The sequence below is a fragment of the Haemaphysalis longicornis genome, unplaced genomic scaffold (assembly GCF_048455015.1).
Source record: "Haemaphysalis longicornis isolate Haplotype H1 unplaced genomic scaffold, Haemaphysalis longicornis Haplotype H1 scaffold_2, whole genome shotgun sequence".
In the NCBI taxonomy this organism is placed as follows: Eukaryota; Metazoa; Arthropoda; class Arachnida; order Ixodida; family Ixodidae; genus Haemaphysalis; species Haemaphysalis longicornis.
The window spans coordinates 126960654-127479009 of NW_027526295.1; the positions used below are offsets into that span (position 1 = coordinate 126960654).

The window sequence follows — 518356 nt, forward strand, 5'->3', positions numbered from 1 at the left end:
CTAGTAGCTTTGCATAACCTCTGAGCATTTTTCCTCCGAGGTGTGCAGCAGTGAAGTTTGCAAAACAAGAGTTTCTCGGCGCCCCGTTGTCGGCGACACAGCTATTGTACAGTTATAGTGTCGGTGTTCGCGTAGCGTCGCATCCACGCCATCGACCAATGTATAGAAACTGAATTCAATGACCCTACCACGCATTCGTAACGTTTGTCTAAAGTCGGTTGGCATGAATCGAGCATGACCGGCTGGAGAAAAGCTCCGGGGAAAGACCAGCCTGCGTTGACCCGCCATCTTGGCAGCCTGAATCGCCGCTGGGTGGCCGCCGGATCGCCGCCGCTCGGCCTTGACTCCGCTCACGACTTCACTCTAAGTGGGTTAAGCTCTTCATGCACTTCTAGTAATGCGGCCTAAAATGCATGTGTTTCGGTTAGGACTAGAATATATTTCGAATAAAGGGATATTTCGAGTAAAGCCATTTCGTTATAATGAGAGATTACTGTAATAGATTCGCCTTTTTATTTACACAGAAGTAGAAGACCCCGTCTCTGCGACGACACAGCGGCAGAAGGTCCGCAACTGTTGGCGTGAAGTTTCCTAAGTGCACATGGCAGCCGAGCTTTTATTTAAGGCGTCTCAATGAGCAATACAGATAAAAAGGTGGCGTGGCTGTACGGGAGAGGAGTCCCAATAGGTGGCGATGTGTTCGTTATTTAGGTGCCCTGTCTTGACTACGTCAGGACGGTAAAGACCACGTTTGGAACTTTTAAGATGCCGTACCACCTCCAACTACGGCTTGCTCTCCTGCGACTCTTTCAATGACGTAACTACAATTTGCAGCAATGTCAGCGACCTCGGTGGCAACTCACAACCCTACGCCCTTTCGGGAATGGAGCTGTGATTGGTATGGTGCGGGTTATGGGCATGGCTTGACACGGCAAACGTTCACCCGACGAAACACCAGAAGTGTGGCAAGACGCAAGACGCCCTACAGCAATTCAGATAAAGGCTTTCACTAAAACGTTTTGTGTTCACAACGATCTTGTATTCGAGGGGTCAGCTGGCAAAGCAGCGGACACAAGCAATGATTATGAGCGTTAACAGATGGGACTAGGAAACACTGGCGGTCAGCTCAGTTTCGCGTACGATAGGTTTACGAACTCCAAGTGTCCTCGTAGTTTTGAGAATCATGCCGCAATGGGAAATGCAGAAACGAATTGGAGAAACGTAGTACAGGATTGTTACAGGCTCCGATAGAGCGGAGGTGAATAGTTTAGAGAGAGTAGGCAAATCAGTCTGGCAGATGTAATGGTATCGCGTTCGTCGCTGCACGTACCGTTGCGTAACTTCCGTTACTTGCAATGTAAGAAGCCGAATGAGAGTCTCGTCGTCTATTTCAATCAAAATACGGTGTTATTTTATCCAAGAATACCACACACCAATCTGAAACGTTTTCGCACCAGCTTGAATTTGAACGTTAACTTTGCTACCATACGTCGCACTCAGGAATCAATATATACCTTTTTTGTGAGAAGACATTGCGCAACTATTTTCATGATATTTGGAAATTTTCAATTGTGTTTTCCTCCAGTACAGATTTCAAACAGCCGCATTTTTGTCTTAGTGCATCGGCTTAGCCCTGATATATACGGAGGCTATGGAACCGCTCATGCAGGTTATGGTTACAGAGCAAGATTATATGTTCTAGCAGTTACAACGTGCGGTCTTTATTGCTCATTGTACCCTCTGACGCAACACTACGTTAGAAGTGGTTGTAAAAGGTTCTTTTGTCCTTGCAGGTCAGCAGCTGGATAAAACGACAACCGAATCTTAGGAACCGCATTCATATCGTGCACCTGGTGCGAGACCCCCGTGCCATATATGCTTCGAGGCGAGGTCTGCGTTGGTGTACAGATAACAAGGAGTGTGATAGCGCCGAAGTTCTTTGTGAACAGCTAAGCTCTGATCTCGACGCCTTTGAGGAACTGAAGCAAGAAATCGGTTCCAGTCGCACCCACCGGCTCCGCTTTGAAGACCTCGCCGTTGATCCTGTCAATGAGACTTTGAGGCTGTATCAAAAACTTGGTTTAAGCCACGGTCAATCTGTGTCAGAATATCTCAATGGTCACACCAAGGCCACAGCTAAGGATATGAAAGATGCGCACTCTACAAGGAGAAACAGTACTACGGTCCCAGAAATATGGAAGGCAAAGTTGCCTAAGCAGACCATTGCTTCTATACAGAAAGTATGCAACGATACTCTGCAGAGGTTGGGTTACACGTTTTTGCAAGAACACTCATGAAATGGGAATACAAGAATACAAAAAAAACGACCAAAAGAAAAGAAACAAAGATAAATAAAAAAACGGCAGAACTCAAGAATGCAAGATGGCAGAAAATTTGCCCCATCCCTGCGTTTTCTCAGGGATGTTTTTAAAGTGCCCTTACAAATTAGCTACGTTAAATAATTTCAGTCTACTTACTTGGTTCACTGCAGATGTAGCAAAGCGTTTGCGCTGTTCGCTTTCGGTCGCGTTACTAATCTCCTCTCCTTCCGCTGCAACGGTGAACATTCATACAGAATTGTTCCATGCAATTCAAATTTCCAGCCTTTTTACCACTCGCGCGTTATCTGTGGGGGCCACGTCATTTTTTATTTTTATTTTGTTTTCACAGGCACAAGACAAGCTCTAGTTGTTATTTGTGTGCGTGGTTTACCCTCGTCTTTCTACGTCATATATTGTTGTATATTTTGCAATGATATTAGCTAACCCAACGTCTAATGAAAATTCCCGCGTGTTCTCTCCGTTATGCATTTAAATTTTGCTTCAAATGAGCATTCTAAATCGTTTGCGCCAAATAATATTTACACCACTACACCAGCAATTAAAGCACTTTCAAATGGCCCCGTTTCTATGTACATCACGCACAATTAATTTTTAAGTTCAGCCTGCGACCGAAACGAGTGACAGACAGACAGACAGACAGACAGACAGACAGACAGACAGACAGACAGACAGACAGAACAGAACACAACAAAACAGAATTGGGCCGTTACGGTAGCGCAGGGAAGACTCGTCATTATTAGTAAGACGTATAATGTTATGGACGATTTGTGAGCTAGCTCTTACGCTTTTGTTCGCGCGTTCAGGGGTGGCGTCTCCGTGGCGTTAACCGGGCGGATGATGCGATGACACAGGTAGGTTGAAAGACAGCGATTGCCAAGTGCAGCGGAGATTGAAGGGTGGAAGCATGAAGAAATCAGAGTTCAAAACATTACATGAAGAAGGAGGAGCACATCATTATTGACGCACTAGCGTCCGATATCTTATCTAAAAAAGACCTTGAATGACCCCCAGGCTGTCACGAACGGTACAAAAACACAACTGTTGTGAGAAGCGGGCAAAGCATCCCACCCGTAAAAGCAAAAGATGAATGTCTAAGGAGCCATGAAGACAAAATACAAGTTGGGTTTATTAGAAACACCGCTTAGTCTCCATAACATTGATACCAATATCATCGCAATCTTCGAACAAATAACGGAGATAATAAAGAAAATGTGTGAAGCAATCGCGACCACTTAGCCAATTTCCCGCAATTTTTCAATAACGTCACAGAACCTTGTTTGTGCGATTGGCGGCCGCCTAAATGTCCTGTCGCCACGATACATGACTGGACGTGTGTAATGGGGCATCTAGTTCCATCTGACCACATCACTTGAATGCTAACGTGCAGTTAACGCACAGAAAATTATGTTTAATTGTTGGCCTTTATGACGTCATTCTTGCTCATAACACATCACTGTGGCGCAAAATTTGAAAGTTCTAAATACTTCTTGCTTTTTTTCGTTAAAAAAACATCTTTTGTGGCTGTAATGGAGCTGAGCGAGGTACTGAATCCTAGTTCTTTCAAACTAAACAAAGTTGTATTTTCTCTTTTAAGGGGTGAGGCCAAGTAAAAATCGCAAACTTTTTTCTAAGTGTCATTTTTTTGTTTTCCCCTTTGTTTAATGTACAACTTACTCAGCATCATTTTGCCGAAAAAATTCTCTGCCTACGCAGTTTCTTTCAAAAGATACATAAACATGTACACCCAACAAGAATCTACAAAACCGAAACTAAAACTGCCACTTTTGTGTGTAACAAAAAAATGCCTTGGTTTGGAGTTCCGAGCTTGTTATTTAACACTCGCGTCAAGTACAAAAATGTAATAATGTCCTAATAGTGTTTTTTACACTTCATCAATTAACATCTCATCAGGCAGATGCGCGATGTTTCGCATGTGTCGTTTACGTTCTGGATCCCTTGTGCGCGGGTCAAAGGACCTTCTGATTGTTTGGTGGATGGGCTTACACCCTGTCGCTTACTTTTTCTTACTGACAGCCAAAGTGCACGGACGTTTGGAATGCAAAGACTCACAAAACAAAAAACCAAATACCAAAAACGACTACTAAAAGCGAGCTAGAAACAAAGGCAAAGTGCCACACTACCAAATCAGACAGGAGCAAGCCCCAAAAAGGAAGTAGTTAGAAATGCGGAGAGTTTTGCCTCTCCTGATCATCTTACTAAGTAAGCGCAGCTCGTGCCTGAAATAATTTTTGTTGATTTTCTCAGTGCCTAATTTTTCTTAATTTTTCCACAGACGAACAATTAAAATTATTTTCCTATAAATGTGTTTGCTACCAGCGATGTGCTAGAGCTCGACTCCGCAGCCACATCCCTGCCAATGACTACCCGTTACATACAGGACTGCCACGTGGCCTTCAGGTTCTGATCCACAAGGCTCGTGCAAGGGCGGCGCTTACAGAGGACATCATTTTCAAGTGGCGTTCTTACCAAAAAAAGGGCGGCCACCCGTTCTCCCCGGCGCTACCGCAAGCAATTCACCTCTGCCGGCCGTGACACCACCCACGTGTGTCACGTGCTCTTTAGGAGCCACACCGACCATTGAATATCTCCTTTGGACGTGTCCGGGTCTGCACGCGGAGCGCACGTCTTGCAAACACAGCAGCGTTACGTGTTTGACGGACTGGCTCTACCCAGCCGCAGCCACAGCCAAGCAGGTGTTTGCCTCCTTGTGGGACTTCGCTCTCGCTACTGGCGTTCATCTGAGAATGTAAAGTTTTCCCGAACTGACACCACCCTCCCCACCAGCCCCCACATAGGCCGAGTCGCCATCCTTGTGTCAATAAAGTTTCATTCATTCATTGATTCCTATAAATGATGTTTTAGTGAAACTGCGCGCATTGGTTTCTCACATTAATGGGTGTGCAAGAAACTTCAAGAAATAAATTCTCCCCACAACGTTTGATATGGCAAAGTTTTACACCAAGGAACACCCAATTGAAACGTTCAGTTTATTGGTCATTTCATCACTATGCTTCGAGGATTCATCTGCTCTCATTACTTTTGGTGTATTGCACAGGCTAAAGCATCCCCTATACCAGCATCAGGAATTGTGCACATGTGTTTTCATAAAGCTAAATCAGAGTTATGAGTGCTGGCGTGAGATCCACCTTTATTACAATTAAAAAAATCTAAACAAAAATAGGACATCATTGATAACGATCCCATGTGCCTAAAAAAGCGTGCTTTATGATGTTGACCAAAAATGTGCATTGTTTATCTATTTTTAAAATTGCCCAGCAATTGGTCTCATACCTTAACCAAAATATTTAAAGTTATTTGTGCTTGATAGTAGCCATCGATGAGAGAATTCAGCCGGAAATATGGTAGATCTATATTGATTAAGATAGAATAGGAACTAAGAAGGATTACGGCAGAAATAAAATCAATGAGATTTCTGAATGAAGTACAATAGGCTAGGATATATTGGCAAAAAAAATTAACGTGGCGGTTGTGTCGGAAGCTGGATGTGAATATAAAACGTGCGCCTCCCTATAGAACGCCACTCCTTCGCAATCGACCACGTCAGCACACTTGAGTGCCCGCCCTCAAAAGTTTTAAACGCCATCGTGCTCCCGATATCGCTGACGTGACGCATTCACCGATGGTACACCTGCGGTTACGTGTAGAACGTAACTGCCGCTAAAAGCACAGCGATGAATTAGGAAAGTGCTGTCAACAGATGGCGCCAAAGCTGCGAGCAGCCGAACGTACGTCAGTGTCTGCCTACGGCAGCTGCTGTGGAAAGCGCCCACGCGTTAGAAACAATTCCCGTTGCGCCGTTTCCCGATTATCGAGGCAGTCGCGGCACACACACGCTCTTTCTATTTTAGGCGTCACAACACACTGTCTGAGCCAGCCACGCTACTCGCAGTGCTGTCTTATTAATTATAAGGTAATTATTTGGCCTCATGGTTTGCAATGGGGTCTTTTGGAATGAACCAAACTTGCATTTTAACGTCATGCGCTAATAGGCAAGGCTGAGTGGAATCAGCATTGTGTCCAGCGTGTTGTTTTGTTGCGGATATTTATTACGTCTTTTTTAATGAGGTGTAATAAAGGCATAATTTTTCTTAGTGAACGTGTAATAGCTCCCATTAGTGAATACAATAGTGAACACGGGAAAGCGCTGGAAAAAGGTTGTGTGGATTCAGGGAAAAGGGACCTATTTTGTCCCTTTTTAAACTTGGCCAATAATAAGGCGGAACTAATTTCCGAACCTGAGGGTTAAAGTTTGATCGAGTTGGTTTAACATGACTGAGACTACAATGCCAAAAAAAGCACACGTCTTCACTTCTACTTGCGTGTATTCTTCTGCGTTTTATTCTTAGACATATACTTTGTATTTTTTCTTGAGGCCTCCGTGATAGCTGAAATTCTACGCTTTCTCGGGCGCCGGTTTTGCTCGTAGAATGCGGTAAATAAATGTGCATATTCCAGGATGCGTCTCTATCTCCGGGTTGGACAATGTTTTGTATAGCGATTTCTTATTGTGGTTTATCACAGTATTCCTCTGTATTCTAAGGTATATATGGTCCCTATTCTCTACTCACGTTAATCGTTTCCTTTGCCGTTTGAGTGCACATTTAAAACCCCATGTAAATTTCGGAGGGGTAACATGCCTAACTTTTACAGAAGCTTTTTTTCTCTCTCTCTCTCTCACTCTCTCTTTTTCTATGGCTGGTTATAGATAGCGGCGATGATAATTAGGAGCAGTGGGAGTGGGTGCTATGGCGCAAGAAAATCTGCAAAAAAAGTGGTAAATACATGGACCTACCGTATAAACCGGGTTATAGGTCGAGTGGGAATATAAGTCGACCCCCTACCCTGAGGTGGGAAAAGTTCACAAAAAAAAATAATTCGGCACAGAAGCGCAGTCACAATGTCTTTATTTATTTTCGACTCCCGTACGTCACTGCCACTCACTATGCCTCCCGAAGTCACTCGCCTGAGCTCTCAGAGTCGTTCACGGATGACTGCTTCGCAGTCATCTTCCATGCCATTAGGCGCGTTGCTGATGAAACACTTCCTGAACGCTCGTGTAACCATGTTGTCGGGCAGCGACTGCCAAGAGGAGGACACCCTCCTTGACATGGTCGCAACCGGCCCGTATAGGTCTTTTTGTTGTCGCCGGCTATCCATTCATTGTACAGTTCGCGGAGCCGGTCCGCGCATGGCGTCCGGAGCGATCGTGAGCGAAGTTCCCGGACGAAGTCCGCCACTTTGTTCTCCAACTCGGGGTGGACCGCTTGTCGTCCACGGAACGATCAGTTTCGGGGGTTGCACGCGCACAGCTTAGCTTTCTGGCTCCGCCAGTACCGCACACTTTTCTCCGAAACGCCTAACTGGCGTTGCGCCGCCATATTCCCATTCTGCTCGGTGACTCAATCGCTGTCAGCTTAAACGCCGCGGTGAACTGGCATCAACTGCCGCCACTCATCTCGGAAAAGAGACGTACAGAAATGTACGCACGCAGGCACAATAAACGAGTAAAAGACGAAAAACTAGAGAAAAGCGAAATCAAATAAAAGCCTGATATTGCGAGAGAGCAGTCCGACACGAATGGCGATGGCGACGGACTGCGCTTGCACATTGTTGCCAGACAACGATTTACTTTCTGCCAATGACCGCTATATAAGACGAGGGGTGACTTTTGTGCGGATTTTTTTGGAAAAAAAATTGACCTATATTCCGGTTTATACGGTAGTTGTGTGCTGGAAAGTAGGAAAACGTATTGGTGGATGTTGATGAATATCACAAGCAAACTAACACGAAGTTGTTGCAAACGCCACCTTGTAATGGTATAAATACATACCGCGAAATAAACACACTTTAGGATTGAGTCTATGCTTTAACAAAGCGGTGATGCTCGCATGTTTGAGAAAAAGCCACCGCGCAGCCTTTTTATTTATTGAACACGCTAGGTGTCTTCTTTGGTTTATACGCTACTAAGTGTTCCGGATGAAGAAACATGTGATGTTTGTATAGTTCCTAAAATGTTGCATGGTTTCTGTATAGTGAGATGTAGAATATAATATTACACGAAGAACGAATAGTTGTCTGCTGATGCTGATTAGCATTAGCAGCGGCTAGCTGACGGGATCCGGTGAGAATATGTGAATATGTTCTGTGTCCCCGCGACTCATAATCCACGGAAGGATACCTTCACTGATATAGTTGCTTGTTTTGACCAGTACCTTCGCAGTTGCTGTTTCAGAGTGCGTAATTTGATGTTAGTTTGCCCGTTGTTCTTGCCATTTCCATCCCATCTGCTCAATTTTAAATGGCATCAGATCTTTTAAAGGCAGCTAGTTTACTTGTGCTGAGCTTTCGTGGTTAGCCATGCAGTTTTGTATTTTCTACCTCCGTTCCCCGAACGGTCGCCGTGTCCATATACCCACCCTGCATTTACTTCGAACGCGTAGACTCATTTAACCGCTCTGAAAAGGCAATTGAAGGTAGTTTAACATCTAGCCACGATCTCAACGCAGTTTCTGCGAATAGTTAATGTGCAATAATTAGTGAGTTGTGTATTGTTTTATGTTTCACCCTCGGGTATGTAACAAACACTTCGGCATTAACGATGCTAACGATGCTCCTGTTATTGTTCACACTTTTGTCATATGGAAGTTTTATTATCAGCACATAACGCACAGAACTTGTTTTACTTGTTTCCTCGTAAAAGTCTGCCCACTGGATCTATTTTGAATGGAAAATGTTGAATGGCCAAGGGTTGGTGAGTAAAGTTCTTGTTCAAATGCCTGAAACATATATTACTTGTGACAAATGTATTTTCTAAGGTGAAAGCTGTGAATGCTGCTTGGTCGGCGTGCTTAAAATAGGTTCAAACATCTGCTGCTAAGGTATGTAGTAATATCAACATAGAAAAAGTGTCTAATCGATGTTTAAAAAAGGTCAAGGGTAATGCTTATTACTCTTGTACTCTTCCGTGTGAATGATGCTTCCTTGATGGTTTCTTGTAAATCTGTGTTAGCATGCTGGGGTTCACGGGGTATTATATGAGACTAATATAAAATATTTATTGAACCAGTGTGAAACGCCAGAGTAACTGTAGCTTTTACCCAGACGTTGCTCGTAGTCGAACATTTTAAGCGCTCTCTTCAGAGGAACGAACTTGGTAAACTGGGTTACCAAACTGGGCTAGCTTAATCAAAACATCGTCTAATCAGGCAATAAAAATGTTTTGGAAGCAAGTGTTCTCTGTAGCCTACGACTGATAAGATGAAGTTGATTTAATTCTCTTTTTAACAGGCATCTTACACACAGTGCTGTGATGTTTCGAATGAAGGCAAAGTTGTTTAGTTTTTATTGAGATGAGATTTCCATCAAGTAAAACGCAGAGTTCTGGTCGAGCGTATTGTCGTCGAAATCAATAAACACACGTATTATTTTCACCAATAAACATTTTATTGGCTTTTTTGTGAGTCGGGTCATGCCGAACTGCATTTGTTTCTCGCAAAGTGGCAACAAGGAAAATTTAAAACCTATTGCAACTTCAATTACACAGAGTAAGAAAATGAGTGTGCAAATAAAGCTTGTTTAAAGTATTCATCCTAATAAAAACCGTGCAACTCGGACTCTTTTAAGGGGTACGAAGATTTCTGGCGTGAATAGGGGAGATATAGCCACGGACACTGAGGCTGCCACATTGAAAAAGACGCTGGAAATTCGTACGAGGCAGTACAACTGCCCCATCAATGCGCTAGCTTCACAGACGATCGCTACCGAGGCTATAATCTTTATTACATTCCTCGAGACAATCTGCGCAATTGTCAGGGAGGAGGTTCGGAAAATTTTTCCAACGACACCGCAACCTCAAATCGCTTCCCTGACTGCCGTCTTCCGATAAGAGGCTCAAAAGTTACTGGGGACATCTACGCCACCCGAAGCACCCCGCGAGCCACAAGCTATGACCTACTCCGCAGCTGTTCGTCGAACCTGCCCTGCTACAACTCGTCGTAAAGAGGCCCCGCCGTACTGCCGTCCACTGTCGCCAGCCCGACCCCTGTAGCTCAATTCGAGACGCCGACGAAGACCAACGTGTGGACAACTCGCAGTAATAATCTCCTTTGCTCTCATCGCGGAGAGGCCGACCACATCTATTGTCGCTGCACATACAAGAGGCTCGGACTGCTCTGTTTCTGCGTCGACGCACCTCGCCCTCTTCCCGATCAGCGATCACGTGAGAACGCCGAGTATCTATTTCAGACCAGCCGTGGCCCATCCCATTTCAACCGTTCGCCGTCGCTTTACCCATACCAGCCGCCGAATGCTCATTTCGCACGTGGAAGGTTCCCCAGCCTTCGCGGGGGAAATAAAAAGCAGCAACTTCTGGAGGTAAGCTTGCACAACGGCGGAAAAACGAAAACCCTCCAATCGCGCAAGGCACCGAACACCGTTATTCACGACACGCCCTCAGCCCGAAGACAGGATCGAACCCTGACGTGACTCCCGAACGCGACGACAGTTACACGGTGTGACGCATACCTGAGATGATCCGGCCTGCTGGTGAGAAGGTGACGACAACAGCGACGCATAGTTAGTTACCGAGCGTCAACAGGGACAAGCGAGGTACGACGCCCTGACGCACCCAGAACTCAAGGAAGGCAGCGTCCGACGTCGAGTTTCCCATCGACGGCTTTGGTGTAGTCGCCCTCATAAACACGGCTGGCGGCTACTCAATAATGAACGGATCATTTCCGTCTATGCTGAAGAAAGCTACGACCGCATGAGACGGTCCGCACATACGCACAGCAGGTGCCCATATCGTTACGCCAAGTGGAACGTGCACATCACGCGTCACCAAAGATCACACCGCGTACCCTGCCGCATTCTTGATTTTGCCTAACTGCTGCCGCAACGTAATTGGAATTGACTTCTTGAGGAGCAACAGCGCAATCATTGATCCACAGACCAAGTCGATAATTCGTTCTTCCGCTCACCTAATGACGCCCGAACCGAACAACGAACACCGTGCCGCTGAAAGGATCACCAAGATCATATCACCCTGCCAATCCGCACAAGCTTGATGATTGCCATCTACTGTGAGGATGCTGCTCCTAGTGTCGTCGCTATCATAGAGAGTGACCATAGGTTGCTTCTCGGCAACGGTGTCTCTATCGCAAGAGGCATTGCGTGCTTTAAGCAACGCCAATCCCACATTTTGGTCACTAATTTCATCGACGAGTACCAGTAGTTAAGCAAGGGCAGTGCAATTGCTTTCCTTGAACGAACGCAAGAAGCAAGTGACGTGATCGCGGTCGCCACTTTGAACGCACACACGAGATCGCGGTCGCCACTTTGAACACGCACACGAGGATGTCTTCAAGCATCCGCATTCCTTCGACGTGAATCCAGCGCTACCACAAGGATAACGGAAGATATTATAGGCTTGGCTGCGTCGCTACAGCGAGCGTTTTTTGTCTAACTCAAAATTCCGTCAGATACCTCTAGCGAAGCACCGAATTATAACCGAAGATAGAGCCTTCTTACCAGACAGTGACTGTACCCAGTGTGTTCACACGAGCGGGAAGCCCTCCGGACACAAGTGGAAGACATACTAAGCATCGACATTATGCAGCCATTCAAAAGCACCTAGGCTGCGCCGGTCATACTCGTGAAGAAAAAAGACAGCACATTAAGGCTTTGTGTTGACTACCAGCGACTGAACAAAATCATCAGAAAAGGACGTGTACCCCCTGCCACAAATCGACTACGCCCTCGACCACCTCTTTAACGAGCAGTTCTTCTCATAGATGAATCTAAATACATGCTACTGGTAAATAGAAGGGGAATCATCATCATCATCTTCTTCTTCTTCTTCATCATCATCAACCTGTCTACGCCCATTGCAGGGCAAATGCCTCTCCCATTAATCTCCAATTATCCCGGTGCTGTGCAAACTGTGACCAATTTACCCCGAAAACTTCTTTATCTGATCTACCCATCTAACTTTCTACCGCCCGCTGCTGCACTTGCCTTCTCTAGGTATCCACCCTCTTAACCTCAATGAACTTGATGACGTTGATGCCGTTCGGGCTGTGCACGGCACCAGCAACGCTTGAAAGAGTCATGAACACCGCGGTATCTGGCCTCAAGTGCCACAACTGTCTCGTATACCTCGATGACGTTGTAGTATTCGCCCGAACTTTCAACGAACACCTTGAAAGGTTGGAGTCTGTACTCGAGGCTATTCGCTCGTCAGGGCTAACGCTGAAGCCTGAAAAGTTCCGCTTCGCGTACGAGGAGCTTAAAATCTTGGCACACGCCGTCAATGCCGCGGGAGTCCTTCTTGACAAGGCGAAAATTTTACCCATAGGGACCTTCACAAGGCCGAAAGACAAGAAGAGCGTACGAAGATTTCTCGGACTGTGCGCATACACCGGCGCTTGGTCGCAAACTTCGCACGCATTGTAGAGCCACTCACGCGTTTGACGAAAGATAGCACGCCTTTAAGGTGGGAGAACGCCCAAGAAAAATTGTTCTGGGAGCTGCAACAACGCCTCCAAAACCCGCTCGTGCTGGTGCATTTCGACGAAAACGCCTAAACGTAAATGCACACCGACGCTAGTGATATATACCTGGGTACCGCCCTCGTCGAAAAGAAAAGCGTTTGTAAAACAATAATCGCCTTTGCCAGCTTTCGTCTGTCGAAGGAAAAGAAAAATTACTCAGCCTCTGATAAAGAGTGCCTCGCAATTATATGGGCCATTGCAAAATTTCACCCATACGTGTATGGCAGACCAGTCAAGGTTGTGGCAGACCGCCATGCGCAGTTTTGGCTCGCCAACTCGAAGGACGACGCCTCGGGCCATATTGGGCGGTGGAGCTTGCACCTGCAACAGTTCGACGTTACAATCATCTCTATATCCGCCAGGAAACACTACGACGCCAACTGCCGACCTTTAATTTCATCCTGCACGCATCCTTGTGGCTTCATTTTGACCCAAACTATCACTCACTGTGATTATCTGATGACAATACCTGGACAGTATTTTAGATGCAGCGCATCTGAGTCACCCACCTTGTCCCTGCATCCGGCGTTGTCGTCGTCGGCGTCCGCCTCTCCCCCATTCTCCTCGCCGCGCCAGCTGCGGTCTCCGCCGCTCACCCCCTCTCCTCTCCGATAGCGAACACTATCTCGCGAGGGGCATTGGATTGGATTCGATTGGATTGGCTTGGCTTGGCTTGGCTTGGCTTGGCTTGGCTTTGATTGGATTGAAGCGGATTGTGTTGGATTGTGTTGCGTCATAGCCGCGGCAGATGCACTGGCGCCGGCGCGTCCCGTCACCGTTATGCGAAGCTATAAAACGCGGTGCCTGCGCCGCTCCGCTCCATTGTTCCAGCGCCGTTCCTCCGCTGTCCAACGCTGCAATGTGAACCCCCTATGCATCGCATCTACACAGGGGTTCCCGCGAGGGCAGGTGGGAGTTTTCTTATTTACTCGCTTGATTCTCTTGATCAGGACCTTTAATTTGGTAGTTTACGTGGCCTAGCCGTAGCAATTTGCATTTTCACCCAATCTATAACTCACCATGATTATATCAAGATGCGGCCAGTATTCGGTTTAACTGAGCGTCGCCAGGACGTTTGAGTTGCCAAGTCATTTGAAACCACGGAGGGCACTGCCGCCACCGTTTACCCGCTGCGGCACACACCTCTTCCTCTTCGACCCATAGCGTATCAAACTGTTAGCAGAGGCGGGGGTCAATAAGCAAGTGCGCACGACTGTGTGCTTTCCCACCACCCTCTCCAACCTTCTTAAAGGATTCTTTAGGAGGAAATAGAAGATATTAATTTTTATTACCTCACCAGTCGACTGCAAGTCACACGCCTAGGCGCTAAAGCGGGGTAAAGGGGAAGTGCTGATCGTCAAGAAAATTCTACAAGAAACTTTTGAAGATCTGAACCCCCCCCCCAACCAGTAATGCGGAGTACAAATGCGGCCTCACGTGCCCGCAAACCGAATTCGAGCCCATAACAACGCATAAAACGTAACAGCCAACTACTATAGCTGCCTCTTAGTTGGGGCAAACACATGTGTAACAATCGCGAAGTGAAGCAATACCGGTAACTGACGACGTACGAAATCAACATGCCCAGTCTTTGGGGAGGCAACCCCTGCTCAATCTCATTCTCCCTGTATATGCTAAATGGACTGCTTTAAAACAAATCACAGCGCCATCGCGCAATACGCAATTCTGAACTGTATAAAAACTACTATCATTAGTATACCTCGGTGAAGATCGACGAGCTCAACTCACTCACAAATTTATTTTTGGAGTATCTTCTTACTCAAGCTCAAACAGGTACATTGCTCAACAACTCATCTAGGCTTCCCCAAACACAAACTCACAACGACCGCAACACTCAAAACTCACTCGGGATCAGACCTCAATTCAAGCTCAGAACTCAAACGGATTCTGAACACATTTGGGCACAGAACTCAAAATAGACTCAGAACTCGCATGTGCTCAGACGTTCTCAAGCTCACTCGGGCTCAAACTGAGGATACCACACTAACCTCATGATCACTTAAACTCAAACTCACGCGTGAGTTTGAGCCCAAATAAGTCTAAGTGAGCGGGCTCATTAGTGAGTCCACCGACCTCTAGCCAATTATGTTTTCCTCCCACCATGTCATTGTAGCTCAGCGGTAGTAGTGGTTCCCGACTGTTGCTTGTCTTCCAGTGTTTGGGGAAGCTTTCGCTTGGTAAAAACTTGCAAGTCTTATAGAACCATTCGTAACTTCCTTCTCTGCAGAATCTCTGCTGGTGACGCAGTTCCTTCCAGTGAGGTGGTCCTACAAACAACCAAAGCAATAAATAAATCATGATGAGTTTGGTCAGTTTTTTTCTATGTCAGCTTTACCATATAAACCCTGTTTTTGGATAAGCCGTTCAATTGGTTTAGCGATGGCTGGGTTTCATGTGCAAAAAACCGCATTGTCGCGCAATAGTTTTTTTTCTTGAGAAGGGGGGTCTGTGCACTCCTGTATGAGTTTGCTGCACCTTGCGAATATGGCGTTAGTAGCTTCACGCATGGTGCTCGGCGATGTATCCTGGATTATTTCAACTTTCGGGAAGTCACAGAATGCATCATATCTATATAAATAAGGGTTGCCATTGTAATAAAAGCGTCGAGGCCAACTCGGTGATACGTTTTATCTGGTGCTGTGTGCCTCTGCAGCGTCTCACGTGGCTTACTTAGTATGCGAGGTTTCTGCATCACCGCACATCGTAACAAATTTCTTAGAGGTCGCCCTATATTCCTGGCACGATGGCATTTTCGTCACCCTTGGCTGGCATTCCTTTATGGTCAAAGGCCACTGGCGCATTTTTTCTACCATTTCGCAATTTTTGCTGCCGTGAATTACAAACTTTTGCAGCCTTTTTACACTATGTCTTATAATATCAAAAGTTTCGCTTTAACTGTCGTCAGCCGGCAATTTACACTTCCGCCTTTCGATACTGCTTTTAGGACCTTGTTGCGGCATTTATTCTTCGTTGTTTCTGTAGCCAACCGTACTAGAATTTTTTGAGTGATGCGAAAGAAAACCACACTCACGGCGTGATCTTCAAGGTATTCTTTAGACATGTTTTGTTTGGCGTAGCTGATGGAAGCTCGAAATAGCAAACCAGCCAGGCAAGGCGCTTCTATGGTACAAATTAAATTTGATTGCGAGCCAATCGCTATCAGAATTGTTTCAGCGTTTTCGCATTGTCTTCTATTGCTTTCAGGGAAATAGAAAGTAACGGTAGGTGGTTAGTCTGTTCGACGATTTTACGATCATATACGAAATGCTTGAAAGTGGTACATCGTTAGAAAATACAACTTCGTCCTTTTTGGTTTGCGAATATTTCTGTAGGCCGAAGTGACTGCTTTATTAGCGGACGCGATGGGTTTCGAAGTGTTACCGTGACACTGTAGTTACACCGCACCCAATAAATTTGTAAAGCATCACACGATATTTTGGTTTACGATCGAAGAGTGATAGTACGGGCTAGATGGTCACGCTATCGGTATAGCTGCTTTCATTCTTTGCCATGGCACACCGCCCACTCAAATGTCAGTTTCTTGTTAAGTAGAGTTCGGAGTAACGGCGTCTCCTGCAATAAAGCTGGTGAAAACATGCTTAAACAGCTTACCACGCCAAGACTCTAACGCACTGCATGCTTGTCGTTTGGCTCTGGCAGTTGGTCATACATTGTACGAGTGAGTAGCTTAGCTCAAAGCTTTCGCTGCTGATGGCATCTACTCAGAACTTAATCTTATAAATGCCAATTTTGCTGTCTGCTACTTCAAAGGTTAGCCCGGTGCGTCCTGCCACATCTAGGGCGACCTCACTTCTTCATCAGTTTCTTTTTTGAATCCGTCCTGTGTTAGAATATAACACTTTGGATGCCATCGGAAATATTCGAATATTTCGTTTAACATATTTTCAAACAACTCCGATGCCGATGAGATGCCGAACTATAATAGAAAAAAACGGTACCGCTGACATGGCGGTGCAGACGTGCAAACTCTGGAAATTTAGTTGCCCAGGGATATTCGACACTAGCCAGCATTCGTATGAAGGCATGTGGAAGCGTCTTTTGGATATTTTTGTCTCGATATCTTCTCGCATGGCCATTTGGTTGTGCTCTTTTTTGGAGAATTCATTGAACTTCCTGGGATCTCGCATATTCTAAGCTTTCAAAACTCCTTCCGAACTTTCACGCCACGACTCACACAAACGGTGTGATCTAACAGTTTCACTTTCAGCTTCTTCTGAAGTGGCCTCGGCAGGGTTTGAGCAACATGTCTGATTCTTTGGACAACCGGAACGGCTCATCCAGAAGAGCCAGGTGGTGAGAACCCGTACAGCAGAATACTTGCGAAATCAGTCCAAGACACATTTTAAAGAACCCTCAGCAATGCTCGGTACTCGCTGGGAAAAAGGCTGAACGCAGTTAACCGCTCATGAATTTTGTATCACTTGTTTTTTCTAATAAAACAAGTTGACGGTTAGCGCTGCGCCCTTTTACTGGGGCGAACTCTGCTGTCATGAACTGACTGTTCGGGTTGGCTTTCGCCGGTGACCACAAGATTTCACGGCGGTGCGTTAGTGAAAATTCTGGTTTCAGTTTGTTAAGAATACCAATGGGAAGAATCTTGGGTCGCGCTCCTGTGCGATTGTCCACCGTACCAACGAGTTTTACACCTTTGCGTGTTCAACCCAATCGCGCTCGCTAACCTTCCTCTTGAAAGATGCACTAAAAATATAATACTTTTATACCCTCGGAGCTCGTTGACCTGATTGCAGCCAGTAAAGAAGACAGCAAATCGGTTCTTGCGCTCACATTTGCCACACGCACACCAAAACCACGGACACTTTCGCGGTGCATGCATCCATGCAAATCTCAGTTGTACCTTTGATTTCCAGGTGAGAAAATGAGCTGGTGTTCTCAATTGGGTCATTTTTATGGTAGTCTCGCTCCCATATTTTTCGTGTTGCGCTGTTACTACGGCTGCCTTACAAATTTTCTTCGGGTGTGAGAGAGTGAGTTTGTGGTTTTTTAAGAACTGTTCTGTTATATTTTTATCATTTCTGAAAACACAATCTCATTTACAGGGTGATGTTTAGTCGACAGGCTCTTTTTTTTAAACCAGGTGCTTAGATGTACGTAAAACCCACCTCTACAGTAAGGTTATTGGCCTAGGGGGACCCACGATCAGGTGGTAATGCCGGTGGCCTAATTAACTAGAATTTATTACTTAACGTTTTCGTGTTTTCAATAAGCAGGTACTATTGTATTGAAAAGGTAAACAATATCGTGTTTCTACACAGTTTATTTAGGCAGCATCTCCGAGCACATTCATGATCCGAGATACCGAATTGCGAAGTTTGATTGCCGTTGACGATTATGCATGCAATACTACCAGGAACGGCGCGAAGCTCCTCCCTTTTGTGACGTGTCTGCTGTGTACGGTGTTTTAGTTTGAAAGCAGCGTGGGGGAATACGCAAAGGGCATAACTGGAACCTTTCTGTTTGGCTTGCATAATGAAAAACTGCAGTGCTCGTAACCGCTATGCAAACGCAGAACGAAGCGGGCTCTAATGATGGTAGCAACTGCAACAAGTCACAGAATGGAGGAGCTTCGCGCCGTTCTTCGGTGTCTCGCATGCGTAATCTTGGGAACAGCAATTAAACTTCTCAGTTCGATATATCAGAGTAGGTGCGCTAGAAGGGCCAAATAAAACTTTTAGAAATAGGGTCGCAACTTTCTCAATACGAAGATCCTTTCTTACTGCAGCCACTAAAAATGTAATTATTCAAATTTAGTTATTAGGCAACCGACATTATTATTACCACCTCATTCTGTGTCTCTCGGGGCACATAACGTTACTTTAAAGGTGGCCTTGACACACATCTAAGCGAAAATTAAAAAAAAAAAACCTATCGACTTTACTTGCTTCACCCTGCGTAATCATCAGGCCGAGAAACTCTCAGGGATACGTAGGCGTGCTTGTGTCTTCAGGTCGCGCAAGAGTGTACTCGAACCCTTCAACCTCTTCTTCCACATGCTTTCTAAATTACTATTATTCATATATTTAGCAACTTTAGGTTTCGAAAAACTGCTAGAGATTTTTTAAGCACCGTATCGTATTCGATGTTGATTTCCCCTGTGACAGAAAGAAGGTCATAAATCCCTCCATTGCTCCACAGCATGTGACCGTTAGTAGTACCACTCTCTGTTTACCCTGAGCGACATTTCCGGGCTGTCCCTGTGGCCGACAGAAAGAGGTGTTGGTTGCGCTGACACGATTTTTTAGGTCCTCCTTGAGGTGTGGTGCAGTCGGAGGCCGTGGGGAATTCACTCCGAGGTTGCTTTAGTTCCGTTTAGACGGTCCAACATTTCGGCTTCAACGCGGAGCATTTCTGACACCGCATATGCTATTAATTACTCGCAGGAGGAGCGAAAAATAACAGCGTTCGTTATTTATGCAGATTGCGGTAAAGGGGAGGCGCTCTTCTGTTGAACATGCATATCAACAACCAGTACAAGGAATTGACGCGCCTCTAGCGTACATTTCATAATGTACAATTCGTCATGCACACTTCGGAGAATTAACGGAAAAACGAAAACCGTTGCACACACTATTTTGTTTAGTTATTAAGGTTTTTGAAGGCGTAACGTTACTTCGACATATAGGAGGCATTTTAATAAGGAATCTCTACACTTCAAATTTATGCTTTACAAGCGATGACGTTCAAAGAAAACTCAAGACAGCCCGCCACAATTTATGGTGGCTAAAGAAATCATCGTATGAGCGAACACTAAACAGAGACAAAGTTAAAAGAGGCGACGAAACACAAGCTTCGGCTGAGAAAAGACTCGGGCCACCTGTGCTCGTGTGGCTGCAGACATGGACGCGATAGATGGCGGCTGCGGGGTGTTGGTAAGTTTGAGGGTGAAGGGTCGGGTAAAGTGGTTGGGTGTTGCTAAGAATTAGAGAGAGAGAGAGATAGAGAGGAAGACCTTTATTGAGTGAAATATACTGATAGTTTTGCAGATGGGGCAAACTGACGGCAGGGAGCCCAAGGGTGGCGCCAAACATCTAGGGCCCTATTGGCGACATCATTTGACCTCTCATTCAGCTCGCTTTGATGTGAGGTTTGTTTAACTGGCCACTGATGCCTCTCACGTCTTCACAGCAGTGGAAATTTAAAGTTTACGTTGTTTTCTCGTGACCATATAATTTGATACCGTTAAGTTACATTGAAGTGGGTCGATGTTTTTCGGTATATACCGCAGTCGTAAGTTAATGTCGGATTCTTCCTACAAATCATTTTCTCTCATCTACATTTGTGGACGTAATTGTTATTTCGTATTCTGTGCAGAATTTGGGATTTTCGTCAATGGGACAGCCGAATTGCCCGGAAATAGACGGAGTTCCAAGGCATAGAATGAGAAGATGTTCTTTATATTTTTCTCGCAGCAGAGTGTGGTAGTATTGGTCTGGCGGTACTTGGTACGCAAGTTAATGTGCTTATTTGTCGTTTGTGCCGTTTCTTTCGAGACTCTCTTGCAAGATAGTAATATGATGAGAACTTTTAATGGGGTAGATTTGAGAATCTCTCAAACATTCAAACTACTGAGGAGCGGTACGAGTTTTTGAAGGCGGAGTGAGGCCAAATTATTAGTCAGGCCAAACGTTTATTAAACGTTTATTTCTCTCTCTCTCTCAAACATTCAAGTATTCTGTTTGAAACAACTGGCTACAGCGCAATGGCCTTTTTAGTGTATTTAATTATGTTAAATCTTCTATTCCGTAGTTCATCTAGGAGGATTGAAAACAGCAGACTCAAATTTCCTCTTCTTCTGTTCTTTTGCGGATTTGGGTCATCAAGATAAAACGAATGCCTGGGTAGTCCACAATACCAACTGTTGCATTAGTACTTTCGAACATTCCGCCATCGGTGTATACTGTATTCATGGTTTCGGAAGTTTGCTTGAAGTAATTTGAGCCTAGCGTGTTGCCTGTGGTAGTGGAGGTGTGGATCGATGCTTTCTCTGTAGGGAGAGAACTTTTTGGAAAGTTGTGGGAAAGGTGGAATATTCATCACTGTGCAGAGTCCTTTTCAACTAGTATGGCCCATGCCCATTTTGGTTTTCCTCTTCGACCAGCACACGTCTAGCAAACATTGGTGGAGGGAACGAGGAAGGCCAATATACTAAATGTGTCCTGGAATGGGGACTCTTCTCACGTCGGGGGTACTCCTAACACAGCGCTTTGCAGTTTAGTAAGCATTTATTCCTCCTCCGAGGCACTTCATTCGTGCTAGAACAGTGGCTGCTGATTTATTAAATGGTATCGGTCAAGACCCACCTTATGAACCTGTTTAGTCATCGTGAAATATATTATGTGCTGATCATCATCATCATCATCCTATCTACGCCCACTTCAGGGCAAAGGCCCCTCCTATGGATCTCTATTGATCGCGCTGCTCGCTAACTGCGTTCAATTTATCACCGCAAACTTCTTGATCCCATCTCTCCATCTAACTGTCTACCACCCCCTGTCACGCTTGCCTTTTCCACGGATACACTCTGTTACCCTTGTGACCCAGTGTTGCCTTGCCTTCACATTAAATGTCCTGCCCACACTCATTTCTTCTTAATTTCTACTAATATGTCCTTAACATGCGTTTGTTTTCTGACCCACTCCGCTCTCTCCTTGTCCCTTATTGCTACACCTATCATCTTCCGTTCCATTGCTCGCTGAGTCCCCCTGAATTTAAGTTGAACCTTCTTAATGAGCCTCGAAGTTTCTGCCCCAGCGTTCCTGATACGGGTGCTTATTTGGTTAAGGCAGGCAGTATGATGTCTGGCTCATCATCATTTAATACATAAGCCATGTCGGTTCTTCTCTCATTTCTGCCCTTCACGTGGTTAGGCCTTGTATAAATTGGGAAAATGCTCAATGTTTTTTTTTTCTATTATGTGGAATATGAGATCTGCTGGGCTGCTACTCTCAATGTCCTTGCCGAGGATTCTTACGCGACCGTTCTCCGCGGGGACGTTCTTGCCAATTTTAGTGTGATTTGATTCAGCTGTGATGACAGGGCTAGGAAAAATTTCAAAAATAATTTAAAAGATTACTTTCTAGACGCCACGTACTTGGTTGCATTTTTGATGAGGACGCCCTTTATGTTGTTTTTGTCCATAATTTCGGCCCTGCATTGTTTCGAGGGCCTTGCATTAACTTTTGGCACCCTTTCTAGCAGGTGACACAGAATTGGTGCCGCCATAAGACCTCACAAGAAAGGTGCATTCGTGTGATGGGGTAAGTTTTATGCACGACTAGCGACCACATCTGCGATGCATGCGACTATCGACGACGCGTAGAACAAACTTTACTGCGCAGGCACAGCGCTTGCTCATGTATGCTCTGGGTTCTCCGACGTAATATCATTGCCTTCCTTTCGACAGTTCAGTCTCCACTACATGATATTGCAAAATTATGCAAGCCCGTTTATCTGGCTGCCTCAATTGTGGTTCCTGGTTGGCAGCAGTGATGTGCAGACATGGAAAACTGAAACGAGAACACAAAAATACAAATCAAAACACGCAAAGTCAAACAAAAAGGATAGTAGTGGTCAATTATTGGATCGCGAGTGGTATATTTGTAAAGGCACAATCTGAATCTTTGTTGCTGCAATAAAACCCCGTAACAACTTCAATCGCACGCAAAAAAAAAAATACTCGCGGTTTGTGTGTCGTGGTTCATATTTTTGTGTTGGCATTTCATTTGTATATGACCGTACTTCCCTGAACGTTTGGTAAGCACGGTTGATAGCGGCTGGCTGGTGGACACGGAAAGACTGGAAAATGATCATAACACTGGCCCGTTTAAAGTGAAATTTGTTAAACTTACTCAGTTTCCAGCAAGCTATACCTATTTAAGTACTCGGCCAACGGATTTAAAACTTCAAGAGTGCTTCCAAAAGTGGCATATATTCTTAAAAAATACTCTTTTGGGGGAAAAGTTCATGTATTAACTCTTACCCTCCCCAGCTTTCCCTTAGCATCCTTTGTTTCAAAAGCAAAAAAAGACGAGGTTAATCTGGAACATTAGGCGAAGGGCTGCCACTCAGAAAAAGAGCTTTTCTGGGCACAAGTTACTACTGACTAGCTCTTAGAAGTGTATGAAGGTAGTAAATCACTATTCAAAAGTGAAGAACAACGAGAGGCTTGCCATAAAAAAAATAAATAGAAGGAACAAACTAACAGAAAAAGTGTCGAAGGATAGTTCAGCACTGACTACCAGTTGTGATTGCCAAAGCGCTACTCAAGAAATCGACACCGTTTTCCTGTGGGCACATTGATACCGAACCTATAAGGCATCTGTGACGCACTAGTAAGACTGTGACGAGAATACGCGTGGTCAAAGGCCAAATCCCTCTAGGCGGGTACTGTGAGAATAATCTTTTGATGTGTTAAATGTTGCAGCCAAAGTCCAATTGTTGCATCGGTACTAAGCTGTGACGGTTGTAGCATGTTAATCATAAAACTATGATTGATTATAGGCTTTACATGCCGACGCAACGCGGGCGACTAGGCGCACCGAACAGGAGGGCTCCGGAATAATTTTGCCAACTGGGGATCATTAACGTGTGCCGAAGTCTCATACACACGGGTGTTTCTACTTTCGCTTCTATCAGAAAAGCGGCCGCCGTGGCCTGGAATGGAACCCGCGTCCTTGTGCTCAGCAATTATAAAACATTTTTCGCTTGCATATTTTCATTCGGGTAATCACAGTAACTCGTGTTACCCTAATTTTTAGCCCAACGTTACGCCAATCACCGTGAGTCATGTTATGTCAGGTGGCGTGTAGCAGGTATTAATCTTTTTCTCGGCGGCAATGTGAACACAGGTTACATTTTAAGTCAGTTAAAGCCAGGTGCAGCAGTTGTGTTGAGTATGTGTGGTCTACTGGCCTTCCGGAAACCCTGGTATGAATCATAATCACTACCAACCATTGCTATTGCAGCCGTTCATGGGTACTGTACTGTGAATTTTTTGTGTGTCCTAAAAAGTGCGGATTCCAAGAAATCAAACTTTATTCACATGTCCTGGAAACACTGGGCCTTTCACTGCCCGCAGAGTGTGTTTGTTTGAGCTTGTTTACGATTCCGTAGTCTCTTCCCTTGTACGTGGGTCTTTTATTTGTTTTTTTGTTGCGTGTTTCTTTTTGGTTTGTTTCTTCCGTCGCTTGCTTGATGGCTCCCTTGCTCTTCGGCGTAGCTGGTTCCAAAAAGAAATTGAAGTAAGCTCACACTAGCACGTAAAACCTGAAGGTAGCGAAGCTGCATGAAACCTTCAAGTCCATCACGACTATTTGAGTCCACGATTGCAGCCGATTTGCTTCTTCTTCGATCCCGCAGCAATCTTTATTTCATCATTGTTGCCATAGGTTTAGGATTATTTCATTTTTTTTAAGTGAATATACCTGGGCGTGGAGGGGCGTACGGCATGACGGGCCTTTCTATTTCCAGGCAGTTGTTGCCATGATTACGGCGAACGCTAGAGTCTTTGTGGTTTCGAGAAAATGTTGCCACAATTTATTTATTTATTAATACTTTATTTATTCACAGTACCTTAGAGGCCAATCAAGGCATTGGGTAAGGGGGCTTGTAGAAGAAATCGCACTAACATAATGAACAAAAGTTGTACAATAACTAGGAACAACAAGTCTAGTAGGCAGTGCAAAAAAGAACTTCATCACAGCATCATCACAACGCCAAGAGAAATATACAAAACATCAACACATCAAGTAAAACACAATGCGAAACTAAGAAAAAACTGATGCGAGCGGATTCATTCTTGTTTAGTCAGAAAAATGGGTGTTCAATGATGAAGAATTTACGGCGAACACTGGAGTTTTTTTTTGCCAATCCTGGTCAATCTATGTAGTGGTTATGCTTGATGTCGCAAACATGGGCCGGGGATGGACCCCACTCACAATAAGGGCAGAAGATTGGCAACAACTCGCTACATCCTAAAAACATATCAGGACAATCCAAACGCAATCTACACCGATGCGGCCGTAAACAAGCAAGGCAATGCATCAGCCGTAGCTACCAATGAAAATGGGAAGATGCTGGATTTCATCATTACCAAACAACTAAATATTCACGAAGCAGAAACTTCTGCCGTCATACTAGCAATCAGATGGGCTGAATTCAAGAATAAGGACCCAATAATTATCGCTGACTCGACCAGGGCCATAAGGAACTTCATCTGCGGCATCGTCCCAAGGAATGCTGAAAGACTTCTCCCAAAAATTCTAAAACAGAACCACACACTTGTCTGGACTCACGCCCATCAGGGGCTAGAGGGTAACGAGGCGGCCGATTCTCTTGCGAGGACTACCATACACCGCAGAGACCCGGAACATTCGTACGCCCTCCCTGCTTACTGTCAAGGCACAGACAAATTAGCATCCGACAGGCTTCACCGAAGATCAATGCCTACGCCACACCCCAGCCTAACTGCTGAAGAAGCGAGAAATTTTAGAAAAATACAGACGAACACCTACTTACATAAGTCCAGACTATCACTTATGTTCCCAGAAAAGTATAATGAGGACTGTAAGCAGTGTCACCAGAAGGCCGATTTATTCCATACAGTCTGGAATTGCCCTATTACTTGGGACAAAAATACCCACCAAACCTCATTAGAGTCCTGGGAGGAAGCCCTGTCCAGCCCGGACACTGCACAGCAGCTTGCGCTGCTTAGTAGGGCCATAGATGGCCAGATAGCTTCTGGGGTCCTGGAATTTGGATCCCACCCTTGATCTCTCCCCCTTTTCCCTCACCCCTTTTCACCAAATAAAGTTTACTACTACTACTACTACTACTACTACTACCGGGGAGGTTTGGCAGTCGCGACGACGCAGGCATGCACGAGCGCTCGGAATTTTGTTTGTTTTTTAACTCCCATGCAGTCGCCGCAATCTCGGCCAATCTCCCTAAGTAGGTATGCTTGGCTTGTCTAACGTGCGCAGGGGCCGCTCGAAGGTCGGGGCGAAGCCCCCGCTCGGCAATATCTCGGTACATAACCTGCGGGCACAAAAAATTACGATTTGCTTGACAGCTTTGCTGTTAAAAGCCATCTGCAGGGGTAGAACCATTAACTATGCCACGTGAGCTGGCCACGGAAAACCAGACAGACGCCGTTCTTTCTCTTGAATTTCACTTGTCGGTCGTCTTAACTGGCAGACCGCGACTAGACAGCACTCAGAGATACAGTAATGTCGACACAAATCATAAGCCATTCCACTCCATGAAGACGTCCATAGAGGTCCAGCTCAGGTGATGGGACCCAGAATTTCAATTAAAGACAGAAGCTCTCGACACAAGTCGCGCTACGACTAGCACTTCCTCGAGGTCATCCAAGTTCGACAGCTGGTCAGCAATGGAGGGACGGGAGGTGTGGACGTATCTCTTCGAGATGGAGAATCGGGTCACGGAAACTTTACGTACCAATCACTTAGCGAACTTCCCACATCGGATATTTTGATCCGCTAAGGATCAGGTGTCCGGGCTCCTGCTCTGGAACGCATTGATGCTTCATTTTTGCTCTGGCTGACCCCTGTTTCAGCAGCCGTGACTTTTAGAGCCATGGAGCAGGAATGTGGCGCCGTCTCACGGGTTCCTCCCGTATTACACGGTATACTGTTAAGCAAGCACGGTAGCTTTGTGTTGTGGACCCAAAATGTATCGTTGCGAGCTAAGCAAATACTCAGTTTATTTTCCATAAAAAAACGAAGTTGCTCCTATTTGGACCATCACCAAGCCTTTATGACCAAAAACAACTGGATTCGCAGCGTGCATTGCATCGAAGACTTGGTTGTTTTCTTTTTCTGTTGCATTTCAATTTGCGACAGATGGGTATAACTTTTTAAGTGAGAATGCACTTCTTAAGCGAGCCTGAAGCGTCCGCCACCGTCCGCATTCCGTCGCCGTCCGCATAGCAGCAGCAGCGGGTGCGCGCGCTCCTCGTCTTCCTTGGCAACGGGGGGAGATGGGCGCGCGCTGCCTGGCCGCTGACATGGCACATACCCACGTGGGGGATTAGCCAGGAATCGGGCGTGAGAAGGGCTAATGCACCCGCTTAAAGGAGTACTGACACGAAATTTCAAAGCTGAGATCCGCTCTAGCAATCAAGTACAACGACAACACAAATAGGTCTCTGTGCATGGCACATACCCACGTGCGGGATTGGCCAGGAATCGGGCGGGAGAAGGGCTAATGCACCTGCTTAAAGGAGTACTGACACGAAATTTCAAAGCTGAGATCCGCTCTAGCAATCAAGTACAACGACAACACAAATAGGGGTCTGTGAATAAATGCATCTTTCTTTCTTTGTAGTTGTGTGTGTGTGTGTGATCTCTCTTTCGCGAACATTGCCGAACCGCGCAAATTCAACTCCTGCATTCGCACTTTCACATTCTTCCCCTCGGGGAAATGCGGGGAATTTTTTTGACACAGTTCCGATTGAACGGAACGGTCACAAGTGGAGGGGATAATAACATGCTGTGCTCTTTTCGTTGGCGGTGAATCACCGACTGATGCAACATCTCCCTCATATGCGCACCGATTTAGAAACCGACCTTCGATAAAATGTCTGGGATAGTTGAAGACAAAAACTCCGGCTACAAAGTGCCATTTTGTTCTGCGTTTTCTGTTCGCCAGGTAATCATTTTTGTGTTTTGCATTCTTGAGAGACATTCTGAACACGGCAAATAAGCTGGCATTTTGTTGCCGAAGACGAACATCAATGCGCGCTTTTTTCTCTCGTGCAAGGGCCTATTTTTGAGCCATTCCAACCCTCTATTTGTGTTCCTTGGCGGCTAACTAAATTTATAAGTAGAGTAAGACCTGTGCGTTCATATAGCGTGTATTTTAATGGCGATTGCAAAATGCTGCTTCTCCCGTTTTGTTTTTTGGTGTGTGTGCGGTCGTGACTGCGCTAAAGGAGCACCGGGAAGGGTTTCGTACCTGTCTCCTTTGCTTTCATCTTGTGCTGCGTCTACCACACATAAATTTGATGGACCTAGTTGCTCACCAGCAATGTTGACAGCTCGTTTCAAAGAGGTAGCCACCGTAAGTGTGACATGGAAGGGAAAAGCGTTCGATCACAGCCCTGGCAGCTATCCTGGTGTCTGTTGGTCGGATTTGTTTGGTTATGGGCAAGGGGCTAAGCTTAAATGCAAACACAGCTCTTGTTTACACACCTGAAGAAATACATGAAAGGCGAGGAAAAATGATCCAGTTTCATTTGTAGTCCATCGTGCACGCGTCAAAAACCGCAGCACGGGAATTGTTACTGGCGTACGTAGTAACATTCTTTCTTATTTAGCCTGGTTTTTCGCAACTGCAATATATAGGCCAGTTGAACTAAAAACATGCGCGTGCTTTTTTTGCTTGAGTAGGCATATGCCGCTTGTAAGGAAAGGAGCGGGGGTGGCAGAACAAAGCCGTGTGCGTTGACGCTTCCATTGTGCCCAGTTTGAAATGTCAGAGGGTATTTTCTTGCAGAAGTTGCGCTACCCATTCCGAGTAGACAGCGCTCAACTTCACATACAACGGTTAAAAGGCTAAACTGAAGCGGCCAACGACTCCATGTTTACCTTGTTTCCGTTTTCTTGAAAGATGCAGCAGCCTAGGAAAGCTCCGTTCTTTGCGGCACCAAAACCTGTCGGAAATGAGCTTGCTTTAGAAAAAAATGTGAATTTTTCGTCATTTGCGCAATAAAACATTTCAGACCTGTCAATCCGGCAGAAGTAAACCCGGTAAATTATGCCGTTCGCCTTCGTAGACGCCGTCTGGTTAATGAGCAGCTCCGGCGTACTTCTCTTGCCACGGGACGATAATGAGGCCTGTGGTAGCGTTGCCCCGGCGGAGCATGGCGCCTTCAATGGGTGTCGCACGCTGTCTAAATGCAAACAAGCGGGCTGGCAAGCGAACAAACAGAGGCACAGCCACGCCGTGCGCTAATAAACACCTTACGCTTCAAAGATATCCGGAGAAATAAGGCTTTGCTGAACGGCCTTTCTTTTTTAGGATACTGAACAAAAATGCTTAGAGACATGACATTAAGACTTCAGCTGCAAAACTTTCAGTGTGCGCGACCTCGAAAGACTGTGCTCAACGAACCCATACATCTACACCCCGGTTACAGACCACTTAGAGAGATTGAATGACGTGTGGACGAAAAGCTCTCTGGAGCCCGACGTCCGTCCTCAGTTCGTCCCTTTTATCACAACGGCCGCCACCCCAGAGCCGCTTGTCGGGGAACGTTGATACCTTCTTCTAGTAGAATGGTTGTTCTTTTTAACTCACATAATTTACTTTCCATTGTGCTCTGCACACGGTGACGGTGGTTTTCGTGCCTAATATTCCATAAACAATTTCACGACAGTATTAGAGCTTGAAGCGACGGCTAGCCGCTCCAACTGAGCTGCTCTCAAAAGAGAGAGGATTGGAGCTTGATAGCTTTTTTGTCGAGATTTGGAAAGAATTGCTTAAACTAAAGGAGACATTTACTTTGACTACGAACGTATACGGCGATATTGCGCACCGAAAGGCGGCGCTCTTTCCAAGGCTTTGTTTGAAGGTTGTGGCGAGGAGCCTAGGCACAAATGACTGAAAAATGCCTCTTTCTTACCTAAGTGATGTACAGTTTGATATTAGTCAGCTTTTTTCGGCGCATTTTTTAATTACCGGACTGATGCTGGCCGCTTGCCGTAGAGTAGCTAAAAAAATGTTTGCTGGTGTTCTATTTACGTAGGGCAAAGAGTAATAATTGTACGTCATGTTGTGTAGAGAAAGCATTGTGTATAATTTCTGTTCTTTCTTCACTATTTAGCGGTAAGAAACGACGAGTGCCAAAATCCAAGGGGCTTGCTTTATATACATAAATATTTTCGAGACAATTACAAAAGCTGTCTGTGCACATCCGGTCTCTGTTGGCTATCTCAGTACCAGTATTTTTTTATGCTACAGCAAGCTTTCTGCCCTGTTGGCTCACAGTTTGCAGCTTTACATATTTCACTATATGTGATGCGAACGGGAAGACCCACCCGAACGGCACATAGCAGAAACAAGCTGCAACACCTTGAAACACTTTCAGTGTTATGGCAGTCGGTGGCTAGAGGCCTGTGTGTCCCAGTAACACCAAAGGGAAGGGAAAGAGGCGGCTCGTGTGGGTATCTGATACGGGTACACCGGATGTAGTTCCGACTTCACGATTCCCGTGCCGACAAAAGGTTCAGCTCTCCCGGATACCAAAGCCACAGATGATACGCATGCAGCTATATATCTCAGTAGAACTTCGTTCACGAAGCGCCTGCTTCCACAACAAATTTGTGATACGCGCGAAGCATCCGCCTGAAGGCCTTCTGTCAGTAAGCGGACTTCCCGTGCAACAATCTAGAACAAAGTATATCTGTGTAATCTCTTCCCGTGTGTTTACGCTGAAGAGAAAATTTCGTTGTTTGTTTTCATTTTTTTTGTCCTCCAGGCAAAAATCATACCGGACGGAATAACTTTAATGTAATCGAGGAATTTATTGAAACTCTCTTGCGTTTTTTAACAAAATATAGAGTAAAAATGGGGTTCGTAGTAGTCGCAAAAGTAAACAACAGAGGATGTATAAAATTATACCCATGTGTGGAGGCCGTGGAAGAATTTAAAGTAATGTTTATATAGTGCTCTAAAATGAAATCATGCATTTCAAGGATTCTGACACGTCCAGTCATGCGATTCTAACCGAAGGGTAAATTCTTCATTCATGGACACAACATTTACTACGTTATGGCGAGGGGTGTGAACGTGTGAATTCTACAAAAAATGAGAAATTAATTCAATAACGTCAAGCGTTCTTCGGTAGGGCTAAGGGGATCAATTATTTTTGCTGTGTGGTACGAGGAGTTGCGAATGAACAGCTTTTTTTGGCAACCACGATCGAAGTATCGCTATAGAAATATAGAATGAACGCATGCGTTGTTTATTGTAGCGGTTTGCAGACATTACAAAGAGCCTTTCAATTACTTGGATAATATTTTTAAAGCTTGATGATGTTACCTACGTAGAATGTGACAGGATGTATTGAGCAGAAGTCAGTAAGCTATCTTAAAAGAATTCAGCGTAACGAAATGTGAAACCACCACATCTTCAGCAAAGTGGAAAACAATGAGAAATAAATTAATGAGTGATTCACGGAGATAAAACATGGTATTTTGAATCCTTCCTCCACTCATGCCTGCAGTGCCGGAAGTCGTTGATATCGATTTCCCCATGCATAAGCATTGCCGAATCCTTTCCTCAGCCGAATGGAGGGAGCAAATTGAGGGGAGGAGGGACTGAGAATACGTCCCTAGAATTCGTACACCAAAAAAGAAATCCAAATAGTTTGGTACGAAATCGCACGAGTTACCTTAAGTGTCTGAAGTTCTATAGAATCAAAAAAACTGCGGTTGCTTACAAAAAATGTGATCAGCTATATGAATTACTAATCTCTCAGCACGAAGTAGACTTGGAGGTACTGTCGTCACTCTATGTTTCCCATAAACGGCTTTTTCTCAAGTATTAAAATGTTGAATGTCACACAGCATTATTTTTCAATCCAGTGGAAGTCATAAGAAATATGTGCGCGACTATTTAAAAGCAGAAATAATAAAATATTATCTCTGAGAAGAGATGTGATTTTACATTTTTGATCCGATTTTATCATCCTAACTCTAATAAGAAGTGTTATTTCTTTGAAATTGTCAGGATGCTGGATATCTCTGAGATATCCGGTTAGAAATAGCCGACTCATATACAGGGTTATAACATCTATAGCAGTTTTGTTGTTGCGTGATGGTTGAAGTCGAAAAAAACAACTTTATAGTTCTTTTTTAGGGGTATTAATAAGCGATACTCAATGTGCACTTGGGCAGGACTCACGGCTGCACCGTACCGTTTAGTGTTTTGAAGATATTGGATTTTATTGAGGAAAATTCTGTTGGAATGAATTTAACCTGTTGGGCTGGTGAGTCTCGAGTCCGGAGAAACACCTTTCGTTTCAATGGACTCGTGTTGCCTTCTTTCGCTAACGTCACCGTTTTGGCTTTCCCGCGGAACGTCGTCAGCCTGCGAACTGCGCGCGTTCGGGTCGGTAGCCGTTTCCGAGGCCTCCCGTGAACCTGAGCACTCCGAACACGACGGTGCTGACACACCTCCGCTCACAGTAGGGGCCTTACACACAGTGTACTTACGCTGCCCTCAGTCGTGAGCCTCCGGAAATGCCGCAACCTCGCTATCTGTCTGAGTCTCGCCATTCCTCTCATAGTTGGCGACACTGTCATTATTACATGAGCCCTTCGCAGCGAGTTCAGCTGATTCTTTGCTCGACAGTTTCTCGAAATGGTACTCCTTGTCGCGTAACAGCTGATCCGACCTGTTCGAGAATAGGTACCTGTATTCCGGAAGAAGTTGTGGGGATACTGCCGCCTGCGTGAGAAGTTCACCAAACGGAACCCCGGTGCTGAGTTTATCAATTGACAGGCGCACGTTTCGTGCGGCTACGGCCTGCTTCACCCAAACACACTGTCCCGTCAGCTGATCCGGTTAAACGTACGAAGGGGTTCAACGTACGAAGGGTGGATCTTGTCTACCGTCGCCGTGGAGTAGCGAAGAGCTCGGCACGGTTTACCGTTGACCATGAGCTCACGTACGTACGGCTCTAGAAACTGCGTGCTGTCCTCACTCTGGTCTAGCACGTGAAAGACGAGTTTTCTCTTCTTGCAACTCGCAGCGAAATGCCCCGTCTCGCCGCAGTTGTAACACGCAGCCTGTCTGCGCGCTTCCAAAGCTTTCTTTCTGCGCTGCTCCTCAGCGTCTGCGCTCTTTACGTTTTCGCAGCCAGTTTCGCTATTCATGAAAACGACTTTGCTAGTTCACCGTCTTCATCGGGAACTCGGCCTTCCGACCCTGACTTATCAGGCCTGAGCCTGAACTCTTTTTGGCCGTCTTTCGGCCCCTGCGTACCTCGTCGTGAGACGAACTCGTCAGCTAGCTGAGCTGCATGATCCACAGTATTTACCCCTGGCCTATCTTGCACCCAGAGTCTCAGTTTTTCTGGTAGACGGCGGTAAAACTGCTCGAGACCGAAGCACTCAACTACCTTGTTGTGCTCTCCGAAAGCCTTTGCCTCTTTGAGCGCCACTCTTCCAAGTTAGCCCTCAGATTATAGGCGAACTCCGAGTACGACTCGCCCTTAGCTTTTTCATCTTCACGGAATTTCTGGCGAAACGCCTTTGCCGACAGCCTGTACTTACGCAGGAGGCTCGACTTGAGTTTGTCGTAGTCCTCCGCCTCCTCCTTTAGCAAGCGGGCCATGCCGTCGGATGCCTCACCTGGCAAACGCGTAAGCAGCTTTTGTGGCCACGAGTCTCGGCTAAAGTGGGCCGTCTCGCACGTACGCCAGAAGTTAACCAAAAAAAGACCGATGTCTTCTCCTGCTTTGTAGAGTCGCGTTAGGTCACTCATTCGTACCGTAGGTCGCTCAGTCGCCGCAGACTGCATGCTGCTGCCACTCGGCCGTCTAGGTTGAGACGCCTCTTCGTCAAGACGCTTCATTTCCAGCTCATGCTGTTGCTCCCGTTCTCGTTCCTGTCCCTGCCTCTCGAACTCCTGTTCTCGCTTTTTCTCCTCGCGTTCTGCCTCTGAAGCCTGACGTTTAGCCGTCTCCCTATCATTGATCAGCTCAATGCACTCTGACAGCTCGTCATGGTCTCCCCCAAGAGGGAGTATAGCCTGTATCAGCTCATGCTTTCTCAGCATGTCCGAAACATCCAAGCGCAACTCTTTTGCAAGCTCCAACAACTGCGGTTTTTTCAACGCCTTCAAATTTATGGCCGGTCTAGAGTACTGCTTTCCCACTGCTCCAAAAATGTTGTGGGCGAATAACCCACTCGACAAAAACACACGCCCCACCAGCTATCCTGAGAATCCTGGTAAAACTCCCTCAAGTCCCGCACTCACCATTGACTGCGGTGAAGCCGCCTCGACGTCCGTGGTGTTGGATCTCGCACCGCTGGCTCCAGGTGTTACGAAGTTGCCATCCGACCACTTCCAACCAGTTGTTGTGACGTTGTCATCCCACCGCTGCCAACCAGTTGCTACGACGTTGTCATCCCACCGCTGACAACCCGTTGCTGCGTACGGGAAGGCCGAACCGAGCCGAGCTCCGTCGCCTCCAACGTACGTGTGGTAGCGTGGTTGGAAGCGAGCGGCCAGCCAATGTTGCAGCCGTGAAGAAGACCAGAAGCCGTAGATAAAACGTAACTTGTTTACTTCATAGCGAGAGATGAGCCGAAGCCAAAGAACAATGCCCCGACGGGCGGGTTTAGAGTACAGGACTCGAGCAGAGTGACAGCATTGATTCACTGCTCAAACAGGAATGAATTACAGTGCTTGGAGGAGTCTTATTTATACTCCAAGCTCTAAAGGTCGAAAGCAGCATTCCCTCTAGATTGTGCACCTGACGCAAACGGCACAGACACACACAACGCTCTTTCATGAGTTCGTGAGCCGTCCGTAGTAGCGGCGCACGCTGAGTCCGAGAGAAGGGAGAGAGATGGTCTCTGCTGCGGACGCGGGGCTTTTGTGTCCTTGGGGCAGGTCGCTACGTGTTGCATCGGCACGCCTACGCAGTTTGGTCGCGCCGATAAATAGGCGCCAGAGACCCAGGCTTGTCGAGACGTGCAAGCGTGAGTCACCGACATGGGGGCCTGCTTGAGAGGCACACGTAGTTAAGGCTTCGCCGCACAGCCGAGGAGTGTTGAAACAAAGCCCAGCGGCGGGCTTATTCGTAACACCCCTCGCCAAGGTTGTCCCACAAAGCGTCTTCTCTGCACGGCTTGGCCTTCCTTCATGCGAGGCGCGTGAGCCAGCGGCTTCGCGCTGCAATAATACCTTTTCTGCAATGTCATTTCATGGCGTCACTACGGAAAACAATTGATGGGTCGCGTGTTGGTGGGAAATGACCGACGTAGAGCCAGCGGTGGAGAGCCCATTCTATGAGTAAGTGTAGACTCAACCGCTGGCTGGAAATTAGGCGTATATTTATTATATCAGTGTATTTGACTCACGCTAACGCACGGAAATTAATCCATTAAACAAGATGAGTCGTCCACAGTTTGCTTTCTACTGTTCGGCATACATAAGCGATAGCTCGCATTGGATAGACTGATGCTTTAAATCTACGTCTGATGTGCAGCAGACGTTGTGTCCGCACGCACTCGTCGAATGGGCCCACCATCGCTAACCCCACGTCGTACTTGTCCCGTCAACACGAACTATCCTATTCTAGCGTATTGAAGCTACAAACTACCATTGAAGCTACGAAAACTCACCACTACCTCCCCTTTATCCCAACTCCTGCTGCCCTCGCCGCCACGTACGCCTCATTCACAAGTTCCGCAATAGGCTGCCAGCGGCGCTAGCTCTGTTATCAAATGATTGCGGAGAATGCCCACACGCGCGATCGGCCGTAAAAACACGGCTGAAAGCCGGCGCCGCAGTTGCCGCTTCATATTTACATCTTCCAGCGGGTGGGAATTCGTCCCGCTTGAAGATAACGCTAGCTTGAGCCTGTAATTCTTCAGATTAGAGGCTTTCCGAGCTACAATTCCACTGGGGTATTTTACGCCTAAGCATGCGCGCTTCACCGGTTGCCGGTTTATGCGTGCTGGTGTTGGGCGGGGAAGGAGGCGGGCGTGCACGCATACCTGAGTTTCATGTAATTCCCTTCACATCTTGGTTGTGTTGGTAGGAGATTTTAATGTGGAAGTCTCGTGGCTCAATGCACCCGGTCAGCTGGTCTCCATAATCGAGGGATGTAGGTCTGGGTTGGTGTGGTACATAGATACTAAGTTACCTACGGCGGGTGAGGGGCGAACGTCAGCTACGTGTTTGTCCGCTAGAATAAAGCTAGAAGCCATCCAGGTCGAACTCGCTATGACGCCGACGCACGTCGTTCGCATTAAGGAAGAGCGGGAATTCAAGAAGCGTCGACTCGAACAAAGGCGCGAAAACAACAGAAAGCTGCTGCCGCCGCCATTGGCGCCTCACGCTCCAGCTCGTCGAGTAGCTGCGAATTTTTTCCTGATGAACAGCTACGCGCTAGCTGTGAACGCCGAAGCAGGATAATATTACTTGTTCAGCATAAAGGACTTTCAAATGGACGTTTTAGATCGTTTCTTTTCCTTCTAAGCACGCGCACATAACCAGTTGCTGGCGTGCACGGGTTGGGAGAGGGAATGGGCGTGAACGCGAAGCTACCCGTTTCGTACCATTACTGACGAGATACCACTTCGGGACCATATCATCATCAGAAAAATATTTTATTTTCTTTACCAGCCGCTAAGGGGTATTACGTAAGGGGATGTTGGTACCGCAGATAACGAACACGGAAACAGATCATCACTGGCAAAGATGACTGGTTACACTTTTAATGTACATTTATGTGCAGTTGATTTCTACAACGTCACTGGGAAGGTGTCACGGGTTTCGCTCCACCGGAAATGAATGACCAAAGGATCGTTCTCACGTGCGAAAGAGAGTTTATATTATCAAATATTCCCAATAATACTAAAGGAAGTCCAATCAGAAAACCCCAGTAAGACATAAGAACAGCAGAACCAAGTAATAGAAAAGATAGCGCAACACAAAAACATATCCGTCAAGGTGTCCTTTAAACTTCTGTCACAAAGTGGTTTTACTAAATAGCTTTCCTCTCTTAGAAAAACAAGTGCCTCTGAGACACATAGTCACACCGTTCCAATTTTTCTGTATATTGGCTTGAAGTTTTTGATGAAAACAGCTTGTCGCTGACGTGAAGCTATTGTTTAGGCACAATGCTCCGATTCCTGTCGCCAACGTTCAGCTTCCACCCACATGACCGTCGTGATTCAGGTTCGGGTTTTCTTGGTTGCCTCCCAATTACCTCCACGGTGACCGCTCCAATGCCCCCGATCATTGCACCACGGTAGCGAAGGCACGCTCTCGTCAGGATGCGTACCGTCCGTGTACGTTGTCGTCGCATGAGGTGCTGACGGTCCGATGCCGCCCAGACGCTTGAGCCCAAGTGCCGGTCCGTTACCGGGTGGAACTCATTCATTCATTGTAGGGTTCAACCCGCCGACGCAACGCACGCCATGAGGTGCGCCGTAGTGTAGGGTTCGAGATTAATTTTGGCCACCTGGGGATCTTTAACGTGCGCCGAAATCTTGTATACACACGGGCGTTTTTGCTTTTTGCCTCCGTAAGAAAAGCGGCCGCCGCATCCGGGAATCAGACCCACGACCTCCCGGATGGAACTCGCCCTGGGTTTGCCGACGCGTACTGTGCCTCAACCCAACCACTCGGTCGTCTCGCTTCTCCGCTTCTCTCTGGCTCGTCCTTGGCTGTAGCACCAGTCACCTCCCTCTAAGTCGTACAATAGCCGTGCAACCCACTTATTCACCGTCCTTCACTTGTCCCTATGCTGACGACCTCTAATTTCTGGCAAAAACTTATTTGTCTCTTTTTGTTCTTCTTTTTCAATTCAACGCTCTTATTAAAGAAGCACACCAGTCCGGACTTTTCTTATACTTTTCCTTTTACATCATGAACGAACGTCGTTGTAGCTCTTTGGCGCACGGGGAGACATAAATGCCTTACAGGTAGCGTTTTTAGTGAAGTAACGGAAAGCTTGAAGGGGATGATGGTAAGGTTTAGCACCGCACCATCCCCAGGGGAATCATGTATGGTGCATATTCGAGGTACGAATGAACCAACTTGTGGAACACAAGAATGGGGTCTATGGGGTGTCAAACGAAAAGTGGTGGTAATCCAGATTGGTCTGTTAAGGATTAAACGTTGTGTTAAGAATATAAGAAGTGTATGAATCAAGCAGAGCGATTTTGAATTGAATGGAGGCTGTTAAAGGGAAGGTGAAGCGGTTTAAGAGTTTAAAAAAAGTTGACTAGGAGCAAGTACACATTGAATAGTTCCCGTGTGCGATATATTTTCGCAATACATGCAGTAGAAGCGGCGCAATACGCAAACAAATGTGGCCCGGTGCCCTGCCCCCATCACGGCGCGCGATGCCGAAGACCCAAGACCGAGGAGCGCAGGAAAAAAGCGGCCGGAAAACGTCATATATGGACTTCCGGCCGGATCGGCCGCCTCTGCCATGCTCTTTTCGCCGTATTTCCTGTGCAGGCTCACCACAGGAATAATGATACTTGTTGTTGTTGTTGTTGTTGATGGCACTCATTTGTACAATTTTTGTCTTCAAAAAATATGCAATAACGCCAAACGAAGCATACGTTATCATGCCGTATTCATGAGAAGGATAATACCACGCCGGGATGTTGTATATCATACGGAATCGACAGCCCAGGTGGCTGTGCTTAATGACATAGAACATACTAAACTACGTTAGATACTTTGTATTTAGTTTTTTTGATGCGATGGGCATGAATGTTCACACTAGATTTCTGGAAAAACTAAACTAAGGTGTCAATCCTCATAGAAGTACTCTCCTGGCTAATAGGTAAACAGTATTTCTAGAAAGTAAAACAACCAAGACCACCAAATGTTTAATTTTGCAAGTATACATGCCAGGAGGAGGGAATATTTGTCTGGAATGCAAAAACACCGTTCCTATCTCCACAGTACCATGATTTGGGAGTGACTGCAGGGGCCTAATTTTTTTAATAAGATTTCGTGTCCCTGCATAGTATAGCCTGGCAAGCACTTGTTGCCACTGAACCTCATGTGTTCTCCAGCGATAGTCGTTGATATAAATAACGAGGAGACTAAAAAAACTAGAAGCGAAGAGTAATTATACCGCCTTTGTTCTACTATCCCGGTAAATGCTTAAATCTAGAAATGCAGAAACAGGCCAACGATTAATTATCACAAACGTTTGGTGATTGTTATCTAAAGTAACGTAACTACAACGTAACTGCCTTGTCAGACCGGTGTGTTAATTATAACAAGGTGGCCGTAATATTGTAGCAGAATGCGGAGCGTACATGCAAATATCAAGCCCTAGTAGAGCCGATAATGCTGCGGAGGCACCAGTATGCTACAATGCTTTCAGAATAAATGCAAGTCAAGCAGTAAGACGCCACTCATCGAAGTGCTGCTAGCGATCGCGGAAGCGTCTTAAGGCCGCTGCCCAAATGGCGCGCGCGCGCGTTTGGGTTTGTGAATGGGGATGAGTAAGGGGGGTGGAGTGGGCGACAACGAACAAAGGAAATTCGGAAGCAGAGTCCACTTGTTGGTTTATGCGTGTAAGGGCAACATATGTCTCGAATATACATTTACAGCCCATAAACGCTGTATTTTCGTGAAGTGCACGTACGTGCTTTTCGCTGGTACATTGTTTATAATATCCCGCTTAATCTTGGGCATGTATGGTTTCGTATATAGCAGCAAAGACTTCAGGCAGTGCCTAATATTAACATATGGAATAGAAACCCCCTGACCTGGTTGCCCAGTTCAGAAAAATTATCACGGAACCCTCTAGCCGACGCCACAGTCACTCCTTCGGGGTTCTCGGTCGTGTAAAGCAAAGTCAAGCTCTTAAATACTTCAACCAACAGCACGGGAAGTTGAAAAATATACTTGCAGTCATGTGCGAACAATAAACTGCAAGCTTAATTGCCGAAAAGGCAGCCGCCACTCCCTTGCGATCATTTCCGATGCTTTCGACAACCCGCGCGACCTAAGGGTGTCCTCGGTTGAAGTCAAGACGGGCGCAACCATCAGAGGCCTGAAAGACGAAGAGCGCGTGTCTTTAAAGCTGAACCGCGCATTTTGCAAGATAAAGGCCGGTTGGACTCACGTACGATAAAATTCAATGTGATATTCGGATTCAGCGCGCAATAAACTATGTAAACGCGCCTCTAACTCAATTTTTTGGAAAGTGTTTCAGCTTCCTTTAATGAAATAGTTTCGCGATGCCATCCTCGTGGCAGAGGGGTATTCCAGTTTTTGCGGCGTGTGTTTACGACCTCTTTGACGTGTTTTGGTAGGGAACGCAGATGACGCTTCATATTTGGTTCCACGATCAAATACCGTTAGGAACATGCGGATCACAAGATAGATCTGCAAACAACGTGACACATAGATATATAAAATTCGGTACTGCTTCTACGGGGGCATGTGCGATATTGTGTACTAATAGGAAATACTTTTTGTGGTGAGTGAATGAAACAAGTATAAATTTGTTCGGGTTTAGGATCGAAAGTCACTTGTCACACCATTAATAAATTTTCATCGATTCATAATGCATGGTTATGTTACATGACCACGTTGAATACTGATGCTACAGTAGAGTTCGCTATCGTCAGCGAACATGCGCATTTTGCAAGACACGTCTAGGGGTAAGTCAATTATGTAGAATATAAATAGTAGAGGACCGATAAGACTCCCTTGCTGTACTTCTGAGGTTACATAGAGATGATCATAGGATTAGTTGATTACGTGCATTATTTGAAAACAATTCTCGAGAAATCAGTTTTAAGACATTAAGATCGAGAGGTGGCCTTGATTACTTGTGTATTGTTTCGTTTTGTGGGACTGTATCAAAAGAAAAAATCAATGAAAGAAAAAAAAGGAAACAAAAAGCGCAGTAACAATTGGTGTCTGTATGCAAGTTTGCATCAAGATTCGCTTGTATCTTATGAAGAAAGAGTAGCAATTGTGTTTCACGAAAAAGACCCTTGCTGAAGCCATGCTGCCGATGGTGAGCAAAATTATTCGAATCCTGAAGTTGATAACATCAGTGTATTTGTGGTGTGTCATAACTTTTCACAGCGCCATTGCTAATGAAACGGGTCGATAATTTAGTGGCGGGATTTAAACCCCTGATTTGTAAAGTGGAAACCCCTGATTTGTGTAGACTGGAACAATATTGCGAGTTTTCCCGTCATCTGGAAGGTCATCAGTGGTTATTGTCTGGGAAAATATGAGGTACAAATAGGATACATTGGTACGGCTGACGTGCTTTAACTCTTTAGAAATATTTTGTGAATGCCACAGTGCAAGCAAGCTGAATGTTTTGTAATAAAGAGTAAATGCCCTATGTTAAAAGGCTATCTCGGGCATGCTCGACGGCATCAAATCGTTGGGGGAACTGAAGAAATACTTTGCTCATTTCTGATTACCGAGAAGATTCGGAATGAAAAATGTTAACACATTTGGCATCTGTGATTACTGCACCTCATTTGTTAGTCAGGATTATAGTGCGTGCTGCTTTTGGATTGACTACCTGCCATTATTTTTTATGTTATCACTTAGCTTGTTCGGTAGGTCCGGGTTAAAAAAGCGCATTTCGCGATGCGGATCTGGGCAAGACAGCCATTTTCAGCGACGTAGTATTTATTTCATGCGCATGGAGTTTCTTTTACTTTTGCCCCACGGAAAAGGCATTTTTTTCTTGTTGCCCAGTAATTTTAACCTTCTAATAAACCAGGGCTTTTGCTGCGCGGTATATGGTGTAGTCGTTGGCATAAATATTTTTTATCTAAATCGTTGTTTACTAATCACCTTGTTGTCATTAACGCATCAGCTATAAAAGTTTGCTTTTAAATTAGGTAAGAAATTTCTGAACTCGTTGGTAGTTAGTTGTAGCGACCCCATCGTCATCGCATTCATCAGGGCCATCATCATCATCAGCCGTGTCAGGAGGGGCGCGTCAGCATTGCCACGCAACTCACGGAGATGGATCGCGACTGAGCAGCTGGGCCGTCACTCCACTTCGCCGCTCCTCGAAGTTCCAGCAGGGCCCCCTCTTCAAATAATATGCAGGAAGACACATCCACTTGCTCCCAACCAACCTAGTCTGCTTCCTACAAATTCATAGCTGCCTTACTTGATAAACTATTCACTTTGTTCATTATTTCACGTAGTTCTAGGGCAAAGGAACAATCTGCATGGATAACTGTGTGGCCGCTTATTTCTTCAGAATAGGTAATCGACGATGAGCTGGAACGTTAAGCTATTATAATTAAACCAGTTGTGTTTGCAAAATTGCCGGCAAGCCATATTGGCTCAGATACAAATTCTGCAAAAAAAAGTTAAAAGAAGCGTCTGTAAATTCTCTCTATACTTGGCGGTTTTCTTGTGTGGTTGTTCCTGTTTGACAGCTAATATTGCCCAGCTGCGCTGCCGCAATTTCTTCTACACATTATCTGTATGGGTGTCGTCTCAAAGATTATCTAGAGCTATGCTCCTTGCACGATATTCGTCTAAGAGCTGAAAGGCAGCTTTCTGTACAAGCGTACCTATTGTCGGAAAGTGACATGCGGCGATATGTCGTCTCCAGTGTAGACCCCCGGAGAAACCCCCGAAGTCATCCGCTCCAGCTTACCGCGGCCCCGCACTATGTGCATCTTGTCCGCTGCGTGGGCTCTGCCCGTACGTCCGTTGTTACTGTGCGTCGTGCACTAAAGCCACCGAACCAAATTGGTAGCAATGGTAGCATGATTCGGCCGCGTCTACACAAGGCTGGAGTGGTGCACTATTACAGACGCTTTCGAGAGGGACACATCAGCGCTTTGTACCCGTTGTCTGCATCAGATCCACGGGCCACGACTAGATCGGAACCACTGGCTGCCACGGTGTTCGCATTACCACAGGTCAAGTTTGGATGTAGTGCTTATTGTTCGAATTACCCTAAAATCAGCGACATAAAATTTCCCACCAAATTTAAGGCTGCCCGCTCTAAACGACGCCGGCCCAGCGGCATTGCCGCGTCTGGGCACTTCAACTGTTTGGCGGAGGACAACGAGGACGTGGTGAAGGAGGACCTATTAAAATCCGGTGCGTGCCCAGCCGTACGAAAATTCCAACCGTGTCACTCCCACTTACTAGACGTGTGTTTCACCACTCGACGGCCCATGTTGGTCAGAAAGTTACTACTATTGCCACTGGGGAATTTTCCGCCCAATTGAGGCACCTTTTCAAGCCCCACATCCCCTGTACTGCAGGTGCCTGTAGCAATTTTACTAGTTGGTGCCCAGTGGTCCGGAACTATGGACCAAATTGTTGAACTTTTGTTAAAAGCCGACGTGACGTGGTGGAACTGTTTCTAGTATTCTTTATGCCCTGTAGGGGAGGTGCCTTTACCCACGTTTATTCTGGTGGGTAGTCATCGGCACCATAGCCTGACTGAAGCGGTTTGGGCAACCTACTACGTGTGCCGCACGAATAGAGGGTGTCCAAGCCCTCATTACTGTGCCAATACAGAGGGCGCTTGAACCATTTTGACTGGTGTGTCCCCAGCGATGCCACACCCCGCCAGAAGTGTTTCGAGACACCTCCCACATGACCCCAGGGGTGCGCGTGGGGGAGCTCCAAGCGGTTATCTCCACATCATCGTGACGTGAACTCCACGGATGCTTGTACCCTTTCAAGAAATCTGTGGGCGTCCGCGGAGCATGATTCAAAACTGGCACCTCCCGCTTAGTATAGGGGCTTTATAACCACACAGCTGTTGTAGCTGGCTAAAGTGTGTGGCCCCTAGCGCGATAAAAATACCAAGAAAATGCAGCGCGGTCATGATCGCGTGCCTTGCGGAAACCTCCAAGCATCCCTGGCACACGCACTGGCTTTACCAAAAAAACTGGCAAGGACACCGAGGGGCGAGAAAATGCCGAGTGCTCGTGAACGCGTGCCTCGCGGCGACTGCCGAACGTCCCCTGTTCGCAGAGTGGCTTGAGCAAAAAAGAAAGCTTGTGAAAACCCCGAGGAGCACCTCACGTTGTACAGCAAGCAACAGCGCCACAGCTGGCGCAACACCTCTTCCGCGAAACCTCGGCGCGACTGCAGGAACGCCACGCATGCGTCGTGCACATGCGCCCCGCCGCTTTTCCCTAGCAGTCGTTTAGAGCTACCGCGCATGTAATGCTTGGCATGAGTAGTACGAGGAAATCGATGCATATGACAATGAATACGACTATCTTAGTACAAAGCCACTACGGAGCGCGTAAATAAACAATTTCAAACTTGTACAATTGCGTGGTGGTACGTTTTCAGCGATCCCGTAGAAAGACATCCTGCACATTTTCTACCGCTCGATCATTGTTTGTGGTGGTCGCACGAACTTGGAAGTTTTTTTGGTCTGAGATGTCGCACGAAGCTTAGGTGACAAAGAATCTTGGAAAAGCGTAGAACGTGTCGACAGAAGGCATGCGGCGAGTATCCTTTCCTTGAGGAAATTCATTTTCGGTGCGCCGTTTGGAATCCAGGGGGAAGAGGGGGTGGAGTGTAAACGGATACATTCGTTGCGGAGAATCGCAAATGGCACGTTTGAAGACTGAGGGTTTTAACCGCGCGTAAATTAAAAAATTTGGGCTTTAAAAATTACTTTTTGCCGAAAGACGTTTTTTGAGTACACATAACAAAAACAGAAGAAAACAGCCATTAAACGCTTTGCTGCAAATTTTTTTATTCTGTGAGATGTTTAAACGCTCTGCTCAAAGATGCCTTGCCCGAACCTACATCAAGAACGGACACGTCTCACAGCCTGTTTCGTACAACCTACCGGATTGAATAACGTGTGAAGGAACAGGTGTTTGCAGTACGGCTTCCGTCGGAACCTTGTGCCTTCGTTGAGGTGTCTGTGTCACCTAATCTTCACTCGCCATGTACGTTCTCAGACTACAATGGCTCTGGCTTTTCTTTTTAGGGCAATTAGTTTACTTTAGCTTCAGTTGCGTCGTCGGCCATGTTATGAACTTTCATGATGTTCTGACACCTACGGTGGCCGTTGGGCTGAAGGATGAATATACGATTTCGCATCAATAGCAATCTTTGAGCCGGGGCTGTCCCTGCCTTACTGGCTTTCAAGAAATGTTTGTGTCGGGCCCATTGCCACTTCATCAACGTTTTTGAGGAGGAATGTTTGGATATCCCTGTTTGAGTTAAAGAGGGTGACGCACTTGCCCACACTGCCAGTGCGCCATCGGGGGTGACCACTACAGTCTCGACGAGCGGCGCTACTTCTGAGTAGAGCTCTGTGGCGCTTCCCATTTTGTTGAGAATCCCAGAGAATGCCATATGCGTGTCAAATAATCTCCACTCGCCATCCACCTCATCAGATTACAATGGCTCTGGGTTTTTTAGATGAATTAGTTTAGTTTTATTTGAGTTGCGTCGTCAGCCATCTTACCAGCTTTCGTGATGCTACTGACGCCTACGGTGGGTGTTGTGCTGAACGATGAATATACGATTTCGCGTCAGTAAAAAATACAGGTCGTAGTGGCAGTGCCCACATATCAGCACAACAAGCTGGAGCAAAGTACACCTCTGGCAGCTCTTTTTTCCACATGTTCCATACGACGAGCAAGCTGCGGAGTATTCTTTTGCCTTTATGTTGCCGTTGAGAATAATTCTAATGGAAAGAATGAGAACCATTGTACACGCAGGGTATATTTATTCTCTCATGTGCTGGCAGAACAAAATCGGGTTGAAAATAGGTAAAGTCACCACAAAATTCAGTAACAAAAGATGTATGAAAGTATGCCGGTGCATGGAGCCAACAGAAGAACGTTAAATAACGTTATATATAGGTCAATAGTTTATGCTGCATTTGATGGCTTCCCACCCGTCCAGGCAAGTGGTTCCTCTCGAAGCATGTGTTCGGAATGAATGAATGCAATATCGCCGCGAGGTATTTTTAAATGACAAAGAACAAAAACAGAAGAAAACAGCTAATGAAACTTCAAACCCAAACATATAGTGCGATACCGCACACCGCGAGCGAAATATATGTAAAGTTTTTAACTGATGGTTATTGCGTGAATGATTCTGAAATGTCTCCTCCTGATTTATGTTACTTCCAGTCCTATAACAGTCAAATTCGGCTGTTGTGTTTTCCTATTAGAGAGTTTATTCTCCCTATTAGCCACAGAGTAACAAAAGTCAGATATTTCCGGGGTTATTTGTGTGTATTCTGTTCTGTTGTTTACTTTTGTGAAATACTACATAAAATATCGGCAAGAAAAGGTTGGTCCGATTCCGCAGGCTTGGGAAGACCAATAGACAAGTTTGTTGAGAGCTACAATACACATGCTAATTTATGCGAGCACATACAAATGGAGCAAATACACATAAGGATAAATGTACAGACACATTTACGTGCACATTCATTACAAAATACATAAAGTACGCAATACATACATAGGGATACGTTTGCACAAGCGCATACGTTATCCCACACGGATATATATTCGTGCACGTAGGCACGCACGCACGTGCGCACACACACACACACACACACACACACGCACACACACACACACATACACACACACACACGCACACGCACACGCAAACAAACACACACACGTACACGCATGTTGTCTGTATGAGCGCACAGATTGCATACTGATTACATAGACGCAAAAGAACTGCACAAATTTACAGATGGTACACTACGTGAAAGTGCAATTCTTGGCGTTCGATATTGCAGATACGCATTAAATGAGAACCAAGCAAACATGAAAGTATACATAGGAGAAACCTTTTTTACAGGTACACAAAATTACTAGATACTTTGTTTCGCAGTTGAGCCGTATTCTCTAATTTCTGTCTATAGTACTATATAAGTGTGTGGCCATGGTTACTGCTCGTGATTGCTACGTTTATTGGCGTGTATTTCTACCGAAGATAGTAAGCAGATCACCTCACATTGGGAAGGTATAGTGAATTCCATTATTATTATGATTGTAACTTTCATTTCAGCTGCGAGCGCAACGAAAATATTCTTGAGGTCGCGATAAAACTGTTCGCTCAGTGCGTACCAGGGTGAAGAAGTTACAGTGCGTGAAGCGTGCTCTGGCAATCGAACCATAGTTTGATATGTGTTCTAAGCGTAGATTCTCATTACTTTTAAATCTCCATGTAGTATTTACGTAGAGCAAGAAATAATCATTAAAAATTATCTTGGTTATACAGAGCAATATATAGTTCTGCTGTTTTTTTGTTGACTTTATTTACGCTGCGAACCAATGAACACCAAACAAAAACAATTACACGGCTATTATGCACGCGAGTATTTTAAAAGAGTATAACCTCGGAGTACCGGTTTTTGCTAGTAAATACTACATCAGTCTTCTCGCTATAGGCAGTGCGGCTGCCACTGTACTGGCATCTGGGAAGCAGCTGAACAGCTGAACCAGGATTAGGTGGATGAAGGCCTATGTGCCTGAAAATTTCTGGAGAGAAATGGCAAAGGTCGCCCGTGTGTGTGCCTGATACGAGAGGACCGGATGTTTTTCCGCGTTCGTGATTCCAGTACCGACAAAACGTTCATTTCTCCCCACTACCAAAGCCACAGCTGCTGGGCATACAGCTATATGTCTCTGTCAACAACCTACTGTAAGCATCCGCTTCCGGAGAAAATCTGTGGCAGACGCAATGGACCTGCCTCCTGGTCGTATTGGCAGTGAGCGACATCCCGCACAGCAAGCTTTATGAAGTTACAGCACTGCCAGCTCTCCCCTAGCAAACGGAGGTGTAATCTTTCACCTTGATGTTGCCGTCGAAGCATAATTCATATGGAAAGGAAGAGAACCATTGCGGAGGCAGGATTTATTTGAACTCTCTTGAGCTGGCTGAGTGAAAATAGGATTGAAAATAAATAACGCAGTCCCCAAAAAGTCAGCGGCAAAGGATGTATGAAAGTATACCTGTGCATGGAGCGAACAAAAGGATGTGAAATGTCGCTCTATATAGGTCTCTATATTTGAACGATGCATGTGATGGCTTCCGACTCGTCCAGGCAAGTGGTTCCACTCGAAGCGTGTGTTCGGAATCAAAGGATGCAATATTTACTCCATTATGGTGACGTGTGTATAATCGTAGCTTTGATAGTGTGAAAGAAATTTGGAAGAAAACGAAACAGTAACACAGGCTTCATTCAGCTTCATTTACTGGAAATGGGACAGCCGATATATGAATACGGTAGCAAGGATACCATGTACGCATACGCATTTCTTGGGTCCCGGTAATTAGCAATATTTTATGGCTGGTATTTCAAAATAAGTCTAGCTGGTTGTAGACACTAGAAACAACTTATAACAATTAAGTTTAGATGTTATCATAATTTATGTTATAAATAATGAGATTTTACGTGCACTGATTCGTAACCTATCGCGTGAGAATAAACTGTACCAGATGGTAAAACGTCAAATCGTCAGCAAAGTTTTACGGAAGAGAGCATTGAAAGTTGTGAATAATTAACGAACATTATTATTTCCATACCAAAATAAAAACTTATTTATGTATGGGCTAACTAAGCTCATGTGCCCCCTTGCGCGTTCAGAGTTCGATAGCATTGCCTTCCTGCCTTTGCTGACATAAAAAAACATGCAATCACACGGAACAGTAGTTTCTCAGCACCAACTCCACTTTGATTTACTATCAGCGTTATGTATTTTACATGAAATGTTTTTGTGATGTATTACAATTTTAAATCCACCATACCACTAGTAAGCGATGCGTGAAAGTCCTAGGAGGTGAACAGGAACCGGCATGTCTACTTACAAAGCAGAAATTATAAAATGCTTACTGAGGCGAATGATAGAGGAGTTATGGACTTGACAGTTTACGGTAGAGATGCTGAAAATCTCTGAGATATCCTGTTAATAATGACCCGCAGATACATAGGTTTATAATTATAGCACTTGTGTTGCCCCCTAATTGCTGGAGGAAGGGACAAACTATCTTTCCGATTGTGAGAGTTTTTCAAAACTATCATTATTAAGAGATAGTAATTATGCACTTGGGTGTGAGAGTATTGTACAGTAATTTTATGCTTTCCAAACATTCCCTGCTATCTGCAAAACCCTGCTCAATCATTTATTCTCCAGCCGTCGGGCTGATTACCCCCTTGAATTTCTAAAAAGCGGTCCACTTTCATCTAGAAGGACAAAAAAAAAGTTCCATCTTGTTTCGGAATGTTTTTTGGTGTCACACCTGCTAACATGCGTGTGCTCTTTAGCAAACCGTGTTTTATGGCGCTACGGTGACCCATTTGAACTGGCACTTTTAGATCGCAGCATATGGTTGCGAGCTTTTTTTCGTCGAACACGAATGAACGTCTTTGTATCTTGTTTTGCTTGTGCTTGAATATTTGCGTATTCCATGCGACGCGGTATATGAAGCTCAAACCGTTGCAGGGTACTCTCATTTTTGATGGTTTTACCACCTAAACAGTGAACCACGATATGAGAGAAACTTTCCAAGTATTTACATTTATTTAGTAGTGGCTGCCCTTCGAAAGGCGCCTGCTACAGCGCTGTCACTCCGGGGTAGAACATTTATTAGCTCCAAGCATATCGCAATTTCGAAGGAATTCCCTTTCCCCCGAACACACAGAGAGGTTCAGAGAAACTGCAAGAGACCCGAAAATTGAATCACGTAGGGCGTGTGTACCTCGAAATAGTGTATCCTTGCTAGCTCAACGGATACGACTTAAACAACGCCTGTGTCTTCGTATAGCTTACCTCACACTTTTCAGATACCCTGCAATATGGTGCGTAGCGTGTATGAGTTATGTTATCGTTGGCTCAAAAGGAACCCTGAAGCGAGTTCAAAGGCGAAGAAAGTTATGTAATTTTTTTACCAGATCAGACTCTTGAATATCTAAGCCTTATTTCGAGCTCTTCGCCGAGTTCGACACTATTTGAAGTACCTAATAGTAACAGTAATGGGGTTCCCTCCACACTATCATAAAGGCGATTAGCTGAAGTCGGCCACTGCAACACACTGGCATGCGTTTGATGTCCGTGTCTTGCATCCGTTTATTTCAATATTAAATTCGGTGCTGACATGCATCGTGTGAAAATGTAATGTAAGTGATCCTTATAATTCATGAGAAGCACACTTGTAGGTGCGTGACATCGTCCATCGCTTCATGGAGCGGCCGAAACGTACTTTTACTTCCATCAATTAAATGAGAAACAACGGCCTTAGACCTGTAAAAGCAAAAAAAAAAACAATTGTATAAATTAAGAGCAAAACACCGTGAGGAGTTCAACTTCATGAAATATTCTTGCGTGGGCCTTTGGTTCAAAATATGTTCTGGCAGTGTTTACAATCAATACCCACACAATAGTATTTTTCCGATAAAAATCTGAAAACATCATGTAGACCACTGTGCGTTTGGCGTTTTTTGGGTAATGAGCTCACATGTTAGACTACAGTTATATTCTGTTGTGCACAAAGAATGCAAAGGATAAACCTTGGTTTTTTGGTCTTTATTTATGCATCCGTTGGTGATCGCAATTATCTGAATTTATCCTTTGGAATAAAAAAAAAGAAAATTTATTCCCAAATACTGGCTAATTTACTTACACTTCCAAAATACGTACCTCTACCCGAAAGCGACAGTGTCGTAACCAACGAATAGGCGGTGGTATTTTGCGTTTTTCTGGAGATAACGAGCAAGTAGTTTCGGCGAATGGCTGTGAGTTCAAAAGCCAACCTTCGATAGCTTGCAAACTGCAGTAAACCTGATAAAGGGTTGACAGCGCCTAAACACGACGACACAAGGAAGAGAAGACAGGACAAGCGCTGATCCTGTCTTCTCAGCGCTTGTCCTGTCTTCTCTTCCTTGTATCGTCGTGTTTATGCGCTGTCAACCCTTTATGATGCTACACCAACTAGCCCATCAAGCCATCCTCGTGAGTAAACCTGATTTGTGGTTTTAACATTGATAATTAGTGATAAATCAATCAACAGGCAAAGATGGTATACGGTATACTTACAACGGTTGTTAACATAACGTTGCTTTTTATAATTGCGTATGCGTAGCCGCGAATAAAATCTGCCCTGAGGTAGCTTCGGACTATCCAAGTTGCAGCCCCGACCCCAACGATGAATGGTCCTTGGTTTGTGAAGTGGGCTAGAGAAATACGTTTAACATACCAATTTCATTTATGTTACCCCGACGAGGTGAGTCGCGCTGTCATCTACTAAACAAAAACCCGCGAAAAAGTGATGATACAGAGGTTTTCTATCAACTTCTAAATCTTCGAAGAGATTTCCACTAAAAAACGAGTGCCACTGTTCTGAGGTGTGCGCGAATTGATTCGCCTTAAATAATATTACAAACATCGAATTCAACAATTTTTTGTACTAATGAAAGTTAGCTCTATTGTATAAAGAATTTACTTACAAATAACAGAGAAACGTAAAATATTTACTAGAAACATTAGGTTACTCCAAACCAGTTCTAACTTGTAAAAACATGCACAGCTGGGGACAGAGGGCTAACTTCAATAGATCAGAATTATAACCGTCGCGGTAGTGCAGTGGCTAAGGCGCTGTGCTGGTTAGCACAAGAACATGGGTTAAATCCCGACCGCGGTGCCTCCTTTGTAGAAGGACACTAAAAGCGAAAACGCCCGTGTCGACGTTTTGGCGAACGTTTAAAGTCCTGAAATGGTAAAATTATTTCTGAAACATCAACTACGGTGCGCGTCTTAGCCTATATGTAACTTCGGCGCGTTACACCAATAATGGTTTTTTAATCAAATTTGTAGCAGCTACGCCGATAAGCTCATAACGAATGCGTGTCAGCTAATGCTAGCATATGCTCAGCTTGTACTTATCATGCGTGGATGCCCCGACAAAAACGATAATTCTTGATGTCGATTACATTGTGCGTCTCAATTGTCGGTTTGTCTGAAAGAAGATTGGATATAAATAAATTTTACATGAGCATTTTGGCGGGTAAGTCTTTGTCCATAAAGAAACAAGACAAATTAAAATAAAGCAGTGAACGCTGACCATGAAACCTGTCAAGTGTCAAGAAGGGATTCGCTGGAGAAAGAGGCTGTGTCACCCTCTCTGGAGTAGTTTCAGTATCAACCAGGCGTTGATACCGCAAGTTGTCTCGAGAGGGCACCGAAGTCACGAAAAAAGCTTTAGAAACACACAGAATATTGATTTAAATATTTTCGAGAAATTGATGCGTTAATTTACAATTTTTCTGTATTTTATACTATCATGCAAATATTTCAAACATGACCCGGGCAAGGTATAACACACGAACCAGGTCTGGCGAGAAAAGCTTAGCTGTACTACCAGAGGAGCTCTCGGAGATGAAGTCGGACAAAATGAGGTTAAGCGAAGTTAGGAGGACAGCATACGACTTCATGGAGCTCACTTCCAGGCATAATATGTTCTACAGTGGACTTCAAGACAAGAGAGAACACGGGATGGGAGTTTTAATCCATAGAAAGATAGCAGTAAACGTAGAGGAATTCTAGAGCATTACCGAGACAGTCGCGGCTGTTGTAATCAAGTTAAGCAAGTGATAGAGGTCGAAGATAGTGCAGGCCTATGCGCCAACAACCAGGTATGATGATGAAGCCAGAGACACCTTCTACAAGGATGTCGAATCAGAAGCGAAGGAGGCAACCACACAGCTGACTATGGTGATCGAAAACGTTAACTCAACAGCCGGTAAGGAGAAAATGAGAGAACGGTCAGTCGGGAACGTAGGTATATGACAATCGCACAGTCGCGGAGATAAATTGCCGGATTCGCAGAGAGAAATAAGCTGAAGTTGAGGAATAGCTTCTTTTAGAAACGAAATCAAACAGAAATGAACTAGATAAAGGCCCGATGGTAGAAAAAAAACGAGATTGACTTTATTTTAAGTGGCAACCTAGGTATTGTGTAAGACGTAGTAGTGTTAAGTACGATTCGGAGTAGCAGTCGTAAGATGGTTAGATGCAAGCTAAAGATGAATCTCCAAAATGCAAAGGAATAAACTTGTCAAAACTAAGTAACCTCGCATGGAATCAGTCAGGTTCAGATCGCAGGAGTTTAAAATACCTCTTTGAAACAGATTCACGCATCTAGACGAGCAGTACAAAGTCATTGTAGACAGGGTAAATAGCAGCCTAACATGGGCAGTCAGTCACTCAGCACCAGGTTTTGGAGAAGCAACATGTAGCAAACGAACTAAAAAACTAACAAAGAGAACGAAGGAACGTATTGGCAAACGTAAAAACATAAAAGTGTCAAGTATGGCAGGTCAGATTCGATTAGCGGCGCTGTCGAAATTGATTTACAGAAGTAAAATGTGCGACTGCCTTGCATATCACATGGCAGTGATTGAGTGAGGAAACACTACGAACGGGCGGAAGTTTGATGGAATTATGCGAAACCTAGCAATCGGAAAACACAGGATGTAAGCACTTAGAGACGAGAAAAGTAACATTACGCGAAGCTTGAACAAAATATTAAGGGTATCAGAACAATTTACATCAGGCTGTATGCCAGCGATGTGAACCCAGGAGAAAGTACTGGGTGTACAAGCTCAACTTGCGGTATCCCACAAGTAGCTAAAAAGGAGGTTGTAAAACTCTGAAAGGAATGAAAGAGGCGATGCTGCAAATGACGACGGCATAATCGTGAATTTTTTGAAGGAGAGAGGAGACACCACTAAAAGGCTTGGTGTACTTTTTTCGGAATGCTTTATGACTCAAGAAGTGCCTGTAGCCTGGAAAAACGCCAATATGATACTCATCGATACGACTAGAGATACGAAGGACCTGAAGAATTACTGACACGTCACCACACTTTCTGTTGTTTACAAGCTCTTTACCAAAGCTATAGTCAGCAGCATTGGTGACAGCCTAGATTCCCAACAAGTGCGACAGCAGGCTCGGGATTAGACAGGGTACTCAACCTTGGAACACATCCATGTTGTCAATGAATTGACAGAAACATCCGCAGAATGTGCTAAACCATTTTAAATGACATTGTTGGACAATGAGAAAGCATTCAATTCTGTACTCACCGCAGCCGCCATGCTAGAAGCGCCGAAAGACAAAGGAATAGAGGAGACCTACATAGGACTTTTAGAAACCATATATAAAGAATACATGGGGAGGTTCACTCTCCAAAGCAAAGCAAAAAAAAAATGCCGATCCAAAAAGGAGTAAGACAGAGAGTTACGCTCTCGCCAAAACTCTTCACTTTCTGTCTGGAGAGGGTATTTAGAAATCTTGACTGGGAAAACATAGGATTAGGGACAGTAGGGGGAATACTTGAGCTTTTTGCGGTGAGCGAATAACAAATTCTTGATGAGTGTGTCTGCTGAACACCTGAAAACAACGCTTGAGGAAATACAATCAGAAAGCACTGCCATGAAGCTAAAAATAAATGTGAATAATTGTAAGGTAACGAGAAATAGGCCTGCGAAAAACATCCTATTCAGCTTCAGAAACCAAATGCTAGAAGAACTACAAGGATATAAGTACCTTGGACAGGTGGGTAATGCAGACCCCAAACACGAGAGAGGCAAATCTGGCGTATAACAGGTATGCGCTGGCCAGCCTTAGTCAATGGGCATTGGAACGAATATTGTTAGGAGTAACGCTCAGGGACAAAAAATAAGGGGCCTGGATAAAATAACGGAGTAGAGTGGAAGATATCATAGTTTTCATGAAGAAAAAGAAATGTGCTTACGCTGGCCATGTAGTTGACTACCGACAACAGGTGGAGAATTCGGGTAATAGAGTGGGTACCAAGAGATGGGTCTATAAGAAGGGGAAGGTCATAAAAGGGACCCTGCAACACTTCCGATAAGCGCTTTCACACTTTCCTCCGCGTGTGGAACTTTGCGGGAGCTACAGTTATCACAAGCACGAAACCTCACGGTTCACTAGATAGCCTTCCATTTCTGCTTTGTTCTTGAGGCTGTTTAAGTTGCTATCGAAAAGCGTTCATTGCTGCAACTGAAGGAACACCGACCAACAGCCGTTACATCGCTTTACTAACGTAATTCGAGCCGTCGAAGAATGTCAAGACAGGGAAAGAGAGAAAAATCTTTTGAACGAGTTTACAAATTATCTGATGGGCATAAAACTTGGCTGGGGTACTTTGCGACCAGATATTCTAAGTACTGAATGTGTTGGATGACTACAATTTGCAGAAATTTAGGATTTCAAAAAAGTTCAAAAAAGTGTTGCGGGTCCGTGTAATTTGATGGAGGAATGAAATAAAAAATTCGGGATAAGCTGTTGAATCGAACAGCGCAGGACAAGAGTGGCTGGCGTTCCATGGGAGAGGCCTTCGCAGTGCGGTGGACTTGAGTAACCTGATAATGATGATGCGGATGGTGATGTATTTACTTGCGGCCAAGCAACGTCACTGCCCGCGCAACGGTTAAGCGCAACCATCGCTCCCAACGTTTGAATTTATGAGGAACGTGTGCTTCTGTGGCTCAAGTGTGTTGACGTTGGTTTCGTAACGCATTTCTGATGGGGGCGAAAAGCAAAAACGCCCGTGTACGAGATTTCGGCGCACGTTACAGATGCCCAGGTGGTCAAAATTAATCCGGAGCCCTACACTACGGCACGCATCATCGCCTGCGTTGCGTAGGTGCGTTAAACCGTGCAATCAATCAATCTTCGTAACGCGAGAGACTCAGGTGTGATCCCGACCAAGGGAAGCGGTGATCTCTTTGAAGCTTCTGTTTCGGTGTGTGATGCCGTCATACGCGTTACTGCGGTAGCTAGATACGGTTACCGCGGGCGAGATACAAAAGCAAGCGAGGCACCTATATGGCTTCACCCTTTAAAAGTATGTGCGAACACTAGTGTTGTTGACAAGCATGATCTCGACCACTGGCACCGCTGCTGAAATAGGCGGAAAGAATTTTGAATGTACGAACCCCATAAAGCACTTTGTTAACAGACGCAGGAAGGAAATTGCATGAAAATGCATAAGTAATTTTAATTGAGCGCCCAATTTTCAGGCTCTTAAGGCGGAATTACGTAAACGGTGCTACGTCTAAAATCGTAAAGCACGATTTTCGATCTATCATGAACAACAAGGACTTCAAGAAAACGCAGAAAGCGGACAATAAGGACCGGATAGTGGTCAGCGTTGCTAAGTTTTTGGGGGAGAGTATGTTTTTACACAAAAAGTAGCTTGTTTTTGAATCGACGCAGAAATACCACAAATTGTAGAGTGTCGCCTTGGCAACTACCTGACCATCGTAATAGGGTGCGGATTTCACACCCATTTCGTATTGATCGCTGAGTTTTGAAGAAGCGTTAAACACATGACACTTTTCGAGATATCTGCCGCACTGGGCAAATATTTTGGCATGCGAATTTAGGATTTGGTCACTGGAGGGCAAAGTCCAACAATGTTGCTGAGCAACACTCACGCGGGCGGTTTGCGTGGCTATGAATTAACCACATTTCTCATAATTGAAAGACGAGCGTGGGTATTTGAAATATCTAACACGAACGTATTATTTTTTGTATGGCTTGGAAAAGCCAAAACATTTTTCGTCAGTGCCACAATCATTACGGAATACGAAAGCCTAATGCATTCTTAGCGTTTATCTGTGATTAACTTGCATGAGGTGTAAATGCCAGACTATATGTTAATCTACTTTGACTAGATTATGTAAGAACTAATGAAAGTATATGCGTGACAGTTTCATAGTTCAGTCGGCGATTGAACCTGCGGTCTGACCCTGCCTCTCTTTGCATTGCAGAATGAAACATACTCGAATATCAGTATCAGTTGCAGCAACGCTTATTTTATTTGTAACGAGCAGCCTATTTCTTTACAAAAACTATACAACAAGTTGCTGTCACAGCCATGTTCCAAAAGGAGGACACATCAGACAAGGTGAGACAATTTTTTTATGGCAAGAATGGTTTCCAACATTTCGCACCAGCCTCCTAATTAGTTGGTTTAAATCATGGTCTCGCTTTGTTCTGAGCGCTGATGAATTGTTACCTTAACTAGTTCTACTCTATTTCATCTACAGATGCTCCAAACTTCACATCCACTGACTACGCACTTGAAGAAACTCTGCCCCGGGCATTTAGGAGTGCCCTCGATACCAACGCCGTCGTACCCCCCCAAGAAGTGAAAATTGTTTTTCTAGTAGCATACTTCAGATCAGGCTCGACATTTGTCGGAGAGCTCCTCTCATCGGCACCAAAGACATTTTTTCACTTTGAACCGTTCATCCTGTTCACTGTGAGTGGCCGTGTCAGTTCGACATGGCAGCGTTACGCCTTCAGTTTGCTCGACGACCTGGCACTGTGCCGCCTGTGGAACGTTCCGCTCTACATGTTGTCGAATAGGAACCGTGCTGAAAGCCTTATTCGCAACCGTTTCCTTGCTGACGTCTGCGGACGAAGTGACTCTTGCTACTGGCCAAGAAGTGTCGCCGCATTGTGCAGCCGTGCCAACATGCAAGTTTTCAAGTTCACACGTCTTTCCGTGAAACAGGTTAGAGATTTTACTTTATAAATAGTCGATATCACCCCATCCCGGTCATAAAAAGCTACAAGGCCCTATGTGCAACGTGCGCTAATTTTTAGGCAAAAGTTTATCTACAGCCCACTAATCCCACAGCAAACATGTTTCCAATACAAGATGAGAAAAGCTCTCCTTGAAACGGAGACCCCCTAAAGGCATTTTTTTTGCAGCGCAGAGCAGCAGATACTATGCGTAGTTTCGACAATTTCATATTTGATCTTCGTAGACGTTCTTTGCTGCTTTAGCCAATATATGATTATGGTTACGAAGTTTAAAGAATAATTGAATGGCCAAAATATTGCTGTGAAACAGGCATAAAAATCACATTTACAGCCGAAACCAACAAAAAGTATGAGTGTGCATGACTATGGCTCTACAAAGAACCCGTATATAAGCTTTCGTGCAGTCGTACACGGAAATTATTTTAGAGAGAATATAAGTTAATCGCGACTTTGTACTTCTGTTTTAAGTACAGCTGTAATTCCAAAATGTGCGGTAGTACAGGGTGAGAAATCTGGTTATCAACATCTACAGAAAATGATTAGATTGTATTAAAATTAAAATAAGCAACCATTGACTGAAAATGTGCGCGCAGGCATCGGCATTGGCATCCGGCACAGAAAAAGCGGTTCCTTGGGACGGTTCCATGGCTCGAAGCGTTCTAAACCATGAGGCGTTCCATAGAGACGGCTTAACCTCAGCAATAAATAGAGCTGCCCGTCGAAGCCTGTAGACCGCAAATGAAGGAAGCGGACAGACGCAGCCATACGAGTGAACAAGGAGTGAAATTCAAAGTCGTCCAATTTTCCGTTACACTGCGCCAGACACGAGGAATGGCAAAACGCGTAGGAGATTAAAGCGTTAGGGGGCATAGCAAAACAAGGCGTCTCATGCGGCGAGCCTAAAAATACACTGAATGAGCGTATGCGAAACAGTGCGGTTTACAGGTTCAGCTGGACATTTATGCCCTCGCAATTGAGGCCAATATAGCGTGTCTTTGTTTTCTGGCGATCTTTTGACGTGATGACAGAGCTTGAGCAGGACAACGCAAATTTGCCCATGAAACGAAGGCATCATTATTACCGCAGAAAATGACCGAAAAACGCTACAAGCCAATGATGAGAAGACCTACAAACGTGATCACAGATCGTACCTACATTACTAAACGGCGTCGTGGCGCACAAAGATAAAACTTCGCTGCACTGGAGGAAGATTGAGAGCTTGCTTGTGCATGTGTCGCCAATAGGGAGGACATTGTACGTCTGATGAATGAAAAGTGCATGAGACCACGCGTGTTATGTACGTTTTATTTTTCATTCTGAGTGGGTAGTGAAGATAGTCATGGCTATGGATCCGGGATGATTGAGTGCAGAGCAGCACCATGGGTGGATGGCTCCTTGTAGAGGACCTCCACGGGATACTTCTTTTAAGTGCGAATGCACTTTATAAGCGACCCTGAATTCCGGTGACCGCCGTCCGTCCACATAGCAACAGCTACGGGTGCGCGCGCTCCTCGTCTTCCTTGGCAACGGGGGGAGATGGGCGCGCGTTGCCTGGCCGCTGACATGGCACATACCCACGTGGGGGATTGGCCAGGAATCTCCTCGTCTTCCTTGGCAACGGGGGTAGATGGGCGCGCGCTGCCTGGCCGCTGACATGGCACATACCCACGTGGGGGATTGGCCAGGAATCGGGCGTGAGAAGGGCTAATGCACCCGCCTAAAGGAGTACTGACACGAAATTTCAAAGCTGAGATCCGCTCTAGCAATCAAGTACAACGACAATACAAATAGGTGTCTGTGAATAAATGCATCTTTCTTTCTTTGTAGTTGTGTGTGTGTGTGTGTGTGATCTCTCTTTCGCGAACATTACCGAACCGCGCAAATTCAACTCCTGCATTCGCACTTTCACATTCTTCCTCTCGGTGAAATGCGGGGAATTTTTTAGGCTTCAATCGGATGCACCGGGTTTGCGACAGCCCTCAGGGGTTTTCCCCTACGGAGGGGTTTCACCTACGAAAACGTTATCATCGACACACACACCAGTTAATCTCAACTAGTAGCATCCACTAGATAAGCAAACCTAAAGGGCTCATGGGCACCCAGGAAACCCACAGAGTTTCATAATTTATACGCGAGGGAAATCTGTCACTGCAATCGCGCGCCGTCGTGGGCGCCGTCATAGCAGCCAGCATCATCACTCTCCTAAGTGGCTAGGCTGGCCACATGGCTTCTACATTCCTCTTTAAGCGAGACTGAAGAAGCGAGGTTATTATTTCTTTCTTACTGATCTTCTTGAAGCCAGTAAATGGTATAGGCCAGAGATAGGTCGCTCCCTAGTTTTCAGCTGCTCCAGTTAACAAAGTAGTGATAGTAGAGCACCCGATAAACCTCGAGCGACACCGGAGGAACTCCGCGGAGCGTGCTTGGCATTATCAGCGCCCCCAGTTGAGGTCGCTCACGCTTAGAAAGCGAGGCTTTTGCGAACACCTGTTAGAATCGCCGTCTAGAATCGAGTTGCGATATGCACTTCGTTGCGTAAAGTAGGTGAATCCGCTATTTATTTTAAAACTCCGGCCTGGCCTCAGCCTTCTTTCAAAGCTACACCCTCTAAAAGCGGGGCTGTTTGGCTCCGAGTTTCTTGGTGTTCGGTTCGTCCACCGAACTGCGTTTGCTACGTGGCTTGAGGGTGGCTCCAGTGCAGCTCAGTGTAAGCACAAACCAAGTTAGCGAAGGAGCTCACTGTAACGAAACGAATGCGCCCTTCTCCCGAGTCTCTCAAACGTGGCCGGCTTTGTTTACGAGCGTGCGGCGGGCGTAGTACCTGAAATCGCCCCAATTCAGCGCGTCATAAGGGTGTTTGAACATTGACGAGTGCGTTTTAGATGTTGAAGTCGTGTCATCAGTTGTCGATTGTGTTTTTACTGTGTACGAAGACGGCTGCCGTAGGAAAATCTTGTCGTCTTGGCCCCTGCTATTATTCGGACTAATGCGAACTCTTCGTTTGGACCGAACTCCCCCGCGACTGTGGCAGCATTTGACTCTTGAGGTTGGCCTAAGGACTTTGTTCGTTCACTGTTTGTCCCTAGGCTTCGTTACTGGAGCAACACATGCAAGTGACCTCATGGCTTAGACGCTACCGCACCGGTGAAGTGGATGCCATGATTGGGTGGGGCATAGGTAACTACGCCGCGCACAAGAATAGGCTGGATGTGTTTGACTGACAAGAGAACTTGGTGGAAACTCAGGATTGATATTTCACGACCTTGTTGAAATCGTGAAATGGCGGCTGCCACGGCATGGTTCATTGTTCACGGTCACCGTAGGAGGGATATATTTATCCCGATAAATCGTTTTCTTTAGCGGATGATCAATTTCAAGCTCCATTTCGTTCAAAGAAAGTACTGTGCATTGGCTGTGCAGTCAACAGGCGACCAAGCTCCTTTGCGACAACTTTGAGGGGGCTTTCGTTCTATGACAGCCGAGGATCAAGTGTTGCATGCGTTTGCCGTTCTACCAAAGCTTCCACGGAAGCTTTGGTAGCGACCGCAAGAGGGAGCGGCACCCATTGATAGTCTTCCGATATATCCTAAATAAGTTACTGCAGACATCTTTTCCTCCTTTTTTGGTGGCTCGCCAGACGAGGCTTTCGCAGGTTCTACGATGCATCTATCAGCCTGCAGCCGGAAAGTACGCTTCTGTTATCGTCTGCTCAGAAGATTGTTTTGAACGAGGGGTTACACTACCGAGCCTTTCATGTATCGTCAGCGCAGCAGGCAGTTTCGCTTGAGGCACTGCGTGTCACATGTGCACCATTTTTGCGAACACGTTGCTTGCAGGATAGTGTACAATCAAAAAGCGTGTATCTATTATCGGACTCCATCTACATATTTCAACCGGTTTTGTCCAGCGCCTCCATCGTCTGGCAGGAAAATACCAACGGCTGCAAGAGCTTCCTCAAATAAAAGAAGGGAAGATCAAAGCAAAATATAGAAAACAAATTTTAAAAAGTGTGGTTGTTGCTATTCGTTTCTTCGGAGCATATGCCCAATTGGGCAATTTGCCCGCATTTGGGAGCTTCAAAGCTATGTAAAATGTAAATGTAGAATACTGCGCTTCACGTGGCACGGGAACGTGATGTCACGTGAGAAGGACATGCACACAAGCCGTGCAGAACACCGATTATTGGGCGGCAGTGGTACATTGCTCACATAGTTCCCAAATAAATAAAAGAAAGCACGAGGACGCGGATTGGATTGAACGCCCTGAAAATTGCGCCATGCCCTAGTAGTGCCTTCTTCGTGCGTGCTGCCCTAGACCGGTTACATCATCCATCTCAATAATGAGCAAATAGGATGAATATAATTTTGAAGGCACTTGAACAACCGTCAAATACCATCATCATGTTACGTGGGCGTCGCTAGAGCTCGTGACTCCCGAGTTTCCCTGAATCTCGGACGTTCTTGAATACCACTCCTGGTGTGGCTTTGGTATAAAAATTTATTAACATTGCGAATACACGGTGCTGTGACATGATATAAGTCTGGCTTTGGAGACAGAAAGTGTTTGGTGGATTCCACCAAAAACTTCCTGTTCCCAAACAAACCAAAACAACAAAAAACAGTTTGGTAGGGAAAAAACACTGAAAAAGTCGTGCTTGAATTGTTGGGCAATCTTTCCTTTATCGTTGAAAATTGCGCGTAGTAAATCATGCAGTTTCAAGATTGTTTCATTTCGCTTAGAAATCTCGAAAATTTGTCAGGAGCATTTGCGATAAATCTTGAAAGAGTATGCTGAAAACACCGTAGTTTAGCAGCACCCCAAACAAGATTTAAGGCCCACTGAGTTACCTGAATTCCCTTACTCCAGCGCGTGCTCCCTTTCCAGGTTAGATTTTTTTTTTCAGGTTCAAAAATTCTCGTTCAGGCATGGGAATTTAGCTCCCAAGGTTTATTTTGTTCTGTTTGTAAGGAAATGGCATAGGCAATACTTGCATACCTTTCAGATTTTATACTACAGTTCACAAGTGTCGGGTCCAGTAAAGTTGTCAAGACAAAGTTCGAGATAGTCTAGAATGCTTTAATCCCTTGCGCGGAAGAAATCGTTACCACACAGAGCTTAATAAACTATGAGCGGATTGGTAACTTCAGTCAAGCAAGAAAACAAACCAGTTTGCGATTACACAATTCATGAGCAACTGTAGCAAGAAATGTTTCTTAAGATCGGCTTACAAACACAAGATCAAGTACAGATGACGATGAGCCTTGAGAACGCGAGGGCTGATTAACCACCTGTTGCAAATAGAAGCTGAACATATAAATAAAACGTTTGCATGTGCACCAGACACACGTTTGGGACTGCAGCCATCCAAATCAGCACGGGGTATGTTATAATCACCGATTGGAAATATTCTATCATTCCTAAATGTAACCCGCCGCGGTGGCTCAGTGGCTAAGGCGTTGCGCTGCTGAGCACGAGGTCGTGGGTTCGATTCCCGGCCGCGGCGGCCGCTTTTCTGATGGAGGCGAAAAGCGAAAACGCCCGTGTGTACGAGATTTCGGCGCACGTTAAAGATCCCCAGGTGGTCAAAATTAATCCGGAGCCCTCCACTACTGCGCGCCTCATCGCCTGCGTTGCGTTGGCGCGTTAAACCCTACAATCAATCATTCCTAAAGGTACTCATGCGTTAGGACAGGGCATACATAAATGGGGTACCGGATCTGGAGGGCGATAAACACGAAAACACAATGAATCGGCCTGGATGATTATGCTTGAGCGAAAAATTCTCATGATCATTAATTTGCGAGATAGAAGGGCGTAAATATTATGTTCAACTGAAAAAGCAAATCCGCCTCCTCTGCTCTCGCGAGGCGAAAGACCTGACATTCAGTAGGAAAAACAACTATCATCAATCTCGCCATGCAGCCAGGTTTCAGTAGTAACTAACACATGTAGATGCTGACCCAAAATAACAGCTTTCAAATGTCCGCTTTTGTTGAGAACACGGTGGGCATTAATGTTTAAAGTCTAAATTCTCTTAAACTGAAGAGTTAAAGGGACGCTGAAGGCAAAAATGAAGTTGTTCTAAATAAATGGATTGCCATCCGAACTTGCGAACGTACCATTTTCTGGATCAGTACCTTGAAAATATTCGAGTAATTTAAAAATGAGGCTTCGCTGAGTAGTTTAACGCTGAGGCTTCGAAAATCACGCGGTTCAAATATTCATAACTGCTGGAACCTCGTCAACCGCTGGCACTTGTCATACATCTCCCCGCTGGTTAGTGGAAAGAAACGAGCAGGTACAATTCAGGCAAAATCTGTGTATATAACCGGCAGCCCCCGCGTTCATTTAGTTAGGAACGCTCGTTGGTTGGGTTGATTCTCACGATAGTAAACGAAAAAATTGGCCCCGCAAGAAAAAAATTCCCCCGCATTTCCCCGAGGGGGAGAATGTGAAAGTGCGAATGCAAGTTTGTCGGCCCGCTTGCGGCGCTTGCGCTCGGCCCCCGCAGCCCACCGCCTCGCCGCCTTTTCTTCCATCTCTTCCATCGGGTTTGTAGTATCACGTGTACACCACGCAGTTATCAAGCCGCTATAACGCCGCTGAGTCGCCAACGCACGCCGCTGACGACGTAGTTTGAATGCGTTAAAGATATAAGGCGCGTCACTAACGCTGATATCACGTCGCGTCCGTGGCTTGGTCGGTAGAGCGTCGCGCTGCGGCCGCAAAGTCCGCGGACCGAAACCTGGCGCCGGATGCTGTTTCTTTATAGAGGAGCACTGCGGACGCCGACGCCGCCGCCGCCGCCGACGCCGGCGGTGGATGGTTTGGGGTCGCTTATAAAGTGCATTCGCACTTAAAACAAATGCCGAACTGACGCATAGACACGCCAGAAAAAAGTGGCGCGTTCTAAATGACGCAGAAAGACTCCAGCCGCACAAGAAAAAAATAAGCGTTCGGAATGACGCAATACAGCTCTAGCACAAGAAATTAAAACAAGCACAAAAAGAACAATATTCCCGCTGGAGAAGTTTTATGCAGAGGGCGCGCGAGCTCTTCCAAGGCAGGATATTTAAAATGCATTGGGTGGCAGCAGTAAGCGGATAAGGGCGCTATAGCCCATTATGGCAAATCACTGCTCTTCCCTTCCGACCGCCTTCAGATTAAGTGGAACAGATTTAATTTTTTAAAACCTTCTCGACTTCTGCCGGGGTGAGGGGACCTCTTTGCCCCCGCAAAGCGCTAAATTCAAGTGCTGCCCTGGTGACGAATGGTAGGCAATGGATCGACTGTTGATTTCGCGCTTAGGCATCAAAGAGCATGGCGTGACGATGTGTTTAGTCGAAACCATTTCTCCTCGTTAAATTTAATAAAATGCGTGCGTCCAAGCGGGTTCTGTTATTCAAGGCGTTCCGTGCTGCTATGCTTTCACTACGGTGTTTACCTAAGTAAAATGATGTGTGTATCATGTTATGCACATTTTTCATTCGATACTCGTGTCAAGGTGTATGCTAGTTGCGGAATCATGCAAGAGGAGGCGATTGTAGTGGTTTAGCCACTCGCAAAAGCTCTAGGCACACTTCTGCCAGATCAGCTTATAGGCAACTCGCTCCACAAAACATTCAATAGATGGCGTAATGAGGCGTTACCATAGAGCGAAGGAAAAAAATTACACTGCACGTGGTTACAAGTTAAACGAACAGATGGCCTCACGTTGTTAAACCAAGTGCATCGAAGTAATTAAAACCCAATTATTCTAACGAGCATGCAAATCCAAAGAGCACCCAGTGTTTCTTCTCGCTGGTGCTGCGCTGGCCACTAGACATTTCTATGTAAAGTAAAAGGCAACGGGGCACATTAACATTATTTAACCCCCACCTCACTTCCAGTACGGCACCCAGATCGGCGTATAGAGAGTGGAAGCTTAACCTCTGCGTTGCCGCAATTGTCCCACATGTACCGGTCATTGTGAATACCAATCAGATCGTTTATTAGTGTTGCTTGCTCAACTTGCCATTTTTGCACTGTCCCAGATAATTTTCTTTCCTAATGGGTGATTTCGGAGGAGTCGTTTTGCATAGAAAGTTTATTTCCGTCAAGTTTCTACTCATTATGAAGACCGTATTGTTGTTGATTGTAGTGAAATAAATACAACTGGCACAATCTTTTCACTCGTTGCATTCTGGCTACACAAATGGAGGGAACACCAACAAGATGAGCGTATCTTGTCAGAGATAGTCATACAATATTCGCATATATATATATATTTATATATATATATATATATATATATATATATATATATATATATATATATATATATATATATATATATATATATATATATATATATATATATATATACATACATACACCAGCAGTTCTATTTTTCGTCCTAGAACAATCACAAGAAGGTGGGTAGCTATGAATTATTCTTGTGCCCAATGCTTTTCACCTGTGTTTTGTAGTACTTAAGCGTAATTCGCTATCACATTTTGGTGTCACAGAATTTGTTTACCTTTTTCTTTTCTCCTACAGGTAATCGCATGGATGGAGCGGCAACCGGATATTTCAGAGCGCGTTCGAGTAGTTCACCTGGTGCGAGACCCTCGAGCTATATATGCGTCGAGGCGAAGTTTGGTTTGGTGCAATAAGAACAGGGCCTGTGGAAGTCCCGAATCCATCTGCGGTCAGCTACGTACCGATCTCGATGATTTTGAGGAACTGGCAGCCCGAATTGGAGATACGTCTGCCCTTCGAATCCGATTTGAAGACCTTGCCGCTAATGCAGTCAATGAAACAGTGCAGCTATTCGCCAAATTGGAATTACAATATACCCCCTCAGTGCTTAAATACATCGAAGGTCATGCCAATGCTTCCGTGAAGGATATGAAGGACCCATATTCGACGAGAAGAAAAACTTCCATCGTTGCGAATGCGTGGATGCGGAAGTTGTCAGTCGAAACAATTAGGTCAATACAGCGAACGTGCAACGATACTTTGCTAAGGCTGGGATACGACCTTCTGTAGGCTCACAAAGTCTGCCGCTTCTCCGGATGTGGCAACAATGAGTAATCTCGGGTAACTTAATATGTGTTATGTACAGCGAAGAAGGAGGAAAGAAAACAGAATGTCAAGGTCGACTAAAGAAACTCACAGCAGCAGCCGGTTCTGCTAATAAAAATAGAATTTCAGTGTTTTCTTTCGCGCGTTTTGGAGCCGTTGTTGGTGATTTTGAGAAGCGGGAAAAATAGCAGGAGTAAACTTTTACTTGCTGTTTTGAGAACGACTCCTCTGCACGCTTCTGGCCTTCCTTTGGGTGTTTGAGGTGTAACTGGAGCGCTGCAGTAGGAGGGAGAGAACTGGTATTGTGGATATGAATTCCAAACAATGTATATGCTATGGAAAGATCTTTTACGCGATTTTGTCTTGGGAAATGCGAAAAGACGCGCGCGCACCACATAGCCTTTGTCCAAGGACAGTTACAGCGGAGTTGTAAGAAAAAATCCTGAAGCTTTCAGGCATCACTTGGGAATGCAATCGTTACTGCAAATTTAAGCAATGAGCCTGAAATAAAATTCAATGCTATTATAACAGACAAAATTGGGATTTGATAATCGGCCGAACCATACACTGCGTTTTCAAATATTTCCTCTGTAAATATTTTAGTTCATAATTACATGAACAAGATGTTAATAAACATCCAAATCGAAATGCCTATTTTTGTCCTTTTAAATGTTTCGTTAATGAGTACTAAAGTTTATAATTTGTAAAGAACGTGTTACTGAGAAACATCTACAAGATGGCCACGCAGCGGGAACTGCTTCCGCAAGTCCACTTTAAAAAAACCATCCGCGTATACACATTTCCGAACACGGCACGAGTTTTACTGCTTTGAACAGAAGCCGCCGTTTGTTTCTAGCTAACTTAACCTGTGGCCCGCCACTTCGCATCGCAGCCCTCAAGCAAGATGAACAATTCTACCTGTCGCGGTCGTTTATTTGAACCTATTAAAGATGTACCGCAGCTTCAGCATCATCTGCTTATCCATGTTCCCTGCACGCGTTTCCAGAGGTATAGGATCCATGCTAATACTGCGTGAGAAGGGCCAATCCTGTAGCGAGAAAATGCTATCTGTGTTCCAGGAAACGTCCCTTGTCTTGTTGCGCCTATCTTGTGTAGCCTGCTGTGGTATATGATGATGTTATACTTTGCCCGAACGTACAGCAAACCGGGCAGCCGGGCATGGGCGTTACTTCTCATTCAATATAAAAGCATTTCTCGAAAAACGGTCAAGAATGTGTTATAGTGCAGCACTATACGTGTAGCTCATTCAATGAATCCTAGCAAACATAGCTTGGGACTTTGAATGCTTGTAACCATTTTCTAGAGAACGCCGGTTTTCTCCACAAGCTTCACTTGCAGGGTAGCCTACAAAATTTTTGCATTTTAATCTGCTGCCGCTAAAAGCAGACGTTGGATTTAAAACGAGTTGCATACGCCTTGAAATGTTGCCCTCGGTCAGTTTGTGCTATTTTCAGTTTTAGAAGTATTTCTAGGTCCACCAACCACGAACGACTTTGAGAAACTCAACAGGGGCACATGCATGCGTCGCTTTGAAGCATGATGAACCAAGACTGCTTACGTACATCCAACGTTTATGCACTTGGCAATTTTGAAATTAAAAAAAATTACTCCCACCTGCCCTCGCGGGACCCCTATGTAGATGCGACGCATAGGGGGTTCCGTTGTTGTTTCCGTTAGGTTGATTCTCTCATCGCGTGAAACGTGCCTTGAACCCCCTGCCGCGACTATGACGCAACGTGGCGCGGCTATGACGCAACACAATCCAACACAATCCACTTTAATCCAATCCAAATCCAATCCAAGCCAAGCGAAGCCAACCCAAGCCAAGCCAAGCCAATCCAATGACCCTCGCCAGAGAGTGTTCGCTATGGGAGAGGAGAGGGGGTGAGCGGCGGAGAGCGCAGCTCGCGCGGCGAGGAGAATGGGGGAGGGGTGTGGACGGACAACAACGCCGTATGGAGGGACAAGGCGAGTGAATTAGATGCAGTCGCATCTAAAAGTAATGCTTTCCTGAGGGGAAGTTACAGTTTCATACGTTTACAAGGTGAAAAACGTATCCACCATATTTCAAAGCGTTTTTGAGTGATGATGGACGGAAACTGTTGGAAGGCAGTTATGTAAATTTCTCTAGCGCTCGCTAGAAACCGGAGATTAAGAAACACACCCTTCTGAACGGTGACTGTATTTTTTGCGTTTTTGTTCCTGTATCCTTAACTCGGAATGGAAGAAGTATGGGTAAAAAACCAGCACAGGCGTTGGTTTGATGACCGCAGCACGCCCTGTACAAATGCGTATATTTTCAGCGTTTTTCGCCTGATAAAGTCTATTCCCTATCTCCCTTTCAATGCATCGCTCGTATATCACGCTGGCCTGAAATTTATTACAAGCTTGAATCATTGACGGTTAAAGGTTCGCTCATATTTTGTCCTGCGAAGAGGTCGAGATATTGCACTAGCAAAACTTCGAACGCCTAGACACGGTAAGGTACAATTTCCGGCCGCCCTACGGATCCACCGCAATGTCACAGCACTACTTGAAAGCTGTATGAATTTATGAGGCGACATTTATGCCACACGTTTAATTCAGATGAATGAAACTTCCTTGGTGTGCGAAATCATCAACGCCGTGAAACTATTCAGCGGGGGCCCATTCACGAAACTGAGTACTGGTTTTCAGAGCATGAGCACGGCAAATTACTGGGGGCACCCGCCATGGTAGCCCATTCAGAGACGTTGTGCAGCTCACCCCTAGGACGCGGGTTTGATCCCGGCCGCAACGGCTACTTTTCTAACGGGGGCAAAAGTGGCGAACATACGTGTGCTGAGATTTCGACGCACAGTAACGGGACCCGGAACGCTTTTTACAACATTTTCGATATCCTAAATGTTTGCCGTAATGGCAAAAGTGCTTACACGAAGCTGCGCAAAGTTTCGAAAGGCCGTCCAGAAATCTGCAATGTAAGTTCCAAACTTTTTTCATTCATCTTTCATAACATTTTAGAGCACCTTTATACCAAATGTGAACATTCTAGACCCTGGAATTTGAAAGATATAAGCGTTTCCTTTTTTCCGGCGTGGGGGTGGCCGCGTCGAGTCAGTGGGAAGACAAGTAAAACAAACCTAGCTAACTTCTGCGACAGGGCGGCCCCCCAAAGGCCATAGTCGCGTAATCGCGGGAGTGTTTGGATAGTTTGACAAGTTAAGTAAGCTCGCTCGGCGCATTTATGGTAAAGTTGCAGCCAAAAGCCCAAATGTAACAATCAAAATCACCGTAGCCCTAATCGGCGAGGCCACCAGTGAAAATCACAGGATAAGCAAGCACACAATTCACCCGGAGGAGCTTTTAAACGGTTGTAATAGGTTAAAAAAGCGCTTCCGCTGCGTCGCACAGTTACATAGAAATAACGAAATACCAAATAAAGAAGGCCCTAATCGAAACGCGACATTAAAAACCTGCAGTAACCATATGCCTAACCAACCTAGCAGGCGGGGTTTATTTTGAAATAAAAAAAAGAAAATATTCCCTAGGCAAGGTTAAAGGTTGTTAAGAAAACAAAAGAAGACCTTCCGCAGCAACGGACACTAAGTAACCAAGGTGAAAAACTTTACGTTCAGGAATACGTCAGAAACACCGTGTGGCAGCCTGGCTTGTAATACGGTGCTTGGTATGAACATGGTCGTCTGGCTTTCTGAGCCCAATCTTCGCATGTAGAAATGTAGTGCTGTCTGCTTCGGAAGGAATACTCGTCCCGGATGCCTAAGAGGCTACACTAGGAGGGTCAAAACTATGCTAAGAATGCTCTTGAGGACACAAACAGCACTCCCTCACTACAAGAGAAGGTACTGGCCAGCCTGGTGTAGTTGTTGGCTGCCACCCAGCATGACTAACCAACTCAACTCTTGACCCTGAGTGCCCAGCAGCTGTAGCACAGTTGTCCATGGCGGCGGTCAAAACAGCGGTGCAGCAGTGGATGATAAATATGTCTGGGCCCGGTCAGGCCGCAATCGGAACTAGACCCTAGCTATGTTCAACGCATGCACCCTGTATAACCGAGAAAAGATTAGTGCACTTGTAGAAGAGCTTTCCGCCATAAAGTGGGATATAGGGTCAAGCGAAGTGAGAACGACAGGAGAAGCCTCCATGGAGCTCACTAGCGGTTATTCTGTGCCACACAGGTCCCCGGAGAAAAGAGGACATGGGGTGGTATTTTGAATCGACAGGGAAACGGAAAGAAACGTGGAGTTTTCGGTGTCCGCGAGAGAGTCGCGGCTGTTGTGATCTAGTTAAACAAGCCATACAGGTTGAAGATAGTACAGGCTTTTGCGGCAACAACCAGTTATGATGATGAAGCCGTAGACACCTTCTACAAGGACGTCGAATCAGCAAATAAGAAGGCAACACATTTCACGATTGTGATGGAGCATTTAAACACAAAGGTCAGTAGGCGCAAAAAAGAGAAGGTGAGTGGGAAACGTCCGTATGGACAATCGCAAAAGTTGAGGACTACATATGTGGAATTTGCATCTTGGCATACCCTGACGTTGATAAACAGCTTCTTTTACAAACAAAAAATAGGAAATAGAAATGGAAAAGTCCCGTTGGAATAACAAAAAAACGAAATTGGCTTCATTTTAGGTAACAACCCAAGGATTCTGAAATGCGTGGAGGTGTTAAGTAAGATTCGAGGCAGTGATCATTGGATGGTTAGATACACGTAAAGGCTGAATCTCAAAGCAGAAAGGGGAAAACTCAGAAAACAAATAAAGTCCGCATGGAGTCAGTCGAGGCCAGAACGCAGGGGTTCAAAATAGCTGTGCAAAACCAATTCGCGCTTCTAAACCAGCAAAAAAGTTCAGTGTAGAAAGGTTGAATGACAACAAAACATCAAAACATCAGCAATCAGTGACTGAGCAGCAGCTGGGGCAGAAGCAACATGTATGGAACAGACTGAAAAACGTACTAAGAAAACTATAAAACTATTAAAATTGCCATACGTTAAAACATGTAAGTGTTAAGTACGTTAGATCAGAGTGAATGATCCGAGTGTCAAAACTGATTAACAGAAGCAAAACGAACGACATTCGTGCATATAACACGGCAGTGATCGAGGAAACGCTGCAAATAGGCGAAATCTTGAAAGCAACTCACAGAAAGCTAGCGATCGGCAAAGACAGAATATATGCACTCAGGGACGAGCGAAGGGTACCATTATCTACACTTGGAAAAAATAATAAACGTAGAAGAACGATTATACACAAGCCTTTGTTCCAGCGATGTTAGACCAGCGGAAACTACTGAGCTGAACTTGTGCTGCCTCACTAGTAACTATACACGAGGTAGAAAAACATCTCAAAGGAATGACAAGAGGAAAAGCTGCAGGTGACGATGGCATAACCTTTACTGGGAAAGCTTCCTATAATATTTTCGGAATGCTTGAAGACTCAGGAAGTGCTGATAGCCTGCAAAAACACCACCATTGTTCTGATTAATCAGACAGGACTGTGGACTCCAGCAGCGCAGGACAGGAGCGGTCGTAGGTCAATGGCAGAGGCCGCCTTCTGCAGTGGACCTGAGTACAACGTTGATGATGATCATGGTGATGGTGGAATGCATGCTGAACGCTATCAACCCGAACATCCAGTCCCTAGAAATGGCGGTCCGAGAAGCACCACCGCCAAAAAGTTCGGCTGTTTGGCCATCAGGTAACTTATAATCTTACCCAAATGATTTTCCTATTTTTCACGATCCTGGCGTTATCTAACCGCCAAAATTACGTTATTAAAGCGGCTTCGTTCCAATTGGTCGGCTTTCATTAGGTTGCAGCAATGAACGCATTTGATAGCCACTTTTAGAGAAAGCAACCAAAGTATAATAGAAAACAAAGTCGTATCTACTGTGACGAGCAAATCACGCAGAGTAGCTCCGTGCTGGTGATAACTATTGCATTCGAATTTCTTCCACCCGCGAAGAAAAAAGTAAAATTCGATGCAACACAAAGCCTTAAGGCCCATTGGTTGTGTTTCTAAAACGTTATAACAAGGGTGTTTAGTTTCGCATGGCCAAGGCAAGACGCACTGCTAATTTCTGAAATGGCCCTTGTAAAATGCCCTCATTTTTTGGCGCGTTGCAAATTAGGCTGCTGCCGAAGCAGCGCAAAGCTTCAGCAGAGCAAGGTTTTTCACAAAATCTTTTCAAAATAAGCCAGTGTTTTTGGTAAGCCTGAGTTTGCTATTAGGTGCAGCTGTGTGTCAAGCAGCATTAGTATTTGTGGAAAACCTACCATACCAATAGGCATATTTAGGCCTATACACTTAGGAAATAGCAGGCTCAGCAGTTCCAAGTGTTCGCTATATTATAGACTTGTCGACAGCTTTAATCTCAGTTTGGTGCCTACAAACGAAGCTGCCAGCAGTCTTCTGGGGAAGAATCTCGCAGTGGTGCTTCCATGGGCTCTACATTTTTTCCTCACCTATTGTGGTAATTTTATCGTCCAGTGTTATTATTGTCATCAACTAGTGTTATCATGAGGGTATCAAGTTGTGAGGATCATTTTGACACCACGGTTGACCCTGTGAGTGCAGTGTTACCATAGTTAAGGCTGCTATTATTGATGGCCGCGTCATCGCCATGTCAGGCCAACCCTCTACCCCGGAGATCTGGGCGCGGCCCCTGTGCCTGTCATGCAATGTCTGAGCAGCTGACTCCAGTCTTCCCCTGGATACCGACATGGACTCAGAAGTACCAGAAGATGGCCACGCAGAGTCCAACGCAGGAATTATCCACGGCTTCATTGAGGCCGTGTCTAAAGCGCAACGCCGATGCCAACGTGGCTTAGCTGCAAAAAGAATTGCGCAGCCAGCTCAAACCTCAAGCAAATGCCCCTAGAGCCTCTACGTTAACACGTAGGGCATCCATTCGTCCTCAACCGCTACCCCGTGACGACTTCAAGCTCGGCTTACGACCTCAAGGCGGCCTTCGTGTCGGGGATGTTCAAAACGCAGAAATCTCTATCGTTTTACTCAATGCCATCCGGACACACTTGGCGACAGGCGAACCTGAAGCTACGTTTCGACACAACCCAGAATATGGCTACAGTAAGCACACCTTCTGCGGGGGCCGCTCGTGCTCTAAGCCAAGTTAAACTAAGTCTCGCTCTACGGCTTAGCACCAAACGACGCATTAAAGGGCAATATCTGCGGGGTACGCCATCGTTTCACAATGCGGGAAAACTTGAACAACCAGGACCAAACCCACCACGAGATCTACGCAGTGCGCAGATTGGGCCAAAGTACAACGGTCATCTTTACTTTCGTGGGACTAAAGTTACCTTATTACGTACGACTCTGTGGGGCCGAATACTCTTGCTCCATATACAACTAGACAACTCCCGTGTGTTCTACATGTCGTGCGATTGGACACCGTTCCACAGTCTGCCCTCAACCGACAGCTCAAGTTTGCCATCAGTGCCGAATTCGGGACCCTGTTGCACATCCCCTGTGGTCTCTGCGGTGGCGTTCATCTTTCCGGGTCCCCTGGCAGCACCAAGCGCTACGCGCAACCGTATATTCTGCGTCAACGACGGCTTCGACAAGCCAGAGCGGAAAGCCGGGAGTCAGCGCGAGACCCTTCTTTGGCACGAGGGCGACGCCGGGACCGGCCTGCTACACCGAGTTCGAGACTGCGTGGCAAATTCAGCAAGAGAGATTCTCGACTCGAGAAGCCCGGCAAAACTAGCTCAAACGTGGACGCAAAACAGGTAAGCTGTGCACAACGGGTATCTCCCACAGCTCTGACCTCAACCCCTCCTCCCAACTTAAATCATAAGCCTGCCACACCATGTCAGGGTTGCACAGAACTCGTACAGCTTCTTGAACAACAAAAATAAAATATGGCAGCTCTTCAATCGCGCCTTGACTCATTAAAACTCAGTAAGGGTACCGTGACAGAAAAACGCAAGAAACCCAACCCGCAGCCCCCACACTTGAATTTCGCGCCCCTTACCACACCACAGCCTCCTCCCTTGGCTTCCGTGTCCCGTCATACACCACAAATAACCCCGGCCACAAAGGCCGGGCCCCAATCCGATAAGCCCTCGTGGTTCGAGTCTACGTTAACCAAGCTTGATGCCCAACTTGGCACCTAAATCAAGAAATTCAGAACCTCAGGCAAAACAACATCATTAAACAAGAAATTAACTCGCTACAAACCGAGAACCTAAATTTCCACCAAGAGGTATTGTCTCTTCATGGCCTGTCCGGTCATTTAGAGACCCGACCTCATGCCTTGTCCGGCCAGCTAGAGACCCGACCTGATGCCGTCCCCATTCCGTAAAGATAGACCTGAAAGCACGGGCACTCGCCCCCACCGCCGACCCGCCCCTTATACCGGATCCGTCGAACCCAAACCCTCCCACTCATTCCTTGATGATCAGGACCCAGCTTTACAAGCGCAGCACTGCACTCCTGAAGTGGAACTGCCGTGGCTTCAAGAACAAATCAAGCTCTTTACAACAATATATAAACACTCTCGATTCCCCACTTAATATAATCGCTGTCCAAGAAACGAACACCCTCACCAAGCTTCCTGGCTATATCCCCTATGAAGACCCGTCTAAACGAGCCACTGCCACACTCATCCGAAATTCAATAGCCTCTGTACAGCACAACACGCCACAAAAAGGGTGCGAACACACACTACCAGAATTTTTATCACCATCGACCACACTTAAATGCAATCTCTTCATCCTCAACTTCTTTTTCCGGCCCTCCACCAAGAAGCCTCACGTTCAATCTACGATACAGGATGCTATCGCCCTAGCTGGCTCCCGTCCGGTACTTATTCTAGGAGACTTTATTGCCAACCATGAACTTTGGGGCTACAAGTACAGCGCGAAAAAAGGTCGGCAAATTACTTCGACTATTGAGCAGCTTAATCTCGCCATCCTGAACGACCCAAACACACCGACCCGAACTGGCACCAGTACTTACAGGGACACCACCCCAGACTTGTCTTTGTTGGCGGGTCAGCTCGATGTCATGTGGTCATCCACCCACACTAGCTTAGGCGCAGACCACTACATCATTCACCTCCTGATGTGTAACCTGGACTACAAGGCGCGATTAGGAAAAACTCGGATTTTGAACTAGGGTAATTTTCGGAAGGCGCTGTGCAGCCACTCGCCAAACCCCGATTAGTCGTACACTACATGGATAGACGACTTTATCCAGACAGTTCATGCTCATACGCGAGCTGTAATGACGACTTATCAGACCCGTTGTGTGGATGCGAGGTTGCTGCACCTTTGGGAAGCACGCCATAGCCTTACCCGAAGATGGAAACGCCAGCGCCACAATCGGAACTTCCATAGGAGGATATCTCTTCTCTCTCATCAGGAGGCGGAGTATGCACAGTCGTTAAGCTAAGAAAATTGGCCGCAGCTTTGCGACAGCCTCCAGGGCACTCTGACGTCCCGCAAAACTTGGAACCTACTTAGGTACCTTATTGACCTCTAAACAGCAAGGGGGGATCAAATAAAAACATGGCCCGCACTCTTCACGCTTACCCCGGCACTCCAGAACAGCTCATTCAAGACCTAATGGCTAAATACCTCCAAACAAGAATCCTATATTTCTCCGCCACCGTAGTCTGGTACTCCCAACGCAGACTTCGATGGAGATACCCAACTTTTTTCACTGAAACCAGCCCTGGCTGAATGCAAGAAAAGGAGTGCCCCGTGTCCTGATCAAGTAACCTATAAGCTCGTGGCCAATTTAAGTGACGATGAATTTGCCATCCTGTCTGAACACCTCAATGAATTTTGGACATCTGGCCGCCTATTTATTCAATGGAAAACCATAGAAGTCGGCTTTATTCCTAAAGCGGGCAAATCCTCAACATAGACATTCTCTGGCCTATTTCTGTTATCTCTTGCGTGGGGAAGCTACTGGAGCGCATTATACTCAAAAGGCTGCACCCCTACCTTGAATAAACCAACCAAATGCCCAAGACAATGTTCGGCTTTTGACAAAAATTAAGCACCCAGGATTATATGTGGCGACTCCAAGAAGTAATTGCACCTGCCACTCGCCACTACTCTCGCGTCATTTTGGCCCTGGACCTAAAAGTGGCCTTCGATAACGTTGCGCACGAAGCGATTCTCTCCCGCCTTAATACTACTGGCTGTGGCAACCGAATTTATTCCTACATATAGGACTTCCTCACAGGCTGCCCGGCTGTACGCAACATTGGAGATATAAAATTCAAACCAATCTCTCCTGGCAGTGGCGGTAGACCACAAGGCTAAGTACTGTCTCCACTCCTCTTCAATATCGCTTTTCTGTGTCTACTAGAACAGCTAGAGCAGATACCGAACCTTCACCACGCACTGTATGCAGACGACATTACCCTCTGGACTGACACAGACTCCCTCGATGGCCTGCAGGACACATAGTAGCGTGCAGCCGAAAAAGTCAATAATTACGCCCAGGCGTGTGGCTTACGTTGTTCTACGCAAAAATCGGAACTTGTCATCATCCGGAAACACGCCCCACGGCACCACGTCGAGGCCATCGAAATATCTCTTGAAGGCCATTCGATCAAACCTAGCCACTCACTCAAGATATTAGGCCTTACCATACAAGCCAATGCCCGAAACGACTCTTCCTTGTCAAAACTACGTAATATCTCTGATCAAGTCATGCACATGATTAGGCGGGTCACTAATGTATGAACTGGCCCTGTGCAGAACAAACCCACCTGGCCCTTTTGCCAGACGAGGGGCGTAAACATATCTCTGTACGACCCCTACCAAAGAATATGAACCCCGACCTCCACCCCGAGCGCAGGACCGCCCGCCGTCAAGCCCATGAACGCTTATATGGCAATCGCTCTGACGTGTTCTACAACGACTCGGCGAGCTACGCTGACAACAGAACCATGGCTGCTGTCACAACATTCAAAAACCATTTAATTTCATACGCATCTATCCGTACATCTCCTCGAGAGGGCGAAGAACTCGCTATTGCCTTATCCCTCATCCAATCCTCCAGCAGTCACCATCACTGACTCTCAAGCAGGCTGCCGCAGTATCAGTTCAGGGAGGGTGGCACCGACGACCCTACGGGTACTTCAGCGATACCGTCCCTCTTACCGAGTGGCGATCGTTTGGACACCTGCCCATGCCTCTGTAACAGCCAACAACTTCGCCCACCAACAGGCTCGCGAACTGGCATACCGAGCCCCAGAGGTCACCGCAGCTCCGACGCCACTTCTCACCCGTCAGGAAATTAGCCAATTTTACCGGACCACCAGACAAATTTTAAATTCCCGTGCCCTCACCCATCCCTCAGCAAAACCCAGGAAATACACTCCAACAATTACAAGTAGGGGCGTACGTTCACCCGGTTCGATTGAACTTATTGTTTCCCTCACAGTACTTCACTCTACGCAAATTTTGTCCACAGCTAGGTACCCTCCAGCATATAATTGTGGAATGCGCTCACAACCCAGCCCTATCACCCTTTTCCACCTGTTCCTTTCCTGAGCAGTGGAACACACTGTTGACCAGCTGTCAACCGGAGGACCAGACTCTCATGGTGACACGAGCAAGACGGCGAGGGCAACGCATAGATTCCCGAACTAGGGTTCCGCTATCACCTTTGGCTCATTAAATGTTTTTTCTCTCTCTCTCTCTCTTCTGGGAAAACGCTCCGCGTGATGAATGTGACTAATTATTTTTATACACACTTCGCTCTACATTTTTGTGTGTTTGTATTGGTTGCAAATGGATCACCAATTACGCAAATATTTTATCCCCTCAATATGCGCGTCCACCAAGGAGGTGAAACTCATTACGGGCTTGGAATCCCAGCGCGCGATAGCCTAAGAGTTTTTCCAATTCCTTGGGACTATATTCTTGTGGGAAGTGAAAAATCTCCAAACCACACGGGTGCTTATTCACATTTTTTATGGTAGCTTCTACTGGTGTGGTTCTTACGTAAGCCAGGGACACAGTACTACGAAAATGAGATCTCGCTTTGTGTTGTGAGCAGTGTTGTTTTAAATTATCGGAATTTGACGAGAACTCCCTGCGTACACTTGTAAACGGTCTCTCGGTATCCAAAACAATGTACGACATGAACTGTACATACCCTACAAAGAAAACTGGCAGAAGCTTCAAATCTTGCGTCGTGAAGCTCTGCGCGTCGTTACAGGAGCACCACAATTTACAGCCACGTACGTTCTACACGCACAAGCGGAAACTCATAAACTTGACAACAGTGCCAAAGACTGACAGATTGGACAGTTTTAGCATCTGGACAGCACCAACGCAGACAGAAGACTTCTTCTCGGAGCTGGTTTGGAGGTTCACCATATACATCCGCACGAACTGCCGGTTCCTCCTTGGGAGAGCATTCTTGAGAAAAACGACAAGCAAATACCAAACAATATCGGTCGTGACAACCCAAGACGAAAGCGAAAAGGTTAAAGAGCACCGCCTAGAACTACCTAGCGGAACGAGTGTTGCCCCAGCAAGTCGGACCCTGCATGTCTACACAGACCCAGCAGTTTAACATGACCACGTCTTCTTCTGGTGCCGCCTCGAAAACCTAAGCGCGAATGCACATTTGCGCTTTGTCAAAATATCCAACCGCAAAAGCCGAGCTAAAGGCCATCCTGCTTGCCTCGAGTGAACATCCAGGAACCATCCATGTACCTTTGGCTCCCGAAAACATAACAATTTCACAGACTCAATGGACGCAATTCGAGCCCTTGGTTCACGCACAACTACTAGCCGCACTGTCCTCACAATAAAAAAAAGTCATTGCTCAATGCCAATAGAGTGGCCTGCAATACCCAATCCGATTAGTCCCTGGACGTGAAGAGATTGAAGGCAATAGAGAGGCCCACAAAATCGTCGGGGAAAGACTTCGTATTCACACCGAGCAAGAATGTCTAGAATCCGCTGGTTAAGATCGCGAGGACCACATCGACAAAGAGGACTGTGCAGTTTTGGCGAATGGCCGAGCAGAAGGCCGTTCTTCCGAATGAAGTTCCGGAAGGCCCCAACCCGTTGTCCTCCGGTTCACGCATTGGGCAACAGTACGGCTAAGGCGTATAAGAACGGGCATGTTCCTTACGCATAGTACGGCTAACTACTTCTTCGGGAGTGCAAACACTTACAGCATTCATGCCGGAAATATGGTACCGGGGCCCTGCGAAGTGTGCGACACCTGCTGTGGGAATGTTCGGCGCTCATTGTCCCTAGAGAACGCGGCCTAAAGGCACTTGGCCTGCTACAACCAGAAGACTGCAAACTTGGGGTTAATTCACTTAGCGCCCACTTCAGAGGAGGAACCTGCTGAACACGCTGCTGATTTTCATCAGAAAAGCTGGCCTTAAGGACTGATTCTAGGTTCCTTTCTTTTCCTGTTCCCCCACTCCTTACTTCCTATCCTATTTCCGACTCTTGACCGAGGCCTCCGGTCACGTCAAGGGTATTTCTGTCCATCTTTTTTCCCTTTCAATAAACCCGTAGTCACTGAATCGTATATTATGTTATTAATAAATATTCTATTACTAGAACTCGTGTAGATTCAATAAACTCTTCTTTAAACCGCCGTATTGGTTTTCATAGTTTTTCTTCTCACTGTTCCAGTGAGCATTGTGCATTGTTTTATAAGTGAATTAATGTTTAAAGGAGTGTAACATCCAGTTTTGCAATATGCTCGACCAGGAACAATTGAAGGCTAAGATTCATAATCTCAATTCCCGATACTTTTTCTGCTTTGTACTGCTTTATATATAATTCCTGCAACAGGAAAGGAATCTAGCGATGAAACCATCAGGGGCAGGGAGTTATTGCCACTGAGGCACTGTCACTAAGTCACTAACTCACTAAGTTTCACGCCTGAGATGTAAAGTGGTCGGAGAATAAAGCAGGCGTGCCTTCGAAGATCATCCGAAGTGGAGAGCGAACATGGTGAACCCGATCACGTGGAACTGCTGCGAAATATCTCACAGCGAATTCCGCTTAGGATACACGAAGCAAGGACAAAAACGGCTGATAAGCTATACCAACATCTTAAGCAAGTTAACCTTCTTTGGGGGTCACCGTCACTTAAGGAGGTGCTTTTCCTTGGCGACTTTTGACAGACAACCCCATCATAACAGTGTTTGAATCCGGTGAGCCCGACGCTAGTTGAATAAGGGTATTGTCGGCGGGAAATTTATGTTTGTTATCGCTCCAGAGCAGTAAATGCCGAATAGCGCCATTTGAATGAACACTGCTGGAATCTACTGAGAGGTCAGTAGGATAAAATTGTGGGAACGATGTAAGGCAATAGCCATTTATTTGTTGGAGTATAAGATTTAAAATTAAAAAGGGAAAGTAATGGCATTTATTAAAGAGGATACGAAGAACATCAACCTAAACGACGGCTGACGTTGTTTCTCGAGTTCATTTTCACAGGCAAGGGCCCGAGAACCTCAGACAGCATGCCCGTCGCTCTCAGCATGCACGCGTATCTTTGTGTGCGCTTTTGCGGCCTCGCACGCGAGTCAGCGTTGACAGCTACTAAGCATTAAAGCGGTGTGACGTAGACTCATAGCAAACTAGGGCGAGCAGGTGGCCGTTACGGCAAAAACCACGGCTACTACTCACTTCTTTGTACTGTAACATGAAGGTTTTACAGAACCTGTAGAGTCCCACTTGCTCCTCCTCCTCCATGGCATTCGTTGTGGTAGTGGCACCTGTTCGAATAAACTTAGGCTCATAATTCCTCTGCACGTATCCCCGCACGGGGTACTTTGATCAATCTTGGTGACGGTATTGGCGACACCGCGGGCCCTGAGCCATCAAACATAGGCTGTGACCTACCGTGGTGATTGATGTGTTTGGAGGTGAAGGGTAAGAAACCTCAAACGGTGGCCGTTGTAGCCCAGGTCAAGCTCCTGCGGATGGGCTCCCTGTCTGTTTACCAGACATGAAACTCCGCCACCTTTTCAGCTATCAGGGTAAGGCTGACGAAGGAGGTACCCCCGTTCATTGCTTTCCACTATATCACACGGCATTCTCTAAACCAATCCCCCCCCCAAACGTGATCGGTCCCTAAAAAGGGGCCGCACCGAAGTATCCTTCCATCTTTGCCTTCGATCCCTCTTCGAAAGCCCGATAATTTTTCGGGCTTTCTGATAGTGGAATCCCTGGAAATGTCAAAACCCATCACCCCCCAGTCTGTCTTGTGATTTCCACGTTTTTTGAAATCCTTATCGGAAAGTCGTACAGGGCTAACAAACCCACAACGGGAGAAGTTTTGATTGAAGTAGAAAACAAACAACAATCCTCTAACCTCCTCAAGCAAACGCGCATGGTCGATTTTGACATCAAGATAACGCCCATGGAAGCCTCAATAGCTGCCAGGGTGTGACCTCTGATGGGGATCTAATAAATGAAGCTGAAGCAGATCTGCTCGAGATCTGGGCATGACAGCAGTGAGGCGAATCACCATACGCCGAAATTAACAAATAATTCCAACGAAGCACATAATCTTGACGATTGACAGCTCAACACTTCCTGAGTTGGTCAACGCAGGTTTCTTGAGATGTCGGTTCCGACCCTACCTGCCGAATCGACGGCGCTGCTTAAGGTATCCGCGGTTTGGGCACGGCACAAGGTCTTGCCGTGGTAAACTGACGTGCGCAAAATGTGCAGCAAATGATCACATACCCGACAATTGCGCATTCGAGAGCTTCACCTGTGCGAACTACCAGGGACCGCACGCTGCCTATTCTAGGAGTTGTGAAAACTAAAAAAAAACAGATCATTGCCCTAAAAGCCAGCGAGAACATCATCTTCCCAGAGGCGCGAAAGAGGTTTGCCTCTTTCCCCCTGGGGAGGTATGCCAACGCAGCTCGCCGGGAGGGGAGGCAGCACTGGAGTGGCGTCTGGTTTCGGTGGGGACCCAGTACCGAGAATCGGACCTGGTCCAGCCCTCCCCGCCACCGCCTGGGTTTGCTCGGACAGCCCAACCCGCCTCCGCACCGCTCGCTGAGGTAGCAGCAGCTATGGGCGCATCCACGTCCATTGGGGATGCCGCTGCACCCACTGTGTCCTCTCCACCGGCCCGAAGCAAACGCGAGGGCCGGAGGAGATGGAGACGGAGGAAATCGCGACAGTTCCCGTCCCCGCCGCCCCGCCTGTGCAACCCGGGGCGCTCTTGGTGCCCTCGGTGGTCGCGGCTGGAACCAAGGGCACCGGAAATGGGGCCAAGTCCGAGGGGTCCGATCCGCAGGTACACCTTGGAAATCTGGTGATGACATGGATGTGGGACCTTCCCTGTCTGCTTCGCAGCGAAAGGAGCTGGTCCATCCATCTAAACCTCCCGTAAAGGTTAGAAAACCCCTCCCAAGAGTGCAAGCTCCGAAGGACCTTACGTAAATACTCACACTCCAGTATCTCCGAACACTTCATAATGGGAAGAGAAAACATAATACAATGAAATTGCAGAGGCCTTCTTAAAATTTTGACGATGTGTTCGAAATACTGCATGCTAATCAGGCAAGTGTAAGGTGCGTTCAGGAAACACACTTTAATTCTAAACACACAAATGTCTTGAATATTTACCTGGTATACAGAAAAGACAGGGATGGCTGCACACACTCTTCTGGGGGTGTGGCCATAATCACCCGGAAATCCTTAGCATGCCACCATATCAATTTGAACACTGTCCTTGAAGCTGTAGCAATTCGCACAATAATATTCAATAGGTTGATAACGGTATGCTCCATATACATTCCTCCTGATCTTCTACTTTCGAGCTGTGACTTCAAGGCGCTGGTCGACCAGCTGCCCGAACCATACATCTTAACAGGTGACCTTAATGCACACAATTCTCTTTGGGGCTGTTCTCGCGCGGATGCCCGAGATCGCCTGATAGACAAATTTCTTACGCCTTGAGGAGCATGCCTCTTCAACAAAAATGAGCCCACATACGTTAACATAGGACACAACACACACTCATATCTTGACTTGGATATTGGCTCCGCAGTTCTCTTTCCTTTTCTCGAGTGGGGAGGGGGCACTGATCCACATGGCAGAGACCACTTCCCCACCTCACTAACATATATAGGTAAAGGTCTACGCAGTCCATCTTCCCAGAACCGGTTCAATGAAGCAAGAGCTAACTGGAGTACATTTACAGAGACATCGAAACTACACTACGCAACCATAAGACACTTACACAATGAAAAAGATACCCAACTCATCACGGTGCACATACCTCGACGCCGCCGAAAAGTCCATTCCCCACACCTCTGGTGCCCCGCGCAAGCAGGGAAGACCCTGGTGGAATGAGAACTGTAGGTGGGTGCAAGAGGCCCAGAACCAAGCGTAGGGTATCCTTCGTCGGTACCCCACGTCGGGTAACCTCTTATTGTTCAAAAGGGCCAAGGCGATATGAAAACGTGTGCGCCTTAAGGCAAAACTAGATAGTTGGCGCTCCTTCATAACATCCATAAAGTCTTACACCAGCAGACGAAAAGTATGGACAAGAATACGCCTACTCAAGGGACAACAAACACACAACCTGCCTCTGGTCAGCAAAACAGGGGACACACTTAAAGACCAGGCTGACAGACTTGCACGACACTTCCAACACCTGTCCAGTTCAGCACACTACACTAACACTTTCATGAAACAGAAACAATTGGCAGAAAAAAGTCTTTACCTGATAACGACAAGTTTTCCTCCTCCTAAAACTCCGAGTTTTCACTTCATGAGCTGAGGGCCGCTTTGAGCACTTGTAAAACCTCAGCTCCAGGCCCAGACAACATCACATATACAATGATACAGCACCTACACTCAGACACTCTTATAACACTCCTCCATCAATATAAAAAGAAATGGCTTTCGGGGCAAATTCCATACTCTGTGAGGGAGGCTATAGTAGTAGCTTTCCGGAAAGAGGGGAAGGACCCTTCCTCTCCCGCTAGCTATCGACCCATTGCCCTGACCAGCTGCCTGTGCAAGCTTCTCGAGAAGATGATCAACAGGAGACTCAAGTACTTCTTAAGTACAATGGTCTTCTTGAGAGCTGCCAGGCTGGCTTCAGGGCGGGAAGATCCACCAACGATCAACTGGTTGCGTTGGAATCATAAAGAAATGATGCCTTCGTTCACAAACAGTCCTGTGTTACGGTGTTTTTCGACATTCAGAAGGCCTTTGGCACCGCTTTTTGTTACGGTATACTTAGTGACCTCAAGTAATTTGTTGTTTCGGGTAACATGCTAATCACTCTTAGTAGTTACTTCTCCAAGCGAACGTTTCGAGTGAGAGTTGGGACTGCACTCTCAAAGGTTCACGTGCAAGAAAACGGCGTGCCGCAAGATGGCGTGTTGAGCTGCACTCTCTTCTTAGTAAATTGAACTCTCTTTGAAGGCATTACCACCTACAATCTCTTATTCGATGCATGTCGAATAAGAGCGGCAGCGCTGGAGCGAACATGTCGCCTAAATATGCGTGGGTTGTTTTATAGGTTCGTTACTATGCTTACGTATCACGTTTTCGTTCAAAGGATCCTTGCATTATATTGCTGCCGCTCCCAATGAAGTGTCGTTAAATTTTGAGTATGGTATGGTTGTGCTTTGAAATTGTACTTTCCGGGGATGTGGAAACTAACCCTGGTCCTACGGTTGAGGAAATGCTTAAAGAAGTATTAGCCAACCAAACGAAAGCCGAGGCTAAGCTTATCAACCTTGAAGATAAAGTCGATGGACTCAAAGATGTGTGCAATAAGGTACTAGAACTTGAAATTACGGTTGGAGATCTTGAGCGGACGATCAGAAACCAACAGGAAAGGATAACTGACTTAGAAGACAGATCTAGGCGGAATAACGTCATAGTTTACGGTGTCAAGTAAAGCGCTAGAGAAAGACTTGCCGATATTGAACGCAAAGTATTAAAATACATTTTTTTGGACCGCCTTGAAGTTGACGTATCGCCAGTAGAGCGAATTCACAGGCTTGGAAAGAGGAAAGATGACCGGGATCGGGCAGTCATCATGAAGGTTTATAACTTCAATGAGAAGGTAGCTCTTTTCCAAAACTGTCATAAACTAAAAGGCTCAAAAATAAGCATTTCTGATGATTACTCGCCGGAAACACATCAAAAAGTGAACACACCTCTTGAAAACGGCTGAAGCAGATAAAAGTCGAGGAGCCAAAATTAAGCTCGTGCACGATAAACTTTTTGTGAATGATGAAGCGTTCTTGTGGGATGAGCAATCTGGCACGCGGGTAAAGATGCGCGGTAGCAACGAGAACCCTTCGCTTAACTGAGATTGACAAGAAAATCAGCATGAAATACGCCTTGTGAATTTGAATGACCAAAGTATCGTGAATAAGATGGAGGTGCTCGAAGTATTGGCCTTAACGCAAGACCCAGACGTAATCGCTATTACAGAAACGTGGTTGAGGGTTGATATCGCGAGTGATGAAGTTTTTCCTTCTTCCTATAGCGTCTTGCGAAATGACCGATTAACTAGAGGCGGGGGCGTGGTGCTATTGGTAAAGAAACCGCTAATATATGAGCCATTACCATTGTTTGAAGGGCACCAAACGTTTCGTGTCGATTGTTCCTTGGAAATACCGTATCGTTGGTGGGTGTCATCTATAGGCCTCCTGGCAGCTCGGTGGAATTTTTTCAAAGCCTTGATAATTACCTAACAACCTTAAGCAAGAAAGGTAGAATAATAATCACTGGTGACTTCAATTTGCCGGGTGTAGATTTGGATGCAAGAATCCCAAGTTCCGCTGATAGGCTTGATGCAGATAGTATGTTAGAAACGATGGCTAAGCTCGGTCTTATTCAGGTGGTAACGTTTCCAACGCGAATACATGCGGCAAGTTCGACAATACTGCATTTATTGTTTCTACCCGAGGGAACGTTTGATTATGAAATTGATGTGGAAGAAGGAATATCCGACCACAAAGCAGTAATTGCGTCTCTTAAAGTCAGCAATAAACTCTTAATAAAGAAATCGGCTAGCAAAGTATTTGATTCTTACGAGCCGACGACACATCAATTCTCGACCGCATGGAAATCGGTGTCGATGAAATGCCACATCATGCAGACGTAAATGTGCTCTGGCGCCACTTTCTGGAAGTGGTAAATGATTGCTTGTTCGAATATGTTCTCCAAAAAAGAAAAAAGAACTGATAGGCCAAACCCATGGATAACACGAGATATTATTCATCTAAAACGATGACTGTGCCGCGCACGTAAGAAAATTCAGAGGGATGTAGCAGCTATCAGTAACCTCAGTGCGCAAGTGCGTAGCGAGTTGAAAAAAGCGAAAAGCTTTTCCTTTTCTAATACGTTGACTAAATATATGCAACAATCGCCCCAGACGTTTTGGAGGTGCATGTCAAGGAGTAGAGACACAATCGAAGCCGTTCTTGTAGATGGTTTGCCGTGTTCTGAGCCATCCCTTATGGCGGAAGCATTTAACAAATACTTCTGCTCCGTATTCACCCCAAAGGATGACAGCACTGTTGTAAATCACTCAGACATGAATCTTTCCGGCAATGATATTGTTATCACGAAAGAAGGCATAATTGCTGCCTTGCTAAATCTAGACGACAAGAAGTCACCCGGCCCGGATAAGATTCCAAACGCTTTTCTGAAACGTTATTCTGAGTGGGTAGCCTGCTTTTTCGAAAAGATTTTTTCGTTATCACTTCTAGTGGCATTATACCTACTGACTGTCTGATGGCAAGAGTAAAACCAGTTTTCTAATCCGGAAGCAAGCATGCTATTGGGAATTATCGCCCGATTTCTATTACGTGCACTATATGTAAGGTCCTGGAACATATAATCGGTAAGGAGTTAATACAGTACATAGAAAATAATAATCTTTTCTACAGTAAGCAACATGACTTTCGCAGAAGTCTATCAACTGTGACTCAGTTGTTTGAAACTGTCCACAGCTTCACTGAACCTGTCAACTCGAAAGTGCAAATGGACGTAATTTCAATTGATATGTCAAAGGCATTTGATAAGGTCTGCCACAGGAAACTCATAAGCAAGCTTTATGACCTTGGAGTCAACCAACAAATTAATAATTGGATTTAAGCGTACTTGTCAAATAGGCTGCAATTTGTTGAAATTCATGGTCAACACTCCCAAAGCTTACCGGTGGTTTATAGTGTACCGCAAGGGTCTGTGTTGGGGCCAATATTATTCTTGATTTATATTAATGATATAGCCGAGCATGTAGATAGCAAGATAGCAGTGTTGAAGTTCGTTTATTTGCGGACGATCGTATATTTTACTGCCCAGTGAAATTAACAGATGATCAAGAATTACATAATAAATACTTGGAAGTAATTCATAATTGGTGCTCCAAATGGAATATTGAACTTAATTTTGAAAAGACGAAGTGTATGACTGTGTCGAACAAGAAGATGCCACTTAGGTTTAATTACTCTGTAGGCAATAAGCAAATATCTCCCACTACAAAGTTCAAATACCTTGGTGTCACTATTTCGAGTAACCTCAATTGGGAGGATCATGTAACTAACATATGTAGATCTGCTCAGCGAAACCTTGCATTTTTGAAACAAATATTGGTGCATGCAACACCTGCAGTTAAGCTTAAGGCGTACGCAGCCGTCGTACGTCCTTCTTTGGAATACGCTAGTGTTATATGGGACCCTCACCACTAATATGAGATTAACGAACTTGAACGAATACAGAGACTTGAAGTGCGGTTTATATTTTCAGAGCATCGCAAAACACAGTCCGTAACCACCTTGCTGGCTAGGGCAAATTTATCAACACTGTCAACCCGCAGCAAAATCGCACGACTGATGTTTTTATACCAGCTCTCTACTAATAAATTCAATTTAGATCAGTCGTGCTGTTTGTCCCGCCCTGGCTGAGTCTCTCCCCATGTGAATCACCCGCATGTTTTTACGCCTTACAATGCCATAATTGATGTATTTAAATATTCTCTCCTTGTTAGGAGAATAGAAGATTGGAATGCGCTCGATGCACAGATTTTTGATGACGCAATTACTGTACAATCATTTGCACGAAAGTTGGAAATGTACCTGTCGTGATGTGTTTATTTTATTTTATTGCTTGATGTGTTGACCAAATGTGTATATCCTCCCACCCTGTACAAGCCCGAAAAGGGCTAACACTATTCGAAATAAATAAATAAAGAAATGTAGACGACGTTGAGATTTCCTTTAAAATATGTAATATGTCAATCGGCGTACGTCAAGAAACATTCCAGTTGGGCTGACAATAATGGTTTTAAACTGAATCCCTGAAAAAGATCTTGTGTTGTCTTCTCTAGGAAGCGTGGGGTCCACCCAGGCCCAGACATCACTCTTGAGAACGTGCCGATTCCTGTGAACAAGCAGTGCAAGTGTTGAGGTATATTATTCGATGAAAACCTACATTCATTCCTCATATCAAACAGCTGAAATACAAATGCTTAAAAACAATGAACATTCTAAAGGTCCTTTCACACCAATCTTATGGGGCCGACAAGCAACACCGGCTGCGCCTTTACACAGCCTTGGTGGCGTCTTGGCTTGACTACGGCAGTGTCGTGTATAGGTAGGCGACAAAAAAAAGGCCTTAAAATGCTCTACCCAGTGCTGCATCTTGGCCTGCGCCTCTTATGCGGCGCTTTCCGCACTAGCCCTGTCGAGAGTCTGTATGTAGAGTGTGAGAAATGGGGCCTAGAACATCACCGGTAGTATATGACTGGCTTTGTGCATCCTTTTAATCATATCATCAAATTTACAACTCGTTTTAACAGCCCATCTATCTCCTTACTTTTGTCACTCCGGACGTGGGAGGAGACCTCTGCTTTCAAGGTCTCTCTGTCAGATGCGAACAAGACACTCATTCATATATTTATTCCACCATGGCATCTACATCCTATATCATGTGACCTGTCATTCACCCTAGTACAAAAAAGAGGGTACCCAGGAGTGCGATTTTGCAGCACTTGCTGTTCCTACACGACAAGTACAGGTGCGCAGAATTCTTCAGCGACGCATCAAAAATTACTTCTACTGTCTCTTGTGCAGCGCACGGACCAAATATTAGAGTTAGCAAAACAATAGATTTTCATAACAGTATTTACACGGCAGAAGCGTGTCGCATTTAATTCATTTCAAATCACATCATCAAACATAAAATTCCCAAGTCCATCATGTACACAGATTCCCTAAGCGTTGTACAGGCACTGTCTTCAGGAAGGTCATCAAAAAACTATGTGATTAATGCCCTTTTCAAGGTACTGCTTACTGCATGTGCCTCAAATCTTCAAATAAATATATGCTGGGTACCAGGACACTATGAAATCCCTGGCAATGGGGTCGCCGATCAAATGTATGGTGCTGCTGCTTTCATGACTACAGTTTACATTGAAACAGAACCTTACACCGACCTCAAGACACACATCAGACGACAGCTTCGTAACATATGGCAATTACACTGGAATCAACAAACAGACAACAAACTGCATATACCGTATTTACCCGATTCTAACGCGCACTTTTTCTCCGAAAAAATAGGCCGAAAAATCGAATGCGCGTTAGAATCGGATACAAAACCGAAACTGCCGAAACAGCGGAAATTTCGTCCCACCCATCGCCATCGCCATCTCAAGATGGCGCCAAAGCTTTTAGCAACAATTTTTCGGACGCAGCAAGCCTAGGCGCCTAGGCTTTTCTATCGAAGTTCACACAAATCGTCAAATCGTTTCACTTGCGGGCTTGATAACAGCTATGGCAGCAGCGGCTCCCACGCGTTCAAAATGAGCGGTCGACTGAAGCGTGCACCTCTGGAGAAGCTCTCGGGATGGGCGTGCGAGGCGTGGGTCACGATCCCATAGACCATGGTTGAACGTTCGTTCAAAAGTGTTGCATCGTGAACGCGCTTGAATACACCGAGGCCGAGATGTTGTGGTCAGCGGAGAACGACGAGGAGTGAGATGAGTGAGATTACATCGGGAAATTAATCACCCATTTCTCTCGCATTCGTTTGTCTGGGTCACAAAGTCCCGCGCGCGTTACAATCGGAGATGCAAGTTTTTTTCGGTTTTTTTGCCAGGAAAATCGGGTGCGCGTTAGAATCGGGGGCGCGTTAGAATCGAGTAAATACGGCAATAAAACCACAATTGGGGCGCTACACAACTGAATCGCACAACCGATACACTGAAGTCGCCCTGGCTAGGCTGAGGATAGGCCACACACAAGTAACGCATTCCCACCTGCTCACCAGAACTTTGGGACCCACGTGTAGCAGGTGTGGGAAGGGCCTATCGGTAGTCCACATACTAATCATATGCAAGGCACTTGACACTACACGACACAAACATTTTCCTGAATTATACAGACGACACATTCCACCGCACACATCATACTCTTTAGCCAACGAACCAATGTTTTCTAGTCAACGCGTTTTTAAGTTTTTACCTTAGGTAAAATTTCTGCAGCTCTTGTCATATCACGTGTATTACTCCTGGCCCTATACACCAGCCATCTCCATCGTCTTTTGTTTTGCTCCACTTTTACTTCTACTGACAGGTTTTAGTATTTACAGTCTCATCCACCATTCAATAACTTCTCTGGCGCTCTTTGCCCTTAGTCGGCCTTGCGCCATTAAACATCAACCATCATGACCATCTTGTGCACGTATATTCGTACATATACTTCCTGTTTTGTCCATCCTATACAGCGGTTCGGTACTGTTATCTTCTGTGGGTTTGAGTTTAAAGCCGATGAGAAGTATAAGACGAGGTTCTTCAACAGAAACGGGCACTCCACGAGACTTGCTTTTTCCGTAGCGATCAATTAGATGGCGAGCAGAGCCCACTATATGTATTCAGAATAAAAAAATAAAAACTGTTAGTGACCGCGATATGGAAATTATTTTTCGCGAAATCTGAAGATGATACGGTATGGCCACTGTCGCGGCGTGAGGAGCGCACTGAACGTTTATAGAGATATATTGCGGCACCTAAAAAAAATTGCGAATGGAATCACGCAGAATTGCATCCATACACAGTACCTTGCTTCTACGGCTCCAGCAAAGGCGGATTCAGTGATAGCTTAGCATGTCGTCAAAAATGGCCCTGCTCACCCATGCATTCCTCTTGCGCAGAGCCACGCTGTGCGACGCCTCAGCGTTTTGTACGCATAGGTCATGGGTTATTCATATTGGTTAGCTAAACCCTACACTCGTACAATTTAGAGGAGACGGGAGAGCCACGCTAGTACTCTACCACTGTTTTCACAATAATTTTATATGATAAACTAAAGTGTTATTAACCCTGATATCGGGTTGTGATACCCGCATATCTCAGCCCATTTCCTTAGCAATCGATAAAAATAACGTGTAGAAAAATTTGTTGACGCCCTTCATCGCAACGCAACTTCAGTGCGAATAACTCTCAAACTATTTGAACATCCAGCAATAAGAAGGGCAGGGATGTTTCGTGCAGGGAATATCCTTTGTGGGGGTCATTTTCGGCTGTAATGTTTGCCAAAGGTTAAAAATATTTAAAAGATATGGGTAATTTTAGGAGACGTGGAGTGAAACACAGGTTGGCAGTCTACAACGCCAAAGGAGGCATAAGGGTGTGGTTAGGCTGTATTTTTACTATGGTTAATGAAGTTAAGATTTTTTTTTAAATATAAGAAAGAAAGAAAGAAATAAAAACACGCGCCCAGAGTGGGGACCGAACCCACGCCTTTCGATTAGATCTCGAATGCCTTACGGCATTCGAGATCTAATCGAAAGGCGTGGGTTCGGTCCCGCCTCTGGGCGCGTGTTTTTTTTTCTTTCTTTCTTCCTTTCTTTCTTTCTTTCTTTCTTTCTTTCTTTCTTTCTTTCTTATATTTAAAAAAAATCCTAACTTCATTAACCATAGTAAAAAATACAGCCTAACCACACCCCTATGCCTCCTTTGGCGTTGTAGACTGCCAACCTGTGTTTCTGTATTTCCTCAACGAGCCCCTCATTTCCTTACTATGTTATATATATATTTATATATACATATATATATATCTATATTTATTCATATTTATTTTAGCCCCGCGGCCATGCAATCTTATTGTAGTTCATCAAGCACTTTTGCGGGCGTTCTACAATCTCACCAGGCAAGACTATTTCGTCTGCAAAACTCAAATGACCAAAGTATTCTACGTTTATTCTTAATTCTGCGTTTTCCTGGTCAATCTTCGTGAATACCCCTTTTACACATTCCGTGAACAGTTTGGCGAAACGACCTTTGCCTGCCGTACTCACTTTCGAACCGGAAATGGGTCGCTTTGGTTGTGAAGGATTATACTGCCCGTTCAACGCTTGCCTGGTGAAGAATGGTGCCTACAACCAATATACCTTCTTAAAATGATACCGGTTTGCACAGTGTTAAGACGTACGCAGGTACGTTGAATACACATTCACTTAATATGTAACACTTAAGTCGCCCCAAATTACTACAATATAGTGCTTTTTAACGGCCGCAACGTTAACTCTGCAGGATATTTTTTTCGTGTACATTGACGACTCATTTTTAGAGCGCACACGGCCACGCGCGATCATTACCACACCGAAGGTGACTAGCAATAAGAGCAAAGCAAAATCAATGTTTTTGTGTAATATTCTTTGAAAGACAGATTTGGCTGTTTAAAAAAAAACAGCTCTTAGGGCAGAAAGCCCTCCTGGGCTTCCTAAATACATATAAATTAGTGGCAGAAGGCCTCCCAGCCGATGCCCGCTGCCATGTGCTTTGAGTGTCGGACAAGTGTTGGATAGAAACTGCCCACAGTTTACGCCGCTTGAAAATATTTTCCAGTTTGCTCACACCAGACGTATTTTTCGTTACGCTCACTCCAGAAAACAAGTAGGGCTTGCTTCTAAGAAGTCCCCAAGGGAGCAACAAGTGCGGAACAATCTGCCTTATGCCATTCCTCAACACAGCTTGCAAGTATCGACTAAGAAATGCTCGTTTCTATCATACGCCGTTCGAGAATCATGGTGCATATGTGACTGCCAAGTGTTTTGTACATGACCTTTCCGAACGAAAACATGCAAGGCAATCATGTCGGTAGGAACAAATATCCCATCTGCAATGATCCCTCTAAATGCCATTTTCATCGTAGCCAGCTTGTGATCACGTACAGCAGCACAGAGAATGCTTCATGTTCAAATGACTGCTTGAGGCGGGGATTTGGCCGCCCGGAGGCGACAAGTAATAACTGTGCTTTATGCTTTGATAGTGTATTGAAAGCGTTCAAAATGAGCGCATGGGCGATGGTACGGAAGTTGAGAGGTGGTGTTACTATAATAAAGCGGTAAGTGCAAAGCTTAGCCATTATGTGAACATGTTTAGATGCTTGGGATACCTCAGGTTGAAAGGTAAATTTGGTCTTTCCTCTGGTCTTGTATCGCGCAAATGGAAATGGGGTATCTGTGCGATCGGCAAGACGGCGTATGAATACTTTCATGTTTTCCATTTCACACCCTCCTTGTACAAATGGTAATGCCTAGTAGGAAAATGTGCGGCACGGGTATACGATGGGCCCAAGTTAGACTTAGTCACACATAGAGGGTAAACGCCTTCGCAGGGCATTCGCCACTCAACAAGAACTGCCTGTTTTTAATTGGCGTAATTGTTCTTAACTTAAGACTTAACCGGTGAAGTAGGACATAACTCCTCGTGGCGTTATGTCTCACCTCGTGGGTGAGCGAGTCTGGATTTTTATTTCGAAATATTCAGACACGCCCTGGAGTCCATATGGTGTCGTATGTATATTTGGTGTGCTCATGTATTACCATCGCTGTATCCTTCGTGACTGTGTTCCGTATAATTTGCTGACATTTGTCCTGTGAGCCTGTGAATATGATAACTGCCATAATCTGTGCGCTTGAATCTTTCGGAGAGCTTTTATTGTAGTAGGTGATAGCTCTGGCTATAGCCTGAACTTCTACGTCGGCGTTTGTTGTGAAGCTGCCCATATTAATGGTGGCTAAAGCAGCTGAGTGAATATTTCAATTCAGGGCTGCAACGTTCCGCTGCCTGTTCTCGCCTATGCTTGCTCACTTCTACATACATGGACAAACGAAACGCGATCACGTATACATGAATCTTTGTTTTGTTTCCAAGTAATTTTTTACAAACGAATGCAATCGGCCTCTAAGTTATTTACGCCTGGAGTATGGACAACGTTATTATTATTTTCCTCTAAATCGTAGCAGGTCACAATCAATCTAATAACAATATTGTTTAAATACCCCAAAGAGCACCAACCATAAATGGTCTTGCACTTTCTTCTAGCGCGCATAAAAAAACAAGAGTGGCAACTCGCGATTCTATTAAACTTTCATGAGCATCAGAGGGGAATATAGGCACGGGAAACCATTTTTGCAAGAACAATTTGCGGGTGTTGACTTGCTTAGGGGCTTTCGAACTTGAACAAGTTGAACGGTATAACATGCTTAGTAGGAGGCATTTTGTTTCTTGCTCGGTATAATATATGGACGTAATGTAAACCTCTTGAGAGCTGGCACAAAGTCACCCGCAAAGGGTATACATTGTTAGGTGTTTTTTGTTCATGTATAATGATGTAAAATGTTGTTGGCATGAACTCACTCAAGCGACGGTAACGTTCGGCGCCGGCATGTCTAACAGAAATATAAAAAAAAATCCGCGCAATTAAACAATGTGAATCGCCGGCGAATAATCGCATTAACTAAGCTCGGCAGCAAAGTAAATAAAAGAACTCGCCATCGCTTCGCGGTGTCTCGAGATTTGGGGAAGTTACTTTAGGACACGCGGTAGGATCCACCGTGTTTTCAGACATGTGCACGGATGATGTCAGAAGGCGAAAATGAGAAACATAGACAGTTCTACTCTTCTTAGCGCGCTCGTAAAAGCTCTCGTCCAGCAGAGACGAGTATCATCGCTGGGATATCGTGATGCCATGGCAGGCTTGGTCGTACGTGATCCTGCGCCGTCATTAGCAGCCGCTATCCTTTCATGCTCTGATTGATCCCAATATATTGAATTACCGAGTTAGTCATTTGAGGAAAGCTCCTGTGGAAGCATTGGCATTCTTCGGGAGTGGCCTCTTTTGCCCAGAGACAGCTATTAAAAGGCATTGAGGCTATTTGTAAACATTGCGGCATTATTAGCGCATATTGTATTATTGAGTCTCCAGCCATTTTTCGACCACTCTCGATGCGTTTAAGCAACTTTTTCGGGCAGAAAAATCAATTATAAATGCTGTCCCCCTCTCCGCATACTCCTTGCTGATTTCTATGACGTTTCGTTTACGTCTATATGAGATGGCTTTGCTTGACCGCACTACTGCGCAGCTCGCCGACCCTCCGATAGATTGGGTAGGCCCAGCGGTTAGTCGGCGGGCCACCTGCAGGTCGTCGCAATTGGTTCGCTCAGTTGAAACTAATTCACGGCACGTTTGTGGCACGAAGCATGTGCCTTTGTTTTGTTAATTTGTAGAACGTATCATGCTCTAAGTACAAGCAGAGTCCTGCAATGCTTTACTGGTCGCGAAACTTCGGCGCTCCTTCCATATAAGGGCCGCGGACGCCACTACAGGCGCCACCGCCACACGAAGGGCATACAACCGCCGCGCGTGCCGCATATTGGCCAGCTCTTGGCGTGCAAACGCTCGCTGCTTTTGGTGTCTGCGCGCTGATTAGGTGTGCTTTTTTTAGTAGTATTCAGCGCTCAATAGTCCAGTAATTGTGTGTATAACCTGCCTCCATCGCGGTTTTATTTTCCTTAGTAAATTACCGTAGACTTCGCCCGCGAACTGCAATGGCTTCTGCGTCCTCTGGCACAAGCGCTGCGCCCGCGTCTTTACGGATTCTTAAATCTCTGTTGCTTCTTATCCTAAGGCAAAAGTTGTAAATACCACACTTACGGTAGCTTCGTAGTCACGGACCGCTGCAGGCCTATCGATAATACAATCAAAAACTGAAAGAAACCAAGTACGCGTCGTTCACACTACGCTTAATGAATCCATTGATTTCTCTGGAATCCGCAGAACGCTAAAAGAAATAGCCCAATAGTATTGTCGTTTCGATGAGTGGGTACATACCTGAGAACATCTAAAAACGCTGCAGAAACGCGAAGGATGAAAACACGAAGAGATATATGTTGCACCATGTGTATTTCCGCTTCCACGCTTTGCAATCCTTGCAAAAAAAGGAAGCGAACAAAGAATATTAAAACTGATTTTATCACACGCAACAAAAAAAATATTACGGAGGGAGACAAAAGAGCGTGGTCCAGCGCACAAAAATTTATTTTAAATGCAACGCATCTCTTTAAGTCGCCTTTGGGCCCTGGGCCAATACTGCTGACAGTACCTTAGGTACAAAAGTTCTACTCCAGTTCCTACGAGACACTGAACTAGACAAATTTCTCTAGATAGCAGACAGAGCAAATGTGTTGTGATATCTACTATTTCGCACTGTGGCGTTCATCTCTTTACTTTGCTTGGGTTGGTGTCACTGGCGTTCATCTATTTATTTTTCTTGGGTTGGTGTTACTTTTTTTTTTGCGCCGTTTACTTTTCGTTTTGCTTCAGTGTTTACATTAACGATTCTTTTTTCAGTTGTATTTTTATGTCCGGACTCTGCTGGCAGATTTCTCCTGTTTTTACTTTCCTTTTTTTTCAACGCTTCTTGTTTGTCTTCTTCCTGCTGTAACCCCAATGTCTAATATTCACCACTCATCAACGTAGTCACCCACCATCTGGTGTAGCAAGCCTTCTCCCTAGCAGGGCTGACCTCACCAGTATACATTAAAGAGCCTTCTCTCTCTCTCTCTCTCTTCTCCCACGTCGTTGTCGCGGCGTAGTCCGCATCCCTCCCCTATTCTCCTCGCCGCGGCAGCTGCGCGCTCCGCCGCTCTTGCCGCACCGCCATCTGTGCGTCAGCGCGGTCAGCGCGCAGCTTGCGCTCGGCGGCGCTCGCTCCCGTCACCGTGCCAGCTGTACGTTAGCGCGCAGCTTGCGCTCAGTTAAAAATTTACACCATCTTCCCGTGAGGGGAACCATGGGGCAGATGCGACGCATCGGGGGTGAACATGCTGCGTAAATAGGATACACAACAACAGCAATCCACACGCAGACATCGCTGACATAATGGAAACGCAACGGCAACACACAGAACACAAATAAGCCGGAATGGGAGTAAATGGCTTGTGTCATAACTCAGTACCAATTCGGAGTTTTCAAAACTCCTTCCAATGGGAGTTTCGCCTTACTCCCATTATTTCGACAGTTTTTTCAGTAGCATATGGTAGTTTCATTTTACTACCACTACAATGGGAGTTTCCAGGGGTACCATTGGGAGTGTATTGATTCCTCCAACTGGGAGTTTTCAGGGGGCGCATTGGGAGCAGTGTTGACCTGCATTCGAGGTTTTTTTTGTGTGTGTTTTTGTGCGCTTCACATATATGCGCTGCAGTGAAATTTATTACTGCATTTGGGAGTTCTTAATAAGGGCACAGGCCGCATTTTTATTTTTCGTTGGGGATCACGTAATTTCTAGTCTTTTTCCGCTTCAAACGTTGAATGGCGAAACGTGAAAAGTTTGTTTTCTGCACAGTCAATTTATTGCATAAAAATTACATGAATACGATATACGTGTGAACACGTTAATAAGACAATAAAAACACTGACTCAACAAAACACCTACATCGAGAACACAAGTTATCTTGGTAAGAAATGTATCTACTACAACATTCCTCAACGAAAAAAATTTAAGCCATTTGCAAACAATGAGGTCAGCATGTCGTCGGTGCGCTGTTTGCTTGCACCTGCCTCCCAAACGCTTACGTTGCCGCACCCCCTGGCACGTTCTTCTGGAAGCCACAGCAGCACATTCATTAGAGGGATAGCAACACGCTTTAAATCTGCGGTAACAAATACATAAGCATATTGGGCATCTGATCTGAAAAAAAAAAGAAACGGCACTGTAAAGACGCTGAACTTGTCACTCTTGTGTCCACCTTTCCGTAATGTCTGTAGGTTTGTTTAAAGCTACGCAAAATTGCACTTCTGTCCGAGACACCTGCGCTCACTAGTTCGCCAAAACGAAGTGTTCTGCTGTTCAAAAAGGTGCGCGACCCTTGTGACGACCAACTTCTCAAAATGCTTCCTTTCCCTCTTTTCCTTGCGTGTAGTGTTCTGGGAACGAGCTTCAGGTTTTACCCCCCGCACTGCCCCTCTCTCCCCTCACCGAAAGTTAAGGAAAAATTTCGGTCCGTGTGACGCCTGCGCGTGCTCCCCTAAAAAAAAAGAAATAAGCAGTCGTCTGTCGACTCTACAGAATGCTCCCTCGAATGGCGTTTGCTGGTTACAGTTACACGCGCCTAGCGTACGGAAAGCTCCCACGGGGCCCCGACCTTCTCCCTTTCCAGTGAAAGCAATTAATCGCCGGCGGCACGCGGCAGTCACCCTCTTCGTAGCAGGCGCGGCTGGCACCACACCTACTTCTCAAGAAAAGCGGCCGCCCTGCGACGTTTGATCGGCCAACTTCACCCTCGCTTGCCAGTAAGTCACAGACATAGCCTAACAAAAACACCTAACAGCCGTCCAGAGTTCGGACAGTTTTCATTCTGCTTGCGAGTGTGAATGAGTGAGTGTTCTGCTCGAGACCCGCGCAAATACGCATTGCTTTCACACCGTTCGGCCTCCCCAATGACGTTCCGGGCATGGTGCCGTCTTTCACGCACAACGCTCACCTCCAGTGGCGGAGAATCGCCCGTGCAGTGGCGCGGGAAACACGTTGAGTTTATTTGACGCTAGAAGGGGCATCAGTCTCCCAAAATGTTGCGTACAATAAAAAACGTGAAAATCTTACCTTCAACCACCTCGCAGAGGCACAACCGCGTTGTTTTTAACGAGCCACTCTCAGCGATCACTGCATTTAGGCCTCGCGTCGGCTCGCTGGCGTATTCCGTCGGCTCGAAGGTCGGTGACACGGAGGCGACGTTGCAGTCCGTCGCACGTCAGTCCAGGCTGGTTCCACAATGTTCGCAACGAGCTTCGGTTGTTGGGAAGCACTTCACATCCGTTCGTCCGGCCGCAAGTTCGCACTGGCAATAAATTTTCGGGGACGCTGGAGCTCACACGACACACGACACCAACTGGCAGCCATTTTGTAAGGACGCGTAGAGGAGGATGGGGTGAAGGAGGAGGAGAAGGAAATGGAGGTGGCGTGGGAGTTTTTAATACTCCCATTAGGACAAACGCAGTAATCACAGCCAGATACTGCGTTTTGTGAAGAGGTACAACCCTGGTAAATGCGCTTATTTACGACGGCTTGTGGCACCCGGTGTAAACTGGCAGTTTTCCACCATCATACTACCACACGTGGGAGCAGGCCGCCTGTCGTGAGGAGTTTAAAAGACGTATTCCAGCCAAGAAACTCCCATTCAGGCTAACTTGTGTTTTGTGTGAACCCCCGATGTGTTACATCTACCCCATGGTGCCCCTCCCGGGAAGATGGTATAAATTTTTTTTTGCGCTGCGATGTGCAGCACACGGGGGAAACAGAATGTTGCCACGTAGCCAAGAACGACGCAAAGCTTTTCTGAACGATGTTTAAAGCGACCACCAGCTATACAAAATACTAGAATGAAAAAAAAACGTGCAAAAAGCAGTCGGCAGTGGGACGTGCACACATGAACGTAAAGTGAGTTGCGGAGCGTTTGCTATGCATGTATTACTCTCGGAACGTTATTAATTTCAGATCAATGGAAATAGGATCGAGAACGTTGTCGAAGAAACAAAACATGAAGTTAGCGACAAGGTGACACCCTTTGCATTTCAAAGAATATTTCCGGACGGCGCGTACGACAAAAAGAGCAAACGGGCGCTCCGGTTGAAACGCCAGATAAGAAAACCGGAAGCGGCCACGCGCGGTTACAAAACAAACAAAATGAATCCTAAGAGATAATTCACAGAAAAATGAAAAGTGAAAGCACAATGACGCCCGAAAGCTTTTTTTACATGCGAGCCTGAGCGCCAGGTAATACAAGTTTACAAACAGGTAATGAAGCACCGCTACTACCTGACTGATCTGACTAAAATCCGCCTTTAAGTTAGCCTTGTACAAATCTAGGTCCAGGATGCTCTAAAAAGGGTACGTTGATTTTTTTATTCTCACACACAGTGCATTCCCACACAATGTCACACACATATAATCGAAGCTTAAATATCCCGTTTCTGTCCTTGGAATGCCGCGCCTGTATTTCTCACGCAGCTCCCCGTCGCTCGCTGAACAGAACAAGGAAACATTTTCTGTTGTATCGTTGTACAGGGAACGACATCCTGTGACGCAACACGTGTTTGTCATCACCGTTGCACTACTGAAGTCGCATCACAACAGCGCAAGATGCACGGTACGTTTTTTTTTTTTTTCAGCAGAAAACTAACACAACTCGCCGCGTTTCCGCCGTTCGAGCCAGCGGCATGCCGCCCGAGGAGTGACCTCAGTTAGGCTCCCTAACCTCCGTGAGATGGTGGCGACACCGCGCGGCGGCCAAACGCAGCATATGAAGCTCTCCTATTGAGTTACGGAGCAGTTTCGTGACCAGTAAAGCATGGAAGGACTCTGGTTGAGGTCTGTCCACACAAGCGCACATGCGATGCTTTGCTGACTGGTACGCTAGAATGTAATGGCAATTACAGGCGGCAGAGCAGTCAGTGAAGGTTATATAGGTACTAAAGAATCAAAATCAACCTAAACGTTTATTGTACGACGTAAAACTAAGGCGCAGTAAGTACTTTTTGCGCTGGGGGAATTCGCACAGCGGTCAGCAGTACCACCACACATATGTGCGAACGCTTTCTCGTCTGAGGAATGCAGACGCGAGATAGGAGATATTGTGGGAAATTTGGGGACGCTTACGGCACGAGCGCTATAGAAGAAATAGTCATCTAAGCTGCTTTAAATGCTAAAACTAAATAAATATATGAAATTTATATACAACATGTCTTATATTTCCACTCTACACAGTGCTGGATTATGGCTGAGTTGTGTGGAGCACTATGTATATCGTTTTGAAAGTCGCAAGTTCTAGTTCAACGATAGTACACGTTTCTTTTTGAAGCTGATTATTTTGTTTTGGGCAATGTTTTCTATACTTAATTAACCATTTTTTTCTAACTGTCATTGCTCCACGATGGAGTTCGATGAACGCGTGCAGACTAACGGTGACCCGCTGGCTAGTTCTCGTTGGCGTGGTGTTGCCATTATCATCGACTGCTTCCGGGCACACTCCCGAATAAGTGCAAGCGTGGCCTGATGCGACTACGCCTGTTATGATGCAGGCACAAGCCAGGCAAGCTGCAAGGTCGGAATAAAAGCGCTTCGTATTTGAGAATCTCCGGTGACGTGGGGGACGTTCATTCACTTGGTACGCCTCGGCTAGTGATTGTTACGATTCCAAGCCGTGCTTGTAGACTTATCGGGCGCATTTTACGGCCGTCAACATGACAGAAGCGCGCTACGCCGAATACTGAGTTATCGAGAAGCATGGAGGAAAGAATACTCAGGAGAGGTCCTAGCATCCCAATGCATTGCGAAAAGTGTGGAGGAAGTGACGTCATTTTTCTTGAGCCCATAAACAATGTTACTTACTTGTTTGCAACTGCGGCAGCCAAACCTGGGCTAATAGAACGGACAAATTATTAAGGCGCTTGGTATGTGGCTGCCTCGCTACGCTTGCAAAGCAGCGCAGTCGCTACGACAAACGTTTTTAGATTAGGACAGTTTGAATGCCCCGCCGTCAGAGGCGGCCTTAACTCGTACCTCGGCCGCAGCGGCGCTTACGTGCGTCGAGATTGGAGGAGCGAGTCGCTGCCGCCGCCGGCGCCCTGCCGGGAAAATCCCCTTCGCTCAGCATTGGCGAGAGCCACAGTTCCTTCTTTGCTCACTTTGTGTTTCTTCGTTGTGACGTGAAGTGAAATTTATCGCTGCTGAGACGTAGCGCGCAAAGACCGCAGTGCTGTACGACCCCAAACACTGCTCCCGTCGTCTGCGTTCGCTTTCGCGAGCCGCCCGTACCGCGAACCGGAAACAGCAGAGGAGAATGGGGAAGAGTGCTGGGCTCAGTGGGGTCATGTAATGGCTGGTGCGGCTTCAGAAATGTGAGGTCAGTGCCTCTGCTAACTTTTTCTTTCCGCCATGTCGAGAAGGCTAATCTAGCCATAACGTCGAATTCAAAGCACAGGACCGAAACCGAAACTGGTTTGAATTCTAAACTTGCACATCGGCCATTCCCGTAACACCATGTATTGACGTCACTACTGTTAGTTGGTGCGGCCGCCGGAAAACGCGCATGGTAGTTTTCTTTTCTTTCAGAATATAGATTTATAAAATAAATAACGCCGTATCGCCAGCACAAATGTTGAGAAGCGTGATTATTGAGCCAGTCTACGCTGTTGAAGCAAAAACAGGGGCTCAACAAATTCACTTCAGTGTCCTTTTACACAACGGTCCGGTGGGTAAATACTGTAGGACTTTGGTGTCAGGCAAATGCATCCAATGGTATCTGCTTTACCAGCAGAACTGTTTAAGTATGAGGTGCATCCGTGCGTGGCGTCACTAAGCCCTCGGTGCACCAAAGTGGAGTGGAAGAAAATACTGCGCTAATAAGTGTCAGGGAAAGTGCCTAGGAAGCACGGCGCCCACGACCAGTTGCGGGGAGAGCGCACCTCAAGAAAAAACGACGCTTTCCGCCGTCCGAAAAGATCCTGGGTTTCTCGCTTTATCAAACCGACGACTATCCGATGGCGCCACGATCGCATTCGGGGAGCTCAGCACATCCTTCGGAGTTTCGCTTAGGTGACGTTGCCTTTGCATTTGGATTTTGCAATTAATATTTTGGACTTAAGGAGGGTTTATTCTAGATTTTCATTTGACTCAGCTGGCATGGAGAATGCTTCACTTTTTAGGCGCTTTTCTCTTAAGTAAGAGGCACACCTAAGAAAATCGAAGATAAAACTACGGAAGACCACCAGCTCCGTTGTTTCCTCGTCCTCGCACCTCAATTGCGAAGGTTGGCCCAAATATTTCTAGCATTTCCAGTTTGTAGCGTCTGCTCTGTTAACTTTTCCAGCCGGGTGATCGCTTAAAATGAAGACAATTTTGTTTTTAAAGCGAACCTTTTACGTTTACCTACTCAGGGTTCTGTCGCGCCGTTAGGTGTCAACAGAAAACTCCAGCAAACAAATAAAATAAGTTGCTGGAACCGCTCAGAACCGAGTTTCGAACAGTGGAGAGAAAGCCCGCTGTCTTACTTATTCAGCTACGAGCCTACGCGGAGTCGTGGGGGACCGAGCACCGAACACACCGAGCACATCTGCGTATTTTAAGTGCAATGCACTTCTTAAGCGACCCTGAACCTGCGTCCACCGGCGATGTCCGCGCACGTGGAGATGGGCGCGCGCAGCCTGGCCGCTGACATGGCACATACCCACGTGGGGGATTGGCCAGGAATCTCCTCGCCTTCCTTGGCAACGGGGGGAGATGGGCGCGCGCTGCCTGGCCGCTGACATGGCACATACCCACGTGGGGGATTGGCCAAGAATCGGGCGTGAGAAGGGCTAATGCACCTGCTTAAACGAGTACTGACACGAAATTTCAAAGCTGAGATCCGCTCTAGCAATGAAGTACAACGACAACCCAAATAGGTGTCTGTGAATAAATGCATCTTCCTTTCTTTGTAGTTGTGTGTGTGTGTGTGATCTCTCTTTCGCGAACATTACCGAACCGCGCAAATTCAACTCGTGCATTCGCACTTTAACATTCTTCCCCTCAGGGAAATGCGGGGAATTTTATTTACACCCTGTGTTCTTCTATCTGAATGCCACGTCATAGCGTAACGCGACCTCTCGCGCCGCTGTGCGCCTCACCCACCGAATGTGTAGCGGCCGTGTGCGCGCTTGGCGGATGCGCTTGTAGTTGTAAAAAATGAAGGGAGCTCACACCAACGCACGACATCTCACTTATCCGTCTCTTCCGCCGACATCGTCGCCTCTGTCAGTGGCGGCAGAAATGTCAGAGGTGAAGTGAGTTGGTCTGACACCGGATTTGAGCTCAGTTTTAATTTATACAAATAACTCCACTCATGTGTTTCCCCAAAACAACTGCACTAACCACCGTTTATAGACCACGCATTTATTTACCTTAGCAAAGAATATCTCTCTCGAGTATATAAGAGTGTGTTTAAGTGATTTCTATTGTTTTTGGTTTCATTCGTTGTAGAGCCACGTATGTGAATTCAAGTGACGTCGCATGGCTAATCGTTGTGGGTTTCGTTCGCAGCTTCGCTTTCCAACCCCATTCACGGGGTAGATTGGCGCGTATTTTGTTTTTGTTTTAGTATCGGGACTTTTTCAGGTCCATTTCTGATTTTTGTTCTTTTATAAAAGACTGCGTTCATCAACCTCGAGTTATTTCTCCCTGTAAATTTCTCCACTGTATCTCCTCGACTGTTGCGATTGTGGATTCCAAAGTTTCCCACGAACCTTCCTCCCATTTGCTTCTTACCTACCTTTGTGTGAAACTCTCCACTTTCAATCGTGAACTGCGTTGTGGCCTTCTTCCTTGTTTATTCGACATGCCTGTAGACGCTGTGGACGCCTTCATCATCATAGCTTGCGGTGGGCGCGTAGGCCTGTACTATCTTTAACCAGTATCCATTGTTAGCTTGATTATAACCAGCGCGACTGTCCGGCTAATGCTCAAAAAGTCATCCACGTATTCTGCTATTTCTCTGGTGATTATAAATATCACCCGTTGTTTTTTTTCTTTTCTTGGGGTCGCTGTAGCACCTAATATGCCCGCTAATGAGCTCCATGAAGCCTTCTCCTGTCCTTGTAACTTCGCATAACCTTGAAATGTCCCACGTAATGTCTGAGAGCTCCTCGAGTAGCACAGCCAACCTTCCCTCGCTAGACAGGGTTAGTGCGTTGAACGTTGCCACGGAACGTTCCAATGGCAGCCTGTCAAGACCCAGAGATTCTAGTGCCCTCTGCTGTATCGCTTTTCTGACCACTGCCGTGGAGAGGTGCTCTACAGCTGCTGGGGACGGGGAACCGACATTGAAGTTGGTCGTGCGCGGCAGGTGGCAGCCATCTAGTACACCAGTGTGGCCAGATCCTTCTCTGCTCAGGAAGTACCGTTGTGTCCCTAGAAAGCTTCCTAGCGTGGTTTAACCTTTCTAGTATAGCTACTTAGGTGTACGGGAAGATAGCTTCTTCCGGACCAGACAGCACTTCATACCTGCATTGGTGCGCCAGAGAGGCATACGAAAAGAAGAGAGAAAGCTAGAGGCGTTTCACACAGACTACGTTGCCGCGCACGTCTGCAGTTGTATTGACCAACTGTTTTTCGGTTTCGCGTATTTTATATGGGTAGTTCCGAAAGATTAGGCTCAGGCGCTAGCTTACTAATGAAAAATTTACTGACGTTTGCCTGTTGGAAAAGTGCGCGAATTCTGTTCTTGGGTGCATAGATACGAAAAATGGCTGATTTGAAGCTCAGATTACAAAGAAGGCCACTGAAGGTGTATGGGCGTCCTTCCTCGGCATTTGGACACTATTCTAGGCCGAGAAACTGTCTATTGGAAAAACGTTGGCCTTTTGGCAGGGCTACGCGAAAGATAGGCAACCGTGAGCTTTCTAAAGTCTTAAAACCTTGGGACCTTGACATGGTTTCAAAAATTAAATATTTGTATTTTCTGCATAGAAGTCGAATACATATCTAGGTAGTTCTTGCCCGGGTTATCACAGCAAGTGGTTGCACTTTGCGTCCACGGTTTGTCGCGTTATTCGCATTTTACCGTTGAGGTTTCAACTGTGCCACCGCTAGGCGCCTCCGTGCTCTTAGCTCGGTAAGGGCATGGTGGTTGCGACGTAGCGCTGAACTAATTTAGACTTTTAGGGGCGAAGCACCTGAGGACTAACTTTGTCCGGGGCTTGGCGTCCATGTACATGGTGTTGCGCATGCGCGAGGAGCATTAGATTGCATTGCATTGAATTGAGTTGGATTGGATTTGAATTGGAGTGGATTGAATTGAATTGGATTGGATTGGATTGGAATAAATTGAATGGTATTGGATTGGAATAGATTGAATTGTATCGGAGTGAATTGGATTGGAATCGTATTTACTCTACACACGCGTTAACACTATTTACATGCGCGAGTGGGCAATGCTACGGGTTATTTACGGTAACTTCGCCCACTCGTCATTATTCACTTCGTGGAGATGCTTGAATTTTTTCCCCTCTTAGCCCAGTGTCCGACGTTGCGGAAGGTGTGCTCTAGCTCCTCGAACAATCTTCTGATTCTACCTAGCGAATAGGGTCCTTTTTTACCACTTTTAATCCCGCGGCTGGGTGGGTTAGATTTGCAGGCTAGGGAGGTTTGTTTACCTAGGCTACCCACGACGGCTGTTAATATTACGCTTTTCATTGTTTCTAACCGCTTGTCCGAGGCAGCGGATACTTTTTAAAACTGTTTCAACTGTTTACATGCCCCAACGGGGGAATTACTTGCTTAATCTGTGATTTTGCACGTGCGGCTCGCCGAATGGGACTATGACTGTGGTTGTTTACATTTGGGCTTTTGTCGAACTATGCCGAAATCACCTAGCCATCTGATTTAACTTGCCAAACTATTGTAACAGCCCGCGATAACGCGAGTATGACCTTGAAGGGGCCACCCTATTGCGGAAGTTACCTATACTTGTTTTACATGCTTTGACAACTAACTGGAAGCGGCTATGCCATGCTGAAAAAATAAAAAGGTTTATATGTGTAAATATATTGGCGCTACAAGGTTTAAATTTGGTATAAGAGTGCTCTAGAACTTTATGAAGGTGGAGTGTGAAAAGAATACCACTTACATGGCAGATTGCCCGACGACAGTTTGAAACTTCGAGCAGCTCCGTGCAAACACGTCCACCAAGGCAGGACGCCTATCAAAGCTAATCAGCCGAGGTTTGCATGTGTACGTTCTCTTTGTTTATTTTGTATTTGTTAAGAATGCTTTCAATTCCCATAGGGCATAATCGAAAGCCTTGATAAAATACATGCATGGATTGCAGTTTTTTTAGCAAAAAGATCATTCGAAAAGACACGAGGACAACATACAAAACATGGGTCCAACAAAGCGCATTATAAATGGCTGCTTTAGTGGTAGTGTCGCCAGTGACGGAAGCGATGGGGAGAAGGGGAGCGTGACACTTTAGGCTGGTTTTTGGAGTAAAAAATCCTTGTGCATGACAGTGCGAAAATACGTCACGCCAGCTTTGCTGCGATTGTCAATTCGAGATGACACAAGAGGGGGAGTTTTATGTTGATATTTTAAAGGGTTATGCGTGCAACAGGAAATTCTTTTAATGTGCTCCTATAAAACTTCATACAATTCATTTCCATGATATGAACTTAATAAATTGAGAAATTGATCGAAGAACACGTTGATGAAATTGTGAAATTTATCCAGAATTTGATCAACACTCCAGGCTACCTGAACTAACGGTGGTAGCTGATCAGCACATCTTCATTTGGCCAAGTACGGGCTTTATTTGTTTCGGAGTTAAAAACAACCCATTGTTTGCTTTAGGAACCTATTTATTTGGTAGCGTGTGTTCGCTAGTTTAACGTTTTGTGTGAAGCAACGCTAACCTAGTATTTTGTAACATTTTCTCCTTTTGAAGTATAGACGACTTGAGGACAAGCGCAAATTAGAAATCGCTCTACGACCCAAGTCTACATTTCCGTTTCAACCCTCTGCATAACCATCATGCCCGAAATTGTGTATCTCATCATTTTTATGCATACTACAACTATATGGAGTACATGCCTCACATGTATGAACATTTGAAGTCGAAAAAGAAACATCGAAGCAGACTTGGAATAACTGCGCAGATATTTCTAAACAGCAAAATGTGCTAGTTAAATCACGGCGGGTATAATTTCGGCGCTCTTAATGACAATATAGTAACTGCACACTATACGAACTACCAAACCTTATGAGTCAGGATCCTCTAAGCATTTTATTCCGCCCAGGGTAACGGACACAATAAGCTTTTCTCGGCGATATCAGTAATTTATTTGATTTGCAGACGCTACGCTTCGGCCATTCTTAATCAAAACTCGCAATTATCTTTTCAGTGAAATTGCCCTGTTATCATCAAACAGCTTTGCTTACAGAACGTTTTCTATTTTTAGGAGTTTTGTAACCAAACCAAGCTCCCTGCTGCGTATAGGGGCCGGATTACTTGCGGGCTACGTATTAGGTACTCTTGGTACTTACAACATAGGCACTACTCCTGGAGTCTCAAGACAGGCAACGATGAGGGGCAACGAGATGGCGGGTAAGACAATGTGGGTACAAAGATATAAACACTAAATAGCAGCCTTGCACTGAGTGCTAATAAAGTAGGGTACTTTTCGTGGTGAGCGTGTGAAATAACTATGTCAATCTTTTTCTCTTCCATCCTATGCGACGGAATTATGACAAAATTGCCAAACAGAAGAAGAAAAAATAAGAACTCTTGGACTGCGACAACCTAACGGCGTGAATAAATCAAGTCCTCGCTTCAATAACGATCCCCTGGGGGGACAAATTCCACGTCTCTTTCAAGCTGCCCTCGAAGCATATCCTGTACTGCCACCTGCCGAAGTGAACATCGTTTTTGTGGTGTCCTACTACAGATCAGGTTCGTCGTTTGTTGGTGAACTACTGTCGTCTGGACCAATGACTTTCTTCCACTTTGAACCCCTCATGATATTCACTGTAAACGACCGCATAAGCCCCGGTAGAGAACGTTATGCGTTTGATTTACTTGACGAGCTCGTAATGTGCCAAATGCAGAACATTCCACTTTACATGGTGTTTTTTGAGCAAAGGCCTAGATACGTGCTTCTTAACCGATTCCTTGCTGACGTTTGCGGTGCCGGGGAAGCCTGCTTCTCTCACCGCCATGTCGCTTCACTCTGCACACGAGCGAAGGCACAAGTGTTCAAGTTCACCCGACTTCACATCAGTCAGGTGAGTTTACTTGTTTTGTTTTTACATGTATTTTTGGTCTCCAAATACTCAGATAACAAGTTAATATAGTACTGAATGTACAGGTGTCGCCGAGACATGGCAAGATAATAGATGCCTAAATTTATCAAGCAACAACCAAATAAAGTGACACCACCTCGGGAGGTAACTATTTAAAAACGTTTTCGGCATGCCATTTTGATGACATGCAGCTGAAAACATTGACATCGACAGCACTCTTGCGTGGTTATCTTTTGTCGACGGCAGTGACATTTCCAGTATCGGTATCGGACTACGATACAAAATTGAGCAAGTAAGGGCAACGAACGCAGAAAGTAACTATCCGAACTGTGCGCGAAAACAATTTTGCCGTCCTAATGAAAAAGGCAAGCGCTTTCCGTGACACCGTGCCACGCGGTGTTTATGGTACGTTGAAGTGTGCTCAGTGCACTAAGCTGTACAAAATATAACCTGATTGGCAAGAGAAACCCAGTGCAGCACAAGCTGTCTTCTCACTGTTTATGTTGTCAAAAGAGATGTGCCGATATCTTTAACGAGGATTGTTCCCAAAGAAGCCTCAACACCGGTGCTAGTCTAGGGCTTCTCACCGCGCGGCTAAATATGCATCCTGCTGTTAGCATTCAGGTGCATAGTCAAGAAAGAAGTCCGACCTGTTGTATTTTATTTTGAGTGGAACCTAAGGCGACGACCAAAGCCAAGGAGGGGCGTCGACAAAATTTTTAGGATGTTAAATTAGCCGCACAAGTGACGTCGTAGATTCCCAACAACCCAGAAAGCAGCCTCAGATTAGGATAATATTGAATTACATCCATGTCGTATGTAAATTATTAGAAACATCCTCAGAGCACGCTAACCCCATTTTCATGGCATTTATAGACAATGAGAAAGATTTGAATCAGTGACTCAGTAAACACCGCAGCCACGCAGGAAGCGGTAAAATGGCACTGACTAAAATAGACCAACGCAAGACTGCTACCCGACCTACAAAAGAGGTGAAGGGGCAGGATAATCCTTCACAAACAACGCGACAAATTTCCCATCCGTAAGGGAGTAAGGCAGGAAAATACCATCTTGCCAAAACTTTCCGCTCAATGTCTGCAGGGTCTATTCGGAAAGTTTTACAGGAAGAACAAAAGTTAAGGATAAACGAGTAATACTTGAGCCACTAGAGGCATTCAGGCTACGTAGTCCTGCTAGGGGAGCCTTCAGAACACATGCAGAATACATGAGGAACTACAATTAGAAAGCACGGCTTAGGGGATAAAACCAAACAAACAAATATAAATTTTAAATAGACATGCCGAAAGCGCTCACATTCGCGTATGTAACGAAAGGAGAGAACGAGCCCAAGATAAAACTTTCTTGGGCAAGTGGTCACAGAATAATTCAACCAAAGAGACAAATTGCGCGCAGAATACCAATTGGCTGGGGTGCACTGAGCAAGCACTCCGACGCACTCACCTGGTCAGGCAGCGGCGTAATGTGCAGGCGCTACAGTGTAATCTGCCTAACTTTGCAGCTTGGCTTCAATTTGGGAAACCACTATCTCCAATCGCGTGCCCCTTCGACGAGCCATGCTTCCAACGCGTCCTTCAAGCAACATGGCGAAACCTTCCACAACAGCCCTTGCCCCAACTCACCGACTCTCTGGGACATGCCCCATGCCACGTGGTGCTCGTCCGTCGGCTGGTACATGATGAGCTAGCCAAATTGCACACGACGTGGGTCGGCAGCGGCACCTACCTGAAGGCAAATGGACATAAAATCATCGTCGCCGACGCTGCCGTTCAGTGGGTCCGGCAGCGGCATAATGTGCATACCCTGCAGTGTCTTCTGCTTCATTTGGCAGATTGGCTCCAGTTTGGGAAACCACTACCTGCAATCGCATGCCCCTTCCACAGCCACGTTTGAAACGCGTCCTTGAAGCAGCTCGCCGACGCTCCCATGTAATGGGTGCGGCAGCGGCATGATGTGCGCATGTTACAGTGTCTTCTGCTTTGTTTTGCAGATTGCCTCCAATTTGTGAAACCACTACCTCCAATTGCATACCCCTTCCACCAGCCAAGCTTCCAACGCGTCCTTCAAGCCGCTCGCCGACGCTCACAATTGAGTGGGTCCGGCAGCTGCATTATATGCAGACGCAACCGGATCTTCTGCCTCATTTTTCAGGTTTGCTTCAGTTCGGGAAACCGCTGTGGCCAGTTACATGTCACTTCCACGAGCCACGCTTCCGAAGCGTCCTCCAAGCCGCGTTACGAACCCTTCCACACCAGCACGTGCGCAAAATCTCTGCTGTGGCCGTGCCCGCTGCCGCGTGGTGCTCGCCCGTCTTCTGGTCCTTGATCAGCTGGCAAAATTGCACATGGCGTCGGTCGGCAGCAACACTTACCTGGAGGCAAACGAATAAAAAACCATAGTCGCCGACGCTTCCATTCACTGGGTCCGGCAGCGGCATGATTTGCAGACGCTGCAGTGTCTTCTGCTTTATTTTGCAGGTAGGGACTCCGTACCGCTTTAAATGCTATAGAAGCGACCACCGTATTTTACTGCTTCTGTCGGACACTACGTGCGCATGGATTTTAAGTGTTGTCTCTTGTGCGAAACGCACGTCAAGATTATTGTAACTTTTGTCTGGTGAAAGTTTCCACCAATCCCGGTTTTATATCCAAAACTGAACTGATGTTATTGGACTTGTTTTCTTGACAAAAACGAATCAGCAAAAAATATTAGCCCTCACCTAACGGGTTACAGCGTTCGAAGCACGTCTAGCGAAGTTGGAATCCACCATGTCTAGCGACTGCAGGAATCAAACGGCGCAGCGAGATAACAATCCCACCTAGAGCCCCACGGCCTTACGCCGTACCACACCCCATGACAGGCTTCGAAAAACAAGCGGTTCATATAGTCAGCACCGTTAGAAACTCCTCAACCGCTGGCGCTTGCCCCGTTGTTTATCGGAAAGGAAACTTCAGATACGGTGTACATAAACGGCAGCCCCCGGGTTCACTTAGTTAGGAACGCCTTTGTGGTTGTTTTTTTTTAAGAAAAAAAAGTGGTCTGCAATAACGACGCCTTCCAAACTGTGCAGTAAGGCGCCGGAACGTGAGGGATGAAAGTGAGCACAAAAATAGAATTCCCACACGCGCGCTTCTAGGCTGAGGGCGCGCGCATGGGGCGGGCGAGCACTGCGAAGGTGGAAATTTGTATTGCGTTTGACAAAGCTCCGTTCAGTTTATCAACAGAGGAGTGAGACAGGAAGGCGAAGAGCGTGATAGGTGGTAAGAGTGAGTGGTTAAAGGCGCCACAGCCCATTATGGCGTATCACTGCTCTGCACTTCATACGGCTTTCCTGTTGAGTGGAACGGCTTCAATATTTTTATACCCGCTCTAAGGCGGCGAAAGGAAACCAGCACTCATGCGCCCGCTGCAGTGGAGCTCACTATATTCCTTCTTTCCCCTTCAAGCAGGTCCGGCTTGGTGCGACACTGGTAAAGCTACGGAATCTTGGTGTCAGCCTCGAACGTTCCCGTGGCCTCAAAGCGGTGCCGTTTATTTTGCAATTTACTTTGCGGTCCATCACATGAAGGTGCGGTGTCTCATTTTGCAATGGCGGGGGAATGATGCGTCAAATTTTTTGATGATGAGTCATACGCCGGGAACGACAATTTCTCAAGCCCTCTAGGCGAGTATAGAAAGGAAACGTGCAATGAATCTAGCGACTGTACAACCATTATACATGCTGCCGAATATTATTATGAAGTTCTGAAATAAAATTTAACGCTGTACGCGTGAGTTTGTGGCAGCGATAAAAAAACTTATACTTTCAGTGCTGGCCCCCGATACGTCACTCCTGTCTATATTGCATCACTGTAATGCGAAATTTAAATGTTTTCTGCATGTTCCCCTCTTTTGTATCCAGTACATTCTAGACACTATAGTTTTGCTAAACGTGTGTACTGCGCATTATAAATATTTGCTATAGGTTGGCTTTGCGTCGGTATATACCACTACACCCTAGGCAGTACAGTTTCGGTTGAAATATGTCTGTTGTGGCAGAAATGGAACTCATGTGAAGTACCGAGGGTTGGTTCTCCTACGCCAAAGTTGTATTTTGCTTCATGGCCCCCTTAAGGAACTAGGCAAAGTTTAGTGAAGGAGGCGCGACTGCTCATATTCTGCTCCTCCTGAGCGTGTCTGCGTTTCTACTCACATCAGGGGCGGCACAACCGCAATAATTGTGGACAGCACGTAACCGTCCGGGGCGAATGGGGCAAAGTTAACCTGTCAGATAAGGGTAGCCGCTTCGACCAGGAGTTGCGTAATCGCCAGACACTTGCATGCACTGCACACTTTCCTGCGGCGCAGTTAATACGACCTACATTTTCTAATGAGTGCTTTGAGATATCTCTTTTGGTGTTCAGTTTTCTCTCGCCTCTCTCCGAAACAGGCCTTAAGGCAGGTATTCATTTGCTGAAGCAAAAACAATCCCGCCTATATATTTAATCAGAGGACTGATGTTGCGTTACCTTATGTAAATGCTGTTCGCTACAATAATACTAGTACTTGCTCCTTGCTGAACGACCTTGATATGTAGAAATTGTGCCACGAGTTTTAGAAGTTTAAGAGATCCTGCCAATATATTCCACTTGGTCAATCAAGCGTTCTTTTATCTTTTGGCCCGCCGGCTGGATCGAGTGACAGGCCGACCGACGGACGCATACACCGAACATTTCAGAATTTAGCTTGCCCCTTAAAGATTATTATATTTAAACGAGTAGTTAAGTGTGTGCTATTTTTTGCCGTGCTTAATTTTTGTTTAGTACGGTTGTACATGCCTTCTTACGTTGTTGATGCGGGTAATTATAACGACAGTGATTGAGATTTTTTTCATAATGGCTCTGCAAAATATGCTAAGGAATTGTTCATCTACAGATTTTTCAATTGATACCAAGATTTTAACGATGTTCGTGGTTGAAATCCCATATTGTCGTTACCGTAAGCAACTCCTAGGCAAGACGTTCTGTATTGCTGGCTAAATGACGGCAAATCTATTCTTGTGTATCAATTTCGTTCTGCGGTCATAATTCAGTGTCAGTGGTCGGTTTTAAACACCTGGTAGAAATGCCAGATGCTCATAATGAAGATTGCTTAACCATAGAAATTGAATATTGTGAAGTTCTGTCGGCATCTCGTGGAAAGGTCCCGTGTGTGTCGTGCCCTACAGCATTCCGCGACGTCCGCTGCGTGTGGTGGAAGGGAAGAGCGCGTGAGGTTTTTTGTGAACTTCATTATACACGTTGTTGTCGCCATTAAACGCATTAGCGCCTTTTTTATTATACATATAATTTCGAACTCAACATTGCAAGAGCCCTTAGCAGCGAAATTCGAGATGCATGGTTTTAAAAGAGCATAAACGCTGTTTAGGGGAGGGCTACCAAAACAATGAAAAAGAAAACTTTTCTTGCGGGAATTCGGTTAACAAGGCAAGAACACAGCCTTTCTTCAGAGTGCACATATTGCAATACGCCCTTTTCATTATTGTGCTAATTCCCTTGTCTGAACGAATACAAAAGCTAGAGAACTGGAGCTACTCCTCACTGCTGCAGGTTTTTGTTTCCATTGTGTCCGCGTAGCTGAACTTTATTTGGGCGCTTTCGCTTGTTCCAAATCAACAATAGAAGTTCGCTCCATTTTAAAGTTGATTTCATTTCTCATTGCAGGTTATGACTTGGATTAAAAGGCAGCCGAATATTAGGAACCGTATTCACATCTTACACCTCGTGCGAGACCCCCGTGCTATCTACGCTTCGAGGCGAGGTCTTCGTTGGTGCACACAAAACCCAAACTGTGGTAGCATAGAAAGCATTTGTGGTCAGCTACGCTCTGATCTCGACGCCTTCGAGGAGCTGAAGTGGGAAATTGGTCCCACTCGTACCCATCGCCTCCGCTTCGAAGACCTTGCCGCTGACCCTGTGAATGAAACATTCCGGTTGCACCAAAAACTTGGTTTACCCTTCGGTCCATCTGTGTTGGAATATCTCAAGAGCCATACCAAGGCAACATTAAGAGAAATGAGAGATGCGCATTCGACAAAAAGAAACACTGGAACCGTTGCAGAGAGGTGGAAGAGAAGGTTGCCGAAGTGGGCAATTCTTGGCATTCAAAGAGTATGTAACGAAACTATTCAAAGGCTTGGTTATAAATTCTTGCAGTGAGCACCCCCCTACACCCAAGGCCACAATGAAGAAATGAAAGAGCAAAACTGTCGGGTAGGGCTGTACATTTTAAGAACGCAGAATGGTTGAGACGTTGAAGTATTCAAACTAACCCAAAAACGGCTTTTCATGGTGCTCTGCCGATCACAATTTTTTGGCTTTCCTTCGAACCGCTAGTAATCATTTTACATTTGAAAAGCACGCGTTCTAATAGTCCAGTTTCTATTTTAATTGGGATGAAGTGAATATTAAAAAATAACTGAGGAGAGTAATATAGGCTACAAAAGAATTTATTGGTGCAATAAAACAGTTGCTGCATAGCAATATTTTCCGAAAAAATTATAACAATCCCCTGGTTTGCTATCATAATGGCGTGCAAAGTGGGTTTGTGTCCAATTTATTTATTTATTTATTTATTTATTTATTTATTTATTTATTTATTTACATATAACTTAGTTATTTAGTTAAGTTGTGTCCAAACCAACAGCACTAGGCCTTCTTGGGTTCTTCACTATAAAAGTACAAAACGAGAGACAAAAGAATGAAATGTTGCGGAATGCGGTGCATCGCGAAATGCTGTGTAGCAACACATACAGGCGCGACCACACAAACGCACACGCACACACGCCCACACACACACGCGCGCGCACGCACACACGAACACACACACACACACGCACGCACGCACGCACAAACGCACGCAAGCACATACAAACACGATCCACTTTTGCGGACGCGTGGTGAGCACGGCTGAAAGCGGATGGCTAGCAGCTACGAAGAAATCCAAAATGGATCCTAATAACGCTATTGCGTTAATAAATGCAAGACGAGCAGGCATATGTCCGGGACCGAACAGCTGCAGATACCTAAAAAGCACCGCAGCGTCGCTTGTAAAATGATTGATTCAATTGATTGAGTAGGGTTAAACACGCTGAAAGGCAGGCGGTGAGGCGCACCGTAGTCGAGGGCTCGAGAATAATTTTGACCACCTGAGCATCTTTAACGTTTGCCAAAATCTTGTATACACGTGCGTTTTTGCTTTCTGCCTCCACCAGAAAAGCGGGCGCCGCGGCCGGGAGTCGAACCCGCGTCCTCCTGCTCAGCAGCCCAACGCCTTAGCGACTGAGCCACCACGGTGGGTCATCGTTCGCAAAATCGCGCGCGGGCGTGCACGTGTGTGCGTATGGCGTTGCGCTGCTGAGCCCAACGACTAGAGTTCGATTCCCGGGTGCGGCGGCCGGTTTTCTGATGTAGGCAAAAAGCGAAAACGCCCGTGTGTTCGAGCTTTCGGTGCACGTTAAAGATCCCCAGGTGGCGAAAGCTAATCCGGAGTCCTTCCCCGATCGATCGATCGATCAATCAATCAATCAATCAATCAATCAATCAATCAATCAATCAATCAATCAATCAATCAATCAATCAATCAATCAATCAATCAATCAATCAATCAATCAATCAATCAATCAATCAATCAATCAATCAATCAATCATCCAATCAATCAATCAATCAATCAACCAACCAATCAATCAATGAGTCAACCAATCAATCAATCAAATCACGTGCGTGCGTGCGTGCGTGTGTGTGTGTGCTAGTTCGTGTATGGACAAAGGGGGGCCACCAACAAAGGAAATTGAGCAGCAAAGCCTGTTAGTTCGTCTATGCTTGTACCGGTAACGTAACTTCTGCCCCTCATGTGCGTATACATCGCAAGAACGCTTTATTATAACGCAGGGCACGTTTCTGCTTTTTGCTTGTACCTTGTTTATCAGCAGCCGCTGAATCTAAGGCATAGAGCCTTACATTAACGAAAAATTGAGGCAGTACTTACCGTTAACCTAAGCTATGGAAGCACCCTATTCCCTTTGCCCAGTTTAGATATATTATAACGAAACCCTCCAGGCCATGCCCTAAAGTCACTGCTTTGTGGCCAGAAGAGTAGAACGAATTTGCGCTCCAATATTCTTGAAACAACAGGTCTGTAAGTTAGAAAATGGAATTGCAATCCACTTGTAATACTGGAAGGCAAGCTAAATCGCGGAAAAGGCCAGCGCCGCGACAGAGCAGTTATTTACAATGCTTCCGACAGCCCACACGGCAGACGGGTGTCTGCCTTTGACGTCTTGAAAGGCGCAACCAGTCAGAAGCGTCTAGGCCGAAGCAAGAAGGATCTTCCCAACGAAAAACTCGCGTTTTGCAAGATAAATTGAGGTGGTAATTGCGTATGATATCTTTCGATGTGACATTTAGTGTAAGCGTGTGAGAAAGTACAAAAACTCCTGGTGTGGCACAGCGCAAACGACAACATACTCAAGAAGGGAACCCAGAACGAGCGCTGTGTTCTTTTCTTTCGTGTCTTGTTATTTGCGCTGTGCCACACCACAAATCCGTACCAACTTGCTTAACTAGCCACTTTACTGCGAACATATCCAGAAACTCCTCCAACTCAATTTTCTTTCAAAAGCCCTTCAGCTTCCCTTTATTACTGGAGGTGACCAAGATGTTTGTCATACGATGGGGTTCTCGTCTGTTTTTCGTTCACGAAGTTTGAAGGTGGACAGAACGACGAAACATAGAAGTGCTGCAGTGACATATGAGCGAATAAAAAAAAATCGTGAAAAAAACGCTTCTCTGTTCGCCTTCAAACATGACAGGAATAATAAAATCTCCGGTATATTTTGTTTACCTCCCAGAAAGGCAACATCACTTTACCACGTATTTTCCCGGCCGCGGCGGCCGCTTTTCTGATGGAGGCGAAAAGCAAAAACGCCCGTGTGTACGAGATTTCGGCGCACGTTAAAGATCCCCAGGTGGTCGAAATTAATCCGGAGCCCTCCACTACGGCGCGCCTCATCGCCTGAGCTGCGTCGGCGCGTTAAACCATACAATCAATCAAATTTACCACGTATTAAGGAAATAAATGAAAACGACATTGACCTACAGGATCGCGGCTGCAATCGTGGCGTTTGCAGCCACCTGGGAATAGCTGCGCCGACGACGGTATTCCAGACAATGCACACGGTGCCATTTCGCGAGCGGAAGAAGCCAAAGCGGCGGCATATTCAAAGGCTCTTTAAGTCGGTGGTTAAAGATGTACACAAAAAGAGAAGATGTCGTAATAATCAATAAAATATCCTCGCAATGCATCGTTACTTGTTATACATCCAGCCAGTCAGCCAGTGAGTTGTCCAGCTTCCTAATTTATACGCAACTAAATATCATTGATATGTTAAAACGAACACTATATATAAGGATGTTTTAGCTTAGTTTACCCAGAGCTTAAAAATGTACCGATGCACCCAAATACGACGGGCCCAAAATGAAATTTGCTCTATTTTGTGTGTAGTGTGCCCGAATAGATTTCGTATTTTGCTTAATGAGATGATTATTCAAAAATAATTAGCCAACTTCTGAAGTAACGAAGCTACACAAAAAATGAAGGAAGTTCCCACTAATGCGTAAGACCTAAATGCAGCGATGCTGAATGAAACGTTAGCTTTCTCCCTCTTTTTCTCCTCACGGCTTTTTTTAAGCATCGTCGCTGTAACACCGACCATAGCTGGATGTTCGTCTTCCTCTTAAGCCCACGGTTCTCCGCTGCATAAGGCCTAGTGGCGTTCCTTCGTTGCGCGCGCTTATCGCTGCGCAGGCTCAGTGGGGCCTCCTTGCCTTCTTCAACCCCGTCCCGCGGACGGGTACCGCGCAGGTCTCCTTTTCCTCACCGACTATCTCTCCCCGCAATCGGGCTGCTGGTTCGTGCCGGGCGCTGGCGGAAGGGGGTGTGGTTTGACTTCTAGTGCTCAAGGCCAAAACTTGTCACCCCCGGAAGACTGCCCGAGGTAGCGTAGTGTAGCTTGGACTGAAAAAATTCGAATTCGAACATTGGAGAACGGTTTGCGAAACGATCGAATAAAGTTTCTGTATTTCTATCTATTCAGCCTGAAAGTTTTTCAGATTACTCATGATGCCCACCAAATGCAAAATAAACAACCGGTCACATTCCCGCTTGCGCGTCCTAATTGCCGTACTCCGAAACTTTCCACGCACAAACAGCTATAGGCGTGTTGCCATCAGAATGGGGCAGGCGGAGCAAACTCTACGCTGTTTTTAAGATACGAAGCCACGGAGCAAGATATAAAGAGGAGCGCCGACTGTGGCCCAGAAAAAATCTTTTGCTCGGGCCGATAATGTCCACGCGCCGCCGGCCGCCCAGCTTTCCCTTTGCTCTCTTCCTCCTTCGTTCGCCCTCTCGTCGCTGTGCCTCTGTACATGGCTCTTCCCTTCTTCGCTCTCCCCAGAGGCATCTTTTCTTGCGCAGCGACGTCTGTCTTATGCCTGTCCTACTATGCAGGAGGCATGCGTGCACGCGCGGAACTTGAACACCCGTGCGCGGCCGCAATAGACGGCGCAGATAAGCGCACGCCGCTGCATACATGGCGATCGCTTATTCCCGGAACGTTTAGTCTGACATTATGAATATCTTCTAAAAATATTGTACTAACCCAGCACATGTAAGACGCAGCTGAACGACGACGACTTCAGAAGCACCAAAGAATGAGCAAGAGTAATATGGAACGCCACAACATAGTCTAGCGTGATTCTGCTTACGACAAATCGTTGCAGCGAAAAAATGACCCTCTGTTGTTATCCCGCTCTCCGGCCGCGTGCTTAATTATTTATGCTGCTTCTGCGCACGAACAACGCTTACGAGGGTCGCCCGGAGACTCCATCGGCAAACGGCAATGATGCACATTTCTGTGCCAATGACTGAATTGGACGGCTGCCCTGTTGTATCAAGTGTACAAAAACACTGTCAGCTTGATAAGGAACCCAAGAATATCAAACGCATACTTAATTTTAACTCATGCCGCAACTTACCGCTCGATGTTCACTGTCGCTGTACGGTCGTGTTATCTCGTCGATAACACCGCGGTCTCCAAATAAAATGCTGCGATTTGTATGGCTGCAATTTTTTGGCCTACCAGGGTTCCCGGCGTTTTTTTTTCGTTAAGCGGCTGACCAGCAAAACAACCGGCTCGTTAAACCTTTTCTTTCGGCGAGTTATCGCGAAATGAAGGCTTGTGAAAAGACCGCACTGTCAGGGACTTGATCTTGAGCAGATTGCTACGTCGCGGGCAGTCGCGGGTGATGTTATCGCATTTCTGTTCTTTTCTGATGAGCGTGTAAGTGCCGGCCCGTGTTCTAGGCACACTCTGTTTTGGACGCAAGTTGCAGAACTGCGAGAAAGCTGAGGGAACTTTTATAATCGCCAGTGATCAGAACCAGTTGCTCCTTTCGCCTTTTGTAAAACCTGTTAAAACACAGCCAAATTGGTATTCCCAAGTTTACAAAACGGAGCCACATTTTCGGCAAGCACCACGCAAAAGGTAGTGTTTGTATAGCAGCCATATGTTTGTATGTGGTCTCTATATTTTGTTTTCCCGCCATGCAAACCAATCCTTAACGTATCTTTGCCGTACGGCCACTCAATTCCTTCGGGTGCGGGTTACCCGGGGGGTGCTGTCGAACAAGTTAATCAACTGTGCGAAGGAGGCGCGCAATGAACGCGAAGCGGCGCCAAAGCAGGCCCAAAGCAGTCCGTGCCCAAAACTACCGTCGCCGAAGCAGACGACAGAGCCGACGAAATGCGTTCCGCCAACTCGCCCGCCGGCGCACGGGGAACGCCGGCCGCTTAGCCGGTGGCGGCTAAGGTCCCTTTCGCTGCGCCATCTACATTGTGCTCCGCGAGTTATGGACATTAAGAGCCCGCCGGAGAGAGCGAAGTCGGCGCTCCTGTTTATCTTGCTCCGTGTACGAAGCCCATACGTTGCTGATTAAAGAACTTGAAGGCGGCCAAGCATGCAGCGCAAAAAAAAGGAAGTAGAACGGTGGACACTCATTGCGGTGTTTCATTCTGTATTGTATTCCTGCATGGCGAAGCATTATGACACTGTCATTCGAGCCTCTGATTTCGGTTCAGCCCGCCACAGGCTAGGCGACAGCCGGCTGAAAATTGGCGCAGAGCTTCTGGCGGCACAGCGGTCGATTTGCAGCGGCCTCTGTCCAACAAAAGAGGCCTTACGGCATGCTGCGACCACTGCGGGACGGAACATTTATTGGCCCCTCATGGCATACGGGAACTGCGCCCACAGAAGAATATCAACAGACATGACACAAAGTTTTGCTGCGACGAATAACCTTTAAGACAAATCCCAGCAATTACGCAGGGCGCATCGATGTCTACTTTCGTCACCAGCTTCTGTACCACAATTGCTCGGCTTTTACGGTCTGTGGCGTGGCGTTGGAGCTAAGAATGCAGATTCTTGCACACTTCACAGGTGTCGCCTGTGCCGAGGCCTGTAAAGGTAACGTAAAGGTAAAGTAGCCTGCATCTACGCACGCACAGCCACTCTAATATGTCCACTTCGTCTTGGTGTCCATTTCTTGACCGCCGCTGCTGCAGAGGTCATACGTCCCTAAACAAGCGCGGTTGCAGGGACCGTGAAGCGAACGTACAACGGCCGTTACTTTGCGCGTGCCGTTGCTGCTTCATCGCTCGCACCGTGTCATCATAATGCCAAACCGCTAAAAATGCGTGGCTCGTACAGCGCTTTAGAATTCGGCCCCGGGTTGTGTACCTTATCGTTGACGGCGATGGGGCGTTCCTTTTATTGTTCGAGTTCGCGTACAATATTGTCAATGTACAAGCTGAGCAGCCGGTGAGAGCATGATCGGGCGCGATTAGAGTTGTTGATGTTCTAGAGTACTGAACATATCTGCTGGAGCACATTATAAATGCGTTAACGGTATGAAATTAACTTTTCATGGTCTCTAACCCACTGCAAATAAACTGTGCAAGAAATGAAAATTTTCAGAAATTCTTAAACCGCCGCAATTATTTTTATTAGAAATGATTCCCAATTGACTAAAACAATGGCTTTCAGCTTCAAATGTATCCAGCAATTTTTTTCCACTAAATTGCCTGTAAATTTACCAGGACCAGCACATCGCTTACAAATAAAATAAAATAGTTTGGTGACTTCGAATTATCGAGAGTCGACTGTAAGTGTACATAGGAAACATTAGCATTGACACGGTGAAATACACTGTAGAAAGAGAACTCATACGGGTACCAAACTGGAAGTTTATTGACAGTTCGGCTGATACTTTACTTGCAGAGTTTGTCAACTACGTTCGCCGAATAAAGACCTCCGTTTCTGTTGTCGTGTCAAAGTGCTCTTTTCTGACGTGCTATCTAGCAGTGTGCACGAAGATTAGAATAAGGAATTATGAAGCCCAGTATATAAGGGAACCAAAGCAGGTTCATTACATAAGGTGAGCTCACCGCAATGTTCTACCCTAATGACACACACACTAATACTAAACTAACAATAAACTAATACTAACAATAAACTTATACTAGTTGTCAATATTGCCAATCTCTAAATACCAAAAAACTTATAAGATGCCTCATAGGCACTCCGCCTACCCCCCTCTCGAACCGTAATTTCTCGCAGGCGTCTGAAACTTTTGAGCTCTCCCTTGCATACGCGCCTACGCCAGTAGAGAACAGCATGGCCACAAAATTGGCTCTCCCTGGCATTTCCTACTGATGCGTTCTACCGGAACTACGGCAGTTATGAAGGCTGGGATCGCACCACTTGTTCACCAATACTGTGGCATTTACATTGGGCGCCGCAAGTACGAAGAGCTCCCCTTCCCTCCCCCGTACACAAAACGCCCCCATTTCGTACCACTCAGTCCCTGTTTTCCGGGCCGCTCAGGGTTACAGACATGACGTCACATCAGAAAGAGCCGCAACTTGACGGCGTGAACGGAGTTATGCGCGCGTTACGAACAACGGCAGCGCGCGATTACATTGGCAATGTCGTCCAAGAGCCGATATTTGTCCAATCGTGGTACATAGCGTGCTGGACGAGCAGCCTTCAGGGGAGTTGCCTCCGTTTCTACCGACTACGGGCCAGAGCCAAACTTAAATTGTTTATTGCATGGCCAGTAGAGAACAGCGACGATATAGGCAGTAGACCACGGCCGTGCTTACAGCAGGACAGCTCGAACGGGAAGGGTAACGTATTGCAACAGTTTCCGGAACACTGTACGGCGCTCACAGAAAGCGCCTATTTATAACCAAACTCCTAAAGGTGAACAAGCGGTCCTCAAGTTGCGTACGGCACCAAACATCACACACACAAACAACACCACTTTCTCTGAGCCGGAGAGGCGATGCCACAGACGCCGCCGCCGTGAATGGCCGCTCGGGATGGTTCACGCCACAATGTGCTTTTAAGGTCCACTTATGAGATCAGCGGCCAGGCGCCCGGGCTGCGCATGAGAACCCGCCACTCTGTCTGGTGGCTCAGGACTGTATACTCTACGCTGCAGCCGTCGCCAATTCGTCACGGTGCGCACGGGAGACGGATTGTCTGGCCGACCGAATACCACGGGGATAATCCCCCGTTGAAAACGCAGACGGCGCCGCCGGATTCCGAGAAGCGCCGGGGAGGTGTGATTACCGACGTGGGGACGAGCGCCGCGCGAGTCTCCATTGTTAACGCGCCCCGGTCATCACGACGCACAGTCACGCCTTTCGCCCTCACCCCTGGAGGTCGTACGCGCCTGCTGGCCCGCGAGCGGTCCATTGACCCAAAGATGGCGGCGACTCATTGAATATTCCGTAGCGGGCTGAGTGACAGCTGTCTACGTGAATTTCGGCACTCCCTTACGCGTGTACGAACGCTACAGCGGCGTTAACGAGAGACTGTGATCTCGAGGTGTTATAAGGCCGAACTTGGCCTTTGGAAATCGTTCTTGTCTGAGCGCCGAGCTGGGCAGTTCACGGCTGGACAAGGAGTCTCGAACGTTGAAGCTAGGTTGGGATTTGTGAGCCCCCTAGGTTAGAGGTTAAGTTCGCGTGGGAGGTTTAGGGTACAGCCCCGTACCGGGCAACTATACGGATCTTGTGGCGAGACAGAGTCTCGGCCGTTGTTTCTCGAGCGGTTTGTGTACGCTCCGAGGATAGGAGAGTTAGACGAAGTTTAGGAGCTCGAGTGATTTGTGCGCGCTCGGAGCTAGCGTCTAGCTGAAGTTTGAAGTTTTTCTTTTCATTATTCATTTACCCAGTTATCCTACTGTAAATAGCTGTATATAAACTCTTCCTTTCACTTAATCAACCCCAACGCCTCGAGTTCGTCAATTCTACCGCCGTCTCAAAGAACTTCAACACCATCGCCCTGCCAGCCTCCTGCGAAATCAACCGGAGCCCGGGCGATTGGGTTCCTGATCGACACTGGACTTCGGGGAAGCGAACCACAACCATCTTTACTGTGCTCTCCAAGTGAACTGAGCGCCGCAGGTGGTTCTCGAATTCCGTCTTGAGGGCTGTGCGGGAAATGATAATCGCGCAGCCTCGCACCGTGTGCTGTGATAACATGCCAACCGTGACAACACACACACACACACACACACACACACACACACACACACACACACACACACACACACACACACACACACACACACACGCGCGCGCACGCACGCACACACACGCACAAAACACAAACACACGCCCTCACGCACACACACCACGCACGCACGCAAAACACACACACACACAGACACGCACGCACGCACGCGCACACACACATGCACACAACACGCACGCACACACACACGCACGTGTACGCACACACGCATACAGACACGCACCCACGCACACACGCACATACACACGCACACACGCACGTACGCACACACACGGTTCATAACAGAACACTGAACTCGCATCACGGCTTAATTTAGGCCCACATCATCCGTTTATCATTGAACGCGGCAGTAACAAGCGTTAGCCCAAACGAATTCGACAGATTTGTAACATGTACTGATACAACGCCGAGAAAATTCACCCACCGAGGCCAACATGTTTTTTGCTCCGTGGACGACCCGTGCTTTCTCGCGGTGCTTGAAGCTTCACTGCAGTACTTACAATCCAATCCACTCAGGCAGGGCCATACCCAGAGGGGGGGGGTTCGAACCTTCCCCCCGAAATCTTTTCCAGGCAGCACGTTAACAATACTTACTGTTGCTTTCTACAAAACTACCCCCTTCCCTAAATTTATAACCCCCCCCCAAAACAAAATGTCTGGGTACGGCCCTGCACTCAGGTACCTAAGGGAACCAATATACTTATGTCATATTTTATATACTGGTAGGTTTTGCTCCCAGTATAACATGGTGAGAAATACGTCGCAGAATGTTTTGAATAGTTTGTGTAATCATGGTGACAAGATCGCTGTCCTTAGAGATACGGTCGTTCTTGAGTCCCTGGTGGCCGATGGATGAACTAGGTGCAAAATATACTACAACCAAAGCAGGTCTATTAGACAAGTTCAGCTTACTGCAAAGTAGAACCCCAGCATCACACGTATAAATAATTACGAATCGCCAATATTCTAAATCTTTAAATACCACAAAAATTTCAAGCGCCCTCGTAAGCGCTCCCTGCCCCCTCTCTAAACCTATTTTCTTCGAAGGAGTCTCGGCCTTTTCAGCTCCTTGTTTACGAAAGAACAGGACGGCATTGCTATAAAATGGCTTCCCCGTACATTGACAGACACTACTGACATACACACTGCCAACACCCAAAAACAGACACACGCACGCAGGCAGGCAGGCACGCTTGCACGCACGCACGCCCACCAACGAATATTAGCAGCTCCCAGGGCACGCACCGCGGCTTTGCTTTATCCACGCATTATTAATTTCTCAATCAACGTTCCAGTTACGCGCTACGCACAATAAATTGCGAGTGGTTTTGAACACGGACTGATACAACGACGAAGAGAGCGCCCACCGGTTGAGCAACATGTGATCTGCTTCTGGAACGAAAAGAGATTTTACGGAATTTTTGAAGCTTCTACGCAATAGTGACACCTTGAAGCCTTCAGGAACCTTGTGGAACCAATACACTGAAGCCATATTTTATGCACTGGTAGTTTTAACGCGCAAGATAACATAAGAAAAAAGCAGTGCAGAACATTTCCGAAATTATGTGTAATGATGGTAAAAAGATTGCCGCCAATAGAGTTACGCTCGTTCCTGAGCGCATGGTGGGCGATGGCTGAACTACCCGTGAGGCGGAAAGCTAGAGATGATATACGTCGTTAGGAGTCTTATGTCGCCCTCCTCTGTTTTCTGGCCTTTCAGTGCTGTCGGTACAGCTGCGGTGCCTACTGAATCAAACGGTTCTCAGTAGTCTATAAATGAAATGTAAAGAAGCTTACTATGCTCTGCGAATTTTTCTATCAACTGAATGACGATATCGATGCAAACCAGCGGTTGGATTACATGGATATGACAATAGAAGTTAAGAAGGCTTTGAAAAAAAATGCAAGGGGGCAAGGCACCTGGTGAGGATCAGATAACAGCAGACCTCTTGAAGGATGGCAGGAAATTGTACTAGAAAAACTGGCAAACCTGTATACGCAATGCCTGATGACAACCAGTGTAACGAAATCTTGGAAGAACGCGAAAATCATCTTAATCCACAAGATATGGGACATGAGGGACTTCAAAAATTACAGGCCGATCAGCTTACTGTCAGTTGCGTACAAGTTACTTACCAAGTTAATTACTAAGAGAATTTCTGCCACATTAGATTTCAATCAGCCAAATGAACAAGCACGGTTCCGTAAATGCTATTCAACAATGGACCATATTCACAGGATCAATGAGGTGATAGAGAAATCCGTGGAGTATATTTTCATAAATTATGAGAAAGCATTTGAATCCTACGAAAGCACAGCAGTAAATCACGCGTTGCGGAATCAGGCTGTAGACGAGCATTACGTAAGAATACTAGAGGATATATGCAATGGGTTCACAGCTACTATCGTGCACCATAAAGACAGCAGTAAAATACCTATAAGCAAAGGCATCCGACAAGGAGACACAATGTCACCAACGTTTTTCGCAGCCTGTTTACAAGAGGAATTCAGAACATTAGATTGGGAAAAGGGGGGCGTTTTTGGTAATGGAGAATACCCGAGTAAGCTCAGATTTGCTGATGACGTTGCATTGCTAAGTAAGTCGGGGGAAGAATTGCAAAGCACGCTTTCTGCACTGGAGAAACACAGTAGAACCGTGGGTCTGGAAATTATATGCAGAAAACTAAAGTAATGATCAATAACCTCGAGACAGCCCAGTGGTTTGAGATAGGTGGCTAGGCAGTGGAAGTGGTGAGCCAATATATTTACTTAGTCCTAGTAGTGACTCCGGACCCCAACCATGAGGAAGAGATAATTCGAAGGATAGGAATGGGGTGGAGTGCATTTAGGAGGCATTATCAGATAATTAGTGGCATCCTACCATTGTCCCTAAAGAAGAAAGTATATGACACCTCCATCTTACCAGTGTTCACCTACGGGGCAGAAACGTAGAGGCTTACTAAAATGGTTCAAATTAAATTGAAGATGACTCAGCAAGCACTAGAACGGAAGATGATAGGCGTAATATTGCGGGACAAGAAGAGAGCCGAGTGTGTTAGGGAACAAACGCATGTTAAGAACATATTAGTAAAAATTAAGAAAAAATTTGACGTGGACAGGGCATGTAATGCGAAGGCAAGATAACTATTGGTCATTAAGGGTAACGGAGTGGATCCCTAGAGAAGGCAAGCGTTGCAGGGGGTGGCAGAAAGTTAGATGGGCAGATGAGATTAAGAAGTTTGTGGGGAAAAATTGGTCGATTCAGCATAAAACTGGGAGAATTAGAAATCCATGGGAGCGTTCTTTGTCCTGCTGTGGGCTTATACTCTGGGACAGCCTTCTGTGCCAACAGAGACAAGGCTACGGCTCCGAACCATGCGTTTTCGCTGCGCATCTGAATTAGTGAAACAAAAATATTTGGCTCTTGGCATTCTCAGCAATTCATGAGTATATAGTTCTTATATTTTAGGCTTGGATTGATAATGCCTAGAAAGTGCTAGCCACGATATATAAAAAAGCCAGAGAAAATTGTTTGTTTACATTTCCGAATTTTTTTGGTTGCGGCTGTCGGCACTGGCGTCGCAACGGTTCCCTTCTGCGAAAAAAAAACATGGAGTTCTTGTCGACGGCTTTCGGCAGCTCGCCACTTAATTATCTGCATAGGATTTGTGAAGCTTAGCTGTCTAAACAAACCAAGCGAGTGGTTTACAAAGTGTACGCCCAATTGAGACAGATGCAACCGGTACTCTCCGCGGTTTCTGCAAACTGTTCGGTTAGCCAGTTTGCCGGCGTAAGCGAGTCTGTCCGTAAGCATGTGAGCATGCTGCTCTTCTGGTATACCCCGCCCGCGCTACGCAAGTACGCTGCTCATTCCGGTGATGCTGCCAGTTTTGAGGTCCAGAAGAGTTTAAAAGTCGATGCGTTCCATCAAAACTGCAGCGCCTACAAAATTCACTTCTATTAACGATACACGGTGTGTCTGAGCTCTCCAGATCACGGCCGCTCAGGTGGCCGTATCCATTCAAAGTGTTGGCTTTTGTATACAAATAAATGAAGCTTGTGGAAGGCGACGCAAGTATGCCTGCATGCTCGGTGATAGTGGTAGAGAGCACTCAACCACGGAGCTCATGCGACGGAATGAACTATGTCAAATGCGTATCTGTCACGCCGAAACAGAAACCAAAATCAGTTTATCGGAAACTACTTTGGCGCAGTAACATAAAGCAGTTAGCTTTCCCTCTGCCCTCCCCATGTAGCTTTCGCTCCATTGCCACAGAAAGTTGTCCCCGAGTATAGATGGGGTGCTGATGATGATGTATGTGATCCATGATTCAGTGTCGTTTCCTGAATCCAGCCTGTTCTCTGAGTTTGGAACCTAGGCTGTTATTCGGTTAACTATTACTTTGGAAAACAGCTTGTATACAAGTGGGAGGAACTCACGGGTCCGTAGTTCTTAAGGTGTTTGTGTACCCCTTGTTTTGAATCTTAACGATACACGGTGTGTCTGAGCTCTCCATATTACGGCTGCTCAGGTGGCCGTTTAGGTCAGGCTGCTCAGGTGGCGTTTTAGGTCTGAAGCTTCTTAGGGGCTCGGACGGTCGGTGTCTCATGTTGTCGTCCCACGCACACACGCACCCATGAGCGCTATGCATTTTTCTTTTGTTTTCTTAGCATGCCAGGCGGTCTCCACGAGGCCCGTGCTCACGTGCTCTTGCTCCGCAATTTATTTTTTTATTTATTCAGGCACCGATAAAGGCCTTGCGCAGGAGGGTGAACAAAGTGCCGAAATGGCCGACGCCGTGGTCCACTCCAGTCCCATCCGTTTTCACGAAGCCATCGAAGAAATTCCGTACTGACTAGCAACCACGGTAGTATTAGTGTACGCCCACCCATCATGTAAAATCCTGTACAAGGGCCTTTGAGGTATAAAAAATAAATGAATAAATAAACAAACAAATAAATAAATAAATAAATAAATAAATATATAAATAAATAAAAAATAAATAAATAAATAAATAAATAAATAAATAAATAAATATATAAATAAATAAATAAATAAAAAAGATAAATAAACAAATACATGCTCTTCGCAATGGGCGTGCGTCGTAAACAAGTCCGTCGTTGGTGCACCTGAGGGCAATCGGCCGCCAAACGCAAGGCCACAGGTTAAAACCCAGGCTGGAGGGAGGGGGGTGTGAAGGGCGAGGCTCCGCAAGCTGCGTCTATTACGCGGGTCACACATGCACAGTTATGAACAAATCAAAAGCGAGCACGAAAATATGAGAAAGAACACCAAAAATCAAAGAATATGGTTCATGGAGACGACATATTCACGCGATTCCAGTATATTCTGTGAGTTATATATCAGGATTTCTTTGCGGTTGCTGAAACGCGCGACAAATTTGCTTTCAGGGAAAGAAATTGCGCTGTTTGTGCGTTCCGGTGCATATTTTATTTCGAAGGCGTTCGACTTTTTCGGTGTAGTTTATTCGATACGTTCGAGTGTCATTTCTGCTTGGCTGCACATCTACGGTGCGGTGACCGGCAACAGCAGCAGCGTGTTCCTCCAAAGCGTGGTTTCGGTGCGGCAGATTGAGGAGAGCGCGTAGAAGGATAAGCAATCAGGGACCACCACGTGGTTCATTTACGAGAAGAAGAGGCCCGGTTCCACGGTAAGGCTCTGATTGCCACCGCCTCGATGACATGTGTCGTCGCCGTACGGTGACACGTCCTCCTTTCGAACCCGTGGCGCCGCACGGACACTGGACACCGCAACGCCGTGGGTCTCGCCACAGCCGGCACGGTGTTAGGTGAATACCGTCACCAAAGAAAGTCTCTGCACCTTTTGTGGCATACTATGATTTGTACGTGGGTGTGTTACGAGGCACCTATATGAGTGCGTTATCGGAGGTTTCCTTCGAAGAGAAAAATGAAATGACATACTGGGTCCTAGCTGCTTGGTGATCAATGATCCACCCCAGCCGAGCGCAAAACAAATTGAGGCAAAGGACGTGACAGAGGAAGGGTGGCCCTAAAATCCAAATTATTTTTGTCCAACTAAACCCCCTATCTCTCAACAAGAAGGAGCTGGCTTCCTTGGGGGGCTACATAATACAGGTGGCTGAGGAGACGGGAGCTTTTGCGCGCTGTGCATTGTAGGTGTATAATTTACTTCTTCTGGTTTGTCTTATATATATCGCGCTAGAAAAATAAAAATCATTTGGAGTTTAGCTCCTGTCTTTGCTAGGTCCTTTGCTACCTGCGGCCCACTGTAGTTCATTACAGAAAAGTAACAGACAGAACTTAACTCCCAGATTCTTCTCAACTAATTTCCGCGATATCAGCTTACAGGCATCTGCAAGATCGCATCCCTGGAGCTTAACAGGGAAGACATAGTGGAATGCCAGTGTGCTTCGTGTCACTGCAAACGTTCGCATGACCGCCACAACGTCCCTTGCGTTGTGGTGCACCCTTTCCAGTAGAGCCGGTGTTTTCCGGCTCGGCGTAACCGGCCTGACAGTCGCATACTGCCAAGTGGGTGCAGTAGTCAAGGCGTGCAATTAATCCCACAGGTATAAATTAGTAGTAATAACGTCACCTTTAGTGGTGGTTATTTTCAAGCCAAGCAAAGTCAATATTACGCACATATGGAAGTGATCTGGCCAACGCATGCCGTTTGGACTTTCTGTTTCGTGCTAGTTTTAACACGTTCACCAGGTTACGTTACAACAACAAAGTGCACCGAAATTCAGTTGCATCCAGCGGTAACAGAAGCCAGCCGGACATTCAGAACTGCGGCGCTATACAGAGTGTATCGGCAAGGCATAAAGAGCATATACAGTAACCGACTGTTTTTTCGGACTCTGAAAATTCGGACTTGCCAAATATTTCGGACTTTCCCGAGAAACCGCAACATGTCCCATAGGAGTAATGACTCGGGGATTTTTAGGGCTGCTCTTTTATTCGTACAACTTTTTCTTCCGCTCCGGGTCCGACAAATAGGTTGGATACTGTATATGTTATTGGAGTACACAACCTCGGTCGTAGCGAAGGATAGCTGTCCCCAAAACAAACCTCAAATACGCCTCTTCCACTGTACAAATATGAAAGTGCCCGGCTGCGTCACCGCACCAGTCGCGCACCAAACTCTCCTCACCAAAAAAGCGACGGGCGCTCACTAACGTGCATCCGCTACAACTGCATATTGGGGCCCAATTCAGTTTGAACGCTTGGAATAAAATGTCTTGCTCTACCATTCAGTCGACTTGAATACTTGCGTTGCAGCGCCTCAGAGATGACGTGAATAGAAAGTAATAACGCGGCCCTTGTCCTGTCGGTTCGTGTTACATCCCATTCCCGCTCTCCCCCAATTTGCCGCATGGCTTTCGAGAAGTCTTTTAAGTTCACCTCTCCTGAGAGTCATTCAATGCTTCTATCACATATGAATAGTCGTTCTTTAACCAGGCACTAATAGAAACACGTTGACAAGCCGCTCTAGCAGTAGCTGTTTTCATGTTTCAGCATAGAAGCACGAAGCGAGATCAGGATAGTCTTCCAACACGTGCAAGCTAGCACTTCGAAGTACTTAATAAGAAAGTGCTCCATCCTGAGGTGCGACAACATTTGAACCGCGCTGCCGTGTTTAAAATGCGTCTTAGCTCATACGTAAACAGTATGCTCGCGCTTCTAAGTAATTATCTCTGAGGCCATCATTCATCGTCGACACTGGATCCAGCTTCGACCTATTTTATCAGGTCGCATTGATGCATCAAATCACCTATAATGAAAAGTAACGTGAAGAACGGTACGCACATATTTGCGTCGAAACTTCAACAGGGGTGGGCATCTATTCCCAGCACTGTCGTTGATTGGTAGTCTGCTAACGAATGGTGGCGCCATTACAGAAGCTGTTGTGCCTATATCAATCTTCGGCCGGCCTTTGGTGAACCGTAAACAAGGGAGGGACGGCCGCCGCCTAGTATTTCGAGAACCCCATACACTGCTTTTAACTGAGAACCCAAGCGTTCATTCCGCCAAGTGTCCCCGCCGTGGCAAGGAATCCGTGTAACCGACTGACATCCCCTACAAAAAAGACCCCTTCATAATATCGCGGTCCTCAGTAATCACAATTTTCCAGTGGCCTCAGCGTATCTCAAGAAAGTTGCTATGTGTTTTAAATGGCTACTCATACCTGACTGATTGATTTAATATTGGGGTTTAACGCGCCGACACTTCACAAGCGATTAGGCGTGCCGTAGGGGAAGCTTCGGATTAATTTTGACGACCTGGGGTCTTTTACGTGCGCAGAAATCTCGGCCACAGGGGTGTTTTTGCTTTTCGCCTGCCACTGATACCTCCTGAAACATAACGACTAATATCGCCGCCGTGGCAGCGGTAAGTGTTACCTGCAAAGGCATCACAGAGTTGCAGAAGCTTTTGGAAATACCATCAATCAGCATGGTTGAATTGCAGGACATAGAAAGCAGCCCAAGATGGATACTTAGTTCACCACACGCGATTTCTGCGGTAATAACGCAATAACGCTTTACACGCACAATACTCCTGTACTTCCAGCTCTAACAGGGCCACCGCGGCTCCGTTTCTTCGGGTACTACATCGAACATTATTGCGCAAACTGAATTGGGAGAAAAACCGGGTTCAATTGCTATTGGGGCCGCGTCACTAAGGGCACCCCAATAATGGGGCAACGAGCAATATGCCGCACGCGGCTTGTAGGTGCCACCATGCACAGGATAAGTCCCACATGTTAACAGCATTAGAAATAGCCCTGAGAAAGAATGAGGACGACTGAGAAAAGATATCAATGCAAAGTGTCAAGGGTCTTTTGTAAGGCCCTGACTTCGCTGGGCCTGATTTCACGTTCATTCGGTTCTACTAGGATCGATATGTCGTCTGTGTTCATGGTAAACTACATGCCTTAGAGCTGCTTTAGTTTGCGCATAAGTCTGGTGTTCTCAAAAATACAAAGCATGCGTAATAAAAAAGGTCTTTACGTTACTTTTCCCGAATATTTTTGCGTTTGGCCGGCCGGATCCACTTTTAAAAGTGGTATTGAGAAAAAACCCTCTTAAAGGAACTCCGAGGTCTTTGAGATGACCTCAAGCGAGATGGTTTCAAATGCTTTCTAAGATCCACCGCGACAAGAACACCCCAGACTTCGCCTGAGTCCCGGCTTGGATCAAATATTCTCCGGACGGGTTATGCTGTTATAATTCCGAGATTTTTTCTAAAACTGGTTCGTTGAGGGTAGAACACGTTTTAGACGCAAACCATCTCTTAGTCGACCCTCCGTCGTCCGGCGTCCGCATTCTCCGGACGGGTTATGCTGTTATAATTCCGAGATTTTTTCTAAAACTGGTTCGTTGAGGGTAGAACACGTGTTAGACGCAAACCATCTCTTAGTCGACCCTCCGTCGTCCGGCGTCCGCACCTCTCCTCCTCCACAACAGCTGTGATAACGCCGCTCTCTCTCCCCTCCCCCTCCCCACACCACCTGTGTGCTAGCGTGCGCTGCTCCTCCTCTTCCCTCTACACACCAGCTGTCCAATCACGCGCAGGCGCGCTTCTCCTCCTCTCCACTCCCTCTGCTCTGCAAATAAACCTTTCCGCGCTCCGCTCAGTTGTTTCTTCGGTACTGCGCCGCCCGATGACTTCAAATGGACGCCAACAATTCCGTCAGCGAACTGGCTGGCACACCTTCAACTAACGCCAGCCAGCTCACTGTCAGAACCGCGAGCACCTCCGAAGACAAGGCTGCACAGAGGAGAGCTCGCCACGCCGAAAGTAGACGGCAGCGTCGAGCAGCGGATTCCTCGCATCGAGAACGAGAAGCCGCTTTGAAACGTCAGCGGCGAGTAGCTGATCCAGATGGCGTTCGGCAACGTGACAACGCTTCGAAACTCTAGCGTCGCTTCGAGAACGAGAAGCCGCAAAACGTTCTCCACTACTCGATAAATAAAGAAGACATTTAATACGCTATTACACGTGATTTTCCTCTAACAACCAATTAACACGCTACTATTCCACGGCTTTGCATCCCCCCAGGGTTCCCACGTGGGAAGATGGTGTAATGATTGAGGCGATTTACACTGAGTGGTTTTATAGCTTGCACAGTGTAAGCGGTAACGACACAGGTCGGAGGTCCTGAATTCTGTTTGCCCTCTTCCCGGCTTTCGGGATCGGTGTGACGGCCAACTGTGTTATTAACCCCGGTAAGTGGCCGTCGATCCACATTACATCGATTGCGCCTAGGAGTAAGTACTTCGGTCTTTTCCAGGTGCACGCCATCACTGTTGAAGGAACGCTTCCCTTTATACCGTGTCGGCCTCTATTGGCAGCGTGAAATGTCGTCCCATCCACATTCTCGGAAATTTTATAACGCGACTACGTGCATTGCGTACATTCAAATACATGTGAATAAACACAACTTCTTGAGGGGGCCTCAAGCATCGAAAGCTAGCAGTGCTACAGGGCTAATATATTTTACTTTTTGACAGCGGAACAAGTTCACGAACTCTGCAATTTAAGGTAACTTGTCGCATTAATTGCGACGTAGCCTAGACGCCTCATTGTTTGATCATAACACGAGGCCTCCAAAAAGCAAAATGTAGTCATAACACCAAGAACTTTTATTAGGTAACGCTCATAAAGGGCAGCTTTTGTGGTATCCTTGCCATATCTGTCAGGCCACGTTTGCCTACAGTCTTAGCCTCCCCTTGTTTTTTGCCACGAAATAAAAATCAAATAAAATTAATATTTCTGACTCTTTACGCATAAAAAAGTCAAACTATACCATATCAAACGAGTCAAGCTTATCTGCATAAAATAACCATACCGAAGTTATTGCATTAAAAACAAATAAACAGCAACTTAATTTTGTAAAAAGAGGCGGTTCGCGATTGAACGAAATATTTATTTATTCTGTACACGGGTCACCTTCAACATGCAGTTAATGAGGGGAGAGGGTGTATCCCGCCGCGATGCAATTCTGCTGCATGTTTATTTGATTAGGTACCTTACGAATTTAGTTTCCGAGGGGGTGTCTAGGAAGGAAGTTGATTTCTTCGTACAACTGAGGTAAAAAAGAGCTACATAAACAGGGAATAGTCATGAAGGCAAAATAGGGAGACATAAGGGCAACAGCAAAGGTTTAGTTCACCGGAAGTGTATGCAAACGCACCGGATAAAAAGCACTGAGAGCAACAGGAATAACGCTAAATGCAAGGGGAAAACACTTTCACAGAAATAGCAAAACAAATGTTCACTGCACAATAAACAAATTATCAACACACAAAGCAATATAGACGAGAAAACACACTATGTCGCACACGAGTTTGGTTCAGTTGTTGAGCGAAATAGGCGCGCATCAGTTATAGTGGTTGTAGTGGCTGAGAAGCACTTGCAATGGAGTGTTGTTTTAGGTACGAAGAAATGTAAACGCAGATTAGTACGACATAGAAGGACGTCAACTTTCAGAGGGTGATCTATTCGCAAAGACATGTATGACGGACTGGAAAAAAGTTATTTTTTCATCTCTGGATTGATTGATGTGGTAGATTTTGTGAAGCGCGTTAAGCCTTGTGATGTTCCTTGGTCAGCTTCGATCATTCGAACTGATCAATTCATCCGCAAACTTGTAAGTGGTTCCGTTGATCACTTCATACCTTACCATTTCCGAATTGCTCATCACTATCCCGAGGTCACTGCGCCCACGAAGTTTTGGGGCTGAGTTGCCATATTTGATATTTTAAGCAAGCGATAATTTAAGATCTGTTATTGTGGCATATTTATTCTGGGAACAGCTGATCTTTGCTTTTCGGCATTTTCAGCGTTTGACCATGAACGTATCTGAATACGCTTAGCCGAATGCACCTAAAGTTAGCGCTTCGGTTCTTTTTCTCCGTATCTCCTACTTATCTATCAAAAATCTTACCTTTGTAGCGCGACCTCCTTTTTTAGTTCATGAAGTAATTTGCCATGGGCGCTCGCCGTCTGCAATGAGGCCTGCTCGTCAATCGTTCCAAGACGAATGACATCCCTGCCAACCGGAACGGGCGATGCGATAGACAAAAGAGTGCTCATATAAAGTTAAAATTCCGGGCAGCGGTCACAGGAGTGTGGAAAGGAAAAGGAAAAGCTCACTCACGATCCTACTACGGCTAACAAGCACGGAACATGCGAATTCATGAAGCAGTGCGCGTGTGCAGGGGCGGATGTTCCCGTGGCGGTCGCTGCTCGCAGGTTGTCGGACGACACAGCCGCCTACCCTTCCCAGAACTGAAATACTCAGAGTAAATGGGCCTGGTGCTACTACTGCAACTGATGCCAGTGCTGCAGTGTATGTACTGTTGAAATGAGCGAAAATTCTAACAGGGCTCTCGCAAACCAATAGTGCCTCTGTAACGTAAACATAAAGTTCTAAAATGTGTTGAAATTTGCTTTGAATTTGCTAAATATACACCAACGGCTTCGGCTATTGGTACCTCCCCGCGTCCCTATCGGTGCCGCAGGCTCTGTCTGCCAAGGACGGTATGGCGGCATGCAATCCAGCATCTTTCTCGCCTCAATGCAGCAGAATGAGGATTTTGAAAGACTCAGTAACACCCTGTAGCCGCACGTTTTCGCAACCACATCCTAAGGTATTCATTGAGCAGTGTGTCGAACAGAAAAAAAATACCTTTTTGGGGTTACGGTTCGGGTTAGGGATAATTCATTTTGTTCCGGTTCAGTTCCGCTTCGACTAAATCACAACCCGAACTGGTTCGTGAACTGGTTCGGAAGCTTGAACCGGTTCGCGAACCGGTTCTGTTAGCAAATTGTTAGCGAAACGAGAAAAAAGTTTGGCAGTTTAAAACGACCACGAAAACTAAATACAAGTCCGTGGCATTCGAAATTCAAGTTTTTCCCAATAAAAGTTGCGCAACTTCAAGTCAGCAATTAGGCAAAATATTAAAAAAAACATGAAGTAGCAACGATCTACTAGCTACCTTACGGGTTACCAAAGGTCTGATAGTGTACCTGCAACACACAGGTCTAGAGCAGTCGCTGTGAATAGCACGACATCTCTGGACGCATCAAGTTCTTGAACATCATCGCCATCATCTTCATCAACTGGCATAGCAAGTTAGGCATTTTATCCCAGCTAACATTGCCAGACTTCATTATAGATCTCTCTCTCTCTCTCTCTCTCTCTCTCTCTCTCTCTCTCTCTCTCTCTCTCTCTCTCTCTCTCTCTCTCTCTCTCTCTCTCTCTCTCTCTCTCTCCCAGTCAGACTTGTCAGTGAAGCGCATACCCGAAAACAATGCATTACAGAGCAAACAAAAAAGCAGAAAAAGAGCAAATTATTAACCCTTGGCACAAGGAATAATAGGGGACCGGCCTGCTTTTCCGCATGTATCGACCTTTAATGCCGTTTTTTTTATTCGAGAGGAAATACGTACTGCTTGCGAGGTCGAGGGAGAGAGTCTTGCAAATGGAGAAATTGCATGCAATACGCTAACAGCTTCTCTCTGCTATATCTGTTATCATTATTTGGATCCGTTAAGAACGCAAAGTTGTAAGCTCTAGACATCCTGAAAAACTGTTATACCACGCAACACGGCACTCGCAGCATTTGCCGGGGTTACACGTTTGGATATGTTAAAGGCTGAACAAAGGAACGAATGTCCAGAGCAAAATATACTCAGGTGTTTCGCTTATTCGATGGCTGTATGTAGCGAAAAACAGCTTAATTTTTTGTGTGGAAACTCGGCGCGATATAATTTAAAACCAAGCCCTGGGCCCGCTGAAATACGCTTGTAAAGTAACATTAGCGGGTTTAATTTCCCGAAGGTTCTACTGTGCTATGAGGCGCGCCGTAAATTGAAGGCCGGCAGAGCAATCGAGACCACCTGGAGATCTTTACATGCGTCGAAATCCTCAAACATTGGGTGAGAGGGCGGGGAGAGACGGAGAGGGAGAGAGAGTAAATATTTTTTATTCGCCGAGCAGATGTTTATGTTATGGTCCTCGCCCCGTGAAAGGCATCTCTAGTCCGGGATTCGCTGGCTTTGACTAGCTGTCCTTGCTCGGGTGGCCAGATTAGGCTGGGTATCCGTGTTTGGGCTGGCCAGGGAAGCCCTGCACTGCTCGAAGGTGGTTCTGGGAAATGTGGGAAGGACTGGAGTGCGTTGGCACACCCAGAGTGCGTGGTGGAGGGTAGGTTCTATTTTTTCTATTGTACCAGAAAAACAGCCGCAGGGTGCGTGATCGAACCCGCATCATTGTGGCCAGCAGTGAACAGCTAACCCTCCTAGCAGCCTTCGGGGGTCACAAAGTATATTTACACTCTAGGTGTGCTACCATTTAGAGAAAAGTATAAAATGCAATTAGTATGCATATTTCGGATGTTGGCCTTCGCCGTTTCGCAGTGAAGCAGAGCTGCGGTCGCAGCGAGGGAAGGCCACAGTAGGTGTTTTATATCGCCTGCAGGCTGCCCAGAGTGTGTCATTTCATTTGCTCAGCCCTGCGATCTTCTCGCGCTACCAGCACTGGCATACATTTGCAACATTGGTGACGATACCTTTCATCATATTGTGACAACGGAGATAGCTTTGATAGTGTTGTGACTGATCTGAAGGGGAGAGTGCGTGAGAAGTTGCGAAGTGGATGGTGCGTGAAAGAAAAAAAAAACCCGAATGGCGTTGACTGCGCATTGTCAACTGCAGATGGCCGAACCGTTTCGGCGGGACCCGGAAACCGCTATTTACTTTTTCTGTTCAGTTCCGGTTCGGATTCACCGTGTAAAAAATACCAATTCGGGTAAGGCTTCAGTTCCGGCAAGAATACCGGTTCGGTTCCGGTTTTTAGATGCCACGCATCTCATTCACCCGCCTTGTCCCTCCATCCGGCGTCGGCGTCGTTGTTGTGGGCGTCCGCCCCTCCCCCATTCTCCTCGCCGCGCCAGCTTCGCTATCCTTCGCTCACCCCCTCTCCTCTCCGATAGCGAACACTCTCTCGCGAGGGGCATTGGATTGGATTGTCTTGAATTCGCTTCGCTTGGCTTGGATTGGATTGGATTTGGATTAAGGTGGATTGTGTTGCGTCCTAGCCGCGGCAGACGCACTGGCGCCGGCGCGTCCCCTCACCGTTATGCGCGCTAGAAAACGCGGTGCCTGCGCCGCTCCGCTCCATCGTTCCAGCGCCGTTCCTCCGCTGTCCAACGCTGCAACGTGAACCACCTATGCGTCGCATCTACACAGGGGTTCCCGCTAGGGGAGGTGGTAGTTTTTAAATTCAGAGCATTTGTATAACTCCCGATGTCACCCGTGTGGTCGGCGTCCGCAGCAGCCAGCCTACCCCTACACTATAAAAAGACAAAGAAATAACAGTAACCGGTGCCTGGTTTCGATCCCACGACCCTGCGGGCGGAACGCAAGGTACATGGTGCTCTACCCACTGCGCCACAAAACGACACAGAATCAAAGGCTACGAATGCGCCTTATATCCTTGACTCATTCAAACTACGTCGTCAGCGGCGTGCTAGCGGCGTGATAGCTCGGTCCACTTTAGCGACCACAAAGCGGTCGTGCTCGTCGTGCGCTAAATCGACACTCGCCATCTCAACGACCACTCCTCCCCAGAGGCCCCGCAGAGAGGGACCAGAGTAAATCCAGAGGGATTCCCCACGTCGACATTCGACTGAACACCCCTCCATCCCCAGGCCCACCCTCGAGAGATAAAAGAAGAGAAACAATAAAGATCCCACCGATTGGGGGGGGGTGCAAGTGATGGCAATAAATAACAACAAGTTGGCGTTACCTACTTACGTCTCTCTCCTCTCTCTCTCTCTCTCTCTCTCTCTCTCTCTCTCTCTCTCTCTCAAACCCAACTACCACCACCAACAACTACCACTACCACCACCACCACCACCTCCACCAACCCTACGCCACGTAAACGACCCCAATGCTTTGCATTTTCTCGTGTCCCTCGCGCGGGGGCATGCGACGGAGGATTTTTTTTGGTTCGGTTCGGTCACGGTTCGACACCCTGGCATTGACTATGTGTAAGCTTGGCATAATTGTTAGAGCGTGAGAGAAAATAGAAAAGAAAGCAGACTACCGCAGACAAAATGAAGGGGACAACAGAATTGTTGTCACCATCCTTTCGTTCTGGGTGTGTGCGGTCTGCCCTCAGGCCGTCATTTCAGTTCTCCGCGTGGCTTGCGCTTCTCTTGATACGTGCAGGAGACGAGAATTCAATGTCATAGAAAAAACGTTGATGGCCTGCCGGCGTTTCTAACAAAGCGTAACGCCTAAACCTCAGCAACGCCCAAGTTGTAAAAATTTTTAGAGTATTCATTCACACCTAATGCAAAGTTACTCATTTGTAGAAATCTGAAATAGAAATCAGTTGTTGCAGACTCTACTTTCATTCACTCTTTCATGAAAGAATAAAGTTCACTCGGTCATGGAAGGGGTGAGAAAAACTATGTGGGAGCTAGTGGCCGTTCTCCATATTCCAAAGGCATAAAACACAACAATAAACGCATTATGAATATCCAAGCGGAAGTATAGAGGAAGGCCCACAGCAAATGCCGGAAATCGACGGGGAATTTGTTTGCGTTCACGTTGGACTTCAAGTAGGAATCGTGTAGTGCACTCACTATATCGGCCAGCGGAAATTACATGTCCTCCTCGCAATCGTAGTGTTCAACAGTGGCAGGTCAAGACACACGTGTCATGGTAGATGAGGAAATGATGTATTGGCCTTTATTGGCCGGTCATAAATAACACAAACACCCTTGCGACGCTACATTCAGAACATCATTCTCTTCAGATTTGGGTCAGCGTGGCAATTTAGAAAACTGCTAAATTCTTCCCCTTTTCGTAGCCTTTGGCTCTGGTCTGGGCCACAGGACACGTACGGGGTCAGGAACAGTAAAAGGCAAGAAGAAAACGGTGGATACGAGGCTGTCGACGCCTCGGATGAAGATTATCAGCTTCATTAATACTGGCACCTAAACGTCCAAGCAAGCTATGGTAAATGAGTAACGTTGAAGCCCTCGAAGCTGAGCCGGATCAGAAGTTCGCCGGACTAGAGCAGAAGCGTTAAAACTTGGGCTCGTTGGTTCATAACTTTGAAATAACGCGGTAATGTGCCAGACGGGACGGGGAATAGATGAGAGGAATAATTGCAACGTACAATTGTGTCTCGTCATTTTACCGTTCTGTCCAACGCTAAGTCGCTTAAATTTAAAGACCTTAATGTGATCGTGTCTCCTCACGGCTCGTCTCGTCTCAACCTGCAGGCTGTGGATGCATTGCTGGAGTCTACCGCGAGCCGCTTCGGCATGCAGCAATGTTGCGCATGTTCGACACGGCCGAAAGGGTGCAGCGAAGAAGGGCCAGGATGAAGCCGAAAACTCCGACAAAGAAAATTGCACGCGGTCGCACGCCAAGGGAGACGATTAGTAATGTGTGAAGTGAGGATGTTATTTCCTGCCATGACGGCATGAACACCCGGGCTACGCCGTATTTTAAAAATTGTCATCTTCAGATTTAAACTGGAGTGGTATATTCGCCACTACGTACGTTTTGCTGCTATTGTAGCAATAGTTACGTTTCCGAGCCTGAAGTGTAAACGGAAGCGGTAAAAAAATATCTCCCTGCTCAAAAACATGGACTCGTTCATTGCGTGGCTGAACACTTGTCCTAACAAAGTGTAGTTTTCACGCAAAACTTTTAAGATAGTGCGAAATTCTGTGCATGATTATGATAACCACAATTTTGTTACGTTGCTTACTGTTTTTTGACAGCGGCTTTCAGTAAAGTTCTTCTCGGTAAGTTATGAAAGCACTTATTGCTACGTGAAATCAACTCTGTTCCTTTCGGTAGCGCAGTATAAACATTGTCTCGGTATTTCTGGCGACCCCCGAAGCAAAGAACAATGCAGGTTCCTCATCTTAACCAGGTTTATTAGAGCGAACTGGCGACCTGAAAGAAATCTAAGAATACACAGGCGACGGAAAGGCGATCAACAGAGTGACGCGCGCTAGCGATCGTCCGCGAATGGAATGTCTCGGTGGTTGCTATGCCAGCAGTTTTATTACCACGTTAATCATTTTGGATCGGTAGAGTTCGGTTGAGAGCCCCGCGAACAATGAAGAACATTCCAGTCTTAGTAACGAGAGAACGAAACAGGCTCGCTATCGTAGGGCTAGCCCATGAAGCATACGAAAGAAAGAAACGGAAAACACCTGCTTCGCTTCTAAGTTAGATTTTAAAGGGTGTTTATGTTTTTTTTTGTTTTTTGGTATGTTGTGATCTACTTTCCTTAAAGTGGTGTGCGCTTCATCCGTAACGACACTGGTGTTCTTGCAGCGTTAAATTATGGATCTTCTTTAGTGCAGTACATGTCGTAGGAGAGGCAGTGTGAGTCATCGGTAGAAAAAGTGTACGGGTACAAGTGTTGCTGGTATAAAAATCTAATATCGTTGTCATATGCCTTCTAAAGCGGCTCGAGAGGTGCGCGAGGAAACGTTGCACGAGATAAAGCTGGCCTTCTCTTACCGAAGCCTTAGAAGTGGGTCGCAGAAGTGATATGCGGAGAGGAGGAGAAAAAGGGGGGGGGGGGGTTCAAGGCCGGGCGCCCCAGTTCCTCGTGTATCACGTTCCAAGCGCTTGGAACTGTCGCCGCCTTCGCCAGAAAGATAGAAAGGTTGCGCGTTTGTCCTTCCATCTTGTATTTCTGAATCCAGTCGCCACAACTAACCGAAGACTAAGAAATTATGGCAAGAGCGATAGCAGTAACCCCTTCTGCGCGGGCGTCTTCTATTTTGGATATGAACCGAAGGACTTTTTAGCAATTGGAGAACTAAACCAGAACAGCTAGTTTTCTGGAAATACTTCTTCAGGGATGCTTCTATCGATAGATAGCACAATTGTTTGTTTTGTGCGAAAGCTGAACGCTCTAGAGAGGGAAGCAGCCAAACTGACGTCAGGATGACCCCAATTACCGAAGACCTAGTTTGAAATGGCTGTAAATATAGTTGTACTACCAGCCTAATTTTTGTTTTTGGCAAGCATACAAAATTTAAATTTTCCGCGCAAATTTTAAATTTTATTTTCCGCATGATGTTATTAGACAGAATGCTTGTATATCACTAATTACTTGCATCACAAGCTAAATGTTTTTCTAAGCTTATAGGGTTCAAATATATATAAAAAGGCACATAAAACCACTCCAAAGAAAGGGAATGGTTTTATTCGTACAATTATCAAAAGCACCTGCATAACCAGGGAAGGTTTACGAAGGTAATATACGAAGACATAAGTAGAACAGCCTTAGGCTTAGTTTTCTGGAAGTGTATGCAACTCCACAGGGAAAAAAAACAGGTAATGGGGATAACGCCAAAAGCAAGGGGGTCCACACTTGCACAGAAATAGCAAAACAAATGTGCTCTGCGCGGTGAACAAATATGCGGAGCACAAAGCAATATACACGCGAAAGCGCACTATGTCGCACATGCGTTTGTATCAGATGTTGGTTCATCGAAATAAGCGCGCATGAGTTACAGTGGCTCTCATGGCTGGCAAGCAGTTCCAATCGTGTGATGTTTTAGGTATGAATAAAAGAAAACAAAGATTACTACGACAATTGGGTACGTTTAGTTTCAAAGGGTGATCTATGCGCCAAGATATGTAGGACGGACTAGAAAAAAAATTTTAGATGCGACGCATCTCTTGCTCGGGGCGATGTCCCGCGTCCGTGTCCTGTCCGCAGCGCCTCTGATGATGATTGCGGCAGGGTACCCCTAGAGATTGGCCAACCAAAGAATCCATCACGAGATTGCTTCGTGTTCAACCACCGTCGTCATCTTCCCGCAGGGGAACCGCTGAAGAAGAAGAAGAAGAAGAAGAACACAAAGCTGCGAAGAGGAGGGCGTATAGGTTGCTCTCAGCTGGTGCACCAACGTCAACAACTTTTACCTCACCAACGGTGACGGAGACCACCGATTCTACTACAAATACGATGACATCGACAATAACATGATGGACGAGTTTCGGCGCCTCGAGAACCACCGCCTACTCACCGTCACACAACAGTACTTGCGTGCATTTGCACCGGTGTGGACCCGGACGTGGAATTCCCTCTGGCGCTACTAAACACCAGATCACTCAACATAACGGCAACACAATGAAAGCATACGGAACCCCCATGATGCATCGCATCCCCATCAGGGTTCCCCACGGGAAGATGGTGTAATTTTTTTCATTTGCGGGATTTTTTGGTGCAGGTTGACCCGGGTGATGTTCCGTGGTTATGTTAGATTTCCTGCCAACTCGAACTCATCAACTCATCTGCTGAATTGCAAACGCCGCCGTTGAACACTTCATAGCTTACCCTTTACGGATTGCTTGTCGGGGGTCATTGCGTCCAAGCAGTTTTGGTGATGTGCGGCATATTTGATTTTTTAAGCAGACATGCGTTTAAAATCTGTTGTGGTTTTATATTTATTCCGTGAACAGCCGATCTCAAATTTTGGGCTTTTTTAACGTTTGGCCATGTACGCGTAGCCGAATCCAAGTAAAGTTTGCGCTTCGTATTATTGCATCGATATCTCCTACTTGTCTATCAAACATCATACCGTTGTCGCGCGACCGCTTGTTTAGGCTCAATAAGTAGTTTGCTGTGGGTTTGCGTTCGGGCTAGTTGGTGTTCCATAACTACTTCTTAAGCGCGAAAAACATAGAATGAGACAGGGACACGCGCTAACTTCCAACTAAATTTTATTGAGCAAGCGTGAAATATATACATGAAGAATAGTCGATAGGAAATACAGAAAAGAATTACACACAAGAGATAACAGATAAACTCGGTGCTGTTCTACACGTGTCAGGCACTACCATGACCAGTTCTTTATCAAGAACACTGCTTCCTTTACTGACAAGGCTATCGACGTTGTGCTGACGCTTTCGAAATCACCTAATTGCATCTCAGCCGCTTCAACTATTTCACGCGTGCGTTGATCAGAATCATGAAACAACGTGACTGAATTGGAAAAGTAGGGTTCAAACCCCTGGCATTCAGCACAGTGATTTGAGAGGTTCCCATTTTTTCTTTTTAGTACGTTATTCTGGTGTTCACGTAGCCTTGAGTTGATGCATCTGCCTGTCTGTCCTACATATATTCTACCACAAGCCAACGGCACACGGTAGACTACGCCGCCATCACATTCGACATACTTGTTGTTATGTCCAACATTACAGCCACTGTTTTCTTGCCTTACCGGACACGTTTCCTTACACAGCCTTGCGAGTTTAAGCGGTGCGGACATGACAAACCGAACCCCGGCCCTCTGCCCTATTTTCTTGAGCCTATGTGCAGCACCATGCAGTTTAAACTATGTGGTTGCAGTTCAAACTATGCAGTTTAAACTATGTAGTTTGAGCATATGTGCAACACCGCACCGTTAAACGCGCACATCAAACTGGTGAAACGCTCAGTAGCGACGATGTGTTTCACCAACGCCCTCAAAAAGTCCTGCGTTCACCAAGTGCACAGCGCTGTGGAGGCACAGGTTTCTCGGCTAAGAGAATCTGGGTACCCTGAGCACGTCATTGTGGCAGTCTGTGAGGCTGTCCGCAGGCTTGAAGGGCTACCAGGAAAAGGGGCCGAAACCAGTGTACAGGATGGTAGTGAGCGGCGTAAGACGGCCGTGATACCGTACCTGCACGGTGTTGCACATAGGCTCAAGAAAATAGGGCAGAGGGCCGGGGTTCGGGTTGTCATGTCCGCACCGCTTAAACTCCCAAGGCTGTGTAAGGAAACGCGTCCGGTAAGGCAAGAAAACAGTGGCTGTAATGTTAGACATAACAACAAGTATGTCGATTGTAATGGCGGCGGAGTGTACCGTGTGCCGTTGGCTTGTGGTAGAGTATATGTAGGACAGACTGGCAGATGCATCAACTCAAGGCTACGTGAACACCAGAATAACGTATTAAAAAGACAAAAATGGGAACCTCTCAAATCACTGTGCTGAATGCCAGGGGTACGAACCCTTCTTTTCAAATTCAGTCACGTTGTTTCATGATTCTGATCAACGCACGCGTGAAATAGTTGAAGCGGCTGAGATGCAAATAGGTGATTTCGAATGCATCAGCACAACGTCGATAGCCTTGTCAGTAAAGGAAGCAGCGTTCTTGAAAAAGAACTGGTCATGGTAGTGCCTGACACGTGTGGAACAGCACCGAGTTTATCTGTTATCTCTTGTGTGTAATTCTTTCTGTATCTCCTATCGACTATTTTTCATTTATATATTTCACGCTTGCTCAATAAAATTTAGTTGGAAGTTAGCGCGTGTCCCTGTCTCATTCTATGTCCCTGTAGTTTTTGGCGCTTAAGAAGTAGTTGCTGTGGGTGCTTGCGGTCTGTCATGAACCCTGCTTGTCAATCGTACCCGGAAGGATGACATCGCCGACAACAGGAAAGCTCGATGCGATAGCCAAAAGAATGCTCATATAAAGCCGAAATCGCGGGCAGCGGCAACTGGAGTGTATAAAAGAGAAGGCGTGCCGACAGGTTCACTCATGATCCTACTACGGCTAACAAGCAAGGAACATGTGAATTTATAAAGCAGTGCGCGGGTGCCGTGGGAGTTGTACTCCTCCACGTCGCTGATGGCAGATTGTTGGCCTATACAGCCGCCAACGCTTCCCAGAACAGAAATCCTCAGAGAAAATGGCCGCGGTGCCACTGGAACTGATGCGAGTGCCAACAGTGTATGTGCAGTTGAAGTGGCCAAAAATTCTAATTCGGACCCGCCTCGGTGGCTCAGTGGCTGAGGCGTTTCGCTACCGAACACGAGGTCGCGGGTTCTATTCCCGGCCGCGGCGGCCGCTTTTCTGATGTAGGCGAAAAGCAAGAACGCCGGTGTGAACGAGATTTCAGCGCACGTTAAATGTCAAAATTAAACCGGAGCCCTTCACTACGGCGCGCCTCATCGCCTGCGTTGCGTGGGCGCGTTAAACCCTACAATCAATCATCAATTCGAATGGGGTTCTCGAAAACCAAAAGTAGCCCTATAACCGGAACACGAGGTGCTAAAATATGTTAAGTTTCGCATTGAGTTTACTCATTATTACATCAACTGCTCAGGCTTTTGGTATCTCCCCACTTCCTATCGCCACCGCAGGCTCTGTCTGCTGAAAACGGTATGGCGGCATGCAATTATACATCTTCCTCGCCCCGATGCTGCAGAATGAGGATTTGGAAAGACCGTAACACGCCGCAGCCGCACGTTTTCGCCACCACATCCTAAGCTATGCATGAACTATGTGTAAGCTTGGGATAATTGGTAAAGCGTGACAGAAAATATAAAGCAAAGCAAACAAGCACAGTCAAAAGGAAGGGGACAACACCATTGTTGTCACCATCCTTTTGTTCGCGGTGTCTGCGGTCTGGCCTTAGGGCGTCATTTCTGCTCTCTGCGTGCCTTGCACTTCCCTTGATACGTGCAGGAGACGACAGTTTAATGTCAGCGAAAAAACATTGATGGCCTGCCGGCGGTTCTAACACAGGGTGACGCCAAATCCTCGGCAACGCTTAAAGTCCGTTATAGAATTTTCAGAGTATTCACTCACAACTAATTTAAAATTACTTATCTGCAAAATTTGAATTAAAAATCAGTTGTTGCGGACTGTACTTTCACACAATCTTTCATGAAAGAATAAAGTGAACTCGGTCATGCACGTGGAAGAAAATAATTTAGGAGCTAGCCGCCGTTCTCCATATTCGAAAAGCCTAATACACAACAATAAACACATTACGAATGTCCTAGCGGAAGTATAGAGGAAGGCCCACAGCAATTCCCGGAAATCGATGGAGAATTTGTTCACGTTCACGTTGGACTTCAATTGGGAATCGTATAGTGCACTCACTATATGGGATGTGAAAATCACATGTCCTCCTCGCCATTAGAGTGTTAAACGGTGGCAGGGCAAGGCACAGGGGACATGGTGAGGGAATGATTTATTGGCCTTTATTGGCCGGTCATAAATAACACGAATACCCGTACGATGCTACGTTCAGAACATCGTTCTCTTCAGATTTGGGTTAGCGTGGCGCATTAGGAAACTGCTAACTTTTAGATGCGACGCTGAGAGCATCTCTTGTCGGCGACCCTGTCCTTCCTGCGTGCGTCCGTCGTCGTCGGCGTCCGCACTCTCCTCCGCTCACCCCCTCTCCTCTCCGATAGCGAACACTCTCTCGCGAGGGGCATTGGATTGGATTCGCTTGGCTTGGCTTGGCTTAGCTTGGACTGGATTGGATTGGATTTGGATTGGATTGGATGAAAGTGGATTGTGTTGGATTGTGTTGTGTCATAGCCGCGATAGACGCACTGGCGCCGGCGCGTGCACAGGTGAGAGCGAACACTCCCTCTCAACATCTGCGGGTGTGCGGCCCAGCGCGCTCTCACTCCGCCGGTGGGCGGCGCTGCGCGCGGTGCTGCGCATGTGCAGTACTCTCTCTCTCTCCGCGGTCTCCTCTCCTTCAGGCGCGCTGCGCTTATAACCGATGTGCCGCTCTCCGGCGGCCTTTCGGTCGACGCTTGCTCTCCGTTGCGCTTGAACCCCCTCAGCGTCGCATCACACCATGGTTCCCGCGAGGGGAAGTGGGCGTAATGTTTTTCCTCTACTCGGAGCCTTTGGCTCTGGTCGGGGTCACAGGATGCGTACGGGGTCAGTAACAGTAAAAGGCAAGAAGAAAACGATGGACACGAGGCTGTAGCCGCCGCGGATGAAAATTATGAGCTTGATTATTACTGGCACTTGAACGTCCATGCAAGATATTGTAAATGAGTAACGTTGAATCCATTGGAGCTTAGCCTGACGGAAGGTGAAAGGACGACAGCAGAAACGTTGAAACTTGGATTCGTTGGTTTATAACTTTGAAAGAACGCAGTAATGTCCCAGACGGGACGGGGAATAGAGCAGACGATCCCTTGAAACGCACAACTGTTTATATCGCCCTTTTCCCGTCATGTCGAACGCAATGTCGCCTAAATTTAAAGAACATAATTTGATCGTGTCTTTTCAGGGCTCGTCTCGACTGAACCTACGTTCTTTCCCTGTCCTGTGGAAGGCAATGTCACTTAAATTTAAAGACCATAATGTGATTGTGTCTTGTTACGGCTCGTCTCATCTCAACCTACATGTTGGGGATGCGATGGTGGAGTCATCCGCGAGCCGCTTCGGTATGCAGCAATGTTGCGCCGATTCGACTCGGCCGAGAGGGTACAGCGAAGATGGGCCACGATTGCGCCGCAAATTCCCCCAAAGAAAATTGCACGCGGTGGCACGCCAAGGGAGACGATTCGTGGTGTATGAAGTCATGCTGTTATTTCCTGCCATGACAGTATGAACACCCGGCTACGCCTTATTTTTACCATCTTCGTCTTCAGATTTAAATTGGAGTGGTATAGTGTGCCGCAGCGTACGTTTTGCTGCTATTGTAGCATTAGTTACGTTTCCGAACCTGAAGTATAAACGGAAGCGGTAAAAAAATGTCTCCAAGCTTAAAAACATGGACGCGTGGATTGCGTGGGTGAACAATTGTCCTCACAAAGTGTACTTTGCACGCAAAACGTTTAAGATATTTCGAAGTTCAGTGCATGATTAGGATAACCACAATTTTGTTACAATGGTTACTGTTTTTGGCAGCGGCGTTCAGTAAAGTTCGTCTCTGTAAGTTATGAAAGCACTTATTACGACATGAAGTCAACTCTGCTCCTCTCGGGAGCGCAGTATAAACATTCTCTCGGTATTTCTGGGCACCTCCAGCCGATATGTCCCTAAAACTAGATTTTCTTAAAAATTTTATTTGCTTCGCTCTTTCATGTAATGGTCGTTGCAAAACCCTGCCTTTCGGACTCTATCAGAGGCAATAAATCGCAATAGCAAGAACACGCAGAGTCTGCAATCCCCGTCTGCCGGCCCTACACGCTATTCTTTATTTTGCAACAAGTGCAAAGCTTTTGCTGAAATTTATTATTTTGTAATTCCCCCTCCTTTCTGTAAACTCCTCGTGCATAAAATGTAATAAAAAGTTCATAATACAGCTTGTTACCCTGTTGTTTTCGTAAGGGACGCAAGCATTTTTCATTATAAACATACAAAGTTGTAATAAAAATATCAGGACCCTTAAGTAACAAGAAGTCATTGCTCTATCAAACTACTCTAGATATTAGCGTAGGTTGGTATTATGAAATGTGTTACGAGTTAATAACAATCGGTGAATGTATTGTCGTAACTGTCCAAGGTTCTCAGATGTGTTTACGTACCAATTTCGCATTTGATTTACTGATGAACTACAAAACTCTGCGAAGGTGAAATAAATCCAGGTGAAATTCCGTCGTACGCCTGAAACAGAATTGCTTAGAGCTTTCTAAGGATTAGGGGCGGCATAGCTTTGTGTTCAGGCGCAAGAGAGCTCTAGTAAAAAAATCAGCAACATATTGGTCTCCTTGTTTTCAGTGCTCGTTTTCCAAAAAACGTAAGGATATGTCGTGTTTAAAAATGTTGGGTGTGTGGGTCTAAAGTCCAAGTCATTTCTTTTAATGTTTCAAGGTAGGAATGTTATTATGGCGAGCGTGGGAGTGATTGGGGCGATGGCTGCCGCTCTTTTGTGAAGGCCAATAGGCTGTAGACAGTAGAAGTTGAGGAGTGAATATTGCACGTCTCCATAGCATTTGAAATACGTTCAGGTGTAATCATAATTTCAGCCATTAACACAGCAATGGATCAACGGCTCTGTCAGTGTGTACAGTTAACGAACTTTCTTGCAATTGATTAACTGAATGTACCCCTTAAAAAGCTCTATGCCCAAAACTGTCACATTGCAGTGAAGGCACTACATTTAAAAGCTATCAATGTGTAGCTTGTGTAGAACCTCTCTCCTATCTGCATACGCCTACGGCAGTGAAACTGTTTTCTTGCTTGGTTGTGTACCTACCTATTCGTAGGTATATATTCAGCAATTTCTTGCTTCTCTGTGCATTCCAATCGAGCCATTGGCAGTTCGAACCTGGGATCATACGTTTGAATTGATGGGCTTGTATTAGGCGTGGGCTACCTCCACGTTGTAAGGAAGTGATGCCACCGGAGCACTCTGGTGAGGAAGTTCCGGGTCATGACTTGCGCAATTTCCAGTCTACCAGTACATTAGTACGGTCCGTTTGAATGCGTAGGATTACATGGTTGCGATAGACACCTGGTGCAACCCCTTGGTTTTTACTTGTTTTACTAATGTGCAACGCCATCACAACGCTCCAGGAGCCTTGCCATAGTGTCGCGAAGCCAAGAACAATGCAGTGTTCCTCATCTTAACAAGGTTTATTAGAGCGAACTGGCGATTTGAAAGAAAACTAAAAATACACAGTCGACGGAAAGGCAATCAACAGAGTGACGCGCGCAAGCGATTGTCTGCGAATTGTATTTCCGCGTTAATCTTGTTGAATCTGTACAGTTCGGTTCAGAACCCCGCGAACAATGCAGAACATTCCAGTCGCAGTGACGAGGGAACGAAATAGGCTCGCTATCAAATAGGCTAGCTCGCGAGGCTTCCGAAAGAAAGAGATAGAAACACGCGCCTCGCTTCTAAGTTATATTTTAAAGGGTGTTTACGTTTTTTGTTATTGTTGTTGGTACTTTGTTATCTACTCTCCTTGAAGGGCTGTGCACCTCATCCGTAACGACAGTGGTGTTCTTGTGGCGTTAGATTAGGGCTCTTCCATAGTGCAGTACGTATCGTAGGAGAGGCAGACTGAGTCATCGGCAGAAAAAGCGTACGGGTACGTGTGTAGCGGGTATAAACATCTAATATCGTTGCCATATGCGTTCTAAAGCTGCTCTAGAGGTGCGCGAGGCGACGTTGCACGAGAGAAAGCTGGCCGTCTACAACCGAAGTCTTAGAAGTAAGTCGGAGAAGTGATTTGCGCAGAGGAGCAGGAGTGGGGGGGGAGGGGGGGGGTCAAGGTCGGGCGCCCCAGTTCCTCGTGTATCACGTTGCAAGCGCTTAGAACTGTCGCCGCCTTCGCCAGAAAGATACAAAGGTAGCGCGTTTGTCCTTACATCTTGTATTTCTGAACCTAGTCGCCACAACTCACAGAAGAATAAAAAACTGGCAAGAACGATAGCAATACCCTTTAGGCGCGGGCGCCTTATATTTTGGACATGAACCAAAAGACTTTTAGCAATCTGAGAACGAAACCAGAATATTGATTGATTGTGGGGTTTAACGCGCCGACGCAACGCAGGCGATGAGGCGCGCCGTAGTGGAGGGCTCCGGATTAATTTTGACCACCTGGGGATCTTTATCGTGCACCGAAATCTCGTACACACGGGCGTTTTTGCTTTTCGCCTCCATCAGAAAAGCGGCCGCCGCGGCCGGGAATCGAACCCGCGACCTCGTGCAACGAAACCAGAATAGCTAGTTTTCTGCGAAATAGTTCTTCAAGGATGCTTCTACCAATAGATATCACCATTGTTTGTTTTTTGCTGAAACTAGATGCTAGAGAGGAAAGCATTGCAGCAAAGGCCACATTGACGTCAGGGTGACCCCAAGTACCGAAGACCTAGCTTGACTTGACTGTAAATATAAAAATACTTGTACTACCAGTTTCATTTTCCTATCAGGGTTCACATAGAAAATCTACATTTTCAGGGGAAAATTTAGGGTTTAAATGCCGGGGGATGTAATAACGCGAATGATTGTAAATCAGTAATTAGTTGCATCACAAGCTGAATTTTTTGCAAGCTTATTTGGTCCAAATATAAATAAAAATGCACAGAAACATTTTATACAATTTAAAGTAAAATTTCAGTTTTGAAACGGTTAAAAAAAACCACACCCCAGTTCTTCGACCCGTGTATGCCGCGATGCAATCGACCTTGTGCGTAGTTTTCCGCCTGTGGTGGGATCCGCCTATTGTTTTTGTTCAATTTCTCCGGAAATCACTTCACAGACGAGACGGAGCAAACATCAAGGCACAAAGAGCTCAGCACATAAGTTTTGTAGGTGTCGGGTAAAAAGGTGAAATGTTGTTGTGGTCATGCCAGGACGACAGACCAGGGCGGCACACCAACGTGGCAGGCACAGAAATGGTTTATTCCATTGTGACCAAATGGGTGCAACAAAAGAGAGAGAGGCCCTCGCTCCCAGGCGAGCTGCGTTTATATACAGAGAGGGGCGCTGTGGCCGAGAGTGCAGTGACATGTCACGTGGCCCAAAGGCGCGCAATACAACAAATGTTTTCTCGGTTTTTACACGCGCAGAGAGAGTCATATGAAGTGACAGGCGGTTTCAGAGCAAGTTACAGGAAGATGTTTTGTCAGGGACATGATTTTATTGAACAGTTTTATGGAGTGCTCTTTGCACAACATATTCAGTGCCCTGTGCGAGTGCCTGCGCTTCAGCGCTGCTGATCGCACGAAATATTCCGTCATTGAAGTGGCTTATCCAGAACAGGCCAGGCGCAAGATGTGGTCGGTTGTATATCACGAGGTTAGAATGTTTACACAGGCATTTTCTGCAGTACTCATATTGAGTAACCCGTTGTTCTTGCCGAAAGATCGTAAAATGCCAAAATCGAAAAATACGCGGAAATCCAGAGCATTGTCTATTCATACGCAACATTCTTATACCGCTTGTCTTTAGTGTGAGTTCCTTACAGATAATTTTTCTGTTTTTTTGAGATACTATCTTACCAATTATCTTTATATACGCCATAATAACAATTACAAGTGTTCCTTGCGCCAAATCTGCGTTATTGTGGAAATTCAGAGCCTAGAAGGTTCATTTTTCGCAATTGTTCAAAATTTTTCCATTTCTCTTTTTTGAAAATTTTGTTACAGCAATTACATCTATTTACAGTTTTGTAACGATTACAGGTAAAACTATCGCGAAATCTGCATTATTTTGTAAATGCAGATACACAGTTATACGGTTTGCCATTTTTGTTATTTTTTACTGTTCATGACTTCTTAGTTTTTCAAATTTTTTTCCACAAATTATCTCTATTTACGTCATTTCCTCCCTTTGCTTTCCGCGCTTTTCTTGACTGTCAACCATTATTTCTGTCTTAATTCAACGAGCCCCTCATTTCCCATTCTGATTCGCTATATGCATAGCGAAAGCCTCTGTTCTGGCAGTCTTGGTGTCATATGGAGCTTCAGACGGTTCAACGCTCTTCGACCAATCTCGACATGTCATACACACTCCAGTATCGGCCGGCCCGTGGGTTAAAAAGAAGGTCCTCTTCACCCCGACTGGCGCTGGCTACCATCCCCAAGTGCAGGAAATAAAACTACCTTAACATAAATATCCCCGAAAGTGGAGGGGAAAATAGCCCGGCCGGTAGCGTAGTGGTCATCGCACCAGACCGGTATTCTGGACGTCGTGGGTCGGGATTCCACCCAGCGGGCATTTTTTCTCCACTTTCTATCTTTCCAAATCCTTTACCGGTTTCAAAGACCTAAACACATCCTCCCCCTTGCTTTAGCAGGTTTTTTTGACGGCCAACACTTATTTCTGTCTTATTTTTAACGAGCCCCTCATTTCCTATTCTGATTCGCTACATGCATAGCGAGGGCCTCTGTTCTGGCAGTCTGGTGCCATAGGGAGCTTAAGAGGGTTCAACGCTGGTCGACCACTCACGACATGTCGAAGACGCTCGAGTCACGGCCCGGGGGTTAAAAAGAAGGTCCCCCACACCCTGAGTAGTCGGTGTGGCGCGGGCTACCACCCCCAAGCCCAGGAAAACATTACATTGATATAAATACCCCAGAAAGTGGAGGGGAAAATAGCCCCACCGGTAGCATAGTGGTCATCGCACCAGACCAGTATTCTGGAGGTCGTGGGTTCGTATCTCACGCGGCGGGAATTTTTTCTCCACTTTCTTTCTATTTTTCCATATCCTTGATCTCTTTCAGTGACCTACCACATCTTTCTCTTTGCTTTCCAAGGTTTTCTTGACTTTCAAATCTTATTTCTGTCATTGAATTATATATATATATATATATATGTATATATATATATGTATATATATATATACATATATATATATAGAATTTAGGGTGCAATAAAACTTTTAACATAGTAGTGAACACACGAAGAGAAAACTTCGAACAAGGTAGAAACCACCATTGTTGTCAACGTTTCAGCAGGGCAATGTTTCGTCAGGGCAGTTCCTGCCTTCGTCAGGGCCTTCGTCAGAAACTTGCCCTGACGAAGGCAAGTCTCTTTGGTGAACCGTTGGCAACAGTCATGGTTTCTACCTTGTTGGAAATTTCGTTTTCATATATATATATATATATATATATATATATATATATATATATATATATATATACATATTGTAGTGTAATTTAGGGGTTCGCTACTCGTTAGCAATTAGTTTAATGCCAGAATTAGGCTTAAGTCACAGAGCAAATGGCGATGCCAGTACCGAGCGGCACACACAAAAAACGAGTTTCGTCTTCTTTCACTTCGATGCGCCAGTACACGCGCATCTGGTTTCGTGCTGTGGTGGGATTAGCGGCATTGATAGTCTTCAGTGTAGAGCTCCTTTCTAGGTTGTCGCTGAATCGATGGGCCGTGGCATTGCCCCCTCTTCTAAGAGAGAGAGAGAGAGAAACAACTTTCGCTGAGCCCATTTCAGGTGACGCTCGCAGGCGTCAGACGGGGTGGAACCCTAGTCACGAGTCCCATATGAGTCCAATAGCTCCTGGCCCCTGGACGCGAGCTCTTGCTGCGTCGACAGGTCGGGGCTGGACATCAAGATCTCCCATCGCTCGGGTAGGGGGGAAAGGGGAAGGGGGAGGGAAGGTAGAGGATTCTTGAGCTCAGTACACTCCGCCAGTATGTGCGGCAGGGTGCCTTCCGTCTTTTTGCAGAACGGGCAGATGGGGTCGTGTTCTGCCGGGAACATCTTGTTCAATAAAGCTGGGTGCGCCAGTGACCCCGCTTGTGCTCGGCGCACTATTGTTTGTTGCTTGCGGTCGAGTTGCTGGTGCGGCACGGGAAGCCTGCACCTGGCGCTCCTGTACAGCGTGGTAATCTCGCGGTAGCTCGTGACTGGGTGCGGCAGCTCCGACTCGTCCTCGGCCCGGTCTGCTAGTTCGCGGGCGTAGTGGTCGGCGAGGGCGTTGCCTTCCACTGTCGAGTGTGCCGGAACCCACACGAGCTCTACGTCTCGTCCCGGTGGGCTGCGCTTTGTGAGAATTGCCATGGCCGCGTGGGAGACGATCCCCTTGCGGTAGTTGCCGTAAGCCGTCTTGGAATCAGTGACGATCGTATGCACGTCTCCGTGCGTAAGGGCGAGAGCGATGGCCATCTCTTCTGCTTGGCTGGCATCTGTCGTCCGTAGCGACGCGCTGGTCACCAGCTTGTCGATGGTCGTGACGGTGGCCACTGCTTTGCTGCTGTGCTGGGGAAGTGAGGCGTCCACGTAGAGGACCCGGGGGTCTGCTTCCAGCTGTCGGGCGAGATTGCCTGTGCCCGCGCGGCACGCCTCTCGTCGTTCCTGCCGGCCTGCATATTGCGCGGCAGGGGCTTGGTCTTGATTGATTGATTGTAGGGTTTAACGCGCCGACGCAACGCATGCGATGAGGCGCGCCGTAGTGGAGGGCTCCGGATTAATTTTGACCACCTGGGGATCTTTAACGTGCGCCAAAATCTCGTACACACGGGCGTTTTTGCTTTTCGCCTCCATCAGAAAAGCGGCCGCCGCGGCCGGGAATCGAACCCGCGACCTCGTGCTCAGCAGCGCAACGCCTTAGCCACTGAGCCACCGCGGCGGGTAGGGGCTTGGTCTTGAGCGCTTCCCTCCACGGCGGAGGTAGAGGGTGCTTGGGTATCTGTGGTTCGATGGGCCAACCAATCTTCCGAAGGACTGCTCGGCCGTGCTCAGTCTGGCTCAGTCGCACTCTCTGGTTGGAACGATGAGCCTCTATGAGCTCGTCTACCGTATTATGTGCCCCCATGTCCAGCAGCTTCTGCGTAGACGAGTACTGGGGCAGGCCCATAGCCGTCTTGGTGGCTTTCCTTATGATCGTGTCTAGCGTGTTCCTGTTCGCCTTCGTTAGCTTGAGGTACGGGGCCGAGTAGGTGATGCGAGACACGATGAACGCTCTGACCAGGCGGAAGGCGTCGTCTTCTTTAAGTCCTCTGTTCCGGTTCGCAACGCGTCGGATCATTCCGGTGACCTGTTCGGAGGCCATCTTGATCTTAGCAATGGCCGCTGTCGCCTTGCCATCTCGTTGTAGCAAGAGACCGAGGATGCGCAGCTGCTGCGTGGGCTTGACGTCTACGCCGTCGATGGTAACGACCACATCCGGCTCGGCATCGTTCTTGCGTCTTCTGGGCTGCACGATGAGGAGCTCCGACTTCTGGGGTGCGCAGCACAACCCGCAGGTCTTGGCGTATTTGTGGACCGTCGTTGCCGCCCTCTGCAGGACCTCCTCCGTCCAGGCTTCTGATCCCGCGCGACTCGTCCACACCATAATGTCGTCGGCGTAGAACGCGTGGTCCACGCCGTCGATCTGTTTGAGTAGACTTGGCAGCGGGAGAAGGGCCAGGTTGAATAGCAGGGGCGACAGGACGGAACCTTGTGGGGTGCCGCAGTCTCCCAGTTCTATCGGGTCCGACTTCTCTCCTGCAATCTGTATGACCGCCATGCGCTTGCTCAGGAAATCCTTAACGTAGCCGAACGTGCGTTGGCCACATCCCGTCTTCTTGAGGTTACCGAGAACGCTCGCGTGGGACACGTTATCAAATGCCCCCTTTAAGTCGAGGGCCAGTATCCCGCGCGGCGAGCTCCGAGTGGCTTTCTTCATCACGAGCTCCTGCAGTTGCCCCAGGACGTCATGCGTGCCGAGGTGCTGCCGGAAGCCGTACATCGTTTCGGGCATTTGGTTGGTCTCTTCTAGGTAGTTTTGGAGTCTACGGAGCACCATGCGCTCCATTACCTTCCCTACGCACGACGTGAGGGAGATGGGTCGCATGTTCTCGATTGTGAGGGCTTTGCCCGGCTTGGGGATGAACCGCACTTGCGCCTCTTTCCATTCCATGGGCAGCACGGAGGTCTCCCAGGTCCTGTTGATGTGGCCCAGGAGCCTCTTGGCCGCCCCGTCGCTCATATTGCCGAGCAACGTGTAGGTGATCGTGTCTCCACCAGGAGCACTGCGTCTGTTGCTATCATCGATGGCATTCCAGAGTTCCGCCAGCGTGAACGGCTCGTCGAGTTTGTCGTTCGCCGGGCCGTCGTAGACCGACAGGGCTAAGTTCCAGATCCCTCTTCTAAGATAGCATCGTCTCGATGCTAGGCTGTGGCTGTAGACGATCACAGCCAGAATGAGATGGCGCAGCGGGTTGCCGTCAAACTGGTAACACGACAGTTTTGGCGTCAGCCAAAATTTCTCGCTCTTGTTGATGAGGGTGAGGTCAGTTTCTGTCATAGTAAGGCTTCATTCGCACGACGTGTACGACCTCGGAAGTTGTCCTGCATCGCGAGGAAGAAGCGCTACTGTCCGGTATAACTTCGTAATTGACGTCACTTAGGCGGCGCAAGACCTTGTATGGGCCTAAGTACCAACGCAGTAGTTTTTCTGAACGTCCGCGCGCGCGCACAGGTGTCCAAACCCAGACAGCGTCTTCGGGCTCGTAAAACACCACCCGCCTGTGCTGATTGTAGCGAGGTGCGTCGGCGCACTGACGACGTTGGATCCGCTGCCGTGCTAGCTGGCGTGCTTCCTCCGCTTTTTGCACGAAGTTATCAATGTCGATGTTCTCTTCGTCTTCATGAACCGGTAGCATGGAATCTAAGGTAGTAGTAACGGTGCGGCCGTAAACTAATTGGAAAGGAGTAATTGCTGTGGTCTCCTGAACTGCCCTGTTGTAGGCGAACGTGGCGTATGGCAAAATGTTGTCCCAGGTTTTGTGCTCCACGTCTACATACATGTAAAGCATGTCGGCGAGGGTCCTGTTTAGTCTCTCCGTCAAGCCGTTGGTCTGCGGATGGTATGCAGTAGTCCGCCTGTGGGTGGTGTGCGTCAGCATCATAACGGACTGCATGAAGTCCGCCGTGAAAGCTGTACCTCTGTCTGTTATGACGACCTGTGGTGCCCCATGCCTCAAAACGACGTTGTGCACAAAAAACTGTGCTATCTCAGCCGAGGTTGCTCGTACGACAGCTGCTGTCTCCGCATACCGTGTGAGGTAGTCAGTCGCGACCACGATCTATCGATTACCCTTCGTCGACGTTGGAAATGGCCCCAGCAAGTCCATGCCGACTTGTTGAAAAGGCGCATTAGGTGGCTTGATCAGTTTAAGTAGCCCTGCCGGTTTCAGGGGTGGAGTCTTCCTTCTCTGGCAGTGGCGGCAGGTCTTTACATAGTGCTGAACTGTGTGCAACAATTTGGGCCAATAGTACTTGTGACGAATCCTCGCTAGAGTACGGCTAACACCCAGATGCCCTGCCGAGGTTTCGTCGTGACAGGCGTACAAAATTTCAGGCCGCGTGACTGTTGGTATGACCAGTAGGAACAAGTCCTTGGTATCCCCAAAATTCTGTTTGTAGAGCACGCCGTTCCGAAGACGGAATGACGAGATGTTCCGGGTAAATGCATGGGGAACACGGACATCGAGGCCTTCTAAATGCTGTATAAGCAGCAGTAGTTCAGGGTCGGCGCGTTGGAGTTGGGCCATTTGGGAGTCGGTAATGGCCCCAAGGAAGGGAACGTCGTCGTCGGCTTCTGGGGTCGCTGAATCGTGGGCGCCCGGGACAAGCAGTCAGTGTCACTGTGCTTACGTCCCGACTTGTACACTACTGTCATGTCATAGTCTTGCAACCGGAGGCTCCATCGAGCAAGGCGTCCAGATGGGTCCTACAGGTTTGCAAGCCAGCACAACGAGTGGTGATCGCTGACAACTCTAAACGGCCTGCCATAAAGATACGGTCGGAACTTGATGATGGCCCAGACGACGGCAAGACACTCCTTTTCAGTCGTGGAGTAATTCGACTCGGCTTTCGAATACGTTCGACTGGCGTAGGCTAGAACTCTTTCAGCTCCGTCTTGCCATTGAACGAAGACGGCGCCGAGTCCGACGTTACTGGCGTCCGTGTGGATTTCCGTATCCGCATTTTCGTCGAAATGGGCAAGTATTGGCGCTGTTTGTAACCAGTCTCGCAGGTCATTGAAGGCCACTTCGTGTTCCTCTTGCCACGGAAATGGGACGTCCTCCTTGGTCAGTCGCTTCAGTGGTTCCGCAATATCCGAGAAATTTTCGACGAAGCACCTGTAATACGCAGCAAGGTCCAGAAAGCGCCTAACGGCCTTTTTATCATTTGGTCTCGGAGAACCTGCAACAGCTGCCGTCTTTTCAGGATCTGGGGAGACTCCTTCGGAGCTAATAACATGTCCTAGAAACCGCAGCTGCTTGTAGCCAAAGTTGCATTTTCCAGGTTTTATAGTTAATTTAGCCGATTTGATGGCTTTGAGGACCAGTCGCAACCTGTGTAGATGTTCTTCGTATGTTGAGGAGAACACTATGACATCGTCAAGGTAAACGAGGCATGAGTGCCACTTGAGACCGGCCAAGACAGACTCGATCATTCGCTGGAACGTAGCGGGTGCTAAGCATAGACCGAATGCGAGGACTTTGAACTCGTATAGCCCATTGGGTGTGACAAACGCGGTCTTCTCGCGGTCTCTCTCGTCAACCTCGATCTGCCAGTATCCGCTTTTAAGATCTAAGGACGAGAAATATTTGGCAGTGCGCAACCGGTCCAAGGCATCGTCTATGCGCGGGAGCGGATAGACATTTTTTTTTTGTAACATGATTCAGTTTCCTGAAATCGACACAGAAGCGCAAAGTTTTGTCTTTCTTCTCGACTAGCACAACAGGAGATGCCCACGGACTTTTCGATTGTTGGATGACATCGTCTTGTAGCATTTCTTTTACTTGATTCTGGATGGTTTCACGCTCCTTGTAGGATACGCGGTATGGGTGTTGGCATACCGGCTTTGTTGCTTCGTCTACAATGATGCGGTGCTTGGCAACAGGGGTTTGTCCGACCTTTGAAGGAGTTGAAAAACACTCATGGAAATCCCCGAGGAGGTCTGTCAGCTGCTTTTTCTGTTCTGGCGAGAGGTCTGGGTTGATGTTAATTAATTTCACGGCGTCTTTCGGGCCCGATACATCGGTCCGGTCTGTCCCCTCTGCATGCAGTTCTGTCAACTGAACAAACTCGTACAGCGAGGCGATGGCGGTTCCTTTTGCGACATGTTGGAGCCTGTTTCCAAAGTTTGTTAGTACAACACTTGTGCAGCCGCCACACAGGTGGACAAGGCCCCTTGCAACACAGATTTATTTTTCTAAAAGCAAGTTCGTCTTGCCTTCCTCTAATCATTCGCAACATTCGGGCACGTCCACTTCCACGAAGACGACGACACTACTGCGGGGTGGCACCACTACGTTGACGTCCATATATATATATATATATATATATATATATATATATATATATATATATATATATATATATATATATATATATATAGCAGGATGTCGAAACGGAACCGAACTGAATCGGAAACCGCAACTGAACCGAAAACAGAAATAACGGTTTCGAAAGCCTTGAAAGCGCACAAAAAAACAGGGACAAAGAGGAGAGACACACACACGCGCTTACTCGCTAATACAGGTTTTATTGAAAAAACACAAATTTATGCATGAACACAAAACAGATTAAACAAATATTGTGCCGATTACAGCGTGTTCCTTACCGTGGAGAGTAATGGGTGATTCGCTTATACACTTGTCATTATGTTGCTTGGTAAAATATGCCTCTACCAATTCCTTTGCAGTTTGGTCACTATGCCTGTAGAGCACCTCTGTGTCACCAAACAACGGGTGACACTTACACTTTTTGCAATGAGCAGGCAAATCGGCGCCTGTTGAGTTTTTCACAGTTGACGCATGCTCATTCAAACGAATGTTTAGACAGCGTCCAGTTTGGCCCACATACACAGACTTGCATGATAACGGGATTTTGTAAACGACGCCAATCGCACAACAAACCAAGGGCTGCGTATGGGTGACGCCACCCTCGTTCCTCTTTTTCTTAGGCCGGTCCTTGTTGTTAACAATGTGGCAGAGACTGCCCACTTTTGTTTTTGCCGAGAGCAACACCCTTACGCCGTATCGGGACCCTACGTACTTCAAACCGTGCGCCATTTTATGGACGTGCAAGACTACAGCACATTTTTTTTTCATGCCGGTCCTTCTTGTCTTCTGAAAATTTGCACTTTATCTGGCGCACAAGGCCACCAAACACTGCCGACAGTACAGACGAAGGGAAACCCGCCGACTTAAGGCGAGTGATCTGCTCCGAAAAACTCTCCCCCACCAAATGCTCACACGACTTCTTAACAGCAGACCGAAGACATGACATGGCTATTCCTCTTTTCACTATCTTTGAAAGGCCAGATGAGTAGTTCAGCAACGGATTCTCCGAACGCGGGTGGTAACGACAACACGGGGGGCGATTTGAGACGTCAAGTGTCATATCCAAAAACTAGATGCAGCCTTCAACTGCTTGCTCAAATGTGAAGGTTAAGCCCATCCCACACTTGTCGAACACATTCAACATATCGTGTAATTCAAACTTAGGTTCTTCACAGCGCACAAAACCCAAATAATCATCCACATATCTGTAGATATGGCATGCATCGTCCTGAAGGCATTCTTTTATGCTAACATCCACTCTCCAAAGGAAAATACGGGTGAGTACAGCGGCTACGCAAGAACCGATGCATAGGCCTGCCCTTTGGAGCACGACTTGCCCTTGGAACATTACGATCGTCGACCGCAAATACATGGATAGTATCTCCATGAAGCCACCAACAGTTACACCACTCTCAGACTGAAATTTCTGCTCGTCATTGTCTTTAACATTACAAGCCTTGATACAGCTCAGTAAATCTTGCTGTGGGAGCAAATAATAGAGGTTTTCAACATCCACAATAAATGCCTTGCAACCATCTAACACACCACTCTGCAAGTCAATAACAATACTGTAGCGCCACCATCATCATCTTCTTAAGCGCCACCATCATGATCAGCAGATTGGCCAGCGGGCGCAGCGGAACACACTCGGCACTCGGCACACCTCTGGAACGGCACCCTCGTTCTACGCGCCTCGTCGTGTCCATGGCGCAGCCAACGCAACCGCAATAAACGTGGGCTCGGCCACTCCGCCTCGTAGGCCGCCTACAATTTGGTGACCCGGCAAGGGGCGTCGCCATGGCTTCTTAACGTTGCTTCCCCAGCCACAACGCGAACGACGGCACGCGAAAAACGTTCCCCGCCCTCCCAGACCTTCCCTTGCTGATCCCGTTTGATTCGATCTCAAACCACGTTGCATGGTTTGTCATTCTGGAGAGCCATTTTTATGTAAATGACATCTGCTCCCCGGAAATCAGGTACCACGTCACACTACAGCAGCTACCTGCTGACCTCATTGAGCAGATCCAGCTGCCGACCCCAGGACCCGGTGCGTATGACGACTTGAAGGCCGCTGTCCTAAACCGCCATGGTATAGGAACGCCTTTGTCCGCACCACCACGCCTTCCAACGGCATCCGTGGATTACACGTCGCCGGCAGCTCCACCCTCGCCTGACCAACAAGCGCGAACCCCGACTACGACTTGCGGCGCTTCCGAGTTGGCGTTTCACTCAGCCAACTTGACGCCACACCATGGCGCAGTCCCACACGTTGTGGCGTCTGCTGCAGAAACCCACCCAGGTGTCGACTGCTTTGCCACTAACAACTGGGAAACTTCACCGCCTTCGCCGCACGGCACGGGTAAGAAGGATCTTTCAGACCCTTTTCCTCCCCGCACACGCGAGACCTCTTCCCCGCCACCGGTGGAACAGCTTCCAGCAGTAAGCAGCTCGAGATCCTCGGATGTGCAACTGACACTCCAAGCTGATCAGACTGCCCCCGACAGTCCTGACATCCTGGCTATGATGAAGACACCGGAGAAACAATTGCGGGGCAAACGTGCCAACAAACGTCGCCGAAAGAATGTCTTGTTCCTATGCAGTCAGACGCGCCACGAAATGGTCACCCCACCTCGACCGATTTCCTGCTACAGGATCGTATTCGGTTTACGGTGTCACTTGCGCTATGCTCTTCGACCCCGGATGAAACCAGCGCGAGTGCACTGCACGTCAGGAACCCGACACACCGGTGGTTCGAGAGACGCTTGTCGTTGGCGCCCTCCGCTGCTCCGTCTCTCACGGTGCGTGCGCAAGTTGCCCAGACAGCGACACATCCCCAGAGCTCACACCACAGCAAAGTCAAGCCACTCCGGTCGTCATTCTGCCGCACCACGCTTCACCTTGTCGCTGTCCTTCCAGTTACGCCTGCCGTTCGCGCCACCATCAATTGCAGCAGCCGCTTCGCACTCGGCAATGCGTCCGCGGCCGCACTCCCAGCCTCGCCCACCAGAGGTTTCCCCACATCCCGGACGCTACCTCGCCGACGACCAGGACCGTGCCGTTAGTCAACCTACTGCCACTTCACCGCTGACTGCCCAAGGACTCTTCCTGACTACGGACAAATTGTACATACCTGTACATAGTGCATAGTGTATTTTTCGGCATTGTTATTTACATTTCTCACTTTACCGCGCTTCACGCTAGGGGGGGAGCCCTGTAGCGCCACCATCATCATCTTCTTAGGCGCCACCATCATGATCAGCAGATTGGCCAGCGGGCGCAGCGGAACACACTCGGCACTCGGTACACCTCTGGAACGGCACCCTCGTTCTACGCGCCTCGTTGTGTCCATGGCGCAGCCAACGCAACCGCAATAAACGTGGGCTCGGCCACTCCGCCTCGTAGGCCGCCTACAATACCATCAGAATTTCGCAGCTCAAAAGGATCATGTACATGCAGCTTGTGCAGCTCCCTCTTTAGAAAGGCCGATATTACAACCTGCCATGTTCTCCTTTCCGAAACAATGGCGCGCAGGGGTTGGTCAGGCTTGTGCGTTTTTATCGTGAAGAACACGTCTAAGCTTAGTATTTCAGACTTGTGTACTGACTGAGATAAACGGTCGAGATTCATTTCTTGGGGAAGGGTCTTTGCTCGTTCTTTAACCTTCTTCGGATCCAGCTTAACGGTTATAAAATTCTTGGCTACACCAGCCGAAGCTTTCTACGAAACGTGCCCTTCTGAAAGCAACACGAAAAAACCTTCTTTATCCGCTACGAATAATTTCACATGTTTTTCTTTCAAAGTCTCAGCAACAGTGAGCAAACGAACATTCCTTCTAGGCCTAGCATGCAAAGTCCCGGTGATAACATAAGCGCAATAGGCCACGCATAGAGGCCGCTCGGCATCATCAACAGGTCTAGAAACACGTCGTGCATGCGCTACCTTTTCCACGGCACTCAGGGTGGGCTCCACACAAAACTTTGGCCCGAGCTTGAGGACTTCACAAACCTTGTCGGGGATCCCGACGCCGGACAGGTTCTGCACTTTTCCCCAGTATGTCCTAAATGAAGTTGTTCCTCTTCCTCTCCCCACCTCCTCTCATGTGGCATTTGGGGAGACGGGGCCTTTGTAGGTTCCAAGGGGCTCCCTAGCGGCCGTGCTGATGCGCAGCGAAACCTCGGAATCGCGTCGGCCACGTCTGTCCTCGCCGCAGTGAACCCTGAGCATGCGTCAACTCTGAAAAATTCAACAGGCGGCAATTTGCCTGCTCATTGCGAAAAGTGTGTCACCCGTTGTTTGGTGACACAGAGATGCTCTACAAACATAGTGATCAACTGTCAGGGAATTGGTAGAGGCATATATTATCGAGGAACATAATGACAAGTGTATAAGGAAATCATCCATTACTCTTCACATGGAAGGAACACGCTCTGATCGGCACAATGTTTGTTTATTCTGTTTTGTGTTCATGTATACATTTGTGTTTTTTCAATAAAACCTTTCGTTGCGAGTAAGTGCGTGTCTGTGTCCTTCGTCTTTGTCCCTGTTTTTATGTGCGCTTTGAAGTTTTTCGATATCATGCACCAACTAGCCCAACTTGCGGTATTGCTTCAAATAACGGTTACCTGTTCACGCCAAAATGGTTCGACCCTCCGTTGCTGATATTGCACAGTCGATGCAATTCAGGCCTTTTAATTACGAATGCATTTCTTAGTCGGGGGTTGTCGTGCTCCGTTGGCGTGTGCCTGCATTCCTCCAGCGCGAGCGCACGTGAGCGCGCGCCTCGTAGTTCTGCCTTCGTCGTCGTCGTCGTCTCGGCGCGGCGGAGGGGTTGTCGTGCTCCGTCGGCATGCGCCCGCAGGTGTTATCTTTCCGCGCTCCTCCTCGCCCCTAGCAACAGCTGTGGCGCGCCTAGCAACCGGAGCAGGTGGGGGGGGGTTGTGGTTTGCGACGGGAAAATGAAAGGAAATTCACTGGGGATATTTTGAGCTCGGCAGGGAGCTCACCTGCATACAACCCAGTGTAGGGGAAGGGAAGTACAGGGGGAGTGATAGGATAAAGTAGAAAGAGATAGAGAGAAAGGTATAAAGAGAGCTGTCAGTCCTAGAACGCTGTCAGTCCGGGCACACCAGTCAATCACTGCACTCCGGGCTACAGCCGCTGCGTGAGGTTCCTGAAAGAGTGTGGCGCTACTGTTGATTGCGCGAATGGAGAAATTCACCTGCCAGATGATGTTCCTTCACCCCTCATGGACGATTGCACTGATATCGCCGCTCTTTCTGTATTGGAAGACTGTGCCGTACCAGCACTTTCGGCAAGATTTATTGTTGTTACTTCACCCACAATCCGTTCAGGCACGTTGGAAGCCTTGGTGGAGCCAGTACATGAACGCTGTGCCAAAAAGAACCTACTTGTTCCGCGCTGTGTCGTCTCAGTTGCTGATGGCTGTGCCAGATTGTGGGTGGTGAACTGCTCGAACGAAACCACCGTGCTTCCCCAGGGCATGAAAATTGCTTCGTACGACGAATATGCCCCAACCGCCATTTCTGCACTGACCGATGCCCCAGTTCATTCTCTGGATCCTTCTCCCCAGGAAGCAACGTTCATTGGAATGATTGATAAATCTCTCTGCTCTGACGAACGCCGGTCTCTGTTGAGGATTCTTTCCCGGTACTTTGCCGTATTTGATTTTTCCCAGACCCACTCCACGCTGTCGTTTCCAAAATCCCGGGTGCACCACGCCATAAATACCGGATCAGCACCGCCAATTAGGCAGAAACCTTATCGAGTATCACCATCCGAGCGCAAAGTTATTAACGACCAAGTCGGCGAAATGTTGAAGCAAGGCGCGATTCAGGAGTCCTCGAGTCCTTGGGGAGCGCCCGTTATTTTGGTGAAGAAGAAAGACGGCTCCTGGTGGTTTTGCGTTGACTACCGCCGCCTGAATGCTGTCACAAAAGAGGATGTATATCCTCTACCAAGGGTTAACGACGCTGTTGACTGCCTTCACTCAGCTTCTTACTTTTCTTCCGTCGACTTAAGATCCGGATACTGGCAGATTCCTATGCATCCAAGGGACAAAGAAAATACGGCTTTCGTCACCTCAGATGGACTATACGAATTTAATGTTATGTCCTTTGGCTTGTGTAATGCGCCTGCCACCTTCGAACGCTTCATGGACACAGTTTTGCGTGGTCTGAAGTAGAACATATGCATGAGCTATCTGGATGATGTCGTCATTTTCGGTTGCACTTTCGACGAGCATAATTCCCGCCTAGCTGTTGTGCTTGACTGCATACAGAACGCAGGCCTCGTATTGAACTAAAAAAAATGTCGCTTCGGCGAGCGCCAAGCCCTCGTTTTAGGCCTTCTGGTTGACAAGGATGGTGTGCGACCAGACCCGAACAAGACTGAGGCTGTTGCGTCCTTCAAAGAGCCACAGTCTGTAAAGGATTTAAGAAGTTTTCTTGACCTCTGCTCGTATTTTCGACGTTTCGTGCCCAGATTTGCTGACATTGCGTCTCCCCTAACGCGCCTGCTTCAAAAAGACGTCCGTTTCATCTGGACTCCAGAATGTGAAGAAGCTTTCCGCCAGTTGAAGTTTGTGCTTACATCGGGTCCAATCCTGCGCCATTTCGACCGCCTGGCCCCTATAGAAGTTCACACGGACGCTAGCGCAGTGGGAATTGGTGCCGTGCTAGTTCAACGTCATGACGGCCGTGAACACGTCATTGCTTATGCCAGTCGTTCGCTGAGCAAAGCCGAGCGTAATTACACGGTCACGGAGCAAGAGTGCCTGGCAGTCGTATTCGCGACTCAACGCTTTCGTTCTTACCTATACGGCCACAGCTTTACCGTAGTTACGGACCATCACTCACTGTGTTGGCTTGTGAACCTCCGCGACCCTTCAGGCAGTCTTGCACGGTGGGCTTTGCGTCTTCAGGAATTCAACTTTACGGTCACCTACAAGAGCGGCCGCAAACATTCCGACGCCGACTGTCTTTCCCGCCTCCCAATGGAAACAACATACGGCGATTCTGATAACCTCGACGACTATCTTGCAGCTGTGACCATGGAGTTTCCCGACTTCAGTACATTCAGGAAAGCACAACTGCAAGATCCGCACCTAGCATCACTGTTCGATTAAGCACGTCAAAGTCCAACGCGCAGCTCCTTCTGTGTGCACGACGGGTTACTCTACAAAAAGAATTACTCGTCAACCGGTTCCCGATTGCTTCTTGTGGTTCCCCAACGCTTGCTTACTTCGGTTCTCCACGCTATGCATGACGATGCCACTGCGGGCCACATGGGACTTGCTCGGACGCTTCACCGCACGCGCGAGCGCTTTTACTGGCCCAAAATGCGTCAGGTGACAGAACGATACGTCGCGAGTTGCCCCGAATGTCAACAGCACAAGACGCCTGCGTCAAGACCACTTGGCCAACTGCAGCCGGTAAACACACCGCACTCTCCATTCGAGAAAGTTGGTATCGACCTGCTCGGTCCATTCCCATGGTCAGCGCACGGTAATCGTTGGATAATTGTCTGCGTGGACTACCTCTCCCGTTACACAGAGACCGCTGCGCTCCCATCAGCTACTGCCACCGAGGTCTCAAACTTTCTTTTGCACCGTATTCTGCTCCGCCACGGCCCGCCTCGTGTAATCATCAGCGACCGTGGGCCCCAATTCACCGCCGATGTTGTCGAAGAACTGCTCCGGCATTCTTCTTCGCAGCTTCGTCACTCAACCCCTTACCATCCGCAGACGAACGGCCTCACTGAGCGCACCAATCGGACACTTACGAACATGATAGCTATGTACATTGATTCCAAACACAAAAACTGGGACGCCATCTTGCCATTCATTATGTACGCATATAATACCGCCCGCCACGAGACCACACGATACAGCCCTTTCTACCTCCTTTATGCGCGTCCACCATCGAGCACTTTGGACACGATTGTTCCGTTTTCTGTGAACGATGACCGCAGCGTAGCTAGGACTCTGTGCCTCGCTGAAGAAGCCCGTCGAATCGCTAGGTTACGTACTCTGGCCTCGCAAGACCGGTCGAAGTTGCGCTACGACAGCTGCCACCGAGACATGTCGTTCAGAAGAGGAGATTCTGTGTGGCTTTGGACCCCCCTCCGCCAACGCGGTCTGTGTGAAAAGCTTCTGGCACACTACACAGGGCCATTCGTAGTTCTCAATCGTACCAGCGATGTGAATTACGTCATCTCACGGCTCCTTTGAAATAGCAGACGAAGCAGCAAGTCTCAAACAGTTCACGTGGCCCGACTCAAACCCTACTACTCACGCGGCATGCCTTGAGTGGCCCGGAGGGCAACGTCTCGACCGGGGGAAATGTTACGCTGTCTACTCACAGTCCACAAGGTCATGTCCCAAGGAATTGACCAACGAATTTAAGGGAATGTGCTGGCAAAGTAGAGAAAGACGAGGTTGCTAGCGTTCGCGGCTGCAGTCGGACATACTGAGCTACCCCCTTGTTGACTTTGCAATAAACCGTCGTTCCCCGCACGTAACAATATATATATATATATATAAATATATATATATATATATATATATATATATATATATATATATATATATATATATATATATATATATATATATATATATATATATATATATATATATATATATATATAGACATATAGATATAAGATTAGGATCACCAAGAAAAACATAACATTTATGGCGACGTTTCGGCTTAGGTCCAGCCTTTTTCAAGGGAAGTCGAAGGGTCGAATACAGGGTATATACAGGCTCATAGGAAGCGCTGCGAGCACGTAGACACATGATTTCAAAAAGGTACAAAAAGAAAATACAGCAACAAACAAGTCGAAAGTAAAGAAACGTAGTGAAGGATTGGGCGAGCAGGTAATCCATCTCAATATATAACGCGCTGAAAAGTAAAAGTGAGGTATTGAGGAAGTTTCTTCCCTTCAGCCACCGCCAACCCACGCACAGCAATATTAAGAAAAGTGCACATATAATGAAGGGGTGGTGTGCATCTCACTACAAAGGAGCGAAAACAACCTGCCACAAATCTTCCAACTTCCGCAAATCAGAGGGAGGGTGATCGGTGAAGAAAGCGTTCTAGACGCGAAGCATGCAATGTCTCAACGCCACGCACCGACGGTCAGTGACACCACACGTAGGAGTAACTACGTAGTTCATTGGAGAGGTGCGCTGAAGTATTGTGTACGGGCCAATGAAGCGGGTAATAAACTTTTCACACAGTATTGGAGCACGTACAGGTTTCGAAAGCAACACTTCGTGTCCTGGTTCAAAAGTGACGTCCCCGTGATCTGTATCGTAGCGTGGCTTCCGGTCATTCTGGCCGGACGATTGTTCAATTGGGCGAGGTTCCGGCAATGCGCGATACGAGAAAGAAGTTTATCTGTAATGTGAACTGCTGGAGAAATTGAATAGGAAAAGAAAGATGCGTTTAAACGGATGGTGGATGCCGGCCATCCACGAGGAAAAACGGTGGAAATCCAGCAGTGCTGTTGTAGGCTTATCTTACATAGGGAAGAATGGCGGCCCAGTTTCTGTGGTCGGGGTTGATATAGAAAGAAATCATATCATACAGAGTATGATGAAAGCGCTCTGTCATGCTATTTTGTGAGGGCGATAACTTGACGTGGTGTTGTGGATGGTACCTGCAGCCTGAAAAACTTCCGCAGGCACTGCTGAGACGAATGTGCGTCCGCGGTCACTTAAAAGAGCGAGCTGTTCCGTGACGTAAAAAAATGGCCTTCAGAAAAAAATCTCGCCTTCGGAAGTGGATCCGGTATGCAGAGGACCAGTCTCAAATCGAGTCAAATTATCTACAGCAGTCACAATCCACCGATGACCAGTCGAAGTTGAAGCCGAAGGTCCATAGGGGTCAATGCCGACGACTTCAAACGGAACAGGAGGGCAAGGCAGAGGCTGTAGCATCCCTGCAGTGTCTAAGGTCGGGCGTTTACGGCGCTGGCAAGCAGGAAATAATGCAACATATTTTGCAACGATGGTGTCAAGACCTGGCCAAAAGAATTGGCTCCGAATGCGATCGTAAGTTTTGCTGGAAGCAAGACAGACCGACTAGGCGTAGTCGTGTAACACTTCCAGGATTTGGTACCGAAGACAGCGAGGGATGAATGGAACCCATGTGTCGCCTGTAGGGTGGTAATTGGGGCGGCAAAGTGCTCCACCATTAAGAGGTGAAATTTGTTTAGTTGACGTCGTGAGCGGGATTAAGGTGCTGAAGCTGAACCGTCGAGTTCTTCACGAGCTCTCAGCAGTCCCAGACGGTTGGTTGGACAGATACAAGGTTTCATGGAATATCTTTATCTGCGATGTGCAAAGGTTCCATTGCCATTGTTAGTGAAGAGATGGCAGGGGACGAGGTGCCCTCGGGGGACGGCTGTGGGCAACGGGACCGGGCGTCAGCATCATCTTGAGTTTTGCCCGACTTCTAAGTCACCACAGTCGTACTCCTGTAAACAGACAACCCAGCGGCCAAAACGTCGTGATAGTTTTTTGAGCTAGGATAACAAACAAAGCGCATGATGGTCTGTTACTAAGGAGAAGTGGCGCCCGTTCAAATAAGGGCGAAATTTGTGCGCGGCTCAGAAAACGGCAGGCATTCTTTCTCGGTTATTGTGTAGTTCAGCGCAGCGGGTTTCAAAGTACCACTTGCGTGGGCGACGACGCGCTCCGAGGCATAATCGCTTACCTGTAGAAGAGTAGCACCAAGACCATGCCCACTGGCGTCAATATGGAGAATATTAGGTGCCGACTCATCGAAATGACAGAGGACAGGTGCAGATGTGAGACCTTGTTTGAGGGCTTTGAAAGCTGTTTCGCAGCCTTCGGTCCAGAGGAACGGGTTTCTGGATATCAATAGTTTATTCAGGGGTGAGGCCATTGTTGCAAAATTACGAATGAAGCGACGGAAATAAGAAGCCAATACAAGAAACCTGCGGCGTTTCATTTAAGGGAGCGGCCGGGAAATGTTAAGATCTGCGTTGTTCTTGTCCGGACCAGGGCGTATTACATCCTTGCTCACAACGTTGCCCAATGCTTTGATTGAAATAGTGGCACATAGACACGTTTTGGTGTTTTGCTGAAGGGCAGCATTTCGAAGGCAGGTTAATACTTCGGGAACACGTTGAATGTGCTTATCAAACTTGGACGAAAAGATAGCGATGTCAAGGTAACAAAGAGCGATCTCCATTTCAATCCACGCTGGACGTTGTCAATCATGCGCTTGAAGGGGACTGGGGCATTGCAAATTAGGAATGGCATCACCTTGAACTCGTAAAGGCCATCAGGAGTGGCGAAAGCTGTTTTTTTATCTGACTCATTCAGAGAGATTTGCCAATATCCTGATCGAAGATCAAGGCTCAAGAAGTATTTTGTGCCATGCAAAGTGGCGAGAGCGTCATCAATTCGGGGTCTGGGGTGAAAGTCATTTCTAGTTATTTTGTTCAGCGCCCGATATTCCACACAAAAGCGCACGCAGCCGTCTTTCTTTCGGACCGAAGCAAGCAGTCATGACCAGGAGCTTCCAGAAGGGCGAATGATGTCCCTCTAAAGGACATCGTCAAGATTGTGCTGAATAATTTTGCGTTCTGAGGCCCCGAAACCCTGTTGCGAAGACGGGGAATTATACGCGAACGATCTGTTTCTATAGAAGGAGTCACCGCTGATGTCTGTTCAAGAGAGGAAGAATGGCAGTCCAATAAGGCCTTGTGTTTCTTAACCCTTTACAGCCCAGCCACACAAACGTGTGGGTCAACAAATTATTTTGCTAAGTGCCATCTGTTTCGGTTTCGGTTTCACAGCCTTGTGTAGTCGCTGCGAACGCTTCCGAGATTTTATTCGTTTGGTTAGTTCACTCATTTCGCCTCCAGAGAAGAGAAATCGCACATTAGAAATGGCGCCCCACCCGGCGCGTTCATGCTAGCCGTCTTCAAGATGAAAACTGATATTTCTTTTTTGCTATTCTCGTATTTTCTGAATAACAAGCGTAAGACACGATTTGCAGGACTTGGAAAAACACGATCGTCTAAAAAATACACCCGTTCCCTTCGTGTGCGATCCGTCATTACGCTTGAAAAATGCACCCACACATATGTGTGGGGTGGGCTTTCGTCATCACGAAAATTTTGCTCTGCGGTACAGTGTGGCGGGCTCGTGCACTGCACCGCTAGCGATATTTCTTGTTGCTTTCATGGTGTCTCATTTATTCGCAGTTTTGTGTTGCCTTGTTGGTTGTGTTTTCTTGCGTGTTAACTTTGAAGTAGTTCCGTAATAACTTGGGATAATATGAATAATTATAATTAATATTTATAAATAATAAAACTTCATTAGTACTTATTTTCACAAAATTTGATTTATAATATAGGTGCTCCTGAGAACAATATAAAGCTTATAAATAATACGTAAAAATGCAGTTTTGTGCGACTGATGGCGTTTTTAAGGTGTTCTTGCTACCCGCAGATCATGGGAATAGAAGCCCGACCAACACATATGTGTGGGTTTGTTTTCTGTGTGAAATACTCTGAGTTGTTCATTTTCACTTAACGAAGCATCATTAGGAAAGGGTAACTGCACAAAATTTAGTTACGTGTAGCCATTCTTTCTAAAATCGCTTTTTTTGGGCAGGAAAGAGTTAAGCAGAGCCAGGAGCGCTTCCCTCTTTTCCAAGCCGAGCTAAGTGCTGATGGTAGATGTAAGGCACGAGGACGTCAGCTCTGGACCACAGGCACACCGAGCTGACGCAAGAGGGCAAAGTGCTGGAGAGGTAATGTCATCCTGGGAAATAGTGGCAACCGTAATGCCTTGAGGAATTAGAATCGGCTCATAGGCAACATTCACTGCGGCGATGTGAGCTGATCCCCTCGAAAAGCGGACGAGACATGGGGGTATTATGGGTCCTTTGCAAGCGAAGCTGCCAGCTGGTGGGACAGAGATATCTCAATCGGCCATATTGTCACAGGTCACACAAAATACAGTTTCTTCAGCGGAAGGCATAACACAATCTTCGGTAGCGACCAAGCGCTGTATTGGAGCATCTGACACACTGGCAATGGCTGTCTCGGTTAGGTGAATAGCCACTTGTCGGCAGGAAATTACCGCTGACGGTGCTGATGAAAAGTCTGAAACCGGGATGATTTCATATGCACATAGAATCAGCAACACACACTGAATGTAATGTAGAAGCCGTTCGATTATAACACGCACTGTACATTATCTATAGGGGCGAATCTTATCACCTTCTGCCCCTCGCAAAACGGACGGACCGGTATAGGGAGTAGGGAGTTCTCACTTTTCTCAGGCGCGAACGCAACTCTGCGCTAATAACTGAAACACTGGCCCCCATATCCCCAAGCGCATGAACACACACCCCTTCCACTTCTACGGATAATATATTTGATGGGCAAAAACTGCAGGTGCAAGTTTTCAGAAGACTGGTCGGTGGGACGGGAAACATGTTGAAGAGGTGACACCGAGTGGCGATAAGGTGAGGGTGTTCGAAGTCGTGCCGCGCGATTGTGAGAAAGATCGGTAGAGTCTCGAGGAGTGAAAGGATGGTGAGGAGGCGAAGCGTACCCATTGCGACGAGCCCCGTAGACAAAGCGAGGGTCATCCCGTTCATCAAGCGCGTAACCTCGTCGTTCGTCCGGTTGGCGTCGCCGGCAAAACCGAGAAATTTGACCCCGAAGTCTGGAGTAGTAGCAGACCGAGCAAAAAGCTTACGGTTGGGACTGACGTGCGAGTAGTATGGCTGAGGAAATCGACCGGTTGAGATAGCTGTGAAATGACCATGAGAAGATGACAGCGGGGAGCTTTCTACTCGAATGGGTGGTTTCGCAGCAGCATCGGAGTATGACATTATGTGGATATGGAAGGGGCGGTGCTAATTGATGGCATCGCCGTTATGGACGCAAGCTCCTTCTTGAAAAGGTCCACCAGGTAAGACGCGTAAGGGCGACAGTTGTTACCTGGGGTGCATGGCGAGCTACGGTTTTGTTACGGATAATGTTACGTATCAGGGTACGTATGTCCGTTTCCCCATCTAGGCATGTCGACCATGGATAAGGTTGCAAACGAAGAGACTGCAACTGGTCGACACGTAGGCAGTTCTCCGCTCATCGCTGACTCTTGTGGGATTCTGAAGAGCAAGGACGCAAATGCGAAAGGTGCAATTCCCTTCAAGATGTGGCGCACCGTGCTCAGCCTAGGGTATGCTTTGATTCACCCTAAGGCAGACGGCAAGATTGATTGATTGTGGGGTTTAACGCGCCGACGCAACGCAGGCGATGAGGCGCGCCGTAGTGGAGGGCTCCGGATTAATTTTGACCACCTGGGGATATTTATCGTGCGCCGAAATCTCGAACACACGGGCGTTTTTGCTTTTCGCCTCCATCAGAAAAGCGGCCGCCGCGACCGGGAATCGAACACGCGACCTCGTGCTCGCAGACGGCAAGAAAGTCCGCGATTTAAGCAATGTATATTTCTTGTGGACGTTGCACGCGAGAGTTAGCTTCTTTCTGGCGCAATCCAAGCGAATAGACGGGGTACCCAAGACGTGGCGTATCTCATACGTAAAGGTGGTCCAGTAGGTGTTGCTTTGTTGTTGTAGAACCATGTCTTTGCCACCTCGTTTAGAGAGACGGGGACTATTTGCAGCTTGGAAACGTTGTCCCACCTGTTAAACTGGCTTACGGGGTTGAACTGCTCGAGCCAGTCGTCGACATCGTCCTCGCGAAGAGCAGCGAAGAAGGAAGGGTCATGCTGGCGGCTTGTCAGCAACCATGTCTACGCCGTTTGAGCGGCGGACTCCTACCCAGTTACTCGCTGCATCGGCGGAGCCTGTAGCAGGATGAGTCGACCGCAACGGCGCTTCAGAGGTATCGCAGCTGGAACGGCGCAGGACCGGGTCAAGAGGCAACTCCACTACTTGAAAGGAAAAGGCATTAGGAAGCACAGACCGTTTATTCCGGCTTTTCAAAAGGAGCCATCAGCAGAGCCTTCGATGAAGATGACCGTCGCGCGAGGCACGGGGTGTCCGGGTGGCAGCTGGCAGCGCGTGACTGAAAATGGTGCTGATGATGCAAGTGTTTGTGGATGCTAAGAGTGGGCAGAACGACTACTGTAGTGAGCGATATGAAAATAATGTCGCTCACAATTTATATATATATACATACATTGGACGCACATTGGTTAAACTTTAAGCATCCGTTTTCGGTCTATCAATGCCGCAACTGTGCCTCCTTCCCATTTACAACTTTCCTCTCTCCGTTCCTCTTTTCTTCCTTTTTTGAACCTTCTGTAGTATAGCTACGACATGTTATCGTTACTCTCCCGCTCTTTTACTCTCCGCGAGAGTTCTCATTGGCGACGGTGAGAAGAACGGAAAGCCCTCGGATCCAAAGTGTGTATAAGCGTTTTTTGTTTACTCTAAAACAACCCCCGAAGAAGAAAGATCCTCCTTTCGAAACAGTTGGGCATTAAATATTCTAAGAAACTGGACAAACGCTCTCGTCTCCCTCAATATATATATATATATATATACAGTAAAAGCTCGTAATTGGGATTTCTCAGGACCGGAAAAAATGTCCGAATTAACCAAATGTCCGTATTATCGAATGGTCGAAATAAACACAATAAATGCAAGTTTTGTTTCTACATACCTTTATTTTACGAAGTAATCGCGTATGCTTGTCTGCTTTCGAGCAGAAATTCGCGCGGACACAATTTTTCTGAGCCCTTCAAGGTGCTCAGCAACGGGAAAAAAGCCACAAAATGGCACCGATGGCACCGCCAAACCTACACGCGAAGAAAAGACGTTCAACCAGTCTCAAGTCAAGCCAAGTCGATAATTGATGTCCATGGCGATGCTGCGTTTGAGCTTCACTTTTGTTCCGAATTTTTCTTTTTTCGTTTTTGAGCCTCGCCAGCGGCCTGAAAGTCGCCGAATTATCCGATTTGCGGTCAAATCTGTCTGAAATAACGAGCGCCCTGTCTCATAGAGTGATGCGTATATTTACAGGGACCAGATGACGTGTCCGAATTAGGCAATTTTCCGAATTAACGAGCGTCGAATTAACGCGCTTTTACTGTATATATATATATATATATATATATATATATATATATATATATTTAAATTTACTGTATATATATTATAGTATACTATTATACTTTATAATATTTATTAATAATCACAAAGCTGCACTTAGAGCCAGAGCACCTTATCAAGCATCACTCTATGCCGAACGCGACACCTGCTCTGGTCGTCCTCTTCATCCTTTTTCGGTCTCACTTAAAAAACGCAGCTGTTGATTCATTTCTGTTCATTTACGAAGGATCCTGCTCCGGAACAGTATATATGTGTGCAACTACACACATATTTTTTGACGCACTGTGGGCCACGCGAAAGATACGGAGCATCCGATATTTCTCCGTCCTCTTTTTTAATCTCTGAAGCAACGCCGGCTAAAAAAAACTGACAAATGTTAATCTTTAAGGCCGCACACTCCGCTTCGAGTTGCAAGCAGATATGAGAGGTGCTATCCTTTCCGTCCGCACTGGTGGCTTCACGAATACACGCGGCAAGGTTTCGTTGGTTTCTGTACGTCTGAACGGTTCAGCTTAAGCACCGAAGTACATTTCTGTGGAGTGTGCTCCTTACGAAAATGGCTAGAGCTTACGCCTGGAAGTTTGTAGCCGTTGTTCTTCTTCACCACTTGTATTCAGGTGATGTGACGATTACACATTTATCGGGAATATTCCCTTATAAGACCTTTTTCACTTGCAGTATGTGCTTTGCGTATTAATGCATTTTAGTTTTCATTGCTGGAAGATATTTTCAGTTCAGTCATTATGAATACGGAAATATGACGATATGCCATTGTCTGCATGAACGACAGCAATTTTTAGGATATGCTTAGTTGAAACAAGAGAGTTTTAAAAGAAAATACCAAACATACTTTGTTCACATGAATACTGAGACATTTTTTCAAAGCGGCCGATAGTTTGTGAATCGTACGTTCTTGCTGGCCTTCGCTCTTTTTTAAATTATTGTAACATAAAAATGGTTGCACGTTTAGTTGTGCCTAACGCGCTTCACCTACAATCTGTGATTTGGCAAAACAAAGACTAAAGGGCACTCAATGTCTTTTACCCATTGAGTCTTCAAACTTTGAAGCAAATTCAAGCCGTCGTAAAAATGTAAAAGTAAGAAGTGAAACAAATTTCTTAGTATTGCTGCCCGTAACGCCCAAAGAAGGCTTTCTTGGCATTGCCTAATATGATAACGTGTGAAGTCGGGGTTGTAATATAACGTCAAATAGAAAATACATCTTAAACGACACAAAATTCCCCTTTCCAAATACTATGGCTGTTTGGTGCCCTGTTACGTGATGCGTTCGGCGAATGCTAACTTCGTCGCTGTGCCGAGTTAGTACGGCGCACGCAGCTATAATAATGCGCAGCATTCTTTGCCGAGTACCGCCACAGCTAGGACGGTGTAACGCCCCACATTTCCACAAAAATGCTGATGTCGCATAAGTTCCACCTCTAATCGTTATAATAGACTAAATGGAGATAATTGGTCGTACAAAATTTTGGTAAAATAAAAAAAAGAAAATGCCAAGAAGGGTCAAACATTTACCGCTCCGCATTCCCGGAATAATGCAGATTCGTAGAATTTCCAGCTGTTATCGCTATAATAGGTAAATGGAAATAATTAGTCGACCGAAATCTGGAAAAGAGGGAATATATAAAAAAACTGCAGAAAATGGGGAGCAACTTAACGCACGGCATTTCTACAATAATGCACATTTCGCAAAAGTTTCACCGGTAATTTTTATAAAAGCGTAAATGAAGATCGTTGGTCGAACGATATCTTGAAAAACTAAAAAAAGAAGAGTGTAAAAAATTAAGAAAAAAGACCGACAGTGTAGTGACCTACATTTCCACAATAAGACAGATTTCGCAAAAGTTCCAAGCTCAATCTGGATAATAGCGTATATGGAGATAATTGGGGGAAATAAGGTTTGAAAAAGCAAAAGAAGGAAAATATGAAAAACCGTATAACCGAAAACCGTACAGCTACCTGCATTTACACAATAATGGAAATTTTGCGGAAGTTCCAATTGCAACTGTTATATTAGCGTAAATGGAGACAATGCGTTGGAGAAAATTTGGAAATACTAGAAAAATAACAAAAAGTAAAAAAAAAACAATTGGCGAAAATTTCGATACGTGTAATTCCCTGCATTTTTACAAAGATTCAGGTTTTGCAAAAGTTCGAAATGTCACACAGGCTCCTATTGGCGCCGGCTGCGATGGATTAGGAATGCCATAACATGCCCTAATCACTAAAGCACTACAAAGCCCACTCGCCGTGTAGTGAACTGTCGCAATAAGAACCAGGTATTCCCATGAAGAACGGACAATCTTACGTCATACTCTTGGAATCGTTTCTTTGGTTTTAAACTTCATTTTCGAAGTCTTCGTGTTGACTCATCGTTTTCTTCTCCACAGAGGGGTAGTGAATTTTTTCGGTTTCTTTTGATTTTTATTTCCTTGGGGACCCGACTTGGGGGCATTACTTAAGAGGTGAAAACTCTGGAAAAGAAAATATTGAAACACATTTGTTTTCGCTACACACCTGAGTTGCAAACTTGCAATGACTGTTTATGGGCCGGTGATTGAAACAAAGGAGCAGGAAGGTCGTTGCAATCATTCATTGCGTGCTGAAAAGTAGAGCCAAAACAATTAACAGTTCTGGTAGGATATCCGGACGCGAAGTGGGTGGCCAGAGGACGTGAGAGATCGCGTTGAGGGAAGAATGAAACATTGTACGAAAGGGGAAACGATGGCGATACAGAGGCGAACTGAGAATGCTGATCAATCCGATTGTGCTTTCAAGGTTGATAACTGGTGTCGCACGTATACAGTGAGTGAATGAGTCGGGTGGCACAATTTCGGACGGATTCAAGGCCGTTAATTAGATATGTTTTGGGCAGATTTTATATGGTGCCGGCATATTCGAGCTTCGATCTGGTTAGTAACTCATACGCGAGCAACTTTACATGTTGCGTTGAATAACCTAGGTGACGTTTCGAGGAACCCAGTGTTTTGTTTGCAGATGTAATGACGTTTGTTGTAATGCGCATTCCAAGTAATAACGCAAGAAATCGTGACACCTAGGAATTCTAAGGTGATTGCGACTGTACAGGGACATTCGCGAAATTATATAAAATCCAAAAGTGATTTTTACGGCGGGAAAGGAAACAAGTTTGAATTTCTTTGGGTTATGAGATAGAGGCTATTCGACGCGCCATTCTTTAATGTTGATTGATTGATTGTAGGGTTCAACGCGCCGACGCAACGAAGGCGATGAGGCGCGCCGTAGTTGAGGGCTACCGATTAATTTTGACCACCTGGGGATCTTTAACGTAGGCCGAAATCTCGTACACACGGGCGTTTTTGCTTTTCGCCTCCTTCACAAAAGCGGCCGCCGCGGCCGGGAATCGAACCTGCGACCTCATGCTCAGCAGCGCAACGCCTTAGCCACTGAGCCACTGCGGCGGGTTCATTCTTCAATGTGGTTAATGTCTTGCTACAGAATAGTGTGATCGTGAATGCTAGGTACTGTTCGATAGATTATGAAGTCATCAGGATACATCCGAATTTTGAAGGATACGCTGAGGGGTAAGTCGGAATATATATTAGAAATAGAAAGGCGCCGAGAACCATAGCTTCATCTACACCTGATGTTACTTTGAGAGACTGGGAATATTTCGTATAGACATGCTCAAATTGAGAACGGTTAGTGAGAAAGGTAAATTGAGAACAATTAGAAATGCTTCGGTGCAGTTTAGTATATTTCGGTCTAAGTTTAACTGGGATAATATCACCGTTCTATTTGGTGGGGTACTAGGTCAAATTCCTTTAAGTAATCCAGGAAGATTCCCTCAGTCTGTAAGCTGTTGTCAAGGTTAACGTGCAGGTGGCAAAGAAATATGGCTAGTTATGTTTCGCAAGAACACCTTTCCGAAATATAGTTCAAGAGGACTGTGATTTGGGCGAGTTGGTGAAAGTTCATGATTGACAATCCAGCGCGCGAAAACACGGCACAAAAAGAACGAGAGTTAGCAGCGCTGTCCTGTCTAACTCTCGTTCTTTTTGTGCCGTGTTTTCGCGCGCTGGATTGTCAATCATGACCTTTCCGAAAACCGTGCTAGCGGGGCTGAAGGAAGTTTTAAGAGTCTAGAAATTTTACATTCCGAAAGTAGATAACGTGTTCTTTGAGTTCGCACAGGACGCATGATAGGAAAATGGGACGCGAGTTCCATGGACAGTTTTTGTCACCTTATGTGTCGATAGGAACGACGTTGCCCATTTTCCTGACATCTGGATGATTGCCTGCGGAGTGCGACTACACATACCTCTAACAGAAAAATGTGGCGATGGTGAAATGAACGTTTCTTAACACTTTTTAGTCAATACCTTCTGAGCCACTTGATATGGACGGTTTCATGTTTTTAATATTACTAAAAATACCGTCCGCTCAAAAAATAATTCAACCCATAGTGGATTCAATAGCACCATAGCAGGATGAGAAGGCACGATAGATTCCTTAGTAAATGCCGATGAAAACGTCCTGTTAAAACATCGGCGCATTGCTTATCTGAGAGAACGGGACCTGATTCATTAGTAAGATGTATGGTGCTGTAGATCGAGGGTTCACGGTGAATCCCCATTTCTGTGTGTCTGATCTGTTAGTATGCCTAGCAAAACGTGCATTTCGCCCAACAAATAACGGCGGCATAGTCTTTTATTCGGCTGTGTTGTATTTCGCACAAGGCCCACATGTTTCTATTTGCTTTCGCTCCCTTTTCGCTAATCTCTTCAGTTTTTTCGTAAACCAGGGTTCCTGTGGCGTGCTACGGAATGATAGTGTGGGGATACATTTGCTAGTTTGTTAGTTCATTTTACACGTACGAGCCGAAAGGGAAAAATATTCGCCAATGATGAAATCGCTTCCTCTCAACTTTCGAGCATTTGCAAACGCGTTTTCTTTGGTTTTGTAGAGCGTGAACCAGATAATAGGCGGTTGGCAGGGGTAATTTCTGTCGCGTCTGTGGCGTGAAATGCGAGCTGTTACTTCCGCGTCGATTTTTAATTTCAGCTGTTCGAGACAGTGGCTAATATTAGTTTGTTATATTTCCCTATTTGTTCCTTTGGCGTTATGCGCTGGAACTTTATAGAAGATTAAACTATTGCGGCGTCACCGGTTTTCTGAGTCATCAAGCGAATTTTCAGGCTTAGAAACTACGTGGGTGGTCTGCTGTGGTGCCGGTTTAAATTGCGGCGGTGTAAGCTTGTACGGCCAAAATACTCTGATAATGGCGTCATAATTCCCTTACGCGCTTGTCTAGATCCGGTAATGTTCTTTTTGGTTGTTAGGACCTAGTTTTGTATTTATTAAAATACCATATCAGTTTATTTTGTGCAGCGGTACTTTTTTCTTTGAGTTCTGCGAGGAATTAGTCCATTTCCGGACCAGGGTTATATTTGATGTCGCCGGGTAACAAGAGTGGTACAGCTTGAACAACATGAACACATTCGCTAATCATAGGGACAAGATACTGTGGGAACGGCAGCTGCACTACAAACTTAGTACGTGAGATTTTCGTTTAGGGACCTCTGTGCTTATTAACATGCAATATTGGGATAAAGGGCTAGCCAATTGCTTTGTGTCGCAGCTGTCAAGACCGCCATATTGTGGGCACCTTTATATATTGCACAGATACAACATGCTCACAACAATACAGCATGCGTACGTGTTTTTTACATATTGTGAGGATCTGATCGAAATTTACTCGGTTGCTCTGCACGTATAAGCCTCAATATTGCCCAGCCACAAACTTGCACCTCGATCTTCGTTGCGCAGTCGTGAACAATCATCATCAGAATGTTCGGTTTGTTCTAGCCTGGCTGTCGCTCCCCTAATATATGCCGTATATTATGCCTTCTCGGCTGGCCTCTCAACATTACTGTGTTTATCAATGCCTAGGTTCATAAACCGACTACGATCTTAAACTTCGCCGCAGGCCAGCTTCACCACAACGCTCTGAAACAACAAATCAGCGTGACCAACGGCGCGAATTAGGTAAATGGTGAGGTCAAGCATGCGATTAGAGTAAAGCATAGTTTTTGGATTAGGACAACAGCGCCTATGCACCCTTTTCACTGTTGTCACATCAAAGAAAATACTTTTTTATTCTAATCGCATGCTTAACCTCATCATTTTCCAAATTCGTACATTTCGCCTCACTGATAATCTCTTCGAGATCAGTTTGATAAAGGCAACCTACGGTGATCTTTAAGAGTGCATTTAGAATTTCCCGTAAAAACTATTGCGTAGAAAATACATTTACATATTATCATGGGATTTGACATTTAAATTTATGTAACTATGGCAGATAATTCTTGCTGCAGTATACTACGGTATTTGTAAGCTTTTGCCGTGCCCAATTTTTTGCTGAAAATAGTCTTAAGATTTGTGTGCGTGTTACAACCGGGCTAAAAACCAAAATCGCCTTTAACCCTTTTCAAAGCATCATAATGGACCAGTAATTGCAAAATACAACTCAACACAATCCAAACAAGCTTTCAACATCTCACCTGTGAATATTGGCCAATGGAATCAATATTGAAAAAACATTAGACAGCTGTTGCACACGCTGCTGCCCTGCAATTAGTACTTTATTTCAGCTGTAATGGCCACGAAGATGCACTACTTTGAAACGTATTTGAAGCGAAAGTAATTTTCCTTGCTGACATCGTAGGGAACCGAGTGGCTCAGTCACACACACACAGTTCGCCCCAGAGACTTGATGCGAGATTGGCGTAAACAAAACAGAATTATATTTACATAAAAGCGTTCACCATCACTGAACATACATGTTTTCGAAAATTCGATACAAGACGGAACTCATACAGGAACAGCCCGTCACGTCAGAAATTATGAAGGCGCTTCAGAAAGAAGACGCTTTCTATGTTCACTGCTCAAGTTTTAAAGCCGGCAGGAGATAGATAAGCAAGGTCATCAAACTCAAGCGGTTTTTTCTGCCATAGTTGCGTGCGCCAAATAAAATATATAATATATAAATACACTAAAAGTATAATCGGCGCAACTCGTGTTTTTTTATTTTAAAGTAAACTTCCCGCTGGTTTAAAATAGGTGGTGCTTGGAATGGTGCAAATACTGGGCTCACGCTGAAAAGTTCAAAAAAAGAAAGGTAATTTGGCGCATTGTATATGAGAAAATCAGGTACTCGTTTTTTGGGCACTTATGGACTGTGTTTAGACTGAACTTTCGGAAGCCCCAAATTCTGAAATATGTCAGGAGATACCAACATCTAAGAACCGTATATGTGGCTGCGATAATATTTTGCTATTGGTTCTAAAAATTATCAGGCAAGCAGCCATACATAAAACGAAAGTTTGTTTTGTGGGAACAGCGATTCAAGGGCATTTCATACTCAGTGTTTATTGGCAGATGTCGTACGCAACTACGTTGACCAGGAATATAATTTTAAAGTTGTTTTACAAATGAACATGTATACTTTATTCTGTTGAAACGAGATAAACATAAATTTAGGCTGCCCGCAAATGTTTACACTACGGCTACTGAAGAAAACCCCGCAATGAACGGTTCACTTATTTCATACCAACGTAACCTGAAAGCACAAGTAAAAAAAATTTGACGTCACTATTTTGTGCGTTCACACAGTTAACATCTACCCCGCCAGCTCAATATTCACTGAAAAGGTATGGTATACTGTATGGTACATTTGCAAAGTGTATACGTGCAACATCGCAATTTATTGCAGTGTGTACTCCTTTTTTTATTAACAGTGTGAATAAGATCGACCAAAACGTCCTCTACTTCTTGCCTTTTTTTGTTTTGTGCGGAATAATTCCCGACGTTCCCCTGTCATTTTTTTCCCCACCAAACACTCGTCACATGTAATCTACAGTTCTTATTTGTGGCTGTTTACATAGAAGAGAAATTGGATAAAAATTGCAACACAAGTCATGTAGAGAACTTAGGGATTCATTGCATAATGTCTCTAAACGATAAAATCAATCCTTTGAACTGTGCTCGTTAACAATGCGCAAATAAGAACGTAGGGAAACCCAAGTCGTATCATCAAAACTCATGCCAGCGCATATTTGCGCCAAAATATGGCCGTAAACGCACCGGCAACAAGATGTCCTTTGTTACATAGATGAATACCTGACAGCACTTTACACTTGTAAACAATTTGCATTTTTCAAGGCGGATGACCTGCGTTCACGGAAATACACTTAACAGGGAGAATAATTGGAGCTAACAAAAGTACTGCCAACATCCCCAACTTGTTCTGCACAGGTGGCACTGTTATGGGAGAAGAAGCTGAGAGCGAAACCTCGAGTGGTTCAAGAGATGGACCGGAGTTCCAGCTTCCTATGCAAAATATTACAGCTATGACTGGAAGCGCTCCTTGGGTGAATTGCACCATAGTGCCCGTGGAACTCTACAAGGTTCGCAAGTTTATATCGTGTATTTCCCTTTTGGCTGACATCCGATTGGTGTTATGTGTGTGACGTTTTTCATCTTGCAGCGTCCGACTCTAAAACAAGGTTTTTTTAGTTTGTCTTCATGAGTAGAATTCACCATTCCTGTTAATTTTGTCTATGCAGCATAGCCAAGCGTAATAATCAACTCATCATGTGTGTTTTCTCAGAAACGAAATTGCTGCAACCGAATAATTATGCAGGGTTTTATGATATACTAAGTGCGCGCGTCGAATGAAGGTATTAGTCAAAGTGCAAAACAAATGAATCTCCTGCCTGAAAACTGTTAAGTTTTGTTTTGTCAAATACTGTCATGCTTTGTTGTTATTGTGAAATAATTTAAGCAAATCAAATGTACAAACTCCGTCCGGAGCGAGTACTGCAATTTCTTACATAAACAACGGTGGCGATTTAAACTTGGAGGGATCCCTCTATTCGTGTCTCTGGGCGTGCTTGCGTGCGTGCGTGTACGTGCGTGTGTGTGTATGTGAGTGTGCGTACGTGCGTGCGTGCTTGCGCACCCGTGTGCGTGGGCGTGTGGGGGTGCATGTGTCTGGAGGGAAGGGGAGCGCGCGTGCGTGCGTGTGAGTGGACAATGCAGTCATGATTACCGAAAATACGGAGGAGGTTTTTCTAGGTTGTCGACAAGGGGTATTTCATTTGTTCAGTAACATTAAACAGAAAAAATACTCGAAAGCACGTTAGCACTCTTTTAAATGTAGTCAATGTGCAGGCATTGCTGTTAGGTTGCCTAAAAGATATAGAAATTTGCTCTATTAGTTCTCTCCTCGTCTCTCACCACACTTGTGGGCAAAATTGCAGTGGTCGGCGCCGTCCCTGAGCTTCTGTTAAATGCAGAGCATTTCAGTAACTCACGATGTCACCCGCGTTGTCCCGTCGTAGTCCGCACCGTCGTTGCCCGCACCCCTCCCCCTACACTATATTAAAGAACATACTATCCGGCGCCAGGTTTCGATCCCTCGACCCTGCGGGCGGAACGCACTGTACATGGTGCTCTACCCACTGCGCCACAAAGCCGACACAGAATGGGATGCTACGAACGCGCCTTATATCGTTGACTCATTCAAATTACTGCTGACGAGCGCTCTCTCGTCAGCAGTGGCCACAAGTGCAACAACATTAACGTAACGCAAACTACTTAACGTCGTGCGCCCCCGGAAATGCTCTGCATTTGATCCTGCCCCTCCCGAGGGGGATGTTTCACTGCGTCGCCATGCGAACAGTTTGCCACGCTTTAGTTTCAGTTCTTTCTTTGCTGGGGTGCCGACGAGCGGCGCCACCTCCTCGCCCTTCGGCGCGGGAGGATCCGCGGTGGGGGCGAGAGATGGCGCTGGCGTCTCCGCGGCCGCGTCTGCGGCCTGCGCTGGCACCGGCGCCGGGGCGGGGTCATCGCCGTTCTTTAAAAGTTTAGTTCGCACGCCAAGCAGGTTTTTCTTTGTCGCATTTTAAAAAAGGAAATAGGTAGGTTGCATTAAAATTTCTCAGAAAGGGCACACTGTAAAAATAAAACAAAGAGAAAATTCTGTATTAAGGCGTCTTGAAACCAGGGTCAGCGAAATGCTAGAGATACGGGCCCGCCTCGTGTTTTGAATTACCGAGGTCGGATTTAAAAACCGAATTTTCCAATTTTCTTTTCAGTTTATTACTGTATTTTGCTGATAGGAGCTTTCTTCATAAATTTGTCGTCAATCCAAGTATTCTTTAGCCTGTATATTTTTTGAGCCACCGGCTATTTTCTGTGGCACTCGTCGGCCACGTTCTTGCCGACGCCATATTTTGTCTTAACTGGTGAACTACTGCTGTAACCGTAAGCTGGGAATGAGGTGATGCCGCCACATGAACCTAATGGCATCGGTTTATGCTTCCCAAATACAGTTGCGGCACGTATCACGAAAACGTTTGCGTCAATTCAACCAGTCGCGATACGTCGTAGCCTTTAGAGGTGTCCCCCTATTATTTATGTAGTGTCCCACTTACGTTGCATTTCTAAACGCCGCTGGCTACCACGCACAGGTTCGGACGCATGCTATGACTGCGATCAAAAAGTTCCCATCAACTTACAAATATTAACAGAATATATACAGGCGGACATATCAGAAATGTCAATGTAATGTACAAGACAACATGAAGCGCTGGTAAATTCTAATTGTCTCCTTACGTAGAGGAACAGGCGCCCGACCGCGTGCGAAATCGGAAGACTCCGCTTACCAAAATGAAGCCTGACGTCACCGCGTCGTCGCGTATACCAGTAATTTTTTATTGGTAGGTAGAGGTGAAAGTAACTAGTTGAAAAATCAAGCCTACCTCTCTCCGTGTGCTCGGGTACTTCGGCCCGCAAGAGCACAGCAAACGGGCCAACGGCTCTCTGCCTCCCTTGTGTGTCGCCTCCGTGTCTTTCCAATGCTGTGAAAACACGCGTGCGAGTAGGAAGAAGAGACCCGAGTTGGCGCCACGGAATCGAGGCCCGGGATTGCCCTTGTTTCACCTCATTCCGATGGCCGTTTCCTCGAAAGCCACCCACCGCACAAGATCTTTATCAGGCCATCTAATCATGCAGTTTCAGCTCCCCCTTTTCCACGGAGGAGCTACGGCACCACCCTGAATATCTGAGAGAAGCCAAGAAAAGCGGCGTAGATGAAATGGAGTCCATTCACTGGTGCAAAGTCTGGGTACACCTACCGTCGACATTAGGTCGCACGGGCGCGTCGTCAACAGCCATTACAAGGTAGAGAAGGCCCTTCACGAGTGGATACAGGAGAACAAATAGGATGGATTGGACGCACCTACATTACCAACTATGAGTATGACAAAAACCCGAGCGAGATAGTCGCCGCAGGTTTTTTATGGGCGAAGCACCTTAAGGCCGAGGCTTGTCCGGCGTCCGGCGTCCGTGCTCACGGCACAGCACCGGGTAAATCGCAACATCTGTGAACAAAAGGTTCACAAAAAGTTAACAAGAACAGAATAAAAGGTTGACAGAAGGTTAGAGTGAGATAGAGAGAGAGAGAGAGAGAGAAGAGAGAGAGGGACGCACAGCAGCGTGTGAATCGAAACATCTGTGAACCGGTGAAACATCTGTGAAACACCTGTTCACAAAAGCTTAACAGGGACAAAATAAAAGGTTCACAAAGAGAGAGAAAGAGAAGGAGAGAAAGAGTTCTCCTGCAGAGCCGTGATGCGCATGCGCGAGGAGCATTGGATTGGATTGAATTGAATTGGATTGAACGGATTTGGGTTGGATTGGATTAAAATGAAGTGGATTGGATTAGATTAAATTGAATTGTAATGGATTGGAGTGGATTCGAAATCGTTTTAGCAGCAGTAAGCACTCTCACGAGTGATTTACGGTAAGAACGATCCCCAATGCTTCGTCCACTTGTTATGAATGAATCACTTCGTGGAGATGCGTGAATTTATTTCGTCACACCCGCCGCCATTGCTTCCCAAAAAGCTGCTTAGCATTCCCGAGCGTAAGCCTTTACTTAACCTCCATCGAGCCTGCCGCATATACACAGAGCGGATAGCATATAATCTGGCGAATATGTTTAGATCGGAAAATAGTGTTCATAAAACGACTCTCATTTACAATCCTCACATGAGTGGCCGCATTGAACGCTACCATAAACCTGTCTCCGATATGCTGTTAATGTATACTAAGCTCGATTACAAAACAATGGAATCACATGCTAACCTTGTTCATCTTCGCTTTTAAGACGTGTATTCAGCGCACTACCGGATACTCCTCTTCTTGCTGGTTTTGGGCCGTTCCCCCTACCTCGTCACTGACATCCCTTTCCTGTCCGCGTAGTTTTCTTCGGCCTCCTCATTATCTGGGCAGTTGATTACTCGGTTAACACAATTGTACCACACAATCAGCATCTGCGAAGAAGCCACGGTGCAAGAACAAAACATGCTGTGCTGTTCTATTCATCGCTACGCCCATATACCCGCTGCATTGAAGTGCTACTGTGGACACCAGCGCTGCCACCCGGCCTATCCGAGAAGATTTCCAGTGTTGATTTTTCTTATGGTTCTTCTTAGAACCGAAGACCCCCATTAACTGTCAGGTGTTTCTAGAAGTTTCATATATGAACATCCTTGGATGTGGAACCGACATCACACATGTTTCGCAAAATAAAGAACTTCTCCAGCTTTCCTGGTCGATGTGCGGGACCTCGGGAAAAGTGTCTTTGCGGCGCCAGATGGAATGACGAATTCCAAGCTTTACTTTTCGGGTTGTGTTCCGCCGAGGGTATTTTGTAAATGCTGATGGACATTTTGCTACCGGGCGGAGATTGGCAAATCTGCTTGTCGTGCATCTCTACGACGTGACCGTTCATTCAACCTATTTCGAAGAACACCACGAAAGCCTCACGTCTACCATTGAAACTTTACTATTCACCAAACCTACTCTGAAACCCAAAAATTGCAATTTTGCGCTCGGGAAACTGCTATTTATTGGTCATGTGGTCAGCATTGCTGGAGTTCATCCGCTATAATGGCAACATTGAAGCGGTTTCAGAGTTTTTCACGCCATCCAAAAAAAAGCCATCAGACATTTGTATTCGGCTATGCTCATACTACTGGTATTTATAAAAAAGTGTGCCCACATAGCAGCCCCTCTTCCAAAGATTACGCGAGATCATGTGCGGTGACTCTAGGCTAAACATAAACACAAGGCATGCGAAGCACTCCTGAAAAAACTGCAAAAACCACCTGCCTTCACCAATTTCAACAGAAACACAGGCACCACACTCTACAACAAAGTCAGTAACGTTGCTTTGGGAGCGGTTCTCTTGCAATGGCAAGGCCGTGCCGAAATGATGACAGCTTACGCATGCAGAACGCTGTCACCTTCAAAAGGCTCTTTCTCGGCCACTGAAAAGGATTGCTGCCCCTCGTGTGTGGAGTGCTAAAATTCCGACCGTACCATTATGTTCGTTCGTTTACAGTGGTAAGTGACCATCACTCCCGTTGCTGACTCATGAGTCCGAATGGCCCGTCCTGACAGCTAGCATGCTGGAGTGAGGAATTCGACGTCACCGTCGTGCACAAGTCCGTCAGGACAAGAGCATGCCGATACTGGCTGCATCTCGCGAGCAACAGCTGTACCCTGCTTCGGCGGCGAATGAGCACGACGACGACGAATTGTTTTTTCGCGTGCTGAACGCATCCATTGTGTATTTAACGGCAATAGGCAGACATGGCCCGGCAGATACCGACTTATTTCTCTCAAGAAGGCCTCAAAATTTTAGCGAGGCGGTTTTGCCGAGGAATTTTATCCTCATGTCTCCGTTTTGTCGTTCTATACAAGAACCTTTCACCGCGTGACTGAAGCTAACTGCTTATTGTACCCTAAGCAGCTCGAAATAAAATTTTGGGGACCTCCCATGACAACCGCTGTCGAAGACACGTCGCATATGCGCGTCAACGTTCTACAGACCAGCAGTCATACAGTTGACCCAATGCCTAGCCGGGCGACATTCCACCGAAATTATATAAAATGTTTGACGAAGAATTGCTGGAACGCTGCAAACGGAGGGGGCAAAATGGAAGAGGCTCTAGACATGCGTTGACACAAGAAGTGGTTTACTAAAAAGCCCATTTTCATGTAATCCTTGCGCATGATGGCACGGAAGCTTAGGAATGTCGTGAAACCCCACAGCGTACCCGTAACGGTGTACCACAGAAGCTCCGAAAAACAAGCGCTTTATATGGCCATAACTGTTCCAAACTCGCGCACGGTGGCGCATGTCATACATCTTCCCGCTATATACCGAAAAAAAAAACTGCCGGTACATTTAAGGCCAAATACATGTAATCAACTGCCAGGACCCGCATTGATAAAGTTATTGACGCAAATTGGGTTGTGCTTTACAATAGTAAGAGAGAAAAGTGGCAGCCAGAAACGGTCTGCTCCAAACTGCGCAGCAAGGCGCCTGAACGCGCGACATGAAAACAAAGAAAGAAAGAACAGAACTCCCTCTCGCGCTGTTCCAGGCCGGGGCGCGCGAGCACTGCAAAAACGGTAACTTTTGATTGCATTGAACAAACCTCCACTCAATTCATCAGTAAATGAGTGAGACAGGAAGGCGAAGAATGTGATGGGTAGCAGCAGGCAGCCGGAACCGGCGCCACAGCCCATTATTGCGAATTGCTGCTCTGCACTTTCGACAGATTCCACGTTGAGTGGAACGGCTTTAATTTGTTTTATCCCGGACCACTGCGCGCTCGTTTTTTCTAAGATGCTACACCAACTCACGCCACTCAGTTTTACTTGATGTATATGTGCAGAAATAGAATGAAATTATTTTGAGTCAAGGAGTGCTGTGGGCACTCTTGCATGGTTGCCGGCTGTTGAGCTGCTCCTTATAATAATATCGAGTTAGGGAAAGGATAACATTTCGCATCGTCACCAGCGTAACACATAGACTTCTGTGTGCCCTTGCTTCATTTGTCTGTAGTACAGGTGTAACGAGCTTCGAATCAACCAACGCTTTTTACATCGATCTTCCGTATCCTTAGTTATTACCAATATCTGACGTCTGTAAAATAAAGTTCTTCAGGGCCCTTGTGTCTGCTTACATGGTGTCAAGGCAAGAAACTGGAGACACCAAATACCTTCCTTGCTGCCACGTCGGTATAGCGTTTTTTTCTTGGCTTTCGTTTTTTGTATTCTGGTGGTAATTACCTCCCCAAATTTGTTTTCTGCCAATGCCGTGTTCCCGTCCCTTTCATAGATTTCGCTTCTTAGTCACATAGCGCCAATTACGTCAGAAAACAGACTGGCACATGCCACAGGTTGCGTAGAACAAGGGTTCTGTGCCCTTCTGTGCACGTGTTCTGGTCATGTGCACTCATTTTTGGCTGTCACGCGGCAAGCACTGTTCTACAATTTTATGTTTCATAATTGCAGTTTTGTGAATTTTGCGCAGCGAGTGCTCCGCCCCTCAAACCTCGGATTCCGGGTTTATACCCCAAGTGTGAATGTTGAACGCCGCCCATATTGTCTGTCGCGTTAGCAGCGGTTTTCCAAAGGGAGACAGTAGGGAGGCCTTTGGAGTGTCTTAAGTTGCTCTATATAGCTCGCATCGAGAGCTAAGAGTTGCAAGATCATCCGCGATTTGGTAGTCCAAATTCGTGCGGGAAAGCCACCCGTCGCCCGTGCAGGAGCCGCACATTCCGCGGATCAGCCGTCATGCGGGGTGCAGCACCGCAGGCGTCGGCGCTCTATTTCACGCTCAATATTCATATAGTGTATGCCGCATTTTATATTCGATACATTACATCAAGCTTCTCGACATTATTTGGCGCCTCGGTTTTCTTAAGATCCCTTCCATACGTGAACAATATGGGCGCTGTATGGAGTTTGTTACATAAGGGGTGGGAGGGGGGTACCGGGCATATATATTGTATTCGCCACGACCGATAAAATGTTTGTCTAATTTTTCTTAAAATATATGGGTGGCATAAAACGCGACCAATGCCCCAAGTTTGAGCGCGAATGAATTAGCCAGGTTTTTTTTGCAAAAAAAAATTTATTAGCCTTCTAACGACGCTATCTCTGGCAGCCGAACTACACTTCAAAATAAACAGCACTCTAAAGCATGTACTTCATGCCAGGCAAACTGGAACCCAAGGACGTGTTCATTCCCAGCGCGTCCTTGCATGAGTGTCTCTACAAATGCGTGAAAGCACCTTAGTCGTCGTAGGATGTCTTAATACTGTTTTCCGTGTACTTTACTTTTCGTGCACCCAGGAACGCAAAACTGTCATTCCGCTACACAAAAGCACATAAACTAAACGGCATCACACACGAAACAACAGACAAGCACGAAACCACACTCCACGCCACTACACGCCGGATCCCTATGCTTTTCATCGATCGGGTGATGGGCATCCGCATGTGCAGCGTGGCTGCCCAACCCAGGCGCAGCGCCGCCATCGCCTGCGGTGGTGGCCGTATAGAGGGCTTTATTGCACGTCTTTATAGCATCGGAGATACGTAATCACGGCTGCGGGTGAAAAGTGTCCGGACAAATCTTATGGGGGTGCTATCTCGCATAAAGAAGCTCCAGGCGTATTCGCCGGCACGCGACTGACCGCGGATGACTTGAGAAACTGCGCATCCCAGGGGCCCTTGCGAACGTTATACAAACCTTGCAAATTGTGTCGCATAATTTTCGGCAATAGGCGCTGCGCGTCGGACAGTACTTCGGACGGAAGCACGCGGTAAGGCTAGCGAGCGCAAAAGGGCAGGCGTGAGCAGCAAGACAGTAGCTGCTTCGAAGTTTTTATCTAACGCAATAGGCAATGTAATACAGACGGAGTTGGTATTTGCCACTAAGAAAGCAGCAACCACGACAAAAAATTTCTACTACGCCGGTGACGCGCGGAAATAGCACATTTGCTAGAGTACAAGGCTGGTACTGAGCAGACCCGTGTTCCTACCCTATGAAATCACGCATGTGTTTTATGTTTCTTTGCTCTTTTTGGCGGTTACCATTTTCTTGATGAGCCAACAACAGCAGCTGTGCTTTCTTGCGGAATGGGGCCCTTAAGGCTATTGTTTTAATACTCAATAGGCTAAATATAAGGAACTAAACTAAAATTATGTACTAAAACGTTTTACGCCTTTCTTTTTTTCTAGTATTTTGCATTGTAGTTCAGAAAAACCCACTGTAGCCGCTGCGTAAGGCTTCCTCAGAGCAGCGTTTCTTCTTTACCGTTACGTTATCCTAAAAGCGTGTGATTACAGTTTATTAACTGCTAATGTCACTCACCAAGTAGTCCAAATCAATTTTTATTGAAGAGATGTCCTATTTCAGACTGCATGGAATCCCGATGTCCCAAAATGTATTGAGACAAAGCACTTGCGCGTCGTCAATAGGGACACTAGAGCCTCACGGTTGACCACGAAAGGCCGCACCTACACCCTGAGTATGAAGTACGCTGAAGCTGAAGTTGATGGTCCTTACGAGTGTCTGATTGACAATAACCCACTGAGACGTACACGCTTCTTCTTTGACAATGCCGGTAAGTCACTTCACAAGGCCTTTTTTTTCAAATTATTCAGCTGAAATAATCCTTTCCGGGTATCTTTCTCTTCATTGTGCTTTTAATATTTTCGTGGTTTTCTTCTTCATCATCATCATCATGATCATCACCGCCTGCTTGCGTTCATTGCAGTACGAAAGGCTCTCCGAAAGATCTCCAGCTACGTCTATGGGGTGCTAGCTGACTCCATGCTCTACCCCCGAATTTCCGCCGCACATCTCTCCATCGAGACCCTGAGCGACCTCTATTGCGTTTTAGGTCTATTTGGGACCACTCTGTTAAACGCATGGTCCACCAGGTGTCCCTCATGCGCACAACGTGGCCCGCCCAAGCCCATTTCCTTCGTTCAATTTGAACTACAATGTTTTAAATCTGTCTTTTCCCTAATCTACGCGGCTGGAGTCCTATGCCTCAGCCTGACCCCTAGCATTCTCCTTTCCATAGCCTGTTATGCCGATCTAAGTTTTCTTTCAAGTCGTTTAGTAAGACCCCAAGTTTCTGCCCCGTACGTCATTCCCCTCGCGTAAAGGTGGGCGGAGTTTTCCGTAAGAATTATTGCCCTGAAAATACATTGAGTTGTTATTATGCAGTTTGACATTTAAATTTATGTAACTAATGCAACCAATTCTTTCTGCGGTATACTACGCTATTCGCAAGCTTTTAAAGCGCGACATTTTTTCACTACAAATAGCCTACAGACTTGTGTGCGCGTTCCAACCGGGCTGAACACCAAAATCGTCTTTACCCCTTTTAAAAGCATCGTCATAGACACTAATTGCGGAATACAGCTCAACTTAATCCGAACAAGCTTTTAAAATCTGGTCGGTGAATTTTAGCCCATGCAATCCGCAATGGGCATATTATACAGCTGTTCCACGCCTTGCTGCCCTGCAATTTGCACTCTAGTTAAGCTGTTATGGTCTCGAAGAAGCAGCGCTCTAAAGCGTCTTTGAAGTGAAAGGTAATTTTCCTTGCTGATATCGAGGAGAACCGAGTGACATTAGTCACGCGCACGATTCTTCATGGAGACTTTATGCGCGATTGGCGTAAACAAAAAAGCCATATTTTCATACAATCGTTCACCGTCATTGAGCATGAATGTTTTTCGAAACTTCAATACCTGGCGGAATTTAGAAAGGACTAAATGGAAGAGCCCGCCACGTAACAAATAATGAAGGCGCTTGAAAAAGCAAGCGCTTGGCATCTTCCCTGCTCGTGTTTTGAATCCTGCAGCAGCTAGTTAAGAAGTGCATGAAACACCAGCGGTTCTTTGAGCCTAAGTTGCGTGCTTTAAATAAAATGTCTTCTTCCAGCTACAAGGTGTCATAAGTTTACATGTGCGGGGTATATTCGGCGCAACCTTTTTTTTATGTTTTCTTAGTAAACTTCTCGGCGTTTTATAATGAGTGATGTGCTAGAATGGTGTAAATACGGTGTTCACGCTAAATGTAAAAATAAAAAGCAGTGCTTTTGGTGCAATGTATATTGGAAGCTCAAGTATTCGTTTTTGGGGAAATTACGGAATTACAGAATTACGAAGCCGTAAATTCTGTGTGATGCCAACATCTAAGAAACGTAGATTTGGCTGCGACATAGTTTTGCTATTTGCTCTAAAAACGTTTAGGCAAACAGCAATTCATAAATCCAACTTCGGTTTTTCGGGAACAGCAATTCCAGAACAATTCATACTCAGTGTTTATTGGCCGATGTCAGACTCAACGATGTCGGATAGAACAATAATTTTAGGTTTGTTTTGAAATAGAGCATGTATGCTTTATTCGGTCGAAAAGAGATAAAAATAAATTTGAAGAAGTAACAAATCTCTGTACTACGGCTACTGAAGAAAAATCCGCAATTAATGCCTTACTCATTTCATACCAACGTAACCCGAGAGCACGAGGCAAAAACATCTTGGACGTACCTATTTTTTTTTGCTTTCAACCAGTTAACGGTCACATAGTCAGCTGAAATAGTAATAAAAATGCATGGTACACTGTATGGTAAATCTCCACAATGTATCCGTGCAAGATCACAAGTTATAGTAGTATGTACCCCATTCTGAATTAGTGTGAATAAGATCCGCCAGAACGTCCTCAGCGTATTGCCTTTCACAGTTTTTTTATAAATAGTTTCTGACTTTCGCCTGTCAATTCTCGTGTTTGAACCAAACACTCGTCAATTGTAATCTACACTTCTTATAGGTGTTTGTTCACATACAAGAGGAATTGGGTAGAAATGCTACACAAGCCATGTACAAAAACTAGGGAGTCAGTGCATAATTTCTCTAAACGATAACCGCGTTCTTATGAACTGTGGCCTTTAAAAAAGCGCAAGTACCAACGTCGGGAAACATCAGTCATAATATCAACACTCATGAGATCACTTTTTTTATGCGCGAAAATACGGCAATTAGCTCACCAACGACAAGGTATTCCTTGTTAATTGCAAGAGCGAACACCTTACGTCACCTTAGACTGCTAAAAGTTTTGTGTATTTAAAGGGGAATGAGCAGCGTTCGCGGAAATGCACTTGCACAGGGAGAACACGTGGATCTTATGAAAGAACTGCCAACGGAACCATTTATTCTGCACAGGTGGCGCTGTTATGAGAGTAGAAGCTGAGAGCGACATCTCGACTAATTCAAGAGATGCTCCGGAGTTCCAGCCTCATGTGCCAAATATTACAGTTATGACTGAAAGCCTTGACTCTTCGGGTTGCACCATCATACACCTGAAACTCTACAAGGTTTGGAAGTAGAAATTGTGTATTTTTTCTCTTTATTTGATATGATGTTGGTGTTATACGTGTGAATTTTGTATGTTACAACTTCTGGCTCTAAAAAAATATTTATTTACGTTGTGTTCAAGAGTAAAATTCAGCATTTATGTTAATCTCTTCTATAGAGCAAAACCAAGTGTAATAATCTTTCCATCATGTGCGCTTTCTCAGAAACACAATTTGTGGAACCGAATAATTGTGCAGGGTTTTTTAATATACAAAGTGCACGCGTCCAATGAAGGCGTTAGTCAAGATTTGTAACAAGTCAATCTACTGCCTGCAAACTGATAAATTTTGTTGTTTCAAATACCGCAACTTTCTGTTGTTATTTTGAATTAATTTTAGCAAATCAACTATAGAGAGCCCGTGTGGAGCGAGTACTGTAATTTCTTACCTCCCTTCCTTCCTGTGTCTGTGTGTACGTGTTCGCGTGTGCGTGCCTGCGTGTGTGCGTGTGCGTGCGTACGTGCGTGTGCTCGCTCGCGTGGGTGCATGTGAGTGGACTGCAATCATGAGTGCCCATTGCACCGAAGATGTTCATGCAGGTTGTAGAAAAGGGGTATTTCAAAGGTTCGCTAACGTTAAAATAAGAAAAATATTCCAAGGCACCTGAGCCCTCCTTCACACGTAGTCAGTGTACCGGCATTACTATTCGATTGCCTATAGGATATTGGATATATTGGTCTATTCTTTCGTTACCCTCTCAAGCCCCACTTCGGTGAAAGACTGCAGTGGTCTGCCCCGTCCTGCAGCTTCTGTTGAGCCCAGTCCTTCAGTTAATCCGCGTGTAAGGTAGCGGGGTTGTTTTATATACATACAATAAGAAAGGCACATAGTGGCGGGAGGTCATCACTATTTGCTGGAACTGCTATTGGCCACTGCTGAGATTGTGGCCCCTCGCTATAGTGATTCATCTTTTACTTTTGTACAGAGTTTTGTTTGATAAAACCACTTTCTGCCTTGCGTTTTCGAAAAAAACTTGAAATTGGGCGGATGCACATTTATTGGTTCGATTTTGTAAATTAAGTCTAATATTACAGAACAATTGAGATAAATAGAGCATGTGAAATATATTAAAAATGAACTAATAAAAACAACAATGTATCCCCAAACCAAGCACAAGCACAAAAAATAACCAGAAAAATACCTACCATGCACGGTTTCTTGTTGGCCCAAAAATGCATATTAGCAGAGTTAGTGCATGGTTGCTATATTAAGTGAATGGAGTATTTTTCCAGAAGGCAGTAAAAAATGAGAGTTTTCATAATTACAGAATAATTAAAGAATAAAAGAAAAGAAGTAATAAAAGCTGAAGCAATAAATGAATAAATCCGTATCGGTGATTCACGGCTTTTGGGGGAGTCGAGAGGGAGGGAATGTATAAAAGGGAGTGAGATGGTCGTCACGTCAGTCTGGTGAGGTCTGCCTCAAAAGAAATAGCAAATTCTTTACGTAATCACACTTCCGTCGGGCACAATAAGCGAAAATGAAAAGAACAAGACTTACCTAAAATACAGTAAAATTACAAAGAACGCAAGCAATTAGTGCCCTTCCACTCCGGGCAAAAGGGAGACCTAGACCGTGGACGCAGTCAACGGAGTACAAGAAACAATACGAAAAAATACTCAATTGTGCCTTATTCGAAATTTACACGTCAGAAAAACTTTAAAAATTTGGTAAAAATTAACTTCTAGCGATGCTATCAGTAATTACCAGAAAATAACGCACGAAACAAGAGAAGAAAGTTGCGCTGATCTACACATAAGTTTAAAACAAAAAAAATTACGCCCACCTCCCCTCGTGGGAACCCTGGTGTGATGCGACGCTGAGGGGGGTTCAAGCGCGAGCGGAGAGCAACCGTCGACCGAAAGGCCGCCGGAGAGCGGCACAACGGTTATATGCGCAGCGCGCCCGAAGGAGAGGAGACTGCGGAGAGAGAGAGTACTGCACATGCGCAGCACCGCGCGCAGCGCCGCCCACAGGCGGAGTGAGAGCGCGCTGGGCCGCACGCCCGCAGATGTTGAGAGAGAGTGTTCGCTCTCACCTGGGCACGCGCCGGCGCCAGTGCGTCTGCCGCGGCTATGACGCAACACAATCCAACACAATACCAGTTGTAAAAGAGGGCTGCGAGGTCACGTGGAGGAGCATAAAAGCGGCACCTAGTAAAGCGGCTTCACCGGAATAATATCTGGGGGGGGGGGGGGGGGGGAGGAGAGGTGGCGTGGAGGCAAAGACATATACTGCTCTCCAGTTAAAAAGGCCAACTCTCAAACCCTACGCATTCGCACACAAATGATGATTGTTGGATGTGACATATATAGTGGTTATAATAGTGCAAGTAGAGATAGAGGCCATTTTGTAACAAATACAAAACAAAACTCATGCGAGTGCAACTGACGACATAAAAAGTCTCTTATATGCTCTGACCAAACGCGATACAGATAATGATAAACCCAAGACCAGAAATAAAAGAAGCGCAAGAAAATTAAGCATCAACAAGGTAGATTCTTGCATTGGCACAGATGTATAAATATTTCAATAAATACCCTATTAACACCGATTCTAGACTAAAAATTACCCCATCTTCCCGCGAGGAGAACCCTGTGGAGATGCGACGCATCTTGGAGGTTGAGTTGGTGTTCACGTTTACGAAGTTCAGAATCGGCTGCTCACTTCAATCGTTTGCGTTCAGCATCACGTTCACACCGCTTCGCAGCCTTGTCTTCAGTGGTGCTAGCATTCCTGATATCACAGTGATCGGTGCTTGTTGCGGTTGCGCGGGCTATAGCAGAATTGTTAGGCTCCATTTAACGCATCGATGGAAATCGGAACGCCGGTGCTGGAACAACCGCGGCTATGACGCAACGTGGCGCGGCTATGACGCAACACAATCCAACACAATCCACTTTAATTCAATCCAATCCAAATACAATCCAGTCCAATCCAATACAATACAATTCAATCCAAGCCAAGCCAAGCCAAGCCAAGCCAACCCAATCGAATCGAATCCAATGCCGATCGCGAGAGACTGTTCGCCATCGGAGAGAAGAGGGGGTGAGCGGCGGAGAGCGCAGCTCGCGCGGCGAGGAGAACGGGGAAGGGGTGTGGATGGACAACAACAACGCCGTATAGAGGGACACGGCGAGTGAATGAGATTCAGTCGCATCTAATAGAGAATTAATGCAAACGTACAGTAATCTCTCATTATAACGAACTCGCTTTACTCGAAATATCACTTTTTTTCGAAATTTCTTCTGGTCCCATCCCAAACAAATGCATTTTAGGCCTCATTACTGAGAGCACACGAAGTGCTGGACCCGCTTAGAGAAAAGTGGCCAGCGGAGGCATAGCCCAGCGGCGGCGATACAGCGGCGAGTCAGGCGGTCAACATGGCGGGTTAACAAGCCGGTGTCTCCCCTGCGATTTTCTCGAGCCAAACAAGCTTGATTCGCGCCATCCTACTTTAGACAAACGGTCCAAATGCGTGGTAGGGTCATTGAATTTTGTTCCTAGACATGGGTCAATAGCGTGAACTTGACGGTGCGGGAACACTTATACTCGAAGCGCAGAATAAGCAGTGTCGTCGACCCGGGGCGCCGAAAAACTCTCGTTCTGCAAAATTCCCTGCTGCACACCTCGCGAAAAATTTGCCCAGTGATCATACAAAACCCTAGTGCGAAACCTCTCAGTATTCATGCCTACGCTGTGTAGCCACGGTGATTGGTCAATCATTTTTTTTTTTTGAGCTGAACAAAAACAACCTCGGACCCCGACCCACGTAATTTGCGACGCTTACCAGCGCGAAACCCTCGTAGCTTTGCGTTACGCCCGCAACCCCCCCTCCCCCCTTCTATAAAAGTGGCCACTCCCTGCTCCTCCTCATTCGCTTGGCCTTCTGAAAGGCGTCGGGTCGCCAGTCACTGTTTGGTCAAATTGTAGAAGGCGTTTGCTCGCGCCCTGCAAGAACACGAAACCGCCGAAGCTCACAGCTTTTTTTGCACCTGAACAAAATGTTTCTCCACTGAATACATTGTGCTTTGATTTCGCCTAGTTGTAGCGCAATTAAATTTTCACTACTTTAGCTTCGCTCGAGTTGCCTCTTATATCGAATGACCGCTTATAACAAAATTTTTTGCCGTCGCGCTGACTTCGTTATAACGAGGAATTACTGTATACAAAATAGACAGACAGACTAACTTTAATTGGCCAAAGCCTGGACTTAAAAAAATATGTGACACGTCTAGTGTAAACCGCAGTCACGTGGCGAACAAAAAGTTATAATTAACCCCGCAGCAAAAGTGCAACTTCAAAAAAAAAATTCAAGAGAAGCCCCAATGGTTCACCACGGAGCATTAGCGCGGCAATGCATAACTGAGGGAGTCAACATATTTCTCCTTGCAACATCGTAAACGAAGAAAATGGCGAAAACTAAAAAACAAAACTTATACAAACAAAGGAAAAGGCAATTCACTCTCTTAAGGCAAACACTCACAAACGCAAACTAAGTGGGCAAAAAGGAGAGCAATTTTGTTGCTTAATGTAAAATAAGGCTATATTAAACTCGGAATAAACACTTACGCATTGCTATACAACTCTCTTCTCAGTTATCTGCATGCGAAGTTCGGTAAATGGGCTTCCATAGCCCTACACATATTCTACAACGGGGAACCAACTTTCTTATCCACCTAACTGCTGCATGTGTAATTTCATAGCATTGTCTAATTACCCCTACTTACCTTAATAATTATTTCTGACAGAACTTTCTATATCTCTAGCCCATAAATGTAAATGGAAAGCGCAACACATCTTTTTAATTATCTATTAACCAGTCTTGAAGCCATGGTTAGCGAAAGGCTAGAGATACGCGCCCGCCTCGTCTTCTGAATGCCCTACGTTGGATTTGAAGGCCCAATTTGCCAATGTTCTTCGGAGCTTATTAAACCACTTTCCTGATTGAGCTTTCTTCATAAATTTGAAGTCACTCCAAGTATTCTCTAAACTGTCTAGCTGGCGTCCTATACAAGCACCTTTCACCGTGGCGATGAAGCAAACTGCCTATTGTACCTTAAGGAGCACAAAACAACTTTTTGGAGACTTCCCATGACGATCCATCTAAACAAAAGCTCGGATATACGCGTAAACGCGCTACGGTCCATTAGGCATGCTACTGGCCCATGCTTTCTGTAACCTGACGAAATTCCACAAAAGAGATTTAAAACGTTTCGAGAAGACTTGCTGGAACACTACAAACCGAGAGGACAACAAAGAAGAGGTTCAAGGCAAGTGCTGCCCCACAACTAGTGTTTTTTTGGAATACGGGTTCTAATGAATGTAATCCACGCGCAAGATAGCACAGAAGCTTAGCAATGTCGGATCTCGCTACGATGTACAAGTCGTTTTCTTGGTCAAGAGTAAAACGCGCAGGCTGTGTTCGTGGAGGAACACGAGAAACGGCAACAAGCAGCCAGCGTTTACATCTCCTGTGTAAACACACGCGTGCTTCTGTTCCCTTTAAAAAAGGTGTCGCTTACCGCATACCGCCGCATTAAAAATGCACACCCGGCTTCATACGTTTCCGGGACGAGATGTCACAAAGCGAGGTCAATTTGTTCTGAGTCTGGTCTGCAAACTCCTGCCACGCCTATGGTGATCGTCATTTAGCACGGCACATGAAATACTGAGCCGTCATTCTGCAGAGAAATGGGCTTCGACTTCTTGAAATCGCGTCCCGGAAATTTGACGAGTGTGTACGCGAGTGCAATTTAAATTCACACCTAAGAGAGAACTTTGGGGCGATAAACATACCGTATGACCATCCCTTTCATTACTTTCGCTTCTTCGTCACATGGCGCCAATTTTGCCAAAAACCAAACTGCCACACGACACAGCTTGCAAGGGACGACGTTTCTGTGCCCATATGTGCACGCGTTCTGAACATGTGCAGTCACATTCGGGTGAGACGCGGCAATCACTATTCTACAAATTTAGTGTTTCAACATTGCACTTTTGTGAATTTTGCAGAGCGAGTGCACAGCCCCTCAAAGCACTTGATCCCGGCTTTACTCTTCAAATGTGTATGTCTGTCACGTTAGCGGCTTTTCACTGGGCAGCAGCAGGGAAGACTTCGGACTGTCTTCAGTTCCTCTATATAGCTGACACCGACAACTAAGGGTTGCGAAATCAACAGCCGTTTGGAATCCGTTTTCGTAAGGAAAAGCCACCCTTCGGGCGTCCAGGACCCACACAGCCCGCGGATCAGCCGTCATGCGGGGTGCAGCACCGCAAGCGTCGGCGTTTCTTCTTTCCCGCACAATCTCCATACAACCAAATCCGCATTTTATAGTCAATTTATGACATCAAGCTTAGCGACACTATTTGTCACCGAGTTTCTCAGAAAATTCGCGCCTTTACGTGAACTGGGCATACACATATATTAAATGCATAGCATTTTAGTAACAATGCCACGCGGCGTTGGCGTGCCTTGTCGTAGTCCGCAGCCAGGCCACTACACTATAAAAGAAATAACAGTGTCCGGCGCCCGGTTCGAACCCATGACGCCGCGGGCAGAACGCAAGGTGCCCGGTGCACTACCGACTGAGCCACGAAACCGACACAGATTTCGATGCACCGAACGCGCCTTATATCCTTCACTCATTTCTGGTTTGTTTCGAAAGCGCCACAAGTTGTCCCGCGCCTCCGAAAGATGGCGACACGGGTCCCACGATCGAGAGATGCGACTTGCCGGCGCACCCCTTCGGAAATGCTGTGCATTTGATCTTTACTTGTCTTCGGGGCACCGACAGGAAAGAAGGCTTTTTTTTATTCACAAGGACCAAAAATTGTTTGTTTTTATTTTGACTTATAAATATGACAGGCGCAAAACACTACCTATGCGCCAAGTCAAAGCGCAAACGAATTATCCAGGTTCTTACGCAAAAAAAAAAAAAATGTATTAGCTTTCTTAAGCAACGCTAGCTCCGGCAGTCGACCTACACTTTACAAGAAATAGAACTCTATAGCAACTATGTATTTCGTTCCAAGATGTATTTCGCATCCAAGAAGGTGTCCTTTCTCAGCTCTGAAGGCGTGCTTGCATAGATGAGTGTAGCGACCAATGTGCAAAAGTGCCTTCAGTCGTCGTTGGACATGTTAAAACTATTTTCTGTTTACTTTCCTTTTCATGCAGCCAGGCGCGCAACACTCCATTGTTCCCCTACACAAACGCACATATAGTAAACGGCATCGCTCAGGAAACCTTAGACGCACACGAAAACACGCCGCGCGGACCTGCACGCCGGACTCCCACGCTGTTCCTCAATCGGCCGATGGGCATCCGCGTGTGCAGCGCAGCCGCCAAAGCTTGGCGCAGAGCCGCCAGCACCAGCAGTGGTGGCGTGGCCGTAGAGGGGGCTTTTCTGCACGGCTTTATAGTAGCGGAGCGACATCATCACGGCGGTGTGTGGAAAGGGACCGTGGCTGTTTTAAAAGTTTTCAGCTAACCCAATAGCCAATGCAACTGAGGCTGCGTAGGTATTTGCCACTAAAAATGGATCAACAACGACACTTTTGTTCTATGCTCGCGAGGTGCGGACATAGCACATTTGCTAGTGTACCGGGATGCTAATGTGCAGACCACGTGCTCATATCCTATCAGATCGCGCATTTATTTTACATTTGTTTACTGTGTACAATTTCTTGACGAGCCAACAAGAACAACGGTGCTTAATCGTGGAGTGGGGCCCTTAAGGCTTTCGTCTCAACACCTATTGAGCTAAATATAAGGCACCAAATTGAAATTACATCTACAACAATTTTACACCTTTGTTTTTCATTGTAGTGTTTTGCATTGCAGTCAAAGAAATCCAGTGTAGCCGCTGCGTAAGGCTTTCTCAGGGCCGCGTTTCTTCTTTACTGCTAGGTTATCCTGAAAGCATGTGATTACAGTTTCTAAACTGATAATGTCGCTATCCCAATATTCCAAATCCATTTTTATAAAAGATGGGCCTTATTTCAGTTTGGATTTACTCGCAATGACCCAATAAAGATCACCACACTGCACTTCCGCGTGATTCCAATGGACCCTAAAGACCAGCTGTTGACCTTCAAAGGACGCTCATATATGCTCGCTGTCCTGGATGCTGAAGCTGCAGCGAGCCGTTCTTACCTGTGTCGGGTTAACAAGGATCCCATGGAAAATACGCGCTTCGCCATTGATGTTCCCGGTAAGTCCCTTGAGCAGGGCTTTTTGCTTAAAATAATTAGCCGGAAATAGCCATTTATGCCTAAGTTTCTCAAAAATGTGCTTATGTTCTCGCAAAGCCCGTGGTTTTCTTTTGTCGGCATCATCATCATCATCAACATCAGCGTGGTTGTGTCCACTGCAGGACGAATGCCTTTCCCAAAGATCTCCAGCCACGTCTCCAGAAGTGTTTGTGCCCGCTGCCCTCAGGTATACTCCTGGCGAGTGCTCGCCGAGTACAGGCTTTCCCCCCGAGTTTCCCCAGTTCATCTCTCCATCGACTCCTCGGTCGACTTCTATTGCATAACGGTCTAATGGGAGCCACTCTGTTAAACTGACGGTCCACCAGTTGTCCCTCATGCGCATTACGTTCCCCGCGCACGCGCATTTCTTTTGTTTACATTGAACTAGAATATCTTCATCTGGGCGCATTCAGACCTGACTTTTTTATTGAAGGATTTTTTCCGTGGAAATTAGCTCAGTGAAGCCCAAAAAACAATACAAGACCACATTCCAGCCGCTCAGTCGATATAAATGACGGCTACGTGTCCTATATATAGGACACCAGGGCTTAGGGGTTGTACAAAGCGATAACACAAAAAATAGGACAAAATTTACGTCCACTCATAAGGACAGGTCTGAAGATGCAAAGTAATACCGCAGATGGAAAAGCTTTAACAATGACGCACAATGCTTGAGTTGAGTGATAAGCTTTGAAACAGTTTTTCGTACAAAGATGCACATTGCCCTTCTCGCACTTGCTTTTAGACTTTGTGTTACATATCTCAAGCTTGCATCACTGTTCGTTCGCTGCTAGCAGAGGCCAATGACCAAGCTGGTCATACCGGACGTGAGGCAGTGGTCGCTGGATGTTGCAGATGTGCGTTTACTGACGCTGAAGGGAAGATCAAGATGGCCATCCGCGTTTGCGGGGCTGGTCGGTAGTCGCGGGTTTTGTAATGGTTTCAACTATGCTCAATGTGAATTCTACCAAATTCATTTGGTGCATCTTGCTTGCTTATTGAATGTCAGTTGACGCTTGTATTTCAATAAGGAATTTGTCAAGCAAGTTTGATGCAATGTGTTATTACTCTGAGGGTCTATTTTCTTATCGTGAAGATGTTCGGTACAGACCTATCAGAATATTGGTTTTGTCCACAGTACCCATACTCCGGTTGTATTCCGGAACAACTGCGATACGCTTTACCTTTATGAAGCCACCTTCCACCTTCCTCCGTCTTGACACTTTATTTTGCTCCTCAATGCAATGGAACTTGGGTGCCAGTGCTATCGTCTGGTGTGAACGCCCGCATGTGCCATAATCAATACTAATCAGTAACGACACCTTCCCTGCCATTACGCCGACGCAACTCCCGGCCTATGTGAGGCCTGGGATGCGCTTGCTTGTTCTGTCTTTTGTGCCCACATCCGGCGTGCTCAGTCCTGTCATTCAATCTTCAAATAAACGCTTTCCTTTGGATAACTCCGATACGCGTTGGCATTACACCTCAACTCACCAGTCCTCACGCCCAGCCCTCACATCTGGCGCCGTCGACACCCGAGCCTCTGTGCAGCCACGCAGCCACGCAAGTACGCCAACGCGTTAACTAAGCCTGCCATCGTCATTCGACAGCCGGTGCGCCATTTTGTCTTCCTCGCCCGAACGTTTCTCCCGCTCTTCGCTCACTGGCCTCCTTGTGCGCGTGTGCGTGAACTTGCTGGTGAACGTGCCGGCAAGATCGTATTGTGTGCGTCAACGCCTGCGTGCAGCCGGCTCGGCAGAATATCATGGCGGGAATTGTGTGGGAGCGCCTCGACCCAGTGACGATATCGCGTCAAGGCATCCACCTCAGAAGTGAAGAATTGGCATGGCGGCAGCTGGAAAACGCCGTTTCCAAGGGGGACTTTATTCAGCGACTCGAGACCGACATTCTGCAGCAGCGTGAAGCTTGCCGCCATACCCACCCTCCGGTTGAAGCCCAAGGCTTCTGCCTCGTCCGCCGTGACGCCTTTAACGCTGTTCGCATCCACGCTACAGAGTCTTGCCTTGCCGTCCCAGCAGCTACAAGCCCTGCAATAACGGTGACGACACTGCCAGACCTGCCATCTCCCATCCCGCAGTTTGATGGCTGGCACAGCCATAGCGTCAAGGTATGGCTTGATGACGTGCAACGAGATCAGTAGCTTGCTTTGTGGGACGACGCTACCACACGCCTAACCGCTCCTAGCCAGCTCGAAGTTAGGACGCGAAACTGGCACCTCGCGTTGGGTGACCAGTACACCACTTGAGCCACCTGGAGTGCAGCCATAAAAGACAGACTTCCGCAGGCATAACCCTCATCTACTGGCAAGAAAAGCTTTTTGAAGGAGCCCCAGGTCCCAGGCGAAACCTTACTCGAGTTTGCCTTTGCCGAGTTGAGAATCATTGAGCGTTGCCCCGTAAAGCTCTCTGAAGCTAAAAAGATAGACTACCTGCTGCAGGGACTGCGCAAACAACACATCCTTACCACTATAGCAGCCAATCGCACACCCACGATAGCTGATTTTATCACCACCAGGACCAGCCCCGACTATTTCGCCCAACATCTCCATGCCAAAGCAAGCCCCTCACCAGAGTTTGGTTTTGTAAAGCCGCCGACGCAACAATTTCGTGCCTCGGAGCGTGACAGGCCTCACCCACAACCGTCGCCAACACAGCTTTCTCGAGGTACACGAAGAGCGCGCTTTTGTGAGCTGCCCACTGATCAACAAGAAGCCGTTTACGCAGCCATTTCGGCACAGTATGGAACCCCCGCTTTTAGTCATTGCCGGGACCTGTCCCAAGACGTCTGCTACCCATGTAATGCCTTGGGGCACTTGACATGCAAATGCCCAACTCGCACAAGCTGCTTTCCTTCGGCAGTATTATCAGCGCCTCCTACGACGCCCAGGGCACAGCTGCCTCCAGCACTGCACAGTGCACCCATTACATTTGATGGCTAGCAGCAGCAATGCCCCTTCTTCAATGCAACCGACGTCGGAGTGGGTGAATTCGAAGCGTTTCCTCACTCGGGATTCAAACTGGCGCTGATATCTAATGCCTGTGTGCCTGCAAGCATGGTCACCTTGTGGACTGAACACCCTCTTGCTGTGGTTTGAGGAGCACAGTGGTTACTGTTCATGCTGCATTTTTAAAGATATATGTTGGCCCATTCTCAGGAGTTGTTGAAGCTGCTGTTTTGGATGATAATCTACTCCTCCTCATTCTTGGTAAGGACTGGTTCGCGGCAGCACAAGAACGTCTTATTTTCGAGCCACCAAAACAAGCACAGTTGCGCCATACAGCCACGCATGTCACCATTATCGCAAACCGAAAGATTGCCCCAAGAACGGCAAACGCTCTGAGCGCAGTCAGGTCAGTCCTTTTTCCTCGAGTCAGCCTCAGTGCCAAGGACTGCCTGCAACATGATGCGTTGCCTTTGCCGGAGCAGCCACCATAGCAAGCGTTAACAGCCCAAACGTTGCTCTCAAGTAGTGCCCCTCTCGCATCAGACTCCCTCGCGTCCAACACGGTGCTCATGTGCATTCATCCTGATCTTCCATCCGCGCGCATTGGCAGCGAGCCCACTCCCAGCCAGCAGTCAGTTATAACAGGTATATTTACCGAACAAAATGCTGTTTTTGCTCGCCACAATGATAATCTTGACCATTGCACTGATACGAAGCACCACGAAGCCACCGCGTTGCCCTGCAGTCGGAGCCCATACCGCTAAGACGCACAAGGCAAGCAGTTACTGAAAACTTATGTGCCCAAGCGAAGCATGGCTTTCAAATGGGGAATGTATTGAGCTAGAAACCATCAAAGCTATCATCCGTGCCTTGCTAATCGCAGCCATGTGACCACCAACTCTACCTCAGCTTCTGTGCAAATTCAAAAGAAGCGATGGCAAGGAGATTGCGTTCAAACAGCATGGCTTGTGTGACCCCCTACACTTTCTCCTCAGCTTGTCCAATACCGTACGTTTGACCCGGGTGGGTGACGAGTTCTATGCCAGGCCAGTTCTCGCGAAGGAAGTCCAGCGCAGGCCAGTTCAGACGAAGGAAGTCCAGAGAAAGGGTGCTGCTTTGTGGTCCCTTTCTCAGACTCTTCTGGTCTTATTAAAAATCTGCTGGATTCCCTATCATGCTTCCAATAAAGAGAAGAAAACATCAAGGTGGCAAGGCAAACACTGCGGCCGACTTTCGTAACTCTCATGCCAAATGGGTACCACAAAGAGGGTACGGCCAATGATTACTAATGATCCTGTGCTTGAATGACCGAAAATACATTTTTTCCCTTTTTAATCTCGTGCAGATCGCCTCCTCCAGGCCTCAGCAATTCCTGGGAGTGACCTGGACGTAGCTAGCAGTGAGGAACTCGAGGCGACAGAAGTTCTGCCGACTGCCGCCATATTAGCGGGCCACACCGCTTTGTTACGGTGCAGTCTAAACTTCATTGCTGGGCATGAGGTACGGAGTTTTTTTCGCCCATAACCAAGGAACTTTCTTGTTTTTCTTATGTGTTGCGCTGTTTCTCCTTTTTAAAGAGCTTCTGTTATACAAAAGTATTAAGCGGTTACAATTGAACAAACCTATAGAGTGGAGATTTATTATTGCATAATATGGGAGTGGATGTATTCCTTCCAACATTAACTGGTACATTTATTGCTAGGAACGCAGTAGTTGTTTATGAAATACACGTTAGAGTTGTGTATTTTATGTAGACCATAAACCAAGAAATGAAGTGGCAACACATTCAATGAATCAGGCGAGTGACGTACCCATTAGATATGTTCCGCCAATTAAACCTAATAATGCAAATGACTTGTACTTTTATGCCAATGATAAATTAAGGTAATTAACACGTCTTTCTAGCGCACAGCAAACACATTTTGCATGGTTGTGGCACAAAGTGTACAAGTTGTTCAAAAGCTCAAAATCAAACAACTTTACTTGGTATAGTTACAAGAAAATTATCACCATTTCAACATCACCGTAACACACAACCAAAACCAGATTGTGAACGAAAATTTGTAAATAACCTAGCATCGCTGTAGGCTTGAAAACCTGTGAATTTTCCAGCCAACGCTCGGTATAACTAATGCAGGCTCTCTGTTACAGGAGTCCGTGGAAAAAAACATTGCTATATCGTTGTCTTCTTACTTTTCCGGGTCAAATAAGCTTATTATGAACTAGTAAAACCATAGCTACCACACAGGAAGCTGTTTACCGAATCGTAGTGGTGGCTAGAAGGTGTGAAAGGCAAAACAATTCCCGTTTTGATGCAAGATGCACACTTCTCGTTCCCTGGTACCACTGTGTGTCACAGTTAAGACTTACTTGTCCAAGCGCCAAACTTGCAGTTGTCAAGTAATGAGCTTCTTCCTCTTTGCACTGTTTTACTGCGAGTATGCGGTTATACACCAAGCCTAAGGCTACTTGTTCCCCTACAAACATTATATTCCCCACTCGAGTAGAGGAAGATTGTGGTAATATTTTCAATGCAGATTAATTACGAGATGAAATAAAACCAGCATGTACTTGCACAGAAAACATGATCATCAGCAGCCTGCCTACGCCCATGGCGGGGCAGACGCATCCCCCATAAATCTCCTATTATCTCGGTACTGTGCAAACTGCGGCCAATTTGTCCCTGCAAACTTCTTGATCTCATCTGCCCATATAACTTTCTGGCGCCCCCTGCCACGTTTGCGTTCTCTGCGGATCCACTCTGTTCCCCTAATGACCAACGGGTATCTTGCCTCCGCACTACATGCTCTGCCCGCACCCATACAAGTTACACGTGGAAGTAACAAAAATAAACTTTCAAATTAACCAGTGTAGCCATGTCGATGACATTGCTTGCCGCTGCACAAGGCTTGAAGTCCCTGGTTTTGTATCCTGCCTAAAAGAAAGAGCAGTGCTGCATTTAACTTTCTCTAATCAGGAGAACCGATTGAACGTCCGAAAGTGCAAAGTAGGGTTTTAACTGACTATTATCGCGAGGTATACACACACACTTATAAATACATACTGTGGAGATCGCAGGGGTTAAAGCAGGTTAGTTACTTTCCCAACGCAATATCAAAACCGGCGACGAGAGGCATTAATACGTATTTGACTTCTCGTTTCGACCAGCTAGCAAGCTATCTCCCACACCGCGGCTGCGCGTTGTACCGCGCCAGCCACGGCGGGCCGTGTCTCGACGGCACAAAGGAGGCGACAAGTGTTTTCTCTCATTGACATTTATTAGTGAATAGTAAACATACAAAGAGCATGCAGGCTTGCTCGTTTACGGCGAGGATCTAGTTCCTCGTCCGGGCAACTTAACGAAATCGAGAGCTTCGACCCACCGGGACAACAGTCATTTCCGGGGGTGTCTCAGCGCGCCCGCGTTTGCCTCGCTGAGACGCCGATGGCAGCCATTGTCGCCCTCCTTTTTGCCCGATCCTCGAAGCAAGGAGGTCACCATGCGCGTTCTGCCGCTTCGCTTCCCGAGCTTCAACTTCTCGCCGCTTGCATCCCGCGCGCTCTCGCCGGCCACAAGACACTCCTTCGACGAGAAGGCAGATACCCCACGCCGACGTCTCGCCACGAAAGTTCCCACGAGAAGCAAGCATTGGGGCGAAGCTGAACGAAAGGGAACGCGCTAAGGTCGCGTTCCCACATCCCTCCATCCTTACACCTTTCCGTACGGTGGCAAGAACACAGCGCTGGGACATCTAGACGCAATGTTCGTAACACTAAACAAAACATGAAGGTTCGCCCCGCGTAGTAGCTGTCCTCGCACTCGCCGTCATCAAATAGGTATCGCCAGCCGCATGCACAATCTAACAGCCTTGCACAATCTAACGCTCAGGTGTCGCAGGTAAGACCTCTGAAGTGACAGTGCACACGTTGGCTCGAACAGGCATGCCAAGCACAGACCCAGTCTCGTCGTATGCCGCTGTGTCTGGAGCTGCCGGCAGCTTGTCCCACCGAGAAGGCACAAGCAACACCAATGCACCCCGAGCTGCAGAGTTCTCAGCCCAGGGTCCGACGTAGCGCAGCGCAGGCCAGCACGAGCAATCGTCGCTCGCGCTGGCGCTCTTCTCAGTCGGTGGCGGTAATCAGCAGGTCCCGTCCACCCCTGGCCGAAGACAGCAGGCCAGGGTTTCGAACGGTAGGGCTGAAGCCAGCCCAAGCAATTGCAGCGACGGCGCTGGTAGATGACATCCGTACAGCTGCTGCTTTCAGCCCCGACATGCCGAGGACGTATCGGCAGGCCCAGGAGCCTCCCGACCGCATATTGTGGCCCAGGCACCGCAGTGACGCCATGCCATGCAGCTCAGGACGGCGCCGCCCACTCCAACACGCCCTCCATCATGGAGAGAGACAGCAGCCGTAGGGAGCTCCCACGGAGCCGCAGCTAGACCGCCTCCATGTAGCTGCCCCGCCAGGACAGCCGCCAGTGGTCCCAGCATCGAACGCTCGCAGACCAGGAACAGCAGGTCACAGCACAGACATCACGTAGCAAGCAATCCTGGGTGACACAAGTCGCATTGCGTATCAAATTAAGCATTCCCGGAAGACCTGAACTCAGGCAAGAAAGAAATGCTATTCCTCAGCCTCGGCCGCGTGGCACGACGCTAAACAATTGCGGCTGTAAAAAGACGGTTCCCGACAGTCCACAAAAAAACTCACTTTCTTAAGGCGAAGGAGATCTTTTCCACCCTACCTGGAGAACCACTTAAAATGAGCATTCCGACGACACGCACCCCACCATTCAGTGGAGAACAGGGGCCGTTTCCCGTCCGTATGCTCCCGAGCTACGTCAACCTCGGTCATTGCCTCTCCCACACGGTGCCGGCTCTGAAAAGCCTTCGGGCAACATGCATCTTTGGCAATACATACATACATACATACATACATACATACATACATAAATGCCTACGTACAGTGCGGTACACTCTTAAAGAGAGCACGAGGAGTCAATTGCAACACCAGTAAAATGCCTTCGATGCCCTCCGTTGAGTACCTGTAAAATGCACGCATTCAGTGCCTTCGGTCATGACGAGAACGACGTTTCAGAGCCTCTCCGTCTATTTTACATGCACTTGCGCTTATCCTGAGCAGACGTATTGAAGCACACTGCCTTGTTCTGCGCATATCCTTAGAGACATATCATGCATACATGATATATCAGTAAAAGATGAATTACACTGCTTGTAGAAGGTCTACTTTTGCATTGATTCTGGCTGGATTACGCTCACTCACTCCTGTTACTAAACCAGAGGTAGACTTTAGAATCATCCAGAAGTCATCCTGCTGTTAGCACACAAGTGCCCCTCAAGATTATATAAAACATTTTTCAATTGCGGTATTTTATTATTTTGAATAGTGCTCTCCTCTAGAATGCAAAGTAGTGCTACTCAAACTCTTGTTTTGCACTTCGTAGTCGTGTTTACTTCAGAGGCAATGTTTAAAGTACGCTAGTTCCCGATGGAATTTCGGCATGGTCAGTTTCCCGGTCTTTAAAGAAAGCATACGCACGTGGTTACTTCTTCATTTGTGTAAACTAAATGAGAAGTAGCATCTTCGCGTATGACATGTCATAGATTTGCAAAAGGCGGTTACTACAGATCCGTCAAAGTTACTATTTTCGCTAAATCACTTCGATATTACATTTACAGTCGGGAAACGACCGGGCTGTAATCAACCAGGTGAAACATTTGAATCTACTTATCTTGTTGTCTGCTGGCAAGAATTCTCAAAGCGCTGATCTGTTGTTTACCTACGGGGATATTCCAGATTTCATGGCTTAATGAGGACACCGGAAAAGTTTTAGCAGTCGGAGAAAACGTCATTTCAAACGATTCCAGAGTATCGCTTAGAGATGAGGCAAACAAGTCAGTCAATCTACTCATCAAAAATGTGCGACTGGAAGACAGCGGAGTTTATGCCTGCCACCTCAACAGCGACCCCAATGAAAAACTGCAGTTTAACATTCGAGTCATGGGTAAGTGCCTTGTTACAAAAATTATTTAAGGTACGTACGGCCCACAGCGTCGTTTACGTGTTTTTCTGGATGCTCCTCGTCGGCTATTCGTCATCCGGCGGGCATGCATATCGTGCAGCATTGAGAACCGTCACGCTAAAGAACACGATGACGTACGTTGTACTCGTAACAGCTCAACAGCTCCCCGTAAATTAATATAAAAAGCATTCACCAACCAGTCGGTGGGAACTTCTCGCAGTCGCATAGATTACGTTGATGCACCGTTCATTCTACGCAAAGAACCAAGCACATCAAATATAACTTCATCTAGATATACCGAGAAACCGACAAAGTCAGATCTATAATTCTCAATTGCTTTTACCGGCAAAGTACTTAGTTGAAAAATCATCTATCTATGTTTACTCATTACGTAACAAGTGGCAACCGCTACATGCTTGTGCTGTTCACATAGGCTTGTCAGGTATTGCTATTAGCTGTCAACACAATTTGCAAACCACGCAACTGTTTCTGCAACACTAATTTCCATTGCCTGCTGTTCTTCGTATAGATTTCTGCGATAACCGTGTCGCAATTTTAAAGATACTTAATCAGAGTAGAAGGGCTGGTCGTTGTAGCATGTTCTAAAAGCAACCACAGGATATTTAAATTGTTGACAGCTGGTAACAATACCCAAGGCCTGCCTTTGTGAAAGAGGAATTATCAAGCGGGCAGCACCACACAAAACGATGTTAGAACAACATAGATAGGAGTTATTGGCATAAACCCACAAGAATACCAGCTCCTAATTTCACCTCAGTAAATAAATGTTCTATTATCCTGTGTACAGTAAAACAATGGCAAGGTGAACGAGTAAAACCAGCCCGTGATATTTTGAACACTAAGCTTTTTTTGGTACAACATTACCTATAGGTGTTAAAGCAGCACAAACTACAGGCAGAAGAACCTACAAATAAAAAAGATGTAACCTTAAACAAGCTATTTATTCGTGAGCAGTGATGGTAACTTCACGTGACAGGAATCAGAAGTATGGGTTGTTCGTAACATTCCCAGCGCCCTTGTTTCTTGCCTCCAGCCGTGTTGTCAGATGCCAGCGCGATGCCTGGGTATAACAGTGCACGGTAATTGTCACTTAGAAAGCGAATAAGTTGTGAATAGAGAAACTCATCAGACAGAGAGACAGGTACCAGAAGGCAAGTATAAGAATTAGACTCCAGTAATCTTTCTTCTTTGCCAGATTAAATGGTAGAATGAATTTACATACAAGACATTAAATGAGCTGATGATTACTATACTCATTAATGCGAAATTTGTGCGCAGCGCGAGCTGCAGCCTCCTCGGTAATGGGTATATCTGCTGCGTCTCAGGAAGTGATCACGTGATCAACGAACGCACGGAGGCGCGCGCTACGGTACGCTTATATGGCAGCGTTTTGCCATCACCGGTGGTAATGTTGTTGGAAATCGTTTTTGAACCTCCCGCGTCAACGTCACATGGTTTGGATGGGCCACGCACATAGTAGTAGCGTCTGCTGAACGTGTGAGGCGAACACCGTGAGATAGATGACGCCATAGCAGCTCTTGCCGCCCTCCCCCTGACAATCTCGCCACACGCTCCGACGAGCACGACGTGCGGGCTTAGCATACTGCCCTCCCCCGCACCCTCTCGCCACATTTTAAAGACGATAGTCTTTCTTGGGCTACTTAAACCCAGAAGTTTTGGTGTGTCTGTATGTCTCTTTATATGTCTGTCTGTCTCCGTGACTCATTTCAGCAAACCGGCCAAAGTAAAATAGATATTGCGCAATAGTCTTATATACCCACAGCCAAATGTAAATGTCTAAGCCCAGTTTTTATGTTCGTACTTGTCAACTTTGTTGAACAAGAATAAGACATATTAGAATACACATAAGACAGAAAATTAGTACACAAGGGGTATTTACAGTGTCCCTGTATAAAAATTCATGGATGCTTGGTTTTTCGATAGCCAATGATATTCAACATCTCCTGCAGAAAACCGCCACCTGCGGTTGCCCGCCCCACCTCCTGGCGGCATAGGAAAAGTGAAGCGGCAAAAGCAACGAAAGGTTCCTCTAGCTAGGTTCCACGTTCTGCTTGGAACTACGTTCTGCTTGGAACGCTTGGGACGCCACGCGGTTCTATAAAAATTGAAGTCGGCCGCCTCGATTCACGCGCGTCTCCGCCGTAATGCAGCGCTGGCATCGAGGAACCGGGCCTGTAGCACTGGAACGCAGTAAATTCAAATCACCTTGAGCAAACCTTTAGTGTGTTTTCCTTGGGCTAAAGCAACGGCTCAGGAACAGCATGAGAGGTGAGCGGGAAAGCAAAGGGGGGCATTTCCTTGGCAAACGTCTACAAAGAATATCGTCTTTTGGCAACATTTGAAACGAAAGCAGCATATACGCGGTCAATTTTTTTCCCCTCCCCTTCCTGCCTTCGCTCGCCCTGTTACGACGCCGTCGTAACAGGGCGATATTCCCGCCGCGAAATCCCTGTGGCGTCCGCCGAAGTGCTTGCGATCTAAAATTAGTGCCCTTCCACTCTGTGAAGGTGGATTACTTGCGAAGCCCGAAACAAAACAGGTTTCTTTGTGATGTGCGATGAAAGTTGGAAAGACCTGAGCTTCATTTAAGCGAACAAACGTGAAGCTGTCGTTTTCCCTACCGCGTACTGTTCGTGTAACACAACCAAAACGCCTCGTCCACGAACGAACGTGGAAAATGGCATTGGTCCGTTAGTTAACATCCATGTTTAATCCTCTCGGCGGCCCAAGGTACATGTCATCAGTCAGGGAAAGAACCATGCGGTGTCCATCCCCCCTTCCTTCACTCCCAACGTGAGCACGCATAAACCGGAAACCAGTTATGTGCCCCTGCTTAGAAGTGAGAGATTCTGCCGAAAATGTCGCTCTGAAAGCCAAGCCCTTTCAATAACTTGAACAAGTAAAATTGCTTTACTTCGGCATTCTAAGCGCTCAGGTTGCTGCATATTCGGGAGGCATTCGCAGGTACTGGGCGAGCAGGAACGTTAGGTGGCAACGCCGGTGGTAGCGGTTTCACTCTGTTTTTGCGTCAATTTGTGAAATCTTTTCGGGTTGAAATTTCCATTCCCTCTCTTTCTCCACGCGAACTACAAGTGTCCGTGTGACCGAGTTATTACCAGGAAGGCCTCGAGCTTTATTCCAGGGGACAAACATGCGGCTAGCTTTTTCCCCCCACCGGCCCACGCATCTTACTTCCTGATTACACACAAACCAAGATATCTTGCCGTTCGATTAAGGAGGGCAACCGACAGGGCGCCTTCAGCCCTAATCTTACACCAGCGCAAATGGCATGTGATGTGTAGCGGCATAAAGCTCAGCTGTGCGTGCATGCCTTCTGCTGTCACCTCCCACCCGTGCACACATAAACAGGCTACCGATGATAGCCACGTACGTAGGCGTGAAATATACTGTCGAAAATGTCGCTGGGAAAGCCTTTCAAACTGAAGAAAAACTACGGACGTACGCGTGAGTTCCCAGAGGGTAATTGCTCTTCAACCGGGATTGATTTGCAGCTAATCCGCAAGATTGGATTTGAAGAGGCAATGGTGGCGGCAGCTTTCGGTCGTCTTCACGCCCACGTGCGCTTCCACTGATTCTCCACGTTCGTCTGATAACGGAATACCGCCGGTGTCAGACAATTGTGTGACCAATGAAAGAGGCAAGGGTGGTGGCGACGGGAATAACAGTTGTGAAAGAGGGTTCGGCGGCGGCTTCACTTGAATGGGAACTGAGGGGTATACGGCTTTGAAGTAAAATCTAGTACATTTTTACTTGCACTACTTCCCGCTGGCAAGTATAGCATGCTAAAGCACAGGACTAGTGCAGCCAAGTTTGTTCAAAATAACGCCTGCCGCCTGAAATAGTCGTAACTGTGCAGGGCCCCTTTCATGACATTACAGTTATAATAAGAGTATCTAAAAATAAAAAAATGAAATATATGGTAATTTAGAGCTTTCTTCTGGGCTTTTACAAGAAAAAAAAGCGACAATCTGCTGAAATATCTTCCTAGCCTAGTACCTCCCGCTTTGTATACGCGGTGGACGAAATTCTTTCCATTCGTTGGAATGTTTAGTATTTCCACGTCCTCTTTGTTCTAAAGCAATAGTTTTAAACTGTATTGCCGGTTTACAAACAGCCCGCCAGTGCAATATAGACCATAATACATGCTTTTTACCTTGCGAAAACATGCATTCATTGAAGCACCTAGCTGCTTACAAGCACTCTCTAGAACAAGACATGCGGAGAAAGAAGACGTATGCCAAACGTGGTTATAGAGTATAGACCAAACAATTTCTAGAAAAAGGTACAAGCCATTGCAGTATGTGCAGATGGATGCCCAGGGGAGCTGAGGTATACTGCTGAGCAGAGGTATACTTTTTGAAGGATAGTACGAACTTGGGGATACAGCAAATTCTTTATCACAGTACACCTGTTGCAGTTGTGAAACAACCCTCGCCCAACCGTACCAGGAGGCCCGTATCGCTTTTAAAAATTAGCGGAGAAGGCAACCCCAACAGCGTGACGCCATTCACTCGTGTCAGGCCGGAAGTGCCACCTTTCTCCACCGGCAGGAGCCTGTTGCAGTTGCCGGAATTCATAAGGAAACACGCACGCAAAACACAACCGCTCACATTAAACGCTCTGCGCTAAAGAACACCTAGAGATTTGAAAAGTACAGCCTCGACATTTTTCTCCATCGTCGACGACTAACACCCCCTAGGAAGCCGGAGAAAGCTTGCAAGCACGCCCATAGAGCGTGGAGAAGCACAGGATGCGTTGTGGTGTGTATTGAAGGAGAAGAAATTTGTAAGGAAGCCTTGCCCTGAAAATATTACTTAGTTTCCACGCCTTCAGTTTTAGCCAAGTTTAGAGGAATTCGTTTGTATTTATAATCTAGCTATTGTGTCGTGGTGTTAGGGCACGCGTGTTTTGGTGACAATATATATGTGATAGGTTTCATAAAAAATAGTGGGCACTTCAGAGTCGTTAAGTCACTGTTTGTCTTGAATTGGTCTTCAACTCTGCCGCTAACGATTGACTATAGGGTCGCTACCACTCTGTTTGCCACCCATATAAAAGTAACAGTGCATTTTAAAGCTTCCACGTAAAGTGCATGTTTGACGTGTCTTCCCACCAATGCCTTTCTGTTTAGTGCTAAAGCCGACTTTTAAGGAATAGGTTTAAGTTTTATTTTTCTCTCATATTGTGTACTGCACATTGAGGCAGGGCTATCTACGCAAGGAGATAATTACATCACAACTTCATACTACTCTCTCTCGTCGCCGCCTCCACGAATGATGTATAGCATTTTCTACGCGTTTCGTTTTTTCTCCCCTTTGAACATTGCGTATTGGTGCGCCCTCTTCAGTGGCTGCTTGAGCGGCGCACTAGAGCATGCGCCGTGAGTAGCCGTGAGCTGTGAGTATCTGTGAGTAGCTATAACAAAACGTTATTTTGTACCTACCCGCTTATCGTGTGTGTCCTTAGCCTGGGATGTAGCCTGTGATGTTTAGATGGTGTCAATGCCCTTAAAATTCAATACAACTATAATACCCAATATAGATAAACCCCAACATAGTATATCTACACAGAGCGTCAACTACGATGGACTTGCTTCTTCACAGGATGAAAGGACAGTAATTCTGAAGCACTTTCAGCGTTTTCTTAACAGTAAAATGTCACAGTGCATAAACTGCATGGCGGTGATTGTAGTTGGGAAATGTGCTGTAGTTTACTCTAAGTGTGTCTCGCATAACCTGTCGATCTCAGGTTTTTTTTGTGAAAATGCGGAAAATATACGCACAAAGTCTAACTACCTTAGTGTTACTTCGGTAGCTACTTTGGTAGCCTGTGGAACAAATGAGCCAGAATTCTACCTAAGATTCAGGATGGTTGCGTTCCTTGAAGCTGCTGTTTTATTTGAAACGATACGTCAGCTGGACATCATTTCCTGTATAACCCATTTAAAGCTTTCGAATATACACACAGTCACAAAAATACTGTTTGCGTTAAACGTACGAAGAGAGATACTCACTATACTTCATTCATAGTTCTCAGAGAACTTGACTTTTATGGGTTGCTTATTGCATGTGTAACTAGCAGTAGAACGGAGAAACCACAAACTAAAGAATGAAATACACGAATTCCACCGGAACGGCAAGAGCAGTTTTGTGAGAACAATCTATCATTTCAGACATTTACTTGTTTCTTTAGAAAAATAGTGTTGTTTTGCGTCGAGCTATGAAAGAGGCAGGTTGTTTCAGATAGAATATTTTTGCGTAAAGGCAAAAGGCAAGGAGGCATCCATAATTTTACCGGTATTGGTTGTATCATTTATATTCTGAGAGTTATCAACTAGCAGTGATAGCTGCGTCATTTCTATTATATACATATTTGTAAAGCTTGCTTTGTCCATTCAGAAAAGAACCCAGTGCTACCACTGCGAATAATTTTACCAAGTTGAATAAAAATTTCCCAAATAAAGCAGATAAACGATATTCCATGTTTACACAATCCAAAGCATGGACGTGAATTTACAGTGTTAACCTTTTCTGATTTCACTTTACAGACGCCCCTGCTGTTAAGTCATCAAGCATGAAACTAAGCAGAGAGCAATCGCAGCTTCTTGTCACCTTCCAGTGCACTATTCACGGTGTGCCGTACCCGTCAGTGTACTGGAGCAAGTACCGCAATTCCGTGAATGTCACTGGAAAAAATCACGAAGTCATCCAAAACCGCCATGAAAATGGAAAAGTAAGCACGAGCCTGATTATGCGAAATGTAGGAGTAGACGACGTGGGAATCTACCGCTGCCACGCCGAAAACAGCCTCGGAAGCCGGAGTGCTCATTTTGTCATGACCGAAAGCATCATAAACTCAGGTAAATAAAGAATGAGTTCCTCCTATCTATCGCACGTCCCCCTTCATGAATGTGTGTGTGTTTTTATTGTTGAAGCACCAACATTTGGTAGAAGCGTTGTGCTGGATGGCTCATTCTGTACACACTGCTTCACCCAAAGGCAAAGCAGTCTTTGATTTAAAAGTATAATGGTATTCTTCACCATTTTTATAACTGTAGAGTGTGATGAGAAGTTACGTAGCTGCTTGGAAAGGAAATCGTGTTCGTAAAATACCCAGCTCTCATGAACCGCCTTTATTGCTCTCCAATTAAAACTTAGGAAAGCATGGCGGAATCGCACAAGCATTGCCATATGATGTTAGCATGTAGCCGTTGGTAGACTGCAAGCGCCTCTTCTAACTGACGTAGTATCTACGCAAAGCTGAGCGCCAGGTGTATAGCTCATTCGCAATATACTTATCTACAAGCGTTTATTATATAGGAAACCAATCGATATCATCATGACCACCAAAACATTGTTTTGTCCGACACACTGCATTGGAGCGCCCAATTATCTTGCACATAAATGTATTTCCCTCAATGGAGAAACACAAATGTTTCTTTGCCATACATGAACAGTCATGAAGAAATAAAATGCGAAAAAAATAAGAGCCGGAACACGCAGTTAGCGCGATTTTGTTCCATGCAAGTTAAAACAATGCGTGCTCTATTACAAAAACAATGTCCTGAGATGTGGCATTCCAAATATATCAACATCGTAGCATTATTAAGCCTCCACGAATGATATATTATTTTGCGTGTTCTTATAATATTTTTGTATATGGATTTCATTTGTCTATGACTGTACCTTTTGCGACGTTTTGAGCCTGTCGCTGCCGTCTTGCTGTATCTTACTATATTAACTTTTTTCGTTGCGGGACACTTCCTTTTCATCCCAACTGGGGGCTTAAAATAAATGATAACAATAAGATAAATCCTTTTAGTTCGGGGTAATAGTGTTACGTTGATTTACGTATACAAACTTCAGACTTGGCAAGCCTTTAAATGCGGTTTAAACTCTTTAAAGCCTTTAAACTCTGGAAGGAAACGAAGAGCCTCGTGGCAACCATATTATTTTCTCGAATGTACGGCACCTGAAATCCGTTTTTAATCACGAACGCAGGTATGAGAGGTCTTTGTATGTCATATATTACAAAGGGAATGGGTTTCTTTATTACCCCTATGAAAGTGTAAAAATGAGTTTAAATGGGCCACGGATTACTTTCGTGTTTGGATAAATGTGGGACGTTATTGGGGAATTAAAAGAGAACCTTATACCCCTCAAATAAAGATGTCACTCATATCGTTGGTCCTAGAAGCACTGCAAACGTTTGGGTAATCACCATACACACTGCGGCACCGCATGATTTGCTCGTCGCTCCAGAAAGGGATTCCAAATTTCGCTGTCAATTTGTTGGTATTTTGAAAACTGAATGTCTTATGGGTCAACTACAGCATTTAAAAAAAGCCAGATAATGGCCTACACACCGCTTAAGCAATGGCAGTCAAGCCCGCAAGAAACGCCAAGACCGTGAAAAGGAAAATATTTCTACCACGTTTATAGGTTACCTTTTAGTGGGCAGAGGAGTATTTTTGTCTGCGGTCAAAAACGACACTAACTTTGCTGTTCCGCGGTCCTCTCGAATCACTGCGTGGTGAGGGATATGGTACGAAAGAACGTTCGTTTATTCTGTTTGCGCTCTAACTTCTTCGGCGACACAAGAGGTGAAATATTCTTATATTGCCTCGTCATATCTTCTGAGAAAATCATTCTTCTTAAGCCTGGTTCTTGACTGCAGTAGCCTTTTTGTTGCAATTTCTTCGTTGGTATCCCGGTTTACGTCTTCTTATAGTGGAGACATACTGAGTAGCGTACATTCTTAATTGTTATTTGCTCTTTGAAGCACTCCAGGATTTGGTTTTCGAAACATGAATGTCCAGGTTTTGTTGCGATGTCGATAGACTCCACACAGCGAAATTTCTGCAATTCGTCCTAAATGCCTTTGTTAGTAGCTTCAACCTGAAGTACCCTGACTGCCTGGCACTTTGTTATGTTCATCTTGCTTTGCTGGAATTGTCCTTAAACTATCCATCCAAGCGTTGTCTGTAAAGCCACTAGCTTCTCACCTAGTTGTTTTATTTGTCCCATGAAAAACTCCCAATAGTAATCAGAACCAATTAGCAACCCTATCTATATCGGAGTTCTTGTTCTGTGCGTCTCGTCGCAATCTCCAAAGGTAGCTTCCTCATCTTTCTGCCTATTTTTTTAGTTGGTCCTGGCAGACAATTACGGGATATTATGTCCACTTTTTGTGCTTCAATGACGGTGGATTGGTTTTCGGTTCGATGCCCTACAGTCATTTGTACCACGTAAAGGATCACCGTTTTATTACCGCCGAATGAGCCAATCGTCAGCTTTTCTTGTTTGATTACCTTTGCTCCCAACGATTCCGCTAATCCGGCTTGAATGAATGATCTTTGCTGCCGCTGTAAATTAAGAATCGGGCGCAGTTGCCTGAGGAGTCTCCTTCTTTCCAAGCTACCGCTGTCTGTAGGAGCACGCATTGCTTTTCCGTTCGTTGAATGGCATGCATGCTATGCGTTGTCGATTGTTGTAGTTGAACCATTGCGACATGTCGTCCGGCTTTCGCTTCTCGTTTCGTTGTACACACTGATGTCGCGTGTCCTTCTTTGCATCGTTTCAGTTGCACGTTAGCTCCACAAATACGTGCCGTGTGTTATACCAGCGTACACCTGGAGGGTGCCCTGATGTCTGCGAGTGCAGTCTTTCTCTCTTCCATCGGCATGCTGTGGCGAGCAACAATGTTCTGTCGCATGGTTGTTTTGTTGGCAAAAGATGCACACTTTTTTAGATGAGCTATAAAACCTCGCTGTTGTTGGAAACTGTCGCGTGGTTTTTATTTTATGTTATTGGGTCCCTGATGTTTGCTCTTTTTCTGTCTCCTCTCTCAAGTTTACTTTATTCCGAAGAAATTCCAACAGTTGTGTTGGGGATTCCGCACTTGTTTTTCCTGCTGACTCGCTTTGCTCTCGTTCTTGTCTTTCCGTGCCCAGCTTATTCTGATCCATCTCCTTCAATTGGAGCTCTACTGGTAACGCCGCTAGAATAACTCTCTTCAGCAGTGGCATGAGCATTGGTACATAAAACTTGGGTCTCACATTCAGTAACTCGAGGGCTAGGATGACACTTGTACGGCTTGGAATAGCTTTCTTAGCTCTTCGGTATGCCTCGCTCATTTTACCTTTGCAAGGTTTAGCAGCTCGCTAATGCGCAGATCCACATATCTTTCATACCTTCCGAACGTGTCCTTCAATAACAGTATTGCGTTGTCACAGTTCTTCTCAGCGGAGAACTGTAATCTTTCCATTGTAGCAGCTGCCTTGCCAGTTAATGAAGCCGTTAAGTAGTTGAACGTAAGTTCTTCAGTCATACAAGGTCTGTTGTGAACTGACGATTTGTAGATTTCAAAATCTATTCCACTGCAGCTCATTTCCATCAAAGTTTATAAGATGCACCTTCGGTAACTTCACCAGCTCAATGTCGACTGGACTGGCGTTGTGCTGAGTGCTCGGCGCTAACGTCGGGAGGTTAGCCTCGGATATACGCCGCTTGGGATGGACGCCGCAATGCTTATCTCAAGCTTTGATAGGATAGCCAATATCTTCATGTCGTAATAGATTATTCTCTCAATGCCTACAACTATGTCTGGCATATATTGCTTCATTTGGTTGTTTTCTTCTTGTAATCACGCTTCCAGCCCCTGTATCTGTGCTTGCGTAAACCAAACCACCATTCTTTTGACTCCTTCTCCTATTTTCTGCTCGGCTGCATTGATGAGCTGTGTTTTTGCGACCTTAAAGCCTTCCTCTTTTTCGTTACAATGTCTTTGCTCATCTTGCAAAATGGTATTCTGGGCTCTCTAACGTTTCAGTCAGCTGGTTGGATCTCGTAGCTTTCCACGATGGCGTCCTCGTTGTCTAGACCACTACAATCAGCTGCTCAGACGCCGTCGTCTTTTCCGCTCCTGGTTGCTGGCGCTAGTTGCGTGGGGGTAGAAATCCTGGTCACGGCACCACTTGTAAGCACGAGAGAGAACGGGGAACCGTCTGAATTCTTTTATTAATAGCTGACAACTGATCCCGGGCTCGCGCTGCAAGACGAAGATCTTCGTCAGGGTAGGTGATAGGGATATTAACAATACCACAATTGGATAATGAACTACTGGCGGAACGTCTGAGCGTTTTATATTACCAAAAGCAACGTTATGCTTTTGATATTTGACTAGTTCTCCCTTGTTTACAAAAAAATTATTATATTTCCAGGTTGTCTACTCAATATTATACACCACTGTCTCGCTATATAAAGAACTAATTGACTGACTGATTGCCGTCCTTTGACAGGACAATGATTTTGATCATACCATTCATATTATATAAGCCATATTCTTGAATCGTATTATATAAGCCATATTCTTGAAATAACAGAACTAATAATGTAAACGCCAGTGGATTCGTTTTGAAGTTTTCACACGCCGCGGTGGCTCAGAGGCTAATACATTTTGCTTCTGAGTCCAAAGACGCGGGTTCAATTGCGGCTGTGGTGGCTGATATTCAAATAGAGGCAGAAAGCAAAAACGCCCGTCTGTCGCGTAAATTTTCCCGGGTGATCAAAATTCATTCAAAAAACCCTCCAGTGCGGCGAGCCTCATAACCCAGGTGTAGTTTCGCCGAGTTAAGCCCTATATTCGGAATCTCACCTGAAATCGTTTTGCAGTTTCCCGATACCCAAAAAGCGCAAAGGGTGGTGCGCCTGATTCTGGCTTTGAAGGCGACCTTTTGACAGTTCAATTGCCTTTATGAACCTAAAAACCCTCCTGCGCCCAAAACTGCTTTTCGGCGAGAAGCTTACATTCTCTGGATATAAGAAAGTTATACTCGTCCTGTTACATTACATCTCTTTGTAATATTTCCCCTCTGTTAGCTGCATCAAAAGTTTGGAGTTCCGTTTAATATATATATTCTCTCGACAATAACAATAATTTACATACAATTCATTGTCTGTCTGTCTGTCTGTCTGTCTGTCTGTCTGTCTGTCTGTCTGTCTGTCTGTCTGTCTGTCTCGAGAACAAGTATTTAATATTGTTCGCCAACAAGCGCTCAGTTTTCGTAGATTTTTTTAATGTGATTGAATCGTTTACGATTGCAGGCGTGAAGGATGTGTGTTCCGCTGAAAATAGTTTGGTGGGCTGGAAACGCTGTGCCAAGAAAATATCGATCATGCTCTTTATTGTCCGTACTACTGCTAAGGTATATCTATATTGCTGACCTGGTAGAAGCTAGTCATTAATATATTCAGCTCTAAAGTCTAGGAAAACCGCGACACGAGATGAGTGTAGATACGATTGGAATTTTCTTTAAAAATAACCGGGAATTTTCTTATTTGAAAGCGCAGATCCTGAGGCTGTGACAACATCACAAAACCAGGAAGCTGGCCCTTCATTTATTACTCCTGTCCAGAATATCATGGCGACGCTGGGGCAGACTGTATCGCTGAATTGCTCAGTTAAAATCCTAGAACCTTACCAAGTAAGTTGCTTTCTTTTGTCTATTTTTGAGCTGTTTATAATTATAACGTTGTTTATCTTGTTTCAAAGAAGGTGCATGTTCATGCTTCGTTTCTTGCCTCGAAGAGCACGAACCATAAAATAACCAAAAATATCTCTCATTTTTTTCTAGATGCAATATATGAAGTGAAAAAACAAAAGGATTCAAAAGTGATAAACGTCGCTTTAAAAATAAAACTTCTGAAGCCCTTGAGTACTACCTATTATCTAGTGAACGCAGAAGCATTAGGCTTGAACTCCCTAACGGGCAGTACGGTATTATTCACGCCGCCAAATCGTATTGGGGAGGGCACCGTTATAGGCTTCATTTTGTGTATGGTACGGCTTGCTAGCTGCTTTTTTTCGCAGGCACTGGTGAGGTAGACGCCTCATAGTCGATCTCAGTAGCTAGTTCTTTGCTATAGTGGGTACTGGTTTCTGTTTCGAATGTCTCTGATTCTCCAAGGTGTAGGGGACAATTTTACGTATGCACCAGCCGAGAAATTTCGTAGAACTGGCGTCACGTGGAAGGCAGCGCTAATTTTATACATATTCAGAGTGGTGCCTACAGTGGCGCACCTTTTTCTATGAGGTTGTGCTTTCTGTTGTCGCGGTGTCCTCTTAATGTTACCGTGTACTTTTCTCTCCGCGAATTTTTTTTTTTATTCATTTTTGTTTCGGCTTGAAGGTTCGCCGAATCACTCTTGCGTGGTATCTGCTACTCATCTAGCTTCTTGTTCTGCAATTACCACGCATAAATTTAATTATTGGAGGTCCGAGTACATGTCGCTAATACATGTTTCTTAGTCGATGACCATACCCCATTCGTTATAGCCACCTTTACATAGATAAAATCGTCGGGCTTTGGAAGTACGTCGGTTCTCTGCTTGTATCGCATTCCGAAGTGCGCAGTATTTTCAACCTCCGTCGTTAAGCTATGCTTTCGCATTTTAGAGAGCTAGGTAGTCCTACAACAAAAGGCCCTGAAAGCACCGTGAAAATCTTCCTTCCCTGTTGTAATCACAGCACACTAAATATGCATCAACGGACGCCTTGTTTCCGCTCTTCAAATCGGCGTGATATTTGATTCTTGTTCACGCTGTCCATTTGTACCATAATAAAACAACGCCTAAAATGTCACTCGTCCCACTTATATACCTTTCAAGAACGTAGGAATGATCGCAATCTTTATCCTCTCTCTTGAACAAGCCTTGCAATGATTAAAATAAATGCCTCTCTCATTGTATGCAACTTTGCAAAAGCCACAAGTCACTGTGCAGACAGGAATGAACATCTTAACCTCGCTTGTGACAAAGATGTTAAAGGGAGAAAAAACTAATTTATATTTTAAACAGAGTCACTGTAAAACATCGTTTACATCCCTGTAATGCTCCGGATTGTCTTTCTGGCTGAGAGCAAGTAAAAGTTTGCATATAAAATGTTTTGAAGAACCTTTACTTTAATTGGAAGTCCAACTTCCGTGATAACACCTAAACAACAAGGTATCTCCTGCTACCAGTGCTTGTACTCGATTGGTATGTGTAGACCGTAGCACTATAATCTACCAATGTTAACGAAGTGCAATTATATTTTATTCGCGCCCCCTACACGAGGCGACGCAAGTAGACTCAGGTCGCGTCGGGACGTAGTCCTCATGCGCACCCTATTCAAGCTAATATTCCACACCGATGGGCTTAGACGGATTACATAATAGGATTGGGGAGCCACAGCTATGTTCTTGTGGCACATCCGAAATCACATTGCTGGCGAGTAGCCGCTTACAAATCTTTTTTTAAACATCGGGATACGGCAGAAATTTCAAGTACCTTCCTCCACGCCATGCTGAGAAATTGACATATCACATACAGTAACAGAAAGAAGCCGTTCCTGAAAAAGTATGTTTATTACATCGCAACGAACCTCCATAAGTAGACATGTAGGGCACCGTAGAATAGTTCAAATGGCACGGGAAGTTTATGTTTATGGCGGTTTTTTTGTAAAACTCAAAGTACTTCGCTTGCTTTTCTGGAACCTTGTGCTTGTGGTTTTATGGTTCTGGCACCCTAAAGTACAGATACTGCAGTGTTCCTCAACTTGGTTATTGGTTTTAGCAGTAAAGCACTGAAAAAAATTGCTTCTATGACCCTGGCCATGTTAAGCACATGAAGACGTATACTTTCCAGTCAAGTAGCTGCACGGGTTTCTCCTTGTGCGTTGCACTCCTGTTTAACCCAATTAGTTCTTTAAGCACAAACATACTTCAGAGTCGGTATAATGTTCACCTCTGGTTTGGGTGTCTTGTTTTTTCCAGATCTTGTGGAGACGGTTTAAAGGACAGCAAGTGATTTCGGTCGGCTCTATTATAATTTCCCGTTCCCAGCGGTACTCAGTTATCCATGATGATGAAGGCACTCACAAGCTTGTCATCAAGGACGTGCAATACGAAGACAGCGATACCTATTCTTGTCTGATCACCTCAAATCCTGTGCCTGAGCTGGATATATTCCTTGACGTCGTTAGCACGTAGGTGACAAGTGCTGCCTGCGTTTCCTAGGAGTTAATATGCAAGGTAATGTTAGCAAATTTCGCCCTCCTGTTGATGACGGACGGATAACCTAAAAAGGATCCTGGAACTACCTTTCTGGAATGGCATTATACACAGATGAAAATTAAGTAGTGGCACCCCAGCAACGCTTACCAACTTCGAACTCACTCCAGGACGTACTTCGGAATAAAAAAAAATGTCGTTCCCTCTGAATTGTTGGTATGTGCATGGCCGCTCGATGGAAACAAGGCACCGCCAGCCGAATGCGCTTCTCCGTCGCTGACGGCGATAGTTTTCTTTTCCGCCACAGCGTCGGCCCGGTCGGTGGTCATCGGTGGAAAAACGCAGCGGCGGCCGCCCGTGGAAGCTGCTTCGAAGCGCCGCTACCCGCGTAGACGAACCGTCGTAATTGATTACATCGTAATTTTCCTAATTATGCGGTGAGTCGTGAGCGTTGCAAAATGACCGATACTTCAAAAGTAGTTACGGAGTCAGTTTTTAAGTGCTATTGGTCAGAGCGCTTCAATTCTTTTCCTCGCAGCGCGACTGAGCAGAACGCGGCAGATTAAAGACGTCCTGTCCCGCTCGAGGCGTCTCATTTCTTCAGCATTTTTCAAGGATTGCAAATGGGATGTTTGGCGCGTCAAGGTGTTCTTTTGATGAGCACTGTGTTGAACCATTCCTCTGTTGATATTTGAACACTGCGTGATCATCAAAAAACGAACAGGGAGGACAACAGCCTCTTTGTTACTTGCGATGTAGTAAAACAGAAAAATGTTTGATTCTGTGACGTGCCGGCAACTTTTTACAGCGCGTTGTACAATTGTGACCACATTTTTCTCCTGCTTCCTTTGTTCGCGTTTTTAAAAATTTTGCTAATAGCCCTTGAGATTTTTTTGTGATTTCATTTCTCCGGTTGATTACCAGAAATGAAGAATCATGATGTTTTATTGGCTTTAACGTGCGGCAAATTATTAAGTGGTAAAAATTTGGCAACATTTAGAAGGAAATCTGTGCTTGCTATATTTTTCGATACGACAATGCCTCTTAAACCACTTCCGGATCCATTCAGACGGTTTATTTATCGTGTGCCGCATTGTCTTTATACCTAGCGCACTTGTAAAAAAATAGTCAACCGTCCAATGAAAGTTTTAGTGTAGCACAGATTTCAAGCTCTTCGCCAGAGGGTTCACGACTGGATCTTAGAAGCAGTAGAGCTTTGTGGGGCAGCATAGGAGGAGGGAGTGGAGAAGATAGAGGGTAAGAGGAGGAGGTGGAAAACTTTACTTAACAGGTGAGTTGGTGGGGAAGGCGTTCTGGTTACATCACCAGTCCAGTTACATCACCATTCCTTAGGAACACCTTAGCTAATCTAAGGCTGGCTGTTGGTTCCTGCTTCTGGCACACTACTTAAGCTGGCCGTCTTCCAGGCGTAAACAGACGGCGTCACAAAAAGTCTGCAAATTTTCTCTCGCTGTTGTACATGCGGGGATTCTGGAAATATATCCATAGATATGCGTACTAGTTTGCACAGCCCGACAGCTAGCCCATGTGGCTAGCTAAGCCTCCGGTTGTGAAGTACACAGAAACTGACACTACCCGTCGTTGTATATGTATATATATATATATATATATATATATATATATATATATATATATATATATATATATATATATATATATATATATATATATATATATATATATATATATATATATATATATATATATATATATATATATATATATATATATATATATATATATATATATATATATATATATATATATATATATATAGTCGTGAAGTAGAGTCCTTAGTTGCTGCCGGAATACGCACAACGTAGAAGTACGCTCTTCAGAGACTTTATTTCCAACGTTTCGACCTGAGACAGGTCTTCCTCAGGCATCATATATATATATATATCATATATATATACATATATATAGACTGAAAAGATAAAAACTCACACAGAGCGCGAAAAAAATAAGGTTAGTAGAGACAGAGACAAACGAGAAAGACTTAGAAAATAAAAATAAGTTTACTGACGTTTCAGGGAGAGGACTCCCTTTGGCACTCTGAAGAAAGGGAGTCCTCTCCCTGAAACGTCAGTAAACTTATTTTTATTTTCTAAGTCTTTCTCGTTTGTCTCTGTCTCTACTAACCTTATACATATATATATATATATATAAATATATATATATATATTTATTAGGTGTTTAGGTGTTTATTAGGAGAGGATAGAGGCGTCCCAAATGACTGCTGTCGTGTAGACAACGAGGAACGCAGCCGCAGCGATTGTCGAGGAGCAGCTAGCTGTCCGAGATTGTAGCGCGTTCTCAGCGTGGTCAGTATTGTATAATTGTCACCTTCCCAATCCGTGTAAGCTACATACGTACTAAGTGCATATGGTCTCCTAGCAACCTTCGCAGTGCGTAGTAACATATTCCAAGTTGGCGAATCTGGTGCCCTAGAACATACACGGCACCTTTTCCAGATGGTATGGACACTAACAAATTGTTCGTCAAAACCATTTATAATATAAGCTCATTAAACAAGCCGCTAGCAAGGTATAGAAGAAATTGCGACAACATATTTCGGGACAACGAAGTGCCTCCTCAGCCCTTATTCCTACAGCACTGCGTAGCAAATGAACGTTTTCCTGTCCCCCATGGTACCCACTTCGTCGCATCGTACCCACGGCTGTCCCCACACAAAACGCAACGAGCACAAAAGAACACTCGAGAGTGTGCGCAACAAGCGCTATGGTGCGAGCACCGACTGATAAAAGTTTTAAAGAAACAAGCCTGGTTAAACCGCCCACTAAACAACAAAAAAAAACAAGAGGAAGATTTGCATTTATGTTCCAATATCAGTTCTTTACGTGAGATCAGTAAAAGGGTACTTCGGTGTAACTTAGAAATGGTCAAATACTTGAAAGTTACGTAATGGTGCTGCCGCCGCGCAACAGCTAATCTTGAATTCTTCGTTATCAATTGGAGGAACTAGTTAATAATTTTTAACGTAGATTTATTTTCAAATAAAGTAAACATGCGATCTTGTTTCTAAGACACTCCCTTTGGATAGGCGCACGTCTATGCTATTGAATTGAAGCATCCACACAAACCAAACCAAGTGTTAGCAAATTGAGCTAAATAAAGGCAGCTAACGGTAACAAGAAGGCTGCCGGAGGCTAAAGTGGCCTACGTTCACAGGGAAAAACTAGCGTACGCTTTGGTATCCACACAACTTTTAAATAATGACATTTCCCACGGCCCCACAATTTACACTAGTAGGTTCCTTGACCAAGAAGTGGCGTAGCGACTACTAAACAGGCGGAAAACTTTGCTGTGAACATTGCTAAGAATCTTACTCGTTTAAGTAGTACAGCACCTTTGCAAGCATCTGGATTAGTTGTGAGTTCCCTGCCTTTTTTCTAGAGACAATGCTGCCATAACAGGGATTGCAAAAACTTTGTTCCACTTTCTTTTCACAGTAAAGATCCGTGATGCACTGACGTTCTTTCTGAGATTAACGAAGAGCTTTGATTTTGGAAAAAATACAAAATCTGCGGAATTTTACAACAAAATGTGATGGTTTTAGGATATTTTTACTGTTGTAAGCCACCGAAAAGGAGTAGGGCATAACGTAGGTGGCGTGACATCTGAGATGACATGCCTTTGGGATTATTTGAGCGGTGCTTATAACAGGTGGCTAGATCATTACCAGTGACTTAAACGCAAAACGTGAATTAACACCCAACGGCGTCCACAGCAAACTTGACAGACGAGGTTTAACACTATTTTGCTGGAATTAAAAAAGCTAAACTTCGAAACAAAACTCTAGGGTGACATTTGCTATGGTGATATTTGCGTTATTTTGCCACTTCACTAAACTGTTTTTTTATTACACTTAGCTTTTGTTTGCTTCATTCCAAACCCAATTTTTATAGTTATAAAAATACCTCATTCGCTCCATAACAAAGAATGCCATCTGTGCCGCCCCTCTCTGTCTTAGAATTAAATACCCTATCCTCTACAACCTCTTTTTCAGCGTGTTTCACATAGTACGTACTTGTCACGACCCGTTTCTCAAATTTAAATTCGTTATACAGAAACATTTTATACTAAAAGTGTGTTTCTCTGCAGAAATGTGTGTTTCTCATGCTTTTGCTAAACGGAGGCGGGAAAAAACCAAAAATCATTGGTTTCTGCGTGAGGCTTTTGAACTCTACGAACTCACCTCTTGTTGCCACACTAAGTAGTATAAACGAAGCAGTCACATGAATTCTTTCATAGCACTTAGAAAAATGGTTATTTTAGAAAATAATACGACAAGCGTCAAGGAAGGCAGGCGTCGCTCGGGATAGGCTTCCTGCATTGTCTCGACTTAATCGGCGACCCTTTTCTAGAATTCAAATTCGGGGCTGCGGATGTCAGGGTATAAGTGTTCCTCACACGAAAACTATGAGGCGGGTGCACACGAATATTGAGAGACAGGAGCGCGGTGCTGGGCGCAGCCGTGCCGGATCAGGTGGAGATGCGCTCCTTTCGGACACAAACTCCGAACCCAGGACGGATGCATAGCTGTGTAGGTGAGGGGGTGCTGTAGAAGAAGAAAATAAGTAGAGATGCCAGTTGGTGAACATACATTGTTGATATTTAGGTGCGTACTAAATCAGGAACTCGGCTGGGGGAAGGTAAGGGCATGCGGCGGTGAGTCTGTGTAAACGTAGACTCTACCGGTGTCTGGCACAGACTTGCAAGAGTGCTCTTTAGAACACACGATTAACCTTGTCTCCACATCGGCAGTTGCGTTGAGGTGATGTTCTATACCAGCTTTGATGAGAGTACGGTTTCAGAATACAACGGTAACTCCGGTCCCATCTTTCTGGCTGGCGTTCGTGTAGTAAAGTTCTATTTGCATATCAGTCTTGTCGATCTCCCTCACGGTGGCCTTAATTTCATTTTGAAAGCCTGTATGCGCGTTAAGGGATAGTGGAGCTGGGCATATTTTACCGTGTATGTCAGCCTTAAGTTGCTCATCGGTGCTTCTCTCCTTGGCTGGTGTCGTATCCTAGGTTGTGAAGGTTGCTTATGTCCGGTGTCATGTTTCGCAGTCGTTCCAGTTTACTGAATTTTTGCGCGTTAAGCCGTTCTTCCAAAGAATGTGTGGTGCAGGTGTCATACAGTGCCTTGTTTAAGTATAGGTAATTCTCTTGAGTGCGATTTCATGGGCCGTTCTTAAGATACTCGTATGGTCTTAAGCTGGCATGGAGGCTCATTTGCATTAAGCTGGCATTGAGCATCGTGCTCCGTTGTTATCCCTGTTTAAGTTTGCGCCTAAATTTCAACAAAGTCGAAAAACAGTACCAGAAAACAAGAAAATGTTCAGGGACTTACGAACGGAATCCCATAGGCACAAGCTGAAAGGCAAGTGACGCCCAGAAGATTCCGCAACCAGAAAGTTCAAAAGGCTACTTGAAAACGCGAAGCAAAGAAGAACACAAAAATCGGAGGAATAATCATAATTTTGCGGACAGACTTTAGGGGATTAGAAATACTCAGTACTAAGCCGTTTAAAAATATCCTGAAAATTCTTGTACTGTGCTCAGCATGCACAGGACAACCCATTTGGCCGTAAATGCAGTTCCCATTTAAACTGAATGTAATAACACGAAGATAACTTCATTTCCACAAGGAACAGTGAGACTAGAGCTCCCGGTATAGTCGACATGGCAATCTCCGCCTTAGATCAGTGCTATTTGCGATTCTGCACTCGACCCGGCCGGATTCCTTTACCATGAAGTCGTGTTATATTAAAAATGTGTTAATTTCGGGATTGGTTCTGTGTGCACGTCCAAATGGTGCGATAAATGGTGGAGTAGTCCCGGCAGTTTGCACATTCAGGGTATCTGGTCGATGCCGTAATCGTTGTGTTACTGGTAAACTTGGTAGCAAATAATTTCTAATCTGCTTTAGTACAGCGAATTGCCGGGGCGTGAATGGTTTGTTTGGTGTTTGGTGCTTGTCTGTTTTGACCGGCCGTCAGTAGCGGATGTGTGGTATCTATTTGTCCTTGATTTCCTGGCTGCGCCACACGTGCCCTTGAGTGGGGCACTGCGCTCTCAGGCAGGCTGTGGTTTAACGTTTGGTGCTCCCGCATTTCCTTGAGTGCCCTCGTGGCCAGGTACCCAGGTCTCCTTCTAGCACTTTTGGCTTCTATAGAGAACCTTGGTAAGTAGGTTGCCACAACAGCAGCCTTGTGTGCAGAGCAGAAGAGCTGAACCGGCCTAGTGCCAGAATACAAACATAATTATTGTGATGGGTGCCCCATCAGAGGTGATCGCGAAGTCGCGTTTATATTGCAGGCGTGCGTTGAGGAGAGCGGTCACTGTGAAGAAGCTAGCGCGTAACTTCCAACCCGTCTGCCGGTCGGGGCAATTACCAACAAAAGACATAGTAGCAGAAACAACGAATGTAACTCCAACACGATGGAATAGACGTGGTACCTGATTATTGCTCGCGTTTGCCTTCAAACCTCGCAAGGGGTATTTTGATTGAACAAACATATACGTCGTGTTTGTTTGCTTAGCGTCATTTTTCCAGGAGCAAAAAGGTATCAAAATAGGTCGCGAGTCACCGAAAACAACCCAGAGTGACCGAAAACATTCCAGATGCTTTTACTATAGACCTCTGGCTTTCGTTGGGTGCAGGATCTTCTAGCTTCAATCTGCGGGGAAATATTTTAGGTTAGCTACTGCAACCGTTATATTTCCGAGAACAAAAAATAGGACAGATACTGAGTGTAGCTACGCTGTCGCTAAAAAGGTGTCGATTGCATCTTTCGAAGAGTGAGTTCCAAAACTGCTTGGAAAGTTTTCCGATATTGTCTTAGAAATCGTTGCTGAGCTTCGGAATTCTGTAGGGTCTTCTCAGGTGTTTGTGCGGTTACAGCCTTTGTTGTCGCCTTTTCTTTGCAGCTACAGGTGCGCAAGTTTCAAATTCACATCCTGTTGTTCTTGTTCTCTGCAAATCTTCTGTGGGGCTATGTATGTTGACGCCGTCAATAATTTGCGCACTTAGCTATCGATGTTCACTGTTTCATTGACGGTGCCCTTTGCGCTTTTATAGATGTGCTGAAGTCTACCCAGATCTGCGATTGTAGTAGTTTTTTGCTTTTTCTTTTCTTACGGTGGTCGTGGGTAAGGTTGCGGCCATAGAATGATCATAGCTTGTCTTTTTCTAGGTTCATTCCTTTAGTGTTTGTGACAAATTCGGTTAGGGAGAGGTATGGGCTTAACGTCTCTGGGTATACTATTTCCTATTCGATCAGTGTAGGTGATATACCGGATGGCAGTCAAGTCTATTTGATGTATGTCTTTGCAAAGATTTCTGTTGGTGAATTTACGCATCATAGCCTGCGAGCGGGGCATAGAAGTGGGCGGGGCACTGAAGTCACCAATATTTATAAGGCGTTCATCTTTAAGAGGTTCGGCCTGGCTGGGAAAAGTGGCGAAATTAGGTCGGGGCCATAGGTAGCTGTATTCGCTAGCACGAGAATGGCGTATGTGATTCCCTTGTGCTCACGTCCGATAATCTCTAGAATGGCGTGATCCGCTGTTTCGAAGCCGGTGTTGTGCTGGACTCCTTGTAATGGTGGGTTTAAGTAACGTTGCTATCGGAGAATTTCGGGTTAGCGCTGGTTGGGTGTAAGTGGCACTTCCCGCAAGCTTTCCAATTTCACCCGTTTCTTGTAGTGAAAAATGTAGGGTTTCTTTACTGTCTCCGTTTTGCAATGTATATCTGCGGGTTATGTATTTTTTTCTGTTTGCTCCATCTCAAGTTCGTCAGCCAGTTTACTTCCTGGCTGAACCGTTCCGGCATAGCGCCCGTAGGAAAGTGCCTGGTTTCGCTCCTATAGGTTGTGTTCACTGGCGTTGCGCGCATGCCGGCAACCATGTGCGTGCGCCAGCATGCCAGCCCCTCCCCGCCCCCGTTGCTACACCTACGTTTTACCCTCGGCCACTTGCAGAGAGATGTGGCTAGTCTCCCAGCTAACAATGCACTCACTGCGTAGCTATCGTTGTATCTCCATCGGCGTATGGGTGAACGGTCACAGTTTCTTCGGAAACATTATTTGGCTTGTGTACTGAACGACTCTGCGTGTGCAAGTTGCGGCCGCACCAGCGTTGATATCCGTGTTCGCAGGAAACTGCTCTGTAGAGTAGGCATTTCGCGCGCCATGCAGCTTTCTTTTGCACCCATGGCTACGGTGCTGATGCAGAGTACTCAAAGGTAAGTAGAGCATCACCAAACAATGTCACTACGGTTATTCATATCTGTTGGCGTCACGGCCGCAAACCCTGTATTATTAGCGCAGGCGACGGTCAAAGGCCCAGCTTTTTTTTGCGAGATTCAGGCGCATGCGCGGATACGGCAGCTGCTTTAATGGCGGTTTTCACTGTTGCGAAGTGGAGAAACCACCCGCTAATGTTTTATGTGAATACCATCTATTTGTGCTCCCCGGCGATGGGATTGTGGCCTGTGAGGCTGGGATTGTTACACTCGACTGCAAGGAGTTTGTGATCCTCGTTCTCATATCGACCATATTTCTGGTTGCTAGTCGAAATATCCGCAATCTTAGCCTAAATCTTCTCGCAGGCTGAGTCAAAGCGTTAAATCAGATAGCGGCTGATTTGCTACTGATCTTCTCTTTTATTGTCCGTCTGTTGAGTTTTTCTGCGGCTTTCCTCTAGAAGAGGGGAGAGGTGGGCCATGGAGGAATAAATCTGCATCACAATTGATTTCGGCATCTTCCGCCTCTGTTAGGTCGTTTTCGTTTCTAAGTGGTTTATTTCCTGTTGGCTTGCACCTTGGCAAGTACTTTATATGTATATTTCTTCAATGAGTGCAGAACTTTCGCGGACTGTTGTCAAACCACTAACATCTCTGAGACGTCCCAAAAAGATCCGAACGTCTATGTCGCAGCAGTATCTCGATTAGATATCCAACCAACATGCAATATTTTTATGATAATTTTTGGATTTTGAGATAAGGTTGCTGGTACCTTAATGTTGCACGTTCTTTCAACTTTGCTAAAGACGTACTCTCGATGTTGCTGCTGCTTCATTTGTGGATGGTATTTAGACATATTTTGCTGACGTTGTTCAGATGTTTCTTGTATGTCCGTTTTTCACTTCGTACATGTCCATCGCAGTTACATTTATTTTAGCCATATCTGCTATACTTTATTTTCGAACTCTCCGCAGGCGTATTGTTTTGAATTTCCCGAAGGGTTTTGTATGTGTTTTGTATGGGTTTTGTACCGAGGGTATTTGTGCAAGTTTTGTAATACACCAATATTTTTTTACGGAAATATAAATGCGCAGGACGTAATAAATAAATTAGACTCAACATATGCCTGAACAAAATTTGATGCTCATAGCAGTTTTTATTCAGTGAAAACACCATTTTACTTGGTCGTTCTACCTTCGTAATGAAAATACAAATGGTGACCTGACAAAGCGCTGGCGACACTCTTCTGCCACATAAGTTAACAACTAAATTTTCCCAGCTTGTACCAATGGTGAAAGGCTGGAGGAACAGGAGAGCTGGCAGGCTCTCCCCCGATCACTTTCCTCACCGCACGGACATCTTACCCCGCAACGACGGAAGAGGCGGCAATAGCACTGGCCCGCATCACCAGGCTGCCACCATACATTAAAATCACTTATTTGAAGACGGCCATTCAAATCTGCATTCGTGGCAGTGTTTTGGCTATTAAGTCCCCATACTCAACCACTCGACATCGTCTGGACCCCGGCCCCCACTGGGGTGTTAGGCAACGAGGCGGCCCACAAAGCAGCACGAGAACTAAGCAGCCGTGCTGGGCTCGCTCCTGCTCTCTAACGCAGTGCTCGGTCGGCACGCGATCGTCTGCGCTCAAGAAGCCACGAAGCATTATCGCCTCTTTCGCCACCGTTTTCCCACTGGCCACACATTCCTCACCAACGCTCAGAAGCGCCTATGGCGACTCATTCAGACCAACTCCCTCGCCCGTCGATCCCTCCTCCGCAAGACCTACTCCTCTGAGTTTCCTGCGCCAAACTGTCCCCTCTGTGACTCCCTGGACGCAAAAATCTACGGCATGTGGGCCTGCCCTCTTAGCCCATTCCACCCCATCTCCAGCGTCGAGCAGTGGGAGGACGCGCTCGGCTGCTCGCAACCGGGGCGCAGTTACATCTGGGTCACCGAGCCGCCACTGCCGCCGGCAGCCTTCGGCCGTCCGCCACCACGCGTTCCTACTCAACTTGCTTGGAAAATAAACTGATTTCTCTCTATTTCTCTCTCCCTTCGTCGGAGACCCCGCTGCCGCACCATTCATGGATTTCCTGACTTGCTCCTGAAAGCTCTCGATTAGTGGCCGGCCGGGATCGTTTCGTGTGTTGGCTAAACTTTTATACTTTGTTTTTGTAACCAAGCCACGCGTCATTTTGACTTGTATGAAAAGAAATTGAGCTATTTGCGTGTTTTGATTCATATTTTCGTGTTAGCGTTATATTCGCCGCGTATTGTACAAAGAGAACAGCGGCAGGTTCTCATACCATGCACTGTTCTTTACTCCTTTGCCCCCGTCTGAATTCGCACAGTTTATTAACTTGTGTAATATCCTGCAAATGACCTAAAGTTCGAATCCACCCTGTTGAGCCAGTCTGGCTTGCAAAACCAGTTAAATTTTATTCAAGCATGATTTTCTGAGGACTGACCGTAATAAAAGAAACACCAATCCCCATTTAAACAATCTTTGAATGCCCGGAAGTTAAGTACAGTATGGGTTTCTTTGGGCGCAGGAAGCAGGACCGACACTCACGGTTTTATATTCGAAATAGCCGCAAGCCCAAACACTGCATTCAATTTTCGTTTGGTAGCTCAAATGTAAAGCTAAGTCCGCAGCCACATAGAACTCCTGTAACTTTTTGCGTTAAACAGTATGGCCCCAGACAATGAGTACTATATAAGTCTCAGGCAAGGGCGTTTAGCGGAGACTGTCACCCTACAGGCGAGGGCCATATCACCGACAATAAGGCCAGCTGGGCAGCAGCAGTCTGCCAGCACCAGGTCAAAACCCACATCGTAAACATCTGTTTCGCAGCTTGAGCAAAAACTATGAGCATACCTTAATTCGTATAGTTCCCACCCGTGCCTGATATGACAATTGTTATTCGTGCCAGCCGCAACAACTTCAACCGAAGTGGGCCTATCAGACGACATCGCTTTGCTCAGCACATAGATCAACTACGCCCATCTGTGTAAGGTGTTTATAGCTATAGAAAATGCCAACCGACGACAATTCGCATAGCCATTCCATAAATGCTTGCGCGCTATAATTTTGGGGGTCCCGAACTGTAAAAAAATGATCCAGCTTGTTTCAGTACATTTCCGAAGGTAAGAAAATTACACTGAAAATTGTATGTGACAACTGCAGCTGTATACGTGTTTGAACGGCACCACCATCCAGCTTGCAAGCGTTGCTGAGGCGAACTTCAGAGTACATCAACCGATACCTATATTTGATTCTCATTAAGGCGAATGCGTTCCCGACGAGTACAGCCCAACCCAACAAATTTATTTTTGACACTACAGCTGCTGTTCTTCCTTATGGCGATAGTATAACTTTCCTCTATTGTCAATTCTTTTACGCGTCAATAAAAGGTCACGGGTGGCATTTGGAAAGGAAGAGAAGCATCAAGCGTTTATTGCGTGTTTACTGCTGAGGAAAATACGGGAAGGTCTCCTATGTCCACTGATAGAACTCTATCTACGTCCACCCCTCCCATTACGTAAGTAATCATTTTAGGACGTTTACGGATGGGCCATTGCTTGAATTACTTCGAGGGTGGTATGACAACAAACATAATCTACAATGTGGGCAATATAACCTAAACACAGTGATATGAATCAAAGAATGTTAGCATTAGCAAAGAATGTTACCCAGACTTGTTTCATTCCGCTGTGTGCAACATCATCACCTAGATTTGTCTATTGTCTGTAGCGATACAATGGTTCCTGCCAATCCCACTTGTTTTGCTGTTTTGCTTCTATTGTATTTATTTTTTTTATGAGTCTTGCCAGGAACGCCAGAACTGACACGAAATTGCAACTGACCTCCTGTATTACTCCTTACAACATGTATACCTTAGCTACGTTTCTCACGTTGTAAAAGAATGATTACAACCTTATTTACTGTTTTACGTTTGTTTTAGAGGTGATATGTACTCGCAATGTGTTCGTTGTACTGCATTTTTCTTATTTCTTGTTATGTAATCACCCACTCCCCTCTTCAATGCAATTGCCTTGAGGGTATTCCAAATAAATAAATAAATAAATAAATAGACGACGTGGCCAAGCCGTCCATTGGAATTTTTGTTTGTGCTCCTCCCTTTTTCTTGCACGTGGCACCGCTCGGGCTTGACGGTGCCAATTCCGCTATCAGTCTTTTAGTTTGTGGAGGGCCTCTTGGGTTCCTTGAAGGCAAGTTCATCAAATTAAAAAAAATCATCATTTTTTTTTTCGGAAGCTTTAAGGTATCCGTTTTCAGCAATCCCAAAATGAGATTCCGCGTTCAGTGTCCGTTGCTGCGCTAATGGTACCTTGTTCACTTGTTGCACAAACAAGTAATAAAACAAGTATCGAAACGTTAAAGAAAATACAAAGCTAGCATATCGGCTACACGTAAACCAGTGCTTTGGAATGTATAAAGCTACAAAAAATATAGCCCTTGTTCATAGCAGATATTCAAAGCTCATCGAAAAGCTCGTGAGCCGCTGAGAAAGCCCCTAACCCTGTATTGAATTTTTTAGGTTATCTCCCATTGGGGTAATGTAAAGTAAAGAAACAAAAAGATGGAAATAAATGTGGAATATAGTACAAAAGTAGTTTAACCACCAAAAAGCAAACAACGCAAGGTATTTTTATTGATGGGGTTAACAGCCTCATGGTATCGCAGTTCGGCACTCCGAGCAGACTGATGCTCACACGCACATCTTATCGCTCAAATGCGGCCAAACTAATTAGAACAAACAAATAATAAAGTTATTAACGCTTGTAATTTTTTATTAACCCCACGAAAAGCAAGCTAGCCTGCAATGTGTTAACCTTTTCTCTTCCTTACGCTCAAAAAAGCGTGTTTCTATTCCTAGCGTTGAGTTTCTCAATAATAAAATTGTGTCGAATCCGAGGCTGACCAGCGCATGTGCGGTAACGGCAGATAGAACGCACCGGGCAATTGCTGTAACCCAAGTTGGCAGTATGATTGAGACTACAATTACGCAGCCGAAGCCGCGGTAAAGGTATTGGCCGCATTAATGTAGCGCGCGTAATAAACCACGAAATTTACGGAACAACATGGGGGCAGGTTCGTACTAGTAACGCAAATACTGGGCAAACAGCAAGGCTGTTTGCTTTAACTGCTTTATTCTTGGTTCGGCTAAGTTTATGCGTGTGTAATATTAAAGACTAGGCCAAATTTACTGTGTTGTTATGCTTCGAGACCCGGTCAGGTTTTCGGCGCGGTATCGTTGTTTGAGCCGCAAAGTGCAGTGAATACCTCGTCATTAAAGGGGCCCTGAAAGGCGTTTTTAGCACACTAAATTGACTAGCGCAATCGTTAGATTGGGTCGTCAACATCATCTGTGCCAAGCATTACTCTTTTACGCGCAGCGGAAAGCTCACACTTTTGTTGCAAAGTTTGTCGCTTTTTTCTCACCCTTTCCTTCGTGTTTTTGGACGCCGCCATCTTCACATGTCTACATCATCGATTCCCAGATGTTCGTCATGAGCTAGACATCCTGGTATTGGGCGGCTTTTTCACGCACTTCCGGCAAAGAGATGAGTCGCCTGCTCAGCGTCGGCTCGCCGGCTGATCTGCCAGCGGAGTGCCGGAGTGCTTGGACATTTTATGACAAACGAAACAAGTGTAAACAAACGCTTAACCGTTTGTATTGAATGCAACAGGGCCATCACACGACATGAATATTCTCTTACTTGAGTACGTTCCATAAAGAAAGCGTTGAAGCCCCGTGGCACTTCTTTTGTGCCATCGCAGAGAACGCCCTGAGCCGAATGCCCGGGTTTGACGCATATATTTTATTCAACTTCCAAACAATCCAGAGATGCGTTTCGAACAAACACAACGTCCCAACATGCGTTGCAAGTCCGAACCGCGATTGACAGACGATGGGTTGCCTCCTCCTGCCCCTCGTAAATTGGGCACTCACCTCGCGCGCGGTTTGCGGGGACGAACATCAAGTCACTTAACTCTGGCGCACAAGCCGAGATGGCTTTTAGCCACGCACACTGCACATACCCCATGCGAGGTTGAGTGGTACGCCGCTTGAGAAAGATAATCCAGACCATGGGAAGCACTATCCACCCGCAGAAGCACAACGTCGCATTTCATCGCGAAACAAATTTGGCGTCCACAACACACACACCATCGCCTCCTGTAATGCCAAACGCATCTCGCACTTCCAAATGGGAGTGAGTAGTATGCCTGCAGTGCCCATAGGCCGCGAGGTGGGGCCCCAAGCTGAACCGGGATCACGCAACCGTTACTGACTTCTAGAGCGGTTTGTGCCTTGTTGCCAGGGCAACCGATGTATGATATTGTCAAAGAATAGGTGCTCGCTCCAGCGCTAGAAAGCTCAGAGCCGCGCCGGAGCATGTTTTGCCAACGTTGCCGCTCTCCACCACGCGTCGCCCCAAGCTGGACTGGCGTTTTGTGCACGGGTTCTGTATCGGTTTAAAGTGTCTTTTTCACATGCCGCCGGCAGGAATTACCACCGCCACAAAATAGGACCCGGCACCAGCGGGGCCACATCTGATACGGCGCTTTTTGGATAAACAGTGCGCTGTGCATCCAAGGTAGCGAGCGCAGGATCCTCCCCGTGCGGCTGCGAGTTCGCTGCCGATAAAAAGTCGCGTGCCGCCGATAGCAAAGTTCTGCAGCAACGTACACCGCGAAAGGGCAAGGCTAGGCCGCCGCACACATGGGGCCAGATTTTTCGTTCGCTTTTCCAGCCTTGAGCGGAGTGCGGCATTCACGGTGCCAACAAATCTTGCCCGTAGCAGACGGCTGTGTGAGCAGCGCAATAGCGGAAGTTCGTCACCGCGGAGGAGCGCAGCATCATGGGAGGGAAGGCTCGCTCGCCGTCAACAGCGGAGAGTAAGTTGAAAGGAGGAGGAAACGCGGCGCGACGATAATGCGCGGTTTTTGATTTACGATTTCTCAGCTAATACTCATCGCTTCAACAAAATTCTTCCGGGAGGAGATTGATAATACATTGCTTTATTTGGTTACATGTACATCCACGAAACGGCGGAAGGTATTTCAGGACCCCTTTAAATGTCTTAAATGTACTTGTGCCCCCCCTCCCTCCCCCGCTTTCCGGTGAAGCTCAAAGAGTAGCAGAGGGGTTAGTGGGTCGAGCATTTGCCCGAAATGTCTGAACTCGTTCGGGGCGACTCTTCGGCTTGTGTGGTCTGGTGTTTGAGAAGTTAATTAAGAAGCTGATTAATATTGTTGCTTCTCAGCCTTGTGGCTTCTTTCTTTTCACCATTAATTTCTCTCTGTGCAGTGTCAAAACTGCACCATTTGTAACAACCGATAGAAGGAACCACCCCGCGATGCTTTTACAAAGCCGTGCTTGTACTAGTTGTATCGCGCCTCCCACAGGTAGCGGCACTCGTATCGCCCAAATGCAACATAACAAAGCTACGGCGGTGCCGGAGCGCCTGCCCTACCAGCACCTTAAACAGCATCGCTGTTAAAAATGCACAGATATTTATTTACTTCAAATACCTTTAGGATGTTGAGTACCCGGCGTCTGGAATTATTTGAAGAGTTCAGTATATGCCGCCTAACTTTTTAAGTGCACAAAATCTCTCTGCAGCTAGAGTCAGTTGCGTTTTACGCTGATCTAATAAATTGACTTCACAGCTGAAATATTGTTTAAAATGAACCAAAGAGTACAAGAACCCGTATTTGCCATTTGCAAGGTAGCGAACACAAGATGGTTGCTAGCGTTGCTGGATATTTTTGATATCTTCGATGTTTTTTCAGTATACCTCAGCGGTACTCATATTTGACGAGACAGGATTACATAAGGTTAAGCGCGGACTATAAAACTACTCAATTTTCGCTGCAGAAATCGGACCTGAGTTAATTATCTTTTGGGCAGTGTGTATGGATATACATGGTTCAATATTTTCAGTCATCTGAGCAGCTGTTTTCGACTTATGGATGGGGTCACTACAGAGCAAAAAGTGCTAATTTGGCCGAGCACAAGATGCGTGGGACGTTTATGCCTTGAAAGTCACCGCATTTCTTGATTGCCCGAGAACTCAGTGAGGAGAATTTCAACACAAAAATCTTTCCGCTGCCGGTGTAATTACGGAAGGTTAGCTCTTCATGCATCACTGCAGTTAATAAGTAGGTGACAATACCTAAATTTATTATTATATTTTTACTTTGAACCGAACAAGAATGAAACAATAATATGTTAGAAGTATATATATGTATATATATATATATATATATATATATATAACGTCGAGTCCCACCATTGGCCTCCTCGAATTACAGAATGAAGCCTATAGGGCTAATACTACCTGGGACAGCAATTGCAGTATGTGTACTCTTTTGGCTTTTTCTATATAACTACAAAACAAGTTGCTCTTGTTCCCGTTATCCCAATGAGGAACATATTCCCCAAGAAGAACATTTCAGGCAAGGTGAGATTGCCATGGGATAAAACTGATCCTAATCTAAGATTTATTACGGAATTATTTTTTCCGTTGGCTGTTTTCGTGGCCTGGCCTTCTTATTAGCAATGCTTAATTTATTTTTGCTCCGCCTTTGTACGAGCTCATATCACGAACGTTCCCTTTTTCCGGTCTCTTTTATTAACAGATATTTCAAAATTCAGTAATGTTGACTACACCATGGAAGAAAACCTACCACCACCGTTCAGAAGAGCCCTCAATACCTGTCCCATCGTGCCACCTGCGAAAGTCAAAATTGTGTTTGTGGTGAACTACTTCAGATATGGATCAATCTTTGTCGGTGAGCTCCTGTCGTCGGCATCTAAGACGTTTTTCCACTTTGAGCATTTCTTTCTGTTCAGTCGGGGTGGCCGAATCAATTCGACATGGCAGCGTTACGCCTTCAAGTTACTCGACGACCTAGCCGGGTGTCGAATCTGGAACGCTCCGCTCTGTGTGCTATCGAATTCTGATCGCCCGGAAACGCTGTTTCACAACCGCTTTCTTGCTGACGTCTGCGAAAAGGGTGAATCCTTCAACTCGCCGACAAGCGTCGGCTCTATGTGCAGCCGAGACCGAACGCAGGTTTTCAAGTTCACACGTCTTTACGTACACCAGGTAAGATATATCCATGTTCCAATAAATGGCTTTTCGTCTGCCGTTCACGGTGCAAAAAAAACAATCCCGAGAAGCATAAGGCACTTTTTGGATCAAGATATGTCTACAGCATATAAATCTAAAAAACCAGAAGTTCACCTTCAGGGTATTTTTCAATTACTTGAACGTAGCCCATTTAAAACTTGCGTTCCAAAAGGAAACGGGGAACAGTGCTGATGCCTTCTTGTCAACGATAGATGTGCGGGCCACCCTTAATATAGATGTGATCAAATTGTTTGTTACAGAAGTGCAATGCACATGTTCTTCTATACTAGGGTTGCCTAAGTTTAACCGTGAGAGTATATTAGTACGAGTATCTGCATAGCTCCAGAGCATGCTCGAACGCGCAATTGCTTGAATATATTTTTATCAATCAACCGTTATTTTTCGAGAAACGTCTGGACTGTTCTTCAGGGCTAAGAGCAGCTCTAGGCAGCTTGACTGGTTCCTGAAGACCGTTGTTGTGTTTGCTGCGTTTCCGCTTTGTTTTCAAGTTATGCACTAACCTTCCCAACCCGTAGAAATGCGAAATATAGCCTGAAATGCAAATGCAAAACAGATACAATTTTTTCCGCATAGAGTGCTTTAGCGGGACAAGGTAAAGGAATAGGAGAACCGTCACTTCGATTTCTGCAGGAGGCAGACGTAAGAAGCGCTAATTGTAAGAGGGAAATATACCATGACAGCGGATGTGCGAATTACACGTTCTTTGAGGCAATTTCGTTAATAAATACCGCAACAATGCACTCTTGAGAGCAATAAATGTCGCCAACGAAGCCAATTCAGCAAACAACAGCTTGTTTGGCATTTTTGACGGAAATAGGTTAACTATACAGTACATTGCACTTCGCAGTACAAAACGCCATACTTCCGGGCAGCAACGCAACAGCGCAGGCAAAATGTAGACTCAAATCGTGCGCCCATTTGCCGAACTACTAGTGTTGAAATCACGCATTGTCCATCGAATGCGCTTGGATGACGGACACGGTGTCGCAAAGATATTTTATTGACCTGTAACGAAAATGCTTTTTAACATTCAGCCCAGCTGTTCAACCTTTCAGTTTCGCCGTGGAGTGTTATCAGAAAACTATTGTTATCGCCGATATAGAGACGGTGAAAACGCTATGCCAAGAAGAGTGAGGGAAAGTGGCGAGGTGTTTGTCGTTAAAGATGCCACGGGAATCGACCCCGGGACCTTTACGCCGTTAAACCGGCAACCTAACCATTGGGCCACCCCAAAGGCCCTAGGGGTACGGAGTTAGCAGCGCGAAGAACAGCAACATGTGCAGACAACTGGGGAAAACGGTTGTGCTATCATGAAGTGCGGAACACCTACAAGGAAAAAAAACGCCAGACAGGAATTTTCACGAGTATGGGAGGCACGTGGGCTAATTTTGTAGCTGAGAGCGCGCAAAAACCATTTTATCTCACGTTCCCAGTCCACCTCATTAAAAGACGAGAATGCAAATGCACACACGGGTTTTGGGGATTAAAAAAAATACACCAACTCCCCGTGGGGAACTATGAGGAGGATGCGAAGCATCATGGGGGTTCCGTGTAGGTTCCATTGTGTTGCCATTATGTTGTTTCATTTATCGGAGCACGAATGGAAATGTAGTGCCAACCCCCATGTAGAGACAGAGAAATGTAGAGAAATGTAGAGACAGCGAAGAGACCGCAACAGCGTTACCTGATCGAACACCTCCTCGTTCTCGCCTTTCTTTATTGCGTGCTCACGCTCCTACCCCGCTGCCCGCCCTCTTCGTCCTCTTTTCTGGTTGAGCGGCAAGGTGCGTGGCGCTTCCCGCCACAGCTTTCCCACGGAAAATTCAACATCCTCATTCAAAGTTTTCAGTTCGTCGTTTCCGTTGACGTTCAGCTTCGCGTGCCTTCGTTGTATCAGTAGCTTCTTGACGTAGTTTGAATGAGTGAAGGACATAAGGCGCGTTCGTAGCACATGCTCCCGTCTCGGTTTGTAGCACAGTGGGAAGAGCGCCACGTAACTCCCGTTGCGGCCAGAGAGTCGTGGGATCTAAACCGGGCGCCGCCTAACTATTTCTTTTTATAGTGGACTGCGCTGACGTCAGCCCAAACGCAGACGGGGCTGAAGAGACGCGCATGCGCAGTAGAGTGCGGACGGGGGACAACAACAAGGGAGGGAGCGACACAGCCCCGAGCATAAGATGCTTCGCATCTAATAAATAATAAAAGAACAAAAGAAGCGATGCCCTAACCCTCCCAAGTAAGCAAGACAGAATGAAATTAAAAGACGCCGCCGCATGAAACAAAAAGGGATGAACCAGGAGAAGAAACGGTTACCTTGGTAGGAAATTACCCTGGGTCCCTTGTAAATTCTATTTGAACCTCCCGCTGAACTGTCACGTGTTTTGAATGAGCCACGCAAGAAAGAGGGCAAATAACAAGAAATGAACGTACAGCGCGCAGCGTGAGCAGTGCCTTTTGCTTTGTCTTTTGAAAAAGAACACGACGCTTGCTGAGATGGATGCCGGATTTTGCGTGTCTTTTCTTCGGGGCCACTAAATCGGAGGCGCGGTTGAAGCACATCTCTCGCGTGATGAAACCGGCTTCTATTCAATTGCGTTCCTGGCGTCATCTTTCTCGTGCTGTTCTCGTCGCCAGTTATTGTGCGTCTGCACCCGTAGTGTGGATTATAGACGGCCAGTTTGCGCTAAATACTCCGAGTTAACGAAGATTGTTGACGTGGGTTCCGCGGGTTCTATCGCGTGCTAACGCGGTTCACTTTGAGAGAGATGTGAAAGCCTTCGTGCAATGCGATCCGGGCCTGCCAGTCGTGGTGAATTTTCAGCAGCAAGTTCGGAAGTCCATGTGAGGTGCCACAGCCGGGTCTACGACGAAGGGCGGGAGAGCGCCAGCTCTACATTCCTCCAGCCTTGCACGACTAGTGAAAGGTGCGCCATTTTTTAACACCACAGCTGGTGTTGCTGGCCGTATATGTGTGCGGCATCATCAAACAATTCAGGGGCATAGTTAGTCCCGTCGTGTACCTAGCGTACTGGTGCCCACTGCCCAATTCAATTTGAACGCTTGGAATAAAACCTCTTGCTCTACCATTCAGTCGACTTGAATACTTGCGTTGCAGCGCCTCAGAGACGACGAGAATAGGAAGTAATACCGCGGCCCTTGTCCTGTCGACTCGTGTTTCATCTCATTCCCGCTCCTCCCCTAATATGCCGCGCTAGAATAATAGAAAGTTCACCTCTCACGAGAGTCATTCAATGCTTCTACCACATAAGAATAGTCGTTATTTAACCAGGCAAAAATATAAGCACGTTCACGAGCCGATCTAGAAGTAGCTGCTTTCATGCGTAAGCAAATAAGCGTGAAGCGTGATGAGAATCGTCCTCCAACACGTGCGAGCTACCACTTCTAGATACCTGATACCAAAGTGCTTAATCCCGAGGTGTGAGAACATTTGAACCGCGCTGCCGCGTTTAAGATGCGCCTTAGCTAATACGTAAACAGTATGTTTGCGCTTTTAAGTAACCATCTCTCATGCCCTCATTCATCGTCGGCGCTGGATCCAGCTTCGACCTGTTTTATCGGGTGCAATTGATGCATCAAATGACCTAAAACGAAAGTTAAGATGAAGAACGGTGCGCACATATTTGCGATGAAACTTCAGCAGCGGCGGACATAAATTCCCAGCACTGTCAGTGACTGGTGGCCCCCTAACGAATGGTGGCGCCAATAAGGGAAGCTGTTGTGCCTATATCTTCCTTCGGCCAGCGTTTTGCGACCTATAAAGAAGTGGAGGACGGCCGCCACCTAGTACTCTGAGAACCCCATTAACTACATCTAACCGAGAACTCAAGCGTTCATTCCGCTAAGGGTCCCGCTGTGGCAAGGATTCCCTGTGACACACTGACATCCTCTGACAAAAAAGAACGCTTCACAATAGGGCGGTCCTCAGCAGTAACAATAGGCCAGTGGCCTCAGCGTACCTCACGAAAGTTGCTGTGTTGTAGTAGCTTTTGATACCTGACTGCTAGATTGATTATTGGGGTTTAGCGCACCGAGGCTTCACAGGCGATGAGGCGCGCCGTAGTCGAGGGCTCCGGATTAATTTTGACCACCTAGGGTGGTAAACAAATGGGTGGCGGAAATATCGAACACACGGGCGTTTTTGCTTTTCTCCTGCCACTGATACCTCCTGGAACATTACGACTAACATCGCCGCCCAAGTGTTACCCGCAAGGTCATCACAGAGTTGTACAAGCCTGTTGAGACACTCTCAATCTGCATGGTTGAATTGGAAGTCATAGAGAGCAGCCCTTGATGGATACGTAGCTCTGGAGCCGTACTTTTTGAGGCACTAAGGCAACAACACTTTACACCCACAACGCGCATGTACTCCCAGCTCTAACCGGGCCACCGCGGCTGTGGTCCTCGGGGTACTACATTGAAAATCATCGCGCCAAACTGAATTAGGATAAAACATCAGGGCTCAATTGCTATGAGGACCGGGTCACTCAGGGCACCCCAATAATGGAGCAACAAACAATCTGTCGCAAGCATCTTGTACGTGCCACCATGCACAGAAGAAGTACCCCTGTTAGCAGCATTAGAAAAAGCCTGAGAAAGAATGAGGACAACCGAGGAAAGATATTGGGGCAGAGTGTCAAGGGTCTTTTGCAGTGCCCTGATTCCGCTGGGCCTGGTTTCAAGTTCATTCACTTTTTCTTGGATTGATATGTTGTCTTCGTTCATTGCAAATTGCAACCCTTAGACCTGCTGTAGTTTTCGCGTTAGTACGGCCTTCACAATAATGAAAAGCATCGGTATTAAAAAAAGTTCCTTACGCTACTGTTCGCGAATATTTTTCTTGTAGCCGGCCGCATCTGCGCTGAAAAGTGTTATTCAAAGAATCCATTTAAAGAAAACTCCGAAGTCCTTGAGACGATGTCAAGCGAGAGGATTTCAAATGCTTTTCTAAATTCCACCACGAAAATACTACCCCGGACCCTCCGCATGAGTCCCGGCTTGGCTCAAGTAGTCTCCGGACGAATTATGCTGTTATAAGTCCCGAGCTGTTATCTGAAGCTGGTTCGGGAAGGGTAGAAAACGTTTTTCTCTTAGGTTATGAATGAGACGATTTACACAGAGGGGTTTTATAGCTTGCACCGTGTAAGCGGTAATGACACAGGTCGGAGGTTCTCAGTTCTGTCTGGCCTGTTGCCGGCTTTCGGGATCAGTGTGACGGTCAACTGTTTCATTTACCCCGCAAGTGGCCGTCGATCCAAATGACATTGATTGCGCCTAGGGGTATGTACTTCTGTCTTTTCCAGGTTCGCGCCATCACTGTCGAAGGAACCCTTGCCTTTATACCGTGCGGGCCTCTAGTGGCAACGGGAGATGTTGTGTAATCCACATTGTTGGAAATTGAGCAATGCGACTACCGGCATTGCATACATTCAAATACATGTGAATAACCGCTACAACTGCCTTGAGGGTGCCTCAAGCATCCAACGCCAGTGGTGCAACAGATCTAATATATTTTAATTTTGGACTGCGGAACAATTCAACAAACTCTGCAATTTAATATGACTTGTAACGCATAATTGCGACGTAGCCTAGTCACCTCATTGTTTGATCATAACACTAGGTTTCCAGAAAGCAAAATGTGGTTATAACATCAGCACTTGTATTAGGTCAACACTTATAAAGGGCGGATTTTGTGTTATCCGTCCTATATTTCTACAGTGTTTATACTAAAAAAAGGTAAATGACACCATATCAAACCACTCAAGCTTATCTGCATAAAATATACAGACCGAAGTTATTGCATTAAAAAACTAAATAAACAGCAACCTATGTTTGTAAAAAGAAACGGTTCGCAATTGAAAGAAACATTTATTTATTCTCTGCACGGATGATAAGGTGAGAGGGTGTATTGAGCCGCCATGCACGTCTGGTACCTATTTATTTATGTACGTACCTTGGGTATTTATATTGCCAGGAGGCGTCTAGAAATGGAGTGGTTTTCTTCCCACAATATTGAAAAAAAAATACCCGCACAAACAGGAAAGAATCATGCAAGCAAAATACGACGACATAAGTGGAACAGCCAAGGCTTAGTGTACTGGAGGTGTACGCAAATGCACAGGATAAAAAAATACTGACAGATAAAGGGGATAACGGCGAAAGAAAGGGGTACGACACTTGCACAGAAAAAGCAAAACAAATGTTCTCTGCACGGGGAACAAATATGCAGCACACAAAGCAATATACACGCGAGAGTACGCTATGTCTCACATGAATTTGTATGAGTTGTTGGTTGATCCAAATAAGCGCGAACAGTTACAGTGGCTATCCTGGCTAGCAAGCAGTTCCAATCGTCTGGTGTTTTATCCATGGAGAAATGAAAACGCAGATTAGTATTACAATTGGGGACGTTTACTTGCAAAGCAGATTGAAACACAGATTGAAGGCGGGCCAGTTGGTACATAACTAACTTATAAAACAGCGCTATAAACTGGACTACAGAAAGGGCACACGGACAGGGCGCTGCAAAGGGTGATCTATGCGCGAAGATATGTATGACGGACTTAGAAAAGAATTCCTTTGTGGGTTGATTGATGTGGTGGATTTTGTGGGACAGGTTAAGCCGGGTGATGTTCTACGGTCATGTACGATTTTCTATCAACTTGAAGTCATCAACTCATCTGCTGAATTAGAAACGGGTCCGTTGAACTCTTCATAGCTTACCTTTAGGGATTGCTTGTCACTATAAGGAGGCCACTGTGTCTATGCAGTTATGATGATGAGTCGAAATATTCGATTTTTAAAACAGACATGCGTCGAAGATCTGTTTTGGTGGTATATTTATTGTGGGAACAGCCGATTTTTAATTTCAGGATTTTTTTAACGTTGGGCCATGTAGGTGTAGCGATATGCACGTAAAGTTTTCGCTTCGATCATTTCCTGCATATCTCCTACTTGTCTATCTATAGTCTTATCATTGTAGCGCGACCGCCTTTTTAAGCTCATTAAGTAGTTTGATGTGGGTGCTTGCCGTCTGTCATGAGCCCAGCTTGTCAATCGTACCCGGAAGAATGACGTCGCCGACAACCGGAAAGCGCGATGCGTTAGCCAAACACTCTTAAAAAATAAGGTCGGCGCACTTACCAACAAAACACTAACCATTTACTTGTCCCAGTATTGACTACGTACTTAGTTGCTTTTACTAACTGGTCATGCATGACCTAGTAAAAAAACTACGCGTGACAATGTGGATCGGGGGAGTGCGCAGCGCGACATAGACACATTCATCACGCACATATTGCACGTGGACAATCAACAACTGAATTGAGCAAGAAACCCAATAGGATGCACGAGGAGAGCGAGTAGAACTTAGTTACCTTAGAAATACATCTGCTCTTCTTGCTTTTATAGCAGCAGCGGAAAGCCCTCGAGAGAGTCGGTGGGATGGTCATAAAAATAAAATATTTTAGCGATAATTTTAGAATTATGCAGTTTAATGTGAGCATATTCAAGACACCATGCGGATTTGCAAAAACTTTTTAATCGTGATTTGGAGTGGGAAAAGGGCTGTAGTTATTACGTTCAATATTTCATAGAATTTGTTACTTCAGTGAATGTTAGTATCAAACCAGCAGCAGTTACTAAGTGCACGATCTAGGTTCCACACTTAGTGGCAGGACCTACCTACCGTTCTGGGGGGGTAGTAAACTGCGTAAGAAGTTAGTAAATACAGCCGTTACTACCCTTTTACGAGCTTTTTTGTTAAGAGTGAAAGGATGCTCATATAAAGCTAAAATCGCGGGCAGCGGCAACTGGAGTGAATAAAAGAGGAGCGTGCCGACAGGGTAACACATGATGCTAATACGGCTGACAGCAAGGGAGATGTGAATTCATGAAGCAGTGCGCGGGTGCTGGGGGAGATGTTTTCCTCTCCGTCGCTGGTGGCAGGTTGTTGGCCGATACGGCCGCCCACGGTTCCCAGAACTGAAATCCCCACAGTAAATGGTCGCGATGCCACTAGAACTAATGCGAGTGCCAACATTGTACATACCATTGCAGTGGCCAAAAATTGTCATTGGGTTGTCGAAACCAATAGTAGCCCTATAGCGGGAACACGAGGTGCTAAAATGTGCTGAATTTCGCATTCAATTTACTAATTATAACACCAACTGCTAAGGCTTTTGATATCTCCCCGTTTCCCTGTCGCTACCGCAGGCTCTGTCTGCTAAAAATGGTGTGGCGGCATGCAAATAAACATCATTCGAGCCGCAATGCTGCAGAATGAGGATTTGGAAAGACTCAGTAGCACCCCGCAGCCACACGTTTTCGCGACCACATCATAAGGTATGCATTGGCTATGTGTAAACTTGTGATAATTGGTAAAGCGTGACCGAAAATATAAAAGAAAGCAAACGGCCACAGTTAAAAATAAGGGGACAACACCATTGTTGTCACCATCCTTTCGTTCGCGGAGTCTGCGGTCTGCCCTTAGGGCATAAGTTCTGTTCTCTGCGTGCCTTGCACTTCCCTTGATACGTGCACGAGACGAGAGTTCAATGTCAGCGCAAAAACATGGATCGCCTGCCGGCGCTTCTAACACAGCGTAACGCCTAAATTTCGGCAGCGCCTGAAGTTAGTTGTAAAACTTTTCAGATCATTCATTCACAACTAATGCAAAGTTACGTATGTGTAAAAATTGAATTAGAAATCAGTTGTTACGGAATGTACTTTCACACACTCTTTCATGAAAGAATAAAGTTCCCTCGGTCATGCATGCGGTAAGAAAAAGTATTTGGGAGCTAGTCGCGGTTCTCCATATTCCAAAAGCATAATTCACAACAATAAATGCATTATGAATGTCCTAGCGGTAGTATAGAGGAAGGACCACAGCAATTGCCGGAAATCTAAGGAGTATTTGTTTGCGGTCACGTTGGACTTCAAGTAGAAATCGTGCAGTGCGCTCACTATATTGGTCAGTGGAAATCAAATGTCCCCTCGCAATCATAGTGTTAAACTGTGGCAGGGCAAGGCACACGGGTAATGGTAGATGAGGGAATTATTTATTGGCGTGTATTGACAGGTCATAAATAACACAAACACCCGGGCGATGCTATATACATTCAGAACATCGTTCTCTGTAGATTTCTGTCAATGTGGCGCATTAGGAAACTGCTAACTTCTTCGTCTTCTCGTAGCCTCTGGCTCTGGTCAGGGCCACAGGACACGTACGGGGTTAGTAACAGTAAAAGGCAAGAAGAAAACGATGGATACGAGGCTGTCGTCACCGCGGATGAACATTATGATCTTCATCATTACTGGCACTTCAACGTCCATACAAGCTATTGTAAATGAGTAACGTTGAAGCCGTTGGAGCTGAGCCGGTCGTAAGGTCAAAGGACGACCCCAGAAGCGTTGAAACTTGGGCTCGTTGGTTCATAACTTTGAAAGAACGCAGTAATATGCCAGATGGGACGGGGAATAGAGGAGACAATCACTTGCAACGCACAACTGTTTGTATCGTATTTTCCCGTCCTGTCGAACGCAATGTCGCTTAAATTTAAAGAGCATATTTTCATCGTGTCTTTCAGGCCTAGTATCGACTGAATCTACGTTCTTTTTCTGTCCTGTGGAAAGCAATGTTGCTTAAATTTTAAGACCGTAATGTGATCGTGTCTTGTCACGGCTCGTCTCGTCTGAATCTACATGTTGGGGATGCGATGCTGGAGTCATCCGCGAGCCGCTTCGGCATGCAGCAATGTTGCGCTGGTTCGGCACGGCCGAGAGGTTGCAGCGAAGATGGGCCACGATGACGCCGCAAACTCCCCCAAAGAAAATTGCACGCGGTGGCACGCCAAGGAAAATTATTCGTGGTGTATGAAGTGATGCTGTTATTTCCTGCCATGAAAATATGAACTCCCGGCTACGCCTTATTTTTACCATCTTCGTCTTCAGATTGAAATTGGAGTGGTATAGTGGGCCACAGCGTACGTTTTGCTGCTATTGTAGCAATAATTACGTTTCCGAAGCTGAAGTGTAAATGGAACCGGTAAAAAATGTCTCCCAGCTTAAAAGCATAGACGCGTGAATGGCGTGGGTGAACAATTGTCCTCACAAATGTACTTTGCCCTGAAAACTTGTATGATATTGCAAAGTTTAGAGTAATATTTTGATAACCACAATTTTTGTACGATGCGCACCTTTTTAGGCAGCGATGTTCAGTAAAGTTCGTTTTCTCGTTATGTTGTGAAAGCGCTTTTTGCTACATAGAATCTACTCTGCTCCTCTAGGGAGCGCAGTATAAACATTCTCACGGTATTTCTGGCGACCTCCAGCCGATATGTCGATAAAACTACATTTTCGGAAAACCTATATTTGCTTCGCCCTTTCATGTAACGGTGGTTGCAAAACCCTGCCTTTCGGACGCTATCAGAGGCAGAGATCACGTTCAAAACGCTCGGGTATCAAGTTCAAAACGCTTGCAACTGATGCTGCCTTCGCCAGAAAGATAGAAAGATTGCGCGTATGTCCTTAAATCTTGTATTTCTGGACCTCGTCGCCACGACTCACAGAAGAATAAAAAACTGGCAAGAACGATAGCAATACCCTTTCGGCGCGGGCGTCTCATATTTTGGACATGAACCAAACGACTTCTAGCAATCTGAGAACGAACCCAGAACAGCTAGTTTTCTGGGAAATAGTTCTTCAAGGATGCTTGTACCAATAGATATCACCCTTGTTTGTTTTTTGCTGAAGCTAGATGCTAGAGAGAGGAAAGTATTGCAGCAAAGGCCACATTGACGTCAGGGTGACCCCAAGTACCGAAGACCTAGCTTGACTGGACTGTAAATACAAAAATACTTGTACTACCAGGCTCATTTTTTCTATCAGGGTTCACACAGAAAATCTACATTTTCAGAGGAAAATTTAAGTTTTAAATGCTGGGGGATGTAATAACGCGGAATGCTTGTAAATTAGTAAATAGTTGTATCACAAGCTCCATTTCTTGCAAGCCTATTTGGTCCAAATGTAAATAAAAATGCAGAGAAACATTTTATTCAATGGAAAGAAAAAAATCTGCGTGAAACGGTTTTAAAAAAAGTGGCCGCGTATCTGCTCCTTTCATTGCAAATGCCGTCAAAAGACAATAGTCTTTATCGGCTTTTGCGAAGTAAATGCCTCCCTTCGCTTTCCCGCTCACCTCTCATGTTGTTCCTCTTGCGTCGCGCTCCTCCCAAGGTAATGACGCCAAAGGTTTGCTTAAATAATTTTAAATTTCCCGCGTTCCACTGCTCCAAACCGGGTGACTCGATGCGGACGCTGCCGTACGGCAAAGACGCGCGTTAATCGAGGCGCCCTACTTCAGCGTTTATAGAACCGCGTTTCCCTACTCCACGTGCGTTGCAAGCAGAACGTGGAACCTACCTAGTGGAACCTTGCGTAACTGTTGCCGGTTGATTTCTTAATATGGCGCCAGAAGCTATAGTGGCGCGGGCGACCGCAGGCGACGGCGGAGTGAATTCTTTTTCTGCAGTTGATGAAGTATTTAATTTCGCAACTTTAAGCATGTTTGATTTTTTTATAAAGGAACACTGCAAATATCACTTCTGTATTGATTTGTTGTCTCATATTTGCGTAATGTCTTGTTCTTCTTCAACAATGTTGACAAGTATGAACATTCCACCGGACATAGACGGGTAGATTTAGCTGTGACTATATAAGACTATTCCGCAGGCATTGTTTTGCTTTGGCCGGGTGGCTGAATCGGGTCACAGACAGACAGACGGACAGACATACAGACATACAGACAGACCAAAATTTCTGGGTTTAAGTAGCCCAAGAAAGACTATCGTCTTTAAAAACCACACGCCAGTTCTTCGACCCGTGTATGCCGCGCCGCAATCGACCTTGTACGTTGTTTTCCGCCTCTGCTGGGATCCGCATATTGTTTTTCTTCAATTTCTCGGCAAATCACTTCGCAGACGAGAGGGAGCAAACATAAAGGTACAACGAGCTCAGAACATAAGATTTATAGGGGTCGCGTAAAAAGGTGAAATGTTTTCTCGGTTTTTACTCGCGCAGACAGAGTCATAAGAAGTGACAGGTGGCTTCAGAAGACGTTACAGGAAGATGTTTTTTCAGGGACATGATTTTGTTCAACAGTTTTATGGAGTGGCCTTTGCACAAAATATTCAGCGCCCTGTGCGAGTGTCTGCGCTTCAGCAGTGATGATCGCACGAAATATTCCGTTATTGAAGTGGCTCATCCAGAACAGGCCAGGCGCAAGATGTGGTCGGTCGTATATCACGGGTTACAATGTTTCCCCTGGCATTTTCCAGAATTCTTATATAGATAAACCCGTTGTTCTTCCGGGAAAATCGTATAATGCCAAAATAGAACAAGAAGCTTAAACACAGAGCATTGTCTATAAGTGTGCAACATTCATATGCCGCTTGTCTTTGATGTGAGTTCCTTATAGATAGTTTTCTGTTTTTTAGAAATACTGTCTTACCAATTATCTTTATATAAGCCATAATCACAATTACAAGTGTTACTTGCGCCAAATCTGCGTTATTGTGGAAATTCAGGGCGTAGAGGGCACATTTTCAGTAATTGTTTTAAATTTGGCCATTTCTTTTTTTTTTGAAATTTTGTTACAGCAATTATGTCTATTTACAATTTTGTAACGATTACAGGTGCAACTTTCGCGAAATCTGCATTATTTTGTAAATGCAGATTTACAGTATACGGTTTGCCGTTTTCAGTAATTTTTTATTGTTCATGACTTCTTTGTTTTTCAAAATTTCGCTTGACACCTTATCTCTATTCACGCAATTTCCTCGTGTTTGCTTTCCGTGGTTTTCTTGACTGCCAACCCTCATTTCTATCTTAATTCAACGAGCCCCTCATTTCCCATTCTGATCGGCTATCTGCATAGAGAGGGCTTCTGCTCTGCCAGTCTTGGTGCCACAGGGAGCATGAGGGGGTTCAACGCTGGTCTACCATCTCGACATGTCGTAGACACTCGAGTCACGGGGGTAAAAAGAAGGTCCCCTTCACCCCGAGTAGTCCGAGTGGCGCTGGCTACCACCCCCAAGCACAGGAAACAAAAATACCTACACATAAATACCCCAGAAAGTGGAGGGGAAAATCGCCCCGCCTGTAGCGTAGTGGTTATCGCACCAGACCGGTATTCTGGATGATGATGATGATGATTTCTATTGGTTTCCCCTTTGTATCGGAGTGATGACATGTTATCTTACCAAAAAGGACTAATATACATATGTTTCACACTTTTGGTTCAATACTAGAGCTGCTTAGGGCAGGCACAAAAAGCTTATTAGGCACAAAATACTTTTTTTTCTGTTACAGGTGGTAACTGTCCTAGGCAATATTCCCCTGTCTGCTTTTTGTCCACCAGCATTCTAATCTTCTTTTCGTCCCCTCGACAGCCTTGAAGGTAACTTCATCTGTGATACCCTTAAATCCTAGGGCTCCTGAAAGCCCAATATTCCCTTCATGTAGATTTGGATGGATACCCTCACATTCTAACACGATGTGCCGCATAGTTTCTGTTTCTTTTCCGCAGACCACGCATACCCCATCATTTTGTGAATACTTCCCCACAAAACTCTTAGTTCGCAGGCAACCTGCTCTAGCCTCAAAAAGCAAAGCACTGCCCTGGGAATTATCGTAGAAATTTTCCTTTCTGATGTTCATCTTCTCAGCCCTGTACATCTCTAACGACGTTTTAGCTTCCATTTTTTCCCTCCATTTATTCGTTTCAATCTGTCTTGCCTCTTTTTTGGTTACCTTGGCTGTTTTGGATTCCCCGCTGTTCTTTCCGTATTTCTTCGTTATATATATATATATATATATATATATATATATATATATATATATATATATATATATATATATATAGATATATATCAGAGTGCCGAACCGGAACCGAACCGGAAACCCTAACTGAACCGAAAAAAGAGCTAACGGTTACCGGCTCATGCCGAAACAGTTCGACCCTCCATTGTGTATATTGCACAGTCAATTCAATTCAAGCCTTTTTTTGTTCACATACCAGCAACTTTGTAGCTGCTCGCGCGCTTTCCCCTCCAGACATTTCAACACTATCACGCTCTATGTAACAACAGGGGAAAAAATATGAGCACCAATGTAGCAATGATCTGTTGCTGCTGGAAGCGCGAGCGCAGTAAAAGCTGACCAAACGAAATGTCATTCTCGGCAGCTTGCAGGGGAAATAAAACTACTTTGCCCTTCCCTAGCTGCGACTTTATTGGCGCAATAAGGCTGCAGGGGTGCTCCACTGCGGAACAGCGAATGTCCACACCCGATGTGTGCAAACGTTTTGCATTTCATAATTCCTTTAAAAGGTACGACACGTGCAAATTGTTTATACTTGACAAGTGTGACCGCAGGAGCTTCACAGTGGCTAAGCCGTTTGCTGCTGACCACAAGTGGCCTCAATCTCCCTTCCCCACGACCGTTTTTCTGGAGTAGATAGAAATCGCGAACGTCCGTGTACCGAGATCTTGATCCACGTTTAATATCGACAGCTTGTTAAAATAGGTCTACCGGCCTGCAACATAAGCTGCGCCTCGGAGCAGAGATGTAGCACGGGGCATCAAATGCGCCAGTTTTTTTTAATGTGTTTACACGGAAAACAATGAAAAAGAAAAGGCTAATCACGTTTTTTTAATATATTACGCATTACATTTAATACCTGCCGCAAAGCGGCCACCCCGACCGCAATTCCGAGTGAGGGTGATCGGCGAAGAAAGCGTTCTAGACGGGAAGAATGCAATGGAAGAAAGCGTTCTAGACGGGAAGAATGCAATGTCTCAACGCCAAGGCACCGATGGTCAGTGACACCACACGTAGGAGTAACTAAGTGGTTCACTAGAGAGGTACGGTGAAGTAGGTATTAAGGTTTTCACACAGTCCTGGAGCACGTAGAGGTGTCGAAAGCAACACTTCGTATCCTGATTCAAAGGTGACGTCCCGGCGATCTGTATAGTAGCGCGACTTTCGGTCATTCTGGCAGGACTCATGTTCAATCGGGAGAGGTTCTGGCAATGCGCGATACGATAAACAAGTTGGTCTGTCATGTGAACTGCTGGAGAAGTCGGCCAGGAAAAAAAACACATGTGTTAGAACGTATGGTATATGCCGGCCATCCACGAGGAAAAATGGTGAAAATCCAGTGGTACTTTGAACAGAAGTGTTGTAGGCTTATCTCTTACAATGGGAAGAATGGCGGCCCAGTTGCTGTGGTCGGGGTTGATATAGAAAGAAATAATATTAGACAGAGTACGATGAGAGCACTTTGTCATGACATTTTTGTGAGGGTGATAACTTGATGTGGTGTTGTGGATGGTACCTGCAGCCTGAAGAACTTCCGCAAGCACTGCTGAGAGGAATGTGCGTCCGCGGTCACTTGAAAGAGCGCGAGCTGGTCCGTGACGTAAAAAGATGGCCTGCAGAAAACAAATGCGCGCCTTCGGAAGCGGAGCCGGTACGCAGAGGAGCAGTTTCGGCGAATCCAGTCAAATGATCTACAGAAGTCACAATCCACTGATGACCAGTCGAAGTTGAAGGCAAATATCCATAGAGGTCAATGCCAACGATTTCGAATGGATTTGGAGGGAAATGAAGACGCTGTAGCATCCCTGCAGTGTCTGAGGTAGGGAGTTTGCGACGCTGGTAGGCAGGACATAATGCTACATATTTTGCGACGCTGGTGGAAAGGCCTGGTCAAAGGAATCGGCTCCGGATGCGGTCGTATGTTTTGCTGAAACAATATAAACCTACTAGGCGCAGTCGTGTAAGACTTCCAGTATTTGGTACCGAAGACATCTAAGGATGAATGGAACCAATCTGTCGTGGGTATGTTGGTAATTGGTGCGGCAAAGCGCTCCACAAATCACGAGGCGAAATTTGTTCAGTTGACGGCGTGAGCGGGCTTTATGTGGTGAAGCGGAACGTTCCAGTTGTTCAAGAGCTATCGGCAATCCCAGAGGGTTCGTTGGAGAGATACAATGTTTGATGGAATATATTTTTTCTGTGATGCGTAGAGGTTACATTGTCATTGTTAGAGAAGAGGTGGCAGGTGACGAGGTGCCCTCGGGGGACTCCTGTGGGCAACGGGACCGGGCGTCAGCATCATCGTGAGTTTTGGCCGACTGGTAAGTCACCGCAAAGTCGTACTACTGTAAACGGACAACCAAGCGGCCAAAACGTCCTCATAAGTCCTTGAGCGAGGACAACCAACAAACCGCATGATGGTCTGTAACTAAGGAGAAGTGGCGCCGGTTCAAAGAAGGACCAAATTTGTGCACGGCCCTGACAACGGCGAGGCATTCTTTCTCAGACATTGTGTAGTTCTGTGCAGCGGGTTTCAAAGTACGACTTGCGTTGGTGACGACGCGCTCCGATGAAGAATCGTTGAGCTGTAGAAGAATCGCACCAAGACCATGCCCACTGGCGTCAATATGGAGAATTGTAGGTGCTGACTCATCAAAATGGAACAAAACTGGTCCAGATGTGAGAGCTTGTGTGAGGGCTTTGAAAGGTGTTTCGCAGCCTTCGGTCCAGAGGAACGGAATTCCGGATTTCGATAGGTTGTTCAAGGGCGAGGCCATTGTTGCAAAATTACGAATGAAGCGAGTGAAATAAGAAGCCAATCCAAGAAAACTGCGGAGTTCTTTTAGAAGGAGCGGCCGATAAATGTTAAGAACCCCGTTGTTCTTGTCCGAACCAGAGCATATTCCATCCTTTCTCACGACGTTCTACAAGACTTTGTTTAAAATAGTGGCAAATCGACAAGTTTTGGTGTTGCCCTGAAGACCAGCATTGCGAAGGAGGGTAATACTTCGTCAACACGTGGAATGTGCTTATCGAACGTGAAAGAGAAGAGAACGATGTAGTCCAGGTAACATTAGCGATCTCCATTTCAATCCACGCAGGACAGTGTCAATCATGCGCTCGAAGGGGGCTGGAGCAGTCCAAATTATGAATGGCATCACCTTGAACTCGTAAAGGCCATCGGCAGTGGCGAAAGCTGTTTTGTTATCTGACTCATTCAGATTGATTTGCAGATATCCTGATCGAAGGTCAAGGCTCGAGAAGTATTCTGTGCCGTGCAAAGTGTCGAGAGCGTCATCAATTCGGGACCCGGGCTAAACGTCTTTTCTAGTTATCTTGTTTAGCGCTCGATAGTCCACACAAAAGCGCCCGCAGCCGTCTTTGATTCGGACGAAATCAAGCAGTCATGACCAGGAGCTTTCAGAAGGGTGAATGATGTCCCGCAAAAGCATATCGTCAAAATTGCCCCGAATAATTTGGCGTTCTGAGGCGCCGAAACCCTGTTGGGAAGGCAGCGAAATACGCGAACCATCTTTTTCTATACAAGGAGTCACCGCTGATGTCCATCCAAGAGACGAAGAATGGTAGTCGATCGAATAAGGCCTTGTGTTTCTTAACCCTTTACAGCCCAGCCTACACAAGCGTGTGGGTCAAAAAATTATTTTCCTAAGTGGCTCCTGTTTCGCTTTCGGTTTCGGTTTCACAGCTTTGGGTAGCCGCTGCTAACGCTTCCGAGACTTCATTGGCTTCGTTAGTTCACACATTTCGCCACCAGGTGTAAGAGAAACCGCACATTAAAAACGGCGCCCAACCCGGCGCGATCATGCTAGCCGTCTTCAAGATGAAAATTGATATTTCTTCTTGATATTCTCGTATTTTCTGAATAACAAGCGTAAGACACGATTTGCCGAATTGGAGAAACACGGTTTTCTAAAAAATACACCGTTTGCCTTCGCGTGCTATCCGCCATCACGCTTGAAAAATGCACCCACCCATACGTGTGGGCTGGGCTTTCGTCGTCACGTAAATTTTGCTCGCCAGTACAGTGTGGCGGGCTCGTGCACTGCAGCGCTTGCGATAAATATTTTTTCTTGCTTTCTTGGTGTCTCATTTATTCGCGGCTTTGAGCTGGCTGGTTGGTTGTGTTTTCTTGCGCGTTAACTTTTATAGTTCCGTAATTACTTGTGATAAGAATATTAAATATAATTATTAATTATAAATAATTAAAACTTCATTATTACTTATTTTAACAAAATATTATTTTTAATATAGGTACTCCTTAAAACAATATAACAATCATAAATAATAAGTAAAATGCAGTTTTTCTGGCCTGATGCCGTATTTAAGGTATTCTTACTGCCCCCAGATTATACGGATGGCAGCCCAGCCCACACATGTGTGGGTTGGTTTTCTCTGTGAAATACTTTGAGCTTTCAATTTTCATTTGCCGAAGCATCATTAGGAAGGGGTAAATACACAAAATTTAATTACTTGCGCCCATTTTTTTAAACCTTTTTGTTGGGCAGGAAAGGGTTAAGCAGAGCCAGGAGCGCTTCCCTCTTTTCCAGGCTAAGCTCCGTGCTGGTGGTAGATGTAAGGAACGAGGACGTCAGCTCTGGAACACAGGCACACTGAGCTGATGCAAGAAGGCAAAGTGCTCGAGAGGTAACGTCGTCCTCGGAACTAGTTACAATCGTAATGCTTTGAGGAAGGAGAATCGGCTCAGAGGCAACATTCACTGCGGCGATGTGAGCTGATCCCCTCGAAAACTGGACAAGACAGGGGGTATTGCGGCTCCTTTGCATGCGAAGCTGCCAGCCTGTGTGACAGAGACAACTCCGCCGGGGATATTGTCACAGGCCACAACGAATACAGTTTCATCAGCGGAAGGCATAACACAATCTCCGGTAGCGACCAAGCGCTGTAATGGAGAATCTGACACACTGGCAATGGCTGTCTCGGTGAGGTGAACATCCAGTTGTCGGCAAGTAATTACCGCTGATGATGCTGATAAAAAGTCTAAAACCAGAGTGATTTCATCAGCATATAGAAGCAGCAACGCAGACTGAATGAATGTAGAAGTCGTTCGATCATAACACGCACTCTACAGTGTCCAGAGGGGCAAATCCTATCACCATTTGCCCCTCGCAAAGACGGACATGTGTAGGGAGTTCTCACTTTTCTCAGGCGGGAACACAACTCGGCGCTAATAACTGAAACACTGGCCCCCATACCCCCAAGCACATCAACACACACCCCTTACACTTCTACGGATAATATATTTGATGGGCAGAAACTGCAGGTAGTTTTCCGAAGCCTGGTTGGTGGGACGGGAAGGAGGTTGAAGAGGTGACAGCGAGCGGCGATACGGTGAGGGTGATCGACCTCGTGCCGCGCGATTGTGAGAAAGATCGATAGTGTCCCGAGGGGGCGAAGTATGGCGAGGAGGGGAAACGGAGCCATTGCGACGATCCCCGTAGACAAAGCGAGCGTCATCTTGTTCATCAGGCACGTAACCTCGTCGTTCGTCCTGTTGGCGTCGCCGGCAATTCTTCCTGTTGGCGTCACCGGCAATTTGATCCCGAAGCCCACAGTAGTAGAAAACCGAGAACCGCGGTGGCTCAGTGGCTAAGGCGTTGTGCTGCTGAGCACGAGGTCGCGGGTTCGATTCCCGGCCGCGGCGGCCGCTTTTCTGATGGAGGCGAAAAGCAAAAACGCCCGTGTGTACGAGATTTCGGCGCACGATAAAGATCCCCAGGTGGTCAAAATTAATCCGGAGCCCTCCACTACGGTGCGCCTCATCGCCTCCGTTGCGTCGGCGCGTTAAACCCCCACAATCAATCAGAAAACCGAGAACAAAACTGATGGTTAGGATGGACGTGCGAGTAGAATGGCTGAGGAAACCCACCGGTTGGGATAGCTGTCAAATGGCCATGAGAAGATGGCAGCGGGGAGCTCCCACTCGCATGGGTGGCTTCGCAGCAGCATCTGAGTATGGCATGGCGTGGATAGTAGAAAGGGCAGGGCTAACAGATGGTATCGCCGTCATAGACTCAAGCTCCTTCTCGATGAGGTCCCGCAGGTAAGACGCGTAAGGGCGACAGTTGCCACGTGGGGTGCATGGCGAGCTACGGTTTTGTAGCTCCTCACAGATGATCTTACGTATCACGGTACGTATGTCCGTGTCCTATCTAGGCAAGTCGACTATGGCTCAGGTTGCAGGCGAAGAGACGGCCATTGGCCGACACGTAGGCAGTTCTCCGCTCATCGCTGACTGTTGTGGGATTCTGAAGAGAAAAGGCGCAAAATGGGAAATGAGCAATTCCCTTCAACATGTGGCGCACCTTGTCAACCTAGGGTATGGTTTGGTCCACCCTGCGGCAAGGGCAAGAAAGTCCGCGATCGAAGAATTGTATGTTTCTTCTGGACATTGCACGAGAGAGTTTTGATTCTTTCTGGCGCAATCCGAGCGAATACACGGGGCGCCCAAGACCTGGCGTATCTCATCCTTAAAAGTGGTCCAGTCGGTGATGCATCCTTCGTTGTTGTAGAACCATGCCTTCGCCACATCATTTAGAGAGAAGGGGACTATTTGCAGCTTCCCAACGTTGTCCCACGTGTTAAACTAGCTTACGCGGTTGAACTGGTCGAGTCAGTCGTCGACATCGTCCTCGCAGAGAGCAGCGAAGAAGGGAGGGGGAAATGCTGGCGGCTTGTCAGCAACCATGTCTACGCCCTTTAAGAGGTGGACTCCGGCCTGGTTTCTCACTGCATCGGCGGAGCTGGTAGCAGGATGCGTCGACCGGAACAGAGATCCAGGGGTGTCACAGGGAACGGCTAAGGACGTGGTCAAGAGGCAACTCCACCACTTGAAAGGAAAAGGCACGTGGAAGCACACACTGTTTATCCCGGATTTTCGAAAGGAGCCATCAGCAGTACCTTCGATGAAGATGACCGTTGCGCGAGGCACGGGGTGTCAGGGTAGCAGCTGGCGGCGCGGGAATGAAGATGGTGCTGCTGATGCAAGAGTTTCTGGATGCTATGAGTGGGAAGAACGACTACTGTAGTGATCGAAATGAAAACGTCGCTCACACTTTATATATATATATATATATATATATATATATATATATATATATAAAGTGTGTGTGTGTGTGTGTGTAACTATTTATTACTACTAAGCAGTCGGTGAACCGGCCAGAATATTTACAATAATAAATACTCACGTTTCGGATACGGGTCTTTCGTTTATTAGAGTAAGGTTTGCATCAATGTCAACCTTACCCTGGCGAAGGCACGCCAGCCCCTTGCCGCCGATACGCAAGTAAATTACTCTGCTATTATTCTTGCCGTGTCTCCTACTCTATACTCATGCTCTTTCTATGCACCCTTTGTGAGCGTTCTCTTTCCCTATATATATATATATATATATATATATATATATATATATATATATATATATACTGTAATTTATAGTATATTATAATATAATATACTATTATACTATAATAAATTTATTATTATTTACAAAGGTGCACTTAGCGCCAGAGCACCTTATCAAGCCTCACTCTATGCCGAACGCGACACCTGCCCTGGTCATCCTCTTCATCCTTTTTCGGTCTCACTTAACACACGCAGGTGCTCATTCATCTCTGTTCTTTTACGAAGGATGCTGCTCCGGGACAGTATATTTGTGTACAACTACATACACATACTTTTTGACGCACTTTGGGACGCGCGACAGATACGGAGCATCCGAGGTTTCTCCAGCCTCTTTTTTTAACCTCTGAAGCAACACCGGCTAAAAAACTGACAAATTTTAATCTTAAAGGCCGCACACCCCGCTTCGAGTTGCAAACAGATATGAGAGGTGCTATCCTTTCCGTCCGCTCTGGTGGCTTCGCAAAAACACGCAGCTAGATTTCATTGGTTTCTGTACGTCTGAACGGTTCAGCTTAAGCAAGGAAGTACATTTTTGTGGAGTGTGCTCCTTACAAAAATGGCGAGTGCCTACGCCTGGAAGTTTCTAGCCGTTGTTCTTCTTCACCACTTGTATTCAGGTGATGTTACGTTTGGACATTTATCGGTGATATTTCCTTATAAGACATTTTTCATTTGCAGTATGTGCTTTGCGTATTAGTGCATTTTAGTTATTTCGTTGCTGGAAGATATTTTCAGTCACTCATTATGCATATGGAAATATGACGGTATGCCATTGTCTGAATGAACGACAGCAATTTTGAGGATATGCTTAGTTGAAACAAGCGAACTTTAAAAGAAAATACAAAGCATGCTTTCTTCACACGAGCACTCAGACATTTTTTTCAAATTGACCATAGTTTGTGAATCGGAAGTTTTTGCTGGCCTTCGCTCTTATTGAAATTAATGTGACGTAAAGATGGTTGCACGTTTAGCTGTCCCAAGCGCGCTTCACCTGGCATATGTTACTTGGCATAACAAAGACTAAAGGGTGCTCAATGTCTTTTACCCATTGAGTCTTCAAACCTTGAAGCAAGTTCACGCTGTCCTAAAAACGTAAAAGTAAGAAGTGAAACAAATTTCTTAGCTTTGCTGCCCGTAAAGCCCAAAGAAGGATTTCTTTGCATTGCCTAATGTGTTAACGTGCGAAGTCGGGGTTGTAATATAAGGTCAATAAGAAAATACATCTTAAACGACACAAAATTCCTTTTTCCAAATACTATGGCTGTTGGGTGCCCTGTTACGTGATGCGTTCGGCGAATGCTAACTTCGTCGCTGCAGCGAGATAGTACGGCGCACGCAACTATAATATTGCGCAGCTTTCTTTGCCGAGTACCGCCACAGCTAGGACGGTGTAACGCCCCACATTTCCACAAAAATGCTGATGTCGCATAACTGCCACCTCTAATCGTTATAATAGATTAAATAGAGATTATTGGTCGCACAAAATTTTGGTAAAATAAAAAAAAGGCCAAGAAGGGTCAAGCATTTACCTCTCCGCATTGCCAGAATAATGCAGATCTCGTAGAATTTCCAGCTGTTATCGCTATTACAGATACATGAAGATAATTGGTCGACCGAAATTTCTAAAAAAGGGAATATATACAAATTTGCAAAAAACGGCAGACAAGTTAACGCACGGCATTTCCACAATAATGCACATTACGCAAAAGTTTCACCGGTAAGTTTTATAAAAGCGTAAATGAAGATCATTGGTTGAACGATATTTTGAAAAACTAAAAAAGGAAGAATGTAAAAAATTACGAAAAAAGGTCGACAGTGTAGTGACCTAAATTTCCACAATAAGGCAGATTTCGCAAAAGTTGCAAGTTCAATCTGTATAATGCGTATGTAGAGATAATTGGCCAAATTAAAATTTGAAAAAGCAAAAAAGGAAAATATGAAAAGCCGTATAACCGAAAACCGTACAGCTCCCTGCATTTCCACAGTAATGAAGATTTTGCGGAAGTCTAATTGTAACCGTTATATTAGCGTAAATGGAGACAATGGGTTGGAGAAAATTTTGAAATAATAAGAAAATAAGAAAAAGTTAAAAAAATTGGCGCAAATGGCGAACCGTGCAACGCCCTGCATTTTTACAATAATACAGATATTGCAAAAGTTCGAAATATCACGCAGGCTCCTATTGTCGCCGGCTGCGATGTATTAGGAGTGCCGTATAATTCCAACATCACTAAAGCACTACAAAGCCCGATCGCCGTGTAGTGAACTCTGCCAGAAAGAACCAGGTATTCCCACGAAGAACGGACAACCTTACGTCATACTCTTGAAATCGTTTGTTTGGTGTTGAACTTCATTTTTGAAATCGTGTTCACTCATCGCTTTCTTCTCCACAGAGGGGTAGTGAATTTTTTCGGCTTCTCTTGATTTTTAAATCCTTGGGGACACCACTTGGGGGCATTACTTAAGAGGTGAAGACTTTGGAAAAGAAATTATTTGAACACATTTGTTTTGGCTACACAGCTGAGTTGTAACACTTGCAATGAACGTTTCTGGGCAGGTGATTGAAACAAAGGAGCAGGAAGGTCGTTGCAATCAATGGCTGCGTGCTGAAAAGAAGAGCCAAAAAATTAACAGTTCTGGCAGGATATCCGGACCGGAAGTGGACGGCCGGAAGACGTAAGAGATCGCGTTGAGGGAAGAATGAAACATTGTATGAAAGGAGAAACGATGGCGATACAGAGGCGAACTGAGAGTGCTGATCAACCCGATTGTGCTTTCAAGGTTGATAACTGGTGTCGTACGAGTACAGGGAGTGAATGAATCGGGTGGAGCAATTTTGGACGGATTCAAGGCCGTTTATTAGATATGTTTTGGGCAGATTTCATATGGAGGAGGCGTATTCGAGCTTCGATCTGATTAGTAACTCATACGCAAGCAACCGTACATGTTGCGTTGAATAACGTAGTTGACGTTTCAAGGAACCCGGTGTTTTGTTTGCAGATGTAGGGAAGATTGTTGTAACGCGCATTCCAAGTAATATCGCAAGACATCGTAACACCTAGACATTTTAGGATTATTGAGACTGTACAGGTACGTTCCGAAATTATGTAAAATCCCAAAGGGATTTTAATGGTGGGAAAAGGAAACAAAGTTTGCATTTCTTTGAGTTAAGAGATAGAAGCCATTTGACGCGCCATTCTTCAATGGTGGTTGATTGATTGTAGGGTTTAACGCGCGGACGCAACGAAGGCGACAAGGCGCGCCGTAGTGGTGGGCTACGGATTAATTTTGACCATCTGGGCATCTTTAACGTGCGCCGAAATCTCTTACAGGGCGTTTTTGCTTTTCGCCTCCATCAGAAAAGCGGCCGCCGCAGCCGGGAATCGAACCCGCGCACTTGTGCTCATCAGCGCAAAGCCTTATCCGCTGAGCTACCAAGGGGGGGTCCATTCTTCAATGTGGTTAATGTCTGGCTACGGAATAGTGTGATCGTGAGTGCTGGTTACTGTTCGATAGATTACGAAGTCATCAAGGTACATGCGAATTTTGAAGGATACGCTGAGGGGTAAGTCGGAATGTATATTAGAAATAGAAGGGCGCCGAGAACCATAGCTTCATGTGCACCTGATGTTACTTTGAGACACCGGGAATATTTCGTATAGACATGATCAAATAGAGAACGGTTAGTGAAAAAGGTAAATTGAGAACAATTAGAAAAGCTTCGGTACAGTTTATTACATTTCGGTCTAAGTTTATCTGGGATAATATCACCGTTCTCTTTGGTGGGGTACTGTGTCAAATTCCTTTGAGAAATGTAGGAAGATTCCTCAGTTTGTAAGTTCTTGTCAAGGTTAGCATGCAGGTCACAAAGAAATATTGGTAGTTATGTTTCGCAAGAACTCCTTTTGAAATCCGTGTTAGCTGGGGTGAAGGAAGTTGTTACATGTTACATGTTACTAGACATGTTACAATCTGAAAGTAGATAACGCGTTCTATGAGTTTGCACAGGACACATGATAGAGAAATGGGACGCTAGTTTCATGGGCAGTTTTTGTCACCTTATGTGTCGATAGGAACGACATTGCCCATTTTCCTGACATCTGGATGAATGCCTGCGAAGTGCGACTACACATAACTCTACCACAAAAATGCGGCGATGGTGTCATGAACGTTTCTTAGCACATTTTCAGTCAATACCTTCTGGGCCAATTGATGAGGACGGTTTCATGTTTTAATAATATCTAAAACACCGTCCGCCCAAAAAATAATTCAACCCATAGTGGATGTCAACAGCACCATAGCAGGATGAGAAGGCACGCTAGATTCCTTAGTAAATGCAGATAAAACCACTGTGTTAAACACATCGGCGCATTGCTTATCTGAGAGCAGGTGACCTGATGCATTAGTAAGATGTATGGTGCTGGTAGATCGATGGTTCACGGCGTATCAGAATTTTTGTGTGTCTGATCTGTTAGTGTGCCTCTCAAAACGTGCATTTCGCGTTACAAATAGCTGTGGCATAGCCTTTTTTCGGCTGTGTTGTATTTCGCCCAAAAGACCGATGTTTCGTTTGCTTTCGCAGCGTGAAAAAAGTACTTCTTTCTATTCGCTTATCTCTTCAGTTTGTTCGTAAACCAGGGTTCCTGCGGCATGCTACAAAATGATACTGTGGGAATACATTTGCTAGTTCGCTCATTTTACTTGTGCGAGCCGAAAGGGAAAAATATTCGCCATTGCTGAAATCACTTCCTTTCAACTTCCGAGCATTTGCAAACGCGTTTTCTTTGGTTTCGTAGAGCGTGAATCAGATAAAAATCGGTGGGCAGGGGTCATTTCTGTCGCGTCTGTGGCGGTAAGTGCGAGCTGTTACTTTCGCGTCTATTTTTAATTTCAGGTATTCAGGACAGTGGGTAATAATAGTTTGTTATATTTCCCTATTTGTTTTTTTTTTGCGTCATACGCTGGAACTTTAAAGTAGATTAAACTATTGCGGCCTCACCGGTTTTCTGAGTCATACAGCGAATCTACAAGCTTAGAAACTAAGTGGGTGGTCTGCTGTAGGGCCGGTTTGAATGGCGGCGGTGTAAGCTCGTATGGCCAAAATACTCTGGTAATGGCGTTATAGTTCACTTACGCGCTGGACTAGATCCCATAATGTTTTTTTTTTCTGTTGTTAGGACGTAGTGTTATAGTTCTTAGAAATTAAAAACCAGTTTCTTTTGTGCAGCGTTACTTTTTTCGAGTTCTGCGAGGATTTAGTCCATTTACAGACAAAAGTTACTTTTGATGTCGCCGGGTAACAACAGTGGTACAGCTTGAACAACATGAACACATTCGGTAATCATAGGAAGAAGATACTGTGGCCCTGGCAGCTGCACTAGAAAGTAATTACGTAAGATTTTTGTTTGGGGACCTCTGTGCTTATTAACCTGCATTATTCGGATAAATCGGCTAGCCAATTGCGTTGTGTTGCAGCTGCCAAGCCCACCATATTGTGAGCATCTTTACATATTGCACAGATACAACATGCTCACAACAATACAACAAACGTACATCTTTTGCACATATTGTGAGGATGTGAACGAAATTTACTCGGTTGCTCTGCACGTATTAGCCTCATTATTGCCCAGCCCCAACTTGCACCTCCATCTTCGTTGCGCAGGCGTGAACAATCATCATCAGAGTGTTCGGTTTGTTCTAGCCTGCCTGTCGCTCACCGATTAAATGCCGTATACCAAGCCTTCCCGGCTGGCCTCTCACAACTACTGTGTTTATCAATGCCTAGGCTCATATACCGACTACGATCTTAAGCATCGCCGCAGGCTGGCTTCACCCCAACGCTCTGAAACAAAAAATCAGCCTGACCAAATTGAGAATTTGGCGAATGGTGAGGTCAAGCATGCGATTAGAGTAAACCGTAGTTTTTGCCTTTTGACAACAGCGCCTATACAAGCTTTTCAGTGTTGTCACAGTAAAGAAAATACTTTTTATCGTAATCGCATTCTTAACCTCATCATTCGCCATATTCGTACATTTGGCCTCACTGACCACCCCTTCGGGATCAGTTTGATGAAGTCCACCTACGGCGATATTTAGGAGTGCATATAAAAGCTTCCGTAAAAAGTATTGCGCAGAAAATTTATTGACGTTTAATTATGGGCTTTGACATTTACATTTGTGTAAGTATGGCAGGTAATTCATTCTGCAGTATACTACGGTATTTGCAAGCTTTTGCAGTGCGCAATTTTTTACTGAAACTAGCCTTCAGAATTTTGTGCGCGTTACAACCGGGCTCAAAACCAAAATCGCCTTGAACCCTTTTCAAAGCATCGTCGTGGACAATTGCAAAATAGAACTCAACACAATCCAAACAAGCTTTAAACATCTCATGGGTACATATTGGCCAGCGAAATCCACATTGCAAGTACATTAGACAGCTGTTGCACACGCTGCTGCCCTGTAATTAGTACGTTATTTTAGTTGTAATAGCCACGAAGATGAACCACTTTGAAAAGTATTTGAAGCGAAAGTAATTTTTCTTTCTGACATCGTGGGGGACCGAGTGGCTCAGTCACACACACACACACACAGTTCGCTCCGAAGACTTGATGCGAGATTGGCGTAAACAAAACAGAATTATATTTACATAAAAGCGTTCACCATCACTGAACATAAATGTTTTCGAAAACTTCGATACATGACGGAACTCATAGAGGAACAGCCCGTCCCTTAAGAAATTATGAAGGCGCTTGAAAAAGCAAACGCTTTCTATGTTTACTGCTCAAGTTTTAAAGCCGGCAGGAGATAGATAAGCAAGGTCATCAAACTCAAGCGTTTTTTTGGCAGATTTGCGTGTGCCAAATAAAATGTTTAATGTATAAATAAAATAAAAGTATAATCGGCGCAACTCTGTTTTTCTTTATTTGAAAGTAAACTTCCCGTGGTTTAAAAAAGGTGGTGCATGGAATGGAGCAAATACTGTGCTCAAGCTGAAAAGTTCACAATAAAAAAAGTAATTTGGCGCATTGTATATCAGAAAATCAAGTACTCGTTTTTTGGACACTTATTGACTGTGTTTAGACCGAACTTTCGGAAGCCCCAAATATTGAAAGAAATCGAAATATGCCAACATTTAAGAGCCATATATGTGGCTGCGATAACATTTTGCTATTTGTTCTAAAAATTACCAGGCAAGCCGCCATACATAAAACGAAATTTTGTTTTGTGGGAACAGCGATTCCACGACATTTCATACTCAGTCTGTTTTGGCAGATGTCGTACTAAACTACGTCGACTAGTAAGAAAATTTGAAAGATGTTTTGCAAATGAACATGTATACTTTATTCTGTCGAAACGCGAGAAACATAAAATTAAGCTGCACGCAAATGTTTACACTACGGCTACTAGGAAAAACCCCGCAATTAACGGTTCACTTATTTCATACCAACATAAGCTGAAACTACAAGGCAAAAAAAATTTACGTCACTATTTCGTGCGTTCACACAGTTAACATTCATCATGCCAGCTCAATATTCACTGAAAAGGTATGGTATACTGCATGGTATATCTGCAAACTGTGCACGCGCAACATCGCCATTTATTGCAGTGTGTACTCCTTTTTTGAGGTACAGTGTGAATTAGAACGACCAAAATGTCCTCTACTTCTTGCCTTTCTCTATTTTTGCGGAATAATTACCGACTTTCCCCTTTCATTTTTTTTGTTTTTCCACCAAACACTCGTCACATGTAATCTACATTTCTTATTTGTGGTTGTTTACATAGAAGAGAAATTGCATTAAAATGCAATGTAAGTCATGTAGAGAACTTAGGGTTCCAATGCATATTGTCTCTAAACGGTAAAATTGTTCCTTTGAACTGTGCTCGTTAACCAGGTGCAAGTAAAACGTAGGGAAACCCCAGTCGTATCATCAAAACTTATGCGAGCGCATATTTGCGCCACAATGTGGCCGTAAACGCGCCGGCCACAAGATATCCTTTTTTACATAGATGAATAGCTGACAGCACATGAGACTAGTAAACCATTTGCATTTTTCAAGGCCGATGACCTGCGTTCACAGAAATACACTTGAAAGGGAGAATAAGTGGAGCTAACAAAAGTACCGCCAACATCCCCAACTTGTTCTGCACAGGTGGCGCTGTTATGGGAGAAGAAGCTGAAAGCGAAACATCGACTGGTTCAAGAGATAGACCGGAGTTCCAGCTTCCTATGCAAAATATTACAGCTACGACTCGAAAGCGCACTTCGGTGAATTGCACCATTGTGCCCTTGGAACTCTACAAGGTTCGCAAGTTCAAATCGTGTATTTCCATCTTTGGCTGACATCATATTGGTGTAATATGTGTGGATGTTTTTCATTTTGCAGCGTCTGACTCTAAAACAAGGTTTCTTTATTTTGTCTTCATGAGTACAATTCACCATTCCTGTTAATTTCGTCTATGCAACATCGCCAAGCGTATTAATCAATTGATCATGTGTGCTTTCTCAGAAACGCAATAGCTGCAACCCAATACTTATGCAGGATTTTATCATACACTAAGTGCGCGCGTCCAATGAAGGCGTTAGTCAAAATACAGAACAAATGAATCGCCTGCCTGAAAACTGTTAGGTTCTGTTTTGTCAAATACCGTCATGCTTTGTTGTTATTGTAAAATATTGTAGCAAATCAACTATAGAGTCTGTCCTGAGGAAGTACTGCAATTTCTTACACGGACACAGGGAGGAATCGCTCTATCCGTGTCTCTGCGCGTGCTTGCCTGCGTGCGTGTACGTGCGTGCGTGCGTGCGCGCACGTGTCCGTGGGCATGTGGGTGTGCGTGTGTGTCTGGAGGGAAGGGGAGCGCGCGTGCGTGCGTGTGAGTGGACAATGCAGTCTAGATTTCCCAAAACACGGCGGGGGTTTTGGCACGTTATCAAAACGGGGTATTTCATTTGTTCAGTAACATTAAACAGGAAAAATACTCGAAGGCACGTAAGTACTCTTTTAATTGTAGTCAATGTGCAGGCATTCCTGTTGAGTTGCCTAAAAGATATGGGATATTTGCTCTATTCGTCGTTCCTCCTCTTTCACCATACTTCTGGACAAAATTGCAGCGGTCTGCCCCGTCCCATGCAGAGCTTCTGTTTAGTCCAGTCCTTCAGTTCATTCAAGTAGACACCCAATCCATTGGACTGAATGTACAATCCGCGTGTAAGGTAGCGTAGTCATTTAATGAACATACGACAGGAGGGGCACAGAGTACCGCAAACCTATTACTATTTGGTGGAACTGCTAGTGGCCGATTCCGCGATTGCACCCTCTGATTATCATGATTCGTTTTTACTGTTGTACCGAGTTTCCATGGCACCAACCACTTTCTGCCTTGTGTTTTCTCCAACAAGTCAAACTTTTGAAGGATACGCATTTGTTGGTTGGATTGTGTAAATGAGAAATATTATTACTAAAAACTCTGATACCTAGAGTATTTGAAATATAACAAAGAACTAAAAATGAAAAAAATAAATCAAAAAGGTATTACTTAATCAAATACAAAATACAACCAGAAGACTACCTACTATGCATTGTTTTTCGTTTGCACAAAATGGATATTAGCAGGTCTAATGCATTTTTACCGTTTTTGGTGGGTAAAGTATTTCTTTAAAATGCGCTAACATTAAAGATCAATAATAAATGCTGAAATAATAAATGAATAAATCTTTATTGGTGATTTCCGGCCTTTGTGGCGTAGTTGAAGGAGAGGGAAAGTATGAAAAGGAAGTGGCACGGACGTCACTTTCGTCTGGTCAGGTGGTTCCCAAAATAAATCGCAAATCCTTTACGTATAACACTGCACTCGCGCACGAAAAGCGTAAATAAGGAGAGCTAAAAGTACCTAAAAGACAAGGCAAAATTACGAGGCATGCAAGCAATTAGCGCCCTTCCACTCTGTGCAGAAGGAAGACTTGCGCCGCTGGGCGCAGTCAACTGAGTGAAAAAAAAATCCCGTTTCTTTATGATGAAACAACGGAAAGTTAACGGCACAACCGAAGTACACATCAGAAGCGCTGAAATTTAAAATAAAGCTTGGAAGAAAACATCCCTATTCTACCGGACAAAAATTTGGATATTCGTTTCCCTCTCTCGTCGTAGGCGGCTTACTGTCTGTCTAACACACCAACCGAAGCCGCTTGACCACTGGGAACCGCGAAGCTGCCTAGGTGACATAGAGAGGCGAAGTGTCCAGAGGCAGAATTCTGAGCGTTGTCCATTTCATGTCAATTTCAAAGTGTCCATCTCAAGCGAGCCCCGATTGGCTGAAAGTAGACAGCCGAATGTGACGCAGCACACCGATTTCTCAGAGACCATGTAAGTGCAAAAACATGTGGACTACAACGCATTCGAAATCGACATTTTCAAAACGTACACATTTAGGAATACCGCACAAGGTTCAAATCTCACCCCAGCACAACGGGCATGTCATCGATGAGGCCTAGTAGCGTGGGCGCGCGCGCACCCCCTGCACCTCCATTACCCCCTCCCATTGTGCAGGCGTAAACTGGCAACCGGTCATGAACGCGTGCTTAGGCGTTAAATGCACCGGCGAAAATGCCGCACGGAAAGCAATTCCAGATGAGGAACTGAGGGCTAACGGTGGGGTTCTAATGGAGAATGTCCTCTACATTGGGACGTTATTTGTATCTGCCAAAGGAGAAGGAATTTGGTGTTGCACCGGTGGCGACTAGACGTTCGGGGGAAGCGGCTTTCAGCCATTTTTACGCCCATTCGCGCATCTGTTGATTCTCCGGAATTTCGAGGTAACGGTGATACTGGTGTTAAGAGATGGCGCAAGCAGAGAAAGATACATCGCTGGTGGCGGCGGAAATAGTAGTTGTGAGAGAATGGTCGGAGGCGCTGAGGAGTAGCACAGAAGCGGCGCCGAGTAAATCGGCCTCACCGGAACAAAAACTGTGGGGAGAGACATAAACCGCTTTGCTGTTAGAAGCACCAACCCTCTAACCCTATGCATTTGAGAAAAAAAATGATAATTGGTGGATGTGACCTATACAGAAGTTATAATTGTGCAAAGAGAGCGAATTTTGTAAAAAAATGCAAAACAAAACAAATGGCGTTGGAGTGCAATTGACGACGTAAAAACTCTCCCATACACTCCGTACAAACGCGATACAGATAAGGAGAAACGCAAGTTCAAAACACTAGAGGAAACGCAAGAAATTGTGAAGTAACATCAAGCTAGCAGCGTCTTGAATTTACGCGAAATTCGATTTTTCACTAAATAACCCGTTTACTCCGGTACCAGTCTAATTAGAGAAAATTTATTCGAAGTCGTACGAAGACACCGAGAGAGAATACCTTTAATTACCATAACCGGGGCATAATAAATATGTACTACGTCTGGCATAAAGTGCAGTCACGTGGCGGTAACAAAGTTATGAACAACCCTAAAACAAACCTAGAAATAGAGAAAAAGCCTAGAAAAGCCCATATTATATAACACCCGTTATATCCGCGGCAATGCATTACTGAGGGAATAGGCAAGTTATTATTTGTAACATCGTAAACGAAGAAAATGCGGAAAAGCAGAAAACAAAAATTGTAGGAACAAATGAAAAGGAAACGTGCTCTGTTTAAGCAAACATTGCCCAATGCAAACTAAAAAAAAGCACAGCAATTTGGTTGCTTATAGTAAAAAAACTATATAAAACTCGCAAAGAAGACTATCGCATTGTTATACAACACTCTTCTCAGTGGTCATATACATGTGAATTACGGAAAATGGGCCTCCATTGCCCTACACAGACGCTACAACAGGCAACCGGCTTTGTTATCGACCTAACTACCGCATCTGTAATTACGTAGCCTGGTCCAGTTACCCTTATTTACCTCATTCAATATATCTAACGAACTTTTTTATATCTGTAGCCCATGCTTCTATTTTGAAAGCGCCGCCCATTTTTGAAATTCTCTATTAAAACGATTTGAAACCAGGGTCAGCGAAATGCTAAAGATACGGGCCCTCCTCGTCTTTAGAATACCTGAAGTTGGATTTAAAAATCGAATTTTCCAATTTTCTTTCCAGTTTATTACTGTATTTTGCTGACAGAAGCTTTCATCACAAATTTGTCGTCAATCCAAGTATTCTTTAGCCTGTCTATTTTTTTGACCCACCGGCTAATTTCTGTGCCAGTCGTAGCCCACGTTCTGGCTGACGCCAGATTTTGTCTTAACTGGTGAACTAATGCTGTAACCGTAAGCCGGGTATGGTGTGATGCCGGCACATGAAGATAATGGCATCTGTTTACGCTCCTCAAATACAGGTGCGCCACGTAGAACATAAACGTTTTCATCAATTGAAGCAGTCACGATACGTCGTAGCCTTTACAGGTGTCCACCTATTGTTTCAGTAGTGTTCCAATTACGCTGCATTTTCTTAACGGTGCTGACTACCACGCACAGGTTCGGACGCATGCTACAATTGCGATCAAGAAATTCCCATCAACCTACAAGTATTAACAGAATATTTACCGGCAGACATATCAGAAATGTCAATGTAATGTACGAGACAACAAGAAGCACTGGTAAATTTTAATTGTTTCCTTACGTAGCGGAACAGGCATCCGACCACGTGCGAAAGCGGAAGCCTCCGCTTGCCAAAATGAAGCCTGACGTTACCGCGTCGTCGCGTCTACCAGTAATTTTTTTATTGGTAGGTAGAGGTGAAAGTAACGTGTTGAAAAATGAAGTCTGCTTCTCTCCGCGTGCTCGGGTACTTCGGCACGCAAGAGCACAGCAACAGGGCCAACGGGTCTCTGGCTCCCTCGTGTGTCGCCTGCGTGGCATTCCAATGCCGTGAAAACCCGCGAGCCAGTAGGAGGGAAGAGACCTGAGTTGGCGCCATGGAATAGAGGCCCGGGATTGCCCTCACTTCACCTCGTTTCGAAGGCCTTTTGCTCGAAAGCCACCCACCGCACAAGGTCTTGTTCAGGCCATGTAATCATGCAGCTTCCCCTCCCCCTTTTCACGGAGGAGCTACTACACCACCCTGAATATCTGATAGAATCCACGAGAAGCGGCGTAGATGAAATGGAGTTCATTCACTGGTGCAAACTCTGCGTACACCTACCGTCGACTTTCGGTCGCACGGGCGCGTTGTCAACAGAAATTACGAGGTAGGGAAGGCCCTTCACGAGTGGATACAGGAGAACATAGACTAAGACGGATTAGACGCCACCCATATTACCAACTATGAGTATGACCAAAACCCGACCGAGATTGTCGGCGCACGTTCTTTAGGGGCGAAGCACCTTAAGGCCGAGGCTTTCCCGGCGTCCGGCGTCCGTGCTCACGGCACAGCACCGGGTAAATCGAACCATCTGTGAGCAAAAGGTTCACAAAAGGCTGACAAGAACAAATTAAAAGGTTGAAAAAAGGTTAGACAGAGAGGGCTGAGGTGAGAGAGAGAGCGACGCACAGCAGCGTGGAAATCGAAACATCTGTGAACAAAAGGTTCACAAAGGTTGACAGGATAAAATAAAAGTTTCACAAAAGGTTACAGGGAGAGTCAGAGAGAGAGTTCTCCTGAACAGCCGTGCTGCGCATGCGCGAGAAGCAGTGGATTCGATTGGATTGAATTGAATTGAGCGGAATTGGGATAGATTGTATTGTATTGAAATTAATTGGATTAAATTAGATTAGATTGGATTGGATTGGAGTGGATTAGAAATTGTTGTAGCAGCAGTAAGAACTCTCACGGGTTATTTACGGTAAGAACCATCCCCGGTGCTTTGCCCACTCGTCATGATTCACTTCGTGGAGATGCGTTAATTTTTTCATCACACCCGCCGCCGTTTTTTCCCAAATCACTGCTGAGCATCCCCGAGCGTAAGCCATCACTTCACCTTCATCGAGCTTGCCGCATATGCATAGAGCGCATAGCATATAATCTGGCGAATTTGTTTAGATGGGAAAAAAGTGTTCATAAAACGACTTGAACTTACAATCTTCACATGAGTGGCCGCATCCAACGCTTTTATCAATCTGTCTCCGATATGCTGTTTATGTGTACTAATCTAAATCGCAAAAAATAGAATCACATGCTACTTTTATCTTCGCTTTTAAGACCTGTATTCAGCGCCCTACCCGATACTCGCTCTTCTTGCTGGTTTTCGGCCGTTTCTCCTACCTTGTCATTGACATCGCTCTCCTCTCCGCGTCGTTTTCTTCTGCCTCCACATTATCTGGGCAGTTGATTGCTCGGTTAAAAAACTTGTTCCGCACAATCAGCATCCGCGAAGAAGCCATGGTTTAAGAACAAAACATCCAGTGCTTTTCCATTGATCGCTACGCCCATTTACCCGCTGCATTGAAGTGCGACTGTGGACACCAGTGCTGTCATCCGGCCTATCCGAGAAGTTTGCCAGTGTTGATAATTTCCGATGACTCCTGATGGAACCGACGTTGCCCGTTAATTGTCTGGTGTTTCCAGAAGTTGCCTATATCAAGATCTTTGGATGTGGGACCGACAGCACCCATGTTTTGCAAATAAAAAACTTCTCCAGCTTTCCTGGTCGGTGTGCGGGACCCCGGGAAAAGTGTCTTTCCGACGCCAGATGGAATGACGAATTCCAAGCTTTACTTTTCGGGTTGTGTTCCGCCGAGGACATTTTGTAAATGCAGATGGACATTTTGCTGCCGGGCTTAGAGTGGCAAACCTGTTTGTCGTGTGTCTCTACGACATGACAGTTAATTCAACCCATTTCGAAAACACCACGAAAGCCTGACGTCTGCCATTGAAAAGATGCTATTCCCCGAATGTGCTCTGAAACCGAATAATTGCCATTTTGAGCTCGGGCAACGGCTGTTCATTGGCCACGCAGTCGGCAGTGCTGGAGTTGGTACCCTATACTAGGAACATTGTAGTGGTTTCAGAGTTTTCCACGCCATCCAAAAAAAAAAGCCAACAGAGATTTGTATTCGGCTATGCTTATACTACCGGTATTTATTAAAAAGTGTGCCCACATAGCAGCCCTTCTTTCAAAGGTTACGCTGATCATGTGTGGTCACACTGGGCGAAACACAAACACAGGGCATTCGACGCTCTCATGAAAAAGCTGCAAAAACCAACCGCCTTCACCAATTTCAACAAAAACACCGGTACCACACTGTACAGCAAAGTCAGTAACGTTGCTGTAGGAGCGGTGCTCTAGCAATGGCGAGACCGTGCCAAAATGATGATGGCCTACCCATGCAGAACGTGGTGACCTTGAAAAGGCTCCTTCTCGGCCACTGAAAAGGATTGCTGCCCGTCGTTTGTGGAGTGCTAAAATGCCGACCGTACCTTTATGTTCGTTCGTTTACAGTGGTAAGTGACCATCACTCACTTTGCCGGCCCATGAGTCCGAATGGCCCGTCTTGACAGCTAGCACGTTGGAGGGAAGAATTCGACGTCACCGTCGTGCACACGTGCGTACGGACAAGAGCATGCCGATACCGGCTGCATCTCGCGAGCACCAGCTGTGTCCCGCATCGGAGGCGAATGAGAACGACGACGACGAATTATTTTTGCGCGTGCTGAACGCATCCATTGTGTATCGAACGGCAATAGGCAGACGGGCCCCGCAGACACCGATTTATTTCTCTCAAGAATGCCTCAAAATTATAGCGATGCGGTTTTCCCGGGGGATTTTATCCTTATGTCTCTCTTTTGTCGTTCTATACAAGAACCTTTCACCACGTGACTGAAGCTAACTGCTTATTGTACCCTAAGCAGTTCAAAACCAAGTTTGGGGGACCTCACATGACCGCTCTCCAAGCCACCTCTGATACGCGCGTAAAGGTGCACCAGTCCAGCAGTCATACAGATGACCCAATGACTAGACGGGCGACATTCCACCGAAATGATATAAAATGTTTGACGAACAAGTGCTGGAATCCTGCAAACGGAGGGGCCAAAATGGAAGAGGATCTAGACATGCGCTCACACAAGAAGTGGTTTACTGAAAAACAAATTGTCATGTAATTCGTGCACAAGATGGCACGGAAGCTTAGGAATGTCGCATCACGTTACGATGTACATATTCGTTCCCGAGCCAAGACTAAAACACGCAGGCTGTGTTCATTGACGAACAGGAAAAACGCCGACAAAAAGCCAGCCTTCACAACCCCTGTGCCGAACAGACGCGTGCTTCAGTTAAATCTAAAATAGGTGTCGTTTACCAAATAGCGCTGCATTGAAAAAGAAGTACAACCGCCCTCACAAGTTTCTGGGACCAGATTTCGCAAATCGAGGTCAATTTGTCCGCTGCTGGTCTGTATGCTCCTTCCATGCATATGGGGATGATACTTTGAAGTGTTAATCTTCACTTAGCAATGCACCTGAAATACTGAGCAACCATTCCCGAGAGAAGTAGGCTTCGGCTTTAGAAAACGTGTCCCGAAACCTTGACGCACGGTTTACTGGGGGTACGGGGGGACTATTTAAATATACGCCTAAGAGAGAACGTGGGGGCGATAAAATGTTCCTCGTATGCCAAATGGCCTGTCAATGCAACAAGTGCATGTACGCCCTTTTTGGGAATTCCGAGGAGCCCTTGAAATGTAGATGTCAAACAGCCAGGCGAACGGAATAAGCTTCCAACATCAAGCTTTAAAAAGACTAAGGTACGAGCCAAACTTCGATTTTGTTTCACAAAAATATCGGAGATAAGCAGCTGTGTTGTAAAAACCGAAGCCCCGATTGATTACGCTTTCTTTACAACTGTTTTGCAGTTACTGCTGTTTCTTCGTCATACCGAACACAAACACCCCGCTAGCCACATGCTGCACCATACTCCCCGTTTTTTCTCGTAACCCTTAATTGGCGAGAATTACGGAGCATGTCCTACATCAGATTTACCATCCGGCCCCGCCCGCGCTATTTGTATCCGCATCAAATAGACACAATCTCTGCATCACGGGCCGAACTAGATGTCTGTTTACCAGCTTCCTCAGCTTATACGGCGTAGGGACCGCATTTTGACGTTACAGGTACCTAAAGAAGTCGTTGAGGACTTGCGCCTCTTGACGAGGCTCGCGCAGTGTGACCCGCAGTTAATAGCCAGGCTTGACATGAATCTTTGGCACCTTGTATTTCTACGATCCGATGCGCCGCTTTCAACACTTTAAGAACACCTCTGCGATGCGGCACGGGTTGAACAAAGCGATTCTGCACCCGTCGCTCTGCAGCCCGCCAACGTTTAAACTCTTCAGCTTCAACGTGTGATTGTGCCCTGTTGGCTGTCGGTCACGTGAGCCCTCTCTTTTCAGAGAGATTCGCGACTCTTCCCGTTTGCTAGGCGGTGGACACCGTGGCTTGAGCGTCTCGCTAGTGGAGGGAGAATGTGGCAACATAGCCTTAGTGTCGCCAGACCCATTACCATGGTCTTCACATTGGGCATAGTCCTTGTCGGAGAGCCCCTGCGATATGGAGGCGTCCTATTTGTATATCTCTGAGGGCTTGAGTAGTTCGCCACCATACCCGCTAATTAAATACCGGCAAACACAATGCACTCGCGCAGCTGCTTGACAGGTGGAGAATATTTTCCTCAGCATATGGTAACTGTACCACCCAGCCAAACACGGTGTTAACGGCGCAAATGGTGCACTTGACATGCTCGATACGTTTATGTACGAGTCTCCACTGGTGGCTTTAGTGAACTAGGGCGCTTAGTTATTGTTAGTCTTTGAAGTACCCCTTTTCAGGTTCTTCGGATACTCGTAGTTGTTGTCGCGAAGCATCGGATTGTTGCGGGTTTCTAAAAGCGTATCTTTGATAGAACGGACTTCGGCCACACTTCATCTCCCTCTTTAGGTTTAGACGGTGATCAGAACTTTCCGGAACTTGTACGGTCCCAGGCGAATCGAGCTGCCATATGTGAACAGTGATAGGTCCTCCCTTCAAGAACAGGCCAACGCCAGCTATCGACATATGTCGGTTTAGGAAAGTCCGTTTGCTGCCTGTGTCGAGAAATACCCGGACTAAAGCACAAACGCATTCTTTATGTCCACATGCTGGCTGCTTGGAGCAGCACTGACGTGGAGAAAGAGCTGCTGGCAGGAGCCGTCGTTTATTGCAGTCTGTTTGCGAAACGTCCTAACGTCAGCTTATCTGTCAGAGCCAGACACCTTAGGGCTGTGGTCACCAACCTCTCCCAAATGTCGCAAAGAACGGTAATGTGACGTTTGAAAAAGGTGTAGCACATAACCCGCGCCATAGTATTGCAGTAACGATCCATTGGCCTTTTTTTGCGCATCTAACATTGCTGTGATTCCTTGAAAGGTGTCTTCGCTTTTCCTGTGCTGAATATACTGAGCTGCAATCTCCCGCTTAGCGACTGTAATGATCGCACAGGCGGCAGGTCAGTTTGTTGTTCAATGGCGAATCTATAGAACTCTACGCAAACCCGGCGGACAAGGCCAAAGTGCCCGGTAACTGAGCACTTCTAGGTGGTCGTTGTTTTGATAAAGCACTAGAGTTGGAACTACGCCCAAATGCTCACATTTTTGTCCCTGCTTTTTACCTGACCTTCAATAACGCCATGATGCCCCTGACATGGTGTTCTGACTTTGTTGTCTTGGTGCTGCCGCTGGCATTGGCTAAAGGTATAGACCTAGCAAGCCATCTGCGAGCGAGGGTATGAAAACGCGATTCGTTATTACCGCGTACTTTGCAGCCGCAACACCATGTATTGGAGAACGCGAATGGCCCCTACTTGCATAATTCTTGAAGTTGTGACACTTGTGATGACAGCTCAAGTGGAAAAACGGCGAGCTGACTGTCGATGTGGTCGTTTCCAAGCCGCTTCGTGCGTCCCAACCAGTGTTTAAGCATCTTCATGGTTTCAGTGTGATTTCTTTTGTTGAGGCGAACCCGCTCAATGGTGCTGTCTGCATCCTCGGTCTGGTAGGACCTTAAATACCGAAATATCTTAGTGTCTATAAGGTCCGGGTGTGGTAAATCGCCCCCTCAAAATGGTCCTAAAAGCCATGCCCTTCGGGTGGCTCCCCAGAAAAACAAGGAAGTTCTGGCGTCTGCAGCGCTTGTTGGCGATGTCAGTGCGCGGAGCCCACGTGAGAGGGCCAGTTCATATTAGATGCAGTGTAAACGCCTTCAAATACGATGCTTCGTGGTTGAGGAGATAGTGGTTTCCAGGGGGTCCCGCTCTCGGGAACTCTTACGTCGGGCGCCCGGATATCGTTTATTACTGAGGGCAGTCGCTGTAGGGAACGGCATATGCTTTCCTTGTACTTCAAGGCGTTGGTAAAATCCCGCTCGATATCGCCGCCTTCCTGTGTTTATTTATTATTGTCATCAAGGACTTTATGCAGGCTTCATTACTTGCGAGCTGGTAAATGGCCTCTTGCAAGTGATGCGGAGACCATGGGGAGGTTTGATAGAGCTCGGTTACTACCTTCAGCAACCTCGTAATTAATTTGTGAAGCCAACCACTCGAAGCAGAGGCTCTCTATCCGTTAGCAGAAGATTCCGCGTTTCACGGCGAAATAAAGATAAAAGTATACGAGCCTCGACAAAGTGCGATTTCTTCAGACTTGTTGTAGCCACTACATTTTTTTTGTCTTCTGACACACGAAGCGCTGTGTTAACCGCATGCTGTTAACATGCTAGTCCTCTTTTCTTGCTTCCCAAAAGCGGGGCGCGTCCCTACATGGGATCCGCTTGTCCGCCCACGCGTCTTCTTATTTTTATTGTCTTGTCAGTGCATTATTTTATGTTACCACATATCATTGACCCCCTGTACGTCTGCGCATGTGCGTAATTGCTTGTACAAAGTCTTCGCATTAAAAAAAAATTGTGTGTATGCACCACGGCTGCGCCTACTCTATTTTAACCGCAGAACTCTTTAAGCTCTTCGTTCCGCCGTCCATACGCAGAAGCAATACAAAGAAAATGCGGAGCGCATGTACCCACGGGGAGAGGGGGGTTCGCCAGGAATCAGTTGTAAATAGGACTAAGGCGGCCGCTACCATTAAATGCAAATTTTAATGTTAAGCATTTCAATGGCGACACAGCATATCATCACAAGCGAGCATTTGCGAAAAACTCCGAAGTAGAGACTTAAACAAAAGAATGAGCTTTTTGGACAGGAAAAGAATAAAAGCTAACAGCGAAAGTGCCTAGTCTCCTATATGTATCCAGGCTTGTGCGTGGGCCTGCGCCGCTGGGGAGACTCGCAAAAAGAATACAAAGAATACCGAGCGCACTTGTCATTCAGCATTTCAGCAACCGCCGTCACCGACACAACGACTGTCGCCTGTTCCTGACGTCACTCTCTCCGCGTTGCTAATGGCAAACACCTGCGCTGATAAAACACAGAAAGGTCACGGCGGCGGCAGCAGAACTCTCTCCGACTCTGTTTCGCGCACGTTTGTGATGGGGCGACCAAAGAAAATACCGAAGCCCAGGAAAGCGACGGCCTATCAGGAAGCGCACCGCACTGCCATGCGGGAGTGCAGTCGCACAGAAGACCAAGAAGTATAAGAACTTGTAGTTCAGGCCTTCAACGGTGAGTGAGCGCTCGACGAAGGCATTGAGGTGGCGTACGATGAAGAGTACAAACACTGAAGCGGGCACTGTGCAAATAAAAAACTTATATACTTACTTTGCGTTTGGTTTGATCTGCTGACGAGCGCCATATATGCACACAGGGTATATGGTTCTCGGGAACTAAAATGGCGCTCGTCGGGTTTAGCTTGGTGCGGGGAACACAGCCGTGCTGTGACATGAAGCTCGCACTGTTGTGCAAGCGGGCTCTGAAATGCAGAGCACTTTAGGGGCTCGCCTTAGTGCGTCGTAGGTCGTCGTAGCCTTCGCATCATAGCTGGTTCACTGTCAGGCAGTCCAATGTCAAGCGACTACCGAAATCAGGTGGCGAGGAAAAATTACGGCCATAAGTAGAACCCCACGGTGTAACCGTAACGGTGTACCACAGAAGCTCCGAAAAACAAGCCCTTTATATGTCCATAACTCTTCGAAACTCGTGAACCATGACACATTTCATACATAATCCAGCTATTTACCGCAAAAAAAAACTTCCGGTAGATTTAAGGACAAATACATGTAATCAACCGGCAGTACCCGCATTGATATAGTTATTGACGCACGTTGGGTTGGGTTTCACAATAGTAAGAGTAAAAATTGGCAGCCAGAAACGGTCTGTTCCAAAGTGCGCAGCAAGGCGCCTGAACGCGCGACATGAAAACAAAAAAAGAAACAGAACTCGCGCTCGCGCTGTTCCAGGCAGGGGCGCGCGAGCACTGCGAAAACGGGAAATTTTAATTATATTGGACAAACCTCCGCTCAATTTATCAATATATAAGTAAGACAGGAAGGCGAAGTGTGATGGGTAGCAGCAGGCAGCCGGTAACGGCACCACAGCCATTATTGCGAATTGCTGCTCTGCACTTTCGACTGCATCCACGTTGAGTGGAATGGCTTTAATTTTTTTATCCCGTCCCACTGCGCGCTCGTTTTTCCTAAGATGCTATACCAACTCACCCCACCCAGTTTTACTTGATGTATATGTGCAGAAAAAAATGAAATTATTTTTAGCCAAGGAGTGCTGCGGACACTCTTGCTTGCCGATTGTTTCAGATGCTCCTGATAATCGAGTTAAGGAAAGCATAACATTACGCATCGTTACCAGCTCACCATCTAGACTTCTGTGTGCCCTTGCTTTATTTATCTGTAGTAGAGGTGTAAAAAGCTTCGAATCAACCAACGCTTTTTACATCGATCTTCCGTATCCTTAGGTATTACCAATTATCTCACGTCAGTAACATAAAATTCTTCAGGGCCCTTGGGTCTGCTTACATGGTGTCAAGGCAAGAAACTGGCGACACCAAATACCTTCTTTGCTGCCACGTCGTTATAGCGTTTTTTCTTTGCTTTCGTTTTTTTTTGTTCTGGCGTAATTACTTCCCCAAATTTCTTTTCTGCCCCCGCACGGGGCACCTTGATCAATCTTGGTAACGGTGTTGGCGACACCGCGGACCCCGAGCCCCCATACTCACGCTGCAACCAACAGTGGTAATGAGTTTTAAGGTGAAAGGTAGAAACCTCAAACGGTGGCCGTCGGAGCCCAGGTCATGCTCCGGCGGAGTGGCTCCCTGTTGATTTACCCGGCAAGGAGCTCCGGGACCTCTTCAGCTATTAGGGTAAGGCTGACGAAGAAAGTAACCCCGGCCCCTGCTTCTATACTATGATATTTGGCATTTTCTAACCCCCCCCCCCCCAAAGTGATCGGTCCCTGAAAAGGGGCCGCACCGAAGTATCCTTTCCTCCTTTGTCTTCGATCTCTATTCCAAAGCCCGACAATTTCTCGCACTTTTTGTTAATGAAATCTCTGGATAAATCAAAACCCATTACTTCCCAGCCTGTCTTCTCATTTCCAAGTTTCTTGAAAGCCTTGTAGGCAAATCGTACAAGGCTAGAAAGCTCACAACCGGAGAAGTCTTAATTGAAGTCCAAAACAAACAACAATCCTGTAACCTCTTGAAGCAAACGCGCATGGTCGATGTTGACCTAAAGATCACGAGCCATCGCAGCCTCAATAGCGGCCAGGGTGTGATCTCTGATAGAGATCTAATAAAGGAGACTGAAGCAGATCTGCTCGACGGCCTTCGCGATCAGGGCGTGGCAGCAGTGCAGCGAATCACGATACGCCGAAACGACCAAATAACACCTACTAAACACATAATCTTGACGTTTGACCGCTGAACACTTCCTGAGTCGGTCAACGCAGGCTTCATGAGATGTCCGGTCCGACCCTACGTGCCAAACCCACGCCGCTGCTTCAAGTGTCAGCGGTTTGGGCACGGCACAACCTCTTGCCGTGGTAAACCGACGTGCGCAAAATGTGCAGCCCACGATCACCTAACCAGCAAATGCGAATCCGAGAGCTTCACCGGTGCGAACTGCCAGGGACCGCACGCTACCTATTCTTGGAGCTGTGAAAAATTCAAACAAGGAAAACACATCATTGCCTTGAACGTAAACGAGAACATCACCTTCCCAGAGGCGCGAAAGAGGTTCGCCTCTTTCCCCCTGCGGAGGTACACCAACGCGGCTCGCCGGAGGGCGCAGCGGCGTCTAGTCTCGGCTGGGACCCAGTACCGCGAGTCGGACCTGGTCCCGCTCCCGCCTCCCGTCGGGTTGCCTCTGCTAGCCCAACCCGCCACCACACCGCCTGCGCAGTCAGCAGTGGCTGTGGTGGCAACCACGTCCGCTGGGGATGATGCTGCATCCACTGGTTCCTCTCCACCGGCCCGAAGCACACGCGATGGCACGGTGGAGATGGCGACAGAGAAAAGCGTAGCAGTTCCCACCTCCGCCGCACCGCCTGTGCCACCCGGGGTGCTCCTGACGCCTTGGGGGGTCGCGGCTCAAACGAAGGGCACCAGAAAGGGTGCCAAGTCCGGGCGGTCCGGTACGCTGGGTACCCCTTCCAAATCGGATGATGAGATGGATGTGGGACATTTCCTGTCTGGTTTGCAAAGAAAAGAGCGGGTCCCTCCATCTATACCTCCTGAGAAGGTGAAAAAACCCTCCCAAGAGTGCAAGCCCCGAAAGACTTTACGTAAATAGTCACACTCCAGTAGCTCTAACACATCATAACGGGAAGAGAAAACATAGTTCAATGGAACTGCAGAGGCCTTCTGAATAATCTTGACGATGTGTATGAGATTCTGCATGCCAATCAGACAAGTTTAATGTGTGCCCAGGACACACATTTGAATTCCAAGCACACACATTTCTTGAATGCTTACCTGGTATACAGAAAGGACAGGATTGGCTGCACACACTCTTCTGGCGGTGGGGCCATAATCGCCCGTAAATCCTCAGCATGCCACCTTGTCAACTTGAACACCATCCTTGAGGCTGTAGCCATCCGCACGATACTATTTATTAGGTTGATAATGGTATGCTCCATTTACATACCTCCTGATCTTGCACTTTCGAGCTCTGACTTTGAGGCGCTGCTCGACCAGCTGCCCGAACCATAGATCCTAACAGGCGACCTTAATGCACACAATTCTCTTTGGGGCTGTTCTCGCATGGATGCCCGAGGTCGCCTGATAGAGAAGTTTTTAACATACTCTGGAGCATGCCTCTTCAACAAGAAACAGCGTACATGTTATAACATAGGACACAACACATACTCATATCTTGATTTGCCTATTGGCTCCGCAGTTTTCTTTCCTTGTCTTGAGTGGAGCGAGCGTACGGACCCTAAAGGTAGTGACCACTACCCCACCTCACTAACATATATAGATAAAGGTCCATGCAGTCCATCTTCCCAAACCAGGTTCAATGAAGCAAGAGCTAACTGGAAGACATTAACAGAGACATCCAAAGTACACTACACATTCATAGGACACCTAATCAGTGAAGAAGCTACCCAACTCCTCACGGCGCACATCCTCGACGCCGCCGAAATGTCCATTCCCAACGCCTCTGGTGCTCAGCGCAACCACAGAAGGCCGTGGTGGAATAACGACTGTAGGCATGCGCGAGACGCCCAGAAAAAGGCGTCGGATATCCTTCGTCGGTACCCCACGTCGGGTAACCACATTTTGTTCAAGCGGGCCAAGGCGTTAGGAAAACGTGTGCGCCGTGAGGCAAAACGGGAGAGTTGGCACACCTTCTTGACATTCATAAACTCTCACACAGACACACACAATGTCTGGACCCGAAGTACAGCTTGGCGTGAACAAGCTATCCGGCTGGGCAGATAGCAACCGTTTTAAATTTAATCCAAGAAGACGCACATGTGTTTTGTTTACCAAGAGGCGTGGCATTCGGCCGGATCCAGACATTCAACTTTTTTAGGTATTATCTTTGATGAAAAATTCACATTCATCCCACACATAAAACAACTAAAACATAAATGCTTAAAAACACTGTTTATTCTGAAGGTTCGCTCGTACATTTATTTTGGTGCTGACAAACAACTTCTTTTACATATTTTTACCAGCCTAATATGTTCACGATTGGAATAGGGTAGCGTTGTCTACGGATCAGCCAATAAAACATCCCTCAGAATGCTGGACCCAGTGCTCCATCTGGGGCTGCGCCTGGTGTGTGGCGCCTTCCGGACAAGTCCAGTTGAAAGCCTGTGTGTAGAGTGCAACAAATGAAACCTACAACGTCAGCGAGCATACAAAGATCTCCTTTACGCTTTTAAAATTTCATCCATGCTTATTAGAGTTTGGGTTTGGGCTAGTTGGTAGCGATAATCCATGACTTCGTGTAGCGCCAACAAAACGACAAGGACAAAGGGGGCGACAGGTACAAGCGCTACACGAATTCATGGTTCATCCATGCCTCACCATCCTTTTAAATCAGTTTTTATCATTCATTCATGACTGAACTCCTTTTAAATAAACCATCGTTCTCTGCGCCCTTCTCTTACAAAGTTAGAGAGGAAGTGTCAGAGCTTTCTGGCTCCTTTTTAAACACCATCCAAACTTCAGTAATGAATTTTATAGCACCATGGCATCTCGGCCCTCTATCATGCGACACCTCTTTAACACATGTAGATAAAAACCGAGCTCCCACATGTGAAATTCTGCAGCACTTCTTGTATTTGCAGCAGAAGTATGAATGTTCTGAATTTTATACGGACGCCTCTAAAACTGCCACCTCTGTGCCCTGCGCGGCGCATGGGCCCGCCCTAATGTCACTAGAACTCCCAATAGTAATACTCGTATCTTTATGGCAGAGGCTTACGGTGTACCTGTTGTTACTCCTATACTTCAAAGCCACATCCCATAATCCATTATCCATACAGATTCCCTCAGTGTTGTGCAGGCATTGTCGTCAACAAAGTCTTCCAAAAACCACGTTGTCAATCTGATAGTCAAGGGTATTATGTCTGTGTATATCCACAAATTTGAACTGGTCCCTTGCTGGGTCCGTGGCCACTGTGGTATAGCCGGGAACGAAGCTGTGGATCGAATGGCTGCTGCTGCTACAGGCAGGAATACAGTAGACATAACCACATTACCCTACACCGACGTGAAACCACACATCAGACAACAACTTCGCAAAACATGGGAAACACACTGGAGTGAACAAGCACACAAGTTACACGTAATAAAACCACACTTGGGACCGTGCACCACCGACACACGCAATAGATACACTGAGGTCGCCTTGGCTAGATTACGGATACGGGCACACACATGCAACGGACTCGCACGTTCTCACTGGATCTCCAGGACCTCTGTGCAGCAGGTGCGGAGAGACCCTATCCGTAATCCACATCCTCATACAATGTAAGGCACTCGATATTGCACGACGCAAACACTTCCCACAACTACACACGTGACATATTCCACCACACCCGTCATACTTCTTAGGAGACGATGCCATGTCTGTTCAACGCACCGTTAAGTTCCCATCAGAAGTTCACTGCTTACAACTCATCTCATACCACCCATACTGTTACCTCTGGTTCTATACACCAGCCACCTGATGTATCTTTTAGTCATTCTTGTTCTTCACCCTGGCCTTTTACACCAGCCGTGCTTATAGTCTTTAACTGATTTTATTCGTGTTCCCTCCTCATCAAATAACTTCGTGTTTGGCGCTCTTTGCACATGTCGGCCTTGCGCCATTAAACTCAAACCATCATCATTGTTTTCTGCCAATGGCGTGTTCCCGTCCCATTCATAGCTTTTGCTTCTTCGTCACATGGTGCCACTGCAGGCACTCGTGCTTGCCGATTGTTTGAGATGCTCCTGATAATATCGAGTTTAGGAAAGGATAAGATTTTGCATCGTGAAAGGAAAACATTTCGCATCGTAAAATCTAGACTTCTTTGTGCCCTTGCTTCATTTTTCTGTAGTAGAGGTGTCAAAAGCTGCGAATCAACCACCGCTCTTTACATCGCTCTTCCACTTCCTCAGGTATTACAAATATCTGACGTTTGTAAAATCAAATTCTTCAGGGCCCTTGTGTCTGCTTACATGGTGTCAAGGCAAGAAACTGGCGACACCAAAACCTTCTTTGCTGCCATGTCCTTATAGCGTTTTTCTTTGCTTTCGTGTTTTGTCTTCTGGTGGTCGTTACCTCCTCAAATTTGTTTTCTGCCAATGCCGTGTTTCCGACCATTTATAGCTTTCGCTTCTTCGTCACATGGCGCCAATTCCGTGAGAAAACAGACTGGCACATGCCACAGGTTGCGTAGGACCAGGGTTCTGTGCTCTTATGTGCACGTGTTCTGGTCATGTGCACTCACTTGCGGTTGTAACGCGGCAAGCACTATTCTACAACTTTATGTTTCATAATTGCAGTTTTGTAAATTTTGCGAAGCCAGTGCACTGCCCCTCAAAGCTCCCGATTCCGGCTTTATACCCCAAGTGTGTATGTGTAACGCCGCCCATATTGTCTGTCGCGTTAACAGCGGTTTTCCGATGGGGGCAGTAGGGAGGCCTTTGGAGGTCTTCAGTTCTCTATATAGTTCGCATCGAGAGCTAAGAGTTCCGAGATCATCCGCAATTTCGTAATTCGGATTCATGCGGGAAATCCACCCATCGCCCGTGCAGGAGCCGCACAGCCCGCGGATCAGCCGTCCGGCGGGGTGCAGCACCGCAGGCGTCGGCGCTCTATTTCACGGTCAATCTTCATAACATTTATGCCGCATTTTAAATGCGATATATTAAATCAAACTTCTCGACATTATTTGGCACCTCTGTTCGCTTAAGATCCCTTCCATTGCGTGAACAATATGGGCGGTGTATGGAGTTTGTTACATAAGGGGAGAGAGGGGGGTACCGGGCATATATATTATATTCGCAACACCTATGAAATGTTCGTCTAATTTCTAATAAAAAATATGGCTGGCATAAAACGCGACCAAGGCCCAAGTTTGAGCGCAAATGAATTAGCCCGGTTTGTTTTCCAAAAAATTAAATTAACCTTCTAACGACGCTAGCTCTGGCAGTCGACGTACACTTAAAAATAAACAGCAGTCTAAAGTTTGTACTTCGTGCCAGGCAACGGGGATCACAAGGACGTGTTTATTCCCAGCGCGTCCTTGCATGAGTGTCTCTACCAATGCTTAAAAGCCCCTTAGTCGCCGTAGGATGTCTTAAAACTATTTTCTGTGTGCTTTAATTGTCATGCTCCCAGGCACGCAACACTGACATTCCGCTACACAAAAGGAAATAAACTATACGGCATCACACACGAAACAACAGACGCGCTCGAAACCACACCCCACGCCACTGCACGCCGGATCCCTCTGCTCTTCATCGATTGGGTGATGGGCATCCGCATGTGCCGCGTGGCCGCACAAACAAGGCGCAGCGCTGCCTTAGCCTGCGTGGCGGCCGTATAGAGGCCTTTTTTGCACGTCTTTATAGTACCATAGATACGTTATCACGGCTGCGTGTGGACAGTGTCCGGACAAATCTTATGGGTCTGCTATCTCGCATAAAGAAGCTTCAGGCGTATTCGCCGGCACGCGACTGACCGCGGATGACTTGAGAAACTGCGCATACCAGGGGCCCTTGCGAACGTTATACAAACCTTGCAAATTGTGTCGCATAATTTTCGGCAAGAGGCGCTGCCTGTCGGACAGTACTCTGGACGGAAGCACGCGGTAAGGCTAGCGAGCGCATAAAGGCAGGGGAGAGCAGCAGGACAGTAAGTGCTGCGAAGTTTTTATCGAACGCAATAGGCAATGTAATACAGACGGTGTTGGTATTTGCCAAGAAGAAAGAAGCAATGACGACAAAACCATTTGTACTACGCCGGCGGTGAGCGGAGATAGCACATTTGCTAGAGTAGAAGGCTAGTACTGAGCATACCCGTTTTCATATCCCATGAAATCACGCATGTGTTTTATGTTTCTTTGCTCTTTTTGGCGGTTACCATTTTCTTGATGAGCCCACAACAGCAGCTGTGCTTTCTTGCGGAATGGGGCCCTTAAGGCTATTGTTTTAATACCTAATGGGCTAAATATAAGGAACTAAATTGAAAGTATGTAGTAAAACGTTTTGCGCCTGTGTTTTTCTCTAGTATTTTGCATTGTAGTTGAGGAAAACCCACTGTAGCCGCTGCGTAAGGCTTCCCCAGAGCAGCGTTTCTTCTTTACCGTTACGTTAACCTGAATGGATGTGATTACAGTTTCTAACCTGTTAATGTCACCTGCCGAGTAGTCCAAATGGATGTTTATAGAAGAGATGTCCTATTTCAGACTGTACGGAAGCCCGATGACCCAAAATGTATTGAGACGAAGTACTTACGCGTCGTCAATAGGGACCATAAAGCCTCACTATTCACCACGAAAGGCCGCACCTACACCCTGGGTATCAAGTACGCTGAAGCTGAAGTGAATCGTCCTTACTCGTGTAAGACTGACAATAATCCAGTGAGAAGTACACGCTTCTTCTTTGACGCTGCCGGTAAGTCACTTGAGAAGGCCTTTTTTCTTCAAATAATTAGGCAGAAATAATTCTTTCTGCGTATCTTTCTTTTCATTGTGCTTATGATATTGCACTGCCCGTTTTTCATCGTTATCGTCATCATCATGATTATCACCGCCTGCTTGTGTCGACTTCAGTACGAAAGGCTCGCCCAAAGATCTCCAGCTACGTTTATGGAATGCTAGCTGAGTCCATTCTCTCCCCCCAAATATCCGCCGCACATCTCTCCATCGAGTCTGTGGGCGGCATCTATTGCGTTATAGGTCTATTTGGGACCACTCTGTTAAACGGATGGTCCACCAGTTGTCCCTGAAGCGCATAACGTGACCCACCCATGCCCATTTCCTTCTTTCAATTTGAACTACGATGTCTTCCATCTTATGGCGTATTCGGTTGGGTGCTCCGGTCCTCTTGCTCGGAGCCGCCAGATGCCAAGGCGGCTCGAAATCAGAGCGCCAGAGGTAGCGTACCAACCGAATGCATCGGCGATCTCGGAGCAGCGCGCAGCGGCAGGAGGAGCGGCAGGCGCGTGCGCGCTCACCGCTACTCGAGTCCGGCCGTGGTAACGCGCGGCGTTTTGTGTCACGTGACCCGTCCTCCCGGGCAGATTGCGCCACGCTCTCACTTCGAAGTCAGAGCGGTTGGGAGCGCTCCGAGTCGGAGGCTGACGCTCCGAAAGAACCAACCGAAGGTAGTTCGAGCGCTCGAATTCTACCAACCGAAGGCGCGGCCGCTTTTCAGAGCTTTCCAGAGCGCTCGTAAATGCCCAACCGAATACGTCATTAGTCTTTCCCCTAATCTACGCGGCTGCAGTCTTATGCCTCAGCATGTCCCCTAGAACTCTCTTTTTTATAGCCTGTTGTGACGATCTAAGTTTTCTATCAAGTCGTTTAGAAAGACTCCAAGTTTCTGCCTCGTACGTCATTACTGGAAGAACACCGTGAATAAATACTAGCTTCTTGAGGGAGAGGGGCAGCTTATAGGTTAGGATGTCTTAATTCTCACTGCAACAAGCTCAACCCATGCTAATTGTAAGGGTAATTTCTTTTTAATGGTTTGAATCAGCAGATATGATTTGCCAAGCTACACATGCTCGCCTACTATATCCAACAACTCGTTACCTATACTAAATTTTCGTGTTTTGGCATGCTGATTGAACATTACCTTCGATTTTTTTGTGTTTGATTAAAAACATGCTGCAATACTTATAGAGCACAAATTGGAAAGCATGCACTGCAAATCCTTTCTGCTTTGACTGAACAGGACAATGGTATCTGAGAACCTTAGGTGGGGGAGATATTCCCCGTTATCCCGCATCTTTCAAAACGCTGCTGCGCATGCGCATGTCGCCGGCAGAGGAGGCAAGAAACAGTCTGACAGAGTCGGCCGGTCTGCTCTGCGGTGACACCACTGCTGTCTGCGGCTGTAACTGAGCCCGTGTAGTGAAAGCATGCGACCGGGTTCGGCCCCCTAGGAGAAAACAAGATGCAGTGCGCTTTGCAAATGCAACTGTGATGCAAACCATAACATGAACGGTGAAAGGTTTGTTTCTAGCGATACACGCAAACCCAGAAGTGGGAGTTAACAGATCAGGAGCTGCCCGCCACGGCACCATGAATGAACGCCCCATTCTGCGTCCCGTCTTAGTCACACCAGGAATCTACACCACCAGTGACAACAACCTGCTGCCACTCTAAATCCTGAGATCATCAGTGATATTACTTCGACGACGATACGCACACCCCGACCAAGGGAATGTAGCCAAGCAGGACCAGCTGGCTGACGAAGGCGGCCAGTAGGCCGCGACAACGCTCGGGCCATGACGAATGTTCCTCTATTTTGTTAGTTCGTAGAGCGTAATAAACGTCGTAAGGTCTATGAGACAACGTACCTTCACACAATGTATGCGATCCCTATTTCGTGGCTACCGACGCTTTGCTGACTTCACTGACTTCGAAGCTCAATATGCGTACACAGCTGGCACGCTTGTAGAAAATGTAAGGCACGTTAAGTCCGTATGGAGAGTTACTCAACTTAATTTAGCAAGCGAAGAATCAAAACCAGCTGATGTTTCTATCGTAAAGCGAAAAACAATAGTACGAAGAGCACATTCTCTTTCGACGGGTGAACTCGCGACCTGCTTGCGAGAAAAATTTGCGATCGTATTTCTTGGCCTAATAACTAACACAGTCAATGGGTTTTAGGTATTCGTGCAGAGGAGCGGGGGGGGGGGGAGGGAGAGATCCAGAGTCGGTTAGTGTACAAGCGCTATTCAAATAATGATCAGGCTCCGTGTCAGCAGTACTATTAAAAAACCTGTTCAGGCAGGTGCAAAACATAAGTTAAGCCTCCACTTTGTGTCCGCGCCATTCTAGTGAGGTCCCTTGCTGCGCCGTAGCCGAGTGGTCTAGAGCGTCAGAAACACCAAACCCCTCGAATTTGGTGGTGCGAATCCTTTAGGTTTAGGAGCTTTTTGTTTTGTCCTCACATGATTGCGGAAAGTGATGATTTTTTTCTCGTTGTGATCGGCACTGCTGCAAAATGTATGGGTCCAAATGACGAGGAGCTTGCGATTTCAGCAGAAATGTTTTTCCTGTGTAGCAATTTTTTGTCCCATGATATTTCCAAGGTTTAAAAGAAATAAACCAATACCAACTTTTCAAACTGACAGTTCTTCTAAACAAGAAAGTGTAATCGTGCGACTATGATGAACCTGCGCGGTTACAAATAAAAATGCACCACAAAAAATCACTTTTCAGAGTATGTTGCTTTGGACTTCGGTTGGTTCGGTTGCTTTCGACTTCGCTTTATTCGGTCAAAATGCTCACAAAAGTAACCTGCACATGCATTTATGCTCGTTGTGATAACAAACAGAAAAAAAGAACGGTGGAATTGAACATATCTGCAGCCACATATAATTTTTTGAATCGCGGAAATCCACATACCAGCCTCAAGGAAGGATTTTTTATAAAGACCATTTTAGGTGTCTGCGTTTATGCTGCTGTTTGACACAGGATCATGTTCCCCTTCTCTACCTTTTACAAGCTAGAAAAAACTAAATGGCGTGAGAAAATTCTTTCCACAGCCTCCGATTGCCACCCTCCGGTAGTCCCACTTCCAGAACCGCTGCAAAACTAAAAGTGCGTTGAAAGCGTACGTCTTCCAGCATAGTTATTACTTTTGTAGCTTTAGGCTGGCTACACAATTCACGTAAAATAAATAAACACGAGCAAAATAGCCCTGCTTTTCCTTCCGGTGCCGCAGCCGCCCTCTTGCTACTCTGCCATATTGATTCACGGTGGTCCCACCAGAGGCCGCCACAGCGAAATGAAAAAGGCGGATTCTCACCCCTGTTTTCCTTCACCTAAGGTTTCTGAACCCATTCCGCAGCCGAGCAGTAAATAACTGTGGGAATATTGTGCTCCCTTGCAGGACACTATTTGTATAGACAACTTGCAAGTTTGTTGAAGCAGTTGTGTAGTTCTGTGCATCCATGATAAATATTTTTGAAGAGCGGAACCTATCACTAGTATAGACCATTCCAACGAGGGCGCCGCCATCTTGCTCCTTGCATGCGCAGCGCCCTCTCGTAGCTGGCCGATTCGCTGGCTTGTGCGTTTGTTCCGCGGCGCATGGACGCCAGCTGCGGATCGGTGAATGTTACGTTGTAGCGCGTTGTAGGTTCTTTTCCGTAATGTGTTCGGACTAAATCTGGCCTTTCGGAAGCCGTAAATTCTGAAATATATCGCTTGATGCCAACATCTAAGAAACGTAGATTTCGCTGCGACATAGTATTGTTATTTTCTTTAAGAATGTTCAGAACAGCAATTTATGAAACCAAATTTGGTTTTTTGTGAATATCAATTTCATGACAATTCTTACTCACTGTTTATTGGCCGATGTCAGACTCAACCGTGTCGGATAGAACAATAATTTTAGGTTTGTTTTGAAAATGAGCATGTATACTTTATTCGGTCGAAAAGAGATAAACAAAAATTTAAGGGAGTCAAAAATCTCTGTACTACGGATGCTGAATAAAAACCCGCAATCAATGCCTTACTCATTTCATACCAACGTAACCCGAGAGCACGAGGCAAAAACATCTTGGACGTACCTATTTTTTTTGCTTTCAACCAGTTAACGGTCACATAGTCAGCTGAAATAGTAATGAAAATGAATGGTACACTGTATGGTAAATCTCCACAATGTATCCGTGCAAGATCACAAGTTATAGTAGTGTGTACCCCATTCTGAATTAGTGTGAATAAGATCCGCCAGAACCTCCTCAGCGTATTGCCTTTCTCAGTTTTTTTATAAATAGTTTCTGACTTTCGCCTGTCATTTCTCTTGTTTGAACCAAACACTCGTTAAGTGTAATGTACACTTCTTATTTGTGGTTGTTCCCATACAAGATGAATTCGGTAGAAATGCTACACAAGCCACGTACCAAACCTAGGGAGTCAGTGCATAATTTATCTCAACGATAGCTGCGTTCTTATGAACTGTGTTCTTTAAAAAAGCGCAAGTACCAACGTCGGGAAACACCAGTCATATTATCAACACTCATGAGACCACTTTTTATGCGCAATAATACGGCAATTAGCGCAACAACCACAAGATATGCCTTGTTAATTGCAAGGACGAACACCTTACGGCACCTTAGAATTCTAAAGAATTTGTGTATTTCAAGGCCAATGACGGGCGTTCGCGGAAATGTACTTCCACAGGGAGAACACGTGGAGCTTACGAAAGCACTGCCAACGGAACCATTTATTCTGCACAGGTGGCGCTGTTATGGGAGTAGAAGCTGAGAGCGACATGTCCACTGGTGCAACAGATACTCCGGAGTTCCAGCCTCCTGCGCAAAATCTTACACTTATGACTGGAAGGGGTGACTCTGCGGGTTGCACCATCATACACTTGAAACTCTACAGGGTATGCACGTAGAAATTGTGTATTTTTCTCTTTGGCTGATATGATGTTGGTGTTATATGTGTGAACTTTTATATTGCAACGTCTGGCTCTAAAAAAAGGTTTATTTACGTTGTCTTCCAGAGTAGAATTCACCATTCATGTAATCACTTCTATACAGCAAAACGAAGTTTAATAATCTATTCATCATGTGCGCTTTCTCACAAACACAATTTGTGGAACCGAATTAATATGCAGGGTTTTCTCATATACAAAGTGCGCGCGTTCAATGAAGGCGTTAGTCAAGATTCGTAACAAGTCAATCTCCCGCCTGCAAACTGATAACTTTTGTTGTGTCAGATAACGCAATGCTTTGTTGTTATTTTGAAATATTTTAGCAAATCAACTATAGAGAGTCCGTGTGGAGCGAGTACTGTAATTTCTCACCCCCCTTTCTTCCTGTGTCTGTGTGTACGTGTTCGCGTGTGCGTGCCTGCGTGTGTGCGTGTGCGTGCGTACGTGCGTGCGCTCTCTCGCGTGGGTGCATGGGAGTGGACACTGCAATCATGATTCCCCATTGCACCGAAGATGTTCATGCAGGTTGTCGAAAAGGTGTATTTCAATGGTTCACTAACATTAAAATAAAGAAAAATATTCCAAAGCACCTAAGCACTCCTTCACACGTAGTCAGTGTACCGGCATTGCTATTCGATTGCCTATAGGATCTGGGATATTTGCTCTATTCTTTCGCTACCCTCTCAAGCCCCACTTCGGGGCAAGACTGCAGTGGTCTGCCCCGTCCCGCAGTTTCTGTTAAGCTCCGTCCTTCAGTTAATCCGCGTGTAAGTTAGCGGGCTCGTTTTATAAACATACAATAGGAAAGGCACATAGTGGCGGAAAGTTATCACTATTTGTTGGAACTGCTATAGGTCACTGGTGAGATTGTGATCTCTTGCTATAGTGATTCATTTTTTACTTTTGTACAGAGTTTTCCATGATACAAAACGCTTTCTGCCTTGCATTTTTCAACAAAAAGTGAAATTGCGTGTATACACATTTATTGGTTTGATTGTGTAAATGAAGAACAAAATTGCTGAACAATTCAGATAAATAGAGCATGTAAAATATATTAAAAACGAACTAACAAAAACGACAATGTATCCCCTAAGCAAACACCAACACATAAAAATAACCAGAAAAATACGTGCTATGCCTTGTTTCGTGTTTACACAAAAATGCAAATTAGCAGAGTTAACGCATCGTTGCTATATTACGTGAATGGAGTACGTCTTCAGAAGGCGTTAAAAATGAAAGAGTTTTTATAAATAAAGAATCAATAAAGAATAAAAGAAAAGAACTAATAAAACCTGAAGCAATAAATGAATAAATCTTTTTTGGCGATTTACGACTTTTGTGGCGGAGTCGAGAGGGAGGGAACGTATTAAAAGGGAGTGAGATGGTCATCACTTTAGTCTGCTGAGGACTGCCTCAAAAGAAATAGCAAATGCTTTACGTAATCACACTTCCCTCGGGCACGATAAGCGAAAATTAAAAGAACAAAATTTACCTAAAATACATGAAAATTACAAAGAATGCAAGCAATTAGTGCCCTTCCACTCTGGGGAGAAGGGAGACGTAGACCGTGGACTCAGTCAACGGAGTACACGAAACAAAACCCGTTTCTTTATGATGGAACAACGGAAAGTTAACGGGACGAGAGGAGGACACAACACGAGCGTTGAAATTTAAAACGAAGCTTGGAAGAACTGCATCCCTACTCTACCGGACAAAAATGGGGATATTCGTTTTCCTCCCTCGTCGTAGGCAGCTTGCTGTCTGTCTAACACACCAACCCAAACCACTAGATCATGTATAACCACGAAGCAGCCTAGGTGCCATAGGGCGCGAAGTATCCAGGGGTAGAATTCGGAGCGTTCTCCATGTAATGTCCATTTCAAGGTGCTCGTTTAAAGCACGCCCTCATTGGGTGAAATTAGAGGGCAGATTGCGACACAGAACATCTATTGGACAAAGGCCACGTAAGTGCAACTCCGTCTTGACTCAAACGCGGCGGAATGGACATTTTCGAAATGCACAGGCCGGAATACCGCACCAGGAACAAATCTCGCACCACTACAACGGTAATTTTTTTGAGGAGGGCACGAAGCCTAGCAGTGTTTGCCAGCGCCCTCCCCTTTTACCTCTATTTCCGGCTCCCCCTTTATGGCATAAACTGGCAACCGGTTATGAACGCGTGCTTAGGCGCGAAATGCACCGGTGAAAATGTCACACGGAGAGCAATTTCAGATGAGAAACTGAGGGCTAACGTTGGGGTTCCAAGCGGGAAATTTCCTCTACATCGGGACATTATTTGTATGTGCCACAGGAGAAGGAATTTGGTGTGGCAAGGGTGGCGACTAAACGTTCGCAGGAAGCGCCTTTCAGCCGTTTTAACGCCCACTCTCACTTCTCTTGGTTTTTCGTACTAACCTGGTAACGGCGCTACCGCAGTTATCAGTTGATTGCGCAACCTGCGAAAAAGAACTCTGTGGTGGCGGGAGAATACCTGCTGTAAAAGGGGGCTGCGAGGTCATGTGGAGGTGCATAGAAGCGGCACCGAGTAAAGCGGCTTCACCGGAATAAAAACTGGAGGGAAGGGGGTGAGACATATCCTGGTTCCCAGTTTAAAAGACCAACCGTCTAACCTTATGCATTTGCACAAAAATGATAATTGGTGGATGTGATATATAAAGCGGTTATAATTGTGCAAGTAGAGATAGAGGCCATTTTGTAACAAATACAAAACAAAAGTAATGCGAGTGCAATTGACGATATAAAAAGTCTCTCATACGGTCTAACTAAACGCGATACAGAGAATGATAAACCAAAGAACAGAAAATAGGAGAAGCCCAAGAAAAGGTGCGCATCAACCTGGTAGTTTTTTGCATTTGCACAGACGTAATACTTCAATAAATACCCTATTAACACCGATTCTACTCTAAATAGAGAATAATGCAAACGTACAGTAATCCCTCGTTATAACAAACTCGCTTTACTCGAAATATCGTTTTTTTGAAATTTCTTCTGATCCCAACCCAAAAAGATGCATTTTAGGCCGCATTACTGGAAGCACACGAAGAGCTGGACCCGCTTAGAGCGAAGTGGCGAGCGGAGGCATAGCGGAGCGGCGGCGATACGGCGGCGAGTCAGGCGGTCAACATGGCGGGTTAACAAGCTGGTCTTTCCCCTGCGATTTTTTCGAGCCAAACAAGCTCGATTCGCGCCATCCGTCTTTAGACAAACGGTCAAAATGCGTGGTAGGGTCATTGAATTTGTTTCTACACATTGGTAAATAGTGTGGGCTTGACGATGCCCGAACACCTACACTCAAAGCGTAGAATTAGCAGTGTCGTCGAGCGCGGGGCGCCGCAAATATCTTGTTCAACAAAATTCACTCCGGCATATTTCGCGAAAAATTTGCCAAGTGATCATGCGAAACCCTAGTGCAAAACCTCTCAGTATTCATGCTTGCGCTTTGTACCCACGATGAGCGGTCAATCATTGTTTTTTGAGTTCAGCAAAAACAACCTTGGACCCTGAGCCACGTAATTTGCGACGCTTACCGGCGCGAAACTCTCGTGGCTTTGCGTTACGCCCGCCCCCTCCCCACACCCACCCACCTTCTGTAAAAGTAACCACTGCCTTCTCCTCCTCATTCGCTTGGCCTTCTGAAAGGCGTTGGGACGCCAGTCACTGGTTGGTCAAATTGGAGAAGGTATTGCTCGCGCCCTGCAACAACATGAAACAGCCAAAGCTCAGAGCTTTTTTTTGCAGCTGAACAAAATGTTTCTGCACTGATTACATTGTCCTTTGATTTCGCCTAGTTGTAGCGCAATTAAATGTTCACTACTTTAGCTTCGCTCGAGTTGTCTGTTATATCGAAATACCGCTTATAACAAAATTTTTCTCCGTCCCGCTGACTTCGTTATAACAAGGAATTACTGTATACGAAAATAGACAGACACAATAACTTTAATTGGCAAAGCCAGGACATAAAAAATGTGTGACACGTCTCGTATAAACTGCAGTCACGTAGCGAACAAAAGGTTATAAACAACCCCGCAGCAAAACTGCAACTACAAAAAAAATTCAAGAAAAGCCCCAATGACATACCACGGAGCATTAGCGCGGCAATCCATAACTGAGGGAGTCAACAAATTTATCCTTGCAACATCGTAAACGAAGAAAATGGCGAAAACCAGAAAACAAAACTCGTACAAACAAAGGAAAAGGAAATTCACTCTCTTTAGGCAAACACTCACTAACACAGAATAAATGGACAAAAAGCAGAGCAATTTGGTTGGTTATAGTAAAAAGAGGCTATATTAAACTCGGAATGAACACATACGCATTGCTATACAACTCTCTTCTCAGTTATATGTATGCGAAGTTCGGAAAATCGGCGTCCATAGCCCTACCATACATTACATCGGGGAACCTGCTTTCATATCCACCTACCTGCCGCATGTGTAATTTCATAGCATTGTCTAATTATCCCTATTTACCTTAATTATTATTTCTAACGGAACTTTCTGTATCTCTAGCCCAAAAATGTATATGGACAGCGCAACACATTTTTTAAATTTTCTATTAACCAGTCTTGAAGCCATGGGTAGCGAAAGGGTAGAGATACGTGCCCGCCTCGTCTTCTGAATGCCCTACGTTGGATTTGAAGGCCCAATTTGCCAATTTTCTTCGGATTTTATTAAACCACTTTGCTGATCGAGCTGTCCTCATAAATTTGAAGTCACTCCAAATATTCTCTAACCTGTCTAGTTCTTGAGCCACACGTTATTTTCTTTGCCACTAGTCCGCCATGTTCGGGCCGACGCCAGATTTTCTCGAAACTGGTGAACTAATGCTGTCGCCGTTAGAAAAGCCGAATGTGATGTGATGCCGCCACACGAATTTAAGCGCCTCTGTTTTGCGTTTCAAATATTGGTGCGGCACGACGCATGCAAACGTTGGCGCCCATTTAACCGCTTCCGATACGCCGTAGCCTGTACAGGTGTCAGTCTGTCTTTGCAGCAGTTTCCCAATTACGCTGCAGTTTCTAAACGGCGCTGGCTAGCGCTCCGAGATTTGAAAGCATGTTATAAAAACGATAACATAGAAGTAATTCCGGTTAACTTTCAAGGCATAATAAAATATGCACAAACAGAAATATTACAAATGTTCATATAAGGCACAAGACAACAAGAAATTCTTGAGTATTTTAATTGTCGACTTACGTACTGGAACACGCGCCCCACCACGTGCGAAAGCGAACGCCTCCGTTTGCCAAAAATGCGGCCTGACGCCCCAGCGTCGTTACCAGTATACTAAAGCAACGCTTTCTACCTTTACCGTCCAAAGTTTCTTTCGCTGCGCGCGGGACTATAAATTCCCAACTCCGGGGAGGCGGCGGCAGGGGTGGGGGGTGTGGAGGCGCAGGGTTTCACTCACGGAACACACTGCAGATGGCATGACGAATTTACCCAGCGTCCCCCGCGCAAAGGTGCAGCTCAAGGCCGGGCACGTCGCCGGTACGGATTTGTCGTCTGCTTTAGCGACAGTGTTTTTGGGGTATTTTGGCGCAGCTTCGCGTCCATTGCGCGCTTTCTTCGCACGGCTTGATTAACGTGTTCGACAGCACCTCCTGTGTAAACCGGACCACACAGAATTAAGTCATCGTACGGCAAAAATACGTTGAGGATTGGACCCGCCGCGGTGACTCCGTGGCTAAGGCGTTGCGCTGCTGAGCACGAAGTCACGTATTCGATTCCCTGCCCCGGCGGAAGATTTTCTGAAGGCGGCGGAAAGCAAACACGCCCAAGTGTACGAGATTCGGCGCACGTTAAAGATCCCCATGAGGTCAAAATTAATCCGTAGCCCTCCACTACGGCACACCTCGTAACCTGCGTTGAGTCGGCGCTTAAACCCTACAATCAATCAATCAACGTTGAGGATTGGTTTGAAGGTCCGGAAAACAAAATGTACAAACCACATTCAGGCATCCGGCCGCTAGAGAAACGCTACCTTTTTGCGCACTGCTTGCCACGAGTGGGACTCCGTTTTCTAAATTGATAAATACCAATTCGGTTATGTTTTACCAGGAATTACAATAGGCGGAAGGAGCAACGGCTCCTGATAAATAGCGGTAATAAAAGTTCCCTCAGCTTTCTCGCTATTCTCAAACTTACTTAAACAACTGGTGTAAATAGGTATAAATGGGAACCACTAAGCTCACATTCCGAATTGTTTCGGTGTCTACGCTTGTGTCTCTCGGTGGTGTAGCCCCGAGGTAGCCCATTATGATGACTAGGTTCCGCTGTCTCACGCTTCGAACGACGGTTCTCTTCTTTGATCTCGTTATGCCAACGCTCGGCCGTGGCCGACGCTCCTGCGTTTGGGACGCCACCCCCTTGAAGTCCAAGCAACGGCTGGCAGAAACACTTGTTTCAGTCTTTGTAGAGCCACGTGTCTGATTTCATGTGAAATCGCATGGACAATTGTTGGGGGTGTCGTTTAAAGCTTTGTATTCCAACTACTTTCACAGCGTGGATTAGAGCCATTTTTATTGATAGAAGGAGGTGAAAGTAATTGTATAAAAAATCAGGTCCAGCTCTCTCCGCGTGTTCGGGTAGTTCGGCCCGCAAGAGAACAACAAACGCTTCCGCGACATTCCAATGCTATGAAAACCGGTGGGCGAGTAGGCAGAAAGAGACCCTAATTGACGCCGCGGAATCAAGGCCAGGAATTGCCCGGATTTCACCTCATTCCGAAGGCCTCTTCCTCGAAAGCCACACAGCGCCCGAGAACTTCTTACGGCCATTTAATCATGCAGCTTCGCCTCCCCCTTTTCCACGGAGGAGCTACGACACCACCTCGAATATCTGAGAGAAGCTACAAGAAGAGGCGTAATTGAAATGGAGTTCATTCACTGGTGCAAATTGTGGGTACACCTACCGTCGAGATTCGGTTGCATGGGTGCGTTGTTAGCAGCAATGAAGAGGTAGGGAATTCCCTTCACGAGTGGATACAGGAGAACATTGACTAGGACGCCACCTACACCGCAACACTGAGTACGACAAAAAACCGACCGAGACAGTCGTTGCTGGTTTTTTCCTCACACCCGCCACCATTTCTTCTCAAATCGCAGCGCCAACCGTTACTGCACCGTCATCCTGCCTGGTGCATATGCTTACAGCGCATGGCGTATATTCTGGTGAATATAACGTGCCGTTGGGCGAGTTGGTACATACTGAATGGGAGGCTTAGCGCAAAAAAGAAAAGGACAGTGGCAAACGTGACAGGCGCTACTGTCACGTTTGCCACCGTCCTTGTGTTTTTGCGGTAAGCCTCCCATTCTGGTGAATATGTTTAGAGAGGGAAATAGCGTCCATAAAACTATTAGAATTAACAACCCTCACACGAGTGGCTGCATTCAACTCTTTCATGGAACTCTCTGCGACATGCTATTTATCTATACTAAGCTGCATAACTTTAAAACTGGAATCGCATGCTATATGTCTTCACCTCCGCTCTTGATACGCGTATTCAGCGAACCACCAGATACTCGCTTTTCGTGCTGGATTTCCGCAATTCTTCCTACATTCGTCATTGAAATCGCTTTCGTATCCGCGTCCATTTCTTCTGCCTTCCCGTTATCTCGCCAGCTGATTGCTCGGCTGATGAACTTACACCACAAAATCAGCATCCGTGATGAAGCCACCCAGCAAGAAAGAAAAATCCTGCGCTGTGGACGCCAAAGTAATCACTCTGGCTATGCCTTTCTGATGCCTTCCGATTTTCCGATGCCTTTTCATAAACCCAACATCCACCGTTAACTGTCAAGTGTTTCTAGAGGTTGCGTACATCGACAGTCTTAGATGTGGAACCGACAACACCGATGTTTCTCGCAGAAAGCATTACTCCAGGTTAACTGGTTGATGTGCGGGACCCCGAGGAAAGTGTTTTTGTGACGTCAGATGGAATGGCGAATTTCAAGTATTACCTTTTTGGGCTGTGCTCCGCCGCGACCGTTTTTCAAAGGCTGATGGACACCTTGCTGTCAGGCGTAGATTGGCAAACGTGCTTGTCGTGTGTCTGGACGACCTGATCGTAATTTCGGCCCATTTCCAATAACACCTCGAGCGCCTGACGTCGGTCACAGAGGCGATACGATTCACCAAACGTAGTCTGAAACCCAATAATTGTCACTTTCAGCTCGGGCAACTGCTGTCCATTGGCCAAGTAATCAGCAGCGCTGGAGTTGGTCCCCGATACTGGGAACGTTGAAGCGGTTTCCGAATTCTCCACGCCATCCAACTAGACAGCCATTAGACTTATGTTTTGGGCCTATGTTCATATTACCGGGATCTATTGACAAGATTGTCCACATAGCATTTCCTCTTCCACCTGTTGTGCGAGATCATGTACGGTCACTCTGGACTAAACAGAAACAGAGGGCAATCGGCAATCCCCTGAAATAGCTGCAAAAGACACCCGCCGTCACCAATTTCAACACAAACACCGGGACACTTCCTACACCGAAGCCAGTAACGTTGATCTCGGAGCACTTCCCTTGCAACGGCAAGATGGTGCCAAAATGATGATAGCCTGCACACGCGGAACATATTCACCTTTAAAGGGCTCTTCCTCGGCAACTGAAAGGGAGTGCTAGCCGTCGTGTTTGAGTGCTAAAATGCGACCATCACTCACTTTGCTAGCTGATGAGTCCCAAGGACCTGACTTGACGCCTAGCACGGTGGGGCGAAGAATACGACGTCACCGTCGTGTAAAAGTCCGCCCAAGAGCATGCCCATGCCGGCTGCCTCTCGCGGGCACCAGCTGTGCCTTCCTTCGGCGGAGAATGGGTGTGACGACGCCGAATCATTTGTTCGCGTGGTGAACCCATCCTGTGCGTCGGAACGGCAAAAACTAGACACGGTGCGGCGGCCACTGATTTATTTCTTTAAAAGACGCCCCAAAATCATGCCGAGGCGGTTTTTCGAGGGAGCTTATCCTTATGTCTCCGTTCTGGAGTCATATACGAGAACCTTTCACCGTGTGGATGAAGCTAACTGCTTATTGTACCCTAAGGAGTCCAAAACAACTTTTCAGATACTTTCCATGACGATCCGTCTAAAAAAAACCTCGTATATACGCGTAAACGCGCTATGCTCCATTAGGCATGCTACTGGGTCATGCTTTCTGTAGCTTGACAAATTCCACAAAACTGATTTAAAACGTTTCAAGAAGAATTGCTAAACACTACAAACCGAGCGGACAAAAAGGAAGAGGTTCAAGACAAGTGCTGCCTCACAACTAGTGGTTTATTGGAATACGGGTTGTCATGTAATACACGCACAAGATAGCACAGAAGCTTAGCAATGTCGGATGCCACTGCGATGTACAAGTCGTTTTCTCTGTTAAGAATTAAACACGCAGGCTATGTTCGTTGACGAACACGAGAAACGCCGACAAGCAGCCAGCGTTTACATCCCCTGTGCTAAACACACGCGTGCTTGTGTGTCTTGTAAAATAGTTGTCGCTTACCGCATACCGCTACATTAAAAATGCGCACCCGGCTTCAGAAGTTTCCGTGACGAGATGTCGCAAAGCGAGGTCAATTTGTCCGGAGTCTGGTCTGCAAACTCCTGCCACGCCTACGGTGATCTTCATTTAGCACGGCACATGAAATACTGAGCCGTCATTCTGCAGAGAAATGGGCTTCGACTTTTGAAATCGCGTCCCGGAAATTTGGCGAGTGTGTACGTCGTGCACGCGAGGGCAATTGAAATTCACACCCAAGAGAGAACCTTGGGGCGATAAACATACCGTATTGCCGTCCCTTCCATAACTTTCGCTACTTCGTCACATGGCGCCAATTTTGTCAGACAACCGACTGCCACACGCCACAGCTTGCAAGGGACGAGATTTTTGTGCCCTTATGTGCACGCGTTCTGAACATGTGCAGTCACATTCGGGTGAGACGCGGCAATTACTATTATGAAAATTTTATGTTTAAAAATTGCACTTTAGTGAATTTTACAAAGCGAGTGCACAGCCCCTCAAAGCTCCCGATCCCGACTTTACACTTCAAGTGTGTATGCGGAACGCCGCCCGTATTGTCTGTCGCGTCAGCGGCTTTCAATTGGGGAACAGCCGGGAAGATTTCGGACTGTCTTAAGTTCTTCTATATAGCTCTCACCGAAAACTAGGGGTTGCGAGATCAACCGCCATTTTGTAATCCGTATTCGTAAGGCAAAGTCACTCGTCGGGCAGTGCAGGAGGTGCACGGCCGCGGATCACCCGCCATGCGGGGTGCAGAACCGCGAGCGTCGGGGCTCCTTCTTTCGCGTTCAATATTCATACAACCCAATACGCATTTTATAGTCAATTCATTACATCAAGCTTTGTTAATTACATAAATATTTGTTTTTATTTTTGTTTTTAAATATGACTGGTGTAAAACGCGACAATGCGCCAAGTCATAGCGCGAACGAATTAACGCGGAGCTTTCGCAAAAAAATATTTGTATTGGCTTTCTTAAGCAACGTTAGCTGCGGCAGTCGACCTACACTTTACAAGAAATAGAACTCTATAGCAAGTACGTATTTCGTTCCACGCAACGCGGCACCCAAGATGTCAATTCTCACCTTTGAACGCGTCCTTTGCATAGATGAGTGTCGCCACCAATGCGCAAAAGTCCCTTCAGTCGTCGTTGGACATCTTAAAACTATTTTCTGTTTACTTTGCTTTTCATGCAGCCAGGCGCGCTACACTCCATGATTCCGCTACGCAAACGCACATAAAGTAAACGGCATCACACACAAAAGAAGGGCCCATCTCCCCGCGAGGGGGACTCGAGTAAATGCGTCGCATAGGGGGTGGGTGTATTGCGTTAACGTTTAGTGTTTGGGGAGTTGGTGGTAGTGAATGCGTTGTATGAGCAACTTCTCGACGTAGTTTGAATAAGTCAAGGATATAAGGCGCGTTCGTAGCCTTTCATTCTGTGTCGGTTTTGTGGCGCAGTGGCAAGAGCACCATGTACCTCGCGTTCCGCCCACAGGTAGTGAATGCGTTGTATCAGCAGCTTCTTGACGTAGTTTGAATGAGTCAAGGATATAAGGCGCGTTCGTAGCCTTCCATTCTGTGTCGGCTTTGTGGCGCAGCGGGTAGAGCACCATGTACCTCGTGTTCCGCCCGCAGGGTCGTGGGATCGAAAGCAGGCGCCGGTAAGTATTATTTTTTTATGTAGTGTAGGGGGAGGGGTGCGGACCTGTTGTTGAGAGCGAGGAGGGTAGCGTGATGCGGGAGAGGAGGAGTGGGGGAGAGGGCGCACCTGGAACGGCTGTTGCGGACGCCGAGGCACGCCGACAACGCCGGGTGACATCGTGAGTTAAATAAATGCTCTGCATTTAAAAGTTAGACGCGCACAAAAACACGCCGCATGGAATTGCATGCCGGACTCCTATGCTGTTCCTGAATCGGGCGCTGGGCATCCGCGTGTGCAGCACAGCCGCCCAAGCTTGGCGGAGCTCCGCCAGCACCAGCAGTGGTTCTGCAAGGCTTTATAGTAGCGAAGCGACGTGATCACGGTGGCGAGTGGAAAGTGACCGCACAAATCTTATGCGGGCGCCCTCCCGCATTAAGAAGCTCTATGCGTATACTTTGGCGCACACCACACCGCGGATCAGTGGAATAACTGCACGACGCAGGGGCACTTGTAAAGGCTCCACAAACCCTGTAAAATGTGCCGCATAGTTTCCTTGAAGCGGCGCTGCCCGTCGGACTGTACTCCGGATAGCAGCACGCAGTGAGGCTAGCGAGCGCGAAAGGCGACGGGAGAGCAACTGGACCGTGTCTGTTTCGAAGATTTCAGATAACGCAATATGCAATTCAATTGAGGCTGCGTTGGTATTTGCCACTAAAAATGGATCAACAACGACACTTTTGTTCTATGCTCGCGAGGTGCGGACATGGCACATTTGCTAGTGTACGGGGATGCTATTGTGCAGACCCTGTGATCATATCCTTTCAGAGCGTGCATTTAGTTTACATTTGTTTACTGTTTACGGCGGTTGCCATTTTCTTGACGAGCCAACAAGAACACCGGTGCTGAATAGCGTAGTGGGGCCCTTAAGGGTTTTTTTCAACACCTATTAAGCTAAATGTAAGGCACCAAATTGAAACTACGTCCACAACCATTTTACACCTTTGTTTTTTATTGTAGTGTTTTGCATTGTTGTTAAAGAAATCCAGTGGAGCCGTGGCGCAAGGGTTTCTCAGGGCCGCATTTCTTCTTTACTGCTAGGTTATCCTGAAAGCATGTGATTACAGTTTATAAACTAATAATGGCGCTATCCCAATAGTCCAAATCGTTTTTTATAAAAGATGGGCCTTATTTCAGTTTGGATATACTCGCAATGACCCAAGAAAGATCAGAACCCTGCACTTCCAAGTGATCCTAATGGACCCTAAACACTCACTGTTGACCTTGAAAGGACGCTCCTACATGCTGACGGTCCAGGATGGCGAAGCAGCTGCAGTGAGAGGTTCTTACCTGTGTCGGGTTAACAGCGATCGCATGGAAAGTACGCGCTTCACCATTGATGTTCCTGGTAAGTCCCTTGACTAGGGCTTTTTGCTTCATATAATTAACCGGAAATCGCCATTTGTACCTATGTTTCTCTTTAATGTGCTTATGTTATCGCAAAGCCCGTGGTTTTCTTTGTCGTCATCATCATCATAATCATCAACATCAGCGGTGTTGTGTCCACTGCAGGACGAATGCCTTTCCCAAAGATCTCCAGCCCCGTCTCCAGAAGAGTTTGTGCCCGCTGCCCTCATGTATACTCCTGGCGAGTGCTCGCAGAGTCCATGCTTTGCCCCCGAATTTTCCCAGCTCATCTCTTCGTCCACTCCTCGGCCGACCCCTATTGCATTAAAGGTGTAATGGGAGCCACTCTGTTAAACTGGCGATCCACCAGTTGTCCCTTATGCGCATTACGTGCACCGCGCACGCCCATTTTTTTGTTTACTTTGAACTAGAATATCTTTACCTTAGCCCATTCAGACCTGAGACTTTTATTCCAAGATTTTTTTTCCGTGGAAATTACCTCAGTGAAGCCCAAAAAGCAATACAAGACCCTATTCCAGCCGCTCAATCGATATAAATGACGGCGACGTGTCCTATTTGTAGGACACCAGGGCTTAGTGCTTGTAGAAAGCGATAACACAAAAAAGTAGGACAACAACGTACTTCCTCTCATAAGGACTGATCTGAAGGTGCAAATACTAGCGCAGACGGAAAAGCTTTTACAATGACACAAAGAGCTAAATTTGAGTGATAAGCGTTGAATCGGTTTTTCGTGCAGAGATGCACAATTCCCTTCTCGCACTTGCTTTTAGACTTTGTGCTACAACTCTCAAGCTTGCATCGCTGTTCTTTCGGTGCTAGCTGAGGCCAATGGCCAAGCTGGTCATAGCGGACGTGAGATAGTAGTCGCTGGATGGTGTAGATGTGCCTTTTCCGACGCTGAAGAGAAGATCAAGATGGCCTTCCGCCTTTTTGGGGCTGGTCGGTAGTCGCGGGTTTTGTAATGGTTTCAGCTCCGCTCATTGTGAATTCTACCAAATTCATTTGGTCCCTCTTGCTGACTCATTGAATGTGAGCTTGACGCTTGTATTTCATTTATGAATTTGTCAAGCAAGGTTAATGAAATGTGTTATTACTCTGAGGGTCTATTTTTTATAGTAAAGATGTTCGGTACAGACGTATCGGAATATCGGTTTTGTCCACAACACCCGTGCTCCGGTTGCATTCCAGAACATCCGCGGTACGCTTTACCTTTATAAAGCCTCCATCCACCTTCGTCCACCTTGACACTTCATCTTGGTCCTCAACGCCAAGCAACTTGGGTACCAGTGCTACCGGCTGGTGTGAGCGCCTGCATGTGCCATAATCAATACTAATTCGTAACGACATCTTCCCTGCCATTACGCCGACCCAGCTCCAGGCCCTTGCGAGGCCTGGGACGCGCTTGCTTTTTCTGTATTTTGTTCACACCTCTGTCGTGGTCAGACCTGTCGTTCAATCTTCTAATCAACGCTTTCCTTTCGATAAGTTCAATGAGACTTGGAATGACACCTCAACGCCCCGGCCTTCACGCCCAGCCCTCACATCTGGCGCCGTCGACGCCCGAGCCTCTGTGCAGCCACGCAAGTTCGCCAACGCGATAACTAAGCCTATCATCGTCGTTCGACAGAAGGTGCGCCATTTTGTCTTCCTCGCCCGAACGTTTCCCGCCGTTCGCTCGCTCGCCTCCTTGTGCGCGTGTGCGTGAACGTGCTGGTGAACGCACCGGCAAGATTGTGTTGTGTGCGTGAACGCCTGCGTGCAGCCGGCTCGGCGGAATATCATGCCGAGAATTGTGTGGGAGCGCCTCGACCCAGTGACGATGTCGCGTCTAGGCATCGACTTTATAAGTGAAGAATTGGAACGGCAGCAGCTGGAAAACGCCGGTTCTTAGGAGGACCTTATTCAGCGACTCGAGGCCGACATTTAGTAGCAGCGTGAAGCTTGCCCCCCGGGTTAAAGCGAAGGCTTCTGCCTCGTCTGCTGTGGCGCCTTTAACGCTATCCACAGCCACGTTACAGTCTTGTCTTGCCGTCCCAGCAGCTACCTCGCCCTGCAATAACGGTGACGACACTGCCAGAGCTGTCGTCTTCCATCCCACCGTTTGACGGTTGGCACAGCCATAGCGTTAAAGTATGGCTCGATGACGCGCAACGAGTGCGGTAGCTTGCTTCGTGAGACGACGCTATCACACGCCTGACCGCTCCTACACAGCTCGAAGGTACGGCGCGGAACTGGCACCTTGCTTTGGGTAACCCCTACGCCACTTGGGTCACCTGGAGTGCAGCCCTAAAGGACACACCTTCCGCAGGCATGACCGTCATCGAGTGGCAAGAAAAGCTTAAAAAGGAACCCCAGGCCCCGGGCGAAACCCTACACGAGTCTGCCTTTGCCAAGTTGAAAATCATTGAGCGTTGCCCCGTAAAGCTATCTGATGCTCAAAAGATAGACTCCCTGCTGCAGGTACTGCGCACACAACATATCCTCACTGCTATAGCAACCAATCAGACACCCACGATAGCTGATTTTATCACCACCTGCACCGGCCTCGACTGTTGCGCGCAACATCTCCATGCCAAAGCAAGCCCGCCACTAGTTGGTGGTTTTGTAAAGCCGCCGACGCTACGATGTCGTGCCTCTAGGTCTTCGGAGCGTGAAAAGTCTCACCCACGACCGTCGCCACCACAGCTTTCAAGAAGTACACCAGGAGCTCGCATTTCTCTGCTGCCCACTGATCAACAAGAAGCCGTTTACGCAGCTATTTCGGCACAAAATAAAACCCCTGCTTTTCGTCGCGCCCAAAACCTGTCCTAAGCCGTCTGCTACCAATGTCATGACTCGGGGCACTTCACACCCAATTGCAATACTCGCACAAGCTGCTTACCTCCGGCAGTCTCATCAGCGCCTCCAAAGACGGCCAGGGCACAGATGCCTCCAGCACTGCACAGTACACCCGTTACGTTTGATGCCTCGCAGCAGCAATGCCCCTTCTTCAACGCAAGCGACGTTGGAGCCAGTGAATGCGAAGCCCTTCGTGACTCGGGATTCAAACTGACGCTGATATCTAAACCCTTTGTGCCTGCAAGCGTGGTCACCTTGAGGACTTAGTACCCTCTTGTTAGAGGAACACAGTGGTTCCTGTCCATGCTGTATTTTTAAAGATATATGTTAGCCCATTCTCAGGAGTGATTCGAAGCTGCTTTTTTGGATGATAATGTACTCCTCTTCATTCTTGGTGAGGACTGGTACGCTGCACCAGAAGTACGTCCTATGTTCGAGCCACCCAAACCAATGCTCTTGCAGCATACAGCCACGCATGTCACGATTATGGCAAACCAAAAGCTTGTCTCAAGAATGGCAAATGCTGTGACCACAGTTAGGTCAGTCCTTTCTCGTCGAGAGAGAGAGAAAAGACTGACCAGGACCCAGCCTAAGTACCAACGACTGCCTGCAACATGAATCGCTGCCTTTACCATGAGCAGGCACCATGGTAAGCGTAAGCCGCCCAAACGTTGTCCTCAAGTAGTGCCCCTCTCGCATCAGACTCCCTCGCATCCGACATGGTGCTCATGTGCATTCTTCCTGATCTTCCATCCGCGCGCATTGGCAGCGAGCCCACTCCCAGCCAGCAGTGAGTTATAACAGGTATATTGACCGAACAAAATGCTGTTTTTGCTCGCCACAATGATAATCTTGACCATTGCACTGATACGAAGCACGACGAAGCCACCGCGTTGCCCTGCAGTGGGTGCCTTTACCGGTACGATGCACAAGGCAAGCAGTTCCTGAAAACTGAGGTGCCCAAGCGAAGCGTGGCTTTCAAATGAGGAATGTACTGAGCTAGAAACCATCAAAGCCATCATCCGTGCCTTGCTGATTGCAGCCGTGTGACCGCCAACTCTACCTCAGCTTCTGTGCGAATTCAAAAGCAGCGATGGCAAGGAGCTTCCGTTCAAACAGCATGGCTTGTGTGACCCCTTCACTTTCTCCTGAGCCTCTCGAATACCGTACGTTTGACCGGGGTGGGTGACGAATCCGAGTTCTATGTCAGGCCAGTACTCGCGAAGGAAGTCCAGCGCAGGCCAGATCTGACGATGGAAGTGCAGGGCAGGCCAGTTCAGACGAACTAAGTACAGAGAAAGGGTGCTGCTTTGCGGTCCCTTTCCCAGACTCTTCTGGTCTAATCGAAAATCTGCTGGATTCCCATCTATGCTTCCAATAAAGAGAAGAAAACATCAAGGTGCCAAGACAAACACCGCGGACGACTTTCGTAACTCTCACTTCAAATGAGTACCAGGAAGAAGGTACGGCCAATAATTACTAATGACCCTGTGCTTGAATTACCGAAAATACATTTTCCCTCTTTACTTTGGTGCAGATCACTTCTTCAAGGCATCAGCAATTCCTCGGAGTGACCTTGACGCAGCTAGCACTGAGGAACTCGAGGCTACGGAAGTTCCGCCGACTTCTGTCATATTAGCGGGCCACACCGCTTTGTTACGGTGCAGTCTAAACTTCATTGCTGGGCATGAGGTATGGAGTTTATTCACCCATAATGTAGGAACTTTATGTTTTTTCTTATGTGTTGCGCCTTTATTTCTTTTTCACCACTTCTGTTATACAAAATTATTTAGCGGATACAATTCACCAAACCTATAGAGTGGAGATTTACTATGGCATAATATGAGAATGAAAGAATTCCTTCCAATAATAACTAGTAAATTTATTTCTAAGAACGCAGTATTTGTTTATAAAATACACGTTAGAGTTGTGTATGTTATGTAGACCGCGAAGCACGAAATGAAGTGGGAACACATTGAATGAATCAGACGAGTGGCGTACCCATTAAATATGTTCCGCAATTAAACATAATAATGCAGATGGCTTGTATTTTTATGCCAATGATAAATTAAGGTGATTAACCCGTCTTTATATCGCACAGCAAACACATTTTGCATAGTTGTGGCACAAAGTGTACAAATTGTTTAAAAGCTCAAAATCAAACAACTGTTTGGCATGGTTACAAGAATATCATCAGCATTTCAACATCACCGTAACACGCAACCAAAACCAGATTGTGAACGAAAATTTGGAAATAACCTAGCATCGCTGTAGGCTTGAAAACCGATGACTTTTCCAGCCAACGCTCCGTATAACTGATGCACGATCTTTGTTTCAGGATTACGTTGAAAAAGACATTGCTATATCATGGTCTTCTTAATATTCCGGGTCAAGTAGGCTTGTTATGAGCTAGTAAAACCATAGCTACCACAAAGGAAGCTGTTTACCGAATCGCGGTGGAGGCTAGAAGGTGTGAAAGGAAACACAATTCCCGTTTTAATGCAAGATGCACACTGCTCGTTCCCTGGTACCACTGTGTGTCACAGTTAAGACTTAGTTCTCCAAGCGCCAAACTTGCAGTTGTCAAGTAATGAGCTCCTTCCTTTTTGCACTGTTTTATTGCGAGTATGCGGTTATAAACCAAGCCTAAGGCTACTTGTTGTTCTACAAATATTTTATTTCCCACTGGAGTAGAGGAAGAATGTGGTGATATTTTCAATGCTGATTAATTACGAGATCAACTAAAACCAGCACGTACTTGCACGAAAAACATCATCATCAGCAGCCTGTCTACGCCCATGGCGGGGCAGACGCCTCCCCCATAGATCTCCTATTATCTCGGTACTGGGCTAACTGCGACCCATTTGTCCCCGCAAACTTCTTGATCTCATCTGCCCATATAACTTTCTGGCGCCCCCTGCCACGCTTGCGTTCTCTAGGGATCCACTCTGTTACCCTTAATGACCAACAGTTATCTTGCCTCCGCACTACATGCCCTGCCCGCACCCATTCAAGTTACACTTGGAGGTAACAAAAACAAACTTCCAAATATACCAGTGTAGCAATGTCGATGACATTGCTTGCCGCTAAACAAGGCTTGAAGTTCCTGGTTTTTTTTATCGTGCTTAAAAGAAAGACCTGTGCTGCATTTAACCTTGTCTAATCAGGAAAAACGCATTGAACGTCGGAAAGTGCAAAGCAGGGTTTTAACTGACTGTATTATCTCGAGGTATATACACACACACATACATACATACTATCGGGATCGAAGGGGTAAAAGTAGGTTAGTTGCTTTCCCCAGGCAATATCAAAAGCGGTGACGAGAGACAATAATTAGTCTTTGCCTTCTCGTTTCGCCAAGCTAGCAAGCTATCTCCCACCCCGCACCTGCGCGTTGTGCCGCGCCAGCCACGGCGGGCAATGGATCGACGGAACAAAGGAAGCGACAAGTGATTTCGCTCATTGACATTTAATAGTGAATAACAAACATACAAAGAGCATGCAGGCTAGCTGATTGACGGCGAGGATCTAGTTCCTCGCATGGGCAATTTAAGGGAATCGAGAGGTTAGACTCACCGGGACAACAGTCATCTCCCGGGGTGCCTCAGCGCACTCACGTTTAACTAGCTGGGACGCCGATGGCAGGCATTGTCGCAGTCCTTTTTGCCCGATCCTCGAAGGAAGGAGGTCACCAGGCGCGCCCTGCCGCCTCGCTTCCCGAGCTCCAACTTGTCGCCGCTTGCATGCCGCGCGCTGTCGCCGGCCACAAGACACTCCTCCGGCGAAACGGCAGATCCCCCATGCCGACGTCTCGCCACGGAAGTTCCCTCGAGGAGCAAGCATTGGGGTGAAGCCAAACGAAAGGGAACGCGCTAAGGTCGCGTTCCCACATCCCTCTAACCTTAAACATTTCTGTACGGTGGCAAGAACACAGCTCGGGGCATCTAGACGCAATGTTCGTAACACTAAACAAAACATGAAGGTTCGCCCCGCGTATTAGCTGTCCTCACACTCGCCGTCATCAAATAGGTATCGGTAGCCGCATGCATAATCTAACGGCCATGCACAATCTAACGCTAAGGTGTCGCAGGTGACACCTCTGAGGTGACGGTGCACACGTTGGCTCGAACAGGCATGTCAAGACGAGATGCAGCGCTGTGTACGGAGCTGCCTGCAGCTCGTCCCTCCGAGAAGGCAGAAGCAACACCAATGCACACCGGGCTGCAGAGTTCTCAGCCCAGAGTCCGACATAGCGCAGCGCAGGCCAACATGAGCAATCGTCGCTCGCGCTGGCGCTCTTCTCAGTCGGTGGCGGTGATCAGCAGGTCTCGTCCGGCCCTGGCCGAAGACAGCAGGCAAGGGTTTCGAAGGGTAGGGCTGAAGCCAGCCCAAGCAAGTGCAGCGACGGCGCTGGCAGATGACGTCCGTACAGCTGCTGCTCTCAGCCCGGACACGCCGAGGACGTATCGGCAGTCCCAGGAGCCTCCCGACCGCATATTGTGGCCCAGGCACCTTAGTGACGCCATGCGATGCAGCACAGGACGGCGCCACCCGCACTAACAGACCCATCATGGAGGAAGACAGCAGCCGTAGGGAGCTCCAACGGATCCGCAGCTAGACCGGCTCCAAGTAGCTGCCACACCAGGACAGCCCCCAGTGTTCTCCAGCTCTCGAACGCACGCAGACCCGGAACAGCAGGTCGCAGCACAGACATCGCGTAGCAAGCAAGCCTGGGTGACTCAACTCGCATAGCGTATAACATCAAGCATTACCGCAAGACCTGAAGTCTGGCAAGGAAGAAATGCCATTCCTGAGCATCGGCCACGTGCCACGACGCCAAACTATTGCGGCTGTCAAAACACGGTTCCCGACAGCACACAAAAAAAACCACTTTTTTAAGGCGAAGGAGATATTTTCCACGCTACATGCAGAACCACTTAAAACAAGCATTCCGACGACGCGCACCCCACCATTCAGTGGAGAATAGGGGCCGTTTCCCGTCAGTTAGCTCCCGAGCTACGTCCCCCTCGGTCATTCCCTCTCCCACATGGTGCCGGCTCCGAAAATCCTTCTGGCAAGCACGACCGGCAACGCAGAGGTTTTCACTACTGCCCCATTCGCACAGCCGTGAAGGAGACATCGGCTTTGCCGTCGGCCCTACCCGCTCGCTGCAACACAAACAGCTTAATGAGTGGCGCCGCCCATCGCGTCTCGCGATATCGGAACGCCCGGTGCCGAGCCGCAATACCAGACAGCCATTACGGGACCCGTGGCCCCTGGCCACACGGTTTCCAGAGCCCCGGCTCCCGGAGTCGATAAAAGAGACTGCAGAGAAAAAGAAAATCGGGCCAAACAACGCAGCTTCCGTACTGGCTGACTTCGGGCTTGCAATTACAGCGCGGGCCTCACGCCCTAGCGCTTCAAGGGTGCGGGTCTTCAGAATTTTAGTACCTCAAATTGCCAAGGCAGGAACGTCCCGCCTAAACGGCGCACTGAGAAAACTCGGCGCTCACATGTTCTAGCACGATGTAGGAACGTTCACTCCACTCTCAAGAAAGTACCGTAATTACCCGATTCTAACGCGCCCCCGATTCTAACACGCACCCGATTTTCCTGACAAAAAACCGAAAAAACTTGCACCTCCGATTGTAACGCGCACGCAACTGTGTGAGCAAGAAAAACGAATGCGACAGAAACGGGTGATTTATTTCCCGAAGTAATCTCACTCATCTCCCTCCTCGTCGCTCTCCGCTGACCACAACATCTCCTCCACGGTGCCGCCAAGCACGTTCGCGATGCCACACTTCTGAACTAACGTTCAACCATGGTAGATGGGATCGTGGCCCACGCCTCACACGCCCATCCTGCGAGCTTCTCCAGAGTCGCACGCTTCAACCGACCGCTCGTTTTGAACGTGTAGGAGCCGCTGCTGCCATTGCTGTTATCAAGCGCGCAAGTGGAACGATATGACGATCTCTGTGAAAACGCCGATAGAACAGGCTACGCGCCTATGCTTCCTGCGTCCGAAAAATCGTTGCTAAAAGCTTTAGCGCCATCTTGACATGGCGATGGCGATGGGTGGGACGAAATTTCCGCTGTTTCGGTTTCGGTTTCGTATCCGATTCTAACGCGCATGTGATTTTTCGACCTATTTTTCCGGAAAAAAAGTGCGCATTAGAATCGGGTAAGTACGGTACGTCTGCGTTCCGCTAGCGATCCGATTCACGCTAGCAGTAACTCTTGTCAGGTTCGGACAAAGAACCTTTCTGTTCCATGTTCCGAGAGCCAGCACCACGTTGATGCGCCAGATATGGGTGTCGTAGGGGTAAAGTAACACCAAAGCCGGCGGCGAGAGACACAAATCAGCCTTTGTCTTCTCGTTTCACCCAGCTAGCAAGGTTTCTCCCACCTCGCGACTGCGCGCTGTACCGCGAAAGCTGCGGCACGCCGTGGTTCAGCGTAACAAAGGAAGCCACACGTGTTTTCACTCATTGGCATTTATTAGTGAATAATAAACGTACAAAGAGCATGCAGGCTAGCTGGTTGACGGCGATGATCTAGTTCCTCGCCCGGACAATGTGAGGGAATCGAGATGTTCGACTCACCGCGACAACAGTCATCTCCGGGGGTGGCTCAGCACGCTCGCGTTTGCCTTGCTGGGACGTCGATGGCAGCCATTGTCGCCCTCCTTTTTGCCCGATCCTCGAAGGAAGGAGGTCACCAGGCGCGTCCTGCCGCCTCTCTTCCCGAGCTCCAACTTCTCGCCGCTTGCATCCCGCGCGCTCTCGCCGGCCACAAGACACTTTTTCGGAGAGGAGGCAGGTCCCCCTCGCCGACGTCTCGTCAAGCAAGTTCCCGCGAGGAGCAAGCATTGCGTCAAAGCCGAACGAAAGGGAACGCGCTTAGGTCGCGTTCCCACAATACATACATACATACATACATACATACATACATACATACATACATACATACATACATACATACATACATACATACATACATACATACATACATACATACATACATACATACATACATACATACATACATACATACATACATACATACATACATACATACATACATACATACATACATACATACATACATACATAGATACATACATACGTAAATGCCTACGTACTGTGCGGTACACTCTTGAAGAGAGCACGAGGAGTCAATTGCAACACCAGCAAAATGTCTTCGATGCCCTCCGTTGAATACCTGTAAAATGCACGCACTCAGTGCCTACGGTCATGCCAAGAACGACGTTTCGGTGCCTGTCCTTCTATTTTACATGCACCTGCGCTTATCCGGAGCAGACGTATTGAAGCACACTGCCTTGTTCTGCGCTTATCTTTGCATATATGATATGTCCGTAAAAGGTGAATTATACTGCTTGTAGAGGGTCTGCCTTTGCATTGATTCTGGCTTGAGTGCCCTGACTCAGTCCTGTTACTAAGCCAGAGGTAGACTTCAGACGTCCAGAAGACATCTTGCTGTAACCACACAAGTGCCCCTCAAGATTATATAAAACATTTTTCAATTGTGGTATTTTATTCATTTGAATAGTGTTCCCCTCTAGAATGCAAAGTAGCCCGACTCAAGCTCTTGTTTTGCTCTTTGTATTCGTGTTTTCTTCAGAGGCAATGTTTAAAGTACGGTAGTTGCCGATGGAATTTCGGCATGGTCAGTTTCCCGGACTTTAAAGAAAGCATACGCACGTGGTTACACCTTCATTTGTGTAAACCAAATGACAAGCAGCATCTTCGCGTATGACATGTTATAGATTTGTAAAAGGTTGGTACTACAGATCCGTCAAAGTTACTATTTTCGCTAACTCACCTTGATATTACATTTACAGTCAGGAAACGACCGGGCTGTAATCAACCAGGTGAAGCATTTGAATCTACTTATCTTGCTGTCTGCTCGCAAGAATTGCCAAAGCACTGATATGTTGCCTACCTACGGGGATATTTCAGGTTTCATGGCTTAAAGAGGACACCGGAAAAGTTTTAGCAGTCGGAGAAAACGTCATTTCAAACGATTCTAGAGTATTTCTAAGAGATGAGGCAAACAAGTCAGTCAATCTACTCATCTCAAATGTGCGACTGGAGGACAGCGGAATTTATGCCTGCCACCTCAACAGCGACCCCAAAGAAAAATTGCTGTTTAACCTTCGAGTCATGGGTAAGTGCCTTGTTACAAAAATTGTTTAATGTACTAACGGCCAATAGCGTAGTTTACTTGTTTTTCTGGATGCTCCTCGTTGGCTATTCGTCATCTTTCGGGCATGCATATCGTGCAGCATTGAGAACCGTCACACTAAAGACCACGATGGCGTACGTTGTACTCGTAACAGCTCAACAGCTTCCCATAACGTAATATAAAAAGCATTCACCAACCAGTCGGTCGGAACTTCTCACAGTCACACAGTTTAGATTGAGGCACCGTTATTTCTACGCAAAGAACCAAGCACATCAAATATAACTTCATCGAGATATACCTAGACACCGACAAAAGTTCGATATATAATTCTTAATTGCTTTTACCGGCAAAGTAATTAGTTGAAAAAGTCATCTATGTTTACTCAATACTTAACAAGTGGGAACTGCTGCATGCTTCTGCTGTTCACATAGGCCAGCCTCAGGTATTGCTTCTAGCTGTCATCACAATTGGCAAACCAAGCAACTGCTTCTGCAACACTAATTTCGAATCCCCGCTGTTCTCCGACTAGATATCTGTGATAACAGTGTCGCATTTTTAAAGATACCTAATCAGAGAAGAAGGGCTGGTCGTTGTAGCGCGTTCTGGAGGCAACCACAGGGCATGTAAATTTTTGACAGCTGGTGGCAATACCCAAGGCCTGCCTTTGTGAAGGACAAATTATCAAGCAGGCAGCAGCACACAAAACGATGTTAGCACAACATAGATAGGAGTTATAGCATAAACCCACAAGAATGCCAGCTGTTGATTTGACCTCAGTAAATACCTGTTCTGTTATCCTGTGTACAGTAACATGATGGCAAGGTCAAAGAGTAAAACCAGCCCGTGATATTTTGAACACCATGCTTTTTTTGGTACAACATTACCTATAGGTGTTAAAGCAGTACAAACTACAGGCGGAAGAACCTACAAACAAAAAATATGTAACCTTAAAGAAGTTATTTATTCGTGAGCAGTGATGGTGACTTCATGTGGCAGGAATCAGAAGTATGCGTTGTTCCTATGAATCCTCTGGCCTCCAGCCGTGTTGCCAGATGCCAGCGCGATGCCTGGGTATAACAATGCACGGTACGTGTCACTTAGAAAGCGGATAACTTGTGAATAGCGAAACTCATCAGACAGAGAGGGACAGCTACCAGAAGGAAAGTATAAGAATTAAAGAGTCCAGTAATCTTTATTCTTTGCCAGAACGAATGGTTGAATGAATGTATCAACAAGAAATCCAATGCGCGTACGATTACCATACCCCCTAATGCGAAATTTGTGCGCAGCGCGAGCTGCAGTCTTTTTGGTAATGGGGATACCTGCTGCGTGTCAGGAAATGATCTCGCGATCAGCGAACCCAAGGCGGCGAGCGGTACTTCGCGCTTATATCGCAGCGTTTCGCAATCACCGGTGATAATGTTGTTGCAAATCGTTTTTGAACCTTCCGCGGCAATGTCACATGGTTTGGATGGGCCACGCACGTAGTACTAGCGTCTGCTGAACTTGCGAGGCGAACGCCGTGAGATTGATGACGTTGTGGGCGCCGATGTAGTCGTGCGGCTGACCCTAGATTTATTTGCAGAGGAGATTTGGCGGCAGCAGGAGTCCGCCAGTCGGGGAGCGCCCGTGGAATATGGCCGAGCAGCGCAGAGGCCTGGGTGTTCTCTGGCGCGTGGCTCCGTCGTGCGTGTCGTGGCCACGCGCTGCTGACACTTGCACAGCGGCCCATGGTGATGATAGTGGGCGCATGCTTTGACGACGAAGAGGCCGCTACAGGGCCCCCACCCCCCTAACCGCAGAGCTCGACAAGGCGGAATAAACGACAAAGGAAAATAAAGAACATGAGCAACAAACTAGACGCAGGGTAGCATGAGCATGAAGAAGGCTGCATAAGTAAATGTAGAAGGTGTGTCCACGGACAAGGTCCTTGAACAGTCCACGTCGTCAGCTTAAGGGCTTTCATAGGGTATTGTAGCCTCGGTGTTCTGGGATGGGAGTATAGCAGCGGACGATCTTTCCTACGAATCGGGCAGTCCGATCTCAGTCCACCGCGACTATCCACATCAATGCAGATAAGAGGATGGGTCTGGAACGGCGGGTGTTTTAAGCGCAGTGTTTCACACTGCATGTGTGCCGGTGTAAAAGCAGGACGACTGCGACGTTCAACTCGGTGTGGAGGGAATAGAGTCGGACGCACCAACGAAGCGTATGCTTGACTTGGAAGCGGGGTATGAAGCCGATGATGACCGCAGCATTTTCGTGGTGCAGACGTCACAGGAAGCAGGCGCTGGGGAACGCGAAAGGCAAGACGGATCCAGCGCGTTCGCCTCGGACGTTCGCAGTGCCGGAACAGGTGGCTAACGTGAAGATCATGCTGCTGTGCCAGCCCAGACGACCGTCTCCGTGGTCGGCACTTGCGACGCCCATGGCGGCGTTTAAGTTCGACGGCGGAAATGACTGCTTGAAGGGGTGTCTTCAAGTCAGGAAAGGGTACATTTTCGCTAGATGGACCTTGTGGCTGATCCATTTGACGTGCAGGACTTGTGTCTCCCAAACTCTGCGTCCACTGAGCCATGCTGGCCATGATAAAATTGCACGGTAGAGTCGTCTGGCTGGGGTTGGCCGCGTTGGTCAGAAGGTTGGAGAGTCGTCTTCAGGGCACGAGGGAGCCGGCAAGCAGGTCAGCACGTTTCCCATTTCGTCGTGCGGTACGTCGTACGAGGTAACGGTGGAAGGGGGCGATGCAGCGTCCTTGTGGTGGGAAAGACTCGAGCCGAGGCTCTCCATCACGTAGGCCTGTAGCGTGTCGTAGGGCGGCTCACCGTGTTTTAGCGGCTCACAGCGTAGGTCGGCCGGAAGCAGGGCGGTGGTGATGCGGTAGCGCTCGGTCTGTGAGTCGATGCGGCGGGAGAAGTAGTGCGCTTCAACTTTGAGGAACCAGGCTCGTGGGTAGCGTCGCTCGAAGGCCGGGTAGGGCGGCAGCGGGCAAGCGGAGTGGGGCTCCATACTGCCGACGTCCGGGTCACCAATTAATGTGGGCGCCGATGTAGCCGTGCGGCTGACCCTACATTTATTTGCAGAGGAGATTTGGCGGCAGCAGGAGTCCGCGAGTCGGGGAGCGCACGTGGAATGCGGCCGAGCAGCGCAGAGGCCTGTGTGTTCTCTGGCGCGTGGCTCCGTCGTGTGTGTCGTGGCTACGCGCTGCTGACGCTTGCACAGCGGCCCATGGTGATGATAGTGAGCGCATGCTTTGACGAAGAAGAGGCCGCTACAACGTCATAGCAGGTTTTGCGACCCTCCCTCTGACAATCTCGCCACACGTTCCGACAAGCACGACGTGCGGGCTTAGCCTACTGCCCTCCCCCGCACACTCTCGCCACATTTTGAAGACGATATTGAAGACGAGAGTCTTTCTTGGGCTACTTAAACCGAGAAATTTTGGTATGTCTGTATGTCGCTCTGTATGTCTGTCTGTCTGTTTGTGTGAGACTCGATTTAGCCACCCGGCCAAAGTAAAATAGATATTGCGCAATAGTCTTATATACTCGCAGCCAAATGTAAACGTCTAAGCCCGCTTTATATGTTCGTACTTGTCAACTTTGTTGAACAAGAATAAGACATTACGCAAAAATAAGGCAGGAAAATAGTACACAAGTGATATTTACAGTGTTCTTTTAAAAACACATTCATAGATGCTTGGTTTTTCGATAGCAAATGACATGCTACATCTACTGCAGAAAACCGGCATCTGGTGTTGCCCGCGCCACCTCCTGGTGGCATATGAAAAATCACGCGGCAACAGCAACGAAAGGTTCCACTATCTATGTTCCACGTTCTGCTTGGAACGCACGTGGAGCACGGGCACGCGGTTCTATAAACCTTGAAGTCGGCCGCCTCGATTCACGCGCGTCTCCGCCGTACTGTAGCACTGGCATCGAGGAACTCGGCCTCTAGCAGTGGAACGCGGTAAATTCAAATCGCCTTGATCAAACCTTTAGTGTGTTTACCTTGAGATGAGAGGTGAGCGGTAAACCAAAGGTAGGCATTTCATTGGCAAATGTCTACAAAGACTATCGTCTTTTGACGACATTTGCAACGAAAGGAGGAGATACGAGACCAATTTTTTCTCCTTCGCTTCCTGCCTTCGCTCGCCCTGTTACGACGCTGTCGTCGTAACCGTCGATATCGCCACCGCCAAATCTTTGTGGTGTCCGCCGAAATGCTTGCGCAATAAAATTAGTGCCCTTCCACTCAGTGAAGAAGGATTAGTTGCGAAGCTGGACGCAGTGAACAAAGTGCACAAAACAAAACAGGTTTCTTTGTAATGTGCGATGGAGCATAGCTTCCAGCCGATTAACTGAATGAAAGTTGGAAAGACGCGAGCTTCATTCTGGCGAACGAACATGAAGCTGTCGGTTTCCCTACCACGTACTGTTCATGTAGCACAACCAAAACGCATCGAGCACTAACGACCGTGTAAAATAGCATTGGCCCGTTTAACCTGCACGTTTAATCCTCTCGACGGCCCAAGGTACATGCCATCAGTAAGGGATACAAACATGTGGTGTCCATCCCTCCTCCCTTCCCTCCCAACGTGAGCACTCATAAACCGGAAACCGGTTACGTGCCCGTGCTTAGAAGTGAGTGATTCCGCCGAAAATTTCGCTCTGAAAGCCCTTTCATTAACCTCAACAAGTAAATTTGCTTTACTTCGGCATTCTAAGCGCTCAGGTTGCTGCACATCCGCGAGGCATTCGCAGGTACTCGGCGAGCAGGGACGTTATGTGGCAACGCCGGTTGCAGCGGTTTTACGCTGTTTTTGCGCAAATTTGTGAAATCTCTTCGGGTTAAAACTTCGATTACCTCTGTTCTTTCTCCACGCGAACTACAAGTGTCCGTGTGACCGAGTTAATACCCGGAAGGCCTTGAGCTTTATTCCAGCGAACAAACATGCGGCTAGCGTTTTCCCTCCACCATCCCACGAATCTTACTTCCTGCTTACACACAAACCCAGATATCCTGCCGTTCCATTAAGGAGGGCAGCTGACAGGGCGCCTTTAGCACTAAGACTTCGAAGTTTAAATGTCCCACCAGCACAAGGGGCATGTGATGTGTACCGGCACAAAGCACAGCTGAGCGTGCACGCCTTCTGCTGTCACCCCCCACCCGCGCACACATACACAGGCCACCGATGATGGCCACGTACTTAGGCGTGAAATATACTGTCGGAAATGTCTTTGGAAAGGCCTTCCAAGCTGAAGAAAAAAATTCCCCGCATTTCCCCGAGGGGAAGAATGTGAAAGTGCGAATGCACGAGTTGAATTTGCGCGGTTCGGTAATGTTCGTGAAAGAGAGATCACACACACACACACAACTACAAAGAAAGAAAGATGCATTTATTCACAGACACCTATTTGTGTTGTCGTTGTACTTAATTGCTTGAGCGGATCTCAGCTTTGAAATTTCGTGTCAGTACTCCTTTAAGCGGGTGCATTAGCCCTTCTCACGCCCGATTCTGGGCCAATCCCCCACGTGGGTATGTGCCATGTCAGCGGCCAGGAAGTGCGCGCCCATCTCCCCCCGTTGTCAAGGAAGACGAGGAGATTCCTGGCCAATCCCCCACGTGGGTATGTGCCATGTCAGCGGCCAGGCAGCGCGCGCCCATCTCCCCCCGTTGCCAAGGAGGACGAGGAGCGCGCGCACCCGCAGCTGTTGCTATGCGGACGGCGGCGGACGCTTCAGGCTCGCTTAAGAAGTGCATTCGCACTTAAAACTACGGGCATACGCGGGAGTTCCCGGCGGGGAATTGCTCTTCAACCGGTATTGATTTGCAGCTAATCCGCGAGATGGAATTTGAAGGGGCAATGGCGGCGGCGGGTTTCGGTCGTCTTCACCCCTACGCGCGCTTCCAATCATTCTCCACGTTCGTGTGATAACGTAATACCGTTCGGTGTCAGACAATTGTGTGACCCATGAAAGAGGCAAGGCTGGTGGCGACGGGAATAACAGTTGGTGGCGACGGTGGCGACGGGAATAACCTCCGAATAACCTACGGGAATAACCTCCGCTGGTGGCGACGGGAATAACCTCCGAAGAGAGATACTCCCTATACTCCATTTATAGTACTCTGAAAGCTCGACTTTTATGGCTTGCTTATTGCGTGTGTAACTAGCAATAGAACGAAGAAACCACAAACTCAAGAAAGAAATACCCGAGTTTCACTGGAACGGCAAGAGAAGTTTCGTGAGAACAACCTATCGTTTGAGACATTTACTTGTTTTTTTAGAAAAATAATGTGTGTTTTGCGACGAACTATCAAAGAGGCAGGCTGTTTCCGATAGAATATTTTTTGCGTAACGGCAAAAGGCAAAGAGGCATCCATAATTTTGCCGGTATTGGATGTATTATTTAAATTCTGAGAGTCATCAACGTGCTGTGCTAGCTGCGTCATTTCTATTATATACACATTTGTAAAGCTTGCTTTCACCATTCAGAAAAGAACCCAGTGGCACCACTGCGAATAATTTTACCAAGTTGGATAAAAATTTACCAAATAAAGCAGATAAACGATATTCCATGTTTAGACAATGAAAATCATGGACGGGAATTTACAGTCTTATCCTTTTCTGATTTCACTTTGCAGATGCCCCAGCTGTTAAGACATCAAGCATGAAACTAAGCAGAGAACAATCGCAGCTTGTTGTAACCTTCCAGTGCACTATTCACGGTACGCCGTACCCGTTCGTGTACTGGAGCAAGGACCGGAATTCCTTGAATGTCACTGGAAAAAACCATGAAGTCACCCAAAACCGCCATGAAAATGGCAAACTAAGCACGAGCCTGATTATGCGAAATTTAGGTGTAGACGACATGGGAATCTATCGCTGCCACGCCGAAAACAGTCTCGGAAGCCGGAGTGCTCATTTCGCCATGAACGAAAGCATCATAAACTCAGGTAAAATAACATTGCGTTGCTCCTACCTATCCCACTTCCCTTTTTACGTCTGTGTGTTTTTTTATTGTTGAAGCACCAACATATGGTAGATGTGTTGTGTCGTCTTTACTCACTGCTTCTCGCAAAGGCAAAGCAATGTTTGGTTAAACAATATAATGGTATTCTTCACCGTTTTTATAACTGTCGAGTATGCTGAGAAGTTACGTAGCTGCTTGGAAAGGAAACCGTGCTAGTAAAATACGCAGCTCTCATGAACCGCCTTTATTGCTCTCCAATTGAAACATAGGAAAGCATGGCGGAATCGCACAAGCATTGTCACATGATGTTAGCATGTAGCCGTTGGTAGGCTTCAAGCGCCTCTTGTAATTCACGTTATATCTATGGAAAGCTGAGTGCCATGTGTAAGCGCATTTGCAATATACTTATGCACAACCGGTCATTGTATAGGAAACATATAGATATCATCATGACGATGAGAGAATCATTGCTTTGTCCGACACACTGCATTGGAGTGCCAAATTAACTTGCACATAAATGTATTTATCTCATTGGAGAAAAACAAATCTTTCTTTGCGAATCACGTCCAGTCATGAAAAAATAAAACGCGAACCCAAAAATAAGAACCGGAACACCCGGATAGCGCGATTTTGTTTCATTTCTGTTTCATGTCAAACCAATGTCTGGATATGTAGCTTTTCAAATACATCAATATCGTACCATTATTACGCCTCCACGAATAATACATTTATTTTGCGTCTTCTTGTTAATATTTTTGTATTCGCATTTCATTTGTTCATGACTTTGCCTTTTGCGACGAGGTCAGCCGGTCACTGCAGTCCTACTGTAGCTTACTAGATTAACTTTTTTCGTCACGGGACACTTTCTTGTCAACCCAACTGGGGGCTTAGATTAAGAGATAACAATAACATAAATCATTTTAGTTCGGGGTAATACTGTAACCTTGAGGTACGTATAAAAAGTGGAGACTTGAAAAGCCTTTAAATGCGGTTATCCCTTACGCGAACTCTAGATGGAAACGAAGAGCCTCGTGGCAACCGTATTATTTTCTCAAACATACGGCACCCGAAATCCGTTCCTAATCGCGAATGCAGGTAAGAGAGGTCTTTGTATTTCATTCATTACAAAGGGAATGGGTTTCTTTATTACCCCTAAGGAAGTGTAAAGAATGAGTGTAAATGGGCCTGGAATTGCTTTCGTGTTTGGTTAAACGTTGGAGTATTATTGGGAAAATGAAAGAGAACCTTATACGCCTCGAGCGCGGCCTGTAGGGGCGCCACTGAAATCCCCCTAGCGGCCCCTTTCGAAAGCAGGCGCGGGACCAGTGCCGCCGCTGCTTTTGCGGCACGTTCACGACTGAGATTTACCATTTGTGGGCGTTTGAAATTCATGTTTGTGTGGAGCAGTCACTCTGTTCGCAAATGGGGCGTGTTTACGAAAGTGTAAATGTTTCCGACGCGATCTTAGTGTGGTATTTTCGGTCTGTATAAGCGCCAGGTGTGTGTCACAGGCCAGCGTCGCGTAATCGGCGTATGATGAAGCCGATTGTAGGTACACTGACCTGAATTTACTAGCCGTGTCTCCGTAACCACCGGTTCCTCATATGTTCATGCTACGGCTATACACCACGATTTAAATCGGTTTTGTGCGCTTACATAATCAGCGGAGCGCTCATACCTGACAGCACACCAGTTACGTTTGCCAATATTATACCTCAGATATTTATCACCAGCATTTACAAGCCAGTCTGTGTTAATTTCGGAAATATTCAACAAAAGTACGATGGACAATACTCGGGGATCAGCACACGACAGAGTCGTGTTGTCGTGAGGTGCGCGCCCGCAGACTTTCATCTGCTACATATATCTTCTGCGAGCAGCGCGGAGACGGGCTTACAATATAATCCGCATCCGCGACTAAATGCTTCTTCGAAATATCGTCATATGGCACAGGGAGCCTACAGAATAAACCGGAAACTGAAATCAGAGGGCCTTATCACATACCACACTCTTTCAACGACACATTTCATCGCTTGTAGAACAGCCTACCCTGTATACTTCCAAAAATGCGTCCGCTGTACGATCAGCTCTTCGTTAAAGTAGAAAAACAAAAGGAAAGTGAACACGAGATTTATGTGTGGGATTACTAAAACGTTCATTGCTTGATTCCGCTCCGCATTTGTACACGGCGTCCCCCTCCCCGCCCCCCTACCGATTTCTCGCGAAATAGCAGTGCATTTCGCGTATAGTTGGTCTAGTGAAACCTACCTGGCTTATGTTAAGACGACGGTCTTTAGCATGCCAGAAGCTGCACTGTTTTTTTTTCTTCATTTCCGTTAGAGCTATTATGTTTCTAAATTCCGCATTGGCACAGCATTTATTTTTCTGTGGTTTCATTTCCTTGGTTCTTGCTATATGGCGTGTGTGGGCACATATTTAACGACGCACAGGCTTGGAATATACTTTACATTTTCGCATGGTTTATATTCTTATAAAAGGCATAAGTTATTGTCCGGGATTGGGTAATCACATCCCCGAAACATATTTTTCTGCGGCGTATATATGCGAAACGAAGCCGCATTCGTTGTCCACGCTGCAAAATGACGCCAACCTTTCATTGTGCCAATATCAGGTCTAAACGAGGCGTCAGTAGAATTCATTTGTGCATGATGTTTTGGAGGTGACATGGGTGATATGTTGCTGCCGTCGCCGACGCCCGGAAGACCGGTGACGAAGCGCGCAGAACCGCGTCCCCGGGTAGCTCTTGCAGGCGATCGCGTACTCTACGAAGACGCAGCTGCTTTTTAAGTGACCTAAACGTACTCTTTGCCTATAGTCGTCACCATAACAAGTTTTTTTATGGCGCGGAAAGGCGAAAAGAAGCGAAATAGAAACAAAACACTGCACGAGCCCCTATCAGTCACGCAGCGCAAATCCCGTCAACGCCGCGGAGAAGCGGCGGCAGGCGGCGCAGCGATCGCGAAGCTCGAGGCGTATACCTCTCCGATAAAGACGTCACTCATATCTTTAGTCCTAGAAGCACTGCAAAAGTTTTAGTAATCACCATACACGCTGAGGCACTGCATGATTAGCTCGTCGCAGCTGAAAGGGAATCGATGTTTGGCTGTCAATTTTTTTGTATTTTTTGAAACTGAATGTCTTGTGGGTCACCTACTGCAACTAACAAAAACAGATAATGGCGTACACACCGCTTAAGCAATGCCAGTCAAACCAGCTAGAAACGTCAAGACCATGAAAGGGAAAATATTTCTACCAAGTTTCTATGTTATCTTCAGTGGGTAGAGCAGTATTTTTGTCCGTGGTCAAAAACGACACTAACTTTAGTTGTTCGTCGGTCCTCCCGAATTACTGCGTGGTGAGACATACGGTACGAAGGAATGTTCGTTTGTTCTGTGTGCTCTTTAACTCTTTCGGCGACACCAGAGGTGAAATATTCCGATATCGCCGCGTCATATCTCCTGAGAGAATCATTATTCTTAAGCCAGGTTGTTTACTGTAGTAGCCTTTTCGTTGCAATTTCTTTGTTGATATCCCCGTTTATGTCATCTTAACATGGAAGACATACCGAGTAGCGAACATTCTTCATTGTTATGTCTTCCTTGAAGCGCTACACTAGCTTCTCACCTAGTCGTTTTATTTGTCCCATGAAAAACTCCGAATAGTAATCAGAGCCAATTAGCCACCCTATCGATCTCGGCGTTCTTGCTCTGTTTATCTCGCCGCAACCTCCAAATGTAGCTTCCTCATCTTTCTGCTTATTTCTTTAGATGATCTTGGCAGACAATTACGGAATATTATGTTCACTTTCAGTGCTTCACTGACGGTGGCTTGGTTTTCGGTTCGATGCCCTACAGTCATTTGTACGACGTCCAAGATCACCGTTTCATTACCATCGAATGATCCAATCGTCAACCTTTCTTGTTTGATTACATTTGCTCATTTTGATTCCGGTAATCCGGCTTGAATGAATGATCTTTGGCTGCCGCTGTGAGTGAAGAGTCGGACGCAGTTGCCTGAGCAGTCTCCTTGTTTGCAAGCTACCGCAGTTTGTAGGAGCACGCATTGCTTTTCCGTCCTTTCAATGGCATGCATGCTATACATTGTCGATTGTTGTGGTTGAACCATGGCGACATGTTGTCGGGCTTTCGCTTCTGGTTCCGTTGTACATACTGGTGTCGCGTGTCCTTCTTTGCATCGTTTCCATTGCACGTTAGCTTTACAAATACGTGCCGTGTGGTATGCCAGCGTACAGTTCGAGCATGCCCTGATGTCTGCGAGCGCGTCCTTTCTCTCTTCCATCAGCATGCTGTGGCGATAAATTTCTGTCGCTTGGTTGGTTTGTTTGAAAATATGCACACTCTTTCAGATGAGCTATACAACCTCGCTGTTGTAGGAAACTGTCACGTGCTTTCTCTTTTCTGTTTCCGAGTCCCTGATCTTTGCTCCTTTTCTGTCTCCTCTATCAAGTTTACTTTATTCCGAAGAAATTCAAACAGTTGCGTTAGGGATTCCGCACTTGTTTTTCCTGGTGACTCGCCTTGCTCTCGTTCTTCTCTTTGTATGCCCAGCCTATTCTGATCCACCTCCTTCAATTTGAGCTCTACTGATAACGCCGCTAGAATAACAATCTTCAACACTGGAAAGAGTATTGGTGCATAAAACTCGAGTCTCACATTCAGTAAATCTGGAGCGAGCATGCTCACTTGTACGGCTTTGAACAGCTCTCTGAGCTCTTCGGTATCCCTCGCTCATTTTACCTTTGCAATTTTTCAGATCCACTTATCTTTCATGCCTTCCGAACGTGTCCTTCAATCACTGTATTGCGCTGTCATAGTTCTTCTCAGCGGGGAACTGTAATGCTTCCATTGTAGCAGCTGCCTTGCCAGGTAATGAAGCCGTTAAGTAGTTGAACGTAAGGGCTTTAGTCATGTTAGGCCTGTCGTGAACTGACGATTTGTAGATTCCGAAATCTGTTTCACTGCAGCTCATTTCCATCGAACTTTGTAAGCCCCACCTTGCCAGCTCAATGTCTGCTGAACTGGCGTGTGCTGAGTGCTCGGCGCTAACGTCGGGAGGTTAGCCGCGGCATTTACACTTTTTGGGTTGGACTCCGCAATGCTTGTATCAAGCTTTGATAGGATAGCCAATATCTCCATGTCGTATTCGATTATTCTCTCAAATTCACTGCCTACCACTTTGTCTGGTCAATATTGCTTTATTTCGTGGTTTTCTTCTTTTAATCACTCTTCCAGCCCCTTTATCTGCTTGCGTTAGGCAAACCGCCATTCTTTCGGCTCCTTCTTCTATGATGCTCGGCTGTGTTCATGAGAGGTGTTTTTAGCGACCGTATACCCTTCTTCTTTTCCATTGCAATGTCATTGTTCATCTTACGAAACGGTTTTCTGAAGCTCTCTTAAGTTTCAGTCAGCTCGTCGGATACCGCAGCTTTCCACAATGGCCTCCTCGTTGTCTGGACCACGTCAATCAGCTGCTCCGACGCCGTCATTTTTTCGGCTCCTGGTTGCTGGCGCTAGTTGCGTGGAGGTAGAAATCCTGGTCACGGCACCACTTGTAAACACGAAAGAGGCCGGGGAACCGTCTGCATTCTCTCATGAATAGCTGACAACTAATCCCGCCCTCACGCTGCAAGACGATCTTCCTCGTCAGGGTAGGTGATAGGGATATCAACAATACCATAATTGGATAACGAACTGCTGGCTGAACATCTGAGCGTTTTATATTACCACAAGAAATGCTCTGCTTTCATATTGCACTAGTTCTCCCTTGTTAACAGAAAAATTAAAATATTTCCAGGTTGTCTACACTATATCATACACAATTATCTCGCTCTATAAAGGACTAATTGACTGACTGACGGATAGAATCCTTTGATAGGATTCGATCCTTTGATAGGACAATGATTTTGATCATAGCATTTATATTATGTAAGCCATAATCTTTAAATCAGCAGGACTAATAATGTAAACGCCAGTAGATGCTTTTTCAAGTTTTCACACGCCGCAGTGGCTCAGAGGCTAATACATTGTGCTTTGGAGCAAAAACGCCCATTTGTTGACATTTCGGCACACGTAAAGTTTACCGGGTGATCAAAATTCTTCCTCAACCCTCCACTGCGGCGAGCCTCATAACCCTGGTGTAGTTTGGCTCAGTTAAGCCCCATATTCTGAATCTCGACTGAAATCGTTTCGCAGTTTCCCGATAGCCAAAAAGCGCAAAGGGAGGTGGGCCTGATTCTTGCTTTGAAGGTGACCTTTTGACAGTTCAATTGCCTTTTATGAACCTAAAAACTCTACTGCGCCCAAAAACTGCTTTTCGGGCTTTTCGGGGAAAAGCTTACATTCTCTGGATATAAGAACGCTATATTCGTCAAGTTACATTAAATCTCTTTGGAATATTTACCCTCTTTAAGCTCCATCGAAAGCTGGGAGTTCTGGTTAATATATATTTTATCTCGAGAAGAAATATTTGATATTGTTCGCCAACAAGAGCTCAGTTTTTGTTAATTTTTTCTAATGTGAGCAAATCTTTTACGATAGCAGGCGTGAACGATGTGTGTTCCGTTGAAAACAATTTGGTGGGCTGGAAAAGCGGTGCGAAGGAAATATCGAGCATGCTCTTTGTTGTCCGCACTACCGCAAAGGCATATCTATATTGCTGAACTGGTAGAAGATAGTCAATTATATATTCTGCTCTAAAGTCTAGGAAAACCGAGACAAGATGACAGTGTAGACGCGATTGGAATTTCCTTTAAAAATAACCGGGAATGTAATTTTTTAAAGCGCAGATCCTGATGCTGTGACGACATCACCAAACCTGAATCCTGTGACGACATCACCAAACCTCGATGCCGGCCCTTCATTTATTACTCCTGTCAAGAATATCACTGCGACGCTGGGGCAGACTGTATCGTTGAATTGCTCAGTTAAAATCCCAGAACCTCACCAAGTGAGTTGCATTCTTTTGTCTATTTTGTGGCTGATTATAATTATAACGTTGTTTTTCTTGTTTCAAAGAAAGCGCATGTTCATGCTTCGTTTGTTGACTCGAAGAGCACGAACCTTAAAATTCCCAAAAATATCTCTCATCGTTTCTAGATGGCAATGATATGAAGTGAAAAAACAAAAGGCTGTAAAAGTGGTAAACGTCGCTTTAAAAATTAAACTACTGAAGCCCTTGAGGACTACCTATTATGTAGTGAACGCAGAAGCATGAGGCTTGAACTGATTAACATGCAGTATGGTGTTATTTACGCCGCCAAATTGTATTGGGGAGGGCAACGTGAAAGGCTTTATTTAGTGTATGGTACTGCTTGCTAGCTGCCTTTTGGGGTAATACCGTACTATCGCAGCTTTTTCGCAGGTACTGGTGAGGCAGACGCGTCATAGTCGAACTCAGTAGCTAGTTCTTCTTTGCTATAGTGGGTGCTGTTTCTTTTTTACCAATATCTTTGATTCGCCTACATGTGAGGGGCGATTTCACGTATGCACCAGCCGAGGAATTTCGAACAGCTGGCGGCACGTAGTAGGTAGCGCTAGTTTTTATATATAGTCAGACAGGTGCCTGCAGTGGCGCACCATTTTCTATGATCTTGTGTGTGGTGGCACCACGGTGTCCTCTTAATGTTGCCTTCTACTTTTCTCTCGGCGTATCATGATTTCTTTGATTTTTGTCTTCGGCTTGAAGGTTCCCCTAATCACTCTTTCTTGGGATCTGCTACTCATCTAGCTTCTCGTTTTGCAATTACCACGCGCAAAATTAACTATTAAAGGGCCGAGTACACGTTTTTGCTAGTCGATGGCCATACGTCATTCGTTGTAGCCACCTTTAATAATATATTATCGCCGAGCTTTGGAAGCACGTCGGTTCTCTGCTTGTTTCGCATTCCGAACTGCGCAGAATTTTCAACCTCCGTCGTTAAGCCATGGTTTCGCATTATTACAGAGCTAGACCCTGTAAGCACAACAAAAGGCCCTGAAAGCACAGAGAAATCTTTATCCCCGTTGTAATTACAGCACGCTAAAAATTCATCAACGGACGTGTTCGTTCCGCTCTTCAAATCGGCGTGATATTTGATTCTTTTTCACGCTGTCCATTTGTACCATAAGAAAACAACACCCAAAAACGTTACTCGTCCCACATATAATGATTTCAAGAACATAGGAACGATAGCCATGTTTATCCTCGCTCTTGAAAAAGTCTTTCAAATAATTAAAAACAATGCCTGTGGCATTCCATGCCACTTTGCTAATGCCACAAGTCACTGTGCAGACAGGAATAAACATATCGTCACGGGACGTGGCGGACAATCCCCGTCGCGCGATGGCCCACCACCAAGGAAGGTGACGAAGAAGAAGAGCTGTGTGCGCCACGCTGCCAGGCCGGGCTCCGTTTTGGCATTATGTAAATAGTTCTTTAACCATTATGTAAATACATCGCTTCATCGCTACATGGTCCGTGTCATCTGCCGCCACGTAACAATATTAAGAACGCTTGTGACAAAGTCGTTAAAAGGAAAAAAAAGACTGATTTATAGCTTAAACAGTCACTGTAAAGCATCGTTTATATCAGTACAATGCTCCGCATTGTCTTTCTGGCTTAGATCAAGTAAAAGTTTCCAGACAAAATGTTTTCAAGAACCTTTACTTTAATTGGAAGTGCAACCTCCTTAATAACGCCCAAACAACAAGGTATCTCCTGCTACCATTACTTGTACTCGTGCGGTATGTGTAGACCGTAGCACTATAATCGACCAATGTTAGCCAAGTGCAATTATATTTTAGTCGCGCCCGCTACACGGGGCTACAATAGTAGACTCAGGCCGCGTCGGGACGTAGTCATCATACGCAGCGCATTCAAACTAATATTCCACACAGATGGGCTTAGACGGATAACATAATAGGATTGGGGTGCCACAGCTACATTCTTGCGGCACAGCCGGAATCACACTGCCGGTGAGTAGACGCCAACAAATCTTTTTTAAAAACAACGGGATACGGCAGAAATTCCAAGTACCTTCTTGTGCGCCCTGCTGAGAAATTGACATATCACTTACAGTAACACAAAGAAGCCGTACCTGAAAAAGTATGTTTATTACATCGCAACGAACCATCATAAGAAAATAGGTAAGACACCGTGCACTAGTTCAAATGACATGAAAAGATCACTTTTATGGCGGTTTTTTCGTAAAAGTTAAAATACTTCGCACGCTTTTCTAGAAACGTGTGCTTGTGTGTTTTATGGTCGTGGCAACCTGAAGTAGAGGCACTGCAGTGCCCCTCAACTTGGTAATTGGTTTTAGCAATGAAGCCCAGGATAAAATTGCGTGTATGACCCTGGCCATGTTATGCACATGGCGACTTATACTTTCCAGTTCAGTAGCTGCACGTTTTTCTCTTTGTGCGTTTCACTCCTGTTTAACCCAATCAGTTCTTTAAGCACAGACATACTTCAGAGTCGGCCTAATGCTCACCTCTGTTTTGGGTGTCTTCTTTCTTCCAGATCTTGTGGAAACGATTTAAAGGACCCCAAGTGATTTCGATCGGCTTTATTATAATTGCCCCTTCCGATCGGTACTCAGTTATCCATGACGATGAAGGTACTCACAAGCTTGTCATCAAGGACGTGCGATACGAAGACAGCGATACCTATTCTTGTCTGACCACTTCAAATCAAATGGCTCAGCTGGATATATTCCTTGACGTCGTCAGCATGTAGCTGACAAGTGCTGTTCACATGTCCTAGGAGTTGCTGTGCAGCGTAATGTTCGCGAATTTCGCCCTCCTGTTGACGACGGACGGATAACCTAAAAAGGATCCTGGAACTACCTCTCTGGAATGACAGTGTACAGGGCTGAAATTTAAGTGTTGGTACCACAGCAACGCTTACCTGCAACGCTCACCCCCGGACGTACTTCGAAATAAAAAAAATGTCGTTCCCGCTGAATTGTCCGTATGTGCACGGCCGCTCGATGGAAACAGGGCACGGCCAGCCGAATGCGCTTTTCCGTCGGTGACGGTACTAGTTTCCTTTTCCGCCACAGCGTCGGCCCTGGCGCTGGTCATGGGTGGAAAAACTGCAGCGGCGGCCGCCCGCGGAAGCTACTTTGAAGCGCCGCTACGCGCGTAGACGAACGGTCCTAATCGATTACATCGTAATTTTCTTTAATTATGCGGTGAGCCGTGAGCGTTGCAAAATGATCGATATTTCAAAAGTTGTGACTCAGTCAGTTTCTAAGTGCTATCGGTCAGAGCGCTTCAATTCTTTACCTCGCAGCGCGACTGAGCAGAATGCGGCCTATTGAAGACGTCTTGTCCCGCTCGAGGCGGCTCATTTCTTCAGCATTTTTCAAGGATGGCGAATGGGATGTTTGGCGCGTCATGGTGTTGTTTTGATAAACAGTGGGGTGAACCATTTCTGTGTTGATATTTGACACACTGCGCGATTATCAAAAAAGGAGCAGGAAGGACCACAGCCTCTGTGTTACTTCCGATATGTAACAATCAGAAAATTATTGGGTTCTGTAAGGTACCGCTAACTTTTTACAGCGCGTTTTACAACTGTGACCACATTGTTCTCCTTCGTCCTTTGTTCGCCTATTTAAGAGTTTCGCTAATAGCCCTTGAGATTTTTTTTGTAATTTCATTTCTCCGGTTGATTACCAAAAATTAAGTAGCAAGATGTCTTATTACCGTTAACGTGCGGCAAATTATTAAAGGGTAAAAATTTGGCAGCACTTAGAAGGAACTCCAAGCTTGCTATATTTTTCAAAACAGTAATACCTCTTAAACCACTTTCGGATCCATTCAGACGGATTATTTATCAAGTGGTGCATTGTCTTTATTCCTAGCGCACTTGTAAAAAAGTAGTCAACCACCGAATGAAAGTTTTAGTGTAGCACACTTATAACGCTCTTCGCCAGAGGGTTCACCACTGGATCTTACAAGCAGTAGAGCTTTCTGGGGCAGCATAGCAGGAGATGCAGAGGCGGTAGAGGAGGTACTGAGGGACGTGGGAAAACGTTTCTTAACCGGTGAGTTGGTGGGAGAGTCGTTTTGGTTACATCCCCAGTCCAGTCACATCACCAGTCCTTAGGAACACCTTACATAATTTAAGGCTGGGTTCTGTGGGTTCCTGCTTCTGGCACACTACTTAAGCTGGCAGTCTTCGAGGTGTAAAAAGACAGCGTCACAAAAAAGCCTGCAAATTATTTTCTCCCGCTGTTGTATATGCCGGGATTCTGGAGATTTCTCCACAGATATGCGTACTAGTGTGTACAGGCCGACAGCAAGCGCATGAAACTGACACTACCCGTCGTGGCTTTTATATATATATAGGACAGAAAATAAGGTTTGGCAGTCAAGAAAACCTCGGAAAGCAAAGGGGACGTTGTGGTGGGTCATAGACAGAGATGAAGAATTTTTTGAGTCGAAAAGACAGCGGTGAAAAAATGCCCGCCGCGTGGGATCCGAACCCACGACCTCCAGAATACCGGTGTGGTGCAATAACCACTACGCTACCGGCGGGGCTGTTTCCCCAGCACTTTCTCGGGTATTTATGTTAAGTAATGTTTGTTTCCTGCACTTGGGGGTTGTAGCCAGCGCCACTCGGACTACGGGGGGTGAAGGGGACCTTCTTTTTAACCCCCGGGCCGTGACTCGAGTGTCTCCGTCATGTCGAGAGTGGTCGACCAGCGTTGAACCCTCTTAAGCTCCCTTTGCCACCCAGACTCCCAGAACAGAGGCCCTCGCTAAGCATGTAACGACTCAGAAAATGGGAAATTGAGGGGCTCCCTGAAATAAGACAGAAAATAAAGGTTGGCAGTCAAGAATACCTCTGAAAGCAAAGGGGAGGTTGTGGTGGGTCATAGAAAGAGATGAAGGATTTTTTGAGACGAAAAGAAAGTGGTGAAAAAATGCCCGCCGGGTGGGATCCGAACCGACAACCTCCAGAATACCGGTCTGGTGTGATAACCACTACGCTACCGGCAGGGCAGTTTCCCCGGCACTTTCTCGGGTATTTATGTTAAGTAATTTTTGTTTCCTGCACTTGGGGGTGGTAGCCAGCGCCACTCGGACTACGGGGGGTGAAGGGGACCTTTTTTTTAACCCCCGGGCCATGACTCGAGTGTCTACGACATGTCGAGAGTGGTAGACCAGCGCTGAACATCCTTAAGGTCCCTTTGGCACCAAGACTGCCAGAACAGAGGCCCTCGCTAAGCATGTAGCGAATCAGAAAATGGGAAAATGAGGGGCTCCCTGAAATAAGACAGAAAATAAAGTTGGCAGTCAAGAAAACCCGGAAAGCAAAGGGGAGGTTGTGGTGGATCATAGAATGAATTCGCGTCTCGACTGGGGCCAGTTGATTCATTCTGATCTTGAACAACACCGCAAAAGTCCGGAAAAGAGCGCAAAAGAGCGCAAAACGGAGCTAGTCAAGAAGAAGGTCGCGGTTATATCGTATATTCATGGCTTATCGCATCGGCTCAAGAAAGTAGGAAACCGGGCGGGCGTGAATGTGGTCTTCTCCGCAAAAAACAAGTTGGGTAACTTGTGTGGCAAAGTGAATGCTGAGTCTTATAATGAAGATCGAAGAATGTGCACCAGGAATCATGCCACACGCTTCACGGAGTGCACCAAAGAAGTTGTTTACGACATTCCCCTTCGTTGCGGTCGACCGTACATCGGGCAAACTGGAAGATGCGTGAATGACCGGCTGCGCGAACACGCCAACACGATGAAGACACGCACGGGAAGCAACCTCGCTCTTAATTTCACATCATGCAGCTGTGTGCCCTTTCTGGATGACTGCGCCATTTTGAAGTGGTACAGAGATACGGATACGAGGGAGATACACGAAGAGTTCGAGATTGCGGGGAAGAAAGAAAAATGCGTCAGCAAGCCGTCGGTGGCTTTAACACAAAAAGAGATAAATTACCTTAATGGGTAAACGTGTGGTTGTAGATATGACAAGACGTGATTACGTTTTCTCATGGTTGTGTAAATCTTCTGTTTTTTATGTATTTTTATGTGTGAAAAGCGTATTTATAAGCGAGCCGCAATAAATTACGCTCCGTTGTTTGTCAGCGCTTGTCTGTGCTTATTGCCTAGTCCTTGTCTTTGGCGCTGTTGTTTAAGGTCATAGAATGAGATGAAGAATTTGTAGGGGCGAAGCTCCTTAAGGCGTGGGTCTGTCCACCCTCGACGTATGTATGTAGCCACCTCTAGGTTAGGTCTTGGATTGTTTACTAGGTGGCGTGGCTACCTCTAGTTTAGTTCTTGGATTGTTTACTAGATGGCGGTACTTGTATATGATGAAAAGATGCGCTTGGATTGTTTACTAAATGGCGTGGCTACCTCTAGTTTAGTTCTTGGATTGTTTACTAAATGGCGGGGAGCGTTGTAATAAAATCCGTTCGCTGTTGGCGCGCGCTCGGAGTCGCCCTATGGATAAGGCTGCAGACGTGCGAGCCCGCGAGGCAGAAGCGCTCCGTGAAGCTGCGCGACGCCGCCGCCAAGATCCTGCCGTACGAGAGCGGGAGGCCGAAGCGTGTCGTCTGGCTGCGCGACGACGCCGCCAAGATTCCAGCGTTCGAGAACGAGAGGCCCAAGCGTCACGGCAACGGCGCGAGGACCCTGCCGTACGCGAAGCGGTACGGCTGCGGCGCGAAGAGGATCTCCAAAACGTCAGAAAACGGGAAGCGGCGAGAAAGCGCGCGTATCGGCAGGCAGACCCCGATGCAGTGAGAGCTCGTGAGGCGTATGCAAAACGCATCAGGCGAGCTCAGCCCCAAGGTGCCGACACGCGGTTTAAGCGAGACTTTCTAGACGTTACGTTCGGACACAAATGTAGTGGGCGAACTTTCACTGAAGAGTCACGGTTTTACAGATGATTTACCTTCAGGAGCTTCGCCCACTCATCATCATTCACCCCGTGGATATGCTGTGAATTTTTTTGAGTGGAAAAGAAAGTGATTCGCTACATGCTTTTCTGATTCCCTACATCCTTAGCGAGGGCCTCGGTTCTGGAAGTCTTGGTGCCAAAGGGAGCTTAAGAGGGTTCAATGCTGGCCGACCACTCTCGACATGTCGTAGACACTCGACGCATGGCCCGGGGGTTAAAAAGAAGGTCCCCTTCAGCACCCGTAGTCCGAGTGGCGCTGGCTACCACCCCCAAGTGCAGGAAACAAAAATTACTTAACATAAATACCCGAGAAAGTGCTGGGGAAACAGCCCCAGCGGTAGCGTAGTGGTCATCGCGCCAGACCGGTATTCGGGAGGTCGTGGGTTCGCATCCCACCCGGCGGGCATTTTTTGACCACTTTCTTTTCGACTCTTTAACATTCTTCATCTCTTTCTATGACCCACCAAAACCTCCCCTTTGCTTTCCGAGGTTTTCTTGACTGCCAACCCTTATTTTCTGTCTTATTTCACGGAGCCCCTCATTTTCCCATTTTCTGATTTGCTACATGATAAGCGAGGGCCTCTGTTCTGGCAGTCTTGGTGCCAAAGGCAGCTTAAGAGGGTTCAACGCTGGTCGACCACTCTCGACATGTCGTAGACACTCGAGTCACGGCCCGGGGGTTAAAAAGAAGGTCCCCTTCACCCCCCGTAGTCCGAGTAGCGCTGGCTACCACCCCCAAGTGCAGGAAACAAAAATTACTTAACCTAAATACCCGAGAAAGTGCTGGGGAAACAGCCCCGTCGGTAGCGTAGTGGTTATCGCACCAGACCGGTATTCTGGAGGTCGTGGGTTCGGATCCCACCCGGCGGGCATTTTTTCACCACTTTCTTTTCGACTAAAAAAATTCTTCATCTCTTTCTATGACCCACCACAACCTCCACTTTGCTTTCCGAGGTTTTCTTGGCTGCCAACCATTATTTTCTGTCTTATTTCACGGAGCCCCTCATTTTCCCATTTTCTGATTCTCTATATATAAATATATATATATATATATATATATATATATATATATATATATATATATATATATATATATATATATATATATAGGAAATGAGGGCCTCGTTGAAAATAACACAGAAATAAGAATTGGCAGTCAAGAAAACCTCGGAAAGCAAAGGGGAGGATGTCGTAGGTCATTGAAACAGATAATGAATTTCAAAAGAAAGAAAGAAAGTGCAGAAAAAATGCCCGCCAGGTGGGATCCGAACCAATGACCTCCAGAATACCGGTCTGGTGCGATAACCACTACGCTACCCGCGGGGCGATTTTCCCCTCCACTTTCTGGGGTATTTATGTTTAGGCATTTTTGTTTCCTGTGCTTGGGGATGGTAGCCAGCACCACTCGGACTACTCGGGGTGAAGGGGATCGTCTTTTTACCCCCGGGCCGTGACTCAAGTGTCTCCGACATGTCGACAGTGATCGACCAGCGTTAAACCCTCTTAAGCTTCCAATGGCACCTAGACTGCCAGAACAGACGCCCTCGCTATGCATATAGCGAATAAAAATAGGAAATGAGGGGCTCGTGAAAATAACACAGAAATAAGAGTTGGCAGTCAAGAAAACCTCGGAAAGCAAAGGGGAGGATGTGGTAGGTCACTGAAACCGATAAAGAATTTGGAAAAAAAGAAAGAAAGTGGAGAAAAAATGCCCGCCAGGTGGGATCCGATCCCACGAGTTCCCGAATACTGGTCTGGTGAGATAACCACTACGCTACCGGCCGGGCGATTTTCCCCTTCACTTTCTGGGGTGTTTATGTTTAGGTATTTTTGTTTCCTGTGCTTGGGGGTGGTAGCCACTCAGTCGACTCGGGGTGAACGGGACCTTCTTTTTAATCCCCGGGCCGTCACTCGAGTGTCTACGAGATGTCGAGAGCTGTCGAGTAGCGTTAAACCCTCTTAAGCTTCCTATGGCCCCAAGACTGCCAGAACAGAGGCCCTCGCTATGAATGTAGCTAATAAGAATAGGAAATAAGGGGCTTGTTGAAACTAACACAAAAAATAAGAGTTGGCAGTGAAGAAAACCTCGGAAAGCAAATGGGAGGATGTGGTAGGTCATTGAAACAGATAAAGAATTTGGAAAGAAAAGAAAATGTGGAGAAAAAATGCCCTTCAGGTGGGATCGGAACCCACGACCTCAAGAATGGCCCGCTATTATTTTGTTCCGAAAGCTGCACTTTTATACTTTGTTTTTGTAACCAAGCCACGGGTCATTTTTGACTTGTATGGAAAGAAATTGAGCTATTTGCGTGTCTTGATTCATATTTTCATGTTCGCGTTTCATTCGCCGCGTATTGTACACAGAGAATAGCGGCAGGTTCTCATACCATCCATTGTTCTTTACTCGTTCAACCCAGTCTGACTTCGCACAGTTTATTAACTTGTGTAATATCCTGCGAATGACCGGCAGTTCGAATCTACCCTGTTGAGGCAGTCTGGGTTGCAAAACTAGTTAAATTTTATCCCAGCGTGATTCAGGGTATAAGTGTTCCTCCCGCGAAAACTGTGAGGCGGGTGCACACGAATATTGAGAGAGAGGAGTGCGGTGTTGGACGCAGCCGTGCCAGTTCAGGTGGAGATGCGCTCCTTTCGGACACAAACTCCGAACCCGGGACGGATGCATAGCTGTGTGGGTGAGGGGTGCTGTAGAAGAAGAAAATAAGTAGAGATGCCAGTTGATGAACATAGATTGTTGAAATTTAGGCGCGTACTAAATCAGGAACTCGGCTGGGGGAAGTTAAGGGTATGCGGCGGTGATTCTGTGTAAACGTAGACTCTACCGGTGTCTGGCACAGCCTTGCAAGAGTGTTCTCTAGAACGCACGATTAACCTTGTCTCCACATCGGCAGTTACATTGAGGTGAAGTTCTATACCTGCTTGGATGAGGGTACGGTTTCAGTATACAACGGTAACGTCCATCCCATCTTGCTGGCGGACGTTCGTGTAGAAAAGTTCTAGTTGCATATCAGTCTTGTCGATCTCCCTCACGGTGCCCTTAATTTCGTTTTGAAAGTCCGTATGCACGTTAAGGGATAGTGGAGCTGAGCAGATTTCACCGTGTATGTCAGGCTTGAGTTGCTCATCGGCGCTTCTCTCTTCGGCTGGTGTCGTATGCTAGGTTGTGAAGGTTGCTTATGTCCGGTGTCATGTTTCGCAGTCGTTGATGTTGACTGAATTTGTGCGCGTTAAGCCGTTCTTCCAAAGAATGTGTGATGCAGGTGTCACACAGTGCTGTGTTTAAGTATAGGTAATTCTCCTGAGTGCGATTTCATGGGCCGTTCTTAAGATACCCGTATATTCTTAAGCTGGCATTGAGGCTCATTGGCATTGAGCTGGCATTGATCATCGTGCTACGTTGTTATCCCTGCTTAAGTTCGCGCCTAAATTTCAACAAAGTAGAAAAACAGTACCAGAAAACAAGAAAAATTCCCCGCATTTCCCCGAGGGGAAGAATGTGAAAGTGCGAATGCACGAGTTGAATTTGCGCGGTTCGGTAATGTTCGCGAAAGAGAGATCACACACACACACACAACTACAAAGAAAGAAAGATGCATTTATTCAGAGACACCTATTTGTGTTGTCGTTGCACGTGATTGCTAGAGCGGATCTCAGCTTTGAAATTTCGTGTCAGTACTCCTTTAAGCGGGTGCATTAGCCCTTCTCACGCCCGATTCCTGGCCAATTCCCCACGTGGGTATGTGCCATGTCAGCGGCCAGGCAGCGCGCGCCCATCTCCCCCCGTTGCCAAAAAGACGAGGAGATTCCTGGCCAATCCCCCACGTGGGTATGCTATGCGGACATCGCCGGTGGACGCAGGTTCAGGGTCTATTAAGAAGTGCATTCGCACTTAAAACGGTCAGGGACTTACGAACAGAATCCCAGAGGCACAAGAAGAAAGGCAGGTGATGCCCAGAAGATTCCGCAACCAGAAAGTTCGAAAGCCTACTTGAAAACGCGAACCAAAGAAGAACACAAAAATCGGAGGGATATTCATAATTTGGCGGACAGACTTTAGGGGTTCTGAGATACTCAGTACTAAGCCGTTTAAAAATATCCTGAAAATTCTTGCAGTGTGCTCAGCATGCTCCGGACAACCTATTTGGCCGTAAATGCAGTTCCCATTTAAAATGAATGTAATTACACGAAGATAACTTCATTTCCACAACGAACACTGAGACTGGAGCTCCCGGTATAGTCGACATGGCAATCTCTCCGCCTTAGAACAGTGCTATTTCCGCTTCCGCACTCGACCCGGCCAGCTTCCTTTACCATGAAGTCGTGTTATATTAAAAATGTGTTATGTTCGGGATTGGTTCTATGTGCACGTCCAAATTGTGCGATAAACGGTGGAGTAGTCCCGGCAGTTTGCACATTCAGGGTCTCTTGTAGTTGTCGTAATCATTGTGTTACTGGTAAAGTTGGTAGCAAATTATTCCTAATCTGCTTTAGTACAGCGAATTGCCGGGGCGTGAATGGTTTGTTTGGCGTTTGGTGCTTGTCTGTTTTGACCGGCCGTCAGTAGCAGATGTGTGGTATCTATTTGTCCTTGATTTCCTGGCTGCGACACACGTGCCCTTGAGTGCAGCACTGCGCTCTTAGGCAGGCTGTGGTTTAACGTTTGGTGCTCCCGCATTTCCTTGAGTGCCCTCGTGGCCAGGTACCCAGGTCTCCTTGTAGCACTTTTGGCTTCTATAGAGAACCTTGCTAAGAAGGTTGCCACAACAGCAGCCTTGTGCGCAGAGCACATGCGCTGAACCGGCCTGGTGCCAGAATACAAAAATAATTATTGTGATGGGTGCCTCATCAGAGGTGATCGCGAAGTCGTGTTGATATTGCAGGCATGCGTTGAGGAGAGCGGTCACTGTGAAGAAGCTGGCGCGTAACTTCCAACCCGTCTGGCTCTCGGGGAAAATACCAACAAAAGACATAGTAGCAGAAACAACGAATGTAACTCCAACACGATGGAGTAGACGTGGTACCTGATTATTGCTCGCGTTTGCCTTCAAACCTCGCAATGGGTATTTTGATTGAACAAACATATACGTCGTGTTTGTTTGCTTAGAGTCATTTTTCCAGGAGCAAAAAGGTATCAAAATAGGTCGCGAGTCACCGAAAACAACCCAGAGTGACTGAAAACATTCCAGATGCTTTTACTATAGACCTCTCGCTGTCTTTGGGTGCAGGATCTTCTAGCTTCAACCTGCGGTGGAAATATTTTAGGTTAGCTACTGCAACCGTTATATTTCCGAGAACAAAAAATGCGACAGATACTGAGTGTAGCTACGCTGTCGCTAAAAAGGTGTCGATTGCATCCTTGGAAGAGTGAGTTCCAAAACTGCTTGGGCAGTTTACCGATATTGTCTTTGAAATCGTTGCTGAGCTTCAGAATTCTGTGAGGACTTCTCAGGTGTTTGAGCAGTTACAGCCTTTGTTGTCGCCTTTTCTTTGCAGCTACAGGTGCGCAAGTTTCAAATCCACATCCCGTTGTTCTTGTTCTCTAGGAATCTTCTGTGGGGCCATGTATGTTGACGCCATCGATAATTTGCGCACTTAGCTATCGATGTTCGTCGTTTCATTGACGGTGCCCTTTGCGCTTTTATAGATGTTCTGAAATCTACCCAGATCTGCGATTGTGGTAGTCTTGGCTTTTTCTTTTCTTACGGTGGTGGTGGGTGAGGTTGCGGCCATATGTTGATCATAGCTTGTCTTATTCTAGGTTTAGTCCTTGAGTGTTTGTGACAAATTCGGTTAGGGAGAGGTATGGCTTAACGTCTCTGGATATAGTATTTCCTATTCGATAAGAGTAGGTGATATACCGGATGGCAGTCAAGTGTATTTGATGTATGCCTTTACAAATATTTTTGTTGATGAATTTACACATCATAGCCTGCGAGCGGGGCATAGAAGCGGGCGGGCACTGAAGTCACCAAAATTTATAAGGCGTTCTTCTTTAAGAGGTTCGTCCTGGCTTTGAAAAGTGGCGAAATTTGGTCGGGGCCGTGGGTAGCTGTATTCGCTAGCACGAGAATGGCGTATCTGATTCCCGTGTGCTCACGTCCGATAATTTCTATAATGGCGTGATCCGCCGTTTCGAAGCCGGTGTCGTGCTGGATTCCTTGTAATGGTTGGTTTAAGTAACGTTGCTATAGGAGAATTTCGGGTTAGCGCTGGTTGGGTGTAAGTGGCACTTCCCGCAAGCTTTCCAATTCCATCTGTTTTATTTAGTGAAAAACGTCGGGTTTCTTTGCTGTCTCCGTTTTGAAATGTATATCTGCGGGTTATGTTTTTTTTCTGTTTGCTCCATCTCAAGTTCGTCAACCTGTTTACTTTCTGGCTGAACCGTTCCGGCATAGCGCCCGTAGGAAACTGCCTGGTTTTGCTCCTATAGGTTTTGTTCACTGGCGTGGCGCGCATGCCGGCAACCATGTGCGTGCGCCACCATGCCATCCCCTCCACGCCCCCGTTGCAACAGCGACGTAATACACTCGCCCACTTGTCGAAAGATATGGCTGGTCTTCCAGCTAACAATGCACTCACTGCGTAGCTACACTTGTATCTCAATCGGCGTATGGGTGAACGGTCACAATCTCTTCGGAAACATTATTTGGCTTTTGTACTGAACGACTCTACGTGTGCAAGTTGCGGCCGCACCAGCGTCGATATCCGTGTTCGCAGGCAACTGCGCTATAGAGTAGGCATTTTGCGCGCCATGCAGCTTTCTTTTGCACCCACGGCTACGGTGCTGATGCAGAGTTCTCAAAGGTAAGTAGAGCATCACCAAACAATGTCACTACGGTTATTCATATCTGTTGGCGTCACGGCCGCCAACATGGTAATAATAGCGCAGGCGACGGTCAAAGGCCCAGCTTTTTTTTGCGAGATTCAGGCGCATGCGCAGATACGGCAGCCACTTTAATGGTGGTTTTCACTGTTGCGAAGTGGAGAAATCACCCGCTAATGTTTTATGCGAATACCATGTATTTGTGCTCCCCGGCGATGGGATTGTGGCCTGTGAGGCTGGGATCGTTACACTCGACGGCAAGGAGTTTGTGATCCTCGGGCTCATATTGACCATATTTCTGGTTGCTAGTCGAAATATCCGCAATCTTAGCCTAAATCTTCTCGCTGGCTGAGTCAAAGCGTTTAATGAGATAGCGGCTAATTTGCTTCTGATCTTCTCTTTCATTGTCCGTCTATTGAGTTTTTCTGAGGCTTTCCTCTAGAGGAGGGGAGAGGAGGGGCATGGAGGAGTAAATCTGCATCAGAATTGATTTCTTCATCATCCGTCTCTATTAGGTCGTTCTCGTTTCTATGTGTTTTATTTTCTGTTGGCTTGCGCTTTGGTAAGTACGTTATATGTATATTTCTTCAATTAGTGCAGAAGTTTCGCGGGCTGTTGTCATTATAAATTCAGGTATGCTCATAGCTTTTCTCAAGCTGCGAAACGAATTTTTACGATGTGGGTTTTGACCTGGTGCTGACAGACTGCTGCTGCCCAGCTGGCCTTATTGTCGGTCATATGGCCCTCGTCTGTAGAGTGACAGTCTCCGCTAAACGCCTTTGCCTGAGATTTCTAGCGCCCTGATTTTCTGGGCCCATACTGTTTAACGCAAAAAGTTACAAGAGTTCTATGTGGCTGCGGACCTAGCTTTATATTTGAGCTACCAAACGAAAATTGAATGCAATGTTTGGGCTTGCGGCTATTTCGAATATAAAACCGCGAGTGTCGGTCCTGCTTCCTGCGCCCAAAGAAACCCATACTGGAGTTAACTTCCGGGAATTCAAAAATTGTTCAAATGGGGATTGGTGTTTCTTTTATTACGGTCAGCCCTCAGAAAATGATGCTTGGATAAAATTTAACTCGTTTTGCAAGCCAGACTGGCTCAACAGGGTGGATTCGAACTGTCGGTCATTCGCAGGATACTGCACAACTTAATAAACTGTGCGAAGTCAGACTGGGGTGAACGAGTAAAGAACAATGAATGGTATGAGAACCTGCCGCTATTCTCTTTGTACAATACGCGGCGAATGAAACGGAACACAAAAATTTGAATCAAAACACGCAAATAGCTGAATTTATTTCCGTACAAGTCAAAATGACGCGTGGCTTGGTTACAAAAACAGGGTATAAAAGTGCAGCTTTCCGAACAAATCAATACCGCGCCATTATCAGAACTGAACGAACAGTATTTGTTTCATTTTGGCGTATTCCGATTCATTCTTTCATGTTTGCGTTTCATTTGCCGCGTGCTGTACGTAAAAGTTGCCATGGTGTAGAAATTTTCGCCAATCGGTATGACGTCAGTTAGGTGATATTGCTGTGGGCCCGGCAATTCCTTTGTTTATGCCACCAGGTGTCAGAAGCCAAAGATGATGTGATTCGCCTGAAGGAAAAACAAGTTCATTGAAGCAAACTTGTGCCACCTTAACAACTCAAAGAATAAACAGGCGGCGAAGCAGCAGCCAACAAAGTGACGTGCGGAGGCGAGTGTCAGCGGATCTAATACCGGGGCGTCTGCTGTGCGGGCATTTATCTTTGGGCGCGAGTGTTTCTCCAACCGTCGGTTTCATTCAGAACACTGTAGATCTAAGCAGAATATTCTAGGCTGCTGAATTTAGTTCAAAACGCTCTCCCTATCAATGCAGATAAACGTGAGGCATAATAACTCAGTTAGGTTTATTCTGTCCAACTATAATAGAACAGCCAGTATTACTGCCATGAAATTTAACCTTGCCCTCCCGTCTCTGTCATCACGCCGTCAAATTTCCCGACTAACTCTTTTTCACAAACTGTATCACCACCATGTTCTGCATGACCAGTTTATCGCTGCACCCCATTATCGATCTGATCGTACGAACCACAGCCACAAAGTTGGAATTGACATTTGCAACACACATCATTTCTTTCACTCTTTCTTGCCCAAGACTAGTAGGGAATGGAATCACCTTCCTTCTAGTGCTGTATCTATTACTGATAACGAACAGTTCCGAAATTTTATTGCTCGAATTGTATAAATAGTATAAAGTCTATAGATCTGTATAATCTGTAAAAATTGTATGAATCTGTAACTTCTCTTCTCTTGTTATGACTGTGAGTTGCTGTTTTTTTTTTCTCGTTGATCTAGCTAATATTGTATAATTAGCTTATATTGTACTTCATTTTTTCCTTATTTGTTTACCTGTATTCTACCCCCACTCCCCTCTGTAATGCCTTTGGCCTTGAGGGTATCATAAATAAATAAATAAATAAATAAATAAATAAATAAATAAATAATAAAAAAATGGAACACACGGGCTTCACTTGGCCCACGGATAACACAGATAACACAGCCCGGCGCAGCCGTTCGGTAAAAGCAAAACATAAGCAAACCCCGGGCCCTATTCTCGACTGCACTAATTCGCAGGGAATTCTGCATGTTTTTTGCCTAAGCATGACGTAAGCAATCAGTGACGTGACGCACCTATAGGTATGACGACATGCAGTCTAATTACACCCTTCACTCATAAAGATCACAATCAAGGTATGTAATATTTCGCATAAAATGTATAAAAACACTTGGCATGTACATTAAAAATTACGACGGTAGCTGCCGCTGGCTAGAGAAGCACTTTCTGCAGGTCGAAATTGGCGTCAACACCACAAGGCGATCGCGTAACGTTGATCCAAAAGCGAGCGAAAGGCTGATGTTGAACTTCACACATCACACAATTTTTACCGCATCTATTTATTTCTTTCCATCGCTTTTATTAACATAGTTGGGATTCAATGCAATGCTTCTGCTTCAATGCAACCTTTGCTGCGTTATCACAATGGGTTATCACCTTCCCGCCCGCCACGCCGCTACGCTATCGTCTGCTGCCATGTTACAAGTTTATGGCGTGATCACATAAAAAGACGGCCGCGAAAATCGCGTTTATGACACGTAAGAGCAGCGAAGCGCTACGCCTGATAACCGCGGAGCGTATACCGATGTCACCGTTTCACTCATTCGTCAAGCTCAACATCAATCAGCGCTGCAATGAACAAACGAGTCACTTTTCTTTGTTATTTTTCTCTGGAGTTCGATCATGTGAACAAGCAGCTTACTAGGAGGAGCGTGGACAAATGCCATGCATTGGGTTCTCTCTGCCGTCTTATGTTGCGGTTACGCCAAAAATATATTTTTTTATTGCCAAACATAACAGCGACATGCTGCACGCTATTTGTATGCTCCGTGATCGCTGAATTGGAAGCAGTCGAAACTATTTGGGTAGAAAACATGCTTTAAACCGCGCGTCATGCGAAACTCGCCTGCTGCAAAATCACGCACATTTCGCGGCCACAAAGGTGGGTGACATTTTGTCCCTATTTTGCGGCAAAAGCAACCGCCATTTTCGAAATGTTACGTAACATTACGTCACTTTTACGCCAGCTGAAGTTGCCAATGTATGACGAATACATCTTATTCGACTGTTTACGTTACGTCACATTTTTTCAGCCAATCACAGAGAGGGCGTGGCCTGTACGCCATAAAGTTGTTGAATGGAAAAGACATGCCTACGTTGTCATGACCACTGCATTTTGTATAATTTTTCGTTGCCGGCCAAGAATTGTGCACTCCACGTAGAGAGAAATAAGGCAAACTTTAAAACTGTTGACAGTAAACGTCATGAAACGTCAATATGACGAAAGCACACACAACCGCTTCGTCAACCGGAAGCACGTGAGCAAAACTGAAAGCAAATCAGAAAAGACTGCCGGCGATTTCACAGTTCCCTGGGAATTTGTGAAGTACAGAAAAGGGCCCCCATTGCATGTTTTGCGGCAATATCGACCCCTGACACTGGGTAAGGGTGAGGTAAAATATACCAACTCTGATCACTCAGTGTTAAATTGTAGAAGAAACAACGGTGGCAAGTGAGGCATACTTCTACTTTTGTTTGTTGTGCAACGTGTGTTGTATATATGATACCGTTGTCGAGTGACCAGACTTACGTTGGCCAAACCGGGCGATGCCTTAAAGGGACACTGAAGTGAATTTGTCAAGCTCCCGTTTTTGCTTGCACTGTGTAGACTGGCTCAAATTAGCACACTTTTCATCGTTTATCCGGTTGACAAATCGGTAATTATTTTACAAAGTGCGAAAGAAGAAAAACTACCATGCGCGGTTTGCGGCGGCCGCACAAACTAAGCTGTGACGTTGGGAGGAGGGAGCGCCGTGATTGGACGATGCCCAAGGTTAGCAATCAAACAAGTTTCGGTTTCGGTCTGTAAACAACATGTTTGACATTCGATGGCGTCGTTGGATGGGCATTCCTAATATCCCAGTTATCGTAGTACCGCGCTTCTCCCATGTTGTCGGCTGTAAAATGCATAAGATAAGCCTCCCAGGACGGCTTGGAATCGTAGCATTCACTAGCCGAGGCCTACGCAGTGCATGAACGCCCTCCGCGTCCCCGCAGACGCTCAAATGCCATGCGCGTTTCCCTTATATTTGGAGCTTGCCTCACTCATGCCTGTATCGTAAAAAGCGTGTTCGCACCACGCCAAGGGTCTGTTGATTCTGGCCTGTGCCCACTGCCCGCAAGCAGTCGGTGCTTATGGCAACAGCCCGCCAACGAGAACTCGCTAGCGCGGCAGTGCCAGCCTTCGCGAGTTCTATGGACTAGTTCGTGGAGCAATGAACGCTACGGCCCAAAAAAAGGTGAACTCTGTATAGAAAACATCGGCGAAAAACGAAAAAGCTAACTCATAAAAAAAAAGCATGTACCCGCGGCGATTCGAACTTGCGATGACATACCTAGCACCCCCAACGACTAGGCCACAGGAAGCCGCCGACGGCGACGATAAATATAGGGTGTATAATGTATAAGCAGTTTACACTTTTATTTAGTTTTAGTATTTCAAGCAGCTTAGGTGACTATTTGTTGTATTGCGCTCGTGCAGTAAGCGTCCCCCGAGTTTCAACAATAGCTCACATCTAGCAATTTCATTTCGTAGACGGGAAAGCGTTCGCAGATGCGTAGTCGTGCTGCTGACCGCTCTGCTTGTTCGCCCAGCGCAAAAAAGTGCTTCCCGCACCCTAGTTTTACGCTGTACGGTAAAAATATCAGTTGATTTTATTTCCTTAGTACCTATATTGACTTCGCTCACTCTTCTCCCCCTTCAAGAGGCCTTACATTTTCCTACTGGCGTACCAGTCAGCGAAGCGTCGCATGTGCGCTTGTGCAGCGCTTGTGTGAAGCGACCTTGACTTGGAGCTAGATACAGTGTACAAACTAAAGAAGTAAAGAAAGGCGCATTCTTCCATTCCCAAACGTGTTGTGGCTTAGTTTCAACTGATCGAGCGAATTGCGACGACCCGTCGGCGGCCGGCGGACTAAACGGTGGGCCGACTGGCTCGGTCGCGGAAGGTCGGCGCCCCGTGCAGTAGCGCAGCCAATTGTCAGCTCCTCTCCTGCTGAAGTCACACAGAAACGCCACAGAAAATGGGCGAGCGTAAAGAGGGGAGGACAGCATTTTCGAATTGATTTTTCATAATTATTCGCCAAGCCTACAAGACTGCGCTCGGGCTACCCTCGAAGACATCGACATCTAAATTAGTACAATTAGGCGTACATAACAGTTGGGAGGAATTACAAGAAGCGCACCACACTTGTCAGATAGAGCGCCTGAAGAAAACGACGACGGGGCGCGCAACTCTTCACCGATTAGGTTATACCACTCCACCGGTTAAAGATCAGAAAACAAGCATACCTCTGAAGATTCGACAGCACATACGAGTGGCCCCAATAGCAAGAAATGTGCATCCAGAGTACAACAAGGCCAGAAGAATTGCCCGAGCACGAGCCATGTCCGCCAGATATGCAAATGACCTAAATACCTGTTATGTGGATGCATCCCCTTATCCACACCATCCGGCCCACGTAACTTGTGTAGTGAATGGACGGGGCCAAGAGATCACATCCTGCACCGTCAATACCACAGCGATTGATACTGCCGAAGAAGCCGCGATAGCCCACGCCATCATCACTGCCAATAATTTACTTACAAATTACTTACAAAATCGAATTTCTAAAACGGCACTTCGTCTTCTTTTGACAAGACAGAGCATTCCCGAAGTTTATATAGTTTGGGTGCCAGGACACGAATCCCTTGAGGGGAATGAGGCGGCTCACGCCGCTGCCCGCGATTACATACACCGGGCCGTTTCTCTCACGGGGCAGTCACCACCTCATCCACCTAATCCGCAACCTCTCTTGCGCTACACAGATATATTGGCGGACTACCGACACAAAACGGCAAATTTTCCCCATTCCACACCACCAACTCACAAGGGACGAAGCAACAACGTTCAGAAGACTTCAAACTAACACGTATCCACACCGTACCCTTCTTCATGCCATTTATCCGACAGACTATCCAGCCACCTGCCACTACTGCCCAGCGCCCGGTACCCTATACCATCAGGTGTGGGAGTGCCAAAAGACACCGGACATGCACCCAATCCCCAACCCCTCTATACAACAGTGGACGGCGCGGTTGACCAGCAAGGACCCTACGTTCCAGCTTGACCTGGTGCAAAGGGCCCGCGCAGCCAGCCGCAGCCAGGGGATCCCGGACTAGGGATCCCCTCCACCGGGCGGGTGCCCTAACAACTGCACCTGTTGTTTTAATAAAGATTTTCCTCCTCCTCCTCTTCCTCTACTAAATAAATTCGCGTAAACGCGCACAGAGGGGTCGAAAGAGGGCCCAGGGACTCCGGACTACAGTTTGCGCTCGTAATCCCGCATTGTTTACAAATCACTTCAGTGTCCCTTTAACATACGTTTGCAGGAACATCAATACTACGTAAAATCAAAGCAGAAATGCAACCAATCGCGATATCGTACCACGCGTGGGTATACGCCCTTCCTTTGTATTACGTCAGTTTTATCAAGACATGAGGACATGAGGACATGAGGCCAGGTAAGACAAGCGTTTCACCTAAGGAGGTGGAGGCGAATGGCGTGTAAGCCCCATCCCTCCTCCATTTTCAAAACTGACAAAGAATGCTTTGATCTGGGCCTCTCGTTGCGGAATCAGTGAGGTTTGATATCTTGTGGTTTCTGCTTCTTTAACGCACTTCCCTTTTGTTGCCACGTGTTCCCCTGATCGTTTATATTGTTTCGTGGTTTTTATTTCGGACGAGATGAAGGCATCACGTTAGTGTATTTTCGTATGTCTTTTCATTAAACCAATCGTTGCGAGTTAGCGCCATGTCGTCTGCGTTTCTTTCTTCATCTTTGTGTTGTGAGCGCTTTGAACACCATGATAAACAGCTACGAACTAACCCAAAACAACGTTTCCACTACAAAAGCACCGCTAGTAGCGGCGAATATGAAGATCACAATTGGTGGCTCTTTCGACGACGATGGCCGTGAAGCTCATCTTCAATATTGCCAAGCGCGGTATGTACCAGTGGGTCATAGCTCCATTTTTTTTCACTTTTTGCGCAAAGATGCCTCTTAGCGTACGCTATTGACTAAGCATAGCACGTTCCCTAATGCCAATGACTGGACGTTCAACGACTTAGCGCTTTGACAGTGCCCACTGAATGCTCACGAGAATATCTTTGAAATTTCTCCTGCGTGCACAGGGCATCCGTCGGAAGCGGTAATTGCGATAAGAGGAATCCACCGAAAGTATTGGCGGCGCCTGCAAGCGCATGCGCGTATAAGTCATAAAAATGTCAATTGTCCGTTTTGGCTTCCTTTAAAGGTGATGATAGCAAAGTTTGACTTCCCCATTGTGTTTTCCTTCGTCATCGCCGCATTTTTCAACAAATTGGCCCGTATTGATGCCTTCATTGCCGTCATAAGCGGTAATACTAAAAATTACGTTTTTCTTTTCAACCAATGGGACAGGCTGTGATTTCGTATATCTTCTCAGATTGCATATCTCCCTCCGTGGTGGCATGTTTTGGCATTCCCCATCCGAGGTGTGCAGACAATCACAATGTTCTCCGTCGGGTTCATCCAGAGGTTGTTCCTTTTTTACATCACTGAACAGTAGTGCCATTGTGTTGTTTGTAGCGTAGCTGCGCCTCGCTGTGCTTGCGAATGTCAAGTGTGTTGCATGGTAGGAAAACTATTTTGGTGTCTCCTTCGGGCGCTGCGGGTTCCTGTAGCTTAACGGCTGCAAGGAGCGTAGTGAGTTGCATTCAGCTGTGTGTCCCACTCTCCCTATTTTCCTTGTTTGTTGTGCGCGCTGTGAAATCAAGAGTCGTATTCCGCTCCTGCTTTTCCGTCGGTACCTCACGACCCCAGTCGCCAGCTTAGCATTAGGGTAAGTGCTCTGCCTGTGTTGCGTGGAGCACGAGAGCGAGCCTGCATTGTTATAAAAATCTTCATTGCTGGGCTGTTGGGGCTTCAGCGGCTGAAACCGGCTATGTATCTACGACTACAAAATATAATTTGGAAGATACCTTTTCTCAATAAACATGCTATTCGCATGAGTCGAGGAGGGATATAGGAAAACTGTCGCACGTCCAATCGCTCAGTACTTACCAGTAGTGCGAGTAGACTTTGGTCCACGAATAACACTGGTCAGGGAAAGAATAAACACGAGATCATGTACCGCCTCTGTGAGTGAAAACAAAGATGGGGTAAATCCAGCACTGACGCGTGTTTGCCTTTACTGCACGCAAACCCTTACATGCAAAACCGGGTCATTTGTTTTTATTGTCTGGCGATTTTACCTACAAGCTTGTGTGGTGCATATTACACCTAATGCAGTAAAAGCCCACTGATGTAATGAGACATGTTAAATGAAAGGAAATAAGATTTCCTCGGCCGGTACCCCATGCGTTGTGCCGGCTTAAATAAATGGCCAAACATCAAATGACGTTTAACTCAGCCTGGCGTGTAGAAAAAAACAAATGCCACTTAAGCCACACCACAAGCATGAGAGCAGGCCTAGGGTGACTCTCCTGATCTCTTCTGGGAAGAGGCGAGTAAATGGATAGCGAAAGACAGGAAAGGGTTGAGGGAGTTTAGAAGGAACTAGAGAAAGCGTTTTTTTTTATCTAATCCATCCAATCCTGACTCCTTTCAGGCTTGATCTGCCACATTAGTATGGGCATAGACTATGTTAATTTGAATTTCGCGGTTCCTGCAGCCGGGGTATCGCTAACCGGTGGGGCTCCTACCGTCGGAGACAGATGAAAACAATAGGGGGAGGGGGGTACTCCGAAGCACTCTCCTGCTTCCCGCCCCCCCCCCCCGACACCCGGTCTCACTGCGTGCTCTTTCAGCAGGCCAAAATTATAAAAAGTACTCCCAATTCGTCAAGGGAGTACTCCAGCAATCAGGGCGCTAACCCCGTGTCTTACTTGGGGTTCGATCAGGTACCGCCTATTTGCAATGGCTGTAACCATATACAAAATACAAATAGTTCTCACCCGTGCGTGATATTATAATTGTTATTCGTGCCAGCCACAACAACTTGAAACGAAGTGGGCCTATCACACCACATCGCTTTGCTCAGCACGTAGATCAACTACGCCCATCTCTGTAAGGTGTTTATAATTATAGAAAATGCCAACAGACGACAATTCGCATACCCATTCCATAAATGCATGCGGGCTATAATTTTGGATGTCCGGAACTGTAAAAAACTGATCCAGCTTGTTTGAGTATATTTCCGAAGGTAAGGAAATCACACTGAAAATTCTATGTGACAACTGCAGCTATTCGTGTTTGAACGGCACCAACATCCAGCTTGCAAGCGTTGCTGAGGAGACCTTCAGAGTACATCTACCGATACTTATATTTAATTCTCATTAAGGCGAAATGCGTTCCCGACGAGAACAACCCAACCCAAGAAATTTATTATTGACACTACAGCTGCTGTTATTCCTTGTGGCGATAGTATAAATTTCCTCTATTGTCAATTCTTTTACGCGTCAATAAAAGGTCACGGGTGGCATTTGGAAAGGGAGAGAAGCATCAAGCGTTTATTGCGTGTTTACGGCTGAGGCAAATACGGGAATGTCTGCTATGTCCACTGATCGAACGCTATCTACGTCCACCCCTCCCATTACGTAAGTAATCATTTTAGGACGTTTACGGGTGAGCCATTGCTTGAATTACTTGGAGGGTTGTATGAAAACAAACATAATCTACAATGTGGGCAATATAACCTAAACACGGTGATATGAATCAAAGAATGTTAGCATAGACGACGTGGCCAAGCCGTCCATTGGAATTTTAGTTTCTGCTCCTCCCTTTTTCTTGCACGTGGCACCGCTCGGGCTTGACGGTGCCAATTCCGCTAACAGTCTTTTAGTTTGTGGCAGGCCTTTTAGGTTCCTTGAAGGCAAGTTCGTCAAATTAAAAAAAAATCATAATTTTTTTCCGCAAGCCATAAGGTATCCGGTTTCACCAATCCCAAAATCAGATTCCGCGTTCAGTGTCCGTTGCTGCGCTAATGGTACCTTGTTCACTTGTTGCACGAACAAGTAATAAAACAAGTATCGAAACCTTAAAAAAAATACAAAATACATCGGCTACACGCAAATCAGTGCTTTCAAATGTATAAAGCTCTGGTATGAACCCCTGGTTTATACCACATATTCAAAGCTCAACAAAAAGCTCGTGCGCCGCTGAGAAGGCCCCTAACGTTGTATTCAATCTTTTAGGTTATCTCCCGTTCAGGTAAGGTTAAGAACAAAAACAAAAAGAGGGACATAAATGTGGAATATTGTAGAAAAGTAGTTAAGACACCAAAAAGCACTAACGCAAGGTATGTTTATTGATAGGGTCAACAGCCTCACGTTATCGCAGGTCGGCAACCAGAGCAGAAAGATGCGCACACGCACATCTTATCGCTCAAATACGGCCAAACTAATGAAAACAAAGAAATAATAAAGTTACTAACGCTTTTGAGTTTTATTAACCCCACGAAAGGCAAGCTAGCCTTCAATGAGTTAACCTTTTTCTCTCCCTTACGCTCAAAAAGCGTGTTTTCATTGCTCGCGGTGGGTTTCTCAATAATAAAATCGTGTCCAATCCGAGGCTGACCCGCGCATGCGCGGTAACGGCAGATAGAACGCTCCGACCAATTGCTGTAAACCAAGTTGCCAATATGTTTGAGGCTACAAATACGCACCCGATGTCGCGCTCGAGGTATTGGTCGGCATTATTGTAGCGCGCGTAATAAATCACGCATTTTACGGAACAACATTGGGGCGGGTTCGTACTAGTAACGCAAATACTGGGGAAACAGAAAGGCTGTTTGCTTTAACTGTCTTATTCTTCATTCGGCTAAGTTTATTCGCGTTTATTAATAATGACTAGGCCAAGTTTACTGCGTTGTTATGCCTCGAGACCCGGTCAGGTTTTCGGTGCGGTGTCATGGTTTGCCCCGCAAAGTGCAGTGAATACCTGGTCATTAAATGTCCAAAATGTACGTGTGACCACCTGCTTTCCGGTGAAGCTCAAAGAGTAGCGGAGGGGCTAGCGGGCCGAGCATTTGCTCGAAATTTCTGAACTCGTTCGGTGGCGTCTCTTCAGCTTGTGTGGTCTGGTGTTTGGGACGTTAATTAAGAAACTGATTATTATTGTTGCTTCTCAGCCTTTTGGCTTCTTTCATTTCACCATTAATTGCTCTCTTTGCACTGTAAAAACTGCACCTTTTGTAACAAGCGGTAGAAGGAACCACCCCACGACGCTTTTACAAAGCCGTGCTTGTGTCAGTTGTATCGCGCCTCCCACAGGTAGCGGCACTAGTCCCGCCCATATGCGCCATGAGAAAGCTGCGGCGGAGCAGGAGCGCCGGCCCTACCACCAGCTTAAACAGCATCGCTGTTAAAAATGCTCAGATATTTAATTTACTTCAAATACCTTTAAGGATATTGGGTACCTGGCGTCTGGAATTATTTGAAGAGTTCAGTATATGCCGCCTAAATTTGTAAGTGCACAAAATCTCTCTCCAGCTAGAGTCGGTTGCGGTTTTCGCTGATCTGATAAATTGACTTCACAGAAAAATATTGTTTAAAAATGAACAACGGAGTACGAGAACCCGTATTTGCCATCTGTAAGACAGCGAAGACAAGATGGCTGCTAGCGTTGCTTGAATATTTTTGATGTCTTCAATGTTTTTTTTTTTCAGTATACCTCAGCGGCACTCACATTTGACTAGACAGGATTACGTAAGGTTAAGCGCGGACTATAAAACTACCCAATTTTCGCTGCAGAAATCAGACCTGAGTTGCTGAACTTTTGGGCAGTGTGTATGGATATACATGGTTAAATATTTTCAGTCATCTGAGCCTCTGTTTTCACAGTACACTTATGGAAGGGGTCACTACAGAGCAAAAAGTGCTAATTTGGCCGAGCACAAGATGCGTGGGACGTTTATGCCTTGAAAGTCACCGCATTTCTTGATTGCTCGAGAGCACAGCGAGGAGAATTTCAACAAAAAAATCTTTCCAGTGCCGGTGCAATTACGAAAAGTTAGCTCTTCATAAACACTGCAGTTAATAAGTTGGTGACAATACCTAAATTTATTATTACATGTTTACTTCGAACCGAACAAGAGTTAAGCAATATTTTGGTTATATATATATATATATATATATATATATATATATATATATATATATATAAATATATATTTTTTTTTTGAACGTTGAGTTTAACCGTTGGTCTCCTCAAATTATCGAATGAAGCTAGAGGACTAATACTACCGGGGACAGCAATTGCAGGATGTGTACTCTTTGAGCTTTTTTTATATAACTACAAAACAAGTTGCTTTTGTTCCCGTTATCCCAATGAGAAACATATTCCTGAAGAAGAACATTTCAGGCAAGGTGAGATTGTCATGGGATAAAACTGATCCTGATCTAAGATTTCTTACGGAATTAATTCTTGCGGCGGGTGTTTTCGTGGCCTGGCTTGTTATTAGCTATCCTTAAATTATTTTTGCTCCCCCTTTGTACGACCTCATATCACGAACGCTACCTGCTTCCGGTATCTTTTATTAACAGATATTTCAAAATTCGGTAATGTTGACTACCCCATGGAAGAAAACCTACCACCACCATTCAGAAGAGCTCTCAATACCTAACCCGTGGTGCCACCCGCGAAAGTCAAAATAGTGTTTGTGGTGGCCTACTTTAGATCTGGCTCAAGCTTTGTCGGTGAGCTCCTGTCATCGGCACCGAAGGCGTTTTTCCACTTTGAGCCTTTCTGTCTCTTCAGTCGGGGTGGCCGAATCAATTCGACACGGCAGCGTTACGCCTTCAAGTTACTCTACGAGCTAGCCGAGTGTTGCATCTGGAACGTTCCCCTCTATGTGCTATCGAATTCTGATCGCTCGGAAACGCTGTTTCACAACCGCTTTCTTGCTGACGTCTGCGAAAAGGGTGAATGCTGCAACTCGCTAACAAGCGTCGCCTCTATGTACAGCCGAGCCCGAACGCAGGTTTTCAAGTTCACACGTCTTTACGTACACCAGGTAAGATATATCCATGTTCCAATAAATGACTTATCCTCCGCCGTTCAAGGTATAAAACAACAATCCCGGGGAGCATAAGCCACTTTTTGGATAAAAATGCCTACAGCATATAAATGTAAAAAACCGTAAGTTCACCTTCACGGTATTTTTCAATTACTTGAACGTAGACCATTTAAAACTTGCGTTCCAAAAGGAAACTGGGAACAGTGCTGACGCCTTCTCGTCAACGATAGATGTGCGGGCCATCCTTAATATAGATGTGATCAAATTGTTTGTTACAGATGTGCAATGCAAAAATCGGGTAAGGAGTGCATCAGCAAGGCATCTGTTGCCCTTTCAGCAACAGAGATTGAATTCCTAATAAGCGAACACAGTGGTGACGTCATGTTTGGATAAGAAAGAATAAAGTTAACTCGGTCATTCACGGGGTAAGAAAATATTTGGGAGCTAGTCGCCGTTCACCATATTCCAAAAGCATAAAACACAACCATAATTGCATTATGAATGTCCAAGCGGAAGTATAGAGGAAGGCCCACAGCAACTGCCAGAAATCGACGGAGAATTTGTTTGCGTTCACGTTGGACGTCAAGTAGGAATCGTGTAGCGCACTCACTATATCGGCCAGCGGAAATCCGATGTCCTCCTCGCAATCATAGTGTTAAACAGTGGCAGGGCAAGACACACGGGTTATGGTAGATGAGGGAATGATTTATTGGCCTTTATTTGCCGGTCATAAATAACACAAATACCCGGGCGATGCTACATTCAGAACATCGTTCTCTTCAGATTTGGATCAGCGTGGCGCATTAGGAAACTGCTAACTTCTTCCTCTTCTCGTAGACTTTGGCTCAGGTCGGGACCACAGGATACGTACGGGGTCAGTAACAGTAAAAAATCCGAAGAAAACGATGCGATACGAGGATCTTGCCGCCACGGATGAAGATTATGAACCTAATTAATACTGGTACTTGAACGTCCATGCAAGCTATGGTAAATGAGTAACGTTGAAGCCCTTGGAGCTGAGCCGGACGGAAGGTCACCGGACGACAGCAGAAGCGTTGAAACTTGGGCTTGTTGGTACATAACTTTGAAAGAACGCCGTAATCCGTCAGACGGGACGTGGAATAGAGGAGACGAATACTTGAAACGCACAACGGTTTGTCTCGTCCTTTTCCCGTCCTGTCTAACGCAATGTCGCCTAAATATGAAGAGTATAATTTGATCGTGTCTTTACGTGGCTCGTCTAGTCCGAACCTACGTCCTTTTCTTGTCCTGTGGAACGCAATGTCGCTTAAATTTTAAGACCGTAATTTGATCGTGCCTTGTCATGGCTCGTCTCGTCTGAACCTACATGTTGGGGATGCGATGATGGAGTCATCGGCTAGCCGCTTCGGCATGCAGTAATGTTGCGCCGGTTCGACACGGCCGAGAGGGTGCAGCGGAGAAGGGCCAGAGTAACGCCGCCAACTCCGCCAAAGAAAATGGCACGCGGCGGCACGCCAAGGGAGACGATTCGTGGCGTATGAAGTGATGCTTCTTTTTCCTGCCATGAAAGCATGAACACCCGGGCTACGCCTTATTTTAAACATCGTCGTTTTCAGATTTAAATTGGAGTAGCATAGTGAGCCACAGCGTACGTTTTGCTGCTATTGTATCAATAGGTACGTTTCGGAAGCTGAAGTGTCAACGGAAGCAGGTTGTCTCTCTCTCTCCCTCGGTAACTTGTGAAAGCACTTATTGCGACATGAAACCGACTCTGTTCGTCTCGGGAGCGCAGTATCAACATTGTCTCGGTATTTCTTGCGACCCCGCGAAGGCAAGAACAATGCTGGGTTTTTCATCTTCACTAGGTTTATTGAAGCGAACTGGCACTCTAAAAGAAACCTAATAATATACATGCGTCACAAAGGCAATCAACAGAGTGACGCGAGGTAGCGATCGTCGGCGAATGGAATGCCTTGGTGGTTGCCATGCCACCAATTATATTTCCGCGTTAATCTTTTTGGATCGGTAGAGTTCGGTTGAGAGACCCTCGAACTATGAAGAACATTCCAGTCTTAGTGACGAGGGAACGAAACAGGCTCGCTATCAAATAGGCTAGCCCGCGCTGCATACGAAAGAAAGAGACCGAAAAACGTGCCTCGCTTCTAAGTTAGATTTTAAAGGGTGTTTACGTTTTTTTTTTTCGGTACGTTGTCATCTACTCTCCTTGAAGTGCTGTGCGCCTCATCCCTAACGACACTGATGTTCTTGTGGCGCTAAATTATGGCTCTTCTTTAGTGCAGTACATGTCGTAGGAGAGGCACACTGAGTCATTGGTAGAAAAAGTGTACGGGTATGAGTGTTGCTGGTATAAAAATCTAATATATCGTTGCCATATGCGTTCTAAAGCTGCTCGAGAGGTTCGCGAGGCGACGCTGCACGACATAAAGTTGGCCTTCTGTTACCAAAGCCTTAGAAGTTGGTCGGAGAAGTGATATGCGGAGAGGAGCAGGAGGGAGTGGGAGGGGGGGTGGGGGGGGTTCAATGCCGGGCGCCCCAGTTCCTCGTGTATCACGTTCAAAGCACTTGCAACTGTATCCGCCATCGGCAGAAAGATATAAAGTTTGCGCGTATGTCTTCTCGTCTTGTATTTCTGGACCTAGTCGCCACAACACACGGAAGAATAAAAAACTATGGCAAAAACGATAGCAAGAAATCCCTTGGCCGCAGGCGTCTTACATTTTGGACGTAAACCAAACGACTTTTGGCAATTTGAGAACGAAACCAGAACAGCTAGTTTTCTGGGAAATAGTTCTTCAAGGATGCTTCTACGGATAGATATCACCATTGTTTGTTTTTTGCTGAAGCTAGATGCTAGAGAGAGGAAAGCATTGCAGCGAAGGCCACACTCACGTCAGGGTGACCTCAAATACCGAAGACCTATCTTGACATGACTGTAATTCTAATAATACTTGCACTACCAGCCTCAATTTTGCTATCTGAGTTCACATAGAAAATTTACATTTTCAGTTGAAAATTTCAGTTTGAAATGGCGAAGGATGTAATTATACGGAATGCTCGTAAATAACTAATTAGTGTCATCACAAGCTAACTTTTTTGTAAGCTTATTGGGTCCAAATATAAATAAAAATGCACAGAAATTTTTTATTCAATGGAAAGAAAAAATTCACCGTTGAAACGGTTAAAAAAACCACACGCCAGTTGTTCGACCCGTGTATGCCGCGATGAAATCGACCTTGTACATTGTTGTCCGCCTGTGCTGGGATCCGCCTTGCGATTTATAAAAATATTAAGATCTAGTTTCTCTTGCTCAGTTAGCGGAAGAGCTTCAATCTGGTCATTGAAGACGCTGAGTTGGCTGTACAATGGTCTCTAAGAATTTCTTAGAGGGGAAGCGAAGCATTATTTAGAATACCTTGCCACCTGGCAGCTAGTTCATGAGGGAGCCCACCAAGGGAACAACCAACTTTTAGGCGGAGGCCTTTAGGGATCTTTTTGCTTTAGAGATACGAGGAGTACGTTTTGAGATTAAATCTGAAGTTGGTTTGTTTGCCGGCTATTTTTCGAGCTTTAAGGAAAGAGTGGGATTTAAGGATTGGGGCATCCGGTCTACTCGATGGTAGTCATTTGTGTTTGTTTCGAGCAGGCCTCCGAGGTGACACTTTTTTGCTTGGAGTCTGTTGTTTAGGGGGGCTGCTAGGGGTGATATTCACATCGATGCCTGTTTGGGTGCTTGTTTGCGTTCTAGCACGCGTTGGGGTCTGCGTGAACACTGAGCGTGATGTCTTTGGTGGGTCTGGTTGTTGTGCTGTACAGCTGGTGTTGCGGCCACGTCCACGGTTTGTGTGCTGGCGTCACATGTGCTACTCTTAGGAGGACGTGACATTTCGCTACTGTTGGAGATTTTGGGTTGGTGCTGTTGTTGTGCAGTGCTGGCCGTGTACGGGAGGCTGATGCGTGTAGCGCCGAGCGTCACCTTGAATGAGTTCCTCAGCCTGTACTTAATGTTTTCGGAAATCAGTCACACGCCTCGAAAGTTAGGGAGTAGTCCGTCCTTGACGAGGTGTCCTAGGGGGTCGTGGTAAACTTTTGGGTGGTGGATGACGTGAACGTTTGCTTTATAGTGTCCCAGGTTTCACGAGGAAGTTGTAAGCTTAGCTGACCTTTGTGAGTGAGCTAGAAGTCTGCGCGTCTGGGGTATGTCTGGCTTGCGTTTGTTTTCGGTCCTGGGAAGCACTGTTGTGACGGTTATCTTTGCGTTGTGAATATGTAGTTTTAATGCTTACAAATTTTTATTGTTTTTTGCACTTTTCTTTGACTATTGCGCATGGCTGTGCACTTTGCTTATGCATTTCAATTGCTATTTCTTTTCTCACCTGGAGTCGGTTTTTGTTGTTACAATGTCATACATTCTTGTAGCGTTTTTACATTTCTCCTATGTAAAACATGCATGCCAACTGTAAAATGCACACGCAGTGCTCATTGATGTATCATTCCTTGCTGCCTTGTACTGGCTGTCTGAGGCACCGTCAAGCGGTCAAGCTGTCCCCATAGCCCAGGAAACCAACCAGTAGTATCTGGTAAATAAAGTGAATTGAATTGAATTGAATTGAATTGAATTGGGCCTGTTGGCCTTAACGTCGTGAACAAGTGTTTTCATGTCCGCGATAGTGCTTTCAGCGGTGTTGTTCTTTAAGTCGTTGTGTCAAAGTAAAGAATGAAGTGAGCGATGTTGCGTGGGGCGGCGTCAATGAGTTTTCTGATGTCATGGGTTGTGGCGTCGCTTTGAAAGGTGATGTATAGTGAGTGGTGTCCGGAAGGAAAGTGCTCGTGAATGTACATAAAGTGGCTATCACCTGTTAGCAAGGTGTCGAACAGGAAGTTTTTCGTGTTCGGTTCGGGTTTCAGGTTCAAGCATTTCGGGTTCAGTTCCGGTTTGGTTCCGGAGCACCATTTCGTTCTGGTTTGAACCGGTTCGAACCGGTTCAAACGGGCTCAAACGGGTTCGGAGAAAAAAAAGCAGGAGTGGTTGTGGTGTCTAAATTTTTAGTGCTGCGTTTTCGTTTCATTGTAACATCGGAATAAAAACAAATTCATATTGTATGTTTCTTTGCGCATACGTTCTCATTTTTGCGATTCAAAAAGACCCTGCAACCCCTTTTTTCAATTTTTTTCGAAATCTCAAATGCTTCCAGAACGTAGTCAACGAACACGTACAATACTAAGATTATAGAGGGTGGCAAAACACCTCAACCAAAAATTACCATTCTATATCTATTAGGCAACTTGGAAACTTGCTCAAAAGATTTTTCTCTCTTTCCCTTCTTCGACCGCCGGAAAAACGCAATTACAGCAGTGGAGGAGCTGTTGGCCGGCTTTCCTTCAGCATCAGCAATGAACGCATTTGATAGCCACGTAATAAAATTGGAGATGCTTGCACTATATAGTCGCGCAAGGCCTGGAGGATTTCTTTCTATGTAAGCACTGAAGGACACACCGCCACCTATTAGTAGGTTTGAAATTGTTTATTTACATGTTCCGTTGCCGCGTTTCACTGTGGTAGTAGTAGTCATCGTCAAATCCATCTATATCGTTGTCTTCCTCGCGCATGACTGGCGGCCCAGGATCGCTTTGTCCGCACGCTTTCACATGTGTTCGAAAGTGGAGCGCGTCAACACGTGCTAGAACCAGTGGCAACCGGGTCCGCGAACTATGCGTCTGTAGCCCGAGCTATCTTGCGAGCTATCATGCGCGACCACGCCCTCTTGAGGCGCGGTCGCACATGAACTGTTTTCTTAGTATTTTTTTTCGAGCGCCACGCGCAAGCCTGGACGACGCCAGGCGCTCCACGTAAGGCGCCTGCTCACTAGCGTGGTAAGCGGCAGGAGTAATTATGACCCGAGGGGTTTCTGATGACGCCGCACACATTACAGCCAGCAACAGCAGCTTCGCTGTTCAAAATGGTGCAGCTTGCACTTCTGGCACAAGGCTGGAGAAACAGCGGAGCTGAGGGTCATCCTCGCTTTTTCGGATCTTGCTCTTTTCCTAAGTTTTGCTGGGCTCCGCTCAGTTTTTTTTTAAGTTTGGGGATGTTCTTACTAGGCTAGACTAACTGTTGAGGGGTGAGGCCAAGTTTACCCGGTTTTTACAAGGCCGTTCCGGTCGGTCCCCAACACTAACAGCGGATCCCAGGGAAAAGAAGCTAAGTCGACCTTCAGATGCACTGTTTCTCCAGCCTTGCGCCACTAGTGTAGCTGCGCCAATTTGTTTTCGCGTTTTAGTAGCCCGAAAAAGACTAACCTTTCAGATGGTATATAGTAAAGGGTGCGCACACGCATATGCCCCTTAAGCTAACACTCGAGCAGGCGCGAAAGCCGGCTTCACTGTTATACAATCCTCTCTGCGGCAGCACAGTTGTTGTTCTTAGTATTTTTTTGCGGACGCCACCGAACCAGGTTCAAGCTTAAGTTGCTCCGCTGTTAAAAGAAAGCCACAAAAGCAATGCAGAAATGAAAGGCGTTTCTGCTGCGACGAGAAAAGCAGGCAGCAGCGCTCCGTGCTGCGATACCTAGAGCTTTTGCAGTTCTTCCAGACGCGAAGGAAAGAGTGAATGCCTTTATCGGAAGTTTTGCCGAGTTCCTTTAACTGCACAATCCACTGCAAAAAGTTTTTAATTGGAGGTCAACGATTCAACATTAACTTAAACGATATAAAAGGTTCACAAGGACACTTGGTTGCTTGTGTGTGTGAATGTGAAAGAAATACTATTTATGACCGCAAGTTTTTTTTATTAATACATTTAGGTCATTTATATAATTAAGCTTGAATTTTATTCTTGGGTCATAAACCCGCAGTTTCATGAACAAAAAAAAAATGGCTGACGATTACGATACTCCGTAATGTGAAAGTTGGGCGAAGCACGAACTGCTGTCTTCTCAGCGACGGCGTATAGCGCCTGCGTTTCACGAAGTGATCGCGTAATCAGCGAACGCACGATTGCTCGCGCTAAGCTCTGGCGTTCTCTCGTATAGCACGGGCCGTCGCCGGGGAGCATGTCTCGCGCGGCTTCAACATACCGCCCTCCCGCTCACACTTTTGCCTTACTTTCATCTTCCACTTTCCTGCTTGCTGTATCTTCGGTGGCCTCTCCGTTGTCTCGGTAACAAAGAGGCTGACCCTGAGAGACTACGCAAAACGAGAGCAGCGGGTGCTTAAAAGCTGCTATCAAGAACATGACTGTAGGGAACTGCCGCGGTACCGCCTTGTGTTCCCCTCCGCTCACCGAACACCTCGTCTTCAAATAAAGCATCCTCGCCGCAGTCTTCTGGCAGACAAGCATGTAGCCGAGGCACCGGTAGACCCCGGTGCCACCGACACCACCTACGCCTCCTCCATCTGGGATCCTCGCCTGAACCTTCTGGCAATGGGCACCTTCCCTGCAGGCTACCCATTGCCAGTCCGTCCACAAAGCAGGCGACCGTCCGTCTACCATCTTTTTTTTTGGTTCCATCGGGTGTCGCCGTGGTGCAGCTTTGCATCCCACACCCCCTCGTTGGTGGCTGGTGACAGGCCGCCCCTCATCTCCAAACCACGCATTCTCGCCGAAATCTCCTGGTTGGTGGCCAGGCAGGCAGACGGGTGTAATTTACTGACTAGCGGGCACCCTTTTGGCAGGAGAGGCAATTTCTCTGGGTAGCAGAGAGCCTGCCCGACCGCCATCGTATTTGATACCATCAAATAACCAGACAAGCACGCCCGCACACACGCGTATTTTCGCGCAATAAGGCAACAAATTTCGCATTAAAAAAATTGGTTGAACTGTTACGATTTTTAAGTACATATAGTTTCCGCTGACAAAGTAACGGAAGCGCTTTGTATCATCGTCCGGCATACCCTTTCATCCAGGAAAAGATCCACTCCAACGCAAGGACAAGTGCACGCGTTGGGTGACATGCAGCTCGTGGAGCCCTATCGCTAAGTTTTGCAGTTAGGTCCAAAGTTTGCCTTTGAGCGCCGTTTTTAAAAAGTGGAAAAGGTTAGCTAATTGGCCCGTGCCATCGCTCCCCATGTTCCCGAGGGTGATAAGCAGCGCCGCTCGTGGAGTGCATGGATGCCGTCGTGCGGCCCACAGTCAGGCCCTAAATAAGCTTCAACTGGAACGTTATGGTACATTACATGGTAAACAATGACCTGATACTGCTTTTGACGGGTGAAGAGGACCAATGGGTTGTTTTACGGAAGGTATGTTTTGTGAGCAGGCTTTAAGAGCAGTGCATAAGAATTTGAGAGTGAAAACACCGCTTGTTTGTATCCCCCCCTTCCATTTATTCACCTAGTTTTTGCTCTGTTAGCCATCAGGGAACACCACCAACTAGCCCAGCGTATACAACACTCCAGCAGTTGATGATGTGCTTAGAGGCCTTCACAAGGGGGCAGGGATGCATTCGAATTAATAATACATTGAACGTTTTACACAATAATAAACGCCATATACATGGGAACCACCAAAATAAGCCATGTTTCCTCGGAATATACGTTCAAGCATAACTTATTCTTAATGTTAAAAGAAAATTCGGGAAATCAACAGTATCTAACACAAACTGATAGTATACACTCTTAGCCATAAAAGACAAAAAAAAGACTAACTACAGCTGTTAGTCCTCACGAGCGACATCCTCAAGAGGAGTAACTGTGGGAGCTTGGATGCTGTGTGCATAATTCGCGGAGTAAATGTTCGTCCCCGCCGATCTAGAGAGCAACGGTAGGACGAAACGCCGATCAGTTACTCCCCCCTGTAATGGTGTCGCTGCTATACGACAACTTTACATTATATTTGATGGGTTGTGCGACTACACACTATGCGTATTATATGGTGGCGCTGTCACGCGAGTGGTAAAAATACCTTCACAAACAAAGTAGACCACCATAATCAAAAACTAGAAATGAGAGCTTTGAAGCCCCGGAACCGGTTCGGAACGGTGCCTTCGATTCGTTCCGGTTCGAGTTCAGTTCCAAAATAGCGGAAAAAATACGGGTTCGGTTCAGTTCCGGTTCCGGGCAAAAATTCGGGTTCAGTTCCGGTTATCGGTTCGGTTCCGGTTCCGGTTCGACACCCTGCCTATTAGAGCTACGTGTGCCAGGGAGAACAGAGGGGGCTTACCTTGTTCCGTCATCTTCGTACACAAAATCGAGGGAGCAATAGAACCTTGAAGATGGTAGAGAACACAAGAAAAGAAAACTTCGAATAAGGTAGGAACCATGATTGTTGTAAACGTTTCAGCAAAGAGACTTTACTTCGTCAGGACAAACCGCCGCCTGGCTGGCACAGTTTATATAGGGGTAGGTCCCCAGGTGAGAGGACAGAAGAAGTGGAATTCAGAAAGCGGATTGGTTTTGTAATATGTAGGCGGAGATATTGACGGGAAAGAAGATTGTATAGTTTCAGCCGCGAAGTCGTTAAGACAGAAGTCAGCCGGGGGTTGATATATGTATATGTGTGTGCGTTTGTGTGTGTGTGTGTGTATAAATATGTATTATTACTAAGGAGAGGGCAACCCGGCCAAACTATTTACAAGGACAGTTACTCACGTATCGGCAACTGGACGTGCGTAGATTAGAGTAAGTTTTGCATCGATGTTAACGTTACCCTGGCGAAGACAAGCCAGCCCCTTGCCGATACGTAAGTAAATTACTCTGTTATTATGCTTGCCGGGTCTCCTACTCTATACTCATACTTTTTCTACGCCCTCTTTGTGACCTTTCTCTTTCCCGATATATATACAGTAATCCCTCGTTATAACGGTCAGCGGGATGGCGAAAAAAGTTCGTTACTGGCGGTATTTCGATATAAGCGACCACTTAAGAAAATAAAGTACTTGAGCTTTGATTGCGCCACAACTGCGAGGAATAAAAACACAATGTATTCAGGGAAGCAAAACCTTATTCAGGTGAAAAAAGGCAGTGAGCTCTGGCTGTTTCATGCTCTTGCCGGGCGCGAGCAACCCCCGCTCCAATTTGACCAAGCAGTGACGGGCGCCCAACTCCTCGCAGGCTTCAGAGCTAATACGGAGGGGGAGGAAGTGGCCACTTCTATAGTGAGGGGGGGGGGGAGGGGGCATCACGAAACGTTACGAGAGTTTTGCGCTCGAAAGCGCCGTAAATTCCACGGCTCCAATCTGAGGTCGTGTTTGTTGAGCTCAAAAAACAATCTCGACGACACTTCTAATTCTACGCATCGAGTGTCAGTGTTCGCGCACAGTCGAATCCACGCCATTGAGCAGTGTCTAGGAACAAAATACAATCACCCTACCACGCACTTAGACTTTTTGTTATAAGTCAGATGGCGTAAATCGAGTATGAGCGGCTGGAGCAAATCGCCGAGGAAACACCAGATTGTTAACCCGCTATATTGACCGCCTGACTCGCCGCTGGGTCGACGCTGATCGGCGAAGCCTCCACTCGTCACGTCGCTCTAAGCGGGTCCAGCTCTTCAGGCGCTTCGAGTAATAGGCCATAAAATGCATGCGTTTAGGTTGGGACCAGAAGAAATTTCGAATAAAGCGATTTCGCTATAACAAGGGATTACTGTATATATATATATATATATATATATATATATATATATATATATATATATATATATATATATATATATAAGGAAAGAAAACTTTGAACAAGGTAAAAGCACGATTGTTGCCGACGTTTCAGCAAAGACACTTGCTTTCGCCCTGACGAAAGCAAGTCTCTTTGGTGAAACGTCGGCAACAATCGTGCTTTTACCTTGTTCAAAGTTTTCTTTCCTTGTGTTCTCTACCACCTTCAAAAGTTCAACTGCTCCCTGTATATATTCATATATATATATATATATATACTTATATATATATATATATATATATATATATCTTTACATTTAGTTACTTTATTTTATACTATAGTATAATATATTATGCTATTATACTATATTATATTTATTAATATTTACAAAGGTGCACTTAGAGCCAGAGCAGCTTGTCAAGCCTCACTATGCCGAACGCGACGCCTGCTCTGGTCATCCTCTTCATCCTTTTTCGGTCTCATTTAACACACGCCGCTGTTGATTGATCTCTGTTCTTTTACGAAGGATGCTGCTCCGGAACAGTATATATGCGCACGCGAAAGATACGGAGCATCCGGTGTTTCTCAAGCCTCTTTTTTTAACCCCTGAAGCAACACCGGCTAAAAGAAACTCACAAATTTTATTCTTTAAGGCCGCAAACTCCGCTTCGAGTTGCAGGCAGATATGAGAGGTGCTATCCTTTCCGTCCGCTCTGGTGGCTTCACGAAGACACGCGGCTAGATTTCATTGCTTTCTGTACGTATGAACGGTTCAGCTTAAGCCCCAAAGTACATTTCTGTGGAGTGTGCTCTTTACAAAAATGGCTAGTTCTTACGCCTGGAAGTTTGTAGCGGTTGTTCTTCTTCACCACTTGTATTCAGGTGATGTTACGTTTAGACATTTATCGGGAATATTCCCTTCTAAGACATTTTTCACTTGCAGTATGTGCTTTGCATATTAGTGCATCTCATTTGTTTCGTTGCTAGAATATATATTCAGTTCAGTCATTACGAATACGGAAATATGACGATATGCCATTGTCTCCATGAACGACAGCAATTTTGATGATATGCTTAGTTGAAACCAGCGGGTTTTCAAAGAAAACCCCAAACATGCTTGGTTCATATGAACAATAGAACATTTTTTGAAAGCGGCCGATAGTCTGTCAATCTGACGCTTTTGCTGGCCTTCGCTCTTTCTGTAATTAATCTAACGAAAGATGGTTGCATGTTTAGCTGTGCCTAATGCGCTTCACCCCGCATCTGTTATTTGGCAGAAAAAAAGCTAAAGGGTAATCAATGTCTTTTATCCATTGAGTCTTCAAACTTTGAAGAAAATTCAAGCTGTCCTAAACTCGTAAAAGTAAGAAGTGAAACAAATTTCTTAGAGTTGCCGTCCGTAAAACCCAAAGAAGAATTTCTTGGCATTGCTTTATATGTTAACGTGCGAAGTCGGGGTTGTAATATAATGTCAATTAGAAAGTACATGTTAAACGACACAAAATTCTCCATTCCAAATACTGTGGCTGTTGGGTGCACTTTTACGTGATGGCTTTAAACAACCCTATATTACAAAGCCCAGTTATGCTTTTATTTATAATTTGCACCCGCACTTTCTCTGTAGCCTGCGGTTGAAGAGAGCAACACATCACTACCCTAGTTCCGTAACATAATGCAAAGAATCCAACAGTGCCGAAAAGTCTTCTGAACATGTGGTACTGTCATGGTAAATTGAAATATGGAGAAGGCAGCGCGCGAATTCTGGTACATACCACTCATCTAGGCGACGAACCACGTATCTGCAGTACAAAAAAGTTACGAAAGTTTGTGTCCAAACTCGAAATGGTTTGCCATAGCTCGGAGTGTGAGCATTTGGTTTTGTGTTTCCGCTGCGTTCGGCTAATGCTAACTTCGTCGCTGCGCTGAGTTAGTACGGCGCACGCAGCAATAATAATGCGCAGCATCATTTGCCGAGTACCGCCACAGCTACGACGGTGTAACGCCCCATATTTCCACAAAAATGCTGATGTCGCGTTACTTCCACCTCTAATTGTTATAATGACTAAATGGAGATAATTCGTCGTACAAAATTTGGGTAAAATAATAAAAAACTCGAAAATACCCAGCAGGGTCAAACGTTTACCGCTCCGCATTCCCATATTAATGCGGATCTCGTAGAATTTCAAGCTGTTATCACTATATAGGTAAATGGAGATAATTATTCGACCGAAATTTGGAAAAAATAGAATATATATAAAAAAAATGCAGAAAATGGCAGCCAACTTATCGCACGGCATTTCCACAATATAGCACAGTTCGCCAAAGATTCACCGGTAATTTTTATAAAAGAGTAAATGAAGATGATTGGTTGAACGATATTTTGAAAAACTAAAACAAGAAGAATGTAAAAAATTACTGAAAAGGCCGCCTGTGTAGCGACGTACATTTCCACAATAGGGCAGATTTCGCGAAAGTTTTAAGTGCAATCTGTATTATGCTGTGAGATAATATGGAGATAATGGGTCGAAATAAATTCTGAAAAAACAAAAAAAGAAAAATTATAAAAAATCGCATAAAAAAACCACACAGCTCCCTGAATTTCCACAATAATGAAGATTTTGCGGAAGTCCCATTGTAATCGTTATATTAGCGTAAAAGGAGACATTTCAAATACTAGAAAAATAAGAAAAGGTTAAAAAAATTGGCGAAAATGGCAAACTGTGTAACGCCCTTCATTTCTACAATATTACAGATTTTGCAAAAGTTCGAAATGTCACGCAGGCTGCTATTGTCGCCGGCTGCGATGGATTAGGAATGCCATAGAAAGCCCGCATCACTAAAGCACTACAAAGCCCAATCGCCGTGTAGTGAACTGTCCCAATAAGAATAAATTATTCGCATTAAAGGGACACTGAAGTGAATTTGTCAAGCTCCCATTTTTGCTTGCACTGTGTAGACTGGCTCAAATTAACACACTATTCATCGTTTATCCGGTTGACAAATCGGTAATTATTTTACAAAGCGCGAAAGAAGAAAAACTACTATGCGCGGTTTGCGGCGGCCGCACCAACTAAAGGCTGTGACGTCAGGAGGGGGGGGCACCGTGATTGGACGATGCCCAAGGTTAGCAATCAAAAGTTTTGGTTTCGGTTTCGGTTCTGTAAAACAACACACTTGACATCTGATGGCGTTGTTGGATGGGCATTCTCGATTTCTCAATTATCGCCGTACCGCGCTTCTGCCATGTTGTCGGCTGTCAAATGATAAACCTCCCAGGGCGGCTTGGAATCGTAGAAATCACTAGACGAGGCCTACGCAGTGGATGAACGCCCTCCGCGTCACCGCAGACTCTCAAATGCCATGCGCTTTTCCAGCATATTCGAAGCTTGCCTCACTCATGTCTGTTCGTAAAAAGCTAGTTCGCACCAGGCCAAGGGTGTGCTGATTCAGGCCTGGGCCCACTGCCCGCAAGCAATCGGTGGTTGTGGCAACAGCACGCCAACGCGAACTCGCTAGCGCGTCATTGTCAGTATGCGCGCGTTCTGCGATCTCACTCGTGGAGCAGTGAACGTTACGGCCCAAAAATGGTGAACTCAGTTCAGAAAACATCGGCCGCATACAACAAAATCAACTTACAAAAAAAAATACATGTACCCTTGGGGATTCGAACTTGCGACTTTCAAAACAAATTCCAGCGCCTCAGACCGCTAGGCCACGAGCCGGCACTGGTCAGTTTGGATATATAAGGTTTATAATGTATGACCAGTTTACACTTTTATTTATTTTAAGCATTTTAAGTACTTTATGTGACTATTTGTTGTATATCACTCCTGCAGTAAGTGTCCCCCAAACTTCCACAATATCTCACGTCTAGCAATTGCATTTCTTTGACGGAAAAGCGTTCGCAGATGTGCGGTCGTGCTGCTGACCGCTGTGCTTGTTTACCCAGCGCAAAAAGTGCTTCCTGCTCCCTAGTTTTGCGCTGTACGGTAAAGGTTTCAGGTGATTTTATTTTCTTAGTACCTATATTGACTTCGCTGACTCTTCTCCCGCCTTCAATTGGCCTTAGATTTTCCTACTAGCGTAAAGTCAGCGAAGCGTCGCATGTGCACTTGTGCAGCGCTTGTGTGGAGCGACCCGGACTCTGAGTTTGACACAGTGTACAAACTAACAAAGTAAGGAAAGGCACATTCTTTCATTCACAAAGGTGTTGTGGCTTAGTTTCAATTGAGCGAGCGAATAGCGACGACCCGTCGGCGGCCGGCGGACGAAACGCTGGGCCGACTGACTCGATCGGTAGGTCGGCTGGTCGGCGAACCGTGCAGTAGCGCAGCCATTTTCCAGCTCATCTCCTGCTGTCGTCACACGAAAACGCCGCAGAAAATAGGCCAGCGTAAAGAGAGGAGGACAGCACTTTCGAATTGATTTTTCTACTAAATAAATTCGCGTAAACGCGGCCAGAGTGGTCGAAACAATGCCTACGGACTCCGAACTACAATTTGCGCTAGTAATCCCGCAATGTTTACAAATCACTTCAGTGTCCCTTAAAGAATGGTTAATCTTACGTCATACTCTTGGAATCGTTTCTTTGGTGTTAAACGTCATTTTTGAAATTTTGCTGTTCACTCATCGTTGTCTTCTCCACATAGGGGTAGTGAATTTTTTCGGTTTCTTTTGATTTTTATTTCCTTGGGGACCCCACTTGGGGGCATTCCTTAAGAGGTAAAAACGCTGGAAAATAAAATATTTGAACACATTTGTTTTCGCTACGCAGCTGAGTTGTAACACTTGCAATAAAACTTCATGGGCCGGTGATTAAAACCTAAGGAGCAGGAAGGTCGTTGCAATCATTGGCGGCGTGCTAAAAAGAAGAGCCAAAAAAATTGACAGTTCCGGTAGGATATCCGGACACGAAGTGGGTGGCTGGTGCGGTGTGAAATGTTTGCCGGGGGGAGGCGTAAGAAATCGCGTTGGGTAAAGAATGAAACATTGTATGAAAGGGGAAACGATGGAAATACAGAGGCGAACTGAGAATGCTGATCAACCCGATTGTGCTTTCAAGGTTGATAACTGGTGTCGTACGAGTACAGGGAGTGAATGAATCGGAAGGAGCAATTTCGGACGGACTCAAGGCTATTTATTAGATATGTTTCGGGCAGCTTTCATGTGGGGGCGGAGCTTCGATCTGATTAGTAATTCATACGTGAGCAACCGTGGATGTTGCGTTGAATAACGTAGGTGACGTTTCAAGGAACTCAGTGTTTTGTTTGCAGATGTAATGACGTTTATTTTAATGCGTATTCCAAGAAATATCGCAAGACATCGTGACACCTAGACATTTTAAGATAATTGCGACTGTACAGCGACTTTCGCGAAATTATATAAAATCCCAAATTGATTTTTACGGTGGGAAAAGGCAACAAGTTTGAATTTCTTTGGTTTAAAAGATAGAAGCCATTTGACCCGCCACTCTTCAATATTGATTGATTTATTGTAGGGTTTAACGCGCCCACGCAATGAAGGCGTAGAGGCTTGCCGTAGTGGAGGGCTACGGATTAATTTTGACCACCTGGGGATCTTTAACGTGGGCCGAAATCTCGTACACACGGGCGATTTTTGCTTTTCGCCTCCATAATAAAAGCGGCCGCCGCGGCTGGGAATGCAACCCGCGACCTCGTGCTGAGCAGCGCAACGCCTTAGCCAGTGAGCCACCGCGGCGGGTCCATTCTTCAATGTGTTTACTGTCTTGCTATAGAATTGTGTGAACGTGAGTGCTAGTTACTGTTGGATAGATTACGGATCCATGAGGATACATGCGTATTTTGAAGGATACGCTGAGGGGTAAGTCGGAATGTATATTAGAAACAGAAGGGCGCCGAGAACCATAGATTAATGTACACCTGATGTTACTTTGAGACAGTGGGAATATTTCGTATAGATGTGCTCAAATTGAGAATGGTTAGTGAGGAGGGTAAATTAAGAACAATTAGAAATGCTTCTGTGCAGTTTATTACATTTCGGTCTAAGTATAACTGGGCTAATGTCACCGTTCTATTTGGTGGGGTACTGTGTCATATTCCTTTGAGTAATCTACGAAGATTCCCTCAGTTTGTAAGTTGTTGTCAAGGTTAAAGTGCAGGTCGCAAAGAAATATTGCTAGTTATGTTTCGCAAGAACTCCTTTGCGAAAGCCGTGCTAGCTGGGGTGAAGGAAGTTGTTAGAGTCTAGAAATGTTACAATCTGCAAGTTGATAACGTGTTCTATGAGTTTGCACAGGACGTATGATAGAAAAACGGGACGCTAGTTCCATGGACAGTTTTGTCACCTTATATGTCGATATGAACGACGTTGCCCATTTTCCTGACATCTGGATGAATGCCTGTGGATTGCGACTACACATACCTCTAACACAAAAATGCGGCGATGGTGTCATGAACGTTTCTTAACACCTTTTAGTCAATACCTTCTGGGACACTTCATGAGGACATTTTCATGTTTTTAATAATACCTAAAATACCGTCCGCTCAAAAAATAATTCAACCCTTACTGGATGTCAACGCCACCATAGCAGGATGAGAAGGTACGATAGATTCCTTAGTAAATTCAGATGAAAACGTTGTGTTAAAAACATCCGCGCATTGCTTATCTGAGAACACGTGACCTGATTTATTAGTAAGATGTATGGTGCTGGTAGATCGATGGTTCACGGCGTATCAGAATTTTGGTGTGTCTGATCTGTTAGTATGCGTCGCAAAACGTCCATTTCGCGTTACAAATAGCGGCGGCACAGTCTTTTTTCGGCTGTGTTGTATTTCGCCCAAGGCCCAGATGTTTCTTTTGCTTTCGCTGCGTGGAAAAAGTACTTTTTCTATTCGCTAATCTCTTCAGTTTTTTCGTAAACCAGGGTTCCTGTGGCGTGCTACGGAATGAACCTGTGGGGATACATTAGCTAATTTGTTTGTTTAATTTACATGTGCCAGCCGAAAGGGAAAAATATTTGCCAATGCTAAAATCACTTCCTTTCAACTTTCGAGCATTTGCAAACACGTTTTCTTTGGTTTTGTATAGCGGGAACCAGGTAATAGGCGGTTGGCAGGGGTCATTTCTGTCACGTCTGTGGCGGTAAGGGCGAGCTGTAACTTCCGCGTCGATTTTTAAAATCAGGTGTTCAAGACAGTGGCTAATAATAGCTTGTTATATTTCCCTATTGCTTTCTTTGGCGTTATACGCTGGAACTTAATAGAAGATTAACCTATTGCGACGTCACCAGCTTTCTGAGTCAGATAGCGAATTTTCAAGCTTAGAAACTAAGTGGGTGGTCTGCTGCAGTGCCGGTTTGAATTGCGGCGGTGTATGCTCGTAGGGCCGAAATACTCTGGTGATGGTATTATAGTTCACTTACGCGCTTGTCTAGATTCGATAATGTTTTTTTCTGGTGTTAGTACCTAGTTTTATAGTTCTAAAAATAGAATACCAGTTTCTTTTGTGCAGCGCTACTTTGTTCGAGTTCTGCGAGGATTTAGTCCATTTCTGGACCAGGGGTTACTTTTGATGTCGCCGGGTAACAATACTGGTACAGCTTGAACAACATGAACACATTCGTTAATCATAGGGACAAGATACTGTGGGCCTGGCAGCTGCACTAGAAAGTAAGCACGTGAAATTTTTGTTTAGGGACCTCTGCGCTTATTAACCTGCCGTATTGGGATAAATGGGCTAGCCAATTGCGTTGTGTCGCAGCTGCCAAGCCCACCATATTGTGAGCATCTTTAGATATTGCACAGATACAACAAGCTCACAACAATACAGCATACGTACTACATGTTTCGTACATAGTATGAGGATCTGAACGACATTTACTCGGTTGCTCTGCACGTATAAGCCTCATTATTGCCCAGCCACAGCTTGTCACCTCCATCTTCGTTGTGCAGGCGTGAACAATCATCATAAGAATGTTCGGTTTGTTCTAGCCTGGCTGTCGCTCACCGAATAAATGCCATATACTAAGCGTTCTCGGCTGGCCTCTCAAAACTACTGCGTTTATCAATGCCTAGGTTCATAAACCGCTTACGATCTTAAGCATCGCCACAGGCCGGCTTTACCACAACGCTCTGAAACAACAAATCAGCGTGGCCAAAGGGGCGAGTTCCGTTGATGGTGTGGTCAAGCATGCGATTAGAGTAAAGCATAGTTTTTCCCTTTTGACAACAGCGCCTATGCACGCTTTTCAGTGTTGTCACTGTAAAGAAAATACTTTTTTTTTGTAATCGCATTCTTAACCTCATCATTCGCTATATTCCTACATTTGGCCTCACTGACCATCCCTTCGGGATCAGTTTGATGTAGGCCACCTACGGCGATATTTAGGAGTGCATTTAAAAGTTCCCGTAAAAATTATTGCGCAGAAAATTTATTGACGTTTTGTTATGGGCATTGACATTTAAATTTGTGTAACTATGGGAGGTAATTCTTTTAGCAGTATACTTCGGTTTTTGCAAGCTTCTGCAGTGCGCAATTTTTCACTAAAACTAGCCTTCAGAATTGTGTGCGCGTTACAACCGGGCTCGAAACCAAAATCGCCTTCAACCCTTTTCAAAGCATCGTCATGGACAACTAATTGCAAAATACAACTCAACACAATCCAAACAAGCTTTAATCATCTCATGGGTACATATTGGCCAGTAAAATTCACATTGGAAGTACATTAGACAGCTGCTGAACACGCTGCTGCCCTGTAATTAGTACGTTATGTCAGCTGTAATGGCCACGAACACGCACCACTTTGAAAAGTATTTGAAGCGAAAGTAACTTTTCTTTCTGACATCGTGGGGAACCGAGTGGTTCAGTCACACACACACAGTTCGCTCCGGAGACTTAATGCGAGATTGGCGTAAACAAAACATAATTATATTTGCATAAAAGCCTTCACCATCACTGAACATAAATGTTTTCGAAAACTTCGATACATGACGGAACTCATAGAGGAACAGCCCGTCCCTTAAGAAATTATGAAGGCGCTTGAAAAAGCAAACGCTTTCTATGTTCACTGCTCAAGTTTTAAAGCCGGCAGGAGATAGATAAGCAAGGTCATCAAACTCAAGCGGTTTTTTCTGGCAGAGTTGCGTGTGCCAAATAAAATGTGTAATGTATAAATAAAATAAAAGTATAATCGGCGCAACTCTGTTTTTATTTATTTGAAAGTAAACTTCCCGGTGGTTTAAAATAGGTGGTGCTTGGAATGGTGCAAATACTGTGCTCACGCTGAAAAGTTCAAATGAAGAAAGGTAATTTGGCGCATTGTATATGAAAAAATCAAGTACTCGTTTTTTGGTCACTTATTGACTTTGTTTAGACTGAACTTTCGGAAGCCCCAAATTCTGAAAGAAATCGGGAGATGCCAATATCTAAGAACCGTATATGTGGCAGCTATAATATCTTGCTTTTTGTTCTAAAAATTACCAGGCAAGCCGCCATACATAAAACGAAATTTCGTTTTGTTGGAACAGCGATTCCAGGACAGCTCATACTCAGTGTGTTTTGGCAGATGTCGTACAAAACTACATCGACTAGTCAAAATATTTTAAAGTTGTTTTGCAAATGAACATGTATACTTCATTCTGTCGAAACGCGAGAAACAAAATTAGGCTGCACGCAAATGTTTACACTACGGCTACTAAGGATAACTCCGCAATGAACGGTTCACTTATTTCATACCAACATAACCTGAAAGCACAAGGCAAAAAAAAACTTTACGTCACTATTTTGTGCGTTCACACAGTTAACATTCACCCCGCTACCTCAATATTCACTGAAAAGGTATGGTTTATTGTACGGTATATCTGCAAAGTGTATACTTGCAACTCCGCAATTTATTGCAGCGTGTACTCCTTTTTTGATTACCAGTGTAAGATCTACCAAAACGTCCTCCACTTCTTGCCTTTCTCTGTTTTTTGCGGAATAATTCCCGACTTTCCCCTCTCATTTTTTTGTTTTTTCACCAAACACTCGTCGCATGTAATCTAAACTTCTTATTTGTGGTTGTTTACATAGAAGAGAAATTGCATAAAAATGCAACATAAGTCATGTAGAGAACTTAGGGAGCCAATGCATATTGTCTCTAAACGGTAAAATTGTTCGTTTGAACTATGCTCGTTAACCAGGTGCAAGTAAAACGTAGGGAAACCCCAGTCGTATCATGAAAACTTTTGCGAGCGCATTTTTGCGGCAAAATGTGGCCGTAAACGCGCGGGCCACAAGATATCCTTTTGTTACATAGATGAATACCTGACAGCACTTTAGACTAGTAAACAATTTGCACTTTTCAAGGCGGATGACCTGCGTTCACGGAAATGACAGGGAAGATACGTGGAGCTAACAAAAGTACTGCCAACATCTCCAATGTCTTCTGCACAGGTGGCGCTGTTATGGGAGAAGAAGCTGAAAGCGAAACCTCGACTGGTTCAAGAGATGGACCGGAGTTCAACCTTCCTGTGGAAAATATTACAGCTACGACTGGGAAGCGCACTTCGGTGAATTGCACCATTGTGCCCTTGGAACTCTACAAGGTTCGCAAGTTTATATTGTGTATTTCCCTCTTTGGCTGACATCATATTGGTGTAATATGTGTGAATGTTTTTCATTTTGCAGCGTCTGACTCTAAAACAAGGTTTTTTTAGTTTGTCTTCATGAGTAGAATTCACCATTCGTGTTAATGTCGTCTATGCAAAATCGCTAAGCGTAATAATCAATTCATCAGGTGTGGTTTCTCAGAAACGCAATTGCTGCAACCGAATAATTATGCAGGGTTTTATGATATCCTAGGTGAGCGCCTGAAATGAAGGAGTTAGTCAAAATACAGAACAAATTAATCTCCTGCCTGAAAACTGTTAAGTTTTGTTTTGTCAAATACTGTCATGCTTTGTTGTTATTGTGATATAATTTTAGCAAATCAACTATACAGGCTCCGTCCGGAGCGGGTACTGCAATTTCTTACACGGACACAGGTTGGGATCTCTCTATCCATGTTACTGCGCGTGCTTGCGTGCGTGCGTGTACCGTGTACATGCGTGCGTGCGTGTGTGTGTATGTGAGCGTGCGTGCGTGTGTGTCTGGGTGTGCGGGTGTGCGTGTGTGTCTGGAGGGAAGGGGAGCGCGAGTGCGTGCGCGTCATGATTGCCCAAAACACGGAGGAGGTTTTTGCACGTTGTCGAAAAGGGGTATTTCATTTGTTCAGTAGCATTAAATAGGAAAAATACTCGAAGGCACGTAAACACACTTTTAAATGTAGTCAATGTGCAGGCATTGCTATTCAGTTGCGTAAAGATATGGGACATTTGCTCTATTAATTCGCTCCTCCTCTCTCACCACACTTCTGGGCGACATTTCAGTGGCCGGCCCCGTCCCGGAGCTTCTGTGTAGCCCAGTCCTTCAGGTCATCCCCGTAGACACCCAATCCATTAGAGTGAAGGTACAATTCGTGTGTAAGGTAGCGTTGTCATTTTATGAAGATGCAACAGGTGGGGCACAGAGTACCGCAAACTTATCACTATTTGCTGAAACTGCTAGTGGCCACCTCTGCGATTGCGCCCTGTTATTATCATGATTTGTTTTTACTGTTGTACCGAGTTTTCCATGGCACCAACAACTTTCTGCCTTGCGTTTTCTCAAACAAGTCAAACTTTTGAAGGATACACATTTGTTGGTTGGATTCTGTAAATGACAAATATTATTACCAAAAATTCAAATACCTTGAGTATTGAAATTATAACAAAGGACTAAAAATGAACAAAGACCACCACAAGGTATTCCTAAAGCAAACACAAAATACAACCAGAAGACTACCTACTATGCACTGTTTTTCGTTCGCACAAAATGGATATGTAACGCAGTTTTACTGTTTTTGCTGAGTATAGTAATTCTTTAAGATGCACTAACAGAGGAGATCAATAATAAAAGCTGAAATAATCAATTAATAAATCTTTATTGGTGATTCCCGGGCATTCTGGCGTAGTTGAGGGAGAGGGAAAGTATGAAAAGGAAGTGACATGGCCGTCACTTTCGTCTGGTCAGGCGGTTCCCAAAGAAATCGCGAATCCTTTACGCATAACACTGCACTTAAGCACGAAAAGCGTCAATAAAGAGAGCTAAAACTACCTGAAAGACAAGGTAAAATTATAAAATTACGAGGCATGCAAGCAATTAGTGCCCTTCCACTCTATGCAGAAGTAAGACCTGCGACGCTGGGCGCAGTCAACGGCGTGCAAAAAAAAAACCGTTTCTTTATGATGAAACAGCGCAAAGTTAACGGCACAAGAGAAGGGCACATCAGAGGCGCTGAAATTTAAAATGAAGCTTGGAAGAAAACATCCCTATTCTACCGGAAGAAAATGGGGATCTTCGTTTCCCTCCCGCATCGTAGGCGGCTTACTGCCCGTGTAACACACCAACCGTGTAACACAGTAGCCTAGGTGGCAAAGAGCGGCGAAGTGTCCAGAGGCAGAATTCTGAGCGTTGTCCATTTCATGTCAATTTCAAGCTGTCCGTCTCAAGCGAGCCCCGATTGGCTGAAAGTAGACATCCGAATGTGACGCAGTACATCGATTGGTCAGAGGCCACTTAAGTGCAAAAACGTCTGGACTACAACGGATTCGAAATCGGCATTTTCAAAGTGTACACATTTAAGAATACCCCACAAGGTTCAAATCTCGCCCCAGCACAACGGGCATGTCGTGGATGAGGGCCCAAAGCCTAGCAGCGTGGACACGCGCGCTCCCCCTTCACCTCCATTATCCTCTCCCACTGCGCAGGCATATCTTGCAACCGGTTATGAAAGCGTGCTTAGGCGCGAAATGGACCGGCGAAAATGTCGCGCGGAAAGCAATTCCAGATGAGGAAGCTAGGGCTAACGTTGGGTTCCAAGCGTGCAATTTCCTCTACATCGCGACGTTGTTTGTGTCTGCCACAGGAGAAGGAATTTGGTGTGGCAACGGTGGTGACTAAACATTCGGAAGAAGCGGCATTCAGCCGTCGTGACGCCCATTCGCGCATCTGTGGATTCTCCGGAATTTCGAAGTAACGGCGGTACTGGTGTTAACAGATTGCGCAAACAGCGAAAGATACATCGATGGTGGTGGCGGCGGGAATAGCAGTTGTGAGAGAATGGTCGGCGGCGGTGATGAGTAGCACAGAAGCGGCGCCGAATAAAGCGGTTTCACCGGAATGAGAACTGTGGGGTGAGACGTATACCGCTTGGCTATGAGAAGCATCAACTCTCTAACCCTATGCATTTGAACAAAAATTAATTTTGATGGATGTGACATATACAGTAGATATAATTGTGCAGAGAGAGCTCATTTTGTAAAAAAATATACAAAACCAAACGAATGGTCTTGGAGTGCAATTGACGACATAAAAACTCTCCCATACACTCCGTCCAAACGCGATACAGACAGGGAGAAACCCAAGACCAGATCACAAGGGGAAACGCAACAAATTGGGAAGTAACATCAAGTTGGTAGTGTCTTGAATTTAGGCAAAATTTGATTTTTCCCTAAATAACCCATTTACTCCGGTACCAGTCTATTTAGAGACAATTATGCGAAGGCGTACAGAGATAGCGAGACAAAATAACTTTAATTGCCAAAATCGGCCATAATAAATTTGTAATACATCTGGCATAAAGTGCAGTCATGTGGAGAAAAAAAGTCATGAACAACGCCCCAAAAAACCTAGAAATACAAAAAAATTCTAGAAAAGCCCCTAATCTATAACACCGTGTATATGCGGGGCAATGCATTACTGAGGAAAATAAGCAAGTTAATATTTGTAACATCGTAAACGAAGAAAATGCGGAAAAGCAGAAAACAAAAATTGTAGGAACAAATCAAAAGGAAACGTGCTCTGCTTAAGCAAACATAGCCCAACGCAAACTAAACTATAAAAAAGCACAGCAATTTGGTTGGTTATAGTAAAAAAAGCTACATAAAACTCGCAAACAACACTAACGCATTGTTATACAACACTCATCGCAGTGGTCATATGCATGGTGAAGTACGGAAAATGGGCCTCCATTGCTCTGCACAGACGCTACAACGGGCAACCGGCTTTGTTATCGACCTAACGGCTGCATCTGTAATTACGTAGCCCGGTCCAATTACCCTTATTTACCTCAATCAATATATCTAACGGAATTTTTTGTATCCCTAGCCCATGCTTGTGTTTGGAATGCGCAGCCCATTTTTTAAATTCTGTAGTAAGGCTGCTTTAAACCAGGGTCAGCGAAATGCTAGAGACACGGGCCCGCCTCGTGTTTTGAATGGCCGAGATTCGATTTAAAAACCGAATTTTATAATTTTCTTTACAGTTTATTACTGTAATTTGCTGATAGTAGCTTTTTTCATAAATTTGTCGTCAACCTAAGTATTCTTTAGCCTGTCCATTTGTTGACCCACCGGCTATTTTTCGTGCCACTCGTCGTCCACGTTGTGGCCGACGCCAGATTTTGTCTTACCTGGTGAACTATGCTGTAGCCGTTATAGAAGCCGGGTGTGATGTGATGCCGCCACATGGAGCCAGCGGCATCTGTTTATGTTCCTCAAATACAGGTGCGGCACGTAGCAGATAAACGTTTGCGTCAATTCAACCAGTCACGATACGTCGTACCCTTTACAGGTGTCCCCCTATTGTTTCAGTAGTGTCCCAATTACGCTGCATTTTTTAAACGGCGAAGACTACCACGTACAGTTCGGACGCATGCTATGATTGGAATAAAAAAATTCCCATCAACTTACAAGTATTAACAGAATATGTACAGGCAGACATATCACAAATGTCAATGTAATGTACAAGAGAACTTGAAGCGCTGGAAAATTCTTATTGTCTCCTTACTATATGGAACAGGTGTCTCACCACGTGCGAAAGCGGACGCCTCCGCTTGCCAAAATGAAGCCTGACGGTACCGCGTCGTCGCGTCTACCAGTAATTTTTTATTGGTAGGTAGAGGTGCAAGTAACATGCTGAAAAATCAAGTCTAGCTCTCCGCGTGCTCGGGTACTTCGGCATGCAAGAGCACAGCAAACGGGCCAACGGCTCTCTCGCTCTTTTGTGTGTCCCATCCGTGACATTCCAATGTAGTGAAAACCCGCGAGCGATTAGGAAGGAAGAGACCCTAGTTGGCGGCACGGAATCGAGGCCTGGGATTGCCCTGATTTCACCTCATTCAGAAAACCTTTTCATCGAAAGCCACCCACCACACAAGATCTTGTTCAGGCCATCTAATCATGCAGCTTCGCCTCTCCCTTTTCCACGGAGGAGCTACAACCCCATCCTGAATATCTGATAGAAGCCACGAGGAACGGCGTAGATGAAATGGAGTCCATTCGCTGGTGCAAAATCTGGGTACACCTACCGTCGACTTTCGGTCGTACGGGCGCGTTGTCAACAGAAATTACGTGGTAGGGAAGGCCCTTCACGAGTGGATACAGGAGAATATAGAATAGGGCGGATTGGACGCCACCTACATTGCCGACTATGAGTATGGCAAAAACCCGAGCGAGGTAGTCGCCGCATGTTTTTTAGGGGCGAAGCAGCGTAAGGCCGGGGCTTGTCCGGCGTCCGGCGTCCATGCTCACGGCACAGCACCGGGTAAATCGAAACATTTGTGAACAAAAGGTTCACAAAAGATTAACAAGAACAAAATAAAACGTTGACAAAAGGTTAGAGAGAGAGAGAGAGAGGGAGAGAGAGAGTGAGCGGGGGATGAGGGGAGAGAGAAACGCATAGCAGCGTGTAAATCAAAACATCTGTGAACAAAAGGTCCACAAAAGGTTAACAGGTACAAAATAAAAGGTTCACAAAGGTTAGAGAGAGAGAGAGAGGGGGAGATAGAGTTCTGCTGGACAGCCTTACTGAGCATGCGCGAGGAGCATTGGATTGGCTTGGATTGAATTGGTTTGAACGGGATTTGGATTAGATTGGATTGAAATGAATTGAATTGGATTAAATTGAATTGTATTGGATTGGAGTGGATTAGAAATCGTTTTAGCAGTAGTAAGCACTATCACGGGTGATTTACGGTCAGGACGATCCCCAGTGCTTCCCTCACTCGTCATGGTTCACTTCGTGGAGATTGGATTAGAAAACATTTATTGAGCATAAAGTGGGTGGCTTTCTCAGTCCAGATAGCCGCGAGCTAGCGCAGCTGCTTGGGAGCGAGTGATGACGTGTTCTTGGTCCTCGCAGAGTGAGCTGGCCAGCTCGAGCTCCCACTGCTCAGGGGATGGAGAAGGGAGGGGGTTTTGCGCGTAGGGGCATTCCCAGACTAGGTGGTAGGTAGTGTTTGGGATGGAGCAAGAAGGGCAGTATCGTGGTGTTGTAGAATGTGTTGGTCTGCAGTCGACGCCAAATGCGAGTCACCTGTGTGCTGAGGGATGGGTTAGGAGGAGGGTATTGAATCCGCGTTGGTGATAATGATATAAGATTTCAGTGTATCGGGGAGAGACCGGGGGATAGATGGCGGGTTCGGAAAGGTCCTCTGTCATCGACGAAAACGCCCGGAATGTAAGAGCGCGGGCAGCGGCGTGTGCAGCCTCGTTTCCCTCGAGGGAAGGATGGCCTGGTGTCCATGCAACTTGGGTGTGGGTGGGATCCTTGATTGAGGATAGTATCTTCAGCGCTGAGGGAGAGATACGGCCTGTACAGTAGTTGCGGCAAGCCTGTTGCGAATCTGTGAGCATTGCCACGTAGTTAGAGGAAGCCGTGGTCGCTGCTAGAGCGATGGCTGTCTCTACAGCCGTCGTGGTGCTTGCGTGCTTGCTTGAGGCTTAGGGAGGTAACATTGAGAGATTTGCAGTGGACGACAACCAGTGCGTGAGCAGGGCAGGATGTATACGGAGCGACGTCCGTGTACCGGGTGTCCGGTTTGTTGTGGTATTCGGCTTGGAGGCGGGGGACGCGGGCGTGTCTTCTGCCTTGATTGAAGGAAGGGTGCATATGTTTGGGGATGGGAGACCCGAATATATGAGCGCGGAGTGACGGAGGGAAACGCTGGGGGGTGTCTAAAAGAGGGATCCGCGAAGAAGCATCTGCGAAGAAGCGAAGGTGTACGAACAAAACATCGTGGGCTGTTCCATTCATCGTTACGCCCATTTACCCGTAGCATTGAAGTGCTACTGTGGACACCAGTGCTGCCACCCGGCCTATCCGAGAAGTTTGCCAGTGTTGATTATTTCCGACGGTTCCTCATGGAATCGAAGTTTCCCGTTAACTGTCTGGTGTTTCCAGAAGTTGCCTATATCAACATCTTTGGATGTGGAACCGACACCACCCATGTTTTGCAAATAAAAAACTTCTCCAGCTTTCCTGTTCGGTGTGCGGTACCCCGGGAAAAGTGTCTTTCCGACGCCAGATGGAATGACGAATTCCAAGCTTTACTTTTCGGGTTGTGTTCCGCCGAGGACATTTTGTAAATGCAGATGGACATTTTGCTGCCGGGCTTAGAGTGCCAAACCTGTTTGTCGTGTGTCTCTACGACATGACCGTTAATTCAACCCATTTCGAAAAACACCACGAAAGCCTGACGTCTGCCATTGAAACGATACTATTCCCCAAATGTGCTCTGAAACCCAATTATTGCCATTTTGAGCTCGGGCAACGGCTGTTCATTGGCCACGCAGTCGGCAGTGCTGGAGTTCGTCCCCTATACTAACAACATTGTAGTGGTTTCAGAGTTTTCCACGCCATCCAAAAAAAAGCCAACAGAGATTTGTATTCGGCTATGCTTATACTACCGGTATTTATTAAAAAGTGTGCCCACATAGCAGCCCTTCTTCCAAAGGTTATGCTGATCATGTGTCGTCACTCTGGGCGAAACACAAACACAGGGTATTCGACGCACTCATGAAAAAGCTGCAAAAACCAACCGCCTTCACCAATTTCAACAAAAACACCGGTACCCCACTGTACAGCAAAGTCAGTAACGTTGCTGTGGGAGCGGTGCTCTAGCAATGGCGAGACCGTGTCAAAATGATGATGGCCTACCCATGCAGAACGTGGTGACCTTCAAAAGGCTCCTTCTCGGCCACTGAAAAGGATTGCTGCCCGTCGTTTGTGGAGTGCTAAAATGCCGACCGTACCTTTATGTTCGTTCGTTTACAATGGTAAGTGACCATCACTCACTTTGCTGCCCCATGAGTCCGAATGGCCTGTCTTGACAGCTAGCGCGTTGGAGGGAAGAATTCGACGTCACTGTCGTGCACAAGTGCGTCCGGACAAGAGCATGCCGATACCGGCTGCATCTCGCGAGCAGCAGCTGTGCTCCACTTCGGCGGCGAATGAGAACGACGACGACGAATTATTTGTGCGCGTGCTGAACGCATCCCTTTGTGCCACTTTTGCCAAGAAATTGAATCCGTAGAGCATTTCTTTCTTCTTTGCCGCCGATTTGCTAACCATCGGAGAAGGCTGCTGGAGATTCCCCTGCTACGTCTTGGTCTGCCTTTAACTGTACCGGTGCTCTTGTCGTTTGGGGGGACTAGGCTGGGCCGATGCCATAGGGACGTGTGCAACGCCATCCACTCCTTCATTTCGGAGACAGCTCGTCTGCAGTGCTAAAAACATCCCGATTAGGCTGACTTTTACTATAAATTTCCTATTCTTCTCTCTGTTTTTTTTCTCGTGTTTTCTCTCTCTCTCTCTCATTAACCTAGACCAAATTCTTTCTTCTGCTCCATTATTTTGCCTTGATTGATTGTAATGAAAACATAACTCTTCTTGGCCAATCCCCCTAAGTGGGTATGCGCCATTTTTCGGGCCACCACCACCACCCCCTCCATTGTGTATTGAACGGCAATAGGCAGACATGAAGGAATTGAAAAATTATAGGCCAATCAGCTTACTGTCAGTCGTCTACAAGGTATTTACGAAGGTAATCGCTAACGAAATCACTGCAACCTTAGATTTCAGTCAACCTAAAGAACAAGCAGGGTTCCGTAAAGGTTATTAAACAATGGACCATATTCACACGATAAATCGGGTGATAGAAAAGTGCGCTGAGTATACTGAACCCCTATATATAGCCTTCATAGATTATGAGAAAGCATTTGACTCGGTCGAAACCCTAGCAGTCATTCAGGCATTACGGAACCGGGGGGGTAGATGATCATTATGTAAGAATACTAGAGGATATCTACAATGGGTCTACAGGTACCATCATCCTCCCTAGGGAGAGCAGTAAAATACCTATAAGGAAGGGTGTCAGACAAGGAGACACAATCTCTCTAATGTTATTCACAGCATGCTTACAAGAAGTATTCAGAACGTTGGATTGGGAACAGGTAGGAGTAAGGGTTAATGGAGAATACCTCAGTAACCTCAGATTTGCTGATGACGTTGCCTTGCTAAGTAACTCGGGGTCGAATTGCAAAGCATGCTTTCCGCACTGGGCGAACAGAGTAGAACCGTGGGCCTGAAAATTAATATGCAGAAAACTAAAGTAATGATCAATAACCTCGGGACAGCACAGCAGTTTGAGATAGGTGGCGAGGCAGTGGAAGTGGTAAGCGAATATATCTACTTAGGCCAAGTTGTGACCCCAGATCCCAACCATGAGGCAGAGATAATTAGAAGGATCAGAATGGGGTGGGGTGCATATGGCAGACATTCTCAGATAAGTGTATGACAGCTGCATCTTACCGGTACTCACCTACGGGTCAGAAACTTGGAGGCTCACTAAGAGGGTTCAACTTAAATTGAGAACGACTCAGCGAGCAATGGAGCGGAAAATGATGGGTGTAACATTAAGGGACAAGAAGAGAGCGGAGTGGGTCAGGGAGCAAACTGGTGTTAAAGACATATTAGTAGAAATAAAGAAGAAGAAATGGACGTGGGCAGGGCATGTAATGCGAAGGCAATATAACCGCTGGTCATTAAGGGTAACAGAGTTGATCCCTAGAGAAGGCAAGCGTTGCAGGGGGCGGCAGAAAGTTAGATGGGAAGATGAGATCAAGACGTTTGCGGGAATAAATTGGTCACAGTTGGCACAGGACCGAGATAATTGGAGAATAATGGGAGAGGCCTTTGCCCTGCAGTGGGCGTAGATAGGCTGGTGATGATGATGATGATGATGATGAGGCAGACATAGCCCCGCAGACACCGATTTATTTCTCTCAAGAACGCCTCAAAATTATAGCGATGCGGTTTTCCCGAGGGATTTTATCCTTATGTCTCCCTTTTGTCGTTCTATACAAGAACCTTTGACCGCGTGACTGAAGCTAACTGCTTATTGTACCCTAAGCAGTTCAAAACCAAGTTTGGGGGACCTCACATGACCGCTCTCCAAGCCAAGCCACCTCTGATACGCGCGTAAAGGTGCACCAGTGCAGCAGTCATACAGATGACCCATTGACAAGCCGGGCGACATTCCACCGAAATGATATAAAATGTTTGACGAACAAGTGCTGGAACACTGCAAACGGAGGGGACAAAATGGAAGAGGATCTAGACATGCGCTCACAAAAGAAGTGGTTTTTTGAAAAACCAATTGTCATGTAATTCGTGCACAAGATGGCACGGAAGCTTAGGAATGTCGCATCACGTTACGATGTACATATTCGTTCCCTAGCCAAGACTAAAACACGCAGGCTGTGTTCATTGACGAACAGAAAAACGCCGACAAAAAACCAGCCTTCACAACCCCTGTGCCGAACAGACGCGTGCTTCAGTTAAATCTAAAATAGGTGTCGTTTACCAAATAGCGCTGCATTGAAAAAGAAGTACAACCGCCCTCACAAGTTTCTGGTACCAGATTTCGCAAATCGAGGTCAATTTGTCCACTGCTGGTCTGTATGCTCCTTCCATGCATATGGGGATGATACTTTGAAGTGTTAATCTTCACTTAGCAATGCACCTGAAATACTGAGCAACCATTCACGAGAGAAGTAGGCTTCGGCTTTAGAAAACGTGTCCCGAAACCTTGACGCATGGTTTACGTGGGGCACGGGGGGACTATTTAAATATACGCCTAAGAGAGAACGTGGGGGCGATAAAATGTTGCTCGTATGCCAATTTGCCTGTCAATGCAAGAAGTGCATGTACGCCCTTTTTGGGAACACAAAATGTAGATGTCAAACAGCCAGGGGAACGGAATGAGCTTCCAACATCAAGCTTTAAAAAGACAAAGGTACGAGCCAAACTTCGATTTTGTTTCACAAAACTATCGGAGGTAACCAGCTGTGTTGTAAAAACCGAAGACCCGATCGATTACGCTTTCTTTACAAATGTTTTGCAGCTACTGCTGTTTCTTCGTCATACCGAACACAAACCACCCCGCAAGCCACAGGCTGCACCATACTCCCCGTTTTTTCTCGTAACCCTTGATTGGCGAGAATTACGGCGCATGTCCTACATCAGATTTACCATCCGGCCCCGCCCGCGCTATTTGTATCTGCATCAAATAGACAGAATCTCTGCATCACGGGCCGAACTAGATGTCTGTTTACCAGCTTTCTCAGCTTATACGGTGTAGGGACCGCATTTTGATGTTACAGGTACCGAAAGAAGTCGTTGAGGACTTGCGCCTCTTGACGATGCTCGCGCAGTGTGCCCCGCAGTTAATAGCAAGGCTTGCCATGAATCTTTGGCACCTTGTATTTCCACGATCCGATGCGCCGCTTTCAATACTTTAAGAACACCTCTGCGATGCGTCACGGGTTGAACATAGCGATTCTGCACCCGTCGCTCTGAAGCCCGCCAACTCTTCAGCTTCAACGTGTGAATGTGCGCACTTGGCTGTCGGTCACGTGAGCCCTCTCTTTTCAGAGAGCTTTGCGACTCTTCCCTTTTGCTAGGCGGTGGACACCGTGGCTTGAGCGTCTCGCTAGTGGAGGGAGAATGTGGCAACATAGCCCCAGCGTCGCCAGACCCATTACCATGGTCTTCACATTGGGCATAGTCCTTGTCGGAGAGCCCCTGCGATATGGAGGCGTCTCATTTGTATATCTCTGAGGGCTTGAGTAGTTCGCCACCATACCCGCTAATTCAATACCGGCAAACACAATGCACTCGCGCAGCTGCTTGTCAGGTTGACAATATTTTCCTCAGCATATGGTACCTGTACCACCCAGCCAAACGCGGTGTTAACGGCGCAAATGGTGCACTTGACATGCTCGATACGTTTATGTACGAGTCTCCACTGGTGGCTCGAGTGAACTAGGGCGCTTAGTTATTGTTGGTCTTTGAAGTACCCCTTTTCAGGTTCTTCGGATACTCGTAGTTGTTGTCGCGAAGCATCGGTTTGTTGCGGGTTTCTAAAGGCATATCCTTGACAGAACGGACTTCGGCCACATTTCATCTCCCTCTTTAAGTTTAGAGGGTGATCAGAACTTTCCGGAACTTGTACGGTCCCAGGCGATTCGAGCTGCCATATGTGACCAGTGATAGGTCCTCCCTTCAACAACAGGCCAACGCCAGATATCGAGATATGTCGGTTTATCGAAAGTCCGTTTGCTGCCTGCGTCGAGAAATACCCGGACTAACGCACAAACGCATTCTTTATATGTCCACAAGCTGGCTGTTTGGAGCAGCACTGACGTGGAGAAAGAGCTGCTGGAAGAAGCCGCCGTTTATTGCAGTCTGTTTGCGAAACATCCTAACGTCAGCTTATCTGTCAGAGCCAGACACCTTAGGGCTGTGGTCACCAATCTCTCCCAAATGTCGCAAAGAACGGTAATGTGACGTTTTAAAAAGGTGTAGCACATAACGCGCGCCATAGTATTGCAGTAACGATCCATTGGCCTTTTTTTTGCGCATCTAACACAGCTGTGAGTCCTTGAAAGGTGTCTTCGCTTTTCCTGTGTTGAATATACTGAGCAGCAATCACCCGCTTTGCGACTGTAATGATCGCACAGGCGGCACGTCAGTTTGTCGTTCAATGGCGAATCTATAGAACTCTATGCAAACCCGGCGGACAAGGCCAAAGTGCCCGGTAACTAAGCACTTCTAGGTGGTCGTTGTTTTGATAAAGCACTAGAGTTGGAACTACGCCCAAAAGCTCACATTTTTGTCCCTGCTTTTTACCTGACCTTCAATAACGCCATGATGCCCCTGACATCGCGTTCTGAATTTCTTGTCTTGGTGCTGCCGCTGGCATTGGCTAAAGGTATAGACCTAGCAAGCCATCTGCCAGCGAGGGTATGAAAACGCGATTCGTTATTACCGCGTACTTTGTAGCCGCAACACCATGTATTGGAGAGCGCGAATCCAAATGGCACCTACTTGCATAATTCTCGAAGTTGTGACACTTGTGATGACAGCTCTAGTGGAAAAACGGCGAACTGACTGTCGATGTGGACGTTTCCAAGCAGCTTCGTGCGTCCCAAGCAGTCGATAAGCATCTTCATGGTTTGAGTGTGATTTCTTTTGTTGAGGCGAACCCGCTCAATGATGCTGTCTGCATCCTCGGTCTGGTAGGACCTTAAATACCGAAATATCGTGGTGTCTATAAGGTCCGGGTGTGGTAAATCGCCCCCTCAAAATGGTCCTAAAAGCCATGCCCTTCGCGTGGCTCGCCAGAAAAACAAGGAAGTTCTGGCGTCGGCAGCGCTTGTTGGCGATGTCAGTGCGCGGAGCCCACGTTAGAGGGCCAGTTCATATTAGATGCAGTGTAAACGCCTTCAAATACGATGCTTCGTGGTTTAGGAGATAGTGGTTTCCAGGGAGTCCCGCTCTCGGGAACTCTTACGTCGGGCTCCCGGATATCGTTTATTACTGAGGGCAGTCGCTTTAGGGAAGGGCATATGCTTTCCTTGTACTTCAAGGCGTTGGTAAAACTCGCTCGATATCGCCACCTTTCTGTGTTTTTTTATTATTGTCATCAAGCACATTAAGGCAGGCTTCATTACTTGCGAGCGGGTAAATGGCCTCTTGCAAGTGATGCGGAGACCATGACGGGGTTTGATAGAGCTCGGTTGCTGCCTTTAGCAACCTCGTAATTAATTTGCGAAGACGACTTCTTCGAAGCGGAGGCTCTCTATCCTTTAGCGGAAGATTCTGGGCGTTTCCCGCGTTTCACGGCGCCATAAAGGTAAAAGTAGACAAGCCTCGACAAAGAGCGATTTCTTCAGACTTCTCGTAGCCACTACATTTTTTTCGTCATCTCACACACGAAGCGCTGTGCTAACCGCATGCTCCCAACATCGTAGTACTCTTTTCTTGCTTCCCAAAAGCGGGGCGCATCCCTACGTGGGATTTAACAACCTCTATAACCAAGCGACCTGCCCGCCTGCCCGCCCACGCGTCTTCTTGTTGTTCTTGTCTCGTCAGTGCATTATTTTATGTTGCTGCATGTCATTGAGAACCTGTACGTCTGCGCATGTGCGTAATTGCTTATACAAAGTATTCGCATTGTAAAAAAAAAAACAAAAAAACTCGTGTGTAGTGCGCCACGGCTGCGTCTGCTCTAGTTTAACCGCACCACTGTTTAAGCTCTTCGTTGCACCGTCCATACGCAAAAACAATACAAAGAAAATGCCGAGAGCATGTAACCATGGGGGGTTGAATGACGACACCGCGTATAATCACAAGCGAGAATTTGTGAAAAACTCCGAAGTTGAGACTACAACTTAAGAATGAGCTTTTTGTTAAGAAAAAGAATAAAAGCTAACAGCGCAAGCGCTTTGTCTCCTATATGTATCCAGGCTTGCGCGTGGGCGTGCGCCGCGGGAGAGACTCGCAAAAAGAATACAAAAAATACCGAGCTCACGTGTCAATCAGCATTTCAGCGACCGGCGTCCCCGACACTACGACTGTCGCCTGTTCCTGATGTCACTCTCTCTTCGTTGCTAGGGGCAGAGTCCTTCAATGCTAGGGGCAAACGCCTGCGCTCATAAAACACAGAAGCGCCGCGGCGGCGACGGCACAACTCTCTCCGACTCTGTTTCGCGCACGTTTGTGATGGGGCGACCAAAGAAAATACGGAATCCCAGGAAAGTGACGGCGTATCGGGAAGCGCGCCGCGCTGCCATGCGGGAGTGCAGTCGCACAGAAGAACAAGAAGAATAAGAACTTGTAGTGCAGGTCTTCAACAGTTAGTGAGCGCTCGACGAATACATTGAGGTGGCGTACGATGAAGAGTACAAACACTGAAGCGGGAACTGTGCAAATAAAAAACTTATATACTTACTTTGCGTTTGATTTGATCTACTGCTGACGAGCGCCATATATGCACACAGGGTATATGGTTCTCGGTGACCTAAATGGCGCTCGTCGGGTGTAGCTTCGTGACGGGAACACAGGCGTGCTGTGACATGATGCTTGCACCGTTGTGCAAGCGGGCTCTGAAAGGCAAGGCGCTTTAGGGGCTCGGCTTATTGCGTCGTAGCTCGTCGTAGCCTTAGCGTCGTAGCTTGTTCACCGTCACGCAGTTCAATGTCACGCCACTACCGAAATCAGGTGGCGAGGAAAGATTACGGGCATAAGTAGAACCCCACGGCGTAACCGCAACGGTGTACCACAGTAACTCCGCAAAACAAGCCCTTTATATCGCCATAACTGTTCGAATTTCGTGAACCGTGGCGCATGTCATAATCTTCCCGCTATTTACCGCAAAAAAAAAATAACTGCCGGTACATTTAGGGACAAATACATGTAATCAACCGGAAGTACCCGCATTGATATAGTTATTGACGCACGTAGGGTTGGGTTGTACAATAGTAAGAGAAAAAAGTGGCCGCCAGAAACGGTCTGCTCCAAACTGCGCAGCAAGGCGCCTGAACGCGCGACATGAAAATAAAGAAAGAAAGAACAGAATTCCCGCTCGCGTTGTTCCAGGCAGGGGCGCGCGAGCACTGCGATAACGGAAAATTTTAGTTGCCTTGGACAAACCTCCGCTCAAGTCATCAATATATGAATTAGTCAGGAAGGCGAAGAGTGTGATGGGTAGCAGCAGGCAGCCGGAACCGGCGCCACAGCCCATTATTGCGAATTGCTGCTCTGCACTTTCGACAGCTTGCACGTTGAGTGGAACGGCTTTAATTATTTTATCCCGTCCCACTGCGCGCTCGTTTTTCCTAAGATGCTATACCAACTCAAGTCACTCAGTTTTACTTGATGCATAAGTTCAGAAATAAAATGAAATATTTTTTAGTCAAGGAGTGCTGCCGGCACTCTTGCTTGCCGATTGTTTGAGATGCTCCTGATAATATCGATCTCAGGAAACGATTACATTTCGCATCGTGACCAGCGTAACATCTATTCTTCTGTGTGCCCTTGCTTCATTTTTCTGTAAAGAGGTGTAAAGAGCACCGAATCAACCAACGCTCTTTACATCCACCTTCCGTTTCCTTAGGTATTACCAATATCTGACGTCTGTAAAATAAAATTCTTCAGGGCCCTTGTTTCTGTTTACATGGTGTCAAGGCAAGAAACTGGCGACACCAAATACCCTCTTTGCTGCCACGTCGTTATAGCGTTTTTTTTTGGCTTTCGTGTTTTGTCTTCTGGCGTAATTACTTTCGAAATTTATTTTCTGCCAATGCCGTGTTCCCGTCCATTTGATAGCTTTCCCTTCTTCGTCACATGGCGCCAGTTACGTCAGCAAACAGACTGGCACATGCGACAGGTTGCGTAGGACCAGGGTTTTGTGCTCTTATGTGCACGTGTTCTGGTCATGTGCACTCATTATCGGCTATAACGCGGCAAGCACTATTCTACAACTTATATTTTATAATTGCAGTTTTGTGAATTTTGCGAAGCGAGTGCACTGCCCCTCAAAGCTCCCGATGCCGGGTTTATACCCTAAGTGTGTATATGGAACGCCGCCCATATTGTCTGTCGCGTTAGCCGCGGTTTCCCAATGGGAGGCAGTAGGGAGGCCTTTGGAGTGTCTTAAGTTCCTCTATTTAGCTCGCATCGAGAGCTAAGAGTTGCGAGACCATCCGCCATTTGGTAATTCGGATTCGTGAGGGAAAGCCACCCGTCGCCCGTGCAGGAGCCGCACAGCCCGCGGATCAGCCGTCATGCGGGGTGCAGCACCACCGGCGTTGGCGCTCTATTTCACGCTCAATCTTCATATAATGTATGCCGAATTTTATATTCGACATATTACATCAAGCTTCTCGACATTATTTGGCACCTCGGTTCTATTAAGATTCCTTCCATTACGTGAACAATATGCGTTGTGTATGGAGTTTGTTAGATAAGGTAAGGGGGGGGGGGGTGCGGGAGTAGCGGGCTTATATATTATATTCGCAACGACCGATAAAATGTTTGTCTAAGTTTTATTAAAAATATGGCTGGCATAAACAGCGACGAATGCGCCTAGTTTAAGCGCGAATGAATTAGCCCGTTTTTTTTTTTTGCGAAAAAATTACATTAGCCTTCTAACGACGCTAGCTCCGGCAGTCGACCTACACTTCAAAATAAACAGCACTCTAAAGTATGTACTTTGTGCCAGGCAAACTGGAACCCAAGGACGTGTTTATTCCCAGCGCGTCCTTGCATGAGTGTCTCTACCAATGCGTAAAAGCCCCTTAGTCGTCGTGGGATGTCTTAAAACTATTTACCGTGTACTTTACTTTTCATGCACCCAGGCACGCAACACTGTCATTCCGCTACACAAAAGCACATAAACTAAACGGCATCACACACGAAACAAGAGACACGCACGAAACCACACCCCACACCACTGCATACCGGATCCCTATGCTTTTCATTGATTGGGTGATGGGCATCCGCGTGTGCAGCGTGGCCGCCCAAACCACGCGCAGCGCCGCCATCGCCTGCAGTGGCGGCCGTATAGAGGGCGTTTTTGCACGTCTTTATAGTACTGGAGATACGTAATCACTGCTGCGTGTGAAAAGTGTTCGGACAAATCTTATGGAGGTGCTATCTCGTATAAAGAAGCTCCAGGCGTATTCGCCGGCACGCGACTGACCGCGGATGACCGCGGAATTTTGCCGCAAGAGGCCCTGCCCGTCGGACAGTACTCCGGACGGAAGCACGTGGTAAGGCTAGCGAGCGCATAAGGGCAGGGGAGAGCAGCAGGACAGTACCTGCGTCGAAATTTTTATCTAACGCAATAGGCAATGTAATACAGACGGTGTTGGTATTTGCCACGAAGAAATCAGCAACGACAACAAAAACGTCCATACAACGCCGTTGAAGCGCGGAGATAGCACATTTGCTAGAGTACCAGGCTGGTACTGAGCAGACGCGTGTTCATATGGTATGAAATCACGTATGTGTTTTATATTTCTTTGCTCTTTTTGGCGGTTACCATTTTCTTGATGAGCCAACAACAGCAGCTGTGCTTTCGTGCGGAATGGAACCCTTAAGGCTATTGTTTTAATGCTTAATAGGCTAAATATAAGGAACTGAATTAAAATTATGTCCTAAAACGTTTTAAGCCATTTTGTTTTTTTCTAGTATTGTACATTGTAGTTGAGGAAAACCCATTGTAGCCGCTGCGTAAGGCTTCCTCAGAGCAGCGCTTCTTCTTTAGCGTTACGTTATCCTGAAAGGGTGTGATTACAGTTTATTAACTGTTAATGTCATTCGCCGAGTAGTCCAAATCGATTTTTATAGAAGAAATTTCCTATTTCAGACACTATGGAATCCCGAGGGCCCAAGATGCATTGAGACAAGGTACTTACGCGTCGTCAATAAGGACCTTAGAGCCTCAGTGTTGACCTCGAAAGGCCGCACCTACACGCTGGGTATCAAGTACGCTGAAGCTGAAGTGGACGCTCCTTTCGAGTGTCAGATTGACAATGATCCAGTGAGAAGTACACGCTTCTTCTTTGACGCTGCCGGTAAGCCACTTGACAAGGCCTTCTTTCTTGAAATAATTAGGCAGAAATATTCCTTTCTGCGCATCTTTCTCTTCATTGTGCTTATGATATTTTTGTGGTTTTCTTATTCATCATCATCATCATGATCATCCCCACCTGCTTGCGTCCACTGCAGTACGAAAGGCTCTCCCAGAGATATCCAGCTACGTCTATGGAATGCTAGCTTGAGTCCATGTTCTCCCCCCAAATTTCCGCCGCACATCTCTCCATCGAGTGCGTGGCCGACCTCAATATCGTTTTAGGACTTTTTGGAAAAACTGTGTTAAACGGATGGTCCACCAGGTGACCCTCATGCGCATAACGTGGCCCGCTCATGCCCATTTTCTCGTTCAATTTGAACTACAATGTCTTACATCTTAGGCTTTTCCCTAATCTACGCGGCTAGAGTCCTGTGCCTCAGCATGACCCCAAGCATTCTCCTCTCCATAGCCTGTTATGCCGATCTAAGTTTCCTTTGAAGTCGATTAGTAAGACCCCAAGTTTCTGCCCCGTACGTCATTACTGGAAGAACGCCGTGAATAAATACCAGCTTTTTGAGGAAAAGAGGCAGCTTGTAAGTTAGGATATCTTAATTCTTACCGAAACCAGCCCATCCCATGCAAATTCTCAGGGTAATTTCTTTTTAATGGTTTGGATCAGCAGGTATGATTTGCGAAGCTACACATCCTCGCCTACTATATCCAGCAACTCGTTACCTAACCTAAATTCTCGTGTTATGGCATGCTGATTGAACATTACCTTCGATTTCTTTGTGTTTGATTTCAAACATGCTGCAGTACTTTTCGATCACAATTGGCACAGCATGCGCTGCAAATCCTTTCTGCTTTGACTGAACAGGACAATGTCATCTGAAAACCTTAGGTTGGTAAGATATTCCCCGTTATTCCGCCTCTTTCATAACGCTGCTGCTGATGCGCATGTCCTTAGTGGAGGAGGCCAGAAACAGTCTGGCAGGGGTCGGCTAGTCTGCTCTGCGGTGACCCCACTGCTCTCTGCTGCTGTAACTGAGCCCATGTAGTGAAACTTAGCTGACTTAGAAGCTCCATATGCGTACACAGCTGGCACGCTTGTAGAAAATGTAAGGCACGTAACGTCCGTAAGAAGAGTACCCAACTTCAACTAGGAAGCGAAGAATCAAAATCAGCTGATGTTTCTATCGTAAAGCGCAAAACAAAAGTATGAAGAGCACATTTTTTTCGACTCGTAGACTCGCGACCTGTTTGCAATAAAAATTTGTGATCGTATTTCTTGGCCGAATAACTGACACAGTCAATGGGTTTCAGGTATTCGTGCAAGGGGGGAGGAGGGGGGGGGGTCCAGATTCTGTTAGTGGACAAACGCTATTCAAAGAATGATCAGACTGTGTCAGCAATACTATAAAAAAACCTGTTCGGGCAGGTGCAAAACATAAGTTAAGCGTCAGCTTCGTGTCCGCGGCATTCGAGTGTGGTCCCTTGCTGCGCCGTAGCCCAGTGGTCTATAGCGTCAGAAACACAGCACAGCTCGAATGTGGTGGTGCGAATCCTTTTTGGAGATTTTTTTGTCCTGACGTGATTGCGGAAATTGATGATTTTTTTTTCTTCTTGTGATCGCTGCTGCTGAAAAATGTATTGATCCAAACGACAAGGAGCTTGCGATTTCAGTAGAAATGCTGTTCCTGTGTAGCACTTTTTTTGCCCGTGATGATTCCGCTGTTTAAAAGGAATGAACTAATACGAACTTTTCAAACTGACAGTTCTTCTAAACAAGAAAGTGTAATTCTGCGAGTAGGATGAAGCAGTGCGGTTACCACTAAAAATGCACCCAAAAAAAGCACTTTCCTGAGTACGTTGCTTTGAACTTCGGTTGATTAGGTTGCTTTCGACTTCGCTTTCTTCGGTCAAAACGCTCACAAAAGTAACCTTCACATGCATTTATGCTTTTATGATAAGAAACAGACAAAAAGAACGGTGGAATTGAACAAATCTGCAGCCACATATAAACTTTTGAATCGCTGAAATCACATACCAGCCTCAAGCAACAATTTTTATAAAGGCCTCATTAGGTGTCTGCGTTTATGCTGCTGTTTAACAGAGGTCCATGTTTCCCTTCCCTCCTTCTTACGAGCTGGAAAACAAACCTAAACGGCGTGTGAAAATCGCGGCCACAGCCTCCGATTGCCAACCTCCGGTAGTCACACTTGCAGAACCGCTGCGAAACAAAACGTGCGTCCAAACCGCACGGCTTCCAGCATAGTTACTACTTTTGTAGCTTTAGGCTGGCTGTGCAATTCACGTAAAACAAATAAACACCAGTAACCCAGCATTGCTTCTCCTTCCGCTGCAGCAGCCGCCCACTTGCTCCCCTTCCATATTGATTCACGGTGGTCCCACCAGAGTCCGCCACGGCGCAATGAAAAAGGCGGATTATCACCCCTGTTTTCCTTCACCTGAGGTTTCTGAACACATTCTGCAGTCGGGCAGTAAATAACTGTTGGTATATTGTGCTCCCTTGCCAGACACCCTTTTGTATAGGGACCGGGCAGCTGGACGGGTGGCGCCACCACTCGGCGCTCCCCTCGTCAGTGGAATGAGCCGGTGCATTGGACTTTACAGCCTCCCGTTGTTTTTGTCGTGTTTGCTTCGTTGCTTTGTACGTTTTGGTGGTGTTGTGAGCAGACACGTGAGACGAAACGAAGTCTAAACAGATGTGTTGGTTTTTTGGATGCAGTAACGACTACGTAAACTTGCCGGACGCGTCTAAAGTTGGGTGTCGGCTGCAATGGCATGAGCGCTTTTTGCAGCGATCTGCGCTTGGCTCCACCCGTTCTGAGTACGAATAAAACTACTATTATTAGTATTATTTTCTTCTTAAATGCACTCAGGGCTAAGCAAACTCATTGGATGCTTGTAAGGTTGGGGAAGGGCTACATTTCACACGAGCGCTTTTTGCAGCGCTCTGCGCCTGGCTCCGCGCGATCTGAGTAGGAATGTAACTATTAGCAATATTAGAATTCATTTGCACCACTTTAAATTATCTTCACTGGTTTCAATGACTACGGTTTCCACGCCAGCCTTATCGCTGGGATACCTCGATACGTGTTCTTTAAATAGAAAGGCACCTGCATACGAGATGGATTACCGTGTAGCCGTAGAAATGTTGCGGTAGTTTACACTTTCTGTACCCGTGAGCTTTGTACCTTCGGTTTTGGTGAGCGACACTGTGACAGCATGGGAGCCTGAAAGCCGAAGTGGAAATCCCACATTTGTGGTGGTCATTTTATCAAGAGCCAAAGTTATTGACCAACTCAACAGCTTAAGCTACAAACCATCCCTCCTTCTCTTCCCGTTTTGCCCCCTGCGTAGAATAAAGGCTGGCACCGATAGTTAAAAAATGTGGCAGAGTTAACGTCAGCCGGTGTTTTTTAATGTTTAAGTATTCTTTACACAGTACCTAAAAAATCGTGTAATGCCGGGTGAAGACACCAAAAACGCGCAATTAGTTGCCTCAAATATGGGTGCATGAGCCCGAGTCCTCCTTCACAGACACATTTCCTACACGCTGGAAAAAGTCTAGATTTGGAGAGGGGGCATGGAAGTTCAAAATTGAACAGTACAATCATCTAGCCCTCCGTCCAATGATTATGATGGTTGAACACAAAGCTTTCTTCGTGCGAAATCGAATGGGAAATGGTCAAAGTCAAAGACGCTCTGATCAAAAAACCCAACTGCGTGCTGGTCAAATTCGACCCTCAACTAGTCAAAGTTTAAATACAGAAAACAACCAAGGAAACCCATACGATAGAGCTTTGCGATAAACCATCATCGTCGTTAGACGGAGGTGTGCGTGATTTTTCAAGCGTAGGTGGCAGCTTGTAAACCGACCGCAGCATTCAGTTGTGAAGCTGAGTACAGGTTTCGGGCACCCTCCTGTCTTGAGTCCTTCAGCCACGCAGGAATTGGTTTTTGAAAAACCATTTACCACCTAGCCAGCAACCATTGTAATTCTTGTAAAGCAATGCTTCTCCACGACAAGCAATAACATTCTACTATCATGCAGTATTTGTTCTATCAATGATTCCCGATGGCTGTAGTAAGAGCATTTCTGGAAAATTAAACACGTTTCAACCGTAGGTAATGAAGATACGGAAGCGTCGTCCGTCACAATTTCTGTTTTGAGGTAAATCTTCGAAGACACCCTCCAACTCTGTCTTTCGCTTCTGCACGACTTCGGCGCCGTTTCGTCATCAACTGCCAAAGGCCAGCGCCGCAGCATTCCTAGATCGGTTGCACACACCGGCTTTGTGGGAGCATTTAGCGGCAATATACTCCTCGATTCGCGAAACTGCATGCAGGAATGAAAAAACTGCATGAAGCAACGAACTTTCACTTCCAGCTTGACTTCCATCTTGGCGCATTGAGCGTCGTCTGCTATTTGTAAATACTGAGTATGGGCGTAAATAACACACATGGCATGCCTCGTAAACGTCACATCCACACTCAAGATTTACCGATCTGAAAAATGCACGTGGGGTTACGTTCGCTTTGCAAGCCGCACGGCAGAAAAACGACACAAAGCCGTGCACAATAACGCTGCGCTGACCGCCACCGGCATTCCACTGACGGACGGTTCGCCACGGGCGTCGCTGTTTGCTCAAGCAAACTTTCAATTTGTTGAAGGGGTTGTGTAGTGCCGTTCATTCATCGTAAATACTTTTGAAGAGCGCAACGTATGCCTAGTATACGCCATGTTCACGTAACACAGTTATTACTGCTAATGTGGGCACTGCGTCAAATGCTGTTTCATAATCCTAAAAGCCATATACAGGGCTGTATTATATTCTGAAAACTTTTCTTTCACCTCATTAGCGTCTATATTGTCTGAAGTGCCAAATCTTTCCTAAAACCGGTCTGTTCTCGTGGTTGTTCAAAGTGTAAAGTGGGAGCTATACGATTGAGAATTAACTTTGTAAATAATTTCTAGGTAGCTGGCTGCAGTCTCATGGGACTGTAATTTTAAAGCTCTTTGGCAACCACGTTTTATGAAAGAGAACTAAATTCGCATTTTTCCACACCTTTGCACCATCCAAGATCTCCAGCACTGCGAGGAGAGGGCTGCAACCTTTTTTAGCACTTTGTTCCCTGCGCTGCACATTATAACAGCCGTAATGCCGTCATCGCCTGCAGCTTTGCCTTCCTTAATTGCTTTGAGCACCATTGCTACCTCATCTGTCCTAACCGCCGGCACCTGACCGCCACTAGTTATCGGATCACTTGTGTCTGAGTCAGGGGCAGAAGAGCACAGTTTGGTGCGAAAATACTCGGCTAATTTGAGTATGTCATGAATATTTTTTTTTATGATGGCATTAGCGTCGCTGATAGCGTACAGTATATTTATACCAATACTTCGCTCCTTTTAGGCGTTTTCGCAACAACGAATGCACGGATATCGGCAGTCTTGCTTTTGTTGACCAATTCCAAACCCCCACATTTCTATTGGGTCTCGCGCCCTGCAGACTACCATTTTTGGCGCTTTTTAATTCCAATCCTATCAAAACAGGCATGTCGACGAGTCGAACGAAACAATAAAAAGTCCTACTTGACACTTTTCAAACTACCGCAACCTCAACCAACTAGTTTCGATTTTGTCAAAAGCTCCCTGACTTTTCCCTCACTGTCAAGCGAATATTTCAGCAGCGTCTAATAATTACATTTACTTAAAGCTTTAGATTAACGTAAACATTATTATTAAGATGTATGAGCACCACAACAAAAAATATCAAGTCCTCAGTGCACCATCGTTGATCCGAGAGCCCGTTTCCTCATCGAGACAGCCGTGAACGGACACAGCGACTTGCGCCGTTACCACAGAAGCACATCTTCGAAGGTGGAGCCGAAGGCAAAACAATGAAGTTGCACCCGCTGGTCCATCATTGCTCATTCATCACATTAACGGGGGCGAGAAATGGCTGATCACCAACCATGAACTGGTCTGGGCCTCCCACATTCACAAGAACGAACTCGAGCCCCATGAGCCACAGGCGATAATCACCTGTATGAACCGAGACGTTCGTGCCAACGACGGATTTTTGTCTATTTGCATAAACGCACACCCCGCTGCTACTGTTGCGTATGTCTACTTGAGCCGACTCGAACGCAACCGTCTCTTTAAGGGCGGGGGGGACTTCCCGCTACCTTGCCAGAGTTATTAAGGATATATGTTCCTCTTGATTACCACCCCTGCCACTGAAGTCCAGCATGCCTCGCAGCCATCATCATCTTCAGCCTATCTATCAGCAACCGGGGCAAAGTCCTCTCCAATAGATCTAATTTCCCGGTCCTGTGGTAACTGCGTCCAATTTATCCTAGCACACTTCTTAACCTCATCTGCCCTTCTAACCTTCTGCCGCCCCCTGCCGCGCTTGCCTTCTCTAGGCATCCTCTCTGTAAGCCTTAAAGACGAACGATTATCTTGCCTCTGCATTATATGCCCTTCCCACACCCATTTCTTCTTAATTTCTACTAATATGTCCTCAACACGCGTTTGTTCCCTGACCCACTCCGCTCTCTTCTTGTCACGTAATGCTACACCGATCATCTTCCGTTCCATTGCTCGATCAGTTGTCCTCAATATAACTTGAACCCTTTTAGCAATCCTCCAAGTTTCTGCCCAGTACGCGACTACCGGTAAGATGCAGCTATCATGTACTTTCATCTTCACGGACAATGATAGACAGCCCTTCATTATCTGAGAATGCCTGACGAATGCACTACACTCCATTGTTATCCTTTTAGTTATCTTTGCCTGATGGTTGGTCCGGGGCCAGCACTTGGGCTAAGTAGATATAATCGCTTACCACTTCCAGTGCCTCACCACCTATCTGGAACCGCTGTGCTGACGCGAGGTTATTCATCACTACTTTGGTTTTCTGCATATTACTTTTCACGCCCACGGTTCTACTCTATTTGTCCAGTGCTAAACGCATGCTTTGCAATTCGTCCCCCGAGTTACTTAGCAAGGCAACGGCATCAGCAAATCTGAGGTTACTGAGGTATTCTCCATTAAGCCTTACGCCAACTTGTTCCTAATCCAATGTTCTGAATACCTCTTTTAAACATGCTGTGAATAACATTGGAATAATAGTGTCTGTTTGTCTGACGCCCTTATAGGTATTTTACTGCTCTCCTTGTGGAGGACGATTGTAGCTGTGGTCCCATTGTAGATATCCTCTAGTATTCCTAATGCTCGTCTCCACCCTGATCCCGCAATGCCTAAATGATTGCTGAGGTTTGGAGCGAGTCAAATGCTTTCTCATGATCTATGAAGGCTATATTTAGGGGTTGGGGATACTGCGCACCATTCTACATCACCTCAATGATACTGTGAATTTGGTCCATTTCCGAATAGCCACAACAAATCCTTGCTTGTTTGTCTGGTTGACTGAAATTTAGGGTGGCAGAAATTCTGTCAGTGATTACCTTTGTAAGTAACTTGTAGACGACTGACAGTAAGCTGATAGGCCTGTAATTTTTTAAGTCCTTCGTGTCACTCTTCTTATAGAATAAAATGATGCTCATGTTCTTCCAAGATTCTGTTACACTCGCGGTCATTAGGGCATGCATAGACTTGTTTACCAGTTTTTCTAGCTCAATTTGTCCCGCCATCTTTCAAGAGGTCTGCTGTTGTCTGACCCTCGCCAGGTGCTTTACAGCTGTGCATTTCTTTCAAAGCCTTCGTTAGTTCTTCTGTAGTTAATGAGTGGGATGTGGACCTCCTCTGAACTAGTTCCTTGCTAAACATTATCCCGGATATCGACGCTACTGTGCAGATCTTGTAGAAATCTGCAGCTACAATAACTATTTTATCTCTATTTGTGGTGACATTGCAGTGGTTGTCTTTAGGTGCATATATGCAAGGTGATGTCATCACAAATGTCATCTCGCGGCCATTGGTGACCGTTATTATTCAAACTTCTTCCCACTCTGAAGGATCCGCCGTTTCCGAGCGGGAACCTCGGCGAGGCGCAGGACCACCCGGAGATTTCAATCCACCAAACGCCCCGTAACTCTGCACCCTTGACCCGGAAATTTGGGTTAGAAGAGCTCATCACTTCAATCGGCGGCCGATTAGCTCGCATTTTGGGCCCCTTTTCATCTTCGTCAAAGGGGTTCCCCACACTCTTGGGTCTTATGCCATCCGTATAGCGAACTGTAAAGCATGGGTGAAGTAGTTACCACGCAACATTGACACCCCCGCATTTTGTCACGCTGGAATAATTGAAGGCGTTACCACCCTCAGCGGTTGGCCTCCTCCCACGCTGAATTACAAGCGCTCCAATGTCTCCGCACGGGAAACGAGAGTCGTAGTTACTCCCGCCAAAGAAGTAACCAAATTTTTAACAACCTCAAATGTGGCCGTGATCATCAAGAGTCTACCGAAGTACGTCAGCTGTGCAAACCAAAAAGAAAGGCTGTAACACTCTTTGGGCAGTGCAAGTACACCTTCGCGACGTTTACATTGCTCCGCCAGGAATATCTCAGCAGGCAAGGATCAGCAAAGGGATCAGCAGGCAAATCGCTGCGAAAGACGCGTAAATACGCATCGCGCCTCTCTTCAGTTATTCATTATGCACCCCTGGCATGGCCGAAATAAACGTTAGTGCGGCCATGGTTTCGTATTGGCTGTCGCTAGTCAAGTTCGCGGCTGATTTCTCGTATTTCCTGTGTGAAGATCCGTCATCGTCGGTTGTGTACCAACGTCTTCGATCCCTGAACCTGTGCTCACAGTTTTGGCGTTTAGTTTGTGTTTTGAATTATCGCGGAGTTTGAGTGACAAACACAATAGTACCCTTTCAACCAGGCCACTCGACAACAAACGTTTATTTTTTTAAAAGCGCCCCATTAGCCTGTGCGCTGGCTCGCGAGCAGGCAGCCATGCTTGCACTTTTGTTGCACCAGACCAGTAACGGGCCCATCCACGTTGCGGAGGAAAGGAGATAACTCCGCGGCCTCTGATATATCAAAGGCCCGCGAAGAGAATGCCTGCGGCCACCCCCTTTCCGGGAGAGAGCGCGCAGCTTTCGTCACGTTGTCTGTGGTTGATCTGAGAGGAAACAATTATGCACGATTTCTAGTCGCGCGTAGTTTCGGTGATAGTGAACAAATTTTCATAATTCTTGCGGGATGAGATTGCTGGTACAATAGAATTCACCCCAAAAAACATTCCAGAAGTCGATAGTAACACATTCAGGTAACCTGTAGGTCACGATTCGGGAATAAAGATGTGAGGGATCGTGTGTCGCGCCGGCAAGTGCGCAGTAGAAAGAAGAACAGCGATGTACAGCGGTAACTAAAACTACACATTTAGCATCCCTTCCTAAGGAAAGTTGAGGGAAGCGTGAAAGCAAAAAGTTCGCCCAATTTTCGCTGAAAGAACGTCCAATCGATCGATAAATATTCACAGACCCCAATGACGATCCAACGAACCAATCGGCGATTCTTCGCGCATTAGGTAACGCATCTACACCGATTCAAATGTATACCGATGCGTTATGAGATAAGCCGCATGCAATTTTACTCCTTCTTCGTTCCTTTTTCGCGATTTTCGAGTAAACCGTTTCAACACAATGGACGTCTGGTTTCACGCATGTGAAGTGCGTCGCGAGATCTGATCAGAGATTCTTGGTGGGCGAACCGTTGTATGGCGAAATGCATCCGTTTTTTGACAGAACGCCGCCGGTCCTTCTAAATATCTGTCGCTTAAAAAACCGGGATTTCAGAACCGCCCCTCGTGAGCAGTGGCGTCTGTTGTACGCCTCGCTGGTGCTCGTACGCTCGGCAGGCATAGTGGCCAGCACTGACGCCATCACAACAAACCGCCCCTCCACCCGGAACTTATGCCTGCACTAATATTTGGTCACATTGACTAAAAAAAAGGGGCCAAAATGCAAATGCCACGATTTGAAACACTGAGAATGTCATCGGATGTGAGCAGAAACGAACTAATTGCATCCAAATGAGAAAATAGAATGTGTGTAATCGCAGAAACATTTGAATTACTTTGAGAATTTCCCGTGGTCTGTTATCGCCGCTAGATCCCTCTTACAAACGATGGACTGCGGCACACTGCCAATATACAAAATCAACCTTTTAACTGATTTATTCCTAGAGAACCGTCGTGTACAATGGAGAGAGCCAAGGAGCTGCTTACGTGAAATGGAGAGCTTAGCCCTGCATGGCCCTATACAGATGTGAAATATGCGACATCAGAATCATTCTATTGCATTCCAAGTAAAATAGAAATGCAATGTAAGACTTAGATATTTCGAGCATGATTGTTACTGTATAGGGTCGTTCACGATGTTACACGACAAAAGAAAATGATTTTTTACAGGAGGGATAATGAAACAAGTTGGCACTTGTTTAGTTTAACTGACAGAAGCCATTTATTGCACCGTTCTTATGGCGGTTAAGGTTTTGCTGGAGAGTAGCTTGACTGCAGCGTTACTTACCGTTCGGTACGCAGTCATCTGCAAACATGCGAACTTTTCAGTGTACGCTGAGGGGTTAATCGCTAAAAAGACACTGAAGTGATTTGTAGACATTGCGAGATTACTAGCGCAAATTGTAGTCCGGAGTCCATAGGCCATGTTTCGACGACTCTGAGTGCGTTTACGCGAATTTATTTAGTACAAATATCAATTCCAAAATGCTGTCGGCCTCTCTGCATTATCTCCCATTTTCTCTTGCATTTTCGTGTGACGTCAGGAGGAGATGACTTGGCTTGACTGCGCTACTGCACGGCTCGCTAACCTTCTGACGGAGTCAGTCGGCCCAACGTTTAATCCGCCGGCTGCCGAAGGGCCGTCGCAATTCGTTCGCTCAGTTGAAACTAAGCCACGAGACGTTTGTGAATGGAAGAATGTGGCTTTTTTACTTTGTTATTTTCTACACTGTATCAAGCTCCAAATCCAGGTCGCTCCACACAAACGCTGCACAGGCGCACATGAGACGCTTCGCTGACTCGTACGCTAGTAGGAAAGTCTAAGGCCACTTGAAGGCAAGAGAAGAGTCAGCTAAGTCAATATAGGTACTATGGAAATAAAATGAGCTGAAACGTAAACCGTACAGCGTAAAACTAGGTAGAAGGAAGCACTTTTTTGCGCTGGCTGAACAAGCACAGTCGTCAGAAGCATGACGACTCATCTGCGAACCATTTTCCGTCTAAAAAAATAATAGCTAGACTTGAGATACTGTGTACATTTGGAGGACGCTTGCTTCACGAGCGCTATACAACAAATAGTCACCTAAGCTGCTTGAAACGCTAAAACAAAATAAATGTTTAAACGGGTTATACATTATATACCGGATATTTCAAACTCCGGCACCGCTGGCCGGAGTCCCAGTGGTCTTAAGCGCTAGGAGTGTTGTTTTGCAAGTCGCAACTTCTAATCCTCGAGGGTAAATTTTTATTTATTATTGTACTTTGATTTTTTCGTTTTCGGCCAATGATTTCTATACAGAGTGCGCCAGTTTTGGTTCGTAACGTGCACTGCTCCACGAGCGAGTTCTCAGACCGCGCGAAGGCTGACACTGACGCGGTAGCGAGTTCTCATTGGCGTGCTGTTGCCATAAGCACCGACTGCATGCGGGAAGTGGGCACAGTCCATAATCAGCAGACCCTTGGCCTGGTTCGAACACGCCTTTTACGATACAGGAATGACTGAGGCAAGCTCCAAATATTGGGGAAAAGCGCATAGAATTTCAGCGTCTGCGCTGATGAGGAGGGCGTTTATCCACTGCGTAGGCATCGGCTAATGATTGCTACGAATATAAGCCGTCCTGGGAGGCTTATCTTAGACATTGTAGAGCCGACAACGTGGCAGAAGTGCGGTATGGCGATTATTGAAATGTCTAGAAAGCCCATTCAACGATAACGTCGGATGTCAAGCATGTTGTTTTGCAGAACCGAAACCGAAACTTGTTCGAATGCTAATCTTGGACATAGGCCAATTGGAGGTGAGAGCGACCACGGGCGGCGCTGCCAAGCGTGCCTTCCTGACGTCGGCTTAGGGATTCGCGCATTTGTCGTCTGCTTCGCTTGAGCTCGATCTCCCTGCTGTATCTTCGCGCTCGGTTGACTTTTGATGTTTGTTTGCACCAGATTTTGCGTGTGCGCTACTTTTTATCATAATAACAAGATTAAAGTCTCATACACTAGCTCAAGGCATAAGTAAAAATAAAATTTTGAATTCCGCTGTGGAACAAACATTACCGGCGTCACCCCATTCCTTGCGAAGGCGGTACTGTGCGGAGCGCGAAAAGCCTGAGCTAGTCGTCCGCTTCTGTATTAAGCAATCTTTCGAACAATGAGAACAGCCAGCTGCTAGTAACCGACAACAGTGTAATTGCATGCCCAAAACAAATTCCTACTCTTCGGGGCTGTCGCTTCTGGCAGAAGGCATTACTATTCCCCGTAATCATATGTAACGTAAAACATTTTTTTGCAACCTTGCGTAACGCTCGAAAGTACTGTATCGCTTCACTTCACTGTATCCATCACTTTACTTTGTTATGGCACGAAATTATGCTTACATGCACTATGGGCTTCAAAAACTGTTGAGTTCCAAATAACCAACTGCGTGTCTACGCGCGTGCTGGTTCTATACCAAGCTTCTAACCATAATGGAGATTTATTGAGCAAAACAAGTCAGGTCTTCATTACGATACAGTAACACCATGTTTGTTCAGACCTAGAGTGATATTTTGGTACATTTCCCATGCCATATCTTCCGAATATTCAGGCAAGCCTCATAGGAAGACTACACTCAAGAGGAAGGCAGAGGGAGGAAGACGAGAAAACTTTATTTAACAGTAAAACCGTGCTGATTAGTTAGCCGGGTACGAAGCCCAGGACAAGACAGTAGGAGTGATATTTTCCTAACTTCATAGAACACCATTCCCAGTAGACCAGGATTTGTTTGAAAGCAATAGGGTTAAAAAGGTTGGAAAACAATAAAGAGCTGCTTGGAAATACTCTTCGGTTTTGATTCTTGTAATATATGCACGTATACTATTTATTGCCCTCGTTAGCGAGTATATGAAGCCTTCAATGCCGTAATCATGTCATAATTGTTCGGCGTGAGTCAGTTCGTTATAATAACGATGGTTACGGTAGAAATTCAGAGCACAAAAACCGCATTCGAGTACTCTGGACACCGCTGTTTGGGGCGCGATCGCGGTGGCGTGGCACAAACCACCTTCTTGTATTTGCTTGTGGATAAACAAGGCAAGCTGCTGATATGTACGTTCTTCCACATAGCCACAACGAAAGCCAATTTCTGAAGAAGAGAATGCATAAGCCGTACAGCAAAATATCCACCCGATCTTTGTGAGCCTCCCAAACATACACAAATCAACTAATAAGACATTTGAGATGGTGCACAAACATTAATGCGTTGTGCACACACACACACCCACACACACACACACACACACACGCACGCACGCACACACACACGCACGCACGCACGCACGCACGCATACACACACACAAACATTCATTTTATACAAGTAAACAACAACGAATTGAATAGAGTACCGCCGCTTTATTTCCTGCTCTGCGATATGCGTGTAGGGGCCCGCTGCTTGGTACTGTTGAGTCTAAGAGCATCTGAAAAACACTGTAGGGAAGCCTATGCAGTTTGAATACTTATCGAGCAGATTTGAGCGCTGAACCTCGCGAATCAGCTAGAAAGGTTGAGTCTTACCGATCCTCTGAAGAAAGTTGTTCTCTCTCTTTTTGTGTGTTGCAAACTTGTGGGGGATACAGCTTGTGAGTATTCAGATGCGCCGGAAGCTGGCACAAATAACTGAATTACTAGAAACACGCTTTTAATTCACGAAACTATCAGAGCGGGCGATTTCTAGCACAGGCACTGCTGCCCCTCTCAAGCGGGGTGTAGCAGACGACAGCGGAGCGAGTCCCTAAGCCGACGTCACAGTCAGGGGGCGCCACTCAAACATCTCACCACCAATCACGGTGCACCTCCTCCCGATGTGACAGCCATTAGTTGGTGCGGCCGCCGGAGACCTCGCGTGGTAGTTTTTCTTCTTTTGTGCTTTATAAAATATCTACCGACGTATCAACAGGTATAAACGAAGAAAAATGTCTTAATTTGAGTCAGTACACGCAGTGCAAGCAAAACAGGAAGCTTGACAAATTCACTTCAATGTCCCTTTAAGGTATATTTGAAATACAAGGGAGCCTACACCCGAACCTTAATGTGCACCTGATGGTGCTTTGATACACTCGGAACGTTTGCTTTTGACATGCTCAAATTCAGAACGGTTATTTAGAAAAACAAATTTAAAACAATTAGTGAGAAATGCTTCGCTCAATGTTAGTAGAGTTGGGTATAAGTTTAACTGGATGATTTCAGAGTAATCGTTCGTGGCGCGCTGTGTCGAGTAGTTTTGTGTGATCTAGAAAGATCCCGTCCTTTTGTAAGTTGTTGTCAAGTTTAGCATGCAGGTCGTGAAGAAATATTTCCAGTTGTGTTTCGCAAGAGAATCATTTGTGAAAACCGCACTGGCTGGGGTGGCGAAAGCAAATAAATAAATGCGGGCAGTGCGAACCGGAAGGAAAAAACCTTCACCAATGCTGGAATCACTTCCATGTAACTTTCGAGCATTTACAAGCTCGTTTTATTTGGTTTTGTAGAGCGTGTACCTCGCAATCCTCGGGAGCCAGCGGTCAGTTATGTGGCACTCGAGGCGACGGGCTGCATCTATTTTCTTCGCGTTAATTTTTATTCTGAGGGGTTAATGACAGTGTTTAACGACACGTTGTTCTATTTCACTATTTTTTTCTTTGGCGGCATGTTCTGAAAGGTTATAGAAGATTAAGGTATAGTGGCTTGACCGTTTTTCTGCGTCACCCAGATAATTTTAATGTTCAGAAACTAAGTCGCTGGTTTGCGGTAGTGTCGGCGTAAAACTAGGCGGGGTTATTTCGTGGGGGCAATGGCATTCTAAGTTAGTCTTGCGCTTCCCCAGATCCGACAACGTTTTTTTTCCTGTGTTTAGGAGCTGTTTCATCCGTTCTTCAAAATTGGTTATGAGTCTGTTTTGTCCAGAGCTAATTTTTTCGAGTTCTGCGACGATTTCGTCCATTTGATGAAAAGGGTTCCTTTGGATGTCCATGGGTAACAACAGTACTAGTGCCTAAACAGCATGAAAACACTCGGTAATTATAAAGACAAGACACCGTGGCCCTGGCAGCTGCACTGGAAAGCAATTTCTTGAATTTCTCTCTTAGCGACTGCGGTCTGTACTAACCGGCATTATTGGGATAAATGGGTGCGGGAACGGCATTGCGGCAGAGCTGCAAGCTTGCCATATTGCCAGCATCAGTGCAAATTGCACAAATGCTTGAAATACGGTCAAAGTAGAGGATCGGTAGATATTTTGTACACATTATGAGTATCTGCTCGAACTTGACCCCGCTTCTCTGCACGTATAGGCCTCATTATTGCTCAGCCAGAACTGGTCCCCTTCATCTTTGTTCCGCAGGCGGCAACGATCATCATCAGAGTGTTCGGTTTGTTCTGGCTTAGCTGTGGATCGGTAATAAAATTCCGTCTACAAAGCCTCCTCCCGTGGTCTCGCAATGTTGCTGTATTTATCAAAGGCTAGGTTCATAAACACACTACACCCTTCAAGATCGCTGCAGGCGGGCTTCACTACAACGATGCAGAACTACCAATCAGCTTAACCAGGTGTGCGAATATGGCGAATGACGAGGTCAATCATGCGATTATTGAAAATACAGTTCATGCCCTGTGACAACAGCGCCTATGCACTCCTTTCGCTGTTGTGACAGCGAAGAAACCATTTTTTATTGTAATCGCATGCTTGACCTCGTCATTCGCCAGATGAGTACATTTGGTCACGCTGAATGGCCCTTCTGGAGCATTGTGGCGAAGCAAACGTACGGCAATTTTTAAGAGTGTGCGTACGGCTTTTCCGTAAGAAGATTGCCCTGAAAATACATTGACTTGTTATTATGTGCTTTGACATTTTAATTTATATAACTATGGCAACCAATTCTTTCTGCAGAATACTACGCTGTTTGCAAACTTTTGAAGCGCGACATTTTTTTTACTATAAATAGCCTTCATACTTGTGTGCTCGTTACAACAGGGCTGAGCAACGAAATCGTCTTTAACCCTTTTAAAAGCATCGTCAGGACCACTAATTGCGGAATACAGCTCAACTTAATCCAAACAAGCTTTTGAAATCTCTTCGATGAATTTTGGCCCGTGCAATCCACAATGGACGTATTATACAACTGTTCCACGCGTTGCTGCCCTGCAATTTGCACTTTAGTTCAGCTGTTATTATCTCGAAGAAGCACCACTTTAAAGCGTCCTTCAAGTGAAAGGTAATTTTCCTTGCAGATATCGAGGAGACCCGAATGACATCAGTCACACACACGATTCGTCCTGGAGACTTTATGCGCGATTGGCGCCAACAATAAAAGCCATATTTTCATACAAGCGTTCACCGCAACTGAGCATGAATGTTTTTCAAAACTTCAATACATGGCGGAATTCAGAAAGCACTAAATTGAGGAGCCTGTCACGTAACAAATTATGAAAACACTTGAAAAACCAAACGCTTGGCATGTTTCCTGCTCATGTTTTGAATCCTGCAGCAGCTAGATAAGAAGTTCATGAAACACCAGCGGTTCTTTCTGCCTACGTTTTTTGTTTCAAATAAAATGTCTTGAGCCAGCTACAAGGTGTCATGGGTTTACACGTGCGGGGTATAATCAGCGCAACCTGCTTTTTGGTGTTTTCATAGTAAACTTGTCGGCGTTTTAGAATGAGTGGTGTGCTAGAATGGTGCAAATACGGTGTTCACGCTAAATGCAAAAATAGAGAAAGGGCTTTTGGTGCATTGTATATTGGAAGCTGAAGTATTCTTTTTTGGGGAAATTACAAAATGTGTTCGGACTAAATCTGGCCTTTCGGAAGCCGTAAATTCCAAAATATATCGTGTGATACGAACATCTAAGAAACGTAGATTTCGGCGACATAGTTTTGGTATTTGCTATTTGCTCCAAAAACGTTTAAGCAAACAGCACTTCATAAAACCAAATTTGGTTTTTTGGGAATACCAATTCCAGGACAATTCATACTAAATGTTTATTGCCCGATCTCAGACTCAACTATGTCGGATAGAAAAATAATTTAGGTGTGTTTTGAAAATGAACATGTATGCTTTACTCGGTCGAAAAGAGATAAACATAAATTTAAGGGAGTCACAAATTTCTGTACTACGGCTACTGAAGATAACCCCGCAATAATGCCTTACTTATTTTATACGAGCGTAACGCGAGAGCACGAGGCAAAACAATTTCGACATCACTATTTTTTGCTTTAAACCAGTTAACGGTCACATCGCCATCTCAAATAGTAGTGAAAATCAATGGTATACTGTATGGTATATCTCCACAGTGTATCCATGCAAGATCACAAGTTATAGTAGTGTGTACTCCTTTCTGAATTAAAGTGTAATTAAGATTCGCCAGAACGGCCTGAGCTTATTCCCTTTCTCCGGTTTTTTATGAATAGTTTCTGATTTTCGCCTGTCATTTCTCGTTTTTGAACCAAACACTCCTCAATTGTAACCTACACGTCTTATTTGTGGTTGTTCACATAGAAGAGGAATTGGGTAGAAATGCTACACAAGCCACGTACAAAACCTAGGGAGTAAAGTGCCTAATTTCTCTAAACGATAACCGCGTTCTTATGTACTGTGTTCTTTAAAAAAGCGCAAGTACCAATGTCGAGAAACACCAGTCATATTATCAACACTCATGAGATCGCTTTTTATGCGCGAAAATACGGCAATTAGCGCACCGACCACAAGGTATTCCTTGTTAATTGCAAAGACGAACACCTTACGGCACCTTAGGCGTCTGAAGAATTTGTGTATTTCAAGGCGAATGACGAGCGTTCGCGGAAATGCACTTCCACAGGGAGAACACTTGGAGCTTACGAAAGCACTGCCAACGGAACCATTTATTCCGCACAGGTGGCGCTGTTATGGCAGTAGAAGCTGAGAACGACATCTCGACTGGTGCCAGAGATGCTCCGGAATTCCAGCCTCCATCGCCAAATATTACACTTATGACTGGAAGACTTGACTATTGGGGTTGCATCATCCTAACGTTGAAACTCTTCCAGGTTTGCAAGTGGAAATAGTGTATTTTTCTCTTTGGCTGATATGATGTTGGTGTTATATGTGTGAATTGTTTATGTTGCAACGTCTGGCTCTAAAAAAAGATTTATTTACCTTGTGTTCAAGAGTATAATTCGCCATTCATGTTAATTTCTTCTATACAGCAAAACTAAGTGTAATAATCTATTCATCATGTGTGTATTCCCAGAAACGCAATTGGTGGAAACGAATATTTATGCAGGGTTTTCTAGGATACAATGTGCGCGCGTCCAATGGAGGCGTTAGTCAAGATGCATAACAAGTCAGTCTCCTGCCTGCAAGCCGATAAATTTTGCTGTGTCAAATACCGCAATGCTCTGTTGTTACTTTGAAATAATTTTAGCAAATCAACTATAGAGAGTCTGTGTCGAGCGAGTGCTGTAATTTCTTAGCTCCCTGTGTCTGTATCTATACGTGTACGTGCGCGCGTGCGTGCTTGTGTGTGTGTGAGCACGCGTACGTGTGTGCGCTCGCTCGCGTGGGTGCATGTGAGTGGACACTGCAATCATGATAACCCATTGCACAGAATACGTTCACGCAGGTTGTATAAAAGGGGTATTTCAATTGTTCACTAGCATTAAAATAAGAAAAATATTCCAAGGCACCTAAGCACTCCTTCACACGCAGTACGTGTACCGGCATTGCTATTCAATTTCCTATTGGATATAGGATATTTGCTTCTTTCTTTCCTTACCCTCTCAAGTTCCACTTCGAGGCAAAACTGCAGTGGTCTGCCCCGTCCCGCAGCTTCTGAAAGGCGTTGGGACGCCAGTAACTGTTTGGTCAAATTGGAGAAGGCGTTGCTCGCGCCCTGCAAAAACATGAAACAGCCAAAGCTTACTGCCTTTTTTGCAACTAAAAAAAAATATTTTTCCACTGAATACATTGTGCTTTCATTTCTTGTAGTTGTAGCGGAATTAATTTTTAAATAATTTAGCTTCTCTCGAGTTGTCTCTTATATCGAAATACCGCTTATAACAACATTTTTAGCCCTCCCGCTGACTTCGTTATAACGAGGGATTACTCTGTACAAAAATAGACAGACAGAATAACTTTAATTGGCCAAAGCCGGGACATGATAATGATGTGACACGTCTTGTATAAACCCCAGTGACGTGGCGAACAGAAAGTTACAAAAAAAACCCGCAGCAAAACTGCAACCACAAAAGAATTCAAAAAAAGCTCCAAAGATGTACCACAGCTTTAGCGCGGCAATGCATACCTGAGGGAGTCAACAAATTTATCCTTGTAGCATCTTAAACGAAGAAAATGGCGAAAACCAGAAAACAAAACTTATACAAATAAAGGAAAAGGAAATTCGCTCTCTTTAGGAAAACACACACAAGCACAAACTAAATGGACAATACGCCAAGCAATTTGGTTGCTCATAGTAAAATGAGGCTATATTAAACTCGCAATAAAGACTTACGCATTGGTATACAACTCTCTTCTCAGTTATATGCATGCGAAGTTCGGTAAATGGTCTTCCATAGCCCTACACATACTCTACAACGGGGAACCGGCCTTGCTGTCCACCTACCTGCTACATGTGTAATTTCATAGCATTATCTAATTACCCCTATTTACCTTAATCATTATTTATAATGGAACTTTCTATACCCCTAGCCCATAAATATATATGGAAAGCACAACCCATTTTTTTAATATCTATTAATCAGTCTTGAAGCCATGGTTAGCGAAATGTTAGAGATACAAGCCAACCTCGTCTTCTGTATGCCCTACGATCCCATTTGCAAAAGAACCAATTTGCCAATTTTCTTCGGAGTTTATTAAACCACTTTGCTGCTGGAGCTATCTTCACAAATGTGAAGTCGCTCCAAGTATTCTCTAACCTGTCTAGTTGTTTACCCGCAGGTCATTTTCTTTACCACTAGTCGGTCATGTTCGGGCCGACGCCAGATTTTGTCTAAACTGTTGAACTAATGCTGTTGCCGTTACAAAAGCCGAACATGATGTGATGCCGCCACATGAATGTAAGAGCCTCTGTTTTGTGTTTCAAATATTGGTGCGGCACGGAACATATAAACGTTGTCGCCCATTTAACCGCTTCCGATACGCCGTAGCCTGTACAGGGGTCACCCGGTTTTTGCAGCAGTGTCCCAATTACGCTGCAGTTTCTAAACGGCGCTGGCAGGTGCTCCCAGGTTTGAAAGCATGGTACAATCACGATAACATAAACGTAATTCCCGTGAATTTTTATGGCATAATAAAATATGCACATAGAGAACTATTACAAATGTTCAGGTATTTTACAAGGCGACAAGAAATGCTGGAGTATTGTAATTGTCGACTTACGTACAGGAACACGCGCCCCACCACGTGCGAAAGCGAAAGCCTCCGTTTGCCAAAAATGCGGCCTCACGCCACAGCGGCCAGTATTTGAAAGCAACGATTGCTACCTTTTCCTGCCAGCGTTTCTTTCGTGGCGTGCGGGACTATAAACTCCCATTGCCGGGGAGGAGGGGGTAGGGGGAGGGGCACAGAGTTTCAGTCACATAACACACTGTAGATGGCGCGGCGAATTTACCCAGCGTCTCCAGCGCAGAGGTGCAGCTCGCCTGCGGTCACGTCGCCGGTACGGCTTTGTCGTCTGCTTTAGCGACGGTGTGTTGGGGCTGTTTTGGCGCGCCTTCGCGTCCATTCCGCGCTTCCTTCATACGGTTTTATTAACTTTTTCGACAGCACCTCCGGTGTAACCCGGACAGCACAGCATTAGAGAGTTTTAGCAGTCCGTCCCTTCCGTTCGTTACGTTGTTACCGGGTTAACCGGGACCGGTCTGCGCCTGCGCGCGCGGAAGCTCAAGGAGGATGGGCGAGGAGGCACGCACATGACCAAGAGAGGCCGGCGGAGCTAATCCCCCTATCGTGACGATTGCCGAAGTGCCCAGACGGGTCTCGGTCAACACGATAGCTACGTACGCGCCGGAACGGACGGACTGCTAAAACTCTCTATTAAGTCATCGTACGGCAAAGATACGTGTAGGATTGGACCCACCGCGGTGGCTCCGTGGCTAAAGCATCGTGCTGCTGACCACGAGGTCACGGATTTGATTCCCTGCAGCGGCGGCTGCATTTTCTGACGGCGCACGATAAAGATCCCCAGGAGGTCAAAATTAATCCGTAGCCCTCCACAACGGCGCGCCTCATAACCTGCGTTGCTTCGCCGCTTAAACCCTACAATCAATCAATAAACGTTGAGGATTGGTTTGAAGGTCCGGAAAACAAAATGTACAAACCACATACAGACATCCAGCCGTTTGCGAAACGCTACCTTTTGCGCACTGCTTGCCACGAATGGGACTCTGTTTTCTATATCGATAAATACCAATTCGGTTTTGTTTTACTAGGAATTAGAAAAGGCGGAAGGAGCAACGGCTCATGATAAATAGCGATAATAAAAGTTCCTTCAGCTTTGTCACTATTATCAAACACACTTAAACAACTAGTTTAAATTGGTATAAACTGGAATCACTAAGCTCACATGCCGAATTGTTTCAGTGTCTACGTTAGTGTCGCGCGGTGGTGCAGCCCCGAGGTAGCACATCAAGGTGGTTAGGTTCCGCTGTCTCACCCTTCGAAGGACGCTCCTCTTTTTTGTTCTGGTCTGCCAACGCTCGGCTGTGGCTGACGCTGCTGCGTTTGGGACGCCACTCCCGTAAATTCCAAGCAATGGCTGGCAGAGTCTGTTGTTTAAGTCTTTGTAGAGCCACGTGTCTGATTTCAAGTGACATCGCATTGACAATTGTCGGTGTCGTTTAAAGCTTTGCTTTCAAACTACTTTCACCGCGTGGATTAGAGCTATTTTTTATTGGTAGATAGAGGTGAAAGCAACTGTTTGAAAAATCGGGTCTTGCTCTCTCTGCGTGCTTGGGTAGTTCGGCCCACAAGATCACAGCAAACGGACCAACGGATCTCTTGTATGTCGCCTCAGCGACATTCCAATGCCGTGAAAACCCGTGGGCAAGTAGGCAGGAAGAGACCAGAATTGGCGCCACAATAATTGCCATTTGGCGCCACAATAATTGGCGCCACAATAATTGTCACAATAAACACAATAATTGTCATTTTGAGCTCGGGCAACTGCTGTTCATTGGCCAAGTGGTCAGCAGCGCTAGGGTGCGTCCGCGATACTAAGAACGTTGAAGCGGTTTCCGAATTCTCAACGCCACCCAACCAGAAAGCCATTAGACTTATGCTTTGGACTATGTTCATATTGCCAGGATTTGTTGAGAAGAGTGCCCACATAGCAGTTCCTCCGTTACCGGTTAGGCGAGATCATGTGCGGTCACTCTGGACTAAACAGAAGCAGAGGGCATTCGGCACTCCCCTGAAATGGTTGCACAAGCGACCCGCCTTCGCCCATTTCCACACAAACACCGGGACCACTCTCTACACCGAAGCCAGTAACGTTGACCTGGGAGCAGTTCTCTTGCAACGGCAAGACGGTGTCAAAATGATGATAGTCTACACACGCGGAAAGATGTCACCTTTAAAAGCCTCTTCCTAGCAAACTACAAGGGAGTGCTGGCCGTCGTGTTTGTGTGCTCAAATGTGACCTTCACTCACTTTGCTGGCTGATGAGTCGAAAGGACCCGACTTGACGCCTAGCACGATGGGGCGAAGAATACGACATCACCGTCGTGTAAAAGTCCGCCCAAGAGCATTCCCATGCCGGCTGCCTCTCGCGGGCACCAGCTGTGCCCTCCTTCAGCGGATAATGGGTTGGACAACGCCGAATCATTTGTTCGCGTTGTGAACGCACCCCATGCGTCGGAACGGCAAAAACTAGATACGGTGCGACGGCAACTGATTTGTTTCTTTAAAAGACGCCCCAAAATCATGCCGAGGCGGTTTTTCGAGGAAGCGCATCTTTATGTCTCCGTTCTGGCGTCCTATACAAGCACCTTTCACCGTGTGGATAAAGCTAACTGCTTATTCTACCCTAAGGAGTCCAAAACATCTTCTCGGAGACTTCCCATGACGATCGGTCTCAAAAATACCTCGGATGTACGCGTAAACGCGCTACGGTCCAGCAGGCATGCTACTGCCCCATGATTTTTGTAGCCTGACGAAATTCCACAAAACTGATTTAAAATGTTTCAAGAAGAAGAAATGTTTCAAACCGAGAGGATAAAAAGGAAGAGGTTCAAGACAAGGGCTGCATCACAACTAGTTGTTTATTGGAATACGGGTTGCCATGTAATCCACGCACAAGATAGCACAGAAGCTTACAAACGTCGGATGCCGCTACGATGTACAAGTCGTTTTCTCTGTCAAGAGTAAAACACGCAGGCTATGTTCGTTGACGAACACGAGTAACGCCGACAAGCGGCCAGCATTTAAATCCGCTGTGCTAAACACGCGCGTGCTTCTGTTCCCTGTAAAATAGCTGTCGGTTACCGCATACCGCAGCATTAAAAATGCACACCCTGCTTCAGAAGTTTCCGGGACGAGATGTCGTAAAGCGAGGTCAATTTGTTCGGAGTCTGGTCTGCAAGCTACTGCCACGCCTACGGTGATCTTTACTTAGCACGGCACATGAAATACTGAGCCGTCATTCTGCAGAGAAATGGGCTTCGACTTTTGAAATCGCGTCCCGGAAATTTGGCGAGTGTGTACGTCGTGCACGCGAGGGCAATTGAAATTCACACCCAAGAAAGAACCTTGGGGCGATAAACATACCGTATTGCCGTCCCTTCCATAACTTTCGCTACTTCGTCACATGGCGCCAATTTTGTCAGACAACCGACTGCCACACGCCACAGCTTGCAAGGGACGGGATTTTTGTGCCCTTATGTGCACGCGTTCTGAACATGTGCAGTCACATTCGAGTGAGACGCGGCAATTACTATTCTGAAAATTTTATGTTTAAAAATTGCACTTTAGTGAATTTTACAAAGCGAGTGCACGGCCCCTCAAAGCTCCCGATCCCGGCTTTACACTTCAAGTGTGTATGCGGAACGCCGCCCGTATTGTCTGTCGCGTCAGCGGCTTTCAATTGGGGAACAGCCGGGAAAATTTCGGACTATTTTCAGTAGCTCTATATAGCTCGCAACAAAAACTTAGGGTTGCGAGATCAACCGCCATTTTGTAATCCGTATTCCTAAGAGAAAGCCGCCCGTCGGGCATGCAGGAGCTGCACAGCCGCGGATCAGCCGCCATGCGGGGTTCAGATCCACAAGCGTCGGGGCTCCTTCTTTCGCGTTCAATCTTCACAAAACCCAATCCGCATTTTATAGTCAATTTATGACATAATGCTTAGCGACATTATTTGTCACCTCGTTTCTCAAAAAATCCGCGCATTTACGTGAACTGGGCATTAGCTATATTTATTCTCAGAGACCGAGAAAGTGTTAGTTTTTGTTTTTATTTATAAATGTGACTGGCGTAAAACGCGACCAATGCGCCAAGTCAAAGCGCGAATGCATTAACCCGGTTCTTTCGCAAAGAAATTATTTGTGTTAGCTGTATTAAGCAACGCTAGCTCCGGCAGTCGACCTAATCTTTACAAGAAATAGAACTCTATAGCAAGTATGTATTTCGTTCCAGGGAACGCGGCACTCAAGAAGGTGTCCATTCTCAGCTCTGAACGCGTCCTTGCATAGATGAGTGTCGCGAACAATGCGCAAAAGTAGCTTCAGTCGTCGAAGGACATCTTAAAAATATTTTCTTTGTACTTTGCTTTTCATGCAGCCAGGCGCGCAACGCTCCATGGTTCCGCTACGCAAACGCACATAAAGTAAACGGCAGCATACACGAAACCTTAGACGCACACGAAAACACGCCGCGCGGAACTGCACACCAGACTCCCACGCTGTTCCTCAATCGGCCGATGGGCATCCGCGTGTGCAGCGCAGCCGCCAAAGCTTGGCGCAGCGCCGCCAGCACCAGCAGTGGTGGCGTGGCTGTAGAGGGAGCTTTTCTGCACGGCTTTATGGTAGCGTAGCGACGTCCTCACGGCGGCGTCTGGAAACTGACGGCACAAATCTTATACGGGCACCCCCCCGCACTAAGAAGCTCTAGGCGAATACGTTGGCGCACACCACACCCCGGGACACCGGAGGAACTGCGCGACGCAAAGGCCCTTGCAATGGTTGCACAAACCCTGTAGATTGTGCCGCATAGTTTCCGTGAAGGGGCGCTCCAAGTCGGATACTACTCCGGATGGCAGCACACGGTAAGGCTAGCGAGCGCGAAAGGCGACGGGAGAGCAACTGGACCGTGGCTGTTTGGAAGTTTTCAGCTAACGCAATATGCAATGCAATTGAGGCTGCGTAGGGTATTTGCCACTAAAAATGAATCAACAACGACAAACACTTTTGTTCTATGCTCGCGAGGTGTGAACATAGCACATTTGCTAGTGTACCGGGATGCTACTGTGCAGACCCCGTGCTCATATCCTATCACAGCGCGCGTTTGTTTTACATTTGTTTACTGTTTAAATTTTCTTGACGAGCCAACAAGAACAGCGGTGCTTAATCGTGGAGTGGGACCACTGAGGCTTTCGTCTTAACACCTATTAGGCTACATATAAGGCACCAAACTGAAATTACATCCACAACCATTTTACACCTTTGTTTTTTTATTGTAGTGTTTTCATTGTAGTGAAAGAAATCCAGTGTAGCCGCTGCGTAAGCCTTTCTCGGGGCCGGGTTCCTGCTTTGCAGCTAGGTTATCCTGAATGCATGTGATTACAGTTTATAAACTCATAATGTCGCTTTCCCAATAGTCCAAATTAATTTTTATAAAAGATGGGCCTCATTTCAGATTGGATTTACTCGCAATGACCCAAGAAAGATCAGAACCCTGCACTTCCGCGTGATCCCAATGGAACCTAATCACTCACTGTTGACCTTGAAAGGACGCTCCTTCATGCTGACTGCACAAGATGCTGAAGATGCAGTGAACGGTTCTTTCCTGTGTCGGGTTAACAGGTATCTCATGGAAAATGTGCGCTTCGCCATTGATGTTCCCGGTAAGTCTCTTTACCAGGGCTTTTTGCTTCATATAATTAGCCGGAAATAGCCATTTGTGCCTATGTTTCTCTTTATTGTGCTTATGTTCTCGCAAAGCCCATGGTTTTCTTTGCCATCATCATCATAATCATCAACATCAGCGTGGTTGTGTCCACTGCAGGACGAATGCCTTTCCCAAAAATCTCCAGCCACGTCTCCAAAAGAGTTTGTGTCCGCTGCCCTCAGGTATACTCCTGGCGAGTGCTCGTAGAGTCCATGCTTTCCTCCCGAATTTTCCCAGCTCATCTCTCGATCGACTCCTCGGCCGACCCCTATTGCATTAAAGGTGTAATAGGAGCCACTCTGTTAAACTGGCGATCCACCATTTGTCCCATATGCGCATTACGTGCCCCGCGCACGCCCATTTTTTTGTTTACTTAGAACTAGGATATCTTCACCTTAGCCCATTCTGGCCAGGAGTTCTTTTATTGGAAGATTTGTTTTCCGTGGAAATTAGCTCAGTAAAGCCAAAATAACAATACAAGACCACATTCCAACCACTCAATAAAAATAAATGATGGCGACGTGTCCTATATATATGGCCCCAGGGATTAGTGGTTGTGGAAAGCGATAACACAAAAAAGTAAGACAACAATTTACTTCCTCTTATAAGGACAGATCTGAAGATGCAAAGTAATAGCGACAATAGAAATGCTTTTACAATGACAAAAATAGCTTAATTTGAGTAGTAAGCGTTGAAAAGGTTTTTCGTTCAAAGATGCACATTTCCCGTCTCGCACTTGGTTTTAGACTTTGTGTTATATCTCTCAAGCTTGCATCGCTCTTCGTTCACTGCTAGCAGAGGCCAATGGCCAAGCTGGTCATACCGGACGTGAGACTGTGGTCGCTTGATAGTGTAGATGTGCCTTTTCCGACGCTGAAGGGAAGATCAAGACGGATTTCCGCCTTTTCCGGGCTGGTCGGTAGTAGCGGGTTTTTTAATGGTTTCGGTTACGCTCAATGTGAATTCTACCAAATTCATTTGATCCATCTTGCTGGCTAATCGAATTTCAGCTTGACGCTTATATTTCATTGATGTATTTGTCAAGCAAGGTTAATGAAATGTGTTATTACTCGGAGGGCCTATTTTTTATCGTACAGATGTTCGGTTCAGACCTATCGGAATATCGGTTTTGTCCGCAACACCCGTGCTTAGGTTGCATTCCAGAACAACCGCGGTACACTTTACCTTTATGAAGCCACCATCCACCTTCCCCCATCTTGACACTCCATCTTGGTCTTCAATGCCAAGGCACTTGGGTACCAGTGCTACCGTCTGGTGTGAGCGCCTGCATGTGCCATAATCAATACTAATCCGTAACGACACCTTCTCTGGCATTACGCCGACGCAGATCCAGGCCTATGTGAGGCCTGGGACGCGCTTGCTTGTTCTGTATTTTGTTGCCACCTTAGGGCGTGGTCAGTCCTGTCGTTAAATCTTCTAATCAACGCTTTCCTTTCGATAAGTGCAATACGCCTTGGCATGACACCTCAACGCCCCAGCTCACACTCCTAGCCCTCACATCTGGCGCCGTCGACGCCCGAGCCTCTGTGCAGCCACGCAGCCACGCAAGTTCGCCTCCACGATAACTAAGCCTGCCATCGTCGTTCGACAGCCGGTGCTCCATTTCGTCTTCCTTGCCCGAACGTTTCCCGCCGCTCGCTCACTCGCCTCCTTGTGCGCGTGTGCGTGAACTTGCTGGTGAACGTGCCGGGAAGATTGTGTTGTGTGCGTGAACGGCTGCGTGCAGCCGCCTCGGCGGAATATCATGCGGGGAATTGCGCGCGAGTGCCTCGACCCAGTGAAGATGTCGCATTTAGGCATCGACCTCATAAGTGAAGAATTGCCCCGGCGGCAGCGGGAAAACACCGGACCATAACACGACCTTATTCAGCTACTCGAGGCCGACATTCGGCAGCAGCTTCAAGCTGGCCCCCCGTTTGAACGAAGGGTTCTGCCTCGCCCGCCGTGGCGCCTTTAACGCTATTCGCATCCACGCTACAGAGTCTTGCCTTCTCGTCTCAGCAGCTATCTTGCCCTGCAATAGGGGTGACGACACTGCCAGAACTGTCGTCTTTGATCCCGTAGTTTGACGGTTGGCACAGCCATAGCGTCAACTTATGGCTTGATGACGTGCAACGAGTTGAGTAGCTTGCTTCGTGGGACGACGCTACCACATGCCTGACCACTCTCAGCCAGCTCGAAGGTACGGCGCGGAACTGGCACCTCGCGTTGAGTAACCATTACGCCACTTGGGCCACTTGGAGTGCATCCCTAAAGGACACACTTTCCGGAGGCATGACCTTTATCGCGTGGCAAGAAAAGCTTATGAAGGAACCTCAGGTCCCAGGCGAAACCTTACACGAGTCTGCCGTTGCCAAGTTGAGAACCATTGAGCGTTGCCCCGTAAAGGTTTCTGATGCTCAAAAGATAGGCTACCTGATGCAGAGACTGCTTAAACAACACATCCTCACCGCTATACCGGCCAATCGGACATCCCCGATAGCTTATTTAACACCACCTGAACCAGCCTCGACAATAGCGCGCAACATCTCCATGCCAAAGCAAGCCCGCCACCAGCTGGTGGTTTGTAAGGCAGCTGGTGCAACAATTTTGTGCCTCTAGGTCTGCGGAGCGTCAAACGCTTCACCCATAACTGTCGCCACCACCGCTTTCACGAGATACACCTAGAGCGCGCATTTCTGAGCCGCCCACTGATCAACAAGAAGCAGTTTACGCAGCTATTTCCCCACAGTATGGAACCCCTGCTTTTCGTCGCGGCCAAGACCTGTTCCAAGCCGTCTGCTACCAATGTCATGCCTCAGGGCACTAGACATCGAGATGCCCTACTCGAACAAGCTGCTTACCTCCGGCAGTATCATCAGCGCCTCCAACGACGCCCAGGGCACAGCTGCCTCCAGCACTGCACAGTGCACCCATTAGGTTTGATGGCTAGCAGCAGCACTGCCCCTTCTTCAACGCAACCGACGTGGGAGTGGGTGAATGCGAAGCGTTTTCTGACTCGGGAATCAAACTGGCGCTGATATCTAATGCCTTTGTGCCTGCAAGCATGGTCACCTTGTGGACTGAGCACCCTCTTGCTGTGGTCATAGGAGCACAGTGGTTCCTGTCCATGCTGCATTTTTAAAGATATATGTTGGCCCATTCTCAGGAGTTGTTGAAGCTGCTGTTTTGGTTGATAATGTCCTCGTCCTCATTCGTAGTGAGGACTTGGTAGCGGTAGCACAAGCATGTCTCATCTTCAAGCCACCAAAACCAACGCTGTTGCAGCATACAGCCACGCATGTCACCATTTTTGCAAACCAAAAGATTGTCCCAAGAATGGCAAATCCTCTGAACTGTTAGGTCAATCCTTTTTCCTCAAGCCAGCCTCTGTGCCAACGACTGCCTGCAGCATGGTCCGCTGCCTCTGCCAGAGCAGCCACTATGGCAAGCATTAGCAGCCCAAACGTTGCCCTCAAGAAGTGCCCCTCTCGCATCAGACTCCATCGCATCCGACACGGTGCTCATGTGCATTCATCCTGATCTTCCACGCGCGCGCATTGGCAGCCAGCCCACTCCAATCCAGCAGTCAGTTATTGGCTCAACAATATGTGTTTTTGCTCGCTACAATGATAGTCTTGACGATTGCACTGATACGAAGCACCACCTTGACCTGCTACTTCGTTGCCCTGCAGTCGGAGCCCATACCGGTACGATGCACAAGGCAAGCAGTTCCTGAAAAGTGAGGGAACGTACTGAGGTAGAAACAATCAAAGCTATCATCCGTGTCTTGTTAATCACAGCCAAGTGACCACTAACCCTACCTCAGCTTCTGTGAGAATTCAAAAGGAGCGATGGCCAGGAGCTTCCATTCAAACAGCATGGCTTGTGCGACCCCCTTCACTTTCTTCTGAGCCTCACGAATACCGTACGTTTGACCCGGGTGGGTGACAAATCGGAGTTCTATGTCAGGCCAGTTCTCACAAAGGAAGTCCAGCGCAGGCCAGTTCTGACGAAAGAAGTCCAGCGCAGGCCAGTTCTGACGAAGGAAGTCCAGAGAAAGGGTGCTGCTTTGCCGTCCCTTTCCCAGACTCTTCTGGTCTAAACAAAAATCATCTTGATTCCCATCCATGCTCCCAATAAAGAGAACAAAACATCAAGGCTCCAAGGCAAACACCGCGGGCGAGTTTTGTACCTCTCACGTCAAATGACTACTAGGAAGAGGGTACGGCCAATAATTACGTATGATCCTGTGCTTGAATGACCGAAAATACAATTTTTCCCTCTTTAATTTGTTGCAGATTACCTCATCAAGGCATCAGCAATTCCTAGGAGTGACCTCGACGCAGCTAGCAGTGAGGAACTTGAGGCTACCGAAGTTCGGCCGACTGCTGCCATATTAGCGGGCGACACCGCTGTGTTACGGTGCAGTCTAAACTTCATTGCTGGGCATGAGGTACGGAGTTATCGTCTGATCTTTTTCTTCGCCCACAACCTTGGAACTTTCTTGTTTTTCTTATGTGTGGCGCCTTTTCTTCCTTTCTTTTTCACAACTTCTGTTATACAAAAGTATTAGGCGGGTACAATTGACCAAACCTATAGAGTGCAGTTTTACTATAGCATAATATGAGGATGGATTAATTCCTTCCAACAATAACTGGTAAACGTATTTCTAGGAACACAGTATTTGTTTATAAAATACACACATTAGAGTTGCGTATTTTATAGACCACCAAGTAAGAAATGAAGTCGGAACACATTGAATGAATAAGGCGAGTGGCGTACCGGTAAGATTCGTTCCGCATTTAAACCTCATAATGCAAATTACTTGTACGTTTATGCCAATAATAAATTAAGGTGATTAACACGTCTTTTCATGGCACAGAAAACCAATTTTGCATGGTTGTGGCACAAAGTGTACAAGTTCTTCAAAAGCTGAAAATCAAATAACTTTGTTTGGCAAGGTTACAAGAATATTATCAGTATTTTAACATCACCGTAACACACAACCAAAACCAGATTCTGAACGAAAATTTGTAAACAACCTAGCATCGCTGTAGGCTTCAAAACCGATTACTTTTCCAGCCAACGCTCGGTATAATTAATGCAGGATGTTTGTTACAGAATTCCATGGGGGAAAAACATTGCTATATCATTCTCTTCTTACTTATTCGGGTCAAGTAAGCATGTTATGAGCTAGTAAAACCATAGCTACCACAAAGGAAGCTGTTTACCGAATCGCGGTGGGGGCTAGAAGGTGTGAAAGGCAAACAATTCCCGTTTTAATGCAAGATGCACACTGCTCGTTCCCTGGAACCAGTGTGTATCACTGTTAAGACCTAGTTCTCCCAGCGGCAAGCTTGCAGTTGTCAAGTAATGAGCTCCTTCCTCTTTGCACTGTTTTGTTGCGAGTATGCGGGTAAAAACCAAGCCTAAGGCTACTTGTTTCCCTACAAATATTTTATTCCCCACTCGAGTAGAGGTAGAATGTGGTAATATTTTCAATGGAGATAATTTGAATGGAGATAAGCTGAACTAAAAACAAGCATGTAGTTGCACGAAAAAACATCATCGTCAGCAGCCTGTCTACGCCCATGGCAGGGGAGAAGCCTCCCCCATAGATCTCCTATTACCTCGGTCCTGTACTAATTGCGACCAATTTGTCCCTCCAAACTTCTTCATCTCATCTGCCCATCGAACTTTCTGGTGCCCCCTGCCACGCTTGCGTTCTCTACGGATTCACTCTGTTACCCTTAGGGACCAACAGTTATTTATTTCTGTTTATTAAGTATACCTACAGCGCCGATATCGCATTATTGTAGGGGGGTTACAATCTTGATGCACAAAGCAATCACAGAAAACAGCAATACACAAAAGGGCAACATCACTTAGAAATACAATGGCGGAGCATAATACACAACTGTTACATATTACATCACAAAACCATCGATGACAGTGTGAAAAACAGATGCGGCAACTACTTCTCTGGGTAGAGCATTCCAATCTTCAATGGTTTTAGAGAAAAAATGAGTATTTAAAGACATCAATGCGGCACTGATACGGTCTAATTTTTCTTGAATTATCTCGTCCAGTAGTGATATGATGAGGTTCTTTTATATAAATGTTTTTATTTCCTGTGTTACCGATTAAAATGTTAAATAAAATTTTGACGTCAATACTTTCCTACGTGCTGCCAAAGATTTCCATTACAGTCCGTCAACAATACTCGCTTCTGAGCTTCTGACAGTGAAATTGTAATTGCCTGTGACAAAGCGTGCTGCTCGTTTTTGGACACGCTCAAACTTATCAATATTCTTATTATTAAATTGATCCCATAATTGGGAAGCGTATTCTTGCACAGGCCTAATGTTAGTGACGTACAACGTTTCCTTCAAACCTGTAGGGGCGTGCTTAAAGTTCCTCTGAAAAAAATACAACATCCGGGATGCTTTCGCCGGAACTGTGTCCACGTTCGCAGACCAATTCATAGTCGAAGAAAATGTGACACCCTGATATCTAACTTCATCGCACGTTTGCAAGGCGGGTTCATTTATGCGGTACGAAGTTGCTAACTTATTTATCTTATTTGTAAATTTTATATGGTAGCACTTCTTTATATTCAATGACATTTTCCATTTATCGCACCAACTTGTTACAGCGTCCAGGTCAGTCTGCGAAATTTTCGCATCATTTATGTACGTAATTGGAAGATATAACACACAGTCATCTGCGTACAGTCTAACAGTAGATTTAAGATCAGCTGGCATGTAATTTAAAAAGATTAGAAATCACAATGGTCTGAGCACAGACGCCTGTAGTACACCGGATAAAACTTCAACAGGGAAATACGACGTGCCATTGACGACGACACGTTGTTCACGCATATGTAGGTAGTCTTTGATCCAGCCGAGTAAACGTTCTGGAATTCCTAGACTAGATAATTTAAACAAAAGTAGGTTATGCGACACCACATCAAACGCTTTTTTAGGTCTAGAAATACTGCATCTATCTGCGTGCTGTTGTTTATACCAAGTGTGATATCGTGGATAAATTCTGTTAATTGGGTTGTGCAAGATAATCCGGAGCGAACGCCGTGCTGTCTAGCTGTGAAGAAATCATTATCCTGGAGGTGTTTCATTAGGACTGAATAAATTATATGCTCTAAAGTCTCACGGCACACCGATGTTAAGGACAGCGGCCGATAATTGTGTACGTTTCCTTATCACCTTCCTTGTGAATCGGAGTGATGTTAGAAATTTCCAATCCTTCGGTAACATTGTATCATGCAGTGATTTATTAAAGAGTATTTCTAAGAAGGGAGAAATAGTAGATGCACAACGCTTCAGTACATGATTACAGATACCATCAGGACCATTCACAGAATGTGGGTACAGGTTAACCAGCAGAGCACGTAAACTTGGTTCAGTTATAACGATTTCGTTCATGTTGGGCAAATCTATGAATTATCCAATGACTGCCAGTTGATGAGTGTTAAATACAGAATGAAAGTGCTTACTAAAGCATTCAGCTTTCCTTACGTCATCTTTAACCAAATTTTAATTAATTAATATGGATGGTATTGCATGCCGTCTTTTTTACTACTCTTTATATATCGCCAAACTTCTTTCAGATTTGTTTTGATTTTATCAGCTAGACCTGACAAGTACCCATGCTTCGCTTGCCGTAGTTCATTCTTAAGTTTTTTATTCATCGAGTTTAGCTTAGTGTAGAGGGCAGGATGGCCTAATTTATAGTACTTTTTGAATACCCGTGATTTTGCTTTTATTGAGGAATGGAGCTGAGAATTCATCCAAGGTTTTTCAGAGCGCTGTTTCCCCGACAACAGTCTAGAAGGTATATACATATTACTAAAATAAAGTAGTTTTTCTTTGAAAAGCGCCCACAAATCTTTCATATTAGAGTGACAACTCTGATCTAAGAATGTTGCAAAAAAAGTGTCAAGTTCGTGGTTATTCCGTCATAATTACCTCTGTCATACATGTACACTTTCCTCGGACGCTGCTTACTGCACACAGGTCTTTCACAAACAATGGAACCAAGCAGAACTTCATGATCGCCGATGCTTGGGACAATCGTAACAGACTCGATTAAATCAGTATCGTTAGCGAACAGTACATCAAGTACATTATCTCTAGTAGTACCAAAACGGGTTGGTAAATCAACAAACTGATGTAGTCCACAGACTTGAATTAGTTCGTAAAAGGCGGTTTGAAGCGTGTTTCGGCTGCTTTCAACCGGTAAACGTTCGTACCATTCAACCTCTGGCATGTTTAAGTCACCCCCTAATATAACTTTTCCAATGCGAAAACAGATAACGTTCTCAATAAACTACCAAATGGTTCGATGCTATCAAAACTGGGTGATCTATAAAAAGAGCCAACTACAAGAGTGCTTCCATTTGATACGTTTAGTCTGCACCATACCAATTCCGAGACGCTGTCAAAATTATTTAAGGGTTCACTGTCGATAATGTCGTTAACCAGAATGAATACACCACCTCCCCGAGCATCTCTGTTTCTCCGATAGACTGTGAATCCCGAAGGAAATATCTCAGAACTAGTTATATCAGAGTTCAACCAGTATTCTGTACCAATAACAACATTCGGGTACAACATGCTCAACAGGGCAGCAAATTCCGTAACCTTATTTTTGAGACTTCGACAATTAACTAAGATGATTGACAGGTGATCAGATACACACGGATTTAGTAGGATGATTGCGAAGCAACGGGCAATGGTTGCTACTGATTGCCGTTTTGGACAATAACACTAGCCTCATTGCTCAACTCACTCTGCCTAAGCACTGCGGTTCGACTACTCGAATCACATTCTCGAACAGTGCTGCCTGATGCATCCCAGAAATATGTTTTACCATCCATGGTTAGCTTATGGTACTTTAGGGTTATCTTGGCGTTTCATTTACGCGCAAACGCTACCAATTTGCTTCGGGAAATACCGACAGTTTTTGAGAAATCTTCGCTTAACAAAAAGTCAGTACCCTTCAGCTTCAAAGCCACAGATTGTACTCGCTGTTTATCTTTGAACTGAGCAAATCTAACAAATATGGGCCTTAGTTTTCCATCAGCGCAGTTTCCTATCCTGTGGGCTCTCTCAATTGAAGAAGGCCTCACCGGCACATTTAGTTTTTCTGCGCATAAAGAGATAGCTTTCGCGTGGGATTCATCCCAGACTTCTTTATCAGCGTCGCTAAAACCAAAGAAAAGTAAATTATTCTAGCGTGACCGGTTTTCTAAATCGTCCTGCTTGTGTATTACGTTACGCATGCCATCAAACAACTGGCAGTTCTGAGCTTGAAGTTGTTCGGTAGTTTTACGGAAGTAACTTCAGTAAAACCTTCCACTTTTGATGCCAGTTTATCAATTTTTTTTCAAGTGATTTTTGATGATTTATTAGCCGCCTAATTTCGTTTACCAATATTTGTTGCTCTTTTATTTTAGGTATACGTCGCATGGTTTCGATAAGCTTCTGCTCTGTTTGCTTGTTTATAGTCCCGGGATTAACTTCAACATCACCAGCTAAGAGTATACTTGCCTCGGTTATACATCTGTGCAATGTACATGGTATATACACGACGAGACAATTTACAATGCTCACACAAGAAGACTCTTTGGGTTTCCGTACCGACCTTGAGCGTATGGGCACTCGTTGATCACGGTAAAATTCACCAACCTGATGAAAGAGGAGCAGTAGCGTGCGGTCCTCATGTCGGCACCGAAACCCAGCAGAGCCGGGCAAACAAGCTGATTAAGTAGGCTTGCGTCACGTGGTGATCCGGAATAGCGACCAATGGCGTTCACGTCCCTCCAACGATACCCTGTCGACAGATCTGGGCATGCCCATGTGGCCACATCATGGTCACCAATCAGGCACGTGTCGTTGCTTGTGTCGCTGTCTTCAAACGCGGAGACAAGGCATATCCCTGCTTCCACTGCTGCATCATGTAGACGTCGACGCGCAACCACACTTTTGGGTAGTAATAGAGTTGCTTCGTTGACCTTGCTGTTTTGCTGTGTGGTAACTGATGAAAAACAGGTGCCGGGTGCTGCTGTAGTAACCTGCAAAATCTGAAGAAAGAGGAGCCCTAAGCGTGCGGTCCTCATATCGGCATCTTGCCTCCGCATTACATGCGCGTCCCGCACCCACTCAAGTTACACGTGGAAGTAGCAAAAATAAACTTCCAAATAAACCAGTGTAGCTGATATCAATGACATTGCTTGCCGCTGCACAAGGCTTCAGGTTTCTCGTTTTTTATCGTGCCTAAAAGAAAGACCAGTACTGCATTTAACCTTCTCTAATCAGGAAAAAACGGATTGAATGTCGGAAAGTGCAAAGTAGGGTTTTAACTGTCTGTATTATCTCGAGGTATACACACACGTACATGCATACATACGTACGAATATACATTCACACATACATACATACATACATACATACATACATACATACATACATACATACATACATACATACATACATACATACATACATACATACATACATACATACATACATACTTACATACATACATACATACATACATACATATAGTGCAGTGAACTCTTCAAGAGAGCACGAGGAGTCAATTGCAACACCAGTAAAATACCTTCGATGCCCTCCGTTGAATTCCTGTAAAATGCACACACTCAGTGCCCTCGGTCATGACGAGAACGTTTCGGAACCTCTCCTTCTATTTTACATGCACGTGCCCCTATCCTGAGCAAACGTATTGAAGCACACTGCCTTGTTCTGCGCTTATCCTTAGAGACATATCATGCATGAATGATATGTCCTTAAAATATGAATTGTACTGCTTGCAGAGGGTCTGCTTTTGCATTGAATCTGTCTGGATTACCATTGAATCTGGCTGGATTACCCTGACTCACTCCTGTTACTAAGCCAGAGGTAGACTTTATAATCATCCAGACTTGCTGTTACCTCACAAGTGCCCCTCAAGATAAAATCAGACATTTTCCAGTGGTGTTATTTCATTAATTTCAATAGTGTTCTCCTCTAGAATGCAAAGTAGTGCGACTCAAGCTCTTTTTTCGCACTTCGTAGTCGTCTTTCCTTCAGAGTCAATGTTTAAAGCACACTAATTCCTCAAGCAATTTCGGCATAGTCAGTCTCCCGGACTTTAAAGAAAGCATATGTCACGTGGTTACACCTTAATGTGTGTAAACCAAATGAGAAGTAGCATCTTCGCGTTTGACATGTTATAGATTTGTAAAAGGTTGTTACTACAGATCCGTCAATGTTATTGTTTTCGCTAACTCACTGCAATATTACATTTAGTCAGGAAACGACGGGGCTGTAATCAACCAGGTAAAGCATTTGAATCTACTTATTTTATTATGTACTCGCAAGAATTGTCAAAGTACTGATCTGTTGCCTACCTACGGGGATATTTCAGATTACATGGTTTAATGAGGACACCGGAAAGTTTTATCAGTCGGAGAAAATGTCATTTCAAGCGATTCTAGACTATCGCTTAGAGATGAGGCAAACAAGTCAGTCAATCTACTCATCAAAAATGTGCGACTGGAGGACAGCGGACTCTATGCCTGCCATCTCAACAGCGACCCCAATGAAAAATTGCACTTTATCCTTCAAGTCATGGGTAAGTGCCTTGTTACAAGAATTATTTAATGTACTTACGGCCAACAGCGTAGTTTACGTGTTTTTCTGGATGCTCCTTGTTGGCTATTCGTCATCCGGCGGGCAGGCATATCGTGCAGCATTGAGAACCGTCACGCTAAAGACCACGATGACGTACGTTGTACTCGTAACAACTCAAGAGCTTTCCACAACGTAATATAAAAAGCATTCACCAACCAGTCGTTCGGAACTTCCCGCAGTTGCATAGTTTACGTTGAGGCACAGCTAATTCTACGCAAAGAACCAAGCACATCAAATATCACTTCATCGAGATATACAGATAAACCGACAAACTTCACATATATAATTCTCAATTACTTTTACCGGCAAATTATTTAGTTAAAAATTATCTATCTATGTTTAATCAATCTTTAACAAGTGGCACGCGCTACATGCTTGTGCTTTTCACATAGGCCAGCCTCAGGTATTGCTACTAGCTGTCATCACAACTGGCAAACCACGCAACTGCTTCTGAAACACTCATTTAGATTGCCCGCTGTTCTTCGAATTGATTTCTGCGATAACAGTGTCGCAGTTATAAATGTACTTAATCAGAGTATAAGGGCTGGTCGTTTTAGCATGTTCTGAAAGCAACCACAGGATATGCAAATTGTTTACAGCTGGTAGCAATACCCAAGGCCTGCCATTGTGACAGAGCAATTATCCAGCGGGCAGCACCACACAAAACGATGTTAGGACAACATAGATAGGAGTTATTGGCATAAACCCACAAGAATACCAGTTATTAATTTCACCTCAGTAAATAAATGTTCTATTATCCTGTGTACAGTAAAATAATGGCAAGGTGAACGAGTAAAACGAGCCCGTGATATTTTGAACACCATGCTTTTTTTGGTACAACATTACGTATACGTGTTAAAGCAGCACAAACTACAGGCGGATGAACCTACAAACAAAAAAGATGTAACCTTAAACAGGCTAGTTATTCGTGAGCAGTGATGGTAACTTCACGTGGCAGGAACCAGAAGTATGGGTTTTTCGTATGAATCCCAGCGCCCTTGTTTCTTGCCGCCAGCCGTGTTGTCAGATGCCAGCGCGATGCCTGGGTATAAAAATGCACGGTACGTGTCACTTACAAAGCGAATAAGTTGTGAATAGTGAAACTCATCAGACAGAGAGACAGCTACCAGAAGGCAAGTATATGAATTAGACTCTAGTAATCTTTATTCTTTGCCAGAACAAATGGTTGAATGAATTTACCGACAAGACATTAAATGAGCTGATGATTACTACACTCCCTAATGCGAAATTTGTGCGCAGCGCGACCTGCAGTCTTCTCGTTAATGGGGATATCTGCTGCGCCTCAGGAAGTGATCACGTGATCAACGAACGCATGGAGGCACGCGCTACTGTACGCTTAGATCGCAGCGTTTCGCCATCACCCGTAGTAATGTTGTTGGAAATCGTTTTTGAACCTCCCGCGTCAACGTCACATGGTTTGGATGGGCTATGAACGTAGTAGTAGCGTCGGCTGAACGTGTGAGGCGAACGCCGTGAGATCGATGACTTAATAGCAGCTCTTGCCGCACTCCCCCTGGCCATCTCGACACACGCTCCGACGAGCACGACGTGCAGGCTTAGCATACTGCCGTCCCTCGCACACTCTCGCCCCAATTTAAAGAAGATAGTCTTTCTTGGGTTACTTAAACCCAGACATTTTGGTCTGTCTGTGTATCTGTTTGTATGTCTGTCTGTCTGTCTGTCTGTCTGTGACTCGATTCAGCCACTTGGCCAAAGTTAAAATAGATAGTGTGCAATAGCCTGATATACTCACAGCCAAATGTAGGGATATTTACAGTGTTCGTGTATTAAAATTTATGGTTGCTTGGTTTTTATAAAAGCAAATGATATTATACATCTCCTGCAGAAAACCGCCACCTGCTGTTGCCCGCGCCACGTCATGGGGGCATATGAAAAATCACGCGGCAACAGCAACGAAAGGTTCCCCTAGCTAGGTTCCACGTTCTGCTTGGAACGCACGTGGAGCATGGCCACGCGGTTCTATAAAAATTGTAGTCGGCCGCCTCGATTCACGCGTGTCTCCCCCGCACTGCAGCGTTGGCATCGAGGAACCGGGCCTGTAGCACTGGAACGCAGTAAATTCAAATCACCTTCAGCAAACCTTTAGTGTGTTTACCTTGTGCTAAAGCGATGGTTCAGGAACAGCATGAGAGGAGAGTGGGAAAACAAAGGGGGGCATTTCCTTGGCAAATGTATACAAAGAATATCGTCTTTTGGCAACATTTACAACGAAAGGAGCAGATACGCGGCCAATTTTTTCCCCTCCTCCTCCTGCCTTCGTTCGCCCTGTTACGACGCCGTCGTCGTAACCGTGATATTCCCGCCGCGAAATCCCAGTGGCGTCCGCCGAAGTGCTTGCGCACTAAAATTAGTGCCCTTCCACTCTGTGAAGGAGGATTACTTGCGAAGCAGGAAGCAAAACAGGTTTCTTTGTAATGTGTGATGAAAGTTGGAAAGACCCGAGCTTCATTCTAGCGAACAAACATGAAGCTGTCGTTTTCCCTACCGCGTACTGTTCGTGTAACACAACCAAAACGCCTCGTCCACGAACGACCGTGGAAAATAGCATTGGTGCGTTAGTTAACGTCCATGTTTAATCCTCTCGCCGGCCAAAGGTACATGTCGTCAGTCAGGGAAAGAACCATGCGGTGTCCAGCCTCTCTTCCTTCACTCCCAACGTGAGCATGCATAAACCGGAAATCGGTTACGTGCCCGTGCTTAGAAGTGAGAAATCCTACCGAAAATGTCGCTCTGAAAGCCCTTTCATTAACCTGAACGAGTAAAATTGCTTTACTTCGGCATTCTAAGCGGTCAGGTTGCCGCATATTCGGGAGGAATTCGCAGGTACTCGACGAGCAGGAACGTTACGTGGCAACGCCGGTGGCAGCGGTTTAACATTGTTTTTGCGTCAATTTGTGAAATCTCTTCGGGTTGAAACTTCGATTCCCTCTCTTCTTTCTCCACGCGAACTACAAGTATCCATGTGACCGAGTTATTACCCGGAAGGCCTCGCGCTTTATTCCAGCGGACAAACATGCGGCTAGCTTTTTCCCCCCACCGGCCCACGCATCTTACTTCCTGCTTACACACAAACCCAGATATGTTGCCGTTCGATTAAGGAGGGCAGCCGACAGGGCGCCTTCAGCCCTACTCGTACACCAGCGCAAAGGGCATGTGATGTGTAGCGGCATAAAGCTCAGCTGTGCTTGCATGCCTTCTGCTGTCACCTCCCACCCGTGCACACATAAACAGGCTACCGATGATAGCCACGTACTTAGGCGTGAAATATACTGCCAAAAATGTCGCTGGGAAAGCCTTTCAAACTGAAGAAAAACTACGGACTTACGCGTGAGTTCCCAGAGGGTAATTGCTCTTCAACCGGGATTGATTTGCAGCTAATCCGCGAGATTGGATTTGAAGAGTCAATGGTGGCGGCAGCTTTCGGTCGTCTTCACGCCCACGCGCGCTGCCACTGATTCTCCACGTTCGTCTGATAACAGAATACCGCCGGTGTCAGACAATTGTGTGACACATGAATGAGGCAAGGGTGATGGGGACGGGAATAACAGTTGTGAAAGAGGGTTGGGCGGCGGCTTCACTCGAATGGGAACTGAGGGGTATACGGCTTTGAAGTAAAATCTAGTACATTTTTACTTGCACGACTTCCCGCTGGCAAGTATAGCATGCTAAAGCACAGGACTAGTGCAGCCAAGTTTGTTCAAAATAACGCCTGCCGCCTGAAATAGTCGTAACTGTGCAGGGCCCGTTTCATGACATTACGGTTATAATAAGAGTATCTAAAAATAAAAAAAAAGAAATATATGGTAATTGAGAGCTTTCTTCTGGGCTTTTACAAGAAAAAAAGCGACAATCTGCTGAAATATCTTCCTAGCCTAGTACCTCCCGCTTTGTATACGCGGTGGACGAAATTCTTTCCACTCGTTGGAATGTTTAGTATTTCCACGTCCTCTTTGTTCTAAAGCAATAGTTTTAAACTGTAATGCCGGTTTACAAACAGCCCGCCAGTGCAATATAGAGCATAATAAATGCTTTTTACCTCGCGAAAAACATGCATTCATTTAAGCACCCAGCTGCCTACAAGCACTCTGACCAAGAAGACATGCGGAGAAAGATGCAAAAAGAAGACGTATGCAAACGTGGTTATAGAGTATATACCAAACAATTTCTAGAAAAAGGTACAAGAAATTCCAGTATGTGCAGGTGGATGCCTAGCGGAGCTGAGGTATACTGCTGAGCAGAGGTATACTTTTTGAAAGATGGTACGAACTTGGGGATACAGCAAATGCTTTATTACACTACACCTGTCGCAGTTGTGAAACAACCCTCGCCCAACGGTACCAGGAGGCCCGTATCGCTTTTAAAAATTAGCGGAGAAGGCAACCCCAACAGTGTGACGCCATTCACTCGTGTCAGGCCGGAAGTGTCACCTTTCTCCACTGACAGGTGCCTGTTGCAGTTGCCGGAACTCATAAGGAAACGAGTACGCAAAAGACAACCGCTCACCACGAACACTCTGCGCTAAAGAGCACCTAGAGATTTGAAAAGTACAGCCTCGACATTTTTCTCCATCGTCGACGACTAACACCCCCCAGGAAGCCGGAGAAAGCTTGCAAGCACGCCCATAGAGCGCGGAGAAGCACAGGATGCGTTGTGGTGTTTATTGAAGGAGAAGAAATTTGTAAGGAAGCCTTGCCCTGAAAATTCCTCCGGTAAAACACTACGGATGGAATAAAAGCGTGTACGTCTGTATATTTGAACGCTTGAAGCCTGTGAGATTTTTCAGAGTCATCGTAAAGCCCACGTGCTCATCGGGAAAACATTTTGTCGAAAACATGTACGCTCGGTGTGACGAGTGCGAAAATAAGATGGGTTTGAACAGGGGACAGCTCTGGTGGTGAAAGATAACACCATGTCTCCTGTAGATGGAAAATATTTTTAGAAAGAGGTTATTGATTCTCATTCTATAAACGAATAAATTGTGTTGTTTATAAGCGGGAACGCAACAAAGTTGTAAGATACTAAACTTTTACTGTTTATGCCTCCACAAAATATTACTTAGTTTCCACGTCTGCAGTTTTTGCCGAGTTTAGAGGAATTCGTTTGTATTTAAAATCTAGCTATTGTGTCGTGGTGTTAGGGCACGCGTGTTTTGGTGACAATATATATGTGATAGGTTTCATAAAAAATAGTGGGCACTTCAGAGTCGTTAAGTCTCTGTTTGTCTTGATTTGGTCTTCAACTCTGCCGCTAACGATTGACTATAAGGTCGCTACCACTCTGTTTGCCACCCATATAAAAGTAACAGTGCATTTTAACGCTTCCACATAAAGTGCATGTTTGACGTGTCTTCCCACCAATGCCTTTCTGTTTAGTGCTAAAGCCGACTTTTAAGGAATAGGTTTAAGTTTTATTTTTTCTCTCACATTGTGTACTGCACATTGAGGCAGGGCTATCTTCGCAAGGAGATAATTACATCACAACTTCATACTACTCTCTCTCGTTGCCGCCTCCACGAATGATGTATAGCATTTTCTACGCGTTTCGTCTTTTCTCCCCTTTGAACATTGCGTATTGGCGCGCCCTCTTCAGTGGCTGCTTGAGCGGCGCACTAGAGCATGCGCCGTGAGTAGCCGTGAGCTGTGAGTATCTGTGAGTAGCTATAACAAAACGTTATTTTGTACCTACCCGCTTATCGTGTGTGTCCTTAGCCTGGGATGTAGCCTGTGATGTTTAGATGGGGTCAATGCCCTTATAATTCAATGCAACTATAATACCCAATATAGATAAACCCCAACATAGTATATCTACCCAGAGCGTCAACTACGTTGGACTTGCTTCTTCACAGGATGAAAGGACTGTCATTCTGAAGCACTTTCAGCGTTTTCTTAACAGTAAAATGTCACAGTGCATGAACTGCATGGCGGTGATTGTAGTTGGGAAATGTGCTGTAGTTTACTCTAAGTGTGTCTCGCATAACCAGTCGATCTCAGGTTTTTTTTTGTGAAAATGCGGAAAATATACGCACAAAGTCGTCCTGTGGAACAAATGAGCCAGAATTCTACCTAAGATTCACGCTGGTTGCGTTCCTTGAAGCTGCTGTTTTATTTGAAACGATACGTCAGCTGGACATCATTTCCTGTATAACCCATTTAAAGCTTTCGAATATACACACAGTCACAAATACTGTTTGCGTTAAACGTACGAAGAGAGATACTCACTATACTCCATTCATAGTTCTCAGAGAACTTGACTTTTATGGGTTGCTTATTGCATATGTAACTAGCAGTAGAACGGAGAAACCACAAACTAAAGAATGAAATACACGAATTCCACCGGAACGGCAAGAGCAGTTTTGTGAGAAGAATCTATCATTTCAGACATTTACTTGTTTCTTTAGAAAAATAGTGTTGTTTTGCGTCGAGCTATGAAAGAGGCAGGTTGTTTCAGATAGAATATTTTTGCGTAAAGGCAAAAGGCAAGGAGGCATCCATAATTTTACCGGTATTGGATGTATCATTTATATTCTGAGAGTTATCAACTTGCAGTGATAGCTGCGTCATTTCTATTATATACATATTTGTAAAGCTTGCTTTGTCCATTCAGAAAAGAACCCAGTGCTACCACTGCGAATAATTTTACCAAGTTGAATAAAAATTTCCCAAATAAAACAGATAAACGATATTCCATGTTTACACAATCCAAAGCATGGACGTGAATTTACAGTGTTAACCTTTTCTGATTTCACTTTACAGACGCCCCTGCTGTTAAGTCCTCAAGCATGAAACTAAGCAGAGAACAATCGCAGCTTCTTGTCACCTTCCAGTGCACTATTCACGGTGTGCCGTACCCGTTCGTGTACTGGAGCAAGGACCGGAATTCCTTGAATGTCACTGGAAAAAATCACGAAGTTACCCAAAACCGCCATAAAAATGGAAAAGTAAGCACGAGCCTGATTATGCGAAATGTAGGAGTAGACGACGTGGGAATCTACCGCTGCCACGCCGAAAACAGCCTCGGAAGCCGGAGTGCTCATTTTGTCATGACCGAAAGCATCATAAACTCAGGTAAAAAAAGAATGAGTTCCTCCTACCTATCGCACTTCCTCCTTCACGAATGTGTGTGTGTGTGTGTTTTATTGTTGAAGCACCAACATTTGGTAGAAGCGTTGTGCTGGATGGCTCATTCTGTACACACTGCTTCACCCAAAGGTAAAGCAGTCTTTGATTTAAAAGTATAATGGTATTCTTCACCATTTTTATAACTGTAGAGTGTGATGAGAAGTTACGTAGCTGCTTGGAAAGGAAATCGTGCTCGTAAAATACCCAGCTCTCATGAACCGCCTTTATTGCTCTCCAATTAAAACTTAGGAAAGCATGGCGGAATCGCACAAGCATTGTCATATGATGTTAGCATGTAGCCGTTGGTAGGCTTCAAGCGCCTCTTCTAATTGACGTAGTATCTACGGAAAGCTGAACGCCAGGTGTATAGCTCATTCGCAATATACTTATCTACAACCGTTTATTATATAGGAAACCAATCGATATCATCATGACCAACAAAACATTGTTTTGTCCGACACACTGCATTGGAGCGCCCAATTATCTTGCACATAAATGTATTTCCCTCAATGGAGAAACACAAATCTTTCTTTGCCATACATGAACAGTCATGAAGAAATGAAATGCGAAAAAAATAAGAACCGGAACGCACAGTTAGCGCGATTTTGTTCCATGCAAGTCAAAACAATGCGTGCTCTATTACAAAAACAATGTCCTGAGATGTGGCATTCCAAATATATCAACATCGTAGCATTATTAAGCCTCCACGAATGATATATTATTTTGCGTGTTCTTATAATATTTTTGTATATGGATTTCATTTGTCTATGACTGTACCTTTTGCGATGTTTTGAGCCTGTCGCTGCCGTCTTGCTGTATCTTACTATATTAACTTTTTTCGTCGCAGGGCACTTCCTTGTCATCCCAACTGGGGGCTTAAATTAAATGATAACAATAACATAAATCCTTTTAGTTCGGGGTAATCGTGTTACGTTGAGGTACGTATACAAACTGGAGACTTGGCAAGCCTTTAAATGCGGTTATTCTATCCGCGAACTCTGGAAGGAAACGAAGAGCCTCGTGGCAACCATATTATTTTCTCGAATGTACGGCACCTGAAATCCGTTTTTAATCACGAACGCAGGTATGAGAGGTCTTTGTATGTCATATATTACAAAGGGAATGGGTTTCTTTATTACCCCTATGGAAGTGTAAAAAATGAGTTTAAATGGGCCACGGATTACTTTCGTGTTTGGATAAATGTGGGACGTTATTGGGGAATTAAAAGAGAACCTTATACCCCTCAAATAAAGATGTCACTCATATCGTTGGTCCTAGAAGCACTGCAAACGTTTGAGTAATCACCATACACACTGCGGCACCGCATGATTTGCTCGTCGCTCCAGAAAGGGATTCCAAATTTCGCTGTCAATTTGTTGGTATTTTGAAAACTGAATGTCTTATGGGTCAACTACAGCATTTAAAAAAAGCCAGATAATGGCCTACACACCGCTTAAGCAATGGCAGTCAAGCCAGCAAGAAACGTCAAGACCGTGAAAGGGAAAATATTTCTACCACGTTTATAAGTTATCTTTTAGTGGGCAGAGCAGTATTTTTGTCTGCGGTCAAAAACGACACTAACTTTGCTGTTCCGCGGTCCTCTCGAATCACTGCGTGGTGAGGGATATGGTACGAAAGAACGTTCATTTATTCTGTTTGCGCTCTAACTCCTTCGGCGACACCAGAGGTGAAATATTCTTATATTGCCTCGTCATATCTTCTGAGAAAATCATTCTTCTTAAGCCTGGTTCTTAACTGTAGTAGCCTTTTTGTTGCAATTTCTTCGTTGGTATCCCGGTTTACGTCTTCTTATAGTGGAAGACATACTGAGTAGCGTACATTCTTAATTGTTATTTGCTCTTTGAAGCACTCCAGGATTTTGTTTTCGAAACATGAATGTCCAGGTTTTGTTGCGATGTCGATAGACTCCACACAGCGAAATTTCTGCAATTCGTCCTAAATGCCTTTGTTAGTAGCTTCAACTTGAAGTACCCTGACTGCCTGGCATTTGGTTATGTACATCTTGCTTTGCTGGAATTGTCCATAAACTATCCATCCAAGCGTTGTCTGTAAAGCCACTAGCTTCTCACCTAGTTGTTTTATTTGTCCCATGAAAAACTCCCAATAGTAATCAGAACCAATTAGCAACCCTATCTATATCGGAGTTCTTGTTCTGTGCGTCTCGTCGCAATCTCCAAAGGTAGCTTCCTCATCTTTCTGCCTATTTTTTTAGTTGGTCCTGGCAGACAGTTACGGGATATTATGTCCACTTTTTGTGCTTCAATGACGGTGGATTGGTTTTCGGTTCGATGCCCTACAGTCATTTGTACCACGTAAAGGGTCACCGTTTTATTACCACCGAATGAGCCAATCGTCAGCTTTTCTTGTTTGATTACCTTTGCTCCCAATGATTCCGCTAATCCGGCTTGAATGAATGATCTTTGCTGCCGCTGTAAATTAGGAATCGGGCGCAGTTGCCTGAGGAGTCTCCTTCTTTCCAAGCTACCGCAGTTTGTAGGAGCATGCATTGCTTTTCCGTTCGTTGAATAGCATGCATGTTATGCGTTGTCGATTGTTGTAGTTGAACCATTTCAACTACATGTTGAATGTTGTAGTTGAAGTCCGGCTTTCGCTTCTCGTTTCGTTGTACAGACTCATGTCGCTTGTCCTTCTTTGCATTGTTTCCATTGCACATTAGCTCCACAAATACGTGCCCTGTGTTATACCAGCGCACACCTAGAGCATGCCGTGATGTCTGCGAGCGCAGTCTTTCTCTCTTCCATCGGCATGCTGTGGCGACCTGAGGTCGGCGAACTCACTCATGAGTCCACTCACTCAGACTCATTTGGACTCAAACTCACGCGTGAGTTTGAGTTTGAGTGAGCGCGAGGCTAGTGGGGCATGGTGAGTTTGAGCTTGAGTGAGTTTGAGCCGCGTGATCCCGACTGAGTTTGAGTCCGATTGAGTTTGAGTACGCCTAAGACCTAGTGAGTTCCGAGTCCATTTTGAGTTTGAGTCCATTTTGAGTTTGAGTCCATTTTGAGTTCTGAGTACATTTTGAGTTTGAGTCCATTTTGAGTTCTGAGTACATTTTGAGTTTGAGTACATTTTGAGTTTGATTACTGATTGAGTTTTGAGTGCATTTTGAGTTCTGAGTACATAGGAGTTTTGAGTCCATTTTGGGTTTGAGTACATATGAGTAGCCTAGCAGGCAGCTATGGTTGACTGTTAAGTTTCATGCGTCACTGTGGGCTCGGAATTCAGGTTACCTGCGGGTACGGCACCACTCGCGATCTGCATGATCGGTTGGGAGGGAGGGGGTGTCTGATTTTTTTTAGTTTCTTGTTGAATTTTCATGGCCATAAGCACTTGCTGTATACCTAATTTTCGCGGCTGGGCGCGTGAGTGATAATTGACTGGTGAGGTCATAAAAAAGGGTTGTCTTAACTTTTCCTCCTGACGGATCCACTAAGAGCATGGGAAAGGGTGGTGGGAAAGCACACGGCGGTGCTGGCGTGCTGGTTGTTCGCCTGCTACTGTTAACGGCTTGATATACTAGGGGTCACAAAGGAAGAGGTGAGAGCCGGTGGGGAAATGTGTGCGGGGGCTGTCCTTTCTGCTGTTTCAAATGAATTAGCTGAATTGACCGGGAAGCGCCCCTTAAGACAGAATATTGACCACATTAGATTGGGTGAAAAGTGAAACTGATGAGGCTAAGGCGTGTAAGGTATTAAATGAAAGGTCCGGATTAACGGAATCAAGCGGGGTAAATAAAAAAAATGCTTCCTGATTGTAGTCATCAGGCAGTCATAATGGGTCATCGATTGGGTTAGAATTCAAAATGACGCTGCGAGAGCATGTGGGGAATCAAATTCAAGGTCTCGATGTGGGGAATCATTCGGGACGAAAATGAGTTATGGATATATCATGACGTAGTCATGGTGAGTAATCGATTCGGCTAAAATTCAAGTTTATGACGCTAGGGCGTGTGGCGTATCAAATTAAAGGTCTCGATAAGGGTAATCACGTACTTCCTGATTATCATGGCATAGTCAAAATGCGTCATAAATTAGGTTAAAATTCACAATGATGCCACTGGGTGTCCGGGGCATCAAATTAAAAGTTCCGATAGGGGAAATCACGTGGGACAAAAATGTGGTAGGGCTATATCATGAGATAGTCATGGTTAATCATTGATTGGTTTAATTTCAAATTGATTCCTATAGGATGTGATGGGTATCAAATTAATGGTCTTGATGAGCGGAATCACGTGGGAGAAATACAAAAATGCTTCCTGGTTATAAACATTAGATTGTCATGGCGAGTCTTATATTGGGGTAAAATCTGAAGTGACCCCGCTAGGGCGTGTAGGGTATCAAATTTACAGTCTTGACGAGGGGACTCACGTGGTACAAATAAAAAAGGCCTCGTAGTTCGAATCATAAGATAGTCATTATGAGTCATAGATTGGGTTAAATTCAAGGTGAGGCCGCTGAAGCATGTGGGGCGTCAAATTGAAGGTTCCAGTTAGGGGAATCACGTCGGACACCTAAATAATGCGTCCTGGTTACAGTCATGACAGTCATGGTTATTTTGACTGGTATGAATTCCATATGACCCTTCTAGGGTGTGTGGGGTATCAAATTAAAGGTCTCGTCGAGGGGGATCACGTGGGAAAAATATAAAAATGCTTTCGGGTTATAATTATGAGGATATAGCAAAAGGTATATAGCAAAATAGAAGCAATATAGAAGTATAGCAATATAGAAGAATTCAGGATCGCGCTGCAGAACCGATATACCGCCCTTAACGAGGCAGCCGACCTTACGACACAGGAAGCCAGCGACAACCTTACACGCATTATCACGGAGTGTGCAGTAGAAGTCGGGGGCACTATGGCTAGACAGGATACTGGTAAACTTTCACAGAAGGCGAAAGATCTAATCAGGAAATGGCAAACCATGAGAATCTCCACCGCAGCTGACAGAATAGAACTAGCCGAGCTCTCAAAGTTAATCAAGAAGAGCAAGACAGCTGACATACGGAAGTATAATATGGAGAGGATCGAATACGCTGTAAAGAATGGAGGTAGCCTGAAAGCAGTGAAGAGACGTCTTGGCGTGGGGAAAAATCAGATGTATGCACTTAAGGATAAGCGAGGCAATGTCATCACAAATAGGGATAAAATAGTCACAGTTGCCGAGGAGTTCTATAGGGATCTGTACAGCAGCCGGGACATACAGGATAATGCCGAACGAGACAGTAGTTCAGAGGAGATAGGCATCCCACCAGTAACGGCCGAAGAAGTAAGGAAGGCTTTGAAAGAAATGAAAGGGGAGAAAGCACCTGGTGAGGATCAAATAACAGCATACCTCTTGGAGGATGGCGGAGAAATTGTACTTGAAAAACTGGCAAACCTGTATACGCAATGACTAATGACCGCAATGGTACCGGAATCTTTGAAGAACTCGAACATCATCCTAATCCATAAGAAAGGCGACATGAAGGACTTGAAAAAACAGGCCGATCAGCTTACTGTCAGTCGTCTACAAGGCATTTACCAAGGTAATCGCTAACCGAATCTCTGCAACCTCTGATTTCAGTCAACCTAAAGAACTAGCAGGGTTCCGTAAAGGTTATTCAACAATGGACCATATTCGAACGATCAATCAGGTGATAGAGAAGTGCGCTGAGTATACTGACCCCTATATATAGCCTTCATAGATTATGAGAAAGCATTTGACTCGGTCGAAACCCTAGCAGTCATTCAGGCATTACGGAACCAGGGGGTAGATGAGCATTATGTAAGAATACTAGAGGATATCTACAATGGGTCTACAGCTACCATCATCCTCCATAGGGAGAGCAGTAAAATACCTATAAGGAAGGGTGTCAGACAAGGAGACACAATCTCTCCAATGTTATTCACAGCATGCTTACAAGAAGTATTCAGAACGTTGGATTGGGAACAGGTGGGAGTAAGGGTTAATGGAGAATAGCTCAGTAACCTCAGATTTGCTGATGACGTTGCCTTTCTAAGTAACTCAGGGGACGAATTGCAAAGCAAGCTTTCCGCACTGGGCGAACAGAGTAGAACCGTGGGCCTGAAAATTAATATGCAGAAAACTAAAATAATGATCAATAACCTCGGGACAGCACAGCAGTTTGAGATAAGTGGCGAGGCAGTGGAAGTGGTAAGCGAATATATCTACTTAGGTCAAGTTGTGACCCCAGATCCCAACCATGAGGCAGAGATAATTAGAAGGATCAGAGTGGGGTGGGGTGCATATGGCAGACATTCTCAGATAATGAATAGCAGCCTACCATTGTCGCTGAAGAAGAAAGTGTATGACAGCTGCATCTTACCGGTACTCACCTACGGGGCAGAAACCTGGAGGCTCACTAAGAGGGTTCAACTTAAATTGAGAACGACTCAGCGGGCAATGGAGCGGAAAATGATAGGTGTAACATTAAGGGACAAGAAGAGAGCGGAGTGGGTCAGGGAGCAAACTGGTGTTAAAGACATATTAATAGAAATTAAGAAGAAGAAATGGACGTGGGCAGGGCATGTAATGCGAAGGCAAGATAACCGCTGATCATTAAGGGTAACAGAGTGGATCCCTAGAGAATGCAAGCGTTGCAGGGGGCGGCAGAAAGTTAGATGGGCAGATGAGATCAAGAAGTTTGCAGGGACAAATTGGTCACAGTTGGCACAGGACCGAGGTAATTGGAGAATAAAGGGAGAGGCCTTTGCCCTGCAGTGGGCGTAGATAGGCTGGTGATGATGATGATGATGATATAGCAAAAGGTACACTTTCACACTCACACTCCTACGCTCACTCACTCACTCACTCACTCACACTCACTCACTCACACTCACTCACTCACACTCTCACTCTCACTCACACTCTCACTCTCACTCACACTCACACTCTCACTCTCACTAACGCTCTCACTCTCACTCTCACACTCACACTCTCACTATTACTCTTACTCTTACTCTCACTCACACTCACACACTCTCACTCTCACTCACAGGCACACTCATACCCTCACTCACACTCTCTCTCTCACTCTCACTCCACTCACACTCACACTCTCACTCACACTCACACTCTCACTCACACCCACACTCACACTCACACTCTCACTCTCACTCTCAGTCACAAACTCATACTCACACTCTCACTCTCACTCCCACTCTCACTCTCACTCACACTCACACTCACACTCTCACTTACACTCACACTCACACTCTCACTCTCACTCTCACACTCACACTCACTCTTACTCTTACTCTTACCCTTACTCTCACTCACACTCACACTCACACTCTCACTCTCACTCACACTCATACTCATACTCTCACTCTCACTCACACTCACACTCTCACACACACTCACACTCCCACTCTCAATCTTACTCTCACTCTCACTCTCACACTCTCAATCTCACTCTCACTCACACTCTCACTCTCACTCTCACTCTCACTCACTCTCACTCTCACTCACACTCTCACTCTCACTAACGCTCTCACTCTCACTCTCACACTCACACCCTCACTCTCACTCTTACTCTTACTCTTACTCTCACTCACACTCACACTCACTCTCACTCTCACTCACAGGCACACTCATACTCTCACTCTCACTCCACTCACACTCACACTCTCACTCCCACTCACACCCACACTCACACTCTCACTCTCACTCTGTCACACACTCACACTCTCACTCTCACTCAGACTATCACTCTCACTCACACTCACACTCTCACTCACACTCACACTCTCACTCTCACTCTTACTCTTACCCTTACCCTTACTCTCACTCACACTCACACTCACTCTCATTCTCACTCATACTCACACTCACACTCATACTCTCACTCTCACTCACACTCACACTCACACTCTCACACACACTCTCACTCTCACTCACACTCACACTCACTCTCACTCTCACTCGCACTCACACTGTCGCTCTCACTCTCACTCACACTCACACTCACTCGCACTCGCACTCGCACTCACACTCACACTCTCACTCTCACTCTCACTCACACTCACACTCTCACTCTCACTCTCTCACTCTCACACTCTCACTCTCACTCTCTCACTCTCACACTCTCACTCTCACTCTCACATTCTCACACTCTTTCACACTCTCACTCTCACTCTCACTCTCACTCACACTCACACTCTCATTCACACTCTCACTCTCACTATCACTCACACTCACACTCTCATTCAACTCACAGTCACACTCTCACTTACACTCACACTCGCACTCTCACTCTCACTCTCACACTCACACTCTCACTCTAACTCTTACTCTCACTCACTCTCATTCACACTCTCACTCTCACTCTCACTCACACTCATACTCTCACTCATACTCTCACTCTCACTCACACTCACACTCTCACTCTCACTCTCACTCACACTCACACTCACACTCTCACTCTCACTCACACTCTCACTCTCACTCACACTCACACTCACACTCACACTCTCACTCACACTCACACTCTCACTCTCACTCTCACTCTCACTCACACTCTCACTCAGTCAAACTCACTCTCACTCTCACTATCACCCACACTCACACTCTCACTCGCACTCTCACTCACACTCTCACTCTCACTCACGCTCTCACTCTCACTCTCACTCTCACACTCACACTCTCACTCTCACTCTTACTCTTACTCTTACTCTCACTCACTCTCTCACTCTTACTCTTACTCTTACTCTCACTCACACTCTCACTCTCACTCACACTCACACTCTCACTCTCACTCACTCACTCACACTCTCACTCACACTCTCACTCACACTCTCACTCTCACTCTCACTCTGACACTCTCACTTTCACACTCTCACTCTCACTCTCTCACGGTCTCAATCTCTGTGAGGCCTTTGAGTTCTGTATTCATATTAAGTTCTCAGCCCATTTTGAGTTCTGAGTACATTATGAGTTTTGAGTCCATTTTGAGTTTGAGTACATTTTGAGTTTTGAGTCCATTTTGAGTTTGAGTACACTTTGAGTTTGAGTAGATTTTGAGTTTTGAGTCCATATTGAGTTTGAGTACATTTTGAGTTTGAGTACATTTTGAGTTTTGATTACATTTTGAGTTTGAGTACATTTTGAGTTCTGAGTACATTTTGAGTTTTGAGTCCGAGTGAGTTCTGAGTTTTGCGCTCAATGTGATTTTTAGTTTGAGTGAGCGCAGATGTGCTGCTCAGCATTGAGTCTGAGTTTGAGTGAGTGGTGATTCGAAAAAAAAATTGTGAGTGAGTTTGAGTGAGCCGCGCCAACTTTGCCGAGGTATGGTGGCGACAATGTTCTGTCCCATGGTTGTTTTGTTGGCAAAAGATGCACACTCTTTTAGATGAGCTATAAAACCTCGCTGTTGTAGGAAACTGTCTTGTGCTTTTTCTTTTATGTTAATTGGTCCCTGATGTTTGCTCTTTTTCTGTCTCCTCTCTCAAGTTTACTTTATTCCGAAGAAATTCCAATAGTTGTGTTGGGGATTCCGCACTTGTTTTTCCTGCTGACTCGCTTTGCTCTCGTTCTTGTCTTTCTGTGCCCAGCCTATTCTGATCCATCTCCTTCAATTTGAGCTCTACAGATAACGCCGCTAGAATAACTCTCTTCAGCAGTGGCATGAGCATTGGTACATAAAACTTGGGTCTCACATTCAGTAACTCGAGGGCGAGGATGACACTTGTACGGCTTGGAATAGCTTTCTTAGCTCTTCGGTATCCCTCACTCATTTTACCTTTGCAAGGTTTAGAAGTTCGCTAATGTGCAGATCCACTTGTGTTTCATGCCTTCGGAACGTGTCCTTCAACAACTGCATTGCGCTGTCACAGTTTTTCTCAGCGGAGAACTGTAATCTGTCCATTGTAGCAGCTGCCTTGCCAGTTAATGAAGCCGTTAAGTAGTTGAATGTAAGGGCTTTAGTCATACAAGGTCTGTCGTGAACTGACGATTTGTAGATTTCAAAATCTATTCCACTGCAGCTCATTTCCATCAACATTTATAAGATCCACCTTTGGTAACTTCATCAGCTCAATGTCTACTGGACTGGCATTGTGCTGAGTGCTCGGCGCTAAGGTCGGGAGGTTAGCCTGGGATATACGCCGCTTGGGATGGACGCCGCAATGCTTATCTCAAGCTTTGATAGGATAGCCAATATCTTCATGTCGTATTAGATTATTGTCTCAATGCCTACAACTTCGTCTGGCATATACTGCTCCATTTGGTTGTTTTCTTCTTGTAATCACGCTTCCACCCCCTTTATCTGTGCTTGCGTAAACCAAACCACCATTTTTTTGGCTCCTTCTCCTATTTTCTGCTCGGCTGCGTTGATGAGCTGTGTTTTTTGCGACCTTAAAGCCTTCCTCTTTTTTTTTACAATGTATTTGCTCATCTTGCAAAATGGTTTTCTGGGCTCTCTAACGTTTCAGTCAGCTCGTTGGATCTCGTAGCTTTCCACGATGGCGTCCTCGTTGTCTAGACCAGTACAATCAGCTGTTCAGACGCCGTCGTCTTTTCCGCTCCTGGTTGCTTGCGCTAGTTGCGTGGGGGTAGAAATCCTGCTCACGCCACCACTTGTAAACACGAGAGAGACCGGGGAACCGTCTGAATTCTTTCATTAATAGCTGACAACTGATCCCGCGCTCGCGCTGCAAGACGAAGATCTTCGTCAGGGTAGGTGATAGGGATATTAACAATACCACAATTGGATAATGAACTACTGGCGGAACGTCTAAGCGTTTTATATTACCAAAAGCAACGTTATGCTTTTGATATTAGACTAGTTCTCCCTTGTTTACAAAAAAATTAATATATTTCCAGGTTGTCTACTCAATATTATACACAATTGTCTCGCTCTATAAAGAACTAATTGACTGACTGATTGATCAAATCCAACCTTTATTCCGTCCTTTGACAGGACAATGATTTTGATCATACCATTCATATTATATCAGCCATATTCTTGAATCATATTATATAAGCCATATTCTTGAAATAACAGAACTAATAATGTAAAGGCCAGTGGATGCGTTTTGAAGTTTTCACACGCCGCGGTGGCTAAGAGGCTAATACATTTTGTTTCTGAGTCCAAAGACGCGGGTTCAGTTGCGGCTGTGGTGGCTGATATTCAAATAGAGGCAGAAAGCAAAAACGCCCGTCTGTCACGTAAATTTTCCCGGGTGATCAAAATTCATTCGGAAACCCTCCAGTGCGGCGAGCCTCATAATCCAGATGTAAATTCGCCGAGTTAAGCCCTATATTCGGAATCTCACCTGAAATCGTTTTGCAGTTTCCCAGTACCCAAAAAGCGCAAAGGGAGGTGGGCCTGATTCTGGCTTTGAAGGTGACCTTTTGAAAGTTCAATGGCCTTTATGAACCTAAAAACCCTCCTGCGCCCAAAACTGCTTTTGGGCGAGAAGCTTACATTCTCTGGATATAAGAACGTTATACTCGCCCTGTTACATTACATCTCTTTGTAATATTTCCCTTCTGTTAGCTGCATCAAAAGTTTGGAGTTCCGTTTAATATATATATTCTCTCGACAACAACAATACAATTCATTGTCTGTCTGTCTGTCTGTCTGTCTGTCTGTCTGTCTGTCTGTCTGTCTGTCTGTCTGTCTGTCTGTCTGTCTCGAGAACAAGTATTTAATATTGTTCGCCAACAAGCGCTCAGTTTTCGTAGATTTTTTTAATGTGACCCAATCGTTTACGATTGCAGGCGTGAAGGACGTGTGTTCCGCTGAAAATAGTTTGGTGGGCTGGAAACGCTGTGCCAAGAAAATATCGATCATGCTCTTTATTGTCCGTACTACTGCTAAGGCATATCTATATTGCTGACCTGGTAGAAGCTAGTCATTAATATATTCAGCTATAAAGTCTAGGAAAACCGCGACACGAGATGAGTGTAGATGCGATTGGAATTTTCTTTGAAAATAACCGGGAATTTTCTTATTTGAAAGCGCAGATCCTGAGGCTGTGACGACATCACAAAACCAGGAAGCTGGCCGTTCATTTATTACTCCTGTCCAGAATATCATGGCGACGCTGGGGCAGACTGTATCGCTGAATTGCTCAGTTAAAATCCCAGAACCTTACCAAGTAAGTTGCTTTCTTTTGTCTATTCTTGAGCTGTTTATAATTATAATGTTGTTTATCTTGTTTCAAAGAAGGTGCATGTTCATGCTTCGTTTCTTGCCTCGAAGAGCACGAACCTTAAAATTACCAAAAATATCTCTCATCTTTTCTAGATGCAATATATGAAGTGAAAAAACAAAAGGATTCAAAAGTGATAAGCGTCGCTTTAAAAACAAAACTTCTGGAGCCCTTGAGTACTACCTACTATGTAGTGAACGTAGAAGCATTAGGCTTGAACTCCCTAACGGGCAGTACGGTATTATTCACGCCGCCAAATCTTATTGGGGAGGGCACCGTGATAGGCTTCATTTTGTGTATGGTACTGCTTGCTAGCTGCTTTTTTTCGCAGGTACTGGTGAGGTAGACGCCTCATAGTCGATCTCAGTAGCTAGTTCTTTGCTATAGTGGGTACTGTTTTCTGTTTCGAATGTCTCTGATTCTCCAAGGTGTAGGGGACAATTTTACGTATGCACCAGCCGAGAAATTTCGTAGAACTGGCGTCACGTGGAAGGCAGCGCTAATTTTATACATAGTCAGAGTGGTGCCTACAGTGGCGCACCTTTTTCTATGAGGTTGTGCTTTCTGTTGTCACGGTGTCCTCCTAATGTTACCGTGTACTTTTCTCTCCGCGAATTTTTTTTTATTCATTTTTGTTTCGGCTTGAAGGTTCGCCGAATCACTCTTGCTTGGTATCTGCTACTCATCTAGCTTCTTGTTCTGCAATTACCACGCATAAATTTAATTATTGGAGGTCCAAGTACATGTCTCTAATACATGTTTGTTAGTCGATGGCCATACCCCATTCGTTATAGCCACCTTTACAGAGATATAATCGTCGGGCTTTGGAAGTACGTCGGTTCTCTGCTTGTGTCGCATTCCGAAGTGCGCAGGATTTTCAACCTCCATCGTTAAGCTATGCTTTCGCATTATTAGAGAACTAGGTATGCCTACAACAAAAGGCCCTGAAAGCACCGTGAAAATCTTCCTTCCCTGTTGTAATCACAGCACACTAAATATGCATCAACGGACGCCTTGTTTCCGCTCTTCAAATCGGCGTGATATTTGATTCTTGTTCACGCTGTCCATTTGTACCATAATAAAACAACACCCAAAATGTCACTCGTCCCACTTATATACCTTTCAAGAATGTAGGAATGATCGCAATCTTTATCCTCTCTCTTGAACAAGCCTTGCAATGATTAAAATAAATGCCTCTCTCATTGTATGCAACTTTGCAAAAGCCACAAGTCACTGTGCAGACAGGAATGAACATCTTAACCTCGCTTGTGACAAAGATGTTAAAGGGAGAAAAAACTAATTTATATTTTAAACAGAGTCACTGTAAAACATCGTTTACATCCCTGCAATGCTCCGCATTGTCTTTCTGGCTGAGAGCAAGTAAACGTTTGCATATAAAATGTTTTGAAGAACCTTTACTTTAATTGGAAGTGCAACTTCCCTGATAACACCTAAACAACAAGGTATCTCCTGCTACCAGTGCTTGTACTCGAGTGGTATGTGTAGACCGTAGCACTATAATCTACCAATGTTAACGAAGTGCAATTATATTTTAATCGCGCCCCCTACATGAGGCGACGTAAGTAGACTCAGGTCGCGTCGGGACGTAGTCCTCATGCGCACCCTATTCAAGCTAATATTCCACACCGATGGGCTTAGACGGATAACATAGTAGGACTGGGGAGCCACAGCTACATTCTTGCAGCACAGCCGGAATCACACTGCTGGCGAATAGACGGAACCAATTCTTTTTTTAAACAACGGGATACTGCAGAAATTCTAAGTGCCTTCCTCGGCGCCGTGCTGAGAAATCGACATATCACACACAGTACCAGAAAGAAGCCGTACCTGAAAAAGTATGTTTAATACATCTCAACGTACCATCATAAGGAAACATATAAGACACCGTACACTAGTTCAATTGACATGAAAAGTTCATTTTGATGGCTTTTTTTTGTAAAAATTAAAATACTTCGCTTGCTTTTCTGGAACCGTGTGCGTGTGGATTTATGGTCGTGGCAACCTTAAGCACGGACACTGCAGTGTCCCTCAAATTGGTTATTAGTTTTAGCAATGAAGCCGCGGAAAAAATTGCGTTTATGACCGTGGCCATGTTAAGCACATGACGAGGTATACTTTCCAGTCCAGTAGATGCACGTTTTTGTCCTTGTGCGTTGCACTTCTGTTTACCCAATTAGTTCTTTAAGCACAAACATACTTCATAGTCGAAATATTGTTCTCCTCTGGTTGGGGTGTCTTGTTTCTTCCAGGTCTTGTGGAGACGATTTAAAGGACAGCAAGTGATTTCGATCGGCTCTATTATAATTGCCCCTTCCCAGCGGTACTCAGTTATCCATGATGATGAAGGCATTCACAAGCTTGTCATCAAGGACGTGCAATACGAAGACAGCGATACCTATTCTTGTGTGATCACCTCAAATCCTGTGCCTGAGCTGGATATATTCCTTGACGTCGTTAGCACGTAGGTGACAAGTGCTGCCTGCGTTTCCTAGGAGTTATTATGCAAGGTAATGTTAGCAAATTTCGCCCTCCTGTTGATGACGGACGGATAACCTAAAAAGAATCGTGGAACTACCTTTCTGGAATGGCATTGTACACAGATGAAAATTAAGTAGTGGCACCCCAGCAACGCTAACCAACTTCGAACTCACTCCAGGACGTACTTCGAAATAAAAAAAAATGTCGTTCCCTCTGAATTGTTAGTATGTGCACGGCCGCCCGATGGAAACAAGGCACCGCCAGCCGAATGCGCTTCTCCGTCGCTGACGGCGATAGTTTCCTTTCCGCCACAGCGTCGGCCCTGTCGGTGGTCATCGGTGGAATAACCGCAGCGGCGGCCGCCCGTGGAAGCTGCTTCGAAGCGCCGCTACCCGCGTAGACGAACCGTCGTAATTGATTACATCGTAATTTTTTTAATTATGCGGTGAGTCGTGAGCGTTGCAAAATGATCGATATTTCAAAACTAGTTACGGAGTCAGTTTTTAAGTGCTATTGGTCAGAGCGCTTCAATTCTTTTCCTCGCAGCGCGACTGAGCAGCACGCGGCATATTAAAGACGTCCTGTCCCGCTCGAGGCGTCTCATTTCTTCAGCATTTTTCAAGGATTGAAAATGGGATGTTTGGCGCGTCATGGTGTTGTTTTGATGAGCACTGGGTTGAACCATTTCTGTGTTGATATTTGAACACTGCGTGATCATCAAAAAACGAACAGGGAGGACAACAGCCTCTTTGTTACTTGCGATGTAGTAAAACAGAAAAATGCTGGATTCTGTGACGTGCCGGCAACTTTTTACAGCGCGTTGTAAAATTATGACCACATTTCCCTCCTGCTTCCTTTGTTCGCGTTTTTAAAAGTTTTGCTAATAGCCCTTGAGATTTTTTTATGATTTCTTTTCTCCGGTTGACTACCAGAAATTAAGAAGCATGATGTTTTATTGGCTTTAACGTGCGGCAAATTATTAAGTGGTAAAAATTTGGCAACATTTAGAAGGAAATCTGTTCTTGCTATATTTTTCGATACGACAATGCCTCTTAAACCACTTCCGGATTCATTCAGACGGATTATTTATCGTGTGCCGCATTGTCTTTATACCTAGCGCACTTGTAAAAAAGTAGTCAACCGTCCAATGAAAGTTTTAGTGTAGCACAGATTTCAAGCTCTTCGCCAGAGGGTTCACGACTGGATCTTAGAAGCAGTAGAGCTTTATGGGGCAGCATAGGAGGAGGCAGTGGAGAAGGTAGAGGGCAAGAGGAGGAGGTGGAAAAACTTTACTTAACAGGTGAGTTGGTGGGGAAGGCGTTCTGGTTACATCACCAGTCCAGTTACATCACCATTCCTTAGGAACACCTTACCTAATCTAAGGCTGGCTGTTGGTTCCTGCTTCTGGCACACTACTTAAGCTGGCCGTCTTCCAGGCGTAAACAGACGGCGTCACAAAAAGCCTGCAAATTTTCTCTCGCTGTTGTACATGCGGGGATTCTGGAAATATATCCATAGATATGCGTACTAGTTTGCACAGCCCGACAGCTAGCCCATGTGGCTAGCTAAGCCTCCGGTTGTGAAGTACACAGAAACTGACACTACCCGTCGTTGTATATATATATATATATATATATATATATATATATATATATATATATATATATATATATATATATATATATATAGTCGTGAAGTAGAGTCCTTAGTTGCTGCACGAATACTCACAAAGTAGAAGTACGCTCTTCGGAGACTTTATTTCCAACGTTTCGACCTGAGACAGGTCTTCCTCAGGAATCATATATATATATCATATATATATATACCTATATATATATAAATATATATATATATATATATATATATATATATATATATATATATATATATATATATATATATATATATATATATATATATATATATATATAGTCTGAAAAGATAAAAACTCACACAGAGCGCGAAAAAATTAGGTTAGTACAGACAGAGACACACGAGAAAGACGTAAAAAATAGAAATAAGTTTACTGACGTTTCACGAAGAGGACTTCCTTTCTTCAGAGTACAGAATAAGTTCGTTTCAGAGTTATATATATACAGAAAATGTAGCAAGAGCGAGGGCAAGGTAAGAGAAGGGAGAGTTCGTACAATTGGATAATGATTGGTGGGTAGTAAACGAATGCAGAGGGAGCGGAAAAAAATTATAAAAAGGATAATAAGAACACACAGTCACGCGGTACGCACATATGAAAGAAAGAGAACCAAACAGAAAAAATTAACAAGGTAATTCCCCCCTCCCCCATGGAAACAGGGGTTAAAGAGGGGTCAAAACAAGATATGCCATTGCACGTGTTTGACAAGGCCAAAAAAAATTGTCACGCGGAACGAAGAAAGTCCAAAGAAGATATGCCCATGCACACAGAGGGTGAACATCTGCCCATACACACCCGTTATAAGAATCAGGGTAAGGTCATTGAAACATGAGTCACTTGGCTTGTGTTGGTGGGAGGCAAGGGTCGCGCCCAAAAGCAGTAGGACAGGCAGTTTCGACAGGAAATGAGTGTACATTGGTATACAAAGAGCAGGGGGAAAAAAAGGACAAGGTTAAACAAGTCATGAAAAGAAAGAAAACAGGCAGGTGCACGCGATGACGCGGCAGCAGGTAGTATGCATCAGGCCGGCGCATGGTACCAGTTCAGAGAATGCCGAGGCGGTCAGCAACGAATATTAGAAAACAACAATACGAAAGCAATCACACACGCTCGGGTACAGAAATTGATTACAGGGTGAGAATATCAAAGCTAACAATGGTACTGCAGCCTTCTACCCAGATCAAACTGTCCAGGCTTGTTCGTAGGATTTGGTTTAGTGAAGCCATTGCGCTGGCACCTGCATGTTGAAAGGTGTTTATTAGGAGAGGATAGAGGCGTCCCAAATGACTGCTGTCGTGTAGACACCGAGGGACGCAGCCGCAGCGATTGTCGAGGAGCAGCTAGCTGTCCGAGATTGTAGCGCGTTCTCAGCGTGGTCAGTATTGTATAATTGTCACCTTCCCAATCCGTGTAAGCTACATACGCACTAAGTGCATATGGTCTTCTAGCAACCTTCGCAGTGCGTAGTAACATATTCCAAATTGGCGAATCTGGTGCCCTAGAACATACACGGCACCTTTTCAAGATGGTATGGACACTAACAAATTGTTCGTCAAAACCATTTATATTATAAGTTCATTAAACAAGCCGCTAGCAAGGTATAGAAGAAATTGCGACAACATATTTCGGGACAACGAAGTGCCTCCTCAGCCCTTATTCCTACAGCACTGCGTAGCAAATGAACGTTTTCCTGTCCCCCATGGTACCCACTTCGTCGCATCGTACCCACGGCTGTCCCCATACAAAACGCAACGAGCACAAAAGAACACTCTAGAGTGTGTGCAACAAGCGCTATGTTTCGAGCACCGACTGATAAAAGTTCTAAAGAAACATGCCTGGTTAAACCGCCCACTAAACAACAAAAAAAAGCAAGAGGAAGAATTGCATTTCTGTTCCAATATCAGTTCGTTACGTGAGATCAGTAAAAGGGTACTTCGGTGTAACTTAGAAATGGTCAAATACTTGAAAGTTACGTAATGGTGCTGCCGCCGCGCTACAGCTAATCTTGAATTCTTCGTTATCAATTTGAGGAACTAGTTAATAATTTTTAACGTAGATTTATTTTCAAATACAGTAAACATGCGATCTTGTTTCTAAGACACTCCCTTTGGATAGGCGCACGTCTATGCTATTGAATTCAAGCTTCCACACAAACCAAACCAAGTGTTAGCAAATTGAGCTAAATAAAGGCAGCTAACGGTAACAAGAAGGCTGACGGAGGCTAAAGTGGCTTACGTTCACAGGGAAAAACTAGTGTACGTTTTGGTATCCACACAACTTTTAAATAATGAGATAGCCCACGGCCCCACAATTTACACTAGTAGGTTCCTTGACCAAGAAGTGGCGTAGCGACTACTAAACAGGCGGAAAACTTTGCTGTGAACATTGCTAAGAATCTTACTCGTTTAAGTAGTACAGCACCTTTTCAAGCATCTGGATTAGTTGTGAGTTCCCCGCCTTTTTTCTAGAAACAATGCTGCCATAACAGGGATTGCAAAAACTTTGTTCCACTTTCTTTTCACAGTAAAGATCCGTGATGCACTGACGGTCTTTCTGAGATTAACGAAGAGCTTTGATTTTGGAAAAAATACAAAATCTGCGGAATTTTACAGCAAAATGTGATGGTTTTAGGATATTTTTACTGTTGTAAGCCACCGAAAAGGAGTAGGGCATGACGTAGGTGGCGTGACATCTGAGATGACATGCCTTTGGGATTATTTGAGCGGTGCTTATAACAGGTGGCTAGATCATTGCCAATGACTTAAACGAAAAACGTGAATTAACACCCAACGGCGTCCACAGCAAACTTGACAGACGATGTTTAACACTATTTTGCTGGAATTAAAAAAGCTAAACTTCGAAACAAAACTCTAGGGTGACATTTGCTATGGTGATATTTGCGTTATTTTGCTACTTCACTAAACTGTTTTTTATTACACTTAGCTTTTGTTTGCTTCATTCCAAACCCAATTTTTATAGTTATAAAAATACCTCATTCGCTTCATAACAAAGAATGCCATCTGTGCCGCCCCTCTCTGTCTTAGAATTAAATACCCTATCCTCTACAACCTCTCTTTCAGCGTGTTTCACATAGTACGTACTTGTCACGACCCGTCTCTCAAATTTAAATTCGTTATACAGAAACATTTTATACTAAAAGTGTGTTTCTCTGCAGAAATGTGTGTTTCTCATGCTTTTGCTAAACGGAGGCGGGTAAAAAACGAAAAATCATTGGTTTCTGGGTGAGGCTTTTGAACTCTACGAACTCACCTCTTGTTGCCACACTAAGTAGTGTAAACGAAGCAGTCACATGAATTCTTTCATAGCACTATGAAAAATGGTTATTTTAGAAAATAATACGACAAGCGTCAAGGAAGGCAGGCGTCGCTCGGGATAGGCTTCCTGCATTGTCTCGACTCAATCGGCGACCCTTTTCTAGAATTCAAATTCGGGGCTGCGGATGTCAGGGTTTAAGTGTTCCTCACACGAAAACTGTGAGGCGGGTGCACACGAATGTTGAGAGACAGGAGCGCGGTGCTGGGCGCAGCCGTGCCGGATCAGGTGGAGATGCGCTCCTTTCGGACACAAACTCCGAACCCAGGACGGATGCATAGCTGTGTAGGTGAGGGGGTGCTGTAGAAGAAGAAAATAAGTATAGATGCCAGTTGGTGAACATACATTTTTGAAATTTAGGTGCGTACTAAATCAGGAACTCGGCTGGGGGAAGTAAAGGGCATGCGGCGGTGAGTCTGTGTAAACGTAGACTCTACCGGTGTCTGGCACAGACTTACTTGCAAGAGTGTTCTCTAGAACGCACGATTAACCTTGTCTCCACATCGGCAGTTGCGTTGAGGTGATGTTCTATACCAGCTTTGATGAGAGTACGGTTTCAGAATACAACGGTAACTCCGGTCCCATCTTGCTGGCTGCCGTTCGTGTAGTAAAGTTCTATTTGCATATCAGGCTTGTCGATCTCCCTCACGGTGGCCTTAATTTCATTTTGAAAGTCTGTACGCACGTTAAGGGATAGTGGAGCTGGGCAGATTTTACCGTGTATGTCAGGCTTAAGTTGCTCATCAGTGCTTCTCTCCTTGGCTGGTGTCGTATCCTAGGTTGTCAAGGTTGCTTATGTCCGGTGTCATGTTTCGCAGTCGTTGCAGTTTACTGAATTTTTGCGCGTTAAGCCATTCTTCCAAAGGTAATTCTCCTGAGTGCGATTTCATGGGCCGTTCTTAAGATAACCGTATGGTCTTAAGCTGGCATGGAGGCTCATTGGCATTGAGCTGGCATTGAGCATCGTGCTCCGTTGTTATCCCTGCTTAGGTTTGCGCCTAAACTTCAACAAAGTCAAAAAACAGTGCCAGAAAACAAGAAAATGGTCAGGGACTTACGAACGGAATCCCAGAGGCACAAGCCGAAAGGCAGGCGATGCCCAGAAGATTCCGCAACCAGAAAGTTCAAAAGGCTACTTGAAAACGCGAACCAAAGAAGAACACGAAAATCGGAGGAATAATCATAATTTGGCGGACAGACTTTAGGGGATTAGATATACTCAGTACTAAGCCGTTTAAAAATATCCTGAAAATTCTTGCACTGCGCTCAGCATGCACAGGACAACCTATTTTGCCGTAAATGCAGTTCCCATTTAAACTGAATGTAATAACACGAAGATAACTTCATTTCCACAAGGAACACTGAGTCTAGAGCTCCCGGTATAGTCGACATGGCAATCACCGCCTTAGATCAGTGCTATTTCCGCTTCCGCACTCGACCCGGCCGGACTCCTTTACCATGAAGTCGTGTTATATTAAAAATGTGTTAAGTTCGGGATTGGTTCTGTGTGCACGTCCAAATTGTGCGATAAATGGTGGAGTAGTCCCGGCAGTTTGCACATTCAGGGTCTCTGGTCGATGCCGTAATCGTTGTGTTACTGGTAAAGTTGGTAGCAAATAATTCCTAATCTGCTTTTGTACAGCGAATTGCCGGGGCGTGAATGGTTTGTTTGGTGTTTGGTGCTTGTCTGTTTTGACAGGCCGTCAGGGGTATCTATATGTCCTTGATTAACTGGCTGCGACACACGTGCCCTTGAGTGCGGCACTGCGCTTTCAGGCAGGCTGTGGTTTAACGCTTGGTGCTCCCGCATTTCCTTGAGTGCCCTCGTGGCCAGGTACCCAGGTCTCCTTCTAGCACTTCTGACTTCTATCGAGAACCTTGTTAAGTAGGTTGCCACAACAGCAGCCTTGTGCGCAGAGCACATGCGCTGAACCGGCCTAGTGCCAGAATACAAAAATAATTATTGTGATGGGTGCCCCATCAGAGGTGATCGCGAAGTCGACTTTATATTGCAGGCGTGCGTTGAGGAGAGCGGTCACTGTGAAGAAGCTGGCGCGTAACTTCCAAGCCGTCTGCCTGTCGGGGCAATTACCAACAAAAGACATACTAGCAGAAAGAACGAAAGTAACTCCAACATGATGAAATAGACGCGGTACCTGATTATTGCCCGCGTTTGCCTTCAAACCATGCAAGGGGTATTTTGATTGAACAAACATATACGTCGTGTTTGTTTGCTTAGCGTCACTTTTCCAGGAGAATAATGGAATCAAAATATGTCTCGAGTCACCGGAAATATCCCAGAGTGACCGAAAACATCCCAGACGCTTTTACATTAGACCTCTAACTGTCGTTGGGTGCAGGATCTTCTAGCTTCAACCTGCGGTGGAAATATTTTAGGTTAGCTACTGCAACCGTTATATTTCCGAGAACAAAAAATAGGACAGATACTGAGTGTAGCTACGCTGTCGCTAAAAAGGTGTCGATTGCATCCTTCGAAGAGTGAGTTCCAAAACTGCTTGGGAAGATTTCCGATATTGTCTTAGAAATCGTTGCTGAGCTTCGGAATTCTGTAGGGTCTTCTCAGGTGTTTGAGCGGTTACAGCCTTTGTTGTCGCCTGTTCTTTGCAGCTACAGGTGCGCAAGTTTCAAATCCACATCCTGTTGTTCTTGTTCTCTGCAAAACTTCTGTGGGGCTATGTATGTTGACGCCGTCAATAATTTGCGCACTTAGCTATCGATGTTCATTGTTTCATTGACGGTGCCCTTTGCGCTTTTATAGAGGTGCTGAAATCTACCCAGATCTGCGATTGTGGTAGTTTTTGCTTTTTCTTTTCTTACGGTGGTGGTGGGTAAGGTTGCCGCCATAGAATGATCATAGCTTGTCTTTTTCTAGGTTCATTCCTTGAGTGTTTGTGACAAATTCGGTTAGAGAGAGGTATGGCTTAGCGTCTCTGGATATACTATTTCCTATTCGATCAGAGTAGGTGATATACCGGATGGCAGTCACGTCTATTTGATGTATGCCTTTGCAAAGATTTCTGTTGGTGAATTTACGCATCATAGCCTGCGAGCGGGGCATAGAATCGGGCGGGGCACTGAAGTCACCAATATTTATAAGGCGTTCATCTTTAAGAGGTTCGGCCTGGCTTTGAAAAGTGGCGAAATTTGGTCGGGGCCATAGGTAGCTGTATTCGCTAGCACGAGAATGGCGTATGTGATTCCCTTGTGCTCACGTCCGATAATCTCGAGAATGGCGTGATCCGCTGTTTCGAAGCCGGTGTCGTGCTGGACTCCTTGTAATGGTTGGTTTAAGTAACGTTGCTATAGGAGAATTTCGGGTTAGCGCTGGTTGGGTGTAAGTGGCACTTCCCGCAAGCTTTCCAATTCCACCCGTTTCTTGTAGTGAAAAATGTCGGGTTTCTTTACTGCCTCCGTTTTGCAATGTATATCTGCGGGTTATGTTTTTTTTTCTGTTTGCTCCATCTCAAGCTCGTCAGCCAGTTTACTTCCTGGATGAACCGTTCCGGCATAGCGCCCGTATGAAAGTGCCTGGTTTCGCTTCTATAGGTTGTGTTCACTGGCGTGGCGCGCATGCCGGCAACCATGTGCGTGCGCCACCGTGCCAGCCCCTCCACGCCCCCGTTGCTACAGCGACAAAATACACTCGGCCACTTGTCGAGATATGTGGCTAGTCTCCCAGCTAACAATGCACTCACTGCGTAGCTATCGTTGTATCTCCATCGGCGTATGGGTGAACGGTCACAGTTTCTTCGGAAACATTATTTGGCTTTTGTACTGAACGACTCTGCGTGTGCAAGGTGCGGGCGCACCTGCGTCGATATCCGTGTTCGCAGGCAACTGCGCTGTAGAGTAGGCATTTCGCGCGCCATGCAGCTTTCTTTTGCACCCATGGCTACGGTGCTGATGCAGAGTTCACAAAGGTAAGTAGAGCATCACCAAACAATGTCACTACGATTATTCATATCTGTTGGCGTCATGGCCGCAAACCTTGTATTAATAGCGCAGGCGACGGTCAAAGGCCCAGCTTTTTTTTTTTGCGAGATTCAGGCGCATGCGCAGATACGGCAGCCACTTATATGGCGGTTTTCACTGTTGAGAAGTGGAGAAATCACCCACTAAGGTTGTATGTGAATACCATCTATTTGTGCTCCCCGGCGATGGGATTGTGGCCTGGGAGGCTGGAATTGTTACACTTGACTGCAAGAAGTTTGTGATCCTCGTGCTCATAATGACCATATTTCTGGTTGCTAGCCGAAATATCCGCAATCTTAGCCTAAATCTTTTCGCTGGCTGAGTCAAAGCGTTTAATGAGATAGCGGCTGATTTGCTTCTGATCTTCTCTTTTATTGTCCGTCTGTTGAGTTTTTTTTCCGGCTTTCCTCTAGAAGAGGGGAGAGGGGAGCCATGGAGGAATAAATCTGCATCAGAATTGATTTCTGCATCTTCCGCCTCTATTAGGTCGTTTTCGTTTCTAATTGGTTTATTTCCTGTTGGCTTGCGCCTTGGCAAGTACTTTATATGTATATTTCTTCAATGAGTGCAGAGCTTTCGCGGACTGTTGTCAAACCACTAACATCTCTGAGACGTCCCAAAAAGATCCGAACGTCTATGTCGCAGCCGTATCTCGATTAGATATTCATACAACATGCAATATTTTTATGATAATTTTTGGATGTTGAGATAAGGTTGCTGGTACCTTAATGTTGCACGTTCTTTCAAATTTGCTAAAGACGTACTCTCGATGTTGCTGCTGCTTCATTTGTGGATGGTATTGAGACATATTTTGCTCACGTTGTTCAGATGTTTCTTGTATGTCCGTTTTTCACTTCGTACATGTCCATCGCAGTTACATTTATTTTAGCCATATCTGCTATACTTTATTTTCGAACTCTCCGCAGGCGTATTGTTTTGAATTTCCCGAAGGGTTTTGTATGTGTTTTGTATGGGTTTTGTACCGAGGGTATTTGTGCAAGTTTTGTAATACACCAATATTTTTTTACGGAAATATAAATGCGCAGGACGTAATAAATAAATTAGACTCAACATATGCCTGAACAAAATTTGATGCTCATAGCAGTTTTTATTCAGTGAAAACACCATTTTACTTGGTCGTTCTACCTTCGTAATGAAAATACAAATGGTTACCTGACAAAGCGCTGGCGACACTCTTCTGCCACATAAGTTAACAACTAAATTTTCCCAGCTTGTACCAATGGTGAAAGGCTGGAGGAACAGGAGAGCTGGCAGGCTCTCCCCCGATCACTTTCCTCACCGCACGGACATCTTACCCCGCGACGACGGAAGAGGCGGCAATAGCCCTGGCCCGCATCACCAGGCTGCCACCATACATTATAATCACTTATTTGAGGACGGCCATTCAAATCTGCATTCGTGGCAGCGTTTTGGCTATTAAGTCCCCATACTCAACCACTCGACACCGTCTGGACCGCGGCCCCCACTGGGGTGTTAGGCAACGAGGCGGCCCACAAAGCAGCACGAGAACTAAGCAGCCGTGCTGGGCTCGCTCCTGCTCTCTAACGCAGTGCTCGGTCGGCACGCCATCGTCAGCGCTCAAGAAGCCACGAAGCATTATAGCCTCTTTCGCCGCCGTTTTCCCACTGGCCACACAATCCTCACCAACGCTCAGAAGCGCCTATGGCGACTCATTCAGACCAACTCCCTCGCCCGTCGATCCCTCGTCCGCAACACCTACTCCTCTGAGTTTCCTGCGCCAAACTGTCCCCTCTGTGACTCCCTGGACGCAAAAATCTACGGCATGTGGGCCTGCCCTCTTAGCCCATTCCACCCCATCTCCAGCGTCGAGCAGTGGGAGGACGCGCTCGGCTGCTCGCAACCGGGGCGCAGCTACATCTGGGTGACCGAGCCGCCACTGCCGCCGGCAGCCTTCGGCCGGCCGCCACCACGCGTTCCTACTCAACTTTGCTTGGAAAATAAACTGATTTCTCTCTATTTCTCTCTCCCTTCGTCGGAGACCCCGCTGTCGCACCATTCATGGATTTCCTGACTTGCTCCTGAAAGCTCTCGATTAGTGGCCGGCCAGGATCGTTTCGTCTGTTGGCTGCACTTTTATACTTTGTTTTTGTAACCAAGCCACGCGTCATTTTGACTTGTATGAAAAGAAATTGAGCTATTTGCGTGTTTTGATTCATATTTTCGTGTTCGCGTTATATTCACCGCGTATTGTACAAAGAGAACAGCGGCAGGTTCTCATACCATCCATTGTTCTTTACTCCTTTGCCCCAGTCTGACTTCGCCCAGTTTATTAACTTGTGTAATATCCTGCAAATGACCGACAGTTCGAATCCACCCTGTTTAGCCAGTCTGGCTTGCAAAGCCAGTTAAATTTTATCCAAGCATAATTTTCTGAGGGCTGACCGTAATAAAGGAAACACCAATCCCCATTTGAACAATCTTTGAATGCCCGGAAGTTAAGTTCAGTATGGGTTTCTTTGGCGCAGGAAGCAGGACCGACACTCACGGTTTTATATTCGAAATAGCCGCAAGCCCAAACACTAAATTCAATTTTCGTCTGGTAGCTCAAATATAAAGCTAGGTCCGCAGCCACATAGAACTCCTGTAACTTTTTGCGTTAAACAGTATGGCCCCAGACAATGAGTACGCTATGAATCTCAGGCAAGGGCGTTTAGCGGAGAGTGTCACCGTACAGGCGAGGGCCATATCACCGACAATAAGGCCAGCTGGGCAGCAGCAGTCTGCCAGCACCAGGTCAAAACCCACATCGTAAACATCCGTTTCGCAGCTTGAGCAAAAACTATGAGCATACCTGAATTCATATAGTTCCCACCCGTGCGTGATAGTACAATTGTTATTCGTGCCAGCCACAACAACTTGAACCGAAGTGGGCCTATCAGACCACATCGCTTTGCTCAGCACATAGATCAACTACGCTCATCCGTGTAAGGTGTTTATAGCTATAGAAAATGCCAACCGACGACAATTCGCATAGCCGTTCCATAAATGCATGCGCACTATAATTTTGGGGGTCCCGAACTGTAAAAAAATGATCCAGCTTGTTTCAGTACATTTCCGAAGGTAAGGAAATGACACTGAAAATTGTATGTGACAACTGCAGCTGTATACGCGTTTGAACGGCACCACCATCCAGCTTGCAAGCGTTGCTGAGGAGAACTTCATAGTACATCTACCGATACCTATATTTAATTCTCATTAAGGCGAATGCGTTCCCGACGAGTACAGCCCAACCCAACAAATTTATTTTTGACACTACAGCTGCTGTTCTTCCTTATGGTTATAGTATAACTTTCCTCTATTGTCAATTCTTTTACGCGTCAATAAAAGGTCACGGGTGGCATTTGGAAAGGGAGAGAAGCATCAAGCGTTATTGCGTGTTTACGGCTGAGACAAATACGGGAATGTCTCCTATGTCCACTGATCGAACGCTATCTACGTCCACCCCTCCCATTACGTAAGTAATCATTTTAGGACGTTTACGGATGGGTCATTGCTTGAATTACTTCGAGGGTGGTATGACAACAAACAATCTACAATGTGGGCAATATAACCAAAACACAGTGATATGAATCAAAGAATGTTAGCATAGACAACGTGGCCAAGCCGTCCATTGGAATTTTTGTTTGTGCTCCTCCCTTTTTCTCGCACGTGGCACCGCTCGGGCTTGAGGGTTACAATTCCGCTATCAGTCTTTTAGTTTGTGGAGGGCCTTTTGGGTTCCTTGAAGGCAAGTTCGTCAAATTAAAAAAACAATCATCATTTTTTTTTTGGAAGCCTTAAAGTATCCGTTTTCAGCAAGTCCCAAAAAGAGATTCCGCGTTCAGTGTCCGTTGCTGCGCTAAGGGTACCTTGTTCACTTGTTGCACAAACAAGTAATAAAACAAGTATCGAAACGTTAAAGAAAATACAAAGCTAGCATATCGGCTACACGTAAACCAGTGCTTTCAAATGTATAGAGCTACAAAAAATATAGCCCTGGTTCATAGCAGATATTCAAAGCTCATCGAAAAGCTCGTGAGCCACTGAGAAAGCCCCTAACGCTGTATTGAATTTTTTAGGTTATCTCCCATTGGGGTAATGTAAAGTAAAGACACAAAAAGACGGAGATAAATGAGGAATATAGTACAAAAGTACTTTAGCCACCAAAAAGCAAACAACGCAAGGTATTTTCATTGATGGGGTTAACAGCCTCACGGTATCGCAGTTCGGCAATCCGAGCAGACTGATGCTCACGCGCACATCTTATCGCTCAAATGCGGCCAAACTAATTAGAACAAACAAATAATAAAGTTATTAACGCTTGTAATTTTTTATTAACCCAACGAAAGGCAAGCAAGCCTGCAATGAGTTAACCTTTTCTCTTCCTTACGCTCAAAAAGCGTGTTTCTATTCCTCGCGTTGAGTTTCTCAATAATAAAATTGTGTCGAATCCGAGGCTGACCTGCCCATGTGCGGTAACGGCAGATAGAACGCACCGGGCAATTGCTGTAACCCAAGTAGGCAGTATGTTTGAGACTACAATTACGCAGCCGAAGCCGCGGTAAAGGTATTGACCGCATTATTGTAGCGCGTGTAATAAACCACGCAATTTAAGGAACAACATGGGGGCAGGTTCGCACTAGTAATGCAAATACTGGGCAAACAGCAAGGCTGTTTGCTTTAAAGGGACACTGAAGTCATATGTAAACATTGCGGGATTACTTGCGCAAATTGTAGTCCGGAGTCCCCAGACCATGTTTCGACCACCCTGGGCGCGTTTACGGGATTTTATTTAGTAGGAAAATTCGAAAATGCTGTCCTCCTCTCTTTACGCTCGCCCATTTTCTGTGGCGTTTTCGTGTGACGTCGAGAGGAGCCGAGCTCGCAATTGGCTGCGCTACTGCAGGGCTCCCCTGCCTTCACACAGTCAGTCGGCCCAGCGTTTCGTCCGCCGGCCGCCGACGGGTCGTCGCAATTCGTTCGCTCAGTTCAAACGAAGCGAGGACACGTTTGTGAATGGTAGAATCTGCCTTTCTTTATTTGGTTATCTTGTACACTGTATCTAGCTCTAAGTCAAGGTCGCTTCACACAAGCGCTGCACAAGCGCTGCACAAGCGCACATGCGACGCTTCGCTGACTGGTACGCCAGTAGGAAAATACAAGGCCTCTTGAAGGCGGGAGAAGAGTCAGTGAAGTCAATATAGGTACTAAGGAAATAAAATCAACTGATATTTTTACCGTACAGCGTAAAACTAGGGTGCGGGAAGCACTTTTTTGCGCTGGACGAACAAGCACAGCGGTCAGCAGCACGACTATGCATCTGCGAACGCTTTTCGGTCTAGGAAATGCAATTGCTAGACGTGAGCTATTGTGGAAACTCGGGCGACGCTTACTGCACGAGCGCAATACAACAAATAGTCACCTAAGCTGCTTGAAATGCCAAAACTAAATAAAAGTGTAAACTGGTTGTACGATATATACCCTATGTTACCAAGGCCAGCGGAGCCCGCTCCGTGGCTGAGTTGTTTGCAAGTGAGGAGTTCGAATCCCCGCGGTTACGTGCTTTTTTTTTCTGTAAGTTAACTTTTTCGTTTTCCGCCGATGTTTTCTATATTGAGTTCACCTTTTTTTTGGGCCGTAACGTTCATGGCTCCACGAACTAGTTCACAAAACGCGCGCAGGCTAGTACTGGCGCGCTTGCGAGTTCTCATTGGCGTGCTGTTGCCATAAGCACCTACTGCTTGCAGGCAGTGGGCACAGGCCAGAATGAACAGACCCTTGGCCTGGTGCGAACACGCTTTTTACGATACAGGCATGAGGGAGGCAAGCTCCAAATATGGGGGAAAATCGCATGACATTTGGGCGTCTGCGGGTACGCGGAGGGCGTTCATGCACTGCGTAGATTTCGGCTAGTGAATGCTACGATTCCAAGCCGTCCTAGGAGGCTTATCTTCATGCATTTTTACAGCTGACAACATGACAGAAGCGCGGTACGATGATAACTGAGTTATTGAGAATGCCCATCCAACAACGCCAATGGTTTTGTTTTACAGAACCGAAACCGAAAACGAACCTTGTTTGGTTGCTCACCTTGGGCATCGTCCAATCACGGTGCCCGCTCCTCCTAACGTCACAGCTTTAGTTGGTAAGGCCGCCGCAAACCGCGCATGGTAGTTTTTCTTCTTTCGCGCTTTGTAAAATAATTACCGATTTGTCAATCGTAAAAACCATGAAAAGTGTGCTAATTTGAGCCAGTCCACACAGTGCAAGCAAAAACGGGAGCTTGACAAATTCACTTCACTGTCCCTTTAACGGCGTTATTCTTGGTTCGGCTAAGTTTATGCGTGTGTAATATTAAAGACTAGGCAAATTTACTGTGTTGTTATGCTTCGAGACCCGTTCAGGTTTTCGGCGCGGTATCGTTGTTTGAGCCGCAAAGTGCAGTGAATACCTGGTCATTAAATGTCTAAAATGTACTTGTGCCCCCCCTCTCCCCCGCTTTCCGGTGAAGCTCAAAGAGTAGCGGAGGGGTTAGTGGGTCGAGCATTTGCCCGAAATGTTTGAACTCGTTCGGGGGCGACTCTTAGGCTTGTGTGGTCTGGTGTTTGAGAAGTTAATAAAGAAGCTGATTACTATTGTTGCTTCTCAGCCTTGTGGCTTCTTTCATTTCACCATTAATTGCTCTCTGTGCAGTGTCAAAACTGCACCATTTGTAACAAGCGATAGAAGGAACCACCCCACGATGCTTTTACAAAGCCGTGCTTGTACTAGTTGTATCGCGCCTCCCACAGGTAGCGGCACTCGTCCCGCCCAAATGCAACATAAGAAAGCTACGGCAGTGCCGGAGCGCCGGCCCTACCAGCACCTTAAACAGCATCGCTGTTAAAAATGCTCAGATATTTAATTTACTTCAAATACCTGTAAGGATGTTGGGTGCCTGGCGTCTGGAATTATTTGAAGAGTTCAGTATATGCCGCCTAACTTTTTAAGAGCATAAAATCTCTCTGCAGCTAGAGTCAGTTGCGTTTTACGCTTAATAAATTGACTTCACAGCAGAAATATTGTTTAAAATGAACCAAAGAGTACAAGAACCCGTATTTGCCATTTGCAAGACAGCGAACACAAGATGGTTACTAGCGTTGCTGTTTTATTTTTGATATCTTCAATGTTTTTTTCAGTATACCTCAGCGGTACTCATATTTGACGAGACAGGATTACATAACGTTAAGCGCGGACTATAAAACTACCCAATTTTCGGTGCAGAAATCGGACCTGAGTTAATTATCTTTTGGGCAGTGTGTATGGATATACATGGCTCAATATTTTCCAGTCATCTGAGCAGCTGTTTTCGCAGCACACTTATGGAAGGGGTCACTACAGAGCAAAAAGTGCTATTTTGGCCGAGCACAAGATGCGTGGGACGTTTACGCCTTGAAAGTCACCGCATTTCTTGATTGCCCGAGAACTCAGTGAGGAGAATTTCAACAAAAAAATCTTTCCGGTGCCGGTGTACTTACGGAAGGTTAGCTCTTCAGGCATCACTGCAGTTAATAAGTAGGTGACAATGGTGACAATACCTAAATTTATTATTATATTTTTACTTTGAACCGAACAACAATGAAACAATAATTTGTTAGACATATATATATATATATATATATATATATATATATATATATATATATATATATATATATATATATATATATATATATATATATATATACCTGCCGCGGTGGCTAAGTGGCTAAGGCGTTGCGCTGCTGAGCACGAAGTCGCGGGTTCGATTCCCGGCCGCGGCGGCCGCTTTTCTGGTGGAGGCGAAAAGCAAAAACGCCCGTGTGTACGAGATTTTTGCGCACGTTAAAGATCCCCAGGTGGTCAAAATTAATCCGGAGCCCTCCACTACGGCGCGCCTCATCGCCTGCGTTGCGTCGGCGCGTTAAACCCTCCAATCAATTAATCAATCTATATATATATATATATATATATATATATATTTATATATATATATATATATATATATTTACTTATTTATTTTGAACGTCGAGTCCCACCATTGGCTTCCTCGAATTACAGAATGAAGCCTATAGGGCTAATACTACGTGGGATAGCAATTGCAGTATGTGTACTCTTTTGGCTTTTTCTATATAACTACAAAACAAGTTGCTCTTGTTCCAGTTATCCCAATGAGGAACATATTCCCGAAGAAGAACATTTCAGGCAAAGTGAGATTGCCATGGGATAAAACTGATCCTAATCTAAGATTTATTACGGAATTATTTTTTCCGTTGGCTGTTTTCGTGGCCTGGCCTTCTTATTAGCAATGCTTAATTTATTTTTGCTCCGCCTTTGTTCGAGGTCATATCACAAACGTTCCCTTTTTCCGGGCTCTTTTATTAACAGATATTTCAAAATTCGGTAATGTTGACTACCCCATGGAAGAAAACCTACCACCACCATTCAGAATAGCCCTCTATACCTAACCCGTCGTGCCACCCGCGAAAGTCAAAATTGTGTCTGTGGTGGCCTACTTTAGATCTGGCTGAAGCTTTGTCGGTGAGCTCCTGTAATCCGCACCGAAGACGTTTTTCCACTTTGAGCCTTTCTGTCTGTTCAGTCGGGGTGGCCGAATCAATTCGACATTGCAGCGTTACGCCTTCAAGTTACTCGACGAGCTAGCCGAGTGTTGCATCTGGAACGTTCCCCTCTATGTGCTATCGAATTCTGATCGCTCGGAAACGCTGTTTCACAACCGCTTTCTTGCTGACGTCTGCGAAAAGGGTGAATCCTTCAACTCTCTGACAAGCGTCGCCTGTATGTGCAGCCGAGACCGAACGCAGGTTTTCAAGTTCACACGTCTTTACGTACAGCCGGTAAAAGGCTTGTCTATAACACAGCGTTCGTACTCTCAGCCCTATCCTGCCCCGCCGGAGCGGAATTTGAATAAAACTACTGGGGAATTCTGAAGTCTTAGCCCTTCGCTTTTGCCTCCGACATGTTTCGAACGAGTATGTTTCGGCAGTTTTCGGATGTAGCTGGTTGAAGTTGAAGTCGCTGTTATAGACAAGCGTTTTACCGGCTGTACACCAGGTAAGATATATCCATGTTCCAATAAATGGCTTATCGTCCGCTGTTCACGGTGTAAAAAAACAATCCCGAGGAGCATAAGGCACTTTTTGGATCAAAATATGTCTACAGTATATAAATCTAAAATCCATAAGTTCACTTTCAGGGCATTTATCATTTACTTCAACGTAGACCATTTAAACTTGCTTTCCAAAGTGAAACGGGGTACAGTGTTGACGCCTTCTCGTCAACGATAGATGTGCGGGCCATCCTTAATATAGATATGACAAAATTGATTTTTACACAAGTGCGATGCACATGTTATTCTATACTAGGGTTGCCTACGTTTTTACCGTGAGAGTATTTTAGTACGAGTATCTGCATTGCTCCAGAGCGTGTTCGAACGCGCAATTGCTTGCATATATTTTTATCAATCAACCGTTATTTTTCGAGAAACGTCTGGACTGTTCTTCAGGGCTAAGAGCAGGTCTAGGCAGCTTGACTGGTTCCTGAAGACCGTTGTTGCGTTCGTTGCGTTTCCGCTTTGTTTTCAAGTTATGCACCAACCTTCCGAACCCGTAGAAATGAGAAATATAGCATGAAATACAAATGCAAAACAGATACAATTTTTTCCGCAGACAGTGCTTTAGCTGGACAAGGTAAAGGAAGAGGTAAACCGTCGCTTCGATTTCTGCAGGAGGCAGACGTAAGAAGCGCTAATTGTAAGAAGGAAATATACCATGACAGCGGATGTGGTGAATTACACGTTCTTTGAGCCAATTTCGTCAATAAATACCGCAACAATGCACTCTTGTGAGCAATAAATGTCGCCAACGAAGCCAATTCAGCAAACAACAGCTTGTTTGGCATTTTTGACGGAAATAGGTTAACTATACAGTACAATGCACTGCGCAGTACATAACGCCATACTTCCGGGCAGCAACACAACAGCGCAGGCAGAAATTTAGACTCAAATCGTGCGCCCAATTTCCGAAATACTAGTGTTGAAATCACGCATAGTCCATCGAATGCGCTTGGGTGACGTACACGGTGTCGCGAAGATATTTTTTTGACCTGTAACGAAAATGCTTTTTAACATTCAGCCCAGTTGTTCAACCTTTCAGGTTCCCCGTGGAGTGTTATCAGAAAACTATTGTTATCACCGATATGGAGACGGTGAAAATGCTATTTCAAGAAGAGTGAGGGAAAGTGGCGAGGTGTTTGGAGTGCGCGCCTCAAAAAGCTGTCGTTAGGGAGGACACGGGAATGGACCCTGGGACCTTTACACCGTGAAACCGGCAACCTAACCATTGGGCCACCCCAAAGGCCCGAGGGGTACGGAGTTAGCAGCGCGAAGAACAGCAACATATGCAGACAACTGGGGAAAAAGGTTGTGCTATCATGAAGTGCGTAACACCTACAAGGAAAAAAAAACGCCAGGCAGGAATTTTCATGAGTATCGGAGCCACGTGGGATAATTTTGTAGCTGAGAGCGCGCAAAAATCATTCCATCTCACGTTCCCACTCCACCTCATTAAAAGACGAGAATGCAAATGGACACATAGGTTTTGGAGATTAAAAAAAATACACCATCTCCCGGTGGGGAACTATGAGGAGGATGCGAAGCATCATGGGGGTTCCGTGTAGGTTCCATTGTGCTGCCGTTATGTTGTTTCATTTAGCGGAGCACGAATGGGAACGTAGTGCGAACCCCCATGTAGAGACAGAGAAATGTAGAGAAATGTAGAGACAGTGAAGAGACCGTCACCAGCGTTACCTGATCGAACACCTCCTGGTTCTCGTATCTCTTTACTGCGTGCTCACGCTCCTACCCCGCTGCCCGCCCTCCCTCTTCGTCCTCTTTTCTGGTTGAGCTGCAAGGTGCGTGGTGCTTCCCACCAAAGCTTTTCCACGGAAAATTCAACATCCTCCTTTAAAGTTTGCAGTTCGGCGTTTCCCTTGACGTTCAGCTTCGCGTGCCTTCGTTGTATAAGTAGGTTCTAGAGGTAGTTTGAATGAGTGAAGGACATAAGACGCGCTCGTGCACATGCTCCCGTCTCGGTTTGTAGCACAGTGGGAAGAGCGCCACGTAACTCCCGTCGCGGCCAGAGAGTAGTGGGAGCTAAACCGGCACGCCTAACTATTTCTTTTTTGGTGGACTGCGATGACGTCAGCCCAAACGCTGACGGGGCTGAAGAGACGCGCATGTGCAGTAGAGTGCGGACGGCGGACAACAACAAGGGAGGGAGGGACACAGCCCCAAGCCTGAGATGCTTCGCATCTAATAAATAATAAAAGAACGAAAAAAGCGGTGCCCTAACCTTCCGAATTAAGCAACACAGAAATAAACTTGTCGGGAACCACGGGGTTGCAGCGCAGCGCCACTGAAAGAGTACCAGCGTGGCCGGCTTTCGGAATCGAATTGCCGGTGCCGTGCTGGCGCACCAAGCACGCGCCGCTCGTTTCTTTATTCTCGCCTTTCATAGCCGGCGCTTGGCGCCGGCTAAGAGCGCCGACCAGAGGGTGCTACAGGGCCTCCCGCCCAGACGGAATGTCGAACGCCACGCGACGGCGAGGCAGGCGGGCGTTGGTTTTGCGGGCCAGCAGCGGAGTGTTTAGGCCTGAGATGTCTGCGCGGAGTTCGTTGGGTGGCGTCTCGAGGTAGGCCGGTTTGAGGCTGTCCAACGAGACGACTTCTTCGCGGCCTTTCAAGAGAATGGTGGCGGACTTCTGGGTCTTGTTAAGGACAAGGTACGGTCCATCGTAGGATGGGGTAAGAGGCGCCTTTACAGCGTCCCGCCTCAGGAAAACGTGTGTCCAAGACGGTAGGTCGGGATGCACAAAGATGCGGTGGTCAGAAGACCGAGGTGGGACCGGTCGCAGGTTCTGCATGCAGTCCTGCAGGCATTGGAGGTACTCAAGCGGCTACGGCGAGGAGGCAGTAGGGACGAACAAATTGCCAGGAAGCCGCAGGGGTGCGCCGTAGACAAGTTCAGCAGTTGAACAGCCGAGGTCGCGACGAAGGACGGCACGCAGGCCAAGAAGCACTACAGGAAGGTGATCAACCCAGTGCTCTCTATCCAGACGCGCAGTGAGAGCACTTTTTAGCTGGCGATGGAGCCGCTCAACGATGCCGTTCGCACAGGGATGGTATGCCGTGGTGCAGAAGTGTTCAGTGCCAAGCAAGCGGCTGGCGGAAGTGAACAGAGTACATTCAAACTGCCTTCCTCGATCCGTGGTAACAATGCCGGGGCAGCCGAAACGGCAAACCCATGTCGAAACGAAGGCTTTTGCGATCGTTTCTGCCGTGATGTCCGGAATTGGTACGGCTTCGGGCCAACGGGTGAAGCGCTAAATCATTGTGAGAATGTACCGGCAGTCACGGGAGGGAGGAAGTGGTCCTACCAAATCAAGATGTACGTGGTCAAAGCGACAGCTAGGTGGCAAAAAAGGCTGCGTTGGGGTCTTCGTGTGGCAGGTCACCTTGGCTGCCTGACAAGCGAGGCACGAACGGGCCCACTGGCAGACATCAGTGTTGATGCCGGGCCAGACGTACCGCTTTGTAATGAGGCGCTGCGTGGCTCGGATGCTGGGGTGGCAGATGTCGTGGAGCGACTGAAACACAGCACGACGAAAGGCAGCAGGAACGAAGGGTCGAGGCGCCGCCGCTGACATGTCACACCACAGTGAGCCAGGCACGAACGGATGAGGCTCAAGTTGTAGACGAAGGGAACCCGGGTGGTCCCGCAGAGCTTGCAGCTCAGGGTCTTCAATCTGCGCCTGAGCTAGGCGTTCCCAGCCCACAGCAGATGCAGCACTGCCGATGGAGGTAATGCGTGAAAGCGCGTCAGCAGCATCGTTGTCGGTACCTTTGATGTGCCGAATGTCCGTCGTGAATTCCGAAATATAGGCGAGCTGACGGAGTTCCCGTGCGACGTACTTGGAGGAGTTCGTACGGAAAACGTACGCCAGAGGCTTATGGTCCGTAAGAACGTGAAAGGACTGGCCCTCCAAAAAATGCCGGAAGTGCTGGATGGTGGCGTAAATGGCGACTAGCTCACGACCAAAAACGCTGTAGCGGGTCCCGGCAGGTTGGAGCTTTCGAGAAAAGAAACCCAGCGGGTGCCACTCGGAATCTATTCTCTGCTGGAGAACAGCGCCGATTGCAACGCTGGATGCATCTACCATGGTGCGAGTGAGCACGTCGTTTCTCGGGTGGATGAGAAGCACCGAATCGGCGACGGCTTGTTTAGCAGCGTTGAAAGCGGCTTGAGCTTCGGGAGACCAGGAAATCGCGAATGAGGAGCTCTTGGATGTGCGAAGAAGCTCAGTCAGTGGATGCAGAAGCTCGGCGCAGTGGGGTATAAAGCGTCGCAAAAAATTCACCAGGCCCAGGAACTCACGAAGCTGGAGGAGGCTGGTAGGTTCGGGGAAGTCCTTCACGGCTTGAACGTGAGAGGGTAAAGGACGAATTCCCTGCGTCGAGATGTGATGGCCCAGGAACTCGAGCTCGGACGTCCCGAAGACGCATTTCTGGGCATTGAAAACCAGGCCAAATCGTTGAAGGTGTTCAAAGAGTTCTTGGAGGTGACGCTCGTGATCTTGTGGAGTAGGACTCGCGACTAGGATGTCGCCGATGTACGCAAATACAGCCGGAAGGCCGCGCGTCACTTCGGCCATGAACCTTTAAAATGTTTGGGCTGCGTTGCGTAGCCCAAAGGGCATGCGCACATACTCAAACAAGCCGAAGGGTGTACTGATGGCCGTCTTCGGAATAACGGCAGGCTCGACGGGGATTTGGTCATACGCTTTGACAAGGTCCACTTTGCTGAAGATTGTGCACCCTTCTAAGTGGCTTGTGAAATCCTGGATGTGGGGTAGGGGATAGCTGTCGTGGACAGTCTGAGCGTTGAGCGCCCGGTAATCGCCGCAAGGATGCCAGTTTCCACTTTTCTTAGGAATCATACGCAGTGGAAACGCGTGGTTGCTGGACGATGGGCGCATAATACCGAGTTCCAGAATGTGTTCTAATTCATGTTTAGCAGTCGCCAGACGCTCACCGAAGAGGCGGCGCGGCCGAGCTGTGACTGGTGGGCCACGCGTGACGATGTGGTGGGTAACGCTGTGCTTGGGCGGCTGCTTTAAGTTGCAGGGTCTCGTAACCTCAGGGAAGTCTTTGAGGATTCTTGCGTGCGGGCATGTGGGAAGCAGCGTGCGGATGCCAGTTGGAGCGACAGTAGACTACGCCCAGGATGGGAAGGCGCGTTTTGCTGTCAATCAGGCGATGGTGACGCATGCTGACGTCTAGGTCAAAGTGGGTGAGGAAATCGGAGCCGAGGATGGGCTGATTGACGTCGGCTACTACGAAGACCCACCGGAAGGCGCGCCGCAAACCAAGGTCGAGTGTGAGGGAGCGCAGACCATCCGTGGCGATAGAGGTAGAGTTCGCTGCACGAAGCGTAGGTCCAGGTGACTTAGAAGTACGCTCGCTCATCCTTGGTGCCCATAATACACTGACCTCAGCACCCGTGTCTACAAGGAAGCGCAAGCCAGAAATGCGATCCATGACCAGGAAAAGGCGGCCAGGTTGTAAGGCGAGGTCACTTGCCGCCATCTGTGATCTCGTGGCGGGTTTCCCGACCAGCTGCATGGGGAGGTGCAGTGACGGGCGCGGTGCTGGAAAGTGCGATGGTACCAGCAGATAGACGAGCTTCGAGTGCTGCGCGTGCAAGAACCACCCGGGGAAGACGAACGATGGCTAGGACGTGGGGAGGAGCCGCATTGGCGATCAGAAGACAACCGAAGCGCTTCAATGAAAGCGGCGAGTTGATCGATCCGAGTCTCTAAGCGGGAAACGGCCGATGACTCTGCAGTCGAAGCCAGGGTGGCGACTGAGGGAGAAGTCGCGTCGTCAACTCTATCAGCAAGCTCGGTGGCGCGGTCGAGGGTCAAGTCCCCTGCAGCAGCTAAAACGATGCGAGTGGACTGTGGCAAGCGCTGCACAAAGAGCTTCTTTAAAAGCGCACCGTTCGAGTCCACATTGCTCGCGCCCACGAGCTGTCGCGTGGTGTTGAGAAGCTGGGAAGGGCGGCGATCTCCAAGCTCTTCGTGGGTGAGCACGTGCCGGACGCACACGCTCTCGGACGCCGTGGTTCGGTCCAGAAGACTCTGCTTGAGCCGCTGGTACGGACCATCACCCAAAGGTGCACCGATGACGTCTGGCACTTCATTAGCCACCTCAGGAGGCAGGTTGCAAAGCAAGTGGCGATACCGAGTAGTTTCCGAAATGACGCGGTGCAGATCGAAGACGGCTTCGACCTGGGCGAACCAAACCTGCGGGTTCTAGCGCACGAAGGTGGGCAGACGGAGCTTTTATGACTGCGACGTCCGTCGGCAGAGAGGAAGCATCAGGCAAAAGAGGGCCTGAGGACGCAAAGTTGCTGGGTTGGTCATGTCTTAGTCCGGAGTCACCACTTTCGGGAACCGCGGGGTCGCTGCGCAGCGCCACTGAAAGAGTACCAGCGTAGGCAGGCTTTCGGAATCGAACTGCCCCGTGCCGTGCTGGCGCACCAAGCACGCGCCGCTCGTTTCTTTATTCTCATCTTTCATAGCCGGCGCTTGGCGCCAGCTAAGAGCGCCAACCACAGGGCGCTACAACCTAAAAGACGCCGCCACATGATACAAAAATGACGAACCAGGGGAAGAAACGCTTACCTTGGTAGGAAATTACCCTGGGTCCCTTGTAAACTGTATTTGAACCTCGCGCTGAACTGTCACGTGGTTTGAATGAGCCACACAAGGAAGAGGGCGAGGAAGAAGAAATGAACGTGCAGCACGCAGCGTGAGCGGTGCCTTTTGCTTTGTCTTTTGAGAAAGAACACGACGCTGGTGTGGACGAACCGAGCCCGGTCCGATGGCTGGGCGGAGGAAGCCTTGCAGAGGGCGGCAAATACCGTACACGAATATGCAAAGACCTGCGGGCTGAGCTGCGCTCCCCAGAAATCGGAGCTGCTCATGGTTCAGCCGGGACGACCAAAGAAGGAATTGCCGCCGAACGTGACCATCACCATTGACGGCACAGCCATTAAACCGACGCAACCGATCAGAATCCTGGATCTGCTGCTGCAAAGCGACTGACGAGCGTCCGCGGCCGTCACGAAGATCAAGAACACCTCGGAACAGATATTAAGCATGATCCGAAGGGTCTCTTACCATAACAGAGGCCTGAAGGAAGACGACGCAATTCGCCTAGTGCGGGCATTCGTCGTGTCGAGGGTGACCTACTCTGCCCCGTACCTCCAGCTAACGAAGGCAAACAGAGATACCCTGAACACGATGCTGCGTAAAGCAACCAAGCAGGCAATGGGCCTGCCGATCTACTCGTCCACGGAAAAACGGCTGGACATGGGGGCCCACAACACGGTGGAGGAGCTGATCGAGGCTCACCTGTCCAACCAATGGGTACGGCTAAGCCAAACGGAGCACGGCCGGGTCGTCCTGCGGAAAATAGGATGGCCGATAGAACCACTGCCAACCAAGGCAGCCCTTCCCGAGCAGTGGAAAGAGGCCATTAAAACCAAGCCACTCCCCAGGAACATGCAACCGGGGAAGAACGAAGGGAGGCGGACCGCGCGAGCCAAGGCCCTGGCTCGACAGCTGGAGGAGAACCCTAGGGTACTTTACGCGGACGCCTCACTCAGAAAACACGACGACCGAGCAACGGCGGTAGCCACGTCCATCGACAAGCTGATCGTCAGCGCGTCGCTGAGGACGACAGACCGAGCCGTTGCAGAAGAAGCAGCCGTGGCACTCGCACTCGTGCAACCGAGCGTGGACACCGTGGTCACAGATTCAAAGTCAGCCTACGGAAGCTTCCGAAGGGAAGTGATCTCTACCGCGGCGCGAGCCATTCTCTCCCAGCACAAGCCTCCGGGACGAGCCATCGAGCTCGTGTGGGTACCGGCTCACTCGAAGGTGGAAGGCAACGCCCTCGCCGACCACCACGCCCGAGAAATGTCCATCCGGGCCGAGGACAAGCCCGCTGAGCTACCGTATCCCGTGACCAGCTTTAAAGAGATTACTCAGATGTACAGAAACGCGAGGAGCAAACTTCCCGAACCGCACCCACAGTTAATCAGGCAACAGCAAACGATCCTGCGGCGCATGCAGGCGGGATCGCTAGCGCATCCCGTTCTGTTACGCCGAATGTACCCGGCGCAGCACGACACACTCTGCCCTTTCTGCAAAACGGAAAGAGGCACTCTGGCACACATCATAGCCGAGTGCAAAGACCTCACGAACCCCCCACCTCCGTTTCCCCCCAACACCCCCAATCCCCAACCTCCCGAGCGATGGGAGGCCTTGTTGTCCAGCCCCGCCCTGCCAACTCAGCTAGCACTGACGGCCAGGGGCCTGGAGTTGCTGGAGACATATGGGTCCCGTGAATAAGGAACCACCCCGTCTGGTGCCTGCGTGCACCATCCAATTTTCGAGCTCAGTAAAGTTTATTCTCTCTCTCTTTGCTGAGATGGATGCCGGATCTTGCGTCTCTTTTCTTCGGGGCCACTAAATCGGAGGTGAGGTCTAAGCACATCCCTCGCGTGACGAAAGCGGCTTCTATTCAATTGCGTTCCTGGCGTCATCTTTCTCGTTCTGTTCTCGTCGCCAGTTCTCGTGCGTCTGCACCCGTAGTGTGGATCATAGACGCCCAGTTCGCGCTACATACTCCAAGTTAACGAAGATTGTTGCCGCGGGTCCCGCGTGCTCTAGCGCGTGCTAACGCTGTCCACTTTGGGAGAGATGTGAAAGTCTGCGTACAAAGCGATCCGGGCCTGCAAGTCTTGGTGAATTTTCAGCAGCCTGTTCGGAAGTCAATGTGAGGTGCCACAGCCGGGTCTACGACGAAGGGAGGGAGACCGCCAGCTCTACTTTCCTCCAGCCTTGCACGACTAGTGAAATGTGCGCCATTTTTTAACAGCACAGCTCGTGTTGCTGGCCGTATATGTGTGCGGCGTCATCAAAAATTTGCGGGGCATAGTTACTCCCGTCGTGTACCTAGCACGTCAGCACGCATTTTACGAGGCGCACCAAGTGTCGTCCAGGCTTGCTCTTGGCGCTCTAAAAAAATACATGGAAAACGGTTAGCGTGCGTCTGCGCCTGAAGGGGGGAGCACAAAACAGCTCGCGCGTAACCGGTTGCCGCTGGTTCTGGCGCTTGCTGACGCGTTTTACTTTGGGAGAAATGTGAAAACCTGCAGACAAAATGGCCTGGGCCCGCCAGTAATGTATGAGGATGACGACGATATAGATGGATATGACTATCCCTACTAGGCATTGAAAAGTGACGAGAGAACATGTAAATAAACAATTTCAAACCTCGGGGAATGCGTGGTGGCACGCGGACTGTTGGGAATGACTATCCCACCGCTGCCACCAATGTTGGGAATGACCATCCCACCGCTGGCACCACTGTTGGGAATGACTATCCCAGGGCGGTCGCCAAGGTTGTGACTCGCCTTCCTGCTCGTCACCGAGGTTGGGAATCAGCCATCCCGACGCTGTCTCCGCTGTTGCGACTGGCCACCCGAGCGCAGTCACCGGTGTAGCGATGTTGCCTTGCTCCGTCCGCTATCGACGCGGCGCAGAGCCGAGCGAAGAAGTTCTCGAGCCGACGAAAACTTGAAGTAACATTTATATACAGTATGTACAGGGTAAGCAAACGTTACATAACTCGCGCAAAGGCGACAGCACCCTTTCACTCGGTGCTTCCGAAGAGACTGGTGCCGTAGAGAAGCCGCCGAGGAATGCCGACGATGAGAGCCTCCGGGCTTCTTTTATAGCCCGGGAGTTCGTTGTGGCCCCAAGAAGTTCGAAATGCTCCAATCAGGGCTCTCGCTGCCTGAAGTTTGAATTCCGAGGAATGGTAGCGAAGCGGTGAGTCAGCTGCGCCGCCAATGGGGAAAGGGAGAGCGATGCCGCCGCAGTCTCCGTGACCTCGCCTCCGGGCGTAGCGACATGCCCTTGTTTGGGTCGTTCTCCGCTGAGAGATTCGGCCGCGCCGCAGCGTTTCGAGATGCAGGAGTCGGCCGCGCCGCAGCGTTTCGAGATGCAGGAGTCGGCCGCGCCGCAGCGCTTCGAGATGCAGGATTCGGCCGCGCCGCAGCGACGAAGGGAGAGGCGTGACTCAGCCTCGCTGTCGGCGCGTCGCCTCGTGCAACGCCTTTAGGCCAGGCGCTCTGGCACAACAGCACCCCCGCCGCCAGACAATGCGCCGTGAAGACGAGCTGCCTCCACGTGGCTCGGATGCTGGGCGCACTCGTTCGCCAGGCTCATCCAGGTACACCTCCAGTGCCCCAGGAAAAGGCGGCTCCACCAATCCACCAAGTTCCTCTCCTTGAACAGGTACCGCCTGCCAGGTCCGGATCACAGGTACCTCGCCGTGCTGCCCAGGTGTCTCGACCAGTTTCGTCCGGCTCCTTCGGTCTGTCCTCAGCACCGGTTGCTCATCGTTCTGGAGCTTGCAAAGAACCGACCGACAACAGGCAACACCCAGCGCAAGCAAGCACCCTTTGTCCTCCGTCAGAACACCAGACTCCAAAGCGTGCAAACTCTCCTAGATAAGTGTCTATCCCCAATTTGGACCCTCTACACCAAGAGACCCATGCGGGACGTAAAACTCTTAAAAGAAGAACTCACACTAAGTGTCAAACGTAACACACGACATTAAATGATAACTAAGGTTGATTACTTGAAATCACGCGGTGCGGAAAATAATCAACTGAGGCAGCAAATGAGGACAATAATTTTGCTCCCATCTACCTGCTAAGATAAAAGCTGCTCATGAAGAAACGAAACGAAAGACACGGGGAGGACGAAGGCGGCCCTACTTAGAACGCCCGGCTTAGTGCGTCTGCGTTACCGGCTACAGAGCACGCACACTTCTGCACTGCCACACGACGCAGCCACGTTCCTTTCCGGAAGTACTCTGAGCCTCTTCCCTGCAAGTTAGCTTGCGGCTGAAGTACAAACTGGTCGTTCCCGGCCATTCGTATCCTCTTGGCATAGTACAGCTTCCATGCCACGATCGCTCGATCGCACTGAATAACGAACATTTCGAAAAGTCGCGGACCGTTAGAACTAGCTCCTCGCTCAAGGCTCGTTTCAGCGCTTAAACGCGCCCTCCTTCTCTGTGCCCTTTCCACCTTAACTGGCTCTTCTGAGAGCGTCAGTCAAAGGACTAGCCAGTGTGGAGTAATCTTTCACACGAGTCTGACAATATCTAGTCAAACCCAAATAAGCCCTTATCTCTGACTTAGTCGTTGGTCGGCGATAGCTTACGACTGCGGCCACTTCGATTTCCGACGGTCTGCGTCGGCCGCGCTACCACCGCCACATGCCTTAGTTACGTCACTTGGGCGCAACCTATGCGATACTTTTGACTGTTTGACTGATAGGCCTGCTTTGAGCCTGCTCAGCACGACTCGTAAGAGCTCTACATGCTCCTCACCATGTGCTAGAAAAGCTGGCGCCATCGTCGAGGTAATGGAGCGCGCACTACGACAGGCCACGAAACACCGATCCGACTCAAAAGGCCACACGGCGCGCGTTTGAGACCGAAGCTGAACATGACGGGACGGACTGTCCTAACGGGGAAACAAAGAACGCAGCGTTACAACTAGCTCTAACCCCAAAGGCTAGTTTCGTTATTCGAAGCGCGTTCTCTTTCCGCGGTCATATACAAGCCTCGCAAAGCAGACGCCTGTTATCGCGCGCGCAACTGACTTCAAGGCCAACATAGCGGCCGGCACGCATGCCTCCCAATCGCGTTTCCGCTCAAAGCAGAAAGCTCTGAACGTTCGCTTTCGCTCTGGGGACCTTTGCTCCACTAGGTTGGAACGCGGGTGAAAGTGCCCCACCTTGCTTTCAAGCAAGTCATCGCGAACTGGGGACAACATCGAGTTCGCCTCGCAACTCTCGGCCACCTGGGTTTCCCTGCCGATGGGGATGACGCAACCCGCTTCGGCCGTCGGCGGCTCCACTAGGCTTCTGCCACAGCTTTCGGTCCGCTCACCGCTCGGCCTTCGTTGCTCGCTCGTCTCTCGTGTCCCGCTCGCAGGCTTAGCCACAACATCGCCAGAGTTAGAGCTCGCACCCGAAGGAACACCTGTTTCCGGGGGCTCTAGCGGCTTCGTCCGGCTAGCCTCGCTGTCCAAACTTTCACGCGAAACCTCGCTATCTCGCGCACTGTGCGCGATCCTGTTGGAAGCCGTCTCTGAGGCCTCCTCTGATTCTGAGCGTTCTGCCGAGATCGTTGAAGCCGAGACCGACACATGAACGCGATCAGCGGACTCGTACGGCCCTCTATCGGACGTCGCAGCAAGTGCGTTATCTACTTCAGGTACGCCATTGCTCTCCGAGACGGCGGTACAGTCAGGTACAGTTTCTGTCAACGGCACTCGCTACGAGTTCACCGGATTTCTCTGTCGGCCCTGTCGGCAGCGCTTCGACCTTGAGCTCGTCTTCGCGTAACGGCTGATCGGAAAACGGTGACAACGTAGTACTCTCCGTGTCGCCCGGCTCTGTTTCTCTACCGAAGGGTTTCACGGAAACCGCCTCAGCCGCTGGCGGTTCGACTAACCTACCGCGAGAGTTTTCGGTCGGCTCGCAGTTCGAGCTACGTTGCTCGGCGTCCTTTCGCGTCTCGCTCGCAGGAGGAGAGTCAACATTCTCCGAGAGCTTCCCCGCTTGCGAACTCGCAAGTGCCGTGCACTGGCCACTGCTCGCGGACTGTGCGCGCGTTTCGAAATCTTTATTTCGAAGCGGCCTCTCTGCCTCCGCGCCGTTCCCGCTCTCTTGGCTCGCTTCTTCGGCCAAGAATACGAGTGCGGTCGCTTCGCATTTGGCCTTGGACGCTCCGTCTTCCGGCCCTGACCTCTCAACAACGAACGGCGGCCGTTGGTCCTGACTTCTCGGACCGCTCGCCTGAACTGTTGGACAAGTCACGCTAGGCGCCGGCGAACCCTGCCGGAACTCCGACTCTAGCCTCATCAACTGGAGCTGCCTTTCGGCTTCCCGTTTCTGCCTTTCAGCTTCCTCCCTCCGTTCCTGCCTTTCCGCTTCCTCGCGCTCGCGGCGCTCTTCTTCTTCGGCCTCCTCGCGCTCGCGGCGCTCTTTGATATCAGCCCTGGCCTCATTGACTTCCTCAGCCGTTACGTTCTCCTTCCGCATGATCTCAAGGATCGCATGCTTCCGTTTCGCACGGCCCAAGTCAAGGCCCAGCTCCTCGCAAATTTCGATGAGTTCCTTCACTTTAAGGTCCTCCATCGTTTGCACTGGCCTCTTGCTGCTTACCCGCTTTAGAAAATTCCCTTGCCGTTCCTGTACTACCGAGCTACTAGTAAGGCACGCGCAAGTAATTCTCTACGCTCCTTTGTTTACCTCTCGGCACTAGCTTTGGTTTCAAAACACTTTCTCTAGGCTTGAAACACTCAAAGCTATACAGTGCTTCACCCAGCCCTTCTCTAAACTACTATAACCTGTGCTAGAGAAGTCTGGTGAACTGAGAGAAAACGTCGAGCGCTTACCACACCAGGTAGTAGCCGTTGCCGGTCGATCCCGCAGCTGCCATCCACTGTTGGGAATGACTATCCCACCGCTGCCACCAATGTTGGGAATGACCATCCCACCGCTGGCACCACTGTTGGGAATGGCTATCCCAGGGCGGTCGCCAAGGTTGTGACTCGCCTTCCTGCTCGTCACCGAGGTTGGGAATCAGCCATCCCGACGCTGTCTCCGCTGTTGCGACTGGCCACCCGAGCGCAGTCACCGGTGTAGCGATGTTGCCTTGCTCCGTCCGCTATCGACGCGGCGCAGAGCCGAGCGAAGAAGTTCTCGAGCCGACGAAAACTTGAAGTAACATTTATATACAGTATGTACAGGGTAAGCAGACGTTACATAACTCGCGCAAAGGCGACAGCACCCTTTCACTCGGTGCTTCCGAAGAGACTGGTGCCGTAGAGAAGCCGCCGAGGAATGCCGACGATGAGAGCCTCCGGGCTTCTTTTATAGCCCGGGAGTTCGTTGTGGCCCCAAGAAGTTCGAAATGCTCCAATCAGGGCTCTCGCTGCCTGAAGTTTGAATTCCGGCGAATGGTAGCGAAGCGGTGAGTCAGCTGCGCCGCCAATGGGGAAAGGGAGAGCGATGCCGCCGCAATCTCCGTGACCTCGCCTCCGGGCGTAGCGACATGCCCTTGTTTGGGTCGTTCTCCGCTGAGAGATTCGGCCGCGCCGCAGCGTTTCGAGATGCAGGAGTCGGCCGCGCCGCAGCGTTTCGAGATGCAGGAGTCGGCCGCGCCGCAGCGCTTCGAGATGCAGGATTCGGCCGCGCCGCAGCGACGAAGGGAGAGGCGTGACTCAGCCTCGCTGTCGGCGCGTCGCCTCGTGCAACGCCTTTAGGCCAGGCGCTCTGGCACAACAGCACACACACATGCAAACACACACACACGCACGCACTCACACGCACGCACACACGCACGCACAGACGCAAGCCCGCACACACGCACCCACGCACGCATGCAGATACACATGCACACACGCACGTACGCACACACGATTCATAACAGCACCCTGAACTCGCATCATCGCTTAATTTCGACCCAAATCATCTGTTTGTCATTGAACGCTCCAGTAACAAGCGCAAGCACAAACAAATTCGTCAGATTTGTATCATGTACTGATACAACGATAAGGCAAAGCACCCACCGAGGCCAACATGACGTCTGCTCCGTGGACGACCCGAGCTTTCTCGCAGTGCATGAAGCTTCGCTGCAGTACTTACGATCCAATCCACTCAGGTACCCATTGGAACCCATATGCTTATGTCATATTTTATATACTGGTAGTTTTTGCTCCCAATATAACATGGTGAGAAAAACGTCGCAGAATATTTTGAATACTTTGTGTAATCATGATGACAAGATCGCTGCCCTTAAAGTTACGCTCGTTCTTGAGCCCCTGGTGGCGGATGGCGGAACTAGGCGGAAAATATACTTCAGCGAAATCAGGTCTATTAGATAAGGTCAGCTTACCGCGAAGTACAACCCCAGCAGCACACGTATAAATAATTACGAATCGCCAATATTGTCAATCTTTAAATACCACAAAAATTTATGCGCCCTCTTAAGCGCTCCCTGCCCGCTCTCTGACCCTACCTTTTTCGGGGGAGTCTCGTCCTTTTGGGCTGCTTGTTTACGCAAGAACAGGACGGCATGGCCATAAAATGGCTCCCCCGTCCCCGTACACTGACAGACACTGCCGACATACACACTGCCTACACTAATAAACACAGATACACGAACGCAGGCCCACACACACGCAAACCGACGATGATTAGCAGCAGCCAGGGCAGGCACCGCCGCTTTGCTTTATCCCCGCAATATTCATTTCTCATTCAATGTTCCAGTTACGTGCTACGCACAATAAATTGCGAGTGATTTTGAACACGAAATAATACAATGACGAAGAGAGCGCCCAACGATTAAGCAGCATGTGATCTGCTCCTGGAACGACAGAAGATTTTACGGAAGTTTTGAATCTTCTCCGCAATAATATTACATTAAAGCCTTCAGGAACCTTGTGGAACCAATACACTGAAGCCATACTATATGCACGGCTAGTTGTCACTCCCAAGATAAGATAAGAAAAAAGTATCGCCGAACATTCCGGAAATTATGTGTAATGGTGGTAAAATGATCGCCTCCAATAGAGTTACGCTCGTTCCAGAGTGCATGGTGGCCGATGGCTGAACTACGCGTGAGCCGGAAAGCAACAGATGATATACGTCGTTAGGAGTCTTATGTAGCCCTCCTCTATTCTCTGGTTTTTCAGTGCTGCCGGCACAGCTGCAGTGCCTATTGAATCAAAAGATTCTCCGTAGTCTATAAATGAAATGTAAAGAAGCTTAATTACTATGCACTGCGGATTTTTCTATCAATTGATTCACGACATGGATGCAATCCAGAAGTGGGATCACATGAACCTGACAAAAGAAGTTAAGAAGGCTTTGAAAAAAATTGCAAGGGGGCAAAACACCTGGTGAGGATCAGATAACAGCAGACCCCTTCAAGGATGGTGGGAAATAGTACTAGAAAAACCGGCAAACCTGTATACGCAATGCCTGATGGCAACGAGTGTAACGAAATCCTGGGAGAACGCGAAAATCATCCTAATCCACAAGAAAGGGGACATGAGGGACCTGAAAAATTACAGGCTGATCAGCTTACTATCAGTTGTGTACAAGTTACTTACCAAGTTAATCACTAACAGAACTTCTGCCACCTTAGATTTCAATCAGGCAAATGAACAAGCACGGTTTCGTAAATTTTATTCAACAATGCACCATATTCACACGATGACTCAGGTGATAGAGAAGTGCGCTGAGTATACTGAACCCCTATATATAGCCTTCATAGATTCTGCTAAAGCATTTGACACTGTCGAAACCACAGCAGTCATTCAGGCATTGCGGAACCAGGGTGCAGATGAGCATTATGTAAGAATACTAGAAGATATCTACAATGGGTAGACAGCTACCATCATCCTCCATGAGGAGAGCTGTAAAATACCTATAAAGAAGGGCGTCAGACAAGGAGACATAATGTCGCCAATGTTATTCACAGCATAATGACTCACAGATTTTTCAAACTGCTCGTTTAGTCGGACTATTTTTCGTTCCCCTTCAGGACAGGAAAATCATTCGGCTATATCTGCTATTGGAGTACACAACCTCGGTCGTAGCGAAAGGTAGCTGTCCCCGGAAACAAACCTCAAATAAACCTCGTCGACTGTACAAATATGGAAGCACTCGGCTGTGTCCCCGCACCACTCGCGCATCAAAACTACCCACATCAAAGAAGCGATGGGCGCTCACTAACGTGCATCCGCTACAACTGCATATTGGGGCCTAGTTCAATTTGAACGATTGGAATAAAACCTCTTGCTCTACCATTTAGTCGACTTGAATACTTGCGTTGCAGCGCCTCAGAGACGACGTGAATAGAACGGAATACCGTGGCCCTTGTCCTGTCGACTCGTGTTTCATCCCATTCCCGCTCCTCCCCTAATTTGCCGAACTAGAATGATAGAAAGTTCACCTCTCACGAGAGTCATTCAAAGCTTCTACCACATAAGAATAGTCGTTCTTTAACCAAGCACAAATATAAACACGTTCACGAGCCGCTCTAGAAGTAGCTGTTTTCATGCGTAAGCAAATAAGCACTAAAGCGTGATGAGAATCGTCCTCCAACACGTGCGAGCTACCACTTCTAGATACCTGATACCAAAGTGCGTAATCACGAGGTGTGAGAACATTTGAACCATGCTGTCTCTTATAAGTTTTGCCTTAGTTCATACGTAAACAGTATGCTTGCACTTTTAAGTAACCATCTCTCAGGCCCTCATTCATCGTGGGCGCTGGATCCAGCTTCGACCTATTTTATTATGTGCAAATGATGTATCAAATGACCTAAAATGACCGTAAAGTTGACAACGGCGCGCACATATTTGCGATGAAACGTCAGCAGCGGCGGACATATATTCCCAGCACTGTCGGTGACTGGTGGCCCCCTAACGAATGGTGGCGCCAATAACGGAAGCTGTTGTGCCTATATCTACATTCGGCCGGCGTTTCGCGACCCGTAAAGAAGTGGAGAACGGCTGCAACCTAGTATTCTGAGAACCCCATACACTACATCTAACCAAGAACCCAAGCGTTCATTCCGCTAAGGGTCCCACCGTGGAAAGGATTCCCTGTGACACAGTGACATCCTCTGCCAAAACAGAACCCTTCTCAATATCGCAGTCCTCAGCTATAATAGGCCAGTGGCCTCAGAGTACATCACGAAAGTTGCTAAGTGTTGTAGTAGCTTTTGATACCCATTGATAGATCGATTATTGGGGCATAGCGCACTGACGCTTCACAGGCGATGAGGCGCGCCGTAGTACAGGGCTCCGGATTAATTTTGACCATCGGGGGTGGTTAAAAAATGCGTGGCAGAAATAGCAAACACACTTGCGTTTTTGCTTTTCACCTGCCATTGATACCACCTGAAACATTACGACTAACATCGCCGCCGTGGCACCGGCAAGTGTTACCCGCAAGGACATCACAGAGTTGTACAAGCCTGTTGAGACATTCTCAATCAGCATGGTTCAATTGGAAGCCATAGGGAGCAGCCTTTCATGGATACGTAGCTCTCAAGAGGTGATTTTTGAGGTACTAACGCAGTAATACTTTAGACGCACTATGCTCATCTTGTCTCAGCTTTAACCTGGCCACCGCGGCTGTGGTCATCGGGGTACTACATCGAAAAGCATTGCGCCAAACTGAATTAGGAGAAAACATTAGGGTTCAATTGCTCTAGGGGCCGGGTCACTCAGCGCACCCCAATAACGGAGCAACGAACAATCTGTCGCAAGCGGCTTGTACGTGCCACCATGCACAAGAGACGTCCCCCCTGTTAGCAGCATTGGAAATAGCCCTTAGAATAAATGAGGACAACCGCGGAAAGATATTGGTGCAGAGTGTCAAGGGTCTTTTGTAAGGCCCTGACTTCGCAGGGCCTGGTTTCACGTTCATTCGCTTTTTTCTTGGATTGATATGTTATCTTCGTTCATTGTAATTGCAAGCCTTAGACCTGCTGTAGTTTTCTCGCAAGTCCGGCGTTCACAATAATGAAAAGCATCGGTAATAAAAAAGGCTCCTTACGTTACTGTTCGTGAATATTTTTGCTTGTAGCCGGCCGAATCTGCTCTCGAGTGTTATTTAAAGAACCCTTTTAAAGAAAACTCCGAGGTCTTTGAGGTGATCTAAAGCGAGATGATTTGGAATTTTTTTCTAAGATCCACCACGACAAGAATACTCCGGACCCTCTTCCTGAGTGCCCGCTTCGCTCAAGTAGTCTCCGGACGGATTATGCTGTTATAAGTTCCGAGCTTTTATCTGAAGCTGGTTCGGTTAGGGTAGAAAACGTTTTTCTCTTAGGGTATGAATGAGACGATTTACACAGAGGGGTTTTATAGCTTGCACCGTGTAAGCGGTAACGACACAGGTCGGAGGTTCTGAGTTCTGTTTCGCCTGTTGCCGGCTTTCGGCATCGGTGTGACGGTCAACTCTTTCATTCACCCCGGAAGTGGCCGTCGATCCAAATGACATTGATTGCGCCTACGCGTATGTACTTCTGTCTTTTCCAGGTTCACGCTATCACTGTTGAAGGAACCCTTGCCTTTATGCCGTGCGTGCCTCTAGTGGCAGCGTGAGATGTTGTGTAATCCACATTCTTGGAAATTGAGCAACGCGACTACCGGCATTGCATACATTCAAATACATGTGAATAACCAGTACAACGGCCTTGAGGGGGCCTCAAGCATCCAACGCCAGTGGTGCTACAGATCTAATATATTTTAATTTTGGACTGCGGAACAATTCAACAAACTCTGCAATTTAATGTGACTTGTCGCGCTAATTGCGATGTAGCCTAGTCGCCTCATTGTTTGATCATAAATTTAGGTTTCAAGAACGCAAAATGTGGTTATAACATCAAGCCCTGGTATTAGGTCAACACTTATAAAGGCCAGATTTTGGAATATCCGTCCCATATTTCTTCAGGGTTTACACTAAAAAAAGGCAAACGACACCATATAAAACCACTCAAGCTTCTCTGCATAAAATATACAAACCGAAGTAATTGCATAAAAAATAAAATAAACAGCAACTTAGGTTTGTAAAAAGATACAGTTCGCAATTGAAACAAATATTTATTTGTTCTCTGCACGGATGATAAGAGGAGAGGGTGTATCGAGCCGCGATGCACGTCTGGTACTTATTTATTTATGCACGTACCTTGGGTATTTATGATGCCAGGAGGCGTCTAGAAATGGAGTGGTTTTCTTCCCACAATTATTGAAAAAAAATTACTGCACAAACAGGAAAGATTCATGCAAGCAAAATACGACGGCATTAGTGGAACAGCCAAAGCTTAGTTTCCTGGAAGTGTACGCAAATTTACAAGATAAAAAAATACTGACAGATCGCGGGGATAGCGACGAAAGAAAGGGGGACGACCCTGGCACAGAAATAGCAAAACAAATGTTCTCTGCACGGTGAACAAATATGCAGCACACAAAGCAATATACACTCGAAAGCACACTATGCCGCACATGAGTTTGTATCAGTGGTTGATCGAAATAAGCACGCATCAGTTACAGTGGCTATCCTGGCTGTCAAACAGTTCCAATCGTCTGATGTTCTATCTATGGAGAAATGAAAACGCAGATTAGTATGACAATGGAGGACGTTTACTTTCGAAGGGTGATCTATGCGCGAAGATATGAATGACGGACCTAAAAAGGAATTCCTTTGTGGGTTGACTGATGTGGTGGATTTTGTAGAACAGGTTAAGCCGGGTGATGTTCTGCGGTCATGTACCATTGTCTTTCAACTCAAACTCATCAACTGATCTGCTGAATTGTAAACGCGTCCGTTTAAAGCTTCATAGCTTATCTTTTAGGGATTGCCTGTCGGAGGTCACATGTTTTTATGCAGTTTTGGTGATGAATCGCCATATTCGATTTTTGAAACAGGTATGCGTTTAAGATCTGTTTTGGTGTTATATTTATTCTGGGAACAGCCGATCTCAAATTTTAGGCTTTCTTTAACGCTTTTCTATGTACGCGTAGCCGAATGCACGTAAAGTTTGCGCTTGGGATCATTTCCTCCAATCACCTACTTGTCTATCAAAAATATCACCGCTGTCGCACGGCCACATTGTTAGGCTCATTAAGTAGTTTGGTGAAGGTTCTTGCCGTCTGTCATAAGCCCTGCTTGTCAATCATACCCGGAAGAATGACGTCGCCGACAACACGAAAGCGCATTTCGTTAGCCAAAAGGATGCTCATATAAAGCTAAAATATCGGGCAGCGGCAACTGGAGTGTATAGAAGAGAAGCGCGCCGACATGGTTAGGTTACTCACAATCCTACTACGGCTAATGATCAAGGAAGATGTGAATTCATGAAGCAGTGCGCGGGTGCCGGGGGAGATGTTCTCCTCCCCGTCACTGATCGCAAGTTGTTGGCCGATACGGCCGGGAACGCTTCCCAGAACTGAACTCATCACAGTAAATGGTCGCGATGCCACTGGAACTGATGCGAGTGCCAACAGTGTACGTACAGTTGAAGTGGCCAAAACTTCAAATTGGGTTCTAGAAAGCCAATAGTAGCCCTATGACGGGAACACAAGGTTCTCAAAACTTGTTGAATTTCTCATTCAATTTACTAATTATTACAACAAACTGCTAAGGCTTTGGTACCTCCCCGCTTCCTTATCGCCGCCGCAGGCTCTGTCTGCCAAAAAACGTATGGCGGCATGCAATCCAACATCTTCCTCGCCCCAATGCTGCAGAATGAGGATTTGGAGACTCAGTTACACCACGGAGCCATTGTTGTCATTGTTGTCACCATCCTTTCTTTCGCGGTGTCTGCGGTCTGCCCTTAGGGCGACCTGTGTGTTCTCCGCGTGCCTTGCGCTTTCCTTGGTACGTGCAGAAGACGAGAATTTAATGTCAGCGCGAAAACGTTGATGGCCTGCCGCCGCTTCTAACACAGCGCAACGCCTAAACCTCGGCAACGCTTAAAGTTAGTTGTAGAACTTTTTAGAGTATTCATTCACAACTTATGCAAAGTAGATTGATTGTAGTGTTTAACGTGCCGACGCAACGTAGGCGATGAGGCGTGCCGTAGTGGACGTCTCCGGATTAATTTGACCACCTCGGGATCTTTAACGCGCGCCGAAATCTCGTACACACGGGCGTTTTTACTTTTCGCCTACTAATGCAAAGTTATTTATGTGTATAAATCTGAATTAGAAATCAGTTGTTGCGGACTGTACTTTCACACAATTTTTCAATAAAGAACAAAGTAAACTCGGTCATGCACGTGGTAAGAAAAAAATTTAGCAGCTAGTCGCCGTTCTTCATATTCGAAAAGCATAATACACAACAATAAACGCGTTATGAATGTCCTAGCGGAAGTATAGAGGAAGGCGTACAGCAATTACTAGAAATGAATGGAGAATTTTTTTGCGTTCACGTTGGACTTCAAGTAGGAATCGTGTAGTGCACTCACTATATAGGCCAGTGAAAATCACATGTCCTCTTCGCAAGCATAGTGTTAAACGGTGGCAGGGCAAGCACACGGGTCATGGTAGATGAGGGAATGATTTATTGGCCTGTATTGACCGGTGGTAAATAACACAAACGCCAGTGCGATGCTACATTCAGAACATCGTCATCTTCAGATTTGGGTCAGCGTGCGCATTTGGAAACTGATAACGCCTTCCTCTTTTCGTAACATTTGGCTCGCGTCGGGCCCACAGTGTACGTACGGGGTCAATAACAGTAAAACGCAAGAAGAAAACGATGGATACGAGGCTCTCGCCGCCGCGGATGAATATTATGAGCTTGGTTATTACTGGCACTTGAACGTTCATGGAAGCTATGGTAAATGATCACGTTGAAGCATTTGAAGCTGAGCCGGGCGGAAGGTCACCGGACCACAGCAGAAGAGTTGAAAGTTGGACTCTATTGGTTCATAACTTTGAAAGAACGCAGTAATGTGCCACACGGGACAGGGAATAGAGGAGACGAATACTTGCGACGCACAACTGTTTGTCTTGTCCTTTTCCTGTCCTGTAGAACACAGTGTCGCCTAAATAAAGACCGTAATGTGATCGTGCCTTGTCACGGCTCGTCTCGTCTCAACTTACAGGTCGGGGATGCGATGCTGGAGTCATCCGCGACCCGCTTCGGCATGCAGCATTGTTGCTCCGGTTCGACACGGCCGAGAGGGGGCAGCGAAGATGGGCCACGATGACGCCGCAAACTCCACCAAAGAAAATCACACGTGGAGGCACGCCAAGGGAGACGATTCGTGGTGTGTGACGTGACGCTGTTATTTCCTGCCGTGACAGCATGAACACCCGGGCTACGCCTTATTTTTAACATCGTCATCTAGATTTCAAATGGGGTTGTATAGTGCGTCACAACGTACAGTTTGCTGCTATTGTATCAATAGTTACGTTTCCAAACCTGAAACGTAAACGGAAGCGGCACAAAAATGTCTCCTAGCCTGAAAATATGCACTCCTGGATGGCGTGGGTAAACAATTGTCCTCACAAAATTTAGTTTGCACGCAGGAGGTTTAAGATATTGTGAAGTTTATTGCATTCTTATGATAACACAATTATTTACGATGCTTGCGTTTTTAGGCAGTGACGTTCAGTAATGTTCTTCGCCTCGGTAAGAGATGAAAGCTCTATTTGCTACATGAAATCGACACTGTTTCTCTCGGGAGTGCAGTATAAAAATTTTCTCGGTATTTCTGGCGGCCCCGCGAAGCGACGATCAATGCAGGGTTCCCCATCTTAACCACGTTTATTAGAGCGCACTGGCGATCTCAAAGAAACTACGAATACACAGGCGTCGGAAAGGCAAACAACAGAGTGATGCGCGCTAGCGATCGTCGGTGACGGAATACCTCGGTGGTTGCGATGCCAGCAGTTATATTTCCGCGTTAACCTTTTTGGATCGGTAGAGTTCGGTTGAGAACCCATTGAACTACGAAGAACATTCCAGTCTTAGTGGCGATAGAACGAAACAAGCTCTCTATCAAATAGGCTAGCCCATGCGACATACGAAACAAAGAGACGGAAACACGTGCCTCGCTTCTAAGTGAGTTTTTAAAGGGTGTTTACTTTTTTGCTTGGTACGTTGTCATCTGCTCTCCTTAAAGTACTGTGCGCCTCATCCGTAACGACGCTGGCGTTCATGTGGCGTTAAATTAAGGGTCTTTTTTAGTGCAGTACATGTCGTAGGAGAGGCAGACTGAGTCATCGATAGAAAAAGGGTACGGGTACGTGTGTTGCTGGTATAAAAATCTAATACCTTTGCCATATGCGTTTTAAAGCTGCTCGAGAGATACGGGAGGCGACGTTGCACGATATAAAGCTGGCCTTCTCTTATCGAAGTCTTAGAAGTAGGTCGGAGAAGTGCTGTGCGGAGTGGAGAGGGAGGGGGGGGGATGTTCAAGGCCGGGCGCCCCAGTTCCTCGTGTATCACGTTCAAAGCTCTTGGAACTCTCCCATCCTTCGCCAGAAAGATAGAAAGTTGGCGCGTTTGTCCTTACATCTTGTATTTCTGGACCTAGTAGCCACAACTCACAAAAAAACTATGGCAAGAACGATAGCGTCTTATATTGTGGACATGAACCAAAAGACTTTTAACAATTTGAGAACGATACTATTACAGCTAGTTTTCTGGGAATTAGTTTTTCAAGGATGCTTCTACCGATAGATATCACCATTGTTTTTTTTGCTAAAGCTAGATGCTAGAGAGAGGAAAGCATTGCAGCGAAGGCCACACTGACGTCAGGGTGACCCTAAGTACCGAAGACCTAGCTTGACATGCCTGTAAATCTAAAAGTACTTGTACTACCAGCCTCATTTTTTCTATCTGGGTTGTCATAGAAAATCTACATTTTCAGAGGAAAATTTAACTTTTATATGCCGGGTGATGTAATTAGACGGAATGCTTGTAAATCACTAATTAGTTGCTGCACAAGCTCAATTTTTTGTAAGCCTATAGGGTCCACATATAAGTAAAAACGCACAGAAATATTTTATTCAATGGAAAGAAAAAAAACCCTCTTCTAAGCGTTAAAAAATCCACACGCCAGTTCTTCGATTCGCATATGCCGCGATGCAATCGACCTTGTACGTTGTTTTCCGCCTGTGCTGGGATCCGCCTATTGTTTTTTTTTTCAATTTCTCCGGAAATCACTTCGCAGACGAGAGGGAGCAAACATCAAGGCACAACGAGCTCATAACATAAGTTTTGTAGGTGTCGGGAAAAAAGGTGAAATGTTTTCTCTGTTTTTACTCGCGCAAAGAGAGACATAAGAAGTGACAGGCGGCTTCAGAAAAAAATATAGGAAGATCTTTTTCAGGCAAATGATTTTGTCGGAACGTTTTATGGAGTGGCCTTTTCACCAAATATTCAGTGCCCTGTGCGTCTGCGCAGCTGATAGCACGAAATATTCCGTCTTTGAAGAGGCTTATCCAGAACAGGCCAGGCGCAAGATGTGGTAGGTAGTATATCATTTGTTACAATGTTTACACCGGCATTTTCCAGAATACTCGTATAGGATAACCCGTTGTTCTTGCGGGAAAATAGTAAAATGCCAAAATAGAAAAAATAAACTTAAATTCACAGCATTGTCCATTAATGCGCAACATTCTTATTCCACTTGTCTTTAGTGTGAGTTCCTTACAGATAATTTTGTGTTTTTTAGAAATACTGCTTACCAATTATCTTTATAGACGCCAAAATAACAATTACAAGTGTTCCTAGCGCCAAATCTGCGTTATTGTGGAAATTCAGGGTGTTAGACGATTCAGTTTTTGTAATTGTTTTAAATTTTTGCATTCCTTTTTTTAATTTTGTTACAACAATTATATATATTAACGATTTTGTAACGATTACAGGTGGAAAGTTCGTAAAATCTTCATTATTTTGTATATGCAGATTTACAGTTATAGGGTTTGCCATTTTCCGTAATATTTTTATTCATCATGCTTCTTAGATTTTCAAAATTTTCTTCGACAAATTATCTCTATTTACGCAATTTCCTCCCCTTTGCTTTCCGCGGTTTTCTTGAGTTCCAACCCTTATTTATGTCTTAATTCAACGAGCCCCTCACTTCCCATTCTGATTCGCTATATGCATAGCGAGGGCCTCTGTTCTGGCAGTATTGGTGCCATAGGAAGCTTCAGGCGATTCAGCGCTGGTCTACCAAACTCGATATGTCGTAGATACTCGAGTCATGGCCCGGGGGTTTAAAAGAAGGTCCCCTTCACCTCGAGAAGTCGGAGTGGTGCTGGCTACCACCCCCAACCACAGTAAAAAATTACATTGACCTAAATAGCCCAGAAAGTGGAGGGGAATATAGCCCCACCGGTAGCGTAGTGGTCATCGCACCAGACCGGTATCTGGTGGTCGTGGGTTCGGATCCCAACAGCGGACAGTTTTTCTACACTTTCTTTCTATCTTTCCAAATCCTTTATCTGTTTCAATGACCTACCACATCTTCCCCTTTGCTTTCCGAGGTTCTTTTGAAACCAAAAATTATTTCTGTCTTATTTTCATCGAGCCCCTTATTTTGCTGTTCTGTTGCGCTACATGCATAGCGAGGGCCTCTCTTGTGGCAGTCTTGGTGGCATAGGGAGCTTAAGGTGATCAACGCTGGTCGACAACTCTCGACACGTCGTAGACACTCGAGTGGGAGGCCCGGGGGTGAAAAAGGAGGTCCCCTTCACTCCGAGAAGTCGGAGTGGTGCTGGCTACCACCCCCAACCACAGGAAAAAATTACATTGACCTAAATAGCCCAGAAAGTGGAGGGGAAAATAGTCCCGCCGGTACAGTAGTGGTCATCGCACCAGACCCGTATTCTGGAGGTCGTGGGTTCGGAGCCCACCCAGCTGGCATTTTTTCTCCACTTTCTTTCTATCTTTCAAAATTCTTTATCTGTTTCAATGACCTACCACATCCTCCCCTTTAATTTCTGAGGCTTTCGAAAGCGCAAAGCAGTAACAGGGACGCTCCCAGTGATGGTGTGAGAGGGTCCCTGTTAGTGCTTTTCGTTTCTTAAGCAGAGCGGCCCCCCTCTGAAGCGGGTGCTACCTGTCACTCGTTCTACAAGCTGACGAACGATGGAGGACAGCGTTTTGAAAGAGTTGTGTACTCCTCCCTTTTTTCTGCATGTTTAGGTTTGTTTTTGTTTTGCGTTTTCTTTCTTTTGCTTTTTTTTTCTCTCTCTTTTTTGCAAACCTTCACCTCACCTCGCCGAGAGCGTGTTTGTTGCTACCTTTCTCCCCAAATCCCCCCTCTCTCTTTTTTTGGCGTCGTTGGACGACGAGCTTATAAATACGTGCAGAGAAATACGAAATGTTGTCTTGAGAAAGATCGGCATCCGATCAAGACGTCGACCAATAAAGAGTTTTGTTAGAAGCTATACCCATTTTTTACTATATATATAAATTAACCGTAGTGAAAAAGAAAAGAGCCTAACCACACCCCTATGCCTCCTTTGGCATTGTAGACTGCCGACCTATCTTTCTGTATATATATATATATATATATATATATATATATATATATATATATATATATATATATATATATATATATATATATATAGATGTAGATATACATAAAAATCCAGGGAGCAATAATAAAACTTTGAAGATGGGTGAGAACACAAGAAAAGAAAACTTCGAACAAGGTAGAAACCACGATTGTTGTCAACATTTAAGCACAGAGACTTGCCCTTGTCAGGGCAGTTTCTGCCGTCGTCAGGGCCTTCGTCAGAGACTTGTCCTGGCGAAGGCAAGTCTGTTCGCTGAAGAGTTGGCAACAATCGTGGTTTCTTTCTACCTTGTTCGAAGTTTCTTTTTCTTGTATATATATATATATATATATATATATATATATATATATATATATATATATATATATATATATTAGAATCACTACGAAAAATATAACATTTATTACGACGTTTCGGCTGGGGTCCCGCCTTTTTCAAGGGAAGTACAACGGTCAAATACAGGGTATATAAAGGTTCGCAGGGAGCGCAGCTAGCACGTGGACACATGATTACAAAAAGGTACAAAAAAAATACGGCAAGAAACAATTGGAAAGTAAAGGAACGTAGTGCAGGATTGGGCGCGAAGGTAATCCATCTCAATATATAACGCGGCGAAAAGCAAAAGCGAGGCACTGAGGACGTGTCTCTCCTTCAGCCACCGCCCACCCATGAACAGCAATATTAAGAAAAGTGCACAAATAAGGAAGGGGTGCTGCGCATCTCACTCTAAAGAAGCGAAAAGAAGTTGCCGCAAAGCGGCCAACCGGGCCGCAAGTCAGGGGGAGGGTGATCGGTGAAGAAAGCGTCCTGGACGCGAAGCATGCATTGTCTCAACACCACAGCACCTACGGTCGGTGACACCACACGTAGGAGTAACTAAGTAGTTCACCGGAGAGGTACGCTGAAGTACTGTGTACGGGCGAATAAAAAGTGTAATAAACTTTTCACACTGTCCTGGAGCACGTAAAGATGTTGAAAGCAACACTTTGTCTCCCGGTTCAAAGGTGACGTCCCGGCGATCTGTATCATAGCGCGACTTCTGGTCATTCTGGCAGGACGCATGTTCAATCGGGCGAGGTTCCGGCAATGCGCGATACGAGAAACAAGTTGATCGGTCATGTGAACTGCTGGAGAAATCGGCCAGCAAAAGAAAGATGCTTTAGAACAGATGGTGGATGCCAGGCGTCCACGAGGAAAAACGGTGAAAATCCACTGGTACTTTGAACAGAAGTGTTGTAGGCGTGTGTTACAAAGGGAAGAATGGCGGCCCAGTTTCTGTGGTCGGGGTCGATATACAAAAAATTCATATCAGACAGAGTACGATAACAGCGCTCTGTCATGCCAATTTTCTGAGGGCGATAACTTGACGTGGCGTTGTGGACGGTACCTGCAGCCTGAAGAACTTCCGCAAGCACTGCTGAGAGGAATGTGCATCCGTGGTTACTTAAAATAGCGCGAGCTGGTCAGTTACGTAAAAAGATGGCCTGCAGAAAAAAATCTACGCCTTCGAAAGCGGAGCCGGTACGTAGAGGAGCAGTCTCGGCGAATCGAGTCAAATGACCTACAGCACTCACAATCCTCCGATGACCAGTCGATGTTGAAGGCAAAGGTCCATAGAGGTCAATGCCGATGACTTTGAATGGAGCGGGAGGGCAAGGCAGAGGCTGTAGCATCCTTGCAGTGTCTGAGGTTGGGCGTTTACGACGCTGACAGGCAGGACATAATGCTATATATTTTGTGACGCTGGTGGAAAGGCCTGGCCAAAAGAATTGGCTCCGAATGCGGTCGTCACGTTTTCTGAAAGCAAGATGAACCGACTAGGCGTAGTCATGTAAGACTTGAGGGATTTGGTACCGAAAACAGCGAAGGATGAATGAAACCCATCTGTCGCCGGCACGGTGGTAGTTGTGGTGGCAAAGCGCTCCACCATTCAAGAGGCATAATTTGTTGAGTTGATGGCGTGAGCTGGCTTTAGGTGGTGAAGCGGATCCGCCGAGTTGTTCACGAGCTCTCGGCAGACCCAGATACAAGATTTGGTGGAATATCTTTTTCTACTAAGCGCAAAGGTTTTATGGTCACTGTTAGTGAAGAGATGGCATGGGACGAGATGCCCTCGGGGGACGGCTGTGGGCAACGAAACCGGGCGTCAGCATCATTGGGCGTTTTGCCCAACTTGTAAGTCACCGCAATGTCATACTCCTGTAAACGGACAACCCAGCGACCAAATTGTCCTGATAAGTTTTTGAGCGAGGATAATCAATAAAGCGCATGATGGTCTGTTACTAAGGAGAAGTGGCGCCCGTTCAAATATGGGCGAAATTTGTGTACGGCCAGACAAAGGCGAGGCATTCTTTCTGAGTTATTGTGTAGTTCTGCGCAGCGGGTGTCAAAATACGACTTGCGTGGGTGACGACGCGCTCCGATGAAGAATTCTTGAGCTGTACAAGGGCCGCACCAAGACCATGCCCACAGGCGTGAATATGGAGAATTGTAGGTGCCGACTCATCGATATGGCAGAGAACAGGTCCAGATGTGAGAGCTTGTTTGAGGGCTTTGAAAGCTGTTTCGCAGTCTTCGGTCCAGAGAAACTGGGTTCCGTATGTCAATAGTTTGTTCAGGGGCGAAGCCATTGTTGCAAAATTACGAATAAAGCGACGGAAATAAGAAGCGAATCCAAGAAAACTGCGGAGTTCTTTTTAAAGGAGCGGCCCAGAAATTTTATGATCAGCGTTGTTCTTGTCCGAACCAAGGCGTATTCCATCCTTGCTCACAACGTTGCCAGAGACTGTGATTGAAACATTGGCAAATCGACAGGTTTTGGTGTTGAGCTGAAGACCAGCATGCGAAGGCAGGTAAGTACTTCGTCAACACGTGGAAGGGGCTTATCGAACGTGGACGAGAAGATAACGATGTCGTCAAGGTAACAATGAGCGATCTCCATTTCAATCCATGGAGGACGTTGTCAATCATGTGTTCGAAGGGGGCTGGAGCATTGCAAATGATGAATGGCATCACCTTGAACTCGTAAAGGCCATCGGGAGTGGCGAAAGGTGTTTTTTATATGGCTAATTCAGAAGGATTTGCCAATATCCTGATCGAAGATCAAGGCTCGAAAAGTATTCTGTGCTGTGCAAAGTGTCGAGAGCGTCATCAATTGCGGGCCTGGGGTAAACATCTTTTCTAGTTATTTTGTTTAGCGTCCGAGAGTCCACACAAAAGCGCTCGCAGCAGTCTTTGTTTCGGACCAACGCAAACAGACATGACCAGAAGCTTCCAGAAGGGCGAATGATGTTCCGCTAAAGCATACCGTCAACATTGTCCTCAATAATTTTGCGTTCTGAGGCCCCAAAACCCTGTAGAGAAGACGGCCAATTATGCATGAACCCTTTGTTTCTATACAAGGAGTCACCGCTGATGTCCGTCCAAGAGTGGAAGAATGGCAGTCGAATAAGGCCTTGTGTTCCAGGCAAGAAAAAATGCCCGCCAGGTGGGATCCGAACCCACGACCTCCAGAATACCGGCATTTTTTCTCCACTTTCTT

The 518356-nt window shown here is 46.2% G+C and overlaps 4 protein-coding genes and 1 long non-coding RNA gene across 8 annotated transcripts in view; all 5 read left to right on the forward strand.

The window, feature by feature from the left end:
* The window catches only part of LOC144168279 (carbohydrate sulfotransferase 4-like), a 12365-nt gene extending 9934 nt beyond the window's left edge, over positions 1-2431 (forward strand). Inside the window, exon 3 of the mRNA XM_077697292.1 lies at positions 1794-2431. Coding sequence (XP_077553418.1) covers positions 1794-2297 — 504 coding nt within the window. The 3' untranslated portion in view covers positions 2298-2431. The remainder of the gene's footprint in view (positions 1-1793) is intronic.
* A 91229-nt stretch (positions 2432-93660) lies between these two features.
* Positions 93661-109498, forward strand: LOC144167372 (uncharacterized). The gene is made up of 3 exons (XR_013321969.1): positions 93661-93801; positions 108730-108875; positions 109035-109498. It is a non-coding gene; the product is annotated as an uncharacterized LOC144167372 (long non-coding RNA).
* Positions 109499-179445: 69947 nt separating this feature from the next.
* On the forward strand, positions 179446-469712 carry LOC144169203 (striated muscle preferentially expressed protein kinase-like). 2 transcript variants are annotated; one of them, XM_077698245.1, is made up of 10 exons: positions 179446-179627; positions 187324-187475; positions 196358-196565; positions 199180-199331; positions 207379-207586; positions 211937-212091; positions 216412-216619; positions 223248-223559; positions 229051-229184; positions 469266-469712. In XM_077698245.1, the coding sequence occupies exons 1-10, from the start codon at positions 179567-179569 to the stop codon at positions 469479-469481; spliced, it is 1806 nt and encodes a 601-aa protein (XP_077554371.1). In that variant the 5' UTR covers positions 179446-179566; the 3' UTR covers positions 469482-469712. The 2 variants fall into 2 exon arrangements, with proteins under 2 accessions (XP_077554371.1, XP_077554370.1); XM_077698244.1 differs by lacking the exon at positions 469266-469712 and adding an exon at positions 231513-231959 and having other exon boundaries at positions 179447-179627.
* LOC144169202 (peroxidasin homolog) lies at positions 271056-345659 on the forward strand. 3 transcript variants are annotated; one of them, XM_077698241.1, is made up of 11 exons: positions 271056-271189; positions 278723-278874; positions 299851-300058; positions 304863-305014; positions 317448-317658; positions 322054-322208; positions 328381-328410; positions 328499-328706; positions 335371-335682; positions 342526-342686; positions 345240-345659. In XM_077698241.1, the coding sequence occupies exons 1-11, from the start codon at positions 271129-271131 to the stop codon at positions 345453-345455; spliced, it is 1866 nt and encodes a 621-aa protein (XP_077554367.1). In that variant the 5' UTR covers positions 271056-271128; the 3' UTR covers positions 345456-345659. The 3 variants fall into 3 exon arrangements, with proteins under 3 accessions (XP_077554367.1, XP_077554368.1, XP_077554369.1); XM_077698242.1 differs by lacking the exon at positions 328381-328410 and having other exon boundaries at positions 345240-345658; XM_077698243.1 differs by lacking the exon at positions 345240-345659 and having other exon boundaries at positions 342521-342680.
* Positions 381502-439380, forward strand: LOC144170924 (uncharacterized). The gene is made up of 6 exons (XM_077700924.1): positions 381502-381657; positions 391189-391340; positions 409370-409577; positions 427697-427848; positions 435671-435878; positions 439310-439380. Exons 1-6 carry the CDS (start codon positions 381597-381599, stop codon positions 439378-439380), a joined length of 852 nt encoding a protein of 283 aa, XP_077557050.1. The 5' UTR covers positions 381502-381596.
* Positions 469713-518356: the final 48644 nt, after the last annotated feature.

What these genes read in the sequence shown, in the direction of transcription:
- LOC144170924 (XM_077700924.1), top strand. Translation starts at nt 381,597, where the DNA reads ATGGCTAGTTCTTACGCCTGGAAGTTTGTAGCGGTTGTTCTTCTTCAC. An exon ending in TAACGTTGAAACTCTTCCAG is followed by an intron (nt 427,849 to 435,670) that starts GTTTGCAAGTGG and finishes GCCTCATTTCAG; the next exon opens with ATTGGATTTACTCGCAATGA. An exon ending in CTTCGCCATTGATGTTCCCG is followed by an intron (nt 435,879 to 439,309) that starts GTAAGTCTCTTT and finishes TCCTCAAGCCAG; the next exon opens with CCTCTGTGCCAACGACTGCC.
- LOC144169202 (XM_077698241.1), top strand. Translation starts at nt 271,129, where the DNA reads ATGGCGAGTGCCTACGCCTGGAAGTTTCTAGCCGTTGTTCTTCTTCAC. An exon ending in CTTCTTCTTTGACGCTGCCG is followed by an intron (nt 300,059 to 304,862) that starts GTAAGTCACTTG and finishes TATTCTGCACAG; the next exon opens with GTGGCGCTGTTATGGGAGTA. An exon ending in TACACTTGAAACTCTACAGG is followed by an intron (nt 305,015 to 317,447) that starts GTATGCACGTAG and finishes GCCTTATTTCAG; the next exon opens with TTTGGATATACTCGCAATGA.
- LOC144169203 (XM_077698245.1), top strand. Translation starts at nt 179,567, where the DNA reads ATGGCTAGAGCTTACGCCTGGAAGTTTGTAGCCGTTGTTCTTCTTCAC. An exon ending in TCTTCACCACTTGTATTCAG is followed by an intron (nt 179,628 to 187,323) that starts GTGATGTGACGA and finishes TGTTCTGCACAG; the next exon opens with GTGGCACTGTTATGGGAGAA. An exon ending in CGAAAGCATCATAAACTCAG is followed by an intron (nt 223,560 to 229,050) that starts GTAAATAAAGAA and finishes TTGAAAGCGCAG; the next exon opens with ATCCTGAGGCTGTGACAACA.